Below are 576,716 nucleotides of genomic sequence, written 5' to 3' on the forward strand. Positions count from 1 at the left end.
ATCGACCGAACGATCATTGGTAGTCGTTACATACTTTCGTAGTTCTTTACTTAGCTTCCCGCTAACACCGAAGTATTCAGTGCAGAGGAAGGAAGTTTGTGACGAATCAGTGTAGTTGAAACCCCTGTTCCGAAAATTTTGGCTAGTTGTTTCTTATAACAAATGCAGTCAGTAAATAATATTTAATAAGAATCCTTTGAAATCGGTTTTTAATTTTGATTTTATGTTGTTGTTGTTGTGGTCTTCAGTCCAGAGATTCGTTTGATGCAGCTCTCCATTCTAATCTATCCTGTGCAAGCTTCTTCATCTCCCAGTACCTACTGCAACCTACATCCTTCTGAATCTGCTTAGTGTATTCATCTCTTGGTCTCCCTCTACGATTTTTACCCACCACGCTGCCCTCCAATGCTAAATTTGTGATCCCTCGATGCCTCAGAACATGTCCTACCAACCGATCCCTTCTTCTAGTCAAGTTGTGCCACAAACTTCTCTTCTCCCCAATCCTATTCAATACCTCCTCATTAGTTACGTGATCTACCCACCTTATCTTCAGCATTCTTCTGAAGCACCACATTTCGAAAGCTTCTATTTTCTTCTTGTCCAAACTAGTTATTGTCCATGTCTCACTTCCATACATGGCTACACTCCATACAAATACTTTCAGAAACGACTTCCTGACACCTAAATCTATATTCGATGTTAACAAATTTCTCTTCTTGAGAAACGCTTTCCTTGCCATTGCCAGTCTACATTTTATATCCTCTCTACTTCGACCATCATCAGTTATTTTACTCCCTAAATAGCAAAACTCCTTTACTACTTTAAGTGTCTCATTTCCTAATCTAATTCCCTCAGCATCACCCGACTTAATTTGACTACATTCCATTATCCTCGTTTTGCTTTTGTTGATGTTCATCTTATATCCTCCTTTCAAGACACTGTCCATTCCGTTCAACTGCTCTTCCAAGTCCTTTGCTGTCTCTGACAGAATTACAATGTCATCGGCGAACCTCAAAGTTTTTACTTCTTCTCCATGAATTTTAATACCTACTCCGAATTTTTCTTTTGTTTCCTTTACTGCTTGCTCAATATACAGATTGAATAACATCGGGGAGAGGCTACAACCCTGTCTCACTCCTTTCGCAACCACTGCTTCCCTTTCATGCCCCTCGACTCTTATAACTGCCATCTGGTTTCTGTACAAATTGTAAATAGCCTTTCGCTCCCTGTATTTTATGTTATGTTCTGAATATCAACAACGCGTAAATATATGTATACACTGGGATTTGCCAGAGAACAAGGTGATACTGTTAGCAGTGCATGGTTTTGCAAAATTCGTTGGGAACCAAAAGATTCGTCATCGAAGTAAACACTCCAAAAGCGAATTCACGGAATCCAGATTCTGATGGCTCCAGTATGCAATTATGGAGCGTAATAGGGGCCTGAAGATACCATTACCGAGATTCCGAAACTAGTTGACGTCTAAATGAAATAACTTCTCATAACATACGGCTCTTTGGCAATTTTACCTGGTAAATATTTTACCGGCCGCTGTCTCGCTTCCACAACTGATCAACAAAGATTTTAAAAAAATTGAAGACCTATTCCAGCGGTGTACGGTTGTTGTTCAGAGGAAGTAGGTTGGGGACACGTAGCGTTTGTCGCCAGGTGCGAATGGCACTGTACTAATTGTGACTCAGTCAATATTCCCAATATAAGACACCTGCGTGGGGAGCAGCGAACAATGTGCTGTCCGGCAAGTCCTGCAGGCAGAGGTACAGTATGGAGCGTGCTCCGAGGCAGAGAGTACGGTGGATCATTGACATTCGACACCATCATAATCAAAACGTCGGCAGTTTCTAAAGAAAATAGCGTAATGCATTTGTTTCTTGTAACTACAACATTATAATTAGTGCACGTCACTATCTTCATGTCGTTAATGATTGGTACACGACTCTGAACCTTTCCCTGATTACGATCGAGTATTGAAATAAGCCGAGGAACTATAATCAAATTGAGCGTCTACATTTGATCCCAATATCGAAAAAGATTACAGTGATTAAAGACTTTCTTGTTCATCAAACTGGCTGAAATTAAAGTGCCTACTAAACGTCTTCAGTTTTAAAATCAAAAAGTAGTTAGTGTCTAACGTAAAAGTTTCTTGTAGTTATTCAGACACGTTTTTCATTCTCTTTAAATTAATTACGTATTACTTTGTTTTTCCTGAACGTATCTTGCTGTTGTCTGGCATGCTGCATTTCGACAATACTTTTATACAGAAGTAGTGTTGGCCAGTTCGGGTCTCAACAGTGTCAGAAGAGATTTGTATTCTTGTGCATGTATTATCTGAGTCTTCGTAATTGTAGTACAAATTATTGTAATAGTAATTTTCAAAATTTCGTAGAAAATGTGTTTCTTTGGATCACACACTGAAGAGCCAAAGAAACTGGTACACCTGCCTAATATCGTGTAGGGCCCCCAGCGAGCGCGTGCAAGTGCCGCAGCACGACGTGGCATGGACTCGACTAATATCTGAAGTTGTGCTGGAGGGAATTGACGTCATGAATGCCGCAGGGCAGTCCAGAAAACCATCGGTGTACGATGGGGTGGAGATTTCGTCTGAACAGCACTTTGCAGGGTATCCTAGATGTGCTCCACAATGTTACTGTCTGGTAAGTTTGGTGGCCAACCGATGTGTTTAAACTGAGAAGAGTGTTCCTGCAGTCACTCTGTAGCAATTCTGGACGTGTGGGGCGCCGCATTGTCCTAATGGAATTGCCTGAGTCCGTCGGTATGCACAGTGGACATGAATGGATGCAGGTGATCAGAGAGGATGCTTACGTACTTGTTACCTGTCACAGTCCTATCTAGACGTATCAATGGTCCCATATCACTCCAACTACACACGTCTAACACCATTATAGAGCGTCCACGAGCTTGAACAGCCCCCAGCTGCCATACAGGGTGCATGGATTCATGAGGTTGTCTCCATACCCGTACACGTCCATCTGCTCGATACTATTTGAAACGAGACTCGTCCGACCAGGCAACACGTTTCCAGTCGTCTACAGTCCAATATCGGTGTTGGTGGGCCCAGGCGAGGCGTAAAGCTTTGTGTCGTGCAGTCACCAAGGGTACACGAGTGGGCCTTCGGTTCCGAAAGCCCATATGGTTGATGTCTCGTTGAATGGTTCGGAGACTGACACTTGTTGATTGCAAAGCATTGAAACCTGCAGCAGTTTGCGGAAGGATTGCACTTCTGTCAAATTGGACGATTCTCTTTAGTCGTCGTTGGTCCCGTTCTTGCAGGATCTTTTTCCGGCCGCAGCGATGTCGGAAATTCGATGTGAGACCAGATTCATGATATTCACGGTACGCTCGCGAAATGGTCGTACGGGAAAACCCCCACTACGTCGCTACCTCGGAGACCTCATAGCTCGTGCGCCGACTGCAACACCACGTTCAAACTCAGCTACATCTTGATAACCTACCATTGCAGCAGCAGTAACCGATTTAACAACTGCGCCAGACACTTGGTTTTATATACGCGTTGCCGACCGCAGCGCCGTATTGTCCCTGTTTACATATCTCTGTATTTGAATACTCATGCCTATACAGTTTCTTTGGCGCCTCAGTGAATATAAAGATACACCGTTTTTTATTAAAAAAACTCGAAAAGTTCTATACCAACTTACTTCGAACTTTTACACGATACTCTAATAAACCTTCACATAGGCTGGATATTTTAATAATTGCAGTATATAAATATGTACTTCTATATTAAGACAAATCGATGTTACCGAAACTTTCTAAAAGTACTTGAACAATTTACTTAGTATATTTACACTTCCTTCTAATGATTATTCGGATGGACATAAGCTACATATTTTAATAGATAAATAAATATATATTTAATATATAAGTGGGGAAGGTTGTTACCAAATATTTCGAAAAGTTCTTCAAGGATTTACTTCAAATTTTGTACACGAAACCACAATATATTTCCGACGGACATAAGCTACATACACTGCGGTGACAAAAGCCATGTCATACCTTCTAATCCCGTGTCGAACCTCCTTTTTCTCGGCGCAGTGTATCAGCTCGACGTGGCGTGGACTCAACAAGTCACTGGAAGTTCACAGCAGAAATACTGAGCCCTGCTTCCTCTACCGACATCCATCACTACGCAAGTGTTACCGGTACAAGGTTCTGAGCCGGCCACCGTGACCGAGCAGTTCTAGGCGCTTCATTCCGGAACCACGCGGCTGCTGCGGTCGCAGGTTCGAAACCTGTCTCGGGAATGGATGTGTGTGATGCCCTTGGGTTAGTTAAGTTTAAGTAATTCTAAGTTCTAGGGGACTCATTCCATGTAGGCTTTCACGGCCGGCGTCTTCATCAGTAAACACTTCCGGGCTAAGTTGCCGTGGTCGATCTGTACAACTTCTTCTCCCTGACGTTTCACTCTCAACTACAGAGAACATCTTCTGAGGTGAGTCAACGACTGGCTGCTAGGAGCTGGGGCCGCCGCTTATATGGAGATCGTAGAGGGCGCCACCGCACGTCACGTGGCGTCGATGTGGGACTGATGACCTCCCATAGTGCTCAGAGCCATTTGAACCGGTTTGCAAGATTCTGTGCACGAACTGACCTCTCCATTACCTTCCATAAATGTTCAGTGGGACTCAAGTCGGGCTGTCTGGGTGGCCAGATAATTCGCCCGAATTGTCCAGAATGCTTTTCAAGCCAATCGCCAATATTTGTGACCCAATCAAATGGCATATTGTCAGCCATAAAAATTACATCGTTGTTTGGGAACATAAAGTCCTCGAATGGTGCATATGATCTCCAAGAAGCCGAACGTAACTATTTTCAGTCAATGATCGGTTCAGTTGGACCAGCGATCCCCTTCCATTCTATGTAAACACAGCCCATACTATTACGGGGCACCCATCAGCTTCCACAGTGTTGATGACTTGGCTCCATGTCTTCGTGGAATGTGCACTACACTCGAATCCTATCAACAGCTCTTACCAACAGAAATTGAAACTGCCCTTAGCAGGCCACGGTTTTCCAGTAGTCTAGGGTTCTACCGCTATGTTCACGAGCCCAGAATAGACAGGCGATGTCATGCTTTAAGCAAAGGCATTCGAGTCGATCGTCTGCTGCCATACACCATTAAGGCCAAATTTTGCTGCACTGACATAGGGGACACGTTCGGCGTACGTTCTGCATTCCTTTCTGGGGTTGTTTCACGCGTTGTTGCTTGTCTGTGAGCACTGACAAATTTACGCAAACGCCGCTGGTCACGGTCGCTAACTGAAGACCGTCGACCACTGCGTTGTCCGTGGCGAGAGATAATGCCTGAAATTTGGCATTCCGAAGCCATTCTCGACACTACGGATCTCGGAATATATTCCATATCTGTGCGAACGTAGATTAGAGTATGATGCAAAAATTTGAAGTATTTCAATCAAGTTGCCAATAGAATCTCGAAAAGCTCTTGACTGATATACTTCAAATTTTTACATTATACTATAATAAACGTTCGGACAGACATAAACTATATATTTTTAATACGTAAATATATTTGCAGTATGTAAAGGGGAAATGTTACTGCCAAAAGTCTCGAAAAGTTCTTGACCGACTCATTCAAATTGTTGCACGATATCCTACCGAAAAGTTCTTGAGCGATTTATTCAGTGGGCATAGTTATACACTATTTTAAACAACAATGTAAGGTTTCCTGATAAAAATGACTTTGAGAAAGAAAATACTGTACTGTGATCTGCTGTGAAAACGGGTAGTGTGATTTCTTTCTCGCAGTTGTACTAACAGTTTCGCCCATATATTATAAAACTAGTACTATGCCATTGTCGATATCTGATAATGTGACCTATCAACGGGTCCGTTTATTTGGTCGAATTGCACCACAAACTTCTCCTCTCCGCAATCGTATTCAGTACCTCCTCAATAGTTTTCTGATCTACCCACCTAATATTCAGCAGCCGTCTGTAGCATCAAATATCGAGACCTTCTGTTCTCTTTCTATCTACACAGTTTATCATCCATGTTTCATTTCCATAAATGGCTACACTCCAGACAAATACCTTCAGAAACAACTTCCTGACACTTAAATCTATATTCGATGTTAACAAATTTCTCTTTTTCAGAAACGCTTTTCTTGCCATTGCCAGTCTACATTTTATATCCTCTCTACTTCATCCAGCATCAGTTTTTTACTGCCCAAATAGCAAAAATCATCTTCTACTTTAAGTGCCTCGTTTCCTAATCTAATTCACATAGCATTACTTGATTTAAATGGTTCAAATGGCACTGAGCACTATGGGACTCAACTGCTGTGGTCATAAGTCCCCTAGAACTTAGAACTACTTAAACCTAACTAACCTAAGGACATCACACACATCCATGCCCGAGGCAGGATTCGAACCTGCGACCATAGCGGTCGTGCGGTTCCAGACTGTAGCGCCTTTAACCGCTCGGTCACTCCGGCCGGCATTTGATTTAATTCAAAATGGTTCAAATGGCTCTGAGCACTATGGGACTTAACATCTGTGGTCATCAGTCCCCTAGAACTTAGAACTACTTAAACCTAACCAACCTAAGGACATCACACACATCCACGCCCGAGGCAGGAATCGAACCGGCGACCGTAGTAGATTTAATTCGACTACATTCCAGTACACTTGTTTTTCTTTTGCTGATGTTTACGTTTACGTTATATTGTCCTTTCAACACACTGCCCATGTGGTTTAACTCCTCTTCCAAGTCTTTTGCTGCCTCTGACACAATTACAATGTCATCGGCGAACCTCAAAGTTTTTATTTCTTCTCCATGGATTTTAATACCTACTCCAAATTTTCCTTTGGTTACCTTTACTGCTTGTTCAATGCACATATTGAGTAACATCGGGGATAGACTACAACCCTGTTCACTCCATTTTCAACACTTGCTTCCCTTTCATGCACCTCAACTCTTATAACTGCTATCTGGTTTCTGTACAATTTGTAAATAGTCATTCGCTCACTATATAATACCCCTCCTACCTTTAGAATTTCAAAGAGCGTATTCTATCAACGCTGTCAAAAACTGATCTACCCTCAGGTCGGCTTGTAGCAGTTTTATTTTCTTCTGTAAAGAATCCGTGTTAGTACTTTGCAACCATGACTTAGTAAACTGATAGTTCGGTAATTTTCACATCTGTAAGCAACTGCTTTCTTTGGTATTGCTATTACTACATTATTCTTCAAGTCTGAGGATATCTCGCCTATATCATACATCTTGTACACCAGACGCAAGAATTTTGTTACAGCGAGCTCTCCCAATGCTATAAGTAGCTTTCAGTGCTTTGTCAAATGTTCTCGCAGTATCATATCTCCCGTCTCATCTTCATCTGCATCTACTTCCCTTCCTATAATATTGCTTTCAATTTCATCTCCCTTGTATAGACACATTATATATTCCTTTCAACTTTTCCTTCTTTGCTTAGGACTGGTTTACCATTTGAGTTCTTCATATTCATACAACTGCTACTGCTTTCCCCAAAGGCCTCTTAGCTTTCCTGTTGGCGGTATCTATGTTTCCCCTAGAGAAATATGCTTCTAAATTCTGATATTTGTCCTCTAGCCATTCCTGCTTAACAGTTTTGCACTTCTTGTCAATCTCATTCAATCTCATTCTTTAAACGTTTATATTCCCTTTTGCCTGCTTCATTTTTAAATTTTCTCCTTTGGTCAATTAAACTCAGTATCTCTTATGTTGCCCAAGGATTTTAAATTTCCTCCTTTCACCAGTTAAATTTGGCAGTCCATGTGTTATCGAAGGATTTATCTATTTGATCTTCTGCTGCCTTGACTATTTCATCTCTTTAAAGCAACCCATTCATCTTCTACTGTATTCATTTCTCCTGTGATTATCAACTGCTGCCTCATGTTTCCTCCGAAACCGTCAAAAATCTGTGACCCTTTCAACTTATCCATGGTCCATCTCGTTATATTCAAACCTTTTTTTGATTTCTTCAGTTTTAATCTACAGTTCATAACAACTTATATAGTTTCCATCTGCTTAATTTACTTCCTTTTTCCAATTTCTTCAGTTTTAATCTGCAGTTCATAACCAGTAAATTGTGCTCAGAGTCCACATCTACTCCTGGATGTGTCTTAAAATTTAAAATCTCGTTCCTAAATCTCTGTCCAACAGTTACATAATCAACCTGAAACATTCTGGTGTCTCCAGGTCTCTTCCACCGATACAGCCTTTCTTTATGCTTCTTACACCAAGTGTTAGCGATGATTAAATTCTGCTCTGTGCAAAATTTTACCAGGCGGCTTCTTCTTTCACTGCTTTTACCCAGTTCACATTCAGCTGCTTTTTTTCGTCTCTTTCCTTCCTACTATCAAATTCCAGTGCCCCATCACAATTAAATTTTCGTCTTTTTTAAGTATCTGAATAATTTAATAATTTGTTATATCTCATCATACATTTCTTCAATCACTTCATCATCTGTGGAACTAGTTGGCATGTAAACTTGTACTAATGTGGTAGGCATGGACTTCTTGTCTATCTTGGCTACGCTAATGCGTTCATCGTGTTGATCATAGTAGGTTACCCTCATTACTGTTTTCTTATTCATTATTAAACCTACTCCTGCATTACTCCTATTTGACCTTGTACTTATAACTCTTTTTCCATCTGATCAGAAGTTTTGTTCCTCCTGCCACCGCATTTCACTAATTCCTACTACATATAACATCAACCTTGTAACCTCCCCACAAAGATGAAAGAAAGTAATTAAATATAAATGGAACCACATGTAACCTTCCCAGAAAATTTTGAAAAGACAATAATTAAATGTTAATGGTAATCGTGTTAAACGTAACCTCCCAGCAAATTCTTACAAGACAATACAAATGTTAATGTGAATAGAGCCAAGTCTGATTTCCCAGCAAAAATAAAAAGAAAAGCCTATGATAATGAAAACGTGCCAAAAGTTATTTCCCCACAAGATTACTGAATAATAATAATCCAAATGTTGTTGAGCTCCCACAAAACATCGTTAAATTGAAATACAAACGACTGTACCTTCCCTACAAAAATATTGAAAAATAATGGCCCAATGTAAACTCGACACAAAAATTGATAAATGAACATTCAATTGTAATGATTTTTTTCTTTTTAATAACGATTGCTTTGAAAACAGAATTATTATTGGGGCATTTCTTGAACAAATTAATTACAATTACAATACATTATTAGCTGAGCGCAATGCTGCTTCATTACCTTATTTAACAGTATACCTCGTCCTGAATCGTGACCAGAGACCCATGTCGACGCCCGCCGACTCCTCACACACTACTGTACTGACTACTACTCTCCAACTGCTAACTCGCAACTGAACTCTCGCGCGGTCAAGCGCAGACTAGCCACGATAAATAACTCTCTGGTCAGAGATTCTGTCATACCTCGCCATCGCTGTACTGAATACACTGAACACATACGTGTTTCATAACCCTCCACTGGGGGGGGGGCAAAAATTTGGCAGCAATGGTGAGTCATTTGGACTTGCCATGAGCAACAAATTTTTTCATAATTAATTAACTTTACAATTAGAGAATATACAGATGTAGAACATGAAGTAAATATGGTGCACATGCACCAAGTACAAAACATATCAGACAAAGACAAAATATATACAATGAGTACCAAACAGATTCACAAATGGCAACGGTGCACACGCACAGTAGTACAGAATATATCAGCAAATGACAAAATGTATATACCATGAGTAACAAATGACATAAGTGCATACACACTGAAGTATTGAACATATTAGGAAATCACAAAATGTATTGGCAACGAGTACAAATCATATTAAAAAATGAGAAAAGTGCATAGACACTGAAGTTCAGTAGAAAACATATTAACACATGACATAAGTGCACATGTACTGTAGTTCAGAACATATCAGCAAATCGAAATGTACATACAATGAGTAGAAATCATGTTAGAAAATGACTAAAGTGCACACGCACTGAAAAACTCTTTAGCGTTTTCAGAACAAATAAACATAATGTCAAAAAATCATGTTGACAAGTGACATGAGTGCACATGCACTGCAGTTCAGAACATATCAGCAAATCAAAATGTACATACAATGAGTAGTAATCATGTTCTAAAATGACAAAAGTGCACACGCACTGAAGTAGTGAACATATCAGGAAATCACAAAATTTATATACAACAAGTAGAAATCATGTTAGAAAAATGACTAAAGTGCACACGCACTGAAATGCAGAATATATCAGCAAATAAAAAAAAATGTATAGGCAATGAATATAAATCATGTTAGCAAAAAATGATTTTTCATTATGTTACAAGAATTAGGATAGGAAAGGGAAGGATTGCATCATGGTTGTAGCACTTTAGGTTGCACGCAGCTGCACTGAAAGTCCATATCTTTCCACAGAAGTACAACACCAAGTGAGACAATCTGAAGTTCTTTTCCCATAAGTGTTTATCAGCGTAGCCAAGACACTGTAATGTCGTAGTAATATTCCATGTTATCATTTTGGCAGTACATCAGGTACACCAAACAGAGGGACCATAATAACGTCTCCATCGCTCACGGTGGTGGACAGCATGTCGTGTCAACACCACGCTTTTAGAAGGCACACCAACGTAGAATTAGTGCAAAACCAAATATAGTGCTCCATGATCAAGAGGATATACAGGACAAATGGATATTGCAGTAATTCAGGGTAGTCAGGTCAGAAGGTGAAGGACATTAAGTCACATATTAGTATTCAATGAGAATTACAATAGTAGTTTGCGGCATTCATAGCCCAGTTATTGAACATTTCTGTACCATGTATGTAATATTACAGAAAAATGTTCATTAATTGATTTACAGACAACATTGTCATTGGTCATTTCAAAACCGTAATCAGTAGCGTTCATTTCCCAGTTACAAAGCATAATTAGTAGCATTCATTTCCTTGTTACAAAGCATAATTAGTAGCATTCATTTCCTAGTTACAAACCATAATTAGTAGCATTCATTTCCTAGTCACAAAGCATAATTAGTAGCATTCATTTCCTAGTTACAAAGCATAATTAGTAGCATTCATTTCCTAGTTACAAAGCATAATTAGTAGCATTCATTTCCTAGTTACAAAGCATAATTAGTAGCATTCATTTCCTAGTTACAAATCATAATTAGTAGCATTCATTTCCTAGTTACAAAGCGTAATTAGTAGCATTCATTTCCTAGTTACAAAGCATTATCAATCATTGGTCATTTAAATACCGTAATCAGTAGTATTCATTAGTCAAGTGACATATTATTCATAGCTGATCAGCATTACTCAGAACTCTCTTAAACTGGTATCATTATTTGGGGACTGGTAATACATTTTTTTTTTGTTAGCAATGCATTGCTTTGGGTAATTATAGGGGAAAGCAAGGAAAAACAATTGCTTCCGGGGTGTTGCTGTAAATGAAAATGTGTAACGTCATTCGTCATGAGTCCGCTGTTGCAAGATTATGAAACAAGTACAGTATATGTAATCACATTCATAAATGATATAGATTTAATGAACAACTGCTTATAGCTCATTAATCTCATAAATAATTTCTCCTGCGAAAATATATAAAAAAATGGATTATTAAGCTGAAAGAAGAAATGCATTTTATGCTGAAAAGTAGTGAACTTCGAATTAACAGGTAGTGAAATGTGTATAAAAATGTGTTCCATAGCTGTCCTTTCCAAAACCTTCCGTCATTATACTATGCAATATAACACCTGCTGTCAAAACGAACTGCAACAAATACTTAAATAACTATATAGCATAAATACATAACTTCAACAATATCCTCATCTGTAAAGAAAAAAACTTCATTATCCATCACTTCATTACTTATATTATCATAACTCCATTATTATCATCACCTGTAAAGAAAAACTTCATTATCCATAGTAGCATATTATTCATCATTATTCATCAGCATTCATTATCATCTGCAAAAAAATATCACTTCATTACTCATTACATAACTATTCCTTATTTCTAGCATATTCCATCACTAAAACTAAGATGTGTAGTTCTGTCTGACAGCCTGCATCAATCGCCTTGTATTCTGAAAGAAAAAATTAGTTAAGACTGCTATGTTATGATGTGTATAGTATATTCTTGTTAATGCTTGTTAATTCTGATCCATTTACTCTTCCTCATAAGATTTTTGCATCTTCTTTCGTTTATTCCGTAGGTGAAATTCCCATTTCTGTTCAATTTATTTCCTTTACACGTTATTTCTTTCTGAAAATGATGAACAAAGATTAATGTCTTGCATTTACATCATATACTCACTAAATAATGACTGGTTTATGGTAACATAATTAAGCATACAGCAAACCATGACAGAAAACGTAATATGTCAGAAACGTAGACAGTGTTCAAAAGCAAAATGTACACAGAATATCATAATGCAGCAGCAAAAATGTAAAACAGTCACGATGTTGAGATATCATAAGGCAAAATGTCAAAGTCAACTGGTGTTTGCTATATTTTAACTATTTCATAGTGCATACAAACAAAACAGGAAAACAATCATACACACATAAAAAAATGGAAAAAGTGCACGGTCTGATGTGTAACGACAAGAAAAGCGACCTGCTAACCTTACCTTGCCGGACACTTGCCAAGAAAAAATACGATAATCATCAGTAAGTAGTCACATAAATATAATTGTATAAATGGTCATAAAATGTGTAAGTTCATCTGGAAAAATATGCACGGTCTGATGTGTAATCGACAACAAGAGCGACCTGCTAACCTTACCTTGCCGGGCACTTGCCAAGAAAAATACGATAACCATCAGTAAGTGTTCATATGAATATAATTGCATAAGTGGTCATAAATAAAAAAAATTAGGAAATGGCATTACAGTGTGATAAATCATAAAGTATGTTCACTCAATAAAAGGTTTAATGTTTGAGACATGGTGATTGCCTTTACTTTTTCTCGTTCTCAAAGTTTCGACGTGTACTACATTGGGGTGAGGAATGCTGCGAATCCGATATGGACCTGCGTATAGAAGTTCAAATTCACTGCACCTACCTTTTATCTTGTTGGATAAATAGTGTGTTCGTACTAATATCTTCTGTCCAATGTGAAAGTCACGGCGTGTACAAACCTGTTTTTGCTGTCTTCTCCGGCGCTCTGCGGCCCGTTTGATGGTTCAAATGGCTCTGAGCACTATGGGACTCAACTGCTGAGGTCATTAGTCCCCTAGAACTTAGAACTAGTTAAACCTAACTAACCTAAGGACATCACAAACATCCATGCCCGAGGCAGGATTCGAACCTGCGACCGTAGCGGTCTTGCGGTTCCAGACTTCAGCGCCTTTAACCGCACGGCCACTTCGGCCGGCCGGCCCGTTTGATGTTGTTCAGCGCAATGTCTATTATTTCATGGTGTCGTAGTCGACGAGATGTAGGAAAGGTTATTAATTCTTTAATTTTGTTAGTTGGTTCAACATTTTTCAGTATAACAAACGGAGATAGCATAGTAGATTCATTTGGTATGGAATTAATTACATCCTGGAATGAGAGTATGTGTGTGCCCCAATCAATATGTTTTTTATGGCAGTATATTCTACACAGTTTTACAATTTCTTTCATTAATCGCTCACAAGGGTTCGAAGAAGCATGGTACTTGGATATATAAATCGGAGAAATGTTTCTAGCTCGTAACATGCGTGTCCATATAGCAGAACGAAATTGTGATCCATTATCGGAAATTAATTTCATCACATGCCCTACATGAAATAGAAAATGCTTTACAAATGCTTTCGAAACAGTTTTAGCAGTAGCTTTGCGTAACGGAGTGAAAGTAACAAATTTCGAAGTGAGTTCAACAGCGACAAAGATGTAGCAAAAACCTCTATTAGTTCTGGGAATCGGACCAAAAATGTCTACAGCGGGCATATGTCTTAATTTAACAGGTACAATGGGATATAATGGTGGAATATGTGAAGTGGTGTCTGACTTAGCTTTCTGGCAAATTTTACATGACGCTAAAAGTCGTCGAATACGTTTCTCCATGTTGACAAAATAACAGTTCTGTCTCAGTATAATAAAACATTTTCTAGCTCCGTAATGTGCGTAACTTAAATGAGTATACCAAATTAATTTGTTAACCAGTTCGTCAGGGATGCATAATAACCAATTGTTGCTGTCTGGATGAGAGCGGCGAAACAGAATGTCATTGCGTACAGTGAAGTGGTTTCTAATCGTAACATTATTCTTATCTTGTTAAAGGTGTTTAATTTCTTTCCACACGTTGTCTTTATTTTGCTCCTTTGCTATATCCTGTAATGACGACGAAATAAAATTTTCAAATGCAACTTGCTGAATGTACATGACGCTGAAATTTGCTTTGCAGAAGTTGGTTGCGACGTCTTGCTGATTGTTGCTAAGAGAACGGGATAGTGCGTCTGCTATAATATTTTGTGTGCCGGGAATGTGAACAATTGTGAAATTAAATTCCTGTAAATAAAGCTTCCTTCTGCTTAATCTATCGTGAGTAAATTTAGCTGAAAGTAAAAATTGTATCGCTCTGTGATCTGTGTAAACGGTGGTATGTCTGCCATAAAGAAAATGCCTGAATCTCGTAAAAGCCCATACAACACATAATGTTTCCAGTTCTGTAACAGAATAATTTCGTTCAGCAGGTGACAGAATGCGACTTGCAAATGCGATGTTTTTAATTACTGTTGAGCCATCTTCTTCAATTTCCTGAAAAATATGTACGCCTAAAGCGGTGTTCGAACTGTCGGTGGCAATAGAAAAATTTCTGGTAAGATCTGGGTGCGATAAAAGTGGTGCATTCAACAAAGCATGTTTCAGGTTCATAAATTCAGAATGTGCTTGCTTATCCCAGGACCAAATCGTGTTTTTACCTGTCAATTGGCATAATCTAGGTGTGTCTAAAGCAGAGTGATGAATAAATTTACGAAAAAAGTTAATTAAACCCAAAAAGCTGCGTAGTTGTTTTTTTGTTGTAGGAACAGTAATGTCACGTAAAGCTTGAAGTTTTTCCGGGTCAGGTGCAATGCCTTCTGCTGAAATTACGCGTCCAAGAAATTTTATAGAAGTTTTGCCAAAGTGCGATTTACTGAGATTAACTGTGAGTCATTGCGCATGAAAAGTTTCCAACAGTCGTTCTAAAATCATATTGTGTTCAGACCAGTTAGCTTCTGCGATAAGAATGTCGTCTACGTACGTCGTGATTCTGTCTTTAAGTTCTGTCGGAAGTACTGTATTCAAACCGCGAATAAAAGCTGCTGAGGAAATAGTTAAACCGAATGGTAATTTGCAAAATTGATAACAGTCGCCAAAACAGAGAAATGCTGTGTACTTTCTGCAATTCGGATGGAGCTGAATTTGCCAAAATCCCGATTTCAGATCTAATGTGGAATAAATAGCAATACCGTGAAATTTCTGTAGAAGTTCCTGTAATGTCTGTGGTCGATCTGTTTCATTAATAATTATGTCATTGATGTGTCGTGAATCAAGTACGAGGCGAAGTGAGCCATCCTTTTTCTTAACAATATGGAGCGGGTTTATGTACGGACTAACTGCCGGTTCAATAATTCCTTGGTCAAGCATATCCTGCAATTCTTTCTTAACCTGTTCTCTGTGAATATATGGAATGGGATAATGCTTGGCTTTAAATGTATCATGCTGTTTGACTTGAAATTCATACATAAAACCGGACATAGTACCAGGAATGTTGTCGAAAACTGGAGCTTGCTGTAAAAGAATTTTGTGTAGTTCCGTCCGTTCGTCGTCTGTATTTGCACTGCTTTGTTTAACTTTATCAGAAATCATCTGCATTACGTCGTAGTCAGCTTCGTCTGGAGTGTTATAGTTATGTACGTACGTATCCGTGAACAATGTGGAATTACAGTCTATGCCACGTGATACGAAAAAGACCTCTGTGCGATTAATTGTTTGTTCTTCCGCAGATAGTGAGTGCTGAAATTCTAAAGCCAATTGTACTTTTTCATCCTTTAGCATTAAATAGGAATTTTGAAAATCAATAACTGCGTCGTGTTGTACCAGAAAATTAGTACCTAAAATAACGTCTGTTGTCAACAAAGGAACAATCCAAAAATTTGAGTGAAATGTGTGACCTGCAATGCAAAACGATAAATGTGTCTGTAATTTAACGTCTACTCCTTTACTCGATACTGCTCCTTTTACTTTCGTTTTGCCTAGTGGTAATGTAGGATAGGTATTCTCTTTATTACACTCGTTAAAAGTTTCTTCATTTATTACTGACATAAGTGATCCGGAATCGATTACTGCTGAAAATTTCGATGAACCAATTTTAATTTCGATGACAGGATGTGAAATGGTTTTCTGAACAACTGGTCTTTCCTGCAAAAGTGTGTCTCTGATATCGTCAAAAGTAATAACATTTTCGTGAACAACATTCTGCGTGTCTAAAGTAGTATTTGTGTTACTGGAAGATGCGACCTGTACTGTATCTAGTCAGATTCTATCTGACGTGTTATTATTTTCTGGATGATGTTGTGGCATTTCTACTATTTGAACTGTTCTATTATTTCTTCCAGACGTATTACGCTCTGGATGGTACCTACTGTCGAGTTCATTCATGAGAATATGTTGTTGCTGATCATTTTGCTGCTGGTAAGACCGACTGTTGTTAGATGTACGCTGAAAATTGTCCTCATTATTTTTACGTCTGTCGTAATAGTCATTCCTATACGGTGCATTGCGATAGGAATTGAAATACTGTGTTTTCTGTATATAGTTCCTTTGCTGTCGTGCGTTATTATTTGTTGTGCCAGGGACTATACGTCCACGCGGCGAAACATTAAAGTTAGGTTGACCTTGTGCATTACATTGTTGGTTAGGTATGCTAACCGGCTGGTTTCGTTGCTGTTGTGGAGAAAAACGACTATTGTTACTAAAATGTGGTTCTTCTTGCTGATAATTTTCTCGAAACTGATAATCAAAATTTTGTCTGCTATTAAAGTTCTGGTGGTTGTCGTTCCTAAAGCGTCTGTTACCTTTGCTATTGAAATTACGTGCTTGACCGTAATTACTGTAAGTTTGTTGGCCTTGGTTGTTATATGAAAAAGTTTTGTTTACGAAGGAATAATCTGATAGCTGCACTTCTAAAAGCTGCAGCAGATCCCTGAATGCCGAAATATTTTCCTTTTGCTGACCCGTTAAAAGTGATACTCTTAATGATCGTGGCAATTTAGAAATACATAATTGAATGAGTGCAGATTCACTATATGGTTCACTTAAGTACTGGTTTTGTTGGACCATATGCTCAAAAAATTGCGTGACACTGGGAAAATTTGTGTTCTCATAATTTGGTAAACTGATTAGTTGATCCTTAATTCCGCGCTGTGTCGTCTTCGACCAATACGCTGATAGAAAAGCATTCTGAAATTCTTCAACCGAATAGCATTGTCTCGCGATCGGTCTCATACGAGTTGCCGGTTCACCTTCCAAAAAACTGCAAATAAATTCAAGTTTATGCGTTACTGGCCAAGTCGGTGGAAAAGCAAAGCTAAATTGTTGTATCCAATCCAGTGGGTGAATCTGTGTTCTGTCATTTTTAAACACTTTAAATTTTCTCACTGACAGAAAATGTTTGTAATCAAAATTATCATCTCTGTATGACGGAACAGGTTCAGGATTGTATGGGAATCTGTTTGACTGTGGCTGTTCTGAATCTAACTCACGTACTCTCTGTAGATTACCTAAATTATACGCGCTGCGTGAGTCTGTCAAATGTTCGGAATTCGCCGTATGCTGTGACGTGTTATTATCTGAAATATTTTTTATCTCTATTACCTCTTGCTGTAAACTTGACAATTTTCTACGTAATGTGTTATTAGATGAATCGATCTCATTGATTGTCTGTTGTAGATTTTGAAATTCCGGTGTTTGATTAAATGAAACCGGTGAAGTATCGTCTGATTTGCTGTCATTATTACTTTCAATAACGTCAATACGACTGGCCAATTCATCATATTTTTCAGTCAGTATTTTTACCTGATCATCGGTTTTAGTGTCAGAGGCATTAATCTGTTTTTGCATTTTACGTGTGGTTTCGTTCAATTTTTTAACGTCTGCTTTGATGACATCAGAATCATGTGTTAGTTCTAATTGTTCGAATCTGTCTGTCACTGTCTGAATATCTGCTGTGTGTGTATCTGTTTTTGATTTAAGATCAGAAATTTCATCACGTAATTCGGCGTTCAACTGTTCGATGGTATTAATTTTGTCGGACACTGTAGCAATATTGTTGTCTACGTATGTTTTTGCCTTCGCAAACAATTTACGTTTGTCTTCTTGTCTCTGTGCTGTGATTGATTCCATTACTTGTCGTTTTACTTTATTTTGATCCTGTATAAATTTACGGAAACGCGTATCACTGTTTTGTATGTGGTGATTAAAACGCTCGTCAATTTGAGTGTTCTGTTGTTCGAATTTCGTGTCTATCTTTGCGTCCATTGTGCGCGAAAGTTCTGCTGTCATTAATTTAAACTCGTCGCGTAATTGTGTAGCTTTTTCAGAGCATTGTTTACCGACTGCGCTGATTTCCTCTCTAAATGTTTCTGTTGTGGCTGTTTGCATATCCCTTAATTCTTGAGCAACAGATATAATTTCTTCGCTACTTTTTCTTGAACAAGCCTCAATTTCCTCGCGTAACTGTTCCTTAGTATCATTACACTGCGCGGCAATGTCTCTAATTTGTTCACTAAGCTGTCTGGAATTGTTGTCTAATTTTTCCTTTAACTGTCTGGAATTGTTGTCTAATTTTTCATTTAACTGTTGTTTGAGATTTTCGTTATTTTCATTAAGCTGTTGTTTGAAATCTTCCCTAAGTTGTTTGTTATCTTCCTGAAGGTTGTCTTGTTTTTCAATCATTTCATTAAATTTTTTGTTCTGTTCACTAAATTGTTGTTGTAGCAATCTTGCCATAATTTGTTCCAAGTCAATATTACCGTTTCTATTCTCTGTGTTGTTTGATAGTGTACCTGCAATTGTCACGTTTTCTGTAACCATTTGGTTATTTTGTGATTCTTGAAAATGTGTACTTATCAGATGTGCATTGTTAGTCACTGCACCGGAATTACATAAATCTGTCGTACTTTGAGTATACTGTTCATTTTCATTACACACATTTGTCTGTTCATTACTTAAATCCTGCAAACCGGGGGTGTTAAGCTGGGCAGCACTCATTGCAACAGAGCGCCCCGCGTCATCAATTGTCGTCAAATTAACAGAGGACACAATTGAGTTCGCTTGTTCATCATTAGGATGATTGTCAGAAAACGGTGAATTGTCATCATTATATTGCGTGTCGCAAGTACTATCGGTGAAGTTATTTAATTCGGTTATTTCATTCATAATACCTCGCGATGCACTATTAATAGTCTTTCGCGGCATTTTTACAATAGTCACAATTATTCACAAAAGAAATAAGCACAATGCAAAAAGCAACAAACACAAATACAACAAAGCAACGAATTGCCGATGATCTGAGGAAAGAAAGTCATAAAATTAGTAAAAGAGTTGCGCCAAATGTTAATTATATTAAGTAAATGAGAGCAGATATCTGACTACTTTTCAGAAGATTCTCAAAGAAATTCGATCCTGGACCGGATGTCGCAAAGTGTAACCTCCCCACAAAGATGAAAGAAAGTAATTAAATATAAATGGAACCACGTGTAACCTTCCCAGAAAATTTTGAAAAGACAATAATTAAATGTTAATGGTAATCGTGTTAAACGTAACCTCCCAGCAAATTCTTACAAGACAATACAAATGTTAATGTGAATAGAGCCAAGTCTGATTTCCCAGCAAAAATAAAAAGAAAAGCCTATGATAATGAAAACGTGCCAAAAGTTATTTCCCCACAAGATTACTGAATAATAATAATCCAAATGTTGTTGAGCTCCCACAAAACATCGTTAAATTGAAATACAAACGACTGTACCTTCCCTACAAAAATATTGAAAAATAATGGCCCAATGTAAACTCGACACAAAAATTGATAAATGAACATTCAATTGTAATGATTTTTTTCTTTTTAATAACGATTGCTTTGAAAACAGAATTATTATTGGGGCATTTCTTGAACAAATTAATTGCAATTACAATACATTATTAGCTGAGCCCAATGCTGCTTCATTACCTTATTTAACAGTATACCTCGTCCTGAATCGTGACCAGAGACCCATGTCGACGCCCGCCGACTCCTCACACACTACTGTACTGACTACTACTTTCCAACTGCTAACTCGCAACTGAACTCTCGCGCGGTCAAGCGCAGACTAGCCACGATAAATAACTCTCTGGTCAGAGATTCTGTCATACCTCGCCATCGCTGTACTGAATACACTGAACACATACGTGTTTCAACCTATCGATTTCCCTTTGTAAAAATTTCTAACCTGCCTGCTCTAGTAAGGGGTGTAACATTCCATGCGTAGAATGCGTTTTGTTTCTCCTGGCGCCCGTATTGTCCTGAGTAGTCTCCGCCTGGAGATTCTCTTTATCCAAGAGAACACCATCACTTCACTGTACAGTAAAGTTGCATGTCCTCGGGAAAAATTACGGCTGTAGTTTCTCCTTGCTTTCAACCATTGGCAGTGCCAGCACAGCAAGACTGTTTTTATTGATGTGACAATGCCAGTCAATCATCCACACTGTTACCCCTGCCATTACTGAAAAGGTTGCTGCCCCTCTTCAGGAACCACACGTTTGTCTGGCCTTTCAACAGATAGCCCCCCGTTGTGGTTGTACGTATGGTATGGCTATCTGTATCGGTAAGGCACACAAGCCACCCCACTGATGGCAAGGTCCATGACTCATGGGGGAATATGAAGTTGCAATAATGGTAAATAAGACTTACAGTCAGAAAGAGAAAGGAAGAGGAGACGGACCGGTGGGGAGGAGTGGGGGCGGGGGGGGGGAATTGGCATTAAGAGGGGGGAAGTAGGAGATAAGATGTGCAGAGGTGGTGGGTGTGAAGGGAATGGACACAGAGAGGTGGAAGGACGAAATGGAGAGAGACAGGGGCACGAGAAGATAGATGGAATGAGCAAGGAAGAGGTGATGGGTAGAGGCAGGGGGGAGGAGGAGGAAAAGAATATAGGGGTGGGGAGGGGGATGGTTCAAATGCATCTGAGCACTATGGAATATCTGAGGTCATCAGTCCCCTAGAATTTAGAACTACTTAAACCTAACTAACCTAAGGACATCACACACATCCATGCCCGAGGCAGGATTCGAGCCTGCGGCCGTAGCAGCAGCGCGGTTCCGGCTGTAGCACCGCTCGGTCACAACGGCCGGCTCGAGTATCATGTCGTTTTTGGAAACCCAGAATCTACTATGTAGGAATCAACATGGATTCCGGAAACAGCGATCGTGTGAGACCCAACTCGCTTTATTTGTTCATGAAACACAGAAAATATTAGATACAGGCTCCCAGGTAGATGCTATTTTCCTTGACTTCCGGAAGGCTTTCGATACAGTTCCGCACTGTCACCTGATAAACAAAGTAAGAGCCTACGGAATATCAGACCAGCTGTGTGGCTGGATTGAAGAGTTTTTAGCAAACAGAACACAGCATGTTGTTATCAATGGAGAGACGTCTACAGACGTTAAAGTAACCTCTGGCGTGCCACAGGGGAGTGTTATGGGACCATTGCTTTTCACAATATATATAAATGACCTAGTAGATAGTGTCGGAAGTTCCATGCGGCTTTTCGCGGATGATGCTGTAATATACAGAGAAGTTGCAGCATTAGAAAATTGTAGCGAAATGCAGGAAGATCTGCAGCGGATAGGCACTTGGTGCAGGGAGTGGCAACTGACCCTTAACATAGACAAATGTAATGTATTGCGAGTACATAGAAAGAAGGATCCTTTATTGTATGATTATATGATAGCGGAACAAACACTGGTAGCAGTTACTTCTGTAAAATATCTGGGAGTATGCGTGCGGAACGATTTGAAGTGGAATGATCATATAAAATTAATTGTTGGTAAGGCGGGTACCAGGTTGAGATTCATTGGGAGAGTCCTTAGAAAATGTAGTCCATCAACAAAGGAGGTGGCTTACAAAACACTCGTTCGACCTATACTTGAGTATTGCGCATCAGTGTGGGATCCGTACCAGATCGGGTTGACGGAGGAGATAGAGAAGAGCCAAAGAAGAGCGGCGCGTTTCATCGCAGGGTTATTTGGTAACCGTGATAGCGTCACGGAGATGTTTAACAAACTCAAGTGACAGACTCTGCAAGAGAGGCGCTCTGCATCGCGGTGTAGCTTGCTCGCCAGGTTTCGAGAGGGTGCGTTTCTGGATGAGGTATCGAATATATTGCTTCCCCCTACTTATACCTCCCGAGGAGATCACGAATGTAAAATTAGAGAGATTAGAGCGCGCACGGAGGCTTTCAGACAGTCGTTCTTCCCGCGAACCGTACGCGACTGGAACAGGAAAGGGAGGTAATGACAGTGGCACGTAAAGTGCCCTCCGCCACACACCGTTGGGTGGCTTGCGGAGTATAAATGTAGATGTAGATGTAGATGGAAATGGAGTGATAGAGGGGTAGCGAAGAGTGCGGAGGAGATGACGGATAGAGACAGTGATGAAGGAAGAGGAGATGGACAAAGAGTGTGTGAGGAGGAAATGGACAGGCAGATGGAGGGGAAAAAAGATTAGGATATGTATCCACTTCTCATACATATTTAGCAATTGCGAAACATTACTATGTTTACTAGCATCAGATAAAACGAACGACAACATCAACCACATTGTATAATCGACGAAACATGTGGTATGAAGTGGTGCAGTATGGCATGAAATCTACTTCTACACTGCATTTCGCTAGGCTGACAGAAGGGTTCATCAGGGCTGCATACCTAAGATGTCTGTTGTGACCGTTATGTGCACTGTTACCACAACCCATACTTGCTAAAATTATAGCATCTAATGAGCACACTTAGAGCAGACGATTTTTCGTTGATACATTGGTGACTGTTTTCGTGTCATCACATGAAAAGCATTTCACATTCTTTTAGTTGATGTTGAAACCTAATTTGGAGTTAGAGTTTGTGGATCACTGGCTTAATTAGTATGGATATGTGCGCGTAACCACGGAGAATCCATTTTCATGACGTTGCAGTAGTCGTCATTGTCATATTCATTTCAATGTATTTAAAAAATACAGTTTTTTTCCTATGTAACATATGTTACAATGCAATTACTGACATACGGTTTTGCCTTCAGGGAACACAATATATTTTGTTTAACATCGAAACGTTCGTCAATAGGTTCATTTATTTTCTGTCATGTCCGTACACCCATGCTTATTATAAAAATTGATACACATATATTTGTATAACAGCTGTTACCCGCTGCTTGGCTCGCATATCAGTAGTTTTGTTATGATGAATGATGGTGAGTAAGTAAATTAGTAATTTTATGAGATGTCTGTGTATATATTGGTGTAGAGACGTATGTGTAAAAATTGTATGTAGTACTGGTATGTAGGTACATAATGAACGTGTTTCTATTACTTTGCTGTATGTCGAACTTGAAAGCATGCATTATATTTTCTAGTTAATTAAAAAATCCTCAATTCATTACATTCGTAAAAAAAGTAGAGTTTTTAGTGGTTCCTCTGGCTCACCTAATACTGGATGTGAGATTTTGCCACCATAGCAGCACTTCTGAACTGCTTCTTCCTTCCATTTCAATTAATTACAAAGCCTAGATTGTTGATCCATCTCCCCTAAAATGACTAATTTATGATTAACATAGTCAGTTAATAGATGTTAGTGAAATGCAGCCTCAGCTAGAGTGTCCCAAGTTCCACATGTAAAGGTACAACTTTCTGTTCAAGTGTCTTGGAAGCTGTATAAGACTCCTAACTCTCAGCGTCTAAAATGCGACAAGGTTTGTGACTTGTCAAATTCTTGTAAATCTTAAGGACGCCTCACGTTCTGCACCCAAGTTCTGGCGGATGAGAGACTGCTCTGAAGATCGTTGGATTTGAGTGACTCTCGCAGCTTAAGCTCTCTTAGAACAATGCGCTAAATCTTACGTTTGTGAGACTTATAGCAATAGTTATAAACGTGGTTCTCGGGCTTACCTATTTTATTGTTGTATGTCCAACGAAACTCTCCAGCAATGACAGGTGATGTAGCATCTCAATATCATAAACCACATGCTCAAAACCATTGGATTTCCACTGTCATGGAATAATCTATAAACACTAAGAGTCGCCTACCATCGCGCCAGCGTTGTCTGCATCCCAATAAATTATACCATATTTAAAAATATTAATAATAACCAAAAAGATACAACTTTCTGAAGTAGCCTATGCTCTTCCTGAGGGTTCAAGTTATCTCTGTATCAAATTTCATCGGAATCGGTTCAGCGGTAGAATCGTGACGACATCCCGAAATCTCTTCGAATAGTCACAGTTTAGTCACCCATTAGAACGAAGGCACTTCAGTGACTTGGAAAAAATTTTACAGATAATTTCAAACCTTTATAAAACTCTTTCTCGCTGAAAACACGCGTGAAATGATGAAGGGTAAATGTTTATCGCTTACTACATGTCGATTTAATTTATTACTTCTTTACTACTGACTGTATTCGCGACGCATTTTTCAGACGGTATTGACGTATATCATCGAATGTACCAGCGGAATTATATTATTGTACGACATATGGTTCAGCAGATATCACGTCATGAACTTTGAGATGCATGAATAACTGCCGCATCATTCATGAAGTTTTAATTTATTCCTTCGTGACTACTAAGTCTACTCGCAACACATTTCGTAGACATTAGGGGACGGCTAAAAATTCATCTTAAGCCTCTAGAAAGATTTCAGCCAAATTGGTACACATACAGGGCTATTACAAATGATTGAAGCGATTTCATAAATTCACTGTAGCTCCATTCATTGACATATGGTCACGACACACTACAGATACGTAGAAAAACTCATAAAGTTTTGTTCGGCTGAAGCCGCACTTCAGGTTTCTGCCGTCAGAGCGTCGAGAGCGCAGTGAGACAAAATGGCGACAGGAGCCGAGAAAGCGTATGTCGTGCTTGAAATGCACTCACATCAGACACTCATAACAGTGCAACGACACTTCAGGACGAAGTTCAACAAAGATCCACCAACTGCTAACTCCATTCGGCGATGGTATGCGCAGTTTAAAGCTTCTGGATGCCTCTGTAAGGGGAAATCAACTGGTCGGCCTGCAGTGAGCGAAGAACGGTTGAACGCGTGCGGGCAAGTTTCACGCGTAGCCCGCGGAAAATTGGCTCATGCCACAACTGGAGACCGACAGCGCCGACTTCATCTTTCAACAGGATGGTGCTCCACCGCACTTCCATCATGATGTTCGGCATTTCTTAAACAGAAGATCGGAAAATCGATGGATCGGTCGTGGTGGAGATCATGATCAGCAATTCATGTCATGGCCTCCACGCTCTCCCGACTTAACACCATGCGATTTCTTTCTGTGGGGTTATGTGAAAGATTCAGTGTTTAAACCTCCTCTAACAAGAAACGTGCCAGAACTGCGAGCTCGCATCAACGATGCTTTCGAACTCATTGATGGGGACATGCTGCGCCGAGTGTGGGAGGAACTTGATTATCGGCTTGATGTCTGCCGAATCACTAAAGGAGCACATATCGAACATTTGTGAATGCCTAAAAAAACTTTTTGAGTTTTTGTACGTGTGTGCAAAGCATTGTGAAAATATCTCAAATAATAAAGTTATTGTAGAGCTGTGAAATCGCTTCAATCATTTGTAATAACCCTGTATTAGTTACGATATGGAAAAAAATAGTGTGGGAGCAACAACCACCAGTATGCTATAGGGGTGAGCGTGATAATGTGGAGAGAGGAAAGGGGGTGGGGAAAGGAGTTTGAAAGACAGCGAGGTGGAAGGAGAAAATTGACATAGGCGGGAGGGAGGAGCAGATAGAGAGAGAGAGAGAGGGGAAGAGGGAAATGGACAGAGAGAGGGGGGTGGAGATGGACAGGGAAAAGAAAGAGGAAGAGATGGACAGAGACAGGAAAACAGAGGGGGGCGACGTGGGGATGAACAGAGAGAGCGGGATGGGAAAATGGACTGAGGAAAGGAAGAGGGGGAGATGAACAGAGAAAGGATAAAGGGGGAGATGAACAGGGAGCGTGAGAGCGGAGACGGGCTGCGAGAGGAGAGGAAGAGTGGGACAGAGAGGGGATGAAGGATGAGATGAGCAGGGGAGGACGAGGAAATGGACTAATAGAGAATTGGAATAAATAAATATCCAGCCAATGCTGAGTACTCATCTAGTAACGTATAGAGAAATTAAATTTTACCTGATAATACAAACAGTATCGACATTGTGGTATTTACATTTATACAATTACTAGCTCCAAGATAGATAGCACGAAGCATCGATCGTAAATTTTTAATCTGTTTATCTCAGATCGATTTCAGTTACTGTGTAGCTATCTTCAGTGCAATTATATCCAAGCTATGATGACTCATCGTAAATAAAATCACACTTACTAGCCGTTGATATTACAGATAACCAACAGTTAAACTGTAACTGTTCGTTATGTGCAATATGAAGGGATATCAAGCGCAATTTTATTTGCGACGACTCATCATGACTTGGATATAACTGCACTGACGATAGCTACACAGTAGCTGAAATCGATCTGCAATGAACACATTAAAATTTACGACCGATTTTGCCCTTTCTCTTGCACTGGATCTCACAGTTCCTGGTAGAAACAAAACGGAAGACAATTATTACTAGCTGTTACTCGCGGGTGTGCTCGCGTATCAGTACTGTTGTTGACAAGTGCTGGAACCTCCCCTGCCCCTGTGCACCTCCTCCCAAAAGCGCTGCTCGCCCCGAGCCCTGCCCCCGCACAACTGTCGCAATGCATGATGCGGCGGCTCGCTGAGAATTGTTGCTGAGCGCTGCCTGAGGGGGGACGTGTGGCCACGAGTGTCTGTGGGTCTTGCTATTATAGTGCCTACACATTATACAAAGTGTACATTGTTGCTGCTGCTGTCGTTGTTGTTGCTGTTGTTGATAATGATGTTGTTGTTATGGTTTTCTGTCCAGAGACTGGTTTGATGCAGCTCTCCGTGCTACTCTTTCTGTGCAAGCCTCTTCATCTCCGAATAACTACTGCCACCCTTATCCTTCTGAATCTGCTTAATGTAGTCATCTCTTGGTCTTCCTCTGCGAGTTTAACCCTCCAGGCTTCCCCCCTATACTAAATTAGAGATCCCTTGATGCCTCAAAACGTGTCCTACGAACCGATCCCGTCTTCTAGTCAAGATGTACCACAAATTTCTCTTCTCCCCGATTCTATTCAGTACCTCTTCATTAGTTGCGTGATCTACCCACGTCTTCGGCAGTCTTCTCTAGCACCACATTTCGAAAGCTTCTATTCTCTTCTTGTCTACACTGTTTATCGTCCATGTTTCACTTCCATACGTGGCTACACTCCATACAAATACTGTCAGAAACGACTTCCTAGCACTTAAGTCTATACTCGATGTTAACAAATTTCTCTTCTTTAGAAACGCTTTCCTTGCCATAGCCAGTCTACATTTCATATCCTCTCTACTTCGACCATCATCAATTATTTTGCTCCTCAAATGGCAAAACTCATCTACTACTTTAAGTGTCTAATTTTGTAATCTAATACCGTCAGCATCATCTGATTTAATTAGACTACACTCCATTATACTTGTTTTGCTTTTGTTGATGTTTGTCTTATATCCTCCTTTCAAGACACTGTCCTTACCGCTCAACTGCTCTTCCAGGTCCTTTGCTGTCTCTGACATAATTACAGTGTCGTTGGCACACTTCAAAATTTTTATTTCTTCTCCATGGATATTAATTGCTACTCCATATTTTTCTTTTGTTTCCTTTACTGCTTGCTCAATATACAGATTGAATAACATCGGGGATAGGCTACAACCCTGTTTCACTCCCTTCTCAACCACTGCTTACTTTTTGTGCCCCTTGACTCTTATAACTGCCATCTGGTTTCTGTACAAAATGTAAATAGCAAAATAGCATTTCGCTCCCTGTATTTGAACCCTGCCACTTTCAGAATTTGAAAGAGAGTATTCCAGTCAACACTGTAAAATGCTTTCTCTAAGTCTACAAATGCCAGAAACGTAGATTTGACTTTCCTTCACCTATCTTCTAAGATAAGTTGTAGGGTCAGTACTGCCTCGAGTGTTCCAACATTTCTAGTGAATCCAAACTGATCTTCCCCGAGGTCGGCTTCTACCAGTTTTTCCATTTCTCTGTAAGGAATTCGTGTTAGTATTTTGCAACGGTGACGCATTAAACTCATAGTTGCTAATTTTCACATCTGTCAACACCAGTTTTCTTTGGGATTTGAATTATTATGTTCTTCTTGAAGTCAGAGGGTATATCGCCAAATGGAAGAGATTGGTCATGGCTGGCTCATCCAAGGCTATCAGTAGTTCTAATGGAATGTTGTCTACACCCAGGGCCTTGTTTCAACTTAAGTCATTCAGTGCTCTGTCAATTTTTTCACACAGTATTATACCTCCATCTCATCTTCACTACTTCCTCTTCCATTTCAATAGCATTGCTTTCAAGCACATCGCGCTTGTATAGACTCTGTATATACTCCTTCCACCTTTTTGCTTTCCCTTCTTTGCTTAGGACTGGTCTTCTCGATATTAATGCAGGTGGTTCTCTTCTCCCCAAATGTCTCTTTAATTTTCCTGTAGGCAGTATCTATCTTACCCCTAGTGATATATGCTTCTACAGCATTACATTTGTCCTCTAGCCATCCCTGCTTAGCCATTTTGCACTTCCTCTCGATCTCATTTTTGAGGCTTTGTATTCCTCTTCGCCTGCTTCATTTACTGCATTTTTACATTTTCTCCTTTCATCAGTTGAATTCAATATCTCTTCTGATACCCAAAGATTACTACTAGGCCTCTTCTTTTTACCTACTTCATCCTTTGCTGCCTACACTATATCATCTCTCAAAGCTACCGATTCTTCTTATATTGTGTATCTTTCCCTTTTTGTTGTTAGTCGTCCCTAATGTTCTCTCTGAAACTTTCTACAACCTCTGGTTCTTTCAGTTTATCTAGTTCTCATATTCCTAAATTCTTTCAGTTTTAAAATACAGTTCATAATCAACAAATTGTGGTCAGAGTCCACATCCGCCCCTGGAAATGTCTTACAATTTAAAACCTGGTTCCTAAATCTCTGTCTTACCATTATATAAACTATCTGATACCTTCTAGTGTCTCCAGGCTTTTTCCATGTATACAACCTTCTTTTATGATTCGTGAACCAAGTGTTGGCTATGATTAGTTATGCGCTGTGCAAAATTCTACCAGGAGGCTTCCTCTTTCATTCCTTAGCCCCATTACATATTCACCTACTACTTCTCGTTCTCTTCTTTTCCCTACTATAGAATTTCAGTCCCCCATGAATATTAAATTATCATCTCCTTTAACCATTTGAGTAATCTCTTTTATCTCATCATACATTTCTTCAATCTCTCATTATTCATATAATCTTGTACTACTGTGGTAGGCATGGGCTTCATTTAACAAATTTAACAATTTTTAACATGATTTATATTCACTGAGTAAAAAACCGCGTTTCACTCCTTACTTCATCCTCTTACGGTCTTTTTTCTTTCTTTCTAAAGTATTCTATGGTCTTCCTACGGGTTCAAGCTGTCTCCATGCCAGATTTCATCGAGATCTTTTCAGCGTTTTGGTCGTGAAAACGTATCAGATAATATTACATTCGCATTCAATAATATTGGTGTAGAAGTATGCATTAAACACGTTTAGGGTTGTATAAGCATTGTATATCCATTATATTCAGTCGTATAAAGCCATATCAGACAATAAAAGTATTTTCGGTTTAGTGGATTAGTCGTCAAACCGTACCAGAGTTGTCTTCGCATTTACAATATTAGTGCGGATTAACAGAAAATTATTAACAAGAAAAATATTCGTTTTAGTATCACATACTGATATTTATGTGGCTGTCTGACGTTTGGAATACAGTTGATATTTTGTTCCAGGATCTGATATGCAATGGAGAAGGATTTTTCAACGTTATGTCAAGTTTCTTACCAAAATGTTAGACCTAAAATGAAAGCTGTTGTTTTTTCTGCTTTGCTAATGTTAGATTATAGTACTGCCATTATATTATATTCTGATTTCATTACTGGTTTGGTATTTGTTCTTTAACTGTCGTTAGTTAGGTTGAAGTGTTTGATTTCGAAAAATGCCGTGGGAATATGTAGGTTATGTATGAGGTTTCTAAATTTGTGATTGAAAGCGGAGGGGGGAAGGAGCTGCTCAAGAAAGCGGCACATTTCCGTAATTACGTATTAGGAAGCAAACACAGTAAAAAAGTGAGCCATAGCCACAAGATGAACTACCTATACTCTTCGTTTTCTGTAACCTTTATGCAGCCGTCGGCAAACTAAGGATTCGTTCACCGTCGGGTAATGGAGTTGTTGAACGGCTAACAGAGTGTACAGAAGCCCCCCGGAGCCTGCAAAACATACGAGCAACGACGGTTTTTCGAAGAGAAATGCACTGCTACTGCACAACTGCCGTAAGCGCCTCAGGGCAAGGTATTGATCACGAGACCTTTAAAACTGAGAAACAGGCTGCTATCGCAAGCAAAATCTGACAGCGCGTTGAGAGGGCTTTACTGGTTTCTTATACTCAAAGGCGAATAAGAAGGGGGAGGAGAACAAGATGAATATGGAGCAGAAGGGGGAGGAAGAAAGTAGCGGGTAGCGTCGCTTGGAGAGAAGTATCGTGGAAATGCCGGTGCGTGGCACCTGCGCATGCGCCGGGGCTATCCGACTGACCAGTGGCCACTTGCCGTGACCACTGTCCCTCTCGACCCCCACCACATCCCTCCCTCCCCTTACACCACTTCGCTGGAAGGTGGGAGTGTTTTAATGCAACGGCCAGTTCGTCTGGAGGACCTACGGAGAAGAGGTCACTGCTGTTTGGGGCAACTTCTTATTACGACACCGATGGAAGTGTAAAGCTAAGTGTTTAACCATAAAAAACAGATCAGTACATCGTCCTTCAAATTTACAGCACACACTGAAAGCTCTAGACCAGCTTACATTCGTCACCACGGCGTTACACTAATATCGTAAATGGCACATAATCCAAATAGGAGTACTTCATGCACTAAGGCATGTTATAAAGTCGGTAGCAGTAGAGGTTGACTATCTCTATCCTATATGAATTCAGTTTTAATAACTACAGTTCAGATTTTTCAACAGTGTTATGTACACTCGAATCACGAATCGTAATTAATAAATGCTGAAGGGGCCTGGTTGCCACAATTGTGGTAGCTTGTTGCATGGAACAACTGCCATACGTGCAATAAAATCGAAATTTGTAACAGAAAAATACTCGGGAGAGTTTCTTCGGCGTTTGAGGTAGATTTCGTTTTACACTTTCTAAAATTCTATGTAATTGCGAGATTTCAATTTCAGGCTGAGACATGATGTAAAAATTTAAGAAAGAAAATCTTTCCCCACAGGTGCTTTACACAATAAGTCTCACGGTAAAAGATGAATTATGCGAACTGAGATCAGTGAACATTTCTTGACACGAAAATTTAACTAAGACCTTCGTTGTATTTCTCGGGGCTCCTGCTTTAAGGGTGTCAGAGCTAAGTGTGGTGGTTGTGCTCGCTGCGCTTGTGTACGCTTTGCTGCCGCCAGCGCATTTATTATTCGAGAGCGGAATCGACCACAGCGAGCCATAAATGCACTTTGGACAGCCAGCGCTATCGACTGCTACTCCGGACGCGCGAGAATTCAGTAATCGAATTCTGACTGCCGGTCAAAGTCACGCTAGTTTCAGACAGTAGGAAAAAAAAAACATTTTATAGCTCTGCATCGACAACAGTATAGTGAGCGTCGCACGAAATTTTAATTAGTCCGTAACTTAGCATTTCTGTTCCAGACACTTGGCAGACAGTCATGTAGAAAAACGTCCTTAGACACGAATAAAATTGAAACTGTTAAAATTCATGAATAAAAATAAATCTATTCCCAACAGTTTTTTCTGAGCTTGGCATGTAATACTAGTGACATTTGAGTTATTTGCTTAGGAATCTGGCATTGAAGGTATGCCAGATCTGTATCTATAGTACACCTTCGCGGGAATTCGCTTTCAATTTCGATCCGAGAATCTAATACTGTTGTTGTAAAATGCTGATGTTTGGAAAGTGATGAAGAGGAAAATAGTCGCGCTATTAGCAAAGAATATTTACGCAACGACACGCAGCGTCGTATCAAATCTCAAGATAATTTGGACTAGAAGACTTACCGCAGTCTTGAAGAAAGTGGTTTGTGGTAATGCCCGTGTAAAGACTGAATGAAGATAAATTCTGCAACTGAAACCTCCCATGACTTGTTAAGTGAGTATGTAGTTGTTTTAATGAAGTCACCATTATTCGAGAGTCACTATTTGGAGATTAACAGTGTCTGAAGGACAAAATATCTGTTGAGCAAAACTGTTATTGAATAACTTTGTGTTACATATACACTTAACACTTTTTAGTGAACTTAACACTTGTTAGTGGACTCTAAGGGCAATTAGTTTCCAGCACTATTAAGTAGGCTATTTTTCTTTAAACTTTTCTCTTTATCGTGGGAAATGGAAGAAAGAAATGTGATTGATTTTGGAATACTCAAGACAAACGTCCGATAGGTATGTGAAACATTTAACTCTAATGAAGTAAGCGTAGTGTACCGTTGACTAACTTTTAAGAAGTAAAGAACTGTTTCTTGATAAATCAAATCGTGCTGCAAAGATTCTTCTCTCATATTGTAAATATTGGTACTGTATAAGTGGTTGTTAACGTATTACATTCTGAGAACGGGTGAAGTATCACGGTTCAAGTCTAAATCTTAAACTATAATCTGTATTATCAGCAGATTATTTCAGAGATGTAGTGAATTTTTAACTTCCCTGTAATTTTGCGGCGGCTGATTTACCCTGCACATCTAATGTGTGTGAATAAAGACGTTTGGCCAATAATACAGGCTAACAGACAGTGAAGACTTGTGTACTTCAAGCCGAAGCCCGTTGTCTCGGTTACTAAGAAGGCGATAGAAGGAAGTGGTGTCTTCCTATGCGCAAGGTCGGTACTCTGCAATGCCCGTCATCTCGAGACCGAGAGGTGTGACGTCATCAGGGTCAGGCGGACGAGGAACATCGTCCACGTCGGCGACAACGACCGCCACGTCGACTACCGTAATCGTCAACGACTTGAACGACGACATCTCTGTGACGTCCGCGAGCTTCACCCTTCTGCGCGACAATGAGCCACTGCCTCCGGAACACCAGGAGCTGAACGTGAAGGCGCTGCAGCGCAAGCTGATGGAACTGAAGGCCGAGAAGGAAGGCGTCCCACTCTTCACCAAGACCAGGAAGTACAACAACAACAACAATAACAATAACCGGATCACGCGGTCACAGAACAACATCTCGGACCCCAAGAAGAAGAGCAACGTCGCAGGGGAGAAGGTGCTGAGCAAGTCGGTGAACAACCTGAGCGCCAGCCTGGTGAGCAACAACGCCGGGCACAAGGGCTATCACCGCAACTGCTACACGAGCGCGGGCCCGGCCGACTACTCCTACTTCCACCTGTACGGCAGCATGGCGGCGGCGGCCGTCGCCAAGCACAACAACTACCGCAACAACCTGCAGAACGGCGCCGCCGGCGCGCAGACCGAGTCGCCCAAGCTGGCGCGCAAGAAGCGCTCCTCTCCAGGGGAGGAGGGCACGCCTCCCCAGCAGCCGGGCGGCCGCGGCCGCGCGGCGCCGCCCGGCCAGGGCAGGGAGCGGCCCATGTTCGTGACGACGGTCAAGTCGGGCTGCTTCCTGGAGCCGCCGCCGGAGCTGGCCGCGCTGCTCGGCCTCCCCAGGGCTGGGGGCCTGGACCAGCGCCAGGTGCTGCTCTACTCCTTCTCCAGCCAGCCGCGGGTGCTGCCCAGCAACGCCGGCCGCCAGCAGGTGCACAAGGCGCGCTGCCCGGCGGCCGCCTTGGCCGCACAGAAGCAGCAGCAGCTGCAGCAGAAAAACGGCGATGCCAAGAAGTGAGTAGCGTCGAGGCCACCTTCATACAAGGGATGTTCAATAAATAGCTCCCCACAATTTTTCTCTCACAACATATTTCCTTTAAGAGTCGGGGCTGCAGTCTGGAACCGCGAGACCGCTACGGTCGCAGGTTCGAATCCTACCTCGGGCATGGATGTGTGTGATGTCCTTAGGCTAATTAGGTTTAACTAGTTCTAAGTTCTAGAGGACTAATGACCTCAGAAGTTGAGTCCCATAGTGCTCAGAGCCATTAGAATTTGTTGACAAATCAGTCAACATTTCTTTTATATGTACTAATAACTGACTATCAGGATTGTCCAGCTATGTATTTATTCCAGTCTGCTATTAGTCCACCTCCTCCTTCCCTCACCCCCTCTCCGTCCATCTCCCCCTTCTCTCACCCCCTCTCTGTCATTTCTCCCCCACCCCCTGTCTGTCGACTTCTTCTACCCCTACTGTCTGACCATCCTCGCCTATCCCTCTCTCTCTCTCTCTCTCTCTCTCTCTCTCTCTCTCTTTCTCTTTCTCTTTATCTCTCCACCTCCTCCTCCCCCCTCTCACTGTCAACATGCTCCTCCCTCTTTTGTCCATCTGCTCCTTCCCCTCTCTGTCCATCACCTCCTCCCACCTCCAATTCCACCTTCTCCTCCCCCCTATCATTCTGCTCCTCCCCATCTCTCCTCACCACTCTCTCTGTCCAATATCTTCATCTCCCTCTCCCTCTTTGTCTCCTCCTCTTTCCTTTCTCTGTCTCCTCCTCTCCTCTTTCTTACACCTCCTCTTCACCTCCTCTCACCCCTCGCTCTTCATCTCAAATGGTTCAAATGGCTCTGAGCCCTATGGGACTTAACTTCTGCGGTCATCAGTCCCCTAAAACTTAAAACTAGTTAAACCTAACTAACCTAAGGACATCACACACATCCATGCCCGAGGCAGGATTCGAACCTGCGACCGTAGCGGTCGCGTGGTTCCAGACTGTAGCGCCTAGAACCGCTTGGCCGCTCTTCATCTCCTCCACTTCTTTTTCTCTGTCCATGTCCTCATCTGCCCTCTCTCTGCTCATCTCCTCCTCTCCCCATCACTCTCCACATTATCACGCTCACCCCAATAGGAAACTGGTGTTTCTTACCCCCCACAGCACTTCTTTCCAGATTGTAACTAAAATGTCTACCAAATTTGGTTGGAATCATTCCAAGCGCTTACTACAAGCTTTTTATGCTTGGAGTTGCCTGTGTACTCACACACCAAATGTATTTTACGTACATATAATGTATTTCTCACGTATTTGTACCCATATTTCCGCTATATCTTTAGTAAATTTCGGTCTGGATTTTGATTTTCAAGCAGCACAATGTTTATGACGTCAGATCTCCTGAACTATGTTGTATAGACTGATATAATTTTGCAGGTACGTCCAGTGGTATATGTCGCTACAGTCTTCAAAATATGTTATGAATAGAGGTAGTAGTAAAGATGTAATAAATTGAAACATGCTTGGGCAGCAGCTTTTCACAAATCTTAGTGTTTATGACGTCATACTCCTGAACTATATGTTAGACAGTGATATTTTTTTTACGTTCATTGATTGGCATATGTGGATGCCGCCTGCGAAATTTGTTTCAAATCGAGATAGTAAGAAAGATATAACGAATTTAAATGTCGTACATATTGTGAAGTATTTCACGCATCTAAGTACTTGATGTCATACCTCTCCGAAACTATGTGTCCTAGAGTGATATATTTGTGTAGAAACTTTCAGCGGCATATGTGGATATTATTTCCGAAATTAGTTGTGAACAGAGTCAGTACCAACGAAGTAATAAATTTTAAACGTCTTACTTGATGCGGTAGTCTTTCACGCATGTCAGTGTTTATGACGTCACATCTCCTGAATCACGCGTCGTAGGATGATATAATTTTTGTGGTACATTCACCGACATATGTGAATACTGCCTGCGATGTGTTTCACGAATATAGTTAGTAGTAAAGCAGGAAATTCAAACGTCACACTTTATGCGGCAGTTTTACTGCATGAACAGTGAAAATGTGGTAAGCGATAAACTTTTTTTCCTTTCATCATCCAGCAGGAGTTATCGTCTGGATGATTGAAGTATGGCTAACCGCACGGTGTGGACTAAACTGGTTTTTCACATCCACCGCCGCTCCTTTGACAGATAGGTGATTATTATCCCACAGCGATAATTTTCGGACACTAAGTGATATGTGCACCAACTCTGCTTGACATCGGTCCAGTAGTTTAGTAGCAGATGTGCAGAACATATATACATACATACATACGTACATCCATTTTTATAATATGCATGCATTTTTCTATGAGTGCTGTAGCGGTCGGAATTTTTACAGTATACACCATTAATCTAGCTGAGAAACCCAGCGTTGCTCGGGTGTGTACTTCGAAACTTTGTATCCATGAACTTAGTTGTTTTTTTTTTTTTTTTTTTAGTTACAAGGCTTCCTTCCTTTCAGAAACGCCACAGTTCGTAGTAAATGATGGAAGATGATTGAGTAAAACAAAAGTAATATCTGCCGTTCCCCAGTCAAATGTTATAGTCTCTCTGCTGTTACTGATCTACATAAACGATTTAGAAGACAATCTGAACAAACCTCTTGGATTGTTTGTAGATGGCGCTGTCATTTTCTGTCCTGTAAAACCATCAGATGATCAAAACCAACTAGTTCAAATGGTACTGCGCACTACGGGACTTAACTCCTGAGGTCATCAGTCCCCTAGAACTTAGAACTACTTAAACCTAACTAACCTAAGGACATCACACACATCCATGCCCGAGGCAGGATTCGAACCTGCGACCGTAGCGGTCGCGCGGTTCCAGACTGAAGCGCCTTTAACCGCACGGCCACACCGGCCGGCACTTCTCAGTCAAGTAGCTCCTCAATTGGCCTCACAAGGACTAAGCGCACCCCGCTTGCCAACAGCACTCAGCAGATCCAGACGGTGACCCAACCCAGTGCTAGCCACGCCCGAAAGTGCTAATCTTCGCTGAATTGTCGGAAACCGGTGATACCACTGCGGCAAGGCAGTTGGCGTCAATGACATAAACTGGCGAAACTACTTGTCACTAAGGTAAAAAAGGAATAGCCACCGCCAACTATTGATTCTTTTGTATACTGCGAAATTAGCAGCACCATGTATTGATTCTCTGGTGTGCTATGCTGTGATCATCGTGCCACTGAGGTAAACATCGAACTACTAAGTTGAGCACTCTTGTAAAACTTTGAAATAAGATTTCTCTTGTGATCCGGGTTTGATTAAGTATAGCTTATATGTTGGCCTCAGCTGCGCTCAAGTTACCTGTAAATTCGACAACTGCTACTGGAAATTAGCTTGTTCAGATAGACAAACAAAGTTTTTAAAAATATCCCAATAGACAGCTGATGGTTCTCAGCCGGCCGGAGTGGCCGTGCTGTTCCAGGCGCTTCAGTCTGGAACAGCGTGACCGCTCCGGTCGCAGGTTCGAATCCTGCCTCGGGCATGGATGTGTGTGATGTCCTTAGGTTAGTTAGGTTTAATTAGTTCTAAGTTCTAGGCGACTGATGACCTCAGAAGTTAAGTCGCATAGTGCTTAGAGCCATTTGAACCATTTGACTGAGAAGTAGCGGCTCCGGTCGCGAAAACTGACAACAGCTGGGAGAGCGGTGCGCTGACCACATGCCTCCCCCACCCCCCACCCCTTATCCACATCCGGTGACACCTAACTGCTGAGGATGACACGGTGGCTGCTCAGTACCAATGTGCCTTCATGGCGTTTTCGGAAAGTGTCTTTTATTTGTTTGTTTTTGTGTCATTGACAGAATTAAGCGCCGCCATGCTGTCTTTACCAACACAAACTAAGATTGAAGTTAGTTCGCTAGTAAATGTAAATGTCGTGTGACGAGGGCCTCCCGGCGGGTAAACCGTTCGTCGGGTGCAAGTCTTTCGATTTGACGCCTCTTCGGCGACTTGCGCGTCGATGGGGATGATATGATGATGATTAGGACAACACAACACCCAGTCCCTGAGCGGAGAAAATCGCCGACCCAGCCGGGAATCGAACCCGGGCCCTTAGGAATGACATTCTGTTACGCTGACCACTCAGCTGTCGCGGGCGGACAGTTCGTTAATGTTAATGGATTTATTGGTTTCGCTTTGTGTATTAAAGACTTTACAATATTGTTTCTCTTCTTTGGATAGGTTTAACTTATATTTGACTTATAGTCTAGGAAAAAAGAATTTATTGAGTTGTGATTTCAGTGCCTACTTTTCATTGTACGCCCCTGGTAGCTGAGTGGTCAGCGTGACAGAATGTCAATCCTAAGGGCCCGGGTTCGATTCCTTGCTGGGTCGGAGATTTTCTCCGCTAGGGACTGGGTGATGTGTTGTCCTAATCATCATCATTTCATCCCCATCGACGCGCAAGTCCTCTAAGTGGCGTCAAATCTAAAGACTTGCACCCGACGAATGGTTTACGCGACGGGAGGCTCTAGTAACACGACAGTTACAGAATGAGATTTTCACTCTCCAGCGGAGTGTGCGCTGATATGAAACTTCCTGGCAGATTAAAACTGTGATCCGGACCGAGACTCGAACTCGGGACCTTTGCCTTTCGCGGGCAAGTGCTCTAGCAACTGAGCTACCCAAGCACGACTCACGCCCCGTCCTCATAGCTTTACTTCTGCCAGTACCTCGTCTCCCACTTTCCAAACTTTATAGAAGCTCTCCTGCGAACCTTGCAGAACTAGCACTCCTAAAAGCGCTTGCCCGCTAAAGGCAAAGGTCCCGAGTTCGAGTCTCGGTCCGGCACACAGTTTTAATCTGCCAGGAAGTTTCACGACATTTACATTTTACTTTTTGATTTAGTTTCGTGTACTATTTAGAATGTCTAGAGAATGGTCGAGTCTTTCTCAGTGCACCAAAACGACTAAAAGACAGAGAACTTTACGGTGTCAAGAATTCACTGAAGATCGAGAGGCAACAATTGAGCTGTGGGTCGAGAAAATCAGGCTTTAACTTGCTCTTTGGAAACTCTTTCCGAATGCGAGGTTCAACGGGACTCTGATCGATAGCGTCAAGCATTGTCTTGCTCCTCACTACATATTATAAAGAAGTCTTCGTCCATAGTTACTTACAACGCAAACTCCCCATCGCACCCGTCTCAGATTTAGTTTTAATATTGCCCAGTGGAGAGCTTGTCAAAAACTGAACACAGATCAAGCACGGAAATAGGAAGAAGGTGTACTGAACTCCGAAAAGAGAGGCAAAGTAGAAAGTCTGTGTGGTCCAAGCTCAAGGTTTGCAATATCCAGCGAATTTGAATAGCCACGGCGTTGTGGTTGTGTGTTGACGGTGTTGGAGCCGTCGGGTCATTGAAGTGTCTGTTCACTGTATTCAAATTTACGTGTGTCCCTGTGTACAGTCTGTTTGTGACAGTGAAGTATGCCGCCTGTTGTAGCCGAGCGGTTCTAGGCGCTTCAGTCTGGAACCGCGAGACCGCTACGGTCTCAGGTTCGAATCCTGCCTCGGGCATGGATGTGTGTGATGTCCTTTGGTTACTTAGGTTTAAGTAGTTCTAAGTCTAGGGGACTGATGACCTCAGTTGTTAAGTCCCATAGTGCTCAGAGCCATTTGAACCATTTGAACAGTGAAGTATAAGGAAGGGATCTGCAGACGTACATACTCCCTGTTCTACACAAGTACTGTATGTTATGACTTTTGCGGTCCTTTTTGGAAGTGCTGACTCTTGAATCACTTCGTTGTAACATAGTTCAGACCCTTTTATTTGTTGTTTTCATTTCTGTGACAGGTTTGCTCTCACTATTCATCGCATTTATTGCGACAGTAATATATCCGTACCACATGACTCGTATTATATAACCAATGTATGTTATGTTATGTTATGTTTACCGGGGACCTAGATACGACGGAGAGGCTTCGTCCCCGCCGCAGCCGCAGTGGTCCGCAACCCCACGACGACTACCGCAGTCCACTTCACCCCTCCGCCGCCCCAGACCGAACCCAGGGTTATTGTGCGGTTCGGCGCACCCGGTGGACCCCCCAGGGAACGTCTCATACCAGACGAGTCTGACCCCTATGTTTGCGTGGTAGAGTAATGGTGGTGTATGCGTACGTGGAGAACTTGTTTGCGCAGCAATCGGCGACATAGTGTAGCTGAGGCGGAATAAGGGGAACCAGCCCGCATTGGCCGAGGCAGATGGAAAACCGCTTAAAAATCATCCACAGACTGGCCGGCTCACCGGAACTCGACACCAATCCGCCGAGCGGATTCGTGCCGGGGACCAGGCGCTCCTTCCCGCCCGGATAGCCGTGCGTTAGACCGCACGGCCAACCAGAAGGGCTTAACCAATGTACAGTATGACACCTGTCGAGACTACAGAAGAATAGACACGTCAATGACTAGGAACAGTTCATAATTTTGTGAAAACGGAAATATTGGGGGACGAGAGACATTTGAACACTGACCTCCCGCTTTGCAGTCCAGAAAGCCTGCCGGTACGGCCGAGCGGTTCTAGGCCCTTCAGTCTGGAACCACGGGGCTGCTACTGTCACAGGTTCGAATCGTGTCTCGGGCATGGATGTATATTATGCCCTTAGGTTAGCCAGGTTTAAGTAGTTCTAAGTCTAGGGGACTGATGACGTCAGACGTTAAGTCCCATAGTGCTCAGAGCCATTTGAACCGTTTAGCAGCCCAACACCGTTACCACCCAAGGATGACACTCTGGTTCTCACAGTTCGCTCGAAGTTGCTCATCTTAAGCTTGTACCGTACACTGTTTCTATTTTGCATCTTTTTTCACAGTTCAGTGCACATCTTGTTCCTGTTTCGATGCTTGATCTGGGTACAGTTTTTGACGGGCTACCCACTGGGCCATTTTACCACTAAATCTGAGGGGGTTGCGATGGGGAGTTTCCATTGTTAGTGCTACCCGAGCAAAGTTGGGGTGGGTCGCTATTATTAGAGAGTAATGAATCACATTTTCTTAAATTGCACTTGACTGTGCCACATGGAAATTATATAAAAGGATTAGGAACGCCAACGGGAAGAATGAAAAGAGGTTTGTCATAAATATTTGTTTTAAGAAATAAAAATGCCTTTGCACGACGCTTATACAAACGAATTTACGAATTGCATTTTTTCGTAAGGTAAGGAAATAATAACTTTCTCATTATCAACCACAAAATTCTTGCGGTCGTTACTAGGGTGTTTAAGTCGCGCTTATGACAGTCGGAACTTGCGGGCTGGCTTAGATGGGAGCTGTAATGTATTTTACCGAGCAGTGATCCAGCGGAAGGCACTCTGCAACTCAGCTGGTGTCGTCTCGTAGGAGCAGGCAAGACTGCCGTGACAGGCTGGTCATCTTCCTTGGCTTAGATGGGAGCTGTAATGTATTTTACCGAGCAGTGATCCAGCGGAAGGCACTCTGCAACTCAGCTGGTGTCGTCTCGTAGGAGCAGGCAAGACTGCCGTGATAGGCTGGTCATCTTCCTTGGCTTAGATGGGAGCTGTAATGTATTTTACCGAGCAGTGATCCAGCGGAAGGCACTCTGCAACTCAGCTGGTGTCGTCTCGTAGGAGCAGGCAAGACTGCCGTGATAGGCTGGTCATCTTCCTTGGCTTAGATGGGAGCTGTAATGTATTTTACCGAGCAGTGATCCAGCGGAAGGCACTCTGCAACTCAGCCGGTGTCGTCTCGTAGGAGCAGGCAAGGCTGCCGTGACAGGCTGGTCATCTTCCTTGGCTTAGATGGGAGCTGTAATGTATTTTACCGAGCAGTGATCCAGCGGAAGGCACTCTGCAACTCAGCTGGTGTCGTCTCGTAGGAGCAGGCAAGACTGCCGTGATAGGCTGGTCATCTTCCTTGGCTTAGATGGGAGCTGTAATGTATTTTACCGAGCAGTGATCCAGCGGAAGGCACTCTGCAACTCAGCTGGTGTCGTCTCGTAGGAGCAGGCAAGACTGCCGTGATAGGCTGGTCATCTTCCTTGGCTTAGATGGGAGCTGTAATGTATTTTACCGAGCAGTGATCCAGCGGAAGGCACTCTGCAACTCAGCCGGTGTCGTCTCGTAGGAGCAGGCAAGGCTGCCGTGACAGGCTGGTCATCTTCCTTGGCTTAGATGGGAGCTGTAATGTATTTTACCGAGCAGTGATCCAGCGGAAGGCACTCTGCAACTCAGCTGGTGTCGTCTCGTAGGAGCAGGCAAGACTGCCGTGATAGGCTGGTCATCTTCCTTGGCTTAGATGGGAGCTGTAATGTATTTTACCGAGCAGTGATCCAGCGGAAGGCACTCTGCAACTCAGCTGGTGTCGTCTCGTAGGAGCAGGCAAGACTGCCGTGATAGGCTGGTCATCTTCCTTGGCTTAGATGGGAGCTGTAATGTATTTTACCGAGCAGTGATCCAGCGGAAGGCACTCTGCAACTCAGCCGGTGTCGTCTCGTAGGAGCAGGCAAGGCTGCCGTGACAGGCTGGTCATCTTCCTTGGCTTAGATGGGAGCTGTAATGTATTTTACCGAGCAGTGATCCAGCGGAAGGCACTCTGCAACTCAGCTGGTGTCGTCTCGTAGGAGCAGGCAAGACTGCCGTGATAGGCTGGTCATCTTCCTTGGCTTAGATGGGAGCTGTAATGTATTTTACCGAGCAGTGATCCAGCGGAAGGCACTCTGCAACTCAGCTGGTGTCGTCTCGTAGGAGCAGGCAAGACTGCCGTGATAGGCTGGTCATCTTCCTTGGCTTAGATGGGAGCTGTAATGTATTTTACCGAGCAGTGATCCAGCGGAAGGCACTCTGCAACTCAGCCGGTGTCGTCTCGTAGGAGCAGGCAAGGCTGCCGTGACAGGCTGGTCATCTTCCTTGGCTTAGATGGGAGCTGTAATGTATTTTACCGAGCAGTGATCCAGCGGAAGGCACTCTGCAACTCAGCTGGTGTCGTCTCGTAGGAGCAGGCAAGACTGCCGTGATAGGCTGGTCATCTTCCTTGGCTTAGATGGGAGCTGTAATGTATTTTACCGAGCAGTGATCCAGCGGAAGGCACTCTGCAACTCAGCTGGTGTCGTCTCGTAGGAGCAGGCAAGACTGCCGTGATAGGCTGGTCATCTTCCTTGGCTTAGATGGGAGCTGTAATGTATTTTACCGAGCAGTGATCCAGCGGAAGGCACTCTGCAACTGAGCCGGTGTCGTCTCGTAGGAGCAGGCAAGGCTGCCGTGACAGGCTGGTCATCTTCCTTGGCTTAGATGGGAGCTGTAATGTATTTTACCGAGCAGTGATCCAGCGGAAGGCACTCTGCAACTCAGCTGGTGTCGTCTCGTAGGAGCAGGCAAGACTGCCGTGATAGGCTGGTCATCTTCCTTGGCTTAGATGGGAGCTGTAATGTATTTTACCGAGCAGTGATCCAGCGGAAGGCACTCTGCAACTCAGCTGGTGTCGTCTCGTAGGAGCAGGCAAGACTGCCGTGATAGGCTGGTCATCTTCCTTGGCTTAGATGGGAGCTGTAATGTATTTTACCGAGCAGTGATCCAGCGGAAGGCACTCTGCAACTCAGCCGGTGTCGTCTCGTAGGAGCAGGCAAGGCTGCCGTGACAGGCTGGTCATCTTCCTTGGCTTAGATGGGAGCTGTAATGTATTTTACCGAGCAGTGATCCAGCGGAAGGCACTCTGCAACTCAGCTGGTGTCGTCTCGTAGGAGCAGGCAAGACTGCCGTGATAGGCTGGTCATCTTCCTTGGCTTAGATGGGAGCTGTAATGTATTTTACCGAGCAGTGATCCAGCGGAAGGCACTCTGCAACTCAGCCGGTGTCGTCTCGTAGGAGCAGGCAAGACTGCCGTGATAGGCTGGTCATCTTCCTTGGCTTAGATGGGAGCTGTAATGTATTTTACCGAGCAGTGATCCAGCGGAAGGCACTCTGCAACTCAGCCGGTGTCGTCTCGTAGGAGCAGGCAAGACTGCCGTGACAGGCTGGTCATCTTCCTTGGCTTAGATGGGAGCTGTAATGTATTTTACCGAGCAGTGATCCAGCGGAAGGCACTCTGCAACTCAGCTGGTGTCGTCTCGTAGGAGCAGGCAAGGCTGCCGTGACAGGCTGGTCATCTTCCTTGGCTTAGATGGGAGCTGTAATGTATTTTACCGAGCAGTGATCCAGCGGAAGGCACTCTGCAACTCAGCCGGTGTCGTCTCGTAGGAGCAGGCAAGGCTGCCGTGACAGGCTGGTCATCTTCCTTGGCTTAGATGGGAGCTGTAATGTATTTTACCGAGCAGTGATCCAGCGGAAGGCACTCTGCAACTCAGCTGGTGTCGTCTCGTAGGAGCAGGCAAGACTGCCGTGACAGGCTGGTCATCTTCCTTGGCTTAGATGGGAGCTGTAATGTATTTTACCGAGCAGTGATCCAGCGGAAGGCACTCTGCAACTCAGCTGGTGTCGTCTCGTAGGAGCAGGCAAGACTGCCGTGATAGGCTGGTCATCTTCCTTGGCTTAGATGGGAGCTGTAATGTATTTTACCGAGCAGTGATCCAGCGGAAGGCACTCTGCAACTCAGCCGGTGTCGTCTCGTAGGAGCAGGCAAGGCTGCCGTGACAGGCTGGTCATCTTCCTTGGCTTAGATGGGAGCTGTAATGTATTTTACCGAGCAGTGATCCAGCGGAAGGCACTCTGCAACTCAGCTGGTGTCGTCTCGTAGGAGCAGGCAAGACTGCCGTGACAGGCTGGTCATCTTCCTTGGCTTAGATGGGAGCTGTAATGTATTTTACCGAGCAGTGATCCAGCGGAAGGCACTCTGCAACTCAGCTGGTGTCGTCTCGTAGGAGCAGGCAAGACTGCCGTGATAGGCTGGTCATCTTCCTTGGCTTAGATGGGAGCTGTAATGTATTTTACCGAGCAGTGATCCAGCGGAAGGCACTCTGCAACTCAGCTGGTGTCGTCTCGTAGGAGCAGGCAAGACTGCCGTGACAGGCTGGTCATCTTCCTTGGCTTAGATGGGAGCTGTAATGTATTTTACCGAGCAGTGATCCAGCGGAAGGCACTCTGCAACTCAGCTGGTGTCGTCTCGTAGGAGCAGGCAAGGCTGCCGTGACAGGCTGGTCATCTTCCTTGGCTTAGATGGGAGCTGTAATGTATTTTACCGAGCAGTGATCCAGCGGAAGGCACTCTGCAACTCAGCTGGTGTCGTCTCGTAGGAGCAGGCAAGACTGCCGTGATAGGCTGGTCATCTTCCTTGGCTTAGATGGGAGCTGTAATGTATTTTACCGAGCAGTGATCCAGCGGAAGGCACTCTGCAACTCAGCTGGTGTCGTCTCGTAGGAGCAGGCAAGACTGCCGTGATAGGCTGGTCATCTTCCTTGGCTTAGATGGGAGCTGTAATGTATTTTACCGAGCAGTGATCCAGCGGAAGGCACTCTGCAACTCAGCCGGTGTCGTCTCGTAGGAGCAGGCAAGGCTGCCGTGACAGGCTGGTCATCTTCCTTGGCTTAGATGGGAGCTGTAATGTATTTTACCGAGCAGTGATCCAGCGGAAGGCACTCTGCAACTCAGCTGGTGTCGTCTCGTAGGAGCAGGCAAGACTGCCGTGATAGGCTGGTCATCTTCCTTGGCTTAGATGGGAGCTGTAATGTATTTTACCGAGCAGTGATCCAGCGGAAGGCACTCTGCAACTCAGCTGGTGTCGTCTCGTAGGAGCAGGCAAGACTGCCGTGATAGGCTGGTCATCTTCCTTGGCTTAGATGGGAGCTGTAATGTATTTTACCGAGCAGTGATCCAGCGGAAGGCACTCTGCAACTCAGCCGGTGTCGTCTCGTAGGAGCAGGCAAGGCTGCCGTGACAGGCTGGTCATCTTCCTTGGCTTAGATGGGAGCTGTAATGTATTTTACCGAGCAGTGATCCAGCGGAAGGCACTCTGCAACTCAGCTGGTGTCGTCTCGTAGGAGCAGGCAAGACTGCCGTGATAGGCTGGTCATCTTCCTTGGCTTAGATGGGAGCTGTAATGTATTTTACCGAGCAGTGATCCAGCGGAAGGCACTCTGCAACTCAGCCGGTGTCGTCTCGTAGCAGCAGGCAAGGCTGCCGTGACAGGCTGGTCATCTTCCTCGGCGACACGTATGCGGCGGGCAGTGCCGTCACCGTCAAAGGTCTCCTCTTTTCCTTCTCGCCAACAAGTGTCTTCTTTCCCGACACGATCACAAATATCAGCGCGCCTATCTTTTTGCTTTCTTCGAGATATGTCCCTACGAGTGGCCACATGCACTATTGTCTGGCTCATATTCTTCTTCTACCGATCAAATTATTGTTTTCTATCGTTGTTCAATGTTCTGTGCCTCTTGCAATTTTTACGGCTTATTTTGAGTGGAATTCCTTCATTGAATCATCTCCATGACGCCAGTTAAGTTGACTTCTTAAGTAATAGAACCCAGTATATTGTCCTCGATGGTGAGTGTTCATCGGAGGTTAGGGTATCATCGGGAGTGCCCCAGGAAAGTGTGGTAGGTCCGCTGTTGTTTTCTATCTACATAAATGATCTTTTGGATAGGGTGGATAGCAAGTGTTTGCTGTTTGCTGATGATGCTGTGGTGTACGGGAAGGTGTCGTCGTTGAGTGACTATAGGAGGATACAAGCTGACTTGGACAGGATTTGTGATTGGTGTAAAGAATGGCAGCCAACGCTAAATATAGATAAATGTAAATTAATGCAGATGAATAGGAAAAAGAATCCTGTAACGGTTGAATACTCCATTAGTAGTGTAGCGCTTGTCACAGTCACGTCGATTAAATATTTGGGCGTAACACTGCAGAGAGATTTGAAGTGGGACAAGCATGTAATGGCAGGTGTGGGGAAGGTTAATAGTCGTCTTCGGTTCATTGGTAGAATTTTGGGAAGATGTGGTTCATCTGTAAAGGAGACCGCTTATAAAACACTAATACGACCTATTCTTGAGTACTGCTCGAGCGTTTGGGATCCCTATCAGGTCGGATTGAGGGAGGACATAGAAGCAATTCAGAGGCGAGCTGCTAGATTTGTTACTGGTATGTTTGATCATCACGCGAGTGTTACGGAAATGCTTCAGGAACTCGGGTGGGAGTCTCTGGAGGAAAGGAGGCGTTGTTTTTGTGAATCGCTACTGAGGAAATTTAGTGAACCAGCATTTGAGGCTGACTCCAGTACAATTTTGCTGCTGCCAACTTACATTTCGCGGAAAGACCACAAAGATAAGTTAAGAGAGACAGGGCTCGTACAGAGGCATATAGGCAGTCATTTTTCCCTCGTTCTGTTTGGGAGTGGAACAAGGAGAGAAGATTCTAGTTGTGGTACGAGGTACCCTCCGCCACGCACCGTATGGTGGATTGCGGAGTATGTATGTAGGTGTAGATGCAGTTAAGGACAGACATTCTGTGTTCTGACCGATTGTCAGCTCTTCCTCCTGTGCTAAAATCTACTTCCATTTGAGTGCGATCTTCCCCACATCGCAGATGCTACAAGACTCACAGCTAGCATTCTTTCCGTTATACTCTTCTCCTCTGCCCACAGTTGCGACAACGACGGTAGAGGGGGGGGGGGGCGGGGTGGCCAGCCACGCATCCGCCTGTCGCCAGGTCAGTTACAGTCTTCATCACGTTCTAAGGCCTTACGGCAGGGTTGTGCAACGGCATGCTTTCACTGTTGATAAAATCTCATGTCCTGTGCTCGTATCCAAGTTTTCACTGCATGAATTGCGCTCTCATCATCTCCAAAGCGTGTCCCACGTACAGGGCTCTGGGTCTGGGCTAAAGGGTCGAAGAGGCAGTTAAGTCCAACCCAGTTTTGCATTGGTTATCAGCGTTCTGATACTGTGTGGGCGTCCATTGTCCTGTTTTTGTGACATCCAACGCGTCTAATACGGTTTCTGACATTCTTAAAAGTCTTCACTGATACCTCTCAAATGGTGGTTGACCCACCTGGAAGCACTTCCACGAGAATGACACCATCACTATTCTGAAAGGCTGTCATCATGATTTTTGCGACAGACGGAACTATCTTGAATTTATTCTTTTTCGGTTATTGTTGATGCTACTACTCCTGTGACTGCCATTATCTTTCTGGCTGAAAGTGATGCACCCAGTTTTCGTCACCTATAACGAGCCTTGACAGAAGAGCCCCTCCATTCGGCTCAGACTTCTCCAACAGTTCTGATTAAGTGTCTGTTCTTTCAATCTTAAGGTCTGTTGTGAGTAGTCGTGGAATCTATTTGGAACAAACCTTTGAATATCCTTGAGCCTCAGTCACTGCTCACGCACTTCCAACGTTGTAGCACCAATTGACGAATCGTGGTGCGCCTGTCTGCACCAATAATGGAAACCACACGATTCAGAATATCACGTGCAGTGGCTGTGACACTACGTCCTGAACGTGGTCCATCAAGGAACACAGTTTCTGGACTTCCTAACGCGTTATCTCTCTTTACTCATCGCCCAGAAGTATTCCCATCAACTGTATTATTAAATATACAGTGCACGCAAATTCTTACGGATATCCACTACCGTTTCTTTTTCCGCAACCAAGAATTCAATTACGGTATGTTGCTTGTAAGGAGTGTCATGCGTAATCCCACTTTGATGCTTTACTGTGGCTCTGCCATCTGTCGGAATTGTTCGAAACTTCACAAACGTGCAGAAGAAACATCGATTTCAAGCACCTAAAAGGACATTTTCCTGTGCAGCGTGTTTCACAATCTATGTTGCACACTTTTAGGAGACGTAGAGGGGACTTAGAAGATCAAGTTTTACATAGAAACCCACGGCCGGAAATATCATCCAACGACGCTACAAGAGTGTCAAAGTTATGGGCCCGGCGCCTGTAAATGTATGTTTATACATGGTGATTCAGTGATGATGTTAAAAACTTCCAAGGATGAAGGAGAGAAATAAATGTATGAGTTTGAGGTAAGGGTCTCTGTACCGGAAATAAAAGAGTCGAAAATTATAAACGAAAACCGTTTTAATACCTCTGACTGTTGTTGCCAAGACCGTAGTGTAGGCAACTTCCAGAGGTGATAGTATGGACCAAAGCAAGGAACAATGTCCTGTAAACGTGGGCTCTAAAATGCATACTTATACTGTTCAGCAGAGGAGATGCGTTTCACACTATCGTTGCTTATATCCCATTCCAGTATTCAACCGCGGGTGAAATACTCGTTCTAAAAATAATTTACGAACATGTCAGTCAGGAAACAAGCAGCCAATTGCCCATCGCTAAGCCATCCAGTCGAGAGTACAATTTATTATTAAAAGAAAAATAATTGTATGATGTTAAGTCTCAACAATGTGATAATTACAATTACTTAGTCAGCGCTTGATTGTTTGCGTCTAAAGAAATTGTCTTGAATAATTAAGATTGTCTCTTCCAAAGGGATACTTCTGTACAATTTAATCTCAAGCGAAAGTGAAATGCAATCATCTGGAAAGGCTTTTTCTTGTAATTGGTGTATAAGCTCTTTGCGGTTTGAAATGAAGAAGTTATTTTGAAAAACGTATTCCTTTTTAAGTATTTAGAACAAGTACAAGTAGTTAATGGCAGGTTTTCCCGGGTTTTCTATTCCATTAATTATGTGACGAATCAAAAATTCTTTTGTGTGTGTTTTTATCTCGATCCTCATAGTAGAAGCTTTAAAATTCATTCTTCAGAGTTTACGCAGAAGGTCCAGAGAAGTAATAATAACACAGCCATCTAAGCAAGATTTTCTCAGTTGTGTCAACTTCATTTGCACAGCTAGGGGCCCAAATCAGTCCTTTGCGTATCAGTCTTCCATTGTATTTAGTTTGACTATGGTGTAGCTGAATGGTGGTTCCGTGCCGTAGAATATTCCGAGGCAGAAGGTCATTATAGATATCATTATACGTAAACCCAAATAAATAGTATGGAAGCTTCAAAATGGTCAGTTGTCCATACTGATGAGAATTTAAACTGTAAAAAGCACATTTTGGAACTCTTAAAACGACTTAGTTCCGCCAGATTTGCACTTAGAATCATTGCAAATCTTGGGGAGAGAGAGGTCGGTAAGTTGACATATTTTACATATTTCCATTAAATATGTCATATGGAATAATATTCTGGCGTAACTCATCTTCAAAAAAGAAAGTCTTCATTTCTCAAAAACGTGTTGTATCAATAATATGTGGTGCTCGCCCTTAATCATCTTGGAGACATCTGTTTAAAGAGTTGTGCTTTCTGACGACTGTTTCAGAGTATGTTCATTCTCTCGTAAAGTTTATTCTACATTATCCACTACAGTTGAAAGGGAACAATGATGTCCACAAATATAATACCAGAACGAAAAATGACACTCATTACTCCACATTAAGGTTGTCTTTATTACAAAAAATGGTGCACGATGCTGCAACAAAAAATTTTGATCAACTACTGAGTGTTATAAAATGTCTGGCAGAGAGCAAAGTAAAACAGACTGAAGACGTTTCTCGTTGACAAATTGTGCTGTTCCATAGAAGAATTTTTACCATTATAATGTGTAAAAGGTGGTAGGTAGGAATTACTAACAACTATGTGTTAAAAAATATGTACATAAAATAAAATGAAATGGAGTTACAACTGTTGAGCATATAGCCATATTTACAAATTAATTTGCAATGTGAATGTAAAATGACTCATTTCACAAGCTAATAATTCATCATGCAGTTTGATCTCTGGACATAAAAGTAACTAAATAACTAATTGGTCTTCCCATCGGACCCTTTTTCACATTGAATGTTAAGTATATTTGCGATTGAAAATTATTAATTTCGGTTTTCTGTATGTTCGTGGATTAGTGAGTGAGAGGTAATTGACATACTTAAAGTTCAAAGGTCTATGCTTGAATTCCAGTTGTTCCTACAGTATTTCTGGCAGGTGGCATGTTTTTCACGCTTTTAAAATATCTATACATGTTGTAGCACGTATCAGTTTCCACTCGCAAACAGTTTTGGAAGTGGGTATCCTTCTGCAAGTGCACAGGTGATGTAGTTTTCAGGTCAGGTCGAAACAAGAGGATACCGTCTACAATAGGACACTGCTACGTAAGTTACTGCGTAATTCCAAGCAACCTTCAGATTAATAAATCTGTATTACAATCAATGACGTGAGCTGTCAACTCCTTTTTCCTGCAAACCATCAGCAGCATAAAATAATTTGCACATTGTCAACTTTTTATGTGGTCCTCGACAAATGACTCCGTCGTATATTCTGTATGTCACACGATAATTTCTCTCTGGGTGTGTTACAACTGCATGAGACAAGCAGCTGTGAAGGGAACTGACGCCTTGGTGGTCCCTAACGACAAACTATACCCTTCAACTCCAACCATTTTTTCTGAATTTGCAACAACGTTTCGGTTCTTTTTTATTAGTAATTTATGTTTTATAAGGCTTGAATTGGTCAAGAATGTACAAAATCGTCCTTAATTTTCAATATGCCCTTTATCTCTATGAACGCATGTTTATAAACTGATATCGATTGTGGTAGCAGTCATCTTCAGATGATTCAATATCGTTACAGAGTGTAGCAAGTCAAATGTTTTACACAGTCCTGTCACATTAACGTGACCAATGTCCATATCTGGGTCAGAGTGGAATAGGCACTGAAACATGGCAGGTGACAGCCGTAGCAGTGGAGGGTATACAAAGCGTGTCGAGGGGACGCGGAAAACAGTGCTGTCATTGTCGTAATGCAGAAGTGGAGCGATTTGTCTGACGTCCAAAACGGCATGTCAATCGCTTTCGGACCAAGGGTGCAAACATTTCCAGAATGGCTAAGTTTTTAAACTGTTCGCATGGCGCTGTGGTTAAAGAATACTATGCACGGCGAAACTGGCGCCGAGGCAAGTGCAGTGCACCACTGGCCATAGATGACAGAGGCTGCGTGTACGTGTACGGACGATTAGACGCGCAACTGTTCAGCAACTGGTCGCCCAGATCAACCAAGGAGCCTGAACTGCATCTCGTCAATGACCGTTCAGCGAACGTTCCTGCGTATGGGCTTTCGCTGCAGGCTCCTGGTTCATGCTCCCATGCTGAGTGCTGTTCATCTGCGACGAAGGCTCGAATTTGCACTGCCAGTACACAACCGAACGTCCACTGAGTGGCAAGAATCACGTTTTACACTCCTTCGGATAGGTAGGACTTGGCGGAAAAGGGAGGATTGTGGTCTGAGGAATGTTTTCGCGGAATTTCCTGGGTGATGTCTTGATTGCGGAGAGCACAGTGGATCAACACAACTATGCATCATTCCTTGGGGATCATATCCACCACTACATGCAGTTTTTTTTTCCGCGGCACAGTGGCATCTACTAACAGGTTTATGCAAGACGTCTCGCAGCTCGCAGTGTACGTGCGTAGTTCGAAGGTCACCGGGATGAGTTTACACTACTCTTCAACCGCCGAAGGCCTCGGATTTAAAACCAATCGATAATGTGTGGGACCTCCTCAGTCGGGTTGTTAGCGCTGTGGATCCTCAACCGAGAACCGAAAGCCATCGGCACACGGACCGTGCATCCGAACGTTGACCGTTGAGCGTGCCGAGTTTCTGACGTCATAGCGTGGAATAGCACGTTCGGGAGACTTTCCGCACGTGCAGAGCTATATGTGGCATGTCAGATATTCTGAGCGTGCGTCTGAGCGTTAACCAATGAGATGGCACAACGCCACCTACGTCACACGCACGCCGTCTCCCTTCAGTACAGAGTTGTGAGGCGCCATCCTCGCATTCATTTCAAGCCTATATGTATATACACCGTTTCTGAGGACCAGCAAATTCAGAATGACTGGAAAACCCGTTGTTAACTGTGTGATTCGTTCCAATAAAATAAAGAGAAACATCATATTCGTGGCAAAATAATTATTGTAACTTGCGTATTATGACAGTACGCTATTTGAAGGCAGCGACACACTGAAGACCCACCCAAAACGCATTGTTCTTGGTACAATTTGTTATAATTAAATTTCAATTAGTAACATATCTACGATTAAGGTTTTCAGCAAGTGGTAACATACTATGATTAGAGACTAGGAAATGTGTTGTTAGTTTAGCGTTATGAGTAGCGTCACTGTTCTATATTTGACTAATTCGTTGGGGCGGTTGTTCGTGTCATCCCTTTTCCAAACTTTTTTCCCTAATATTCGCGTTTTTATTAGGTTCTTACACTTTATTATTAGTTTAATATTGTTATATAGTATGATATTTGATGTTATGTAAATATAAGTTCACCTTTTTTGAGGGGTGACTGTTCGATGAGCGTAACCTACGGGACAGCTTGCGCTACTTGTATAAAGATATTTTGCTCCTTTTTCTTTTACGCTTCGTAATTCACATGTTGCAAAGATTCTGCTACTGGGTAGGAACAGTGATCAGCTAAGACTGACCTTCGGGCGTTACTAAAATATGGGAATGATGAAATAATATTTATCTTATGCGAAGAAGTGCCTGGCTCTGAGCACTGTGGGAGTTATCATCTGAGGTCATCAGTCACGTAGAACTATTTAAACCTAACTAACGTAAGAACATCACACACATCCATGACCGAGGCAGGATTCGAACCTGCGACCGTAGCAGTCGCGCGGTTCCGGACTGAAGCGCCTAGAACCGCTCGGCCACCGCGGCCGCTTGTGGAGAAGTATTCCAAATTTGTACCGCACTGTTTGTAATGGAACTTTATAAGCTGTGTCCTTATTGATTGGACATGGTACTTTCTTTTTGGCTTAAAACATGTCCATCGATATTGAAGTTTTGTGTATATTACCTATGGAACAACGTGACTAGGATATGGACAATGGAGGAAACGTGCGTTTTAATAGACCTAACGTGGGAATTTTACGCGCGCCCGTTGAGTCAACAGTGTCATTTACGAATAGAAACATCCCACAACTGCCGCTGGACTGCGTCGCGATCGCGTATACCACGTTGGGGCCCACGTGCCGTATGCACAAGTCGCATCGTTCCTGAGCGTTCACCAGCACGTTGAACACGGCACGCTCAACGTTGACGTTCGACAGCACGGTCCGTGTGCCGACGGCTTTACGCAGCTGGGTATGGCACTGGAGATGGCGTGGCTCCATGTTACCTTGAGAACCTCATTGACTCTCTTCCCGCACGTCTCGCAACGGTTCGCACTTCAAAAGCTGGTTATACCGACTTCTGAGGGGTGACGCATTAATGTGACTGGAGAGTGTACAACCAGATACTGAGCCACTACTTGATTGTACAACATGTGACGTGTTATACTCTGTAACAGGCGCGGCTCGTAATTAAAGGCTCTGAGGCGGAGCCGCCCCAAAATATATGTTAAAGTAAATTTCACAAGAACGTATTACATAATTTAAATTATCAGGACGAATTTCGCGTATTTCCCATTCCGATTAAAATAACGACGGTCAACGTTTTTGGAACTGTTTGTATCGATGGATGTTTTCCGAACGGTTAGTAGTGTTTAGGCTACGCCTTGGAACGTCCGTAAGCTGCATGTAGTAGCGGTTTGGGGGCGTGGCTTCTACATAGTACTGTTCTTTATGGGCGAGCCAAAGGCTCAGAGCTTGCAGCCTAAGGGTGTCATACCAACCACCACACGTTTTTCACGTTCCACTATCTATGTAATAAAGGAATGTAGAGTGGCCAAAACTTCGCTATCCAATCTCTGTCTCTGCACATCTCTAATACGCTTCGATGCGTCATTAATCGACGTTTAGTATTATAGTTTTGATAATGCTTTACATAGTTGTTTTGTTTCTGCCATTGGCTATTTTATCCACATTTAGAATAAGTTTGCAAATATCCCGCCAGAGTGCACTACACTACAGTAACAGACTAGTACTGCCATCTAGCGAGAGTTTCATAAGTGGTTAGAGGACAAAGCGCGCGAAATTTGTCCCGTTACTTTACTTTCCTTGCTTGCTGATGCTGACTGCTTTTGTTGATACCGTGTGATATGAGCAAGTTTCTTTTTCGGAGTATATTTTGCAAGATTTTAGTGAGTTTTACTTGCTGGTGAATATCTGCGACATACCGCGAGTGTGAAACAAGCGCAATATGAATTCAGTGTGCAATTTAATAGGTAAAAACTTGGAACACGGCCATAGGATGAAAGTGAAAGAACTTGGTGCATCCAGACCCGCATTAAAGACTCTCCGAAACGCGTCTTTACATATGATTTGCTGCAAAGTGTCAGAAAATGTAATAATGACGTATAAAAACACTAACCAAAGATTTTAACTCGAAGTTAGCTTCTAATGATATTTAATACCTGATTATAGAAGATACAGTACGTAAAATTATGGGTAGAGAATGATCTGCCCACCCCCTCCCCCTGAATTCTTAGTTGTTTATGTCAGACTAATCTGTAGCGTAACCCGAGGCCTATGTTGGCTCCGATCGATAAATGCCGCAGCCTTCCCCAGTATAGAAACCACGAGCCGCGCCTGCTCTGTGACGATATTTATGCTCTGATGATGATTCGTAACACTATCGAAACCGCTCGTCTCGTTTTATAAACTCGCGATCTAGACAAATAAAGGTTACAGTAATACATGTGACTTTGTAAATCAGGCAGTTGCGGAGATGTGTCGTCATTAGGTTCTGCAAACGCTACTGCTCCGTGACGTCTGGAAGCCTATTCCAGTCGTGGTGATCGGTAACTAATTTTTAATAATTGATTACTCGAGCCCAACACTGCTGACCTTCGTAGCGGGGCGAGCACGAAGTTAATGCGATCGGCCGGGCAGGCAATCGGAAAGCCATCAATGTCGCGACAGGCGCGCGTGTAGACCACGGGCGCCGCTGATGCTAAGGGCCACTCAGTGGTAGCGCACTGCATTTCTGAGAGCCGCCGAACGGAAATACTTTATCCCTGAGATTTCAGAACCGTTGTGGCTACCTCTAACTGGCAGGCACATGTCTTTGAATAAATGATGGCACGAGACATCCTTAAAATCTTCATTACCCACTCTGTATTGCCATTACACTATCTGACTGAAAACCTCCACATAGACATCGCTGTACATCTTACGGTATAAGAATACCTTATTGGGCGTCCTTTATCTATTATTAGAACATCTGACCGTGGAAGCATTCTTTCCAGAAATACACTGTGCGAATCAGGTCTTCAGCGACAAAATTTCAGCGTGTTGCATGAATATTTTCGATTATTTGGAATAAGGGATCCGGAGTATATGCATTTCGTTTGGTTTTTTTATCCCCATTTATCAGTGTACGTAAGCTGCACTGAAAATATCTGCACAAGTGTGCGGATGTCAATAGTAAGCGCAGTGTATCTTGTTGGAAACAAACTTATTCAATTCACTAACGGCACTTGCTGTTGTCTATGGTAACGTACAGTTCATTCTTCGTCCACAAAAATGGCTCAAATGGCTCTGAGCACTATGGGAATTAACATCTGAGGTTATCAGTCCCCTAGACGTAGAACTACTTAAACCTAACTAGCTTAAGGGCATCACACACATCCAGGACCGAGGCAGGATTCGAACCTGCGACCGTAGCAGCTGCGCGCTTCCGGACTGAAGCTTCTAGAACCACTCGGCCACAGCGGCCGGCAATCCATTTACAAATCTCCACATCCAACAGGTGATGTAGCAATGCAAAATTGTTCTTTACTGAATTAAAAGGTTGGAGTAACGTCGTAAGTTGCATTACGACGTCTCCTTTAAGTATGTAGGTTGTTCAGAAATTCCCATTACAAACTTCTAGGACTTGCAGAGAAGAGTGAGTTCATACGCGTCTGGAAAAGTACATTTTCAGTTCTACGACGCGTTCATCTCAGGTGTTTAAGTCAACCACTTCTACTTGAGTGATAGAATTAGGCGTGATGCAGTACACAATAACCCAAGTCACGGATTGTGCGGCCCCTCCCGCCGCAGGTTCGAGTCCTTCCTTGGGCATGGGTGTGTGTGTTGTTCTTAGCATAAGTTAGTTTGAGTCATTTTAAGTAGTGTGTAAGTCTAGGGACCGATGACCTCAGTAGTTTGGTCCCTTAGGAATTCACACACATTTTGTAGTACTTAACAGTTCGAAAGGAAACATAATGAAACATCCATTTATCACTTATGCACATTTCTTTGTATTAACATTTAAACATTACGTTCTGTAGATGCAGTATGTAAGGTTCTTTTCTATTTTGGAATAACGTAAACACTGCTCATTGTGATTTGTCTGCTGTATGCTTAAGTATCTGCGTTACCATTTGGGTTATGTACCGTGGTCTTTGCACGCGTGCATACATAACTATATTCAATCACTTACGATGATGAATGGTTTGAGAATGGACGGAAGGAGACTTCCTGAAACAACATATGACAAAGCTACGACTGTTTTCTTCATGCTTTAATCCACCTCGAAGGCTATAGTTCAGCTGGAGGATTCTACTAAATCGGTAGATCATGTGCTCTACTGAAAACTGAATTATCTCCGACGAGGGCGTTGATACGACATACTTGTAATTATTACTACAGAAGAAACTAAAATCATTGAGCAGCCATCCACATCTGCGTTTGCTCCTCCGTTCACGGAAGATTGTCAGAGTAGACCGAGCGAGATGACACTGTGGTAGCACACTGCTCTCTTATTCTCGAGGACTGTAGTTGATATCTCTGTCCTGTCATATAGATATAGATTTTCTGGGATTTCCATAAATAGCTGTAGTTAATGCTGGGTTAGTTCTCCGAAAGGGTACGACCGATTTCTTTGTCTATCATTATCCATTCAGACATTGTCCTACCTCTGTAATGACCATGTTGTAGATAAGAGCTTAAACCCTAATCTTCCTGTTTTCTTCCTTTTGGTCGGAACAGAATATATCTCGCTCGATGCGCTCCAAGTGTTCTTAGAGACTGAAAGTCAGGTTGTACACGAGGAACTATATGTGCATGGCGTGTACTTCAAACCATTCTCAACGATGTGGTGGGGTGTAGTGTTCCTGAAGACACACATTACGTTCTAGTGCTGTAGACAAACAAACGGACTGACATGAGCGGACAGCAGAACATTGTATTGTTGGTCGATAAGAGACGCTGGTAAGACTCGTTGAGGGCCCCATTTCTTCATGTGTAAACACCCAAAATTTGAAGTACATGATGTTTCGTGACGAATGGTAAAGATTTTAGTAGTTAGTACTGTAGATTAACACGATTAAACCGTTTCCTGTAATGTCTGCAATTTTTATTGGTTACAGAGGTACAGCTGGATACAAAGATAAATTTTCATTCTGTGTGTTGGTACTGTAATTGTAATAGGGTTATTCATCGATTATCGTTATTGTTTTGAAGTTCTAGTCATTTAGGTTTGTTTAAGTTTACATAATTGAATTTTTCAATTTACATGATGATTTTTTGGTCAGTTTCAATGTTGTTTTTTTGTTTACTTTACATCAATATCAAACATACTCGCTCGGTTTGGCATAACCTGTCGTTGGTACTTACCACACATGGATATCTCTGACACGTTTAAGATGCCTGAGAAACCAGACACTGCCAGGTAAGAAAATCCCAGACACAGTGACGTTTAGACATCAGAATAATAGCTGTTATACATGACCTAAAATATGTCAAAATGGTTCAAATGGCTCTGAGCACTATGGGACGTAACATCTGAGGTCCTCAGTCCCCTAGACTTAGAACTACTTAAACCTAACTAACCTAAGGACATCACATACATCCATGCCCGAGGCAGGGTTCGAACCTGCGACCGTAGCAGCAGCGCGGCTCCGGACTGAAGTGCCTCGAACCAGTCGGCCATGGCAGCCGGCTAAAATATGTCAATGAGGAGGGGGGTAACCTTTACTTCAGATCAAACAAAAGAACTATTATCTGTACTGTTCTTTTATTATAATAATCACCATACGCAAGAAAATTTACCCCAAAACTATTATACTGACAGTGTTATAAAATCACACAATGGGCTGTACGGTGACTACCCTATTGTAGCTGGATAATATCGTCTATCTGCCGAATGCCTTCCTTGAATTTAAGCCCCAAGAATACAAACGCAATACGTGGCGCACATGGAAACGAGGGAATGAGAAAAATTACGCAAATCGCCTCCAGTCTAAAGCAAATTTGAAGCGAATGCAGTCTAGTGTCTTCCACGCTTAGCGCCTGAGCAACGCGGTATTTGCCTTGTGCAGACTGCGGCTATGAGGACACCCGTGGTCGGCTTTGGCGTGTGTTGGCGGCAGATGTGTCGATGCCTGGCGAACCTGCTGGCGTGACAATTCTACTCTGGCCTTGACTGGATATACAGTCGTAAACTGCCCTAAGTTTTCGTGAGTCGAAAAATTATGTTTTTACCGGGTTGTTGTGGTCCCTTTTGCGTCCAAAAAGTGATCACTCACTGCATTCCAAAAGTGGCCTTCGACTGTGTTCCTGAGTTAAAAGGCTTCTGCAGAGCAGGAGCGGTTCTCATGCCTTCTACATGTGAGTGCCACGTGAATTTTGTTCATGTCAAGCTGATCACACACTTGTGCGTAAATGGATGGCTAAGTTCTCCTTTGAGAGCACCCAAAAATGGATCACATACTGCGTTAGGATGTTTACTTCAGCGCAGGTGCGAGTCAGAAGACTCGCCCAACTGTGACTCATTGTTGTGCGGCATTCGGGAGGACGACGGTTCAATCCCGCGTCCGGCCATCCTGATTTAGGTTTTCCGTGATTTCCCTAAATCGCTCCAGGCAAATGCCGGGATGGTTCCTTTCAAAGGGCACGGCCGACTTCCTTCCCCGTCCTTCCCTAATCCGATGAGACCGATAACCACGCTGTCTGGTCTCCTTCCCCAAAAAACAACAACAACCCATTGTTGTGCTGTTATCACCACCGAAAATACCAGGAGCGGTCAGCGCGTAGTGTCCCCAGTTAATCTCCAACAGCGGGGTTTGATGGTTTATGGCTTTCCTGAGCTGAGTTCCGTGTCGCTGTGCCCGGGTTGGATGTGAAGCCAGCTTACACTTCGGCCCACTGCTACAAAAATGCTGCTTGTCTATGAGCATACAAATAAAGTGGATTTTGTTAGAAGCTAGTTATGGCTTGTAAGGTACCAAATTCATCGGCTTGATAAGTAGAATCGATTTCTTGACATAAAAATTACATTAGTTGATAAAAGTTATCGTGCCACCATACAAATGCTTTATTTTCAGACAAATAAATTACACAGTTCAATTTACAAATACAATCTATGATTTACAAAAATTTTGGTGAATGTACAATATTTTGTTTTCTGCTACTTAATATCGAAAACACGAAGTTAGACCTGTATTCTCACTCTACTTTGTGGCTCAATATTACATTATTGAAAGATATCGAAGTAACAAGGAAATGAATAGTTGCAATACTTAAGTACAAGAATATCACACCACTACGTACTTAGCAAATATCTCTTTACATTTTCGTTTCTTCCGGATTTCATTATAGTGTTGCGAATCTATATTTGAATTCCAAGGGCTGAGTTGTCCACCCTCATTACATAGTGAACGAATTGATCAGATAACAAAACAACCATGTTCTTTTTTTGTAATGGAAATCGCTTTATATCTGGCCACAGTACCTGCTCGATATAAATGTGTTGTATCGCTGTTCTTAGCATGGCAGCATGGCTCATTTGAAACCACTGCCGTACTTCATTTCCTGCTAATGTGTCTTTTCTATATGAACGCGTTGCGTCATCATTCTTAGTGTGACAACATGTCTTCTTTAAAGCTATTGCCTTACTTCGTTGGCTGCGTAACATGTAAATCCTTGTGTTAATGTTTCTTCTTTGTGACATTTTAAAAAGTTTGGGGAATCGTTTAAGTGAATACCATGTACTTTACTGTGTACTGGAATGGTTTCATTGAAAACTTTACAAGTGTACCACAACGACCTGGTATCTGTTGTTAGTTGGTTACTAATATTTTTCCAGACGTCAGTCCAGTTTAAAACAGGGTAAATGTTCTGTACTCTGTTTGGAGTTGTTTTTTTTTTCGTAAAGAAGCGGTAAGTGCACATTTTATCTCTCCGACTTAACGTAACTACTCTATTATTGCAGTTTTCAAGAACCTCAGTCTTGGATGTATTTTTTCAGCGTTAACGGTGACATGGCTTTCAGGGGTAACGGCGTTTCGGTTTGGATGTCCACTCCTCTCTGAGCTCTGAGCACTATGGACTTAACATCTATGGTCATCAGTCCCCTAGAACGTAGAACTACTTAAACCTAACTAACCTATGGACATCAGACAGCACCCAGTCATCACGAGGCAGAGAAAATCCCTGACCCCGCCGGGAATCGAACCCGGGAACCCGGGCGTGGGAAGCGAGAGCGCTACCGCACGACCACGAGCTGCGGACCCGGTTTGGATGTCGGACAGATTTGGAGCGTCGACTTTTCTCCTTTTAATAACATTATGTACTAGCAAGGTCTTGTACTTTGCCCCTACATCAGTCATGATGATTCCACTTTTCTCGCAAAGTTAAAGTCTTGTATTTTACTCTGAATATATTTCCTCTACGCAGGAAGTATTATAAAGCTGACGTGATACTCTTAACTAATGTTTTAAGCCTACCGCAAGTATTTACAAACGCTGACTATGCCAATACGGTACATGTGTGCGGCTTTTGTAATGGAAACGCTGCTGCTGGTGGTTGTAGATAATACAGTAAATGATTTTCTAACTATAGTGCTGTAACGGCGACCGGAACGGTCGCTGAGTTGAAGTGACGGAAAGCGCGGCGGGACCCGCGGATCGGCCCGCGAACAACACAACGGGAGAGGACGGACACGCCCAACGAAGGACAGAACGAACAAGAAAACCTAACAACCACGTCCAGTCGTACACAGAACAAGAAAGTAAATAAGCTGTCTAAGGCGAGGCGATGTGTCCAGAGACGAACGCAAGATTAGACGCGCTGGCTGAGTTTTTTTTTTTTCCTTTATTGTATTTCAATTCCCCATCGGGGCGGGCTGGCAGCAGCATATACGCTGCTCTTCAGCCGAAAGACATATAATAAACAACAGAAGACATTTAAAAATAACAAAGGAGAAAACATCGTGAACACAGATACAGAAAAGGGGGAACATCATGGAAGACAATAGACAAAAAGGGGCGACTGTAAAATGGAGGTAAAAACCGTAAAAAAGTAGCACACACAAAAAGACCACACACTGGTACAGTTAAAAGAACACAAGGCGCATTATGACCGGAGCATAAAAGTATCAATGGATGGTGTAGCACATAACAAACACTAACACTAAGTACACGGCCAGCACACAATTAAAATCGCACCTCTTGACGCACAGGAGAAACAGCACTAAACACAACACTGATGTGGCACACTGACGATGATCAAAATGGAGGATCTGCCAGGTGCAAGGAGATGAGGGAGAAGGGAAGAAGGGAGGGATGGGGAAGAGAGGGGGGAAAGGGCGGGGGACGCGCCAGAGAGGGTCAGGTATGGAGGGACGTGGGAGCAAAAGAGGCAAGGGTGGGGTGCAGGGGCTCGGGGGGAGGGGGGGGAGGAAAATCCGCTCTAGGGAGAAGGAGGGGAGAGGAAAAAAGGGGCCCTGTGGAGGGGGGAACAAGGCAAGTTTATAGTTGGAAGGAAGGGGGGTATATGTCACGGCAAAGTTCATCATCCAGAAGGGGGAGGTGCTGGAAATTGTCCTGATGAAGGAGATGGAGGGTGTGGAGGTGGATAGAGTGAGGGATACAGCGATAGAGGCGCGGCAACTGGTGGGGGCTGGAGAGGAAGGAGGAAACCAGGGGGTGGGGGGGATCAAGCCTGCAGACAATGTAAAGGATACTGAGATGTTGGAGGAACAGGAGGAGGTGGGGGAAGGGGATCAGTTCATACAGGAGCCGTGTGGGGGAAGGAAGGCAGATACGGAAGGCAAGGCAGAGTGCATGGTGTTCAAAGATTTGGAGGGCCTTGTAAAAGCAGGTGGGTGCAGAGATCCAGGCAACACTGGCATAACAGAGGATAGGATGGATGAGGGATTTGTAAGTGTGGAGGATGGTGGAAGGATGCAGTCCTCATGTCCAGCCAGACAGGAGTTTCAGGAGGCAGAGGCACGAATGGGCTTTCTGCTGAATGGTCTGGAGGTGAGGGGTCTAGGTGAGGTGACAGTCGAGGGTGAGGTCAAGGTATCGCAGGGTGGGGGTGAGTTGGATGGGACGACCATAAAGGATGAGGTAGAAATCATGGAGACGGAAGGAGTGGGTGGTGTGGCCTATGATGATTGCCTGGGTTTTGGAGGGTTTGAGATAGAGGTACCACTCACTGGTTACACCAAGTGGTGAACTGGTTAAGGTGGATTTGGAGGGGGCGTTGGGATCATTGAAGAGTGGTAGGATAGAGAGTCAGGAAGGCGGTGTCATCAGAATACTGGAGAAGGTGGACGCTGGCTGAGCGAGAGACAGGCGCTTAAATACCCTATCGTGGGCGCCGTAATTGGCCGCTGGAACCACGTGTTCCACTGTGGCGCCCTCACACTAAAAGCGGGCCAGGAGGCGCGCGCCGCCACAGCTTACGGCGCGATGGTGCAGAGACCTCTCGGGGCCTTCGACGTCCATGACGTCTGATGTGGATTCAAATTCCGTGGCGCGCGGTACCAGATATAGGGTTAGATTCAACAGTGTTTACTCGTCTTTTCAATAAACTATGTGAGACTGGTGTGGTGCTCAGTAGTTACGTTTCATATGAACATGTAAATCAAGAGAGTGTGGACGTGGTAGGGGACATTAATTAGCTGGGGAACGTATTCCTTTAACGACGAGACACAGAATTTTTTGCCGGCCGCGGTGGTCTAGCGGTTCTGGCGCTGCAGTCCGGAACCGCAGGACTGCTACGGTCGCAGGTTCGAATCCTGCCTCGGGCATGGGTGTGTGATGATGATGTTTGGTTTGTGGGGCGCTCAACTGCGTGGTTATCAGCGCCCGGGGCATGGGTGTGTGTGATGTCCTTAGGTTAGTTAGGTTTAAGTAGTTCTAAGTTCTAGGGGACTTATGACCTAAGATGTTGAGTCCCATAGTGCTCAGAGCCATTTGAACCATTTGAACAGAATTTTGGACGTTCAGACGTTTCTCGTACAGGACTATTGCGGACATTACGTATGCTTGAGCTTTATCCTTACAATTTACGGCGGATTTAAAACTGTCAGCAAGGGAATGATGTAGACGGCTAGAATTTTGTCGTTGGTTTGTTACAAATCGCAAAGTAATCCCATAAATGCAGTGTGCTGTTGAACGACATTCACTCATGACGTTATCCGTGACACTTGTAGCTCAGAAGGGTGGGTCGACGATAACCCACAGTTTACAAAAAAGCTTCTCTATAAATGTGTGATTTGGTATGATGGACAATTAGTTGATTGGGCCCCTTGTGTTACAACATCGACTTTCATGTGTCTGCTATCGAGCCGTCCTTGAAAAGACGCTTCCAGTATTGCTGTAGGAGGTTCCATTTGTTAACAGCATGGGTGTATTCTTACAGCATGACGGCGCCCCTGCACATTCTCGTCGTAAAGTCACGAATCATCTGAACCTAACATCTTCCAGAAGCCGATAGTGAGAAATGGTTACGTTTCTTGACCACCAAGGTCGACGGATCTTACGCCCTTGGATGGTTGGAGGACGAAGTCTAGAAAGGAAAAGTAAACACAAAAGACCAGTTGATTGTTCGGATTATGAAAAGTGCTGCCCTCACAAAAGAAAGCCAAGATGATATCAGAAGAGATACCCATGGCGCTATCAAGAGAATTAGAAAACGCATGAAAATCGAAGGTAGAACTTATAAAAATCGATTTTGAACTTCATCATTTCCCTTAAACATCTTATGTGAGTATATCTTCGTGCCACATTCTAAATTCTGCATATCTGTAACCAATAGAAACTGAGAATAGGTTATATGGAATGTTTTATGTGAGATAGTCTGTACTACTATCGCCTAAAGTATTCCTCCAGACAAGGTGTCTTGTCTATCCACCAGCTGACTTAGCGATGTACTTTTCACGAGCACCTGGTGCGGCTTTCGTCGTGCTTTTTTATCTCGCATCGGTGTGTACTAACGTGTACTATGATTAATCAGTCCAGGCGACCCTTTTCCGTGTTCAGGACATCAAACTACACAGGTCCATTACTTCGTTTCTGATATACAGAGCAATGAAAATTAAGATCGCATGTTTACTGGTGTACGGAAAGAGGGCGCAAATATTGAACTGAAATGTGCCATTGACATCAAGATACTTAAAGACGGTTCGCTATCTCGCATAAAAATGGAGTTCTTATGTTAAGGGAATTATTCGAGCATTTGCTTTAAGTGAGTTTTTGAAACCATGGAGAACCTAAAAGGGAATGGTTCAATGACACTTCCATCTGTTTCCACACAAACGGGGGTCTAGTGTCCCAGTCAACGAGTCATCTAGCTCACAAACAGTCCAAGGATCTTCTTGCACTCACGCAATCATTGTTTGGCGTATTACCAGCTGTGAAGGATACTACTTAGAAATGCTCTTCCGTTAACATGAACCTAGTAGAAACAATTTATACTTATGAGACAGCTTGTAACACCTGCACATGTCCATCAGTTAAATCACAATGAGCATATGATCGTAGGCTTAACAGTACGGAAATTAGGCAGTTGGTGGGGATATGTACATCTACTGAAAAAATGGCAGGCTCGACTCTTACTCAGCTTTACATAACATCAAGTGACACAGTTAACGGTAGGAGTGAAAAGTGACTGGTGGTTGCTTGAGCATAAATACATAACACGTTTTAAACGCATTTACACACACCCAAAAAAGTTTTGCTTCACCTCAGTTCCGAGAGTCCAGGAACCTGTACAGAAAACTGGAATAGAGATCAACATAAACATCATTGCATGTTGTACCAACATACAGCGAGACTTTCATAGGTACCTCTAAACCCAGTAGCTCGTCCACTTGCATTATTGCATGCCAGTATTAGTCGTGGCATACTATCCACAAGTTTATCAAGGCACTATTGGTCCAGATTGTACAACTCCTCGACGGCGATTCGGCGTAGATCCCTCAGAGTGGTTGATGGGTTACGTCGTCCATAAACAGCCCTTTTCAATCTATCCGAAGCATGTTCTATAGGATTCACATCTGGATAACATGCTGGCCACTAGTCTAGCTGATGACTGGGTGTTGTGTGATGTCCGTAGGTTAGTTAGGTTTAAGTAGTTCTAAGTTCTAGGGGACTGATGACCATAGATGTTAAGTCCCAAAGTGCTCAGAGCCATTTCAACTAGTCGAGTGATATCGTATCCTGAAGGAAGTCATTCACAATATGTGCACGATGGGGGCCATGAAGATGAATGCCTCGCTAATATGCTGCCAATATGAGTTGCACTATAAGTCGGAGAATGGCACATATCGTAAAGCTGATACGGCGCCTTCCATGACCACCAGCAGCGTACGTCGGCCCCACATAATGCCACTTTAAAACAGCGGGGAACCTCCACCTTACTGCACTCGCTTTGCGGTGTGACTAAGGCGTTCAGCCCGACCGGGTTGCTTCCAAGCACGTCTCCGACGATTGTCTGAATGAAGGCATATGCGATACTCATCGGTCAAGAGAACATGATGCCAAACCTGAGCGGTCCATTCGGCATGTTGTTGGACCCATCTGTACCACGCTGCATGGTGTCGTGGTTGCAAACATGGACCTCTCCACGGACGTCGGGAGTGAAGTTGTGCATCATTCAGCCTATTGCATACAGTTTGAGTCGTAACACAACGGCCTGTGGCTTCACGAAAAGCATTATTCAACATGGTATCTTTGCTGTCAGGGTTCCTCCGAGCCATAATCCGTAGTAACGGTCATCCATTGCAGTAGTAGCCCTTGGGCGGCCTGAGCTAGGCATGTCAGTGACAGTTCCTGTCTCTCTGTATCTCCTCCGTGTCTTAACAACATCGCTTTGGTTCATTCCGAGGCGCCTGGACATTTCCCTTGTTGAGAGCCCTTCTTGGCACAAAGTAACAATGCGGACGCGATCGAATCGCGGTATTGAACGTCTAGGCATGGTTGAACTACAGACAAAAGGAGTCGTGTACCTCCTTCCTGGTGGAATGACTGGAATGGGTCGCCTGTCGGGCACCCTCCGTCTAATAGGCGCTGCTCGTGCATGATTGTTTACATCTTTGGGCGGGTTTAGTGACATCTCTGAACGGTCAAAGGGACTGTGTCTGTGATACAATATCCACAGACAGTGTTTATCTTCAGGCGTTCTGGGAACTGGGGAGATGCAAAACTTTTCTTGATGTATGTTTTAATAAGAGAATTCAATAAATCGGAGAACATAGGTGAAAGAAAAAAATAAGAAAATGACGAGTGCTCTTTCCACAAATACCCATTAACATAGTATCTAACATTCGGTAAAACCTCTGCTCTTCAAAGTAATCTTTGCTCTAGAGCAGGGGCGGGCAGGAATCCTGCACGTGTGCGGTGCACTTGCACGCGTGCAGTTAACAGGTGTTCTGCGTGCACACAGGGGCAAGCTGGCCACCCGCTTACCTCCCCTCCCCACCATACCTTCTGTCCATTCCTTCCTCTGTAATGCGTTTTGTTTTTCTAGCTTGCTTTATTGAATGATGGAATAAGGTTAGCAGGAGTGTTTGAAATAAATCATGGTTTGAAAGAGTACCTATTAACTACGATACGTTTTATTTAATTATCACAGGTGGACTTTACAATACGTTTAATATCTGGAACAAAATTTCTGCATACAGACAAACGCAAACAGTTACGTAAATTTTCATCACTTATGTTTGCTCTTAACCGAGGCTTATTAATTCAGCAAATGGTTTTCCAGCTCTCACTATATTAAGCGCAATTTTATAGCTTGCACGTACCGCTGGGCTATTATTGTTGTCGTCCTGAAAAATTGAAAACAGTGCTCCATGAAATGTTAAATCAGTTAGATGAGAGACATGACGAGAGAAAGTCGCAGATCTCTCGTGACAACGGCAACTAGGACAGATGCATCTAATATCGTCAGGTCGCTCTTCTTAAGCTCAGTCAATTTCCTCATCCGATCAGAATCCGACAATAAATTGTACTCGTCCTTGTGAAATTTATTATAATGGCCTTCAATTCTAAACTTCCGCTGACCAGCGAGAATACTGCCACATATTAAACATTTCGAATTTTTACGTCTTTGCACAAAGAGAAAATGATTCTCCCATTACTTTTTAAAAGATAGCAAATCTCCACTTCTTCGTTTCCTTGATTCACTCTGCATTTTCCGGTTCTTGAAATACAACGTTGACTACGTAGTGGTCGCTACGCATCAACGTCCGCAGCTTAGCCTGGTACTACATTGCCGCAACCTGCCGGCTGTCGCCACTGCCCCATTCGGCGATTGCACGCGAGCAGCACACGTGCAGCGCTGTGCGCTCACGAGCGGCGTGCAACGTTTGCCCGCCCCTGCTCTAGAGTAAGAAGAATGACACAAAACAATAGACAACCGTATACAGACGTGGAGGAAGGCAAAACAAGTTAAATAGGAAGACCAGCACCTTGAACCAGACACTCCAGGAGGTAAACAAGACCGACCAGTGCACCATCCATGTTCTGGCGCCACGTGCAATGTATCGTCCTGCCGCCGCCACCCATGGCACCCACCACTGGTTCTCTTCGCTGTCATAGCAGCTACCCATCATCTCGCTGTGCTGCTGCGCTCGGCTATCCTGCAATTTTACGTACACAATCTACTGTAACTGGAACGAATTACTAGCACTGATGCCACATTCCAAGTAAGGTCGGACTTCAACTGTGCCGTGAACTACTAATTCACAACACAATAACACGTGGATATTTTCGTGTAAGGACGTATAAATCAATGTAAGTCTGAAACGGAAGACATACTCACTATTTGGCAAAAATTTAAAAGGGCAAGAATACGAACTACAAACAAAACAACTCGACAGTCCCTTTGTGCCTATGATTATGTATATATATCATGTGTTTAGTGCGAAAATTTTACTTTCCAAAGACAAAATGTGTAATTACACTGAGGCGCCAAAGAAACTGGATGGGTGTGCGTATTCAAATACAGAGATATGTAAGCAGGCAGACTACAGCGGTGCGGTCGGAAACGCCTATATAAGACAACAAGTATATGGCACAATTGTTAGATCGATTACTGCTGCTACAATGATAGGTTATCAAGATTTAAGTGAGTTTTAACATGGTGTTACAGTCGGCGCACGAGCTATGGGACACAGCACCTCCAAGGTAGCGATGAAGAGCGGAATTTCTCGTACGTCCATTTCACGAGTGTATCGTGGATATCAGGAATCCGGTAAAACATCAAATCTCCGACATCGCTGCGACCGAAAAAAGATCCTGCAAGAACGGGACAAATGACGACTGAAAAAAAATTTCAACATGACAGAGGTGCAACCCTTCCGCAAATTGCTGCAGATTTCAATGCTGTGCCATCAACAAGTGCCAGCGTGCAAACCTTTTAACGAAACATCATCGATATGAGCTTTCGGAGTCGAAGACTCACTCGTGTACCCTTGATGACTGCACGACACAACGATTTGCGCCTCGCTTGGGACTATCAACACCGACATTGGACCGCCGATGCCTGGAAATATGATGCCTGGTCTGACGAATCTCGTTTCAGATTGTGTCGAGCGGAGGGATGTGTATGTGTATGGAGGCAACCTCATGAATCCATGGACCCTGCATGTCATCAGGGGACTGTTCAAGCTAGTGGAGCCTCTGTAATGGTGTGGAGTGTGTGCAGTTGGAGTGATGTGTGACCTCTGATACGTCTAGATACGACTCTGACAGGTGACACGTACGTAAGCATCCTGTCTGATGGTTCAAATGGCTCCAAGCACTATGGGACTTAACATCTGAGGTCATCAGTCCCCTAGACTTAGAACTACTTAAACCTAACTAACCTAAGGACATCACACACATCCATGCCCGAGGCAGGATTCGAACCTGCGGCCGTTGCAGGAGCGCAGTACCAGACCGAAGCGCCTAGAACCGCTCGGCCAAAACGGCCGGCCGCGCGGCCACTCCGCGCGGCTGTAAATAAACAATTCTCCATGTGAAGATGTAGGCGTGAAGCATCGAAACGCTTAGTGGCCGAATGAACAAGTGATTGACGCAGAAACTCTTTGTCTGTACCAAGCTACTATTCATTCTCTTATAGGTACTGACGTCGACAGCGCTTACAATACAGATTTCGTTGTAATGTTCTCCATTCGTGCGTTCACAGTGTCTTTACTCACTTTAAAATTATCAAAAGGATTAAATTCCGTTGCCCAATTATCGCCTAGATCAGAGAGTGTAGTTTCATAGACAGAATTTGAAGGCCTTGCTTGTAACACATCAAACGGGAAAGGTGTTATTCCATGACGTTATTGTGTGCAGCTTGATGATATGACACACAGAAATACGCCTCTAACAAAGATTTCTGCTTAGTTGACGTTTTTTCACTTCAAATTTATGATAGAGAGTGCTGCACAGGCAAGCTGACTAACCACATCTCACACTTTTCTGTTACGACTGATGTAACGGGGCGCTTCGTGATGCAGCTTTATTAAATTTCTTAGTACGTCTAGCTAGCGCACGAAAGAATGTGTACGACGGACACAACATAGGAGAGCAAGCACGGCACGCAAACTGTCCATAAAGCAAGGCGATAATTCAGACAGAGTTATGGGTTCATTTGATTACGGCGCGAGCAGCTCGAAATAGCTTAGTTGGGCCAATCAACAGCTGAACGCGATATCGGTTATCGAAAGCAAACATTGCCGCTAGAGCCTCAGCATCGAAGCTGCGTTAATTTCACACACGCTGCAGCAAAATTACCTAAATATTGTGATAGCGGATATGATTTCCTTACCGTAATCCGGCGTATGCGCAGTACTCATGGAGGGAAACTGTGATGCAGGAGGAAATGCGCGTGTTTTTAAATTACGTGAAAATCAAAATGGCTCTGAGCACTATGGGACTTAACTACTGAGGTCATCAGTCCCATAGAACTTAGAACTATTTAAACCTAACTAACCTAAGGACATCACAAACATCCATGCCCGAGGCAGGATTCGAACTTGTGACCGTTGCGGTCGCGCGGTTCCAGACTGTAGCGCCTAGAACCGCTCGGCGACTCCGGCTGGCTAAATTAAGTGAAATTCAGACTAAATGGTGTATTGTGGCCAATTTCAGGTGACGGCTTTCATCGCGCAGAAACCATACTGGCTCGAAGACTACAACGATCCGAAATACTCGCGATCTCCAGATGACGGAAACGGCGGTTGAATCCGAGCGGCTTTACTTATCCTTGTCCAAAGCAATGAACAGATAAACTTGGCAGTGAGTGCCTATAGCCAAAACGCTGCTGCAGGCCAGTCGGCAGTTGCTGCTTCTTCCAAGAAGATCTTGCAGAATGGGCACGTGCGGCGACGGGCAGAGGGTTTCTTAACTGGCCAGCGCTTCACTGCTCCTTCGAAAACCAGGGCTGGAGTCCAAGTGCAGGGCGGACCAACGGCTGACTCTCGGCTGCTGGGCCGCAGAAATGTTCGCTTGCTTTTTGCCCCAGAGGTTTTCTGCCCTGAGTCAAAGTGACAGGCGTGTCTCTATCTGTTCAGCACTCACGAACAAGAAGACGCTCCGTTCAAAACTGACTCTTTTCCTCTGTATCTAGGGAATTTTTATTGTAAGATATCTTTCATCTGTGTAATTACTTTAGTTACCAAATAAGCAGCAACCAGTCGCAAAATCATGTTTTCTTTATCTACTTTTGCAAATCGATTTCAACTGATTAACAGCCATCATCGTGCTTTCAATGTATATGGTCCCTGAGTAGTAACACTGTCTAAATCATGTTTGACCTGTGTTTTAGACAGTGTTACTACTCAGGGACCATATACATTGAAAGCACGATGATGGCTGTTAATCAGTTGAAATGGAATTGCAAAAGTAAATAAAGAAAACATGATTTTGCGACTGGTTGCTGCTTATTTGGTAATTTTATGGTTTACGGTCGCTGCACAACTTGGGAACCATATGGAGCCTACCATTCAGAAATTACTTCAGTGTTTTCAAAAATGGTTCAAATGGCTCTGAGCACTATCGGACTCAACTGCTGTGGTCATTAGTCCTCTAGAACTTAGAACTACGTAAAGCTAACTAACCTAAGGACATCACACACATCCACGCCCGAGGCAGGATTCGAACCTGCGACCGTAGCAGCAGCGCGGCTCCGGACTGGAGCGCCTAGAACCGCACGGCCACCGCGGCCGGCTAACTTCAGTGTTTTCATCTGCAGTTATATTTTTAGGTACTTCGAAATAAAGTTAATGGACAATTTATGACTACAATAGCGGTTTCTTCGCCATCAAAAGGTACTGATTTAATATTCGTTGATTACTTCTCCACTCGACCTTCACATTAGGCCTTGCGCGGCCGCACGTGCACTCGTCACGGTACGCGGCGTTCTTGGGAGGGTTTGTAACATGATGATTTGCAAGCTCATGTAGGTGCGAGACGATGAAGTCGGAGACAACGGCATCTTAGAAGTATCACACATGTTCTTTCTGTACCTGGTCTGTATAGCACATTAATCAGCTACCACTAGCTACGATGTAAGGCCCTTTCAGACATTATGCCTCCCTGTGGCAGTATCGCAACACGATGGAAGTGCTCTCTTCTCACAGTGTTATTGTCAGTTTACCGGCTACTTTCCTAAGTTCGGAACCATCGCCAAAGTCTCATACGTAGGGTGACACATTCAGCGCTGCTGAAATAGCGGTCTATGGCTCGCATGCTTCCAGGTGGAGGAGGAGGAGAAGGAGGAGAAGGAGGAGGAGATTAGTGTTTAACGTCTCGTCGGCAAAGAGGTCATTATAAAGGGAGCACAAGCTCGTATCAGGGCAGGACCATGCCCAAAAAAAAAAAAAAAAAAAAAGTTCAAATGGCTCTGAGCACTATGGAACTTAACATCTGAGGTCATCAGTCCCCTATAACTTAGAACTATTTAAACCTAACCAACCTAAGGACATGACACACATCCATGCCCGAGGCAGGATTCGGAACTGCGACCGTAGCAGCAGCGCGGTTCCGGACTGAAGCGCATAGAACCACGGCCGGCAAGGACCGTGCCCTTTCAAAGGAACTATCCCGGCGTTTGCCTTAAGCGGTTTAGGGAAATCACGGGAAACCCGAATCAGGATGGCCGGACGAGGATTTGAACCGGCGTTCTTTAGAATGCGAGTCCAGGTGCTAACCACTGCGCTGCCTCGCTCGGTGATCCGTTTCTAAGCGACCAGTAATGCTACCCCTAAACCCACGGTCCAAGCGATGTCGTTGTGACATCACTAAGTTTGTTAACTTCGCCAGACTCTGTTCACTACAGAAGTCGAAGCACAACTATCACATCATGTAACTTATGCGCATGTTTGGATCGAATGCCTATTCGAACCAGGAAGTATCTTTTTCTTAGGCAGGTGTCACAGTTTACCGATAGTGGCGAAATGCTGACGATCGTCTGTGTTCTCTAAATGTGTTTTTACTCGGTTTTTCTCTTTTACACTCTTACAGCAACATTACTGTACCTATTTGCAAGCCTGCATCATAAGTATGAAAGACCTCTACGAGTGCTTCAAAAGTGTAACGTTATGCTTTGATTTCCCACATTGTTCTAGAATCACTTTGCTCCATGGATGATATACTTGCTAGTTGGAAGAATAGCCCCAAATATCTGATTCAAAGGTAAACGGACGTAACGTTGAAGGTAATGCTTTACGCGACGCATGGCCCTGCTGTAAATTTTTGCATGCCTGTCGTGTACCACTCTGATGCAGAAACGCAAAACATCTCGTCCCACCACGAGAAGCAGAGCTCTTTGAAACTTGTCAGTGTTTCTGTTTTGATCTGCCTTGGAAAGGTCCCACGACTCGAGACAGTTTGTGGCCGAGGCCTGGCCAGACAGAATGCGGCCTGGCCGTCCGGCCTGTGGCCTTGAACCGCAGCCGGCAGGCCGCACTGTTGAATCGCTCGTTACTGTATGGCGGCGGTCACACAGAGTGCGGCTTTGACGCACCGGCATACGGTCTGCCGCACTGGCCGCCGCCGAGTTGTCACAGATTACAGATTCGCCGCAAGCCGGAGCGGCTGCTTGCCTCTGTTGGAGCATTCAACTGCTCTGTGGTCACACTGGAAGCAGCGGCGTGAGGCGGTTCTTGTCTTTCAGCTCGTAGTGCGTACATCATGGACACAGAAAGACTTATAGAGGAGGTGAGAGAGTACTAAATTTTGTATGATACACGCGATCCATAGAGGAGGTGAGAGAATACTACATTTTGTATGATACACGCGATCCTGATTTATAGGTAGAATACTTTTGCCCTCGATATACTCTTGATAGAAAGCTGAATTCTCAAAAATAGAGTTGTCACTTCCAATATCAACTACTGCAAACTTGTAGTGTGGATCAACGACCCCCAGGAGAACTAGCGTAAAGAATTGTTTATAACAGAAGAACTGGAATCCACTACCCTTTCCGTTTATGCTTCCAAGGCAGTTCGGAAACCCCCAAAGTTCTAGAAATCCTTCTTCAGATTTCTTCCACATCTCTGTTGTAGGAGTTGGTAAATACTTGGGCTGTATAACAGTCCATATTGCCTGGTACACTTCTTTCACAATTTCTGAGACTGTTGAACGTCCTAAGCGAAAAGAAAAAGCAATGGTCTGGTGACTGTCGCCTGTAGCCAAGTATCTGGAAAAGATTAAAGCAAATTGTGCTGATAGAATGAATAGATAAGTTAACGACTAAAGATATGTTCGTTTAAATGCAATAACAATGTTATAAATACAATAGAACAAAACAATCTATTTAGTAGAAAGTTCTCTCTAGCGGGACATACGAAACTAGCTGTTACTATCGTTTGCTGTTTTCGTAAACACTGCAGATAAATTTATCACTCCACTCGTAACTACGTTGTTGGAAATAATACAGCAAAACTGAAATGGAATAATTTATATGACTTCTGTATGAAGCACAAAGAGGCCACAAATGGTAAAACTTACCTCAAACAAATGGCTAGTCTGTGTCTTGTATCAATTGGCATTCTCCAGTTCGTTGTGCTACCTTTTATCAGCCGATGCAGTTCCTCGAAACATTCTCGCGACATATGAAAATATTTGAAGAACCTATCTTCGTCAGACTCTAGTTCAATACACAGACGATGGTATTCTCCTAAGCTTTCCGTCTTGCTATTAATGTCGTGCGCCCAACATCTCCTCTTCTCGGTGCCATTTCGTATCGCTAGTGCGAGGAGGAGTTCTTCCTCGTCCGAGCTACTCGTATATGCACTTAAAAAAAAAAAAAGAACTGGCACACAGATAACGTGTCCCACGTGAAGCATCCAAATCGTCTAACGCCAAGACAATCGCGCTACTCATGCAAGCGTAATAATGGGGTTCGGCCCTTTCCACAGTGTTAAAACAGCTGACACATCAAGAGTCGCAGCGGCCGGCCGTTGCCTGTGTGGCAGCGGCAGGCCGGATTCTGTCTGGCCAGGCCTTAAATGCTTGTCTGGGGTCCACGCGCCTTGGAAAACTTCTATTGTTGACGAACACAATGTACAGAGCCGTCTTACTGAATATGTGTATCACAACACACGACAGAGTTTGGTGATGAATCCTCACGAACATCAGAAGTTCCCAACTGGTTGCGATCGAGGTAGTGCGTTATAGATATGCCTTCAATTCCGTACTAATATGTTAACCCGAACTTCTATGTCTAGTATAACCAATGTACTGCGTTTCTGCTAATGAATGAGCCAGAACTTGTATACGATAGTCTTGTTGTCAACGTTTTTATTTTCAAGTCTTTTTTAAAAGTACTACTTATGCCACAAATTCTAACATACTGCGATCGCCCTTGAAAATGTGTGTTGCACACGGTAAATTCCCTGCGCTACTAAACAGAAATAGTTAACTGATAATGACTGCTCGATTTCCCGTTTGCAGCGCACTACCGATAACTGTTAATTAATGTGAATGACCTTCATAGCTGACACGACATTGTGGGGTCGGCGTCTAATCAGCTCGTTGCCGGGCTGCGGTGACGTGTGATTGCGATCTGTCTGAGTCACTGCCCAGCACGCGAGACGCCGGTCGCGAGTAATCAAGTGCACTGCAGCTCCGAGAAACGGCTAGCTCATAGCTCAAGGTCTTCGAGGAAGCCATTGTATGTGTGGGTGTGCAATGTGCATCGGCTGGAACCTACCCGAAAATTAACTCTAAACTCCACGTGAGTACGTCCCTCCGTCCATCCACGCGCCCTTTTGTGTGTGTGTGTGTGTGTGTGTGTGTGTGTGTGTGTGTGTGTGTGACTGTGTGTGTGTGTGTGTGTGTGTGTGTGTGTGTACCGTAGAACAGCAGTGATTAATGGTCTTTTCCTTAACGCAGAAATTAACTAATCCAAACTGTTGGGGAAACTGCAGACCTGCTCATAGTTTAGAAGTCGCAAGTAGAGTATTGAGTTCGAAACCGTAACTTTTTTTATAATATTGCACAACTAAATTTCCTTATCTGCAGAGGAAGGTTACTGTCTAACCCTACATTGTTTCGCTCCTAACTTCAGTTTGTAGGAAGTTTCTTAATCCATCAATATATGCCAAAAGTATCCGTCTGGACAGCTCTATGTCTTAAAACTTCACTTTCGGGACGGAGAGGTGCGCCAGCCCTCCATCCAATTCGTCCGGCGGATAAACCATGAGGGTCAGTGTGCCAACGAGCCTGGATGTGGTTTTTAGACGGTTTCCCACATCTCATTAGGTGAATACCGTCCTGATACCTATATCCCACCACAGTTACACGATTCGCAAACATTACAGGACTTTATCTCACTTTTACATGAATAACACTGCACACAGATTGTTGGCGTGCACGTATTCTGTCCCGGAGGGCGGGGGGGGGGGGGGGGGGAATTGAGATATCGTCAGGTAAGGCATCCGGCCACTCCTTAAATTAACCGTGCCAAATCCTTCTATAACCATGGGACAAAGGCACAAGAAAAAGAATAAGATATGCTAGAAGTAATCAGTGAAGTGAAATGGAAAGAAGACAAATATTTCTGGTCAGATGAATATAGGGTAATATGACCAGCAACAGAAAATGGTATAATGGGGCAGGACTCGTTATGAATTGGAACGGACGGCAGACAGTGTGTTACTGTGAACAGTTCAGTGACATGCTTGTTCTCATCAGGATCAACAGCAAACCCACACCGACAATGATAGTTCTTCAGGTGTACATTCCAACGTCACAAGCTGAAAACGAAGAGATATGAGGTTACTGCGCGGGTATTTCAGTACGTAAAGAGAGATACAGAGGAAGGAATAGAAGATAGGGTTACGGAAAAACGTGGGATTGGTACTAAGAATGAGAGAGGAGAAAGACTTATTGAGTTCTGCAGTACATTTCAGCAATTAATAGCTGAGGAGGTGGTATACGTGAAAAAGGCCAAGAGGTAAGGGAAGATTTGTTAGAGTACATCGTGGTCAGGCAGACATTCTGAAATCAGATATTGGATTGTAAGGCACCCAGGAGCAGATATAGACTGAGATGACAGTTTAGTTGTGATGAAGAGTAGGCTGAAGTTGAAGAGATTAATCAGGAAGAATCAATGCGAACAGAGTTGGGATACGGAAATAATAAGAAATGAAAAGATTCGTCTAAAGTTCTCTAAGGCTATACATAAGGAACAGCTCAGTAGGCAGTTCTGTTGAAGAGGAATGGACACTCTAAAAAGAGCAATCATGGACGTTGGAAAGAAAGAAATAGATACAAAGAAGAGAACTGCGAAGAAACCATGGGGAACAAAAGAAATAGTTCATCTGATCGACGGAAGAAGAAAATGGTTAGGGAAATTCAATAATACCAAAATACAAGTCGCCTATAAATAAAAGAAGATGCAGGGAAAGTAAGGCGAAATGGCTGCATGAAAAATTTGAAGGAACCGAAAAAGAAATGATTGTCGGAAGGACTGACTTAGCATACAGTAGAGGCAAAACAACCTTCGGTGAAATTAAAAGCAAAGGTGGTAACATTACGAGTGCAACGGTAATTTCACTGTTAAATGCAGAGGAGAGATCGGATAGGTGGAAAGAGTACATTGAAGGCCTCTTATGAGGGGGGAAATTTGTCTGGTGTGTTATAAGAAGAAACAGAAGTCGATATAGAAGAGATAGGGGATCCAGTATTAGAAACAGAATTTAAATGAGCTTTAGAACACTAAATATCAAGTAAGGCGGAAGGGATAAATAACATTTCATCAGAATTACTAAAATCATCGGGTAAAGTGGCAACAAAACAACTATTCATATTGGTGTGTAGAATGTATTAGGCTAGTGAAATACCATCTTACTTTCGCAAAAATATCAGCCACGCAATTCCGACGACGGTAAGAGCTGACAAGTGCGAGAATTATCGCACAATCAGTTTAACAGCCCGTGTATCCAAGTTTCTGACAAAAATTATTCTTAGAAGAATGGAAAAGAAAATTGAGGATGCAGTAGATGACGATCATATTAGCTTTAGGAAGCGTAAAGACATCAGAGAGACATTTCTGACGTTGCGGTTGATGATAGAAAGGTGGCTTTAAAAAATCGAGACACATTCATAGGATTCTGTCACCTGAAAAAAAGCATTCGTCAGTGTCAAATGGTGCAGGATGTTCGAAATTCTGAGAAAAATGGGGGTAAACTGTAGGAAGAGACGACTGATATACAACACATGCAAGAACAAGAGGGAATAATAAGAATGGAAGACCAAGAACGAAGCGCTTTGATTAAAAAGGGCGTAAGACAGGGACGTAGTCTTTCACCCCTTCTGTTCAATCTATAGATCGAAGAAGCAATGATGGAAATTAAAGAAAGGTTCAAGAATAGAATTAAAATTCAAGGTGAAAGGACATCAGTGATAAGATTCGCTGATGATACTGCTATTGTCAATGAAAGTAAACAAGAATTGCATGATCTGCTGAACTGAAAACGGTCTAATGAGCACAGGACGTAGAATGAGAGTAAGTGCGAAGAAAGACGAAAGTAATGAGAACCAGCAGAAAAGAGAACAGCGAGAAACTTAACATCAGGATTTATGGAACGAAGTAGATAATGTTTAAGGAGTTCTACAGCCTAGGTATTAAAGCAACCAGACGGACGGAGCAAGGAGGACATCAAAAGCAGAACAGCACGGGAAAAAGGACATTTCTGGCCAAGAGAAGTATGTTGGTATCGAACATAGGCCTTAATTTGAGGAAGAAATTTCTGAGATTGTACGTCTGGAGCACAGCATTTTATGGTAGTGAAACATGGACTATGGCGAACCATAACAGAAGAAAATCGACGTATTTGAGATGTGGTGCTACAGACGAATGTTGAAAATTAAATGGAGTGATATGGTAATGAATGAAGAGTTGTGCGCAGAATCGGAGAGGTAAGGAATATGTGGAAAACACTGAGAAGTAGAAGGGACAGCATGGTAGGACATCTGTTGAGACATGGAGGAATAACTTCCATGGTACCAGAAGGAGCTGTAGAGGCTCAAAACTTTAGAGGAAGACAGAGGCTGGGATACATTTCATTTTCTCTGGGACATAATGAATGACTGATGGCGGGACTCCTCGCTCGCGTAAGTTGAACAACCTCTATGAGTGCTTCAAAAGTGTAACGCTATGTTTTGATTTCCCTAATTCTTCGAGAATCACTTTGCTCCGTGGGTGATACACTTGCTAGTTGGAAGAATAGCCCCAAATATCTGATTCAAAGGCAACGTAGCATTGAAGGTAATGCCTTACGCGACTCATGGACCAGCTCTGAATTTTTGCATGCCTGTTGTGTACCCCTCTGATGAAGAAACGCAGACCATCTCGTCCCGCCAAGAGAAGCAGAGCTCTTTGAAACTTGTCTGTGTTTCTGTTTTGATCTGCCTTGGAAAGGTCACACGATTCCAGACAGTTTGTGGCCGTTGCCTGTCCATTGCAATTGCCGTGTAAATGCTTCTCTGGGGTCCACACGCCATGGAAAACTTCTGTCGTTGACCAACACAATCGGATTACAGTCTGTCTTCAGTTCTATTAAGAGTCCGTGAGCTTATTGACATAGTGCTGAAGACAGTCTGACTAATGCAGGATGAAAGAAAACAACATAGAGTGTAGATTTCCGGTCACTGCGAGAAAATAGCTTGATCGATGAACTTTTCTCATTTATTTCTTTCTTCCTATAAGATGCCATCTGTTCTGTAGGTAGGTACCTCACGCGTTGTTATTTTGTTAGCAAAATTACAGTAATCATTTCTAAGAAGTTGCATATCTGAATTTATAATTTTGTGTACTGCCAATTTATTCTCCTAAACGCTAACGGTGTATCCCTTGCGTTGTTAACAGTCAGTTGACAAAATTATCCTCTTATCTTAGGCTGTTTATATTATGATCTGAAGATGACCGGAAACGCTTGAAACTAGTTATCTGCTTTCCTATAAGCGATCTTGTCCAATAAAGATTTTTTTACAAAAGATCAGCATTCATTGAAGTAACAGGTCGCTGTCTCTACACCAAGAATGTCTGATGTCAGCAGAAAAAATGGCGGACTACGATGTTACCATGGCATATAGTTGGTGGCAGTGTAATCGCTTATCCTCACCTCTAGCATCTGGTCTTACTAACAGTCGGGCATTCGTACTCTATACACCAAAGTTCAGCATCACCAGAGACCAGATAATTAATGATTGAAATATGAATGTCTTCTGTGGCACTGTAGTAATGATGTAGGGCACTCGATTTTTTTTCATCAGACATTAAGCAGTGACTTTACATATTGGTATAGGTGCTAAACGAGGTTTGCTGCACTTCCAACTCAACCATTTTTCAAGGTCACCCAACTACCCACTTCCCCTCCATCCAAAACACGTGTACATAGATCGTCGGAAACAGAAAACTTTTTTAAGATCTTTGGCAGGCTAGCGAATAAGAAGAAAACAAATGTTCTCACACAAAAATTTTTTCTTAATTGATACATGTACTTGTACACACAGAAAACAAATCTTTATTTTTGTTTGTAGTTTCAATAACATCCAGTTTAATTTTTAGCTTATAATTTAAATCTATATCTGAATCATCTGTTTCTTTCTGCAGTCAGTAATTTGATAAATACAAAAGCGGTATATTGTTAGCAAAATTACAGTAATATATACCTGTTTTTTTTTCTGTAAACCATCTTCCGCATAGTTTTAGCAGTTAACTCTGTTCCTTCTTGCAATTCTTATAGCTGAGATCATTTGGAAATCTTAATTTTCCTTCTTATCTCCTGTATAACACTATTCCTAAGGCATTCCGTATCTTCCTGGGTATTTGTTGTCAGTTCTTCTACTCCACAGTCTCGTGAAACTTCAGGATAAAATTTTATATCTTCAGCATTTGCAAATGAATGCCCATTGAAAGTAGTTATTCCGCTCGTTTTGAACTAGGCAAACAGCTAGGTGCACAGTCCCCAATCCACCACATTTAAATACATTGTAACCATTGTTTTTAAGCAGAACCAAATGGGATTTGAGCTTTGTAAAAAAATTTGTGTATCTTTTAACACAAGAAATATCCACAGATCCACTCTTTTCTGCAAGTATTCCAACAAGTGACCAACTTTCATTGCTATTTCCAGTAAATACAAAGATCGTAGATTCACTAGTAGTAATCACATTTCTCCATTGACTAGGTTTATAGTAATATGACAGCTTTGCTTGAATCGCAATGATTTCTTCTTTTTACAGTTGTAGCTTATGTTCTTCCATTATGGCAGTTTTTTTCTCCATATACTCCGGTTTTCATTATTTGACTCCAGTGTCCCCTATTTACACTTTTCTCCTGCATGCATGTAGTATATTAACCGCTGTGACAGGAATAATTTCTTGAATAGGGAATGGTTTAAGTCTGTGTGATACATTTACTCTTTTTGTTAAAACCTGTGGAATAACATTAATTGTCAGAACCAGTTCTAATTCGCTAATATCTATATTAGACGGTACTGTGGTGAAGAATGTTCTTGAAAGTGAAAAATATTTTTCGTGCGCTTCATTACGATACTACTGCGTAATAATTATGTCGGAGCGTGAATTAAGTATTTCCAAGTAGTTTGCAGGTAAATAGTTAAAAGTATAGGCAGACAAATGTAGGCTATAATCTTTTTTTCAGTGTTGATTGTCTGGGAAGTTTTCGCTGACTAGTTCGGAGTGCAGTAGAGCACTTTGAAAACACTTCGTTAGTGTTTAATACACTAATACAGTCTTGCACACTGTCAATCAGACGATCCATTCTGCAGTTGAATAATAAAGCCTACAGCCTGGTAATATCTTGTCCTGTAGCCAAGGAAGATAAAAAAGTTTCTCATTGGCACATGCTTCGACAGTATATAAAACCGATGAAGCGGTTACTGATTTCTTTGTGCACTCCAGGGCCTGTGATTTGACATATTGATTTGTTATGTATCTTTGCCCTACAACTGGAGCTCATCCACATTAAACAATCTATTCCAACTGTCTTATCATTGCCCACATTCACAATGCTATTTTCTTGAAGACAGAAGTCATGGTATCATATCAGGTAGTCACACATCTCCATTTTATTGAAAACCCGAGCAAAAACTTGCATTATAACCAGGTCAACAAGATAATAGTCATCTACATGAAGCTGCTACAATATCCTTGATCTTACATTAGTACAAGTATTTTATCGCCAGCCAATTCGACTTTATACGGTGTAGCCACAGGATTTTATATTTCCTCTAAATGGTTTCATGTGGTCCCTTGCCGATTTTTGTCGAATATTCCTCTTGCTGTCACACTGTTATTCCTGTGCAGGGAAATTTACCACATAGTTACTTGTTAAATGACCCGCACATCTCCTTCTTTAACAGTACAGACCATTTCTTTTCTAATTGCTTCTGACAGTCCACTTGATCACAGATTTTAATCACCGTAATAGTGTAACAAAACGGTTCTGTAATGGTTGTAAGCACATGTAAATTCTTCTCGCTAAGGAGCGTATCATTTTCGGTGTAATTTGTTACCAATATCAGTAACAAGATTGTTCAGGTTTTTCAATAATAACCACAAAAATAAGTGTTGATCGGTTTGGTTTTGTCCTGCTTCCTAATTGCTGAGGGATGCTTAGCACTTTGGAGGGTGCTATGTTTACACTTTCCACTTGCACATAAGGTTTACCAGTTGTGACTACCAAGCGTCCTTTTAGATTCTAAACATCCAAGATGGCGGCCTGTCTAAGCACGTCATATCCACTGAATTTGGTTATACTTGCCTTCTAGCTCTATTGCGCCATTCTCTTTCTCTCTCTCTCTCTCTCTCTCTCTCTTCTCTCTCTCTCTCTCTCTCTCTCTCTGTGTGTGTGTGTGTGTGTGTGTGTGTGTGTGCGGACGCGCGGAAGATATTCATCTGACAATGTGTATTAGACGGCGTTTGAGGGAATATACCACCGGCTGCTAATGAGCTCAACATCAACAGGTACCAATTTTCCACACCACTTTTCTCAGTTTGACAGTTTTCTTTGGCAGAGAAATGAAAATTAGAATTTAAAATGTTTGTTCAAATGGCTCTGAGCACTATGGGACTTAACATCTGAGGTCATCAGTCCCCCAGAACTTAGAACTACTTAAACCTAACTAACCTAAGGACATCACACACATCCATGCCCGAAGCAGGATTCGAACCTGCGACCGTAGCAGCACCTCGGTTCCGGACTGAAGGGCCTAGAACCGCTCGGCCACACCGGCCGGCATTTAAAATCTGGTCGACGACGAAGTCGTTGTAGGAGGAGGGCAAGCTCAGATAGGAAAACGATGGTGAGGAAAACCGACCCTGTTCTTTTCATAGAAACCATACCGGCAATTCACTTAAGAGGTTTTACGAATACCTGGAAAACATAAATCTGAATGTCCAGACAGAGATTAGAGCATCCGGCCTGGCGAATACAAATCCAATGTCCTACGCATTGTGCAATTTATCTCCTTATTTTTCTTAGCATCGTCGGATAACAGTTGCAGTGAGCTGTCGAACATTATTCCATCTTTCACGAAAAACTGGCATTGCTTGATTCGTTTCTAGTACTCAGTACCCAGGCAGAAGGCTTTTACGGATTCTGTTTGACAGTAAACGCTCAATACGGACGCCCATATGGTTCCGAATCTATGTGAATGTACAGAGGATAGACAAAGATATGGAAATACCAAAAACACAATACACTATCATGGTTAATACGGTGGAGGAAAAGCATTCGTATTAAAATCAACTACCAGTCGTCTCGTAAAGGATAAATACACGTCCTGTATGGTCTTCAAAGGGATTGTATGCCATTATTCCTGCAAAACAGCGGGGAGTTCTGGTAGCGATGATGAAGGTGGACAGTGATCACGCAGCCTCCTCTCCAAAGTAGAACACAAGGCTCAATAGAGCTGAGATCTGGTGACTGTGGTGGCTAGAGAACATGTGACAGTTCATCCTCATGCTCACAAAGCCATTCCTGCACGTTGCAAGCTGTGTGAACATGGGTCCAGTCATCTTGGAACACAGTATCGCCAGTGGTGAGCAAACATCGGATCAGCCAAAATGGTCACGTAATTCTTGACAATTATGTGACCTTGTACACTAACCATGTGGCACATGGAATACCACGATATGGCAGCGCAAATCACCATCGAATCACCGAATCACCGTCGTGTTTCACTTTTAGGACGTAAATATGAACAGGAGTTGGAAACATTGCGAAACAAGACTCATTCAAGAAAATGACGTTCTTTCGTTGCTCCATAGTCCGGATTCTATAGCTTCTGCACCACGTTTTCCTGTTACGGGCATTTGCAGCGCTGAAATGTGGTCTTGGAATACCAGCTCGCCTACAATTGCCAGCTAATAGTGCTCCCTTCAGGTTTTTTGTTGCTGACGGGATTCGCAAGAGCAGCATTCAGTTCTGCAGTGACTTCTGTAGCTGTCGTCGTCTTATTCTTCGTCGTCTTATTCTTCGTCATCTTACGGTCACTCAACACACACTTTTGTTCGCTTTGCGACTTAGCGGATGCTGTTTTTCCATATTCCCTGTGTGTGGTATAAATCTTCGAACGCTGCCTCTTGAAGCGTCAGAAACTTTGCCTCTCTTGGTTACGGAAGCACCCATCATGCGAGCACCAACAACGTGCCCAAGTTCGAATTCACTTAGCTCCGACATAATACACTTACAACTACGGAGAACACCGTTCTGACCACAATTGACACTTGCAGCGTACTGAGAACACTCTAGTTGGTGATCAAATACAAAAGCACATCCCTCAGGCTTGGTTAGCATCTGCATTTATGTTCAAGCATGGATATCTCACTGTGTTTCGATACTTTTGTCCAACCACTGTACCTCTTGTATGGAATATCAGTGCGAAAATATCTCAAAAACCTTACGAACAAATAAGATCTACATATATTTTTGGGTGCATAGACTTCTAGGTCTCAGGAGGTAAAAAGACAAACACGATTTATCTCATACGTACCTTCCACATGTCTTTGTGACTGCACAGATATTTGAATACCCATTCCTTCAAACCAGTGAACATCTTTGTTCATGTGAACATGGTCAAGACTTCATCCCAGAAAACGATGAAACTCGAGCGTAAGGAACTCGAGGCGTCAACGAAGATACTGAACCAAATTAATGCACCGAGAGGATTGACGTCGCTCTACGACGCGGATTGAATCCAGCTGGGCATGTATGCTATGATTTTGAGCGTCATTTTTCTCTCTCCAGTTGTATTCTCCCGTATCTCAAAAATGGTTCAAATGGCTCTAAGCACTATGGGACTTAACATGTGAGATCATCAGTCCCCTAGACTTAGAACTACTTAAACCTAACTAACCTAAAGACATCACGCACATCCATGCCCGAGGCAGGATTTGAACCTGCGACCGTAGCGGCTGCGTGGTTCCGGACTGAAGCGCCTAGCACCTCTCGGCCACAGCGGCCGGCACCCCTATCTCGAAGTACCTTTTCATGCAGAAATACCATTCACCTATTAGACACACGGTGCTGTATATACAGTGTTACTGCTCTTCGTAATAACTGTCCGAACTGACGTAATTTGTTCTCTGCCAAACACACCTCTATATTGTAGTTTTAAAACGTCTTGCAACGTCTGAAATCAGTTCAACAACTTTATATGTACGTCAATATTTTATTTACGCCGTTCACTACTCTCGATTTTGATTAAGTTTCAACGTTTCCAGAATTAAGTTTTCATTTTACAGTGGAGTGTGCGCTGATATGAAACTTCCTATCGGAAAGTTTCATGTCTCAATGTGTTGCACACATAAAATATGCTGCTATTTTTGTGCCGTTCATCTTTCATGGAAGTCATTATTTTTACTGACGATGCTTGGTCCCTCAAGTATAAAATATCCAGTGGCAGCTACCACACCCTTGAAGTTGAAGAAATTCTGCGTTTTAACGATCTGTCACCGCACAGAAAAAAAATTTCTGATTGCGAGGGATAAAAACGGAAGCCATCATTTATTCAAACTGTCAAGTAAAAGTGTCGGATGGTTAAAGTTCTCCATTTTTTGAGGAGGTACATGGTCCACGTTTAGACAAGATGTTTAAAATTCTCCATGTCTTGAAGAGGTATGTGAGCCACATTTAGACAAGATAACTTTTCGCATGACGAAGCGCTGTTGAATATTAGTTAGATGATAATAAATGCACTGAACGAGTTTTTGCATGACAAGTTGATGTGTCACTTGGCTGAGACATTGAGAAATGTATCTACGAGATATTTCAACTCAGTAGTTTGAATAAAAAAAATTATGGTTCCCAATGAATCCGGCAACCAGCTCTACATGTCAGGATGATATAATGGTGATATCACCATTTCCGCATGGACGCTAACAGCAGAATACTCTAAAGTTCAGTATCAGAACTTGAACGATTATTAAAAAATAATTGCAGAACGAAGTCAAACTAATTTAGGATTTTCTGTTTCTTTCTGTCGCCGCTGGTGTCGAGACATTCACAAATTACTATACAGATAAGCATTCTTTGTGTACATTAAAGTAGGCCACCTTGACGGTATGGAGACCTCAAGCTCACGTGATACCTGATTTATGAACGATGAACGCTTTAGCCCCGAACATAAAATCGAGTAATCTGACTCGTTTGCTGAGCCACTCATAACAGTCCAGTTGCAAGGCTTGTGGTTTTATCACTGACTGAAATATCTCTAGATTACGGAGACATTTGAAACTTTTCTTTCGTTGTCGTGATACGAATTACGTTGATTGTTCAAATCAGATTCCGTGCTGCTTGTAATTAACTATTGACAAAAATAAACTATCAGAAGCCAACAGTATTTTAGACATCTTTCTGGAAATGTAAGAATTCGTGCTGTTAAATATAACTTTTATGCTCGAAAAATCTTTTGGAAAGAGTGATAGCTCGCGATTAGTTACCAACATGATTACTAACTTCCAGCAAGCCTATTGAACTATGATGATTAGATTTTTTTCCTCCTTCCATAGTCGTTGAAGACAATAGTTCTCTCTTACGTACTGCCTAGGCCTACAGATGTCGTCTACTCTAGTTCAGTGCGTACCAACAGCAGAGTATCAGTGGAGCTTCCATCAGAAGGAAGATTGATCCCAAAAGCGCTTAATGAGACTTCATATCGAAGATGTGAAACTGTCGACTGTTATGAAGAACATCTCATCGCAATTAATTTCCGGTCCATCTTTATACCCCTGTACGAGCAACGATAAACTACTACTGATAATTAATACCCTGCCTGTCGATGGACGAAATACACCAACGGCCTAAAATGTTATGATTATCTAAGCTATCGTCCAATGCTGGAACGTAAATTAGCGGCATAGGGATCAGTACGGTTTGTTGAAGTCATCACTTTGTGGCCAGAGGAAGATTCCAGCAGAACCCTTTGGTGATCTGTAATGACTTTTCCGAGTGATTTGATAGCCGCAACGTAAAACTAAATTTATCTCGTTGCTAATGCGACCTTTTTCTTGGATTTTTGCATGCGCGTATGTCTTTTGCCGATGGAGAAATTTATTCATCAATAAAATTAACTTTAACTACATGCTGCATGGCGCAAGCAGCAATGATTATAGTTTTCTCAAAGGCAAATGCTACAAAAGACACCTTCACTCGACACGGAAACTTGTTATAATTTTTCCAGGACAGATGTTGCTCAACCCAATGCTGTTATAATTAATTGGCAATGACACTGAATTGCAAAGACGTTTGTTGCGGAGATACATTTGCATCAACGTACGTGTTAGAGTGCTCTCCAGAAAATTCGTGCCTTCTACGCCATAGCACTCAATGAGTAGTGGCACTAGAAAGAGAACGATATCGCTGCGTCTGAATGTAGCATCGATGTCTACCTCATTGTTTCCGAGAAAACCGTTCCAAGAGCTGGACCGTTATGGCTAGCCCTCTAAGAGACAGTTTAAATGAAGATGATGTGAAGTGTTGAAATTTATCATTGTGTATATGCAATTGCTTCAATCAGTAGATGTCCGTACGGTCTGTGTACGGAAGGACTCAAATGATCTGCATCACAAAACAATAAATTAATCCTCAATTGCACATTAAATGTCGATGTTTCCTAGGGTGTGACATCAGGTCCAAATTTGTGTCTGAATACTGCTGTGGACAATGCAATATCTTCAGGTAACAATTGTTGTTGTTGTTGTGGTCTTCAGTCCTGAGACTGGTTTGATGCAGCTCTCCATGCTACTCTATCCTGTGCAAGCTTCTTCATCTCCCAGTACTTACTGCAACCTACGTCCTTCCGAATCTGCTTAGTGTATTCATCTCTTGGTCTCCCTCTATGATTTTTACCCTCCACACTGCCCTCCAATGCTAAATTTGTGATCCCTTGATGCCTCAGAACATGTCCTAGCAACCGGTCCCTTCTTCTTGTCAAGTTGTGCCACAAACTCCTCTTCTCCCCAATTCTATTCAATACCTCCTCATTAGTTATGTGATCTACCCATCTAATCTTCAGCATTCTTCTGTAGCACCACACTTCGGAAGCTTCTATTCTCTTCTTGTCTAAATTATTTATCGTCCATGTTTCACTTCCATACATGGCTGCACTCCATAAAAATACTTTCAGAAACGACTTCCTGACACTTAAATCTATACTCAATGTTAACAAATTTCTCTTCTTCAAAAACGCTTTTCTTGCCATTGCCAGTCTACATTTTATATACTCTCTACTTCGACCATCATCAGTTATTTTGCTCCCCAAATAGCAAATCTCCTTTACTGCTGTAAGTGTCTCATTTCCTAATCTAATTCCCTCAGCATCACCCGACTTAATTTGACTACATTCCATTATCCTCGTTTTGCTTTTGTTGATGTTCATCTTATATCCTCCTTTCAAGACACTGTCCATTCCATTCAACTGCTCTTCCAAGTCCTTTGCTGTCTCTGACAGTATTACAATGTCATCGGCGAACCTCAACGTTTTTCTTTCTTCTCCATGGATTTTAATACCTACTCCGAATTTTCCTTTTGTTTCCTTTACTGAGTGCTCAATATACAGATTGAATAACATCGGGGAGAGGCTACAACCCTGTCTCACTCCCTTCCCAACCACTGCTTCGCTTTCATGCCCCTCGACTCTTATAACTGCCATCTGGTTTCTGTACAAACTGTAAATAGCCTTTCGCTCCCTGTATTTTACCCCTGCCACCTTCAGAATTTGAAAGAGAGTATTCCAGTCAACATTGTCAAAAGCTTTCTCTAAGTCTACAAATACTAGAAACGTAGGTTTGCCTTTCCTTAATCTTTCTTCTAAGATAAGTCGTAGGGTCAGTATTGCCTCACGTGTTCCAACATTTCTACGGAATCCAAACTGATCTTCCCCGAGGTCGGCTTATATCAGTTTTTCCATTCGTCTGTAAAGAATTCGCGTTAGAATTTTCATCTGTGACTTATTAAACTGATAGTTCGGTAATTTTCACATCTGTCAACACCTGCTTTCTTTGGGATTGGAATTATTATATTCTTCTTGAAGTCTGAGGGTATTTCGCCTGTCCCATACATCTTGCTCGCCAGATGGTAGAGTATTGTCGGGACTGGCTCTCCCAAGGCTGTCAGTTGTTCTAATGGGATGTTGTATACTCCGGGGGCCCCTGTTTCGACTCAGGTCTTTCAGTGCTCTGTCAAACTCTTCACGCAGTATCTATCATATCTCCCATTTCATCTTCATCTACATCCTCTTCCATTTCCATAATATCGTCCTCAAGTACATAGCCCTTGTATAGACCCTCTATATACTCCTTCCACCTTTCTGCTTTCCCTTCTTTGCTTAGAACTGGGTTTCCATCAAAGCTCTTGATATTCATGCAAGTGGTTCTCCTTTCTCCGACGGTGTCTTTAATTTTCCTGTAGAGAGCATCTATCTTACCCCTAGTGAGATAAGCCTCTACATCCTTACATTTGTCCTCTAGGCACCACTGCTTTGCCATTTTGCACTGCCTGTCGATATCATTTTTGAGACGTTTGTATTCCTTTTTACCTGCTTCATTTACTACATTTTTATATTTTCTCCTTTCATCAATTGAATTTAATATTTCTTCTGTTACCCAAGGGTTTCTACCAGCCCTCGTTTTTTTACCTATTTGATCCTCTGCTGCCTTCACTATTTCATCCCTCAAAGCTACCCATTCTTCTCCTATTGTATTTCTTTCCCCCATTCCTGTCAATTGTTCCCTTATGCTCTCGCTGAAACTCTGTACAACCTCTGATGTAGTCAGTTTATCCAGGTCCTATGTTCTTAAATTCCCACCTTTTTGCAGTTTCTTCAGTTTTAATCTACAGTACATAACCAATAGATTGTGGTCAGAGTCCACATCTGCCCCTGTAAATGTCTTACAATTTAAAACCTGGTTCCTGAATCTCTGTCTTACCATTATATAATCTATCTGATACCTTTTAGTATCTCCAGGGTTCTTCCATTTATACAACCTTCTTTCATGATTCTTAAACCAAGTGTTAGCTATGATTAAGTTATGCTCTGCGCAAAATTCTACCAGGCGGCTTCCTCTTTCATTTCTTAGCCCCAATATATATTCACCTACTATGTTTCCTTCTCCCCTTTTCCTACTGTCGAATTACAGTCACCCATGACTATTAAATTTCCGTCTCCCTTCACTGCCTGAATAATTTCTTTTATCTCATCATACATTTCATCAATTTCTTCATCATCTGCGGAGGTAGTTGGCATGTAAACTTGTACTTCTATAGTAGGCGTGGGCTTCGTGTCTATCGTGGCCACAATAATGCGTTCACTATGCTGTTTGTAGTAGCATAACCCGCACTCCTATTTTTTTATTCATTATTAAACCTACTCCTGCATTACTCCTATTTGATTTTGTAATTATAACCCTGTATTCGCCTGACCAAGAGTCTTGTTCCTCCTGCCACCGAACTTCACTAATTCCTACTATATCTAACTTTAACCTATCCATTTCCCTTTTTAAATTTTCTAACCTACCTGCCCGATTAAGGGATCTGACATTCGACGCTCCGATCCGTAGAACGCCAGTTTTCTTTCAACGACGTCCTCCTGAGTAGTCCCCGCCCGGAGATCCGAATGGGGGACTATTTTACCTCCGGAATATTTTACCAAAGATGATGCCATCATCATTTGATCATACAGTAAAGCTGCATGCCCTCGGGAAAAATTACGGCTGTAGTTTCCCCTTGCTTTCAGCCGTTCGCAGTACCACAACACCAAGGCCGTTTTGGTTAGTGTTACAGGGCCAGATCAGTCAATCATCCAGACTGTTGCTCCTGCAACTGCTGAAAAGGCTGCTGCCCCTCTTCAGGAACCACACATTTGTCTGGCCTCTCACCAGATACCCCTCCGTTGTGGTTGCACCTACGGTACGGCTATCTGTATTGCTGAGGCACGGAAGCCTCCCCACCAACGGCAAGGTCCATGGTTCATGGGGGGGGGGGGAGGGGGGACAGCTAATATAGGAAACATTAATCTTTCTTTATTGCAATGTTTCCAGACGCTCCTTGTTTTGTAGTGTCGAAGTCTTGTGAAACATTTTGTTGCTCGGAAAAATATATGAAATGAAGTAATATGTAGTTGAGAAGGTAATGTTACACTAGTTAACAAATTTAAACTTTTTTCTGCATCTGGTTTGCAAATGGGTGATTTACCTAATTCTGGGGTGCTGAATACACTGGTAAAATCAGTTTTTCTCTATGCCGTCACATTTCCTAGATACACAGTAGAATAAAAAACGGTAATAGCGAAAAGTGACACAATTAAGTCAAACAAAAATACACATTTAGAACGTTTGAATGTATAATGGCATGATGCCAATAAGAGATCGAAATTACTTCAGAAGATTTTATCACCTTTCATCGTCCTTGGTTTTTGAAACTTGCGACGACGGAGCTCTTCTTCTTGTTTGCCGTTTCAGCACTCTCCCTAACAAGACCCCAGCAGTAGTCACCTATCATCGAAGGGTTCCAATGGACTTGGTAACGGTGTTCCATGGTAAGAATATCTTGCTGGCCGGTGTGGCCGAGCGGTTCTAGGCGCTGTAGTCTGGAACCGCACGACCGCTACGGTCGCAGGTTCGAATCCTGCCTCGTGCATGACTGTGTGTGATTTCCTTAGGTTAGTTAGGTTTAAGTAGTACTAAGTTCTAGGGGAATGATGACGTCAGTAGTTAAGTCCCATAGTGCTCAGAGCCCTTTCAACCATAAGAATGTCTTGGTGAAAGCGTTCACTATGCTCATCGCTTACGGCTCCCAAATTTCCCGGGAAGATTGTAAAAAGTGAATTTTAAGGGACATTCTACACCCCATGTTCTTAAAGTTGTCCAACAGATCATTCACAATGGTAACATAGATATTCTCCTCTCTGTTGTTCAAAAATTCCTTCACAATTACTTTAAAAGAAGACGAAGCAGCTAATTGGATATCAGTGTGTTTGGTATCAAAGGTTGTTTCTTCTAGCAACTTTCTTATTTGTGATCCAACAAATATACCCTCTTGCAGCTTTGTCTCACTTAATTTATGAAACTTTTCTTTTAAGTAATTAAAGGCCTCACCTTCTTTGTCCAGAGCTTTCACAAAGTTCTTGATAAGGCCCAACTTGATATGAAGGTATTGTTCACATTTACGTTTCCAGGAATCTATCACTTCTTTACAGGCCATTCCTTGACTGTATAGTGGTTCTTGGTGGCATGTCTGTCCCAAAGGCACAAAAAGCAGCAGTATTTCGTGAATCCAGCCTGTAAACCTGTAAGTAGTGCAACAACCTTTAAATCACAGCAAAGCTGCCATTCATAATCCTTATATTTGATTGCCTCTAGCAGCAAAGCCACGGTTCCATAAATTTCTTTCATTTCTACTGCGTAAGCCAAAGATAGCGAAGGAAATGTATTGCCATTATGCAGTAGCACTGCTTTCAAGACCATTGAGATCTCTACATACACACATTGAATTCTGCATATCGAAATATTGAGCGAAGGAAGCACCTCTTGATGTGAAACAGGAAAGTTTTGTCTCTGGAGATAGAAGGTTCCGTTGTTGCAGTCTCGACCGCAAGTGTTCAGCTTGTTATTTCGAAAGTTGTACGTCGCGAATCAAATCGTTCAGTTCCTTTTGATTATTGAGCTGAGGCGAAGTGTCATGATATTGAGGGCAGTACTCCTCTAGATATTCAATACTTTCTGATTCACTTGACAGGGTGTCTGGTTACGTGGCTTTCGAGTTAAAAGACATGAACAGGCAACCCCTCATCATGGGGCACAGGAAAATGCACTTAAGATACATTTGGATACTTTATTTTATGTCTAGTTTTGCTTGAATGTCCCGAAATATTTGTAAACAGAAGTAACAGTCTGAATAATGGTCTTTATGCTCACACCACACCATCGGAACAGCGAATGGCATGGCTTGGCGTTTTCATTTCAACCACTCGGTTAAGGTTGTAGCACAGATTATGCAAGCAATATGAGGCGCAAATTTTTTATCTTGATCACAAACAGGACACTGAAATAACATTTACGTGCCTTCTTAACTAAGTCAGTGCTTGACTTTCTTTGAGCTTTTGGAGTGAATCTCCTACACACGCAACAAAAGTTGTCGGGGTGGTTTAGACAGCAACGAGATTTTCTAGTTGTAGTGTAAGTTTGAAACACAAAACGTTTGCACTATCTTTCAAAGGAAACACGCACTGAGGATCTCTTACAACACGGGATTACCGCACCAACCATTTACCGACGCTTTGTAGATCTTCTAACTCTCCTCTGCAAATCAAAAACAAACTATTTAAATACCAAAACAGAAGTACAGCAAAAAGCGAAATACTGAATACTAAAAATAAAAAGCCTTTAAAAACTATAAATGGCACCTGCTAGAACATTTTGAAAGATATATTGTGATGCTACACACCAAAATGCATACTAGTTGATGTATCACATCGCAGATACAAAATGGCTTTTGACTAGTGTTATTTTATAAATTTTGGTCACAGATTTTTCGAGTTCAAGTAATGGATTTATAGGTTCAAGCTGATAAATAATATATTCATCTAAAATTTGCGAATTGGCATCTGTTTATGAGCACTCAAATGTTTATCAGTGTTACATAGTTCTTGATAAGTGTCATTATATTTGGAGATTTTGCGATGTGGTCGGAAACATCTCCTGCAGAAAGTACAGATATTTTCCAAATGAAAATACTTTTCGTCTTTCCTTTGTTGGCCGAAAATTTCGTATTTAATTAATGTGAAAATATGTGTTGGGACGACCTTGGGAAGCTGCTTATGGGGCGGAGAAGGCAGCTGCGCGGGTGTCTGAACAAGCAGCCGAGCAGGATACTTCGCGGTTCCTGTTGACGGTATGTGGTGGACACGCAAAAGGAAGAGCCAAGCGCCTACCACGCCTTAGCGGAAAAGTGACGAAACCGTTCCCGAATTGAAGATCGCTGTTTGCATGACGAATATGAATACCGTTCTATGATTTAAAGAGACAACGGAAGAGTATCGAACAACGAAATGAAATGATGTTCACTTCACAATTCCTACTCAGTAATAAAAGTCTGTCTTAAATGAATGTAGTTTCCTAGTCTCCATCACAATATGGGAAGTTATAAATGTCTATTAAAGAACGTATGGTTCGTTTCCTACAAGTATGAGCGAAAACGCATCAAGTTTTCGATCAAAATAGTTGCATGAAACTTTGAAGTAGCAGATAGTGAGACTGGTTCATCATTCAGAAACCTTTTCACTTTTCGTTCTTGTTTAATATTTCCTGGTACATATTATGCGTCTTTATCAATTATTTTTCAGTCTTTAATTTCTTTTTGTATGACATAATTTTATCTACATTGCTTTTCACAATTTTATCTTATTTTTCATTCAACTAGTTTGGACTTGAATAATTGTAATCTCGATACAGTTTGAACTAGCCACTTCATTTTCACGCTTTTTCCTGACAGGGTACAGTGCCTTCACGAACTTCATTTGCATCTTTTAAGTCACTGTCTATTTAACGTTTTATGAGGTACTAGCTTAGTGCCCGCTGCTTCGCTCACGTAGACTGTAAGGCCTGCGGAGATTGTTCTTTGTTTTTGTTTTTACTTAATCGAATTTTTATGTTGTTCACAAACTGCAACACGTCCCAAACTTGTCACGCTAATTGAGGCCATATAAGCATGGTCTCTTCCGAATGTGCTTCTGACCAAACAGCGACTCTGGTAGTTGGAGTCCAAAGTTTTTGTTAACAATACTTTTTGCATTCTTGTGGAGATATTTCCATAGCGACTTTCGTCCCATAACAAATATTTCTTTACATCTAACCGAAAATTGAAAAACCAGTTTTCATCAATTTAGTTTTAAATTTTTTTCATGTAACGAAATATTTTCTTAAAAATTTGCATTCCCTATTTCACTCTTTTAGGGGCTGAATTCCCAGGAACACTGAAACATGTATACCAGTTGTCATATTTGTAACCTTACTTTAGTAGTTCTTTAGTTATTATTTATTTTCAAAGAAAGTTTCACCCAATGTTTTACCCCCTTAGTGGTTGAATTTCCAAAAATGCTGGAAGACGTATTTTTTATTTTCTGACTGAGATACCAAATACCAGTTTTCGTTGTTCTAGATTCAAAATTCCCTTAATAGCGGAATACTTTCAAAATGCCTTTATCTCCTGTTTCACCTCCTGGGGAGTGGAATCTCGGACAACCCCTTCTTAAACGAGGGCTGCACTATATAATTTCAAGTTTCTATCCTTAGCGGTTTGTATGGGCGATGATGAGTCAGTGCATCAGTCTGATCGTATTTCACTCCCTTAGGGGTTGAATTTCCAAAATCAGTGAAACATGTATTTTTTCATCTCTAACCGTGAAGCCAAACACCAAATGTCAAAGATTTAAAGTGCTTTGCAATGAAATATTATCATAAAACGTTTGACCTCCTATTTAACCTTCTTCAGCGTTTAAGTTCCGAAGACAGTGACATGTGTAAGTTTTATTGCTAACAGGAAAGTCAAATATGTATTTTCATAAATTTAGCTTCAAAAATGCTTGTACAGTGAAATATTTGCATAAAAAGTTTCATCCTCCTTTTCAGCCCTATAGAGGTTGAATTCCAAAAATGGGGAAACACGTTTTTTTTTGTTTCTAACTGAGAAGCCAAATATAAATTTTCATAGATTTAGCTGTAAAAATGCTTTCATACTAAAATATTGTCATAAGTAATCTCATCCCATATTTCACCCCCTTAGGGTTTCAATTGACTAAGAAGTCAAATACCAGTGTTCGTAGATGTAGCTTTAAAAATACTTTTACAGTTCTTTAATAATGATATATTTAAAAAAAAAGCTTTCACTTACTATTTCACCCCCATACAGTTAAATTTCCAAAAAGGTTGATACAAGTATTTGTTTATTTCTGGCCGAGTAGCCAAATACCGATTTTCGTAGGTCTGGCCTAAAAATTGCCACAATAGCGACATTTTCAGAAAAAAGTTTATCCCCTATTTTACCCCCTTACGGTTGTATTTCGAAAGATCTCTTCGTTAAGGACGCCTACAGTAAGAGGTCCACGTCTTCTCCAAATTTCAAGTTTCTATCCTTCGCGGTTTGGGCTGGGCGATGATGAGTCAGTCAGGGGCAGCCCCTCAGGACACTGCCCTCTATACAGGGTGTTACAAAATGGTACGGCCAAACTTTCAGGAAACACTCCTCACACACAAAGAAATAAAATATGTTATGTGGACATGTGTCCGGAAACGCTTACTTTCGATGTTAGAGCTCATTTTATTACTTCTCTTCGAATCACATTAATCATGGAATGGAAACACACAGCAACAGAACGTACCAGCGTGACTTCAAACACTTTGTTACAGGAAATGTTCAAAATGTCCTCCGTTACCGAGGATACATGCATCCACCCTCCGTCGCATGGACTCCCTAATGCGCTGATGCAGCCCTGGAGAATGGCGTATTGTATCACAGCCGTCCACAATACGAGCACGAAGAGTCTCTACATTTGGTACCGGGGTTGCGTAGACAAGAGCTTTCAAATACCCCCATAAATGAAAGTCAAGAGGGTTGACGTCAGGAGAGCGTGGAGGCCGTGGAATTGGTCCGCCTCGGTCACCGAATCTGTTGTTGAGAAGCGTACGAACACTTCGACTGAAATGTGCAGGAGCTCCATCGTGCATGAACCACATGTTGTGTCGTACTTGTAAAGGCACATGTTCTAGCAGCACAGGTAGAGTATCCCGTATGAAATCATGATAACGTGCTCCATTGAGCGTAGGTGGAAGAACATGGGGCCCAATCAAGACATCACCAACAATGCCTGCACAAACGTTCACAGAAAATCTGTGTTGAAGACGTGATTGCACAATTGCGTGCGGATTCTCGTCAGCCCACACATGTTGATTGTGAAAATTTACAATTTGATCACGTTGGAATGAAGCCTCATCCGTAAAGAGAACATTTGCACTGAAATGAGGATTGACGCATTGTTGGATGAACCATTCACAGAAGTGTACCCGTGGAGGCCAATTAGCTGCTGATAGTGCCTGCACACGCTGTACATGGTACGGAAACAACTGGTTCTCCCGTAGCACTCTTCATACAGTGACGTGGTTCAAAAATGGTTCAAATGGCTCTGAGCACTATGGGACTTAACTTCTGAGGTCATCAGTCTCCTAACACTTAGAACTACTTAAACCTAACTAACCTAAGGACATCACACACATCTATGCCCGAGGCAGGATTCGAACCTGCGAACGTAGCGGTCGCGCGGTTCCAGACTGTAGCGCCTAGAACCGCTCGGCCACTTAGGCCGGCTCTGTGACGTGGTCAACGGTACCTTGTATAGCAGCAACATCTCTGACGCTGACATTAGGGTTATCGTCAACTGTACGAAGAATTGCCTCGTCCATTGCAAGTGTCCTCGTCGTTCTAGGTCTTCCCCAGTCGCGAGTCCGTGCTCCCTAAGACGCCGGTCAATTGCTTCAACGTCTTCCTGTCGGGACACCTTCGTTCCGGAAATCTGTCTCGATACAGACGTACCGCGCCACGGCTATTGCCCCGTGTTAATCCATACATCAAATGGGCATCTGCCAACTCCGCATTTGTAAACATTGCACTGACTGCAAAACCACGTTCGTGATGAACACTAACCTGTTGATGCTACGTACTGATGTGCTTGATGCTGGTACTGTAGAGCAATGACTCGCATGTCAACACAAGCACCGACGTCAACATTACCTTCCTTCAATTGGGCCAACTGGCGGTGAATCGAGGAAGTACAGTACATGCTGACGAAACTAAAATGAGCTCTAACATCGAAAGTAAGCGTTTCCGGACACATGTCCACATAACATATTTTCTTTCTTTGTGTGTGAGGAGTGTTTCCTGAAAGTTTGGCCGTACCTTTTTGTAACACCCTGTATACAGAGATGTCGCAACATTCACTAAGTGCAAACACAGCGTTGACCTGCAAATGGTGGTGCAGTGTGGAGAAGCTACACTAGCGCTATTGAGCGGTCTAGTTGTTTTTCGTAAGTGTGTAGGAAAGGCATGCCACCATTCGTTCAGCGATCTCCTTGAACTAACTCTGCGAGCCAACCCCAGAGGGAGTGCGGTGTTCCTGAAACTAAGACGCTGCTTCACGTCAGAAACTTTTCGTGTATTTTTCGACCAATATGCTTGGATTAGAGACAAGAATTGAAATAGGAAAGGGAACCTCATGAGTAAAACGACCAGCTACAGGCCTTGCGAGAGTATGCTATATGACCGTTTGTCTTAAAGCGCTCTTCCGAGACGGTGATGTGTGCCTGCCCTAGGTCGAATCTCCCGCCGGATAAACGAACGAGGATCGGTGTGCCGGGAAACCTTGCCATGGTTTTTAGAAGGTTTATCACCTCCCATTAGGTGAATCCCCGGCTGGTACGCAAGTCACGCCCTATTTACACAATTCGTAAGCATTTAGGGAACTTTCGCATAGTTTTAGGTGAATCAGACAACACGCAGAATGTTGGGGTACATCCAGAGGGAGCGGGGGAGTGGAGTTGTAATGGGGTGGCATAGGAAGGTCATCGGGCCGCCCCTTAAATTAACCATGCAAAATCAGTCCATGAGCACGCTGACCCTGGACAGATGCAGGCCGAAGGCACAAGAAAATGAAGAAGGTGGTCAAATAATATTGGCTGCAGTTGACTATGACGTAAAGTAAATGATGAAGAAAATCGTAGAAATATAAAATAAAGCAGGACTAATATTACATTTATTTAAAAAAAAAACTGTCTCTCTACAGAAACCAAACAACATAACATTATCATAAAGGCAGTAACTATTGATATATCTTATAAGTATCTGGGACTCCTAATCTCATATCAGGATCCTAGTAAACAACATATACGGCAGAGGACAAAGCAAGCTAAACAAGCAATCAGTAAGCGCACTAATGTCTTCTGGTTACATAAAGTTAAGGAAAATAGAAAAAACGCTACCTGAATTAACAATACAAAACATTTGTTCTATTCGGCGGAATTCTGGAAAATGACAAAATGAGACAGACTAAGACTTGAAGCTGTGTAAATGAATGTGAAACCTTTACTAGGCAGCAACAGGAGAAAGTCATTTGGTCGAATGAAACTTTTTTCACGCAGTTTCCAACTTCTGGTCTAGTTTGCTGCCCACGATAACGGATGCTGAGCTTCGCTGATTATTTGGTCATCTTTATAGTGGTATTCCACGGGCCCCATGGTTACTCTGCAAAATCGCGTTACTGTCAAGGATTATGTGACCATTTTGCCTGATGAGGTTTATCCCATGGTATAATGTTTGTCTGCCAATAGTGACGCTGTGTTCCAAGACGGCAGTGTCCCTGTTCACACAGTTCGCATTGTCCTGGACGGTTGTCGCGTCTCAACACAGTTCGCATTGTCCTGGACGGTTGTCGCGTCTCAAAAAAACAAAAAAAAAAAAAGGTTCAAATGGCTCTGAGCACTATGGGACTTAACATCTATGGTCATCAGTCCCCTAGAACTTAGAACTACTTCAACCTAACTAACCTAAGGACATCACACAACACCCAGTCATCACGAGGCAGAGAAAATCCCTGACCCCGCCGGGAATCGAACGTCGCGTCTCCCCTGGACACCACAGTCACGAGACCTCAGCGTTATTGAGTGTTTGAGATCTACTTTGGAGAGAAGGGTGTGTGACCAGTATCCACCTCCAACATCGTTACCTGGACTTGCGACTATTTTGCAGGAATAGTGATACGAGATTTCCTTTTAAACCTTACCTAGTCTTTATTTATACATTCCGAGAAGACGGTAAATTGATTTGACTGCCAATTTTTCCGTGTTCGCATAATTTTTTCCACCTCCTGCAGGTACATACGTGGTTTACATGAACAAAATATTTCTGGTAAGTAGTGCCGAGCACCTTTAGAGCACCTAAAGAACGGCGCCAAGAAACCACCAAAATCTGCTGTAATGTAGTATTTTCCCTCAAACTACTAGTTTGTGTCAATCTAACTTTTTCGTGTCAAGAACTAACACAACATGAAGTTAAGTGATGTAGTGTGCATAGGTGACTTGAAGATCACTTGAGCGAAACTGGTTATCTGTGAATAAATACACGTCAAAGCAGCTTTAGGTAATCCATTTTGCGGTTGGGTATGTTTATATATGTATATATCTACACGTATATATCTATGATCTAAGCCACAGTGTCTGCCGGTTTCAAGGCACCCATCAGCAAGTCCGTTGCCACAGGCACAGCATAAATGACGGCTTGACCTCGCTCGTGGTCGAGCAATGAATTCTATCATACATGCTGCCAGCCCGATTAATTTACGATTCCACTGTGATTATGATACTGCGCTTCCTGACACTCTTTGGCGTCTTAGTGATTACTCTGCTGATAATTTACGCTGTTTCAAGTAATGTCTTTAGGTTACGATCGTACAGCTGTTGTATATCTTTGCGTTATTGTATACTAAACTTTTACCTGAAGCTACACCTGCATATGCGTTCGACACGAATTGAACACACCTGCTCCTGCTCCTCGTCTCTGTATCCACCTCTTCCTCCCTCTATCTGTCCACCTCATCCTCCCACCTCTATTTACCTATGTCCTTCTCCTCACTCTCTCTGTGTTATAATTTTCTCCTCCCTCTACTCGTCTATTTCATCCACCCCTCCTTTCTCACTGTATCTTCCCCCCTCCCTCTGACCATATCCACCTCCTCCTCTCTCTTTCCATCTCTGCCTGCCCCTCTTCTTTTCCCATCTGCGCACTACCCCTTTACTCCTTCAAGATGCCTCGCGAGTATCCCCTTCCTCTCCTCTCTCTCTGTCCATTTTCTCCCCCCCCCCCCTCCCAGTCACTCTGTCAATCACCTCCTCTATCCTTTTAAACCTGTCTCCAGCTATTCTCATCAACATCTGTAGCACCTGGAATACAGTCCAACAAAGCAGGCCAACACAACTCCAACACAACACATCTAGTCTGCAGGCCACCCCACAAGTTGTGGCCTGGAAAACCATTTCTTGTCCCTGACACAAGCAAGTAGATTTCGCAAGCGGATACTGCTCCCATAGAACATGCCTGTCATTCAGGACATCCTATACGCCAGGAGCTGAAAAAAAAGACGTTTTTGCCATATCTCCGCCCCTTTGGAGATAGGAGACTATAAACCCCGAGTACTGATACTCATGAGCTCTAGTGTTTCTGTGCCACATTTGGCTGAAACCGACACTGGGGATTTGAAGGAAATCCCAATCACACACATTCACGCTGCTTTGTACACGCTATATAACAGACAGATTTGTAAAGTCAGATTTCTGTACTCTTGATTGTAAACACCTTATACTCAATACATGTCTGCAAATGTAGATGTGAAAGGAAAACTCTAATTTTCTTAATGTATAACGTAATTCGATTACTGTTATACCTAGCTTATCTTTAATTGAATTCACACATTATTTGCACAACTGTTTTGAAACAAAGTCCCAAGGTTTCGTCTGTTTTACATAAATAAGTAATATATTCAAAGTGTTAGACAGAAAAAACATGAAATCTTAGATAAGATTTTATTGGTGTTATTGACTTTCTGTCCACCACCGCAGCTGAGGAAACAGTGGAGCTGACTGGCGTGCAGGGAGCCTGTGCTTGAAACCCAATACTGCCAGGGATCTTTCCTTGTTGGAGGAAAGGTGTTGGATGCACTCAGGTTTGTAATGTCACACGAGGATTCACTGGACCGAGTAGCAGCGGTTCCAGAATCAGAAAACTGACAATGGCTGGGAGATGGGTACATTGATACAACTCCCCTCCCCTCCATACGGCATTCAGCGATGCTATTGGTGGAGGATGACGTGGTGCTCGTTCGGTATTCATGGTCCCGCCAGGACTACGGACAGTGTGTACAATTACCATTGACGGCCCACGCGGTATTCTATGTCTGCAAATACACTCCTCAAACTATCTTGCGTTGTGTGGTAGTTCATATTTCTCGTGTGCACATCCCCGCCCCCTCCCCTTCCCCCAAACCCTCGTTTCATCAGCCGATCGCTGTACGTTAGATCTTTTCTTTCTCCTTTATTAATCCTGTATCATAAGAGGTCCATACTGACAAACAATATTAAACTGTCGGTTGGGCGAATGTTTTGCATGCCACTTTTTTCGTGGATGAATTACACTTCCTTAGAAATAGTGCAGCCGTCTTCTAGGGATAGCGGCTTTGACTAGCAATCAAAACGTCCTCAGTTCTAGGTTCGGACCCCGCCACTGCTTAAATTTTGAGTAAATGTCATCGGCAATGGAAGCCGAAGACTTAGCAATGAGCGGCCACCCTCATTCTGCCAACGGCCTTGTCACAGAGGTTGCCGGAGTGGACAGAAGTTTAGGACACTCCCTTTCCCAAAAATGACTCTGAGCACTATTCTACTTTACTTCTGAGGTCATCACTCGCCTAGAACTTTGAACTACTTAAACCTAACTAACCTAAGGACATCACACACATCCATGCCCGAGGCAGGATTCGAACCTGCGACCGTAGCGGTCACGCGGTTCCAGACAGAAGCGCCTAGAACCGCACGGCCACACCAGCCGGCCCTCCCTTTCCCGTGGGATTGGAAACTGTCCCTAAAAGGGCGGAAGAATCAGAAATGATAAACGGCATAAAGACTGGAAGGCAATGGACACGACTGCCATAATTTGCCTGTAATTGCCATTTGGTCTGTAATTGAAAAAAGTGTCATGATGATCTCTCCATTGACAAAAGATTTGGGACTAGTCCCCCTTTCAGATCTCCGGGACACGACCGCAGAGGGCGCGGGGGTGTACATGAGAAAAAGACTGTACGTAGAACTAAAGGATAATGTTCTGTGATTCGAATCGTGAAATATCAGATGTTTCAACGTAACGGGGAAAACTGAATCTACATGTGGTGCGGTTGTGTGAAGTGGAATGGAAAGGAGACAAGGATTTCTGGTCGGATGAGTATGAGGTAATATCAAAAAGCAAGAAAAATTGGTGTAACGGGAGTAGGATTCGTTATGAATAGAAAGTTAAGGAAGAGAGTGTGTTACCGTGAACAATTCAGAGATGGGGTTGTTCTTATTAGAATCAACAACAAACCAACATCGGCAACGATAGTTGAGGTACACATGCCAATGTCGCAATCTGAAGCTAAAGAGACAGAGGAAGTATATGAGACTACTGAAAGGGAAATGCGGTACGGAAAGGGAAATGAAAACCTAATTAATAGTCATGGTGGATTGGAATGCAGTTGTAGGGAGGAAGGAGGAGGAGATTAGTGTTTAACGTCACGTCGACAACGAGGTCATTAGAGACGGAGCACAACAAGCTCGGAGTAGGGAAGGAGGGGGAAGGAAACCGGCCGTGCCCTTTCAAAGGAATCATCCCGGAATTCGCCTGAAACCATTCAGGAAAATCATGGAAAACCAGAATCAGGATGGCCGGACGCGGATTTGAACAGTCGTCCTCCCGAATGCGAATTCAGTGTGCTAACCACTGTGCCATTTCGCTCGCTCATGTAGGGGAAGAAATAGAAGAAATAATTACGGAAGAATATGGACTTGATAGTAAGAATGAGAGAGGAGAAAGACTAACTAAGTCCTTCAATATACCGGATGATTTCAGTTAGATTACATTATGGTCAGGCAGATATTCCGAAATCAAATATTGGATTGTAAGCTATACCTAGGAGCAGATATGGAGTCAGATCACAATTTAATAATGATGTGGAGCAGGGAGAAGCTGAAAAGGCCAGTTAAGAAGTGGGATATAGAAATATTTACGAATGAAGAGATGCTCTTGAAGTTCTCTATGGCTGTAGATAATGTGATAATGAATAGCTCAGTAGATAGTTCAGTTGAAGAGGGATGGACATCTGTAAAAAGCGCAATCACAGAATCTGAAAACGAAAACATAGTACAACGAAGGTAACTTCGAAGAAACCATGGGTAACAGAAGAAATACATCAGCTTATCGAGAAAAGAAGGAAATACAGAAATTTTCAGGAAAATTCAGGAATACAGAAACATAAGTCACTTGGGAACGAAATAAATAGGAAGTGCTGGGAAGTTAAGGCGGAATGCCTGTATGAATAATGAGAAGAAATCGAAGAAGAAATGATTGTCGGAAGGACTGGCTCAGCACAGAGAAAAGTCAAAGTTCAGACCAAGGGCAGTAACATTAAGAGTGCAATGGGAATTCCACTGTAAATGCAGAAAAGAGAGTGGATACTTGGAAAGAGCACACTGAAGATCTCTATGAGGGGTAGGATTTGCCTGATTACAGGAGTGAGGAAGAAACAAGAGTCGATATAGAAAAGATAGGGAATTCTGTATTAGAATCAGAATTTAAAAGGGGTTGATGGAATGAACATAAAATAAGGTAGAAAGGATAGACAACATTCCATCGTAATTTCTAAAATCATTGAGGGAAGTGGCACGTTGGTGCATAGAATGTAGAAGACTAGAAATATATCATCAGAGTTTCGGAAAGACATCATTCACACAATTCCGGAGACTGTAAGGGCCGAAAAGCGTGGGAACTGTCACACAATTAGCTTAAAAGCTCACGTGCACAAGTTACTGACTAGAATAATATACAGAAGAGCGGAAAAGAAAATAACCATCAGATTGGCTTTAGGAAAGGTAATGGCACCCGAGAGGCAGTTCTGACGTTGCGGTTGATAACGGAATTAAGACTGAAGAAAAGTTAAGACACTGTATAAAGCGCTCAGTAATGTCAAATGGTGAAATATAATCGAAATTCTAAGAAAAATAGGGGTAATCTGTAGGGAAAGACGGGTAATACACAGTATGTACAAGAACCAAGAGGAAACAATAATACTGGAAGACAAAGAACGAAGGCAGGATCGTAGTCTTTCGCCCTTATTGTTCAATCTACGCATCAAAGAAGCAATGACGGAAATAAAAGAAAGATTCAAGAGCGGAATTAGAATTCAAGGTGAAAATATATCAAAAGGATTCGTTGATGACACTGCTATCCTCAGTGAAAGTGAAGAAGAATTACAGGATGTGTTCTCTGGGACAAGGGGAATCTAATAGCACCAAACATAGTCCCCTAATTTAAGGAAGAACTTTCTGAGGACGTACATCTACATCTACATCCATACTCCGCAAACCACCTGACGGTGTGTGGCGAAGGGTACCTTGAGTATCTCTGTCGGTTCTCCCTTCTATTCCAGTCTCGTATTGTTCGTAGAAAGAAAGATTGTCGGTATGCCTCTATGTGGGCTCTAATCTCTCTGATTTTATCCTCATGGTCTCTTCACGAGATATTCTTAGGAGGGAGCAATATACTGCTTGGCTCCTCGGTGAAGGTATGTTCTCGAAACTTCAACAATAGCCCATACTGAGCTAATGAGCGTCTCTCTTGCAGAGTCTTCAAAATGGTTCAAATGGCTCTGAGCACTATGGGACTTAACTTCTGGGGTCATCAGTCCCCTAGAAGTTAGAACTACTTAAACCTAACTAACCTAAGGACATCACACACATCCATGCCCGAGGCAGGATTCGAACCTGCGACCGTAGCGGCCGCGCGGTTCCAGACTGTAGCGCCTAGAACCGCTCGGCCACCCCGGCCGGCTGCAGAGTCTTCCACTGGAGTTTATCTATCATCTCAGTAACGCTTTCGCGATTACTAAATGATCCTGTAACGAAGCGCGCTGCTCTCCGTTGGAGCTTCTCTATCGCTTCTATCAACCCTGTCTGGTTCGGATCCTACACCGGTGAGCAGTATTCAAGCAGTGGGCGAACAAGTGTACTGTAACCTACTTCCTTTGTTTTCGGACTGCATTTCCTTAGGATTCTTCCAATGAATCTCAGTCTGGCATCTGCTTTACCGACGATTAATTTTATATGGTCATTCCATTTTAAATCACTCCTAATGCGTACTCCCAGATAATTTATGGAATTAACTGCTTCCAGTTGCTGACCTGCTATATTGTAGCTAAATGATAAAGGATCTTTCTTTCTATGTATTCACAGCACATTACACTTGTCTACATTGAGATTCAATTGCCATTCCCTGCACCATGCGTCAATTCGCTGCAGATCCTCCTGAATTTCAGAACAGTTTTCCATTATTACAACCTCTCGTTATACTACAGCATCAGCCACAAAAAGTCTCAGTGAACTTCCGATGTTATCCACAAGGTCATTTATAGATATTGTGAATAGCAACGGTCCTACGACACTCCCCTGCGGCACACCTGAAATCACTCTTACTTCGGAAGACATCTCTCCATTGAGAATGACATGCTGCGTTCTGTTATCCAGGAACTCCTCAATCCAATCACACAATTGGTCTGATAGCCCATATGCTCTTACTTTATTCATTAAAAGACTGTGGGGAACTGTATCAAACGCCTTGCGGAAGTCAAGAAACACGGTATCTACCTGGGAACCCGTGTCTATGGCCCTCTGAGTCTCGTGGACGAATAGCGCGAGCTGGGTTTCACACGATCGTCTTTTTCGAAACCCATGCTGATTCCTACAGAGTAGATTTCTAGTCTCCAGAAAAGTCATTACACTCGTACATAATACGTGTTCCAAAATTCTACAACTGATCGACGTTAGAGATATAGGTCTGTAGTTCTGCACATCTGTTCGACGTCCCTTCTTGAAAACGGGGATGACTTGTGCCCTTTACCATTCTTTTGGAACACTACGCTCTTCTAGGGACCTCGGTACACCACTGCAAGAAGGGGGGCAAGTTCCTTCACGTACTCTTGTAAAATCGTACTGGTATCCCATCAGGTCCAGCGGCCTTTCCCCTTTTCCTAATGGACGTACATTTGGAACAGAGCATTGTGTGGTAGTGAAACATGGGCTATGCAAAAGCTGGAACAGAAGATAATCCAAGCCTTTGAAATATGGTTCTACGGACGTTGAAAATTAGATTGGCTTATAAAATATGAAGTGATGAGATTCTCCGCAGAATCGGTGAGGAAATGAATATATGGTAAACACTGACAAAATGATGGGACAGGATAATAGGATATCTGTTAAGACATCACGGGATAACGTCCATGGTGGTAGAGGGAGTTATAGAGGACAAAAACTGTAAAGGAAGAGACAGTTTGGAACATATGCAGCAAATAATTGAGGACATAGGATGCAAGACGAACACTGAGACGAAAAGCTTGGCACAGGCGAGAATTCGTGGCGGACCACATCAAAGCAGTCAGAAGACTGATGACCCAAAAGGATTCTCTTACAACAAGTTTTATGTGGTCGTTGGACATTACGTCGCTAGGGATGCTTACACCTAGATGTTTACTAACGGACCTTCACGCATTTTCATGAGAAATACGTATATTTATGCTGAAGTTCAACTGACGCTCCCTGCAGATATCTTTCAACTCTGCAAATCTTTCAACTTTCTGGTGTTACAAGTGTCCTGTGAACAGTAGTAAGCTGGCCGTTGTGGTCGAGCCGTTCTAGGCGCTTCAGTCTGGAACCGCGCGACCGCTACGGTCGCAGGTTCGAATCCTGCCTCGGGCTGGGATGTGTGTGATGTCCTTAGGTTTAAGTAGTTCTAACTTCTAGTGGACTGATGACCTCAGATGTTAAGTCCCATAATGTTCAGAGCCATTTTAACCATTTTTGAACAGTAGTATCATCCACAAACAACATCAACAAGCCGCCTAATCTACTCAGCAGTTCACTTAACATATATATTCAAAGTTAACGGCCCTATAAGACAACATTGAGATACTCTCGAACTTATTTTATGTCGGGCAGTTTCACCATCTTAAGAAGGAGGTACTCATTTCGTTTCTGCTAGGAAGTTCTGAATACGGTCCGATAGTCAGTAAGCTCGTAATTTGTTCAGAAGGCCAAATTGCGGGATGTGTGGAGTGCTTTCGATAGTCAAGGGACCACCGCATCAACCTGTCTTCCCTCCACCCCACACCTCCCTCACTGGCACCCTCTAAGGCGCTCAGGACCTCATTAGCGAATAGAATGAGTCGAATTTCACAAGATCGCTGTTTGCGGATTTCATGTTACTTCCCGCAGAGGAGATCCACTTTCTCCAAAAATGGCGGAAGGAAAAGGCTTGAAATATTTATCATAATTCTGAAACTGGCTCATATTAGCGATTTAGCCTTTTAATATCTGCATTTGTAGGAAGGCCGATTTTGGAAGGTAATGACCTTTGTCTTATTCCAATCATTTGAACGCTTCTTTACTCCAGTGACCGGTGATAAACTGCGGCTAGAGAGGTGGCAACTTCGTTCGTATAATCTGTTACAGAGTCGCTCAGATATTTCAATAGGTTCAGATGCCTTTTCTGTGTTGAAAGATTTGGTCATTTTATTATCCTTTAGCTAAAAATTCGTCGTTTCAACTCAGATATGGTGATTAAAAGGTTCAACAGTAGCCCGATCGTATGCCGTGAAACTAATTTGGAGGACCGATTTCAGTATATCAGATCATCATCGAAGTTAAGCGATGGTGGCCCCTGTTATATCCGGATGGGGGACCGTCCTGGTACGTCCGCTGCCATTGGCTCAAGAACACACAACGTGCCGAAGTGGCATCCAGCTGAAACATTTTCACCATGTTGTTGCGCCCTACGACATTATTGCTGTAACAGGTGCACAAGTATGAAATGCTGATTTCAGACAACATATGTATCACCAATGAGGTTTGTCCTATTAATATTTGACACTGCGTCATTTTGTTGTCTCATCAATAAGTGTCAGACTCGCACGAGTGATAAGTTGGAAAGTGTGTGCATAGTGTTATGTTGTTGTGTTCAGTATTTCGAAATTTATACCGAGAAAGAGCTTTGGCGGACAGCATTAATTTTTTATTTTCATTTTAAGAAAACTGTTGTTGAATCATACGATTGCGTCGGGAGGCTTATGGTGAACATGCTTCATCGCAAGGTATGTGTGAACGGTGGTTTAGGAGTTTCAAATATGGTGACTTCTATGTTGCTGTAAGGAACGCGGAAAACCGACAAAAATATGTGAAGAGGTGGAATTGGAGGCATTGTTGAACGATGGTGATTCGCAAGCACAAAAACAACTCGTCGAGCAATGTAGATGGGTATCACATGCGTTGAAAGACAGGCAAATGGAACAGTGCAAGAAACACATGAGAGATTCTACTCCCTCGGTACAAAAGGAAGTCATATTTGCATCGTATAGTTACAGAAGATAAAAACTCGATCTATCTTGAGAATCCCAAATGCAAAAATTCATGGGTAGACCCAGGCATGCCGCCCATATCGACCGCAAGACCGAATCGCTTTAGCAGAAAAACGAAGCTCTGTGTTTAGTACAACCAGTGGGGCGTCGTCTATTAGGAGGTGTTAAAACCAGGGAAAACGGTTAACACCAAACGTTACCAATAAACTTTGATCGATTTCACCATACTCTGTTTGAAAAAAGGCCACAATACCGAAAGAGGTAACACAAAATAATTTTTCTTCATGACCTTCACACGCGGCAAAACCGGTCCGCGACACGTCGGAAGCGCTCAGCTGGGAAGTTCTATCCCATGCGGCTTAGTTACCAGATTTGGCTCCTTCAAATTACCATTTGTTTGCATCGATGGGTCACGCACTTGCTGAATAGCGCTTTGGTTCGTACGAAGACGTGAAGAAATTGCTAGATGAGTGGTTCGCAGCAAAACGGGAAAATTTTTGCTGGCGTGGTATTCACAAATTGCCCGAAAGAAGGGAAAATGCGTAACAAATGATGTAGCACACTTTGAATTAAACACTATTTATCATTCTTCTGAATTTAGCATGTTATTTTAGACAAAAAAAAAGTGTTTCATTCTTGTTCACCTGGTAGTATATCAGTATTCTTTCTGTTATTTTTGTGTATCTATAAGTATTAGACGTCGTTTAAATATGTTTAAAATCTCCTCGCTTTCGTAAAAGCTGTCTAACACGGTTACTGAATCACTGGCCGGTCTTTGCCGACCTATAGAGCCTTGCTCGTCACGTAATAGTCTAAACCATACAGTAGATTTTTTTAATTTTTTTCAGTGATACTCCTTCTACCCACAAGAGGGACGTTCGATGTTGACTACCAGATAATTGGCAATCTGTTTCCCGTAACACTTCCGAATGAAAAGTATTTTCCTACTTTTCTTAAGATTCATTTTGAACACTTGTAGTCTCTGATGCAATACCAACCTTGTGGGTTACTGGTTCGCACTTTCTGCGCGTATACGCAATTTGAGCGGGTATATTTAGTGTGAGAAAAGTTCTGCATAAGAATTTATTGGTCTCGAACGCAGTCCTAAACTGCCTGTGAAGATCGGAGCACTCCAAGTCCGATGACAGGTGGTCACTTGGGAAGATTGGTGTCTGACTACTTGACCCTCATTACTCCGTTTCCTGCGCGGATGAGCGTCCGTGACATGCAGCATTGTGTTTAAATGGCCTGTGGATTGTCTCGGAACGACGAAAGTTGTAAACTGAATTATACGACGTTACATAATCAAAAACTGATTTTACTGGTTGCAGCTACAAATAGGTAGAATCTCAACACATCATCTTCGACATTTCGAAGTGACTCCTAATAATAAAACGCTTCCCGAGATTTTCTGAATAGAAAAACATTACCGATACTGACAATATTTCCTTTCATTCTTCAGCATGTTCACTTTATGATTATTATTTTTGTGCATTATTTATTAATTATCTGGTTCTCCTCCTAACTGCCAATATTTTACCAATCGCATGTAACTGAATCGATTTTGCTTTTCTTCTTCCTGCTGTGTTTTTCTTCTACCATGTCTTCTATCGCCATCATGTGGAAGGCAGACACGTCTGAAAATATAACTCATCATAATGGATTTACTGTGATGTCTTTGTGCCAATACGTGTTTTATTCCTCCAACTTGTTTCAGCACCTCCCTGTTTGTTGTTTTGTTTTCATTTTATCTTCAGAATTTACCTCCAACATTAAATCTCAAAGCTGTCCAAATATAGTCATCAGTCTTTTTTGTCAGTAGAAGTTTCAGTTATTTGTCGGTCATCTCTTGAAGGTGTTTTTCTCCTTTGGTAGTCTCAAAAATGGTTCAAATGGCTCTGAGCACTATGGGACTTAACTTCTGAGGTCATCAGTCCCGTAGAACTTAGAACTACTTAAATCTAACTAACCTAAGAGGTCATCAGTCCCGTAGAACTTAGAACTACTTAAATCTAACTAACCTAAGGACATCACACACATCCATGCCCGAGGCAGGATTCGAACCTGCAACCGTAGCGGTCACGCGGTTCCAAACTGACGCGCTTAGAACCGCACGGCCACACCGGCCGGCTTTGGTAGTCTGCATGGTGATGTTATTTGTAATTAGTTCTGTTATCTTCAAGTCTCCAAAATATGTAAAGGAAACTTTAACGCCAACAGAATACGGTAAATTACTAAAATACAACACGAATTTTCTAGAGCTGTATTCATAACTGCCATTCCAGCTATACACCAAAGCATCCTGACATTTGTGACGCCAACGTAAATTGAGGTCGATAAGCGAAGAGTGATAAGACTATTAGTAAATGTATTTAACAACACGTTAAGAAAATCTTGTGCTGAGACTTGATGCCTGTTTTATGTTGACAGACGAGATATTATTTGCTGCGTAAAATCTGATATCATTGTGGGAGGCCTGGAAGTGAACTCTAAATGCAGCAGTACTTAAAAAGAATGAGGGCGTGAAAAACATAAATGACACAGGTGAAAGGTTGATGGTTCATAACATCTGAAAGCAGTGAGTATTCTGGCGGTGGTGAAAATCGATTATCTGTCGCGGAGTCCAAGGTGACAACTGACGCTAGCAGGCTCTCGACGCACGCTGCAAAATGGATTGGACAACGTCCATGAGAGTGAAAGCTGTTGCATATTAATAATAACGACTTGGTTCCGACACGACGAGACTAAATTCGTGTTCAGTATAGTAGACTTCTGCGAGTGGCTTAAAGGTACTTCGCAGACTTTGAGAGTGACTGTCACAAACAGCTTAAATATTATTGTACTGTATTGTATAATTACTGCTTTCAGAGTTATACAGTTTGATAGTTTGAAGTATGTATTTTGTTTAACTATAGAGATACCAGTTTTACTCTTTTGTTTCGTGGAGGCGGTGATTTAAATTCATTCATTTAATAAATCTGTTTATGGGAAGTGAAATGAATCCTTGATAAAAATTGTATTATTTAATTGAATATTAGATATTTTAACTTACGTTGAACAATTAAAAAATATAACAACATATTTGCTCTGGGATACTCTATGCCACTACAGTGAATAGCAGAGGCGTTAATCCGAAGTGAATAATAGTAGAAATAGTCGTTTTCTCAACGTAACACGTAGGAGTCGCCCTGGATGTCTTTGTATTCTGACATTGTCTGCTCTCATTACCGGAGTCAGAGACAGTGCATAGCATACTCCACTTCTTCATCGAAGTACCTTCTACACAGTATGTTCACAAAATATGTTTTGATGCACACAATTCACAAAAAGTGGACTAAGCGTTCTAATATTTGATCTTTTTGGTTCAGTGGGAATCATACAGCCAACCAGTTGCGCATTAGAAATTTATTCAAACCTTTACCTAGCTTTCGACAGATATAAACCTGTCTTCCTCAGAAGAAATGATATCACCTAAAAATAGGATATATTACAACCAGTACATAGAAGTCAATTGCGCTGTAAGAGAAGCATAAAAAATTACCTACAGTGGAAATATAAAATAAACTTATGTGTTACGTATTGCATGGAAAGAGAAACGAGGTCATCAGGCTTAGTCAGTAGTAAAAATAGTTCACGTAATATCTAAGGCTGACGTGCATCATACAAACAGATAACTAAGATTACAGCAGGTACAAGCCAGCAGGAATCTTAACACTCAGGTCGTGCTCACATAAGAGGCGGTGCTGACCCCAAAATACAAGTGACATGTTGATAAAATTACATTAAAATAACATTACAGAAAATGGAAATGATCGTATGGCATTGTTGACCGGGGGGCCCCATTCGGGGGAGTTCCGCCGCCGTACTGCAAGTCCTTTTTAGGTGATGCCACATCGGCGACTTGCGAGTCAGTGATGATGAAGTCCCCTGCCAGGAATCGAACCCGGGCCCCTTGCGTGGTAGGCGGTAACGCTACCGCTACGCGACGGAGACGGACAACATTACAGAAATAGTAGCATAACAAAAATTAAGTAAAAGCATATAATCCAATTCAAATGGTGAACAAAACTACGACGCAGATTAAAGTAGAATAATGACAGATCGCGTCTTTGAGAAAAATAATATCACGAAGATAGCAGTGTTGTGGCGTAACAAGACAGCCACGCCACTCGGAAGTAGCCGAAATGCACGCGTTACACACGCCGGCTGGCGTGATGTCTGAAACAGGATACGTAATGAATGCTATAAAGAAAAGTACGTAGCTTATTTAATACTTAACTTTAATCCATCATTTGTATACAGCATTCTTGATGATACAAGTGAGACTCTCTCTAGATATGGTTAATGGCGCCTTGCTAGGTCGTAGCCATGGACTTAGCTGAAGGCTATTCTAACTATCTCTCGGCAAATGAGAGAAAGGCTTCGTCAGTGTAGTCGCTAGCAACGTCGTCGTACAACTGGGTCGAGTGCTAGTACGTCTCTCTAGACCTGCCGTGTGGTGGCGCTCGGTCTGCAATTACTGACAGTGGCGACATGCGGGTCCGACATGTACTAATGGACCGCGGCCGATTTAAAGCTACCACCTAGCAAGTGTGGTGTCTGGCGGTGACACCACAAGCAGAATACCAGATACAGCTGCTATGTCATTTTAGCATCAGCCGAAAGTCATCAAATAAGGTTTTCTTTTTAGACTGTAATTGATTATTAAGAATAAAGGTCCTGTAACTGAAATTATGCAAAGTTTGGCCATTATGTTTTAAGGCGTGAATTAAATTTCTTCCAAGACTGTTGTTGGTTGAAAATGAAACTTTACATCCATATTTCTTAGTATGAAATATTGCCTGGAAACGGTATGGAAAAGAAATTCTCTGAAATAGTTTTCCGCTCTGTTTCGAGATGTTATTTTTCTCAAAGACGCAACGTGTCGTTATCCTATTTTAATGTGCGTCGTAGTTTTGTTCACCATTTTCACAGTTGTATGTGCTTTTCAATAATTTTTGTTATGTTACTGCTTCTGTAGTGTTATTTTAATGCAGTTTATTAACATGTCAGGTGTGTTTTGGAGTTGGCACGGCCTTTTATGTGAGCGCCACTTGGGTGTTAAGTTTCTTGCGTGGCTTGTCCCTTCTGTCCTGTTAGTTGTCTCTTCATGTGTGTGAAGCATGTAGCCTTAACTTTTATACAGATCATTTTTGCTGTTGACTAAAGGTAAAGATTTGAGTAAACTTTTGACATTTAACTGGTTGGCTGTATGATTCCCAATTTTATTCATAATTCTACAGTCGCTAACTGCTGCCATGTTCAAGATTTTTGTTTCGATATGATGATAATATGAGTACCTTTACACAATCCAATGAAGGAAACCCTGTGGGAATGTATTAGACGGAATAGTACGTAGAACTACCACTGCTTGAAGAATGTTAGTACCCGTGTACAAACTAAAGAAATGTCAAATCTGCAGAAGATTCCAAAACTCTATGAAAATCAACGTAACCTCATCAAATGGCTTGTAATGTATCAGATGAATGTAACCAAAATTTAAGAGAGGTGCCTTTAACACCAATGTAAATCACTTACCTGCAAGGAAGCTGGTTTGAACATCTCAATGTCTTATTAGACTTTGGTCTGTTGAATAGTACTTTTTGTTCAAACCAACATACAGATGGATAAATGCTTTAGTTTATGAGCAAGCGAAACTGAGCCCTTTCTTTGAATTTGTTTGGGAGAATTACGGTTTGCATTACAATCGAAACTACCTTACGATCTGCATGTTCGACATACATACTTCGACAGCATTTAGACGATATAAATGTTTTTTACATGACAAGAGTCTTATACGTTGCTGTCAGTTGTAATCTGTTGTGTAACTCAGGATAGGGCACGAGACTTTGGATCACACACATCTCTGTGGAACATTACGTATAACTGCATTTTAGTTATATTGTCTTTCTATGTTTCTGTTTCGAAGAAAGGACATGCTGTCCCAACCATAAAACAGAGGACCACAAGTTCGGTTGCTATAATTTTTAACTTCATAAATGGCGGACAAGGTACCAAAACATTCGCATAAAACTGCAGTCGGAATTTGGCTGTGAGTTCGTCTTGAATCAGGACATACGTATAACAGCATCTTACCTTTACGTGGTGCATTGTAGACTAATCTGTCATCGCCATCAAACTACCAGACCACTAAGAAAGCACAATCCACATACGTGGCAAACTGATGGATACTCCTCTTTGCTCTTTCCCTGTCCAAGCTAATTAACACGTTAGCCAGTTGGAGTAAAAGTATTTGTACTGAAGACACAGACTGTGATCCACATGCTAACCAGGAAACCTGTTAACAAACATTTTCTTTTAAACTGACTTTATTAAAATGGCATGTATATTAGCGATAAGCAAGAAGAATTTTTTTACCTTTTCTACACTTAACAGCACAAGCTTTACGCTATCATTGTCTTGCACACGTACCAAGCATATCATGGATTGTTTGCTAAAAATATTTATTCGCACTTTGGCTGCAAATTCTAGGCTAAATAGGAGTCGAGCTATACAGTACTTAATATTACAGAGGAAAATAACTTCCGACGGACGACAGCAATAACTTTTTGCCGCGTAAACCATTAGGCGATGAGAAAACGTGGACGCGGTATGAAACGACAATGTCTTTAATCCCGTCTCTTTCAGTTTTATGATTTCTTCAGAATAAATTACTCGTTTCGAGCCGGCCGGAGTGGCCGTGCGGTTCTAGGCGCTACAGTCTGGAACCGAGCGACCACTACGGTCGCAGGTTCGAATCCTGCATCGGGCATGGACGTGTGTGATGTCCTTAGGTTAGTTAGGTTTAATTAGTTCTAACTTCTAGGCGACTGATGTCCTCAGAAGTTAAGTCGCATAGTGCTCAGAGCCATTTGAACCATTTACTCGTTTCGTTAAAAACACTTTCAAGAGAATAAAATTCATTTAAAAAATCGAATAAGAACGTGTGCGACTCGAGAACCGAGGAATCCATCGAAATTTAATTATGTGTATCGAAAGTTAATTCATCCCATAAATCGAGGATCTTGACAATTTTTGCCTGTTATCGATATCGATGTAGGCTTTCTCTTGCTGAGAAAAAGGTCTTAACACAAGGATAAACAGACAACCTGACCACAAATGACAAAGCAACATTTTTTTCGTGTGATATAACTACAGATTACCAATTTTTGAATTTTTTCCTTTACTTGTACTGTGAAACCTGCTTCTTGCCAAGTTGCATGATTCTGGGTTAACCCTGTAGCTTTTGATGGGAGAGTTTGCGAGTATGAAAATGTGTGACATAAATGGCCATATCTTTTGACTTCATTGGCTTAGGAGTTCACATTTATGACACCGCCAAGGCACTATGAACTTATGCGACATAAATTTCAGCTTGTTTCGTCTCCCATCTCCTGAGAAAATAGGGTCTTAACAGACGGACAGACAGACGGTCTCGTAACAGAAGGCATAAAAATACTTTTTTCGTGTGCTGTAATTACAAGTTAATAGTTTTCTGATTTTTTTCTTTAGTTGTAATGTGAAACTGTGCTTCTTGACTAAGTTCGTGATTCTGGGTTAACGGAAGTTACACTATAACATGCATGAAACTATGTAACATAAATGGCCGTATCTTTTGATCGCGTTGACATAGCAGCTACAATTTTTTACACCGCCAAGGGACCGTAGACCCTAATATGTAACATAAATTTCAACGTGATACGTCTGACCATTCCTGACAAAAAGGGTTTTTAACAGTCAAACAGATAGACGGGCAGACGACCGACAACGAGGTAATCCCAGAAAAGTTCCGATTGAGGTACGGAACTGTAAACATTAAAGGTTTAGAAACAGACACGAAAAAGAAAGCAATAGTAAAAAATTATAGTTCAGTTTATGGACTAGACTACATTACTATAATACATAAGATAAAGTCCTCCCTCAGTCACAAAAGTGAAGATATATCTCACTTTTTTTTATTTATTTTTTGGAAGGAACAAACTCTCCGCAGCGTTACCTTCGCATCTTAATAATGGAAGCGTTCTTCTTACGAATAGACGTCTACTGTGTCCAACACGATCTCTTGTGTGACTAACAAAGTTCATTACTCTGCTCCATAATAACCCTGTCTACGAAGTTTGCCTGCTGGCGGCCAAGTTCCACTGCGCCACTTTGCGCGCGTAGTCGAACTTAGTTGCCGTCAAGTTGTAAATAGGCAGCTTGTTGCATCGCTTTCGCCCTCACTTCTCTGTGCTAATTAAATACTTAAGGCGTTTAACACACAGAGTGAAGGAAACATTGATCAAATAGGCTCTGTTTTGTGACGTATGTTTTACGTAAATACTTCAAACTAGCGTCCGTAAAATCACTAAGTGAGGCTTCTGAGAGAATGATTGTAACTGCTTCGTTCCACTAGTCTTCTGTGAATAAGACTAAGGTCTCCATGCCAAGATAGTCCTTATTTGTTATCAATTGCTTTCTCTACCCGAACGCAGTTCCTGGACGATGAAACTTTCCTGGATTTTCGTCTTATGTAACTCATCGTCCTTCTTAAACAAATCAATTTTTTTTTATTCTATTACGACCTTTCAAAATATTCGACAATTTTTTTGAACATCCTGTAAAAGCGTTATATTCATCTTCCCTGATAATGATTCAAAGTGTGCGATAAATTTTATACACATTCTTCATATTATCCGTAACTGTTTTTATGATGGAATGGGCTCCATATGTTTACCGCTAATTTCATAATTGGGTACTGTCAGCTTCTTTGTCTTTGTTATCAGCACTCTCTCACGTCTATAACACTTAAACGGAATTATTACTAGCTACACAAAATTTTAAATTTTAAATAGCGTCAGACTCATAGAGATAAGCTGGGCGACGAATAAAATTAGTATATAATACAACTTTCAGTCTGCCGGCCGGAGTGGCCGAGCGATTCTAGGCGCTTCAGTCCGGAACCGCGGGACTGCTACGGTCGCAGGTTCGAATCCTGCCGCGGGCATGGATGTGTGTGATGTCCTTAGGTAGTTAGGTTTAAGTAGTTCTAAGTTCTAGGGGACTGATGACCTCAGATGTTAAGTCCCATAGTGCTCAGAGCCATTTGAACCAACTCTCAGTCTGACAGTTCATGACAAGGTATTAGCGATTACTTATTATAATCACAACAACTAATAGAAATGCATCTGAAATGACAGCCATTATAGTTGTAAGGCGCTGGTAAAAAATTGTAAACAGCGGGGAAATTTTGTCCAAGAACATCTGCAACTTCAATAAGGCCATCTAACTACGTTATTTTCCTGTATCCAGCAGCACTGTCATCTGGAAGTATTGCAGATCCTATTGCACAAGTCCTTCAATAACTTTTAATGTAATCTTTTAACATAATGGGCACTTCTAGTTTCGTTTCCTTAAATTAGATTTTCACATGCGAAGATGACAATTTCTGGAGAAATGTGCAATCTGTGACGGTTAAATAATCAAAACTTCCACTTAATTTGCATCTGTCGCGGCTATTACGCCAAATTTCATTAAAATCATAAAGGCTGTTATTGAAATGTGCTGTGTCAGCATACTCACACATACGTTCTTTCCACTTAATTAGCATAGTTCTCAGAAAGCAGTAACAATAGGAATACGGTTCTTCGACTCTCACCTCACCTCAAACCCCCTGTACACTCTGCCACATCTGTCACAGCGCCGCTTTACAGCCAGTGTGCATACGTAGGAATGAAAGATACTTCTGTAATGCATACAGGCTATACACGCTAGAGCTATCGATTTCGTTACTTAATTGCTGTTCTCATGCCGAAAAAAAAAATTGTTGGAATATGCAGGTTTTCACATTAGATAGTCATCTGCATAAATGATGGAGATTAAGAAACAAATTAGTAAGGCTCAAGAAATATTAAGAGGATAGAAACGTGCTCTATTGCAATACCAAGAAATATTTTTGTCGTGGCATATTAGCGCGCGATTGTTGTTTCATCTCGGACTTCATCTTTGCGCTGTGACAGGCGTCATCAAAAGCTGTCTATTCCGTGGTCCCTCACATTGGTAGCACGGAAAAGTTCAAATGCAAATTATGGACTCAGTATTAATGAAACACGCAGTATCACTGACTCTCTCTGTTAATTGTAATATTTATCGTTCTTGGGTGTGATCAAGGAACTAACCACGATACGAGGTTAGTTCTGCATTCTAAGTGATAATTTCGAGGCCTACAAAATGTAGATTTCCGTTACATTGGAAATCAGTTTGCTTCACATGAAACTAAGAAGGAGACGTATATCTGCAGTCGACCATGCAGCAGAGCTCTGTTTCATTCTTGTAGGCACACCATTAATAAATAGACGGTTAGGACTGAAATGTTCAGACCACTCAAATGCTATATTCTCAAATGATACCATCCAGTATCCAAAGTTCTGACCTTTCATTGATATTGAAACGTCCCCTTAAAACAATTTTACATGTCTGTGCTTAAACTGACACACAATATTTTTAGCGCAACGCAATCTGACTTTCAAAAATCCCTGCAAAAGAATGGCCCTGACTAAGATTAATCTATACCTTTCACAAATCGCTTACCTCACAAAAATCTTGGTTACTCGAACTACTGCAATACAGCAAGCGCCACTACTGCCAGCTAAATAAAAGATTCAAACTACTGAAGGCACTAACTACTGATAGGCATAGTTAGCAAATGAAAGATTTTAATAGAGAACAAACAATGTATTTACCTTAATAGTGTTGAAAAATCGTAATATACATAGCAGTTTATGACATCCAGTTTTACAAATTTCAAAACTCCGCCATCTCTCTCCCCACATCCACCACTGCTGGCGGCTCACCTCCAACTGCACAACGCTACGCGCTGTTCACATCCAGCTGCCGCTGCCCAATACTACAATGGCAGACAACAATGCAAACTAGCCACAGACTGCACACAGCACAGCCAGTGATTTTCATACAGAGCTCTACGTAACGTTGCCAATAAGAAAATATAAACAGCCTACTTACATAGTTTCCAATAAGAAACCAATAAGAAAATATAAACAGCCTACTTACAATATAATGAAAAACAGCCCCATATAGAGTATAAAGCAAAACTGCTTTTGTTCTGAGTGGTGGTCAAGAATTCGAATGATGAGCCGTGCCACAGAGCTCAGCCTGCCTGGCACACCCTCCGCCATCTGAGGGCGAACAGGGGAATGAGGACGAAAGTGTGAAGGTGTCACGTTTAAATCGCAATGCAGTCACACTGCATACAATTTAGTTCCTCAACAACATGTGAAACAAGTTTTCAATATTATTGAATTATTTTGGGCACACTGAACACTCATACTGTGGTGTCACCGCCAGACACCACACTTGCTAGGTGGTAGCTTTAAATCGACCGCGGTCCATTAGTACATGTCGGACCCGCGTGTCGCCACTGTCAGTAATTGCAGACCGAGCGCCACCACACGGCAGGTCTAGAGAGACGTACTAGGACTCGTCCCAGTTGTGCGGACGACTTTGCTAGCGACTACACTGACGAAGCCTTTCTCTCATTAGCCGAGAGATAGTTAGAATAGCCTTCAGCTAAGTCCATGGCTACGACCTAGCAAGGCGCCATTAACCATTTCTAGAGAGAGTCTCACTTGTATCATCAAGAATGCTGTATACAAATGATGGATTAAAGTTAAGTATTCCAGCAGCTACGTACTTTTCTTATAGCATTCATTACGTATCCTGTTTCAGACCTAAAGCAAGCCTGCGTGTGTAAACGCGTGCCTTTCGGTTACCCGTCACTGTGGACTGGCTGTCTTGTCAGTCCACTACACATACATTATGTCATTAAAAATTATCGGGACACCTGGATGAAAATGACTTACAAGATCATGGCGCCCTCCATCTGTAATGTATGGTGTCGGCCCACCCTTAGCCTTTATGACAGCTTCCACTCTCGCAAGCATACGTTCAGTCAGGTGCTGGAAGGTTTCTTGGGGAATGGCAACCCATTCTTCACCGAATGCTACACTGAGGAGAGGTATCGATGTCGGTCAGTGAGGCCTGGCACGAAGTCGGCGTTCCAAAACATCCCAAAGATTATGTATAGGATTCAGGTCAGTATTCTGGGCAGGTCAGTCCATTACAGGGACGTTAGTGTCGTGTAACCACTAAGCCACAGGCCGTGCATTAAGAACAGGTGGTCGATCGTGTTGTAAGATGCAATCGCCATCTCCGAATTGCTCTTCAACAATGAGAAGGAAGAAAGTGCTTAAAATAACAATGTAGGCCTGTGATGTGATAGTAAGACGCAAAACAACAACCACACCATAACACCACCGCCTCCGAAATTTACTGACGTTCACCGGGCATTCGCCATACCCACACCATGCCATCGGATCACCACATTGTGTACCGTGATTCGTCACTCCACACAACGTTTTTCCACTGTTCAATCGTCCAATGTTAACGCTCCTTACACCAAGCGAGGTGTTGTTTGGCATTTACCAGCATGATGTGTGCCTTATGAGCAGCCGCTCGACGATGAAATCCAAGTTTTCTCACCTCCCGCCTAACTGTCATAGTACTTGCAGTGCACCCTGATGCAGTCTGGAATTCCTGTGTGATGGTCTGGATAGATGTCTGCATATTACATATGACGACTCTCCTCAACTGTCGGCGGTCACTGTCATTCAACAGACGAGGTCGGCCTGTACCCTTTTGTGCTGTACGTGTCCCTTCACGTTTCCACTTCACTATCACATCGGAAACAGTGAACCTAGGGATTTTAGAGTGCGGAAATCTCGCGTACAGAAGTATGCCCAGTCACCTGACCACGTTCGAAATCCGTGAGTTGCGCGGAGCGCCCCATTGTGCTCTCTCACGATGTCTAATGACTACTGAGGTCGCTGATATAGAGTACCTGCAGTAGGTGGCAGCACAATGCACCTAATATGAAAAACGTATGATTTTCGGGGTGTCCGGTTACTCTTGATCACGTAGTGTAATTTTTTCGCTTTCCAACTTGGCAGGTTCTTACAGAAACCAATTTACAAGTGTTTCAGAACAAAAACAGTCTCAGTTCGCGACCAAGACTGTTTTTGTTCTGAAACGTATAATTTTTATTTGGCGCTGACTGTCATCATATTGACACTTATTTAGTTTTATAATGGAGGAAACGTGTTGAACACACGTAAGACGTTAGTGCAAATGTGGCGCTTTTGCCGCATCTTTATGGAGACGTGGAAACTACTTGAGGAAAGCGCTGTAGACGTCCTGGACGGTTTTAATGTTGAAGTGATTTTCCTTTTAGACAATCAGTTACATCTGCAAACGTACAAGTGCGCTTTCAACTGAAACGGTAAACGGTCTCGAAAACATCTCGAAAACAGATGAAAGATTGGCAGTGTCCTTGAATGCCACAATGAATTCTTCAGACCTCATGTTTTCTTTAACACCAGTGAGCTTAGAGGACTGGACTGTGGTTCAGAATGTGTCCCTTCTGCAACACAATTTTCTTTTTAAATGCATCCCCGTCAAATCAGAAATAAGTTGTTTCTTACTTTGCAGTGTGGATAGTGTGCAGTCAAGTCACTTAAAATGCGACGTCTACAGTCCATTCTGAATTCGCTCCTGCACTCCTTTTTTCCTTCATAAATACAACAATAGCGAGTTTTAAATGAAAAATCATCCCAAACATTCGCATTGACTTAACCAACGCACTTTTCAGTAATATATAAGGCATACCGTTCGTTCAGCTCAGTCGAAAACTGTTGCAAGTGGCTCTGGAACAATGCGTGCTACTTCAGAACTTGTACTCTTCGTGTCATCTGTTTGTTCACATACTCCATGCATGCAAATTTAGCACAAAGTGCTTCTTAATGTACTGAACGATGAATCCTGTCTGTACAGCGATGCAGTTTTTTGCTGTTTTATTGTGAACTAAATCTTTATAAGTTCTCTGCAAGGTATTGTAATATCGTTTCATAGCAAATCTACAGTATCCGTCGCTTATGCCACCAAGAATGACTCCGAAAGTATGGTAGGAGCTGAAAAATTTATGGGACAAAAGTTGCATGGGTCAACTGGGGCCATAAATAACGTTGGTTTTCTGTTGCAAAGTGGGGTCGCGTCAGAGATATGAAGGTCAAAGGTCAACGAAGGTCAACGAAGGTCACAAAGGTGGCATGACCGTCCATTTACAGAAGGTGGTCGAAATGATGACCACTGGTATCAATGCAGTGCTAAGGTCTTCATATCTTGGATTGAGTGGAATTCCTTATCACTTCGGCACTTATCGAAGCACATGGTCTGACAATTCTCTCTCGCATATCTTCAGGTGTAGTCGGAACGTCTTTATAAACAATGTCTTTTACGAACCCCAGAAGAAAAATTCCAGAGGCGTCAAGTCTGGCGAACGAGCCGGCCACGACTCATCTCCTCCACGTGCAATTCAACGATTTTTGAATTGTTTCTGCAACTCATTTCTAGGCATCAGCGAAAAATGTGCCGGACATCCATCGTGTTGATACCACATTCTCTTCTTTGTTCTTAAAGGTATTTCTTACAATAACAGACGTAATGTTTCTTGCAGGAACGTGGTGTACTTCCTGCAATTAAGATTTCCTTCAATGAAATAGTGGCCCATAATTCTATCCTCCAGAATCCCACGCCATACATTCACCGACCACGGTTTGTGGTGTGTAGCTTGCCGCAGCCAACATGGATTTTCAGTTGCCGAATAATGCATGTTATGCAAATTAACATTTCCATGGCTCGTGAATGTAGCCTCGTCAGTGCATGAAATCAAATTAATAAATGTGTCGCCCCTCTGAATCTGAAGTTGAGCCCATCGACGGAATTTAATGCGACGCATACAATTCGTACCAGCTAATTCTTGGTAGAGACTGATATGGTAAGGATGATATTTATGGCGATGCAGAACACGAACAACACTACTCTGGCTCATGCGAGATACCCTTGCGATATGACGCGAACTAACACGAGGATCTCGAACCACGGTGGATAGAGTACCAATTTCCGTTTCTTCGTTAGTAACTTTCCTTTGTCGGATATGCTTCCGTTGTGTTAAAGATCCAGTTGTTGTCAATTCATCATACACATATTTAAATGTACGACGTGTAGGGTGAGTACGTTGAGGATATTTTTCAGCGTATAAGTCTCTAGCTCTCACTGAATTTCTTTGGCATTCTCCTTAAATGAGAAGAATATCGACTTGTTCTTCGAGGGAATACATCATTCACATTCGCTTGATTCGACGATACCAGTCTTATCATGCCTATTAGTATAGTTTTGTGAAACCGTCGAAAGGTATTTACATGTCAATGGCACGTCAGATGGATACACCACATTCGGCGAATATTTACTCTTTGCACGATATTCGAGAGAGAATTGTCAGAGGATGTGCTTCGATAAGTGCTGATGTGATAGGGATATCATTCAATCCATGATAAGAAGATTGTAGCACTGGATTGATACCAATGGTCATCACTTCGAACTCCTTCTGTAAATGGACGTTTATCACCTTTTTGACCTTCGTTGACCTTCAAAGAACTTACTGTTACACATCATTGGATTCGTCTGGATGGCCACTATCAGAAAATAAGTACCGAACCATAGCATCCCATTAAAAAAAAAAAAAGTTGACCTTCATATGTCTGACGCGACCCCACCTAGCAACAAAAAAGCCCCTGTTGTCCCATGCAACATTTGTCCCAGAAACATTTCAGCTACTACCATACTTTCGGAGTTATTGTTGGTGGCAATAGTTAGAGACTTACCCTGTATATTGAAATTTCGTCTGTTCTGTCTTTTCGAATCATTTTTAAAGGCTGTGGCGGTAGATGCCTAGACTGCCTCTTTTTATGTAAACAGTCACTGGGCCTGTCAACGTCCTACGTACCACACTAACAAATAGCGAACGGTAAACCGCGCTGACACCAAGATTCTGCCGAAGGGAACAGATTTATGGCCATCGGAAGATGGCACACCGCAATTCTGAATGAAGTGTCGCGCTCTTCGGGTAATTCGGAGAAGGACCGAGCAAAGCCGAGGCAGCCCGGGCCTCGACCCTGACGCGGCCGCGCGACCTGCGCGTGTCACGTCTCGCGCACTGTGGCCGGTTCTTTTCTAAATGTCGCGTCTTGATACTATTATTGCTGCGTTCAGTTATCTTCCAAGTACTATACCGTGTCCGATTGGAAGCATTGCAACGTTATCGCCAACTCTTAAAATTTTTATTTCTATTACTTACGCAAGTTTTTTTTTTTTAATTTCCTTTATCGCTTGCTCAATTACAGACTATAACAGGGAAGAAAATATTTAGCTCCTAAGGTTTACTATGTTACGTAATTCTTCCGGCATATTGTACACAAAATATCGACTCATTTTCCGATGATACTTCAGTTTCAGACGCTAGTATACAACGTGAATTGCGTAATATCTAAAGTATTAAAAAGCCCTATCACGACCACAGTAAACAAGGCGAAGTATTTTACAATATGACGTGACAGCATACCAAGAAAACGCTTATGTAAAATAATTCTGACCATGGAAGGATACCGATGTATACCTCTACTATGTTGCACTGTCGTAATTTGAAATTTTCGTTTGTTTTCACAGCATTACTCTGCCCCTTTCATAAAGCATTTGATCTGAGATTTACACATCTGTCCACCGAAACTGCTTTGTCTAGATGTGCGAGTCGTCATTCTTCATGTATCTAATAGCACCTCAGCTTCTTTGTGAACACACTCAGCTCCTCCACGGCCTCCGACATTTACTGCTTTTCTATAAGCCTGGTCATTATGCTGTTTCTTACAAAGGAATTTCTCGGCGCGGACAGGAATTTGTATTTAAACATTTGTACACAGATCCACATGACTTTTCTAACCAGACATACGACGACGTGTGACTGTGTCGCTCTTGGTTTCTACACAAAAATGGTTCAAATGGCTCTGAGCACTATGGGACTCAACTGCTGAGGTCATTAGTCCCCTAGAACTTAGAACTAGTTAAACCTAACTAACCTAAGGACATCACAAACATCCATGCCCGAGGCAGGATTCGAACCTGCGACCGTAGCGGTCTTGCGGTTCCAGACTGCAGCGCCTTTAACCGCACGGCCACTTCGGCCGGCGTTTCTACACAACAGCGCTTGCAGTTTTGGTGGAGGTGGGCTAAACATGGTAGTCAATCAGGTACTTCAGTAAGTAGTCGACGAGTTTAATGTACGAGTGTCAGTATTGCCGTATAGGTACAGCAAAAAATGAATGAAACTACTAATATTTGGAACATTTTAAACATAGTGGCGTCAAAGTTAAGAAGGCGTTATCTAACGGATGACGGTGTAGGAGAGAATGATGGCACATCCACAATGTTTTTGGAGGATCCGATTATTCAGGAATATGAATATTCATTTGACTGCTCAGCAGAAGTTATATTGAACAGAATATGGGATGAAGAAAGAGGCTTTATAGACTATAACGCGATTAATAGTGTTCGACATTGTAGTGCTAGTGGCAGTGGCGGAAACAGTACTCAAAGAGAAGATAGCTTTTCAGGCAAATAAATGTTTTCACTAGAAAAGAAATCTAATCCTGATAGTATTGTAACAATATTTTCGGAAGAACTTCTTGAACGTGTTTATTATGATGACCACGCACCTCTACAAGACATCCATCTACAAAAATCACGTCGAACATCAAAGCAACATTTCATTATATGGTGGAAAAAAGACTTAATAAACATCCATTTCGAGGAAACGGGGTAATCAGAGAACTGGAGATAAAATGAAACATTCTATCCCAATTTGACATACACTATGTGATCAAAAGTATCCGGACACCCCCATAAACATACGTTTATCATATTAGGTGCATTCTGCTGCTACCTCATCCCAGGTGGTCCATATCAGCGACCTCAGTAGTCATTACACATCGTGAGAGAGCAGAATGGGGCGCTCCGTCCAACTCGCGGACTCCAAACGTGGTCAGGAGATTGGGTGTCATTCGTGTGATACATTGTACTCGAGATTTCCACACTCCAAAACATCCCTAGGTCCACTGTTTCAGATGTGATAATGAAGTGGAAACGTGAAGGGGAACGTACAACACAAAAGCGTGTAGGCCGACCTCGTCTGTTGATTGACGGAGATCGCCGACAGTTGAAGAGGGACGTAATGCGTAATAGGCAAACATCTATCCAGACCGTCACACAGGAATTACAAGCTGAATCAGCATCCAATGCAAGTACTATGGCAGTTGGGCGGGAGGTGAGAAAACTTGGCTTTCATGGTGGTGCGGCCGCTCATAAGCCACACATCACGCCGATAAATGCCAAACGACACCTCGCTTGGTGTAAAGATTGGACGGTTGGACGATTGACCAGTGGGAAAACATTGTGTGGAGTGGCGAATCACGATACACAATGTGGCGATCAGATGGCAGGGTGTGGGTATGGTGAATTCCTGGTGAACGTCATCTGCCAGCGTGAAATTCGGAGGCGGTGGTGTTATGGAGTGGTCGTGTTTTTCATGGAGGGGGCTTGCACCCCTTGTTGTTTTGCGTGGCGCTAGGAGAGCACAAGCCTGCATTGATGTTTTAAGCACCTTCTTTAATTAGGAACAAACTTCTTATCCGACATTACGTAAAATGCGGGAAAATCAATAGTTGCCTTGGTCCAGTCTGCGCACATTACAGCTCATAGTTATAGAACAAGGGGACGCTGAACCAATAGACAGTTAATAAAAAAAAAACTGTATATTTCTCTTCAGAAAAAAAAAAACTTTAAGCCGGGAAGTGAAAAAGGTTGTTCAAGACAATCATCCACCAAACATGTATTTGGGGGCTAGCAGAAGCGGAAAAATGTCAAAAGACCATTTAAATTCATTTGTCTTGAATGTTTTAATGACACTTTCGTAAATAATCAGATGTTTATACTACTTTGTGTATTTTGGAGTGCTCACAAAGACACAACAATAGGAAGTGATTGCGGATAAAGAAACTGAATGTACGATCATTCCGCCGAAAACAACAAAATACTTACAGCATTCGGATGTATACTTCACCCGGCAATGTAAAATGTTTGCAAGAAGGATGAGAAACGCTATAAGGGCTCTCTGTAGTGACTTGGAAACTAAATAACGAAACAGAATTTTCATAATGAAAATCCATTCTTTTACTCGTAACCATCTGTTTGCTTCAGTGTATCAGCCTACCCTACAGTATTCATGGCAAGCAGGCGGGTGCACTCATGTGCTGAATTGAAGAATGTGTTCCGAGTGGCATTCGATGTTGCAGTTGAAGAATGCCATTCTGAGAATTGTTCAGATATTGCATATACCAAATGTGCCTATTGTGGTTCTGCGTGTTGTTTCATACATTTTGTTAACGAACCCCTTACATACTTTTGAAGTCCGGTAGTGGGCAAACGAAGAATAACACAATCGAATGCTTTTAACTTCGTAACCACAGTGGTACGTAAGGCTTCCAAACACTACTGGAACACCGAACTGCTGTTCAAGCCGAGAGACATCCGTTGTCAGTGTAGCTAATGAGCCGCTTATGATGCATGGAGAGACGCGACCACTTGGAGAAACGTCGGCAGACACCATCTCGTACGCAAAACATGTCTGTTTACTGGGGGACAGCCGGCCGCGGTGGTCTAGTGGTTCTAGGCACGCAGTCCGGAACGGCGGGACTGCTACGGTCGCAGGTTCGAATCCTGCCTCGGGCATGGATGTGTGTGATGTCCATAGGTTAGTTAGGTTTAAGTAGTTCTAAGTTCTAGGGGACTAATGACCACAGAAGTTAAGTCCCATAGTGCTCAGAGCCATTTGAACCATTTTTTACTGGGGGACACGCCTACTAATAAGCAGCCACGGCGAGAAAGGAAGGAATATCGACCCGAGGCGGGGAGGCCGGAATCGCGTGCCGCAGATAAGCTGGCGCAGAAGTTGCCGCGGCCCGTAAAGTACGCGACCAGTAGGTGCCAACCCACACAATGGAAAACTTCGTTTCAAGTCGGTAGCAGTGGTCACAGTGCAGGCAAAAAATATGAGGAATACACACGTACTCTACATAGCAAGCGCTGCCCAACACCAAAAGAAAACAGTCGCAGAAAATTCTTATAATATTCTGTCCAACCTTTTAGCTTGTCTGAGCCTCTCTGGAAGAAGACGAATAATATACTTAACAGCAACAGTAACAGCTGAGTAAAAGAAAAGAGAGAGAGAGAGAGAGAGAGAGAGAGAGAGAGAGAGAGTGAGAGAGAGAGGGAAGAGATGGACCAATGAAAAAATAGCATCGCGTACTGGAAGTTTCAAATTGCAAAACTCAGTTTATCATAATTTTATAGAATTTTAATTTTTACCGATTGTGTAATAGATGCTCTCTTCTTGGGCTGCATCGATATTTCCTTTGGGCCGCATGAGGCCAACAGGCCGCGGGTTGGACAGCTGTTCTACACGGTAAACTAGTGTTCGGCACATTATGTGGAGCAGTCAAACGAAAACTGAACACCCGCCACAACGGGACCATAGAATGGTTCCACTAAAACGTAACCAAATTACCACACGTGTTACGACATTTATCCCTCTAAGAGAAGAGATGATCAATTCCTATTTCGTAGCCCCGCATCTCGTGGTCGTGCGGTAGCGTTCTCGCTTTCCACGCCCGGGTTCCCGGGTTCGATTCCCGGCGGGGTCAGGGATTTTCTCTGCCTCGTGATGGCTGGGTGTTGTGTGCTGTCCTTAGGTTAGTTAGGTTTAAATAGTTCTAAGTTCTAGGGGACTGATGACCATGGATGTTAAGTCCCATAGTGCTCAGAGCCTATTTCGTAGAACGTGGTCGGCCGCAGATGGCTCCACAACCGCATCCACTGTTGCACTTCCTCGTCCAACTGAAACCGACGTCCACGTATGTCTTTCTTCTGGTCAACATGGATGTAAAAATCACACTTTGGAACACGCGGGCCGGTCGGAGGATGTTGCAGTGTTTCCCAGCCTAATCGCCTTAGCCTAGCCTTCGTACGATTGACAGCGTGGGCGTGGGCGTTATCGTGCAACGGGATGATCTCGTCTGACAGCATTTCGAGAGCCCGAGGGCAAATTGGAGAGCCAACAGTGGTAACATCCCACATCTTTCCCACCAAAGATCAAAGCTGTTCACACAAGTTCCGATAATGTCATGATGACCTTCTTCTTCGACTGAAGGGATCCTCAGCTCAACCCTCGAGCGTAAAACCACAATCAATGCGCTGCGCTATGAAGACACTCCCCCCCATGAACCATGGACCTTGCCGTTGGTGGTGAGGCTTGCGTGCCTCAGCGATACAGATAGCCGTACCGTAGGTACAACCACAACGGAGGGGTATCTGGTGAGAGGCCAGACAAACGTGTGGATCCTGAAGAGGGGCAGCAGCCTTTTCAGTAGTTGCAAGGGCAACAGTCTGGATGATTGACTGATCTGGCCTTGTAACAATAACCAAAACGGCCTTGCTGTGCTGGTACTGCGAACGACTGAAAGCAAGGGGAAACTACGGCCGTAATTTTTCCCGAGGGCATGCAGCTTTACTGTATGATTAAATGATGATGGCGTCCTCTTGGGTAAAATATTCCGGAGGTAAAATAGTCCCCCATTCGGATCCCCGGGTGGGGACTACTCAAGAGGATGTCGTTATCAGGAGAAAGAAACCTGGCGTTCTACGGATCGGAGCGTGGAATGTCAGATCCCTTAATCGGGCAGGTAGGTTAGAAAATTTAAAAAGGGAAATGGATAGGTTAAAATTAGATATAGTGGGAATTAGTGAAGTTCGGTGGCAGGAGGAACAAGACTTCTGGTCAGGTGACTACAGGGTTATAAACACAAAGTCAAATAGGGGTAATGCAGGAGTAGGTTTAATAATGAATAGGAAAATAGGAGTGCGGCTAAGCTACTACAAACAGCATAGTGAACGCATTACTGTGGCCAAGATAGATACGAAGCCCACACCTACTACAGTAGTACAAGTTTATATGCCAACTAGCTCTGCAGATGACGAAGAAATTGAAGAAATGTATGATGAAATAAAAGAAATTATTCAGATAGTGAAGGGAGACCAAAATTTAATAGTCATGGGTGACTGGAATTCGAGTGTAGGAAAAGGGAGAGAAGGAAACGTAGTAGGTGAATATGGATTGGGGCTAAGAAATGAAAGAGAGAGCCGCCTGGTAGAATTTTGCACAGATCACAACTTAATCATAGCTATCACTTGGTTTAAGAATCATGATAGAAGGTTGTATACATGGAAGAACCCTGGAGATACTAAAAGGTATCAGATAGATTATATAATGGTAGGACAGAGATTTAGGAACCAGGTTTTAAATTGTAAGACATTTCCAGGGGCAGATGTGGACTCTGACCACAATCTATTGGCTATTAACTGTAGATTAAAACTGAAGAAACTGCAAAAAGGTGGGAATTTAAGGACATAGGACCTGGATAAACTGACTACATCAGAGGTTGTACAGAGTTTCAGGGAGAGCATAAGGGAACAATTGACAGGAATGGGGGAAAGAAATACAATAGGAGAAGAATGGGTAGCTTTGAGGGATGAAATAGTGAAGGCAGCAGAGGATCAAATAGGTAAAAAGACGAGGGCTGGTAGAAACCCTTGTGTAACAGAAGAAATATTGAATTTAATTGATGAAAGGAGAAAATATAAAAATGCAGTAAGTGAAGCAGGCAAAAAGGAATACAAACGTCTCAAAAATGAGATCGACAGGAAGTGCAAAATGGCTATGCAGGGATGGCTAGAGGACAAATGTAAGGATGTAGAGCTTATCTCACTAGGGGTAAGATAGATACTGCCTACAGGAAAATTAAAGAGACCTTTGGAGATAAGAAAACCACTTGTATGAACATCAAGAGCTCAGATGGAAACCCAGTTCTAAGCAAAGAAGGGAAAGCAGAAAGGTGGAAGGAGTATATAGAGGGTCAATACAAGGGCGATGAACTTGAGGACAATATTATGGAAATGGAAGAGGATGTAGATGAAGACGAAATGGGAGATACGATACTGCGTGAAGAGTTTGACAGAGCACTGAAAGACCTGAGTCGAAACAAGGCCCCCGGAGTAGACAACATTCCATTGGAACTACTGACGGCCTTGGGAGAGCCAGTCCTGACAAAACTCTACCATCTGGTGAGCAAGATGTATGAAACAGGCGAAATACCCTCAGACTTCAAGAAGAATATAATAATTCCAATCCCAAAGAAAACAGGTGTTGACAGATGTGAAAATTACCGAACAGTCAGTTTAATAAACCACAGCAAAATACTAACACTAATTCTTTACAGACGAATGGAAAAACTTGTAGAAGCCGACCTCGGGGAAGATCAGTTTGGATTCCGTAGAAATGTTGGAACACGTGAGGCAATACTGACCTTACGACTTATGTTAGAAGAAAGATTAAGGAAAGGCAAATCTACGTTTCTAGCATTTGTAGACTTAGAGAAAGCTTTTGACAATGTTGACTGGAATACTCTCTTTCAAATTCTGAAGGTGGCAGGGGTAAAATACAGGGAGCGAAAGGCTATTTACAATTTGTACAGAAACCAGATGACAGTTATAAGAGTCGAGGGACATTAAAGGGAAGCAGTGGTTGGGAAGGGAGTCAGACAGGGTTGTAGCCTCTCCCCGATGCTATTCAATCTGTATATTGAGCAAGCAGTAAATGAAACAAAAGAAAAGTTCGGAGTAGGTATTAAAATCCATGGAGAAGAAATAAAAACGTTGAGGTTCGCCGATGACATTGTAATTCTGTCAGAGACAGCAAAGGACTTGGAAGAGCAGTTGAATGGAATGGATGGTGTCTTGAAGGGAGGATATAAGATGAACATCAACAAAAGCAAAACGAGGATAATGGAATGTAGTCGAATTAAGTCGGGTGATGTTGAGGGTATTAGATTAGGAAATGAGACACTTAAAGTAGTAAAGGAGTTTTGCTATTTGGGGAGCAAAATAACTGATGATGGTCGAAGCAGAGAGGATATAAAATGTAGACTGGCAATGGCAAGGAAAGCGTTTCTGAAGAAGAGAAATTTGTTAACATCGAGTATAGATTTAAGTGTCAGGAAGTCATTTCTGAAAGTATTTGTATGGAGTGTAGCCATGTATGGAAGTGAAACATGGACGGTAAATAGTTTGGACAAGAAGAGAATAGAAGCTTTCGAAATGTGGTGCTACAGAAGAATGCTGAAGATTAGATGGGTAGATCACATAACCAATGAGGAAGTATTGAATAGGATTGGGGAGAAGAGAAGTTTGTGGCACAACTTGACCAGAAGAAGGGATCGGTTGGTAGGACATGTTTTGAGGCATCAAGGGATCACCAATTTAGTATTGGAGGGCAGCGTGGAGGGTAAAAATCATAGGGGGAGACCAAGAGATGAATACACTAAGCAGATTCAGAAGGATGTAGGTTGCAGTAGGTACTGGGAGATGAAGAAGCTTGCACAGGATAGAGTAGCATGGAGTGCTGCATCAAACCAGTCTCAGGACTGAAGACCATAACAACAACAAATGAAGACACTTTGCTAAAACTGCTGAGCGCCAATAAAGTCATTGTGGGGTAGAATCACCCTGTTCAACGATAACGCCCCTTCCCCACAGTTCCAGTGAGACAAAGGCTACGGTTCAGCGATTTGTTGGGAAACACTACAAGATCATCCGTCCAGCCCAAAGCTTCCATCTTTCACCGTGTAATTTTCACGCCTTTGGCGACATGAAGAAAGACATGCGTGAACCTCGGTTCCAGTCCGACGAGGAACGTAAGAGTGGGTGTGGTTGTGGATCCTTCAGTGGCTGATAGTCTATTAAGAAAGAGGGGTTGATCGTTTCGTTTCCCAATGGGATAAATGTCTTAACGCGTGCGGTCATTGCTTTTGAATTTGACGCGTTTTCGGTTTTCATTTGGTTGGCCCCCATATTAAATTAATCGTGACACGGCCAAAGAAATACTGTAGGCCAGTACCTTATCCATCGCCAAGCGATTGCCACTGTCCATGGTAAATTGAATTATCTACACTGAGATCACAAAATACATGGGCTAGCTATATACAAATGGCGGTAGTATCGCTTACACAAGGTATGGAAGGGCACTGCTTTGGCGGAGCTGTTATTTGTACTCAGGTGATTAATGTGAAATGGTTTCCGACGTGATTATGGCCGCAAGACGAGAATCAATGGACTCTGAATGCACAACAGGCTTTTGAGCTAGACGTATGGGGCATTCCGTTTCGGATATCGTTAGGGAATTCAGTATTCTGAGAACCACAGTGACAATAGTGTGCGGAGAATATCAGATTTCTGGCATTACCTCACACCACGAACCACGCAGTGGCCGACGGCCTTCACTTAACGACCGAGAGCGGCGGCGTTTGCGTAGAGCAGTCAGTGCTAACAGACAAACAGCACAGCTCGAAATAACCGCGGAAATAAAAAAAAATGGTTCAAATGGCTTTGAGCACTATGGGACTTAACATCTATGGTCATCAGTCCCCTAGAACTTAGAACTACTTAAACCTAACTAACCTAAGGACACCACACAACACCCAGCCATCACGAGGCAGAGAAAATCCCTGACCCCGCCGGGAATCGAACCCGGGAACCCGGGCGTGGGAAGCGAGAACGCTACCGCACGACCACGAGATGCGGGCCGCGGAAATCAGTGTGGGACTTACGGCGAACGTATACGTTAGGACAATGCGACGAAATTTGGCGGTAATGGCCTATGGCAGCAGACGACCGACAAGAGTGCCTTTGCTAACAGCACGACATCGCCAGCAGCGCCTCTCCCAGGGTGGTAACTGTATCGGTTGGACCCCAGACGACTGGAAAACCGTGGCCTGCTCATATGAGTCACGATTTCAGTTGGTAAGAGTTGGTGGTTGGGTTCGAGTGTGGCGCAGGACCCAATTGGTCAACAAGGCACTGTGCAAGCTGGTGGTGGTTCCATAATGGTGTGGGCTGTTTACTGGAGTGGACTGGGTTCTCTGGTCCAAATGAGCCGATCATTGACTTTAGATGGCTATGTTCGGCTATCTGGCGACCATTTATAGCGATTCATTGACTCCTTGTTTCCAAATAATGATGGAAGTTTTGCGAATGAGAATGCGTTATATCACCGAATCATTTGAGCGGATGATTTGCCCACCCATATCGCCCGATATGATTCCCTTCGAAGATTTATGGGACGTAATCGAGAGTCCAGTTTGTCCGCATAATCCTGCACCGGCAACACTCTCGCAATTATGGACGGCTACAGAGGCAGCAGGGCTCAGTATTTCTGCAGGGAACTTCCAACTACCATACCACGTTGAGTTGCTGTATTACGCCGGGAAAGAGGAGGTCCGACACGATGTTAGGAGGTATCACATAACGTGTGTCACGTCAGTGTATACTAATACATAGGGACTAAGCGACGTTTCACAGTGGTCCAAACACCGTTAGGAAGAACAAAATACACTCCTGGAAATTGAAATAAGAACACCGTGAATTCATTGTCCCAGGAAGGGGAAACTTTCTTGACACATTCCTGGGGTCAGATACATCACATGATCACACTGACAGAACCACAGGCACATAGCCACAGGCAACAGAGCATGCACAATGTCGGCACTAGTGCAGTGTATATCCACCTTTCGCAGCAATGCAGGCTGCTATTCTCCCATGGAGACGATCGTAGAGATGCTGGATGTAGTCCTGTGGAACGGCTTGCCATGCCATTTCCACCTGGCGCCTCAGTTGGACCAGCGTTCGTGCTGGACGTGCAGAGCGCGTGAGACGACGCTTCATCCAGTCCCAAACATGCTCAATGGGGGACAGATCCGGAGATCTTGCTGGCCAGGGTAGTTGACTTACACCTTCTAGAACACGTTGGGTGGCACGGGATACACGCGGACGTGCATTGTCCTGTTGGAACAGCAAGTTCCCTTGCCGGTCTAGGAATGGTAGAACGGTGGGTTCGATGACGGTTTGGATGTACCGTGCACTATTCAGTGTCCCCTTGACGATCACCAGTGGTGTACGGCCAGTGTCGGAGATCGCTCCCCACACCATGATGCCGGGTGTTGGCCCTGTGTGCCTCGGTCGTATGCAGTCCTGATTGTGGCGCTCACCTGCATGGCGCCAAAGACGCATACGACCATCATTGGCACCAAGGCAGAAGCGACTCTCATCGCTGAAGACGACACGTCTCCATTCGTTCCTCCATTCACGCCTGTCGCGACACCACTGGAGGCGGGCTGCACGATGTTGGGGCGTGAGCGGAAGACGGCCTAACGGTGTGCGGGACCGTAGCCCAGCTTCATGGAGACGGTTGCGAATGGTCCTCGCCGATACCCCAGGAGCAACAGTGTCCCTAATTTGCTGGGAAGTGGCGGTGCGGTCCCCTACGGCACTGCGTAGGATCCTACGGTCTTGGCGTGCATCCGTGCGTCGCTGCGGTCCGGTCCCAGGTCGACGGGCACGTGCACCTTCCGCCGACCACTGGCGACAACATCGATGTACTGTGGAGACCTCACGCCCCACGTGTTGAGCAATTCGGCGGTACGTCCACCCGGCCTCCCGCATGCCCACTATACGCCCTCGCTCAAAGTCCGCCAACTGCACATACGGTTCACGTCCACGCTGTCGCAGCATGCTACCAGTGTTAAAGACTGCGATGGAGCTCCGTATGCCACGGCAAACTGGCTGACACTGACGGCGGCGGTGCACAAATGCTGCGCAGCTAGCGCCATTCGACGGCCAACACCGCGGTTCCTGGTGTGTCCGCTGTGCCGTGCGTGTGATCATTGCTTGTACAGCCCTCTCGCAGTGTCCGGAGCAAGTATGGTGGGTCTGACACACCGGTGTCAATGTGTTCTTTTTTCCATTTCCAGGAGTGTACATAAAATCACACTAATACTTACTGCTAACACAGGTGCTATGGGAGATGTACTAATCTGATGCATCCAACCTCAAAATAGGATATTGAATTTAAAACTTCATAAATCAAAACTTTCGGGTTAGGACCATAGTATTAAAAATACTTACGTCTAAGTATCCCATTTTAAAAGCAAAAAGAAATGAGTGTCTACTTATTTTTGTTTGGAGCCTGATCTTGCATCTCTACGATCTCCACCCCTGTGTTTTCGCACTCCCTAGACGGGCTTGTGCAGCATTTTGTTGTCTCAATATACCACCATTGTTTCCTGCTCTCTGATTGCGCCAGATTCCTTTCTGATTCTGTGACCTGTTATTGTTCCATCCCCCAAAGTTGTTGTGTTGCTGTCTGTTGCTGCTATATTACTCTCTTCCATACTATCTCACATTCTCATCAAGATCCATTAGCATCAATCTGAAAGCGTCCAGATGACCCTTCTTTATAAAGAATAGGATCCTCTTATACATATATCGATGAAGAGCTGTACTAACTTGTCACTATTACTGGGGCTGTCTATAGTTCAATTCTTTTATCTTGGCGGTTCGCGCATGCCCGCCCAGACGCGGGAGATTGCTGCGTTGCCAGTTGTACGCGCCAAGAGAAGCAGCGCCATAGCATAGTTCGCAAACTTACGTTTAGGGCGGATCGCGCAGATTATGAAGTAAAGCCACCACGGCCGCATTAACCCTTTCGCTGCTACAGAGACGTTTTCCGCGCATTCCCCGATGTGCGCGATTTTGTCATCAGTGCACTGCTCGCCTGTGCAGACACATGGTGTTTCGACTGTTTTGACACACTTCATCATTCGATTTCACAAGAACTATTTGGCCCAAATATTTGATTTTTTACACATCTTCTTGATGTTCAACGCAGTTATTGTGCAGCATTAGATGTAGTAAACCATTGCACGAAATTTTGAAGAGTTTGCAGAGGTAAAAGTTCATAGCCTATACTTTCTGTATGGTTGATTTTAGTTGCCACTAGAAATTTCAAAAAATTACATTCAAACGAATAAAATTCATGAAGTAAGACATTTCGATATTGTTTTCAAATAAAGAAAATATTAAGCTACCATCAAGGTTTGAACTCAGAACCTTTGACTTAGCAGCCATACACTTTAACCATTACGCTAATGCAGTTCATCATTCAATGTAGCTCTTGGAGGACTTTAAAATATCACGCAAAATACTGACAATCACTGTTGGTATGATTATGAATTACTCACGTTTCGTCGAAGTTCAATAGGAAATAAACAATTACCGCTGTTCTTTAATGCGAAAAAGCGGTTAGTGAGAATGATACAAACACCTTTCCTTGCCATCGCCTGAATTAGGGGGCTTATTGCTTGTTTGGTTTAATTAATTAATAGAATATGAAGCAATTGGTATAACGAATGCTTTTCCCAAACTTTCTATAAAAGAAAGTCTGCTATCAAGACATTGCTTTTGTTCGATTACTTTATTTATGACTGAACGTTTCTAAAACTGAAGACACTCGTCTGTGCTCTGCACTGCAGTCGAGCTCTGGCAACGTCGTTCTTTGTTCATTGGCTGACTGTGTTTTGTGACGTCAGATGCGCAGAATGAACCTAAACTCGGCCGCCGTCATAAATGACGCGCACTTTAGATGCAGATTCTGTTTCAGTATAGCATTAAAGTGTACCAAGCATGTCTGTGCTTCAACACTATAGTTTCATCACTTCTCTCTGAAATTCTCCAAACGTTCTGCAGTCTTCCATAACTAATACAAATGCCCCAATTACTTCGCCACTCATATGGCTGCTCGTAAACACTAACTTCCGTCCCATTGGGCAGGAATTGGGTAAGCTATCCTTGAACTGAATGATACATGTTCTTACGTGCAGATATCCGCTTGCACTGAATGTTAGAAATTTTCAAAGTGAAAGCAAATGTTTGCCGTCGAAATCTCGCCCTCTGGTGGACACAGAATTTGGAGCAACACTCGTCTCCACTGGTGGAACAGCAACGGTGGACTGCGAAGTTTCGCAAATAATCCGTTGTATAGCGTGAGCCTGCAGAATATTTGCTACATCCGTCTCTAGCTGCGCCTTGATTCCTGATCTAGCACTCTTCTGTTTTAATTTGTCCACGTCTCATCGCAGTGTGACTAGTTCTTCCATTTATGAAAAACAACCTGCTTCCGTGACATCGAACACAGTCAGCTCTTCCAAAGGCAGCACACACTGCAAAAGTCAGGTGTTAGCTTCTTCCACTTCCTTCTCCATCGAAGCTAAGTCCCAGTCATTGCGCTCCAGCCAGGACACATTGTCTTCTGTTGTCTCCGTTACCTCACCAGGTTCTTGTTTATAGAATTTTCTGTGCAATACCTCAACCCCTTACCATAATTTCTTTCCAGCATCCGGTGCTTCCTTTCTAACTATTTCTGCTTGTTCTTTCCTCTCTTCCGCTGCCTTTCTGTCTGCTTTTGCCTATTTTTGCCCGCTCTTCTGCTCTCTTTCTGTCCGCTTACGCCTTCCGATGATGATGATGTTGTTTGTTTTGTGAGGCGCTCAACTGCACGGCCATCAACACCCGTATAATGTCCCAGTTTTTACACTGCCCAATCTTTTTCACAGTGCAATCTAGCCACTGTCACGAATGATGATGATGGTGATGAAATGATGAGGACAACACAAACACCTAGTCCCCGGGCAGAGAAAATCCCCAACCCGGCCGGAAATCGATCCCGAGACCCCGTGATCCACAGGCAGCAACGCTAGCCACTAGACCACGAGCTACGGACGCTTGCGGCTTCTGATCTCTTTCCTGGACTTGAACTAATATCTGTACAAACCAGAATGGAATGTCATCCGTGGCTGCAGAGTCTGAACTACTCTGCTAGTTTCAATTTCGCGAGCTGCGATAATCTCGATTTGTTTCTGGTGACGGGAGTGACATCGACGTCTCCCACCTCGAATTATCCCCGCACAATGTCTCGGGATTCTGTAGAATCTTCTTGACAAGTGATTTTTCTGAACTCCATTGAACTAGCTCTGTCGGCCTTATTTATAACATAAAATGAAATAATTGAATCTTAAATCCTATGAAACAGCCATACCATATACGAGGGCTACTCAGAAAGGGAGGTCCAATCGGTCGCAAAATGGAAACTGCTGTGAAAATCAAAAATATTTTATTTACAACGGTTACCTACACCTTCCACTTAGTTCCTTACGTAGTCAGCGCTCCATTTCGACACTAATCGTATCTTCAAGAGCCTCGTCATAGAAGGCAACTGTCTGTGCTTCCCACCAATTCCCTTCGTCTGTGTCAAAATATTGTCTTCTTAGCTAGCGATCCATGTGAGCGGAGATGAAACTCAAGCTGAGTCAATTACGTTCTATACTGTGGGTGATCAAACATTGCTAATCGAAAACGCTGCAGGAGCATCTTCATTACCCCTGCAGAGTACGGATGAGAATTGTCTTGCAGAATACCACCCGCATCTCGTGGTAGTGCGGTAGCGTTCTCGCTTCCCACGCCTGGGTTCCCGGGTTCGATTCCCGGCGGGGTCAGGGATTTTCTCTGCCTCGTGATGGCTGGGTGTTGTGTGCTGTCCTTAGGTTAGTTAGGTTTAAGTAGTTCTAAGTTCTAGGGGACTGATGACCATAGATGTTAAGTCCCATAGTGCTCAGAGCCATTTTTGTCTTGCAGAAGGAAACGTATGACGGTTGTGTTATTTGGGCTGCATAAGAATCAGGCGAAGTCTCTCACCAGGTCTTCATATTAGGCGGGAGGCACTATTTCCTAGGCATCTTTACGTGCTCACTGTGCGCTCAGAACTGAAAAGAGCTACGTGACGCCATCGACGTTCAAACTAGAGACACTACCGAACACGTATGTGTGAAGCTTTATAGGATTCTCACTGTGGTTTCTATTTTTCGGCGCTGATGACCTCGATGTTGAGCGCCCATAAGCCCCAACACACACACCTTCTATTTTTCGCCCGATTGGACCTCACTTTCCAAGTAGCCCTCGCATTTAACAAAAGCAAAAATTTTCACATACAATCCAAATCTTCACACGTAGTACAAGTTACACAAAACATCCCACCCAATACATAGACAGAAAAATAAAAAAAAATTACGCTTCAGATGTTAGCAAAGCTTATGCTGTAACCGCGGTTAATCAGACGCAAAAAGAAGAAAAGGCCAATGGATAGTACAACTTTTACACTCCAAGATGCCATGAAAATTAGCTGCCTCGTTGTACTAAAGAACGGGACGTACATGTATTTTGTTTGGTTCCTGCAAAATTTCATGCATGGGACGGATGACAGAATTAACGTGAACAGTGATACAGTTAACAGACCTGAAACAGGTCGAAGTGAGGTTCAATGGCTTGTTCCAAAGCTATTCTTGCTATAAAAACCTGTGAGCGTTTGACAACCGTAATCACCTTTGCTATTCTTATATCCCTAAAAACGGTGCTTGCCCTCTGCACACAACGAAAACTCACCACGAACAAGCAAATATCCTAGGAATTCAGTTGGTTATATTCATTGTTTAAGGGTCGCGAAACTATAGGGAAGTTGAAGAACATTAGGGGTCTCAAAATGTGAGTCACATTTCGACTTCAAAAATTTTATTTACTCTACTCAAGTTAACAATTGACAGATAATAATACAGAGCAATATTCTGAAAGTTGTTGAAAAGAAATATTGGTGACTCTTAAACCCTTTGGGCCACGCGTTTAACTGGAAGACTGCAGGAAGTAAAATTAATAACACATCTGTATAGGTTGCAAAAGTAATCCCACCAATATTCATTATACATAACTGAGCATTCAAGGTAGATTAACAAATGGGCGCAGTCCGAGGCGCTCAGAATTTGTCACGCTACTGCGTCCGAGAAACTCACATTCATGAATTCTTATACTGCTTCGTTTCTTCAATTATGTATTATGCAAGTGAAAGTAACGCAGCAGTCTTTACACGTTTACGTAATATATGTAAGTGGTGTATTAACATTACTCTTCTGTATCCGATGGCGTTTGTAATGGACTCGGCTGTCTATTCTAATTGACACTCGTCCAGGACCTGAAGAGCTATCGGCCGGCCGACGCGTCATCCTCCGCCAAGCGGCCTCACGTGAACGTGCTGTGGATGGGCACGTGGTCAGCACGCCGCTCTCCCAGTCATTTTAGCGACTTCCCACACCGTGGAGCTGCTGCTACTCGGCCAAGTATCTCCACAGCTGGCATCGCGAGGCTCAGTTCATCCCATAGCAGCGCTCCCGCCACGGACAAATCCCTAGCAGTAGCGGGTATCGAACCCGAGTCGCCCATCTACGCTGACCACTCAGCTACGGAGGCGGACGATTGAGTATTTACACGTGCTAATAAATTACAAATGCGATTGATACATTTACATAAGCCCAGCTACAATGTTTACTTATTTTGAGTGACAGTAAAATGTTGTGCAGTGTGTTATGTTATTTACTTCTGCATCTACATCACTACTCTGCAATTCTCATCAGAATGCTTGAATGTTCCACACCAAAACAGTACGTGGGATGAACGAACAAACAAATCTTTTGATGCGAGCTCTGATTTCTGTTATTTTATGACGATGGTGATTTCTCCCTATGGAGGTGGGCACCAACAAAATATTTTTGCACTATGACGAGAAAGCTGGTGACTGAAATTTTGTGAAAGGATATTCCCGCAACGGAAAACATCTGTGTTTTAGTGATTGCCAACCGAGATTACGTTTCACATCCGTGGCGGTTTCTCCTTTATTTTGTGATAATACAAAACGAACTGCCCCTTTGAACTGTTTCGATGTCGTCCGTCCATCGTATTTGGTAAAGATTCACGCAGCATTAGCAGAGGACGGGCAAGCGAAGTGTAGGCAGTCTCTTGAATAGATTCAATGCATATTTTGAGTGTTGTGCAGTCTTTAGTTCGTCTTTCCACAATATTTTTACGCTATGGTGCCAATTTAAATTGTTCGTAATTATAATCCCTAAGCATATACTTGAATATACATATTTTAAATTGTATTTTTATCGTTAATGTATTCTTTTTAATACTCATGTGGAGGACCTCACACTATTTGTTTTTCATGGCTAACACAGATATCTTGTCTAAATCATTTTGTAACTCTTATTGATCTTCTGATGACTTCACTAGACGGTAAACAACAACAACAACAACACTGCAAACAGTGTAAGAGATCATTTATGTATCTCTGAAACAGCAAAGGGTCTACAACACGGGTGGGCAGCCGGCGGCCCGCGGACCGTGTTCGGCCCACAGTTGGTTTCAGTCCTGTCTGCGGAAGAAATACCTGAAGAGAGGGACAGGCGCTCCTGTTGTACTTCATTTTTGGATATTTCCGCTGACGCTCGACTCGTTACATGAGTGATGCTTTCGTACTGGCCGTAGAGTCTTACATACATGGTGCATCGGTTAAGTGGCGCCTGTGCGGAGGGCCCTTGGTCAGAGTTGGTGGCAACAGGGCGGATGACACGCAATGCAGCGTGGCACATCTTTTCTTGCTGGTAGTCCGCCGCCAGCAGCCTCTAAGTGATCGAGATCTACCTTTAATGCTAAGAAATACGAACCCCAATCATTCCCCTCCCTGGCCACACCATGGAGGGAACGCCGGGCTACGAATGGCAGCGAATCTTATTCTCCCCCATACCTGGTATGTACAAGAACTGCTGGGTAATCCTTTGTGTCCATGAAGCCTCGGTTCTTTGTAGAGGATTTAGAGGACAAGTTTGGGGAGGTGGAGGTCTTGTCCAAAATGTGGTCTGGGTCAGTCTTTATAGAAACAGCACCCTCTGGTCAGTCACAGGCATTACTCGCTTGTGGCAAGCTGGGGGTTTTTTCTGTTACTATCACGCCCCATAAGAGCCTAAATGTGGTCCAGGGTATTATCTTCCACAGAGATCTTCTTTTACAGTCCGATGACGATCTGCACACCAACTTATAGCGTCGAGATGACTATTTCGTCCGGCATGTCCACTAGGGGCCAAGGGGTAGTCAGGTTGCCACCGGTGCCTTCATCTTGGCCTTTGAGGGCGACACATTACCTGAGAAGGTGAAGGTGAAGGTGATGGTCTACCACTGTGATATCAGGCCACATATTCCTCCCCAAATGCAGTGCATTAAGTGTTGGAAGTTCAGCCATATGTCTTCGCATTGTACTTCCAGCCTCATATTTCACGATTGTGGTCGTCCATCCCACCCCAATACTCCATGTGCCCCACCTCCCATCTGTGTCAATTGTGGAGTGCTTTCTCGTCAGACTGTAGGATTCTACAGAAGGAAAGGAAAATGATGGAATACAAGACCTTGGACCGACTGACCTACACTGAGGCTAAACAGAAATTTGAAAGGCTCCATCCCATGTGCATGACAACATGTTACATCACCAGTATCACTACTGTTACAGCCCCATCCGTTGCACCAATTCTAGTTAACTAACAGAGCCTTAAGACTACACCTGCCCCTTGATGGTGGGGGTCACTTGCCTCTCAGTTGCTCCTGCACCACCTATGTCAGGAGCAGCACCCCCCAACCATTGGGGATGTCCGTCCCCGCTTCTAAGCTAGAGAAACATACCACTTCTTCGGCTCCTCTAGTTCAGAAGGGGTCCCTTGGGTCTCTTCCTCCCCAGGTTTCTCCTAGTGTGAAGGATGACGCCCGCCAGTGGCTGAAGTGTCCAGAAGCAGCTGGTCGTAGGGCTTCACAATCGTCCTCAGTACCGGAGACTGCATCCATGAAGCCCTCCAGCCCAGAGAAACCAAAGGAGCAGCGAGACAAGTCAAAAAAGAATACCCCTAAGACCAAGGAAATTGCGGTGGCACCCCAACCACCACCGCTACCTCCCAGCCTTCCGTCTGAAGATGAGGTGGAGATTCCGGCATCTGCTGAGGACCTAGATCCCGCTGAATACTCAGACACAATGGATGTCGATTTCACAGGTACTCAGTCGGTGGCAGCAGGTGACCCAGTGGCGTAATCTGCCTCCTCGGTCCCTTCATGCCTTTTTTGGCCAAGGACAATATCATTCTCCAGTGGAATTGCAGCGATTTTTTTCCACCACCTTGCTGAACTCTGACAACTCCTCAGCCTCCACACTTTCTTCCGCATTGCTCTCCAGTAAACTTGGTTTCTGGCATTGCGAACCCATGCGCTCTGTGGCTATCAGGGTTATTATAAGAATGAACCAGCTTATGAGAGGATATCTGGTGGAGTCTGTGTTTACATCCTTCACACTCTTTACAGCGAGTGTGTCCCTCTTCTAACACCATTAGAGGCTGTCACTGTATGGGTGTGGACGCCTCAGGTTGTTACTGTCTGCAGTCTCTATCTGCCACTGGTTGGTGATATCCCACAGCATGTCTTGGCTGCGCAGATAGCCAAACTGCTGCCACCTTTTCTGTTACTCCAATGCCCACAACGCTTTGTGGGGTGGATTGGTGGCAACAGACCGAGACACTGTCGTTGAGCAAGTGTTCGCACAGCTCGACCTAGCTCCTTTAAACAATTGTGCCTCCACACATTTCAATGTGGCGCATGGCACTTAATCAGCCACCAACCTTTCGGTCTGCAGCCCTGGCCTTCTACCATTTGTCCAATGGAGAGTCACTCTTCTGGTCGCCTCCCCACATGGGCTTTGAATAAGGCTGACTGGGAGTTGTTCGCCGCCATTACCACTATTGAGCCTCTTTCTCATGATGCCATTGATGTTGTGGTTCACACAGTAACCATTGGCATCGTTTCTGCAGGGAATCTGCAATTCCCTGTTCTTCTGGTTCCCCTTGGTGGAGGACTGTGTCTTGGTGATTACTGGAGATCAGTGAGGCGATTATAGATCGCAGGTGGGCCCTCCAACGTCATAAGCGGCACCCATCACTGGAACACCTCCTTACCTTTAAGCAGCTCCATGCCTGAGCCGGATGCCTTATTCGCCGATGGAAGCAGGAGTGCTAGGAAAAGTATGTCTCCACCATTGGCATCCGTACCTCTCAATCACAGATTTGGGCCAAGATCAGGTGACACTATGGATATCAGACCCATGTCAGCGTTCCTGGGCTTTCCCTGAATGGAGTAGTCTGTACTGAATCAGACACGATTGCACAACACTTAGCAGAGCATTATGCTCAGAGTTCTACTTTTACGAATTACCCGCTGGGCTTCTGCTCCCTGAAATCCCTGAAACAGTGGTTGGAATGTCGGAGCCTTTCATTCCATATGCGCCACCCAGAATCATACAATGCTCCATTCAGTGAGTGGAAATTCCAAAGTACCCTAGCTGCTTGCCCTGATATGGCTCCTGGGCCAGACTGCATCCACTATCAGATGCTCAAACACCTCTCGTTGGACTGCCAGTGACACCTCCTAGACCTTTTCAACCATATCTGGGTTGAGGGTGAGTTCCCATCTCACTGGCGGGATTGCATTATCATAGCCGGCCGGTGTGGCCGTGCGGTTCTAAGCGCGTCAGTTTGGAACCACGTGATCGCTACGGTCGCAGGTTCGAATCCTGCCTTGGGCATGGATGTTTGTGATATCCTTAGGTTAGTTAGGTTTAAGTAGTTCTAAGTTCTAGGGGACTGATGACCTCAGTAGTTAAGTCCCATAGTGCTCAGAGCCATTTTTTTGCATTATCATACCAGTGTTGAAGCCTGGCAAGAACCCACTGGAAGTGGACTGCTACCACCCCATTAGCTTCAACAACGATCTGTGCAAGTTGCTAGAATGTATGGTGAGCCAGAGGTTGAATTGGCTACTTGAGTCTTGGGGCCACTCTGCCACCAGTAATCTGGTCTGCCTGGAGTCTGACATCTGCATAACATTTGCCCGCCATCAGCATCTGGTTGCTGTCTTTTTTGACATGCAGAAGGCAACATGGCGACATCACATCTTCACCACGATTCATGGGTGGGGTCTTAGGCGCCTGCTCCCGATTTTTATTCAAAATTTTCTGTCGCTTTGTTCCTTCTGCATGCAGGTTGGTTCCTCCCGAGTCCAGGAGAATGGGGTCTCGCAAGGCTTTGTCTTGAGTGTTTGCCTGTTTTTAGTTGCTATCAATGGGCTAGCTGCAGCTGTGGAAACGTCCTTATTGGCTTCTTTGAATGCTGATGACTTTTGCCTGTACTGTAGCTCCACTGGCATTGCGGTTGCTGAATGGCAACTACAGGACGCCATCCACAGGGTGCAGTCTTGGGCCATCATGCATGGCTTCCAGTTCTTGGCTGCCAAGTCTCATGTATTTCTGCCGGCATCGCACTGTTGACCCTGAGTCGTAACTTTATCCTGATGGCGAACCTCTTGCCGTGGTGGAGATGCATCGGTTTTTGGGCTTGATTTTTGATAACCAGTTCACTTGGCTCCCTCATATTTGGTATCCGGCGCCAACGACTACTGCCTGCTTATGCTGCACATGTTTATAGCTTGCCTGGGCATCCCAATTACCATCTCCTGTTCCCCAACTCGGTCGTCCATCTTCCCGAATGGTGGCCCCAGTCAGGGTGTACGATCGCGTTTCGCGTCCAGGCTCTTCTCTCTGGGCTTGAGTTTCTCCCTCTCCCACCTCTTTTCCGGGCCCATTTACGTAAACCCCCGTGGTGTGTGCCCCACCCATGCCTTCGGCTGGATTTGGCACAGGGCCCGAAGGACTCAGTCCCTCCTAAGGCCCTCCGCCGCCGCTTTCTTTCCATTCTTGCCGCGTTTCACGGCTCTGATGTGGTCCATACCGACGGTTCAATGGTTGTAGGTCGAGTTGGTTGTGCTAATACTCTTGGGGATCATTCTGAACAATGCTCATTGTCGGCTGGCTGCAGTGATTCCACTGCAGAGCTGGTAGCCATCTCTCACGCCCTAGAGTATATCCGCTCCTGCTCAGGTGAGTCCTTTGTCATCTGTAGTGACTCCCTGAGCGGTTTATGAGCTATCGACCAGTGTTTTCCTCGCTCTCATCTGTTGATGGCTATCCAGCAGTCCATGCATACTCTTGCCCGTTGCAGCTGCTCCATGGTTTTTGTGTGGACGCCGGGTCATGTCGACGTCCCAGGTAATGAACGTGTTGACAGGCTGGTCAAACAGGCTATCAGTGAACCGGCCCTGGAGATTGGCCTTTCGGAAAGTGATCTCCAGTCAGTATTGCAGCAGAAAGTCCTTGGTACCTGGGGTGAAGAATGGCGCAACCTACCTTCACCCAACGAACTTTGGGTTATCAAGAAGACTACAGGTGTGTGGCGCTCCTTCATGCGAACCTCTCTCAAGGACTCAGTTGTTCTCTGCCGGTTACGCACTGGCCCCACCTGGCTGACGCACGGTCATTAATTGCTCCGCGAGGATCGGCCTCTATGTCGCTGTGGATCAGCATTGACAGTGGTCCACATCTTGTTGGACTGTCCGCTTTTAACTGCGCTCAGACAGATGTTTGCGCTGCCTGATACGCTCCCTGCACTTTTAATAGATGACGCTGCTATGGTAGGCTTAGTTTTGAGTTTTATTCGCGCAGGGGGATTTTATCGCTCGATCTGAGGGTTTGTGTCTTTTTTTGTGTTGAGTCTGACCTTTGGCCTACGATTTTAGATTGGGGTTTTTAGTGTCTCTCTTAGTGGTTGGCCTTTTTTTTAACCATGGTCGGCCAACCACTGTAACACTCTGTGTGTTTTTAATTCCTCTTTTCTGGTCTTTCTCTATGTCTTTCTTGTTCTGTGTCGCCCCTTGTCGTCTGCGTTGCTCGATTTTTCTTCTTCTTTGTGGGTGTTTCATGGTCGGGGAAAAAGGGACCGATAGCTTTGTAGTCTGGTCTCTTCAACCCCCACAAACCAACCAACCAGAAAAAAATGTGTTGCATTACTTACTGAACGCCCCTTGTACTACGGGGGACTTTTATCTGGACTTAAATGTTGCTTGTAGTAGTAGTAGTAGTAGTAGTAGTAGAAGTAGTCGTAGACACCTAGACATCTGTCAACTATATGAATATTGTTAAAGACCTCCTGCATTCCTTCATGCTGGATGCCTTCACCAAAGACGATGGCATCTCTCAGTAGGATAACTGTCCGTGCCACAATCATACTAGAATAGTTTGAGTTGCATGACAGTCATCTGACGTTGACATCTTGGTCACCAAATTCGCCCACTCTGAACCCGATGGAACACGTCTGGCTCTTCATCGGGCAAAGCTCCACACTCATATACCACGGCCCCGTTATTTGCGGGAATTATATGATCTGTGCGTAGACTTGTGGTACAGCATATTTTCAGAAACCAACCAAGGACCTGTTGAATGCATACCACGCTGAATTACTAATGTATTGCCTTTCAAGGTTGGACCCACCCTTTATTAAGCAGGTGCTCGTAATGTATTGACTCCTCAATGCATATTTATGGTGGATGTTTAGTATATTCCACTTTGAATGGCCACGAGGCCGGAAGTACTCATGTTGATATAACAGACTAGTTTAAACTCGAATATAGCAGTTGAGGTGGAAGAGAAATGAATGAATTCTTTTGAAAGAGGTGTGGAGGCTGTAGGAACTAGTACAGGATAACTAAACGAGTCTAATGTTACGAACAACGTCACTCGCCGAAAAACACACACATCTTTCGTACAGATAGCGAAGCAATGAGACGCTGCTATCGCTGTCCGAATGAAAACGTCCTGCCTTGCACTTGAGTTCTTGGTCGTTTCCCTAAGTCATTTACGGTGAATTCTATTACTCTTCCTTTGAAAATGTCATACCCAATTCCAGTTCCACTATTTCTTTAAGTAGAGCTTTTATTCCATATAATTTACGTTAACTCCTAATACCCACTCATCACTCCCCCTTTGTTTTTACTTCAACGGTGTGAAAAGATTTAAAACAGCTGATTGCCTACAAATTGTTCATATTAAAACAATTAATAAATACCGCGCTTCTTTCCTAACAGCCGTCAGGAGCATTTTCTTTGATGTTTCGGCAGACATTTTCAGTTCGTTTTTTGCGACTCCAAGTGTCGTCAGGAAACATCGATTTGTTTCCAGTTACAAACAAAATTATTTTTAAAAGCGAAATTTTACGTTCCCATTCATTAGAGCCGTACCAGATTAATCAAGTGGAATATTCGTTTTATCGATGTGTGTTAACAGGAATGTTAAAACACGAAGAATAACCGCTAAACAAGCGCTGCTGCATGGCGGTAGTACTAAGAGGGGGATTTATTGTTGTTCTGTTAATATGGTTCAAATGGCTCTGAGCACTATGGGACTTAACTTCTAAGGTCATCAGTCCCCTAGAACTTAGAACTACTTAAACCTAACTAACCTAAGGACATCACACACATCCATGCCCGAGGCAGGATTCGAACCTGCGACCGTAGCGGCCGCGCGGTTCCAGACTGTAGCGCCTTTAACCGCTTGGCCACCACGGCCGGCTGTTCTGTTAATACACGTCTATAAAACGAATATCGCATTAGACTAATTTGGGACCACTCTATCGAATGAGAACGTAAAAGTCCACTTTAAAAATCATTTTGTAATGGAAAACAAACCTGCGCTTTCCGTCGACTATAGGCGTCGCATGAAGAACGTCATGAGCTTGTTTGTTTGGGATAATTCCAGCTGCATATTGCAAAAACTAAACTGTAAATATCTGCGGAAATAACAGAAAAAATGCGCCTGACGCCCTGTGTAGGCCTGTAATAGACCAAGAAAATATGTTAGTATCGTTATTTTTTCGAATATGGTATTGATTTGTTTACTCTTTGGCTTGGACGCCGATTGTACGTGCTTGGCGTTTGGAATACCGGTCGTATTTATGCTTGTGTGCATATCTGTATTCGAGAATTCTGCCCGAAGATGAGTAACGGAGTAATACCCGAAACTGCAGTCACAATAAAACAAAATTTGAAAGCAACAAAGAAAAACGTCCATATTAAAATACTTAGCGTAAATAACACACAATATACAGTGTTTTAGTTGCGGTCTTACGATGACTGATGCAGAAATTATGTACTTCCAGAGTCTAGCAAACAGGCTGTTGGAAGGCTGTCTGTCAGTATGGTTCATTCATGTCGAAGAAACCACAGAGACATCTGCGGCTGTGAAAATCCGTTTGAACCTTCAGCATGTTACCGGCAATTTTAAAAATGATTTTCCTTCTTTGCTTGGATGTATTTCTAATTATTATAGTAGGTTCGATTTTGATTATTTTTTCAATGCGAAAGATATGCCAGGTCTTGAGAGGCTTATGTTTAAAACTTGGTAGACAACTGCGTCATTTTTTGTAATGCTTAATTAAAACTTAGTTTGTCTATTTACAGATTCTCATCTTCCAGTTTTGTCCAATTTTTCCCAGTACAACATTAATTTGTATTATTGCAACTCAATCTGTCGATTCCTGAGTGCTCTATTACAGTGTGGTGAAGCAATGACGTGTGACTTTTTGTTTGTGGCGAAGGAGATTTATCGTTTCTGTTCTCAAAGAGATCGAAATTCTTCTTTGTTACAGGCAAGATGCCGGCCCTCCGTACGCCAACATCATGTACGACCGCCGCGTCGTACGTGGAAGCACATTTGCCCAGCACCCTATCCCGGTAAGTGGAACGTAGGTTACCGTCAGCTGTCAAGTAGCCACGAACACAGAACCAGTGCCACACGAATACTCTGTGACGTATGGCTTTGTGTGACTGTATTATTCTGTAATTGCGTCTCCTTCCTGCTGTAATATCCCACCTCTTGAGTTTTCTCTCAAATTAAAACATCCTAGCTCACCCAATACAACTTACCAACTTGCATGGTTTCGTAAGCAGTCTATTGAACACCATATAATATTTCAAAGTGTTGGGTATCAAAACGATAAACAACATGAATTACGTATAAAAAATTACTTATCTTGATTTTTGTACTTGTTGTGGTGGACATCGAATCTTATAATGTTTTCTGTTCTTATGGACGGGTTTATGTTGCTTCAAATACTGATGTTGTTACTAAGTTTTAATTTTTAAAATATACCGATAGTTACACACTCTATATTTTATCCATTTTCAATTCACATTGAGAACTTGCGCCGAGTATCTAACTAAATCATTTCCTATAACCTTAATATCAAAGACCAAATCAGGTCTACAATAGCTGGCACCTAAATATGTCAAGCAACGATATGTGCACTGTGGTCTAAAACTATATATTTTTAGCATTTGTATGCACTTTACGAACTGTTCCTTTTACAAGAAAGAAAGTGATTTTGCATTTGAACAAGGAATTGCAAGCAGCTTGAGAAAGTTGCGAACTTATATCTAAAAAAGAACTATTTTGACTACGTTTATCGCCACGATAGATCCTTCCTCCTACAATTTATGCTGAATTGTTAATAAAATATTTTAACAAATTTCATAGAAATTTCCTTCGTGAAACAGCAAATACGTGATTTTCAATAGATTAACTAACGCATTTAAAGTTAATTACAACTTTTACAATTTTAGCTACAGCATTTCAACATAAATACGTTGACAGGAACGAAAATATCTTCTGAGCTTCGTTATAAAATATTACAAATAAACAGCATAAAATGAATTTGATTCAATCATCATAAATTATGTACAGTTTGCATCTTTCGTCACTAAATACTCTGCCCGACAACAAAGTGAAACACCCAGAAGAAATGGTCGGATGTCAATCTAACTTCGTGCGCAACACGCATCGGCGGTTCCATATATGATAATAGTAGCAATTATTTGACAGAGTGCGGGTTTCGTTTGCTGCCACGCGTGGTACGGTATACTGGGTGTTTTTTTTTCCACCGTGAACAAACTTTAGGGAGTGATGCATGAGTGGATACAGAACAAAAAAGGTCTAATGAAATTCTGTCCGGAAATGCATTGTTTCCATGCTAGAGACGTTTTTTTAATCATACTTTGTTACAGAGACTGCGGTCTAATGCGGGCTGTGTCATGCAGCCACAGTAACAGTATGCATGGTTTCCTCGTAGAGGCTGGTACTGCTCCTAATGCGTCATGCCCGAGCGGCCTCTCCTGCCGTAATAATTGGTAACGTTGGTCCGATTCACTTCTCTTGCTGACTCACCTTGTAGTGGATGTGATCCGTATTCGAATCGAGAGCTCGCTGGCATGGTGTTTAATTACGGTAAGGGAAAGGCAACAGCGTGCAGAGATGTATCAGCTCGCCCTATTTGCCCAAAAAATTCACAGTGCCGTAGACACTGGCGAGCAGATTGATGCCGTATTCCTGGACTTCAGGAAGGCATTTGATACGGTTCCGCACTTACGTTTAATGAAAAAAATACGAGCTTACGGAATATCGGACCAGGTTTGTGATTGGATTCAGGATTTCCTAGAAGAAAGAACACAACATGTCATTCTTAACGGTTCAAAATCTGCAGATGTAGAGGTAATTTCGGGAGTACCGCAAGGAAGCGTGATAGGACCTTTATTGTTTACAATATACATAAATGACTTAGTTGACAACATCGGTAGCTCCGTGAGGCTATTTGCAGATGACACGGTTGTCTACAAGAAAGTAGCAACATCAGAAGACTCGTACGTACTCCAGGAAGACCTGCAGAGGATTAATGCATGGTGCGACAGCTGGCAGCTTTCCCTAAACGTAGATAAATGTAATATAATGCGCATACATAGGGGCAGAAATCCATTCCAGTACGATTATGCCATAGGTGGTAAATCATTGGAAGCGGTAACGACCGTAAAATACTTAGGAGTTACTATCCGGAGCGATCTGAAGTGGAATGATCACATAAAACAAATAGTGGGAAAAGCAGGCGCCAGGTTGAGATTCATAGGAAGAATTCTAAGAAAATGTGACTCATCGACGAAAGAAGTAGCTTACAAAACGCTTGTTCGTCCGATTCTTGAGTATTGCTCATCAGTATGGGACCCTTACCAGGTTGGATTAATAGAAGAGATAGACATGATCCAGCGAAAAGCAGCGCGATTCGTCATGGGGACATTTAGTCAGCGCGAGAGCGTTACGGAGATGCTGAACAAGCTCCAGTGGCGGACACTTCAAGAAAGGCGTTACGCAATACGGAGAGGTTTATTATCGAAATTACGAGAGAGCACATTCCGGGAAGAGATGGGCAACATATTACTACCGCCCACATATATCTCGCGTAATGATCACAACGAAAAGATCCGAGAAATTAGAGCAAATACGGAGACTTACAAGCAGTCGTTCTTCCCACGCACAATTCGTGAATGGAACAGGGAAGGGGGGATCAGATAGTGGTACAATAAGTACCCTCCGTCACACACCGTAAGGTGGCTCGCGGAGTATAGATGTAGATGTAGATGTAGATCAGGAGACCTATCCCCACCGATAACAACCACAGCATTCACTGTTTGCAACAGTGTTTCTCCGTTTGATTGAGACAGGGTCGTTTCAGCAAGCAGGAAATCATGAAGGACGTACCCGAAACATTCCGGCACCAGACTTGGAGCAAAATTTGATTAACACTATGGAAGACGACCGCCGTATCAGTACCAGGCAGTTGGTCCGCCAGTACAGAGTAAGCCAGACGACCGTGTGGAACATTCTACATGACAACTGTTACTACCCTTATCACTTATAGAGTGTGCAAGGCTTACCAGCGACAGACTTTCCAAATCGGGAGCAGTTTTGTCGTCACTGGTTTCTTCACCAGGCAACCACGATTCCGGGAATTGTGTCCTGCATCCTGTTCACAAATGAGGCCCCCTCTACACGGAATGGTATCTTCAACTTTGATAACAGTCATCTGTGGGATAGTATGCGGAACCTCCATCATATGATGACAACCAGTCGTCAGCATTGGTACAGCTGGAATGTGTGGGCCGTCATAATTGGCGACCGTATTTTGGGACCATTCTTCCTTCCACGTCGCCCAATAGGCCGGAACTATCGGCGTTTCTTGCGGGTGACTTTGGCTCCTCTGCTGAAAGAAGTGCCATTGATGATTCGAAGGGTTATGTTGCTGCTACATGATGGTGCTCCAGCCCACTTCGCCGTTAACGTCCGGACACATCACAATCGTGCCTGCCCTGCTCGGTGGATCGGATGAGGGGCCCCAGTTGCATGGCCTGCTCGTTCACCGTATCTCAGCCATTGCGATTTCTGGTTATGGGGCCCGTCTGAAAAGTATAGTGTACGCAGAGCCCATTCCAGATGTGGAGACACTGGAGCAACGTATTCATGCTGCCATTGACACTGTTAGGATGGAGCCTGGCCGATGTTAACTTGTGAGACAGAACATGCTACGGCGCGTACACGCATGCGTTGAGGCACATGGAAACCATTTTCAACACATACCGTAACTGTGGCTGCGTACTGCAGCACGTATTAGACCGCAGTCTCTGTAACGATGTACGGTTAAATAAATGCTTCTATTACGAAAACGATGCATTTCCGAACAGAAGTTCATCAGACTTTTTCGTTCCGTATCCTCTCATCGATCAGACCGTAGAATTTGTACACGGTGGAAAAAATCTTCCTGTATAAGGGACGTGATCAGCGACAGGTGAGGGATCACTGGGAGCACACGGGGATGCCGCGTACTCGTGTGAGACAACGTTATCAGATCTGACACCGTTTAAAAGGGATACCAAGCACATCGGAATCGCTTCACACTTGCATCTACTATCTAAGAACAAGTAACGGACTCACTGCAACGTTGTGTGTCTCGCCGCAGCATTCGTCGGAGGCTAGCAACAACTGGACTAGAGAAATACTGCTTTGCGTAGACAGCCGTTAACACCACAATACAAACGGCTGCGTTTGAATTGGTGCCGTGGTTCTGTGCCGTCCGTTGTCATCACCGTTACATGTTTTTTTATTCCTTGTAGGTTTTTATCGTCGTGGAAAAAGGCACCGATGGCCTTTGTAGTCTGGTCCCTTCAATCCCCGCAAACCAACCAACCAACCAACCAACCAACTGAGAGGCAGGCACTACCGATGAATGGTGTCGCATTGTGTTCAACGATGAATCGCGGTTTTGGAGCACCCACGACGACCATCGTCGGCGAGCGTGTCGTTGACCTGGGGAGAGGTCCCTTTCTTCCAGTATTTTGGAAAAGTGCAGTGATGTTACTCTTAGTGTCATGGTGTTGGGCGTCATTGGGTATCATTTGAAGCCATTATTGGTAATGGTTGAGGAAATTGTGACGACACAACGGAACGCCATGGACATCCTCTCTCCCCCCGTGTTATCAACATTTACATTTACATCTACAACTTCCTGATTACTAGGCAATTGACAGTTAAGTGCGTGGTAGGCTTCATCGAAACAGCTTTCATCTACATTTTCAAACAGCGCGCGCTAAAAACAAACATTTAGATATTTCCGTGCGAGCTCTGATTTCTGTTATTTTATCATGACGATCATTTCTCCCTCTGTAGGTAGGCACCAGCAAAATATTTTCACACTCTGAGGAGAAAACTGGTGACTGAAATTTCACGACAAGGTCCTGCCACAGCGAAAAACGCCTTTGCTTAAGTGAGTAGCACCCCCAATTCGCGTATCATATCCGTGTATCTCTCCCATATTTCGTGATAGTACAAAACGAGCTGCCCTTCCTTGAACTTTTACGAAGTCCTCCGTTAATGCTCTCTGATGCGGACACCATAAAGAACAGCGATGGTCCAGAACAGGGCGGACAAGCATAGTGTAAGCAAAAAATTGGCTCTGAGCACTATGGGACTTAACTTCTGAGCCGGCCGAAGTGGCCGTGCGGTTAAAGGCGCTGCAGTCTGGAACCGCAAGACCGCTACGGTCGCAGGTTCGAATCCTGCCTCGGGCATGGATGTTTGTGATGTCCTTAGGTTAGTTAGGTTTAACTAGTTCTAAGTTCTAGGGGACAATGACCTCAGCAGTTGAGTCCCATAGTGCTCAGAGCCATTTGAACCATTTTTGAACTTAACTTCTGAGGTCATCAGTCCCCTAGAACTTCGAACTAATTAAACCTAACTAACCTAAGGACGTCACACACATCCATGCCCGAGGCAGGATTCGAACCTGCGACCGTAGCGATCGCGCGGTTCCAGACTGTAGCGCCTAGAACCGCTCGGCCACTCAGGTCCGCATAGTGTAAGCAGTTCCGTTACTAAACCTGTTACATTTTCTACGTGTTCTGCCAATAAATCGCAATCTTTGGTTTCCTTTCCTCGCAACAGTATCTACGTGATGGTTTCAACTTAAATTGTTCGTGAAACTTTCCTGGCAGATTAAAACTATGTGCCGGAGCGAGACTCGAACTGGGGACATTTGCCTTTCGCGGGCAAGTGCTCAACCATCTGGAAGGTAGGACACGAGGTACTGGTGGAATCAAAGTTGTAAGGAGAGGTAGTAAGTCGTGCTTAGGTAGCTCAGATGGCAGAGCGCTTGCTCACGGAAGGCAAAGGTCCCGAGTTCGAGTTTCGGTCCGGCACACAGTTTTAATCTGCCAGGAAGTTTCATATCAGCGCACACTCCACTGTAGAGTGAAAATTTCATTCTAGAAACATCCCACAGACTGTGGCAAAGCCATGTCTCTGCAATATCCTTTCTTCCAGCAGCGCTAGCTCTGCGAGGTTCGCTGAAGAGCTTCTGTGAAGTTTGGAAAGTAGGAGACGAGGTACTGGCGGAAGTAAAGCTGTGGGGCGGAGCGTGAGTCGTGCTTGAGTAGCTCAGGTGGTAGAGCACTTGCCCGCGAAAGGCAAAGGTCCCGAGTTCGAGTCTCGGTCCGGCACACAGTTTTAATCTGCCAGGAAAGATTCACAACAGCGCACACTCCGCTGCATAGTGAAAATCTCATTCTGTAAATTGTTCCTAGTTGTAACCACTGAGCGTTTAGTTGAGTTTACAGCTTTCTATTTGTGTGTTTTATCGAGGAAACCTCATCCGAGGGTATCGTGGTGCCATTCTTCAACAAGACAATGCTCGTCGGCTCGTGTCATGTATCTCTGTGAACTGGCTGCGTGATCATAATGTACTCCCCTGGTCAGCAAGATCCCCAGATATGTCCTCGATAGAGCTTGTGTGGGACCAGCTCAAAGGTCAACTCTCTCGTAGTGCCAGTATCGAGGATATCACGGACAAGTTTCGTCTGTTATGGGCCAGCTCATCTCAGGAGAGAATAGAAAAACTTTATAACAACTTTCCCAAACGAATCAGTGCATGTGCCCAGGCCAGGGGGGGGGGGGGGGGGGAGGGGTGCACGTCACACAGATAAGTAGGCTCAGAGCGCCGCGTTCTTTGCAAGTTTGACTCGATTGTGTAATCACCGAAATAACATCACGTAGTCTCTCAACCCGTGAAGTTTCATTTCGTTTCCTCCTATCCTTCTGGGTGCTCCACATTTTGCCACTTTATGTCCACACACGGCATGACTACTAGTGACATATTCTTTTTTTCAACTTTCTCTTATTTCCGTGCAAAAAAAAAAAAGAGAAACAAGGGACTGACACATTTATCACATGTATACTTTTGCGTCATTACGTACTGTTTATGACTGATGGTTGGAGAATTATTTGATATGAAACTCACAGCCGCGGAAAAACTATTTAAACGATAATGATACGAATCAGAACAACAATGCGATGACTAACAAAACGTCACCATTTACTCAAGCGCGTCAGTCATGAAACTAGCTTTTACAGACATATTCGGATGGACAATGTACTGTTAGTTTACAGAAATGATATTTTAAACCAAAATGGTCTCTTTCGGCATTTTTCTCTTCTCCAAATGACTCCCCAGGTAAACGCTTGCAACCGTTTTATCATTATTAAATGGTTATAGCTTTTTATATATTTATTCTAATTGTTATTATTTAATTCTTAGTTACACATTTATAACGATTCATAAAATATTTTCAACAACTTGCAATGAAGCCACAACGGATAGCAAAACATTTTCGACAGTGTATACACTACTGGCCATTAAAATTGCTACACCAAGTAGAAATGCAGATGATAAACGGGTATTCATTGGAGAAATATATTATACGAGAACTGACATGTGATTACATTTTCACGCACTTTGGGTGCATAGATCCTGAGAAATCAGTACCCACCTCTGGCCGTAATAACGGGCTTGATACGCCTGGGCATTGAGTCAAACAGAGCTTGGATGGCGTGTACAGGTACAGCTGCCCATGCAGCTTCAACACGATACCACAGTTAATCAAGAGTAGTGACTGGCGTATTGTGGCCAGCCTGTTGCTCGACCACCATTGACCAGACGTTTTCAATTGGTGATAGATCCGGAGAATGTGCTGGCCAGGGCAGCAGTCGAACATTTTCTGTATCCAGAAAGGCTCGGACAGGACCTGCAACATGCGGTCGTGCATTATCCTGCTGAAATGTAGGGTTTCGCAGGGATCGAATGAAGGGTAGAGCCATGGGTCGTAAAGCGTCCGAAATGTAACGTCCGCTGTTCAAAGTGCCGTCAGTGCGAAGAAAAGGTGACCGAGACGTGTAACCGATGGTACCCCATACCATCACCCCGGGTGATACGCCAGTATGACGAATACACGCTTGCAATTTGTGTTCACCGCGATGTCGCCAAACACGGATACGACTATCTTCAAGCTGTAAACAGAACCCGGATTCATCCGAAAAAATGACGTTTTGCCATTCGTGCACCCAGGTTCGTCGTTGAGTAGACCATCGCAGGCGCTCCTGTGTGTGATGCAGCGTCAAGGGTAACCGAAGCCATAGTCTCCGAGCTGGTAGTCCATGCTGCTCCAAACGTCGTCGAACTGTTCGTGCAGATGGTTGTTATCTTTCAAACGTCCCCATCTGATGACTCAGGGATCGAGACGTGGCTGCACGATCCGTTACAGCCATGCGGATAAGATGCCTGTCATCTCGACTGCTAGTGATACGAGGCCGTTGGGATCCAGCACGGCGTTCCGTATTACCCTCCTGAACCCACAGATTCCATATTCTGCTAACAGTCATTGGATCTCGACCAACGCGAGCAGCAATGTCGCGATACGATAAACCGCAATCGTGATAGGCTACAATCTGACTTTTCCCAAAGTCGGAAACGTGATGGTACGCAATTCTGCTCCTTACACGAGGCATCACTGCAACGTTTCACAGGGCAACGGTCAACTGCTGCTTGTGTATGAGAAATCGGTTGGAAACTTTCCTCATGTCAGCATGTTGTAGGCGTCGCCACCGGCGCCAACCTTGTGTGAATGCTCTGAAAAGCTAATCATTTGCATATCGCAGCATCTCCTTCTACATCTACATCTACATCTACATCCATACTGCGCAAGCCACCTGACGGTGTGTGGCGGAGGGTACCTTGAGTACCTCTATCGGTTCTCCCTTCTATTCGAGTCTCGTATTGTTCGTGGAAAGAAGGATTGTCGGTATGCCTCTGTGTGGGCTCTAATCTCTCTGATTTTATCCCCATGGTCTCTTCGCGAGATATACGTAGGAGGGAGCAATATACTGCTTGATTCTTCGGTGAAGGTATGTTCTCGAAACTTTGACAAAAGCCCGTACCGAGCTACTGAGCGTCTCTCCTGCAGAGTCTTCCACTGGAGTTTATCTATCATCTCCGTAACGCTTTCGCGATTACTAAATGATCCTGTAACGAAGTGCGCTGCTCTCCGTTGGATCTCATCTATATCTTCTATCAACCCTATCTGGTACGGATCCCACACTGCTGAGCAGTATTCAAGCAGTGGGCGAACAAGCGTACTGTAACCTACTTCCTTTGTTTTCGGATTGCATTTCCTTAGGATTCTTCCAATGAATCTCAGTCTGGCATCTGCTTTACCGACGATCAACATTATATGATCATTCCATTTTAAATCACTCCTAATGCGTACTCCCAGATAATTTATGGTATTAACTGCTTCCAGTTGCTGACCTGCTATTTTGTAGCTAAATAATAAAGGATCTATCTTTCTGTGTATTCGCAGCACATTACACTTGTCTACATTGAGATTCAATTGCCATTCCCTGCACCATGCGTCAATTCGCTGCAGATACTCCTGCATTTCAGTACAATTTTCCATTGTTACAACCTCTCGATACACCACAGCATCATCTGCAAAAAGCCTCAGTGAACTTCCGATGTCATCCACCAGGTCATTTATGTATATTGTAAATAGCAACGGTCCTATGACACTCCCCTGCGGCACACCTGAAATCACTCTTACTTCGGAAGACTTCTCTCCATTGAGAATGACATGCAGCATCCAGTTATCTAGGAACTCCTCAATCCAATCACACAATTGGTCTGATAGTCCATATGTTCTTACTTTGTTCATTAAACGACTGTGAGGAACTGTATCGAACGCCTTGCGGAAGTCAAGAAACACGGCATCTACCTGGGAACCCGTGTCTACGGCCATCTGAGTCTCGTGGACGAATAGCGCGAGCTGGGTTTCACATGACCGTCTTTTTCGAAACCCATGCTGATTCCTACAGAGTAGATTTCTAGTCTCCAGAAAAGTCATTATACTCGAACACAATACGTGTTCCAAAATTCTACAACTGATCGACGTTAGAGATATAGGTCTTTAGTTCTGCACATCTGTTCGACGTCCCTTCTTGAAAACGAGGATGACCTGTGCCCTTTTCCAATCCTTTGGAACACTACGCTCTTCTAGAGACCTACGGTACACCGCTGCAAGAAGGGGGGCAGGTTCATTCGCGTACTCTATGTAAAATTGAACTGGTGTCCCATCAGGTCCAGAGGCCTTTCCTCTTTTGAGCGATTTTAATTGTTTCTCTATCCCCCTGTCGTCTATTTCGATATTTACCATTTTGTCATCTGTGCGACAATCTAGAGAAGGAACTACAGTGCAATCTTCCTCTGTGAAACAACTTTGGAAAAAGACATTTAGTATTTCGGCCTTTAGTCTGTCATCCTCTGTTTCAGTACCATTTTGGTCACAGAGTGTCTGGACATTTTGTTTTGATCCACCTACCGCTTTGACATAAGACCAAAATTTCTTAGGATTTTCTGCCAAGTCAGTACATAGAACTTTACTTTCGAATTCATTGAACGCCTATCGCATAGCGCCTGTCGGTTAAATTTCGCGTCTGTAGCACGTCATTTTCGTGGTGTAGCTATTTTAATGGCCAGTAGTGTACAAATTTTACGGGACGTCCAGCAACACATGATACCATTGCATTGCTTAAGTTGGCGTGACTGTAGGTCGATTGTCCTTCGACCATCGTTGATTATTATGGCTGTCTTTGTCCCCAACTGTCAATAGAAGCACGTAACTATTAGTATTTAAGAGGTGACAGCATTCAAATAGCGTAGCATCTTGCGAGTGCTGCATTATCTGCAGGTTAAAAAAGTACAAACATTCTGCATGTAATGTTCGCCCTACATGTATTCCCGAACATCGAGGAGTGCAGAAGGGAGTACGTAGTGTGGTGTTGGCAATGTGCTGCTGTTTCCTACGCATCTTGTTGACCTCCTACCTGAGATTGTGTGTTCTTAGTAATTGGTTAACAGCTTTCAATCGAAATGCATTTGAAGAAAAAAAAAAGAAAAGAAAAACGACACTCCGAATGCATTGTATCGGAACCTACCAGTAGCATTATTCAGCAGAAAGATGAGCACTGCGATGGAAATAACAGCAAACGTATTTATATGCCCCTATTTTGCTTTAGAAGAAAGGTATGGCCTTTCAAACAGTGTGTGATAAAATAAAGTTATCTGATACAATCGTAGTAGCTGGCACTGATAAAACTGCCGCGAAGAACATTCAGTGGCGAATGCCTTGGCAGAGTTTCTTAGAAATCAGTGTTCCCACAGCTTAGTCGTTCGGTGTTAAAAGGATAAAATGTCGAAACAGAAACTATGTCTTATTATCGAAAAATAAAAATCGAATGCCTTCAACATATTTTATTTAGGAAAAATTTGGAAAAGAGTGTGTGTCTGCAGGAAACTTTTTTCTTCAAACGACCGTTTTTGCTGATTCTAATGACGCTGATCTTTTTACTTAGTCATCCAGTATCGGAGGAAAGAGAAAGTGATTTCGTTCGTTATACTGGTTGGAAATCATGAGCTTTGTCCCTTAGTGGTCAATATAAACATAACTTCTTGTTGTTTCATGTGGCAGCTGTGGTGCAAAGTCAGCAGGTCACAATACCCTGCGTTTTGTGTATCAGTATATTTAGTCCAGTTTATACATAATTCGTGCTCAATGTGAACAAAGGTCTCAAAAAAGTGGCATCGAGAGTGGCACAGTGACGTATCGCTACTTAAAGTAACTAGCATGGTGGTAAACGGCAGTAGCTCTCTGTAGCTGTTCAAAGACGTCGTCGTTGCACACAGGAACCCAATGTCATAGGGAAATTGTTTCGAAATACAAGGAGACCTACGAGTGATCAGCGATTTGTACAAAGCCTGGCAGCCGACACACTATGAAACAAAATTTAAGTTAATCCACGTCTGTATGCGAAGAGTCACGGTACTGAGTGCAGTATCACAGAGCAGTCCCATGTTTCAGAGATTTAATGTGAGCAATCGTATTTATTCAGGAAGATTTAAATTGGTAGCGGCCAAATAAATCTTTTGGAAAGACTAGTGTCAAGCTGAGATCTGTCGGCAAATTACTAACGTCTTGTACTTTATCCACATATGAATATTTAATTTCCTGTGAGAGAGAAGCGTGTGGGTAAAAGCTGAAGAGGAAGACCACGGCATGAATACACTAAGTAGATTAAAGGGGATATAGACTCAGTAGTTTCGCAGAGCTAAAGAGACTTTCACGGGATAGACTAGAACAAAAAGCTTCATCAAAACAATATTCGAACTAAAGACTACAGCATACGAGGCCCACTAACGCCCTTGGAAGATGGTAGCGATTTCTACTTCGATCGCAGTGGGGTTATAGTTAAGTAAAAGATTGCAATATCATTGAGTGCTGATCTGTCAACGACATAGACTCAGTTTACGGGTCAATATTTAACTAACAGCACGTGATATTTAACTAACAACACATGATATAAAATTGCCGTGACAGTTTTGAAAAATATTACAGAACCCTGAAAAGAGTACAACTACGTCGCCTGGTGAGGGAAGAGACGTGTGTATAACACGGTGACCACTGCACAATGCGCCGGTAGTATATCGAAGGAGAATTCAGGAGCTAGTAAAATCAAACACAGGGAACTTCGTTGACCTTACCTAAGCAAAAAAAATTACATTGTACAATTACTGATGCCTCATTAAATCCCACAGAGAAACTGACCTTTTTTGTTAGTCATCAGCAACGTTTGTATCTCACGTATTTGAGTATACTAATACTCAATTAGATCTCAGGACTTCTAAATATTCAGAGTGTGTTAATGTCAAGGTAATACGGAGGAACACATTTAGGTATACTTGGTAGATATCGCCAATCGAGTGTAAAGGTCCCATGGAGAAATTTGCATTAATATTAGGCAGTCTTGACGTACGCCATATAGTATGGAGTCGTAGGAAGGCTGTCATATTGAGGAAAGTGATAGTAAAAAAAAAGTTCAAATGTGTGGGAACTCTTACGGGACTTAACTGCTAAGGTCATCAGTCCCTAAGCTTACACACAACCTAAATTATCCTAAGGACAAACACATACACCCATGCCCGAGGGAGGACTCGAACCTCCGCCGGGACCAGCCGCACAGTCCAGTGATAGTAGAATCATTACAATATGGAACTGTGGTATTATTAAATAATGGTCTGCTAGAGTAATACAAAAAATTGCAGTAAGACAATCATTTACAGCTATAAGCAAGGCGACCTCGTCAGTCGGTATAGAAGCCAGCTGGGAAGTAACTGCGGAAACTTTAGATGCGGATCACATATCCTTGCCTATTTCCCTCGAAGCACCTATAATTCCGGACACATTAATAGTAATTCCATCACGGAGATGGAATACTAGAAGATAAACTGCCTGAAGTTTCAAAAGGAAATGACCGAGAGGATGGACAACCGGCAGACAACGGGTGTCACGGAGGGGGACAGCGGATACCTAACAAACTGTATAAACGACGCGCACAAAACTCTGTTCGTCACCTTAAACCTTTTGGCCAACCAATAAGAATGTGTCCATGGTGGTGAGGCGAAGAATTTAAAAGTCGTTCGACGTAAAGAAGGCTTTCGGCTATATAACAGGATTTTTACCGATGGAAATAAAAGTACTCGCATTAGCAGCGGAACGTTGCAGGGTTGTTCCTGAAACACCATTAAGAGTTTGAAGAATGGAATTGGGTTGCCGGAATCAGAAGAAAAAGGATGGAAGTGTATGTTAGATGGTATGGGACCAGAGCTTCTAACTGCAAAATTCCGTTCTCCTTCCATTTATAATTACCGACATTCGGCTGTGCATTGTAGCTTAATAGACGATCGTACTGTGAACGTTTATTTTCGTAAGACAAAAGAACTACTGATATGTTTTTTCATCACATTAAACAACTGAAAAAATGTTCTTTTATCAGAAACATCACCGTTTTCAGATATGAGGAGAGCTGATGCATTGCAGTTATTGAGGCTGTGCACCCACGGGAAGCAGCGGTCTGCGATCCGTTAGAAGAGTGACTCACAAAGAATCGAGCGGTTCTTTCCCTTCTTTGTGCTCCTTCTTGCTACGACAGAACTGCCAAGTCTTTACAGAATTTTCGGGTTGCCGCACTGCAATGTAGTAGGGGCAAGAATTCTTTTGTAACGCTGTTGTGTAATGTGTTATCGAGGTGGAAGGATACTATCCCTTACCAAGATAGAATACATTATCTAAATGGATTAGGTTGTATGACAAGCCATCCACTAGAGTTCCTAGAATGATGTAACCGGAGAAAATGGATCACTGGCTGGGGAATGGGACATTTTCTAATTTCGGGAAATGGGACACGTAGATGCTATACCGGTGATGTAATACTAGTTAGGAATTGGAAAAGTGATCTTCCAGTTCGTTGTTTAGGTCAGCCATTTACTTAATTGATGGGAGGGGGCGTGTAATGGCAAACTAAGCACATGCAGCACCATTCTAAACACACCTTCCATCTCACAGAGAGAACGAAAGCGGCAGGTGTGCAAAGTTTCTCACATCCATACGGTTAAACGAGATATATACAAACAGTGCTGCCTGAATAGCACTGTAACTTACGCCAGTACTATTGCAGTACAGTAGGGCGGTATTATATGTCTGTGCAAAATCGGAAAGTGCAATGTGCCTCTGTGTTCCATATTTTACGTCGTTGGATTACCCGCATATAATCGAGTTCACTAACGGATAAATACTCTGAACGGGCATAAGGAAAGTCAAGATAAAGGTAGTGTAAGACTGCAGATAGACTGCTATGTGGAGGCGGACGGCATCTGTTTTTTATCTTGTGCCTCTCTCATGAGGCGTATGAACGAGCGTGGCTGTTATCCACGTCCGACTCGCGTTAATCACGCAACCGGTGCGGAACTAGTTGCATACTCTGCATTTCATTTGCTTGCCGCGAGCAATTTGTCCCACAGAAGCGATAGTGCTTGGCGGTCTGTGGGAAGGCCATCGAGGCAGCGTCACGTGCAACGAAGAATGTGCGCTTGTCACGGAAAGGAAATTGTTTCCCCTCATCTAGTCGGTGACTATAATGATACGCTACAAATGAAAAAAAAATACGAACAAAAGAGCCAGAGTCGACACGTGTGTATTCAGATAAGGGAACAAGTATCCTTTGACCCAGAACGGAATACATAAGTTCACCTACGTAGGAGACGTCGTCCAGTTGGAAAACTTCTTAGTAGACTATGCCGCCAGGAAAGAAGAGTAAAGTGATTCCAGATTTACGGCACAGCCTTTAAACTCTGACACAATCTTTAAAAATTTTCAATTTAAATTAGTGGCCGTTTTTCTTTTATGGCCAAATATTTTTGTAGTTCTTATAATTACAAACTATTTCCAGAAGGCTGTCGTGATTTTCCCGTTGGTGAAATTGGTTTACTATCCATATCAATGCGACCCGATACTTAATTTTCGCCTACTGAGAGCTCGTTGATTGTAAGAAACTGTTCCTTACATAGCGTAATAACGAGTTACCCATCTCTCCCGGTTACATATTTATCTCAGTCTTAAGTTTCAAAATTACGAAGCAACAGTTTTATAATTTTGCTATATATGCCTCTGTGTGTATACTGCACAAATTACTTTCGAATGTAGCGATGGGTTTGCCTGTATTATTATTTATTAATTTATCGTATGGCGTACATCACAATCGTTATATATTCTTCACATTTGTTAATTACAGATTGACATCAAGACATTTAATGTAATCAATTGCCTCCTCTGTTGCAACGAGGAAATCCCTAAAGGTTCCATTATAGGCTTGAACCAGGCATTCTTCCATTACGTGTCGGACTGTTTGTTTTTCAGCGCCGCAGTCGCAATTTGGTGTTGGTATCGTCCCCCACTTGTACAGGGCGTGAGCACATCTTCCGTGGCCAGTACGTCTGCGGCTTAGAGTTGTCCACACTTTGCGTGACTGGTTCAAGCCAGTCGATTTCTCAGCAAAATTTTGCATTTTGGTGGGCAGTGTTGTTGCCAGTGTTGTTTCCACAGGTCAGGGGTGTTGGCAAAGGGGGGCGAGCTATGGGGGCTATAGCCCCCCCCCCCCAATGGAATATCATATTACACTGGATAAAATTACTTCAGAAATCAGCGAATATATTACTCCAACAGATTCAATCATTTTTTTAATAATTATGTAGCAGTATAGGCTGCAACGTGTTTCAAACACATTTTACCAAAAGAATAACAGCGGCAGATAGCTTACTATCTAAACCAATAAATATTATTTAACTTAAATTGGGTGTCTTATTATTCATTAATATACATTGGATGTATATTAATGTACGAGTACCACTTACAATAATCAAGAAAGCTAAATTTGCCGGGTATGCCTACCAACACTTAAATTGCTGACCCCAGACAAAAACTTCGAAATCGCCGGACATCTGGGTCAAATCGTATTATTTTCCCGGGCACACACATTCTGTAGACACGTTTTTACCCTGAACTCCAAAACAGTTACCAAAAACTACTTTAAGCAACACCAAATTTTACCAGTTCGTCGGAGGAGACCCCAGGACCACAACTCTCCTTTTGTTAAGAGATATTCCATTCCCCAACCCCCCACCCACCATGACATTAGTCCACCACCCTCCCCTTGACCGACTTCTAGAATCTCCCCTGCCACAGAGTGTCGACATGAAAGTTGGACTTCGTCATCTCTTTAGCAAAGGGTGATGCTGGTCTTCTCGATTTAAGTCTTCTGCGCTCAAAGGCAGCTATGTCGCTGTGCATGGGCAGCTGTGGGTTATTAGTTATCTTGTTGAACTTACTGAGAAGAACGTTTTCTCGCCGCATTCCTGGAGGTGGTATGTGGCTCAGGGTTGGCAGCCGTACGTGAGCGTAGATTTTATTCGGGCTGTTAATCCACACAGGATCGCAGTATTCTGCCACCGAGTAGACAAGCCCAACTGCTGATGTGCGGAGAGTGCTTGCTGTGTAGCCCAAGCGGTGCCGCACAGTTTATAGATGATGTCGTTTCTTGTCCTCATTTTATCTGCAGCCTTTGTCAGGAGCTCCTTGTAAGAGAGCGTCCTGTGCAATATGATTCCTAGGTATTTGGGGTAGTTGTTATGACTAAGGCGTTTCCCTTCAAAGATGACATTAAGCTCTCTTCTTGCTGAGTGGTTGCAAAAGCGGAAGCATGATACTTCAATCTTAGTCGGGTTTGGCTGCAGTCTCCATTTGCGGAAACAGCCACTCAGCAGCTTCAAATCGGAGCTGAAGGTGTCTTCAGTAGCCTCGAAAGATTCATGTTTCGCAGCAATAGCCCAATCGTCTTTATAGCCAAACGTCCTAGATTGTGTGTTTGGGGTGTCACGAGTACGAAGATTGAAGAACAATGGAGGAAGGACTGAGCCTTGTGGTAGCCCATTAATGAGAATTTTGGTAGAGCTCGTTTGTTTTCCAACAATCACATGAAAAGCTCTCCCGGCAAGCATGTTATCGACGAGTCTGATCATATTGCTGCATGGGTTTATTTGTATGAGTTTGTACAGCAAGCCTTGTTTCCAGTGTCCGCTCAGGTCTATGAATGCAACTGATGGTTTTTCTTTTTCTGGTAGCCTGCCTCTATATAGCTTGTCAGGGAAAGTACTCGATCAGTGCAGCTTCTATTAAGTGGAATCCTGATTGTTCGTCTGGCATTGGTTCCAGTATTTTTGGGCTCAGTCTGCTATACAGGAGTCTCTCGAGCAGCTTGTATATGACACTGAGCAATGCGATTGGCCTATAACTCTTATTTTATTTTTATATTTTATATAATATATATTATTTTTATATTATATTTTATATTATTACGAGGCGTGTTTTTTAAATAAGTACCATTTTTAAATTAAAAAAAGACATGCTAAGATATCTCAATAATTTTATTTTTACATGAAAGCCTGTACCGTAATCTACTTTTCTACATAATTTCCGTCAGTATTGAGGCACTTATCATAACGTTGTAGCAGTTTTTGAATACCCTCCTCATAGAAGTCTGCCGCTTGAATTGTTAACCATTACATCACCACTGTTTTGACTTCGTCATCGTCTTGAAGACGCTGACCGCCCAGGTGTTTCTTCAAGTGCAGGAACAGATAGTAGTCACTGGGCGCAAGATCGGGGCTGTACGGAGGATGATCTAGAGTTTCCTATCGAAAAGATGTGATGAGATCTTTGGTATGATTCGCCACATGCGTACGGGCACTGTCTTGCAGCAAAACGATGTCCTTGCTCAACTCCCATGGACTGTTGCTTTGATTCTGGTGTGACGTAGGCCACCCATGTTTCATCGCCCATAACAATTTGGCTTAAGAAATCGTCACCGTCGTTGTGGTACCGCTCAAGGAAAGTCAATGCACTGTCTAAACGTTTGGTTTTGTGCACATCCGTCAACATTTTCGGTACCCAACGTGCCCACAATTTTCGGTAATTCAAGGGCTCGGTACCAATTCCATACAAAACACTAATAGAAACATTAGGAAAGCCATCCCGCAAGGAGGAAATCGTAAAGTGTCTGTTTTCTCTTACCTTATTGTCCACTTCCTGCACCAAACTTTCATTAACGACCGAAGGACGCCCACTCTGTTGTCCATCATGCACATTCGTGCCGCCATCTTTAAATGCTCTCACCCACTTTCTTACCATTCCACCACTCATAATGTTTTCTCTGTAAAGTGCACAGATCTCACGATGCATATCGATCGCTTTTAGGCCTTTAGCACTAAGAAATCTTATAACAGCCCGTACTTCACAGTCGGCAGGACTCACGATTATCGGAGGCATCTTAAACACTCAGTACAATACGTAAACAAGGAAGAATCAGACTGTAATGGCGTCAGTGCATAGATTAAGGTACAGGTTTTCATGTAGAAATAAAATTCTTGAGATATCTTAGCACATCTTTTTTTAATCTCAAAACGGTGCTTACTTAAAAAACACGCCTCGTATTATAATTTTACTGGTCTGTTCGCGAATGGTATGTTGGCAGAACATTGGTCGGTTAGCCTCTGAATGAGGTACAGTTTCGTCGATTTTCCTACAAGGTCAAGTCACGAGCTATATGTGGGAGTAAGTAATATTTCGCCTGAGTCTTCTTGGAATGTTCACTGTATCCCTTACAGCGTCTTCCATCACTCTGCGACCCTCTCGAGCTCTCTAAACGATCCCATAAGGAGACACGAAGCTCTTCTCGTAAGCGTCCGGAACTGACGAGCAAGAATTGAAAGGAGTAGGATCAATATAATTTTTTTTATAAATCTTCCCATCAACGTACAGAGTGTCCATAATTAAAATATTGCAGTGCCTGTATTGTCAACAAGAACGATGCAGTGTTTCTATGGACAGGCAGCGAATTTTAATTTTAACATATCCTGTCCTTATTGGAATTACATAATATGTATACGAGTGCAGGTTGTGACGCAGGGACGACGAGTTATGGAAATTTGGGTCTCACCGTGAGTCGTACACGGACAGTCAGAGCGGTTAAGCTAACCGCTTATCCGGGTTCGAGTCCTGGTCCAGCATAAATTTTCACTCCCTTATACAGCTATGGTCGTTCTTATCCCAAATGCGAATACATTTAATGCTATTTACCCATAGTGCTGTGAGCGTCTTAACTTAATTAGAGTTCGCTACAAAAGAACTGCAATATGACGGTTGTGATTTGAGCTGCACATTACACCATCCGTAATGGACTGGACAAGTTCGGCAGTCAACAATTTTGGCGCTGTTAGCTAGGTAAGTACATCCACCGTGGCAAAACCCAAATTCTGCAATTCCGCATATTGACGTCTCCATGTAGATGGAAATGGACTTCGTCTGTCCACAGAATATTTGATGGCCATTCATCGACCACTCCCATGCGACCAAGAAATTACAGATCTAAAGTTTGCTTGCTGGCATGTCAGTAGGAAGAAACTCGTGGACATGGATGACTGTACGGATAGCAACACAAGATGTTTCATGTTTCATGTTTTATGCACCGATGTCACAGGCATATCCAACGTTCGGGCAGTTCCCCGCGCACTCCATGTTTGTAAACCAACGCTCTATACTCCTGCAGTGCTGTGGTCACATCATGGAGGGATTGTTTTCCTTCCTCTGCCACGTTACACTTGAAAAGAATCTGCCTTTTTCGAATTTTGTAATCATTTTCTCCAAACTGTTAGCGGACGGCGGACCAACGCTTTTTTCATACCCTGAGTGTCCAGGACTTCTGCAGGGGGCTGCCCATGCATGGTCACCGTCCTTGTAAGAAAGCTTTGCGACATCGTGTGACCCTCCAAGGACTCAGTCATGTGGGGCGTCTCGGATGCAAACAGCCGTGTGCCGTGCGTCTGTAGGTGCGCATATTATGACGCTTACAGCGCCGTCTGTTGGTCATATTTTCGTTTTTTCCATAACGTTTCCCCCTGCGTCAATAATATGCTGTTCAAATTTGACGTCATTATGACCAGTGGTTCACTTCCTACAGCGTTTTGAAACTGGAACTTTAATCATAGACACCCTGTATATGGTGTCTACCTTTCTTAAAACTACTCAAGAGAAAAATTTCGTTTTTCCTTCTCATTTTTCATTTTCCACTCAACTGTCGCGCCTTCCATCAGAATATTACGAGGGTTGTTTTTTAAGTAAGGGCCGTTTTTATTTTTAAAAAAAGATACAAATACTTTTGTAAAAAAAACTTTTATTTTCTGATTCTACACACTTTTACCTATTTTTCTACATAGTTACTTGTTTATTTAAGCACTTGTCATACCGTACAACTAAGTTTTTAATTCCCTCTTCAAAGAATTCGGCCGCCTGCTCCGACAGCCAAGAGTTCACGGCCGCTTTCACTCCATCGTCGTCATTGAAGCGCTGCCCGCCAAGATGGTATTTCAGGTACCGGAAAAGGTGAAAATCGCTAGGCGTAAGGTCGGGGCTATATGGTGCATGGTCCAAAACTTCCCAGCCAAAAGAATCAATTAAATCCCGAGTCTTTTGAGAGGTGTGAGACCTAGCGTTATCGTGCAGGAGCAAAACTCCTTTCGTCAGCATGCCGCGCCTTTTGTTTTGAATTGCTCTGCGGAGCTTCTTTAGAGTTGCACAGTAGGCATCTGAGTTGATTGTCGTTTCTCGTAGCATAAAGTCCACTAACAAAACACCGCGCCGGTCCCAGAACACAGTTGCCATAATCTTGCGCTTTGACAGCGTCTGTTTTGCTTTGACCTTGACGGGTGAGGTTGTGTCGCCATTCCATCGATTGTCGCTTGCTTTCGGGAGTGATATGGGATACCCATGTTTCATCTCCAGTGACAATTTGACTCAGCATGTCATCCCCTTCTTCCTCGTAACGAATCAAAAAGTCCAACGAAGTGGCAAATCTCTTCCCTTTGTGGTCCTCTGTGAAGAGTCTGGGTACCCACCGAGAACACAGTTTCTTAAAGTTTAAATTTTCAGACACAATTTTGTACAAAACTGATCTTGAAACTTGTGGAAATTCCAAAGAAATAGTGGAAATTGTGAATATTCTGTCCTCACGAATCTTTGTTTCGACTGCAGCCACCAAATCATCAGTGATCACTGAGGGCCGGCCTGAGCGTTCTTCGTCATGGACGTTTTGACGGCCATTTTTAAACTCTCTAACCCACTGACGCACTTTACCTTCACTCATTGCATTCAAGCCATAAACTTCTGTTAACTGACGATGAATTTCTGCAGCTGATAGGCTTCTCGCGGTCAAAAAACGTATCACTGACCGTATCTCACACGCGGCGGGCGGTTCAATAATCGTAAACATTATAAAGTAGCACAGCGATGCGTACACGTCAGCTACAGAGCTGCAACTTGCATCAGTGTGAACGGGAAGGATGCCGGCAAGTGGCGCGGTGGCTTGTTGCGGCGTCCACGCGAACTACGGGACTATACGCGCGAACGGCCCTTACTTAAAAAAACAACCCTCGTACATTTATTTAGCATTTACAGTGATTCCTGCATCCTGCTAAAGTGCCTGAATTCGGAGCCACTCGGCTTTGAAAATATATAATATATAAATTTGCCATTAAGAAATACAGCTGAGTTTAAAAAAAAGGAAAAGAAGCAAATATAAAAACCATTTATATTTGCTCAGTAAATTATTTATGAGCTATGGTTCTCACCTTCTTCCATCACCACAAATGTACATATAATACTCTACGATAATATTTCTGTGCTCGTTCCCCCTCAAATCATGTTGAACTGTTGAGATTATTTCCAGTGATTGGTCTCTAAATTATATCGATTGTCTGTCCGTGCACAAAGCGTCGATTGCCTGTAGGTCTCCTGAATTTGGCTTCATTTTTCTGGCGCTGCTGTTGCTCTACAACCATCGGCGTCATCCACGAATAGCTCCGGCCGCTGTGGTCGAGTGGTTCTAGGCTCTTCACTCCGAAACCACGCGGCTGCTACACTCTCAGGGCCGAAACCTGCCTCTGTCATCGATGTGTGTGATGTCCTTAGGTTAGTTAGGTTTAAATAGTTCTAAGTGCAGGGGACTGATGACCTCACATGTTAAGTGCCATTGTGCTTAGAGCTATTTGAACAATTTGAACCACGAATAGCCTAAAACGACGTCCGGCATTTCATACCTATGAACAGTAAGGATCCTACAACGCTCCCTATGGTTACGCCAAAAACTTCTTCCACATATGAGTATTTTCCAGTTAACACTTACTACAAAACTTGGTTTAAAACAACATTATTCGTTTTCCATCCAACAACACAATGAAAAAATTCTTGTGTGAAAAGATGTTTGATTGAACAAACGTAAAGTTATCCGTGGAAGAAATATTACGATTTTAAATTAAGGGCTTATTTCAATAGTGGTACAAGTCCATTACTTCCACTTTTCTGTCTATAATGCTTGTGACATGAATGGTCCAAACAAACAGAAAGAAAGGTTCATCTCTAGCAAGAAGCCATATGCTTGAATATTTCTGGTATCTCAACTGCAGATTTTTCAGCGCTCCAAAAATGGACTGTACCACTATTGAAATAAGCCCTTCAAATCTTCTCGGCAGTGTTTAGTAGATTGCTCCCTGTAAAGGTTCCACAGAATTTTTTTCGTTGTGTTCAACTAAAACCGAGTTTAAATCACACGGGTACCCTCACTACTTAGCCTAACCGCACAGAAAACTTCATATTCAACACTAATATAGGTTATTTTCTTTGATTTGTGCAGGTCACTCTAATAGCAGTTTCTACTGGCAGTACCTAGGGGTGCTAATGTTATCATCTCATCGTGTGCCAGATTTAGTTGAAATTGCTTCAAATTCTCCAGCTATTCTGGGATATACACACATTGCTATTGCGCTAAAATGACGTATGTCAAATTGTTCAGTGGTTTGTTAATGTCCTGTCTGATTACTAGATACATCGCTTAGCATGTTATTTGGATGACTGTCATAGCTATGTGAAGTACTTCTCTGAAAAATGAAACCGATAATAAGACTTCAAAACCTTGAAACTGATCCTGTGCTGAACATGCACAAACGTCTCTCATTCTATCTTTTCCTAACTTTCGAAGTACCGTATTTGCCGTCATATGAAATGCACCTATTTCCATCGAAAATAGGCCCAAAAACTGGAGGCGTCTTATATGCCGGTAGAAAGTTAAGGTAGCTACCTATTATCTCAATTTCTCCAAAGTTTCTATGTTTCGGATTGAAGCAATTCATCGCTAGTTTCCTTGCGAATTTTGAGCATTCCAATTGTCTAGAGTTCAGTGGATGCACATTGGTCCGTAACGGTTTTTACAGTGGTCGATAAAGCTTCAAATACTGTTGTGTTTAGTGTGGAGATCCATTTGTGTCGTATCTACATTACAGTTTTATTTGCAAACTGTGACTTAAAAATTGCATTGCTGCGCTATTGCAGTTAAGCTGCAAGTGATTCCATACACTAAAGATCGTGGAAACAAGGCTGCAGAAAGGCATTTCGGATCGCCCCCAACTGAAGAAAGATAAGAATTTGGCGGAATCAGGAAGATGTTTTAAGGAAAGGACCTCGCGATAAACAAAATCTTAAAATTGGAACTGTTAAATTGCCGAAGCTGGAAGCAGAACTCAATGCTTAGATTTTAGAGAACAGATAAGCGGAAATTTGATGCCCAGAAGATTTACTATCGACATTAATTTCAAAATAGATTAGTACATTTATATCAAGTAGTAAACGGTACAGCAGTCAGTCGCAAATAATGTTTATTGCATATCATTGTGTCGTCATCTTTAGTGCTAAAAGACATATGAAGAATCAGTTACAATAAGGTAACATGTATGTCTAATAAAGTGTACAGTTGTATAAGCTTTAAATGTGGATCAGTCATGAAATACATACCAGTAAATTTATGTTAAAGCATTAAAACTACTTACGAGTATATATGCACATAGATCCAACTAGACTAGTCATGTCAAAGGTTGAGTTCATATAGAGGCCGCTGTTTATTGTTATAACACAGCTGGCTTCATTGTACATTTTTGAATGTGTGTTGTGTTGACAACATGTGTTAACTTCATAGTACAATTCCTTTTTATTGTCATGTTATTTATTATTTTATACTTTTTTTAAAACTTGCTTACATACAGCGAATAAGGTGATTGCAACTAAAACCAATGACTAATGTTTTACCGTTATACGCTGTGGTAATTGTGTGAACTAACCATTGGCATCGATTATTGATGCACACTTTACAACTGAACTTAATTTTAAAATACAAAACATCTTGTTCAAAATACCCAAGTTAGTAATATTTTTTGTTAAACCATGTTACATATTAAGCAGAGCAGAAGCAATTGGAACAGACAAGACTGATGTTATAATCAGCTGATAGGTAATACCACAAATGTCGTTTCTCCCCAGTTCTGTTCAGTACCTTCTCATTACTTGAATGATCCGCCCACCTGATCTTCACCATTGTTCTGTAACATCACATTGCAACTTCAATTCTCCACTTGCCGTAACTGTTTTATCATCGTATAAAATGCATATTTGAACCATCAGTATTTTAAACCCAAATTCTACTGATCTGTATACATTTAGTATTCAGATGTTTGCTTTTAAAGTCCTTTAGCATATATTTTCATTCATGGCATACACTACACATTCAGTATGAGGGTTAATCTATTTTAACTCTTTATCCATGAAGGTGGTCCAGGACCGAAACTGGTAGAATTTGGGTTTAAAATAAAAACAGCCAATGGTTCGAATATGCATTTTATACAGTACTTAATGGCTGTCATCTTCCAAAAGTGTTTTATCATCCATGTTTCACTTCCATATAAGGCTGCAATACATACAAATACTTTCAGAAAAATCTTCCAAACATGGAAATCTATATTCGATGTTTCTTCAGAAACGCTTTTCTTGCCATTGCCAGTCCACATTTTATATCCTCTCTGCTTTGGACATCATTAGTTATTTTGCTGCCCAAATAACAAAACTCATCTACTACTTTAAGTGTCTAATTTCCTAATCTAATTTCCTCAATATCAGTAGCGGGACCAAGACAGCATCACCCTACAGTACAGGTTGCCTACACCAGAGGCAAGTATACATTCGGGGGCAAACCTATTGTTCTCCATTGATTATTAGCCTATTTTTCTGCTAGGAGGAGTATGACCCTCTGGGGATAATCCATCCTTTTGATTGATGCATCCTTAACCCATTGTTAAGTGGTTTTCCAAGAAACCTCCACCCATCCCCCTCCCCCTACTTCTCCCCCTCCAACTCCTCCTCCCTCATCCCTCTGGGAATTCCCCTAGTTGATACAAGAACACTTTAGATATCAATTTGATTGACTAATTAAAATGATCAATTAATTAACCCTCCGCAACCTGGAAATTGGCCATTGAGAGAGAAATCGTTTCCTGTTAACTGGATATTGTTTAAACAATTTAGACAATGTGTGGAATATTGTTTATTTAAACTGTTTGTGGGTTACAAGGTAGTGTGTGGAATATAGCCTATTTAGTAGTTTAAAATGTTGTGGGAAATCCATTGCAGTGTCTGGAATATTGATTAAATTTCTGGTATACAAGAAAATGTGTGGAGTATTGTTTATTTAAACAATTTATCGGATACAAGGCGGTGTATAGAATGTAGTTCATTTATTTCTGTAAAGAATTTGGTGGGAAATAGATTGCAGTATATGAACTACTGTTTAAACAATTTAAACATTGTGTGGTGTATTGTTTATTTAAACATTTTATGGCTAGAATATAGTTTATACATCAATTTAAAGAATTTGTTGTGAAATTTACTACAGTGTATAGAATACTGTTTGTTTAAACAATTTACAGGATACAACGTGGTGTATAGAATATTGTTTATTCAACGAATCTGTCAGCAAATCGATTGCAGTGTGTGGAATATTTAAACACTTGTAGCGCTTTTTTTTTATCCTGATCAGATAAGGAAACATGCAGTTACACTGTCATAGGCCACTTAAATATATCTCAAAAACTTTCTTGCATCTTGCCACTCGCGCAGGTTGCCTGGAGTCAGGACGTGCCAGAGGGACTTATAAATCCCAACGGGATCGCCACACCACTGTGCGCTGTCAGCCGCTCCACAGCAACGTTCTGTTCCACGCTAATCCTTGGACAAAAGCGTCAGGTGGCGACCATCCTTTGATATTGGTACTTCATAAATTCCTATCGAAACACAGGCTCTCACTCTTAAGTAGTCATGCCCTGTCACGTGACAATGCCATACCTTCACACACCATCAGTTGCGGTCGCACCGAACCATAAGCAAAGCAATATTTACCTGGTACATCCCAGCAGTGGATGTCTTGGAAATACTCCCCCACTTTATCAGACTGATTGATAATTAATTAAATCAGTACCTTCTCTGTGTGATAGTTTTCCTGTGCTTGCTATTGGTGGATAACAGGATTGGAATATTTGGTGGGATTCGATTCTGCAACCATCGATTTCCCAAACTGTACTGGATTTCTTTTCTCTTGCCTCCTATCAGTGGATACTGACACAGTTGGGTCATTTGGTACAAAGTCCAAAGTACATACATTAAACAGAGCAAACACACTGCAACTGTACAATATGGGCTGGAGGTGACTGGATGCATTTGAGTATGCTGCTGTACTGTGCCGTCCGACCAGAAAAATAGTGCATTTGTGCTAGGTGTTGACAACTGCACTACATTTACAAGCAATTGTAGAACACCGAGCCAGAAGTGATGTCTCGATCGCATGGGCAGTAGTGACGTAAAATCGCTAAATTACGAAAAATGACGGAAAATACATATAAATTGAGGGAAAATACGCCAAAATGCGGGAAAATTGAGAGGGCGAGGTAGTTCTTGCATGTCTTCTGCTTGGTGCAAGAAAATTCTTGTACATATGAACGAGTATGCGAGAGCTATCAGAATGCAAGATAAAGTTGACACGGAAGCACCGGGAACAAGAGAAAGGCGATAAGACGTTTGGAATAAAACAGATGATATGGATGATCACCAAATTTAGAGTAATAAATTTATATATGTCAGATCACAAGCCCAGGCATAGTCCAAAAATTATTGGCAACCGCCTTACAAATTTTTATAAAGTGTCCTTAGATAAAGAGCATTGTGTTACCAGCTAGAGTGACTACAATATACAACTACAGAACAGGTCGCGAGTTTGACCCTGTGCAGGACTGTTTAGGTGTTTTATACCCTAACAATTAGTATTTACAAAGTGCTTCTCTGTACTCTCCACCAATCACAACCATGCGGTGCCACTTAACAAACACCTTACAAACAGATGCTGTACAGTTTTTTAACAATATTATACTGTACACCTATTCAGGTAATTCTGATACATGCGACTTGACTGCTGTCTTTCATGCTTCCATCGAAAAGAGAGACATCTGCCTCTAAATTGACGTGGGTCTGCATTAAAGGGTAATAGAAAGTAGACGGAGCAATCAGTTAAGAGGGACAGAGGGAAATGTTGCTGCAGTCATTTGTCACACATTTAACCATTTTCCTTCGTTGTTCTCTTGGGGTGTATCAGTTTTGTGGTATAACTAGCAATCGACTCATACACAACTGCATGTCCTGTGTGCGACATACAGCACTATCTAACTGTGATCGTTAGCAGCAAACCTCGCCATACCAAAGTCATCAGAGGACTTCCAGCTCATGTGTGATGAAACGTGCCCATCGATGGAAAACCTGTTTGGTACCCTCCTCTAGACATATGTGAAGTAGTCCATTTTCTGCCACATCTTGGACATGGAGCGAGTCTTCGGTTTCACGCAGGTATAAAGTGACTGTTACTATTCGTTTCATGTTTGTCCTATCCTAAATCAGTGCAAGTGGATTCTTGGGGGAAGGGCAAGTCTTAGGATTTTTTAGTAGGTTGGTGTATAAGATGCACAAATATATTCTCATATAAAATCAAACAGCACATGTCAGCAATGTGATCGTATACGTATGGAAAACTGTGGAAAAAATATGGAAAGTGATATGTTGTTGTTGTTGTGGTCTTCAGTCTTGAGACTGGTTTGATGCAGCTCTGCATGCTACTCTATCCTGTGCAAGCTTCTTCATCTCCCAGTACCTACTGCAACCTACATCCTTCTGGATCTGCTTAGTGTATTCATCTCTTGGTCTCCCTCTACGATTTTTACCCTCCACGCTGCCCTCCAATACTAAATTGGTGATATAAATAGGTAAAATTCGAGGAAATCCTGGTATAATCACGAAAAATGTATGTGAGATATGGAAAAATTGAGGGCAATACCATGAAACATGTAAAAACGTGAGAACCTAGTAAAATTATGGAAAGTGACTGAGAAGACATTAATTTGGAGACAAATACTATGAAATGAGTGCTGAGCAAAATCAGTGAAATAGCGTGTTCTGGATGGGGAGAGTAGACTGATGCTGTGTATACACACCTTACTATTGGAGATAGGAGGCGTTCAAGGCCAAGCAGCGATGTAGCCTAACATCAGACCATGACTTCTATGTGCAAGAAGAAGTTTACTAGGGCAGTGGTAAACTGCAGTAAGATTGTTCCATCTTCTATGGACAATGATTGCGATATTTATTTCCTTGTGAGATGTCACTGTTTCTTTATATGCATTTTCTGCTGTCAACGATCATTTGGTAGGATTGATGTGAACATACCACAGTTTGTGAATTGTAATTGGGCTTGAAGTTCATAAACAGTAGGCATAAAACACCTCTGGAAACCTATGTAGTAGTCATGTTACAAAGAATCGATATGTTCTTTGGTGTGCAGGGTAGTCCTTTTATCGCTTTACAGTTTGTCACCATAGTTTACTGTAGAGAAACTTGCAGGGACAATGTATGCCTTGTGCAGGGAATATTAATAGTGTTGTATTCTACAGAACTAATAGGTAGGAAGACACACCTCTCTAGCATTACAGCATGTTTTAAGTGCAGAACTGTGTAGCCTTGGAAATGCATGTGTTTATGTTCCACAATCATTTCTCTCTTACCAATACCTTCTTGGTACTGACCTCAGCAATAGAATAATACTTCCGAATTGATAGAATAGTTGATTTACGTAAAATGCTTCGAACTATGTCCATTTGGAGCTTCCTCATAACTGTCTGTTATATCATATCTGCTATACACTCATAAGGACTGCTAACCTCCTCGACATGGGCACTTCTGGTGAGATCTTGTGCACTTGGACGAGGGCCATGAGTAAGATTGGTGCTGAACAGCAGTTATGGACTCAGCTCATTCTTTTCCTTCACAAGACATGGAATGCAGTGTGTTTAGCAACCCCCTACTTCCTGTCAGCTGCAAGTTGAATTGGGGACAGTGTTGCAGGTAGGGTTGGTCAAAGACAAAGCAGAGAGATCTTTGAATCTCCAACTTTGTCCTAAGAATGGGAGAATGTTTTTTGATTCCCATATGCATAGGGAAAGATGGGTAATCGTAAATTATGCACTATTGTCGAAATGCTAGAAATATGTATATCGTTATAGGATCCTGTCTGGTATACTTTGGTACACATATGTTCAAAAATTAACAGTGAGTGGATGTACTACATTAGTCGTCTGTATACATTCGCAATCTAGTATATGGCACTCGCAAAGTAGTGGAGGGGTGGTTTAACGATCATAGAGATATTGAGATGCATGCTGCTGCATCATTGGTTGGTGCTGAAATTATGAGAAGTCTGGTAAAATTGCTAAAATTGATTACAATCTCATTTGAGGTGCTTATTACAGTAGATCAGCAATGTCTTTCCCATCCCATCCAACCACTGGTTAATTACCACGTAATGATTGACTGACATCACTTGTTTGAGATGGAGGAAGAGTGTTGGTGGGAGCAACATCATCTGTAGAGGGATTGCACTGAAACAGAGATCACATACATGAATGCAATATGAGGAATCAGTTGAAATGAAACATATAGACATCTGCTACCACGTCACTGTAAAAGATGACTTAAAATGTAGATGTTATCTATCATCCTCAAACAGCTGTTTGGAAGCGCACCACAATGCTGCAAAACTCTTCCAGTTTCAATATGTTGCGATGTCTTCTGCATTTTTTGTCAATAAGAAACACAGTCTCTGTCTTTTACTTCGGTCATCCTGCGTGTGTTATGGAAGCAGCAGCAGCACAACTTACGTCATGCGACGTTCAGTTTTCTGTGAGAGTCAATGGATCAAGACATGTGAATGTTGGTTTGGCATCTGACACAGACCTTGAAGTCATGGCAGTAACAACAAAATGATGGAGGTGTAAATAGCAGTAGTCATACATTGCTTGGATTTGTTACAGCAGAAAAAAAAACAATGTATCAGACACCAACACAGGGACCCTCTCTTGTGATGGATAGTCTGTGGAATATGGTCCACCTACAATACCTTTGACAAAACTTTACTCTGGTCTGTGGAAGCGACTTTTCCACGAGCCACCTGCTGCAGTGAACGAATACCACTATATTTAATAGGATCGCCACATATGTTCGATGCCAGCATACAGACGGTATTTGTTTTCGATATATCGGAACACAGGTACATAGTAATGACTTCTGAGTTCTCTACCATGTGATATTAATGGAGTTTTTATAGTTCTTGGTTTGTCTGTGTTCAGTGGTACAAAATAACAAGGAGGGAGAGAAATTTGGATGATAGACATCAATACATTCTGAGAGATGCAGATCTCGTTTGGACTGCAGTACCGTTATGTAGTTTGTAGATGTACCGCAATGCAGTAGCAAAATCGTCGTCTTTCTTCCAGTTTCTGTATGATGTGGAGTCTTTCTAATTTTCCTGATATGAAACACCACCGTTACTGCTCATACTAACTTGTCTACTACCTTGTGTTGCATGAGAAAGCTTCGGTTGTGGCTGGACATAGACATTTTACATTGTTAGCAGAGCAATGGCAACATGTTCCCATTTCCACCAAGCAGTCGAAACACAGTCCTATCACATTAACTCAGCACACCCCGTTTCTTCGCAGGATGCAAACATAGTGCTCTCTGATTTCTGTTCTGACTTAAATTGGACTGATCACATGGATAAAGCTGCAGTGATGGTGAGACAGAGACTGAGGAGCAGTTACCAGGTGCAGAGGGACTGCCTAAAAAACCACAGTGGAGTTTTTGCTGTATCGGATCCTTAGCAGACAGGTTCCAAAAAGGTAACTAGTTTTGAGATATAAGAGTGGCACGGATATGATTCACCAGTGGCGGTAATCATTAAAAGATGTCTCCATTGGAATAATGCAAGCCTGTGGTTGAGTGGATAGATCTGATTCCATATCGCAGACAGAATTTCTACCTAAAAGCCTACTTCTGTCAGCGACTCTTGTGTGTGCCTGTAGAACCAAGACCACTTTCCATGTGCCGTGGCAGAGACATAGTCGTTATCATCTTTTTTTAATAGCGCCGTTCTTACGCAGAATGCATGTTGCCAGAGGTAGAATCCTTCTGCTGTCAGCTTCAAATGTCGGTTCTCAATAGCGTTTCTCAAAACGAATATCGTCTTCCCTCCACGGATTCAGTTAACTGGTGAGTATAATTCGACTTCTGAAAATAAATTACTCGCCATGCAAAGTGATACTCATTATCAATTTAACTAATTAGTCTATCAATTTTTATACTAATGCTGTGAAGGCTGTTGGGTGGAAGTGATGGGTAAGGTACCACAGGTGTGATTCTTGTCTAGGAGCAGTAATCACGCATTTGTTTTTGTTTCGGTGATGTCTCTTAAAGCACAGATCTGTTCTACCTGATGAGAAAAATCTTAGAGGAAATGTAGCCTAGTCCATACGGTTAGAGGATTTTCACAAGTAATGATATTTCAATGATGTGAAAAAGCATGTATGGCCAGATTTCATCTGTCTTCTAAAACACCATGTATAAAATGGAGAAATCTATATTTCACGTGAGAAATTTGAGGTGTATTGCTAAAAACACCACTGTCTTGGATTGGGTACAGTGGATTTTATAAACTGGGTAGGGATCTATGTCGGGGTGGAATTGGTTAGAAGTGGTGTATACATCCAAACCAAACCTGCTTATTTTGTAGTGCACCATGGCTGGCTGCAAGAGCAGTCACAAGGAGTTGCCAACTGATAGTGACGGATTATCTCAGCCTGTAACTAGCTGGTAGTTACGAAGCACCGACCTGTCTGCTCTTCTCTGTGGTTAGCTTATGGACAGGTCAATCAAAAGGACGGATTGTCCGCAGGGGGTCATAACCCTCTTATCAGAGCAATACGTTAGCAACCTATCAGTCAAAAAGAACAATAGGTTTGCCCTTGAATTAATACTTGCCCCTGATGTAGGCAACCCGCAATGTGGGCGATGCTGCCCTTGTCCCACTAATAACATCACCTGATTTAATTTGAGTGCATTCCATTATCCTCGTTTTGCTTTTGTTGACATTCATCCTATATTCTCTTTTCAAAACAATGACCAATCCATTGAGATGCTCTTCCCTGTCTCTGACATAATTCCAATGTCGTTGGCGAACATCACAGTTTTTATTTCTTCTCCTTAAACTTTAACTCCTACTCCAAATTTTAAATGGTTTCCTTCACTGCTTGTCAAATGTACAGACTGAGTAACATTGGTGATCGTGGCAAGAAGTCAACACGATCCGATTGCAATCCCGAAACCACATCGAACATTCAGTACGCCGGGAAAACTTCAAGAATCACATTTATAAATCTGCTTCTCTTTTCTCCAAATGCCTTCTTAATTTTCTGTAGACTGTATCTATCTTTCTCCTAGTGAAATATGCCGATGAATACAGACATTTGTCCTCTATCCATTCCTGCTTAGCCATTTTGCAGTCCCTGTCAGACTCATTTTTTAGACGTTTGTATTCTCTTTCACCTGCTTGATTCGCTGCATCTTTCTATTTTCTCTTTTCATCAGTCAAATTCAATATCTCCTGTGTTCCACAAGGATTTCTATTAGGCTTTGTCTTTTTACCTATTTGATCCTCTGCTGCTTTTACTGCTTTATCTCTCAAAGCTAGCCATTGTTCTTCTACTGCATTCCTTTCCCCGTTCCACTCAATCGCTACCTAACGCTCTCTCTGAAACTCTCAACACTCCTGCTTCTTTCAGCCTATTCAGGTCCCATCTCCTTAATCTCCTACCTCTTTGCAGTTTCATTAGTTTTAATGTAGAGTTCATACCCAATAAATTGTTGTGAAAGTCCACACCTGCCCCTGCAGACATCTTACAATTTAAAATATGGGTCCGAAATCACTCTCTTACCATGATACACTGGAGCGCCAAAGAAACTGATGTAGGCATGTGTATTGAATTACACAGATATGTAAACAGGCAGAATACTGAGCTGCGGTCGGAAGCGCCCTGGCGCAGTTGTTAGATCGGTTACTGCTGCTACACTGGCAGTTATCAAGATTTAAGTGAGTTTGAACGTGGTGTTATAGTCGGCGCACGAGCGATGGGACACAACATCTCCGAGGTAGCGATGAAATGGAGATTTTCCCATACGACCATTTCACTTGTGTATGAATTTCAGGAATCTGGTAAAACATCAAAACTCCGACAACGCTGCGGCCGGAAAAAGATCCTGCAAGAACGGGACCAACGACAACTGAAGAGAATCGTTCAACATGACAAAAGTGCAACCCTTTCGCAAATTGCTGCAGATTTCCATGCTGGGCCATCAACAAGTGTCGGCGTGCGAACCATTAGACGAAATATCATCGATATTGGCTTTCGTAGCCGAATGTCCACTCGTGTACCCTAGATGACTGCACGACACAAAGCTTTACGCCTCATCTGGGTCGTCGATAGAGCCTTTGGACTGTTAATCAGTGGAAAGATGTTGCCTGGTCGGATGAACCTCGTTTAAAAATGCATCGAGCGGATGGACGTGTACGGGTATGAAGACAACCTGACGAATCCATAGACCGTTCATGCCAACATGGGACTGTTCAAGCAGATGGAAGCTCTGTAATGGTGGGAGGCGTGTGAAGTTGGAGTGACATGGGACCCTTGATATGTCTAGATACGACTCTGACAGCTAACACGTACGTGAGCATCCTGTCTGATCACTTATACCCGTTCATGTCCATTGTGCGTTCTGACGGAATTGGGCAATTCCAGCAGGACAATGCGACACCACACACGTCTAGAATTGCTACAGAGTGGCTCCAGGAACACTCTTCTGAGTTTAAGCACTTCCGCTGGGCACCAATCTCCCCAGACATGAACACTATTTAGCATATCTGAAATGCCTTGTAATGCGCTGTTGAGGAGAGATCTCCACCCCCTTTTACTCTTACTGATTTATGGACAGCCCTGCAGGATTCATGGTGTCAGTTCCCTCCATTACTCCTTCAGACATTAGTCGAGGCATGCCTCGACTTGGTGCGGTACATTTACGTGCTCACGCGGGCCCTGCATGATATTAGGCAGGTGTAGCAGTTTCTTTGGCTGTTCAGTGTATAATCAAACTGTAAACTTCCGGTGTCTCCAGGTCTCTTCCACGTACACAACCTTATTTCATGATTCTTAAACCAAGCGTTAGCTGCATTAAATTACGCTCGGTGCAGAACCCTACCAGGCAGGTTCCTATTTCATTCCTCACTACTACTTTTTCTTCTGTTCCGTTCCCTATTATCGAATTCTAGTCCCCTATGATTATTAAATTTTCGACTCCCTTAACCATATGAATAATTTCTTTTATCTCATCAGAATCCCCTTCTCATCTGCGGAGCTAGTTGGCATATAAACTTGTGCTACTTCTATGCGCGTTGGGTTCGTGTCTATCTTGGCTACAATAATGCGTTCACTATCCTTGAAACGTCTCCGTAGAAAAATTATACATGACTGTGCTTAAACTAACACACAATATTTTTTTAGCGCAACGCAATCTGACTTTCAGTAATCCCTACAAGAGAATGGCCCTGACTAAATTAACCTATACGTTTCACAAATCACTTACCTCACAAAAATCTTCGTTACTCGAACTACTGCAATACAGCGACTGCCATTACTGCCAGCTAAATAAAAAATTCAAACTATGGAAGGCACTAACTACTGGTAGGCATAGTTAGCAAATGAAAGATTTTAATAGAGAACAAACAATGTATTTACCTCAATAGTCATAATATATATAGCAGTTCATGCCATCCAGTCTTACAAACTTCAAAACTCCGCCATTTCTCTCCCCACATCCACCATTGCTGGAGGCTCACCTCCAACTGCGCAACGCTACGCGCTGTTAACAGCCAACTGCCAAACGCTACAATGGCGAGTATTACAACAATGCCAACCAGCCACAGACTGCACACAGCACAACCAGTGATTTTCATACAGAGAGCTACGTGGCGTTACCAATATAAAAACCTAAACAGCCTACTTACATAGCCCCCATGCTCCCCACAACAAAATTTTACGAATTGCTTTGGGCAGTGGCTAATACAGATTTGAAAAAAATTTTCATAATTACAATAACAAAAAAATCAAACACACAAACTTATTGATACAATGTTGGTCAAAAGCTAAAATTTTCTCACAGTCCATAAAGACAGTCCTGATCATCCATCACAGTAAAACTGCAGTGTATTTTTTTTCAAAGTCTGAGCAGTGAAAGAAAATGCACACGGAAGTAGTGGATTTCCGTGCAGTCTTGAACAAGTAGTGTTGTCCTTCCAACGGAAAGACAGTGCTGACTCTTGACATGCAGACAGGTAATGGGCCACAACAGAGCAAACCCACAGCAGAGTCAGTCCAAGTTCAAGAATATTGGTAGGTAGATCATCACAGAGCAGACCCACTGTAGTCCTGGTAGAGAGTATGGTATTGGTGGACCACCAGAGGTGCAGACCCACTGCAGTCCTTGTAGAAATAATGGTATTGGTGGGTCATCAAAGGTGCAGACCCACTGTAGTCCTTGTAGAGACGGCCAGCAGCCATCTGTTGCGACTGTGCAGGTGCACAATCATCATCGAAGAGTCTTGCAGAGAATATAGCAAGTCCATAAACCACCACTTGTGCACTCACAAAGTTTTTGGAATTGTCCTTAGAGCCAGAAATGCTTTTAACCAGTCCCTTGCTGAATTATCAACACATGTGGGAGCACTAACAGTCCTCCACATATTGTGCATATACTATGACCAACAGAAACGTGTGCAGTGAAATGTAACTTACAAGTTACTTAATTTGATGAACTGGTGTCAATTACAATTTTATAACATAAGAATACAATAACAAAGGTACAAAATACATCATTAAAAAACATAATAGTACAGATAACATTTGTAGTAATACGGGCTTTACAAAAGAATCGAACTAACATATACATCAGTGTTACAGGAATTATGACATCAGTAAATACATAAAAGATCAGAATAACTTTTGAAAATCAACTTCACACATGAGCATTAAAACAAAACAGAATAAATAATGTCTAAGCATTTTTACAAGATAAATAACATGTTATCAGAAAAATTCTACAACATAAATCTTATTAGCTAAACACATAGACAGGAAAAACACAAATTCACATAGTATAATAACACAAAAATACGGGACAGGGTTTGTTTTCAGTGTGACATTTGGTACTGCAGTCCACCCCAAAACTTCATTCCATATATCTTTCCTCTTATTTCAAAATTTGTTTCCACCAAAAAAAATTCTATCCAAGCATGCTTTCTGTATTTATATGTTCACACATTTCTTACCTCATTATTTATTTTCCGTTATCTTACCTCATCATTTATTTCCAAGAAAATCCTACCTAAACCTGTTGTCCATAAACCCTACTTTTTTGTTCATATCCTCTTTCAAAATACCTTTTTTTGGCCAAACCATTTACTTATAGCTTCTCAATGCATTTCTTCCAGTTCATCACAACTTGTTCTTTTATATGGCCTACCCCATCTTAAGCTAACTTAAATTTACTGAGCTCAGATGCTAAACTAAGGGACGAGGCAATGCAGCAGCACAAAACAATTAACACAAACACCAATGACAAAAAAGTGCAAGTTGGCAAAGTAAGCTACAGTAAATGTAAATTACCAAGCAAATGCAACATTACAACTAATATGAGCCAATGTGCAGCAACAAGAAAAATAAATCAGTAGTAAAACTGGCTTAACAGAGTAATACAAAGTGAAATTCAGTAGCACTATGCCTGGCACACAGCAGCAGCAAATGCAATAACTTATACCTAAACATGACAAAGCTCAAGCAGAAAAAATAGTACACTAAAGACAACAATGCAAATAAGGGAAATGTCTATTCACATCTTAAGGTCTGTGTAATTAAGTGGTGCACCACAACTTATTCTACCATAAAAATTACCAAGTTCTTGAAAAGTAAATTATGTATGTAGTTACTGTTATTAGTCCCTTCCTTTTCAAGTGCTCCTTTTTCCTTTTTTTTTTTTTTTGTTTGAAGAATGTGGTCCATAAAATTATTATCTAACAGATCTGTTGACATAAAGTGTTCACATTAGCAAATGCATTTAATTTTATTTTATAAAAGCAATAATGCAACACACCTGGAAAACAGATATCAAATAAAATAAGCAACTATGTACAAAGTAAAGCATAAAATAATCATTCAGTAGTCATGAGGCATTTCATAAGTTAGTAGAAATTCTCTCAATTCTCGTAGAAAGACACTTGTCATAATCTGGTGTGCAGATGTACGAATATTTCCCATCAATTCATAAACATTTCAGTAAGTAGCACAAAGTACGAGTAATCATATGTTTTCAAGTAATGAGCGTGTCATATTTGCGATGCTTTCTACAAAGGAATGTCAATAGCGAGGTTAATGGTCTCTCTTTTTCTCCACCTGTGCCTCTGAAAGGCACACACTAATGGCTTTTCCCAGGCGACTATCGCGCAGCTGGGTGCCCACCACGCATTACGTGAAGGTCATTTAACTTTCCTACCGAAATATTTACGAGAGCAGTTTGCGCTACAGTGACAGTCTCATATAAAAAATTTCACAGGTCGAGAATTTGCGTTACAATGGTGTAGAAACAAAATCCTATCAATATAACAGAGTCCAAAAAATTTTCGGCGGCGTTGTGATACATTCATGCATGTACACACATTTCATAACTCTTAAAGTACGATTCTCAGCTTATTGATCATAAACAAACCTCAACAGCATAATACACATCGTCATCGCAATAATAACATCATAACAGATCAATCACATCTCAGAATCGTCACAGCTTCTTTCAATAATTTCAAGACCTTCAATAAAGTCATCTACCTTAAACGTACTTCAAAAATCATGACCCCTTACCAAATACATCATTCTAAGCTCTCATAGTATCACAATAGTTCTGAAAAAATATGAACAGTTCACAAAGTACAGACGAAATACAATTTCATAAGTGTGAAGCTATCCAACTGTGTAATTGCGTAAATATCTGTCACTGACGTAGTAAAAAAAAAATTGTTTCTCTGTTAAATAATCAGAGAGCTGTCTAATTCTGTGTTAGAGAAATATGGTACCGATGTGTAAAGTTGTATAAGCAAATACCATATTAGCTAGGGCTCCTTGTGCTTGCCAAACACATGATACACAAAGTAAGCATGTACCCCCCTGAGGATTAATGTAAGTATACCCTCAGGTGTTACAGATTACAGCAATGGAATGAAATGTATCACGGAAAACTTTCTTTGTAATTCAAAAATCTTGAAAAATAAATGGTTTAAGTACAAAATTAATCACTCAAATGCGTCTCCTGTTGCGCTAAATGTGCGTCTTGCTGTAAGATAATTCTGTGGAACTGTCGTAGTTATCGTCCTCTGTAAGCAAAGTTCTGCTGAAGTCAATGTACTTACCTCATCATAAACGAAAGTGAAATGCTTTGCGTATAGATATCATAGTTATTACGTACCTTACCGTGATCAAGAAAGTACTATAATGTAACGTATTGTTGTGCTACGGAAAAGGCTGTCTCATTGTAGCTATACCACAAAAGTTACAACTAAAACATGTTTTACTTTCCAGAATAATTCAGAAAAACTGTGCAGATATAAAACAGAAACACCGCAAAAGCAACACTGTAAATTGTCACTCATTAGTAGTGTCGTCATAAAATCGTGTAGCTGTCACATAAACTAACCACTGTGTCATCTGGTAGCTCACAGAAAGTACTTTAAATCCAGAATGTATTTTCAAGTAAACCAAAATGTTGCATTAAAATCTCATTAGCAGTACTGGTAAATGTTCTAAGTATGTGAGCCTTATAGTCGTTACGTACTCGTGCAACTAACAAGCAAGAATGTACAAATAACAACACTGTGTCGTCTGTTCACTATAACAATGCATTCGTAATTTCTGTTGAAATAAGTTCTCTTGGTTCTTGACTGGATATTTAACTTCAAACATTGTTGCATGGTAACAGATTCTAAGTCTGACAAAGCATACTAGTAATTTAAAGTGAAAAGTTATATGGCAAAGACAAAGTTAAAAAGCAGATTATCCTTCAATAAACGGTTTTACATGTGAAATGTGGTGTAAACCTTTACTCTTCCTAATACGCAGAGTTTCAACTTCAACGCAATTATCATGTGGTATACGTCGGATTCTGTAAGGTCCATTGTAAACTAGAAAGAATTTGTGACTCAAGTGTTTCTTCTTATGTGACAATGAATGAGCTTTAATGAGAACTTTCTGACCAATATATAATTTCTTTGCATTTGCTTTGCCGTGTAGTTTTCTCCTTTTGTCTGCTGCAGATTTTATATTTTTAATAGCCAAATCAATTATGTCTTTGTGTCGAAGTTTACGTGTATTTGGGAAAGGTACAAGCTCTCTGATTCTGTTCGGTGGTTCTTCGTTCTTCAGTACAAGAGTAGGTGGTAAAGCAGTGGAGTCGTGAGGCATTTCATTCAGCACGTTTTGAAATAAGTGTAAATATCTGTCCCAAGGCTGATGCTTTCTGTGGCAATAAAGTCTGCAAAGCTTATTGATTTCTTTCATAATCCGTTCAGAGGGGTTGCAATGTGGTGAGTACAATGAAATAAAGACAGGTTTGATTTTATGATTCCGAAGCATGCGCGACCAAACAGCAGATCTGAATTGCGGTCCGTTATCTGAAATGACTTCAGCAGCGTGGCCAACTTCACGTAAGAAATTTTTAACAAAGGCGTGAGATACAGACCGTCCAGTGGCTTTACGTAACGGAGTGAAAGAAACAAATTTTGAAGTAAGTTCAACAGCGACTAGAACGTACGAAAATCCATTCGATGTTCTGACAAGGGGTCTCAAAAGGTCAACAGCAGCAAATTCTTTTAATTTAGAAGGAATGATAGGAAACAACGGAGCACGATGTGAGATAGTAGATGGTTTCGCCTTTTGACAAAGTTTACAAATAGACAAGACCCTTCGAATTCTCTTTTCCATATTATTAAAATAACAAGTCGTCCGAAGAATATGATAACATTTTCGTGGGCCAAAATGTGCATAGCTGAAATGAATGTACCAAATGAGCTTATTAACAAAATCTTCAGGAATGCAAAGTACCCATAGCTTGTCATCATCAGTGCAGCGTTTGAAGAGTATGTTGTTTCTAACCAGATAATAATGCCGAATCTGAGTGTGCGTCTTTTCATGGCATTTACTTTTGATGTCTTTCCAAATCGGATATTTATCTTGTTCATGAGCAATGTCCTTTAAAGATGTGGTGATGAAGTTTTCAAAGGCGACTTTCTGAATGTAAAGAATACTGAAATTTTTCTCGAGGTTGCCTTCTGTGTTACTTTTCTCAAGCCCAGCTGGTGCGCGTGACAGTGCGTCCGCAACAATGTTCTCCTTGCCGGGAATGTAGACTATTGTGAAGTGGAATTCTTGCAGAAACAATGCCCAACGTTTTAACCTGTCATGATTTAATTTTGGAGACATAAGAAATTGTAATGCACGATGATCACTGTATACTTTTACGTGCTTGCCAGAAAGAAAGAAACGGAATTTGTTAAATGCCCAAACGATAGCTAAAGCTTCTAATTCAGTAACGGAATAATTTTTTTTCAGATTCTGTTAGCACTCGGCTAGCAAAAGCAATGGTTTTGTGAATGGTAGTGTCATTTTCTATGGATTCTTGAAATAAATGGGCACCAAGACCGGCTTTAGAAGAATCTGTGCTAAGGCAGAAATCTTGTGACAGATCTGGATGAGCTAGTATTGGCGCGTTAAGTAGCGATTCTTTCAAAGAATTGAATTCCAACTGTGCTTATTCGTCCCAGTTCCAAATAGTATTTTTTCCAGTGAGAGAACAAAGTTTTGGTGTAACTAGAATTTGCATATTCAGGAAACGACGGTAAAAATTTACGAGACCTAGAAAACTGCGGACTTGTTTTTTTGTGGATGGAACTGGAATGGCTCTGATTGCTTTTAACTTTTCAGGATCCGGCTGAATGCCTTCAGAAGAAATAATATGTCCCAAAAACCTCACCTTTGACCTACCGAATTCAGACTTTTCCAAGTTAACTGTAATTCCAGATTCTGCAAAAATACGTAACAAACTGTTGAGGATGCGATTATGTTGTTCCCATGAGGCTTCTGCTATCAGAATATCGTCACATATAAAGTGATGTGACGTTTTAAGAACTCAGGTAATAAGGAATTTAGCCCACGAATGAATACTGCCGAAGAAATGTTCAAACCAAGAGGAAGTTTCCGAAACTGATAACAAACGCCGAAACAAAGGAAAGCTCTGTATTTTCTACATTCTGGATGAAGTTCTATCTGATAAAAGCTGGATCTGAGATCAATAGAAGACAACACTCTTACACCATTAAAATTTTGAAGAAGTTCTTCTAACGTTTGCGGCCTGTCTGTCTCGAATCTAAGACAAGCCTGATCGATCCGTTTTTCTTCTCAACAACATGTAATGGATTGTTGTATGAGCTTACTGCAGGCTCAATAATCCACTCGTCAAGCATAGATTGTACTTCTGTTCTAACACAGTCCCTATAAATGCGCCGGAATTACGTATGATCTAACACAAAATTTAGAATGCTCACGAACACGAAATTGGTATTGAAATCCCTTGATTGTTCCTGTTTTGTGAGTAAAAACTGTGGAATGTGCTTGTAAAATCTCAAAAAGGTCTTGCCTATCAGTGTCATTACAATTCTCAATTGTTTGAATTTTATTCTGAATTAACTCATTACTATCAAATGCGCCGTCGATATCATCCCTGTCAGTACTTGCAGAGTGATTTTTAGTGTGAAGTTCCGTCGAAAATTCCGAACTGTTGTCTAACAGGAGGTAAAGCCGATTAATTTCTTCGTCATGGTTTGAGAGCCAATCTTCAAATTTCAAAGCTATTGACTTACCTTCTTTCTCTAAACTTATTTCAGCATCGTGAAAGTTTAAGATTGCTTTGTATTCGTTCAAAAAGTCTACTCCCAATATAATATCCGTCAACAATAATGGAATAATAAGAAAGTTCATAGAGAAGCTGTGGCTTTCACAAAAGAATTCTAAGTTGGTTTGTTGGCGTCTATCTACAATTTTTCCAACGATTGCACCTTGTAATTTAATCTTACGTAATGGAAGTGTGGGGCAATCGTTCGATTTGTTGCAATTTGCTAAAGACTGTTTCACTAATTACTGAAATGGGACTGCCAGAGTCAAGTACTGCCGTAAATTTTACGTCATTTACTGTAATGTGAATCACAGGATATGCAATATTGTTATGTTTTACGTCGTGTTCCTGGAGTAAGATGTCCCTAATGTCTTCCATTTTTACGTAATTACTAGCTACGGCAGCTGCGTCGTCAGTTTCAGAAGTACGTTTTGTGGCTGCCAGCAGTATGAGTCATTGCCTATTGTCTCTTTGTTGGCGCGCGTCGTATTTGGGATTTGGAGACCTAAATTCTACAAATTCACCTTGTCGAGAGGGCCCCGCCCTGTTTGAATCCCGCCAGTTCTGATGCAATTCAGGTCTGTCGTTACGATCATATCGTCTGTCGTCATGTCGGTAGATTCCATAGTTTCTTTCTTGTCGGTCACGTGGTGGAGAATTTCTCCCTGAATCGCAACTGCGCGCTGGACCATGGCGTCTAAAGTTATTCTGTCTCCCTTGGTAATAATTATTTTGGTTCCCGTATTGTCTGTTTCTCTGATTGTCTCTGTGATAGTCACTACCGCGGAGAGGTGATCTTTTGTCTCTGTGATAACCACTACCACGGAGAGGTGATCTTTCCCTGTAATTATTACTACTCTGCCAACGGTTGTCATACGGGTGGTGTCTGTTTTGGTCACAATTTGTGTTGTGAGAATAGCCTTCTCATGTCCAGTATTATTTCTTTCATCGCAGAATTGCGACGGATGTGACCTGTAATTGTTGTGTTCCTGTTTTCACGTTCTGCGATTGTCAGTGTCACTTTCTAATTCTTGTAAGAGTCCCTGAAAAGCTTCAATGTCGTCTTTGCAACGTCCTGCCAAAATAATGTATCGTAAATGTTCAGGTAATTTGATTAAGCAAATGCGGATGAGTTCTGAGGGGCTGTATGGGTTTGACAGGTACTGATTCTTGTGCAACATGTCTTCAAAATATTTCACAAGACTGGAAAATTAAGATTGTTCGAAATGTTTCATCATTGTGATGCTATGTTTTACTCGGTCTTGTGTGGCTTGAGACCAATATGCTGAGAGGAAGGCATGGTAAAATTCTCCTTCACTGTGGCAATTGTGAATGACCGATCGTATTCTTACAGCTGGTTCATTCTCTAAGTAGCCACACATAAATTCTAATCTGTGCTCTAATGACCAGTTGGGGAGGGGGGGGGGAAACAATGAGAGAATTGTTGAAGCCACGCTTGTGGATGAATGTCGTTGCCGGAATCCTTAAATGTTTTGAATTTACGTGTAGTAATGAACGGCTTACAGTCAAAATCATCGTGTCGGCGAGTCGCATGTCGGTCATTGTTCCGTCGTGTCGGCGGTTCCATCTCAAAATTAGGTGCACATTGCCAATTTCTTTCATACTTCCGAAATGCCCTGTGTTATTATTTTGCGGCTTTTCCGTATTTCTAAGTCCCTCTTCCCATATTGGAGTGCGAGTGTCCTCTGAAATTTGTAATTTTTGTATTACTTGTGCCAACTGATCTTGTACTTCCCGGATTTCTCTTTTGTGTTGCATATTAATTTGAATCTGATTTTGTTTGAATTTATTAATTTGTTCATACTCTTCTGTGTCAATGATGGCTACAGGTCTTGGGTCATTCGGATCATCATCTACCTTTGTAGATAAGTTAGTGAACTGGTCCGAACGTTCAGCTACTTTCTCCGATAGTGTACTTATTTCCTCAGTGTGTTTTTCTGAACCAAATTTCAGAGTGTCCATTTGTGTTGAAATCGTATCTACTGTGTCCTTTAAGTTTTCCTGAGTTTTTGCAAGTAGCGTAACTGAGTCGGTAGATGCAACTGAGTCAATTTTAGCCCACAAGGTCTCATGATTTTCATGAACAATGGTTTGCAGTTCTTTTATGGCTGCTTCGTGATTATGTAATGCATTTTCATGCCGCGAAAAAATAGGTTGAAAATGCTCTCAAATTTGTGTTTTTACGTCATTACAGACTTTTTGACATTTCGATTCAATGTTATGTAACTCAGTATTTAAATCTTCACGTGTTTGTTCAAGTGTGGTGTCTAACTTTTGAAGCATTTGCTGTGTTTGTCTCTGATTTTGTTCCATTGTGTCTAACTTTTGAAGATTTTGTTCCATTGTGTCGAACTGTTGCTGTGTTTGTCTCTGGTGTTGTTCCATTGTGTCTAACTGTTGCTGTGTTTGTCTCTGGTGTTGTTCCATTGTGTCTAACTTTTGAAGCTTTTGTCCCATTTGTTACATTAATTGTAATAATGCACTGGTGTCTGAAACATGTTCCTCAGTGCTATTCGGCAATGCATTTGAACCGGCAATATTCGCTTATTGAAAAGCAGGAAATGTGTCTTGACTTACTTGAGAAAACGGCGAGGATGCAAAACCTGAATCTACAGTATTTGCAATATTGTGTTCTGTCATTTCGGATTCCTGAGGCGAGCTGTTGCCGACCGATCGATCGATAATGCTTCCCTGTTCACTAATTGTTTCACTGCCTACACCATTATTTGCAGCCCGCTCCATTTCCCTAAGCAAAATTACCAAATTACTACTTTGAACATTAGTTAATTCATCACACGGTGGCGCTAACACACTGCTTTCGTCGTCACTGTCATTTCTCAGTTTACTTTGGAGCCTAGTATTACGTTTTTCACACGCCACTATTGTCACAATATTTCACACGACAACACAGAAAAGCACAATTTGATGATCAAAATAAGAAAACACATTAACATAGCGTTGAAAATAATATCTCGTTAATTGCAAGCGCAGCTGCGAAATACTTGGTGCAAATCTACATGCATGCCACAACTGTTTTACTGTACAACAATGAAAAACTACAACTACAAAGGAAATTCTCTCTACAATTACGCGCTAGCAATAAACAAAGACTGCACTAATTGCACAAACTACAAGAAAAAAGTCAGAAGATTTCAGTGAGGTATCCTCGGCTACGGGGTCGACATATGAAACGTCCCCTTAGAAAAATTATACATGACTGTGCTTAAACTGACACACAATATTTTTTTAGCGCAACGCAATCTGACTTTCAGTAATCCCTACAAGAGAAGGGCCCTGACTAAATTAACCTATACTTTTCACAAATCACTTACCTCACAAAAATCTTGGTTACTCGGACTACTGCAATACAGCGAGCGCCACTACTGCCAGCTAAATAAAAGATTCAAACTACGGAAAGCACTAACTACTGATAGGTACAGTTATCAAATGAAAGATTTTAATAGAGAACAAACAATGTATTTACCTTAATAGTCATAATATAAATAGCAGTTCATGCCATCCAGTTTTACAAATTTCAAAAGTCCGCCATTTCTCTCCCCACATCCACTACTGCTGGCGGCTCACCTCCAACTGCGCAACGCTATGCGCTGTTAACAGCCAACTGCCCAACGCTACAATGGCGAGTATTACAACAATGGAAACCAGCCACAGACTGCACACAGCACAGCCAGTTATTTTCACACAGAGCGCTACGTGGCGTTACCAATGTAAAAACCTAAACAGCCTACTTACATCCTGTTCATAGTGGGTTATCCGCAAACCTATTGTCTTTTTCATTATTAAACCCACTCGTGCATTACCTCTGTTTGACTTTTTAATTATAACCCTGTATTCACCTGACCACAAGTCCTGTTCCTTCTGCCACCAGACTCCAATAATTCCCACTGTATCTAACTTCAACCTATCGATTTCCCTTTTTAATTTTTCTAACCTACCTGCGCGATTAAGGGGTCTAACATTGCATGCTCCGATCCGTAGAATGCCAGTTTTGTTTCTCGTAATGACAACATAATCCTGAGTATTCCCCGCATGGAGATCCGAATGGGGCACTATTTTACCTCCGGATTATTTTACCCCAGAGGATGGCATCATCATTTAACCATACAGTGGAGCCGCATGCCCTTGGGAAAAATTACGGATGTAGTTTCCCCTTACTTTGAGCCGTTCGCAGTAGCAGCACAGCAATGTCTTTTTGGTTGAAGTTACTAGGCCAAATCAGTCAACAGTCAAGACTGTTGCATCTGCAAGTATTTCTGTCCTTCTTCAGGAACCACACGTTTGTCTGGCCTCTCAACAGATATGCCGCCGTTGAGGTTGTACCTTCAGTGCGGCTATTTCTATCGTTGAGGCAAGCAAGCCATCTCACCAACGGCAGGATCCATGGTTCTTGGTGGATGGAAGCAGTGTCCTAGATGTACATAAATAGCCCAATTGGATGTATGTGCCTACATAAGTAGTCATAGCTTACATATTTTGGTATGGTTTTTTTTATTTTTTTGATATTTCAAGTTTATGACACTGTACATTTAATAAGTTATGAATATTACATTATTGCGATTGGTTAAACAGACTTCATCTGAAGGACCTTCTGGATTTTCTTGTGTCCGTGGGACGAACTAACCTTGAAAACGCCCGAATGCTGTCTTCTAGACTGAAAACGAAGAGGCAACTGCGATGATATGAAAACACTGTGCACAAGATCCTACAAAAGAAAAGATTATGTGATGTAGCACAATGTGTGACTCAGGCATGTTGTTTCAAAAAACTGACTTCTCTTTGGGCGTTAGTACCATATGGAACAAAGGAAAGCGGTTGGGTAGCTGGCGCAAAATCCTAATAAAGGTTGCAGTGGATACGAGGTAACTACGGAGCGACGTTGTCTCCTCGTCTTTTCTTCCAAAACTGATCGAGACCAGGACTGTAACACACAATGCGATGTACAATCGTTGAAAGACCTTGGACGTGAATTCTGGAGAAGCGGTGTTCACTCTCCACTCAAAGTGCTGACGTTGTTTCTCCATGATTTCCCTAAATTATGGGATGGTTACTCCAGTATCCTTCCAACCCGCCAGGGTAGCCGAGAACGCTAACGCGCTGCTTTCTGGACTCGGGTAGGCACGCCGGCCCCGGATCGATGATGATGATGATGACGATGTTTGGTTTGTGGGGCGCTCAACTGCGTGGTTATCAGCGCCCGTACAATTACCCAATCTTTGCCCAGTCCAATATCGCCACTTTCCTGGATGATGATGAAATGATGAGGACAACACAAACACACAGTCATCTCGAGGCAGGTGAAAATCTCTGACCCCGCCGGGAATCGAACCCGGGACCCCGTGCTCGGGAAGCGAGAACGCTACCGCGAGACCACGAGCCCCGGATCGAATCCGCCCGGCGGATTGACGACGAGAGCCGGTGTGCCGGCCAGCCTGAATGTGGTATTTAGGCAGTTTTCCACAGCCTGCTAGGAGAATACCGGGCTGGTCCCCACGTTCCGCCTTAGTTACACAGCTCGCAGACATCTGAACACATTCGCACTATTTCATGGATTCCACTAGACACAGACAGCTGGGGTACACTAATACCATCCTGGGGGATACGGGATGGCGGCAGGAAGGGCATCCGGCCACGCCTTAACCTTAACATGCAAAATCCGATTGACCATGGCCCACCCTCATTAATCGCGGACAAGGCGCAAGCGATAGATAGAATAGATACATAGTCCACTATCCTTCCACATCATCGTCCAACAGGTTTGACGCTAGGTCCCAAAAAAACTCGATGTTAACGGATGAAGACATACTCTAATGAAATTTTACTGCTTTTGCGACCAACCCCTGTGACTCATATTTCAGACGTTGCAAGAGATCGGTTGAGCCTTGGCCGCATTGCCGTTTCTGGCATGGTACTGTTTGTGTCATGAAGTAACCAGTAGGCTCCCCGTTACTCCCATACGTAATTAATAAGAATCTGTTTAACTTTATAGACAGGTCGTACCGCATTGGCGCGTCCACCTCTATACGTATTCAGTTTACTCGTCAAAGCAATGGAAGTGGAAACGCTATTTGTGATTTAATGAAAGTGTTAAATCCAAATAATTCAACATTTAGTCAAGTGAAGAATAAATACGCTACATCTCATCCGTAGTATTATAAACTCCGCATTGCCTATCCCGTGTACAAGGAAAACCACAGGCTTAGTACAATACAGCTACTGTTCGCTCACATGTGGTACAAATGGCTGCATATGGCAAAAGATTTGTTGTAAGGCTCGATTATCCAGACATTTACACAAAAATAATTGTTCTGTCGGTCTGAAGGATGGCTGGTGACATGCAGGACAAATTAATGGTACACTGCTGGCAATCCGTGTGGTAGCAGTCCCCGTGAGTGGCCACATAGAAGAAACATCACGAAAATGGCAGAAGTTTTATCAGTAATAGATCGCGAGTAATCTCTCACAGTCACAACAAAATTAAGAAATGGACTGAACGCAACGACTCAGTATCTACAAGTCATACAACATAGAAATCAACCTCTTGTCGCGTGTGCCTGTTAAAAAAGGAGTTCAATAAGATTTAAAAATAATGCACGAAGAGATATCTAGAAATGATTTTAGACCGGGGGTTTAATCAAATTACTCCAGCGGTAACGGTGGGGGTCCAGCATGATTCATAAACGACTTGCAGTACAGGGCTACTATAAATGATTCACCGTTTCAGAGCTCTACATTTTCTGAAGTATTGCATGATAAATATGACTGATGCATTAATGGAATTGTCTTCTCACCAAGTTTGCGTTTTGCACTGTGCAGATGTTCTAAGAGTGTCCCTCTGGACACATGACACACTTCCAAGCGGTAGACGAGTTCATTCGGTACTTCACTGCTGCGTTCTCCGAGCTGGGCTGTTCCGGGGTTCTGGGCAACGGGGCTACGTGAACACGGTCCTTCATGTTCCCCCAAAGGAAAAAAGGCACAAGGCACTACGTCAGATGACCTCGGGGAGGGGAGAGGGACAAGAGAACGGAGTCACATCATCTTCACCACTACTCCCAATTCAGCGATGCGTAAGGTCGTCGTTTAGGTACCGACGAACGTCGGTACTTCTATGCGGAGCCTTCCGTCTTGTTCCAACATGAAATTCTTGGAAACGGATGTAAGTTATGGACAAGACAAAACTACCGCATGTCAAGGTAAGATTCACCCGTGACAGTCTTCACAAAGAAGAAAAACGCTCCATACAGCATCGTCTGCGACACTGCAGAGAAAACATGAACATTCGCTGATTCTTGTTCATGCGCCAACGTTTCGTGAAGATTTTCAATGTCCCACCCTCCCAGGTTGCGCCGATCTTTCTCTCCACGTAAATGGGAGGCTGCGTCGCCATTGAATATCAGCTTGGACATAGAAATATTCATCCTCAAGTGCTTTCTGCATTGTGATGCAAAATTCAAGGCGCCTGCCAGAATGGTCCGATTTTAATTGTTGCACAATCTGGAGACAGTACGTTCTGAAATGTAAGCACCATCGCAAAAACTCCCACATAATTTGATGCAGTATTCGAAGTATGGGATTTGCGAGAAACTTTCGCTTTTTTGGACTGCATACGAAACGTTCCTTCGCCCTGTCCACGACTGCATCTGGTTCACTTCGTCGACCGATACCTTTCTATTGACAGAAACCATCAGTCTCCCTAAATCGTTGGTATCAATATATAATGCTGTATTTACATGGCGGTTCTTTTTCATAATTCCTTCTGAATGCATGCTGCACTGCAGTAACAGATAAAAATCTCACATAATCCGACACACAAAACCTCTTCTCCTGCGTTGCTCCTATTTTGCCAAGGCACTGTTCTCGTAACATCAACTGTGGGCACAATGTAAACTCGGTGAACTTACGTTTCTATTCATGCAACATTCATATTTTTGACATGCAATATTCTGGAAAATACAGAAGTTTCAAAATGAATGTGTCTTTCATCGTATCCCTGAACTATCTAGTGTAACTCATCAGAAACAAGTACATCTCATTCTCCCATCTCCACCAATCCTCAACAGCGAGAGACAAGACTGTGTAGACAGTACCCCTATTTAACGCAGCGCATGCGCAAAGCCTTGTCCACCACGCGGCTGCAGTGGGGTAGTGTGTGGCAAACAAATGGTGTGTTCGGATGTTTGAAAGCCGTACAGTCAGACGGACGTACCTGTGTACTATCATAATTATGATCCAGATTTTCACACAGGGTCGATTGCTGGTGCTGATATACTGCAAGTGTGTATTTTTCTCCTTAAAGTGTGATGTCAAGTTGTTGTTGTTCACTTTTGCATTTTGCAGGTAACTTCTAGCAATTCAAACGAATAGCTGTCACACGTTGCAAGTAGTCTGATTTTAAGCAGTTGCAGTAGTTCATGCTACCCTAATTAATAGAATAACAATAGAAGAAGTTAACATACAAACATCAAAAAAGTTCTGCATCACCTCGGTTCCGAGAGTTCCGGGACCAGTAGAGAAAATTGGAATAGACATCAACATAAACATCATTTCCGCCATTTTTATTGCTCATGAAATCCACACATTGCATGTTGTACCACCATATAGCGAGACCTTCACAGGTGATGGTCCAGATTGCTGTACACACCGGTACCTCTAATACCCAGTAGCACGTACTCTTGCAGTGCTGCATGCCTCTATTCGTCGTAGCATACTATCCACAAGTGCTTCAAGGCACTGTTGGTCCAGATTGTCCCACTCATCAACGGCGATTCGGCGTAGATCCCTCAGAGTGGTTGGTGGGTCACGTCATCCATAAACAGCCCTTTTCAATCTATGCCAGGCATGTTCCGTAGGGTTCCTGTCTGGAGAATATGCTGGCCACTCTAGTAGAACGATATCGTTATCCTGACGGAAGTCATTCACAAGATCTTTACGATGGGGGCGCGAACTGTCGTCCATGAAGGCGGATGCCTCGCCAGTATTCTGCCGATATGGTTCCACTATCGGTCGGAGTATGGCATTCACGTATCGTACAGCCGTTACGGCGCCTTCCATGACTACCAACGGCGTACATCGGCCCCACATAATGCCACCCCAGAACAGCAGGAAACCTCCACCTTGCTGCACTCGCTGGAAATGTGTCTAAGGCATTCAGCCTGACCAGGTTGCCTCCAAACACGTCTCCGACGATTGTCTGGTTGAAGGTGTATGCGACACTCATAAGTGAAGAGAACGCTATGCCAATCCTTAGCGGTCCATTAGGCATGTTGTTTGGCCAAACTGTACCGCGCTCACATTGTATCGTGGTTGCAAAGATGGACTTCGCCATGGACGTCGGGAGTGAAGTTGCGCATCATGCAGCATATTGCGCATAGTTTGAATCGTAACACGACGTCCTGTGGCTGCACGAAAAGCATTATTCAACATGGTGGCGTTGCTATCATGGTTCCTCCGAGCCATAATCCGTAGGATAACGGTTATTCATTACAGCAGTATCCCTTGGTCAGTCTGAGCGAGGCATGTCATCGACAGTTCCTGTCTCTCTGTATCTCGTCCATGTCCGAACAACATCGCTTTGGTTCACTCCGAGACGCCTGGACACTTCCCTTGTTGAGATCCCTTCCTGGCACAAAGTAACAATGCGGACGCGATCAAATCGTGGTATTTACCGTCTAGGCATGGTTGGACTAGAGACAACAGGAACCGTTTACCTCCTTCCTGGTGGAATGACTGGAACTGATCGGCTGTCGGATCCCCTCTGTCTAATAGGCCCTGCTCATGCATGGTTGTTTACATCTTTGGGCAGGTTTAGTAACATCTCTGAACAGTCAAAGGGACTGTGTCTGTGATCCAATATTCACAGTCAACGTCTATCTTCAGGAGCTCTGAAACCGGGGTGATGCAAAACCTTTTTTGATGTGTGTATTTAGAAGAAACGGTGAAGTCTCCTACCCGTTATGAGAGCTACAAGTAGGGCTCAAAGGTTGTAGCTGTCTCGCACGTCAGAATACCATGCAAATAATTACTTGATTCTTGAGAGTGAATTGTGACACTGCTTCATGACACGGATAGATTCGGTTACTGGAACAACAACTAAACACAGCAGAAAGAAACTTTAGGAATCCAGTTAGTTATATTAACGGATTATCTTCATATCGTCTAATGTCCGTAATTTTATTTGTATTTAATTTTAAAGCAGTATTCATATTATTATTGTAAAGAGTATGCTGTCCTCTAAATTGTCTGTTGTGCGATAATTTTAAGAGCAGAGAATTAAATGATAGCTCACAGAAAAACGTGTTTTGTTAAGGTGGCGCCTTTCTTCCTCCAATCAGAGCGTGGACGAAGAGAAATAGATTTTGTGCTGTATTATTTTTAATAATAGATGGCATAACGACTTGATGAGCGAAATTCGCGCATCTGTGTATGGAATGTTCATGTACGAAATTACATTCCTAAAAGCAAAAACATTCTTTACAGACGTATGGAAGAACTAGTAGAAGCCGACCTCGGGGAAGATCAGTTTGGATTCCGTAGAAATACTGGAACATGTGAGGCAATACTGACCTTACGACTTATCTTAGAAGAAAGATTAAGAAAAGGCAAACCTACATTTCTAGCATTTGTAGACTTAGAGAAAGCTTTTGACAATGTTGACTGGAATACTCTCTTTCAAATTCTAAAGGTGGCAGGGGTAAAATACAGGGAGCGAAAGGCTATTTATAATTTGTACAGAAACCAGATGGCAGTTATAAGAGTCGAGGGACATGAAAGGGAAGCAGTTGTTGGGAAGGGAGTAAGACAGGGTTGTAGCCTCTCCCCGATGTTATTCAATCTGTATATTGAGCAAGCAGTAAAGGAAACATAAGAAAAATTTGGCGTAGGTATTAAAATCCAGGGAGAAGAAATAAAAACTTTGAGGTTCGCTGATGACATTGTAATTCTGTCAGAGACAGCAAAGGACTTGGAAGAGCAGTTGAATGGAATGGATAGCGTCTTGAAAGGAGGATATAAGATGAACATCAACAAAAGCAAAACGAGGATAATGGAATGTAGTCGAATTAAGTCGGGTAATGCTGAGGGAATTAGATTAGGAAATGAGACACTTAAAGTAGTAAATGAGTTTTGCTATTTGGGGAGCAAAATAACTGATGATGGTCGAAGTAGAGAGGATATAAAATGTAAACTAGCTATGGCAAAGAAAGCGTTTCTGAAGAAGAGAAATTTGTTAACATCGAGTATAGATTTAAGTGTTAGGAAGTCATTTCTGAAAGTATTTGTATGGAGTGTAGCCATGTATGGAAGTGAAACATGGACAATAAATAGTCTGGACAAGAAGAGAATAGAAGCTTTCGAAATGTGGTGCTACAAAAGAATGCTGAAGATTAGATAGGTAGATCACATAACTAATGAGGAAGTATTGAATATGATTGTGGAGAAGAGAAGTTTGTGGCACAACTTGTTCAGAAGAAGGGATCGGTTCGTAGGACATGTTCTGAGGCATCAAGGGATCACCAATTTAGTATTGGAGGGCAGCGTGGAGGGTAAAAATCGTAGAGGGAGACCAAGAGATGAATACACTAAGCAGATTCAGAAGGATGTAGGTTGCAGTAGGTACTGGGAGATGAAGAAGCTTGCGCAGGATAGAGTAGCATGGAGAGCTGCATCAAACCAGTCTCAGGACTGAAGACCACAACAACAACAGCAACAACAAACGACGTGATGAGCGAAATTCGCGCATCTGTATATGGAATGTTCATGTACGAAATTACATTCCTAAAAGCAAAAACAACTGCAGAATAGTTAGCAGCCAAGGGAATGGGAGGGGAGAGCAGATATGCGCACCGTCACCACAAATCATGGCCCCAGCCAACTTCTCCGGTTCAAAAAACAAAAAATACAGGACAAAAAAAAACAAAAAACCGGGATCCCTCTGGTCAGTGATTTCTGTGCCTACAGCGAAACCATAGATCTCGCGTGGCCGTACACTCATTGCTAAGTGGCGTGAATTTTTGAAAGCTGCTCACTCATTGCCATAACTATTGCTGTTTCAGACTGACAGTAAGGGCAGCATGAAGGTGCTATCTACCATCATATATCAGTTATTTCTATTATTTTTCCTAATTTTACTCTCTTTTAGAGTACCTGAAGATTTTAGCCTTAGAAATGTGAAACCTTTCAACCAAGATTTGGCGAACGCATTTAAACCTGGAAACAGCCTCTTTTTTTATCGGACACATTCTAACTAAAATAATTAAAGCCTAAACTTTTGAACAATGAACAATATTTCTCATGATAACATATATCCTTCACATTCACTAGTCTTTGAAAAAATTACGATTTGCATTTCAGGCAACTTACTCTTCCATATAGAACAAAATATTACTCGAGAAATAGGAGTAAGATTTTACACAGGCCCCCACTGGACTGAATATTACTCTCCTCTCTCTGGTTCGTGGAACATGATTCATTTAATGTAAGACTGACTACCTTTCAGGCAAAAGGGCCGTACTTTCGAGGAATCTTAGCACTGTTTCCTGTTTATCACATGACAGCTTCACTACCTGCGACGGAAACTGGTTAGTTAAGTTTAGTTTCGTGATTTTCAGAAACATTTATGTTTGTTGTCTTCGCCATATTTTGCAACCGATTAGGAGCTGCCTGGGCGCTTACGTCTCTGCTGCCATCTAATTTCATTTATCACTAAAAGAGAAAGAAAAATGATGAGAAGCGACGTGAAGTAACTGAGACACTGTTGGTTTAGCGATCAGACTCAGGAGCCACTTTTCAGAACACTGTAACATTTGTGAGACAATTGCGACGAGGTAAAATGAAAGAATGAATTAAGACAACATTTTGTGATTCACCCTAAATTACTGCCTACCAATGTTTAGTATTCCCATTCTAGTTTAATTTCATCCAAATGCGCAATGTAACGACACAAGTTTAGTACAAGTGCCCAACAAAAGTAAAGAAAGCGTAAGAAAAGGTGGAGCGAAGAAGTGAGTGATGGATATTTTTGTAAAAACTAAATATTTTATTGAATTGGAATGCAAGAATTAGAACGTTTTATAAAACTGGATTCATAGCTTAATCATTATCAAATGGCCTTGAAACTAATAATAATATAATACGGTGATAAAAGGTCGATTATAACAGTGAAAACCTTGTATATATAGGAAACTATTATTTTAGGCAGCATAAGTTAATTTCGTTTTTCTTGTAGAACACTTTATTTGTGTTATGTTATATATTATTTGAACTGCTTGTAGGTGTAAACTGGAAAAATTAAACAGTACAATTGCAACAATTGCTACAGGAATCAGTCCTTCCCTTGTGAACCAGAAAATGATCTAGACGTCGTTGATATGACGATTTGCTACATTTTCATGTGGTCTCAAAATAGCCTGCCTTCTGGTTTCTGTACAAATTGTAAATAGCTTTTCGCTCCCTGTATTTTACCCCTGCCACCTTCAGAATTTTAAAGAGAATATTCCAGTCAACATTGTCAAAAGCTTTCTGTAAGGTTACAAGTGCTAGAAACATAGGTTTGCCTTTCCTTAATCTATCTTCTAAGATAGGTCGTTACAACATTTCTGCGGAATCCAAACTGATCTTCCCCGAGGTCGGCTTCTACCAGTTTTTCCATTCGTCTGTAAAGAATTCGCGTTAGTATTTTGCAGCCATGACTTATTAAACTGATAGTTCGGTAGTCTGTCAACACCTGCTTTCTTTGGGATTGGAATTATTATTTTCTTCTTGAAGTCTGAGGATATTTTGCTTGTCTCATACATCTTGCTCACCAGATGGTAGAGTTTTGTCAGGGTTGGCTCTCCCTGGGCTATCAGTAGTTCTAATGAATGTTGTCTACCCCTAGTGAAATAAGCCTCTACATCCTTACATTTGTCCTCTAGCCATCCCTGCTTAGCCATTTTGCACTTCCTGTCTATCTCATTTTGAGACGTTTGTACTCCTTTTTGCCTGCTTCATTTACTGCATTTTTATGTTTTCTCCTTTCCTCAATTAAATTCAATATATCTTCTGTTACCAAAGGATTTCTACTAGCCCTCATCTTTTTACCTGCTTGATCCTCTGCTCCCATTTCGCCATTTCATCCCTCAAAGTTACCGACTCTTCTTCTGCTGTATTTCTTTTCCCCACTCTTGTCAATCGTTCCCTAATGCTCTCCCTGAAACTGTCTACATCCTCTAGGTCTGCCAGTTTATCCAGGTCCCATCTCCTTAAATTCCGACCTTTTTGCAGTTTCTTCAGTTTTAACCTACAGTTCATAACCCAAAGATTGTGGTCAGAGTCCACATCTGCCCCTGGAAATGTCTTACAGTTTAAAACTTGGTTCTTAAATCTCTGTCTTACTATTATATAATCTATCTGAAACCTTTATTATATCTAGGGTTCTTCCATGCATACAACCTTCTTTTATGATTCTTGAACCAAGTGTTAGCTATGATTAAGTTACGCTCTGTGCAAAATTCTACCAGGAGGTTTCCTCTTTCATTTCTTAGCCCCATTCCATATTCACCTACTACGTTTCCTTCTCTGCCTTTTCTTACTATCGTACTTCAGTCACCCATAACTGTTAAATTTTCGTATCCCTTCACTATCTGAATAATTTCTTTTATCTCATTATACATTTCGTCAATCTCTTCGTCATCTGCGGAGCTAGTTGGCATATAAACTTATACTACTGTGGTAGGCGTGGGCTTCGTGTCTATTTTGGCCACAATAATGCGTTCACTATGCAGTTTGTAGTAGCTTATCTGCACTCCTATTTTTGTATCCATTACTAAACCTACTCCGGCATTACCCCTGTTGGATTTTCTATTTATCACGTGACCAGAAGTCTTGTTCCTCCTGCCAGCGAACTTCACTAACTCCCACTATATCTAAATTTAACCTATCCATTTCCCTTTAAAATTTTGTAGCCTACCTGCCCGATTAAGGGATCTGAGATTCCATGTCCGACCCGTAGAACGCTAGTTTTCTTTCTCCTAATAAAAACGTCCTCCTGAGTAGTCCCCGCCCGGAGATCCGAATGGGGGACTATTTTACCTCCATGAATATTTTACCCAAGAGGACACCATCATCATTTAACCATACGGTAAAGCTGCATACCCTCGGGAAAATTTACGGCTGTTGTTTTCCCTTGCTTTCAGCCGTTCACAGTACCAGCACAGCAAGGCCGTTTTGGTTAGTGTTACAAGGCCAGATCAGTCAATCATCCAGACTGTTGCCCTTGCAACTACTGAAAAGGCTGCTGCCCCTCTTCAGGAACCACACGTTTGTCTGGCCTCTCAACCGATACCCCTCCATTGTGGTTGAACCTACGGTTCGACTACCTGTATCGCTGAGGCACGCAAGCCTCCCCACCAACGGCAAGGTGCATGGTTCATGGGGGGATATTATCTGCAAAAGAGTTATGAATAGAATTAGTGATAAAGAAGTGATAAATTACAAAATTCATGCTTGATGCATTATATTACTGGATGGACAGCGAAAATTTAGTGAGCGATAATTTTTTTTCCTTTTATCTTTTTGTTGGAGTGGCTTGCGCTAAACGTATCAAAAATATTTGAAATGATGTGTAAAGTTTGTTTCAAGTCGCTAAGTGCTCCCATTCTCAAATATTGGGTGAATATAAAGGGTGTATTTGCATGGGGTCAGTTGTGCTGCCTCAGGACTGTCAGAAGCTGGGTGTACTGTGAACACGACTTCTTTCTCGTCAGATGTTTCGTGGGTATGCAGATTAGACTGGCGCTTAATGTACACTCCAAATCATATCCCCACGATACTAACAGGCTAGCAGAAGGAAAATAAAAAGTCTGTGACCGCGCACATCGGAAACGTTGTTAGATAAGTCCCTGAACTCGTCATAGTCCTCGCCTACTGCTTATTTTTGGAGGATCTACTCATTTCAGTTGAATAATTTACTTGATTAGTTACTGAATGACAGAATTTGATCTGGTAAAATAATATTTACTCAAATAGTGTGTAAAAACCACTTAGGATACATAAACGTCAAGATTATAAATGGTTCAAATGGTTCTGAGCACTGTGGCACTTAACTTCTGAGGTCATCAGTCTCCTAGAACTTAGAACTACTTAAACCTAACTAAGCTAAGGACATCTCACACACACCCATGCCCGAGCCAGGATTCGAACCTGCGACCTTTAGCAGTCGCGCGGATTTGGAGTGAAGCTCCTAGAACCGCTCGGCCACCGCGGCCGGCGTCAAGGTTATAAAACAACCTGGGAATGAATTTACATAATTGAAATAGAACAATAGTAATATAATGAGTTTTTTTAGGGTGGCCACCAGCGTGAGTCAGGACAGTTACAATTGAGATAGTTCCCAGATGCATAAAAGACGAACTATGCTTTCAACCGTTATAGCAAAAATCTGAAATTACGTATAAAAAAGAGGTATGAATTTCCTGAACGAGATTTTCAATCTGCAGCGGAGTGTGCGCTGATATGAAACTTCCTGGCAGATTAAAACTGTGCGCCCGACCAAGACTCGAACTCGGGACCTTTGCCTTTTGCGGGCAAGTGCTCTACCATCTGAACTACCGAAGCACGACTCACGCCCGGTTCTCACAGCTTTACTTCTGGCAGTATCTCGTCTCCTAGCTTCCAAACTTTACAGAAGCTCTCCTGCGAACCTTGCAGAGTTAGCACTCCTGAAAGAAAGGATACTGCGGAGAGCGCGCACAGAGGCTTTCAGACAGTCGTTCTTCCCGCGAACCATACGCGACTGGAACAGGAAAGGGAGGTAATGACAGTGGCACGTAAAGTGCCCTCCGCCACACACCCTTGGGTGGCTTGCGGAGTATAAATGTAGATGTAGATGTAGATGTAGACATGGCTTAGCCACAGCCTGGGGGTTCTCAGGAGAGCTTCTGTAAGGTTTGGAAGGTAGGAGACGGAATACTGCCAGAAGTAAAGCTGTGAGTACCGGGCGTGGGTCATGCTTCGGTAGCTCAGATGGTAGATCACTTTTCCCGCGAAAGGCGAAGGTCCCGAGTTCGAGTCTCGGTCGGGCACACAGTTTTAATCCGCCAGGAAGTTTCATATCAGCGCACACTCCGCTGCAGAGTGAAAATCTCATTCTGGAAACATCCCCCAGGCTGTGGCTAAGCCATGTCTCCGCAGTATCCTTTCTTTCAGGTGAATTGTTCTGCAAGGTTCGCAGGAGAGCTTCTGTAACGTTTGGAAGGTAGGAGACGAGATACTGCCAGAAGTAAAGCTGTGAGAACCGGGCGTGAGTTCTGTTTCGGTAGTTCAGATGGTAGAGCACTTGCCCGCGAAAGGCAAAGCTCCCGAGTTCGAGTCTCGGTCGGGCACACAGTTTTAATCTGCCGGTAAGTTTCAGGTATGAATTTGATAGAATATACGGGTACAACAGATCAATGAGTAAAGGAAGAATCAGAAAGAAACGTCACTAGGGGCGTGAGCTCCAGTGAAACAATTCGACAGAGAAACAAATATCAGTGGTTACGAGAAAAATCCTCTTTGAAGCAAGAATTAGATTGCAGAAAAACTGGCATAGTAGCGCCTTAAGCGCGTGGATCAAGTTAGGAAGACTAACAGGTAGAAATCGGGAATGAACCCTGTCCCCCCTCCCCCAATGTATCGCGATGTACGATGTCGGGAGTGTGTATAGCAGACGTGATCTTACCGTGACTGCCATTGCCAGCCGATGTGGCCGAGCGGTTCTAGGCGCTTCACTCTGGATCCGCGCGACCGCTGCGGTCGCAGGTTCGAATCCTGCCTCGGGCATGGATATGTGTGATGTCCTTAGGTTAGTTAGGTTTAAGTAGTTCTAAGATCCTCGGGGTCTGATGACCTCTGATGTTGAGTCCCATAGTGCTCAGAGCCATTCGAACCATTTTTTTGACTGTCGTTTAGGTCGTTGCTGACTATTCGGAGTGCGGCCGCTGCTGAATGTTGCTGAGCTGAGCCGATGTGATGTGTCTGAGAATTTCGGATCTCATCATCATCCTTGTGCGTAAGATCAAAATGAAACTTCGAATACATGGCAGATGGCCGGAGTCGAGAAGAACACGTACGAGGACCGAGTCCAGAATAGCATCACCACGAAGAGGTTTGAATCAGAGTACCCTTACGAATCCCAAGACTGACTCCGAATGCCACTCTCAGTTTTTGGTAACCTTCCTTCAACCTCGGAAAGGCACCCCCACAATCTTTTGGAGCCAGTCCCAGAAATTGCCTAAGTGCTCTTGCAATCAGCGATATGGAAGTCACTTCCCTAGCTCCTACCATAAACTTAAAGATGTATTCGTGAATACGTGTGTACCATAAGGAAACTTAAAACGAGTGTCTCCCCGTTCCCATGTACAGACTTGTTTGTCCGAAATTCTGGAAATTTTGTTGGTCTTCGCACAGCGTTCCCATGGGAAGAGCAAACTTTGGAAAACTGCAGATTCACGATTGCCTATTAGTTTTGTTTGAAGGAACATGTCTGGAAACCATACACAGCAGGATAAAGGCAAGCGGATAGCTGAGGACTCCACCTGAAGGTTACTGAATTTTCACCCATATCACCAGTGGTTTCGTGTTCTGCTATAGAGGGCACTGCCCCGCTCATTTTCTGTGGAGACTGAGCAAGAAGGATAATCCCTGAAAGGCCGGCCTAACTGTCCATTCGGACAGCATAGGAGCTACCTTGTGAGTGACCATCAGTGTGTGATACTTCCTCCTGTTTTCAGTTTAGCGAAAAGGAGTTTCCCTTGTCACGAACAGATACGATTACTACAAGAATGAAACGTTGGGTTAGGTACACAGAGGTCACCCACGTTGCTGCAAGCTGGATACCAACCACTCATGTGCGCAATGCAGGTGAAAAGATGGCAAGTAAAAACTGAATCGGAAAGGAAAAGAAGCAAGAGAGTCTCGTATGCTATTCGGCATACTAATAGGATAAAATGTGAGGAGAAAGGTATGAAACCGGAAGCAACTTCGCAAGACGTGTAAGCAACTGTAATACTTGTCGTAGTGCATCAAAGCTTTAAGATAAGTTTATAGCTCTTAATGAGTAAAAAAATGATAGTATTATAAATTTATTAATTCATTCAATAACAGAGTGACGGTCATTAACTATACTAAATATTTAAGATCGAATTTTGGTTGCCCCTGGAAAATCATAGGTAGGCAACCTGCAACTAAGGCTGTGCACCATGAACCGTGTTAGGCGTTCAGATCGTTGATCGTCAGAAGGTTTAAAATTACATCGCGTTGGCTACACTTGATTCTAACTGCGGTCATAATTCGCGCGTCTGTGCAAGTGTAAGCACTAGGCGTAGTTTAGTCCGCTCGATTTTCATCTGAAACCAGATAAAGACAGGTATCGCCGCCATCTCTGCTCCCTCCTACGGCCACCCGCCGCCAGCGGCGGTCGGTGCAACCCACCACGCGGCCATTTTTAAGGGGTCTCGCCGCTGCGGCGACCTTGGCGCACGCGACGGGGTTAGTGGACCGCGGGGGTTGGCGACGCCCCCGCTGCTGACATTTGGCCGACCTTGAGCGGCAGTTGGCACTCCTGCCCCCTGGTCGGCGGCTCGTCTGACCCCTCGCGTGTCCGTTCGACCGCCACCGCTTGTATTCGTGTTCCTCCACGGGCCTTATCAACGGCCATGCAAATCCAGCGCGGTTATACACGTACCGGTATCTCCACAAACTATAAGCAGACTCTAAGGTCCGCCTTTTGTAAAAATGTACGTGGGTACAGTTTTAATTTCCGCCGCTACAGTACGTGGAGGATATCTCCATCAGAATTAAGGAAATAAACTCCCAAAATGAATCTAAAAACTTTGTGAAGTTTTGAGAATCAAACTGTCCACATGTGTTAATATATTTCCCAATATTACTGCGTTTTTGCTACTTCCGTCACTCATCATATCAAAACTTAAAAAATGTAAAACAAACATCAGTATCAGTTGAAATAAAACTTAAAACTCAATCAAATCGTCATGAATGAAAAGGTAATAATCGATCTAGACGACTATATACTCATGAAGTGAGAATCTTAAGTGGAGGTTTACTATCTTTGGCCCGAAAAAAGCATGTTCTTTGAGAATTTTTGTGTGTTATAGGTACCAAATTTGGTCAAAATGTTTATTGATATTTTCTCTACAAACCGGAATTTTTTCGACCGGAAATGTTGAAGAGCAAAGGCGGAAGTGGCGTCGGAACGAAACAAAATTTCGATGTGGAACTCCACGCGCGGTATGTCACAGGTCAGCCGGCTCGCCTGAAATCAAAATTAAGTTGACATTAAGGAAGTATATATGATTCTTTAGGAGTTGTACCTCGCTTAAGTTATTTGGACCATAGGAAACAAAATGGCGGCCATTTGAAAGAAATAGGGGTTTTTTTCATCGATTTTTCGACTTCGTCGGCCAAGTCGAAAAAATTTATAGTTGATGGATCGGAATAAAAGTGGTACAACTCCTAGACAATTTAGTTAGCTTCATCGGGAACAAAGAATCATGCCAATCGGTTCAGTAGATTTGAAGTTACCATACCGCGCGATAAAAAAAAATAAAAATAAAAAAAATAAAAAAAAGAGTCATTTCGAGAAAAACGCGTTTGAAGTTTTGACTACATATAAATGCAATATATTGCAAATTACGTTCAATCTGCTATTCCGGGTCCATAAACTAGTCCTTCCTCTTCGTCATAGAGGGCGTTCTGCTCGATCTGGGCCATCCTGCGCTGCTCCGTAGCCGCTCGTACGGCCTTCTAATTTCTCTAATTTTCACTACATGGTTCTTTCACGAGATCTACTTGGGAGAAATAAGTATGTTTCCCGACTCTTCCCGGAACGTACTGTCTCGGAAAGTTAGTAGTAAACTTCGCCGCGATGCTCAACGTCTGTTAGTAGCATCAGCCACCAAAGTTTGTTGATCATCTCCGTAACGCTCTCCATTAAACGAAAAACCCGTTCTAAAAGAACCGCTCTTCAGTGGATCTATCTCTTCTGTTTATCCAACCTGGTAAAGGTACCAGACTGATGAACAGAATTCAACAGTCGGTCGAAAATGTGTTTTGAAAGCCACTTCATTCGTGGATCAGTTACATTTGCTTAAGATTCTTCGAATGAATCTTAGTCAAGCGTCAGCTTTTCCTATTATTCGTTTTATGTGGTCATTCCACTTTACGTCACTCTGAATTGTTACTCCAAAATATTTTAGGGTAGTTACTGTTTCCAGCGATTTGTCGCCTATAGTGTTATTGTAAAGCACTGAATTCCTTCACTTATTTTGCGCAGTACGTTACATGTATTTACGTTCTGTGTGAACTGTCAATAAAAATAATACTTGAGACTGAAGCTCTTGTTTGTGTTGTTTGTAAACAGTGACATGAAAAGTGCAGGCCTTCACAGTGAAGATATCCAGTAAAAATGACAAACTGTGGGAAAAAAACTGTATCAAATTACATAAAAACCAGGAAATCCATAGGATTTGGTAACACAAAAAACCACTGATGATGCTGAAACTTCAGCGAAACATATTCTGCACTCACATTAATGTGACCATTTGTCAAAAATCAAAATTAAAACGTTTTGTAGCGTGGACCGCTACGAGATGTGCAGGGAGACAGTGAAATCCTGCATGGTAGGGACAGGGATTGGGATCCATACCAACTACGGTGCCGTGGCTACCGGTTGAGGATCTAGGATGCGAATAGCCCAATCGAAGTGATCCCACAGTTTCTCGACTGGTTTAAAATCCCAGACGTTTGGTGGCCAGGGAAGTGCCGCAAACTCATCCTGGTGCTTTTCGAACAACGCACATGGACTGCGTGGTGTGTAGCAAGTAGGAGTTGACGTGGCCCACTTCTGTTGGACCCCTGCACCTTCCAGAATCACGAGATCACCCAGGGAATCCCACGAAAACATTCTCCAGACCGTAACACTGTCTCCTCCTGGCTGGACCCCTTTGCTTTCAAATGTTTCACACCGTGGACGCTAACGACCATCCGTCCAATGGAGTTTAAAGCGTGATTCACATGAAAAGGCCACCTGCCCCCACTCTATGGACGTGCAGTGGCGCTACCGGTGTGCAAATTCCAGGCTCCGTCGCTGATGAACAGCAGTCAGTATGGGTGCTTGAATCACACGCAACTGCTGCGGTGGTCCATACGCAGCAACGTTCGTCGAACTGTCGTTGAGGGGCCACTGTTCGTAGCCTAATTCTTCATCTGGGCGTTCAGTTGCTCAATAGTCACACATCTTTTCGCCCTTACACATCTCGTCAACCGTCCTTCACCTCTGTCACGTGTGGCCCGTGGTGCAACACAGTCGCCTAGGAGCCGGTTTTGTACAGCGCCATTTTGCCATGCACAGTATACTTTAACCACGGTGGCACACGAACAGTTCACCAACTTAGCCGTTTCGGAAATGCTTCCATCCTTGAACCGAAAGCCAATGATCATGCTCTTTTCGACATCAGATAAATCGCTCCGTTTCCGCAATACGACGACTGCACTGTTTACCGCTTCCCGCCGACATACCGGGTGATCAAAAAGTCAGTATAAATTTGAAAACTGAATAAATCATGGAATAATGTAGATACAGAGGTACAAATTGACACACATGCTTGGAATAACATGGGGTTTTATTAGAACCAAAAAAATACAAAAGTTCAAAAAAGTATATTGCTAGACGCGTGAAAGATCTCTTGAGCGCGTCGTTTGGTAAATAGCATTTCGCTCCCTGTATTTTACCCCTGCCACCTTCAGAATTTGAAAGAGAGTATTCCAATCAACATCGTCAAAAGCTTTCTCTAAGTCTACAAATGCTAGAAACGTAGGTTTGTATCTCCTTAATCTTTCTTCTAAGATATGTCGTAAGGTCAGTATAGCCTCACGTGTTCCAACATTTCTACGGAATCGAAACTGATCTTCCCCGAGGTCGGCTTATATGAGTTTTTCCATTCGTCTGTAAAGAATTCGCGTTAGTATTTTGCAGCTGTGACTTATTAAACTGATAGTTCGGTAATTTTCACATCTGTCAACACCTGCTTTCTTTGGGATTGGAATTGTTATATTCTTCTTGAAGTCTGAGGGTATTTCGTCTGTATTATACATCTTGCTCGCCAGAGTGTAGAGTTTTGTTAGGGCTGGCTCTCCCAAGGCTGTCAGTAGTTCTAATGGAATGTTGTCTACTCCGGGGGCTAGTTTCGACTCAGGTCTTTCCAGTGCTCTGTCAAACTCTTCACGCAATATCATATCTCCCATTTCATCTTCATCTGCATCCTCTTCCATTTCCATAATATTGTCCGCAAGTACATCGCCCTCGTATAGACCCTCTATATACTCCTTCCACCTTTCTGCTTTCCCTTCTTTGCTTAGAACTGCGTTTCCATCAAAGCTCTTGATATTCATGGAAGTGGTTCTCCTTTCTCCAAAGGTCTCTTTAATTTTCCTGTAGGCAGTATCTATCTTACCCCTAGTGAGATAAGTCTCTACATCCTTACATTTGTCCTCTAGCCATCCCTGCTTAGCCATTTTGCACTTCCTGTCTATCTCATTTTTGAGACGTTTGTATTCCTTTTTGCCTGTTTCATTTACTGCATTTTTATATTTTTTTCTTTTCATCAATTAAATTCAATATTTCTTCTGTTACCCAAGGGTTTCTACTAGCCCTCGTCTTTTTACCTATTTGATCCTCTGCTGCCTTCACTATTTCATCCCTCAAAGCTACCCAATCTTCTTCTACTGTACTTCTTTCCCCAATTCCTGTCAATTCTTCCCTTATGCTCTCCCTGAAACTCTGTACAACCTCTGGTTCTTTCAGTTTATCCAGGTCCCATCTCCTTAAATTCCCACTTTTTTGTAGTTTCTTCAGTTTTAATCTACAGTTCATAAGCAATAGATTGTGGTCAGAGTCCACGTCTGCCCCTGGAAATGTCTTACAGTTTAAAACCTGGTTCCTAAATCTATGTCTTACCATTATATAATCTATCTGATACCTTTTAGTATGTCCAGACTTCTTCTATGTATACAACCTTCTTTCATGATTCTTAAACCAAGTGGTAGCCATGATGCAGTTTTAATAGGAAAATTATTTTCAGCAAGCATCATTTACTTTAACTCACTCTCTTGCTACATTAACTTTAACTTCCTTTTTACTATGTTCAAGAGGCATTAATTAGTAAAACACTGGTCTTTAACCTTCTTTCAGTAAGGACACTCGGTAATCACTTTAGTTCAAACGGAGAGGAACCTGAGAAGTGTTATGATAAGGAAAAAAATCTGGGTGGGTACAGTCCGCGGCTCGCGGTCTTGCGGTAGCGTTCTCGCTTTCCGCGTACGGGGTTCCGGTTTCGATTCCCCGCGGGGTCAGGGATTTTCTCTACTTCGAGATGACTGGGTGTTGTGTGTCTCTCATCATCATTTCATCCTCATTCACTCGCAAGTCGCCGTAGTGGCTTTAAAGAACTTGTGGAGCGGCGGCCAAACCGCCCCGCGAGGTGTCTCCCGGCCACCAACGCCATACGCTCATCATTATTATTATTATTAGGGTAGGTACATAAATTCAGTTATAAATTACCTTATATTTGAGCACACTAACACGTCCAATAAGCTGATCCTTCACTGTACATTACTATAGTGTTCCATTACAGTGATTGCGCGATGTGGTGGCGATTGCATGTTGGTAGCTGGATTTGCAGGTAGAATTGCTGAACTCTGTCATTTCTTGGTGGCGATGATAGATGCCAGTTTCAGAATAATTCCAGCTCTTTATCCATCCATCCGAGGCATTGGAAAGCGTCAGGAAAAGCCTCTCCCGGAACCAGCACCATATGCAACTTTTACATGACAAGTTAATAGTTTGGTAGCTCGTCCCCGACTGACTCTTGGTTCCACCTTTTCTACCTAGGCCAACCATAATTTGTGGGCGCTACACAGTTCCGTTCCCGAGGGGAACCACAACACCTTTTACATACAAAATAACTAAGAACCCTAAGTGAAGGTTAGCAGCTTACATAACAGCAAACAAACATTTCAAATAAAGCAGAACCTTTGCACAAATTGTCATTTCTATAAAAAAATTATTTAAATAAGATTATTCATCCTCAAAGATAAGCAAATTCATTATGTGAGAAAGACAAAACATGTCATTTGTTCATATTGTACATATTAGAGGGATTACACTTCCTATACTCTAAAAAACATCAAAGTTTTTAACTGGAAAGAATAAGCACGCTCATGGTATCGATTCAATCCAACAACATTTACGGAACGATATAACACTAAAAAAAAACAAAAGGCAAAATAAATCAGTACAGCATTGCAGCTATGGTGTTACAAATGATCGGCAATCGTTGAAACAATGGCGTTTCTCATTGTGGTGAGGTCTTTTCACGATTTTTGAATCAGAACATTACCCTGCGATTTGTTGACTCCCACCTACAAAGAGAGTAATGGCCGTCGTAATAAAATTTGAGAAATCAGGGCCTTCAGGGAATGATTTAGGTGTTCACTTTTCCCACGTGCTGTTTGAGCGTTACCTATCCTGAAACTGTCTGAATCTTCTGCCAAGCACTTAAGTGTGAATTACAGGGTAATCATGTGATGTAGATGTAGAGCTGACAAGCAAATGACAAGTTGCGATACTGTGTGTAAACCACGACACTGTCGTTAGCATCAAACCTGCAAAGACCAAACAATGGAAAACTCATCAAGCCGTACCCTAATGTGTAGTCGTTCTTCACTCCTCTAAAGCCGGTTTCCTTCAATACCACGGGCCGAGTGTGGCATTAATGGACCGCGGAGCTCATTAATTTCCGGTAAGTGGAAGAGAGAACCTTTGACGGAGAGCCGGACGTCCATCACTTGGTGCCAATGAATATGCGAGCAGAGCTCTGGCTTATCAGCGGTGAAGCAGGAACGCAGCTTAGAGGCCCTGCTCTTCGCGGGGGCGGCTCGTGAATATTCAGGCTTCCTTCCGCACCAAGCAGTGCTCCACTTGACAGGCAGAAACGATGGCTACTTTGTGACGAGCAGTCGCCCTAGGACACGAAAACACACGCACACACACACACACACACACACACACACACACACAGAGAGAGAGAGAGAGAGAGAGAGAGAGAGAGAGAGAGAGAGATGCCAGTATGTTATCTTACACGCACACTTACACAGTACCCTTGAATATGGGTATACGCGTCTGTGTCTGCGCCCAATGCTACTGGAATAATTACAAACTTTATGGTGCCCGTTAACAATTTACGATTATCTCTTTACAGAAACAAGCGGAAGACCCGAAATATGAACACATATAAACGTAAATCAATGGCATGTTTATTTCGAATCCCATGTTTCCTTATTTAACGGAAGCCTCGCGTCCTCTTGCTCTCCCAAATTGTTTCTCACGTAACACATCCGAAATCTGAGCTAAGCAATCAGTACACATATATACCCCTCTCCGACTAGAGCAATCTTTTTTCTCTGATCTGCGAAGCAATGAAACTGTGGCCTGAAGGTAGGCTAAACAACCATGGAGCTAGTCATCGGAGACAATCATTTCAGCTATTTTTTCACAGCAGCAAGATTTAGTGTTCCAAATGGTGTGAAATGCCTTAAGAATAGCTCAGTCCCAATTAGTTTTTCATGTAACTTAGGTCTACAAAAATGTTAAGGCTTTCGTGGCCACTTGTTGACAAACTGTCTATTGGCTTCTGTCTCGGGTTCTTCGGCCGACGTTCATCTAATGGTTTTTCTGACGTTTCGCCAGCACGAGTGGCTGACATTGTCAACGCTTCACCCTCCATTGCCGGTGGTTTACTGGAGGCGAGCTCGCGGCCGCAGACTATATGTACCTGGCGCGCCAACGTCCCAGGGCTTCTCCGCGGTCATTCCCGGTGCGGTTCTCCTCTTGCTACCTGCGACGGTCGTTCGCTGCAGTACGGGAAGCCAGGATCCGTTTACCTTCAGGCTTTCCTCTTTCTTGTTCAAACTGTTCGCGTGTTTTTGGATTTCTACAGCTTTTCTGAACAAGCGCGTGTGATAGTGCTTCTCTACAGCCAGAACTTCCGTGTCGGCGAATTTTATTACGTGGTCGGTCTCATTCATTGCGTGCTCTGCCACAGCCGATTTCTCCACCTGCCCCAACCTGCAATGTCGCTTATGCTCTTTGATCCTGGTGTTAATTGATCGTCCAGTCATTCCGACATAAACTTTTCCGCATGTGCATGGTATACGGTATATTCCCGGCATTGCAAGTGCGTCTCTTTTCTCCTTCGCCGATCTAAGACACTCTTTGATCTTCCTTGTCGGTTTGAAAATCGTCTTTACGCCGTGTTTGCGCAATATACGGCCGATTCTGTCCGTCACTCTGGAAATGTATGGCAGAAAGGCCATACCCGACATTTCTTTTTCTGGTTCCTTACTTCGCCGAGTGTTTGGCTCTGTCACACTTCTAATGTAATTTGTGGAGTACCCATTGCTCCTCAGAACAATGCTCGCCTCCAGTTCACCACCGGCAATGGAGGGCGAAGCTTTGACAATGCCAGCCACTCGTGCTGGCGAAACGTCAGAAAAATCATTAGATGAACGTCGGCCGAAGAACCCGAGACAGAAGCCAATAGGCAGTTTGTTAACTTAGATCTGTCCAAGACGTGATCGTCAGTATAACTCATCTACAAACCAGGCACCATACTCGAAGTCACGGATCAGAGGTAAAATAGTTAAACACAACTTGGCAACAGAAAACCTTTTCTACACAGAAATGAACGGAGTATTGACACAAAATTTTCTAATATATAGCATGAACATTGAAGCCCTGTGTTCTCATTAAAGATTGCGACAATTTCGAACAAACTAGGATACACTGAAAATACATCAAAAAAAGTTTTGCATCACCCCAGTTCGCAGAACTCCTGAAGACAGACATTGACTGTGGATATTGTACCAAACGCACAGTCTCTTTGACTGTTCAGAAATGACACTTAACCCGCCCAAATATGTAAACGACCATGCATGACCAGCGCCTATTAGACGGAGGCGGTCCGACAGCCGATCCGTTCCAGTCAGTCCACCAGGAAGGAAGTACTCTGCTCTTGTTGTCATTAGCTCAACCAGGCCTGGACGGTCAATACCGCGCTTCGATCACGTTCGCATTGTAACTTTGTGACAGGAAGAGCTCTCAACAAGGGAGGCGTCCAGGCGCCTCAGAGTGAACCAAAGCGATGTTATTCGGACATGGAGGACACACAGAGAGACAGAAACTATCGATGACATGCCTCGCTCAGGCCGCCCAAGGGCTGCTACAGCAGTGGAGGACCACTACCTACGGATTATGGCTCGGAGGAACCCTTACACCAACGCCACCATGTTGAATAATGCTCTGTGTGCAGCCACAGGACGTCGTGTTACGACTCAAGCTGTGCGCCATAGACTGCATGATGCGCAACTTCACTCCTGACGTCAATGGCGAGGTCCATCTTTACAACCACGACACCATGCAGTGCGGTACAGATGGGCCCAACAACATGCCGAAAGGACTGCTCGGGATTGGCACCACGTTTTCTTCACCGATGAGTGTCGCATATACCTTCAACCAGACAATCGTTGGAGACGAGTTTGGAGGCAACACGGTCAGGCTGAACGCCTTACACACACTGTCCAGAGAGTGCAGCAGGGTCTGTGTTCCCTGCTGTTTTGGGGTGACATTATGTGGGGCCGAAGTACGCCGCTGGTGGTCATGGAAGGCGCCGTAACGGCTGTACGATACGTGAGTGCCGTACTCCGCCTGAGAGTTCAACCATATCGGCAGCATATTAACGAGGCATATGTCTTCATGGACAACAATTCTCGCCCCCGTCGTGCATATCTTGTGAATGACATCCTTCAGGATAACGACATCGCTCGAATAGAGTGGCCAGCATACTGTCCAGATATGAACCCTATCGAACATGCCTGGCATAGATTGAAAAGGTCTGTTTGTGGACGTTACCCATCAACCACTCTGAGGGATCTACGTCGGATCGCCGTTGAGGAGTGGGACAATCTGGCACAACAGTGGCTTGATGAACTTGTGGATAGTATGCCACGACGCATATAGGCATGGATCAATGCAAGAGGACGTGCTACTGGGTATTAGAGGTACCGGTGTGTACAACAGTCTGGACCACCATCTCTGAAGGTCCCGCTGTATAGTGGGACAACATGCAATGTGTGGTTTTCATGAGAAATAAAAGGGGCGGAAATTATGTTTGTGTTGACTTCTATTCCAATTTTCTCTACAGGTTCCGTGACTCTCGTAACCGAGGCGATGCAAAACGTTTTTGGACGTGTGTAGCTTATATGCACATTCCCGTTTCTATTAGAATTTTTCCCGATCCAGAGACCGTCAACAGAAAATATAATAGTGAACGAAACCGTTTCTGAAATTAGTAACGTCATTACAAGGTTACTGTGCGTGGAAGCGGTTAGCCATACCCAAAGAATTACTCAAAATAAGTGAAAATTTGTTATGTTGCTCGTAGCTGCTATGGTCAAATTTCACTATACAGTAATTTTCAATATATCCATATAATACACTGTCCAGTGACATTAATGTGACGACTGTCAAAAGCATGAATAACCACCTTTCCAGCGAGGTCCGCTGAGAGATGCGCAGGAAGAGTCAGTGAAGTTCTGGAAGGTACTGACAGAGATGTGGAGCCATACTGACTACAGTCGCGTGGCCAGCTGTGGTAGGTCACCTGGGTAATGACACATAAGGTGAACAGCTCGATAGAGGTGGTCCCGTAGTAGTGGGCAAGGAAGTACGGTTTATTAATCCTGGTCTCTTCTAACCACAGATGTACACTGCAAGCTGTATGACACATAGCATTGTCCTGCCGGTACATGCCATCGTGCCGTCCCAAATTGCATGTATGGGCGGACTTGATCCCCAAGAATAGACGCATAGTTGTGTTGATCCATTGTGCTCTTCAGAATAACGAGATCATCCTGGGTATGCCACAAAAACTTTCCCCACACCATAGCGGTTGCTCCTCCTTTCTGGTCCCTTCTCTCGATTGTTGCAGGTTGTTTGCTTTCAGACGTTTCATGTGGTACACGCCAACGGACATCTGTCCGACGGAGCTTAGAACGTGATTAATGTGACAAGGCCGCTTGTTACCATTCAGTTGCGGTAGTGGCGTGCAAATGCCAGCCTTTGTCGCCAGTGAACAGCAGTTAGCACGGGTGCCTGAGGGCCCATATGTAGCAACGTTCGCTGAACGGTCGTTGAGGACACTCCATTGGTAGACCCTTGGTTCATCTGGGTTGTCAGTTGCTGAACAGCTAAACCTCTTTTCACCGGTACACATTTCTGTAACCGTCGTCCGTCCCTATCATCTATGGGCCGTGGTGCATCACAGTTGCCTCGACATCGGTTTTGGATAGCGCCATATTACCATTAACGATATGCTTTAGCCAAGGCCGCACGCTAACAGTTCACGAATTTGGCCGTTTCGGAAATCCTTCCACTCGTGACTCGAAAGCCAGTGATCATGCTCTTTTGGGCGTCAGATAAATCGCTACGTTTCCACGTTACGTGAACTGCTGCACTCTTTTCCACGTTCCGCCCGACACGCTTTACATATCCTCCACTGCTATTGCTGCTGTCTGCCATCTGTGAGACTGTTATTGCACCCTGACGTCGATCACAGGGGACTGTCACATTAATGTTGCTGGACCGTATATATTGAACATAACAGAGGTCGCAGACCACTAAGTTGTGCGGCTGCTCAAACATATTAATAACCACACCGTGTCGAGCCAGCATCGGCAGTGTTGCAGGTATGTGAAGCCATTGCAGTACCATGGACGGTGCTGTGTGCATTACTATAGCCTCAACACAAAGGAGCAGAGCAAGTAGTGTAAACATGTACGTGTAATGCCACCGAAAAATGAGAAGAGCCAACGTGATAGGGCACGATGCTGCTGAGTTTTTATTTTATTTTTGGTACTTTAATCTTGTGGTGATAACAAAAAAGTGCAAACCGTGGCAGTGACATACTACCGAAATCTCCCGACAAGCTTACGGGGGACTGTCAAGAAGAAGACTCGCGGGATGCTATCCAAGAAGTTTTGGCTCCACGACAACATTCTGCACAGGATAGTCACCTATATCTCTGACGTCGATCTGTTGTAGAATTTTAGAACATGTTTTTTGCTCGAGTATCATGTCGTTTTTGGAAACTCAGAATCTACTATGTAGGAATCAACATGGATTCCGGAAACAGCGATCGTGTGAGACCCAACTCGCTTTATTTGTTCATGAGACCCAGAAAATATTAGATACAGGCTCCCAGGTAGATGCTATTTTTCTTGACTTCCGGAAGGCGTTCGATACAGTTCCGCACTGTCGCCTGATAAACAAAGTAAGAGCCTACGGAATATCAGACCAGCTGTGTGGCTGGATTGAAGAGTTTTTAGCAAACACAACACAGCATGTTGTTATCAACGGAGAGACGTCTACAGACGTTAAAGTAACCTCTGGCGTTCCACAGGGGAGTGTTATGGGACCATTGCTTTTCACAATATATATAAATGACCTAGTAGATAGTGTCGGAAGTACCATGCGGCTTTTCGCGGATGATGCTGTAGTATACAGAGAAGTTGCAGCATTAGAAAATTGTAGCGAAATGCAGGAAGATCTGCAGCGGATAGGCACTTGGTGCAGAGAGTGGCAACTGACCCTTAACATAGACAAATGTAATGTATTGCGAATACATAGAAAGAAGGATCCTTTATTGTATGATTTATATGATAGCGGAACAAACACTGGTAGCAGCTACTTCTGTAAAATATCTGGGAGTATGCGTGCGGAACGATTTGAAGTGGAATGATCATATAAAATTAATTGTTGGTAAGGCGGGTACCAGGTTGAGATTCATTAGGAGAGTCCTTAGAAAATGTAGTCCATCAACAAAGGAGGTGGCTTACAAAACACTCGTTCGACCTATACTTGAGTATTGCTCATCAGTGTGGGATCCGTACCAGATCGGGTTGACGGAGGAGATAGAGAAGATCCAAAGAAGAGCGGCGCGTTTCGTCACAGGGTTATTTGGTAACCGTGATAGCGTTACGGAGATGTTTAACAAACTCAAGTGGCAGACTCTGCAAGAGAGGCGCTCTGCATCGCGGTGTAGCTTGCTCGCCAGGTTTCGAGAGGGTGCGTTTCTGGATGAGGTATCGAATATATTGCTTCCCCCTACTTATACCTCCCGAGGAGATCACGAATGTAAAATTAGAGAGATTAGAGCGCGCACAGAGGCTTTCAGACAGTCGTTCTTCCCGCGAACCATACGCGACTGGAACAGGAAAGAGAGGTAATGACAGTGGCACGTAAAGTGCCCTCCGCCACACACCTTTGGGTGGCTTGCGGAGTATAAATGTAGATGTAGATGTAGATGTCACGCTTTCTGCTCCTTTGTGCTAAGCAGTATTGCTTCTGCCTCTGTGGTCTCCTGACACTGCCCCAAGTCCCTTCTTTCTTCTTCTTCTGATGAAGAAAGCCATTTACACAATGAAGACGAGGTGCTTTTAGAGCTGAAACGTTTTCTTTACAGCAAAAAGGCGAATTCTGCTACCACGTTCTACGCCAAGTCATCCATAGTTTGAAATAATGCGCCGCATTCAGCGTTGAACGTGTAGTGAAGAACTATCTCCACCCAGGACAATTAAAGAAATGTTTCTACCTGTTAATCTCGGCCTGAGAGTACCAGGGAGTAATGTTACTTGCAAGTGTGGCTGCAGTGACATTTAGCAGCCTATAAGGAGTATTTCCGATAGCTGCGTTGAACATCAACGTCACCGTATACAGTATACATAAATTTCGAAAAATCTGTTGTGGCTGCGCTAAGTGTGACCAATAAACAGAAGTCTCTGCTTGAGTAGACGAGTTAGATGGCTCATGCTGCGAACTATTGGGACTCAGTGCTTAGTGATGCCGTGGAAATGAGACTATGTGATGTCAGTTTCACTGGACATACCGGCTACGAGCTTAACCATGCATGGAAGTGTGCACTGATAAAGAGAATCGCAGAGGAAGACGTCACATAGTTTACTACGTAATCTGAGTAGTGGCTTTGGAAGCGGAGCTGGCAGAGAACAGAAATATAATCTATGGACGCACAGGGCGCGATCTCAGCGTTCGCCACCTCCGTCACGTCGTCATGACGTTTTCTCTTCAGTTTCACGACGATGATGGTGGCAGTCATCAAGAATTTGAGATCTTATACGAATTAGGAGCGGCAAGGTAACTTAACGTCCATTTATCTATTAGCTTTTCAACTTCGTTCTCAAAGTTTATTCTACTGATCATTTTTTTTTTGTTAGCCATGATTATCAAATTACTTGTTGGTTATCATGTGTACAAGCCACCTAACCTTATGGGTTACAGACGTATTAAAATGTCTTCTATAAATGAGAAAAGGACACCCTTACCAAAAAATCAGTTTCAAGTTACTGGTTACTGCTGCCACTAACAAACCGTTTTTCTGTTTTTTGACTCCAATCAGTAATTTCAGAAAAATTTGAACGAAATAGAGAAACGATGCGTTTATAAAAACTGTACATTTTGGCCATAGCTTACTAAACATAATGAGTTTAAAAAAAATCGAATTCACTTGCTACAGCTTCCGAGTGTAATTATTTAATTCAAGTAATACAGTACATAACATACAGATTTTTCTGGAACTTCTGCCTTTTGTCAGATCTACGAGAAATTAAACGCTACTACCCACTTTCGAATCACTGTGTACTTTCATAAAAATGTAGTTATTTATAGCTCAGTAAATATCCGTACTTAACAGCAAAAAAATGACTTGAGCCACTGTAGTGGTTAAACAGCGTAATTTCGGAAGGAACCTACACAGACAAAATCGCTCTAGTATATGAGTTGACCTGAAACCTGTTAAAAATCGACCGATTTCTGTTTTATTGTGTATATTGTTACATTGTTTAACATTCAGGAATAGTCGTTATCAATTTCGGAGTTTGATTATGTTTCATGTTAACTCATTTATTCTCTGTATCTTCTGAGACTTCCACATTGCCCTAAATTATACCCAGAATGCACTGGTTCTGTTATTTCCCTCTTGTAACCAAGAACATTTGACCTAGTCCTCGAAACGACGCGTAATGATAATCCAATAACTTACAAGTATCACATTTATCAATAACGAAAACAAAAAAAAAAAGGTTCTATCATTTTGGTAGTCATACACTTTCCCTGAATAAAAATAATACACTGCGCTACTGCGCATGAACGGATAAAGCAAACCGTAAACAGCTTTTCTTTTAAAATCAAAGAGTTTTTCATCTAATAACTGGATGCCAGAAACGTGAGACACAGGCTCTGAGTGTAGGAGGAAGATCTGAGGTAGAAGGGTGAGGTGTTACGTAGTTAATGTTCTTCCAAAATGACTTTGATAGATCAGTACTCACCAACTAAGGAGGAACAGTGTTTGGATATTACTCAGTTGGAAATTTTTCACCAACTAATGTTTGGAAGTTACTGAGTTGGAATTTTCCTTAGTCACTGTAACCTTTTGCTTGTGTTTTAGTTGCCTACCACGCGAAATCTACCTCCCATTTGCCCCTCCTATTACGATGAAGCTACTCCACACCTTTACGTTTGGTCTCTCTTTTCGTCCTCTTTCTGCCTCCTAACATTGTTCTGTATTCCATCTCCGGTTGCAGTCTCCTTCTACTTCAGCTTTACACCTAACCTCACAAACTCACCTGCTCCATCGCTATCCCATACGCTATAGTACAACAGGATCACTCAGCCTTTTCGTTCCCTAATTATCTTTTCCCGTTCGAAGTAACGCAGTGTTTCGCTTATCACATTAACTATATCAACAGCATTAAGTAAGATAACACTGAATTTATGAAGTCTTTAGTATCATCGCCATGAAAGCCTTATTTCCATAATTTAAGGGAAAACATGGCATTATTCTGTCCCTTTTAAATAGCTTCAGTTAATATTTGTTTCATTTCATTCTCTTCCTAGCTACTACTCACGTCCTTCCCAGTTTTAATCATCTAGTTATTTATATTGCACTAAATCCCGACTCCTCTTTTCAAGCGAATAAAAAGACAATAGCGAATAAAAAGTCAAATAACTGTACGAGTATCAGATGTATCTTTATGGCAGTAAATACAGAAACATTACCGAAAAATGCTTAAGCAGTAGTCAAAACGCAACAAATGCATGCAGATTAGATGTTAATTTTAATCTCTAATATCCTGAAGCTTAAAACGTAAATAATGTGTATTTTCCGTAGCAGCCCAAGTGGAATCCCTACTTTGGATATGCCAAGTTGCTGTCTAAGGTTAGTCTGAGCACCTTCCTGTAAAACACATTCCGATGTTTTAGATAATAGTACACTCACAGAGCTGGCAAAACCGCAGTCTACGTCTTTTGCATAAAAAATTACAGCACGTTCTAATGACATACCTTGCATGCTCGTCTATTATTAGAATTAGATCGCAGCATTAAACACACATTTATCTGTCATAATTGTTAATCTTGTCCATTCTAAATTGTTTAAATTGTACAGTGATATCTTAATTTTTGTTTCTAGGCTAGGCGCTTATTGCCTATCGCAATATATGAACGCATGTGTCAGGACCTACTTACTGTTCCTGCCGAAGCCTACGCTTCCACTGCCTAAATGTGCAGTCTGCAGTTTAGATTGCTATATGGCTTAAGAGAGAACGGTACAAGGTCATCATTGTTAAGTAAGATTTGCATGAAGCATGAGTGTAACTTTGTCTTTGAGAGTCACCCTAGCCGCTACACGTGTCTCTCACTGGTATCAAGAGTACACCAGTATTTCCTTTATGTGAAGGTGTAAATCTAGTTTCGCTGATTTATTGTAGTGTGTGACATGACAGTAGGGGTCCCCGAACCACAGAGCCAACGTTTTAAAATACTTCAGCTCCTTTTTTTATTGAATTCATACCTTATGCTATTCTTATATACTCTTTACTTTTTATTTCCTTTGCTTGCCTTATCTCTTTTTTTACTTCCACTGAGTTAAAAATTGTAATCCTTGTGTATAATGGAGTACGTGAAGGTGACAGAGGGAGAGGAAGAAATTAGAGAAGGAGAGAATGGGAAGGGAACGAGAAAGAAAGCGGAGTGCAGGAGTGGATGCGGAGAAGCTGAAGAAGCAGGTGAAGAAGAAAATGAAGAAGATATTTCAAGACAGGGTTAGTTATTTGTGGGCCGTCGCGACATTTGCAAACACTTTGCTTTTGTTGCACAAACATGTCAGAATCTAGAAGTCTTCTCTAGGACACCGTACTATTCCTCACGCGCTCTTCCAATTTTCAATCGTACATTTATGTCCCAAATGGGGCAAAGAGCTTTGCAGCTGTAGTTTCTCTACTGTTGAATTTTGCGTGTCTGTAATCTACAAAGTTAAGCATTAAATGTATACGTAATATGAAGATATCGCCGAGTTATCACTGCGCGACTTATCTTCTATCAGATATGTGCTTGGAAATTGCAGTTAACGTATTTCTTTATATTCTTTTATCTTTCTTTACTTTTTATGTCTTATTATCGCAGAAAGGTGAGCTGTATACATGGAAAACGTTCCACGTCACGAATGCTGAAATGAAGGCCAATGTCCGGCTTCTCAGCTTGCTGACCTGCGCCCACTCAGAAAATGCGACACGATTCAGCGTAACTCACATCCACGAAGCAAACTTTCGTATTTCGTCGTCAGGCCGTCGATTCTTATTACACCTGGACCACGAACACAAGATGTTTCTTTTTAAAAATATGGGTCTCTATTGAAAGACACATTGGCGCTTATTCTGGTTATAATACGAGGTGCATTCAAGTTCTAAGGCCTCCGATTTTTTTTCTAATTAACTACTCACCCGAAATCGATGAAACTGGCGTTACTTCTCGGCGTAATCGCCCTGCAGACTTACACATTTTTCACAACGCTGACGCCATGATTCCATGGCAGCGGCGAAGGCTTCTTTAGGAGTCTGTTTTGACCACTGGAAAATCGCTGAGGCAATAGCAGCACGGCTGGTGAATGTGCGGCCACGGAGAGTGTCTTTCATTGTTGGAAAAAGCCAAAAGTCACTAGGAGCCAGGTCAGGTGAGTAGGGAGCATGAGGAATCACTTCAAAGTTGTTATCATGAAGAAACTGTTGCGTAACGTTAGCTCGATGTGCGGGTGCGTTGTCTTGGTGAAACAGCACACGCGCAGCCCTTCCCGGACGTTTTTGTTGCAGTGTAGGAAGGAATTTGTTCTTCAAAACATTTTAGTAGGATGCACCTGTTACCGTAGTGCTCTTTGGAACGTAATGGGTAAGGATTACGCCCTCGCTGTCCCAGAACATGGACACCATCATTTTTTCAGCACTGGCAATTACCCGAAATTTTTTTGGTGGCGGTGAATCTGTGTGATTCCATTGAGCTGACTGGCACTTTGTTTCTGGATTGAAAAATGGCATCCACGTCTCATCCATTGTCACAACCGACGAAAAGAAAGTCCCATTCATGCTGTCGTTGCGCGTCAACATTGCTTGGCAACATGCCACACTGGCAGCTGTGTGGTTGTCCGTCAGCATTCATGGCACCCACCTGGATGACACTTTTCGCATTTTCAGGTCGTCATGCAGGATTGTGTGCACAGAACCCACAGAAATGTCAACTCTGGAGGCGATCTGTTCAACAGTCATTCGGTGATCCCCCAAAACAATTCTCTCCAGTTTCTCGATCATGTCGTCAGACCGGCTTGTGCGAGCCCGAGGTTGTTTCGGTTTGTTTGCACACGATGTTCTGCCTTCATTAAACTGTCGCACCCACGAACGCACTTTCGACACATCCGTAACTCCATCACCACATGTCTCCTTCAACTGTCGATGAATTTCAATTGGTTTCACACCACGTCGTGCGGTAGCGTTCTCGCTTCCCACGCCCGGGTTCCCGGGTTCGATTCCCGGCAGGGTCAGGGATTTTCTCTGCCTCGTGATGGCTGGGTGTTGTGTGCTGTCCTTAGGTTAGTTAGGTTTAAGTAGTTCTAAGTTCTAGGGGACTGATGACCATAGATGTTAAGTCCCATAGTGCTCAGAGCCATTTGAACCATTTTTGTTTCACACCACGCAAATTCAGAAAACGAACGATTGCACGCTGTTCAAGTAAGGAAAACGTCGCCATTTTAAGTATTTAAAACAGTTCTCATTCTCGCCACTGGCGGTAAAATTCCATCTGCCGTATGGTGCTGCCATCTCTGGGGCGTTTTGACAATGAATGCGGCCTCATTTTAAAACAATGTGCGTGTTTCTATGTCTTTCCAGTCCGGAGAAAAAAAATCGGAGGCCTTAGAACTTTAATGCACCTCGTATAATCCATTTCCTTTTATTCACTGAATTATTTAATCTGGAAAGAATAAGACCATCTCAGATGTCGCCAAACATTCCGCTCGGTCCGACACACAGTTTTAATGTGCCAGGAAGTTTCATATCAGCGCACACTCCGCTGCAGACTGAAAATCTCATTCTGGAAACATCCCCCAGGCTGTGGCTAAGCCATGTCTCCACAAGATCCTTTCTTCCAGGAGTGCTAGTTCTGCAACGTTGGCAGGAGAGCTTCTGTGAAGTTTGAAAAGTAGGAGGCGAGATACTGGCGGAAGTAAAGCTGTGAGGACGGTGCGTAAGTCGTGCTTGGGTAACTCAGATGGTAGAGCACTTTCCCGCGAAAGGCAAAGGTCCCGAGTTCGAGTCTCGGTCCGACACACAGTTCTAATCTGCCAGGAAGTTTCATATCAGCACACACTCCGCTACAGAGTGAAAATTTAATTCTAGTTCATATTAGTTCCTGCCAAGTACAACAATAAAGACGAATTACTGACAGTTGTATTTAGAGTATGGGCGCTAGCAGCAGTGGATATAATAGGAAGAGTGGATGATGGGAAGAAAGCAGAACGTGATAAAATAGAAGTAATAAAGTGGCGTGACTGACGGCGAGATGAAATGAGAGAGCAGGACACTGGTTGAAGATGGAAACATCGTGATCACTGTTTAAAAAAAGTAATGCGTTTTGTACGGAAAGTTTAGTGAAACTAGATATTAGATGATTCAGACTTTGTGTTTCAGGTACTAAATCTCTGATGCGAAGAACTGGGTTGCATGTGCACCGATGGGCCGATGAAGTGGATTCAGCTTATGACAGTCACATCCCAACCGGGCCCATGAAACACCAACAGGGCCAAGTAGACGTGAAATCATCTCAAGTACATGGTCAGAAACCAGATCGTAAATATTATGTTTTGTTGATCTTTGTATCGATAACAAAGACTCTGCTCAAAAATTAGACGGGGCTTTCAACTATAGGACAACTTCCGTGCAAGTAATTTGGTCTGGTTGAACTGTATATCCCACCCTCTGCCGATGTAATGATCAACCTTAGATGTCATCCACGTTCGTGACATTTTATAAAGTACAAAGTGTTTCAGAAAGTCACAGATAATTTTTTAGGGGTAACAGGAACTATAAAATCTTCAGATTGTCTTCAAACAGAATGGATATACTGACAAACAGATACGTCGTGCTTTGGAGTTTGGACTTTGTCAGTCCTAGTAGATGTATGTAGAATGGGTCCTTTCGTGCAATATGCTGCTAGCGTATCTTCAAATATAGAAAGGATTATAAACAGGTATAATGTTGAAAGTGTGTTTGTGCTCCAGCCAATATCAGAGCTCTCCTTGGCTCTGTTAAATATGATCTAGGGTTGGGGAAGTCCGATGTTTACAGAATCCCCAGCCATTGTAGGAAAACATATATTGGCCACACTATTCGCACCGTTCACGTCAGATGTGTATGGCACCATCGCCACACACGACTAATACAGCTTGAGAAATCTGCGGTGGCGGAGCACCGAGGAACACCAAGTGATGTAAGGTGAGTTACTGGTAGTTGCTCGTGGGTCCAACTATAGGGATTGTGTATTAAAGGGATCAACTGAAGTTAGACTGGCAGATAACATTATAAATAGAGACAAGCACTTCTGTTTAAGTAAAATGTATTATCTCCTTTTATCTGAAATTAGAACACAAGGGTCTTTCACTCAGCTGACAGAGCCACACATGCCGTAGCGATTCATTTCTGCCGGCTTTCAGCAGTGGTGGGCAGCGATAATTTCTTTCATAGCCATTACGGCCCTCTGTGGTCTACAAACAGGTCACCATTTCCGCAGAAACCAAGTTCCAGCGCGATATAGCGGGATCCAAAAGAGATCTTTAACCTTTGATTGAGAGAATGGATATTCTGAAATTGAAGAACAAAACTAACTAAACATTTACTCACAATATAAAAACAAACCTTGAAACTAAGAAATGGTTGACATACTGTTTTCATATTGGAAGAGGAGTAAGACAGGGTTGGTGTCTTTCACCAACTCTGATTACCATGTATATCAAAGACTTGATTATGAAGATGTTAGAAGTGGGGATGGAAGGAGGAATCATAAGAGACTATGCGATTAATTGCATCAGGCTTGCTGATGACATGGTAGTGCTAACAGATAAAACAATACCTGAAAGTTCCTGTCAGATTAAAACTTTGTACCAGTCCGAAACTCGAACACTGTTCATTTGCCTTTCGCGGGCAAGTGCTTTAGCGACCAAGCACAACTCACGAACCGTACTCGCGGCTTTAATTCTGCTAGTACTTCGTCTCCTTCCTTCCAAACTTCACAGAAGCTCTCCTGCGAACCTTGTAGAAGTAGCACTCCTGGAAGAAAGGATATTGCAGAGACATGGCCTAGCAACAGCCTGGGGATGTTTCCAGAATGAAATTTTCACTCTGCTGCGGAGTGTGCGCTGAACTTCCTGGCAAGTAGAATACTACCACGCGAAGTACTGCCACGAAGTACTTGGGGACGCTAGGAGCATGTAAAGCCCCTATCACGAGGCTCTTATTGGCAACACAATCGATGTTGAACCTCTCTGCTTCCTAGGATATGTGGTAATATGATGACTGTAGGAATTAAGATGTGAAGCTTTAGGCAGCTGTTACAGCTCGCGTTGCTCTGTGGAAGGTGCGTGACAAGCGCTCACGTGTTCACGGACAAAGAACTCATAAACGCACGCGCATGACGTGCAGCACTTTAGCACGATGCCATCGGAAGGCTTTAAACGCCAATATTGCTGTCATGAACTGTAAGCGCGCCGCGGAATATGAGGCTAACATTTCGGTTTATGGACACATTTTAAAACGCCGTTCTCACTTTAATGTGTGGCCGCTCAATCGATTGCGACAACTGTTATTCACAACATTTCTCAAAATAAATGCAGGGCGTAGAAAGCATTAGGCATTATCGGAGGGGACGTCGTATTTGCAAAGTCATAACTACACTCTTTCAAAATTCTTAACTGACAGATACAGATATTGTTCCCTCATGGGTTTCAAATGAGGCCTAAATATCACTCTTAAACTTTTGTCCATCTATATTGCTAGCGAATTTTCTCTTATTTAAACAACCAGGAATGTCACGTGTACGTTGCATTTATAGTTGTGTATAGCACTTCCGATCGCGATAGCAGTGTTAGACGAGAAACGGGTGGAAAGGCACCAGTGACTCCTTTTAGTAACGGTAGCTGGGGATGAAAATGGGATTTAGAACTGGAAAAGTACTCCGCTCAAGGTTTTGCGAAATTATACACTGAGTCAGAAATAGATATACGCGACGCGCTCCCATCTGGGAGCTAGCTGCAAACTTTTAGTAACGTAGAAAAACGTCCCTTTTGCAACAGAAAGAGAAATCCTGGCCTGGATGAGCTCGTAAAAAAGAAACAAAATTTAAGGAGAGTGGAAAGAAATTCAGTCCACAAACTGTTGCGGGAACACTAGGGGGCGATGATTACATGCAAGAAAAGAAGCCGTATGTTAGTTATGGCAACCAGCGGAAAGGTCTGGCTTAACAAAAACCTAACTCATTAAGAAAAATGAGTGCCTGGCAGATGTTCTATTTGCGCGCGAAAGTAAATATATTCGCAAATTAGCTTACAAAGTACGCGTATGAGATAGACATGTAAGAAGTTACAAAAGAAGTATCGTAAACTACTAATAAAAATTAGGTCACGACAGATGCTGGAGGGGGCTGGGGTGGATGATCTTACATTTAACGTCGATACTCTGACTACAGACAGCTCCCTGAACATTTTCCGAGGCTGACAAACTGAGCATGAGATCGACTTTCCAAAGTAACGACTCGAAACATCAAAACACGCAATGAACTGAGACTATACTGTTAGTTGCGTGAAGTTATTGAAAATGTCCCCCGATCTCAGGATCTTAATATTGTTCAGAATTAATTTGACAAAAGTGTTGGGCAAATGCTCTCTTCGTGAAGAAAGATGCAAAATGTGGAACTGGGGGACGGATGGCGCAGATCCAATTACAAGAAGCATTGTGATACATTCAAAAGACGCAACAAAGAAAATCAAATACAAAGCTTGGTATGAAAAAGTATTACCGCTGATTAAAGTGATATTTTTATTTTCTATTTAGGCTACTCTTGCAAGGTTCAAATAATTATAAAGTAATGTGTGAACTCATGACCGCCTGAAAGAATGTAGGTAATGGCTCTGAGCACTATGGGACTTAACTGCTGAGGTCATCAATCCCCTAGAACTTAGAATTACTTAAACCTAACTAACCTAAGGACAACACACACATCCATGCGCGAGGCAAGGATTCGAATCTGCGACCGTATCGGTCGCGCGGTTCCAGACTGTAGCGCTTAGAACCGCTCGGCCATCCCGGCCGGCACTAAAGTTAGACATTGCAACTAAAGCAAGACTAAATACTTATGAGGAAAAGAATTTCTTAGCCGAGATCGCTGTAAAAAAACTTTACTGCACATAACCGTTTCGGTAAGACTAAGTTACCATCTTCACATAGTAAAGATTATTACAAACATCTTGTGCTAGCTACACAAAAAACCATTCCATTGAATTTTCAGGTAAATAAACATTAAATGAGCGATGTGTTGGCTCGTCAGAATGAAAGATTACTGTATACAACACAATCCGCAAAACATCTTTCCCATAACATGTCATGCCTACCAGGGCGCCACAACAATAACTGTCTTTATAGCGATTTCGGATGAGAAGTTCTTGTTCTCCTAAGTAATAACTACTGACCGTCACTTCGAGTTCATCGTGAGTAAACCAAGAGTAAATAATAACGTTAACATTAAACGCGAACATTTTAGGTTAGGCTTTACCGTGACTGTTATTGATATTAAATGAAACAACAAGTTTACTGTTACCAGTCACTGTTTATTTATCTGTACGACGCGTTTACAAAGATTTAAACCTCCGTCATTAGGTGCATTTACATTTGTTACTATGACATTTGTGTGTGTGTTGTGTCACGATATTTTGGAGGATCTTGTGGCACAGATTCCTTTCACTGTCGTAACACATCACATGTATACTGTCATATTTTGTAAGCGTCATGGAGATAAATAAACAGTGACTGGTAACAGTAAACTTGTTGTTTCATTTAATGTTAACAGTTATTTAACTACACATAATTTGAGGCGATATTTCTTGTGGAAGTTATGAGCGTAAAATAACAGTGACAGGATATCCTTTGCCATGAGCGCCTCACTTTCTTTATACAGAAACGACTGCTGCGCTTATCGATGTTTAAACCGGAGATCACGACAGGCAATGATAAGAGTTTCGGACGTCTTTCGCACCTCCAGATGCCACGGATGGCCCTGTATGTGGCAGAAACACGCCTACGCTACTTTACACAATGTCACGTGATTTTTATTAGCTCGGTTTCACGTTTTATTTGTTTGTGCATTGTGCATCAGAAGCAAAAGAAGAATGCGACTCTAAAAGTGAATAAAATACTCCATAAACAGTCGTCTTCAATTAAGAACGACAAATCAGCGTTCAGTATCAACCTCTGCCTCATATGTTCTCACATTTCTTCCTCAGAAGTAGGCGCATACAGCATGCATTTCTCCTCAAACCTTCACATTCCGAAATAGCGAGAGAACCTGCCACGGAGATGGCATAGGATGTTGCACGGTCTTTCATGCACAAGTGATGAGTGTGATATGCGCAGTATACACTCAAAGCAGAAACGTGTAGATCATAGGAGATGCAGATAGGTCCAGGAAATAAGTAAATGCATTCCAAGACGGAGACAGTGAGTCTTATCAGAACGCCATTACCAAATACAAATCTATGTCTTGATATGTATGAAAGTTGAATTCATAGAAGCCTTACTCACAGAGAGTGAATGATGTCGTAATAAGAGATTGAGGCAGTAGTAATAAACTGCTAAAGCGGTAGACAAAATTACCGATGAGAGTATAGGAGATGCATGTTGAATGGTGTACTAGTGATTGCGCTTTGTTAACAGAAACTATTCACCGCCGTTCAGAAGTACGATGAAGACATATGAAAAGAAAGAGGCGCGATGTTTGTGTGTAATGACAACGGTGAGATGATCGAGTGATGTTCTGAAAATGTTCAGACGGAAGGCTGACATGAATGTTGAAAAAGTTTTGGGATTAGATGATGCAGATGTTTATATTGCAAGTCGAGTGGATACCCGCGGGAACGTACTTAATTATGTGTTAACAGTTTGAAGGCTGAAGCTTTTCGAGAATGGTAGTGGCAGAGGGATGAATGAGATGATCGACGAATCTGACTTGAAGTGTACTCATACTGGGGTGGAAAGTGCTTTGCCGGGAAATGACTCATTGAGGTAGGGACTATATTATATTTTAGGGATTTCTAAAACATTCAATAGAAGTTTGTTTTCACTTGCGACATTTTTTAGGTTTGTCTAAATAATGTGCAACAGCTTTCATGGTTCATTACCTATTGATTTCATCTTTACACATTACTGTTTGTATACTTCAATACTTATACTTCACATAAGGTAACTCCATGATTGCCAAATTCCAGTGGCAAGAACGGGGAAGTGTTTCAGGCGTGCACACCGCCATACGTGACAAGGCTGTACTTATACCTACAGAACAGGTATATTTTGAGCGACGATACTAAATGGGTAAAGTACGTGGACAATTATTGTTTGTGATGTGTACCAGGTCGTCTAGTAAAACGGCTCGCACATGTCGTATTAGATTTAGGTGCACCGAGGTGGATGGAGGAACTTTAATAGTGCAAACAAATTAGTGACACACGAATATACACTTTACTGCGCTGTAATAAGTAAGTTGTTCAACAACTCGGTGGATTTGCGTGCAGATAGTTGAAGTGTCGGGGCCCACGTCCATGGGTTCAGGCCTGGTAATCGGATGTACCGCAGACTGCATCATCCGGGCAGATGGCGAATGTGTAAACGAAGATTCGGTGGCAGGATCTAGAAAATTCAAGGGCGTAGTTGGTCCAGTGCCGGCGCTTGAAACCTCCTGGACCCTATACAAGAAACATGGATCTACCCTAATGATTTTACAATATTACCACATTCCCAGATCATCCGTCAGTCGTACAGTCTGAAAAAAATTTTGATTAGCTTTATACATTACCTAAGTGGGTAGAGAAGGCGCCGGCCACCATGGTGGGTGCAGCAGGTGAAGCAGTGTGCCATGGTTCCGTCCATGGAGCAGCACAGATGATGAAGGGCCGTTGCACAGCTGGGAGCGGTAGGAGGAGACAAAGAGCAGCAAAGGTAGTTTCCGTGTGTGGTTGTTATCAATCTGCTGTTTGAAAGTCACATGAAGCGCTCCGCTTTCCGTTTGCTCGAGGGTGAGAAGACGCACTGGTGATGTGACAAATGCCATTGGTTACCGAAAAGTCCTCATGGTCTGCCGACACATATTGAGGTCCGTTCTCAGTCACTAGCAACTCTGGAAGACCTTCAATGCAAAATATGGACCGCAAGACTCGAGTGTGCAACGTGTCGATGTTGAATTAATGGGCACGACAGAAGTAAACTTTCTATACGCGTCGACGACAATCAGCCGGTGAATGTTCCATTAGGGTCCAGCGAAGTCCAAATGAACGCGCTGCAAAGGTGCTTCTGGTTTTGGCCAATCAAAGAAATGTTGAGAAGGGGCTGCCTGGTGTTCCGCACAAGCATGGCACTGTGCCGTCATCTGTTCTATTTGAGCGTCCATGGCGATCCAAGTGAAGTGTCTGCGAGCCAAATGTTTCGCGTGGACCACGCCTCAGTGTCCCTGACGAAGCAATTAGAGTACATGTCTCTGGAGAGCCTTTGGGTTCGCCACAAGCTATTGTTGTAATTCAAACTCCTGGAAGCACTGGCAAGTCATCCTATGTGCATAGTATTGACGGTTCACTGGACTAATGATTTGTTTCACTGAGCGAGACGAACCCATGCAAACGTAGCGCAACAAAATCTGCAAGTCATTCTCTGCTTCCATTGTCTGCGCGACATTCTGGTGATGTAAGGATGGTCCAGAATATCAGTGTGACAACATGATGCTTCTTTTTGTATCCCGCCTGGGAGGCGGTGCTTGGGTAGAAACGGAAAAAGGTAATCCAAGTCGGTACTGCAAGAAAGTGGTTTACTGGAGCAAAAACAAGGTGATAAACGATTACATAACTTTGTGCGTAGGTGCGATGCTGAAGCGAAGTGTCCTGGCTGGCTGCACCTGATGAAAATGGGGCTGAAGCAGTCGCGGAGCTCGTAGACCTCGACAGCACCGGCTAGAGGGCGCTGTCGTCTGTGTTTCTTGGTAGTGTCCACCTTTGAATCCATGTGGCATCGTTTCTATCGATACCACACTTCGGATGTGTAAAAGTCTGCAGCTGGTCCCACTGAAAGATGCGAGAGTTTGTCTGCATTGGCGTGCTTGGATGTAGGCCTATATACAGGGTGGTCCATTGATAGTGACCGGGACAAATATCTCACGAAATAGGCAGCAAACGAAAAAACTACAAAGAACGAAACTCGGCTAGCTTGAAGGGGGAAACCAGATGCGCTATGGTTGGCCCGCTAGATGGCGCCGCCGTAGTTCAAATGGATATCAACTGCGTTTTTTTAAATAGGAACACCCATTTTATTACGTATTCGTGTAGTACGTAAAGAAATATGAATGTTTTAGTTGGACCACTTTTTTCGCTTTGTGATAGATGGCACTGTAATAGTCAAAAACGTATAAGTACGTGGTATCACGTAACATTTGAACGTTGTGTACAGTTGCAGCACTGGGCACAAGAGATACATTACCCGTGTTAAAATGGACCGTTTACCAATTGCGGAAAAGGTCGATATCGGGTTGATGTATGGCTATTGTGATCAAAATGCCCAACGGGCGTGTGCTATGTATGCTGCTCGGTATCCTGGACGACATCATCCAAGTGTCGGGACCGTTCGTCGCATAGTTACGTTATTTAAGGAAACAGGAAGTGATCAGCCACATATGAAACATCAACCACGACGTGCAACAAATGATGATGCCCAAGTAGGTGTTTTAGCTGTTGTCATGGCTAATCCGCACATCAGTAGCAGACAAATTGCCCGAGCATCGGGAATCTCGAAAACGTCAGTGTTGAGAATGCTACATCAGCATCGATTGCACCCGTACCATATTTCTATGCACCAGGAACAGCATGGGCACGATTTTGAACGTCGCGTACATTTCAGCCACTGAGTACAAGAGAAATTGCGGGACGATGACAGATTTTTTGCACGCTTTCTGTTTAGTGACGAAGCTTCACTCACCAACAGCGGTAACGTAAACCGGCATAACATGCACTATTGGGCAACGGAAAATCCACGATGGCTGCGACGAGCGACCTTGGCGGGTTAATTTATGGTGCGGCATTATGGGAGGAAGGATAATTGGCCCCCACTTTATCGACGGCAATCTAAATGGTGCAGTGTATGCTGATTTCCTACGTAATGTTCTACCGATGTTCCTACAAGATGTTTCACTGCATGACAGAATGGCGATGTACTTTCAACATGATGGATGTTCGGCACATAGCTCGCGTGCGGTTGAAGCGGTATTGAATAGCATATTTCATGACAGGTGGATTGGTCGTCGAAGCGCCATACCATGGCCCACACGTTCACCGGATCTGACGTCCCAGGATTTTTTTCTGTGGGGAAAGCTGAAGGATATTTTCTATCGTGATCCACCGACAACGCCTGAAAACATGCATCAGCGCATTGTCATTGCATGTGCGAACATTACGGAAGGCGAACTACTCGCTGTTGGGAGGAATGTCGTTACACGTATTGCCAAATGCACTGAGGTTGACGGACATCATTTTGAGCATTTATTGCATTGATGTGGTATTTACAGGTAATCACGCTGTAACAGCATGCGTTCTCAGAAATGATAAGTTCACAAAGGTATATGTATCACATTGGAACAACCTAAATAAAATGTTTAAACGTACCTACGTTCTGTATTTTAATTTAAAAAAACTACCTGTTACCAACTGTTCGTCTAAACTTGTGAGCCTTATGTTTGTGACGATTACAGCGCCACCTATCAAAAGTGGTCCAACTAAAACATTCATATTTCTTTACGTACTACACGAATATGTAATAAAAAATGGGGGTTCCTATTTTAAAAAAACGCAGTTGATGTTCATTCGACCTATGGCAGCGCCATCTAGCGGGCTAACAATAGCGCCATCTTGTTTTCCCCTTCAAGCTAGACAAGTTTCGTTCTTTGTAGTTTTTTTCGTTTTACGCTTATTTCGTGAGGTATTTGGCCCGGTCACGATCAATGGACCACCCTGTATTATCTCGCAGTGATAATGCGAGAGGCTAAGAGTCCATCGTCGCAATTTTTGTGCAGTGCAGTTTGGAATAGTCTTGGTCGGGTTACTTGGTCGGGTTGGAACGTGACTGCAGAGGTTTATGGTCAGTGATTAAGTAGAATTTCCTTCGACACAGTTATGTGAGAAATTTATTCACTGCATTAATGATTTCAAGATCTGCGAATAATTGGACTGAGCCTTGTTGAGAAGATTGGAGACAAGAGCTATTAGTCCGTCTTCAGAACCAAGTCTGTGTGAAAGTACTGCGCCAGTGCCATAAGAGGATGTGCCCGTGGCCAAGACAACTGGTTTACCAGGATTAAAATGGACCAGACAACGATCGCTGAGCAAAGCGCCTTCCAGTTTTTGAAATTCAACGTCAAATTCGCTGAACAACATGAGAAGTACATTCTTGCGTCGAAGATGATGTAAGGGCGCTACGATTTCAGCTGTACGAGGAATGAAGCACATGTAGTAGGTCAGCTACCCAAGTCTGACTGCAATTCAGAGAGATTCCTTTAAGATTTGAGGTCACGAATAGCCTGCAAGTGCGACTGCACCCGAAGGACACCTTGGGAATTGATCACATAACTTAAGTACGCGATTTCAGTCTGAAAGAAGTCGCAATTGCCATTGTAACATTTAAGGCCTGCCTCTGACAACACTTTAAACATGGTGCGCAAATTACTGAGGTGCTCCTCTGCTGTGCGACCTAATACCACGGTGTTGTGTAAGTAATTTGTACATGAAAGCGCAGATGCAGTTAACTGTTACAGATAGCGTTGAAAGATCGTTGGTGCAGATGCGCTACCGAAAGGCAAGCGAAGTAATTTGTAGAGTCCCAACTGTGTATTAACCACAAACACTTCCTTGGACTGTTCATCTAATGGAGTCTGTAGGTAGGCATCGCGCAAATCGATCTTGGAGAAGTAGCGACCCGCTCCTAAGCGGTCCATAAGCTCATCGGGTCGCGACAGTGGGAATGAATCAACTGCTATCTGAGGATTCACTGTCGCTTTAATGTCTCCGCACATTCTCAGTTCCCCTGAAGATTTCTTCACGAAAACTAACAGGGATTCCCACAAGCTGGCCGTGATGAATGCAATGACGCTTTTTTGCTGCCACTACGCAAGTTCCTTTGCAACATGTTCACAGAGCGCGTATGGTACCGCGCGAGCCCTGCGAAAGCGAGGTTGTGCATTGTCTTTCATCGTCGCATGAGCAATAACATTGGTAGCTTTACCTAAGCACTCAGTAAACAAATCTTTAAATTCGCCACACAACGGACCAACACTGTCTCTACAAACGAAGTAAGCGCTTGCATACCGTCTACAATATACAATTCAAAAGAGTGGAAGAAATCAAGACCTGCCTCTGACAACACTTTAAACAGGATACGCAAATTACTGAGGTTCTCCTCTGCTGTGGACTGTCCCGTGAACGCAAAACCTGGAATGACACGGTACTTTGCAAATTTTGATAAAGGGCAGGAAGGCTAAAAGATCCTAATACTATACTGTCTATTATACGCTATCAGCCTAGTTGCTAACTTACATATGTTTGCGAAGCAGATCATAATTATTCCTCCTCGCGGGGTAGCCACGCGGTCTGCGGCTTCTTGCACGGTCCACACAACTCTCCCCGTCGGAGGTTCGAGTCCTCCCTCGGGCATGTGTGTGTGTGTGTGTGTGTGTGTGTGTGTGTGTGTGTGTGTGTGTTGCCCTTAGCGAAAGTTATTTCAAGTTAGATTCCGTAGTGTGTAAGCTTAGGGAACGATGACCTCAGCAGTTTGGTCCCATAAGACCTTACCACAAATTTCCAATTATTGTGATGTAGTGGTGACGCTGAGGCACTTGTGTCGTACTGAAACTGATGAACACTTTGGCCAGCAATAACAAGGTCGACAAAAGTTCGTTGGAGTGGCGTTGTACTGAGTAAACTACTGCTTCTTTGTATTGCACAGTTTCACTGTTACATTCTACACTAGCAATCACAGCTCGGCTCAGAAAGAAAGTGAATTGTGTGGGCGTTTGTTCTGAGCGGAAGTTTTGTAACCCGCAGATAAATAGCTTTATTATGTCCGTTCTTACCACATGCAAAAACAAGTCGCGTAACGCAAAGGGCACCAGTCAGATTAGTGAGATTTGAAACAGCGTGGGGAAGATTTCCCGTCGGTAGATTTCCGACCAAGTTGTTTACATGGCGAACTGTGGCGCACCCGACTGGGCCGCTGTGTGTTTGCCTTGGAAGTGGACTGCTTACGTTGCCGCGCAACGTTATCTCTTCGGGGCACGGTACCAATGTTCCCTGCATGAAAACTGTAAACTGGAATGTCGCACGAATTTTGAAAGTCAATAACCTGCAAACCTTGTTGCAGCGTGGGGTCAGGATATTTTAAGACTTGTTCACGGATTCTACTATCTGCCACGTTTTGAGTAATAGCGTCAGGAATCATCGAGTCACTACAGTATTTTCCACATCCACACTTAAATGTGTACTGTCTTGTGAGCGCCTCCAGGTCTATCATCCATTGCCTGAAGGTTTGACCTGGTTGCTTCTTGAGCCTAAAGAATTCAAATCTAGCAGCCGTAACATTGATCTTATCGTCGTAATATTTGTTCAATGCTTGAATAAGCTCATCGTGGCTAACTACACTACTGGCCATTAAAATTGCTACACCACGAAGATGACGTGCTACAGACGCGAAATTTAACCGACAGGAATAAGATGCTGTGATATGCAAATGATTAGCTTTTCAGAGCATTCACACAAGGTTGGCGCCGGTGGCGACACCTACAACGTGCTGACATGAGGAAAGTTTCCAACCGATTTCTCATACACAAACAGCAGTTCACCGGCGTTGCCTGGTGAAACGTTGTTGTGATGCCTCGTGTTTTTGAGTAGAAATGCGTACCATCACGTTTCCGACTTTGATAAAGGTCGGATTGTAGCCTATCGAGATTACGGTTTATCGTATCGCGACATTGCTGCTCGTTTTGGTCGAGATCCAATGACTGTTAGCAGAATATGGAATCGGTGGGTTCAGGAGGGCAATACGGGACGCCGTACTGGATCCCAACCGCCTCGTATCACTAGCAGTCGAGATGACAGGCATCTTATCCGCATGATTGTAACAGATCGTGCAGCCACGTCTCGATCCCTGAGTCAACAGATAGGGACGTTTGCAAGACAACAACCATCTGCACGAACAGTTCGACGACGTTTGCAGCAGCATGGAGTATCAGCTCGGAGACCGTGGCTGTGGTTATCCTTGATGCTGCATCACAGACAGGAGCGCCTACGATGGTGTACTCAACGACAAATCTGGGTGCACGAATGGCAAAACGTCATTTTTACGGCTGAATCCAGGTTCTGTTTACAGCATCATGATGGTCGCATCCGTGTTTGGCGACGTTGTAGTGAACGCATATTGGAAGCGTGTATTCGTCATCGCCATACTGGCGTATCACCTGGCGTGATGGTATGGGGTGCCATTGGTTACACGTCTCGGTCACCTCTTGTTCGCGTTGACGGGACTTTGAACAGTGGACGCTACATTTCAGATGTGTTACGACCCGTGGCTCTACCCCTCATTCGATCCCTAAGAAACCCTACATTTCAGCAGGATAATGGACGACCGCATGTTGCAGGTCCTCTACGGGTCTTTCTGGATACAGAAAATGTTCGACTGCTGCCCTGGCCAGGACATTCTCCAGATCTCTCACCAACTGAGAACGTCTGGTCAATAGTGGCCGAGCAACTGGCTCGTCACAATACGCCATTCACTACTCTTGATGAACTGTGGTATCGTGTTGAAACTGCATGGGCAGCTGTACCTGAACACGCCATCCAAGCTCTGTTTGACGTAATGCCCAGGCGTATCAAGGCCGTTATTACCACCAGAAGTGGTTGTTCTGGGTACTGATTTCTTAGGATATATGCACCCAAATTGCGTGAAAATGTAATCACATGTCAGTTCCAGTATAATATATTTGTCCAATGAATACCCATTTATCATCTGCATTTCTTCTTGGTATAGCAATTTTGGTTCAAATGGCTCTGAGCACTATAGGGCTTAACTTCTAAGGTCATCAGTCCCCTAGAACTTAGAACTACTTATACCTAAGTAACGTAACGACATGACACACATCCATGGTCGAGGCAGGATTCGAACCTGCGAACGTAGCGGTGTCGCGTTTCCAGACTGTAGCGCCTAGAACCACTCGGCCAACGCGGCCGGCTGTAGCAATTTTAATGGCCAGTAGTGTAGGTCTGACCTCGTAGTAGAGAATAACTTCGCACAAGTGCAGTAACCGGCGACAACAACTCTGGACAGGAAACAAGACTGCTTCACAGTACCTTTCATTTTGTGTGCCTCAAATTGCGGCAAGTATTCGGAGCAATCTTCCTTTTCTTCTTCAAACTGTCGAAATGGAGGCAGCATGAAGGTTGTGGTGCTTGTGGGCGGCGTAGTGGGTGACGGAGTCTGATTCTGTATATCGTTTGTCGCCATCTGCGTAGCAGTTCCGTAAGCTAGCTTTTATCTGCATTCATAACTGAAGAAAGAGATTTAGCTGGAGCTGTGGAGCCGCAGGGGTTTGCGTTTGTGGCCGGCCGCGATGGCCGAGCGGTTCTAGGCTCTTCAGTCCGGAACCGCGCGACTGCTACGGTCGCAGGTTCGAATCCTGCCTCGGGCATGGATGTGTGTGATGTCCATAGGTTAGTTACGTTTAAGTAGTTCTAAGTTCTATGGGACTGATGACCTCAGATGTTAAGTCCCATAGTGCTCAAAGCCATTTTTTTGCGTTTGTGACACCGCTAATTGTGAGACAGGCGGATTAGGAGTTTGGATCGATGGGTTCGACACGGTAAACAAATGCGAATACAAACACACAAGTAATCCTAAATGTAACTTGTGAACTGTGGCAGCACAGCAAGTAAACAGCAAAAACAACAAAGGGCACTAGACTGTAACAAAAAATTTCCAAAAGCACGAAAAGTTAAGGAACAAGCAAGCGAGTAATAGCAAAGTGATACAGGAAACGATGCAGCGTAGTGAGTTTGGAATTCTCGTCGCCAGGTCGCCTTGGCAGAACGGCCACACACGTCATATTAGGTTTAGGTGCTCCGAGGTAGACGGAGGAACGGTGACAGTGCAGAGAAATAAGTGACACACGAAATTACACTTCACTGCGCTGCGATACTTAAGTTGTACGGCAACTCGTTGCATGTGCTTGCGGTCAGACACAAGTAAGCAGTGGCCTGTCACCGCAAGTGTTATTGAATAATCTACTAGAAATCTACTCTGTAGGAATCAGCATGGGTTTCGAAAAAGACGGTCATGTGAAACCCAGCTCGCGCGATTCGTCCACGAGACTCAGAGGGCCATAGACACGGGTTCACAGGTAGATGCCGTGTTTCTTGACTTCCGCAAGGCGTTCGATACAGTTCCCCACAGTCGTTTAATGAACAAAGTAAAAGCATATGGACTATCAGACCAATTGTGTGATTGGATTGCGGAGTTCCTAGATAACAGGACGCAGCATGTCATTCTCAATGGAGAGAAGTCTTCCGAAGTAAGAGTGATTTCAGGTGTGCCGCAGGGGAGTGTCATAGGACCGTTGCTACTCACAATATACATAAATGACCTTGTGAATGACATCGGAAGTTCACTGAGGCTTTTTGCAGATGATGCTGTGGTGTATCGAGAGGTTGTAACAATGGAAAATTGTACTGAAATGCAGGAGTATCTGCAGCGAATTGACGCATGGTGCAGGGAATGGCAATTGAATCTCAATGTAGACAAGTGTAATGTGCTGAGAATACACAGAAAGATAGATCCTTTATCATTTAGCTACAAAATAGCAGGTCATCAACTGGAAGCAGTTAATACCATAAATTATCTGGGAGTACGCATTAGGAGTGATTTAAAATGGAATGATCATATAATGTTGATCGTCGGTAAAGCAGATGCCAGACTGAGATTCATTGGAAGAATCCTAAGGAAATGCAATCCGAAAACAAAGATAGTAGGTTACAGTACGCTTGTTCGCCCACTGCTTGAATACTGCTCAGCAGTGTGGGATCCGTACCAGACAGGGTTGATAGAAGAGATAGAGAACATCCAACGGAGAGCAGCGCGCTTCGTTACAGGATCATTTAGTAATCGCGAAAGCGTTACAGAGATGATAGATAAACTCCAGTGGAAGACTCTGCAGGAGAGACGCTCAGTAGCTCGCTACGGGCTTTTGTTAAAGTTTCGAGAACATACCTTCACCGAAGAGTCAAGCAGTATATTGCTCCCTCCTACGTATATCTCGCGAAGAGACCATGAGGATAAAATCAGAGAGATTAGAGCCCACACAGAGGCATACCGACAATCCTTCTTTCCACGAACGATACGAGACTGGAATAGAAGGAAGAACCGATAGAGGTACTCAAGGTACCCTCCGCCACAGACCGTCAGGTGGCTTGCGGAGTATGGATGTAAAAATGAAATGAAATGTCGTGTGACGGGGGCCTCCCGTCGGGTAGACCGTTCGCCTAGTGCAAGTCTTTCGATTTGACGCCACTTCGGCGACTTGCGCGTCGATGGGGATGAAATGATGATGATTAGGACAACACAACACCCAGTCCCTGAGCGGAGCAAATCTCCGACCCAGCCGGGAATCGAACCCGGGCTCTTTGGATTGACAGTCTGTCTTGCTGACCACTCAGCTACAGGGGGCGGACAGATGTAGATACATTGTCAACATGACTATGTCAGCCCTGGGCGTCACACTGTAAATCACTGTAATAAACGCTTATTCCTATGCGAAGGTTATAGGTGACTACTTGTAGACTGCCGTGCGTAGTGGCCGTGCTGTTTGAGGCGCCATGTCACGGATTGCGCGGCCCCTCCCGCTGGAGGTTCGAGTCCTCCCTCTGGCATGGGTGTGTGTGTTGTTCTTAGCATAAGTCAGTTTAAGTAGTGTGTAAGTCTAGGAACCGATGACCTCAGCAGTTTGGTCCCTTAGGAATTCACACACATTCTACTTGTAGACCAAGTCTCGCAGGCTGATGTCCAATACGAACTGAAGCTACGAACTGCAATCCTGGAACTCCATACTAGAGCTGTCACCCACCAACGCCGAACAAGAACCGTGCGTTACTGCCTTTGGATGCCGCTTATCACAACGCGGAAGTCCATCCCATTGGCGGCGGCGCGGAGATTGCTGGTTGGGGCGCGCTTGTGGGTGGCGGCGAACTTCAAAGCGCAGCCTGGGACGCCAGTCGGAAAATGTCGCAGTGCCCCAGCTCTGGCTGCGTCCATTGGCGAGCACACAGCTGTTTCATTTACTCAAATTATTGCTAAGAAAACTTAGTTCGTAACTTAGCGTAGGCATTATACAGAGCGTAGAAAAATCTGATAATGAGGTCGGAGTAGCTGACGGGAAATCTAAAACTGCAGGCAGTCATCGACAAGCACCCAAAAGGGTGTGCATTGAACTAACTTGCGTAAAGGAATACCTCTTCCATTAAAGATCAATCTACTGATTAATTTAGCCAACGGTAATAACATAAGCTGAAGAGTGAAATCGGAATCTCTCTCTACGTATGGGCACATTACGTACGTTTTAAAAATTATATCTGCTGGTTAAAGCTTGGCTATTAAATCAACTGCCCAAGTACCGTAATGCCATTAGTGTCTCAGGTAATAAGGTGCACTACTAGAGTAGAATAGCAGCAAAATAATCGTCGTGTCATATTGTAAATTGCAATAGTTATGATAATGAAAGTTGTAACTGTAAACTAAGACACTGAAGAGTGCTGGTATGTGGGGCTGACGCATAATAGCAGATAATTATATTCTTAAGTGACATATAAGGATTCGTATCTATTTTAATACAAATCGCATGTATACCTGGCATACGCAAGCAGGGACAGAGTATTTCGTTAATGGCAAACTGTTTTTCATTTCTTGCGTGTATCCTTGCTTTCCTGTTGGTGATACTCGCCTTGTTAACTGTGGTTGAGCAAGACAAACGTCTGTCGAACAGAGTTGGATCTTTACCCGATGGCAACTGCTTTATTCTAGGTACTTAGAAAGAGACTTAACGCAGAAACGCATGACCAAAGAGCCACTGCCTCAGTCATACTTGCTATTAAATATATCCTCTTACATTAATTTTTCTTTTGCCTTTATCTCGTACTAGATTACTGGCCGTTCTTCGCTTGTGTAGACTATATGGTCCGCACAATCTTTTCTTGTTTTTCTTTAACCGAAATTTTATATTTTTCACGAATCCCAACATTTTCTAAACTTTTCACGCTAATTAAGGACATAGAAGCACGGCCTTTTCCGAATGTACTTCTGACTAAAAAGAAGTCCTGTTAGCTGGAGCCGGATGTTTTTGTTAATCCTGCCTTTTGAGTCCCTTTGGTCTTATTTCCACACAAACTTTCGTCCTGTAGCACTTAATTGTTTAGAAGTCAAATACAAATTTTCAGACATGTAGCTTTAAAAGTTTTAATATAAGGAAATATTTTCAAAAACTCCGAAATTCATTTTTTTATTTCCACCAGACTAGCCAAAATTTTCTTAGATTTAGCTTCATAAGTGCTTTCATAAAGAAATATTTTCGTAAAAATTTTCATTCCCTGGTTCACCCACTTTTTTTATTTCTAACAGAGAAATCAAGTACCATTTCCATAACTGTAGCTTTAAAATGCTCTAATAGTTCTTTAATAATTATTTTTTTAAAAAAACAACCTTTACCCACTTTATCACCCCCATTGGGATTTAATTTCGAACATTACTGAAACATGTATTTCTTTATTTCTGACTGAGAAACCAAATATCAATATTTTTTGTTCTACCTTCGAAATTAAATTAATATCGACGTATTTCAAAAAACCTCCCATCTTCTACTTCACTCCCTTACTGGTGGAATTTCGAAAAACCTCTTCTTAAATGATGAAGTATAAGAGCAACACCCTTTCCGACTTTCAAGTTGTCATCCTTAACGGTTTTGGCTGACAGTCAGCCAGGACATTTGCTTTTATTCGTATATACAGAGAGCTACACGGGGTCGGCCAGTAATTATCGGAATTGGCGTTGTTAATGATAGAGGATGGCCAGATGCCTTTCCTGTCGCCACTCGTCTATCCCCCAAGACGGTATATGTATATCCCAACTGTCTACAACTAGTCTTATTATTATTCGTCCGCCGCTCGTGGTCTCGCGGTAGCGTTCTCGCTTCCCGAGGTCCCGGGTTCGATTCCCGGCGGGGTCAGGGATTTTCACCTGCCTCGAGATGACTGGGTGTTTGTGTTGTCCTCATCATTTCATCATCATCCAGGAAAGTGGCGAAATTGGACTGAGCAAAGGTTGGGAAATTGTACGGGCGCTGATAACCACGCAGTTGAGCGCCCCACAAACCACACATCATCATCAACTACTCTTATTCACCTAACAGTGTGCAAACGTTTCCTAAATGTTTGTAAACAATGTAACTGCGGGGAATCAGCCCGGTATTCACATAGGGGGATGTGGAGAACCGCCTAAAAACAACATCCAGGCTGGCTGCCACACCGGCCTTCGTCCGTAATCCGCCGGGAGGATTCGATCGGAGGTCCGTCTTCCCGAATTCCGGAAGCGGCTATCTAGTCGGGTATGCTCTTAGTCTAACTACTGAAGTCATAAACTGATTCCTGAAACTGATAATTAAAATATTTTCTTGAGTGTAATAGTGTCGGTAATGGGGGCACCGTTATCAGCCAGGATGGTCGCTTCTGCCCCAGAACGGCGTGTGTGGGACCACGACAATTGCAGAATGAGAATAGCTCATTTAATAAAAACAACATTCCATATTCTGCGAGACGTCCATACAGCGGTTTATGACAGCGTCACGGCGGCGAGTGTGGTCTTCAGGCAGCGGTCACTACCTCAGCGTTATTCCCAGCGATATAGTCAGCTCGGCGGCCAGCAGAACAGGCATACAGGTGTCCTGCGCCGAACCCAGGACCCTTAGAATCGCCTAGACGTGCGGAGAAAGACACCCTGGAGCAGATCATCCACTGGTTGCACCGGCTCAAGACCCGGAACCATCAGATTTAGCGGCGGCTAGCCGATGATGCTCCTAAGCCAAGTGGAAGTTGTGTGGATTCACATGGGACCGTCGGTTGGCTTGGAGACTGTTACGGTGTTGGCAGTAATCAGAAGTCCCGGAACCAATCGTAGTACCTACGTATATTTCGTCCTTAAGGGACGGCATTATGAGGACTGGGGATATTGATAAATACAAATGAAACAGTTCGTGTGTCAGTCACTTGTTTATTTTGGCACTATGCGTTTCGATGCTTCACATCATGATCTTGATGTAGTGAATTGTTTATTTATGTAGCTGGTGTTGGTGAAGAGTACAGATTTCTTTTCGCAGTACCAGACTAAGGGTAGTGTAGGTTATGTTGCGTCTTTAACTGATGATAAAAATTGTTTATTTTGAAGGGCACTATTGAGGTTAAAACACGCGAATGACAGTGAACGGCACTTACAGGGACGTTAGAGTCGTAAAACGTCTGCATAATGCTGCCAGATGTACGTTGTCACCCCTGCAGTTCTACGTTTACACTGTAACTTGGAAGAAGTAGTACGTGTTACAAACATGGTTGTTTACATTAGATAAAAAAAGGTTCAAATGGCTCTAAGCGCTATGGGACTTAACATCTGAGGTCACCAGCCCCCTAGACTTAGTACTACTTAAACCTAACCAACGAAAGGACATCACACACATCCATGTCCGAGGCAGGATTCGAACCTGCGACCGTAGCAGCAGCGCGGTTCCGGACAGAAGCGCCTAGAACCGCTCGGCCACAGTGACCGTCTACATTAGATACAAAGACAAAAGATTCTACGGATTTTTCATAAATACGGCAAGAACCTCCCATGCAATAGATACAGGACATTCATTTGACAATGTAGAAAGCAACAATGAAATCCTACATACACTGAACAAAGGCCACAGGGTGTCTCTGTTCGAAGAACTAAAAATCTATACATAGAAATGAATCCTGGAGACATCTACTCAATGGCAATAGTGAAACAGGATCTACCATTTTTTTCAAAAGCTATGACAAAGTGCTTAAATGATTCTCATAATTTACAGTTTCAATAAACAGCAATTAATGTAACCAATCGCATGCGCCTCTCAACAAGGTCAACCTTCAATACATATGCATGATGTGTTGTAATCGTTTTATATATGAGAAATTAATGTAATAGTTGAATCGTGTACATGTCCATATACTGATGCAGCCCAATCATCTTTTCTAAAATAGAACAACATGTTTATGTAGAAACCATGTAATCTTTTATCTTTGTACCTAATATAGATAAGCATATCTGTAACATGTCCAAATCTCTGAAGTCACAGTGTACATGTAATGTGCAGTGGCGAGGACATACACTACTGGCCATTAAAATTGCAACACCAAGAAGAAATGTAGATAACAAACGGGTATTCATTGGACAAATATATTATACTAGTACTGACATGTGATTACATTTTCACGCAATTTGGGTCCATAGATCCTGAGAAATCGGTACCCAGAACAACCACCTCTGGCCGTAACAACGGCCTTGATACGCCTGGGCATTGAGTCAAACGGAGCTTGGATGGCGTGTACAGGTACAGCAGCCCATGCAGCTTCAACACGATACCACAGTTCATCAAGAGTAGTGACTGGCGTATTGTGACGAGCCAGTTGCTCGGCCACCATTGACCAGACGTTTTCAGTTGATGAGGGATCTGGAGAATGTGCTGGCCAGGGCAGCAGTCGAACATTTTCTGCATCCAGAAAGGCCCGTACAGGACCTGCAACATGTAGTCGTGCATTATCCTGCTGAAATGTAGGGTTTCTTAGGGATCGAATGAAGGGTAGAGCCACGGGTCGTGACACATCTGAAATGTAACGTCCACTGTTCAAATTGCCGTCAATGCGAACAAGAGGTGACCGAGACGTGTAAACAATGTCACCCCATACCATCACGCCGGGTGATAAGCCAGCGTCAAGGGTAACCGCAGCCATGGTCTCCGTGCGGATAGTCCATGCTGCTGCAAACGTCGTCGAACTGTTCGTGCAGATGGTTGTTGTCTCGAAAACGTCCCCATCTGTTGACTCAGGGATCGAGACGTGGCTGCACGATCCGTCACAGCCATGGGGATAAGATGCCTGTCATCTCGACTGTTAGTGATACGAGGCCGTTGGGATCCAGCACGGCGTTCCGTATCACCCTCCTGAACCCACCGATTCCATATTCTGCTAACAGTCATTGGATCTCGACCAACGCCAGCAGCAATGTCGCGATACGATAAACCGGAATCGCGATAGTCTACAATCCGACCTTTATCAAAGTTGGAAACGTGATGGTACGCATTTCTCCTCCTTACACGAGGCATCACAACAACGTTTCACCAGGCAACGCCAGTCGACTGCTGTTTGTGTATGAGAAATCGGTTAGAAACTATCCTCATGTCAGAACGTTGTAGGTGTCGCCACCGGGGCCAACCTTGTGTGAATGCTCTGAAAAGCTAATCATTTGCATATCACGGCATCTTCTTCCTGTCGGTTAAATTTGGCGTCTGTAGGAAGTCATTTTCGTGGTGTAGCAATTTTAATGGCCAGTAGTGTACATCTGGCGGCAGTATGCAGACTTTTTACGACTCTACTGTTCCTGTAAGTACGATTCACTCTCAGAAATACATGATTTTTAACCTCTAAAGTGCCTTTTCTAACTAACTATTTTTATCATTAGCAAAAGATGCAACATAACAGACATTGCCCTTGGTCTGCCACTGTCAGAAGACGTCTGCACCCTTCACCAACACTAGCTATGTAAATAAACAATTCTCCACCTGAAGATGATTGTGTGTACCACCGGAACGCTTAGTGACAAAATAAACAAGTGACTGGTGCATAAACTGTTTCATTTGTACACAAATAAGTGCTGCTGACGGCTGAGTAGCGAGTATTTACAGTCGCTGTGCCCAACTATGTTGGGACGGGAGTGCGACCCTGCTCACTTAGGTGACGACGGAATCGCAGATTTGTACCACAGCACGAGGAAATCGGGTCCAGCGCTGCGACAGACTAGCTGTATTGCGGGATGCTGTGCCGGCAGCGTTTTGGCACCCGTTAGCAAGATTTTGTAGGCAGCTCGCCAGCACACCTCTCATTTGGTTGCGAAGTCTGAGCTGTAGCTGTTGCCGCAACATGAGTGAGGCGTACTCCAGACCCACGTGGCCGTCAGCCTCCTAGCCAGTTTTAATATTAGCTTGCTCACTTATTACATAAATGCTGTGCCTTTTAATGTTTTATTATGATGTGTTTCGATGTACGTAATGTTTCGTAAATTAGCAAGCGAAGACGTTGGTTAAAGTTAACTTCCGTGTTACTTTGTACGAGTTCACCAATTTCTGTTGTGGTCTCTTGTCGGCCTCGTATTTTGTAACTGTTTGGGAGTTTTCTATGCTGAAATGTGCGGTATCCTCGTAAATTCCTGGCGAGGAAATTATTGGTAAATTGGAGATTTCGCTTGCCACGTGCTAGCTAGTGAACACCGAGTCCTTTGTGCTATCGGATAGCGAAAAGCTAAAAATCAATGTGGCTTATAAGAAATAAAAGTGCTCCCGGATATAGCGTCAGGATATACGATCTTTTGAGTCAATTTCGAGGTGTTTTTATTTAGTTACTTACGGAAATCCGAGACCTTGCATGGTTTGCAGAAGAGCTTCTGTGACGTTTGGAAGGTAGGAGACGATGTACTGACGGAATTAAAGTTGTGAGGACGGGTCGTGAGTCGTGCTTGGGTAGCTCAGTTGGTAGAGCACTTGCCCGTGAAAGGCAAAGGTCCCGAGTTCGAGTCTCGGTCCGGCACACAGTTTTAATCTGCCAGGAAGTTTCAATCCGAGAGCTTCATGGCGAAAATGTGTAGAATACGATAGTCTCTGAAGCGTCGCCCTGTTTATGTGTATGCTATGTACAATGTAATTTCTGTTGTTAATTCCACTGAATACATAACATAAGCGAAAATTAGACTTTGTTAGTTCAGTTACGGAGATTTCGTCCGTTCTTGAATGCTTTGTCCTTGGGCGAAGGAATTACGATATGCACTCATGTGCAGTTAGTTCGATATAGTTAGAGTATAAACTTTATGGGCGCGAATAAGGCACTTGTATTAATTTTGCCTTTGTTAACCTTTACTGAAGATTTGTTCACCACGTGCCACCTGTGTCTTCAGCTTCGACTCCGTTTTGTTAAAGCGGACCTTCTGCCTGGACATCAATACTGTTTTAGCCGAAGAATTGATAAGCGAAGATTTATATCAAGAAGTGCAAAATCTTGGAGAAGACGTGCTCAGAGCCAAGCAAATGCGTTACACGATCTCTTGCTACAAATCATAGTGCAGCATCGATTTTACTTCAGCTTTATATTCCTTTCAAGATCACAGGCAGATGGGAATTTGTCCGCTAGCTCCGCAGGGCGGGGGGATGTTTAAAATTTAGTTGGGCATAGAACAATAGAGCGAACAGAATGGTTGTCTCAAGCGGTCAGAAACGTTATCTGTGAGCGCAGTTTTGTTGAAATAACAGTAAATTAATTCCGTTGACGTTAAATATTTATTTTTAGTCAGATATGCTTTTCTGCTTTTTTAGTCCGCGTCGAATAGGCTTCGGACAGGCCAGTGGTCACCGATCGATCGCCAAGTCGTCCTCATGCAATAGGCGTCACTGTATACGGGGAGTCATGTGGCCAGCACACAGCTCTCGCCTCCAAGCCGTTGTCGGTTTTCGCGACCGCAGCCGCTACTTCTCAATCAAGTAGTTCCAGAACTCGCCTCACAAGGTCTGAGTGCAGCGAACTTGCCAAAAACACTCGGCAGACCAGGACGGTCAGCCATACAAGTGCTGGCCGAGCCCGACAGCGCTCAGTTTCAGTGATCTGTCGGGAACCGTTCTTAACACTGCGGCAAGGCCGTTGGCGCTTTTGTTATTAGTATTACTCAAATGTGCTTCCATATTTAATATGAGTGAAGTGTGCCCATATATTCCATGAGACGGGGTTATTTTCCGTTTTAAAATAACGTTACTTGGAACCTTGCAACATTCAACACATATGAAAAAGAATTCTGATTTTTGTTAAACGGTATTGCTTTGTCAGATATCTTTCTTTTTCTCATTGCATGCTCGGTGTTCCTGCCTCCAGCATCGCTACAAGGTCGTCACTCATGAAGGAATCATTGGCTCGCCCTCTCGAAAATTCCTGACGTGTTGCGAATGGCTGTCACGGCCTGAAAATTCCTTACGCCCAGCTTCTCATCGGTGTTGACATCGATGCACTCGGCGTTGACTGGCTACCGTTTTGTGTCACGGCTCCTTACACTTCATTTGCGACCTATGTTTACCTGTCAAACATTTCTCGGTTAGATGTCGTCCATTTTGGTCTGACGTTATCATCAGTTTCTTTTGTAGTCTTCTGTATCTTTCCGGTTTTGGACACTATTCATACTGTCGTGAGCCTCGTTCTTAATAGGATGTGTGATCATGAGACAGCAGTGCAATACGTCTCCGCAACGCGTCGCACACGTGCTCGTTGGAATTTAAATCAGTGAAACAGGTAGGCCAGTCCATTCGCCGAATATCCTCTCGTTCCAAGAGCTGCTGTACCTGCGTGGTTAGATGCGGTAGAACACCGCCATCCGTAAAAATGAAGCCAGGGCCGAATGCCCAACTGAAAAGACGAACTTGGGGAGGAAGTCCATTGTCACAATAACGTTGACCGGTAAGTGTGCTGTATTCAAAGATTTGGAGGTCAATACGAGCATGCAGCACTACACCTCCTCACACCATAAATTCTGGACCTGGAAAATTATCATGGTCAACAGTGTTCCAGGCTGCATTACGTGTTGAGATGTGTGTGAAATCTTACGGGACTTAATTGTTAAGGTCATTAGTCCCTAAGCTTACACACTACGTAACGTAAATTATCCTAAGGGCAAACACACACACCCATGCCCGAGGGAGGACTGGAACCTCCGCCGCGACCTGCCGCACAGTCCATACTGCAGTGCCCTAGGCCGCTCGGCTAATCCCGCGCGGCTGCATTACGTGTGCCACCTCTCCCAGTATGAAGGCGCTATCAGAATCACTACTCAGACTAAATCTCTCGTCCGAGAGGAGTGCGGAACGCCACTCGTCGTTGTTCCAGTCCCTAACTTCTGGCGCCGTCGCAAACGGTGCTGCCGAGGTGGCCGTTGTGGCCGAGCGGTTCTAGGCGCTTCAGTTCGGAACCGCGCGGCTGCTACGGTCGCAGGTTCGAATCATACCTCGGGCATGGATGTGTGTGATGTCCTTTCGGTAGTTAGGTTTAAGTATTCTAAGTATAGGGGACTGATGACCTAAGACGTTAAGTCCCATAGTGCTCTTAGCCATTTGAACCATTTTGCTACCAATGTGCGGATGTCAACGGAACGCAACGTACTTGACGGCGGAGAAATACACAACCACCATGCAGTAGCTGTAACACCGTGTAGCGTGTTAAATGTGCTTACAATTGCGTCCGTAACGTAATTTCCACCGAGTAGGTAATACATTACGTTACTTCATCTACCTCGTTCTTGCGTTTTGCAGAGCAGTGTATTTCCTGTGTGAACTGATTTCGTCCTTTTCACCCCAGATGTTCTCTGTCTGCTGTCTCGCTCTTGTTATCCTTGTGACGCCTGTCTCTTGCTCATCTTCTCAGCCTCGTTTCAAGCACCACCACCCGAGAGCTGCTTAACGGATAGTCGCTACCGAGCGAGATGTAGGAACAATGAAGACACTAACTCTTATTCGGTATATCAGCGATTCTGTCCGGCCATCCGGATTTACGTTATCCGTGGTTTTCTAAATCATTTAAGGCGAATGTTGAGATGATTCCTATGAAAGGATACAGTCAGCTTCCTACCTTATCTTTTCAAGCTTGAGCTCCGTCTCTAAAGACCTCGCTGCCGTTGGGACGATTAAACCCGTTCTTTCCTTCTGCCTTCGTAGCATCAGCAGCCTCTTTCCAATCATGTAGTGCGTATGAGCTACAAGCAAGTTGATATTTGCCAAATTTAACGTTCGCAGAATGAGATTTTCACTCTGCAGCGGAGTGTGCGCTGATATGAAACTTCCTGGCACATTAAAACTGTCTGCCTGACCGAGACTCGAACAAGGGACCTTTGCCTTTCGCGGGGAAGTGCTGTACCATCTAAACTACCCAAGCACGACTCACGAACCGTCCTCACGTAAGGTCTTCTCCGAAGAGCTTCTATAAAGTTTGGAAGGTAGGAGACGAGGCACTGGCAGCGCACAGCGTTTTGGAAAGGCACAGCGGGGTTACTTTATGAACGGCCTGTGTGAATTTGAGATACTCCTGTGGCGAGCTACGACACCAGATACGTCCCCGACAGTACATGTGTAGGACCAGTTCGTACGTCAACTCTGTCCCAGAGCCGGTACTCGGGTTATCAAGGACCAGTGACGACAGCTGTGGCCCATCTTGACTCGGCAGAGGCTACAACTGCTGTGAGGCACCATTACCAACTGAACCATTGCATCTATCTGGGCCAGACGGGCTGCAATGTCATACTGACAGGTAAGCCCATACCGTCAAGTTTTCTTGTACATTTGATTCAATTTTCTGACGAGATCCGCTAAGGCTGCGGTCACTGTACGGGTAGCACTGACGTCAGTGGGTTCCGCCGACGAGCCAAGTCGGCCGAAGAATGCCGGTAGCGGAACAAACGCTGGTAGCGGTTACTTCTGTAAAATATCTGGGAGCATGCGTACGGATCGATTTGAAGTAGAATGATCATATAAAATTAATTGTTGGTAAGACGGATGCCAGGTTGAGATTCATCGGGAGAGTCCTTAGAAAATGTAGTCCATCAAAAAAGGAGGTGGCTTACAAAACACTCGTTCGACCTATACTTGAGTCTTGCTCACCAGTGTGGGATCCGTACCAGGTTGGGTTGACAGAGGAGATAGAGAAGATCCAAAGAAGAGCGGCGCGTTTCGTCACAGGGTTATTTGGTAAGCGTGATAGCGTTACGGAGATGTTTAGCAAACTCAAGTGGCAGACTCTGCAAGAGCTTGATGTCCAGGTTTCGAGAGGATGCGTTTCTGGATGAGGTGTCGAATATATTGCTTCCTCCTACTTATACCTCCCGAGGAGATCACGAATGTAAAATTAGAGAGATTCTAGCGCGCACGGAGGCTTTCCGGCAGTCGTTCTTCCCGCGAACCATACGCGACTGGAACAGAAAGGGGAGGTAATGACAGTGGCACGTAAAGTGCCCTCCGCCACACACCGCGGTGTGGCTTGCGGAGTATAAATGTAGGTAGATGTAGAGGTTATGCTGTAATAACATCACACGCCATCTCAACTCGGCAGTTTCATTTAGTTTCCTCCCTTCCATTCTAAGTGCTTAATATTTTCTGTCAGGCAGTGTATATTCCCATACTTAACCACCTCCGTGGCCTATATGACTAACAGATGGCTGTGGGTGACTCGGCAGCAGCTCATTAGAACCTCGCCATTATTTGCCTGGCAAGGAAGGTAAGATGAGGGAGCGCCTGGCCACTAGACTTTGCTCCAAAGTCCTGGGCTAAATTAAAAAATCCCTCTGCGAAGTTTCCTGGACTAAGGGACAGTGACACTGTCGATGATGCTCCACACGTTGGAGACGTTAAACTTAGCGTTTCCTTTGCTGTTATTCGAGAGGAACAGACTACGTGCCCGCACCGTATTTCACAGTCTGCTTCCATTCGTCCGCAGCAGTACAAACACAACACTACGCTATAGTGTACAAACACCCATCAGAGTAATCCAAAAGACACAGAGAAACGCCTGAAACTTCACAACAGTTTGCAAGGAGGCAACGTCGAAGTTCGCTAAGCCTGCGGTCACTGTACGAGTATCACTGACGTCAGTGGGTTCCATCGAGGAGCGAAGTCGGCCGAAGAATGCCGATCTTTTCAAATTAGTGTGCCGCTACTTGCGTGGTCACTGTACAGCCGGTCTCATCACCCGAACGCACAGACTTCAGACGATCAATCTGTGAAATTCAAATATTTTTGTTTTCTTTGATAGAATCGGCCGAAATATGGGTTTTGAGAAGTTGGAAAGTTTAGTCCCGGAAAAAAGGATTTCGTGGCATTCTGAGAATGAGAAATATCATACTCGTGATAACGTTCGGAATCTACGAACTGAAGTCTCAGCTTTATAGGAAACCACAAATAGGCAATTTCTTTATCGGAAACTTCAGGCGTAAATTATAGCCTCAAAAAATAATTTCTGCGAACGGCGTCGTATGTCAGTTTTGATGATTCAAGTCACTGTAATGGATTTTTTTCGATTGTGGTTGGCGGACATTATCTGTCTACGAATTATTATTGCTGCTTACTTGTGCTTTTATGTCAGTATGGTGGTGATTCTGTTACAGGAAGTGGTTATCAAATTATGTTTATCCATTTTTCAACGCTATAGGTGGTCAGAGTGTCCTCTAAAATTTATGTTTATCTTTGACACATATACTGAATGACAGTCATTGGAAGATGACTGATATTTTTTGCTTATTTTATCAGAAGCTGTGCAGAGTGTTTGTATTCTTGTTTTTCAATGTCACCGTGAATAATGTCGAGTGTGTAATAAAACATTCTCTCTACATTTCATGAGCAGTTATGTCGTCCTGTGTCACGCGTGCCGGTGCGTGTGTTTACGTAGCACTGTCAAACATTTCAAACCGGACACCAGAAATCTGTGTTATATATAGATTCTTTGATTGTGCTTTTCACATTTTGCATCTACCACGCTTGCAATTAGGCTGTGCATTGTTACGAAATAACTCTGATGCTTTGTCCCCTGCATGTTATGTGATATTGAATTGCCAACCCGAATCGATTAAACAAATGGTTGTATTCTTCGCCGTCTCTTGTGGCTATGATCAATAAAGATACCGTTAATTGTTCGAGGGAGTATTGTGTAGCCTGTCTGCGCGCGTTCTAATACTCGGACGATAATCTGCACACCTAGTACCGACACTACTCGGAAAACATGTATCGTTGTTCCAAAAAGTGAGGAAATACTCGCCACGTTATTTTCGAGACAGACATAGCTCTTTCACATGCATTCGTCGTGTTTTTAATAGCAAAAGTTGCAATGCAGCACTCGTTTCCAAGCACAGAGGCTTCGTGGCATCCATCACGCACAAGGAGGTCAAATTAGATTCGAACCTCCTTCACAGAATGCATTCTAAGCTAATCTAACCTCGTTCATCCCGCCAGAAACGGACGAAGGAGATCGATCACATGCCGGAGCCCTTTTGAACACAGCCTAAGATTTGGCACAGTGCGGCATCACAAGATTGCCGTTTATGGTCCTGAGGCACATTTCTTAAGGGACTGACGTAAATTACACACTTCTTTACTCATAGCTGATAAGATAGCTGTAGTATCAAGCCAGTTGCCGTTGTAAAACTAGAACCATGATAAACGTTTTGATAATCGTATTTAAATTATTCTATAGCTGTTTCTCCTCAGAGGAAGTCGTTCGCTTCTCACATTCTATTAATTTTGTAGTTTCACTCTTCTTCAGCTCCGTTAATGATTTATTATCTTGTCCAATACGGACGTTGAACCTGCAACAGTGGTTAGAAAATGTTGCTGGGTTGTTTGGATCTTTGACTATTCGATCTGCAGTCCCTTTTTATAACCACAGTACTGCTGTCCAATTGCCTTCTCACCAATTTTCAGCGTTCTGTTGTAAGGTGGCTATAATTTCGCACCTTACAAGCACTCATACTTTGCTGTGATTTACAACCAGGATTAGGTATCATTTGATAGGTTGTACATACAATAAAGTAATGAGACTGATTTTCTTTGCAAGATGTGGCAACCCTGCAGGCTTGTGTAGGCACAATATCTTTGACCTTGGTCTATAAGCTGCTTCTAGTCCAAGTGGCACATCGATGCAAGTGCTCAGTCGTGAGTTGTGCTGTAGTACGTTAACATGTGTTTGTGTCTCTCGTCACGGAAATGGAACCGCGTAATATTGCGCAACGGTATGTCATTTGTTTTTGCGTTAAATTGGGTAAAAACGCTACGACAACTTACGGTAAGCTTCAGAAGGCTTTTGGAGAGGAGGTTATATCAAGACCCCAAGTTTTTCGTTGGCATAAAATGTTTAGTGAAGGCAGAACGAATGTTGAAGATGAAGACCGCAGTGGACGACCATCAACCTCACGGACGGATATCACCTGGGCCAGGGTGCGTGAACTCGTACGGTCTGATCGAAGATTATCCGTGAAAATTGTTGTAGATGAACTGAACATCAATCGAGAAACGGTTCGTCTAATAATACCTGAAGATCTTGGTATGAGAAAGATTGGATTCTGGATCACGATAATGCGCCATCGCATACTGCTCTGCAGGTACAGCAATTTTTAAACTCAAAACAAATTTCAGTACTGATTCACCAGATATCGCTCCGTGCGGCTTTTTTCTATTTCCTAGAGGAAAAACGGCGGTCAAAGGACACCATTTTCAAACAACACAAGACGTCCAAAAAGCTGTGATGAGGGTCTTGGAGGATATTACAGAAGATGAGTTCCAGAAATGTTACCATCAATGGCAAAAGCGCTGGAAAAAGAGTCCACAATTAGAAGGGAACTACTTTGAAGGAGACAATACTAAACTTGACTAAAACGGTAACCAACATTTTTTTTTCTCATCAGTCTCATTACTTTATTGTCATGTCTCATTACTTTATTGTCATGTACACCCTGTAAATAATTGTTAACGCTTATTGCATGAAACGTGACGGAGTGTTTTTATCAAAAACGGCGTAATGAATGATTGCCTATACTAGTAAGGGTTGGAACGCCAGCGGAAATGAAATGGCAGGTGTAACTCAAGCCCTGGGTGGAAAAGCCTGCACAGGTCTGTTGGTCCTGCTTGACACAGGAAGTAGCGAAGACGGAAGGTTGTGGCACTCGAGCGATGAAGCACAATACAGCGGCAGCCGGCTCGTATTGTAGCGGGTCCGGAAGAATAACCGCATAATACTTCGGAAACTCTGAAAAACTTGGACGCAGCAGAGAGGAACGAGGAAGCGTTACCTCGGACATCACAAAGGTTGAGTTATTTCCGAGGATTTTTACTCTGAGAAGCCTACCATTGTATGTATTCCTAATTAACGAGGATAGGTATTTCCTCACAAACTTTCCGCCCTGGGCGACAACAGACTAAAATATGGTTGGCCGGTGTTCGGAAGAATCTGTAGAAAGGGAGAATATGCCGTGGTTTCTAGAATATGATTCGCTTCCTGCGGTTACAAGAGAGGGGAGCCAAGCTTTGCTGGGAAGCCTGCGGTGGAGGGTCTTCATTTTGAGCGCCCGTGTTTGACAGTCGCTCAGTATCAGATTTTGTTGGTACAGACGGACTTGCTGTCTTTGCTCTCAGGAGATTTTATTGTTTGAACGGTTAGGCAGTGTACTGTTGTGAACTTATACGATTCTGGACTTCGCCTCCAGGTCGTCATTGAGTACGCAGCGTTCAGTACTTTAGACCACTTCCGCCTATACTCACGTTGAGACGTTATCTGAATTCTGTTCTTGTGGCTGGGAGTTCGCGTTTCTTGTCTGTAGAACACAGAGAGGAGAAGACATTATTAGATTATACTATTCAGAGGACCGCCTTCTGCTGTCCTAGTGTATGAAAGAGTTTATTTAGTGGTTCAAATGGTTCAAATGGCTCTGAGCACTATGGGACTTAACATCTGTGGTCATCAGTCCCCTAGAACTTAGAAATACTTAAACCTAACTAACCTAAGGACATCACACACATCCATGCCCGAGGCAGGATTCGAACCTGCGACCGTAGCAGTCGCGCGGTTCCGGACTGAGCGCCTAGAACCGCTAGACCACCGCGGCCGCCTTTATTTAGTGGGTGGAGTTCTTCTGTAATGGGAGACGTGTACGAGAACAATCATTCTGATGCACCAGACACAGCACATACGGTGATATTGCTAATTGCTTCGGTTTATTACGGCTATAACGCTAAACACTTGTGATCACGTAAGTTTTATTTCCACTGAGGTTGCACACCACTGTAGATCATCTTTGAAAGTAGTGTCTTCTAGTGTTTGGTACATAGATGATGATAGTCATTTCCCGTTATTTATATTAGATCACGTAGCTATAAAAAGGGGCAGATTTGGGCAGTTGATCAGTAATATTTGTTAGGAAATAGGCAACGGCCTCGCCGCAGTAGATACACCGGTTCCCGTCAGATCACTGAAGTTAAGCGCTGTCGGGCGTGGCCGCCGCTTGGATGGGTGACCATCGGGGCCGCCATGCGCTGTTGCCATTTTTCGGGGTGCACTCAACCTCGTGATGCCAATTGAGGAGCTACTCGACTGAATAGTAGCGGCTTCGGTCAAAGAAGACCATCGTAACGACAGGGAGAGCGGTGGGCTGACCACACGCCCCTCCTATCCACATCCTCAGTGAGGATGACACGGCGGTCGGATGGTCCCGGTGGGCCACATGTGGCCACATAACTGAGTGCATTAGTTAGAAAATATCAACATTTGTAATGTAAAGGGGGTTTTCAATCTAAAATAAATGTATAAGCAGAAACAACATTTATCGTTTAGTAGTTACTAGTTCCCTTATTCATTCATTTATGTTTAGGTTGTAATTTATATGTTAAAGAGTAAGGAGGAGGAAATAATATCACAACTAAGACATCCTAAGATCTGCTTCAGGAGGTAGTCAGACAGGGCCAAATCTTCATTTTCCCGTTCAGTATTTTCTGTTGCGCACATTCATTTTACACCCGCCTGGAGTAGCATCTTGGACTCTTAGTCTCCCCATCATGATTTTTTCAGTCGTAATGTAATTCTGTATGACCGTAATTGCGTAGAGGGTATCGTCTACCAGCGCTACAGAAGTGGCATTGTGCCCAGTACGGCATTAACAGTCCTGATTGTTGTGTGCGGACTAACAAACAGAAACTGTAGGCATGTTGGAAGGATGTAACAAGGCAGGTGCGCCGCAGGGAGTCATACATTTGATACCCAATTTGCAAGTTTGCGCTAGCGATTAAGGCGAACGGTGCAACTGGTTCCAACTTAGAACTTTGTGTGACGATGTCACACTTTAAAGGAAACTGGGAGACGCCAAGCTGTACAACTGATCTAAATGTAGCAGATCGTGTAAGTTGTACAGATGAATTAAAGTATTTCAAGAGAGTTTCCAAGTGGAGGTTTATCATCATCGTAGCCCTTATGTAAATTTATAATTAGGTCATTATCTCCTACAACGCTCTACTCAGCCACCACCAGTCCACTGCTCGCTTTTTCACACTCTCGCTTTTGCCTTCTACAACAACCCTGGAAATTCGAATAATAATCATGGACGTATTCCGTTTATGTCCATAATAACACCTGGAAATTCACACTCCCGTCAGTCACCTGCCTACAAATGCTACCCAGGATTTCCACTATTCTCTACCAGAATACGAACTGTGGTGTCACAGAATACCTCCCGTGAAAGTTTCAGCCCTGCCCATGAACATAGCTGTGCTGGCTGTTTGCGGAAGTGGCTTCAGCCACTTATGGAATCGCATACATCCGTTTATTGACCGACATGTTACGTGGAGGGCCAGTGCAGAGAAACGTCAGAATTTTTGGGCTGAGAAAATGTCTTTTGCAGTACTTCCAGCAGACGACGTTTATATACGCCTTATTTTACTGAAAGCGTATAACAGCAGAAAAACGATGAAAGAAATGAATCATTTTAGCCTCTGACATGTCGCTTTACCTCGTTGTTGATATGCCAGTGATTTGGAGCAGCACGCCCTGCACAGGAGTGTCCAAGCTTATCAAGGAAGACGATTCTGTTGAGTACAACTCTGTACAAGTTGTACAGTGCTTTTACTTTTTATTTATCTCTGTTAGTGTCTCATTGGTACTCAGATGGGGCTTTCGTCGAAACTGAACCGATATCGACATGAAAAAACTTCTCGACAGTCACAGCGCCAATTCTAGCACCGTGAGTAGACAGGAGATGATTTACCGAAGGAATTTCCCTGCACACTCAACATGGTGCAATACGGTAATAGCACGACAGCCCCTAGCAGTCACTTACGGCAGGCACTGTCACACTATTACCTGTGCTCCGATACTATGCCAATACATGAGGTGAAGCTTAATTATGCGTCAGTGAGATGTGGTGAAGTTACATTACATTTTCCACTGCATCGATTTCTTTAAGCCACATTATTCTTGCCAGCATTACTGCAGCACCATTAAGCTTGTGTTCACTGTAGCTTTACGATGCTACAAACAACAGTTAAGGCGACCAATGATAAAGCCGTCTTTAAGATGCGTCGTAATTTCGCAGTATTTTGTCCATGGTAGGTATGTACACTCATGAGCATTTGCATGTACCTACAAGCAAGTAGTACACCGTTTAGCTATGATGACGTCTGTGACACATCGAGACATGGACAAGAGAGCCACTGAAAGCTTTGGAATTGATTCTTATGGCTAATAACTTAACAATCGCCTCAGCTCAGTAATTCTTGAGTGTTTAATCCTCACTCACAAGTGACACTGTTTGATCGGAACTGAGATGAATGCTGTCACACAGCCACTGTCTTTAACACAGATATTTTCTGAAAATCACATTTTGTTTTACATATTTAAACGCATTTTCCTGCCGCATTCTACATTTATTTACGTTCTAGATGCGTTTCGCCTTTTACGTTAAGGCATGTTTAGTAGATTTAATGTGGAATAATACAGGACACAGGATCTTTAAAAAATTTGTCGCCTACTCCTAAAGGAGGTAGTGTTGGTCAAAACTAGAAGGAAAGTCCCTATAATGACATGCCCGGAAACCAGTACCTGTTTAAGATATCGGCACTTGAAGATCTGCATTTCGCAGCCTGCGTTTGATTTATGCATGATGCTGCTCCACACGAAAGGGCGTAGTGAAATGAAATGTGTTGTGGCAAGGGCCTTCCGTCAGGTGGAACAGTCGCTTGGTTCATGTCTTTTTAATGCACGTCATTTCGACGATTTGCATATCTATGAGCATGATAAGATGATGGAAACAAAATGGTTCAAATGGCTCTGAGCACTATGGGACTTAACATCTGTGGTCATCAGTCCCCTAGAACTTAGAACCACTTAAACCTAACTAACCTAAGGACATCACACACATCCATGCCCGAGGCAGGATTCGAACCTGCGACCGTAGCAGTCGCGCGGTTCCGGACTGCGCGCCTAGAACCGCTAGACCACCGCGGCCGGCATGATGGAAACAACGTGACACACTGCCCCAGAACGAAAAAAATTCTCCAACGCAGCTGGGAATCGAACCTGGGCCACTTGCGTGGCATTCGACCGCGCTGACCACTCAGCTATCGAGTAAGACACGGGATAGTGATGTATCACAAGACCCACGTCTCAGCAGCAATCATCGTGGTGAGGCATCAGGATGCCCTCATTATGGGCAGGAATTATCGGTGATAGACAACAGGGACATAAACTCTGCTAAGCAGATTAACAGATGCTGGGTATCACCGATTTCTAAGCGTTGAATTACCAGCTCTATTTGAAGCGTTACGCTTGCAGAAAGATAACGATTATGGTTTATGCCCCAATTTCTGTGGCTGATGTGACGGGACCTCACTTCACCGTAAGATTTATGGGCGATGGATTAGTCGAGAAGTCTGTTAGCGAGGCCTCCCCATTCACCGGACATGAATCCGCTAGATTTCTGGCTATGGGAACATCAAAGACACTAGTGTGTACCCAACCCATGGACTATCTGCAGACGTTACAGGAGTGTGTAACCAATGCATGTAATGCAGTCTGAATGGAACCAAGTGTATTTGAAAGCGTGTGTATTTCACTGCGAAGAAGGGCTATGACAACCATATAACCATATGCAGCAGTGCCTATAGTGTCTGGTTCAAAGTAACAGACAGATGGGAATGAGAGGATGGATTGGCCCTTATCCCAAAAGGTGTTGATTTCCGGACAAATCACTGCAGGAACTTTTATTCTAGTGTTTCCTTATACTTCCTTCTGTAGTAAAATGAGACACTTCTTATAACCATCCTTATGTACTAGTGCTATTCGGAAAGTAAGGAACGACCGGTCGCGAAATGGAAACCACTGTGAAAATCCGATGAGGCTTTTCACAGACGTTTTGGGCAGTGTCTCTAGTATGCCCATTGATCGCTGCAAGACCCTCTTTTCAGTTGTGAGCGCACTGTGAGCGAGTAAAGTTGCCTAGAACAACGATGGCTCCCGCCAAGTAGGAGGGCCTACTGAGAGGCTTCGCCTTAATGAATGCAGCCCACCTAACACAACTGCCACGCACTTCCTTCTTCGTGGCAATTCTCAGCCGCACTGTGCAGGGGCAGTGAAGACGCCCCTGCACCCTTTTCGATTTGAAGTGTTCGATTACCCACAACGCAGCCCTAATTGGCTCGTCCTGAGTATCATTTCTGTTCACATGAAACGCTGGATACGAAGACAACACTTGGGCGCAGACTACGCGCTACAGACCAGCGTAGAGAATTATCGGAAAGAACAGGTTGCTGCCTTCTATGACGATGGTGTTGGAAATTTGGTATAGCGCTCCGACAAATGTCTAAGTCGGAGCGGCGACTGTGCAGAGAAGTAGCTGAAATGTGTAGCTAAATGTGCGAAGAAAACAGTTTTGATTTTCACTGTGGTTTCCATTTCGCGATCGATCGTTCCTTACTTTCCAAACAATTCTCGTATTAGCGAATAGTTCGCGTCATTATTTTTGCTTAAAGTTATCCGTTCATACGGTCGAAATTTGCATCTCATCTTATTCGATCATAGATCGGAAGTTTCGCTGTTACTTCACTTATGAAACATCGACAAATTTTCAAGTCGCGATCTTTTTGAAGCGACAGTTCGACATCTTGACCAGAATAGCGAAAACGTAGATTTCAGAAGTACGAGGGAATAACTGTGAGTAATAATTGATTCACGTAAAAACTGTGACGTGAGCTGCTGTCTAATCCGTAAGTACTGCGTATAAAACAAGACTGTATCATTCCACATGAAATCCACTGAAGGTGCCTTAATGTAAAAGTCTAGACGCGTGTGCGTCATAAACAAATATACACTGCAACAAGAAAAAAGTGTTTGAACGTATAAAACGATTATTTCTATATGAGCTACGGAAAACGGCCACGCAGACAAATTTGTGATTAACATTTCACTCACCATGTACCGCTTGTAGACGACACACTACACTGAGCGATGTTCTACAACGCTTCATAGAAACGAGTATCAAAGCTGTTGATGGGCACAGGTTAACCTCCGCACGCTGTGCTACTCTGCCACTCTACTATTCTTTATCCTGTATTGCTTAATTGCTCTTTTAATCATCTGAATATTATTTGTTTTTTCAAAGACCTTAATGTATAGTTATTGTCGTTCGTGTAGCAGTCAGAAGTAACAATATGAAACGAATATTTTCTACCGTTTCATTTTCCAACTCGGGGAGTGGTATGACATACACGTGAGTACCTCTGAAATTTCATAAGCGACTATAGGGCGTACAGAACACAGACACACATGAGTGGAGAGAACATCTCTCCCAGTTTTTAACTCACATAACACGTCTTAATATGGGCTTCGCTTGTGATGTGGCAAAACACCAATACGTGCGTCCAGTTCGTTGACACGATGTGTCGAGGTAGGCACGACAGCAGCTCGCTTTGCAAGGCTGGTAACTGGGTTGCCTACATGCAGGCGCAAAGTACTTCTGATCGACAAATGTGGAGACGAGGGCTAACGACGAAACTTGAGGCTAGCACAATCTACAGGCGTTATCTGTAATTATAAGAATTCTGCAAACCGCAGGCTTCCGTTTGCCAGGGGCACTGATAAACATGAATAACATGCAGCAAATACCCAATAGCTGTCTTATAACCTGTCGTGGGACACGTACGATCCGATGGTAGTCAGAGGGTTTCCGTCTGCATGTCTCGTTGATGGTGTATCTATTTTCACAAACGATAGTGACAAAAACGCTTTAGACTAAGGGAGTCAACGTGGGAAGAAATCATAGGAGGCGTTTCGGGGACGTATGAACATTCAGCGTGTATGAAGAGGTGTTAGGGTCATTAAAGTGGAGAAGATCAAGTCGAAAAACGCTTTTGCACGTGGTCCAGTTATCTGAAAGTCTCATAAATGAGAACGATGTCACTGACGAAAAAGAGCATAACCCACACAGTACCTCTAACATGCTGAAAAGAATTTTGTCGCAGGGTATTCTTTGGTCAGGAATCCGTAGCTAGTATTTTCGGATAGAAACTAAGTTCCATTTCGCTGACAATATTCGCACCATTTTGGTATATTCCATATTGTAAGTACTCATTATTTTACACCGCGGAATATGAATTTCACTAGCAAATTGGTACAATTATTATAATTCAAATACGACAGATCTCCAACGTTCTCCTCCGTATTTTGTTGACACCCCTTGCATAAGAAGAGACGATCATTGTAATAAAATACCAGAAATCAGAGTTCGCACGGAAAGATTTAGGTGTCGTTTTTCCTGCGATCTCTTTTGTTTGAGGGTGGAAAGATAGAGAAATGGTATGGAAATGATGCGATGAACTCTCTGCCAGGCACTTAAGTGTGAATTGCAGAGTAGTGATGTGGATGGTCAATCTCTGAGTCCAACGTGAGGTTTACCGCTAGTTTCAGGCTTCCCAGCAGTTCCAAGTAAGCAAGTGTACCATGTCTTGACAATATACTTAAAGGTGAACAGAATTACACTTGACTCGGGAATGTGATATGGCTAGTGAAAACAAAAGTGAATTGACTTCCACTACGGGATTCTAAACTGTTGTTTAGCTGTAAATGTTTTTCAAGTACATTTAGTAACTTCAATTCAAATATAATCGATGCTTCTGATAGACTAGCACTCTCATAGCAGCAGAGAAAGTAGTTTTCTTGTGACCTTTTGGAACTGGTGAAACGCTGGTATTTCAGTTTGATAAGGCCTGGATTTTCCCTTGCGGTCAGGAAAGGAAGCAGCAGTTCACGCACTGGAAATCACCATTTTCGTCAACAGTAAAATTGTAAATTTGAGTTAAGATTTTATGGGACCAAACTGCTGAGGTCATAGGTCCCTAAACTTACACACTACTTAATCTAACTTAAACTACTTCACGCTATGGACAACACACACACCGATGCCCGAGGGAGGACTCGAACCTTCGACGGGGAAGACGTGCGGACCGTGACAAGGCGCCTGAGACAGCGTAACTACCCCGCGCGGCTCGTCAACAGCAAAAAAAAAAAAAAAAAAAAAGGATGTGTGAGTCGATAAAGGACGCAACACTAACTCGCATTGGGAACAACGGGAAAGGAAGTCGGTTGCATCTTTTTCGAAGTAAACATCGCGACAGTTCCCCCATGAGAGTGAAGAAAACCGCTAAAAACCTAAAACTAGATGGCAGGGCATGGAATGGAAACGCCATTCTCCCATATGCATGTGCAATGTCTAATCACTGGGCACTTTGCTTGATCTAGAGGTTAAATGCTATGGTTATCCTTTTCTTCGATATCTAAAACGTCATTGTTGTGGGATGGTTAGTTACTTGTAAAAAGAGGAAAAAAATTATGAACATATTTCGGTAATTAATGTTCAAGTGAATATGAGAGGCCGCGCGGGACTAACCGAGCGGTCTAGGGCGCTGCAGTCATGGACTGTGCGGTTGGTCCCGGCGGAGGTTCGAGTCCTCCCTCGGGCATGGGTGTGTGTGTTTCTCCTTAGGATAATTTGGGTTTAGTACTGTGTAAGCTTAGGGACTGATGACCTTAGCAGTTAAGTCCCATAAGATTTCACACTCATTTGAACATTTTTGAATATGAGAGGAGGAAAAAAATTCACTTCTGGAGGAATGAGTGCATCTGTCATCAGTATAGTGCGCCCCACCACAGCACTCTACCGGTGACGTGAAGTCTGACTACTCATCTCGCCACTGCCATATCACACAGCTGGCTGTACACCGTTTGTTACTTTCTCAATTCCGAAAATCATATCGTCGTCTAAAGGGACTCACTTTGGGACCATGGAGGAGATAAAGATGGAAACGGCGGAGATCCTGCACGCAATCATGTAAGACGTCTCGTAGAAACGTTTCGAGAAGTGGAAGTGCAAAGTGCAGTTATCTGATAACCGCACGGGTCCTACGGAGAAGAGGGCAACAACTAAACAATCTTGCACGGTAAGTACACGAATTTGCACAACTAATTTCATGCTTTTGTGTCAGACATCGTATGCAGAAAGACTTTCAGTCCTAAATGCAACACTGTATCGGCTTCATTTACCAAACTACTACTTTCTATAGTCCGATATACCTTTATGCTACGTTCACACAATCTGTGAACTAATATTGTGCTTCTTCATTTTGTACTATTTTACTACAACTCATTACGTAAACTGTAATGCTCTTGCACATTTACAGTGTCATTAGGTTATCATGATTCAGCATAACACTGAGCAAACTGTGCCTGCTCAGTGCAAAAAGTAGCAGTAATAATTCTTGTCAGTTTGTGTGTTGGTTTATAATGTGCAGGCCATGTGGTGTTTATATCTCTACTGTCTACTGGTACAGTAGACATAATTTACACTCATCCCCTCTCATCTTCATTCCCTATAAAATTATTGTGCAGCATTGTAAGTAAAAGTCAATAACTGTTTACCATGTTTAATATACAGGGTATCCCAGCTATCTTGTCCACCCAAAATATCTCTGGAACAATAACAGCTATTGGAAAACGACTTTCACCGGTATCAATGTAGGGCTGGGGCCCATGAATGTACATATTTGGAAACATTCTAAAACGAAAGCATATGTGTTTTTTAAAACAAACATGTTTTTTTTAAATGGACCATCTATATTTTTTCTTCAGTAATCCATAGCATGACAAAGCACATACACAATGACGCTGATTGCATCGCAATATTCCCATTACATCCCGAGATATTAAGACGCGAAGTTGACGCTTGAAACACCCGACATGCGCTGCTAGCGCGCGTCCTGAGGCTCAGGGGTGAACCCCATGCTGCCCGTAATCGCAGCAGACCGTATTATTCGTTTCGGACCTCTTGATAAGTTTGGAGGTGTGATTACACATGTCAATCACATCGCGATTACGGGCAGCATGGGGTTCACGCCTGAGCCTCAGGACGTGTGCTAGCAACGCATGTCGGGTGTTTCAAGCGTCAACTTCGCGTCTCAATATCTCGGGATGTAATGGGAATATTGCGATGCAATCAACGCCATTGTGTATGTGCTTTGTCATGCTATGGGTTGCTGAAGAAAACATATAGGATGTCCATTTAAAAAAACATAAGTTTGTGTTAAAAAACACATATTCTTTCGTTTTAGAATGTTTCGAAATATGTACATTCATGGGCCCCAGCCCTACATTGATACCGGTGAAAGTCGTTTTCCAATAGCTGTTATTGTTCCAGAGATATTTTGGGTGGACAAGATAGCTGGGACACCCTGTATAAGACGAATGACGATCAGTCGGTTTGACATTTACTTTCTAACGTGATTATCAATGCTTTTATATATTTGTTAAGATCTTTAGTTTCCAAGATCTGGTTTCTTGAACATTAATCAATTTTAGGACGCTTCGAGGCATTTACAGTCTACGAGTTCTACATCTACATCTACATCTACATCCATACTCCGCAGGCCAGCTGACGGTGTGTGGCGGAGGGTAGTTAGTTAGTCTGCGTTCGCGCAAAAAGTCCGACCATAATCAACTGTCCGCTACACAATATAGATGAATACTTAATGGTAGCCGCAGGTACACATGTCATAGGTGAACGAATTGTTTTTAAGTAAAAAAAACTGGTTATTTAATAGCTTAAATGTTTCTAAACTGTTGGTGATTGAAATATTGGCCAAAGTGTTCCAACCTGTACAACCATTTTTTTAGTTCGCGTATAACGATCCGAGCAGCGCTTTTCGCAAGCAATCTGGTTGCTACAAATCCGAATTTCTCTTGCCAAGAAAACAAACTGCCTGTAGATATCTACGCGACCCACGTCAGTGGTTGGATGGAGTGCTCTTTTGAAATGGCAAATACGATCTCCATATGGATACATAGTTTGACAAACAGTGTTACAATCTTAAGATTAATTGTGCGAATTGTTACCTCCTCTCTGAATAACTATTTCGATATGCGCCAGTGAATAAAACTATAACCCTAGTTCTAAATATTTACATAAGGCAAGATTAAACTTCATAACGGCAAACCAATAGTCCTACGAGTTTTTCACTCTGCAGCGGAGTGTGCGCTGATATGAAACTCCCTGGCAGATTAAAACTGTGTGGCAAAGCGATACTCGAACTCGGGACCTTTGCCTTTCGCAGGCAAGTGCTCTACCATGTGGCTACCCAAGCACGATTCACGCCTCGTCCTCACAGCTTTACTTCTTCCGGTACCTCGTCTGCTGCCTTCCAAACTTCACAGAAGCTCTCCTGCGAACCTTGCAGAACTAGCACTCCGGGGCGTGAGTCGTGCTTGGGTAGCTCAATTGGTAGAGCACTTGTCCACGAAAGACAAAGGTCCCCAGTTCGAGTCTCGGTCGGCCACACAGTTTTAATCTGCCAGGAAATTTCACTAGTCCTATGATTGCTTAAATTGGAAAAGTGATTATTAATAAACGAATATTAATTGAACAAAACTGAGTTTAATCATAGAATGCAGGCTTTCAGGCTGGTATTTGCACAAGTGCTGATATTTTTGCTATTGGTGAAAGCCACGGTGCAGGGCAAAATTCTCTGCCTAACGTTCGAGTCTGTAATTGCTGTCTGCGTCGTTAAAGTCTGTGATGACGTGTGTATCATTGAAAGACGAAAAGTTAAGCAGAGAATTGTGCCTTTGATGACGGCTTTATGGCCGTAAAACGAGTATCAACAATCTCGCAAAACTGAGTTTATTTGCCACACAGCCTTAAAACGAAATTATTCTACCAAGAATCCATTGATGTGCTGTTTTAAAAGCGTTGTCGTAGCTAAGGCGTTTTCCCTCGGTATACTGCGAGCCGCGGCAGTGGTGCTGTAGTTGCAGCCCGCCGTGTCTCCGCTGCGCCTCCGCCTCACTGGCCCCTTGTTGCAGACGGACGGGGAGTCGCAGGCGGCGCGCCAGGCCGAGGTGCGGCGCCGGGCGCTGGCCAGGAAGCGCGCGCACGCGCAGCAGGGCCGGCTGGGGCTGCGCATCGGCTCTCCGCCGCCGGTGGCGGGCCGCAAGCACGAGACCGTCCAGACGTCCGCCTACCTCGAGGAGGTGAGTCCGGCACACTGGCGGCGCTCCTTCTGACCTCCTCCACCCAAAGGGCTATATAACGATATGTTTACGTAATGTGTATACATAAACATACAGTTATAAATGTCCCCGTTCGTAGTCGCTAATTATAACAATATGTTACTTTTGTGCTGTAACATATAGCTATAATCAGCGGTGGAAACATATTTGTGAACGCCGACTGTGTGTGGCTGTTTCTTGTTGGATCGTCTGATCAGTCGGAAGTTGCTTTGCAGAGGAGAGTAAATGCCTATTCAAAATATAATTATTTTGGATAGCTCAACATGAATTTCCTAAGGGACCGTAGTTTATCATGCATTTACCAGTAGAATATGGCGCGGAGAAAATATTTCGCCGCATGCAACTTCCGTCCGAATTCGACGAAAGAATTCGTGACTGTGAACTCTCTATTTGGCAGAAACATATAGAAAATTAAATAATTTCATGAAGGAGTGAGACATAGATTCTATAGTAAATGAATAGTCCATACACCAAGTCCATTTAACTCTGAATTTATGGCAATTAATAGACGAACTTACACTGCAATGACGGATTTAACATGGATGCCGTTTTGACTGGCACTTCTCTTAATGAAAACAATTCCTCTGACGTTTTCACATACACGTCGCACAATAAATCTACTGCTAGGCACTTTTAGTATTACACATTTACTTTACACTAGAACAATATTAATTTTGACAATAATAATACGGCGGCAAGACATGCGCGTCCGACACAAGTTACAGGAGACAAGAGAAGAATGAGTAACTGTTCATCGAGAATATCTCGTACCTCCAAAAAAAAAAAAAAAAAAAAAAAATGTGTAAAAGTGTTCTTCTTCTGTCCGTTTTTCGCGCCGCGGTTTTCAAAGTCAATAACTCACTGCATCTCTGACGGCGCTTCGACAATAAACAAGTTACGTCACAGGTCGTTCACCTTTTACATTCTCGCAACATTATTTGCTAACTGTAGCTGTTGCCGAGCGACTGCTCGATTAGTGAATGATTTAAAATGATAAGCCAATCACATAATGTTACAGCTACCATAAATTTATGTATTATCCTGTTCCATAACACAACAATTCAAAAGCCTCAGAATGCAAACTCACCGCACAAAATACACTACTGCCCATTAAAATTGCTACACCACGCCAAGATGACGTCCTACAGACGCGAAATTTAACCGACAGGAAGAAGATGCTGTCATGTGCAAATGATTAGCTTCTCAGAGCATTCGCACAAGGTTGGCGCCGGTGGCGACACCTACGAAGTGCTGACATGAGGAAAGTTTCCAACCGATTTCTCATACACAAAGAGGAGTTGACCGGCGTTGCCTGGTGAAACGTTGGTGTGATGCCTCGTGTAAGAGGGACAAATGCGTACCATCACGTTTCCGATTCTGATAAAGGTCGGATTGTAGCCTATCGCGATTGCAGTTTATCGTATAGCGACATTGCTACTCGCGTTGGTCGAGATCCAATGACTGTTAGCTGAATATGGAATCGGTGTGTTCAGGAGGGTAATACGGAAAGCCGTGCTGGATCCCAACGGCCTCGTATCACTAGCAGTCGAGGTCACAGGCATCTTATCCCCATGGCTGTAACGGATCGTTATCCCTGAGTCAACAGATGGCGACGTTTGCAAGACAATAACTATCTGCACGAACAGTTCGACGACGTTTGCAGCAGCATGGAGTATCAGCTCGGAGACCATGGCTGCGGTTACCCTCGACGCTGCATCACAGACAGGGGCGCCTACGATGGTGACTCAACGACGAACCTGGGTGCACGAATGGCAAAACGTCATTTTTTCGGATGAATACAGGTTCTGTTTACAGCATCATGATGGTCGCATCCGTGTTTGGCGACATCGCGGTGAACGCACATTGCAAGCCTGTATTCGTCATCGCCATACTGGCGTATCACCCGCCGTGATGGTATGGGTTGCCATTGCTTACACGTCTCGGTCACCTCTTGTTCCCATTGACGGCACTTTGAACAGTGGACTTTACATTTCAGATGTATTACGGCCCGTGGCTCTACCCTTCATTCGATCTCTGCGAAACCCTACATTTCGGCAGAATAGCGCACGACCGCATGTTGCAGGTCCTGAATGGGCCTTTCTGGATACAGAAGATGTTCGACTGCTCCATTGGCCACCACATTCTCTAGATCTCTCACCAATTGAAAACGTCTCGTCAATGGTGGCCGAGCAACTGGCTCGTCACAATGCGCCAGTCACTACTCTTGATGAACTGTGGTATCGTGTTGAAGCTGCATGGGCAGCTGTACCTGTACATGCCATCCAACCTCTGTTTGACTCAATGCCCCGGGCTTTTCAGAGGTGGTTGTTTTGGGTACTGATTTCTCAGGATCTATGCACCCAAATTGCATGACAATGTAGTCACATGTCAGTCGTAGTATGATATATTTGTCCAATGAATACCCGTTTATCATCTGCATTTCTTCGTGGTGTAGCAATTTTAATGGCCAGTAGTGTATTAGTCACTGCTTGAAAAGAACACAGTGGCCGTTTTGAAGCTCTATTTATGGCGCTCAACGGCTACCAGGCGGTCGTATGACCCTCCACCGCTGGTGTTATTCATGGCAGTGGATGGGGATCAATGTGTCAGGAGGTTGTATCGAATCAGTGCAGTGATATCGCTTGAAAGCAGTGCTGCCTTCGGGTCTTCATGGAAAAGCAGACCCATGTAACAGAATAGGGTCGTAAAAAAGGTACCAAACGTCACGGGTCGGAGACGACTGTTTCGTAACAGTCGGTTTCAAACACGACAGGAATTAGTGCAAGAACATCTCAACTGGTTCCCGTGGGAACATTACATGTAGTGGACATCTGGAATCAGGTATATCGCAAAATGTCATTGCTTACACCGGCACATATAACATTGCAAATCTTTAATTCGTCAGACTATGCAATCGACAGTAGCTCATTGGAAGCGTGTAGTACTGTCCTACGAGTTTCACTTTTGCCTTGCTACTAGTTTGACTAATACTCAGGTCTCCACCCTACTCGAGTCTAACGCTAAGTCGTCCCATCTCACCCCATAAGAAATATCTGGGACTATTTGCAATAGCGGATGGAACTTAGCGATCAAAATATCCACAAGTAATCCTCAGTGACTGACGTCAGCTGGCATACCTGAAGAAACTTATAGACTCTCTCCCTCGCCGAACTCAGTCCATCATCAAGGTTATGCGCGATGCTACAGGGGGTTAGCGTCATGCCCCTGCGAGTGACTAACTTTTTTGTTCCGTATGTGTATATAATGTTTGGTATACTGCAAAAGATAATCTACACTCCTGGAAATTGAAATAAGAACACCGTGAATTCATTGTCCCAGGAAGGGGAAACTTTATTGACACATTCCTGGGGTCAGATACATCACATGATCACACTGACAGAACCACAGGCACATAGACACAGGCAACAGAGCATGCACAATTTCGGCACTAGTACAGTGTATATCCACCTTTCGCAGCAATGCAGGCTGCTATTCTCCCATGGAGACGATCGTAGAGATGCTGGATGTAGTCCTGTGGAACGGCTTGCCATGCCATTTCCACCTGGCGCCTCAGTTGGACCAGCGTTCGTGCTGGACGTGCAGACCGCGTGAGACGACGCTTCATCCAGTCCCAAACATGCTCAATGGGGGACAGATCCGGAGATCTTGCTGGCCAGGGTAGTTGACTTACACCTTCTAGAGCACGTTGGGTGGCACGAGATACATGCGGACGTGCACTGTCCTGTTGGAACAGCAAGTTCCCTTGCCGGTCTAGGAATGGTAGAACGATGGGTTCGATGACGGTTTGGATGTACCGTGCACTATTCAGTGTCCCCTCGGCGATCACCAGTGGTGTACGGCCAGTGTAGGAGATCGCTCCCCACACCATGATGCCGGGTGTTGGCCCTGTGTGCCTCGGTCGTATGCAGTCCTGATTGTGGCGCTCACCTGCACGGCGCCAAACACGCATACGACCATCATTGGCACCAAGGCAGAAGCGACTCTCATCGCTGAAGACGACACGTCTCCATTCGTCCCTCCATTCACGCCTGTCGCGACACCACTGGAGGCGGGCTGCACGATGTTGGGGCGTGAGCGGAAAACGGCCTAACGGTGTGCGGGACCGTAGCCCAGCTTCATGGAGACGGTTGCGAATGGTCCTCGCCGATACCCCAGGAGCAACAGTGTCCCTAATTTGCTGGGAAGTGGCGGTGCGGTCCCCTACGGCACTGCGTAGGATCCTACGGTCTTGGAGTGCATCCGTGCGTCGCTGCGGTCCGGTCCCAGGTCGACGGGCACGTGCACCTTCCGCCGACCACTGGCGACAATATCCATGTAGCGCCATTCGACGGCCAACACCGCGGTTCCTGGTGTGTCCGCTGTGCCGTGCGTGTGATCATTGCTTGTACAGCCCTCTCGCAGTGTCAGGAGCAAGTATGGTGGGTCTGACACACCGGTGTCAATGTGTTCTTTTTTCCATTTCCAGGAGTGTACATGCCAAGTTCGACTATGGAAGGACATACATTACTACGAGGCCCGTTCCTTTATTAAGGTCCATCGGTGGCAAATTGGAAGCCACAGTAAAAATCCGTGGCAGCTTTGCACAGATGTATTGGGTAGTGTATCTCCTCTGCCCGTCGATCGTGTAATATCACTCTTTTCAGTTCTGAGTGCACAGTGAGCATGTAAATATGCTTAGAAAAAAACAGTGTCTCCCGCCAAGTACAGAGTCAAATAAAAATCGATCACCTGCCATAACGGGAACGTAGAATGTGTGAGGTGGTGTGGTCTCCTGACCTTCATTTCTTACATATTCTGTCCTCACAATCGTATTCTGCACATGAAGACGTTTCATTCGAACCAAAATTCGATAAGTTGGAGTCAATGTTGTATGAATTCATGTAAGCGATATGCAAATTTAATAAGTAAATCTCAAGTGCGCACCAAGGTTGAAAAAGTCGAGAATGGCGTACACAACATGACGGCCACAGGAATTTTCGTTCAAGGGAGGCGGCCAGCCCATTGGGAGGCCCGTTCCTTCAGAGGGGTGGGTCGGCGCACACCTACTTCGGCCAGAACGACCGCCAAGAGAGAGGACAGCTTTTGCCAGAGTGAAGGGATAACGACCCCTGTGTTCTACTTAAAAGTAAATTCTGCTCCATTGTGCGGGAGTGCCCAGAAGATACATTTTTTGACAGACCGACTGTATAGTTACGGAGTTCTCACAGGAGGACAGTACACGCCTAACGGAGATGCTACATATTTCCACATTGGTCGACTTAAACGAAACTTCATTCTCCAGTTTAAAAGAGCAACACTGATTGGCGGAATATTTCTGACGCAAAGAGCCAGAGGAGTTAGGGAAAACAGTGAATGATATACCTTTCCAACTTTTCCAGAAAAAGGAACCATTCGGTTGTCGCTCTTGGAGAGGGAACACGTAACGAGAGCGACTGCGCTCGTACATATATGCAAAGAGCAAGGAACAAAGTCTCTCCTCAGTACTTCACTGGAAGAGCACCTCTGTCGTTAGTGAATCGGAGTGATACTCTATATTGAGTCGCTCACGATTAAGCATTGTTCAGTGTGTTGGCTGCCACACTTATTGTGCTGTGTGAACATGGACAGACTGCCAGTTAAACGTCTGCGAGCAAATATTGAGTGGCATCGTAGTGGACTGGTTATCTGACCAGTGTACCACGCCAATAGTTAGACTAGGGGTAGATAGGAGTCCTTGACTTCATCAAGGCATAGGGAGAGTTTGATCGGCGAAGGTCAATCCAGATAGAAAGAGATAGTTGTGTTATTTGTCAGCAGCGAGTGACGCAGGCAGCAGTCGTCACAACTCACAGTATTGTGCGCTACAGCATATGTGAACCCCATCTGTCCTCCGTAACAGTACACTCCATTACATTTCTCACGCGACAGCCTTGACCATACCAAAAAATTATTCAAACTGTGTAGGCGCGGCTCTCAGCCATTCTGCCGAGTAAATAACATTCTTAAAGAAAAGGGAGAAAAGAATATTTCCATACTTTGTAAAATAATAGCATTCCTATCCATAAGATGCAATCTACTGTTCTGAAAAGAACCTGAAAATTTATTAATTTATAAGAAAAAGTTTCACTTGATTCCTCAGAATTTTTTTGCAATAAATAATATTTTTCGTTCGTTTAATGTTTTTCTTACACTAATCAGCAATACTCCAGTACTCAAGTATTCCACTAGTTACATAAGAATATACAATATTTTTGTGTCTTTTCCTTACAGCGGACGACTCCAGAAGATATTTGTTCCTGAATGTTCTTCGAGCAGTTCTTGTTGGTACATTAGGAGTGTCTGTCTGACTTCTGTAATACTGTGAGGTGGAAATTGTTTCTTGCAGGAGCCAAAGGGTACTTGTTGGATCAATCCATTGCGCAACTTGACAAAATAAAACCCACAAACTCACAAATGGTTCCATTCAAAATTAATCACCACAAGCGTTAATATATTTTCCCATGAGACGAGATGATCAATTTCTGTTTGGTAGAATGTGGTCGGCTGCTGACGGGTCCACAACCGTACTAACCTTGCACTTCCTCGTCCGATTGAAACCGACTTTCACGCATGCTTTTCTTTTATGATTGTAAAAAACAGGCATTTTGGCCTCATTGCGCGCAGCAGTTACTGCAAAGAATCTTGAGAGAGCTGCGCTTTGATTGTGGTTCCACACTCGAGGAATTCGGGGAGCAGAGGGCCCCGGCAGTCGAATAAGGTCATCACAACTTTACCAGGGCTTAAGTGAATCGCTTTCGATTTCTTTGGCGGGGGAGATGTGGGATCTGTCCTCTGTCGGCTGTGCCATTTGCACTCGGGCTGTCGGAATGCTGTCAGACGGAATCATTCTGTTGCATGATAACGCCTGCTCCCGCACTGCCAACCAGATGAAGACTATGCTTCAGAGATTTTATCAGGAAATACTGCAGCATTCTCCGTATGGCACGGGTCTTTCACCGTGTGATTTTCACATCTTTGGCGATCTGTAGAAAGACACGCACATCGGAGGAGGAAGTGCAAGAGTGGGTGCTGTTGTAGATCCGTCAGCAGCCGACCGTGTTCTGCGAAACCAGAATTGATCGTCTTGTGATAAATGTCTTAAGGCATCTGGTGACTGATTTTGGGTGTAACCATTCCACAGTCCAAGCCAACGACCTTGCCGCAGTGTTAACACCGGTTCCCGTCAGATCCCAAAGTTAAGTGCTGTCGGGCTGGGCTAGCACTTGGATGGGTGACCATCCGGTCTGCCGAGCGCTGTTGGCAAGCGGGGAGCACTTAGCCCTTGTGAGACAAACTGAGGAGCTACTTGATTGAGAAGTAGCGGCTCCGTCTCGGAAACTGACCTACGGCCGGGAGAACGGTGTGCTGACCTCATGCCCCTCCTTATCCGCATCCGGTGTCGCCTGTGGGCTGTGTGGGCTGAGGACGACACGGCGGCCGGTCGATGCCGCTGAGTCCGTGGACGGAGTTTATGTTTGCATTCCACGGTCCCGTAATGGCGAGTGTTTGGTTTACATTTGAAGCTCCTTATATATCTGCTGAGAGATTTCGCCTGATTTCATGTAAAACCACATAATGTAATTGTCATGCAGTTCGTTCTTCGTGACAATTCTCGGCTGCGCACTACAGGTACACTGAATATGCTGCTGGAGTGTTTTCGATGGAAAGTGTTTGATTACCCAACATACAGCCCGACGTTAACTCCCTCCGAGTTTCGTCTCTGCTCAAATGAATTATGAAGACAACGTTATGGCACGGACAGCAAGCTGCTGAGCAGCATAGATAATTAGGAGGGTAATTGCGAAAGTATTGCAAGGCACGTTCATCGCTACGATAAATGTCTATGTCGAAGCGGTAAACATGTAGAGAAATAGCTAGAAGGTGTTGTAAATAAAACATTTTTGATTTCCACTGCGGTTTCAATTTTGTGACTAATCGGGCATTAATAAACTAATGGCCCTTGTTTTTCACGGTATTGTCTCACACAACAGATGAGATTTTTCACCCGAAACGTATCATATAAATTCTGAGACTGAAACTGTTAGTTATATCGAAGTGGCTCTGCCTGGTACGCGTCGTAGTACCTATTTTTCTTTCTACGTAGGTTTACATATTCAAAGCAGACACACTTACATGGACATAATAAATGAAAGAGAATCATTTTTTGGCATAACATTAAATTTGAAAAAGTTTTTTCACGTGGTTTGGGATACACAATACTTTTTGCTTTTCCGTTTCCTGCAAAAACAGACAAATTTTTTGGCTAGCCGGCCGCTGTGGTCGAGCGGTTCCAGGCTCTTCAGTCAGGAACCACGCGGCTGCTACGGTCGCAGGTCAGAATCCTGCCTCGGACATGGATTTGTGTCATCTCCTTAGGTTAGTCAGGTTTAAGTATTTCTAGGTCTAGGGGACTGATGACCTCAGATGTTAAGTCCCATATTGCTTAGAGCCATTTGAACCTTATTTTTTCAGGTACCCCAGTCTTGAGCATCCAACATATAACAGACCATGTGAAAAGCATGGATTTTCCAGATTTCATCCATGCACTTAAAGTGATTGACTATGTGCAGTGTTGACGGTCATTGAGAATGTAAGGCGAATAGGGAACTCCAGTCGTACAAAATGCAACGGATATACTTACAGGGTCTTACAAAACGAAACCGACAAACTACGTGGGGTTGTAGAGGATGTCTTGAGAAACAAATGATGGATAGGAACCCTTGTCTGGAAACATCTACCAGGGACGCTATAGAGCGCCAATGTTACATACGCTAGAGCCCGTTGCTGGGTCAACCCTTCTGCAACAGGCGCGATATTGTACACTGATGGACCGCAGGCGGAACGTCTCGCAATGTTTTCAGAATGGAATTTTCACTCTGCAGCGGAGTGTGTGCTGATATGAAACTTCCTGGCAGATAAAACTGTGTGCCGGACGGAGACTCGAACTCGGGACCTTTGCCTTTCGCGGGCAGGTCGGTAGAGCACTTGCCCGCGAAAGGCAAAGGTCCAGAGTTCGAGTCTCGGTCCGGCACACAGTTTTAACCTGCCAGGGAGTCTGGCATTATTGTTTGTTATTCAGTGATCGTGACTGATTATTATCATCGCGAGTGAAGAAGGTAGAGCCAGCTGCTGCATAGACTCGGCTTGTTTCCTATGTATGTGATGCTGCGTTGCCTCGGTGGATGGCGGTTTCCATCTGCAACGTATTTTTCTTCTAATAACGAAACAAAATTGGAAATTTGAGAGGGTCCCAGGGAGAAAAATGAACTTGTTTGAAACGTTCATCCACCAAGGGAAGGGAGCATCGCATTCGTAAGAGACAAAGCCTGCCTATGTAGTCTCTATCTTCTCCACTGGCGCAATTGTGGCAAATAGTCTCCATCACTGAATAACAAACAACATCCTGAGATGTTCTGCCCACGGTCCGTCAGCGTACAAAGTCACGACTGTTTCCGAAGGGGTGACCTAGCGTCAGGCACATGTGCCTATAATTTAGAGTCTCCACAGCGTCGTTGAATGACGTTTCCAGACATGAGTTCCTATCCTCAGTTTGTTCCCCAAGACACCCTCTACAATGTCACGAAGTGTCTTAGTATCGTTTTGTAACACTCTGTGTGTGTGTGTGTGTGTGTGTGTGTGTGTGTGCCGGCTGGTGTGGCCGTGCGGTTAAAGGCGCTTCAGTCTGGACCCGCCTGACCGCTACGGTCGCAGGTTCGAATCCTGCCTCGGGCATGGATGTGTGTGACGTCCTTAGGTTAGTTAGGTTTAATTAGTTCTAAGTTCTAGGCGACTGATGACCTCAGATGTTAAGTCGCATAGTGCTCAGAGCCATTTGAACCATTTGTGTGTGTGTGTGTGTGTGTGTGTGTGTGTGCGTGCGTGCGTGTGTGTATACTCTGATAAAATTATTCGCTCACTGCAGCATTCATTCTCACGATCTGGTTGTTTTCCAACCCAACTAAATTCCCAACAGGCCATTTTCGAATATTTTCAGATATCACATCTTCTTATTCCAACACTACCATAGATACAGGGGTACCTGTGTGTACAAAATTTGGTTTATTTTGCTCGAGACGCTCCTTAGTTACTGCGTTGTGTTACTCCGTATGGAATGTAGGTGGTTGTTACCCCATCAGAACCCTTTACAGGAGAGCGCACTTGCCCGCGAAAGGCAAAGGTCCCGAGTTCGAGTCTCCGTCCGGCACACAGTTTTATCTGCCAGGAAGTTTCAGTACAGTCAAATGAATGGTATTGGAACGCATGAGGATGAGCAAACAAACTTCATTTTTATATATTAAATATTACTAAAATTCAGGCAGGGACGTCATGTTTGTTTGTTATTAGTAATAATGGACATAATTAAAACCAAGAACCCCTTGAACGTAGTTTTAATTTATACGATTTACGGGGTTGTTAAGTTAGCACCTCCAGAGAAGTAAACGTTGCAGCGAGGCACATTTGCCCGTCTGGAAGTTATACACACTCTTACCTCTGTGAGTTTCTTCGAACCGCGGTCTGTCCTGAAGCGACACATGTTGTGATTCAATCTGGAGAAGCTGTCTAAAAGGCAGGCTACACAAAACATGTATGGAGGGTGCATAAAAAGATTCTGTTTCTTGCACAAAGATGGATCATTATCATAGGTGCAATTGAAGTTACGGAATGGGAAAAGATCTGAGCGAAATGTTTGTCTTCCATTCTCTTCCTGTGATGATACATAAACTGCTACTAATCCTGTCCCAACACATAGCTCTTGATGCAAAACCACGAATTTGCTCCCCATCTTCACATTCGCGGACGTCATATAAGGAGCAGCCAAACGAAAACAGAACACACGACACAACGGGATCACAGAAGGGTTCCATTCAAAAGTAACTGGCACATGCGTCAAGACATCTATCCCAGTGGGAGACGAAATGGTCAATTCCTGTTTCGATACTGCAGTGCCTTCGATGTTAAGTACAACGATGCAATGTTCCGGTGGACATCTTGTACGTCCTAAGAAACGGGCAATGCGGTGACTACATTCTTTATGAAATATTTGAAATGTATACGCAGTTGCGAATACGAACAGCCATTAGCTGTCTAAGAGTGTGACGACATAAAAATTTGTGCCGGACTTGGACTCTAACCAGTATTTCCCACTTTACACGAGCAATCGCCTTAACCACTTTGTCTATCTCTGCACGACTCATGGCCGGAAGTAAACTTAAATATGTCGTCGTTTTTGAGTCACAGCCTGTACTCGTACACACGTTATGTAGTTCCCGTACAACAGAGAACGTTTTTAATTGAAAGTCGCTGCCCGCTATCGGAGGATAAATTCGATATTGCAGTGACTGTGTTGTTAACAAAAACGATGCGATGTTGCAGCGGAAACCCTAAAATCCGGCGTTGAGTCCCGGTACGGCACAAATGTTCATTCTCGTCATTCCTTTATACAACTTATGGTGGTACGTATTCGCAATTGCCAATACATTTTATGTATTTTATAATGGCTGCAGTCGTTCATCTCGATGACGGTTTTTAATGGATTGTGAATGTTTCTCGGGAGCATGTGAATGTGAAGTGCAATTGACGTGAAAGAAAGCAACAGGAAACGCTTTGGCCAAGCAGGTCGGTGACCTGTGGAAGGGACCGCGGTCTGGTTGGCGTAAGATTCTTGGAAGTGAGGCAGGGGGCGGCAAACATTGCCCTCCTACGTAACTGCTTTGAAGCCCAGTCAGAGGGCAGTTTGGCGCAATGCGCGGGATTTCTGGGTGCCTTTCCACGCTTTCTGACTTCTTTTGAAGATAAGCTTCTCCCGCTTGTAGAAAGCTGGAACGACGGGAAGTGAACTCTAGCCTCGTAGCGGTCATCTCTGAATTTCTGGAATCTTTGCGAGACTATGGACACTGGTAGGGCAACGTGTAGTCGTCGTTGAGCGTGTAACGTCAAATTACAGCACAGAAATGAATGCCTTTTGATAGAAGGGAAGAATTTCATGTTGTCATTGAAAGCTGAAAAAGACGCACTATTTTTGGCTGTATTCTCTGTTGGAAGGAATCCTTGTGATTGGACCGCAGTGGTTCGCGATACTGTGATTGGCGACTGGCACCTTTTGGCAGCAAGGCATAGGCAGGGAGTGAGTGAGTGCTGGTGAGGGAAGCATATCGAGGTAGGATGCGATAGTGTCCGTATCGAATTCGACGCTCTGGTGTTCTGATCGAGATCACACATGCTCGTTCCATATCATATCGCTTTGCGACGTTAAGCCCAGATATTTTGTAAGTAGGCTGTTTAGGTTCTTATATTGGTAACGCCACCGCCACGTAGCGCTCTGTATGAAAATCGCTGGCTGTGCTGTGTGCAGTCTGTGGCTGGGTGGCATTGTTGGAATTTGCTATTGTAGTGTTGGGCAGTTGGAGGTGAGCCGCCAGCAGTGGTAAATGTGGGGAGTGAGATGGCGGAGTTTTGAGAGCGGATGATCTGGACTTGTGTCCATCAGAGACAGTAAATTTGTAAGACTGGATGTGATATATATATATATATATATATATATATATATATATATATATATATATATATATATATATATATATATATAATGACATTCGAACACTATTAAGGTAAATACATTGTTTGTTCTCTATCAAAATCTTTCATTTCCTAACTATGCCTATCAGTAGTTAGTGCCTTCAGTAGTTCGAATCTTTTATTCAGCTGGCAGTATTGGTGCACGCTGTATTGCAGTAGTTTGAGTAACGGAAGATTTTTGTGAGGTAAGTGATTCACGAAAGGTATAGGTTATTGTTAGTCAGGGCCATTCTTTTGTAGGGCTTTTTCAAAGTCAGATTGCGTTGCGCTAAAAATATTGTATGTCAATTCAGTGATGATCAGAATAAGTAAAGTGAGAAATGTCTAAGTACGTTCAGTTCTGCTCAGCTGTTTGAAAATCAAATAACATAAGATGTTTATCAGCACAGTAATTCATTAATTTTTCTAAGGGGACGTTTCAATTTAAACGACTCGACTATATCAAGCAGGACACTAGTAATACTGTATCCGAGCATTACAGGCTTGATCTTCCTGCTCATCCGCATTAACTTACATTTTTCCACATTTAGGTCTAGCTGCCATTCACCACACCAACTGGAATTTTGTTCTATGTGGTAATCTTCCAATAGTCACTCAACTTCGGCACCTTATTGTACATCACAGCATCATCAGCAAACAACCGAAGATTGTTGCCCACCCTGTCACTCAAATCATTTATGTGTATAGAGAACAAAAGCGGTCCCATCACACTTCCCTGGGCAGTCCTGACAATACTCTTGTCTCTGACGAACACTCCCCTCGAGGCAAACATACTGGGTTCTATTACTTAAGAAGTCTTCGAGCCGCTCACATATCTGTGAACTTCCTTCAATGTGGAATCTGCTTGTTACTCTTCGTCCATAGTTCGCAGTCATGCGAGATAAGGGCAAGCTGAGTTGCGCACGAGCGATGCTTTCTAAAACGATGCTGATTCGTGGATATAAGCTTTTCAGTCTCAAGAAAATTTATTATATTCGAATTGAGAATATGTTCAAGGATTCTGCAGTAAAGAGAAGTAACTTTGCGGGTCCATACAATTTTTTTTTTATATCGGTGTGACCAGCGCTTTTGCCAGTAGCTTGGGACTGTGTGCTGGGCCAGACATTCACGATAAATGCATGCTAGGTAAGGGGCCAGTGTCGTAGAGTACTCTTTGTAAAGTCGAACTGGGATTCCATTCGGATCTGGTGATTTATTTTGAAACGTTCCCTTAGAAAAATTTGTAAATGACTGTGCTGATAAACCTCAAACAGCTGAGCAAAACTGAACGTGCACAGACATTTCTCTCTTTACTCATTCTGATCAACACTAAACTGACGCACAATATTTTTAACGCAACGCAATCTGACTTTCAATATTCCCTACAAAAGAATGGCCCTGACTAACAATGACCTATACCTTTCATGAATCACTTACCTCACAAAAATCTTCGTTACTCAAATTTCTGCAATACAGCGAGCGCCAATACTGCCAGCTAAATAAAAGATTCGAACTACTGAAGGCACTAAGTACTGATAGGCATAGTTAGCAACTGAAAGATTTTGATGGAGAACAAACAATGTATTTACCTTAATAGTGTTCAAAAGTCATAATATATATATCTATTCATGACATCCAATCTTACAGATTTCCTTTCTCTGACGGATGCACGTCCAGATCGTCCTCTCTGAAAACTCCGCCATTTCTCTCCCCACATCCACCACTGCTGGCGGCTCACCTCCAACTGCACAACGCTACGCGCTGTTCATATCCAACTGCCCAACACTACAATAGCTAATATTCCAACAATGCCAACCAGCCACAGAGTGCACACAGCACAGTCAGTGATTTTCATACAGAGTACTACGTAGCGTTACCAACATATAATCCTGAACAGCCTACTTACAATTTGCTTTCAAATCATTCAGTTGTTTCTGTACACTAGGGACGCTTATTGCTATCTCGTCCATTCGGGAGTCCATCCGATGGCCAAATGACGGTGTGTTTGTACGATTCTCCTGCGTGAACGATTTCAAGAACGTGAAATTTAAAACTTCGGCTTTCGTTTTGCTATCTTCAACTGTCATGCCAGACTTGTCAACAAGGACTGAATGGAAGGCTTAGGTAGTCGAAGTGTCTCTATTCTGAATGCCATTTAACTTCCGGCAAGGGTTCATCAGAGCACCTCAAACTACTGCCCAGCATACAAAACCCTCATGTACTCTGCTACCCGAGTACTTGTTTCCTTTGTGTAGTGCACCTCTGACCTATCAAGGACAGTCCTACAAATCCCCACACGATAACGCAGGTCCAGAAATCTGCAGGCAAGACCATCTCAGAGTCGAGGAAGCCTTCGGTTGAGACATCTCCTCTCGGTTCCAAACAAAAGGACGCCGATGAACTCTGGGAACGGTGCTGCAAATTCCGAGCTCTGATTGCACCCTGCAGGTGAGACCAGCAGTCTTCACCATCTCCGCCAGCTGCCTCCTGTATGAACTGAGGATCGCCTCAGAACCCATGTGACAGGCACCGTTGGTGCTGAAGTGAGCCACAACTTGCAGACGACTGTATCCTGCACGCTCGGTAGCCACAGGCAACGCCGCCTGCACGTATTGGGTGAGACATACCGAGTGCACATTGGTTTTCCTTCCAGCCCTGAACGCTATCTGCCTGAGGGACTCCCATAACTCGCCTGACAATGGAACTCCCGATAACTAGTAAACCCCTCCGTGTGCCTGCTCGGACCTTTGTGAAGGAACGGCCACCTGTCCATTTACAGATTGAATGGACGAGGCCAGGCATTCAGTCTCTGCATTGGCCCCCGCCTCGAGCGGCACAAACACGTTACCACCCGCCACTCACCCTGCTGTGAGAGAGGCTCCACTGTGTTGGGTGCACTATGAGGTGTCTGCAGGCAAATTAAGGGGCTCCGGAACGCCCTATACTTGCAATGTTAAAATAACGCTTATAAATTACATCTTTCCTCACAAAGTATTTGAGGTAGGAAGTTGAACTTTTTACAGATTATTTATTGGAATATGGGCTACAACTTAACACAGGGATTTTACAAAATTTTAGTTCAGTTATTAAAGATGATTTTTTTTCAATTGTAATGAAAATTCACAACATTTTTTTGCAATTTTTTTATTTATATATTCAAAAATATACAGTTTTTTGGAAAAAGGCTGTGTTAAATTATGCAGAAGGTACTGTGTAACATTTACTGAAAATTTGAAACAAATATGTTTGGAAGATCCTTAGAAAACATGTAATTAGTATGAGAAAATAAAAGTTTTGGGAATCGAGCGACAAAGATTGGACTAACTTTTTAGTGCATTCCAGGTCCATAGGATGGATTATCTTCATCCTCTGCAAACTCCTCCTCCAGCTTCCTCTCGTTCCTCCTCCTGTTTACTCTTGCTTGTATTTCTAGACTCTTTACAGCCCTGTCTGCAGCCCGAAGGCGTTCCTTGTCTAAAGCAAGCATCGCTCGTACCATGTTAGAACCTATCTTCATTCCCATATTTCTAAATACCTTGCACCTTACAATGTTGCCATCATTGAAAGTCGCAACAGCATCATACACACCAAAGTGAAGTGTTTCTATTCCAACAAATACAGTCTTGGGGATTCTCGACCATATAACACTATTTACACTTTCATTGGGGTTTTGAGTTTTTCCGTGAATACAATTTTTCAACAGTTCAGGTGCTGCTAAGTCTCTGAAAATAGGTTAGCCACACCACATACTTTATCTCACATCACTAAAATGTACCTGATGAACACGGACGTTAATAATAACACCATTTCACAGCAGTTTAACAGCGCCACAGTGGGTCACGCCCATGTAGAACACATTTCAAAAAAAATTTAAAAATAGTTGTAGTCTTCGGAATTGAATAAATTATATATCTATTAAAAGGTAATAGTCTGCAGATTCAGAAAACGCAAAAAAGTAAAAATTGAACTTTTCATGATTTTGAGCCTTTCCGGAGCCCCTTAAGCTACACTTGAGGTGTCCCACGCGACAAGCCAGATTCTCCGCCACCGCTACACACCGAGACAGCAGCCTGCAGGTGATTGACCATAGCCTGTCTCATCTCCTTTTGCACTGGTATTGAATGTGTAGACTTCTGGATTTTGGCCACCAACTTTCAGTCACTGTTCGGATTTCAATTACAGAATTAAATAGTTGTCAGTTATCGTTGAACTTCGGAAAGAGTAATTTCTTCAGAGGGCAAGAAGTAATTTGAGTTGTACTGGAGTGACACTGCTTTCCGTTGAGTCTTCACTCAAATTTGGACAGATTTTTGATTATTCGTTTTATACACTGATCAGCCAGAACATTATGATCCCCTACCTAACATTAGGTATGTCTGTCCCATGCACGAATAACAGTGGCGATGCGTCGTGGCATGGAAGCAATGAGGCCTTTGTAGGTAGCTGGAGCTGGACCGAGTTGGCACCGTATCTGCATGCACAAGTCACCTCATTCCCGTAAATTCCGGGGAGAGGTCGGCGATCTTTGACGCCAAGTTCAATCACATCGCAGGTGTGTTTGATCGGGTTCAGATCTAGGAGTTGGGGTACCAGTACATCAATTGGAACTCGCGGCGAAATAATACTCATAACAACGGTTTGCTGTTCTAGTACAAACTTCTTCTGAGTGATTCCTTTGGATTAGAGAAAAAAACTGTTAACTTTGTGTTCACACGACTCTTCTGAAAGCTCTGTCTTTGGTTTCGGCTACTCTGTGCTCAATAACGCTGCACATGCCGCTTTGTAAGAGACTCATATTGCAAACATTATGTCTCGTTGCCAGTTATTGTGGATACCGTGAAACCAGTACCACTCTGGGGTGTCTGTAACAGGTTTTTGCACTGTTGGACTCTGCCACGTTTTTGATCGACTGTGAGTGTGTGTATAGCACAAACCGCGCACAGATTTTCCTTTTACTCGAATATTCTGTGCACAGTAGTTTTTGCTATTCCTGACAGCTATTTAATAAGTCGTGCAGAAATACATCTGCCGGATGCCATGATTTCGGCGATATTTTGCACATTTTCGTGAGATTTATTTGCGAGTTTGAAGCTTGTGGCGCGGACATGTTCGGAAGAACAGACACTATTCGGAATCCGCCGCTGTAGTACATTATATGTAAACTGAAGTTGGGGGGGGGGGGGCGGAGAAAGGAAAGGGAAGGGATTATTGATGTCAGCTGAACCTGTACATTACCCAGAATCAGGGATGATGAGTGAAAATGTGTAGCAGACTGGGATTCGAACCAGGGATCTCCTGCTTCCTAGGCAGGTGCGTTAACCACTGCGCCATCCGGGACACAGCGTTATCGCAACTAAGCAGACTATCTCGGCGCGCCTCCTTGTCCATTTGCACTATGGTCGCTATTTTGAGATTCCCGCAGGAGGTTAGATGTACTTGTTCTTCCACAGTGAAGGAGGTGGATCCATTGTCCATCTAGGCGAATCAGTTATTCTATCGCTTGAGCTTTGTTCCGCAGTTACGCAGGCTTAGCCATCGTTAATCGGATTTGGCAATGTTAGTGGAAGGGGTCCCGAGACAGAATTAGTGTACCCCAACTGTCTGCATCTAGTGTGATCCATGGAATAGTGCAAACGTGTTCAAATGTCTGCGCGCCGTGTAACTGAGGCGGAACATGGGGAGCATCCCGGTATTCACCTAGCGGGATGTGGAAAACCGCCTAAAAACCACATCCAGGCTGGCCGCCACGTCGGCCCTCGTCGTTAATCCGCCGGGCGCATATGATCCGGGGCCGGCGCGCCTACCCGCGTACAGCAAGAAGCGCGTTAGCGTTCTCAGCTACCCTTGCGGGTCTAGGCGAATCAGTTATATGATGTGTGAAATCTGTCTCCACCTTCAATTTACATGTAACATACCGTTACATTCGCGTCTAGGATGCCTGCTGCAGTGATGCTAGCGCTTTCAGCTTCTAAACGATTGTTGCTGCAACTTCAAGGATGATAACACCACAACTCGCCACGAGATAGCATTGCAGTATAGAATTTGACACAAGCAGTCCTTACTGAAATGGGACACACTATGTTAAATAGTAACAACTAATCGTAATACGTATGTGTTTTAAGAACGTCCTGATCTAGGAATTACACCCAGAGGTGAAAGTGCTACAGCTCGACTGGTGGGAATTAGTTGCGGACGAATGGCGCCAAGTGTCGGTACTGGAAGTAGGCCGTGGCGCCATATTTTCGGCTTCGGCCTGCCATGACCCGCCGGTACCAAATTAGCCGCAGGGCTGGTGTATGGAAATGCGGCGGCTCGCGTGACGCCGCTGTCCAGCCTTGACTCCGCGTCCGGCCGGCGCGGCGCTGCGGCAGCTCCCCCACAACTGGACACACATACCGGCACTGGCCTGCCGACACGTGTCTTCACAGGTGGCTCGAGACGTACAGGTCTGATTCGCCGGGAGTCCTTAGCTGCATATCGGGAGAAAGCTGCGCCTACCATCAGCTCCCGTGCAGGTAAAGTGCAGCTCTCCTACTATCAAGGCGATCTGCTATATTAAAGCTCTTCGTTAGGCAGTACATGAACTTCCAGTACTTTCTGACTGGGGTGACACTTCAATTATTGCAAACCGTTTCCACGCTATAGCATGCGCACCGATTGTGACTATGTTACTTTCCCATTCAATGGGTTCATCGGAAAGCAGACACGCGCTTCGGCCTCTTGTTAGATGACGTAAGTGAAGTTCTGTCAAGAGTTCGCTTCACCTAAAAATACGCACAATAGGTTTTTTTTGTGTTTGCTGCACTTGGCTATGCGTTGTAGCATCGCGTATTGACATAAAGACCAGACATTTTCTCTGTTGCTTCTCTGCTCTGTCTTGATGTTAAGGTCAGACACCACAATAAAAATATGCAGCTCATAATATGAGCGGTTTTAACCAAACAGTATATTGCAGTAGCTGTCAAGTCGACGTGGTAGTCGTCCCATGTCCAAGTGATAGTAACTAAAAATAAATGTCGTGTGACTACGTAGGGTAGACCGTTACGCCGGGTGCGAGTCCTTCGATTTGACACCACTTCGGTGACTTGCGCCTCAATGGCGATGAAATGATGATGATTAGGACAACACAACACCCAGTCTCTCAGCGGAGAAAATCTCCGACCCAGCCGGGAATCGAACCCGGGCCCTTAGGATTGACATTCTGTCGCGCTGACCACTCAGCTACCTTTTTTTTTTCATTTTGTTCTGTATTGTTCGTTGAATTTGTTCGTGGCGGACGTTCGATGACATCCGTGCAGGCTGTTCGTTGATCCGTTCACTCAGTTTCTTTTATTACAGAGGGGAGCTAAACCTTCTGAGCTACCGTGCCAGTTTACCGGGGGCGGGCCGTGACAGCAGCTATCTGGCTGTCATATGGAGGGATCTAACGATACATTTGTTGGCTAGTGAACTTTCCGAGTAGATGAATCACGACCGCAATGGTTTATTCAAAAGTGACAACTGCCAGAGAGCTGCAGTAAAGAAGGGAGTAAAAGCATGCAAAGAAACAGGAATACGCTCATACAGTCGCAATGTGTTTTTGATTGCTGCTTTTGCAACCTACGGCAAGAGATAAAACTGCAGTTCAGATCATAGAGCTAATCATATCATTCGGCTAATAACACGAGTAGAGGTAGTGATCCAGCGAAGGACATCCAGCCAGGCATTGAACCGGAGTGCTAGAACTGAGTACAGTACGGGTGCAGAAATTGAAAATCCTCTCCTCGTCTCCTCTTCACCGCTGAAGAATGCTCTCGAACAGAAACCGAAGGGTAAGAAGAAAAAAGAAAACCGAAGGGAAGAGAGAAACATAAAACAGATCCTTCTATAAAGAAAAATACCTCGCGTTCTTTGGTTTATTCAGGATTTAGGTCCAAAGTTTTTCTGATGATCTAAATACTAGCCGTGTAAGTTTGCATTGTTAGAAATTCAGCGCAACCTCTATAAAAACAAGAATGACTCCTTCACTTCCATTCTACTTTTCGATGACTGAGTAGTATATGCACCTCACGATATATTTCTAAGTTTTCTAGAAAATCTCTGGAAACAGCTATGCCAGTTATCCAATCCGTGACAAAAATTTGTTAACTTTTAACATTCCTTCAAGAGCATCTATTTTATTATAACAACATCCCTCCGACTCCCCTCTTCTCGCGGCTCTCTCCCCTCCCCTACATCCTCTCTGAGCTACTTTACTCTTGCTTTGGATTTAACGCAAACCTGTTTACGACTTTAGAGAAAAAATATTTCTGCTGTTAATGCACCGCGTGCTGTTTTGCTGGAAGTGGTTTGGCTAGGGGAATACCTTACTGCAAATAACTATTTGCTTATTTTGTATAACTCGCATTTTATTTACCTTAGAAAAGTTTCACACAATAGTGAGAAATTGATGAGACCACGCACAGTGGCATCTGACATCGATCACATGTGGGATGCAATAAATAGCAATTCAGGTGGCTTTGGTGCGCCTTCGTCTTGAACGTCGACGCATTAGCAAATATCCAAGCATACACGTGATCTGTTACTCCACTGCAGAAACACGCAGAAACAAACCTGATAAATGCCACCGTCAACCACGGACTGAAATAGATTAATTTAGACCGCAGCCGATAGCAGTGCTGTGTGACTCTAAATGGAATGAAAATGAAATGACTTGCGTGTCAATGATGATGAAAGACACACAACATTCAGTCCCATGCCAGGAATCGAACCCGGTCCCCTTGCGTGGTAGGCCGTAACGCTACCACTGACTCTAAAAACGTATTAACGGACATATTCAGGCAAACAACTGCTTCTTATTGACATTGTAAGTACAGAAAATATTCTGCCAATCACACAATCTTTCGGATTCTTCTTTTTCTCCATGTCTATTTCACGTTTCGGGTCATCACGCAATTCTAATAAACAACAGTTTCGTCGTCTTTGTTATAAAACACATTTAGATGCTTTAAACAAGATGGTAAATGCGAACGTAAAGTTTCCACTCTAATTCGTATGCTATAAGTAAAATCTTCGATTTGACGCTCATAATGGCATGAAAAACGCAAGCGCTTGCAGTTGTTGAAGAAAAGTGTAATGTAACTAGCTCTAATCATATAGTATTTAACATTTTTTTTAATTCTAATTTAAAAAATTGCATAGCGTAGGATGGGTATTTCGTTCACATTTCAAGAGAAAAATTATGTGCCACGCTATAGCTGTTCCGTTAAAGATGACCGCCAATCAAAACGTATAGTGATATTATAGATGAAACAGTAGAGGCTCATTTAAAAGTGTGTAACAACGAATCTTTGTGTGGCTATTTCTAACAGACGGTTTGCTACGAACTGAAAGTCCCCCGTGACCTTTAAGGATCATAAATGATTAGGAAACAAGCGTAAAAATATCGCTTATCAGAAAAAATAATAAAGTAGTTCCTCCACGCCCTGTGTATGTAAATGCTTTTGAATAAAACATAAACTGCTTCATTAGTATTGCGTGAAACGCAAATATGACGTCGTAAATTTTGCAGAATTGAGGTCGGCGATAAGCGACTGAGACCTAACAAGGGAGCCTCGGTTGACTGACTGAGGAGGCAGCTCTCGTGAGCCTTCACGTCGCTCGTCTCGCATCAGCGTGTCACGACGGCACAGCCTGGGGACGAGCGGGCAGCCTCCTCGCATACTGTATTTCAGATTGTTTGAAAATAGTCAGGCGTCCCCCGGTAACGTCAGTGTCGGTAAACCTTCCAACACCGGAGCAGCAACTGCCTCAAAAACGCCGGACGTCTTCCACTAAAAAGGCTTTTGTCAAACACAGCTTTACTGACGACTTAAATACTGGTGGGCTCTCTGTAGATACGGAATTCTTAATATCTAACAGTAGTGGGATAAGAGGTCCCGAACGCAATTTTAAAATAAAATTGATTTGCAAATTAATTAAAGTGGCCAATTAATTACACCCACCAACCTAATCCCATATGACGTCATGTGTTTTCCCCAGCCGGCACGTGGGTCCCCGCCCCCTCCTCATCCCCACCACTACCCCTACCCCTACCCCTACCCCTCCCTCACCTACACTATTGGTGGGATTTTCGAATTTGGCGGGAATTTCGAATTTTGGTGGGGAATTTCTGTGTCCCAAGGCTGTTCTGACATTCTATCCCAGCCCCCCATGTGGGAACTGTCAGGAAATTAAAAATGGTGGTACCCTTTCTGGGAGTCGAACCTTCGTCCTTGTGGATGGAACCCCGAGTACATCGCCCAAACACGTGAAAACTGTCCAGATGCAGGAGAGAAAGGTTAAGTTAGTGTACTTTTTTTTTGGGAAATTGAAGTAAAGGTCGACCTTAATTATGTAATTATTCATAAAGATCGGTTCTAATTACACAGCTACACGTATAGTGTTACACACGGAGCGCCTAAAATCACAATACAGGTCGATAATTGACAATGTCATATAACTGGTGTTATCATGTTGGGAAAGAATTTCACAATACCAGTCACAAATACCTGTGTACAAGCTCAAACTCTGTCCTTCACCTACAAGTTGCCTCGAAAAAACGCTGGAATATAGGGTATTATCTTCAGTTTTGCTGGAAATGTGTTCAACTGACGAGATGGCGGTGTTCGACAGCGATGAGATTAATATGTGTATTACGTGTAAGCATACAACTGAGAACTGTCTCGATTGCTGTTTGATATTACAGTTTGCTACAGACGCCTCCTGCTGCTTTGCTCGACGTACAACCCTGCAGCCCAGGTAATCGAAATTCAGGAAAGTCAAGACACACTGCCACACCTGATGGAAAATACTTCACTGCTCCAATAACACATTCAGATTGTCGTCGCAAATGAACAGCTTCCACAAGTGACCTTTGCTAACCGCATCTCCCCCCCCCCCCCCCCCCCACGCCTCACCCATGACTGAGGGCATAGTCTTCACTACAATGCGTCCTCGGTGAAGCATTTGGACGCACGGTCCACACGATCCGTCTGCGCTAACATCACCATCATCGTACACAACAGACCGTCACGCCCATTGATAGTGTAAGATAAATTATGGCTACTCTGATCGCAACTTGTTTGTCTCTACTCTGCGCAGCACTACCTCACACGTCGCAAGCATAATGCCCTGCCAGCCATTCTGCGATGGAGAACACTTATACACTGAAGAGCCAAGGAAACTGTTACACCGAAGGCTTGGACTCAACTAATGTCTGAAGTAATGCTGGAGGGAATTGACACCACGAATCCTGCAGCTCGGTCCATAAATACGTAAGAGTACAAGGGGGTGGAGATCTCTTCTAAACAGCACGTTGCAAGGCATCCCAGATGTGCTCAATAATGTTCATGTCTGGTGACTTTGGTCGCCAGCGGAAGTGTTTAGACTCAGAAGAGTGTTGCTGGCGCCACTCTGTAGCAATTCTGGACCTATGGGATGTCGCTTGTCCTGCTGGAGTCGCCCAAGTCCATCGGAATGCACAATGGACATGAATGAATGCAGGTGACAGACAGGATACTTACGTACGTGTCATCTGTCAGTGTCATACCTAGATATACAGGGGTCACATATCGCTCCAACTGCATGTGCCCCACACCATTACAGAGCGTCGACCAGCTTAAATAGTCCCCGGCTGACATGCAGGTTCCATGGATTCATGACGTTGTCTCCATACCCGTACACATTCATCTGCTCGATACAATTTGAAACGAGACTCGTCTGACCACGCAACAAGTTTTTAGTCATCAACAGTCCAATGTCTGTGTTGATGGGCCCAGGCGAGGTTGAAGCTTGGTGTCGTGCAGTCATCAAGGGTACACAAGTGAGCCTTAGGCTCCGAAAGCCCGTACCGATGATGTTTCGTTGAATGATTCGCGTGCTGGCACTTGCTGATGGCCCAGCATTGGAATCTGCTGCAATTTAGGGAAGGGTTGCACTTCTGTCACGTTGCACGATTCTCTTCAGTCATTGTTGGTCCCGATTTTGCAGGATTTTTTTCCAGCAGCAGTGATGTCGGAGATTTGATCTTTTACTGGATTCCTGATGTTCACGGCACACTCGTGAAATGGTCATCCGAGAAAATCCCCACTTCGTCGCTACCTCGGAGATGCTGTGTCCCATCGCTCATGCGCCGACGATAACAACATGTTCAAACTCAGTTAAACATTGATCACGTGTCATTGTAGCAGCAGTAACCGATCTAACTGCACCAGACACTTGTTGTCTTTAGTAGGCATTGCCGACCGCAGGGCCGTATTCTGCCTGTTAACATATCGCTATATTTGAATACGCGTGCCTATACCAGTTTCTTTGGCGCTTCAGTGTATTTAACGTCAACGCACCTCCTGCAAGTGAGCATCTACTAAAAAAGGAGAAAACACAATAACAACGATAATAAATTTCCTGATTCCACGAAAGTAGACGTACTCCATTTTCTCTTAGTTTTATGAGCAAAATCAGTATAATTTTTACATTCGACGGCAGGATGCTTGTTAATGTCGGTATACCAGGTGACAGAGGTGTCAAAGTTATATTACAAATCTAGAATGTATAGTGAGGTACGAAGGTAGAAATCATTGAAATAGATTGGGAGAAGTTTTGTGGCAAACTGACATAAATATAGAAGGCAGTTGATGCCTAAGTATGACACATTCTGTTTCGGCGTTATCGTCTTGGGCAGAAGCAGTGTTTATGCAACATTTAGTCACTGTGCTTGCTGTTGCTACGATGAAAATAACAGCTCAAGACGCATCACATGACGTATTTCGGAAGTATCGAAGTGCCGTGAACAGACATGGTATGCAGTTGTGTACTTTGTTGGAAGTGACTTTCCTTACAGCTCATATATAAGAGAGAGGGTAAAATAAATCTTTTTCTATAAAAATTATTGTCCCTATATTCAGTTTTTACAACTTCGTGCAAAAATTGCACTTCATCATCCTCATCATCCTTTCCCTCCTTCCTCCAGCATTAAGTACAACCTCGGTGGTCCCCATGGTGCTGGTGGCAATGGCAGTGCCGGACTATCCGGTAAAGCTTCTGTAAAATAATAAGAATGGAATCAGCTCTATGGATCACACACACACACACACACACACACACACACACACACACACACACACACACACACACACATCCACACAACACACACAAAGAATCAGCTATGTACTGAAATCCACCACGGATTTTCCGTGTATCAGCAAACCCCGACAAAGATACCTGCTCATTACAAGTTAATTCAATATCACTTTTATTATGGATCTCAGATGTAGTGATTGGTGCTCATAACTTCAAAGAGCACTGACCGATACTGCATTTATGCATTATATAGCAAGGGGTACACGAATCAGAAGACATCACTTAAATTAAACATGGCACGGATGTTAACGAACAGATACAGATTTGTACAGTACTAGGCCAGGAACTTGATGCAGGTCATCGGATGTTCAACCTAAATGAAAACAACTTGGGTATGTCACTAATAGGCATAACACTGTGGGTAACGTTACCGATTTATAAAATAGATTTATAAAAATATTTATAAAATAGATCCAGCAGCGATGTAATTTTTTTTTCGTGTTGACGGTGTTGGTCTCAACTGTAAAGTATTGCCTCCAGCTACAAGTGAACTAATGTAACCATTAGATTATTAGATTCCTTTAGGAATCAAGTACTTTCGACATAAATGGAAGCAACGAGAATATGTAACCTGATTGAAATTTGCTATCAGTAAGCTATGTAACCTGATTGAAATTTGCCATCAGTACGCTAGGTAGGGAATCTGTACAGGTCCTTTTCATCTTTAGGGAAAAGCGTGATCTAACTCTCGAAGAAGGTTTAACACATCAAATCAAGGCTTCATAAGCCATTAGATGGCTATCATAATATTAATACATGAACCCGAAAATTAAAGTACACGTTTTTAATATTAGTTATACAAGAAGGTCGCTGAATTTATAGAATTCGAAATATACTTTGCCATAGATGTGCACAAAAAAATAATTGTGTGTATGTAGCTGTTAAGAGTCGTAAAAGGAAGTAGATGCTTACATATTCATAACCCTAATAATGTCTTCTCTATGAGGCATTAAAATCACCAATGCATGAAAATCGGAAATTCCCCTGTCTCTCACTTCGCTAATATTGGCACCAACACCGTTCAGGTGCTATGCTTGAAATGACATGTTTCGTGAAATCGAGACCTAAGGATGTTCACTTGAGTCATGAGCAGTAGCGCATGCATACCGGGCAGTTAGAGAGAAACATGTGTTAGGTCGATGAAGTTTCAACACTGAAAATCAAAATATCGTAGTAACGAAAGCATTCCGGACAGAAAACGTACTGTTTATTAGCGTCATTTTTCACTTACTCTTCTGAAGGAGGGACTTTATGTTCATTTACCTCCGTTAGCACAAAATTTGAAGTAAGTTCCCAATTTTCAGTTCCTTTACTTTGAACAGCCTCAACTTCCCTTCTTATCTGGAAACTACATTTTTGTCGGATTATGCCTCGAAGAAGAACACTAAGGGGAATGGATTGTAAGATGAAGACTTAACGATGCACAATTTTTGATTAGACCAAGTAACAGGAATCATGTGGATGCTGACAACAATAATTCTGTTCGTGTAATGAAAGATAAATTTAAATGACTGATCTCAGGAAATTCCAAATAATTGGAGGGTTGTAGCTGTCGTTTGATGAATTTACAGTGCAGATTTTGTAATGCATACAATTTCGCATTCAATGTTACTTTACGTGATAAAACGGCATTCGCATTGCACTGTCATAAAAAAAACTAAACTCCGTCCGAAGAGGCCTCGGAAAGCGCAGTGGTACCGTCCGGTCACGAAGTCATCCTCAGCCCACAGACGTTACTGAATGCGGATATGGAGGGACATGTGATCAAAAAGTGGTTCAAATGGCTCTGAGCACTATGGGACTTAATTTCTGAGATCATCAGTCCCCTAGAACTTAGAAGTACTTAAACCTAACTACCCTAAGGACATCGCACACATCCATGCCCGAGGCAGGATTCGAACCTGCGACCGTAGAGGTCGCGCGGTTCCAAACTGTAGCGCCTAGAACCGCTCGGCCACTCCGACCGGCTTCGTTGATCTGACAGGAACCGATGGTCCCACTGTGGCAAGGCTGTTGGCATTGCACTGTCCTAAGAGAAAGTTCATTTGTCGAGACCAGGTCTTTTGAACCATTTGATCGAATTTCAACCACAGGCGATACTACTCCCTATTAATATGTGAAGCTCGGTGTTTCATCCTCGAAATTTCTTTGGACCTTTCGTCACAGTCTGATATAAATCGAATCAATATAGTGTTGGCAGCAGCTGGGTAACATTTTGCGCTGTGTAGGCTAATAATGCCATTGGACAGCGAATGGTAAGAAAAGGTTTTTTTTTCGTTTTCAACATTGCTGGCTCGTCTGGTTTTGATGAAGATCGTTAAACGCATAAACCTAACCTACATTCATCTGCGCCAGGGTACTCTAGAAGTAGCGCATGTAATGAACTTTTGTCATTGCACTATCATAGAACATTCCCTAAGCAGCCTGCGAAGCGTTAAAGAACATAGGGACTAGACAGAGCAGAATGCTAATGGCGAAGGTTGGAAGTATGCAGTGCATCATCAGTTGTCAATCGCGTTGATGGAGGAAAGGGAAGATTTTACACATGAATTTCATACTGACACTGCAGGCAGTCAGTTACATGGTGATGATCAGCGTACTGGTAGGGATCTAAAATGCAGTGAGACGTGCTAAGGTTCTGTTTCCTAACTTCGAATGGAATGATCACAACACGTATACTGTACTAATCTGACTATCCATTCAAACCTTGCCTGTGGCTCAAGCCCCTCCATTTATAAACACTGTAATGCACTTACCGTCGGTAGACTCCAACTCCATCTCCTCAGATGATTCCATCTCAAGTTCATCGATAAGGCTTTCAACCTCGGCCCAAACCTTCCCATCTGTGGATAACAACGAAAGCGATGTTTTTATAGTTACGTCTATTAATACACTTACATGACTTGAAATGCCTCGAAATATTTTCAGCTAGATGGAAAGCAAGCGAGATCTAATTCTTTGATATCATCTCTATGTTGTACTCACTATCAGGCATCTCTCCTTACATTTTCTCAACATCCTCCTCTACTTGATGTAGGAGCTCCCCTGCGGATAGCAGCGAAAAAAAAAAATGCGCCACTGCGCGTTTTTATTTGTAATTATGTATCAGCTGAGTGCAGATGCCACAACTAGCTTACTTACCTTGCTGTCGGCCGGTGTGGCCGAGCGGTTCTTGGCGCTGCAGTCTGGAACCGCGCGACAGCTACGGTCGCAGGTTCGAATCCTGCCTCGGGCATGGATGTGTGTGATGTCCTTAGGTTAGGTAGGTTTAAGTAGTTCTAAGTTCTAGGGGACTGATGACCTCAGATGTTAAGTCCCATAGTGCTCAGAGCCATCTGACCCATTTGAAGTTACCTTGCTCTACAGTGTCTGCTGTAGATACTGTATCCCCCTCCTCCTCGGCTACATCCATCCACATAAAAATGTGGATGGGCCTCTCATCTTATAACTGTGCTGGGACAAAATGAAAGTATCGCAATCACAGCCTTTCATATTACATATGTATGTGGATGAATAAGCACACGGAACTGATGGTAATTAAGGAGAAAGATAAACTTAGAGCAAGTCCTCTGACTCGTGAGAAGCTCAATGATAGTGAAGATCACTGACTGAACTGTGGTAGCTGTTGTCGAGAGACAGAGCCATGGATGGCTGGTTGGTGGGGGTAGGTCGGATACATCACTACTGGAAGAGCTGCCTTGGTATTACCTGACTAGCTGTGGGTCCAGATGTTTGGCCTGCCGGAATATAGCCGAACAGTTAACCTCCGTCATGTAGCTGTGCGACAGATGGTTCAAATGGCTCTCAGCACTATGGGACTCAACATCTTAGGTCATAATTCCCCTAGAACTTAGAACTACTTAAACCTAACTAACCTAAGGACATCACACACACCCATGCCCGAGGCAGGGTTCGAACCTGCGACCGTAGCAGCCTCGCGGTTCCGGACTGCAGCGCCAGAACCGCACGGCCACCGCGGCCGGCATGTGCGACAGACTTTATTCAGAAAACCTGGAGCGATAATACTAATAGACAATGCATACGTTGAATTCAATGAAATGAGAAGCGTGCGATCAGGATGCCAACATATGGAATGAGAGTATGTGGTTAGGGAATGCTGCAACCCTCCTACTTACTTCAGTGTTAGAGCTACTTGTAACTGACAAGCGCACAATAAGCAATTAATTCGCTTGATCAGAATGTCTGTAATGTACAGAAACAGTGAGGGAAGTGTTGGTCAACAGCGGAAATTGCATAATTCACTGGCGATGTAGTCTGCTTACTTATATACTTCTACAAGTAGGAATCTCAGTACTTTGTTTCTGCAGTGCAATTCCTTTAGTTTTGAAAATATGTATGTAATCGGTGGAGTTTAGGTCGCTTACAGAAATAGGTATGTAAGTGGAGGGTTTTAGTCGCTTACAGAGCGCAGACGCATCTTGTGTGTGTAGGGGAATGGGGGGGGGGTGGGCGCAGCTGCAGGCTATTGTTAAGGGAGCATTCGCACAGACACACCCACACAGTCCTGCCAACTGCAGACCACTGGAGAAACATCACTTTCACATGTGTAGCAGCCAAATAAGAAACAAAAAGCTCACAGATGCGCTAGTCCGCCACAATGAGCAATGAGTCCAATGCTTTGCACGAGCAAAACGTTGTTTGTCTGGTGTCAGGTCATGGTTGAGAGGTCTGCCAGCGATTTTCCACAGCTAACCAGAGCAAATAGTCGTCGTTTTGCTGCTCATCAACAGAACGATGTGAAGGGTGCAAAGCGGGCACCCATGGTGTTGCTAACAAAGAGAGGGAAATGCGTTTGCTACTCCATGCTTCTAATGCTTCCCTGCTATGACAGTAACAGTATCTCCCCCTCTACAATAGTCTGCATTTGGATTATAATAGCGCTTTTTATGAAGACAGCAAGTTCACTTCAGCAACTGATCTGTATTGTAATAAGAGAGAGAATTTAACCAGATACTTACCCTCTCAAAAGTATCTAAAAATATTGAGTTATTCTAAGTGATGGACCCATTTTCAAAAATTCGTATGTATTAAAATACAAATCCAAAATGAACAAATTTTATACCAGTGAACTGAGAAAATTTGAAAGATTTTTGCGGGCAGCGGCTGGCGGGCGGGGATGGTTTCAGAAGCAGACAGTAGAGTTCACGCGGCAAAAAGGTCGTCATTCCATTTCACTGTCAGTTGCAAGTGAGATGGCGACTGTGGAGCACAAGGTTTTCTGCGTTCTTGAGTTCGAGAAAAGTGAGTCGCAAATTGCAGTGCAGTGAGCATTTCGTACAACCACAATCTCGCAAAACCTTTAGCCACTGGTTTAAGCAAGTGATACAGACTGGGAGTGTATGCAAAGGAAAAATCACAGGCCGACCGCGTGTGTCAAAGGATGAAGTCTCATGGATTCAACAAAGTTTTGTGAGCAGTCCCAGTAAATCTACTAATGGAGCCAGTCAAGAACTTGGAATACCCCAACCAACTGCATGGAAAGTTCCAAGACGGTGTTTGCTGTACAAGCCCTACCGATTACGAGTTATGCAGGCTCTCAACCCCCATGACGAAGAGAAGCATCTCGCATTATGTGTTTATGTGCTAGCAAAGATGGAGGATGACGTATTTCTACAGCGCGTAATTTTTACCAATGAAACGATGTTACACCATAGTTGCAAAGTTAACAGACACAATGTCTGCATACGGGGTTTGGAAAATCGACATTCACCGTTGCAACACGAAAGATCAGCGTGTTCTGTGCCATATCCCGTACCATGGTTTATGGACCATTTTCCTTTGCGGAAAGAACTATAATGGGAAGCACGTATCTGGACATGTTAGAACAATGGCTGTTCCACCAAGTTATGGTAGATTCCCAGTTTTTCATTTTCCAACAGGATCAAGCACCGCCCCATTGGCACCGTGATGTACAAGGCTTTTTGAATGACTCCCTTCCTCAGTGCTGGATCGGTCGCAGAGAACTTGGGGACCTGGTTCTGCACTTCTGGTCACCGAGGTCTCCTGATCTCACACCCTGCGACTATTTCTGCTGGGGCTATGTGAAGCAAGCTGTTTACATCCCGCCTCTACCAACCACTCTGAATGATCTTCAAAACCAGATCACTGCTGCCGTGCGGTCCGTAACAGCAGATATGCTTTCGTGTGCGTGGTACATGTTTGTCTACCACGTCGATGTTTGCCGTGCAGCCAACGGTGGCCACATTAAAAATTTATAACATGTACCACATATCTAATTATTAAATAGTTATTAAAAACTAATTAATTACAAATTATTATATTGGTATCTTACATTGTGGAAAACACTTTGAAACTTCCTCTTTTCATTGGTATAAAGCCTGTTTATTTTGGACTTGTACTTGAATAAATACGATGTTTTGAAAATGGGTCCATCATTTAGAATAACCTGTACGGCAACCGTCGGATCCCGTTTTGAAAGGCTAGTCTATCACTGAGTTTGAAGACGGTGGGTGACTCTCCACCTCAGAAGATGGCATAACTATTAGTCTGAATAAGTCCTCTCCCCATATTCCACCAGGAGTGCAGCGCCATTTTGCTGTAATGAATAAGTCATACTGGTGCAGTAAATGTGTATGCTTGTTCCAGTTGAAGTTAGTAAACAGTGCTTTAGCACTTTTCAATACATTTTAGATATCCATCAACCCACACAAAGACATTGATCATTATTCATGTAACTGACTATCATTTGATGAACAATTTTAATTTTAAAAACCAACACCCTTAGTTGCAAAGTTTACCTAGATTTACCTAGGTTTCAGTCGGGATAACCCAACCTTCTTCAGAATAAAAGTAACTACCGTTTGTCCATAGTGGACATCGTTAAGCTAAAACTACAAATCCATAAATTATCGCCAGTCTGTAAAAACTTATCTGAAACTGCCTCGGCCCCACTTCGCGACCGCGATGCGGCAGCCACGAGTGATGTACTGGAACTCCACTATGTCCACTATGGATAAACGGTAGTTACTTTTATTCTGAAGAAGGTTGGGTTATCGCGACTGAAACCTAGATAAATCTAGATAAACTTTGCAACTGAGGCTGTTGATTTTTAAAATTAAAATTAATATTTATACAGTTGCCGACTAGGCCACGAAAAGTTGAAAATATTTAATTTCATGACACTCCCCCTTAGCCACTGAATTCATGTGATCTGACTACCAGTTATGCTGCTCTGTTTGGGAGCTAATTTCTGTGGAATGGTAGTTACAGTACTTGAATGGGAATACACTGCATGTTTTGTTTGGTGTCTGTATCACATAGTGCCGAACACTTGTGTTTTGCAACACTAGTTTGAGAGAGTCTTGGTGCAACACTAGACATACGCTACCACATCGCTGTGAAATATTGTATAGGTCACCAACTTCAGATAGCTATTTGGAAATGCTCCACAATGCCCCAAACTCTTCCAGTTTCCATATGTTGCGTTTTTTCCACATTTTTGTCAACAAGGAGCATCACCTCTGTGTTTTATTTCTATCATCCTGTGTTGTGGGAGCAGCATAGTTTACACCATGCGATGTGCAGCTGTCTGTGAGAGCCAATCCATTGAAACATGTTGATGTCAGTTTAGCACCTGACACGGACCTCAGAGTCATGGTAGAAAAACAAAATGTAATGTGGTGTTCAAGGATGTAGTCATTGGATGTGTTACAGCTGAAAAACAATGTGTTAAATTGCTTATGAGAGAAAGACACAGGAACCCTCTCTTGTGACTGATAGTTTTTGGGAGTGGTCTTCCTTGAGTACAGGGGTCAAAACTTCACATACTTCTGTGCATGCAACTTCGACCACTGCCCACCTGCTCCACTGGAGCAGTATATATGTAATATGCTCGATATCAACATACATACAGTATTTGGTTTTCGATATATATCAGAAGAAAGAGATGAGGTAAAATCTCATAGAATGTTTTATTACAAGGGGAAGTATGACTGGTTAAGGTCTGGATGTACATAGTTCATAGTTTTTTTACCTTCTGTGGATGTTAGAAATTATGATGAGGAGTGTTCTTGAACATTATAAATGCCTGTATAGATGCTGACCTGTATTGGTATTTCATGTGTCTAAAATTACTGTAATGCCGTCATGCATGACTATTTGTAATTTGAACATGTGGAATCCTCTCAAACTACACCGATTTTGCTCGTAAAACTAACAGAAATTGACTGTATCTATTCTCATGGAATCATGTCTGTTTTTATTATTATCATCACCATAGTGTGTTTAAAAACTGCAAGTCCTGTGTTATTTTATATTTCATAATCTCTAATTATAAAGTAGACACCACATGAATTTTAGCTCACTGTACAACCTAGAAATGATACTGTTGTTGCCGACATGTGAGTAGATTGTGTGAAACTGGCTATTCTGTGATGATCAAATTGCTTACGAAACTAGAATGCAAGTGTCTGCTGCTACTCCAAATGATTGTCTGCTGGATGACAGAAACTTCACGCACACATCGCTAGAGGTGGGTCATGGTGCAGAAAAGTCAGATGTCATCATGCATACAGTATTTGTTTCAGATGTATCAGAGGAATCTTACAGGGTTATCTACTCGTGATGTTAGGAGGTTCGGATACTAGACATGTTCTCACGATTTGTTTCGTAAATGCCAGTGTGATATAGCATTGCGTTGGTATAACGGGACCTGTCATAGTGTGCAAAACAGCAACGTCCTCTCGAATTATAGCCTGCTGTTGTCAAATGCAAAGTTATTGTTTTTTTCTGACACGTGGGCAAATGATATTAAAGGCTGTATTATGTAATGTTATTTATATGCCTGAAATGTTTGTAATACACATGTGCATAACAGTTTATTTACAGACACTGATTTTAACGTGAGGGATCCTCTTAAGCCATGTAATTTTGTCCATCAAACTGAAAAAAATCACTCCGATCTCTGCAGTTTGGTCATCGTTAATCAGCATCAGTGCTGTAGCTTTCTCCCTTCGCTGGATGTCACAAAATAACAGGAGGCAGGGGGCACTGTATCGTGCAGTAAACACTATACCGATTTTGCTCATAAGACTAAAAGAATTCGTGGAAACAGAACATTTATTATCGGTGCATTTTTTTTAAATAGATATTCACTTGTAGGAGGTATGCTGGCATGAAGTACAAGTGTTTTCCATCACAGAATGGGTGGCAGGTGTGGGTGGCATGCAGGCAGCGTGGGGGGAGGGGGAACAGCACGGCACAGAGACAAAGTTGCAGTCAAAGTAGCCGTCAATTATCTCTCTTTGTTCAGGGGTCACTACGGTCTATTGTGTATGTCGGTATCATTAGTGCAGACCAAGTATCTGGACCATGCAGCCATGTGCTTCGTCAAGGATGCATTGTTGTAAAGACTGTGCCCTATGATATGAGGGGGGGAGGGTGGAGGGGAAGCTACGCTCAGCATAGGTGGCTTGCAGAAGCTGTAGCAGCTATCCATTTGAGATGACAATTTCGATGTGTAATTAGAACAGTGTAGTATTTTCCATCAGTTGTGGTAGCGTGTATTGGCTTTCCTGGATTTAGATTACCAGGGATAGAGGATGACTGTAGAAAAATGCAGTGGGAGGCGTCTTCAGCGAACTCCGACGTCAAATAGTGATAGTTCTCAGCCTTATGCTTACGAGTAATACATTATTAATCTCCTTCGTTTCCAACACCAGCAGCTCGTTAGTTGAACATATTTCCCGCCAAAAATAAAGATAGTACTTTCCCCCTCTAGCCTTTTTGTCTCGCCAGCTTGTAGCTGAAGGGTAGAGTTTGAGTGTGCCTGCCACTAGTTTCTGTTTCCCAGGGCTGTGCCGACATTCCACCCCACCCTCCACTTGGGAATTGACGGGGATATTAAAAATGGCGGTGCGCTTTCCGGAATTCGATCTCAGTCCTCCTGCAGGATATCGCAAATTGTGTGGCAGCGTCAATTTTGAGCTGTATTTTGATTTTAGGCGCACCTTGTGTAGCGCTGTACATATAGTTGTGTAATTAGAACTGATCTTCATGATTAATTATGTAATTAGGACTGATCTTTACTTCAGTTTTCCAACCGAAATAAATGAAGTCCACTGCATAACCTTTCTCTCCCTCATCTGGACAATTTCGATATGTTGCTCAGTGGGGGGGAGGGGGGGGGATGGGGTTTGCACTTGGGGTTTCCGAAGGGCACCGCCATTTTTTATATCCCCGTCAACTCTCAAGTGGAGTGGGGTGTGGAATGGAAACAGAAATTCCCCCCAAAATTCGAAATTCCCGCCAAATTCGAAAATCCCGCTAATAGGGTAGGTTGAGAAAGGGAGAGGGAGGGGGCAGGGACCCACCTGGTGGCTGAGGAAAACACTTGATGTCATCTGGGGATGGGGATGGGGTTAATTAATTGATCAATTTAATTAATTTCCATATCAATTTGATATCAAAATTTCGCTTGGAACCTGCTTATCCGCCGGCCGGGGTGGCCGAGCGGTTCTAGGCGCTACAGTCTGGAACCGCGCGACCGCTACGGTCGCAGGTTCGAATCCTGCCTCGGGCATGGATGTGTGTGATGTCCTTAGGCTAGTTAGGTTTAAGTAGTTCTAAGTTCTAGGGGACTGATGAAGTTAAGTACCATAGTGCTCAGAGGCATTTGAACCATTTTGAACCTGCTTATCCCACTACTTCTAATCTGTGTCAGGAAACAAACTGTGATCTCCTCCTTCTCCAGGAAATGTGCCGAAGAACAGAAAGCCAAAGACCACAGGTTCAAGTGATCAAGATAATACTAGAGAGTCCTCATGACTTTGCTAAAAAGAACGTGAAAGTAACTTAGACAGCTATGATTTGTGAAAATGACAGATTCTTACTGTCGAGGTCAACTCCTGTACTGCAGCTGCTTTCTGTAAGCCACCATCTGTAGACTTCGTATCTGAGGAACCAAAAAAATTTCCAATCACAGTTAAGAGATGTAGTTATCGGCTATCCCGCACCATGTCCTGGGGGTTGCTCTGAAATAGATGCCAATGGCGAAACACTAGACAACTGTGTAGACGGGGTGAATTTTAAAGTAATAAATGATGCGAAACATCCCGCATGTTTCAACAGTGGAAGATGGCACAGAAGATACAACCCGCACAAGGTCTTTGTTAGTCACAGAAATTGTGGGATACCCGACGCCACGGACGTAACACAGACCAATAATCTGCATAGTCAGTGTGGCTAACAAACCAGAAGTAGTTTCCTTTAAAAGACGCTTTAATTTTAATGTAATCAGAACTGTGTTTTATAGGAGAATTGAACGGAGAAATTAAGCAGTTCGAACCACGAACCAGTTCTTATCACAACTTTTTTTCTGCTGGTAAGAAATAATATCCGAAAAGTACCTACATACCGGAGAACTGTAGGACTGAATACGTTGCTGGCCTGGAAGGAGTAACTAAAAAACTTTCGCAAGAGTACGCCTCTATGTACGACGCCGATCCTTTTTGAAAAATCACTGTTCAAGCAGACGATGAAGACCTACATGCAGTATGAACAGCGCGAACGGGTAGATTGTCCAGACTGGTAATGAATCTCTACATGAAAGCCGGCGAACGTGGAAGTTAGTAAAAAGATCACTGCAGCGACCCTACAGCTCCAACACCTGGTCTAACGGGAGTAACTCCCGACAGGATAGCTCACCGCCCTGTATTAAATGTGAAAATGCCATATAAAGTGAAAAGTCTCAAAATCCAACGTAATGTAAGAATGAAGTGGACGTCCTCACCACGCCGTTCAGTAGTGAGGAGATAAGAAGAACGCTGCGTCAAATGAAGGAACAAAAAGCTGCTGTCTCGCATGACAACTACACTGAACAAATTAAGCGTTTTGGGCCTGCAGCCTTAAAATGGACTGTACACTGTTGCTGTATCATTACCACGCACATCACGAAACTCTGGAGAGAAGCCAAGGCGGTGGCTCTGCTAAAGCCAGGAAAAGAACCTACGGATCTATAGAGCTTCAGGCCTGTCTCACCTCTGTCATCTCTACAAGGCACTTGAAAGAGTCGTCTGCGACAGAAATACTCGGTCTCACTCAACACAGAGGGCACCATCGAACGGCAGCTGATAACTGGAGTCGCATTTATAGATGTCTCGTCTGTCTCGGACACTGTCAGTCGCCAACGGCTGCTCATTAATTTTTATGACGTGACTAAGGACTTCCGACTGGTGACAAAAGTGCAATGACTCCTTCGAAACAAACATTTTCATGTGATGTTACAGAGAAGGAATAGCCACTGGAAAAGGCAAAAGAACGGCCCACCCAAAGGCAGTGCCCTGTCGCTAGTCCTATATAACAACTTTACAAACGGCCAGCGTATAAACGCAGAGAAGAGACAGTTTATATACACCGATGATACTGCCGTGGTCACACAACGAAAAACGTTTTAGGAAGTGGAAGGGAGACTGATGCGGACTCTCGAAGCCTTAGCTGTCTACTAAAGAGAGAATTTCCTCAAGCCAAATCGTTCTAAAACTCACATGAGTGTCTTCCAAATTAGAAATAAAGATGCACGTACAGACCTTATCATAGCAAATAAAAAGCTATCATTATAGGTAATTGTTGGAAATATGCAGTGTAGTTGGTGACCCAGATACGTAACGTAAGTAAGTAACAACATGTGTTTCGGGCTGAGGGGTTAAAAGTCCAAATTTGGCAGGAACGACAGATAAGATTTCGTATGTAATAGCGACCGCATTGAAGCTCATACGAGAAAGACATTGACGATGATGTTGTAGGAAGGAAGTTGAATGGAACAGAAAACCAAAATTTAATGTAACCATTACATTAAAGTTCATCGGTAGGACTTATACAGGGCGTTTATTTTAACTTGAGACAACAAAATATCTCAAAACAGAAGCATCGTACAAAAAAATTTTCTTGGTAAAAACATAATATTAGTAAATGAGGCATCTGTCTTTGTTACAACTGGCCACCTCTTAACCACCCCTCCTGCGTTGGCGGGGTCAACTTTATATTTTGAAAAGGGAGTCCTCCGTTTTTATTGCATATTCGGGTTCTACGTCAAAAAATACTTACGGTTTACGAAACCTTTGTTTTCCATTCGTTGTAGGCAGTGCTGTAATCGACGTGTGTCAAGTGTACCTGTTTTTGCAATGAAGAACCGACGCGTTGGATTCTACATTTCATTTACGACGTAAATGCAAACCTTTGTCTTCTAACGTTTGATACTGATATTCAAACGTTGCCTGAGTGTTGCAAATATGATTGTATAGTACATATAATATGGCTCCGCATGAACATTTCTGGAAAATAAGCTACTTATATGGTAGTTTTCTGTTCGCTACGGGTTGATCATGGCGAGCCCCCAAACCGTCGCAATGCTGTATTTCGGTGGCCACCCTCGAATTCCGCCATCACGGTGACTGATTTCCGTGTGTGTTTCTATCTAACCGCCTAACTTCCACGCTGGCCGCTACGCGGGTATCTGTGGAATACAAACCACAATGATTGTAATACGGGGAATGTTTATTACGTGATAAGGACACCTGTCGTGGATACTAACCGAAATCTTGCACCGTAGTGGTGAGAGGTTAGGGGACTCGCAGAAATCAACAACTGAAGTGCTGAGAAGCAAGGAGACACACGTAAATGAAGTATCACAATGGCAACACAAAACTATTACAGCCACAACCGATGACTCTAAACGTGGTTTCTAACCAGCAACGACTAGACATATAGTATTGCCCAACCAATTTGCAACACTAAAATAAATATCTAACTTAAATATTAACCGTTAGAACACAAAAGTTTACATTTACAGTGTAAATGAAATGTAGGTTCAAATGCGTCGGTTCTTAGTTGCAAAAACAGTCACCTTTGATATTTGTCAATTATAGCGCCATGTACCACGAATGGCATACAATGGTCTGGCAAATGGTACGTGTTTTTTGGCGTAGAATTCGAATATGGAGTAAAATGGGGGTTCTCATTTGAAATACAAGGTTGACCCTGCACACGCAGGAGGAGTGGTTAGGAGGTGGCCAGCTCAAACACGAACAGATGTCCCCTTTGCTAATATTAACTTTTCAAAAATTGTGTGTGAATACCAAAGGGACCAAACTGCCTAGGTCATCGGTCCCTATACTTACACACTGCGTAAAGTAACTTAAACTAACTTATGCTAAGAAGAACACACACACCCATGCACGTTGGAGGACTCGAACCTCCGGCGGGAGGGGCCGCTCAGTCCGTGAAATGATGCCTTAAAACGCGCGGCTATTAATTTTTCACCTAGAACTTGCGTAGAGGATAAAACACGGTACTAACCATGTAGCACTGCCTCAGTCCTTGATAACGGCCTCAATTCAGAGAGAAAGAGAGTCGACAAGTTTCTTCAGAGATGCCATATCCATCAGAAGCCCACTCATTGATGATTTCATCCCGTACAGTTACCAAAGAATGGGGATATTTACGCTACTGGCCATTAAAATTGCTACACCACGAAGATGACGTGCTACAGACGCGAAATTTAACCGACAGGAAGAAGATGTTTTGCTATGCAAATGATTAGCTTTTTAGAGCATTCATACAAGGTTGGCGCCGGGAGCGAAACCTATAACGTGCTGACATACGGAAAGTTTCCAACCGATTTCTCATACACAAAGAGGAGTTGACCGGCGTTGTCTGTTGAAACGTTTTTTTGATGCCTCGTGTAAGGAGGAGAAATGCGTACTATCACGTTTCCGACTTTGATAACAGTCGGATTGTAGCCTATCGCGACATTGCTGCTCGCGTTGGTCGAGATTCAATGACTGTTAGCAGAATGCGGAATCGATGGGTTCAGGAGGGTAATACGGATCGCCGTGCTGGATCCCAACGGCCTCGTATCACTAGCAGCCGAGATGACAGGCATCTTATCCGCATGGCTGTAACGGATCGTGCAGCCACGTCTCGATCCCTGAGTCAACAGATGGGGACATTTGCCAAACAACAACCATCTGCACGAACAGTTTGACGACGTTTGTGGCAGCATGCACTATAGCTCAGAGACCATGGCTGCGGTTACCCTTGACGCTGCATCACCAGCGCCTGCGATGGTGTACTCAAGGACGAAACTGGGTGCACGAATGGCAAAACGTCATTTTTTCGGATGAATCCAGGTTCTGTTTTCAGCATCACGATGGTCGCATCCGTGTTTGGCGACATCGCGGTGAACGCTCATAGGAAGTGTGTATTCGTCATCGCCATACTGACGTATCACCTGGCGTGATGGTATGGGGTGCCATTGGTTACACGTTTCAGTCACCTCTTGCTCGCATTGACGGCACTTTGAACAGTGGACGTTACATTTCAGATGTGTTACGACCCGTGGCTCTACCCTTCATTCGATGCCTGCGAAACCCTACATTTCAACAGGATAATGCACGACCGCATGTTGCAGGTCCTGTACGGGCCTTTCTAGATAAAGAAAATGTTCGACTGTTGCCATGGCCAGCACATTCTCCAGATCTCTCATCAAATAAAAACGTCTGGTCAATGGTGGCCGAGCAACTGGCTCGTCACAATACGCCAGCCACTACTCTTGATGAACTGTGGTATCGTGGTGAAGCTGCATGGGCAGCTGTTCCTGTACACGCCATCGAAGCTCTGTCTGACTCAAAGCCCAGGCGTGCACCCAGGTTCGTCGTTGAGTACACCATCGCAGGCGCTCCTGTCTGTGATGCAGCGTCAAGGGTAACCGCAGCCATGGTCTCTGAGCTATAGTGCATGCTGCCACAAACGTCGTCGAACTGTTCGTGCAGATGGTTGTTGTCTTGCAAACGTCCCCATCTGTTGACTCAGGGATCGAGACGTGGCTGCACGATCCGTTACAGCCATGCGGATAAGATGCCTGTCATCTCGGCTGCTAGTGATACGAGGCCGTTGGGATCCAGCACGGCGATCCGTATTACTCTCCTGAACCCATCGATTCCGCATTCTGCTAACAGTCATTGAATCTCGACCAACGCGAGCAGCAATGTCGCGATAGCCTATAATCCGACCTTTATCAAAGTCGGAAACGTGATAGAACGCATTTCTCCTCCTTACACGAGGCATCAAAAAAACGTTTCACCAGACAACGCTTGTCAACTCCTCTTTGTGTATGAGAAATCGGTTGGAAACTTTCCCTATGTCAGCACGTTTTAGGTGTCGCTCCCGGCGCCAACCTTGTATGAATGCTCTAGAAAGCTAATCATTTGCATAGCAAAATATCTTCTCCCTGCCGGTTAAATTTCGCGTCTGTAGCACGTCATCTTCGTGGTGTAGCAATTTTAATGGCCAGTAGTGTAAATATCCCCATTCTTTGGTAACTGTACGGGATGAAATCATCAATGAGTGGGCTTCTGATGGATATGGCATTTCTGAAGAAACTTGTCGACTTTCTTTCTCTCTGAATTGAGGCCGTTATCAAGGACTGAGGCAGTGCTACACGGTTAGTACCGTGCTTTATCCTCTACGCAAGTTCTAGGTGAAAAATTAATAGCCGCGCGTTTTAAGGCATCATTTCACGGACTGCGCGGCCCCTCCCGCCGGAGGTTCGAGTCCTCCAGCGTGCATGGATGTGTGTGTTCTTCTTAGCATAAGTTAGTTTAAGTTACTTTACGCAGTGTGTAAGTATAGGGACCGATGACCTAGGCAGTTTGGTCCCTTTGGTATTCACACACAATTTTTGAAAAGTTAATATTAGCAAAGGGGACATCTGTTCGTGTTTGAGCTGGCCACCTCCTAACCACTCCTCCTGCGTGTGCAGGGTCAACCTTGTATTTCAAATGAGAACCCCCATTTTACTCCATATTCGAATTCTACGCCAAAAAACACGTACCATTTGCCAGACTATTGTATGCCATTCGTGGTACATGGCGGTATAATTGACAAATATCAAAGGTGACTGTTTTTGCAACTAAGAACCGACGCATTTGAACCTACATTTCATTTACACTGTAAATGTAAACTTTTGCGTTCTAACGGTTAATATTTAAGTTAGATATTTATTCTAGTGTTGCAAATTGGTTGGGCAATACTATATGACTAGCCGTTGCTGGTTAGAAAACACGTTTAGAGTCATCTAGGAACAAGGTTGTGGCTGTAATAGTTTTGTGTTGCCATTGTGATACTTCATTTACGTGTATCCCCTTGCTTCTCAGCACTTGAGTGGTTGATTTCTGCGAGTCCCCTAACCTCTCACCACTGCGGTGCTAGATTTCGGTTGGTATCCACGACAGGTGTCCTTATCACGTAATAAACATTCCCCGTATTACAATCGTTGTGGTTTGTATTCCACAGATACCCGCGTAGCGGCCAGCGTGGAAGTTAGGCGGTTGGATAGAAACACACACGGAAATCAGTCACCGTGATGGCGGAATTCGAGGGTGGCCACCGAAATACAGCATTCCGACGGTTTGGGGGCTCGCCATGATCAACCCGTAGCGAACAGAAAACTACCATATAAGTAGCTTATTTTCCAGAAATGTTCATGCGGAGCCATATTATATGTACTGTACAATCACATTTGCAACACTCAGGCAACGTTTGAACATCAGTATCAAACGTTAGAAGACAAAGGTTTGCATTTACGTCGTAAATGAAATGTAGAATCAAATGCATCGGTTCTTCATTGCAAAAACAGGTACACTTGACACACGTCGATTACAGCACTGCCTACAACGAATGGAAAACAAAGGTTTCGTAAACCGTAAGTATTTTTTGTCGTAGAACCCGAATATGCAATAAAAACGGAGGACTCCCTTTTCAAAATACAAAGTTGACCCCGCCAACGCAGGAGGGGTGGTTAAGAGGTGGCCAGTTGTAACAAAGACAGATGCCTCATTTACTAATATTATGTTTTTACCAAGAAAATTTTTTCGTACGATGCTTCTATTTTGAGATATTTTGTTGTCTCAAGTTAAAATAAACGCCCTGTGTAAGTCCTACCGATGAACTTTAATGTAATGGTTACATTAAATTTTGGTTTTCTGTTCCATTAAACTTTCTTCCTACAACATCATCATCAATGTCTTTCTCGTATGAGCTTCAATGCGGTCGCTATTACATACGAAATCTTATCTGTCGTTCCTGCCAAATTTGGACTTTTAACCCCTCAGCTCGAAACACATGTTGTTACTTACTTACGTTACTTATCTGGGTCACCAACTACACTGCGTATTTCCAACAATTACCTATAATGATAGCTTTTTATTTGCTATGATAAGGTCTGTACGTGCATCTTTATTTATAAGTTGGAAGACACACATGTGAGCTTTAGAACGATTTGGCTTGAGGAAATTCTCTCTTTAGTAGACACCTAAGGCTTCGAGAGTCCGCATCAGTCTCCCTTCCACTTCCTAAAACGTTTTTCGTTGTGTGACCACGGCAGTATCATCGGTGTATATAAACTGTCTCTTCTCTGCGTTTATACGCTGGCCGTTTGTAAAGTTGTTATGTAGGACTAGCGACAGGGCACTGCCTTTGGGTGGGCCGTTCTTTTGCCTTTTCCAGTGGCTATTCCTTCTCTGTAACATCACATGAAAATGTTTGTTTCGAAGGAGACATTGCACTCATGTCACCAGTGGGAAGTCCTTAGTCATGTCATAAAAATTAATGAGCAGCCGTTGGCGACTGACAGTGTCCGAGACAGACGAGACATCTATAAATGCGACTCCAGTTATCAGCTGCCGTTCGATGGTGCCCTCTGTGTTGAGTGAGACCGAGTATTTCTGTCGCAGACGACTCTTTCAAGTGCCTTGTAGAGATGACAGAGGTGAGACAGGCCTGAAGCTCTATAGATCCGTAGGTTCTTTTCCTGGCTTTAGCAGAGCCACCGCCTTGGCTTCTCTCCAGAGTTTCGTGATGTGCGTGGTAATGATACAGCAACAGTGTACAGTCCATTTTAAGGCTGCAGGCCCAAAACGCTTAATTTGTTCAGTGTAGTTGTCATGCGAGACAGCAGCTTTTTGTTCCTTCATTTGACGCAGCGTTCTTCTTATCTCCTCACTACTGAACGGCGTGGTGAGGACGTCCACTTCATTCTTACATTACGTTGGATTTTGAGACTTTTCACTTTATATGGCATTTTCACATTTAATACAGGGCGGTGAGCTATCCTGTCGGGAGTTACTCCCGTTAGACCAGGTGTTGGAGCTGTAGGGTCGCTGCAGTGATCGTTTTACTAACTTCCACGTTCGCCGGCTTTCATGTAGAGATTCACTACGAGTTTGGACAATCTACCCGTTCGCGCTGTTCATACTGCATGTAGATCTTCTTCGTCTGCTTGAACAGTGATTTTTCAAAAAGGATCGGCGTCGTACATAGAGGCGTACTCTTGCGAAAGTTTTTTAGTTACTCCTTCCAGGCCAGCAACGTATTCAGTCCTACAGTTCTTCGGTATGTACGTACTTTCCGGATATTATTTCTTACCAGCAAAAAAAAAGTTGTGGTAAGAACTGGTTCGTGGCTCGAACTGCTTAATTTCTCCGTTCAATTCTCCTATAAAACACAGTTCTGATTATTTTAAAATTAAAGCGTCTTTTAAAGGAAACTACTTCTGGTTTGTTAGCCACACTGACTATGCAGATTGTTGGTCTGTGTTACGTCCGTGGCGTCGGGTATCCCACAATTTCTGTGACTAACAAAGACCTTGTGCGGGTTGTATCTTCTGTGCCACTGTTGAAGGATGCGGGATGTTTCGCATCATTTATTACTTTAAAATTCACCTCGTCTACACAGTTTTCTAGTGTTTCGCCATTGGCATCTATTTCAGAGCAACCCCCACGACATGGTGCGAGATAGCCGATAGCAACATCTCTTAACTGTGATTGGAAATTTTTTTGGTTTCCTCAGATACGAAGTCTACAGATGGTGGCTTACAGAAAGCAGCTGCAGTACAGGAGTTGACCTCGACAGTAAGAATCTGTCATTTTTCACAAATCATTGCTGTCTAAGTTAGTTTCACGTTCTTTTTAGCAAAGTCAACACTTAACGTTCATGAGGACACTCTAGTATAATCTTGATCACTTGAACCTGTGGTCTTTGGCTTTCTGTTCTTCGGCACATTTTCTGGAGAAGGAGGAGATCACAGTTTGTTTCCTGACACAGATTAGAAGTAGTGGGATAAGCAGGTTCAAAATGGTTCAAATGGCTATGAGCACTATGGGACTTAACTTCTGAAGTCATCAGTCCCCTAGAACTTAGAACTACTCAAACCTAAGGACATCACACACATCCATGCCTGAGGCAGGATTCGAACTTGCGACCGTAGCGGAAATTAATTAAATTGATCAATTAATTAACCCCAGCCCCATCCCCAGATGACATCAAGTGTTTTCCTCAGCCACCAGGTGGGTCCCTGCCCCCTCCCTCTCCCTTTCCCAACCTACCCTATTAGCGGGATTTTCGAATTTGGCGGGAATTTCGAATTTTAGGGGGAATTTCTGTTTCCATTCCACACCCCCACTCCACTTGGGAGTTGACGGGGATATTAAAAATGGCGGTGCCCTTCGGAAACCCCAAGTGCAAACCACATCCCCCCCACTGAGCAACATATCGAAATTGTCCAGATGAGGGAGAGAAAGGTTATGCAGTGGACTTCATTTATTTCGGTTGGGAAACTGAAGTAAAGATCAGTCCTAATTACATAATTAATCATGAAGATCAGTTCTAATTACACAACTATATGTACAGCGCTACACAAGGTGCGCCTAAAATCAAAATACAGCTCAAAATTGACGCTGCCATACAACTTGCGATATCCTGCAGGAGGACTGAGATCGAATTCCGGAAAGCGCACCGCCATTTTTAATATCCCCGTCAATTCCCAAGTGGAGGGTGGGGTGGAATGTCGGCACAGCCCTCGGAAACAGAAACTAGTGGCAGGCACACTCAAACTCTACCCTTCAGCTACAAGCTGGCGAGACAAAAAGGCTGGAGGGGGAAGGTACTATCTTTATTTTTGGCGGGAAATATGTTCAACTAACGAGCTGCTGGTGTTGGAAACGAAGGAGATTAATAATGTATTACTCGTAAGCATAAGGCTGAGAACTATCACTATTTGGCGTCGGAGTTCGCTGAAGACGCCTCCCACTGCATTGTTCTGCAGTCATCCTCTATCCCTGGTAATCTAAATCCAGGAAAGGCAATACATGCTACCACAACTGATGGAAAATACTTCACTGTTCTAATTACACATCGAAATTGTCATCTCAAATAGATAGCTGATACTGCTTCTGCAAGCCACCTATTCTGAGCGCAGCTTCCCCTCCACCCTCCCCCCCCTCATATCATAGGGCACAGTCTTAACAACAATGCATCCTTGACGAAGCACATGGCTGCATGATCCAGATACTTGGTCTGCACTAATGATACCGACGTACACAATAGACCGTAGTGACCCCTGAACAAAGAGAGATAATTGACGGCTACTTTGACTGCAACTTTGTCTCTGTGCTGTGCTGTTCCCCCTCCCCCCACGCTGCCTGCATGCCACCCACACCTGCCACCCATTCTGTGATGGAAAACACTTGTATTTCATGCCAGCATACCTCCTACAAGTGAGTATCTATTTTAAAAAAATGCGACGATAATAAATGTTCTGTTTTCACGAATTCTTTTAGTCTTATGAGCAAAATCGGTATAGTGTTTACTGCACGATACAATGCCCCCTGCCTCCTGTTATTTTGTGACATCCAGCAAAGGGAGAAAGCTACAGCACTGATGCTGATTAACGATGGCCAAACTGCAGAGATCGGAGTGATTTTTTTCAGTTTGATGGACAAATTTACATGGTTTGAGAGGACCCCTCACGTTAAAATCAGTGTCTGTAAATAAACTGTTATGCACATGTGTATTACAAACATTTCAGGCATATAAATAACATTACATAATACAGCCTTTATATCATTTGCTCACGTGTCAGAAAAAAACAATAACTTTGCATTTGACAACAGCAGGATATAATTCGAAAGGACGTTGCTGTTTTGTACGCTATACCAAAGCAATGCTATATCACACTGGCATTTACGAAACAAATCGTGAGAACATGTCAAGTATCCGAACCTTCTAACATCACGAGTAGATAACCCTGTAAGATTCCTCTGATACATCTGAAACAAATACTGTATGCGTGATGACATCTGACTTTTTTGCACCATAACCCACCTTTAGCAATGTGTGCGTGAAGTTTCTGTCATCCAGCAGACAATCATTTGGAGTAGCAGCAGACACTTGCATTCTAGTTTAGTAAGCAATTTGATCATCACAGAATAGCCAGTTTCACACAATCTACTCACATGTCGGCAACAACAATATCATTTCTAGGTTGTACAGTGAGCTAAAATTCAAGTGGTGTCTACTTTATAATTAGAGATTATGAAATATAAAATAACACAGGACTTGCAGTTTTTAAACACACTATGGTGATGATAATAATAAAAACAGACATGATTCCATGAGAATAGATACAGTCAATTTCTGTTAGTTTTACGAGCAAATTCGGTGTAGTTTGAGAGGATTCCACATGTTCAAATTACAAATAGTCATGCATGACGGCATTACAGTAATTTTAGACACATGAAATACCAGTACAGGTCAGCATCTATACAGGCATTTATAATGTTCAAGAACACTCCTCATCATAATTTCTAACATCCACAGAAGGTAAAAAAACTATGAACTATGTACATCCAGACCTTAACCAGTCATACTTCCCCTTGTAATAAAACATTCTATGAGATTTTACCTCATCTCTTTCTTCTGATATATATCGAAAACGAAATACCGTATGTATGTTGATATCGAGCATATTACATATATACTGCTCCAGTGGAGCAGGTGGGCAGTGGTCGAAGTTGCATGCACAGAAGTATGTGAAGTTTTGACCCCTGTACTCAAGGAAGACCACTCCCAAAAACTATCAGTCACAAGAGAGGGTTCCTGTGTCTTTCTCTCATAAGCAGTTTAACACATTGTTTTTCAGCTGTAACACATCCAATGACTACATCCTTGAACACCACATTACATTTTGTTTTTCTACCATGACTCTGAGGTCCGTGTCAAGTGCTAAACTGACATCAACATGTTTCAATGGATTGGCTCTCACATACAGCTGCACATCGCATGGTGTAAACTATGCTGCTCCCACAACACAGGATGATAGAAATAAAACACAGAGGTGATGCTCCTTGTTGACAAAAATGTGGAAAAAACGCAACATATGGAAACTGGAAGAGTTTGGGGCATTGTGGAGCATTTCCAAATAGCTATCTGAAGTTGGTGACCTATACAATATTTCACAGCGATGTGGTAGCGGATGTCTAGTGTTGCACCAAGACTCTCTCAAACTAGTGTTGCAAAACACAAGTGTTCGGCACTATGTGATACAGACACCAAACAAAACATGCAGTGTATTCCCATTCAAGTACTGTAACTACCATTCCACAGAAATTAGCTCCCAAACAGAGCAGCATAACTGGTAGTCAGATCACATGAATTCAGTGGCTAAGGGGGAGTGTCATGAAATTAAATATTTTCAACTTTTCGTGGCCTAGTCGGCAACTGTATAAATATTAATTTTAATTTTAAAAATCAACAGCCTCAGTTGCAAAGTTTATCTAGATTTATCTAGGTTTCAGTCGCGATAACCCAACCTTCTTCAGAATAAAAGTAACTACCGTTTATCCATAGTGGACATAGTGGAGTTCCAGTACATCACTCGTGGCTGCCGCATCGCGGTCGCGAAGTGGGGCCGAGGCAGTTTCAGATAAGTTTTTACGGTCTGGCGATAATTTATGGATTTGTAGTTTTAGCTTAACGATGTCCACTATGGACAAACGGTAGTTACTTTTATTCTGAAGAAGGTTGGGTTATCCCGACTGAAACCTAGGTAAATCTAGGTAAACTTTGCAACTCATGGTGTTGGTTTTTAAAATTAAAATTGTTCATCAAATGATAGTCAGTTACATGAATAATGATCAATGCCTTTGTGTGGGTTGATGGATATCTAAAATGTATTGAAAAGTACTAAAGCACTGTTTACTAACTTCAACTGGAACAAGCATACACATTTACTACACCAGTATGACTTATTCATTACAGCAAAATGGCGCTTCACTCCTGGTGAAACATGGGGAGAGGACTTATTCAGACTAATAATTATGCCATCTTCTGAGATGGAGAGTCACCCACCGTCTTCAAACTCAGTGATAGACTAGCCTTTCAAAACGGGATCCGACGGTTGCCGTACAGGTTATTCTAAATGATGGACCCATTTTCGAAACTTCGTATTTATTCAAGTACAAGTCCAAAATAAGCAGGCTTTATACCAATGAAAAGAGGAAGTTTCAAAGGTTTTTTCACAATGTAAGATACCAATTTAATAAATTTAATAATTTGTGATTAATTAGTTTTTAATAACTATTTAATAATTAGATATGTGGTACATGTTATAAATTTTTAATGTGGCCACCGTTGGCTGCACGGCAAACATCGACGTGGTAGAGAAACATGTGCCACGCACACGAAAGCATATCTGCTGTTACGGACCGCACGGCAGCAGTGATTCGGTTCCGCAGATCGTTCAGAGTAGTTGGTAGAGGTGGAACGTAAACAACCTCCTTCACATAACCCCGTGAGAAATAGTCACAGGGTGTGAGATCAGGAGATCTCTGTGGCCAGAAGTGCAGAACCAGGTCGCCAAGTTCTCTACGACCGATCCAGCACTGAGGAAGGGAGTCATTCAAAAAGCCTCAAACATCACAGTGCCAATGGGGCGGTGCTTGATCCTGTTGGAAAATGAAAAACTGGGAATCTACCATAACTTGGTGGAACAGCCATTGTTCTAACATGTCCAGATACGTGCTTCCCATTATAGTTCTTTCCGCAAAGGAAAATGGTCCATAAACCATGGTACGGGATATGGCACAGAACACGCTGATCTTTCGTGTTGCAACGGTGAATGTGGATTTTCCAAACCCCGTATGCAGACATTGTGTCTGTTAACTTTTCAACTATGGTGTAACATCGTTTCATTGGTTAAATTTACGCGCTGTAGAAATACGTCGTCCTCCATCTTTGCTAGCACATAAACACATAATGCGAGATGCTTCTCTTCGTCATGGGGGTTGAGAGCCTGCATAAGTCGTAACTGGCGACAACATCGATGTACTGTGGAGACCTCACGCCCCACGTGTTGAGTAATTCGGCGGTACGTCCACCCGGCCTCCCGCATGCCCACTATACGCCCTCGCTCAAAGTCCGTCAACTGCACATACGGTTCACGTCCACGCTGTCGGGGCATGCTACCAGTGTTAAAGACTGCGATGGAGCTCCGTATGCCACGGCAAACTGGCTGACACTGACGGCGGCGGTGCACAAATGCTGCGCAGCTAGCGCCATTCGACGGCCAACACCGCGGTTCCTGGTGTGTCCGCTGTGCCGTGCGTGTGATCATTGCTTGTACAGCCCTCTCGCAGTGTCCGGAGCAAGGATGGTGGATCTGACACACCGGTGTCAATGTGTTCTTTTTTCCATTTCCAGGAGTGTATTTACGAAGGGCAGTTCATAGCAAGCGAAGAGGAATGTTGTCATCAGGCATTTTTCTTCTTCGTGACAATGCTTGGCCACACACTCCAGCTAGTACGAAGATTCTCCTGCAGCGTTTTAGATGGAAAGTTTAGTCATTCAGCCTTGCTCTCTCTGCCTTTCATCTGCCTTTCACATGAAACGCTTGCTATGAAGACAACATTTTGGTACAGACAAGATCTGACGGAAAGCGCAGGTGGCTGCCTTTTATGGTGAGGGTACTGGGAAGTTGGTACAACGCTACAACATATGCCTAAGTGGGAGCGGCGACTCTGCACGGGATGGTGTAAGCACTCGCATGATGTAAGAACAGTGGTCGTAAAAATGTTGCACTCTTCGGGGCCCGGAACCAAGCGTCACGCTTTGACAGTGACGGCTAGTTTGAAACACGACAGGAATTGCTGTTATTAGTCAATGCAGGGCGAGCTCAACCAATTACCGTGCGATCATTGCTCAACGAACAGCATGTGATGAATATCGAGTACGTGGGAAATGTCCACTGCCCAAAGCGGACCGAGCGAGGTGGCGCAGTGGTTAGACACTGGACTCGCATTCGGGAGGACAACGGTTCAATCCCGCGTCCGGCTATCCTGATTTAGGTTTTCCGTGATTTCCCTAAATCGCTCCAGGCTAATGCCGGGATGGTATCTTTCAAAGGGCACGGCCGACTTCCTTCCCCGTCCTTTCCTAATCCGATGAGACCGATGATCTCGCTATCTGGCCTCTTTCCCCAAAACAACCCAACCCAAAGCGGAACCAATTGCTGCAGGTCTTTAGCAGGCAGAACAAATGGTTCAAATGGCTCTGAGCACTATGGGACTTAACTGCTGAGGTCATCAGTCCCCTAGAACGTAGAACTACTTAAACCTAACTAACCTAAGGACACCACACACATCCATGCCCGAGGCAGGATTCGAACCTGCGAACGTAGCAGTCGCGCGGTTCCAGACTGTAGCGCCTAGAACCGCTCGGCACTACGGCTGGATAGTAGGCAGAACAACACACAACCTGGGCAGTAGGTAAGTGAAGGTGTTTAGACTGATCCGATGGCTAGTGATCTTTTCTCTTTACAAATGATGCAAGGCTTCGAGGCCACTGACGACCCAACAAGACATTTAAGCCACAGAGTGTGGATGGTGTGGTTCAGACCGGGGATTCTTGTGTGGTGATTTGGCGCTGTTTTTCGTGGCATGACTTACGCACAATCATTCGGGCTACCGTAAACATGAACTACCATGTTTATTTCTACACTTTCGGATATCAAGCATTGCCTTTCCTTGTACATCTTTATAACGAATATTCTGTGGACACTCCCATCTTCTGGAAAGACAATAGCTCTGGTCAAAGGACTACAGACATACGTTTCTGGTTTGACGAATACTCAAGAACCCAATTGCATCCCGACTGGACTTCTAAATTACGCAGTTTTCATCACATAGAAAATTTCTAGGGCTATCTGATCCGGCGGGTGAAACGTAGTAATACACTACTGGCCATTAAAATTGCAACACCGAGAAGAAATGCAGATGGTAAACGGGTATTCATTGGACAAATATATTATACTAGAACTGACATGTGATTACATTATCACGCAATTTGGGTGCAGAGATCCTGAGAAATCAGTACGCAGAACAATCATCTCTGGCCGTAATAACGGCATTTACACACACGCCTGGGCTTTGAGTCAGACAGAGCTTCGATGGCGTGTACAGGAACAGCTGCCCATGCGAAACCCTACATTTCGGCAGAATAGCGCACGACCGCACGTTGCAGGTCCTGAATGGGCCTTTCTGGATACAGAAAATGTTCGACTGCTCCATTGGCCACCACATTCTCTAGATCTCTCATCAAATGAAAACGTCTGGTCAATGGTGGCCAAGCAACTGGCTCGTCACAATACGCCAGCCACTACTCTTGATGAACTGTGGTATCGTGTTGAAGCTGCATGGGCAGCTGTTCCTGTACACGCCATCGAAGCTCTGTCTGACTCAAAGCCCAGGCGTGTGTGTAAATGCCGTTATTACGGCCAGAGATGGTTGTTCTGCGTACTGATTTCTCAGGATCTATGCACCCAAATTGCGTGAAAATGTAATCACATGTCAGTTCTAGTATAATATATTTGTTCAATGAATACCCGTTTACCATCTGCATTTCTTCTCGGTGTCGCAATTTTAATGGCCAGTAGTGTATTACTACGTTTCACCCGCCGGATCAGATAGCCCTAGAAATTTTCTATGTGATAAAAACTGCGTAATTTAGAAGTCCAGTCGGGATGCAATTGGGTTCCTGAGTGTTCGTCAAACCAGAAACGTATGTCTGTAGTCCTTTGACCAGAGCTATTATATTCCCCGAAGACGGGAGTGTCCACAGAATATTCGTTATAGAGATGTACAAGTAAAGACAATGCGTGATATCCGATAGTGTAGAAATAAACATGGTAGTTCATGTTTACGGTAGCCTGAATGATTGTGCGTAAGTCATGCCACGAAAAACAGCGCCAAATCACCACACAAGAATCTCCGTCTGAACCACACCGTCCACACTCTGTGGCTTAAATGTCTTGTTGGGTCGTCACTGGCCTCGAAGCCTTGCATCATTTGTAAAGAGAAAAGATCACTAGCCATCGGATCAGTCTAAACACCTTCACTTACCTATTGCCCAGGTTGTGTGTTGTTCTGCCTACTAGCTGGCCGTAGTGGCCGAGCGGTTCTAGACGCTACAGTCTGGAACCGCGCGACTGCTACGTTCGCAGGTTCGAATCCTGCCTCGGGCATGGATGTGTGTGATGTCCTTAGGTTAGTTAGGTTTAAATAGTTCTACGTTCTAGGGGACTGATGACCTCAGCAGTTAAGTCCAATAGTGCTCAGAGCCATTTGAACCATTTGTTCTGCCTACTAAATACCTGCAGCAATTGGTTCCGCTTTGGGTTGGTTGTTTTGGCGAAAGAGACCAGACAGTGAGGCCATCGGTCTTATCGGATTAGGGAAGGACGGGGAAGGAAGTCAGCCGTGCCCTTTGAAAGAAACCATCCCGGCATTAGCCTGGAGCGATTTAGGGAAATCACGGAAAACCTAAATCAGGATGGCCAGACGCGGGATTGAACCGTCGTCCTCCCGAATGCGAGTCCAGTGTCTAACCGCTGCGCCACCTCGCTCGGTCCGCTTTGGGCAGTGGACATTTCCCACGTACTCGATATTCATCACATGCTGTTCCCTGAGCAATGATCGCACGGTAATTGGTTGAGCTCGCCCTGCATTGACTAATAACAGCAATTCCTGTCGTGTTTCAAACTAGCCGTCACTGTCAAAGCGTGACGCTTGGTTCCGGGCCCCGAAGAGTGCAACATTTTTACGACCACTGTTCTTACATCATGCGAGTGCGAGTCGCCGCTCCCACTTACACATATGTTGTAGCGTTGTACCAACTTCCCAGCACCCTCACCATAAAAGGCAGCCACCTGCGCTTTCCGTCAGATGTTGTCTGTACCAAAATGTTGTCTTCATAGCCAGCGTCTCATGTGAAAGGCAGATGAAAGGCAGAGAGAGCAAGGCTGAATGACTAAACTTTCCATCTAAAACGCTGCAGCCGGCCGGAGTGGCCGAGCGGTTAAAGGCGCTACAGTCTAGAACTGCACGACCGCTACGGTCGCAGGTTCGAATCCTGCCTCGGGCATGGATGTGTGTGATGTCCTTAGGTTAGTTAGGTTTCAGTAGTTCTAAGTTCTAGGGGACTTATGACCACAGCAGTTGAGTCCCATATTGCTCAGAGCCAGTTGAACCATTTTTTTTTTTTTTTTAAACGCTGCAGGAGAATCTTCGTACTAGCTAGAGTGTGTGGCCAAGCATTGTCACGAAGAAGAAAAATGCCTGATGACAACATTCCTCTTCGCTTGCTATGAACTGCCCTTCGTAAATAGTTTTCATTCGCCTGCTCCACTCGCTGAACAAGATCATTGGTCGATACTCGCTTCCTTCCCTAATAATCTGCGTCCTGAATGTCTGTACTTCCTGCTTCAGAGTTCCTGCATCATTTCCACACTTTACTGTCACGCATGGGAGTTGCATTATGTGGGCTGCATGAAATCTGACGAAAACCCTCAGCATGAAGAAATCGAATAACAGCACGCACTTCAAACGTGGCAGAAACCACTATTGTTGTAGACATCTTTAAGCGCTCGCTGTGCACTCAGAAATGAAAAGCGCGACGTGATGTGCCAATGGGCGTGCTAGAGACATCGTGCAACACATCTACACAAAGCTTCATCTCAGTTGCCCTGTGGTTTTAATATCAGGCCGATGGCACTTTGAAAGAAAAACTTCCCTTGTATTTACGTTGTCTGTTACTTAAGGTTACGAGACAATGAATGAAGTTATTTGATCGGGAAGACCATTAATTGCAATATTTTATTATACTTACTAGCTTAGTGGCTTCTGATTCGCTCGCGTACACTGTATCGCCTGCACAATCTTTTTTGTTTTTATTTAATTGAATTTTTATGTTGTTCACTAACTGAAACACCTTCTAAGCTTTTCACGCTATTTAAGGCCGTATAAGCACGGTCTTTTCCGAACGTACTTCTGACCAACATCCCCTAATAAATATTTCTTTATACCTAACCAAGAAGGAAAATACCAGTTTTCATAAACTTAGCTTTAAAGTTTTTTTAATGTAACGAAATATTTTCTTAAAATTTTCATCCCCTATTGCACTATCTTAGGGGCTGAATATCCAGAAATACTGAAACACGTATCTTTCAATTTTTAACCGAGAAGTAAAATACCATTTGTCATAGATGTAGCCTTAAAATCGTTTACTAGATCTTTAGTAATTATTTATTTTCAAAAAAACTTTCACCCATTATTTTACCCCCTTAGTGGTTGAATTTCCATAGATACTGAAAACCGTATTTTTAATTTTCTTTCTGAGAAACCAAATACCGGTTTTCGTAGTTACAACTTCAAAATTCCCTTAATAGCGACATACTTTCAGAAAGCCTTTCATCCACTATTTGAACACCTTAGGAGTGGAATATCGAATAATCCCTTCTTAAACGGTGCCTACAATACAAGATCCACACCCTTTCCAAACTTCAAGTTTCTATCCTTGGCGGTTTAGGCTGGGCGATGATGAGTCAGTTAATCAGCCTGACCCTCTCTCACTCCTTTAGGGGTTAAAATTTCAAAACTACTGGAACACGTATTTTTTTCATCTCCAACCGAGAAGCCAAACACCAGTTTTCAAACACATAGCTTTAAAAATGCTTTCTCAGTGTGATATTTTCATGGAAAGCTTCACCCCCTATTTTACCCCTTTAGGGGCTGAGTTTCCAAAAGCAGTGACATGCGTAAGTTTTATTTCTAAGAGAGAAGCCAAATACAATACAAATTGTCATAGATTTAGCTTAAAATATGTTTGAACAATGAAATACTTCCATACAAACTTTCATCCCTGTTTCACCCCATGGAGGTTAAATTTCCAAAAACAGTGAAACACCAGTTGTTTTTATTTCTAACCGAGAAGCCAAATTTAAATTTTCATAAACTTCTCTTTAAAAATGCTTTCATAATAAAATATTTTCCTAAAAAATCTCATACTCTATTTCACTCCCTCAGGAGTTCAGTTTCCGAAAACACTGAAACGTGTATTTTTTTTTTTTAGCCGAGAAGTCAAATACCAATGTTCATAGATGTAGCTTTAAAACTACTTCAGTAGTTCTTTAATAATTATATATTTCCAAAAAACGCTTTCACCCACTATTTTACCCCCACAGGGTGTTTCTTTACTACTGACCGAGAAACCAAATCCCAGTTTTCATTTGTCTACCTTTAAAATGGCGATATTTTTCAAAAAATCCTGCAACCCTTATTTCACCCCCTTAGGTTCAGAATTTCCAAAAATCTCATCTTATACGCCGTCTACAGTATAAGATCCACATGTTCTCCAAGTTTCTATATTTAGCGGTTTGGGTTGGGTGATGATGAGTCAGTCAGCCACTCAGTCAATCTGTCAGGACATCGCCTTTCACATACGAAGAATATTTCCAATAAATGTCATTTTCTCTTAGTATGATACCTCTCAATGTACACTCCTGGAAATTGAAATAAGAACACCGTGAATTCGTTGTCCCAGGAAGGGGAAACTTTATTGACACATTCCTGGGGTCAGATACATCACATGATCACACTGACAGAACCACAGGCACATAGACACAGGCAACAGAGCATGCACAATGTCGGCACTAGTACAGTGTATATCCACCTTTCGCAGCAATGCAGGCTGCTATTCTCCCATGGAGACGATCGTAGAGATGCTGGATGTAGTCCTGTGGAACGGCTTGCCATGCCATTTCCACCTGGCGCCTCAGTTGGACCAGCGTTCGTGCTGGACGTGCAGACCGCGTGAGACGACGCTTCATCCAGTCCCAAACATGCTCAATGGGGGACAGATCCGGAGATCTTGCTGGCCAGGGTAGTTGACTTACACCTTCTAGAGCACGTTGGGTGGCACGGGATACATGCGGACGTGCATTGTCCTGTTGGAACAGCAAGTTCCCTTGCCGGTCTAGGAATGGTAGAACGATGGGTTCGATGACGGTTTGGATGTACCGTGCACTATTCAGTGTCCCCTCGACGATCACCAGTGGTGTACGGCCAGTGTAGGAGATCGCTCCCCACACCATGATGCCGGGTGTTGGCCCTGTGTGCCTCGGTCGTATGGAGTCCTGATTGTGGCGCTCACCTGCACGGCGCCAAACACGCATACGACCATCATTGGCACCAAGGCAGAAGCGACTCTCATCGCTGAAGACGATACGTCTCCATTCGTCCCTCCATTCACGCCTGTCGCGACACCACTGGAGGCGGGCTGCACGAAGTTGGGGCGTGAGCGGAAGACGGCCTAACGGTGTGCGGGACCGTAGCCCAGCTTCATGGAGACGGTTGCGAATGGTCCTCGCCGATACCCCAGGAGCAACAGTGTCCCTAATTTGCTGGGAAGTGGCGGTGCGGTCCCCTACGGCACTGCGTAGGATCCTACGGTCTTGGCGTGCATCCGTGCGTCGCTGCGGTCCGGTCCCAGGTCGACGGGCACGTGCACCTTCCGCCGACCACTGGCGACAACATCGATGTACTGTGGAGACCTCACGCCCCACGTGTTGAGCAATTCGGCGGTACGTCCACCCGGCCTCCCGCATGCCCACTATACGCCCTCGCTCAAAGTCCGTCAACTGCACATACGGTTCACGTCCACGCTGTCGCGGCATGCTACCAGTGTTAAAGACTGCGATGGAGCTCCGTATGCCACGGCAAACTGGCTGACACTGACGGCGGCGGTGCACAAATGCTGCGCAACTAGCGCCATTCGACGGCCAACACCGCGGTTCCTGGTGTGTCCGCTGTGCCGTGCGTGTGATCATTGCTTGTACAGCCCTCTCGCAGTGTCCGGAGCAAGTATGGTGGGTCTGACACACCGGTGTCAATGTGTTCTTTTTTCCATTTCCAGGAGTGTATATTTGCGCTAAATTTAGTAACAAAATCCCTTTGTTTTAAGTGATTAGACGTATACTACTGATTGCCTTTTTTCAGAAAGATCTAGTCGATTCTATATGAGAATAGGAAGCATAATCATTGTGTTTGTCAATACCCACACGCATTTCCTGCAGAACACGAATCAACAAAAATCACCGTATAGGCAAAAGTGCAACAGTCAAATACTCTTTCGTGCGCTCCGCCAGTACATCTAATAATCGAACCTGACAAAGTTAGTCGGCCCTTGTGGCCGTGCGGTTCTAGGCGCTTCAGTCTGGAACCGCGCGATCTTTACGGTCGCAGGTTCGAATCCTGCCTCGAGCATGGATGTGTGTGATGTCCTTAGGTTATTTAGGTTTAAGTAGTTCTAAGTTCTACGGGACTGATGACCTCAGATGTTAAGTCCCATAGTGCTCAGAGACGTTTGAACCATCAGGAAATTAGCTGTCGAATAGAGTACGCAGGTGCGTGCAGGTGAAAATTTTCTGTCATCATAACAGTAATAAACATTTGAAATATTCAGTAATGGTTTTCATCTGTAAGAGGGGTTCTTCGCACCAGAAACGTGAACCAGTGTAAAAAAAAATTCATCTCGAAGTAATCATTATGCACTTGCTCAGGATTTTTGGTGCATTAAGAGTTGCAGAAGAGCCTCTTTCATTTTTTCAAAGTGTAACTGAGATGTGTTGGCACACTATTTATACTTCGAAGCTTGATAAATAATGTTAAGTCACATGGTAATACCACGGACCGTGACGCACAAGGTTCCGAGTTCAAGCCACAACCGAAAAATAGTGTCTTTCTCCAGAAAGTTTGGTTTTTTACTTTGTCAATAACCAGTAGATTTAGAGGAACACATGTAGTAACAAATCGCATATTATAAAGTAATTCGGTGTTGGCCACTTAGTCTTCTTGGCTACTTAGCGGCAGTAGGATAATTCTGACGTCGTCTCATAATCACTGACTGTGATGGATAATTCTGTCGTGCGTCGTTTGGTTATCAAAATCAGTATATTTCACGATTTGCTCCATCATTCATAATCCAAGACAACAAGCGAAAGGACAGTGTCTTCGTTGTATCTAAATCTAAGAGAGTGTTGTGACTTTGCACTACAAGTCTTCCTGTCGAAGAATTTTTGAGTTATGTTTTCGAAATCTCGCTGTTCAGTTAGAGTTGATAACAAACTCTACCTTCCTAGACAAGTTAGTACAGTATTGAATGTTAAATAAAAATTACTACTGCATTTTGACTAAACATTATGAATACGTGTCATCTTTTTTCCCACAGCCTCCTCAGTGTTCAGAGCTATTACTTCGCAAAACGTCCACCCCCGGTAGCTGAATGGTCAGCGAGACGGATTGTCAATCGTCTGGGCCCAGGTTCGATTCCCCGCGGGGTCGCGCAATTTTCTCCGCCCAGGGACTGGGTGTTGTGCTGTCCTCATCATCATCGTCTCATATCTCATCGACTGCAGGTCGCCGAAGTGGCGTCAAGTTGAAAGACCGGCACCCGGCGAACGGTCTGAACGACGGGAGGCCCTAGCCATACGATTAAATAACTAAACTTCGCAAAATTGGCTTCGTAATTGGCAAGGACAAATACTGCAGACGGAAAAAAGTCTTTCTGACTGGTAGAAGTCACATACTGTCGGTAATCAGCAAATAATGTGCTGATGTCCTCAGTAAAATGTTAAAATCAACCCACTGTACCACAAAATGAAGGTGTTCAAGACAACGCAAATGGAGACGCAGCAATCAGATACAGATTTCAATTTCGGTGACTGGTTTGGCGCGTTTTTAGAAGACCAGGTATTGTCCATGCAAAGTGTGGTGTCACCGCCAGACACCACACTTGCTAGGTGGTAGCCTTTAAATCGGCCGCGGTCCGTTAGTATACGTCGGACCCGCGTGTCGCCACTATCAGTGATTGCAGACCGAGCGCCGCCACACGTCAGGTCTAGAGAGACTTCCTAGCACTCGCCCAGTTGTACAACCGACTTTGCTAGCGATGGTTCACTGACAAAATACGATCTCATTTCCCGAGACGATAGTTAGCATAGCATTCAGCTACGTCATTTGCTACGACCTAGCAAGGCGCCATTACCAGTTACTATTGATAGTGTGAATAATGTACCGTCAAGAGCGACGTTCACCATTAATGGATTAAAGTTAAGCATCCCACCAGCTACGTCAGTTTTTTCTAAATTCTAATTTCCTTGTCCTGTTTCAGACCTCACGCCAGCCTGCGTGAGCTAAAACGCGTGCCTTTCGGCTTCCTCTAGTAACACGGTGTTGGCTCTCCTGCCAACCACAACATAAAGAGTTGCGTAATTCTTCATTTCCTCCGTTACATCGAAACATCCACAGTGTCGTAAACTTACTGCGGCACAATGAAGTAGACGGTAGAGCTTCCTGAAAAATGTGGAATTTGGGTTCTAGGTGATATGTGTGTATTTGTGTTTTATGGTTTATGGTTCATGGACCGTCAACAACGAGGTTATCAGTGCAATTACTAAATTAGTAGAAACGAATGTGACTAAACCTCTAAAATATTATAAAAGATGTACGAGGGTTGTTCAATAAGTAACCCCCACATTTTTTTCTCAGAACTTATTTATTGTTAAGAGTCAAAATTTGCTGACAATATACATCAATATATCTTGTCCATGCCCTATTTTTCTACGTAGTCTGCATCATGTTCTACGGCCGTACGCCAACGTTGTAGAAGAGCATGTATTCCCTACTGGTAAAAGCTCTTGTCCTCTACGCGTAGTCATGTTTTCACGGCATGACGGACACCCTCGTCATCTTCAAAGTGTGTTTCCCGTAGAGATCCTTTAAGCGACCCAAAGAGATGGAAGTCCGAGGGTGCAGGTCTGGACTGTAGGGTGGATGAGGCAATGATGTCCAGCCCAATTTGGCGATGTGTTCCCGGGTTCTCAGACTTGTGTGTGGCTGCGCATTATCGTGTTGGAGAAAGATTTCAAAATGCTTCAAATGGCTCTGAGCACCTTGGGACGTAACTTTTGAGGTATCAGTCCCCTAGAACTTAGAAATACTTAAACCTAACTAACCTAAGGACATCACACACATCCATGCCCGAGGCAGGATTCGAACCTGCGACCGTAGCGATCGTGCAGTTCCCGACTGTAGCGCCTAGAACCGCTCGGCCATTCCGGCCGGATAGCAAGATTTCTGCTGGATTCTTGTCCGATCTAAGACGCCGGAAACGGTTCTTGAGTTTATTCAGAGTCTTCACCTATGCCTCTGAATTCATGGTTGACCCTCTTGGCGTCACATCCACGAGAATGACGCCATCACAATCCCAGAAGACTGTCACCATGTCTTTTCCAGCAGAGGGAGTTGTCCTGAATTTCTTCTTTTGTGGTGAATGAGGATGATGCCACTCCATCGACTGCCTTTTTGTTTCTGGTGCAAAGTGGTGCGCCCAACTTTCGTCCTCCGTAACGCTCCAGCAATTCAGATGAAATGGCCTTTTTTTGTATCTTATGGTCCGCTGTGAGCATTCGTGGGACCCATCGTGAGCACCTCTTTGAATATCCGAGAGTCTCGATCACTGCAGACGAACTTCCAGTGCTGACGGACAACTTTAGAGACAACTGCCGAGTTGTGATGCGCCGGTCGGCACGAATCATGGCATCCGCACGATTCAGCAGGTCTGGAGCAGTGGCTGTGACAGGACGTCCCGAGCGTGGCTCATCATGGTTCTCTGTTTCTGCATTTCCTGAGGCTGTAACTTGCTTTACCCATCGTCCAACTGTACTCCTATCAACTGCAGCACCGCCATACACCGAACATGAACGTTTATGGATGTTAACCATGGCTTCGTTTTCTACACCGAAGAATTAAATAACAGCACGCTGCTTGTAACGTGAGTCGTATGTAGACGCCATTTGGATGCTGTACTACGGCTTTGCCATCTGCCAGAACGGTTCGAAATTTCACCGGCGCAAAGAACAAACATCAAATATGAAGCACCAACAAGTACGTTTGTCTATGTACATTAATGGCTTCTTTAAAAATGTGGGGCATTAGTTACTGAACGACCCTCGTAAAAGTCAATTTGACATAAAAACTGCACTCAGTCTCCCTGTATCACTAATGTTGTCCCGCATAATCACGTTATCTCACGTCCTCTAAGATACCGTAAATTTGGTCAGATGTTCTAAAATTTTCAATTAAAAGGCCAGCAATACCAGAGGAAAGCGAGAACAATTACTCTGGGAAACGTGGCTGGTTGACCTCTTACCATAGTTGAGACAGCCATCCTATTTTCTGCGGTAAGGAGATTGACTGTTAGATTTAATCATGGTTTCGTTTTGAGACTCTAACAGCAAAGGTGTTTCCAGACTAAATCTTGGGCATACACGTCAGGAAGAGTGACAGCCGTTCTGTAGCAGCTCGTTCGAGATAGAAAAATGCCTCATCCCAGCTGGAATATGTCGCCTAGGGCTGAGGCCCTCTCCACGTGGAAAAATGTTCACCGCCCCAGGCAGCATGGCCTTCGTTTGCTCTAAGAAAAGGCGACGATTTCAGTTTTACTGCTATTGCCATCTCTTATCCTTTCAAACTTGCCATCTGCAACAGACATGTTATTGTGAGTCTCGTTGAAGAGCTAAGTATATCACTTTATCTATAAATGTAATTTTGTTATGCGAAAACATTTTGTAGTCATACTTTGGAGTTACGTACAGTTATTTTCTAGTACCTGTCCTCATCTGCATTTTAATCTGTTGTATAAATAAATAAAGTATCACAGGAGAGCCCGTAAAGCCTGTTGTCAAGAACACAGTACATGGTCATTGGAACAGTGGTCCCAGGTCATGTTCACGGACGAGTCCAGGTATAGTATCAACAATGATTCTCGCCGGGTTTTCATCTGGCGTGAATCAGGAACCAGATATCGACCCCTTAATGTCCTTGAAAGGGACCTTTATGGAGGTCGTGGTTTGACAGTGTGGGGTTAGACAATGATTGGTGCACATACACCCCTGCATGTCTTTAACAGAGGAACTGTAACAGGTCAGATGTATCGGGAGGTCATTTTGCACCACTATGTCCACCTTTTCAGGGGTGCGGTGAGTCCCACCTTCCTCGTACTGTATGATAACGCAGGGCCCCACCGAGCTGCCATCGTGGAAGAGTACCTTGAAACAGAAAATATCAGGCGACCGGAGTGGCCTGCCTGTTCTCCAGACCTAATCCCCATCGAGCACGTCTGGGATGCTCTCGGTCGACGTATCGCTGCACGTCTTCAAACCCCTAGGACACTTCAGGAGCTTCGACAGGCACTGGTGCAAGAACGGAAGGCTATACCCCAGCAGCTACTCGACCACCTGATCCAGAGTATGCCAGCCCGTTGTGCGGCCTGTGTACGTGTGCATGGTGATCATATTCCAGTGCGGCCTGTGTACGTGTGCATGTTGATCATATTCCATATTGATTTCGGGGTACATGCGCAGGAAACCGTGGCGTTTTGTAGCACATGTGTTTCGGGACGGTTTTCTCAAGTTATGAGCAATACCTTGGACTTACAGATCTGTGTCGTGTGTGTTCCGTATGTGCCTATGCTATTAGCGCCAGTTTTGTGTAGTGCCACGTTGTGTAGCACCATATTCTGCAATTATCCTTAATTTATGAGCATGAGTGCACTTTAATGATGAACCGCCACACGTATACATAAAAAACTATAGGAGGAAAGCACTGTAACATTTTACACTGTGAAATTCATTTCACTTTACAAACAGAAACAAATGACAAAGTAATTTTCGTTCTGACCATACAAGGGAAAAACATCACAAACGTCTCTACAATACAAAGGAAATTGCACAATCATGAACATCCCAATCCACACCCAATCAAACTATCCAGTGACACACAAACAAGCAAGCTTCAGCTTCATGCTCTACAGATTACGTAGAACATCCTAAACAAACATAACTACATACAAGAGTTTAGCACAACAAATAGCGATTCTTATACAGCCATATGACAGAAAAACTGAGCAGTTATATGAAAACAGACAGTAAGTTAACACGTCACGTGCACACATCTCCCTAAACATGAAGACAGAAGTACCTAACCCACAGACAGTGACAACACATAGGGCACAAGAGAACAAGAATTTACACACAAAACAAAATCATGTACAATAATAATGCAGTGCACACAATAAGCAAAATTTTAAAGAACGAGGGTTTTTTTTAGGATACTGCAATGATAACTACAGAAAAAAATAATTCGGAACTGAGGCCACACATACTGGGATATTCTGTGGAGGAAGGAGGCGGCATTAAGCGAAGGAAGAAAAGACAGACATAAAAAGTAAACGAAGTTCAGATTTCGCCCCAGACTGCATTACAACAGGTGATCAACAAAAGGAAAGGACGCAGCTGCGAAGTAAACATTGTTTTTTGTGGAGTTCAAAAAATGTTCAAATGTGTGTGAAACCTTATGGGACTTAACTGCTAAGGTCATCAGTCCCTAAGCTTACACACTACTTAACCTAAATTATCCTAAGGACGAACACACATACCCATGCCCGAGGGAGGACCTGAACCTCCGCCGGGATCAGCCGCACAGTCCATGACTGCAGCGCCTTAGACCGCCCGCCTAACCCCGCGCGGCTTTGTGGAGTTCGACAGTGTAGTTTGCGAGTATTGTTCATCAAAAATATCTGCCGCCTTTATTTATAAAGCAGATGAGCATGAGTATTGTTCATCAAAAATATCTGCCGCCTTTATTTATAAAGCAGATGAGCATGGAGATGAGGACCAATGTGGGTCACATATTGCAAACGCAAGCCGGTATTGGAGAGGGATAGGAAAGGAAGAATCCGTGTCCTTCTCAAAAGAATGATCTTAATATTTGGCTAAATAATTTAGGGAAACCAAGGAAAAGAAATATATGGGTGGCTGGACGGCAATTTGAGCTGGCACCTCCAGAAAGCGAGTACAGTGCGTTAAGCATAGTGCCTCTTTGCTTAGTCGCAGAAACCACAAGCTCTCCCGCAAACTTGCGAAACTTGAGGATTTCTTTCTGAAAATATCAGAGCTCTGTAGTAATCTGAGAGCTCAAACAGAATGAAAACCGTAAACAAGACACCGACAGGACGTAATGCAACCCATTAGCCTCCAATTAAGGACTGTTCTAAACTTCTGCAAGATTATTTCTCTGGAACGATTTCGGCTACCAAAGGAGGCCATGGTCGCACTTGGCAGACAGCCTATCACGTCGCATCGAAGTAGGTCAGCAGCTCCGAGTAACTATATCAACTGTTAACTGTTTTCTAGTAATGTAAGAGGTATCCTTCAGTTCTAAATAAATATATTGTTTTCTGAAACTTCCTGGCAGATTAAAACTGTGTGCCCGACCGGGACTCGAACTCGGGACCTTTGCCTTTCGCGGGCAAAGTGCTCTACCAACTGAGCTACTGAATCACGACTCACGTCCGGTACTCACAGCTTTACTTCTGCCAGTACCTCGTCTCCTACCTTCCAAACTTTACAGAAAGCTCTCCTGCAAAGGTCCCGAGTTCGAGTCTCGGTCGGGCACACAGTTTTAATCTGCCAGGAAGTTTCATATCAGCGCACACTCCGCTGCAGAGTGAAAATCTCATTCTGGATATTGTTTTCTATCTATTCCAATGACCTGTTTTTGAAACTGTTGCATGCCAGTGGCTTCTGATTGATCTTTACCTTTTTGTGTGAAGTTCGACGCGCTGCCTGTGACTGTGCCCTACTTTTGAATACAAGTTTATACGGATGGTGGACGTTTCGCAGATCCTCGACCGGCCGCTGGAGGAAGACGCCTGCTGCCAGACAGACCTGTTCCTCGACCGGCCGCCGACGCCACCCTACGTACCGGCCAAGACCGGCCTCGACCAGGAGACGCAGATATACCCAGGAGACGTGAGTATACTCCAGCTCAACCTCTGCGCTCTAGCGGTAATACAGTGACACCAGCAGCAACTGATGAGCGACACATATGTCACTATCTCTTACAGACTTCTGTAACTGAGTGGTGTGCTCTTAACAACGGAATACTGAATTTCTCCTCCAATCCGCCAGTCCAAATAGTACTTATTTATTTACTGCGTATTTAGCTTGATCAGATCATATAATGAGAAGAATAATGGGCCCAATACTGATCCTTGTGGGGCCCCTGATACTGGTCCCTACATTGTGAGCTTTCTGCTCCAATAATTATACACTGTTGCCGAAATGGAAGGTATGAGTGGAACCACTGAACAGCACTTGAAGAAACATTTTGACTTGTCAGTCAAAGTCGACAGTAGTTAAAGCTTTCCTGAAATCGAAAAAGCATGCAATAAGTCACCTGTTGTATATCCCAATCTTGTTTGTTTGTAAGTCACTTTTGTAAGAGCAGTCATCACTCTGCGATTTTGACTCAGACAGGAATGGCATTTATCTACACGATTATTTGATATTAAATAACTGGTAATCTGCCCCTGAAATGTGTGTACTAAAGCCTTGAATAATGCTGGTAGAATGCTTATGACCCTGCAGTCAGAAAGCTTTTTGGCGGATTTCTTCTTGGGTAATGGTTTCATGAGTCCGTGCTTCCAGGCTGTTGGAAAGATGCTGGAGGTCCGAGAATGGTAAAAACGTCTATTTATTTTTGGCAGCAGAAAATGACGAGAGGATTGTTAGTTTACAGTGTCATATTGTCGTGCCCTGCAGCTGCTGAACGAATTCACACAGTTGACTTCCGTATCGTGTTAGCGCTTACCAGCTGCAGAAAAGTACGCGTTTTTCTGAAACAGATGAAAAAATGCATAGCTACTATAAACTCTATATTTTCCAAAGTATTACATGTACCAAAATAATTGATGCATGAATAGAACCGTGAACTCAACAACTTTTCATTGCGCCCTCTACAAATGTTCTATGAGTGCCCTCTGCTCACACGACACACGCCCAAGCGGCAGTCAAGATCGTCCCATACCTTATGTAGCAACATTCTATCAGTGATCATCACAGCAGCAATAGTACGTTGTCTCAGCTGTTCCGGTGTTCTTGGTAGTACCCTCAAGCGACCAGTGAAGTGGGCGGGGGAAAGGAGGGAGGGGGAGCGAGGGAGCAGACCCACTATGCCGAATCCAGCCACGTGAAAGCTCGTCACGTAGGAAGCGACGAACATCGATGCTGCAGTGGCAGGGTGACCCGTCTTATTAGAATATGCAATTCTCGAGATCAGCAATTAGCTGTGAAAACAGCCGCAGCTGTAAGATATCAACGTAAGAGATAGACCTACCCGTCACATTCTTCTCACGGAAGAAAACCGGCCCATACAGCTGCTTTCGTGACAGTATACAGAAAACATTAACCTTCAGGGAATCTCATTCAAGAGTCACAGTTTCACTAGGTTATTCTGTGCCCCGCATTTACATCTACGTGATTACTCTGCTATTCACAATAAAATGCCTGGCAGACAATTCAATGAATCTCCTTCAAGCTGTCTCTCTACCGTTCCATTCTCGGACAGCGCGTGGGAAAAACGAGCACTTAAATTTTTCTGTGCGAGCCCTGATTTCTCTTATTTTATCGTGATGATCATTTCTCCCTATGTATGTGGGTGTCAACAACGTTTTCGCCATCGGGGGAGAAAACTGGTGATTGAAATTTTCTGAGAAGATCCCGCCGCAACGGAAAACGCCTTTGTTTTACTGACTGCCACTGTAGTTCACGTATAATGTCTGTGCACTATCTCCCCTATTTCGCGATAATGCAAAACGAGCTGCCCTTCTTTGTACTTTTTCTATGTCATCTGTCAGTCCCACCTGATGCGGATCCCATACCGCACAGCAATACTCCAGAATAGGGCGGACAAGCGAGGTGTAAGCAATCTCTTTAGTAGGCCTGTTGCACCTTCTAAGTGTTCTGCCAGTGAATCGCAGTCTTTGATTTGCTCTACCCACAACATTATCTATGTTGTCATTCCAATTTAGGTTATTTCTAAATGTAATCCCTAAGTATTTAGTTGAATTTACAGCCTTCAGATTTGTGTGACTCATCGATTAATCTAAAGTTAGCGGATTTCTTTTAGCTCTCATGTGAATAACTTCGCCGGCCGAAGTGGCCGAGCGGCTCTAGGCGCTACAGTCTGGAACCGCGTGACCGCTACGGTCGCAGGTTCGAATCCTGCATCGGGCATGGATGTGTGTGATGTCCTTAGGTTAGTTAGGTTTAAGTAGTTCTAAGTTCTAGGGGACTGATGACCTCAGATGTCAAGTCCCATAGTGCTCAGAGCCATTTGAACCATTTTTTTGAATAACTTCACACTTTTCTTTCTCCAGGGTCAATTGCCACTTTTCGCACCATACAGATCTTATCTAAATCATTTTGCTATTAGTTTGCTCATCTGATGACTTTACAAGAAGTTAAATGACACTATCATCTGCAAACAATCTGAGTCTCCTGTGTAGTTAATATAGATCAGGAACAATAGAGGGCCCATAACACTTCCTTGTGGGACGCCTGGTATTACTTCTGTTTTACCCGATGACTTTACGTCTATTACTACGAACTGTCACATTGTAGCGATTAAACTTTCCACATGAATGAAAGGCTGCTTCGTCACTGAATATCGGCTTGAAGGCGAAAGTTATTTCTGTACTGTGATGCAAAACTGAAGGCGCTGTCCATAATACTTCGGTTTTAATTGTTGCGCGAGCTGTAGACGGCATGGTTTGAAATGTAACAGCCGTCACAAAATCTTCCACGCAATTTTCTGCAGTATCCAAATTCGTGGTTTGCGCAAACCGTTGATTTTATTAGACAGCGTACGAAACTCTCTTTCTCTCTCCTCGTTTGCATCTGGCACACTTGGGCGATCGGTATTTTTCTATGTACAGAGACAACCAGTCCCCCTAAATTGTCGATACCAACGCACGTCGGTCTGTCTAGGCGGGGGCTTTTTTACAAAAATCCTACTGAATGCTCGTTGCTTTGTCGTTACAGATAAACATATAACATAATCCAACACACAAAAACTCTTTTCTTGTTTTTTCGCCATGATATCAAGGCGCTGCAGTCACAAGCGAAGTGGTGGGCACAATGTAAACTAGGTGAGTTCACGTTTCCATTCACGCATCAGTCGACTTTGTACATGTTTGGAAAATATAGAAGTTTGAAAACGAATGAGTCATTTACAGAGGCCGTATATGCTTTACGTCAAAGCGGGACTATCTATAAACACTCGTGTTGTAGAATTCTATGATGGCAGAATATTGTAGAGCCGATAACGCCTTCTGTCTTTTGCGAAGCTTTGAAGCATCTGTTTTTTTCAGAAACCGGAGTCAGCACTTGACTGCTACTTCCTTAAGGTTCCGGCTGGCGATATTACTGTCGTTACTGGCTCTCAGAATCAGGTTACTGGTATCTTTACTTGCTGTGACTGAGGCCCAGTTGAGATTTGTGGCTAAATAAAGACTCTACAACAGTAATTTTACTCTGCAAATTACAGTAAAGTGAGTGGTAGAAGGTATGTTTTTTATTGCACCTTACAGGGTGTTTGTTGTGCGGTGTGCCTAACGGGAAAGGCATTGTTTCAGCGTCATAGTCCGTCCCCGTTGGAGAACGGCAGCGTCCATTTGAAAACGACAGCTACCCTTGGAAACGTCACAAAATTTTCTGTTGGAGTGGTATCGTATACTGAGCAGATATATAATTCGACGAAATGTATTGAAACGTCCCCTTAGAAAAATTTCAAAATGACAGTGCTGGAAAACCTCTTACGTTATTTGATTTTCAAACAGCTGAGCAGAACTGAACGTACTCAGACATTTCTCTCTTTACTTATTCTGATCAACACTAAACTGACACACAACATTTTTAGCGCAACGCAATCTGACTTTCATTAATCTTGACAAAAGAATGGCCCTGACTGACAATAACCTATATCTTTCATGAATCACTTACCTCACAAAAATCTTCGTTACTCGAACTACTGCAATACAGCGAGCGCCAATACTGTCAGCTAAATAAAGGATTCTAACTACTGAAGGCACTAACTAGTGATAGACATAGTTAGCAAATGAAAGATTTTGATAGAGAACAGACAATGTATTTACCTTAATAATTTTCAAAAGTGACCATTTATATATCAGTTCATGATATCCAGTATTACAAATTTACTCTTTCTGATGAACACACGTCCAGATCGTCCGCTCTCAAAATTCTGCCATCTCTCTCCCCACATCCACCACTGCTGGCAGCTCACCTCCAACTGCGCAACTCTACGCGCTGTTCGCATCCAACGGCCCAACACTACAATAGCTAATATTCCAACAATGCAAACCAGCCACAGACTTCTCACAGCATAGTCAGTGATTTTTATATAGAGCGCTACGTGGCGTTACCAACATAAAAACCTAAACAGCCTACTTACAGTATGCCTTGGCATTAACTGCTGTTCAACATGGTGCTAACGATAGTAGGTAGCGATACCAACGTTACGGCGTGAACATGTTTACAGTTGGAATATGCATTGAATAGCGGTGGACACATCAGCGATGCTGTAATCAGGGCTGTCAGTACGTCTCACTGGACATGTATCAAACAAGCATTCTCTGGAGGAAGCTGAATCCGAATACGGCCATCACCGTGGTTAAATAGAAACTGACAAGTCATTTGGACACTCGGTCCCGGTTCATTTTTCAATGGCCAGTCTCGCCTTTACTGTGCCTGTTGCTGTCGTGAATCAAGATATCAGTAGGCTTACAAGAACCTATGTGCAGTTTGTCTCCAATGGAGTCTTAGCTGCAACAACGTGAATTGCTTTTATCTGAAACGTTGGTATCATTTCCAGCATCGACCACGCCACGTATTGTCGTTTCTTCGGTTTTGCAGAGTCCTTCACCCCATTCGTCTCTGATGTCCAAGTTATTCGATGTACTATGACGACACACTCCATGCCATTTATAAACGTTTCCACCGTCTCTGGTACTCTTTCGACGGAACCTCACCATATTTGCGATTCATTTCCTGCCTTGAGTTCACATCACTTGAAGCTGGAAGTGTCCCATACTCTGCTCATGGCATGAACGGGAAGATTTGTCTGTATCTCCGCTACCTATTTTCAGTTTTTCCATCTTTCTAACTGATCCTTGAAGTTTCATTGTGTCCTATAAACACTCATTTCCACGATAGTAAACGGTCGTAACACTCTCGGTCGTACATAGTCATTCCTATTAGTGACAGTTTAAAGTATGGGTACGTAAATAACATTGTGGTTTTCAGTGAGATAACATGAACGCCAGTTCTAAAACTAGGAAAATTGCGATAAATACCTATTCAGAGAGGTCACAAACATGACATGAAACCACTGATGTTTGAACACCTCGATAAAATAAATAGCTCTTCCACTAACATGTATCACCTTACTCAATGCTAGTACAGACGCTGCATAAAAGCACAAATGTCGCTCGCCTGTTGATACAAAGACATCAGTACATCACAAGAGTTGTACAGGATTAAGCTGCGTGGCTAACGGCATTAGTGGTCCAAGATGCTCAATAGAAAGCATAGGAAAATTGAAAAAAAAAAACTTCCAGCTCGAAATAGCAATTTAATAGTTCGTCAAAAAGTTTAAATAATAAGCCATATTAATAAAAGTAGCAGAAATGAAATGAACGACTACATCAGGGAATCAGGTTCGAAGTATTTAAGTATGTACTGATTTTTATTGGCTACTAGATGGGTGACAACTATATTGATCTGCATCGTGATGTTTTCGCGGCGTAATAATTAATGCATTACATTTCAGAAGTGCAACTGAAATATTAGGAGATGATAAAATAAAGTTTGTGCGGCTCCACTCCCGAAATTTAATGGACTGATAACGGTGCTGTTTTCCTCTATTAAACTGTTCATTTATGAATGGCTAGATTGGTGATTATGACTGATATTTCAATGCCCTGTCCAAGAGTTATGGACGACACCATTCTTATGATGGCAGCAGAGACCAAATATTCATTGTTCAATAACAACATTTTTTTCATTTGTGGTACGTATGGTTGGATCTGCTGTTTCAACACGGACAACCTCTCTGGGACAGAAAGTTTGTGTACGCACATGAAAGGATATGCTTGATTTTTGTAACGGTGCGTCTTTGATGCAGGCATCTCAATAACATTGACAATATCCTTAAATATACAAATACTGGAGACTCTTTGATTCCAGCTCATCGTTAATGTAAATATATTTTACATATTTCCTGTAAATAGGCGAAAAGACACTATCGTTTATTTACACAATCGGGGAAAAGTAAATAAAATCAGTCGCAGCACTCTAGCGTCTATGGATATCCGACCGAGGTGACGTTAGGTGAACGATCATAAAAATGTAGTTATGTGTTGCGCAGATAGAAGACGTAAATTTACCGGAAGAATTCTTACAGCATATATTTCGCCCACTACGTCATCTAGGTAAACCTTGTTGTCTTAATTCCGTACAGTGACTGTGTATCTGTGCCGAAATAAGTTACCGAAACAGCTACGCATCACAGAGAAAGTTACTCTCAAAAATATGAGCACCCACGTTTAATTACCAGTAGTATACTACATCCTCCAACTTACTTCTCGCATAGTGAAGATGGGGGTAAATTTAAAGAAATTCGGCGGTACCCGTGGATCTTTCTGCTCGCGCATCCGCCACGAACTGCACCCCAGATCGTGGAAAGGCTTGTGCAACACAATACGCTATAGGACGAATTTCGGTGCATAAATTTAGACGTAGACGACACTACAGATTTTTTTGATATGGTTCTTAACCTCCTGAGGCCATTTTCAGATTTCATTGATCTAGGATCCCAAGGAGTTAAAATTACTCAGCCGGCCGTGGTGGCCGAGCGGTTCTAGGCGCTTCAGTCCAGAACCGCGCGACCGCTACGGTCGCAGGTTCGAATCCTGCCTCGGACATGGATGTGTGTGATGTCCTTAGGTTATTTAGGTTTAAGTAGTTCTAGGTTCTAGGGGACTGATGACCTCAGATGTTAAGTCCCATAGTGTTCAGAGCCATTTGAACCAAAATTGCTCACTATCTGTAACACTTTGTAGGAGACAACGAACTGGATGTGAGGTGGATGGAGCCTGTGGCTGTGCCATGGGCGACAGAGGTCCATAAACCGAAACAAGCCTGTGTTTAATGAAGTTATACGGTTTACAAAGGGGCGTCCAGGAAACGTGGAATTATTCCGAGTGTCCGTCTCATCGAGCAACATGGGCGGGTGGCAAAAGTTACAGATAGTCGAAAGGAGCGGGCGTATTTCTGGGGCGGATGTGGAATAATAGTGAGCGGTAGGTGGCTTAGCCATCTGTCCTGAGACAAAGTAAAATTGCAGGAGAGACTGAGACAGGAGGGCATAAAAACGTGTGACCTGTATGAGAAGTTAATTTCTAGAGAGCGAAGCTCAGAAGGTCCGCCTCCGTAGGTGAGGAGGCATCGTCTCTGGCTGCTATGCGGAGGACCCGTGTTCGATTCCAGGTACAGTCACGCATTTTTCCTTGATGGGAGGACTGGTACGGGATCCATTCATCCTCGTGATGACAACTGCGGAGCTACTTGAGTGAGAAGCAGCCGCTCTGAGGTCAAAAAAGACGGCAACGGCCGGGACGGCGGTTTGGAGACCACACGCCTCTCCGTACCACATCTGAATGATGCCATTGGCCATGAATCACTAGGTGGTCGGTCGGTCACGATTGGGCGGTCCGTGCCAGAACGCAGAGCTGCCTCTATAATATTGAAAGACTACAGGGCACTGCTGCATCTCCGTGCTTGGACTTTTGTCCCATAGGTCGGCACTCATAAAGCGGCAGATGTAGCCGGCTACAGTAGCTGTGTGCCCAATGTAAACAAGAACCGCAAAATGATAAATAATACGAATAATAATTTCTACGGATCAGAGTTGAGACTTACAACTGGAACTCTACAGGGTGTTTAAACAAAAATGTCACATATTACTACAGGAGGCGGTATTGATCAAAACAAGAAGAAAAGGTCCTATAATGGTATGTGTGGAAACCAGTACCTGTTGAGACATGGGCCTGTCTGAGGTCTCAGACGCTCGTCTCACTTACGTAGAGGTGGACTCTACATGCAGTGCTGCATGTTGTTACCACTCATCCTGACACATCCTCGAGTCCAGTGAATTACGCTCCCTTTCGAATAAATCTGGCGACACTGGTACTGTGTCACATGCATCGGTCACACGCTCCTGTGACGTCTGCATATTGTCATGGGTTGGGCATACAGCAGTGCCTTTAATTGTCCCACTGGCCATAAATCCAACGGATTCACTTTTGGGGATCAAGGAGACAATGCTACGGGACTTCCTCGACCAGTCCACCGCCCGCAAAACGTTGTGGTGAGCTAATGTTGCACGATCCGTAGAAAACGGGATGCTCTGAATGCTATCAGTACTACTACACTACTGGCCATGAAAATTGCTACACCAAGAAGAAATGCAGGTGGTAAACGGGTATTCATTGGATAAATATATTATACTAGAACTGACATGAGATTACATTTTCACGCAATTTGAGTGCATAGATCCTGAGGAATCAGTACGCAGAACTACCACGTCTAGCCGTAATAACGGCCTTGATACGCCTGGGCATTGAGACAAACAGAGCTTGGATGGCGTGTAAAGGTACAGTTGCCCATGCAGCTTCAACACGATACCACAGTTCATCGAGAGTAGTGACTGACGTATTGTGACGAGCCAGTTGCTCGGCCACCATTGACCAGACGTTTTCAGTTGGTGACAGATCAGGAGAATGTGCTGGCCAGCGCAGCAGTCGAACATTTTCTGTATCCAGAAAGGCCCATACAGGAGCTGCAACATGCGGTAGTGCATTATCCTGCTGAAATGTAGGGTTCCGCAGGGATCGAATGAAGGGTAGAGGAAATGTAACGTCCACTGTTCAAAGTGAAGTCAATGCGAAGAAGAGGTGACCGAGACGTGTAACCAATGGCACCCCATACCATCACGCCGGGTGATAGCCAGTATAGCGATGACGAATACATGCTTCCAATGTCGCCAAACACGGCGACCATCATGATGCTGTAAACAGAACCTAGATTCGTCCGAAAAACATGACGTTTTGCCATACGTGCACCCTGGTTCGTCCTTGAGTACACCATCGCAGGCGCTCCTGTTTGTGATGCAGCATGAAGAGTAACCGCAGCCATGGTCTCCGAGCTGATAGTCCATGCTGCTGCAAACGTCGTCGAACTGTTAGTGCAGATGGTTGTTGTTTTGCAAACGTCCCCATTTGTTGACTCGGGGATCGAGACGTGGCTGCACGATCCGTTACAGCCATGCGGATAAGATGCGCGCCATATCGACTGCTAGTGATACGAGGCCGTTGGGATCCAGCACGGCGTTCCGTATTACCCTCCTGAACCCACCGATTCCATATTCTGCTAACAGTCACTGGATCTCGACCAACGCGACCAGCAATGTCGCGATACGATAAACCGGAATCGCGGTAAGCTACAGTCCGACCTTTATCAAAGTCGGAAACGTGGTGGTACGCATTTCTCCTTCTTACACGAGGCATCACAACAACGTTTCACCGGGCAACGCCGGTCAACTGCTGTTTGTGTATGAGAAATCAGTTGGAAACTTTCCTCATGTCAGCACGTTGTAGGTGTCGCCAACCTTGTGTGAATGGTCTGAAAAGCTAATCATTTGCATATCACAGCATCTTCTTCCTGTCGGTTAAATTTCGCGTCTGTAGCACATCATCTTCGTGGTGTATGAGTTTTAATGGCCAGTAGTGTATGACACTTTTCTTAAACACCATGTTCAGGTATTGATAAGAGATGAACATGGTTAAGCGCAGCTATTTTTTTTACCTGCAAAGCACTTTTTTGTATGTGATTACTCACACCGTGTATGGTGCTGGGCAAATTAACAAATACTAGTAATTTACTATGTGTCCTCTTAAGTAGGTTGTTTTACATGTAGATCTGTTAGCCGAAATCGGGAACATAGTTTTCCAGTTACTCTCTTCATTCGTGCTTTTACCTTCTAATTCTGTTCGTCCGCGTCAGATATGTTGGTGCATTTTACTGTTTGTCCGCAGCTCTTCGACTTCGACTTGGAGGTGGAGCCAATCCTGGAGGTGCTCGTGGGCAAGACGATCGAGCAGGCCATGATCGAGGTGCTGTCCGAGGAGGAAATGGCCGCCATGCGCGCGCAGCAGCGCCGCCTCGAAGAGCGCAGGGCCGGCGAGGAGGCAGAGGTATGCAGCGCCGCGTGCTGGCGCGGAGCGATAACGAACCACTCTGACATCGCGGTTTCCACGGGGTGACCCGGGAGGAGTGGTCCGTACTAAGGGTTATGACAGGAACCATCATTCGAAGCAAAGAATTTCGTACAGACTTACGCCCTATTTCGAACTGTGTCCCATATGTAACACATTTAATGTGCATTGTGATCTTTTCAGTCTGTTATTCAATACGTCGTTAGGTTTACTCGTGTTCAACGGTTCATGAACAGCACAACACGCGTTTTACAAAGTATCAATTGAAAAATACGTAGTTTTAACACATTCGCCTCTAAGCATAATCGTACACGTCACGTTACAACTGTTGCACAGTTCACAATAAACGTTCGAATATTTCACCGTCAGCTGCAGTGCAAGAGCCTCTGTACGCTCTCTTATCAGGGCAGCAGAATCCATTACGCGACCAAGCAGTCCATCATCCGTTTTCACCTTTCGTTTGTACACCTCAGAATTCATCGAAGCCCATAAACAAAAATCTTATGGCATAAGGTCTGACGATCTTGATGCCTAGTTAACTGGGCTACCACGACCAATCCAGCGATTAACTTGAGTGCGGTTGAGATGTTCCCTTACATGTCTGTTAAAATGCCGTGGGGCTCCGTCATGCTTGAAATACATTTCAGTACACGTGGCCAAAAGAACGTCCTCTAGTTCTTCAACAAGCGAATTTATTTTTTAAAAGAAAAAAAAATCAAGTACGTTTTTCGTGTCATTCGCTCTTCCAACCTATCGGGCCTATCAGCATGTTACTAATCATACTGATAAAATTTTCTGACTTCCAGCCGCGTCCAGTGGTTTAAAATGCGCGAGCTTTCGGCCGAGTTCTCCACGGCCATTGTCAAGTGGTGACTGTCGAATGACTGCTGCTGCCATCCTGCTGCGGCAGCAACAATCATTCGGCAGTCACCACTTCACAATGGCCGAGTAGAACTCGGCCGAGAGCTCGGGGATTTTAAAACACTCGACGCGGCTGGAAGTCCGAGAAAATTTTCATTGTATATCACTGCCAAACTACGCATTCGTATATAATACTGACCATGCTGTACCGAACACTGATCAAAAAACAGATTTCGAAATTGATTTCGCCGGCCGCTGTGGCCGAGCGGTTCTAAATGCTTTAGTCTGGAACCGCGCTGCTGCTACGGTCGCAGGTTTGAATCCTGCCTCGGGCATGGATGTGTGCGATGTCCTTAGCTTGGTTAGGTTTAAGTAGTCCAAAGTCTAGGGGACTGATGATATCAGTTGTTGTGTCCCATAGAGCTCAGAGCCATTTGAACCATTTTTAAATTGATTTCCACTGTGGAGTGTGGAGTTTTCTACGACCACCGAAGATTTTTACGTGTGTTGCTGATTCCATTCCGTGCAAAAGTGGCTTCATCGGTGAATAGTATTTATGAGAGCAAATGACGATAGTCATTTAACCAAAGTATTCGAGTCGTATGACATCGTCGCCAGTGTGAAGACTGTGGACACGCTATAAGTGAAGTGGGTACAAGTTTTCCGCAAGCAATTTTCTCCACACTCGTGTTCACAGGACACTGATTCGCCCAGAACTTCGCCGTGTACTGGTGGTAGTACTAAGCTGCACCATGTCAACAGTTTGTTGCTGTTGCTGCACAGGATGCTTAACTACACTCTCAGAAGAAAAATGGCAACTTCGAAGAATACGTGTTTCACGCAGTGTGCTAAAAGCTCTGGGTACACTATACTATGTGGAATTCGAGGTGCCGGATAGCGCTGACAATATTCTTAGACAGCGGCAGAAGCACTACCATCGCAGAAACTGTAAACACATCTACATCTGCATCTGCATACATAATCCGCGAGCCACCGTACTGTGCATGGCCGAGGGTACCCTGTAGTTCCGCAAATACAGGGTTATTACAAATGATTGAAGCGATTTCACAGCTCTACAATAACTTCATTATTTGAGATATTTTCACAATGCTTTGCACACACATACAAAAACTCAAAAAGTTTTTTTAGGCATTCACAAATGTTCGATATGTGCCCCTTTAGTGATTCGGCAGACATCAAGCCGATATTCAAGTTCCTCCCACACTCGGCGCAGCATGTCCCCATCAATGAGTTCGAAAGCATCGTTGATGCGAGCTCGCAGTTCTGGCACGTTTCTTGGTAGAGGAGGTTTAAACACTGAATCTTTCACATAACCCCACAGAAAGAAATCGCATGGGGTTAAGTCGGGAGAGCGTGGAGGCCATGACATGAATTGCTGATCGTGATCTCCACCACGACCGATCCATCGGTTTTCCAATCTCCTGTTTAAGAAATGCCGAACATCGTGATGGAAGTGCGGTGGAGCACCATCCTTTTGAAAGATGAAGTCGGCGCTGTCGGTCTCCAGTTGTGGCATGAGCCAGTTTTCCAGCATGTCCAGATACACGTGTCCTGTAACGTTTTTTTCGCAGAAGAAAAAGGAGCCGTAAACTTTAAACCGTGAGATTGCACAAAACACGTTAACTTTTGGTGAATTGCGAATTTGCTGCACGAATGCGTGAGGATTCTCTACCGCCCAGATTCGCACATTGTGTCTGTTCACTTCACCATTAAGAAAAAAATGTTGCTTCATCACTGAAAACAAGTTTCGCACTGAACGCATCCTCTTCCATGAGCAGTTGCAACCGCGCCGAAAATTCAAAGCGTTTGACTTTGTCATCGGGTGTCAGGGCTTGTAGCAATTGTAAACGGTAAGGCTTCTGCTTTAGCCTTTTCCGTAAGATTTTCCAAACCGTCGGCTGTGGTACGTTTAGCTCCCTGCTTGCTTTATTCGTCGACTTCCGCGGGCTACGCGTGAAACTTGCCCCCACGCGTTCAACCGTTTCTTCGCTCACTGCAGGCCGACCCGTTGATTTCCCCTTACAGAGGCATCCAGAAGCTTTAAACTGCGCATACCATCGCCGAATGGAGTTAGCAGTTGGTGGATCTTTGTTGAACTTCGTCCTGAAGTGTCGTTGCACTGTTATGACTGACTGATGTGAGTGCATTTCAAGCACGACATACACTTTCTCGGCTCCTGTCGCCATTTTGTCTCACTGCGCTCTCGAGCGCTCTGGCGGCAGAAACCTGAAGTGAGGCTTCAGCCGAACAAAACTTAATGAGTTTTTCTACGTATCTGTAGTGTGTCGTGACCATATGTCAATGAATGGAGCTACAGTGAATTTATGAAATCGCTTCAATCAATCATATAATAGCCCTGTAGAGTGGGCAGAAAACGAGATTCTATATGCCTCTCTATGAGTCCTAATTTCTGTTATCTTTGTGGTCCCTACGCGAAATTCACGTTACCGTCAGTTGGGTCGTTCTGAACTTTCCTCGAAAGAACATCGCCTTCCTTCCAGGGATTTTCATTTGAGTCTTCAAAGCATCCCGCACAAGATATTTGCATATTTATTATTAATGTAAATGGGTGGCATTTAAGCAGCGCATGTACGAACAGTTAACCCTTCCTTCTCTCTTATACACTCTGTCCCTCACACTACTTCACTCATAGCGCACCATGGCTAAATGCGCTTGAAAGGGCTGGTTTAGTGGCACAAAAACATACCGAGCAAAGAGGATGAAAGTAACTAGGTCGGTTGGGCTATAATAAAACGTCAAAGAGGTTGAATCAGCAAGACACATCAGTGCGCACAGCTAGCCCAAAAGAAAAAAACGTCCATGTGTTCTGTTTCGGAAACCTTTCGGAATGGGGCATATGTACATGTGAAGTTTCTTGTTTCAGGTAATCCTTCCTGTCGTATCCACGAATATGACCGCTTCTTCTAGGACACCCTGTATACGGCGTCATAGTCTGTGAACAGACTCCAGCAGCTTCCTTCTCTGTATTATTCAGTATTTTGTAATGCACTCCCCGTGTCCCGCGTACTTGGAGCACCCAAAAAAAACTCTCTGAGGCACTTTGGATTTTGCGTTGGTGGCTGGCCCTTGGAGATGTATTCGTCTACCAAAGAACAGCAGAATGAAGCCCCAAGTATCTGTCACTCCAAACAAATGCAACAAACCAACAGAAGGTCCCAGGCTGAGTGAAATAACTCCACGAAAATGAGAATGCGACAACGTTCGAAAGTTTTGTCCTTCCCTCCCTCCTCCGCATGCAATGATGACGGTGCCGAGGAAGCTTTAAAACGCACGCACACTGGATGCAAAGTTGAACGATGTTCCTAGTGTAATTCATGAGAACTCAAAAACTATCGCATGAAACGTCACTCCAAGGTGATTTACTACTGCAGTGCTATTTATCGGCAGTTGTAGGCTGTGCCTGGGGACGCAAATACACGGATTTTGCTTCTGGAAATGGACACGCATGAAATAACTGCTCTAACTTCATTAGGAATTCTCGAAGATGGCCGGAAAAAGCCCTAAAGAACATTGATCATACACGAGCAGTAGATTAATGGGAGAGATATGAAAGATAGGGGCAATCTTGAAGTTGAACTGATTTTGTTCAGGACTAATTACGGAAAACGTTCAGTCTGAACAAAATTTGTTATTGAAGACACGGCACTGAAACAAGTCTCCAGTTTTAGGTATTAAGGGTGCGATGTCAGCTTAAATAATGACATTGATATGTAGACTAAAATGAAATAAACAATCTGTTTCAGCACTTATGTGACGTATTAATAAAACCTTAAAGAAGAAGACGTGGAAGAGACAAAATTAAAATTTTACGAAACAACGGCTATTCTCATCAGTTGTATTGCAATGAATCTCAGATTGAAAAAAATAAAGACGCATGCAGTCGGCTGAAATGAGATTTTTAAGAGATATCAAAGGTCGCAAAGTACAAGAATAAAGGAACAAACGTACCCAACATCTTAAACGTATGGAAGAAGACAGAGTTCCAGTCATCGTAAACAAGCACAATTCCTGAGGAAAAAGAAACGTTGAAAGAGTGAGAAAAAGATAGTGTTATAAATGTGAAGTCGGAACAGTATAGTTGCGTAGACCCTGAAGTAAAGAAGAAAGGAGACTGTTGAGAGGAGCCAGTCTCGCCAGAAGACTACTTGCGGGTGTCCCCCGCGTTGTGAACTCGTATCTCAATGACCGCAGGCAACGCTCTGGTGGAACGCCTGCTAACGACCTAAGGTGCGTGGCGCTACAGCCCTCCCTCTTTATTACAAAATACTTGACTGCTACGGAAATGAAACAAATATTTATTCCATCTCTGAAGTCCGTAGAGATAGAAAAAGAGGGAGCGAAATGTTGTCTACAAATATTACAGGAACTATGCTACAGCTATAAAAGCTGAACAGTATATTACGGTGTCGGTAGGTCATAAGATAGTGAGATATGTTCATAATTTATTATGCTTGGTATTAAATGCATACGTAGAGCAAGCAATAAAAGGAGAAATTTGAAATAAGAATCAAAGAAATAAAAATTTTGCGGTTTGCTGAAGACATAGTAATTATGTCAGAGAGATGGCAATGGATTTCGATAATCAGTTGAACAGAAAGGTAAAAGTGATATGATGAAATTTGTTAAGATGAACATCATCAGAAGTACGAGGGCTATTCGGAAAGTACGGTCCGATCGGTCGCGAAATGGAAACCAAAGTAAAAATACAAGTTTTGTGTGGAATAGTTAGCTAAACCTTCCGGCTACTTCGCTACATACTTGCCGCTCCGACTTATACATTTGCAGTTGGGTAGTACCAACTTTCCAATACCCTCGTCACAGAAGGCAGCCGCCTCTGCTTTCCACCACTTCTCTACGCTTGTCTGTAGCTCGTTGTCTGTGCCAAAGTCTTGTCTTCATAGCCAGCGGTTCATGTGAGCAGAGGTGAACATCAGAGAGAGCCAAGTTCGGGCTGTATGGTGGACGATCGAACACTTCCCATCGAACACGCCGGAGGAGCGTCTTCATTGCCCTGCAGAATAATGAAGGAGGAAACGCATGGCAGTTATGTTATGTGGGCTGCATAGCTTAAGGCGAAATCTCCCAGCCGGCCCTCATAATTGAAAAATCCTAAGAAGTTCTGGTCTTACGTTAAATCAGTAAGTGGCTCGAAACAGCATATCCAGACACTCCGGGATGATGATGGCATTGAAACAGAGGATGACAAGCTTAAAGCTGAAATACTAAACACCTTTTTTCAAAGCTGTTTCACAGAGGAAGACCGCACTGCAGTTCCTTCTCTAAATCATCGCACAAACGAAAAAATGGCTGACATCGAAATAAGTGTCCAAGGAATAGAAAAGCAACTGGAATCACTCAACAGAGGAAAGTCCACTGGACCTGACGGGATACCAATTCGATTCTACACAGAGTACGCGAAAGAACTTGCCCCCCTTCTAATAGCCGTGTACCGCAAGTCTCTAGAGGAACAGAAGGTTCCAAATGATTGGAAAAGAGCACAGGTAGTCCCAGTCTTCAAGAAGGGTCGTCGAGCAGATGCGCAAAACTATAGACCTATATCTCTGACGTCGATCTGTTGTAGAATTTTAGAACATGTTTTTTGCTCGAATATCATGTCGTTTTTGGAAACCCAGAATCTACTATGTAGGAATCAACATGGATTCCGGAAACAGCGATCGTGTGAGACCCAACTCGCTTTATTTGTTCATGAGACCCAGAAAATATTAGATACAGGCTCCCAGGTAGATGCCATTTTTCTTGACTTCCGGAAGGCGTTCGATACAGTTCCGCACTGTCGCCTGATAAACAAAGTAAGAGCCTACGGAATATCAGACCAGCTGTGTGGCTGGATTGAAGAGTTTTTAGCAAACAGAACACAGCATGTTGTTATCAACGGAGAGACGTCTACAGACGTTAAAGTAACCTCTGGTGTGCCACAGGGGAGTGTTATGGGACCATTGCTTTTCACAATATATATAAATGACCTAGTAGATAGTGTCGGAAGTTCCATGCGGCTTTTCGCGGATGATGCTGTAGTATACAGAGAAGTTGCAGCATTAGAAAATTGTAGCGAAATGCAGGAAGATCTGCAGCGGATAGGCACTTGGTGCAGGGAGTGGCAACTGACCCTTAACATAGACAAATGTAATGTATTGCGAATACATAGAAAGAAGGATCCTTTATTGTATGATTATATGATAGCGGAACAAACACTGGTAGCAGTTACTTCTGTAAAATATCTGGGAGTATGCGTGCGGAACGATTTGAAGTGGAATGATCATATAAAATTAATTGCTGGTAAGGCGGGTACCAGGTTGAGATTCATTGGGAGAGTCCTTAGAAAATGTAGTCCATCAACAAAGGAGGTGGCTTACAAAACACTCGTTCGACCTATACTTGAGTATTGCTCATCAGTGTGGGATCCGTAGCAGATCGGGTTGACGGAGGAGATAGAGAAGATTCAAAGAAGAGCGGCGCGTTTCGTCACAGGGTTATTTGGTAACCGTGATAGCGTTACGGAGATGTTTAACAAACTCAAGTGGCAGACTCTGCAAGAGAGGCGCTCTGCATCGCGGTGTAGCTTGCTCGCCAGGTTTCGAGAGGGTGCGTTTCTGGATGAGGTATCGAATATATTGCTTCCCCCTACTTATACCTCCCGAGGAGATCACGAATGTGAAATTAGAGAGATTAGAGCGCGCACAGAGGCCTTCAGACAGTCGTTCTTCCCGCGAACCATACGCGACTGGAACAGGAAAGGGAGGTAATGACAGTGGCACGTAAAGTGCCCTCCGCCACACACCGTTGGGTGGCTTGCGGAGTATAAATGTAGATGTAGATGTAGATGTAGATGTAGAATTGGCGGGAGACACTGTTGTTGTAGGCACCTTCACGTGCTCGCTGTGCGCTCAGAACTAAAAAGATCGATGAACATACCGGAGATACTGTCCAACACATCTGTGCAAAGCTTCGTCGTATTTTCAGGTGTTTCCTTTTCACGTCAGATATGACCTTTCTTTCCGAATGGCCCACGTAAAATACACGTAATGGTTTGTAGTCGAGTTTAATCGGACGATGCTAAGGGAATGATATTACAGAATGAGATACTGAGAGTCGTTGGCGACTTTCGTTATTTAGACAGGTAAATAACTGGTAAATGGAGGAGTAAAATGCAGACTGCCAATGGCAAGAAGCCTACCTGTACAAGAAAGTGTATTAAAATTAAATAAAACTAAGGCTGTTAGGAAGTTCTTTCTTAAGGTATTACATAGATGTACAATGAGAAGAATTCGCTATCACTGAATATACACTATGTGATCAAAAGTATCCGGACACCCCTGACAACATAGGTTTATCATATTTTGTGCGTTGTGCTGCCACCTATTGCCAGGTACTCCATTTCAGCAACGTCAGTAGTCATTAGACCTCGCGAGAGAGAAGAATGGGCTGCTATGCGGAACTCGTGGACTTCGAAATTTGTCAGGTGGTTGGGTGCCGCTTGTGTCATACGTCTGTACCCGAGATTTCCACACCCCTAAACATCCCTAGGCCCACTGTTTCGATGTGATAGTGAGGGGGAAACGTGAAGGAACACGTACAGCACAAAAGCGTACAGGCCGACCTCGTCCGTTGACTCAGAGACCGCCGACTGTTGAAGAGGGTCGTAACGTGTAATAGGCAGACACCTATCCAGAACATCACACAGGAATTCCTAACTACTATGACAGTTAAGCGGGAGGTGAGAAAACTTGGATTTCATGGTCGAGCGGCTGCTCATAAGCCACACATCGCGCCGGTAAATGCCAAACGACGTCTCGCTTGGTGTAAGGAGCGTAAACATTGGACGACTGAGCGGTGGAAAAACGTTGTGTGGAGTGACGAATCACGGTACACAGTGTGGCAACGCGATGGAAGGGTGTGGGTATGGCGAATGCCCGGTCAATGTCGTCTGCCAGCATGTGTAGTGCCAACAGTAAAATTCGGAGACGGTGGTGTTATGGTGTGCTCGTGATTTCCATGGAGGGGGCTTGCACCGTTTTTTGTTTTGGGTGGCACTATCACAGTACAGGCCTACATTGATGTTTTAAGCACCTTCTCGCTTCTCACTGTGAAGAGCAATTCGGGGATGGCGATTGCATCTTTCAACACGCTCGAGTACCTGTTCATAATGCACGGCCTGTGGCAGAGTGATTACACCACAATAACATCCCTGTAATGGTTTGGCCTGCGCAGAGTCCTCACCTGAATCCTGTAGAACACATTTGGGATGTTTTGGAACGCCAACTTCGTGCCAGGTCTCACCGACCGGCATCGATATCTCTCCTCAGCGCAACACTTCGTGAAGAATGGACTGCCGTTCCCCAGTAAATCTTCCGGAACCTGATTGAACGTATGCCTGCGAGAGTGGAAGCTGTGACCAAAACTAAGGTTGGGCCAACACCATATTGAATCCCAGCATTACCGATGCAGAGCGCCATGAACTTGTAAGTCATTTTCAGTCAGGTGTCCGGGTATATGCGCGAAGAAAAGAGAAGTCATCAGTTCCCAGTTTCTCTCCCCACCGATGCTATCAATGCTACCGGTAATCCTACCATTTACTGTGTCATTTATGTACTGTGCCAAAAATTCTGAACTGTAGCTTTAGTAGAGCGCAACTCTGCCCATGAGGCATGTTGCGTCGCAGTGTCGAAAAGGGCTGTAAAATGCTCCCTTTTTTGGCGGATATGAGAGAGTTGTGTTTGTAGAGTGTGGTTGAGTATACTGGATGCGTGGTATAGTGCGGTGTTACGTTTGTATTGTATGTTGATGAAAGAAGGGAGAGGGTGGACCCCTGTGCCAGCAAGTGGCCTACTCCTCTCGAATAGTACTGTTGTTTCTGTTTGGTTTGGCGGACAAGAAAAGTTCACGTATATCTGACAGAAGAAATTTTATTTAACAAAAGAGAATACGTCTTCCCCGACGTGTCTTTTAGTACAACGTAAGAGTTAATCGTTTGACAAAGACAATTACTTCTCGAATAAGACATAAACTTTACTGTAAAGGAAGTCTCTTTTCAGGTAGTGAAATAACAGCCATATTATTATTCCAAAGGCCTGAACGAAAAAGTCACATCTTGGAACAACGAATAAATATCAATATTGTCTTAAGGCTCAAGGAAGAGAACAGAGGCGTTTCTCGTTGCGGCGGAATCTTCTCACGAAATTCCAATCGCCAACTTTCTCCTCCGAATCTGAAAATATTTTGTTGGCACCGACCTACATAGGGATAAACGATCACCATGATAAAATAAGGGAAATCAGAGCTCTTACGAAAAGATACGGGTGTTCGTTCTTCCCGCGCGCTATACGAGATTGGAACAATAGAGAATTGTGAAGATGCACCGATGAACCCTGTGCCAGGCCCTTAAATGTGATATTTGCAGAGTATTCGTGTAGATATAGATGTAGACACTGCTACAAAACAGCACTAAGTCTTAAATACACAGTGCACTACCCTAGCCAAAGTTTAAGCCCTGACGGGACAGTGCACAGTTCAGAGTTTGAGCGCATAGAGTACGAGATAAAAGTCCCAGAAGGACAGCTCAGTTTCTAGAATTGCAGTATGATGAAACATAGTCAAGACGGGGTAGAAACAACGACGAGAAATCTTACAAGTCTGCTAGTTGATGCACGAAGGCTGACTCCTGTGAGTTACGTAATCGCTTCCCACGGATACTGAGTGCTGGTTACTGGCCGGGTAGGCGCTAGGCCTACCCACCTACCCACAGTAAGCACCAAGCTTGACGTCCCGATCCGAGGGACGGAGCACCATCAACTGTCGTGTACCATTGTTTCGTCAGACACTGCGGAGAAGTTTCTAATTTAATCCAGGACATTAGCTCAGCGACTGGTGATCACTCTGTGTATTGGAATTTTCGAGTCGAATTTGGTTTGTTGCTGATGTTACTACTGTACCACGACCCGCTGTATTCCGTCATCAAGGATTAACATAGGTTAACCAGTGCAACACTTCATGAACTCATTCACGCTTTTAAGTTGGATCAGGTACAATATTTTCAGGGCTATACGAAACGGAATATGTTTTCCTTGTGTTTCACATGTAGCAGGAACTGGTGCGATAGCCAGGTCGCTTGTACGAGAGACACTCCAAAAGAAATGTACACTATTTTTGTAAAAATACAGTTCTCATTCTGCATGTGTGAAAGTTTTACAGTGTGTAGATACATCCCTGTTTTCAAACTTAGTTCAACCTGTTCCCGTGAGTGGCGCCGTCACAGCATGTCTTCGAGATGGCTGCTGCACTTGACGTTCGTCAGAAGCAAAGTGCTGTCATAGAATTCCTATGCTGTGGAAACGAGACAGTGGGAAACATCCACAAGAGGTTGAAAAGGAGTATGGAGATGCTGCTGTCGATCACATCGCAGTACAGTTAGTCGGTGGGCAAGCAGGTTACGTGATAAAAGCGGGCATGGCAATATTTAGGATTGTCCTCGCAGCGGCAGGCCTCGTACTGCACACACTCCAGACAATGTACAGAGGGTTAACGAATTGGTGACTGCTGACAGATGCATCACAGTGAACGAATTGTCACTCTACGTTGGGATAGGGGAAGGAAGTGTTTTCAGAATACTGGAAGGGTAGTGCCAGGTTGGTTCCCAGGATGTTGACAGTGGCTCACAAAGGAACAATAACTTTTGGAACAGTACGAGAATGGTGGGTATGAATTTCTTGGAAGAATTGTGACAGGTGATGAAACATGGCTCCATCATTTTTCACCAGAAACGAAGAGGCAATCAATAGATTGACATCATGCAAATTCACCCAAGAAAAAAAAATCAAAACAACACCTTCTGCTGGAAAAGTTATGGCTACGGTATTTTTCGATTCCGAAGGACTCTTGCTTGTGGACATCATGCCATGTGGAACCACCATAAATTCTGATGCATATGTGATGACACTGTAGAAACTTCAAGCTCGACTGAGTCGTGTTCGACCACATCGACAAAAGCAGGATGTTTTGCTGTTGCACAACAATGCAAGGCCACATGTCAGTCAACAAACCATGGAAGCGATCACAAATCTCGGATGGACAACACTGAAACACCCGCCTTACAGTCCTAACCTGGCTCCATGTGACTATCATCTCTTCGGGAAACTGGAAGACTCTCTTTGTGGAACAAGGTTTGAAGATGATGACTCCGTTGTGCACGGTGTCAAACAGTGGCTCCAACAGATTGGTCCAGAATTTTACCGTGCGGGTATACAGGCGTTGGTTCCAAGATTGCGTAAGGCAGTTCAGAGGGATGGAAATTACGTGAAGAAATGAAAATATTTTTCCTAAAGGATGTATCTTCACACTGTAAAACTTTCAAACATGTAGAATAAAAGATGGACTTAAAAATATAGTGTGCATTTCTTTTGGAGCGACCTTCGCAATTTGGAGTTAACTCTACGTATTGCAGAGGTATCAGTACTTTTCGACCAACTACTTTTCTTAGAGTGAATCTTTCACTCTGCAGCGGAATGTGTAAAATTTTATGTCGTATTAAAACTGGTCGCTGGACCGGGACGGGTCGAGGCTAGTGCCTGGATGCACTGTCGGTAGGAGCATTGCCGGCGAAACCGAAGGCTTCCAGGTTCGTGGCGCGGTCTGCGACACAGTTTTAATGCAACACTAGTTTTCAGAACAGTAGATATTCCTTTGCAGAATAATGGATTTATTCTGGAATTAAGCCATAGGTTGTGTGTATGGCACATCACTACAATAACATTAATATCGGGATTGCTAGACCTGCAAGATGTGCAGGACGACTGTAAAGTTTGGTTGGTGTGAGAGAGGTACTAGCAGAAATAAAAGTGTGAAGCGGGTCGCGAGTTACTGAGCACAGAAAGCACGGCTCTCGAAAGGCAAGTTTCTGGAGTCGAGTCCCGGCTGTCACACGGTCATACACTCCTGGAAATTGAAATAAGAACACCGTGAATTCATTGTCCCAGGAAGAGGAAACTTTATTGACACATTCCTGGGGTCAGATACATCACATGATCACACTGACAGAACCACAGGCACATAGACACAGGCAACAGAGCATGCACAATGTCGGCACTAGTACAGTGTATATCCACCTTTCGCAGCAATGCAGGCTGCTATTCTCCCATGGAGACGATCGTAGAGATGCTGGATGTAGTCCTGAGGAACGGCTTGCCATGCCATTTCCACCTGGCGCCTCAGTTGGACCAGCGTTCGTGCTGGACGTGCAGACCGCGTGAGACGACGCTTCATCCAGTCCCAAACATGCTCAATGGGGGACAGATCCGGAGATCTTGCTGGCCAGGGTAGCTGACTTACACTTTCTAGAGCACGTTGGGTGGCACGGGATACATGCGGACGTGCATTGTCCTGTTGGAACAGCAAGTTCCCTTGCCGGTCTAGGAATGGTAGAACGATGGGTTCGATGACGGTTTGGATGTACCGTGCACTATTCAGTGTCCCCTCGACGATCACCAGTGGTGTACGGCCAGTGTAGGAGATCGCTCCCCACACCATGATGCCGGGTGTTGGCCCTGTGTGCCTCGGTCGTATGCAGTCCTGATTGTGGCGCTCACCTGCACGGCGCCAAACACGCATACGACCATCATTGGCACCAAGGCAGAAGCGACTCTCATCGCTGAAGACGACACGTCTCCATTCGTCCCTCCATTCACGCCTGTCGCGACACCACTGGAGGCGGGCTGCACGATGTTGGGGCGTGAGCGGAAGACGGCCTAACGGTGTGCGGGACCGTAGCCCAGATTCATGGAGACGGTTGCGAATGGTCCTCGCCGATACCCCAGGAGCAACAGTGTCCCTAATTTGCTGGGAAGTGGTGGTGCGGTCCCCTACGGCACTGCGTAGGATCCTACGGTCGTGGCGTGCAACCGTGCGTCGCTGCGGTCCGGTCCCAGGTCGACGGGCACGTGCACCTTCCGCCGACCACTGGCGACAACATCGATGTACTGTGGAGACCTCACGCCCCACGTGTTGAGCAATTCGGCGGTACGTCCACCCGGCCTCCCGCATGCCCACTATACGCCCTCGCTCAAAGTCCGTCAACTGCACATATGGTTCACGTCCACGCTGTTGCGGCATGCTACCAGTGTTAAAGACTGCGATGGAGCTCCGTATGCCACGGCAAACTGGCTGACACTGACGGCGGCGGTGCACAAATGCTACGCAGCTAGCGCCATTCGACGGCCAACACCGCGGTTCCTGGTGTGTCGCTGTGCCGTGCGTGTGATCATTACTTGTACAGCCCTCTCGCAGTGTCCGGAGCAAGTATGGTGGGTCTGACACACCGGTGTCAATGTGTTCTTTTTTCCATTTCCAGGAGTGTAATTTTTCTGGAAATGTCAAACTGCTTTTGTTTGGAAGTTGACCTGTTGATGAATCCTAGACGGTACTGAAACCAGTTGTCACTAAAACGTTGTGACATCCAGATGATGAGCTCTTTACCAGATAAATGTAAATGTCGTGTGACTAGGGCCTCCCGTCGGTAGACCGTTCGCCGGGTGCAAGTCTTTCGATCTGACGCCACTTCGGCGACTTGCGCGTCGATGGGGATGAAAAGATGATGATGAGGACAACACAACACCAAGTCCCTGAACGGAGAAAATCTCCGACCCAACCGGGAATCGAACCCGGGCCATTAGGACTGACATTCTGTCGCCGTAACCACTCAGCTACCGGGGCCGGACTCTTTTAATAGATAATCAAGGTTACGGTTTTCTCATAAGATTGTGTCACTACCCAAGAAATATACAGAAGTCTATACGGAGTAAATGTTCGAGAGGAAAAATGTCCCCCCATTTCTTAAGGTTACTTTCGAGTGATCTGTGTTTTGTGGACCGACCTTGGAAGCGGATCCTTTCAATAAAATGATGGTTAGGGACCCTAGGCGGGTCCGTCAAATGTCGAGGGGTTTTAACAAGAATGCTTTTACTTGTTCACTTTCCCTACTGGATCGGGTCGTTGGCTCTGGCTGAAGGCCTGTTATGAGACCTAACATGTTAATTAAAACTGCCCCTTTACTAATTTTGATTAATATTTAATAATTAAATAGTGTTCAGGGAACTGATCACTACTAAACAGTCCGCACCTCGTGGTCGTGCGGTAGCGTTCTCGCTTCCCGCGCCCGGGTTCCCGGGTTCGATTCCCGGCGGGGTCAGGGATTTTCTCTGCCTCGTGATGACTGGGTGTTGTGTGATGTTCTCAGGTTAGTTAGGTTTAAGTAGTTCTAAGTTATAGGGGACTGATGACCATAGATGTTAAGTCCCATAGTGCTCAGAGCCATTTGAACCATTTGAACTACTAAACAAACAAGGATAGCATTGAACACATTTATTTAACAATAATCTTCCTAACATCAAAGTGAACAAAGACATACATTTATAAGTGATAAAATCAAGCTAGTAATGGCAATGGCCCTTAAATTCCAAAACTAACTCTTTAAGGTCGGATAACGCATCTGTACTTGTTATTTTCTACTCTCTCACCTTGTCAGACGGCATAAAATACGTCAGACAAAGCTACTTCAATTACCAAATTTTCAATAAGAGCGTGGCTGGAAAACTGAGCTCTGGTAATCACAGGCGTGCGTAATATCGGATTAAATGCCGAAGCTGAGCATCACGTTACCAAATGCAGCGTCGGGGACAGGTCAGCAAGCTGCCGATGGCGTCTGCGTCGTCGAGGAGCCTCAATTGTAACAAAATGAATTTATTTTCGCGAACAGGCTTCCTGTTAGTAAACTCCTATTCAAAAGCTAATTCTGCTTTCTTTCCAATCGTCTCGCACTCGTTAAGACGGGACTCACCAGTCCAAAGGCGGAACCCAGTAACGTCTTTAATATAAAGTGTGGCTCAAGAAAATTGCTCTGCTCCTGTATACTTCCTGTGAGACAATATTCCCAACCGGAATTAGCGGAATCAGCCTGTCTCTAACAGTAAAACATGACAGTACCCCTAACTGAATACTAGTTTCAGTTGCAGCTGGCAGACAGTTCTGCACAGCACACTGAAAAGAATTTACTTTCCTACAGCAGAGCCGAAAGCACGACGTCCGCTCACTTCAGGAGCCAAGACGCTTCTCTCGATAACAGCTCAAAAAGCTTCGCTCTGCAAAAATCAGCACCCCCACGCTATTTTTCGAGCTGGCCAATCCCGTGGCTCTTGACCAGCACAGTTCGCTCCCACTATTATTTCCTGGCTTCTTCCAGCCAATTAAAACATTCTGCGTCTTACTGCGCCTAGAATGTTCTGGAACAAACCGAAACTCCGTTCAAAATTGAACCCACCGATCGTGTCTCTCTGTTCGCCCTTGCACGGGAAAAGGTCATTGCACTAGCTTAACCGCGTTTCTTAGAAAGCTTTAGAAAACGTTAAGATTCGTGGGAAGGCTCCCTTAGGCGCCAGCTCATCTCGACATAGTGGCGTCGGCGTAACGTCCAGCGCCAACGAGGCGCCGTCCCTCGTAGGCCTTCCTCTGTTCTGCGTGCAATGGGTGCCTACCTGCTCCGGCGGCGCGTCTCCCCCAGAGGGGCGCTTTCGCATGCCGACTCGTAATGGTCGGTTGTAAACTTCCGCACCCCTCTGCCCTGCCTTTGAGCAGTGCCGCTCGTCCGCTCCAGCCAAACTCCGTGAAAATATTACCAGAACCCCGACTTCATGCAACATTCGAATTAATTAAAGTTAATACGCGTTTTATGTCGTCTGATACTCCCTATATTAATTTCAGTAGGCTGATTTCCTGATAAATAACATAATAACCGATATCTAACTCGTCTTTGCAACAATTATTATATTACAGTAAGGTGCAAAATACAGCTACCTTACAACCTTCATAGCGATGTCACTGAAGACGGCTGTACAGCGCGCTCGACTCATGGATATGCCAGTTCGTATCGTCGTGATGCATGAAATTTTCACTGACAGTACTTGGGCAGCAAGGGGAGGGCAGGTGAACTCGTAAAGTACCTCGTCACCAGTCTATGCGTCGATGTCCCGGATTAAATTTCATACCTCGGTGCAGTGTGTCATGAAACGAGGACATGTGTCGCACTGTTGATGGGTATCCGTCTGTCGGATGAGGACATTAAACTCAGTGGCCCATGCTGCCATTCGAGAGGAGTAGGCTATCTGCAAGCACCAAGTTTCTCCCTGTTTCTTCCCTTCATCTATGACTATACAGTCTACAGGCACACACACTTGAATCTTTACACTAGATTGTAAGAAGGCAACGGAAAACCACATTCACTATAACTTTGCCCAGGACCTCGATGCACAATTTGTAAGGTGTCGGGCATGCGATACCACATAAGGCTTCACTCAGAACTGCAGAAGTCTCATCTGATAGCAAATCCGGCAGTATGTCACACAGCTCCGAATAAATCCTGACATTAAATTAACCAAAGTAATAAGATCAACGAGTGAGCAAATGGAATACCACAGACCAACACAAGAACGCCTAAATGCATGTCATACCTTCCCACCGTCAAATAGACGCAGTTCCGAGGGGAGAAATGAGAACAGAAGCCGAGAGCAAAATCGTGTAACCTAGAAGGCCCTACGATAAGAGACGGACACCCACGTTGCCAGCCGACTGCCAAGACCACCCCCCAGCCCATGTTAAAAGATAGAGCCCTCCAGAAGAACAGTATAGATCTTACGATAACACTAAAAGGGCCACACCAGCTGCAAGTTTTAGCGTGAGACTTTTTCTCGTCTCTGTTACGTTGCAAACGTTAAAAACATTGCCCCACCACGAAAAGTATAACGTTTTTCATTGGATATACAGAATTTTTGTAGGCAGAGCTTAAGGTTAATATTGAGACCCTGATTGGTCAGTTGAAAACACAGCCTGACAGCTTTTCTTAAACCGACTTCGGTAAATCGTAGTAAGGAGAAGTTACAAAAGAGTTGCTTCCGAGACGGCGAAGTGTGTGGTGTTGCGTCGCCCGCTGCCCCCTGACGCTGCCTAACCAACGACATGGTAATGAACGCATGCGTTACCACATAAGGCTTCACTCAGAACTGCAGAAGTCTCATCTGTTACATCCCCTTTTTACGTAATACTAGTGTCGATCGTCAATTAAACTTCGTGGTATTCACATTTGCTATTAGAAGTTAAAATCTGAAACGCGATGTTTTTTCTGTTATATAATTATTGAGAAGCCACATCAGCCACTGTAATTTACGACAAGTTAAATAAGTAATTAAAGATAATTGAGGGTCACTGTAGACCATTTTTGATAGTTTTCTCTTTTATGAAATTTAATTTAAACCTAGATTATAGATGTGATATGGCATAGGTCATCCTTCGATCCATTATAGAACTTGGAAAGCCATTCAGGGAATATTCGTTCACATTTTTGTTGAACGCAGTTGGTTTTTATCATCCTGTATTAAAATACGAGGGTGGTCCAGAAAGTAAGTTTCGATCGGTCGCTAAATGGAAACCACAGTGAAAATCAGAAACATTTTATTTGCAAGAGTTAGCTACACTTTCCAGATTCTTCTCTACATAGTCGTCGCTGACTTAGACACTTGTCGGAGCGTTATACCAAATTTCCAACACCGTCATCATAGAAGGCAGCCGCCTGTGCTTTCCGATAATTCTCTACACTGGTCTATAGCGCATAGCCTGCGCCCAAGTGTTGTCTTCGTATCCAGCGTTTCATGTGAACAGAGATGATACGCATGACGAGCCAATTAGGAGTGTTGTGGGCGACCGAACACTTCCCATCTAAAAGGCTGCAGGAGCGTCCTCACTGCCCCTGCATAGTGCCGCTGAGAATTGCCATGAAGAAGGAAGTGCGTGGCAGTTGTGTTACGTGGGTTGTATTCATTAAGGCGAAGCCTCTCAGCGGGCCCTCCTACATGGCGGGAGACATCGCTGTTATAGGCACCTTAACTCGCTCACAGTGCGCTCACAACTGAAAAGAGCGTCTTCATGCGATCGACGGTCATACTAGAGACACTACCCAACACATCTGTGCAAAGCTTCACCAGGTTTTCACTGTGGTGTCCATTTCGCGAGCAACCGGAACTTACTTTCTGGACAGCCCTCGTATTTCCTTTATCAATAGTGCAATTTATAAACAATGTTTTGTGAGTAGAATAAAATTAACAATGGTAAACTTTCGACGTTATTTTACCAGCTAAGTAAAAATAGGAAAGCCTTGAACCCCTTCCACTAATTTTAGTTAGTAGTAAGATTCTTTTACAGGGAGTGCAGTGGAGCTGACGCTGAAATAATTAAGTATTTGATTATATCATCGCCAGTCCCATTGACCTCTTCTGAACTCTATGTGTCATGTGTGGTCTGGCGTCTCCTTACCAGCAACAGGTCCCAGGTTCAAACTAGTCAATTCCCTAAAAAACACACTCAGAGCGTCGTTGCGCGAAAGTGGTAGGGAGACACGACTTAGGACAAACAGCCACCACGCAGAATGTTAGAACTTACTGCATCTGGTCCCCTGCTCCCTGGCTCTAATTTGACTGTGTGTGTTGCTGGCTCACAGATCAAACGACTGGAGGAGCGCGAGCGGCGCATGCGCGAGGAGAAGGACCGGCGCGTCTCGCAGCTGGAGCGGGAGCTGCGCGAGCAGCAGGAGGCGGAGGAGCGGCTGGCGGCGGCCGTGCTCACCAGGGGCTACCTGGAGGACGCGCTGCCCGCCGTGCTGCGCGGGCTCAACGAGGCGGGGTACTTCATCGACGCCATCCGCGAGGGTCAGTTCCCTCCTCCCACACGGCTCGACAGCTCTGCACTGGTCTGACTCACAGCAGGCACATGGCACTAATATTGTAATCAATCCAAACATACGAGTGCTATTCGGAATGTAAGGAATGGTCGCTCACGAAATGGAAACCATAGTGGTTGACCGCGACATGCGAAGGTCCCGAGTTCGAGTCTCGGTCCGGCACACAGTTTTAACCCTTTCGTGGGCAAAATTATTGAGCAGTTTTTTTTAATGAATAGAAAGCAGATAGTAGTTAACAGATAGGTATATTTATCATACAGAATATCAAATTTGCTGCAACTGTGAAAGTGAGGTCACACAACAAGGTGGGAAGTATTCTCCTCACTGCCCTTCCTTGGAGTTAAATGACAAAAACAACTTTCTCAATATACAGGGTGTTACAAAAAGGTACGGCCAAACTTTCAGGAAACATTCCTCACACACAAAGAAAGAAAATATGTCATGTGGACATGTGTCCGGAAACGATTACTTTCCATGTTAGAGCTCATTTTATTACTTCTATTCACATCACATTAATCATGGAATGGAAACACACAACAACAGAACGTACCAGCGTGACTTCACACACTTTGTTACAGGAAATGTTCAAAATGTCCTCCGTTAGCGAGGATACATGCATCCACCCTCCGTCGCATGGAATCCCTGATGCGCTGATGCAGCCCTGGAGAATGGCGTATTGTATCACAGCCGTCCACAATACGAGCACCAAGAGTCTATACATTTGGTACCGGGGTTGCGTAGACAAGAGCTTTCAAATGCCCCCATAAATGAAAGTCAAGAGGGTTGAGGTCAGGAGAGCGTGGAGGCCGTGGAATTGGTCCGCCTCTACCAATCCATCAGTCACCGAATCTGTTGTTCAGAAGCGTACGAACACTTCGACTGAAATGTGCAGGAGCTCCATCGTGCATGAACCACATGCTGTGTCGTACTTGTAAAGGCACATGTTCTAGCAGCACAGGTAGAGTATCCCGTATGAAATCATTATAACGTGCTCCATTGAGCGTAGGTGGAAGAACATGGGGCTCAATCGAGACATCACCAACAATGCCTGCCCAAACGTTCACAGAAAATCTGTGTTGATGACGTGTTTGCACAATTGCGCGCGGATTCTCGTCAGCCCACACATGTTGATTGTGAAAATCTACAATTTGATCACGTTGGAATGAAGCCTCATCCGTAAAGAAAACATTTGCCCTGAAATATGGATTGACACATTGTTGGATGAACCATTCGCAGAAGTGTACCCGTGGAGGCCAGTCAGCTGCTGATAGTGCCTGCACACGCTGTACATGGTACGGAAATAATTGGTTCTCCCGTAGCACTCTCCATACAGTGACGTGGTCAACGTTACCTTGTACAGCAGCAACTTCTCTGACACTGACATTAGGGTTATCGTCAACTGCACAAAGAATTGCTTCGTCCATTGCAGGTGTCCTCGTCGTTCTAGGTCTTCCCCAGTCGCGAGTCATAGGCTGGAATGTTCCGTGCTCCCTAAGACGCCGATCAATTGCTTCGAACGTCTTCCTGTCGGGACACCTTCGTTCTGGAAATCTGTCTCGATACAAACGTACCGCGCCACGGCTATTGCCCCGTGCTAATCCATACATCAAATGGGCATCTGCCAAGTCTGCATTTGTAAACATTGCACTGACTGCAAAACCACGTTCGTGATGAGCACTAACCTTTTAATGCTACGTGCTGATGTGCTTGATGCTAGTACTGTAGAGCAATGAGTCGCATGTCAACACAAGCACCGAAGTCAACATTGCCTTCCTTCAATTGGGCCAACTGGCGGTGAATCGAGGAAGTACAGTACATACTGACGAAACTAAAATGAGCTCTAATACGGAAATTAAGCGTTTCCGTACACATGTCCACATAACATCTTTTCTTTATTTGTGTGTGAGGAATGTTTTCTGAAAGTTTGGCCGTACCTTTTTGTAACACACTGTATGTCATATTTATTTGATAAATTTACTTCTCTTGTTACAATGATTGTTCACAATTACTTGCCATGAAATTTTCTGAAACATGGGTCTATGCAAAGTGGTATTTGACAATATGTACAAACACAGCGACTGCTCTTTTCCGCAACATTGGTACTACAATGACGGCACGTCCAGTAGGTTTCTCCTAAAATGGGTTGATGCTCCCCTACAGCCACATGACGAAAATCTTCAGGTACTTTACCCCTTTTTGCCAGAAAGACAGGTTTTTGTCCACGCCTTTTTTGGGATGAGAAGCCAGCAATCAATTGTCTTGCTAGATGGATCCCGTATGTGAGCTGATCATGCTGTCCACTTTCTCTTTTACTTATTTTCCACATGATAAAACTGTTCACTGCAGCAACGGCCACCAGGAAATAAAATATTCTGTGCCACCATTTTACAGAACGTCTGCCAATAGCATACCTTTCTCGTAATTGATCAAACTTCCCGACACCATCCATTATTTTGTTGTATTCTGCCACAACTTCAGGACAAGAAATCTCTGTACTAGTACCATCCTTGTTTTTCCTTTTCACTGTTGCTGTTTCTCATGGGTCATGAATTGAGGACAGGAAAGTGAATGAATTGAGGACAGGAAAGTGAATGGACGGTTATCCATCCATCCAGTTTACTGCATAAATGGCTCCTTTTGTTTCAAACTGGAATTCTCCTCGCTCCAATTTTACGTTTTTCTTTATAAATTTGGGTAAATCAAAAGTATTTACCTTATACTATAGCTTTTAGGAAAAAATCACAACTCATAAATCAAAAATCACAAATCACGCAAACAACACTGAAAGGCTTCTCTACAGAGTAACACTCATCTATGCAATGCCTCTGCACGAAGGTACAGCAAAAACGGCGGGAACTTCCGATTGGAAGTAGTACCCTATACTGTTCACTAGGTGGTAGCACCATACGGAGGTGGGAACTGTGAATCCCACGGGACTAGGAGCGAGTTCATTGTAGTGGGAAGCATGTTTCCCACGGCTCACGAATGGGTTAATCCTCCAGGAAGTTTCAGAATCAAAATTGTTCTACACTCATGCTCATAAATTAAGGATAATGCTGACACATGGTGACACAACGCTCTGGTGGGCTGTTTGCGGATTTAAATCACCTCGGGGTGTGACAATGCGGTGCATTTGAGCTGCGGTCGTCACACGGTGGCGCTGGCAGAAGTCCACATACGCAGAGGTGTGTTTGTGCATGTCAGAGTACAGCGGAGCGAGTAAGTGTGCAGACGTTTTCAGACCTGCTAATGGTGACTGCGTGTTGAAAATGGCTCAAAGAACACATATTGATGACGTTATGAGGGGTAGAATACTAGGGCGACTGGAGGCTGGTCAAACACAGCAGGTCGTAGCACGAACCCTCCGTGTGCCACAAAGTGTGATCTCAGGATTATGGCAACGATTCCAGCAGACAGGAAACGTGTCCAGACGCTACAGTACCGGACGTCCACAGTGTGCAAAACTGCAAGAAGACCGATATCTCACCATCAGTGCTCGCAGACGGCCACGGAGTACTGCAGGTAGCCTTGTTCGGCACCTTGCCGCAGCCACTGGAAGAGTTGTCTCCAGACACACAGTCTACAGACGACTAAACAGACATGGTTTATTCGCCCAGTGACCTGCAAGGAGCATTCCATTTACCCCTGGTCACAGGAGAGCCCGTAAAGCCTGGTGTCAAGAACACGGTCATTGGGACAGTGGTCCCAGGTTATGTTCACGGACGAGTCCAGGTATAGTCTGAACAGTGATTCATGCCGGGTTTTTATCTGGCGTGAACCAGTAACCAGATACCAACCCCTTAATGTCCTTGAAAGGGACCTGTATGGAGGTCGTGGTTTGATGGTGTGGGGTGAGATCTTGATTGGTGCACATACACCCCTGCTTTGTTTTTGACAGAGGAACTGTAGCAGGTCAGGTGTATCGGGACGTCATTTTGCACCAGTATGTCCGCCTTTTCAGGGATGCAGTGGGTCCCACCTTCCTCCTGATGGGTGATAAGGCACGGCCCCACCGAGCTGCCAAACGTGGAGGAGTACCTTGAAACGAAGATATCAGGCAAATGGAGTGGCCTGCCTGTTTTCCAGACCTAAACCCCATCGAGCACGTCTGGGATGCTCTCGGTCGACGTATCGCTGCACGTCTTCAAACCCCTAGGACACTTCAGTGTAGAAAGCGTCAAATGGTCTTTAAGGCTATTCGCAGATGATGCAGTTTTTTATACCAAAGTAGCAACGACAGAAGATAGCATGAATTTGCAGAATTTGCAAAACGACCTGCAGATCAATGGTGCAGGCTATGCCAGTTGACCCTGAACGTAAATAAATATAACATATTGCGTATACATAGGAAAAGAAATCCTATATTTTACAGCTACACTATTGATGACAAACAGCTGGAGACAGCGTGTGCCGTAAAATATCTAGGCTTAACTATCCAGAACGACCTTAAATGCAATGACCGTATAAAACAGTTGGTGGGAAAAGCCTACATCACACTCACATTCATCAAAATAATCTTAAGGAAGTGTAACTTATCCACGAAAGAAGTTCCTTGTAAGGCGCTTGTTCGCCCGATTCTTGAGTATTGCTCATCTATCTCGGATTAGTATTAGGTAGGACTGATAGAGGAGGTAGAGAGGATCCAAAGAAGAGCCGCGTGTTTCAAAAAACTGACTCTGAGCACTATGGGACTTAACTTCTGAGGTCATCTGTCCCCTAGAACTTAGAACTACTTAAACCTAACTAACCTAAGGACATCACACACATCCATGCCCGAGGCAGGATTCGAACCTGCGACCGTAGCGGTCGCGTGGTTCCAGACTGTAACGCCTAGAACCGCTCGGCCACTCAGGCCGACCTGCGTGTTTCGTCATTGGATCGTTTAGCCGGCAAGAGAGCTTTATGGAGATGTTAAACAAACTCCACTGGCAGACGTTACAAGAGAGGCGTTGTGCATCACGGAGAGAGTTACTATTGAAATTTCGGGACAGCACTTTTCAGGAGGAGTCGGACAACATATAACTTCCCCACACATACTTCTCGCCTATTGACCACGAGGAAAAAATTGGAGTAATTAGAGCCAATACACAGAGGCTTACCGACACTCATTCTTCCCACGCACTATTCGCGAGTGGAACATGGCTGGAAAGATCAGATAGTGGTACCGAAAGTAGCCTCCGCCACACACTATTAGGTGGCTTGCGGAGTATGATGTAGATGTAAATACGAGGATTATCCACAAAGAAACGGACGTTCTGGTCTGTCTCGGAGTTGGGCGGGGCTAGTGCCGCCATCTTGGTGCCATAACGTTTCTGCACTTAGGGCGCATCCAGCGGTGGTAGCGTGTGGTCTGTGTCTTTGCTTTCTGTGATGTTTTAAACTGTGCGCTGCAATATAAAATCTCGCCCCTTGTGAGGTGAGTTCTGTGATTAGGGTCCTGTTGGGAAAAAAAACTGTAAACGAAGTGAAAGTTATCATGACCTACGTCATGTGTACGAAAACGGAATAATTAGTGGAAGTCTAGTGAGTTAATGGTGCATTCATTTCAAAAATGAGCTCGCCGATGTTCAGAATGAGAACCGCAGTGGTAGGCCTAGCCTTTTGACTGACGGAGTGGTAATGAAAATTAAGGACAAAATTCGTGAAAATTGTCGTTTCACTATTACGTAACTGTATGAACATATTCCGCAAATTTCACAGGGTTTGGTGCACGAAGCTGTGGCGGAGAAGCTTCGATACCACAAATTTTGTGCCAGATTACTTCCTAACATCCTAACGGAAGATCACAAAAAACACAGACTGGCTGCAACACTGACCTTCCTCGAAGATTACGACAAAAATGGAAACAAATTTATCGGTCGTATCGTAACTGCGCCCGAGTCTTGGGTAAAGAATGTCAATTGTGAGACAATAAGGCAGTCGATAGAATGGGGACACAAATTCTCACAACCCAAGGAAGTGTTTGCAAACTCTTTTAGCAGGAAAGATCATGGCTACTTTGTTTTGGGACACTAATGTTGTGATTCTCGTTGATTTCCTTGAACGAGGTACAACAATTAACTCAGAGAGTGTTGTCAGACATGCACAACGTTAAGGCGAGCGATACAAAATAAGCGTCGGGGAAAACTTAGCGCAAAAGTTTTTTTCCCCCGACGACAACGCACTTAACACCTTCGGCCAATCATACCTGAGAGCTCGTACGAGATTTATGATGGGAAGTGTTTGATCATTCACCACACAGCCCGGATTTGACTCCGGAAACTACCACCTCTTCCCAGCAATGAAGACACCGCTCGCTACACAACGCTTTGATATTTACACCGAACATCATGCCGGAACAAACAAGTAGCTGCAATGGCAGGCGGCAAATTTCTGCGGAGACAGTATCGAAAAACTTATGCCATAGTATAAGTGCCTTAGTTTGAATGGCAATTACGTAGAAAAATAGCTTAAGAGGGTACTTTTGAAACGTGTATAAAAACATTGATTTTTCCAAATTGTTAATTTTTTTTATTTCAAAACGACTGTTTCTTTCTGGACAGCTCTCGTATAAACAATTTCTGTCCTAAATGCAGAGTGTAGATTATCTTATCGGTTACCCTCACCATAGAAGACGAGGATTTCCCTCGCAGCGCACTCACATGTAGTTCATTTCTTCATTTCTGCTGCTGTGTAGTGCAAGGCAATACTGCAGTGCCTAAAGTAAAGCTGTGTGTTGCAGAATTTAAGGATAGTTTCAGTTCAGATCCTATTCTGCCAACCACGTGAGAAAGCAATAAACGCTGAACAGCGATGTCTCATACACAACGCCTAGAGGGCAAGAAACATCGCCGCAGTTTCGCGCCAGGTTTTTCTGCAGGAACTAGTAAATTTTTAATTTATTTTCATGATTTATGTAAGACATTTGCCTCAGCTCACATACCTCTTTCTACGTTAATAATCCAGTGTCAGGGAAATTTGTCTAGAAATATTCATATCTTGATACTCTTGAAGAGTGGAAGTTGAAAGAAAAGTATATTTCATAATGTTACTATCAAAGTATTTAACAAACACATTCCGTGTGTGAAAATGAGGAAATCTGGGTACCGTAGACGAAATTTGAGAACATACTGGCAGGAAAGTTGGGAATGTTGTTGTTGGCTGTTTGAGAAATGATCAGTTAAGCAATGCAGATTTTAGGGCGAGATGGTATGGAGTTTTTGAATGTTTTACTGTTTATACCAGATGCTGCAGTATACAGGGTGGTCCATTCACAGTGACCGGGCCAAATATCTCACGAAATAAGCATCAAACGAAAAACCTACAAATAACGAAATTCGTCTAGCTTGAAGGGGGAAACCAGATGGCGCTATGTTTGGCCCGCTAGATGGCGCTGCCATAGGTCAAACGGATATCAACTGCGTCTTTTTTTAAAATAGGAACCCCCATTTTTTATTACATATTCGTGTAGTACGTAAAGAAATATGAATGTTTTAGTTGGACCACTTTTTTCGCTTTGTGATAGATGGCGCTGTAATAGTCACAAACGTATAAGTACGTGGTATCACGTAACATTCCGCCAGTGCGGACGGTATTTGCTTCGTGATACGTTACCCGTGTTATAATGAACCATTTACCAATTGCGGAAAAGGTCGATATCGTGTTGATGTACGGCTATTGTGATCAAAATGCCCAACGGGCGTGTGCTATGTATGCTGCTCGGTATCCTGGACGACACCATCCAAGTACCAGGACCATTCGCCGAATAGTTACGTTATTTAAGGAAACAGGATTGTTCAGCCACATGTGAAACGTCAACCACGACCTGCAACAAATTATGATGCGCAAGTAGGTGTTTTAGCTGCTGTCGCGGCTAATCCGCACATCAGTAGCAGACAAATTGCGCGAGAATCGGGAATCTCAAAAACGTCGGTGCTGAGAATGCTACATAAACGTCGATTGCACCCGTACCATATTTCTATGCATCAGGGATTGCATGGCGACGACTTTGAATGTCGTGTACAGTTCTGCCACTGGGCACAAGAGAAATTACGGGACGATGACAGATTTTTTGCACGTGTTCTATTTAGCGACGAAGCGTCATTCACCAACAGCGGTAACGTAAAACGGCGGTTCCAGACTGAAGCGCCTAGAACCGCTCGGCCACCCCGGCCGGCTCCCATTTTATCGATGGCAGTGTAAATGGTGCAGTGTATGCTGATTTCCTACGTAATGTTCTACTGATGTTAGTACAAGATGTTTCACGGCATGGCAAAATGGCGATGTACTTGAAACATGATAGATGTCCGGCACATTGCTCGCGTGCGGTTGAAGCGGTATTGAATAGCAGACTTCATGACAGGTGGATTGGTCGTCCAAGCACCATACCATTGCCCGCACGTTCACCGGAACTGACGTCCCCGGATTTCTTTCTGTGGGGAAAGTTGAAGGATATTTGCTGTCGTGATCCACCGACAATGCCTGACAACATGCGTCAGCGTGTTGTCAATGCATGTGCGAACATTACGGAAGGCAAACTACTCGCTGTTGAGAGAAATGTCATTACACGTATTGCCAAATGCATTGAAGTTGACGGACATCATTTTGAGCATATAAAGCATTAATGTGGTATTTACAGGTAATCACGCTGTAACAGCATGCGTTCTCAGAAATGATAAGTTCACAAAGGTACATATATCACATTGGAACAAGCGAAATAAAATTTTCAAACGTACCTACGTTCTGTATTTTAATTTAAAAACCTACCTATTACCAATTGTTGGTCTAAAATTGTGAGCCATATGTTTGTAACTATTACAGCGCCATATATTACAAAGCGAAAAGAGTGGTCGAAGTAAAACATTCATATTTCTTTACGTACTACAGAATATGTAATAAAAAATGGGGGTTGATATTTAAAAAACGCAGTTGATATCCGTTTGACCTATGGCAGCGCCATCTAGCGGGCCAACCATAGCGCCATCTGGTTTCCCCCTTCATACTAGACAAGTTTCGTTCTTTGTAGTTTTTTCGATTGACGCTTATTTCGTGATGTATTTGACCCAGTCACGATCAATGAACCACCCTGTATATATAAAAGGCAGTGAGAGGTCCTGTTGGTAGTTACTCTAAAATGATTCAAGTTACATGCATTGGCCTGGGTTACATACACTATGAGAAGAAATTAGAAAACTATATCCTAATGTGAATACAATTATTTCTAACGGGAAGGAGTTTTCATTAAGTTGCCGAGAAGAATTCACGTATTCAAGACTAAAAACCCAAAGTATCACTGCTACCCACCGCAGTAATAATACGGTGGGGAACTCGGCTCGCTACAGTACAGTATTATGCAGAAAAAATAATGTTAATATACTGGGCAAAGATGAGGCAACTTCAATTGGAATCCTTCAGGAAATGTTAAGTAACGTAGTGTTAAAAATTAATTGACACATATAAATGTGAGTTGGCGGTGAGGAGGATGAAATGATGAGGGCAACATAACAGCCAGTCCATGAGCGGAGAAAATCTCGAACCCGGACGGGAATCGAACCAGGGCCCCGCTCCATGGGAGACAAGCACGTTATCATCCGGATAAGCAGGGGGATGTCGCGAGAGACACGTAGGCAGGCTCCAACTGAAAGAAGGGTGGGAATTGTATACATAATGTGTCACGTCTACTCCCTTGCTATGCGTCCATTCGCTCACACGTTATTTCCGTGTACAGTGGAGCTCGCTCTCTCGGATAAATCGGTACCACGTGAGCCACAACCAGCGCTGGCTCGAAGGCCACGAACACGAGCAGGAGTTCCAGCGGCAGGCTGTCGACGACGTTAAAGTCTGGTGTTTTATTAATTTGTAGTAGCTGTGAAACGTCGCCTTAGAAAAATTAATGAATTACTATGCTGATAAACCTCTTACATTATTTGATTTTCAAACAGCTGAGCAGAACTGAACGTACTCAGACATTTCGCTCTTTACCTATTTTGATCAACACTAAACTGACACACAATATTTTTAGCGCAACGCAATCTGACTTTCAATAACCCTGCAGAAGAACGGCCCTGACTAACATTAACCTATACCTTTCACAAATCACTTACCTCACAAAAATCTTCGTTACTCGAACTACTGCAACACAGCGAGTGCCACTACTGCCAGCTAAATAAAAGATTCAAACTACTGAAGGCACTAACTACTGATAGGCATAGTTAGCAAATGAAAGATTTTGATAGAGAACAAACAATGTATTTACGTTAATAGTGTTCAAAAGTCATAATATATAGAGCAGTTCATGACATCCAGTCTTACAAATTTACTCTCTCTAATGGACACATGTCCTGATCAGCCGCTCTCAAAACTCTGCCATCTCACTCCCCACATCCACTACTGCTGGCGGCTCACCTCCAACTGCGCAACGCTACGCGCTGTTAATATCCAACTGTCCAACACTACAATGGCGAATATTCTAACAATGCCAACCAACCACAGACTGCACACAGCACAGTCAGTGATTTTCATATAGAGCGCTACGTGGCGTTACCAACATAAAAACCTAAACAGCCTACTTACAGCTGTGTACACCTATCTGTCGCGTGACATGTGACCCCTTGCTGTAATGTTGCAGACGTGCTGCAGAACTTCATGCCGTGGCTGATGAACGAGGTGCGGCAGGAGATGGACCAGATGGTGGCTTCGCGCCAGGTGCTGACGGACCTGGTGCGCGACATCGTGCGCTCGCGGCGCGACATCTACATGGCGCTGGTGGAGAGCGACCGCCACCAGCGCTGGCTCGAGGGCCACGAGCACGAGCAGGAGTTCCAGCGGCAGCACGCCGACAGGCTCAAGAAGGAGCAGGAGCTGGCCGAGGCGGAGGCGGCCAAAGCAGAGGTACGTGGCGTGGCCTGCTGCTGGGGTCGAAGGAGAAGACTGGCAGGGAGGAGCAGGCACGTAGCCTCCTCCTGCTGGCCTGGAGGAATTCGGGAGGATTTATACTATGGGGGAGAACTGGAGCATGTCGAGCTGGTGCTCACATTTCTAAACACGGAAAGACAGGGAATTGATGACTGTCACGCATAGTATGAAGTCATGGACAGAGTAAATGAGTTGCAACACTTGTAAGATACGCTTCATGCACCTGCACGAGGAAGGTTGGAAGGCTGTAAATGGTACACTCCTAACCATTAAAACTGCAACACCATAAAGTGCAATACATCCTTCGTTATGCAGGTGACTGGCATTTCAGGACAACCAGACGATGTAGGTAGGAGTAAAAGTTTAGTATCGACATCCATTTGGATTTCCCACACCGAGTATCGACACGGGGAACACGTCAGAGATACTCGGAATATATATATGAAGATGGTATCTGTTCTTTCGGACATGTTCATTTCAGGACAACCAGACGATGTAGGTAGGAGTAAAAGTTTAGTATCGACACCCATTCGGGTTTCCCGCACAGCCCGAGTATCGATACGGGGAACACGTCAGAGATACTCGGAATATACACTACTGGCCATTAAAATTGCTACACCCAGAAGAAATGCAGATGATAAACGGGTATTCATAGGACAAATATATCATACTAGAACTGACATGGTATTACATTTTCATGCAATTTGGGTACATAAATCCTGAGAAGTCAGTACCCAGAACAACCACCTCTGGCCGTAATAACGACCTTGACACACCTGGGCATTGAGTCAAACCGAGCTTGGATGGCGCGTACTGGTATAGCTGCCTATGCAGCTTCAACACGATACCACAGTTCATCAACAGTAGTGACTGGCGTATTGTGACGAGCCAGTTGCTCGGCCACCATTGAACAGACCTTTTCAGTTGGTGAGAGATCTGGAGAATGTGCTGGCCAGGGTAGCAGCCGAACATTTTCTGTATCCAGACAGGGCCGTACAGACCCTGTAACATGCGGTCGTGCGTTATCCTGCTGAAATGTAGGGTTTCGCAGGGATCGAATGAAGGGTAGAGCCATGGGTAGTAACACATCTGAAATGTAACGTCCACTGTTCAAAGTGCCGTCAACGCGAACAAGAGGTGACCGAGACGTGTAACCCATGGCACCCCATACCATCACGGCCGGTGATACGCCAGTATGGCGATGACGAATACACGTTTCCAATGTGCGTTCACAGCGATGTCGCCAAACACGGATGCGACCATCATGATGCCGTAAGCAGAACCTGGATTCATCCGCAAAAATGACGTTTTGCCATTCGTGCACCCAGGTTCGTCGTTGGGTACACCATTGCAGGCGCTCCTGTGTGTGATGCAGCGTCAAGGATTACCGCAGACATGGTCTCCGAGCTGATAGTCCATGCTGCTGCAAACGTCGTCGGACTGTTCGTGCAGATGGCTGTTGTTTTGCAAACGTCCCCATCTGTTGACTCATGGAACGAGATGTGTCTGCACGACCCGTTACAGCCATGCGGATAAGATGCCTCTCATCTCGACTTCTAGTGATACGAGGCCGTTGGGATCCAGCACGGCGTTGCGTATTACCCTCCTGAACCCACCGATTCAAAAATGGTTCAAATGGCTCTGAGCACTATGGGGCTTAACTTCTATGGTCATCAGTCCCCTAGAACTTACAACTACTTAAATATAACTAACCTAAGAACATCACACAACACCCAGTCATCACGAGGCAGAGAAAATCCCTGATCCCGCCGGGAATCGAACCCGGGAACCCGGGCGTGGGAAGCGAGAACGCTACCGCACGACCACGAGCTGCGGACCCACCGATTCCATATTCTGCTTACAGTCATTGGATCTCGATCAACGCGAGCAGCAATGTCGCGATACGATAAACCGGAATCGCGATAAGCTGCAATCCGACCTTTATCAAAGTCGGAAACTTGGTGGTACGCATTTCTCCTCCTTACACGAGGCATCACAACAACGTTTCACCGGGCAACGCCGGTCAACTGCTGTCTGTGTATGAGAAATCGGTTGGAAACTTTGCTCATGCCAGCACGTTGTAGGTGTCGCCACAGGCGCCAACCTTGTCTGAATGATCTGAAAAGCTAACCGTTTGGATATCACAGCATCTTCTTCCTGTCGGTTAAATTTCGGGACGCACGTCACCTTCGTGGTGTAGCAATTTTAATGGCCAGTAGTGTATATATAACTATGGACATGTCCGAAAGAACAGACACCATCGGTGACCATTTTAGAATGAAATTACGATGAAATGAATACCCCTAAATGCGTACAGGCGTTGATATAAGTCAACGGGGACAGTTTAAACTGTGTGCCCCGACCGGGACTCCAACCCGGGGTCTCCTGCTTACATGGCAGACCCCTCCATCCACCTGAGCCACCGAGGACACAGAGGATAGTGCGACTGCAGGGACTTATTTCTGGCACGCCTCCCGTGAGGCCTACATTCCTAACTTATTGTCCCACACTATATTCATAGTGCCCCTGCCCATCATACTCATTACTCGCGGCTTTTTGACGATTCCCGTAAGAGTTCGGACACTGTTTGTGCATTCGCACAGAAGCAGATGGTCAAATGGCCGGTGAGCCTTAACTATATACACATGAAGATGGTATCTGTTCTTTCGGAAATGTCCCCGTTGACTTATATCAACGCCTGTATGCAGCTAGGGGTATTCATTTGATAGTAATTTCATACTCGGAATACGTATTCCGCCCGCAGCTTGTTTCCAAGCGAAGCGCGCCGCCGCCGCCGCCGCCGCCGGGGCCAGCACGTCAAGTGCAGTCGCCGCTGACGAGTGTAGGCCGGTCCAGTTCTTGCTAGACAGTCTCTCGCTGGTATTTGAAGCCTCTTGTTATCCACCGTTGAACAGTACAGTCTTGGTATTGCCTGTACTGCGTTTCTAAGACTGATTGCTCGCTGGTATGTTGTGTTCGCTAAAGACAACTGTATTGCGCTGTGTATTTGTTTTTCGTTAGCTATTCACTTCCCGAACCCCCCTGTCATCGATCTCTGGAACTGCCTGTTGTTTCACCAATCTCTGCGTTACCGCCAGCGCAACTGCGTTTTACTTACGCACAGCTGATTTCTCATTCACAAATCAGATTTGTACATTAGTTGTTTTTGAGACTGTCATGTTATGCCTCATGTAACAGATAGAAACAGCTATCATCACGTATCGACATGCGACAGCATCAGGATTGTTGACCTATCGAGCGTGTGTTATATCATTCTACATAAACAACTTTCTGGTGCGTGGCGGTACTAATGCCCACGTTTTGGCTTAGAACCGTCTGTATGGAACTGATAAAGGCAAAGTTCCATGTGTCAGGCGCATTTCGCCTCAACGTGTTGAGGCATCATCAGTGACCTCAATAAATACACACTTTCATTTGTATGCAGCATTTTCGTCTTAAATATTCAGGTATTGTACATGTAAGTTGCAAACATTTCTGATCTAGGCACATTGTGTTCAGAATACATTTTATTACTTATCTCATGTGCCATTGAGCACGATCTCAATGGCCCCAAGCGACTAGCGCCCGACAGGACAGAGACGTTGTTCACTCGACCAAGCAGGATCGTTGAGCCGTGTCACTTACAAGGGGTCAGGGAATCAGATTGTTTGCAGAGAGATACGTATCTGCTCGGACTGTCCAACGACCTCTGGAGCGCGACAAACTACCGGCATGGTGACGGTTGTTGCAGTTTTCCTTACCATGTCAGCAGGGAGAGGTGTGCTGACAGTGCACCCCAAATTAAGGCTCCCAAATTAAGGCCTATGTATCATACTAGTAGACTTCTCTTGGCCAGAAATGCCCTTTTTTCCAGTACTAGTCTGCCTTATACGTCCTCCTTGCTCCGTCCATCATTGGTTATTCTGCTGCTTAGGAAGTAGAATTCCTTAACTTCATCTTCTTCATGATCAACAAGCGTGATGTTAAGTTTCTCGCTGTTCTCACTTCTGTTATTTCTCATTACTTTCGTCTTTCTTCGATTTACTCTCAGTCCATATTCTGTGCTCAGACTGTTCATTCCATTCAGTAGATACTGTAATTCTTCTTCCCTTTCACTGAGGATAGCAATAGCATCAGCGAATCTTATCACTGATATCTTTTCACCTTGAATTTTAATCCCAATCTCGAACATTTCTCTTATTTTAGTGTTTCTTCGATATATAAATTGAACAATAAGGGTGAAAGTCTACATCACTGTCTTACACTCTTTCTAATCCGAGCAGTTCGTTCTCGGTCTTTTTCTCTTATTATGCCCTCTTGGCTCTTGTACATGTTGTATATTACCCATCTCTTCCTGTAGCTCACACCTATTTTCCTCGAATTTCGAATATCTTGTACCATTTGACGCTTTTTCAGAGTTTGACAGATCCTATGAACTTGATATTTTGTCAAAAACTGACATATTGAGCCCTTGGCTGTGTACAAAATATAGTTTCACTCTTACACAGAAGATTACAGCAACCAGGCACTTTTTTATAATGCTATTTATTTACTTAAATATGGCCGTTACCGGTTTCGAACCGATAGGTTCATCTTCAGACATCTGGTTCACGTTTTACATTACATTTTGAGTTTTGTTTCACCATCTGACAATTATGATTAAAAAGAAGCTGTCTCACATCATGCTTCGGTTTTAGGGGATCACCACCCGAAGGAAGTTTCGTCAGATTGGGAACCAAACTTAAAATGTAATATAAAACATGAACTAGCCGTCTGAAGGTGTTGGTAGCGGCCGGTAACGGCGTAATTTAAGTAAGTAAATAGCATTATAAAAAGTGACTGGTTGCTGTAATCTTCTGTATAAGAGTCCACCTACATCCTATGAACTTGTCTTTATTTTTCTTTAGTCTTGCTTCAATTATCAACCGCAAGGTCAGATTTGCCTCTCTGGTGCCTTTACTTTCCCCAAAGCGTAACACATCCTCAATTTTGTTTTCCATTATTCTGTATATTATTCATGTCAGCAACTTGGATGCATGAGCTTTTAATCTAATTATGCAATAGTTCTCGGACTTCTCATTTGTTAGTCGTGGGAACTATGTGGACGATGTTTTCTCGAAATTCAAATGCGTACTGAATTGCTCACTCACTATCCTCATATACTTTCTCTCTCTCCTCATCCACACTCTAGAACGTTATCCGTTCGTTGGTTATTCAGTCTTTTTCTCATGGTCACCTCTCGCTTGACAGTTCCCTCCCGGAGATCCGAACGGGGGACTATTCTCGAATTTTTTGCCAATGGAGAGATCGTCATGACACTTTTTCAGTTACAGGCCCCATGTCCTGTTTATACAAATCATATGTCTTTAATGCTGTGGTTTCCATTGCCTTCTGCATACTCATGCCGTTGATTATTGCCGATTCGTCCACCTTTAGAGCAGTTTCTCACCCCGAAAACAAGAGAGTCCCCTGAACCTATATTCGCTCCTCCGCCTTCTTTGACAAGGTCGTTGGCAGAATGAGGGTGACTTCTTTTGCCGGAAGTCTTCGACCGCCAGTGCTGATCATTTTGAATCAAAATCTAAGCGGTGGCGTGGTTCGAGCCCGGGACCGAGAACGTTTTTATTACTAATCAAAGACGCTACTCATAGACACGTGTTAAATCCTTTGGCCGTGTTGTAGTGTTTCAACAAGGTAACGCAAAACCACATCTTGCCTTTGCTACGTGAGCTAAAAGTTGCCCTGGATGTCACGTTCTCCAAATCTCACACCCACTCGCCAGGCAATTCGACTGATTATCTCTGGCACACAGTCGATGCAACATGGAATGATGTAACCATGCGTGTCATCCAAGCTCAGTAAGACTTGCAAATCACGTTCAAATTTATGCATGTATTCTTCCTGCTATACTGTATGTGCACAACGAGTTAAATTCGTTTATTTGCTGTCTTTCCTGATTTTACAATTTTAATAGCCAACAGTTCATTTCAGTCTTCTACTCAGATTATGAGTGGGCGTTGTTTTACAGACATTAGGAATGGTGCAAAATACTGCCACCGCAAGAGCACACAGTCCACAGTAAGACATTCCAACAACTTATTTATGATTTGTTGGGAATCTCTGTAAAATGAAAATCGGATTATAGTAGGGACAATTTCTGGCAAACACAGTCCAGTTCCATAAGTTAGTTGTTGTTAAGGAAAATACGAGGCTTGAGGAATTTATTGTGGTCCTGAAAGAGTCGCAAGGATAGTATTCTGAACATTTTGAGGACATTGCCAATCTTACATATGTTTTCGAGCTGTTTTCAAGACCATTTGCGATTTAAGTTGAATGTACCCATGCGCATGTACAGATGTGACTCTCTGTTCTCTAATGTATTTCCACATTAAAATTATCCATAATGTCTATATTGTTTTTCTCACGTAGAGTTTCCACATCATCATGATTGCAAAAGTGCCAAATATTTTGATCAAGATAGTATATGTATGAAAGATATTCGATTATTAAACTAATAAAAACCAAACTAAACTCCGTCCGAACAGACCTTGGAAGACCCAACAGTACCGACCGGCCGCCGTGTCATCCTCAGACCACAGGCGACACTAGATGCGGATATGGAGTGGGATGAGGTCATCATACTGCTCTCCCGGCCGTATGTCAGTTTACGAGACCAGAGCCGCTACCTCTCAATCAAGCAGCTCCTCAGTTTGCCTCACAAGGGCTGAGTGCACCCCGCATTAAACTAATAAAGTCATGATTATGTGACAACCTGAGTGCAAAAATGTGTGAAACTGTAACTGTTCACAAGCCAACATACTGTACCAGATAAAAAATGTAATATGTCTTCAACACTCAAAAAAATAACTAAATTTGTTTCGTTTGTGATCTGTGCTCCTGAGAAATACGAAATATGAAACTAAGACATATGCAGTGAGACTACATTGCCATCTAAATAGGGTGTATTCGCAGTTTCCCTCTCTTCCCCTTCCTCCCACTCAAACAGCGTGGTCTGGTGGTGTGGTGGTGGGGCAAGTGTGCACCTGGCTGAGCACTATGAATGGAATACTTGGCTGCCCTGGAATAACCGGAAATGTGACACTTCAAGGCTTGTGGATGGACTCTATTTTCGAGGCCTTCATGCCGTTCCGTTCCAATATGATACCACAAGGTCACATACAGATCTCTCTCCCACTGGAAACATCTGCTCATGGGTTACACATACGCTGATACGCCACTATCAATCAACAACTATTGGATAGAGTTGAACCAATATGAAATGACATATCCGTATCTGTCATCCAATCTTAATTCGACTTGTTGCCCTACATGGTTCAAGCCGTTGTTGTTGCCAGAGGCAGCAGCTCTGGGTATTACTTTTTGCACGTTGTGTACTTCCAAATCACTTCCTACTCCATGTGAACGCACAATAAGAAGAATTTCGTTATTTGGAATCCTTTCTGGTGTAGAACTTTTTTTTACCAGCGTTGTGTGCCCTTGTTAAAACGATGTAATTTTACCGCCTCTGCAGGATTCCAAAGTGTCTCGTTTCTGAAACTGGTACTTTAACGTTGTAGGAGGCAGCAGACGAAGAAGAGTCCGGAGCGTCGTCTTAGTTCTCAGCATCTCCACCGCGGCCCTTGGCGCTACTGCCTCTGGACCGCCACAGCGCTGCCAACGGACGACAGGCGAACCATTTCGACACACCGCTCCGCCAAATTACCGGAAAAAAATGCCATCGTTCGGAGAGTGCAAGCAGAGATGTACAACACAAATTTTTGCCCTGTTAATGTCATTTCAGATAATTTATTCAATACAATCGTTTTATCGACTCATGTCCTCTGTCGTTAAAATAAAGATCAGCTGAAATAATGTTAGCAGTTTTAAAACTTTTACAAAAAGATATTTTGCAATAGAATTCATAAATACCTAGTACAGACAATCTTTCTTAGTAGCAAACAATATGGATTTCAAGTAAGACTATCATCTGAACAGGATATATTTACTAGATTCAATAAATCAGATTTTATAACTATTTTGATTATTTTGTGACTTGGCTAATGCTTTTGTTTGTGTAAAACCATGATATCATGATGGTGAAGTCAAAATGTTATGTAGTACAAGACACAGCAGTTTGATTGTTTCTATCTCACTTCTATGACAAAAAGCCTCGTGTAACATTTTCACATATATTTTGTTAGCAATAGGCACTCAGCATTTGAATCAATCAGCGAGGTCCACAATGGAGTTCTGTTCTATGTTCTTTCTGTTACTTATAATCTTAAATGATCTTATCGGGAGGTGTAATCTGTTCACAGTCGATGCAAGCATGAAAATTAAAAATAAGTTGAGCCTTATCATTTAAAAAAGAACAACAATTGTAATGTTTGAAGGCATCAACAGATGTTACAGAACCCCTTAACTTGTGACAAAGTTTATTCAAAGTACGAAGTGTACTAATCAGTGTTGATTTTGATGACATCTGGAATGTGCACATCCTTGATGTAATGAAGTGTCGTAGTTAACCTATTACTTAAAATTGAAGAACTTAGTTTGTTATACTTATTCCCATTCTATAGTAAATTAAAGAATAATTTTTGTGAACTCGATTTGCGGGGATAATAACAATTCAGAATATAGAAGTGTATAACGAATTGTATCTGGTATTAATTCTGGAACATCCTGAAGAATATTGTTCAAAATAGATGTTATTTTGACAATTATTCCTCGACTAATATATTCATTAATGCCCTTTGTTTTTACCGGTATTTCATTTTGTTGAAAAAATTATAAAATATATATGAAGAGTGGAAATAGTAAAACATTGTAAGGGACAAATCTCATATTTGTTAGGACAATGTCTCTCTTTTTGTACATTGCTCACTTCTATCCAGAAGTTGAGGAGATAATCTGAGACCACAGAATTATATTGCCCACTCCATTACAGCAAAATTTAATAATCCCAACTCGAAAATAAACAATTTATTAAGAACATCCTAGGTGGCATACCAGGGAACTGACTGGTTCCTAGTATCGATAAAAAAAATTTTGTTACAAGTGTCAGTACTACTGAGGCTCTATGATTCATTTGTGATAATACATGCACAGAAATACACCAGTGATGTTTTAACTAGTACAACTGTAGTCAACAGAAACAACTTCTCATATCATTGTTTTTTACAAGAGAATAACAAAATTAAATTAAATTTATTTTATTGCACTGATGTTTCTTACAACTCCATTCGTGATAACAGATAGTTAAGGATACTTATAAAACTCCCTGTGCAGTTCAGGTAGAAATGGCTTTTCATAATATTTTACAGACACACATCATTTTGTCTCTTCACGGTTCTAATCATTCTTACTATTTTTTAAAACTCAGATTTTGTCCTTCCATTATAAAGAAGTTTTATTGATGCAAAGAAAACTTAAAAGCGCGTCGCTTTGCACGTAAACTGTACAGCAACTAAAACAGTCAGATATTGAGCTCTTGGAAGTCCAGTGGGAAGAACTGTATGGGATAAATACCACGAGCCATCTTGTAATGAATGTTAAAAAGATTTTTGCCTTGATTTGACAGTTGGAACTAGTCTATGAAGATGCAACAGAGTACTGAGAACATAATAGCATTAAAAACACGTTTTGTGAAAAAATGGCTCTTAGAATTCTTTTATATCTCCATTCTTCAATTTTATGCTCCACAGATTGGAAACAATTGCAAAATGTTCATCTGGTGTGCAGTTACGTGGGTACCTCTAATGAACGTGTGCCTCTCAATGTCTCTAAGATACAGAACCACCCATTCACTAACACTACAGTGAACATGATATGCAGTAGTTTTTAAGTGCAAACGACAAGAAATGTGGCCACATGTAGAACAAATTGTATTTTTATTCCAAGGCTACTCCTATTATTCCCACATAAATAACTAAAATTAATAAAGGTGATCAAGGGATCTTGTCATCTTGAGTAACAGATAGAATTCAGTATAGCGGCAGAGTTATTTCTAAAAGACATGATTTAAATGGAAGGTAGATCAACATAACACATTGATTCTATTCTTCCTCATACTCGTAAACTGACATGTCCTGATAGACATTTGACAAATCTGAACGAAGGATGGTGGCTAAACACTAATTCATATCAGTCGGTGTTGCATACAGCCTCCCACCATAAGATGGGAGAGAAACTATTCCTCTAATTCTAACACGTCGACGCATTGAAGAGTCATCCACTGTTATGTTTTCTTATGTCACGGACTGCATCCCCGTTGAAACATCCACTTTTGGAAAATTATAAATTACTGTGCTGGTAAACCTCTTACATTATTTGCTTTTCAAACAACTGAGCAAAACTGAACGTGCTCAGACATTTCTCTCTTTACTTATTATGATCAACAATAAACTGACACAATATTTTTAACGCAACGCAATCTGACTTTCAATAATCCCTACAAAAGAATGGCCCTGACTAACAATAACCTATACCTTTCATGAATCACTTACCTCACAAAAATCTTCGCTACTCGAACTACAGCAATACACCGAGCGCCAATACTGCCAGCGAAATAAAAGATTCTAACTACGGAAGGCGGCACTAACTACTGATAGGCATAGTCAGCAAATGAAAGATTTTGATAGAGAACAAACAATGTATTTACCTTGTATGTATGTATGGCCATAGACCTTGTAATTATTTATTCGATTTAATACACTATTGGCCATTAAAATTGCCACACCACGAAGATGACGTGCTACAAACCGACAGGAAGAAGATGCTGTCATATGCAAATGATTAGCTTTTCAGAGCATTCACACAAGGTTGGCGCCGGTAGCGACACCTACAACGTGCTGACATGAGGAAAGTTTCCAACCGGTTTCTCATACACAAACAGCAGTTGACCACCGTTGCCTGGTAAAACGTTGTTGTGATGTAAGGAGGAGAAATCACTTTGATTCAGGTCGGATTGTAGCCTATCGCGATTGCGGTTTATGGTATCGAGACATTGCTGCTCGCGTTGGTCGAGATCCAATGGCTGTTAGCAGAATATGGAATCGGTGGGTTCAGGAGGGTAATACAGAAAGCCGTGCTGGATCCCAACGGCCTTGTATCACTAGCAGTGGAGATGACAGGCATCTTATCCGCATGGCTGTAACGGATCGTGCAGCCACATCTCCATCCCTGAGTCAACAGATGACGTTTACAAGACAACAACCATCTGCACCAACAGTTCGACGACGTTGGCAGCAGCATGGACTATCAGCTCGGAGACCATGTCTGCGGTTACCCTTGACGCTGCATCACAGACAGAGGCGCCTGCGACGGTGTACTCAACGACGAACCTGGGTGCACGAGTGGCAAAGCGTCAATTTTTCGGATGAATCGAGGTTCTGTTTACAGCATCATGACGGTCGCATCCGTGTTTGGCGTCATCGCGGAGAACGCACATTGGAAACGTGTATTCGTCATCGCCATACTAGCGTCACCTCTTGTTCGCGTTGACGGCACTTTGAACAGTGGACGCTACATTTCAGATGTATTACGACCCGTGGCTCTACCCTTCATTCGATCCCTGAGAAACCCTACATTTCAGCAGGATAACGCACGACCGCATGTTGCAGGTCCTGTACGGGCCTTTCTTGATACAGAAAATGTTCGGCTACTGCCCTGGCCAGCACATTCTCCTGATCTTTCACCAATTGAAAACGTCTGTTCAATGGTGGCCGAGCAACTGGCTCGTCACAATATGCCAGTCACTACTCTTGATTTACTGTGGTATCGTGTTGAAGCTTCATGGGCAACTGTACATTCACACGCCATCCAAGATCTGTTTGACTCAATGCCCAGGCGTATCAAGGCCGTTATTACGGCCAGAGGTGGTTGTTCTGAGTACTGATTTCTCAGAATCTATGCACCCAAATTGTGTGAAAATGTAATCACATGTCAGTTCTAGTATAATAATAATAATATAATATTTGTCCAATGAATACCCGTTTATCATCTGCATTTCTTCTTGGTGTGCAATTTTAATGGCCACTAGTGTAAATACGAGTGGAAGAATGGCGGAATTAAAGGACTTGCCGTCTTTACAACCCCTATGAAGACTGCAAGAGTGTAACATTAGATCAGAAAAGTCAAATACATAGGTTTCCAACCTGCCAGAGCATATTAAATGTGTTGCGGTTGTTGTTGTAGAGTTTAAGACTGAATCAGAGAAATTTCTGTTGGTTTAACTCTAGTTACTGAAGAACATTGTCACAGAAACTCGTAAAGTAAATGTTTCCTCTTCAAATACATTCATACAGTCGAGGTATCGACCCCTCTGTTGTATCTTCATTAGGATCTTCTGGGGTCCCGATAAGCTGAACACCGGCAGAGACTGGTGTCGCGTTCCCTTACGAGGGTTGGAACTTTAATAGTGGCAACTATTTATTTACAGCTCGTACAAAACAGATACGTGTTTTGAAGTTTTACTGACCTTCAAACTAGTCATCGGCTTGGTCAGGTCCTGCAGAAATTGTAATCACTTCTGTCTCTATGCTGTTCATTTTTGGAACACAACCTACGACCAGCTAAGAGACAGACGTGATGACACTTTCTGCAGGATCTGAAAATCATTTTGCTGGACAATGCTCAAGCACGTACAGTGCAAGTGGTTACTGATTTGTTTGACTGATGGGGCTGCTAAGTGCTATACCACTGAAACGTCCCCTTAGAAAAATTATACATGACTGTGCTTAAATTGACACACAATATTTTTAGCGCAACGCAATCTGACTTTCAATAATCCCTACAAAAGGATGGCCCTGACTAACATTAACCTATATCTTTCACAAATCACCTACCTCACAAAAATCTTCGTTACTCGAACTACTGCAATACAGCGAGCGCCACTACTGCCAGCTAAATAAAAGATTCAAAGTACGGAAGGCACTAACTACTGATAGGCATAGTTAGCAAATGAAAGATTTTAATAGAGAACAAACAATGTATTTACCTTAATAGTCATAATAAATATAGCAGTTCACGACATCCATTCTTACAAATGTACTGTTTCTGATGGACACACCTCCAGATTATCCATTCTCAAAAATCCGCCATCTCACTTCCCCACATCCACCACTGCTGGCTACTCACCCCCAACTGAGCAACGCTACGCGCTGTTAACATCCAGCTGCCCAACACTCCAATGTTGTTGTTGTTGTGGTCTTCAGTCCTGACACTGATTTGATGCAGCTCTCCATGCTACTCTATCCTGTGCAAGCTTCTTCATCTCCTAGTACCTACTGCAACCTACATCCTTCAGAATCTGCTTAGTGTATTCATCTCTTGGTCTCCCCCTACGATTTTTACCCTCCACGCTGCCCTCCAATACTAAATTGGTGATCCCTTGATGCCTCAGAACATGTCCTACCAACCGATCCCTTCTTCTGGTCAATTTGTGCCACAAACTTCTCTTCTCCCCAATCCTATTCAATACTTCCTCATTAGTTATGTGATCTACCCATCTAATCTTCAGCATTCTTCTGTAGCACCACATTTCAAAAGCTTCTATTCTCTTCTTGTCCAAACTATTTACCGTCCATGTTTCACTTCCATACATGGCTACACTCCATACAAATACTTTCAGAAATGACTTCCTGACACTTAAATCTATAGTCGATGTTAGCAAATTTCTCTTCTTCATAAACGCTTTCCTTGCCATTGCCAGTCTACATTTTATATCCTCTCTACTTCGACCATCATCAGTTATTTTGCTCCCCAAATAACAAAACTCTCTAATTCCCTCAGCATCACCCGACTTAATTCGACTACATTCCATTATCCTCGTTTTGCTTTTGTTGATGTTCATTTTATATCCTCCCTTCAAGATACCATCCATTCCGTTCAACTGCTCTTCCAAGTCCTTTGCTGTCTCTGACATAATTACAATGTCATCGGCGAACCTCAAAGTTTTTATTTCTTCTCCATGGATTTTAATACCTACTCCGAATTTTTCTTTTGTTTCCTTTACTGCTTGCTCAATATACAGATTGAATAACATCGGGGAGAGGCTACAACCCTGTCTTACTCCCTTCCCAACCGCTGCTTCCCTTTCATGTCCCTCGACTCTTATAACTGCCATCTGGTTTCTGTACAAATTGTAAATAGCCTTTCGCTCCCTGTATTTTACCCCTGCCACCTTTAGAATTTGAAAGAGAGTATTCCAGTCAACATTGTCAAAAGCTTTCTCTAAGTCTACAAATGCTAGAAACGTAGGTTTGCCTTTCCTTAATCTTTCTTCTAAGATAAGTCGTAAGGTCAGTATTGCCTCACGTGTTCCAGTATTTCTACGGAATCCAAACTGATCTTCCCCGAGGTCAGCTTGTACCACTTTTTCCATTCGTCTGTAAAGAATTCGTGTTAGTATTTTGCAGCTGTGGCTTATTAAACTGATTGTTCGGTAATTTTCACATCTGTCGGCACCTGCTTTCTTTGGGATTGGAATTATCATATTCTTCTTGAAGTCTGAGGGTATTTCGCCTGTTTCATACATCTTGCTCACCAGATGGAAGAGTTTTGTCAGGACTGGCTCTCCCAAGGCCGTCAGTAGTTCCAATGGAATGTTGTCTACTCCGGGGGCCTTGTTTCGACTCAGGTCTTTCAGTGCTCTGTCAAACTCTTCACGCAGTATCGTATCTCCCATTTCATCTTCATCTATATCCTCTTCCTTTTCCATAATACTGTCCTCAAGTACATCGCCCTTGTATAGACCCTCTATATACTCCTTCCACCTTTCTGCTTTCCCTTCTTTGCTTAGAACTGGGTTTCCATCTGAGCTCTTGATGTTCATACAAGTGGTTCTCTTATCTCCAAAGGTCTCTTTAATTTTCCTGTAGGCAGTATCTATCTTACCCCTAGGGAGATAAGCCTCTACATCCTTACATTTGTCCTCTAGCCATCCCTGCTTAGCCATTTTGCACTTCCTGTCGATCTCATTTTTGAGACGTTTGTATTCCTTTTTGCCTGCTTCATTTACTGCATTTTTATATTTTCTCCTTTCATCAATTAAATTCAATATTTCTTCTTTTACCCAAGGATTTCTACTAGCCCTCGTCTTTTTACCTACTTGATCCTCTGCTGCCTTTACTACTTCATCCCTCAAAGCTACCCATTCTTCTTCTACTGTATTTCTTTCCCCCATTCCTGTCAATTGTTCCCTTATGCTCTCCCTGAAACTCTGTACAACCTCTGGTTCTTTCAGTTTATCCAGGTCCCATCTCCTTAACTTTCCACCTTTTTGCAGTTTCTTCAGTTTTAATCTACAGGTCATAACCAATAGATTGTGGTCAGAGTCCACATCTGCCCCTGGAAATGTCTTACAATTTAAAACCTGGTTCCTAAATCTCTGCCTTACCATGGCACTACAATGGCAGGCAACAAATCAAACTAGTCACAGACTGCACACAGCACAGCCAGTGATTTTCATACAAAGCGCTACGTGGCATTACCAATAAGAAAACCTAAACAGCCTACTTACGTTGCCCCCATGTTCCCCGCAAAAAATTTTACAAATTGTTTTAGGCACTGGCCAATACATATTTGTTAATAATTTTTCACACTCTCACCTCCAACTGAGCAACGCTACGCGCTGTTAACATCCAGCTGCCCAACCCTACAATGGCAGACAACAATGCAAACTAGCCACAGACTGCACACAGCACAGCCAGTGATTTTCGTACAGAGCGCTATGTGGCATTACCAATAAGAAAAACCTAAACAGCCTACTTACACCACCTACTAAACCCCCCTGACTTAAGCTCTCGTGAGTTCAACTACATTTCTAAACTGAAGAAAACACTTCACGGCATTCGCTTCAGAAGTGCTAAAAATTCGCCGGGCAATAGACCGCGCCGCTCGAACTGTCAACACAACTGGCACTGCTAAGAGTATCAAATGGTTCAAATGGCTCTGAGCACTATGGGACTTAACATCTGAGGTCATCAGTCCCTAGAACTTAGAACTACTTAAACCTAACTAACCTAAGGACATCACACACATCCATGTCCGAGGCAGGATTCGAACCTGCGAACGTAGCGGCTAAGAGTATCCTACTACTTCCGTGTCGCTGGCAACGGGTTATACACAATGCTGGTGACTACTTTGAAGGTCAGTAAAACTTTGGAACACGTATCTATTTTGTGCGAGCTTTAAATAAGTATTTGCCACCATTAAAGTTCCAACCCTCGTATAAAAGGGAATTTTCCTGCGCTTGTTCTAAAGAAGAGGAGCTACAGGGTAAAATTTCTCCGTCTATTGTTTGAAGATATCGTGTTGAGATGAGGGAATTGTCATTAGTGGAAAATGCAAAGGAATCAAAACGGAGCTTAGATAACTTTCTCTCGCGATAAGAGTAGGATAAAGCGGACAGAATTACGTAGTCACGCTGCAAGGTTAACAGGTTTCAGTCCAATGACGCAAAAAGAAAAGTTCGAGATATTGAAGAAAAAAGTGCATAAAAAAACACCATTCTGAATGAAAAATGAGTGTGTTGAGGTTTCTTCAGAGGAGCTCGATGAAGATACCATTCCATCCCATCACTGGGCTAAAATCTCAGTTTCGCAAGTACGTCATAAAGAATTGTCTTTGTAGAAATTGTCAGTAGCGTCGAAAAATCTTTCTCTCTCTCTCTCTCTCTCCCGCAGGGTCGAACCGAATACATAAGATAAAACGTTTCGAGAATCCTGCAGAAAAACGAAACCCCTGAAAAGCAATGCATGGGAGCAGGAAAGGAAAGTTTTTAATGATCTCAAGAGAAACAAAAGCGTGTGGTCACCAAAGCGGATAATGAAAATTCCATAGGTGCTATGGACGCTGTGAATTCCACAAGAAAATGGAAAAACTTTTGGCTGATCCAATGTAGCAGCAGTCAAAAAGTTATTCCATGAATAGAATTGTGAGAAAACTGAAAAATCTATTATCAAACTTCAGAAAGTAAATGTCTAATGCCCATAATATATAGTCTCCCGATGATAAACGAGGGCTATTCGGAAAGCAAGGAACGATAGGTTGCGAAATGGAAACCACAGTGAAAATCAAAATCGGTTTACTTCCAACATTTAGCTACAACTTCCAGCTTCTTATCACCATAGTCGCCGATCCGACTTAGACGTTTGTCGTAGCGTTGTACCAACTTTCCAATACCCTCGTTTTAGAAGGCAGCTGCCAGTGCTTTCCGCCAGTTCTCTACGCTGGCCTACAGTTCGCTGTCTGTGCCAAAATGTTGTCTTCATAGCCAGCTGTTCATGAGAGTAGAGATGAAACTCAGAGGGAGACAATTACGGGCTGTATTGTGGGCAATCAAACATTTCCAATTGAAAACGATGCAGGAGTACCTTCATTGCCCCTGCAGAATGTGGCTGAGAATTGTCTTGAACAGGGCTTCCCAACCTTTTCATCTGGCGGACCCCTTCTTCAGTCGAAAATCCATGGCGGACCTCTAGTCAGTCAAGAACACAGTAACTTTAAATTTCAGAGCGAAACCAATGGGAACTGAAAGCTTCTTAATGCAAGTGCCATGTTCCCAATGACCCCCCCCCCCTCCCCCCGAAGTATCAATAGTCTTTGGTTTAGAGATGAATGAAAACAACTTGAAATTAACGATCCAATTTGAATTCCCACTGTATCCAGACACTTACTAGTGGATTTACTCAGTTTGTTCAAAACACTGTAGCCTGATTAAAATTACTTGGTAATTGAAATTTCACACGATGGAGCTGTCTTCCTCCAAGATCAATCAACGTCACGTCCAAACTGTTCGGTGTTGACAAGCTGCCGCTTATGGTCTGTTCACTTCCACTATTTGGCAACTGTTGTGTAAGGAGCATGCATAGTTCGCAACAGATTTGTGTGTGTGTGTGTGTGTGTGTGTTTGTGTTTGTGTGGTTTTTCGTGAAATCCGAAGAAAAATATTCAAATGTTTGTAAAGTCTTCCTTTGGTCGTCCTCCCTCCTCATTCATTTCAACTGGAAACTTCCCTTGTTGTGAAGGCGATGGAGAAACTGCACCCTTCTTCAATGATCCTGACTTCAGCCTCCGATCCATGTTAGAAGTAATAAACTGGTCAAAAATCGACTTGAGAAATAGGTAGTGCACTGACAAAGCAAGTTTAACATGTAATGATGCCTGGGGCCGCATATGTGCCAGCGAGCGCTGTGATTGGTCGACAAAGCTCGCTCCGCGCATGCGTAAAACGTTTCAGCGCATCTAGCGCCGTGAGCCGGGGCACAAACGACCCCTGTATTGTTGGGAAACAGTCGATCAGAGAAGCCGCACTCCCCGGTACTCAACTGTGTGTGCGTTCTCACTTAGGCACCGCAAAGGCCGCTTGGGGATACAACCTGAAGTAAAAGTACACGTTTTTCACACAGAAAAAAAATAGTGATGAATTGGATTTTCACATTTTTATTCAATAATTTTACTCATTATTTTACACGATTAGGCGAAAGGTGGCCGCGAACCCCCTAGAAAGAGCCGGCGGACCCCTAAGGGGTCCGCGGACCACAGGTTGGGAAGCCCTGGTCTTGAAGAAAATGCACGACAGCTATGTAATGTTGGCTGCATAGCTTCAGGCGAAATTTCTCACCAGGCCCTCGTATTTGGCGGGAGACACTATTGTTCTAGGTATCTTAATGTGCTCCTTGTGTGCTCAGAACTAAAAAGTGTTAACGAAATTAACACTCCAGTTGACTTTTAGACAAGTCATTTATCAGTGAAACTGGGACATCTAGCTGAAACAACAAGTACTTTCGACGAAGATGCTACATCTTTGTTAGTAATATTATACACAATGAATACATCCGCAGCCAACAATACTGTAAGCTTCAATGTGAAATATTTATTTTTTAATATTACAATAGCAGATACTGTGAAGATCATAGGAGAAAAAAATTATCAGGACGTGTGTAACATAATCAAATTATGTCTATAATCGAGCTATTTTAAGTATAAAGGAGGGTCTATAAACAGTCTTACGGTCTTGTTATGAGTTCACATTTGTCGCTAGTAGCAGCTACCATTTTTATGAAGTATTTTGAACAACAGGCATTAAGTAATGCACTTCTTGTTACCTCTGTTATGTGGATGGCGTATTTGCTACATTACCACATAGTATAGGACAGCTTCATATATTCCACCATTTCTTAAATGATATTCATCCTAAAATCAACTTCACCTTGGAGCCACAGAGTGAGATCGGTCCATTTCTTAAATGTGTTTGTCTATAGAATATCTGACAGTACGCTAGGACACAGACTATATAGAAATCCTACGTACACAAACAGGTATTTAGATGCCACTGTGCACCACAACCTAGCCCAGAAGCAAGCAGTGTTCACCACACTGTCTTCAAGTGTCTTCCGTATCAGTGACAACAAGAGCTTGTAACTTGAGTTGCGTTACTTTAAGGAGACACTGAAGGACAACGTGTATTATGATTTGTCCATACGCAGAGCTTTAAAATGTAATACACTAAAGAGCCAAATAAAATGCCTAATATCGTGTAGGGCCAACGAGAGCTCGCAAAAGTGCCGCAGCATCATGACATGGCATGGACTCGACTAACTTCTGAAGTAGTGCTGGGGGTGAGGGGGGGGGGGGGGGAACTGACAGGGCTGTCCATAAATCCGTAAGAATACGACGGGGTGCAGATCTCTTCTGAACAGCACTTTGCGAGGCATCCCAGATGTGTTCAATAATGTTCATGTCTGGGGAGGTTGGTGGCCAGCGCGAGTGTTTAATCTCAGAATAGTGTTCCTGGAGCCACACTGTAGGAATTCTGGCAGTGCGGGGTGTCGTATTGACCTGCTGAAATTGTCCAAGTCCGTCGGAATGCACAATGGACACGAATGAATGCAGGTGATCAGACAAGATGCTTACGTACGTAGAGTTATCAGGGGTCCCGTATCACTCCAACTGCACACGCCTCACACCATTACAGAGCCTCCACCAGCTTGAACGGTCACCTGCTGACATGCAGGACTTACGAGGTTGTCTCCATACCCATGCACGTCCAGCCGCTAGACACAATTTGAAACGAGACTCGTCCAACAAGGCAACATGTTTTCAGCCACCAACAGTCCAATGTCGGTGTGACGGGACCAACCGAGGCGTAAGGCTTGGTGTCGTGCAGTCATCAAGGGAGTCACGAGGGGTACTTCCGCTCCGAAAGCCCATATCTTTGGTGTTTCGTTGAATGGTTCGCACGCTGACACTTTTTGATGGCCCAGCACTGAAATCTGTAGCAATTTGCCGAAGGGTTGCACTTCTGTCAGGTTGAACCATTCTCTTCAGTCGTCGTTAGTCCCTTACTTGCAGGGTCCTTTTCCGGCCGCAGCGATGTCGGAGATCTGATGGTTTACCGGATTCCTGATATTCGCGGTACACTCGTGAAATGGTCGTACGGGATAATCCCCACTTCACCGCTACCTCGTAGATGCTGTGTCCCATCAGTCGTGCGCCGACCATAACACCACTTTCGAACTCAGTTAAATATTGGTAACCTGTCATTTTAGCACGAGTAACCGATCTAACAACTGCGCCAGACATTTGTCATTTATAGGCGTTGCCGACCGCAGCGCCCTATTCTGCCTGTTTGCATATGTCTGTACTTGAAAACGCATGCCTATACCAGTTTCTTTGGTGTTTCAGTGCAGTATTAATTACGCTGATAAGAAAGACGAGAAACGTATCTTCTCCTTCTGTTACATTACCGTTCGTAATTAGTAACAACGTCAGCATAATTCCACGGAAAATGGTATAACAGATCACATTTTTCTGTCAGAACAAAAGAAAAGACTTTTTCCGACGTAATAATGATGCACCTGATCACCTCCACACAGCGGAAGTCTACGAAGGGCGGTATGGTTGTGACCAAGTGTACACACTCGTAACCGGGAGGACAGTGAGAAAACTAATTACAAGAGCACGAACTCCACGTGTTTTTAAAGCTAACTGTGAATTCTGCAGTAGCAGAACATCAGAAGAACTGTCGCCAAGGTACAGATTTCAAAACCTGAGGAGTGCAAGCCATAGAAAGCATGTATGTATGTCCGAGAAACTTTTGACATTTCTAAGAACGGAAGACATTTCTGTCGAGAAGACGACTGTAGACTTGCATCACTATTATATGTGAGCTGTCCGTTGTTTTGGATATTGGGAAAGAAAATACATCACAAGTATAATAGTAATGTACGCTGAAACGCCAAAGAAACTGATATAGGCATGCATAGTCAAATACAGAGACATGTAAACAGCCAGAATACGGCGCTGCGATCGGCAACGCCTAAATAAGACAGCAAGCGTCTGGCGCAGTTGTTAGGTTCATTACTGCTGCTAAAATGGCAGGCTATCAAGATTTAAGTTAGTATAATCGGCGCAGGAGCGATGAGACACAGCATATCCGAGGCAGTGATGAAGTGGGGATTTTCCCGTACGACCATTTCACGAGTGTACCGTGAAAATCAGGAATCCGGTAAAACATCAAATCTCCAGCGTCGCTGCGGCCGAAAGAAAATCCTGCAAGAACGGGACCCAGCAACCTTTCCACAAATTGCTGCAGATTTCAGTGCTGAGCCATCAGCAAGTGTCAGTGTGCGAACCATTCAACGGAACATCATCGATGTGGGCTTTCGGAGCCGAAGGCCGACTGATGTACCCTTGATGTCTGCACGACACAAAGCTTTACGCCTCGCCTGGGCCTGTCAACGCCGACAATGGGAACACGTTGCCTGGTCTAACGAGTCTCGTTTAAAATTATATCGAGTGGATGGAAGTATACGGGTATGGAGACAACCTCATGAATCCATGGACTCTGGATGTCAGCAGGGGACTGGTCAAGCTGGTGGAGGCTCTGTAATGGAGTGGGACGTGTGCAGTTGGAGTGATATGGGACCCCTGATAATACGACTCTGGAAAGTCACACGTACGTAAGAAGCCTGTCTGATCACCTGCATCCATGTGCATTGTTCATTCCAACAGACTTGGGCAATTCCAGCAGGACAATGCGACATGCCACACGTCTAGAATTGCTACAGAGTGGCTCCAGGAGTACCAGCCATCAGGCTGCCCAGACATGAACATTATTGAGCATATATGGGATGCCTTGCAACTTGCTGTTCTGAAGAGATCTCCACCCCCTCGTACTCTTACGGATTTATTGACAGCCCTGTAGGATTCATGGTATTAATTTCCTCCAGAACTACTTCAGGCATTAGTCGAGTTCATGCCACGTCGTGTTGCGGCACTTCTGCGTGCTCACGGGTGCCCTACACGATATCAGGCAGGAATATCAGGTTCTTTGGCTCTTCAGTGTATATACGCCTTGACGACACTTCATGATTCTTCAGTGTGGCAGCACCCTAGGTCCGACATCTTGCGGGAACAATGCTATACGCTACAAGCAATGGAGATGGTCGACACCGTGGTGCTACGGAAGCAGTGTGCAGCAAGCTGGGAATTAGGGTTGGATGGGAAACATGCTCGGACAGCCAAAGCACTTAAGGCGACCACTCGAAATCTGGGTTCGAGTCCCGGTGCCCCATACGTTTCCACTGACCTCCATTGAATTATTTCATTACCGTTATGAGATTGACGTCGCTATTTCTCTTTCGTCGCATTGACAAAAGGCTTCGAGACTTCCCGCCATCAGGGAAGCCGATTCCCCACCACAGCGCACGAGGAACACAAAGAAAGACAGGATGCCACATCAGCCGCACGACTATAATACTCTGGTAAACATCCTCCTCTCTTTCTCTTCGTACTAACACTACGTATCTAATTATTCTAGCCCACCAATAATAGCAGGAACAATTTCACCCAATAACTCCGCTTTTTAGGAATATTTGGGATGAAAACTTTCTTTTGTAATTGAACGCGACACTGGTCTTTGATATAGTAATATTTGGAGTCATCGAGGTGCAAGAAGCTACTCTTTTAGATCTAAAAAATCATAGTTAAAATCGCTCTTTCATCATATTGGAACATCGCCGCCTTCACTAAATTAATCACCAGTTCTCATCCCCAAGTCGACGCCGGAAGCTTAGCTTGCCGTGGATGGACGCTACTGCCAATGCCAGGCCACACTACGATGACCAAGCCGTCAGACTGAGGACATCGCCTGGAACCCGTTCTAGTACAACGCCCGCAATCTACATGACACCGCCTGCTACCTGGACAACAACATAGGCAACGACTATCTCTTTAAATTTTGCAACACCCCTCCACAGCACTCCAGCACCAGCCACAGTGCCACCAAGCACCCTGGAAGCAGCACATCACCGCCAGCAGCGGCAGCATCATCCCAACATCGCCAGCAGCACCATCAGAAACAACGGCAGTCACGTCACAACAAGCAGCAGCCGCAACTCTGACAACAACAACACCAGCTGCAATATATGCAACGGTCCTGCTAGTAAATATTCCCTGCCTCCAGTTATCCCACAAACTCGCGTCCATACCCATCGTAGATCTACTATAAAAAGTAGCAAAGGACATACAAGTGAGGGTCAGGTCGAAACAAGAGTGACTGATGACAGAAGCTCGAAGTCACTGCGGAACCTCTGAACCCAGTACCTTTCTCTTCCTTCTTTATTGAGTAAATGCGACCACAAGAACCTAAACTCCGAGGCTCTCCTCAAACACATTCAACGACGCATACCAAAATCGAAAATTCAGCAACTCATCCTCAGGAGAGACTCCATCATCATTAAATCTTAAGCGTACACAGACGAAGAAATTGAAAGTGAAATGAACTCGCTAGGGGGTACGAACGAACGCAAGGCACTATACATTCTAAATGATAATGGGAATCCCTACTTAGAAAGGGTTATTTTGGAATCACCAGACTCCGTGGACCAACGAATAAAATTGGGGCCTTGATTTACCACAGGAAGCCTCCTGTAGAAGAATCCAGAACAACGACACAACAATATCGATAGCCGCGATGCCTCCATCATAACGATTTCTTAACCCAAAATTCCAAGCACTGCAAGCAACATCACAGTCAGGAAAACAATGCTCGAACTTACAACCTTCCATCTACGCCAACACCCGCGATCAGTCTCGTCCCAGCTACTCCCACAAGTGCCAACACTAACCCCCTTATGTTTCCAAAGTACTTCATGTAAACAATTCCCTCCATCCTCCACCCGCCATTGAAGACATCAGCTGTTTCGTAACCTTAGTCCTCCAAAATATCCACCCTTTTGAAAGACCCCATCTCCTCCAGCAAATAACCCTCGCCACCATCTTCCACCTAAATACATACGTCGTTACCAAAACCAAACTTATTTAATATCTGATGGCCTCGAAACACTCTTTTGAGCCTAACTCTCCAACACCTCCCCGTGTGATTGAAAATGACGCAGCAGACGCACAATATCCCTCACCGAAATATCCTTTTTCTACCGCTCCAGTAAGTATATATAAGAAACAAGTATCGGTTCTTCCCCTCAACTATTGCTAAACGATCCAACTGAGCAATTCATATTCGCTATCTTTCAGCAGAAACTCTCACTTGTCCTTGCCATGTCTGTATCTATTCGAGCCATGCAATCTCTTACGACTTCGTTACCAGCTTAGGCTGAATGTTTAACACATACATAATCGCTGCCGATCTTAACCTGCACTTCCACACATCTGCCACAATCAGCGGTGACGTCAGTTTATCAATATTCAGCCGGCCGGTGTGGCGGAGCCGTTCTAGGCGCTTTAGTCTGGAACCGCGCGACCGCTACGGTCGCAGGTTCGAAACCTGCCTTGGGCGTGGATGTGTGTGATGTCCTTAGGTTAGTTAGGTTGGTCAAACACAGCAGGTCGTAGCACGGGCCCTCCGTGTGCCACAAAGTGTGATCTCAAGATTATGGCAACAATTCCAGCAGACAGGAAACGTGTCCAGCCGCTACAGTAGGGGACGTTAGGTTCCCCGCCACGTTCCACAGCATGTTCGTAGCCACAAAAATGCAAACAAACTTCTCCTCTTTCTTGACAATGCAAGACGTCTGCTCAACCGAGAGGAGCTCACAAAGCTTCACTGGACTGTTCTTCCTCACCTACCGTACTGCTGAGATCTCGCACCTTCCGACTACCATACGTTTAGCCCAATGAAGGGTACACTCGATGGGAATCAGAACGTGGGTGACGAGAAGGATATAGATGCGGCAAAATGTTGACTCCTACGTCGACCAATACAGTGAAATCATGCGGACATAGAGGCCTTCCCAGTAAGGTAAACGTAAAATCATCGAAATGAACGGAGAGTATGTTGAAAAATAGAGTTTTGTAGCCAAAAGAGTTGGGTATAATATGGTGTATTTGAATGCCGAATAAAGCCAACCTGCTTTCAAAAAAATGTGTTGCATTACTTACTGAAAGCCCTTCGTAATATATTTCTAAAAGACAAAAATTCAAAGCGTTTCACTCTTAAAAATCGATCTCTTGTTTCGCAGGAATTACAATGTTAAAATTTAGAATTTATCTGTTTTGAACAGCTGTACCGATTGCGGTCATATGAGGAAGTTGGTCTTTCATGGTCAAATAAATAAAGAAATCACTTCGGATAATGGGGAAACAAAGTGTTACACCGCTACTATGCGGTATAAAAGTAATACCGAGGATATGTATCTTTCATTCTGTCTGGGTCTTTCATGTGTGTCGAGCACTGGTTAGGCTTAAAAAAGAAATATATTTCGCAAACCAAGAGAAATTAGATCCGCTACTTATTTACAGAGAATTCAGAAGGAAAGCGAAAATAACAGTTGAGTTGAACACACAAAGGTATGCCAACAGACTGTGTCCACCGGAATTACTATACAGAAGACATGGAGCGAGCCTACAGCGAGCCGAGCGGACGAAATAGATGTTCCAACAACTGTTGCTCATAAGCCACACGTTAGCTCCAGAGAAACTAAGAGTGCGTCTGAAAAAAGTGAACCCGGCGTTGTTTTCGCGTCAATAGGTTCCAAGCTGATCAGGTGTTACTGCATCAGCAGAGTAACTAGCGGGACTGCAGAGGCAATTGAGCCCTGTCGCTCGCCAGCCGTTGTGACCGAACTGTTGTAGGCGCTTCAGTCTGGAACCGCGCGACCGCTACGGTCGAAGGATCGAATCCTGCCTCGGGCATGGATGTGTGTGATGTCCTTAGGTTAGTTAGGTTTAAGTAGTTCTAAGTTCTAGGGAACTGATGACCTCAGCAGTTAAGTCCCACAGTGCTCAGAGCCATCAATATTCACCCTGATCACGAAATCCTCATCCTTGCTCACACCATCCCTGACACAGATACTACCACCGATGCCATTATTGCTTCCCATAACCTCCTTAGGTGCACCATAGAAGAATTATGCTGGGAGGCTGTATGTCCTTTCAGATCTCACGTTGTTTACCAAACCCTCCCAGATACAGTCCTAATCACCCACCCCGACAGAACCAGGATTTACCCCTCCCAGACTGGGATGCATACCGTGCCAAAATCCATACCCTAATCCAAAGGCTACGACATTTAAAACCCTTACAATATTCAGCCTCAGACTGGTTTCCTACAACACACCACCTCAAATGCAGGTTCCAATCAAACCCCATTCTGAACTATCTATTATGAACGTCGTACTCTGCCTCCCTGCACTACTCAAAGAAGCCCATCGTCTCTACAGAGAATTTCTTCATACTTCTGACCAAGACACTGTCACAAACCGCTGGTGGCTCTAGTGGCATGTCCACAGCATCTTACAAGTAAAAAGACGTCAGGATTCACACTTCATGTACACTAAACTAAAAGAAACATCAATAAACTCTACGATGTACTGGAAAGCAGTCCATAGGCTTTTTGGAAACAACCTCACTCCCAGGTTTACCATTCTACACAACAACAGACCCCTTCCTAACAACATTACTACAGCCGACCACTTCCCCTGCTACGTAGAGGACACTCTGACTATTCCACATCGTCCCAATTTGATAAATGGATGGATCACTACGTGTATGAACGTACAAACAGATATCCCAGCTTTCACGCCAAGCTTACTTACAGAGCATTTCACGAACAGGACTAAACACGCCAGTAACAGCTGAAGATAATAAACAAACACTTGCTAGGAAGCGGAACTCTGTCATGATCACGATACCATTACATATTACTGCCTCAAAGAAAGTCTCGACTGTACCCGAATCTCTTCCTATTCTTCCAATACCATCCTCTACACAGGTCATTACACAGAGCCGTGAAAAACATCCTAGATATTCCTCTTCCTGAACCTGGTAAACCATCCTGACAGACCTCATCCAACCGTCCTGTTGATCTAGTATCAGTTTTCATCAGAATCCTTGTAACCATCCGTACTCAACGAATCCATCAGCACCATGTAACACACCTTCCCATCCCTAGCACCCAATCTGACTGGCACTTAGAGCGTTCAACCGACAGTCAACGTCTTCACCTTACACAACTTACCTCCCATCAAAGAAATAAACGAGAATCCGTCACATTTTTCTCCTTTCATACCCCAAGGCTTCCCTGTGGGTGTGGTACTCTGGATTCCTCTTCAGGCTACAAATCTATGCAATAGCATTTAACTACATCCACCTTATAACATCTTTCCTTCACAGTCTTCCAGCATACGTCAAAACTAACCATACATGCTCCCACATATTTCACCCCTCTGCACGTGTGCCGCAAGGCTCTGTCCTGTCTTCCCTACTTTGCAACATGTGCACAGCAGACATTATCAAACCACCATCACCCACTTATCTCCTACAATGTTATGACGACACTGACTACTAGTTACCCAAAACACTTTCCAGGTCTCCCATGCGAAAACTGGACATAAAATACAGTGAGTAAAATCAAAATCTTTTGTAACAAATTGTTTTTAGGTCTAGAAAGCAATATAATTGTAAGTATGATTCAATGCAAGCCATGATAATACTCGGTTTTGTATTTACAAAGAGGGATTTAATATGCTGTTAACAAATAATACGTTTAATATATCGTCAGCCATTTGGAGAAAACCTTTCGGAGCACTGGCAACACCCTCACTGTACATTTAGTACGTTGTCAAGTATGTTGTCAACAATCAATCGCAGTTCGGAAAACAGTAACATACATAAATACTCGAACGAGAGGTAATTTTACTGTTCATCATCCTCCTTGTTGCAATATATACAAATGTGAAGTATTCAGCCATGAAGAAACAGCCATGAAGATTGCCTTGTCCGGGGACGTAAACAATCTACACGCTAGGTAATAAAACTATGTTCATACACATACTGACTGAAAACTTGAAGCCGGCCGGAGTGGCCGAGCGGTTAAAGGCGCTACAGTCTGGAACCGCACGACCGCTACGGTCGCAGGTTCGAATCCTGCCTCGGGCATGGATGTGTGTAATGTCCTTAGGTTAGTTAGGTTTAAGTAGTTCTAAGTTCTAGGGGACTTATGACCGCAGCAGTTGAGTCCCATAGTGCTCAGAGCCATTTGAACCATTTTTTTGAAAACTTGAACTACTCCATGAAGAATTTTTGAATGTCTAATGCTATAAAATATATGTATGTGTATGTTTGTTTAAAAGATAGAGAGAGGCTGCACAAGAAATGGGAATCAAAATGGAGACAATAAAAGATTAGTAAAAAAAGGCTGTCATGTAGATGGTCAGCATGATTGCATGATTTCCACTGAGCGCAAACTACGTTGGAGTAATAAGAAGTGAAGATTAAATTAGACCAATTCGTACTATGTGCTGTGTGGCATATATGCAGCTTATCGCTACTGTTGGGAAATTTGCGTATCGATGAAGCAATGGAAATCTTGTACAGAGAACGCTTATGGACCTGAGGTATGATTTACAGACTGCGCAATCTCTGTTGCCAACATTAACGAAAACATGTTGGAAGTAATGGACAGGAAACATACCACAGAAGATCGGTCGATGATTAACATGACTAATATACACTCCTGGAAATGGAAAAAAGAACACATTGACACCGGTGTGTCAGACCCACCATACTTGCTCCGGACACTGCGAGAGGGCTGTACAAGCAATGATCACGCGCACGGCACAGCGGACACACCAGGAACCGCGGTGTTGGCCGTCGAATGGCGCTAGCTGCGCAGCATTTGTGCACCGCCGCCGTCAGTGTCAGCCAGTTTGCCGTGGCATACGGAGCTCCATCGCAGTCTTTAACACTGGTAGCATGCCGCGACAGCGTGGACGTGAACCGTATGTGCAGTTGACGGACTTTGAGCGAGGGCGTATAATGGGCATGCGGGAGGCCGGGTGGACGTACCGCCGAATTGCTCAACACGTGGGGCGTGAGGTCTCCACAGTACATCGATGTTGTCGCCAGTGGTTGGCGGAAGGTGCACGTGCCCGTCGACCTGGGACCGGACCGCAGCGACGCACGGATGCACGCCAAGACCGTAGGATCCTACGCAGTGCCGTAGGGGACCGCACCGCCACTTCCCAGCAAATTAGGGACACTGTTGCTCCTGGGGTATCGGCGAGGACCATTCGCAACCGTCTCCATGAAGCTGGGCTACGGTCCCGCACACCGTTAGGCCGTCTTCCGCTCACGCCCCAACATCGTGCAGCCCGCCTCCAGTGGTGTCGCGACAGGCGTGAATGGAGGGACGAATGGAGACGTGTCGTCTTCAGCGATGAGAGTCGCTTCTGCCTTGGTGCCAATGATGGTCGTATGCGTGTTTGGCGCCGTGCAGGTGAGCGCCACAATCAGGACTGCATACGACCGAGGCACACAGGGCCAACACCCGGCATCATGGTGTGGGGAGCGATCTCCTACACTGGCCGTACACCACTGGTGATCGTCGAGGGGACACTGAATAGTGCACGGTACATCCAAACCGTCATCGAACCCATCGTTCTACCATTCCTAGACCGGCAAGGGAACTTGCTGTTCCAACAGGACAATGCACGTCCGCATGTATCCCGTGCCACCCAACGTGCTCTAGAAGGTGTAAGTCAATTACCCTGGCCAGCAAGATCTCCGGATCTGTCCCCCATTGAGCATGTTTGGGACTGGATGAAGCGTCGTCTCACGCGGTCTGCACGTCCAGCACGAACGCTGGTCCAACTGAGGCGCCAGGTGGAAATGGCATGGCAAGCCGTTCCACAGGACTACACCCAGCATCTCTACGATCGTCTCCATGGGAGAATAGCAGCCTGCATTGCTGCGAAAGGTGGATATACACTGTACTAGTGTCGACATTGTGCATGCTCTGTTGCCTGTATCTATGTGCCTGTGGTTCTGTCAGTGTGATCATGTGATGTATCTGACCCCAGGAATGTGTCAATAAAGTTTCCCCTTCCTGGGACAATGAATTCACAGTGTTCTTATTTCAATTTCCAGGAGTGTAGATATATTCTGTTGCGTCCTGTCCACTCTTCTAATGTAGGATGCCTAGGAAACCTGCTTTCTCTGGTCGCTAGACAACAGTTCAAGCAAATCGTATTAATGAATTTTTATTGCAGTAAGATAAATGAAAAGACTTAACTTTGAAATACTGAAGTGTCGCACGCAATCAGCGACAGACAAATAAGATGTTTCTTCAGTATGTACGATTCGTAATACAAGTGCAACAATACAAGTCCTAAGTCACTGCTGTAGCATTCGTAGACTGCCTAGACTTCAACTGGGCTGCGACCAGGCGGGGCGGCGCTTATGTGAGGCCGCTGCTGTCCCGGTGTCGTCCTGGAGAGGGTCCGGCAGCGTGCTACTGGCTGACGACGTCTCACAGCCCTCTCTGCTCTGATGTTCTAGACCGACGTGCCGGCGCTTGACGTTACGCCGGAACATATTCACCGTCTTTGTAGGTAACATAACCAACCCCCCCCCCCCCATCTTCATCATCACAAAATAAAGGTTATGGCTTGTCGCTGCAATCAATCTCTCTATTTACTATTGTGATCTCTCATTTCTTGATAATGTATACACTTTTTTACCTCCGATAGGTGTTTCTTGTTTCCCCCTGGTTTTATTTCACAAACTTTTTCCTTCCAGTATATTTACTAAAAGCTATTGTGTCTACATGAGTGACCAAAAAGTTTCCGATTTACATTTTTCTGCCTTCTCCGGTCATTGATTTCCTTCAGAACTTCTTCATTGGTTTTATATCTGCGCAGATGGTCATCGTTAGCCTTCCCCATTGCCACGTTTTCTTCGTTTCAAGGCTCTTTCCATCCGTTGTGAAAAGTGTCCAGCCTTCTCACCTCTATAGTAGAACACTCCAGGTACACTTCTTGAAAAACTGTCTTACTTTTTTGTACCAAATATCTTGTCTACTAATTTGGGTCTTTCAATGAAGGCACGCTTCTCGTTTCCAGTTCATTTTCTATTATCCATGTCACATTTATTGCCTTTTGTAATCAAGGTACCTAAACAACAAAATTCATCGACTTTTTCTGTTTCGTGTGTTTAAATTTTGATGCTATACATCCAACTCATTATCGATTTGCTTACATCATTTGAATTACTTACTGTCTTTTTCACTATTGATTTTAAGTTAATTTTTTTTTACAATAGCTGATAATTAAGGCAATGTATTCTGCATGTGTTTCTTGCTTATTTAGGCAATATCATCCGCAAATCTATGGTGAATCGGAATTCCGTTCACTTTAACTCTAGATGATCCACCTCTGAAGATCTCAATGGTTTTTACGAGGAAAACGTTAAACACATATAGTGGTAAATAAACCTCATTGTCTTACTCATATCTAATATGGCTTTATAGTGTTCTGTATTTATCCCTATCTCACACCTTGGTAATTGTATGTGTTTAATAATGTAGAATTTTTCTCGTCTTGTAACGTTCCTTATTTATAAATATTTGTGTTTGTTAGTGGACACACAATGCGCAATGTTTGCCTTGCGGAAATTTACTGTGTAATGTGTTGTTGAGCAAATGGTGAACTTAACCAGTTTTACTGTACCAAAGAAAAGTTAAACAACTTAATCTGGAAAACCAGTATGTAATGTCTATAACGAAATCAATCCCTCTGAAATTTACTCAGTCTCGGGAGCACCGAGTTCTATGGCCCTGTGCAATAAACTGATAAAATTCCCTGTGCAAATAAACAATAAAATAAATTTTGCTTACCTATTGAGTCGCAACGGATGTAATCTTGGTATTCGGTTCACTCCACAGTAGGCATACAAAATACTCCATCTTGGCTCAGCGAAGTGCAGTTCCGGCTGCAAAATTGCTTCATACAAATAATGTCGAAAAAATGGTTCAAATGGCTCTGAGCATTATGGGACTTAACATCTATGGTCATCAGTCCCCTAGAACTTAGAACTACTTAAACCTAACTAACCTAAGGACATCACACACATCCATGCCCGAGGCAGGATTCGAACCTGTGACCGCAGCAGTCGCGCGGCTCCGGACTGAGCGCCTAGAACCGCTAGACCACCGCGGCCGGCCAAATAATGTCAGTAGATTAGTTGACAAATGAATAACCTCGGAAATGATCAGTGATAATTTTGGATAGTGGCTCAGTGCTGCGCAGTGCTGCTCGCATTGAAACTGTTACAAACGTTAATACTTTTCTGATCCTGGCACATTAATATTTTTCTGACTCTGATTGAAAAATTATTTTTTTATAAAAATACTCACTGGATTTAAACAAACACGACATGGAAGAGGATGAGGTAATGATAACGGGATATGCTAAGACCTAATGCTTCAGTTTGAAAATTCTATTCGAAATAAAATTTCTCCTTCACAAAATCTAATATGAAAGAAATTACTTTAACTTCCAAATCAGTGAGGTTCTCAAATGTTCTACAACTCTCACTTACTGTCGTAATTAAAAATACTTCAATTGTTACACCACAAAAGGTCTGAGATCGTTTGACAAAATAGGTTCCAAAATTTAGCTTGTCTGTATCAGGATTACAAATCGGGTATACCTAATCAACCTATACAGGGCTATTACAAATGATTGAAGCGATTTCATAAATTCACTGTAGCTCCATTCCTTGACATATGGTCACGACACACTACAGATACGTAGAAAAACTCATAAAGTTTTGTTCGGCTGAAGCCCCACTTCACGTTTCTGCCGCCAGAGCGCTCGAGAGCGCAGTGAGACAAAATGGCGACAGGAGCCGAGAAAGCGTATGTCGTGATTGAAATGCACTCACATCAGTCAGTCATAACAGTGCAAGGACACATCAGGACGAAGTTCAACAAAGATCCACCAACTGCTAACTCCATTCAGCGATGGTATGCGCAGTTTAAAGCTTCTGGATGCCTCTGTAAGGGGAAATCAACGGGTCGGCCTGCAGTAAGCAGTGAGCGAAGAAACGGTTGACCGCGTGCGGGCAAGTTTCACGCGTAGCCCGCGGAAAATTGGCTCATGCCACAACTGGAGACCGACAGCGCCGACTTCATCTTTCAACAGGATGGTGCTCCACCGCACTTCCATCATGATGTTCGGCATTTCTTAAACAGGAGATTGGAAAACCGATGGATCGGTCGTGGTGGAGATCATGATCAGCAATTCATGTCATGGCTTCCACGCTCTCCCGACTTAACCCCATGCGATTTCTTTCTGTGGGGTTATGCGAAACCTCCTCTACCAAGAAACGTGCCAGAACTGCGAGCTCGCATCAACGCTTTCGCAACAACGCTTTCGAACTCATTGACGGGGACATGCTGCGCCGAGTGTGGGAGGAACTTGATTATCGGCTTGATGTCTGCCGAATCACTAAAGGGGCACATATCGAACATTTGTGAATGCCTAAAAAAACTTTTTGAGTTTTTGTATGTGTGTGCAAAGCATTGTGAAAATATCTCAAATAATAAAGTTATTGTAGAGCTGTGAAATCGCTTCAATCATTTGTAATAACCCTGTACATTAAATCTGATGGCAAATACTTGGTTCCTACATTCAAGGATCGGTACTGCTAGAATTAGCAAACTTGCCATTGCGTTGTTGCATGCTTAAAACTAAATATGCAAAATTTAATTACCTCAAAAAACTGTATTATGTTGCGTCCATAGTCCAACAGCTAAATTCTCACAACTGTCCACTAGCTTTTAGTATCAAATTCTACCTACGACACAGTGCAACGGCAACTGCTACTGCGCTCCGCGCGTCCCTACTTACAATCGATTCTGCCACTCTGACAACATCTTTGGCTGAGGGGTGTCAAAGATACAATCTCTTCTACATGTGATAACCATTTCATGTCATTTTCATGAAACATATTATAAAATCGGGTTCCACGAGCAAGTGGGTCCCTCACAACGTACTGTATATGCCGTGATATCCCGTTTGTGTCACATGACGTTGACAGAAGGGAAAGGGTGAAACCCGGTGCTGGGACATAGCCTGCTCCACTCTAATATCACCAAGGAGGCAGCAGTTGGACCGATCATCATCAACAGTGTCACGTGCCTCACTCCAGAAAGACACAGAGTTCAGGATTGGAATTTAATCCAAGACACTGTCGCAACTCCTGGTGATCTGACAGTATACGCCACCACTTCAAGGTGGCCAAACCTTACCGGCGAAAATTTCTTTCACTATCAGGATTCACACTGGCTATCTCAGAGTGGAGAACCACGACCACATGCTTGCGCTAACCACCTCGATACCGAAGGAGGGTGCTAGTTTGTTGAACGATGTCTTCGAAGAATGATACTAGAATTTAATCATCGAACAGGTTTTATATTTGTAGGGTTAAGGTTATTATCGTAAATCTGGTTTATATATAGTACATTGGAACAACTTTTGAGTACTTTGAAACACGTTGGTCTGGTAATCGTATAGTTCAGGTCCTCTCTTAGCGGCCTTTGGTAATCCTGCCGTTTTGTGAAGGAACTATGCAGTGTTTCTTTGATTCTGTGTTTCCACGCACAAGTCTCTGACCAGAACAGTTTTTGAAATTATAGAAGCTGCATTCTACCTTAGTCTGCAATAAAACATAAGAAGCCTCTCTGGGCTAGGGACCACTGGAGGAGAGTGTCCTCGGCAACGGTCAAACGACACTTCATCTTTGCCTTGCAATGGAGCAAAAGCATGGACCAGTATATTTGGTCAGGCATGAGGAGCTGGTATGTCTCTTCATGTACATGGTGTAACGGGTATAAACGCAGATACTGCTATTGGTGACTGGCGACGGTGTGCTGAAGAAAATGGAATCAATAGTTACGTCATTTGCAGAATAATTATAGCTATTACAAGTTATATGTTTTTAGGCTGGCTAGTACCTCCAAGTACTTGTGGCAGGAGCGAGCCATCAATGTTTATTTCCCCTGGGCAGCAGGTCAGGTGTTGAAGTGTTGATACGAGGACCCAACTCGCTCTTGGTGGTGCAGAAAACATCCGATATGAGTGTACATACTAAAGTATTACATATATAAATATCCGAAATTATACCCATTACACCATCTATAGACCAAAGCGGTGTCTAAATGTTTTAACGAGTTTGGCGTTTCTTTCTTGCACTGCAGGAGTGCTTTGCCCATACTTTTTAACAAAAATTCGATGTAATTGTGTGATTTCATGCTACTTTCTTTGTCTACTGGATACGTAGCTGTAGCTCAATTTAGTCATTCTGTAATACGAATGAGTGCTTTATACTGCTTTCTTTCACTGTTGAAAACTGTCGGTAGAGTGGTTCATATTACGTTCCTATAAATTTCCAATTTAATACTCTGATTTTTTCCGTCTTGTTTATATATTGTATCACAAGGCCGTGGGTCATTTTCTTTGTTGTCATTGGTGCTTCTTCCACTGCCTAAAATATTGTGAAATTGTTTGCTTATAGCTTTCCTACAAATTCCTTATTTAACTGTCTGATTTCATTTCAGTTTCCCTGTGTAGAGAAGCATGTGGCCGCAGCTTATCTTAGCTGGGAGATGAATCTATTGAAGGTTTTCGTAACTCTTGTGTGTGAAGTACATTTTGTTTCGTGTGTTTCTGTACTCCAGCAGTACGCTAGTAGTTCTTCCTCCAAACTGTGTCACATACTTAAGAAGGACGATCGATTATCCCACCTCAGTCTTCCTTTCCACATCTGAATGCTGTGTGCTGCTCTTGTTAGTAGTATGATGTGTTCTTCACCCCGATTAGATGTTAATGATGTTATCTATTATTACTGGACGTTGTGTTATTGCGGTGATATTCGTTGTGCAGTGCACGAGCTATCCATACAAAAAAATGTTATTTCCATTTTTAACTTCTTATGTAATAGAAGCCAGAATGTTATCTTCGATGCCTAGTTTTCATAAGGGACAACAGTATCGTCAGGAATGTCACAGGGAAGTGTGATAGGATCGCTGTTACTTTCTGTATACAAATATGATATGGCAGACTGGGTGGGCCGCAAACTGCCATTGTTTACCTATGATGCTGTGGTGTACATGAAGGTGTCGAAGCCGACTGTAAGAGAATACAAGATGTTATAGACAACTTTGTAGTTGGTGTGATGAATGGAAGCTAGCTCTAAATGTAGATAAATGTAAGTTAATGCAGATGAGTAGGAAAAGCATTAGTGGTGTGCAGCTTGACACTGTTGTTGTTGTTGTTGTGGTCTTCAGTCCTGAGACTGGTTTGATGCAGCTCTCCATGCTACTCTATCCTGTGCAAGCTTCTTCATCTCCCAGTACCTACTGCAACCTACATCCTTCTGAATCTGCTTGGCGTATTCATCTCTTGGTCTCCCCCTACGATTTTTACCCTCCACGCTGCCCTCCAATACTAAATTGGTGATCCCTTGATGCCTCAGAACATGTCCTACCAACCGATCCCTTCTTCTGGTCAAGTTATGCCACAAACTTCTCTTCTCCCCAATCCTATTCAATACTTCCTCATCAGTTATGTGATCTACCCATCTAATCTTCAGCATTCTTCTGTAGCACCACATTCCGAAAGCTTCTATTCTCTTCTTGTCCAAACTATTTACCGTCCATGTTTCACTTCCATATATGGCTACACTCCATACAAATACTTTCAGAAATGACTTCCTGACACTTAAATCTATACTCGATGTTAACAAATTTTTCTTCTTCAGAAACGCTTTCCTTGCCATTGCCAGTCTACATTTTATATCCTCTCTACTTCGACCATCATCAGTTATTTTGCTCCCCAAATAACAAAACTCCTTTACTACTTTAAGTGTCTCATTTCCTAATCTAATACCCTCAACATCACCCGACTTAATTCGACTACATTCCATTATCCTCGTTTTGCTTTTGTTGATGTTCATCTTATATCCTCCTTTCAAGACACTGTCCATTCCATTCAACTGCTCTTCCAAGTCCTTTGCTGTCTCTGACAGAATTACAATGTCATCGGCGAACCTCAAAGTTTTTATTTCTTCTCCATGGATTTTAATACCTACTCCGAATTTTTCTTTTGTTTCCTTTACTGCTTGCTCAATATACAGATTGAATAACATCGGGGAGAGGCTACAACCCTGTCTTACTCTCTTCCCAACCACTGCTTCCCTTTCATGTCCCTCGACTCTTATAACTGCCATCTGGTTTCTGTACAAATTGTAAATAGCCTTTCGCTCCCTGTATTTTACCCCTGCCACCTTTAGAACTTGAAAGAGAGTATTCCAGTCAACATTGTCAAAAGCTTTCTCTAAGTCTACAAATGCTAGAAACGTAGGTTTGCCTTTCCTTTGCTTGACACTATCAAGTTGTTTAAATAACTGGGCGCAAAGTTGCAATGCGATGTGAAATGGAACGACCATGTGGGGACTGATTTAGGGAAGGTGAATGGTCGATTTTGGTTTATTGGGAAAATTTCGGGAAAGTGTGGTTTATCTGTAAAGAAGAAATCAGATCGGATGCTAATGCAACCTATTGTTGAGTACTGCTCGACTGTTTGGGCTCTGTACCAGGTCAGTTTAAAGGTTGACCTCGAAGCAATTCAGAGGCGGGCTGTTAGATTCGTTACCACTGGGTTCGACCAACACGTGAGTATTACGAACGTGCTTCGTGAACTCAAATGGGAGTCACTGGAGGGAAGATGGCTTTCATTTTTTTTATTATTTTTTTTTTTCGGGACACTGTTGAGAACATTTAGAGAACCGGCATTTGAGGCTGCCTGCACAATGATTCTACTGCCAATAACGTACATTTCGCGTAAGGACCACGAAGATAAGAGGAGAGAAATTAGGGCTCCTACAGAGGCATATACACTCCTGGAAATGGAAAAAAGAACACATTGACACCGGTGTGTCAGACCCACCATACTTGCTCCGAACACTGCGAGAGGGCTATACAAGCAATGATCACACGCACGGCACAGCGGACGCACCAGGAACCGCGGTGTTGGCCGTCGAATTGCGCTAGCTGCGCAGCATTTGTGCACCGCCGACGTCAGTGTCAGCCAGTTTGCCGTGGCATACGGAGCTCCATCGCAGTCTTTAACACTGGTAGCATGCCGCGACAGCGTGGACGTGAACCGTATGTGCAGTTGACGGACTTTGAGCGAGGGCGTATAGTGGGCATGCGGGAGGCCGGGTGGACGTACCGCCGAATTGCTCAACACGTGGGGCGTGAGGTCTCCACAGTACATCGATGTTGTCGCCAGTGGTCGGCGGAAGGTGCACGTGCCCGTCGACCTGGGACCGGACCGCAGCGACGCACGGATGCACGCCAAGACCGTAGGATCCTGCGCAGTGCCGTAGGGGACCGCACCGCCACTTCCCAGCAAATTAGGGACACTGTTGCTCCTGGGGTATCGGCGAGGACCATTCACAACCGTCTCCATGAAGCTGGGCTACGGTCCCGCACACCGTTAGGCCGTCTTCCGCTCACGCCCCAACATCGTGCAGCCCGCCTCCAGTGGTGTCGCGACAGGCGTGAATGGAGGGACGAATGGAGACGTGTCGTCTTCAGCGATGAGAGTCGCTTCTGCCTTGGTGCCAATGATGGTCGTATGCGTGTTTGGCGCCGTGCAGGTGAGCGCCACAATCAGGACTGCATACGACCGAGGCACACAGGGCCAACACCCGGCATCATGGTGTGGGGAGCGATCTCCTACACTGGCCGTACACCACTGGTGATCGTCGAGGGGACACTGAATAGTGCACGGTACATCCAAACCGTCATCGAACCCATCGTTCTACCATTCCTAGACCGGCAAGGGAACTTGCTGTTCCAACAGGACAATGCACGTCCGCATGTATCCCGTGCCACCCAACGTGCTCTAGAAGGTGTAAGTCAACTACCCTGGCCAGCAAGATCTCCGGATCTGTCCCCCATTGAGCATGTTTGGGACTGGATGAAGCGTCGTCTCACGCGGTCTGCACGTCCAGCACGAACGCTGGTCCAACTGAGGCGCCAGGTGGAAATGGCATGGCAAGCCGTTCCACAGGAGTACATCCAGCATCTCTACAATCGTCTCCATGGGAGAATAGCAGCCTGCATTGCTGCGAAAGGTGGATATACACTGTACTAGTGCCGACATTGTGCATGCTCTGTTGCCTGTGTCTATGTGCCTGTGGTTCTGTCAGTGTGATCATGTGATGTATCTGACCCCAGGAATGTGTCAATAAAGTTTCCCCTTCCTGGGACAATGAATTCACAGTGTTCTTATTTCAATTTCCAGGAGTGTAGATTGCCGTTTTTCTCTCGCTCTATTTGCAAGTGGAACAGGAAAGTAAATGACTAGTAGTGGTACACGGTACTCTCCGCCACGCACCGTACGGTGATTTGGGAAGTACGTAGGTAGATGTAGATGTAGGAAAATCCAGGATGGAATGCAACAATATTATGGAAAGGGTAGTCGCTACTCACCATATAGCGCAGATGCTGAGCTGCAGATAGGCACAATAAGCTTTCGGCCAACGAGGCCTTTGCCAAATATAGACAACAGACAAACCACACAACCTCACGCAATCGCGTGAGTAGCAAGTTCCCGTTTCATAATACTGTTAGATGTAGATGTAGAATGTTTAACACGGCCAAACAGTCGCTACAGCACCATTTTGATCAAACCTGAAACTTCCCCTTTGAATGTAAAGAATGACAGTGCTGGAAAAACTCTTACGTTTTTAGATTTTCAAAGAGCTGAGGAAAACTCAACGTACTCAGACAGTTTTCTCTTTACTTAGTCTGATCATCACTAAACTGACACACAATATTTTTAGCGCAACTTTCAATAATCCCTACAAAAGAATGGCCCTGACTAACAATAACCTATACCTTTCATGAATCACTTACCTCACAAAAATCTTCGTTACTCGAACTACTGCAGTACAACGAGCGCCAATACTGCCAGCTAAATAAAAGATTGTAACTACTGAAGGCACTAACTACTGATAGGCATAGTTAGCAAATGAAAGATATTGATAGAGAATAAACAATGTATTTACCTTAATAATATTCAAAAGTCATCATATATATATATATATATATATATCAACTCATGAATCCATCTTTACAAATTTCCTTTTTCTGGCGGACATACGTCCAGAAAGTCCGTTCTAAAACTCTGGCATCTCTCTCGCCATATCCACCACTGCTGGCGGCTCACCTCCAACTGCGCAACGCTACACGCTGTTCACATCCAACTGTCCAACACTACAATAGCGGATATTCCAACAATGCCAATCAGCCACAGATTGCACACAGCACAGTCAGTGATTTTCATACACAGCGCTGCGTGGTGTTACCAACATAAAAACCTAAACAGTCTACTTACAAACTTAATTGATCAGTTCAGGAACGAGACAATCAGAGGGGTCAAATATACATGCTGTTAGCTCCATGAAGCATGCTTTATCCAGGAATTTAAATGACGAACCTCCTTGTCACGTTTCTTGCAGTTAACTGAATTGCTAAGTTTCTCACGTAATCTCACTAGTTAAGGCGGGCTACTTGCAGCTTTACAAAAGTTTCCTGCTTAAATGTCTGTAACGAACGTGCCTGAAGCTTAGAAAACGCTGCGCCGACGCGGCTCTTACGCAGGGCAGCGGAGTGAACCGGGCGGCACTGCTTATATCTGCGACACAAGCGTTGCGGTTCAACGAACAGCTGGAAAACGCTCTTAGGAAACATCTGACTCCCTCCAGCAGGCCCGAGCCGCTTGCGTAATACCGGAGTCTGCCAAGCGCAGTTGCCCTGCAGTCTCGCACACGAGAGCAGTGCAGATGGACAGCAAGGTCCTCTTGTTGCTGCTGGTGGCAGTGGTCGCCGCAGAAGAGCCGAACGGGCTGGCCGCTTTCGGCTGGCCGGACATCGTCGTCAAGCAACCGGAAGAGCTGCCGGGCGGCTACTCGGTTTCGGCATCGGCGGTCCCGGGGTCGACGCTCGCCTGGGCCGCGGCAGCAGCTGCAGCGCTGCGCTACCTGCTAGGCGCGTAGCGCGAGGACAGACGTCCAGGTGAGCAGCGCTCTCCCACTCGCCAGCGGTGGTACTTGTACACGTGGTAAACAGGAGGGGGAATGGCGGGAGCCGACAAGCAGAGCGTGTTGGGGAAACAGGTCTGAATAAATATACACTACTGGCCATTATAATTGCTACACCAACAAGAAATGCAGATGATAAACGGGTATTCATTGGACAAATATATTATACTAGAACTAACATGTGATTACATTTTCACGCAATTTGGGTGCATACCTCCTGAGAAATCGGTACCCAGAGCAACCACCTCTGACCCTAATAACGGCCTTGATACGCCTGGGCATTCGGTAAAACAAGGCTTGGATGGCGTGTACAGGTACAGCTGCACATGCAGCTTCAACACGGTACCACAGTTTAACAACAGTAGTGACTGGCGTATTGTGACGAGCCAGTTGCTTGGCCACCATTGACCAGACGTTTTCAATTGCTGAGAGATCTGGAGAATGTCCTGGCCAGGGCAGCAGTCGAACATTTTCTGTATCCAGAAAGGCCCGTACAGGACCTGCAACATGCGGTCGTGCGTTATCCTGCTGAAATGTAGGGTTTCGCAGGGATCGAATGAAGGGTAGAGCCACGGGTCGTAACACATCTTAAATGTAACGTCCACTGTTCAAAGTGCCGTCAATGCGAACAAGAGGTAACCGAGTCGTGTAACCAATGGCACCGCATACCATCACACTGGGTGATACGCCAGTATGGCCATCACGAATACACGCTTCCAATGTGAGTTCACCGCGATGTCGCCAAACACGGATTCGACCATCATGATGCTGAAAACAGAACCCGGATTCATCCGAAAAAATGACGTTTTGCCATTCGTGCACCTAGGTTCGTCGTTGAGTACACCATCGCAGGCGCTCCTGTCTGTGATTCAGCGTCAATGGTAACCACAGCCATGGTCTCCGAGCTGATTGTCCATGCTGCTGCAAACGTCGTCCAACTCTTCGTGCAGATGGTTGTTGTCTTGCAAACGTCCCCATCTGTTGACTCAGGGATCGAGACGTGGCTGCACAATCCCTTACAGTCATGCGGATAAGATGCGTGTCATCTCAACTGCTAGAGGTACGAGGCTGTTGGGATCCAGCATGGCGTTCCGTATTACCCTCCCGAACCCACCGATTCCATATTCTGCTAACAGTCATTGGATCTCGACCAACGCGAGCAGCAATGTCTCGATACCATAAACCGCAATCGCGATAGGCTACAATCCGACCTGAATCAAAGTGATGGTGCGCATTTCTCCTCCTTACACGAGGCATCACAACAACGTTTCACCAGGCAACGCCGGTCAACTGCTGTTTGTGTATGAGAAACCGGTTGGAAACTTTCCTCATGTCAGCACGTTGTAAGTGTCGCCACCGGCGCCAACATTGTGTGAATGCTCTGAAAAGCTAATCATTTCCATATCACAGCATCTTCTTCCTGTCGGTTAAATTTCGCGTCTGTAGCACGTCATCTTCGCGGTGTAGCAATTTTAATGGCCAGTAGTGTGGAAGTGATGACGATCCGTCTGGATTGATTTAGAGAAGAATCCAGAAGTCTAGACGAGTTTCATCGTGACTGTCACAGAATGGAAATACCTCAGTTATCAACGTAACGGAGAGAAAAAGCTGAGGAAAGCTGAAATACTACTGAGAATCGTATATTTCTGCGTGTGCGTGTGTGTATGTGTGTGTCTGCGTGTGCATAGTCGAAGGAGGAGGGAAACGAGAGAGGAAAACAGATGCCCACATTTGTTTCAGGAACGGTTCAGCAAACCGAAATGACGTTCTAGTTAAAAACTAGTGCGAAGCAGGACACTTTATTTTGTTTCATTTTCAATCGGCTCAAACCTTTTTTGAAGCGAGAAATTAAAGCAGTTTGTTTGATCGAACGGTGCACTTTTTTAACGGCATTCGAAAGCTCCTGAAAAGACGAATATAGTGATGTGCGTTTAAACATTTCACAATAGTGTTCTAGTAATATGCTCAGACTGAAAGACGGGACTGCCGGAAGCGGCTATTAACGGCTGAACAGTTCAGGAAATAAAACGACTATTACCTGTATCCTTCTTTTACTTCTCTCCCAAAACCATTTCATTAATTCACTGTTTTCTTTTCTTCCTTCGTCCGTCCTCTTTTTGTCTGTTACTTGTATCGCTGAGAAGTGTTTAATTTCTTTATTTTTGATTTTAATTCTGGATTGTTGTCTGTATTGAATTTCTTCTTCTGAAATTTTCAGTTTTACAGGTGATCTTGTGTTTCTTTCATCCAGCTGGTTACTTCCACTAACTTTTTTTTAGTGAGTGTTTCTCTTGGTGAGTTTGTTTCCATCTATCGTACATATGTTTACCGACTGTAACTACAGGCTGATTTACCGTTTTACATTCAATACCTGAACAACGTGACGCAGGCGATGTCTTCAGCACAGACGAAACAGGATGATTTCATCGCTGAGTACCCAAGAAAGCTGTATGGTTTAAAGGACAGTCGTTTTCACGTGGGTTACGGGCAGGCTGGGGACGGAGAGATGGAATCTCTGAGGAAAGCTGTTGGGACCAGAAAAAATTTAAGAACGTTAAGAAGGCAGTTTCTTCACCTAATGGGTTCTCGTTCTGGGTAACTGAAGTTTACGAAAAGAGCGTATTGTTACAACTTCGTCGACGATTATCCAGGACTCCCTGTTATTAAATTATTGTCTGTAAAGAGTGCATTTTCACATTGGAATGTGATCACGGCATTATGCAAAGCTCGAAATTTCACTGTCGAGAACAATTACAAGCGTACATTTCCACATTTCATCACAAGTTTATTGCAGGAATGTGATCATGGCATAATGCAAAACTCGAAATTTCACAATTACTCCGAACTTTTTTTCTCAGAATGAAAGCACATGTAGATTGCTCTATCAGATTATTAGATGCATTCACAGTGCGGAATTTTGCAAAGTACGAACCAGATTCCTTGGCGCTGCAGGAATCGGAAGAGATTAAATCAGAGCCGACATTTAATGAAATATCTGGGAAATTTTCTTCAATAGCTAAACTGACCTATTGTATCACCGGATGTGGATGTTGTAGTCAGTTATAAGGTATGACAGATAACAACATTGTGGATAATGTTCAGAACTCTAGCACAAAGATTTTGACAACTACAACGAAATTGACAGCGAAGTCAACATTCTAGTTCAGTCCCAACTGTATCATAAATGCGGAACATCATGGAAAGTACGCGCATTCCAATGGTGAAACAGATAAAGCGAGGAAAAGTAAAGAAAATATATTGAAAATCTTATGATGAAAAGGAGACTACGAAAAACACGAACAGATATTTTCTTAAAAACTATATTGTGCATTCAATCTATAAATGTACAGTTGTTGTTGTTGTTGTTGCTGTTGTTGTTGAGGTCTTCAGTGCAGAGATTGGTTTGATGTAGCTCTCAATGCTACTGTATCCTGTGCAAGCTTCTTCATCTCCGAGTAACTACAGCAACCTACATAACTCTGAATGAGTTTAGTGTATTCATGCCTTGGTCTCCCTCTACGATTTTTCACCTCCGCACTTCCCTCCAATACTAAATTGATGATCCCTTGGTGCCTCAGAACGTGTCCTTCCAACTAATCCCTTCTTGTAGTCGTGCCACAAATTCCATTTCTCCCCAATTCTATTCAGTACCTCCGCATTAGTTACGTGATCTACCCATCTAATCTTCAATATTATTCTGTAGCACCACATTTCGAAGGCTTCTATTCTTTTCTTGTCTGAACTGTTTATCGTCCATGTTCACTTCCATACATGGCTACACTCCATACAAATACTTTCAGAAAAGACTTCCTGAAAATTAAATCTATACTCGATGTTAACAAATTTCTCTTCTTCAGAAACGCTTTCCTTGCCATTTCCAGTCTACATTTTATATGCTCTCTACTTTGACCCATCATCAGTTATTTTGCTCCCCAAAAAGCAAAACTCATTTACTACTTTAAGTGTCTCATTTCCTAATCTAATTCCCTCAGTATCACCTGACTTAATTCGACTACATTCCATTATCCTTGTTTTGCTTTTGTTGATGTTCATCTCATACCCTCCTTTCAAGACACTGTCTATTCCGTTCAACTGCTCTTCCAAGTCCTTTGCTGTCTCTGACAGAATTACAATGTCATCGGCAAACCTCAAAGTTTTTATTTCTTCTCCATGTATTTTACTACCTACTCCAAATTTTTCTTTTGTTTCCTTTACTGCTTGCTCAATATACAGACTGAATAACACCGGAGATAGGCTACAACCCTGTCTCACTCCCATCTCTACCACAGCTTCCCTTTCGTGCCCCTCGACTTTTATAACTGCCATCTGATTTCTGTACAAATTGTAAATAGCCTTTCGCTCCCTGTATTTGACCCCTGCCACCTTCATAATTTGAAAGAGAGTATTCCAGTCAGCATTTGTCAAAAGCTTTCTCTAAGTCTACATATGCTAGAAAAGAGGTTTGTCTTTCAATTATCCTTAAAGGTAAGTCGTAGGGTCCGTATTTCCTCACGTGTTCCAACATTTCTACGGAATCCAAACTGATCTTCCCCGAGGTCGGCTTCTACCAGTTACTATAATTCATCTGTAAAGAATTAGTGTTAGTATTTTGCAGCCGTGACTTATTAAACTTATAGTTCGGTAGTTCACTCCAAGTTTAAACGCAGCCAAAACCTCTCAGACAAACAGAAGCTAAACGATGTCAAAGTTAGCGTAAGGAGGGCTATGCGTGAAGCGTTCAGTGAATTCGAAAGTAAAATACTAGGTACCGACTTGACAGAAAATCCTAGGAAGTTCTGGTCTTATGTTAAATCGGTAAGTGGCTCGAAACATCATGTCCAGACACTCCGGGATGATGATGGCATTGAAACAGAGGATGACAAGCGTAAAGCTGATATACTAAACACCTTTTTCCAAAGCTGTTTCACAGAGGAAGACCGCACTGCAGTTCCTTCTCTAAATCCTCGCACCAACGAAAAAATGGCTGACATCGAAATAAGAGTCCAAGGAATAGAAAAGCAACTGGAATCACTCAACAAAGGAAAGTCCACTGGACCTGACGGGATACCAATTCGATTCTACACAGAGTACGCGAAAGAACTTGCCCCCCTTCTAACAGCCGTGTACCGCAAGTCTCTAGAGGAACAGAAGGTTCCAAATGATTGGAAAAGAGCACAGGTAGTCCCAGTCTTCAAGAAGGGTCGTCGAGCAGATGCGCAAAACTATAGACCTATATCTCTTACGTCGATCTGTTGTAGAATTTTAGAACATGTCTTTTGCTCGAGTATCATGTCGTTTTTGGAAACTCAGAATCTACTATGTAGGAATCAACATGGATTCCGTAAACAGCGATCGTGTGAAACCCAACTCGCTTTATTTGTTCATGAGACCCAGAAAATATTAGATACGGGCTCCCAGGTAGATGCTATTTTTCTTGACTTCCGGAAGGCGTTCGATACAGTTCCGCACTGTCGCCTGATAAAGAAAGTAAGAGCCTACGGAATATCAGACCAGCTGTGTGGCTGGATTGAAGAGTTTTTAGCAAACAGAACACAGCATGTTGTTATCAACGGAGAGACGTCTACAGACGTTAAAGTAACCTCTGGCGTGCCACAGGGGAGTGTTATGGGACCATTGCTTTTCACAATATATATAAATGACCTAGTAGATAGTGTCGGAAGTTCCATGCGGCTTTTCGCGGATGATGCTGTAGTATACAGAGAAGTTGCAGCATTAGAAAATTGTAGCGAAATGCAGGAAGATCTGCAGCGGATAGGCACTTGGTGCATGGAGTGGCAACTGACCCTTAATATAGACAAATGTAATGTATTGCGAATACATAGAAAGAAGGATCCTTTATTGTATGATTATATGATAGCGGAACAAACACTGGTAGCAGTTACTTCTGTAAAATATCTGGGAGTATGCGTGCGGAACGATTTGAAGTGGAATGATCATATAAAATTAATTGTTGGTAAGGCGGATACCAGGTTGAGATTCATTGGGAGAGTCCTTAGAAAATGTAGTCCATCAACAAAGGAGGTGGCTTACAAAACACTCGTTCGACCTATACTTGAGTATTGCTCATCAGTGTGGGATCCGTACCAGATCGGGTTGACGGAGGAGATAGAGAAGATCCAAAGAAGAGCGGCGCGTTTCGTCACAGGGTTATTTGGTAACCGTGATAGCGTTACGGAGATGTTTAACAAACTCAAGTGGCAGACTCTGCAAGAGAGGCGCTCTGCATCGCGGTGTAGCTTGCTCGCCAGGTTTCGAGAGGGTGCGTTTCTGGATGAGGTATCGAATATATTGCTTCCCCCTACATATACCTCCCGAGGAGATCACGAATGTAAAATTAGAGAGATTAGAGCGCGCACAGAGGCTTTCAGACAGTCGTTCTTCCCGCGAACCATACGCGACTGGAACAGGAAAGGGAGATAATGACAGTGGCACGTAAAGTGCCCTCCGCCACACACCGTTGGGTGGCTTGCGGAGTATAAATGTAGATGTAGATGTAGAATTTTCACACCTTTCAACACTTGCTTTCTTTGGGATTGGAATTATTATATTCTTCTTGAAGTCTGAGGGTATTTCGCCTGTCTCATACATCTTGCTCACCAGATGGTGAGTTTTGTCGGGACTGGCGCTCCCAAGGCCGTCAGTAGTTCTAATGGAATGTTGTCTATTCCCGGGGCCTTGTTTCGACTTAGGTCTTTCAGCGCTCTGTTGAACTCTTCATGCAGTATCATATCTCCCGCTTCATCTTCATCTACGTCCTCTTCCATTTTCATAATATTGCTCTCAACTATACCTCCCTTGTATAGACCCTCTATATACTACTTCCACTTTTCTGGGGGTTAGGATGGTTTTGGGTTGTTTGGGGGAAGAGACCAAACAGAGAGGTAATCGGTCTCATCGGATTAGAGAAGGATGGGCAAGGAAGTCAGACGTGTCCTTTCAAAGGAACCATCCCGGAATTTGCCTGGAACGATTAAGGGAAATCACGGAAAACTGAAATCAGGATGGCTGGACGCGGGCGTGAACAGGCGTCCTCCCGAATGTGAATCCAGTGTGCTAACCACCTCACCACTTCCCTCGGTTCCACCTTTCTGCCTTCCCTTCTTTGCTTAGAACTGGTTTTCCATCTGAACTCTTGATATCACAGAAGTGGCAAGTGGTTCTCTTCTCTCGAAATCTCTCTTTAATTCTCCTGTAGGCAGTATCTACCTTACCCCTAGTGATATATGCCTCTACATCCTTACACTTGTCCTGTAGCCATCCCTGCTTAGCCATTTGCACTTCCTGTCGGTCTCATTTTTGAGACATTTGTATTCCTTTTTGCCTGCTTTACTTGCTGCATTTATATTTTCTCCTTTCAACAATTAAATTCAGTATCTCTTCTGTTACCCAAAGATTTCTACTAACCCTCGTCTTTTTACCTTCTTGATCCTCTGTTGCCTTTACTACGAGGGTTGTCGAGAAAGTAAGTTCCGATCGGTCGCGAAATGGAAACCACTGGGAAAATCCGGTAAAGCTTTGCACAGATGTGTTGGGCAGTGTCTCTAGTATGCCCGTCGATTGTGTCGCGTCGCTCTTTTCAGTTTTTCGTGAACAGTGAGCACGTAAAGATGAGTAGGGAATAGCGTCTCCCGTCAAGTACAGGGCCTGGTTAGAGATTTCGCCTATGCCATGCAACCCACATAACACAACTGTTGAGCAGTTCCTTCTTCGTGACAATTCTCAGCCGCAGGCTGCAGGTGCAATGAAGACGCTCCTGCAGCGTTTCCGATGAGAAAAGTATGATCACCGACAATACAGTCCGTAAATGGCTCCCTCTGAGTCTCATCTCTGCTCTCAAGAACCGATGGCTATGAAGACAAAATTTTTCCGCAGACAACGAGCTGCAGACTAGTGCAGACAACTGGCCGAAAGCACAGGCGGCTGCTTTCCATGACGATGGTATTGGAAAGTTGATACAACACTACGACAAAACTCCAAGTTGGAGCAGCGACTATGTAGAGAAGTAGGTGGAAGGTGTACCTAACTGTTGCAAATAAAACGTTTCTGGTTTTCCCTGTGTTTTCCATTTCGCGAGCGAAGGGAACCTACCTTCCGGACAGCCCTCGTATTTCATCTCTCAAAGCTACTCATTCTCCTGCTATTGTATGTCTTTCACCTGTTCTTGTCAATCGTTCCCTAATGCTCTCTCTGAAACTCCCTACAACCTCTGGTTCTTTCAATTTATCCTGGTAGCATCTCCTTAACTTCCCTCGTTTTTGCGGTTTATTCAGTTTTAATCTGCAGATCATTACTAATTGTGATCAGAGTCCACATCTGCTCCTGGAAATGTCTTACAATTTAAAACGTGGTTTCTAACTCTCCGTCGTACCATTATATAACCTATCTGAAAGCTTCCAGCGTCTCCAGGCCTCTTCCACGTATACAACCTTCTTTCATGATTCTTAAACCAAGTGTTAGCTATAATTAGGTTATGCTCTGTAGAAAAATTCTACGAGGCGGCTTCCTGTTTCATTGCTTATCCCCATTCCATATTGACCTGCTACTTTTCTTTCTCTTCCTTTTCCTACTATCGAATTCCAGTCCCCCATGACTATTAAATTTTCGTCTCCCTTCACTATCTGAATAATTTCTTTTATCTTACCATACGTTTCTTCAATCTCTTCGTAATTTGCTGAACTAGTTCGCATATGAACTTGTACTACTGTGGTAGGCGTGGGCTTCATGTCTATCTTTGCTACAATAATGCACTCTCTATGCTGTTCGTATTAGCTTACCCGTTCTCCTATTTTTTATTCATTATTAAACCTACTCCTCCACTGCACCTATTTGATTTTGTGTTTATAACCCTGTATTCACCTGACCAGATGTCTTGTTCCTCCTGCCACTGAACTTCACTAATTCCCACTATATCTAGCTTTGACCTACTCATTTCCCTTTTTAAATTTTCTAACCTACCTGCCCGATTGAGGGATCTGACATTCCACGCTCCGATCCATAGAACGCCAGTTTTCTTTGTCCTGATAACGACGTCCTCCTGAGTAGTCCCCGCCCGGAATCCAAACGGGGGACGATTTTACCTGCGGAATATTTCACCCAAGGGGACGCCATCGTCACTTAACCATACAGTAAAGCTTCATGCCGTCGGGAAAAATTACGGCTGTACTTTCCCCTTGCTTTCAGCCGTTTCCAGTACCAGCACAGCAAGGCCGTTTTCGTTAGTGTTACAAGGCCAGATCAGTCAATCATCCATAATGTTGCCCCTGCAGCTCCTGAAAAGGCTGCTGCCCTCTTCAGGAACCACACGTTTGTCTGGCCTCTCAACAGATACCCCTCCGTTGTGGTTGCTCCTACGGTACAGCTATCTGTATCGCTAAGGCACTCAAGCCACACCAACAACGGGAAGGTCCATGGTTCATAAGAGGAGACAATGTATAGTATGTACCTAAAAGAGCAAAATCTTACTGAAAATCGAATCATTGTACTGTTATAAAATTTGACAATATAGAAAATACAGTTTGTTTCACATGCACCGATTAAAATATTATCTTCTAATAGGAAAGAAACACCATGGGCGTCTCAGTGTTGAATTTATTTCACTGTTTATCCACTTTATTATTCTAAATGAGAAAGTGTGTTCGTCTGATACCCTTCCATGACTAAACCGTTGAACCGATTTTGTTGAGATTTGGTGAGGAGATAGCTTTAACGGTGAAGAGGAACATAGGCTGCTTTAGAAAGTAAAAAAGAGAACAAATATCGGCCCTCTGAAATGATGAAGTAGGGAATGCAGCGTCTATATTGATATAGTGAACATAAACCATGTTAAAAAGTTATTAAATTTCTTGCTGAATGTGCACATTGTATAATGAATACTTACTCCAATAGCACGATGTAAGGATGTGGGCACAAATGGCCATGCCCCTCAGGCGACAGCCCGTGCCGCATCGTTATGCAGTGTGGTAGCGTTGGGGAGGGCGGTGGGAGGGCAAGAAGCCCACAATACGAGCTATGGTCATCTAAACAAGCAGACATTTGAGGGTTCAAATGGGTCAAATGGCTCTGAGCACTATGGGACATAGCCGAGCGGTTCTAGGCGCTACAGTCTGGAACCGCGCGGCCGCTACGGTCGCAGGTTCCAATCCTGCCTCGGGCATGGATGTGTGTATGACCTTAGGTTAGTTAGGTTTAAGTAGTTCTAAGTTCTAGGGGACTGATGACCACAGCAGTTAAGTCCCATAGTGCTCAGAGCCATTTGAACCACTATGGGACTTAACATCTGAGGTCATCAGTCCCCTAGAACTTAGAACTACTTAAACCTAACTAACCTAAGGACATCACACACATCCATGCCCTAGGCAGGATTATAACCTGCGACCGTAGCGGTCGCGCGGTTCTAGACTGAAACGCCTAGAGCTGCTCGGCCACACCGGCCGGCCTACACTTAAGGGCAGCTGATGTTGTTGCAAGTGTTGTGGCGTAGCAAGACAGCCACGCCACTCGGAAGTAGCCGAAATGCACGCGTTACACACGCCGGCTGGCGTGATGTCTGAAACAGGATACGTAATGAATGCTATAAAGAAAAGTACGTAGCTTCTTTAATACTTAACTTTAATCCATCATTTGTATACAGCATTCTTGATGATACAAGTGAGACTCTCTCTAGATATGGTTAATGGCGCCTTGCTAGGTCGTAGCCACGGACTTAGCTGAAGGCTATTCTGTCTCTCGGCAAATGAGAGAAAGGCTTCGTCAGTGTAGTCGCTAGCAAAGTCGTCGTACAACTGGGACGAGTCCTAGTACGTCTCTCTAGACCTGCCGTGTGGTGGCGCTCGGTCTGCAATTACTGACAGTGGCGACACGCGGGTCCGACATGTACTAATGGACCGCGGCCGATTTAAAGCTACCACCTATCAAGTGTGGTGTCTGGCGGTGACACCACAGCAAGTATAATGGATTATGTGGCTTATGTACTCACCAAACCTCACAACAAAACTGCCGATATGTAAATGTAGCTGCGGGTAACAGCTAGTCTAGCCAGACCTGAGCTATATCCGAGCAGTGGATTAGCGACCGTTAGTCTGATACACTGGCAAGCCCCGTTTAGGTGGATACTAGCTGGTCCCCATCCTCCAGCCCAGAACATATGGAAACACACGTCTTATGAAAGTGTCTGGTCTTTGATAAGTGTGTTATCACAATCAGGTGGTGCAAACCCCTCCTTTTGACTGACTGACGACTGTGGCGACAGCAAGGGCATCGCCTGCAAAGCTAAACGGTGATAAATTTGACACACCATGAACGCTGAGTACCCCATACAACGTGATAAAAACTAGGAAAGAGACAGTACCGTGTTGAGTCCAAGGCTTCAGGTGGGTATGCACAAGAACGTTTACTTATAATATACAAGTTAAGCGACATCCACAGAAGATTACACGCTGTTAACGAAACATGTCTGGATTACAAAAAGGAAAGACAAGCAATTGTGTGTACCATAGGTGAAGCTAGAACATCATACCTATGGACTTTTATCTATCACTGAATTTCGAACTGAAGTTCAACATAAATCGTATTCTCAGCACAGGTGCTTAAATGCAACATTTGTAGGTTTCCATAACTGGTTTGTTGCAATTTTGTCCCCATAAGAATACCAATACACCACCGATTCTTTATAGAATCTATTTCCCTTGTAACAGCTTCAAACACCTCGTTGCTTTACGAATGACTAAATGGTTAAATATACAACGTTTAATTTGTAAGTGAGTAAAAGTTTAGGAAAGATTTGAAATTATCCTTAAGGTTTGCTGGAAATCGCTAAGTGCCCTCATTTTGAAACATTGAATGGCTACAGCCTGGGTAATTTGCGCTCCATTTGAAGCAAAAGCTAGTTTTTGTCGTATCTCAGCATTTGTGCCCATAACTATGTGTCGCACGGTGATATAATTTTGCAGGTAGATTCAGTTACATGTATTTAGATATTATCTGAAAGGATGTCGCGACTAGAAAGAGTAGTAAAGAAGTAATAAATTAAAACGTCATGTCAGATGTTCAAGTTTCACTGCATGCCATTTTAAATAGGAGGTAGATTTTTACGCGCTTATGACCTCATATCGATAGGCAATGAAAACCTCGTAACTCCATCTGTCTGTGAAAATTCGTAATTCTAGAAACCAGTATCCCCGTAATGAAAGAGAGATTTGAATGTGCATGGATTTCTGTCAACAACTAGGCTCCTACTGTACAACTACAAATGTAGCGCTTTCTGTATCACTATATATTAGTTTTTCAGAAACTTTGCTTCACCTGCAAAATTTAACAAAATGCAGTTACAAGACTTTCATTGCCTGCCATCGGTATCTCCTGAATTGCCGTACAACGATACAATTTTGCCGACATATTCGGTGCCGGCCGAAGTGGCCGTGCGGTTAAAGGCGCTGCAGTCTGGAACCGCAAGGCCGCTACGGTCGCAGGTTCGACTCCTGCCTCGGGCATGGATGTTTGTGATGTCCTTAGGTTAGTTCGGTTTAACTAGTTCTAAGTTCTAGGGAACTAATGACCTCAGCAGTTGAGTCCCATAGTGCTCAGAGCGATATTCAGTGGTGAACGTGGATACTGTCTGCAAACTGTGTTGCGATTAAAGTCGGTAGTACGGAAGTACTAAGTTAAAACGTATGCCCACCCGGCTAGCTGCGCAGTTTAACGCGCTACTTCCCGAGTGGGAAGGCATGCCGATCCCCAGCATGAATCCGTGCGCCAGGTTAGTGTCGAGGTCCAGTGTGCCGGCCAACCTATGGATGGTTTTTAAGGCGGTTTTCCATCTGCATCGGCGAATGCGGGATGGTTCCCCTTATTCCGCCTCAGCTACACTGTGTCCGCGATGCTGCGCAAACACAATTTCCACATACGAGCACACCATAATTACTCTGCCATGCAAACATTTGGGGCTACACTCGTCTGGTATGAGACGTTCCCGTCCAGGGGGAGGGGGGAGGGGGGCTCACTGGGGCCCGAACCCCTCAATAACCCTGTGTGTGGCGGTGTGGGGCGTTGGGGCGGCGGTGTGGTGGGTTGACTGGTATGACCTGTTGTAGGGTTGTGAACCACTGAGGACTACGGCTCGACGAAGCCTCTCCGTCGCTTCTAGATCCCCGGTTTAATACATACACACATACAAATTAAAATGTAATGCCAGCTGCTGAATTTTTAGTGCATGAACAGCGAAAATGTAGAAAACAATAAACTTTTTCCTTTCAGTATTTTGTGATGGGAGGGGGGAGGATGTCAGCGAGTTTCGTAAAGGTTTGAAATTATCTGCAGAGTTCGTTACATGTCGCTAAATGCTCTCATTTTCAAATATTGTATGAATAAATTCCAGATATTTTCGGCCATCACTTACGTTTCCTCAAGACGAACACACCGTTTCTAACTGTAAATCTTACCTTATAATCTTAATCTTTTAATATAATTCTACACTTCTAATTGAACAGCTAACGACAACATTTTAAATTTGGCCTACATTTATGGGAAATATTTAAAATCTAATTTTTACTGCTCGGGAAGCCGTTAGACAGGCAACCTCCACAAATTAACTATACTGCTCTTACGCCGACCCGTAAATTGTCCCACACAGTCGTTTATCTGGGACATGCAATTTAACACAAGACTCCGAAACACTTGCAACTCACTTCATTCACACACCCAATGAATGACTCAGTTGAAAATCCATTCTAAGTAACAGAAAACATCGATTATGAACAAAATCTCAACGTCTGAACCTTAATGGAGCACTCTCTTTCAACCAACATACGAAAGCAACTTGCAATACATACACTTCCACGCAGTCATTTCCAACACAACATTGCAAATTTGTTCACGTACTTGCTCCACAGTATTGTAAAATGAAGTTATTGATCCACTATTATGGTAACATTTATATAACCTATATCACTTACCTCTCATCGGAATTTTGAGAATGAAAGAGATTGGAGGCAATCATTTCGCCTTATCGACACGATTGGCTAATGCCCAGTATTAACACAAAGTACAGTCTGCCAAATATTGTACTGTCGTTTTGCAGGCTGTATATATAGATGTGAAAATCGTTGTTCAGGCGTCTCAGTATTCTATCAACCATGTGCTTATTCCCCATCACGGCGTTCGTGGATTCGTTCATACGAATCTACAACGTCCGCTTAGAGGACACCGGATAAATGATATGCACCTCGATGACACTTACTTGATCTTTGTACAGCCGATGGGAGCTTTTCTGTAGCTTCTAGATTCAATAGGTTTCTTGTAGAATTGGAGTATGTTGGAGATTAAACGCAGATGTTCAAATCTAAATACAATGACTCTCTTCTGGAGTACTCTTTTTATTCTCTATCGAGTTTCTGCGCAACGGTTTAGAGTCTTTCACTGTAGGATATCTCACATATTGAGAACTATGTTCTATCGCGAACATCTTTTCAATGTATTTGTTTTTCTAACCAACATCGTCTGTCTATAAGATACACTGAAGAAAGGTAGCCCTTGGTTGATAGCATTTGTGGATTCAGAAAAAGCTGTTGACAGTGACTTTGATATTTTGAAGGTAGCGGGGATACAGGAAAGGAAAATTTATCTTCAACTTGTACAGAAACCAAAATGCAATCATAAAATTTGAAAACATGAAATGGAAGCAATAGTTGAGAAACGAGTGACACAGGTATAAACCAATGATAATGTCCACAATAAGTAAGCAGTAAAGGAGAGCAAAGAGATATTTGGAAACGGAATTAAGAGTTCAGGCAGAAAAATAAAAAAACTTTGAAGTTAGCCAATGACTGGCGAAGACACGGTGAAGACCTTGCAAGATGACCAGGTGTAGAAGTACGAAACCGGAATTTCCGCCGGCCGGAGTGGCCGAGCGGTTCTAGGCGCTTCAGTCTGGAGCTTCTCAACCGCTTTTATTAATGGCGCTGAGCTATGGAACTGGAATGTCTGTGTCACAATGCGTCCCTTCTACAGCGTGATTTTATTTTTTAAAGGCATCCCCATCAAATCAGAAAGAAGTTATCTTGTATGTTTTACTTTGGGCGGCCGGCTTGGATGGCCGAGCGGTTCTAGGCGCTACAGTCTGGAACCGCGCGACAGCTACGGTCGCAGGTTCGAATCCTGCCTCGGGCATGGATGTGTGTGATGTTCTTAGATTAGTTAGGTTTCAGTAGTTCTAAGTTCTAGGGGACTGATGACTTAAGAAGTTAAGTTCCATAGTACTCAGAGCCATTTTTTACTTTGGGCAGTGTGCAGTCAGGTCAGCTTAAAATGTGAATTCTGAAATCCATTCCCGACGTTTTAATTTTAGTTCTTGCACTTCTTTTCCTTTATAAATTCAACACCAGCGAGTTTTACACCGAAAAACCGTTCCAGGCATACCTCTTGACTTAGCGAACATACTTTGCGGTAGTATATGAAGTCTTCATTGGAAACTGTGAAACGTCCCTTTAGAAAAATTAATGAATGGTTGTGCTGATAAACCTCTTACATTATTTGATTTTCAAACAGCTGAGCAGAACTGAACGTACTCAGACATTTCGCTCTTTACCTATTCTGATCAACACTAAACTGACGCAATATTTTTAGCGCAACGCAATCTGACTTTCAATAATCCCTACAAAAGAATGGCGCTCCCTAACATTAACCTATACCTTTCATGAATCACTTACCTCACAAAAATCTTCGTTACTCGAACTACTGAAATACAGCGAGAGCCACTACTGCCAGCTAAATAAAAGATTCTAACTACTGAAGGCACTAACTACTGATAGGCATAGTTTGCAAATTGGGGAGATATATATCAGTTCATGACATCCAGTCTTACAAATTTACTGTCTCTGAGGGACACACGTCCAGATCATCCGCTCTCAAAACTCCGCCATCTCTCTCCCCACATCCACCACTGTTGACGGCTGAGCTCCAACTGCGCAACGCTATGCGCTGTGAACAGCCAACTTCCCAACGCGACAATAGCGACTATTGAAACAATGCCGACCAGCCTCAGACTGCACACAGCACAGCCAGTGGTTTTCATACCGAGCGCTACGTGGCGTTACCAATATGAAAACCTAAACAGCCTACTTACAACTGTTGCAACTGACAATAGAAGAATGGATTCGACGTCAGGAATTTTACTATTCGTACGACCAGTTTCTTCAAGTGTTCCATACCTGCAAATTTAGCACAAAGTACTTCTTGATGTACAGAACAATGAATCCCGCCTATCAATCTTTGCAATTTTTTGCTCTTTCATTGTCATCTAAATGTATAAATTCTCCCTGCATGGTACCGTAACGTCGTTTCATGGCAAATAAGCAGTACTCGTCGCTTATGCAAATTGAGAATTCTCATCTCTCACTCAAACAGCCACTGCGTCTGTGAGCATAGTTCATACCACGAACAAATAGCGAAGAATAAACAGCGCTGACACCACAATTCTCCCAAACTCAGCGAATGTAACGACCGATAAATGCCGCACCGCAATGCTAAATGGAATGTCGTGCTGCTCCGGGTATTTCCGAGAACGCCCGAGCACACCCGAGTGACAGACCGCGGCCCGTGCACGCTTCTTGCTTCGAGTTAGGGGCCGTCTCTGTGAACTGTATTCTCTTATCCACGGTAAGAGAGAAATTTAGAGACTATTTACGTAATGTCTGTTATCCCACCTGCTTCATTATTATTCATTATTTGTGCTGTGTTTTTTCACACTGCTAGCTCACAGTTGTTTTTCCGTCTACTTTCGCACTTATTTGACATTTACTCTCCTCCTCCTATAAAGGGAAAAATTGGGGGAAGGCAACGGGTGACAACGACGAATTTCAGCGTCTAAAGCTTTTGCTTGACACATGTGAATCAGTACTCGTGGAGAGCCAATACCGAATAATGGAAAGCGCCGAGAGTGAGTGCGCAGGCAGTTTCTTATCAGCATTCCGGCAACAAACAGGATGGAGTGGTTGTTATCAGTCCACCGACCGCAGCACTCATATGGTATCACTCCTAGCAAGCGCCGCTGCGGAATATTTCCACGGAAGTCAGTATCCTTGGATTTATATTTACACTGCTATCTCCCGAAATGTATGAGACAGACCCTGAATAGCTACAAGGAGGTCTAGACTTCATTGCTGTAGTGCGGTGCAACTCACAGACGAGAAAATGGCTTCCAGCATCCTGTCCATTGCGCTGGAGTTGCGTGCGCTGCCTCTGGTCCCAACGGAGGACGACGAAGAATGGAGCACCTTCGCTCCATATGGCCTGACAACTAACAAGCTGCCAGGCGGCACGTGGATAACGACAAGTGCGGCTACGCAGCTCGGCTTTCGAGCTACAGTGATGGTCACTAACGTGGTCTCAGCTTTTCTCTCGGACGCTTACAGTTTTAGTAGAAATGGAACAAGAATGCAGTACTCACTCAAAGGTACTATGTGAGTGATATATATATATATATATATATGGTGTTAGAAAAAGGTAAGGCCAAACTTTCAGGAAACATTCCTCACACACAAATAAAGAAAAGATGTTATGTGGACATGTGTCCGGAAACGCTTAATTTCCATGTTAAAGCTCATTTTAGTTTCGTCAGTATGTACTGTACTTCCTCGATTCACCGCCAGTTGGCCCAATTGAAGGAAGGTAATGTTGACTTCGTTGCTTGTGTTCACATGCGACTCATTGCTCTACAGTAGCCGGCCGCGGTGGTCTAGCGGTTCTGGCGCTGCAGTCCGGAACCGCGGGACTGCTACGGTCGCAGGTTCGATTCCTGCCTCGGACATGGGTGTGTGTGATGTCCTTAGGTTAGTTAGGTTTAAGTAGTTCTAAGTTCTAGGGGACTTGTGACCTAAGATGTTGAGTCCCATAGTGCTCAGAGCCATTTGAACCATTTTTGAGCTCTACAGTACTAGCATCAAGCACATGAGCACGTAGCATCAACAGGTTAGTGTTCATCACGAACGTGGTTTTGCAGTCAGTGCAATGTTTACAAATGCGGAGTTGGCAGACGCCCATTTGATGTATGGATTAGCACGGGGCAATAGCCGTGGCGCGGTACGTTTGTATCCAGACTGATTTCCAGAACGAAGGTGTCCCGACAGGAAGACGTTCGAAGCAATTGATCGGCGTCTTAGGGAGCACGGAACATTCCAGCCCATGACTAGCGACTGGGGAAGACCCAGAACGACGAGGACACCTGCAATGGACGAGGCAATTCTTCGTGCAGTTGACGATAACCCTAATGTCAGCGTCAGAGAAGTTGCTGCTGTACAAGGTAACGTTGACCACGTCACTGTATGGAAAGTGTTACGGGAGAACCAGTTGTTCCCGTACCGTCCGCAGCTCGTGGTCGTGCGGTAGCGTTCTCGCTTCCCACGCCGGAGTTCCCGGGTTCGATTCCCGGCGGGGTAAGGGATTTTCTCTGCCTCGTGATGACTGGGTGTTGTGTGATGTCCTTAGGTTAGTTAGGTTTAAGTAGTTCTAAGTTCTAGGGGACTGATGACCTCAGATGTTAATTCCCATAGTTCTCAGAGCCATTTGAACCATTCGCTAGAACATGTGCCTTTACAAGTACGACACAACATGTGGTTCATGCACGATGGAGCTCCTGCACATTTCAGTCGAAGTGTTCGTACGCTTCTCAACAACATATTCGGTTACCGGTGGATTGGTAGAGACGGATCAATTCCATGGCCTCCACGCTCTCCTGACCTCAACCCACTTGACTTTCATTTATGGGGGCATTTGAAAGCTATTGTCTACGCAATCCCGGTACCAAATGTAGAGACTCTTCGTGCTCGTATTGTGGACGGCTGTGATACAATACGCCATTCTCCAGGGCTGCATCAGCGCATCAGGGATTCCATGCGACGGAGGGTGGATGCATGTATCGTCGCTAACGGAGGACATTTTGAACATTTCCTGTAACAAAGTGTTTGAAGTCACGTTAGTACGTTCTGTTGCTGTGTGTTTCCATTCCATGTTTAATGAGATTTGAAGAGAAGTAATAAAATTATCTCTAACATGGAGAAAGTAAGCGTTTCCGGAGGCATGTCCACATAACATATTTTCTTTATATATATATATCGTGGTCCATCGGTAGTGAGCGGACGAAATATCGCACGAAATAAGCGTCCAACGAAAAAACTACAAAGAACGAAAGTTGTCCAACTTGAAGGGCGAAGCCAGATGGCGCTATGGTTGGCCCGCTAGATGGCGCTGCCATAGGTCAAACGGATATCAACTGCGTTTTTTTAAATAGGAACCCACATTCGTGTAGTACGTAAAGAAATACGAATCTTTTAGTTGTGCCACTTTTTTCGCTTTGTGATAGATGGCACTGTAATGGTCACAAACATATGGCTCACAATTTTAGGCGAACAATTGGTAATAGGTAGGTTTCATAAATTAAAATACAGAACGTAGGTACGTTTGAACATTTTATTTCGGGTGTTCCGATGTAATACATGAACCTTTGTGAACTTATCATTTCTGAAAACGCATACTTTTACAGTCTGATTACCTGTAAATACCACTTTAATGCAATGAAAGCTCAAAATAATGTCCGCCAACCTCAATGCATTTGGCAATACGTGTAACGACGTTCCTCTCAACAGCGAGTAGCTCGCCATCCGTAATGTTCGCACATGCACTGACAATGCGCTGACGCATGTTGTCAGGCATTGTCGGTGGATCAAGACAGCAAATATCCTTCAACTTTCCCCACAGAAAGAAATCCGGGGACGTCAGTTCCGGTGAACGTGCGGGCAATGGTATGTTGCTTCGACGACCAATCCACCTGTCATGAAATATGCTATTCAATACCGCTTCAACCGCACGCGAGCTATGTGCCGGACATCCATCATGTTGGAACTACATCGCCATTCTGTGATGCAGTGAAACATCTTGTAGTAACATCAGTAGAACTAATGTTCCACTATTCGCTAATGTTCCACTATTCACAGCCATCGTGGATTTTCCGTTGCCCAATAGTGCATATTATGCCGGTTTACGTTACCGCCGTTGGTGAATGACGCTTCGTCGCTAAATAGGACGCGTGCAAAAAATCTGTCAACGTCCCGTAATTGCTCTTGTGCCCAGGGGCAGAACTCTACACGACGTTCAAAGTCGTCGCCATCATTTTCCTGGTGCATAGAAATATGGTACGGGCGCAATCGATGTTTATGTAGCATTCTCAACACCGACGTTTTTGAGATTCCCGATTCTCGCGCAGTTTGTCTGCTACTGATGTGCGCATTAGCCGCGACAGTAGCTAAAACACCTACTTGGGCATCATCATTTGTTGCGGGTCGTGGCTGACGTTTCACATGTGGCTGAACACTTCCTGTTTCCTTAAATAACGCAACTATCTGGCGAACGGTCCCGACACTTGGATGATGTCGTCCAGGATACCGAGCAGCATACATAGCATACGCCCGTTGGACATTTTGATCACAATAGCCATACATCAACACGATGTCGACTTTTTCCGCAGTTGGTAAACTGTCCATTTTAACACTGGTAATGTATCACGATGCAAATACCGTCCGCACTGGCGGAATGTTACGTGATATCACTTACTTATACGTTTGTGACTATTACAGCCCCATCTGTCACAAAGCGAAAAACGTGGTCCTACTAAAATATTCATGTTTCTTTACGTACTACACGAATATGTCATAAAAAATGGGGGTTCCCATTTTAAAAAGCGCAGTTGATTTCCGTTTGACCTATGGCAGCGCCATCTAGCGGGCCAACCATAGCGCCATCTGGTTTCCCCCCTCAAGCTAGACGAATTTCGTTCTTTGTAGTTTTTTCGTTTGATGCTTATTTCGTGAGATATTTGGCCCGGTCATTATCAGTGGACCACCCTATATATATAGGCAGAACCACACACACACACACACACACACATATATATATATATATATATAATATATATATACTACTTTAACTTAAACTTATGCTAAATACACACCCATGCCCGAAGGGAGAACTCGAACCTCCGGCGGGAGGGGCCGCGCAATTAAGGACATGGCACCTTTAACCGCGCGGTCACTCCGCGCAGCTGAAAGATAAATGAGAATGACAATGTAGGGAGAGAGGTAAGGAGAGATAGAGAATAATTTACGATTCGAAAATGAAAGGTGCAAAATAATTGGTTAAAAAAGTAATTTCGAGAAATTACTGTATGTTTCATCAGTGGAAAAATGTCTCAGGTTCATAAAACACCGTAGACACGGTTACGAGAACAGTTGAAGAAATATGATTACCACTAAGCGACGTTAACCAAACTTGGGAAAAATACCGGTACTTAATGAAGAATGATAAGGATCTTGCTGGAAGCTCAGCAGATGTACTTTTACTATCATGGCTGCTACTTTGCTGGGTGGCGCGTTGTCAGGCTGAAACCTTTTCCTAAAGCGCGACATTGTCTAGCGATGGAAAAACCTCTTCTCTTTTTGGTTTTTAATGTTCCGTACCTCAGTCGGTGAAAACGGAACCTGTCCGATTTTAGAAAGCTTACTTTTTTAGAAACAGGTAACGTATAAAGTTGAATCTTATGTCGCTTACTAAGATCTACAGTCCCTTGGCGGTGTAGAAACTGAAGCTTCTATGTCAACGCAATCAAAGGATATGACAATTTACGGCACATACTTTGATGCTTGCAAACTCACTTATCATAATCTACAGGGATACTCTCCGTTGGCCAAGAGTCCTGAAATTTTGCAAGAAGCAAGGTTTCACCGTACACCTACAGTACTAAATCTGAAAATTGTTAAATTGTAATAATGTCGCACGAAACGAATATTTCCTTTATCATTTGTTATCCAGTTTCAAAATTAGAATCAAAACGTTCTTGAAAGACTTGGAATTCCACTGACCGATATCTTGCCAATATCAATATTGATAAAAGACAAGAATGTCGAGATTCTGGATTCCCGAGATGGATGAGCTGTGTACATACGCATTTAAGTTTGGGCGGAACCCTCATAACTGCAATTTTTGTAGAGTGAATGAATCTAGAACAACATTTTCTTGGCTTTCAGTCTGTCTTTTATCAATCAAATGATTTTTGAAAAGATCCTATGTTGAAGCATGGTGAGGCCAAATTCGAGCCGGCCGCGGTGGTCTAGTGGTTCTAGGCGCTCAGTCCGGAACCGCGGGACTGCTACGGTCGCAGGTTCGAATCCTGCCTCGGGCATGGATGTGTGTGATGTCCTTAGGTTAGTTAGGTTTAAGTAGTTCTAAGTTCTAGGGGACTGATGACCTCAGATGTTAAGTCCCATAGTGCTCAGAGCCATTTGAACCAAGCCAAATTCGAATTCTGCCATTGTGCAAGCAATTCATCAGGATTATATCTGGTTAAGCAGTTTTTTTTCAAATATCTGTTGACTCGTTAAAAAAATTAGTGCGTATGTTTTCAACAAAGCAAATAGACTAAAGTGGTTCACAAAATGATGAGCCACATAACATTGCTAACCAAGAGGATAACAACATCAGTTTCTTTCTTTCTTAACTTCTAACTGCAAGCAGTGAAGTTAAAGGTTTAATATCCTGTCCTGCACAAGGTGATCAGAGATGGAACACACGCTCGATTGTGAGAAGAATGGCGAAGGAAATCGCCCTGGTCTTTTTTGAAGAAACTGTCAGGGCCACTTTGGAGATGATTCATCAAAATTTACACAGCTGCAAAGTGGCCTATGACGAGGTGCTGTCACAATTTACTCCCTACTGAATTTTTAAATTAATAATTTGGTCCTTCTATTAACTATGCACGGAGGTACTAAAGTTTTACTTTGCACGTACGATCTGTTTGAATGCAGCCCTTAGGAGAAGCGTCTCAAAATGTACTGCACGCGGCATCACCAATATTCTCAGAAGTCTAGCCGTACTCACACGGGAAGAGACAGCTAACGTTAGGGCATCCGATCTCATGAGAAACAGAGGCGTCGGCTCACGGGACGGCTGGTTAACGTGATTTGCGCTCACGGCGGCCGTGAGCGGCCGTTTTCGCCTTTATTGGCTCGCAGACCACACAGTTTCTTTACGAAAATGGTTGCGCGTAAAATAACTTCTTTAACTCTGTTAACGATTGTCGGGGAAGTGCAAAGAAAATCGTTAAGAGGATTCTGGACTCGTGGGTGGTTTTAACAGCGAATTGGTGGTAGAGGGACAGTACATGATGTTGAACAATGTTTTAGTTTTTAACAGACACCGTTTTATCGCCTGCTTTTCTTTTGTTTTTCATATCTCCTAATTCTGTTTTTTTCACTTTTCTGTAGGCTGCAGAGCGGCGTATTGTGCTGCTGCCAGCCCGACCCCCCTCTGAGGGGAAACGAAATCCAATAAGGAAAAAAAAAAGATGTTGAACAACGATGTGAGACATCTACTAGTAGAAGTTATTCGTTAAATCAAATGCATTTTCATCCCATTTTCGGTTTTAAATTGAATACAGTTCACGTATAGTATCTAATGTCAGTTTGTACGTGTATAATATCCATATTCTCGATGTTGCGTAGCCTACCGACTATGTGAAATAATGTAGTTTCAAGACAGATTCGTTTCGTAATTTCATTCGAATGGAAGACGAGATTTTTTCGAAATTGCTCCCCATAATTGAAAAAGACGTTTACCGGTAAGATGCAAACACGAGCCAGTTCATAAAACCAGAGACAGGTACATATATTTGAAAGAACATTACATAATAGCAAAATTTTCCAGTGTGTGACTGTGTGTGACTTGTGTTTAATTTCATAGACTGGCAGTCATGATAAGATTTCTGGCCACTGGGGAAACAGTCACTCTGGCCTTTGCAACAATAATTGGTGTAGATACATTAATAAATCGACGTTGGGGATTCTATTTATATTAAATGAAAAAGGGAGATCCACAGTTTCTTAGAAAAGAAAAGATGAAAAAAATAGGAAAAAGCGTACGCGAACCTGCTACCTTGCTTTTCGTAACTGAGCGTCCGACGCTGTCATCTGCGCTACAACTTCGGCCTGGCACGTAGGTGGCGTACAGTTCTCAAGAATGTATCTACAAACGGCTGTGTTTGCTATTTAAAACTGTACCAAAAAGAGGCGTTTCTGATAGATCATCATGGTGCTGTAGCACTGAAACACGTATACGTTCGTAGCACACAAGCTATAACATTAAAAATAACAAAACTACTGTAAGTTTTCACCTACCGACGTGTAAGTCCCAGTCATTTTATCATAACAAATCGTAGCTGAAACGACACATTTTGGAGAGAACCTCAATTTTTTGATGATTTGAAATATCTTTGTATCCGTACAACGTACTCTGTGACAAAGAAAACCAAAAAATATGATAATAAATGAAAAGCACCAGTTTGCTTTTGTTCTACAATATTGTAGAACAAAAGCAAACTGGTGCTTTTCATTTATTATTATAATGTTGTTCTACCAAGAACCGACGGAAGATTCTGTTAATATGAAAAAATATGATGTTTAACGCCACACAATATGGTGGCTCCCATGTCCTGCTTGTAACGTAAAACGACGTCGCTCCTCATCGGTCAGGTTCCTGTCGACGAGACAAAACTCTGACGTACCACAATCTTTATCTCACACTCCGCAATGTATGGAACGTGGAATTCCACGGTGTGACGTCCGAGCTCATCGTCCACGCACGCTTACACGTCCCGTGAGAGGACGGCTTAAGCGAATGGTGTGCGAAGAAGTATTGTAAATCCAATCCAAACGTCATGTCAAACTTTCTTTTTTGCTAACGTAAAAAAGCAACAGCAGTCATATTATTCAGTAACACCCTGCTAGAAGATGGCTGCAGTTTTGAGTATCTGAATGTTATCTTTGACACAAAGGATAATACCTTAAGACGTCATTAAACACTAAGTACCCTGCAGAGATTACCAGGCAGAAAATGGGGGCCCGCAACGTTAACATTTTGCTCTACATGTAAAATACAGTGACGTAGAATCCTTAATAAAGTATTGCGGTGGAGGACTCATAGCCGTACCACAACGAGATATTAAGAAACTGGATTGTGTTCGCAATCAACCGATGACAATAAATAACGCAAAATGTCGACATAAAAGAATTCTGTGTATGGTACCGCGTCATAATGTATAAAACTACTGCTGCTGGTTTTATACATTATGACGCGGTACCATACCCAGGAAATTTTTATGTCGACTGACTCTGGCCGCGGAAGACTATGCAATTATAAGACAAAATTTTCTGTAAAATTGCTCTGTAATTTTACGAACGCCAAATGACTAAATAAGTTGCCGAACACTGCCTGAGACACACATAAATGTAACTTAGCCTTTGAAAATAAAATTGTCTGCGTGATAATAATAAGAAAAAATTTTTTTTTTGATTGGTACTTATATCATACAAAAATATTTCTTTTGTAATTTGTCATCCTACTTCACACTTGAAATTAAAACAGTGAAATAAGTATTGGAATCCCTGGGAGCGATGTCTTGCCAGTGTCAATGTTTGTAACAGGCAACAATCATCGAGATCCTCGATTCCTGGAATAGATGAACTGTGTATACACATAATTAAGTTTGTAAGGAACCCTAAGTGTGTGAATCCCGCTTGCACCTGGCCAGATTTCTATTTTTAGTACAGCACACAGTGGACCAGAATCTTGAAAACGTGGCCAAAAACGAAAAAGAATAGGTTCCTACATGAGAATTTTGGAGTATCAAATTGGCTACAGTGATGTTGGGATTACTAAATGCCAGTTGTGCACACGAGCAGCTGTTCATTTCATCCGTTATGTTTCAGATCAAACGTGGCAATTCATTGTTAGCGGCACAGCCAGCAGCCCAAGCTACAGCATAGTATTGTCGTTATTGATAAATGTTTGTAAACAGTTTTTGATGTTGCTGAGCAACAGTCATACGATAATTTTTGCATGAACATACCGATATTTAACTGTATTGTTGTTTATTTAGTTACGACCCAGAGTTTCGGCCTTTTACGCCGTTTTCAAGTGGCTGAGTTTATGTCATTAACATATACTGCATGACAGCGTGCTCAAATTTGGCCATAAATTAAGAAATATATTCGTGCCCCATGAAGTGTCAGATTTTTCTTAATTTATGACCAAATCTGAACTTGATGTCCTGTAATATATGTTAATGACATAAACTCAGTCACTTGAAAATGGCATAAAAGGTCGAAAGCTGGGTCGTAATTAAATAAACAGTACAGTCAAATGGCCGTGCGTTCATTTAAAAATAAACAAATTGTTGTTCAAATGGTTCAAATGGCTCTGAGCACTATGGGACTCAACTGCTGAGGTCATTAGTCCCCTAGAACTTAGAACTAGTTAAACCTAACTAACCTAAGGGCATCACAAACATCCATGCCCGAGGCAGGATTCGAACCTGCGACCGTAGCGGTCTTGCGGTTCCAGACTGCGGCGCCTTTAACCGCACGGCCACTTCGGCCGGCTCAAATTGTTGTGTTCTGTGTAAGTGAAGCGAATATTTTGAATATGAAAGGTGTTCCAAGAGGTATGTACTAATTAAAAACATTTATATCATTATTAAATCATTTATTAAACATGTTTTTTTTAATTAACTTAATACCAGAAAATGCGCTAGCAAATTGTTCGGATGGCTCTCAGCACTATGGGACTTAACTTCTGAGGTCATCAGTCCTCTAGAAATTAGAACTACTTAAACCTAACTAATCTAAGGACATCACACACACTCATGCCCGAGGCAGGATTCGAACATGCGACCGTAGCGGTCGCGAGGTTCCAGACTGTGGCGCCTAGAACCGCTCGGCCACCCCGGCCGGCTAGCAAATTGTAAAATGTGCTTATAAATAAAGAATTCGACGACATTCCTCTTTCATTTGCTCTGCGTCCTTAAGTATATATTATTGCCTTTGTAAATTAACCTTCAAATCTTTAAAAATGATAATAAATTAATTATGAGCTACATTTGTACAATTTAAATTATAACCGATGCCTATAAACAATACGAAGAATATAATAAATAGAAAAAGGACGGAAACCACGCTATCTCCTTCACAGTGGAATAAATAACTTAGAAAATGGCAGAGGTCGCCGCCCCACGATTACTGTCATGCAGTTTTCAAGAAATGATTGCATTCCGATTTCATCATTTAAAATGAATATTCACGTTATTTTTTAAATGAAATTATTAATATTAAGTAACTTTTTCATTAATAATTATGAAAAAGGTATACGTTTATTGAAACACCAATACTGTACCTGCTTCACAGAAATCCTTTTAAATGGGTGTTCTAGGCGCTTCAGTCTGAAACCGCGTGACCGCCACGGTCGCAGGTTCGAATCCTGCCTCGGGCATGAATGTGTGTGATGTCCTTAGGTTAGTTAGGTTTAAGTAGTTCTAAGTTCTAGGGGACTGATGACCTCCGATGTTAAGTTCCATAGTGCTCAGAGCCATTTTTTCTAAATGGGTGTGAAGAAATAAGTATTGAAGAAATGAATAAATAAATGAATGAATAAATAAATAAGAAGTAAATAAAGCAATAATTAATAATTAAAATTAAAAATTTGATATGTAAGTAAATTTTATAACATAAATTGATATTAAGTAAATAGGTTCTAAATAAATAATTAAATTACAAACATATTTTTGAATTCATAATCTTCATCAGCAACCTCAATAATTCCCAAAAAATTACTTTTATATTGGATACACATTTTGGTTTTCTTTTCTCTTTTTTATACCATATTCTTTACATACTAACTTTGGTAGAAATTCAGAAATCTTTATATTTTCGCCAGCGTTTTGGGATTCTTAACCACTGTGCATCATCGTAATGAATCAAGACTACCACATAATTTGTGCTATTTGACTGCAAGTGAATAACTTTTTCGTCCGAATTACAATGTGTTTTTGTTTGAATCTTATTTATATAAGAAGAAATTACTTTACACATTTCAGTTTTCATGTATGCAACAGTGGGGTGCTGCAACTTTATTACAATTTCTTCTTTCCCCTTGAGTTGGATTTGCAGGTAACTGTTTGGGGTACTCCGTAGCAGCATTAACTGTAAGAAACAGTTGGTGGGCAGTTTCCAGCAAGCAAGCCACAAATATTGTTTATCTCATATTTCAGGACTTACGAATCATTCGAACCTCACTTCTCAGCGACCCGTAGCTACACTGAACAGTGTTGTAGTGAAACTGTGACACATATTTGATGCTTGATTAAGACCGAAAACCAGCGTTCCTTCGCATTATTTTAGTTTTCAAGGTTATCTTAAACTGCCTAATCTCAATGACGACAAGTGTCCTACTAGATCATGGATGTCTTCTTCGTGTTGTTCTCTACAGACAGAGGCTCTAGTAATGTCACTGTTAATTCAGTGTTGTTCCAAAAAAAGTAGCCATTGGGTCAGAATATCATAAGAAGTAGTCCAGCGTTTCTGCTTAGAAGTTCATGTGCATCAAATATATTCTAAGACAAAAAAAAGGACGCCCCATCAAGGAACTGTAAGAATGGGACGGAAAGCGGTAGATGTGATGCACAAACGATTACAGTTTCAAACAAATTGGCTGATTTATTCAAGAGAAAGAGCTCCACAAATTGGGCAAGCCAGTAAGGCGTCAGTCCATCTCTGGCACTTGTGCTAGAAAGCATTCGTCTTGGCATTGACTGATAGAGTTGTCGGATGTCCTCCTGAGGGATGTTGTTGTTGTTGTTGTGGTCTTCAAAAAAATTGTTCAAATCGCTCTGAGCACTATGGGACTCAACTGCTGTGGTCATAAGTCCCCTAGAACTTAGAACTGCTTAAACCTAACTAACCTAAGGACATCACACACATCCATGCCCGAGGCAGGATTCGAACCTGCGACCGTAGCGGTCGTGCGGTTCCAGACTGTAGCGCCTTTAACCGCTCGGCCACTCCGGCCGGCGTTGTGGTCTTCAGTCCAGAGACTGGTTTCATACAGTTCTCCATGCTACTCTATCCTGTGCAAGCTTCTTCATCTCCCAGTACCTAATGCAGCCTACATCCTTCTGAATCTGCTTAGTGTATTCATCTCTTGGTCTCCCTCTACGATTTTTACCCTCCACTCTGCCCTCCAATACTAAATTGGTGATCCCTCGATGTCTCAGAACATATCCTACCAACCGATCCCTTCTTCTAGTCAAGTTGTGCCACAAGCTCCTCTTCTCCCCAATTCTATTCAATACCTCCTAATTAGTTATGTGATCTACCCATCTAATCTTCAGCATTCTTCTGTAACACCACATTTCGAAAGCTTCTATTCTCTTCTTGTCTAAACTATTTATCGTCCATGTTTCACTTCCATACATGGCTACACTCCATACAAATACTTTCAGAAACAACTTCCTGACATTTAAATCTATACTCGATGTTAACAAATTTCTCTTCTTCAGAAACGCTTTCCTTGCCATTGCCAGTCTACATTTTATATCCTCTCTACTTCGACCATCATCAGTTATTTTGCTCCCCAAATAGCATAACTGCTTTACTGCTTTACGTGTCTCATTTCCTAATCTAGTTCCATCAGCATCACCCGAGTTAATTCATCTACATTCCATTATCCTCGTTTTGCTTTTGTTGATGTTCATCTTATACCTTCCTTTCAAGACACTGTCCATTCTTCAACTGCTCTTCCAAGTCCTTTGCTGTCTCTGACAGAATTATAATGTCATCGGCGAACCTCAAAGCTTTTATTTCTTCTCCATGGATTTTAATTCCTACTCCGAACTTTTCTTTTGTTTCCTTTATTGTTTTCTCAATATACAGATTGAATAACATCGAGGATAGGCTACAACCCTGTCTCACTCCCTTCCCAACCACTGCTTCCCTTTCATACCCCTCGACTCTTATATCTGCCATCTGGTTTCTGTACAAATTGTAAATAGCCTTTCGCTCCCTGTATTTTACCCCTGCCACCTTCATAATTTGAAAGAGAGTATTCCAATCAACATTGTCAAAAGCTTTCTCTACAAATGCTAGAAACGTACGTTTGCCTTTCCTTAATCTTTCTTCTAAGATAAGTCGTAGGGTCAGTAATGCCTCACGTGTTCCAACATTTCTACGGAATCCAAACTGATATTCCCCGAAGTCGGCTTCTATCAGTTTTTCCATTCGTCTGTAAAGAATTCGCGTTAGTATTTTGCAGCTGTGACTTATTAAACTGATAGTTCGGTAATTTTCACAACTGTCAACGCCTGCTTTCTTTGGGATTGGAATTATTATATTCTTCTTGAAGTCTGAGGGTATTTCGCCTGTCTCATACATCTTGCTCACCAGATGGTAGAGTTTTGTCAGTACTGGCTCTCCCAAGGCTGTCAGCAGTTCTAATGGAATATTGTCTACTTCGGGGGCCTTGTTTCGACTCAGGTCTTTGAGTGCTCTGTCAAACTCTTCATGCAGTATCATATTTCATCTTCATCTACATCCTGAGGGATATCGTGCCAAACTCTGTCCAACTAGTGCGTTATATCGTCAAAATCCCGAGTTGGTTGGAGGGCCCTGGCCTTAATGTTTCACACGTTTTCCATTGAGGAGAGATCCGATTGCTTTAGTGGCCTATGTAGGGTTTGGCAAGTACGAATACAAGCATTAGGAACTCTCGTCATGTGAGCGCGGACATTATCTTGCTGAAATGTAAGCGCAGGACGGCTTACCATGAGGGGCAACAAAACTGGGCATACAATGTCGTCGGCGTACCGCGGTGCTGTAAGAGGACCGAGGATGGCAACCAAAGGGGCACTGCTATGAACAGAAGTGGCACACCAGACCGTCACTCTTGGCTGTCGGGAGGTATGGCGAGTGACAGCCACGTTGTTATCAGACTGCTGTCCGGGGCGTCTCAAGACAGATGTTCGCCCTGGAACCTCATTGACTGGAGCAGAATTGTCTTCAGTGATCAGTCCCGCTTCGAACCGAGCCTCGATGACCAGCGAAGACATGTGACAGTTACGGTAAACCGATGATAGTAAAATATACATTGACGCGATAAAGAAACTGGTATAGGCATGCATATTCAAAAACTGGCAGAGTACGGCGCTGCGGTCGACAACACCTATAGAAGACAACAAGTGTTAGTTGTTACATCGGTTACTGCTGCTACAATCTCTGGTTGTCAAGATTTAAGTGAGTCTGAACGTGGAGTTATAATCAGTACACGAGTAGTGGGATACAGCATCTCCGTATGACCATTTCACGAGTGTACCGTCAATATCAGGAATCCGGTAAAACATCACATCTCAGACATCACTGCGCGGAAAAATATCCTGCAAGAACGGGATCAAAGACGACTGAAGATAATAGTTCAACGGGACATAAGTGCAAGCCTTCCGCAAATTGCTGCAGATTTCAGTCCTGGACCACCAACAAGTTTCAGCGTGCGAACAATTCAACTAAACATCATCGATTTGGGTTTTCGGAGCCGAAGGCCCACTCGTGTACCCTTGATGACTGCTCCACACGAAGCTTTACGCCTTGCCTGGGCCCGTTAACGATGACATTGAACTGTTGATGACTGGAAACGTGTTGCCTTGCCGGACGAGTCTCGTTTGGAATTGTATCGAGTGGATGGACGTACATGGGTACGGAGACAACCTCATCAATCCATGGACGCTGCATGTCAGCAAGGGATTGTTCAAGCTAGTGAGGTTCTGTAATGGTGTGGGGCGTGTGCAGTTGGACTGATATGGGACCCCTGAAACGTCTAGATACGACTCTGACAGGTGACACGTACGGAAGTTTCCTGTCTGATTATCTGCATCCATTCATGTCCATTGTGGATTCCGACGGACTTGGGCAATTCCGGCAGGACAATGCGACATTCCACACGTCCAGAATTGCTACAGAATGGCTCCAGGAACACTCTTCTGACTAAACACTTCCGCTGGCCACCAAACTCCCCAGACGTGAACCTTATTGAGCATATCTGATATGCCTTGCAACGTGCTGTTCAGAAGAGATCTCCATCCTCTCGTACTCTTACGGATTTATGGACAGCCTACAGGATTCATGGTGTCAGTTCTCTCCAGCATTACTTCAGACATTGGTCGAGTTCGTGCCACGTCGTGCTGCGGCACTTCTGCGTGCTTGCCGGAGCCCTACTCGATATTTGGCAGGTGTACCAATTTCTTTGGCTCTTCACTGTATATATGAGACAGATGAACCGCTAAATGGGACTGAAGAGGATTTAGAGGTAGCACACGTAGCGAAGGAATTCACCGCGAGATGAAGTACTTAAAATACCGGGTGATCAAAAAGTCAGTATAAATTTGAAAACTGAATAAATCACGGAATAATGTAGATATAGAGGTACAAATTGACACACATGCTTGGAATGACCTGGGGTTTTATTAGAACCAAAAAAATACAAAGATTCAAAAAATGTCCGACAGATGGCGCTTCCTCTGATCACAATAGCAAAGATCTACATCTACATCCATACTCCGCAAGCCACCTGACGGTGTGTGGCGGTGGGTACCCTGAGTACCTCTATCGGTTCTCCCTTCTATTCCAGTCTCGTATTGTTCGTGGAAAGAAGGATTGTCGGTATGCTTCTGTGTGGGCTCTAATCTCTCTGATTTTATCCTCATGGTCTCTTCGCGAGATATACGTAGGACGAAGCAATATACTGCTTGAATCCTCGGTGAAGGTATGTTCTCGAAATTTCAGCAAAAGCCCGTACCGAGCTACTGAGCGTCTCTCCTGTAAAGTCTTCCACTGGAGTTTATCTATCATCTCCGTAACGCTTTCGCGATTACTAAATGATCCTGTAACGAAGCGCGCTGCTCTCCGTTGGATCTTCTCTATCTCTTTTATCAACCCTATCAGGTACGGATCCCACACCGTTGAGCAGTATTCAAGCAGTGGGCGAACAAGCGTACTGTAACCTACTTCCTTTGTTTTCGGATTGCATTTCCTTAGGATTCTTCCAATGAATCTCAGTCTGCCATCTGCTTTACCGACGATCAACTTTCTATGATCATTCCATTTTCAATCACTCCTAATGCGTACTCCCAGATAATTTATGGAATTAACTGCTTCCAGTTGCTGACCTGCTATTTTGTAGCTAAATGGTAAGGGAACTATGTTTCTATGTATTCGCAGCACATTACACTTGTCTACATTGAGATTCAATTGCCATTCCCTGCACCATGCGTTGATGATGTTCTTTACAGGAAATGCTCAATATGTCGACCATCATTCCTCAACAATAGCTGTAGTCGAGGAATAATGTTGTGTACAGCACTGTAAAGCATGTCCGGAGTTATGGTGAGGCATTGGCGTCGGATGTTGCCTTTCAGCATCCCTAGAAATGTCGGTCGATCACGATACACTAGCGACTTCAGGTAACCCCAAAGCCAATAATCGCACTGATTGAGGTCTGGGGACCTGGGAGGCCAAGCATGACGAAAGTGGCTGCTGAGCACACTATCATCACCAAACGACGCGCGCCAGAGATCTTTCACGCGTCTAACAATAGGGGGTGGAGCGCCATCCTGCATAAACATCGTACGTTCCAGCAGGTATTTATCAGCCAGGCTGGGGATGATGCGATTCTGTAACATATCTGCGTACCTCTCACCCGTCACGGTAGCAGTCACTGACGTTTTGCTGTCCAGCGCCATCTGTCGGACGTTTTGTGAACTTTGTTCTTTTTTCTTTGGTTCTAATAAAACCCATGTCATTCCAAGCATGTGTGTCAATCTCTCTATCTACATTATTCCGTGGTTTATTAAGTTTTCAAATTTATACTGACTTTTTGATCACCCGATACAAACTGGAGAGAGCGGTAACGCTTTCTTCAACGAGGTTAGCAGCAATACGTTACATGTGGTCATTACGCATAGATAACTACTGATATATTGTTCGCATTCCCTTCTCCCTTACTGTCTGCGCACGTCCTGTCCGCCTCATCCCCACCCTCACCTACCTTGGCCTCACCATTGACCGTCACCTCACCTGGATACCTCATATCCGCTCCATCCAATCCAAAGCCCACAACCGCCTCCGACTCCTCAAACTCCTCTCTGGCCGGACGTGGGGGTTGCACTCCTCTACCATCCTCCACACCTACAAATCCTTAATTCGTCCCATCCTCTGTTATGCCAGTCCTGCCTGGATATCTGCCCCCCCCCCCAAATTCTATAAGTCCCTCCAGATCCTTGAGCGTCATGCACTCCGCCTCGCCTTCCATATCCGCCTCCCGTCCCCCACACGGATCCTCTATGATCTCATTCCTTTCCCCCATCTGCTCCTATTCCTCGAACATATCCGCATCCTCTACACCTCCCGCCGTCTTGAACCCCCTCACCCCCTGGTTGCTCCTCTCCTCTCCCATCCCCGCCCCCTGCCACGTCTTCACCGTTGTGTCCCCCCTACCCTCCATCTCTACACCCTCCATCTCCTTTCCCAAGGTGGCTTCCGTCAACTCCCCCTCCCGGACGATGCCCTCTCTCCCTCCATTTATCCTTCCTATCAACTCTGATCCTCACTCCCCCTCCTTTCCTCTATCCTTTCCCTGGGCTCCCTCTCCCCCCCCCTCTTATGGGTCCTCATCCTCCATCAGCTCCTTTCCCGGTTTCCCCCTTCGCTTTTACTCTCCTTTGCCCCCTTTTTTGTTTTCCCATCTTCTGTCCAGTTTTCCCCCACCTGCTCTCGACTGTGTTATGTCACATTTGCCAACTTTTTAGTGCAGTGTTCCAGTGACTATTCAGTGTTGTTTGTCTTTCTCGTGTTGCGAACAGAAACCATGCTGTCGCTAAGTGTGAGTTTTATGTCTTTTGCGAACAGAATCCAGACTGTCGCCGTGTTTTTTAATTGTCTGTCTATTGTTTTCCCTGTCTGCTTCATATGTATTTTATTAGCATCTTCATCCCTCTGTTGTTTGTTTTAAGTTCCACGATTTCTTTTCGCCATGTTACTCTTTAAGTCTCCGGTTTTATCGCCTGTTTTTCATTATTTATTCTCTTGAACTTTCTCACAAAATCTGTAGGCTGAAGAGCGGCATACTAAGCTGCTGCCAGCACGCCCCCTTCGGGGGGAATTGAAATTCAATAAAGAAAAAAAAATCACATTCCCTGTAACATGTTTGGGATATCATGAAATCGTTTACGCCTTAGTGCAGTCAGCTGGGTCATTATACTTGTTCACAGAACTAGCCAGTGCACGGAAAGGCAGCTAATGTGACTTGAAGTGTATCTGGCCGCTGTTACGACTAGAGGCAATGGAGCACTCCAGCGAATGGATGGTAATATGGAAAAGCGAAACACTGAATCAGGTGGAGCTCATTTTAAAGTAAGACGCGGCCATTGTGTCCAAATATTTTTATTTTACGATTACTTCGCGCTTTTTACGTGCGTGTGTATGAAGGGTTGAACTCCTGAAGCGCGTTGCTGTGGATTTCATTCATCACATTTGCGTGTTGTACGCTTAATAACAATAACGAGAATGGAATGAATTTAATGGTGAAACGATGTGTCCTCCGTCATACACTGAACAGAGTCATGGGGGGGGGGGGGGGGGGGGTTACAGACTCAGGATAAAAATTCCCCCACTCGACTTCATTTTTTGTCTACTAACAGCACAAAAACGTCTCGAACCATCCTTTCGTCCCATTATATTAAAAGGTGGAAAGTGAGCATGAAAGAATGGCGATTTGACAACACAGTAATCATATATACAACAAATATATTCATTCAGGGCAGTGTAGTTGTTAGTGTAGGAGATAGAGAATTCTGATTTAGAACGCTCGAGGTGAAGAGTTAGATTATTGGTCTATGTGTAATTTTGTTAGTTTGTTAATTTCAACGTGCGCAGGATTGTATCTGGCATCACAATCGTTATACATGAATTACAGTACGCAATCACTTAATACTAACACATAAATGAGAGTACAATCGTGTTTATTACTCCGCTTTTAAAGACGTATTTTATTTGTAAAAACGCACTGGGACCGCTTACCACGCACTGCACCACATCACGCTTTGTGTTCCATTGACACCACTGTTTAACTCCATTTATAGCTCCTGCAGTGAAGTAAAGAAAAACGGAAGTATTCCACGACACTGTATTACATGGCACAACTGTTCCACTGTACTGAATCAAACACAGGCCATACCTGTGGCAATAAAGTTGCTCAACTGTCATTCTTTGACGTCCATTTCAACCGATAACATGCAGCCGAATAAAAACTGTAACACCCTCAGGGTAAGGCCATATTATAGAAAAGTGAGGCGAAAGGTAGTTCATCATTGTAGAAGTACATTACGAGGCCATCCAGAAAGGAAGTTTCTCTATTTTTTTTAAACAAAGACAAAATAGTTACATGAAAAGCTTTATTGGAAACAGGTAGAGCAATGTTTGAGCTATTTTTCCACAGAGTTACCAAAAGAATTGAGACACTTGTCATATCGGGGGATCAACATTTGTATTCCTGTGTCGCAGAAGTCTGTCGCCTATGAATGGAAACAGCGTGTGACAGCCGTCTTTACCTCTTTGTCGTTGTCAAAACGATGGCCGAAGGACAGGAATTTCTTGAGGTGCAAGAAAAGATGGAAATCTCTGAGAGCAAGATCAGGATACCGCTGCAGAAATGTCAGTGCTGCTCCAAAGCGTTTCATTTCGTGCTCTGGTGTCAGATTTTTCGGCACCCGTCTGGCACACAATTTCTTGCTTGAACAGCAGCTGCTTACTGACAAATTTAATGCAACAAGAATCGCGATATCTGCGGAAAGCGACGGTTCTCCAGGACGCGCCACTGCACCAGTTCAACCAGGTGGTCACTGATGAGAGACGATCGCCCACTGCATCCTTCATCATGGCCACTTTGACAACCTTCTGAAAAAAGCCTACACTAGCGCCGTACCATCTGTTCGCTCGTGATGGGCTGCCCTTAGTCCTGACAGATCTGACGATGAATTTCGATGGGCACTATGGTTTTTGCGTCAAGGAACTTTATCACTGACCGAACCTCACAGGCGGCGGGAGGACGAATAAGAGACGCCATTTCGGGGCCTTGCTGCCGCGGTTCTGGCGCCAGGACGGATCTGTCCGCCCGGCATTTGATTGACACGTCGTAGACCTGCTACCCATGCGCAAATTTCCCGGTTGCTTGATTGGATGATTCGGGGGAAGGGGCCAAACAGCGAGGTCATCGGTCCCATCTGAATGGGAGAGGATGGGGAAGGAAGTCAGCAATGCACCTTTCAGAGGAGCCATCCCGGTATTTTCCTGAAGCGATTTAGGGAAATCACGGACAACCTGAATCAGGATGGCCGGACCCAATTTCCCACGCTAAATACGTATATTTTAAAGGAAACTACATCGGGAAACTTACTTTCTGGATGTGCCTCGTGTAACAGGTTCAGACCAAATGAAATACACTTGTCACCGAAAAGGGTATCCAAACATTACATTCGCATCAATACATAGTATACCCCTGTCTGGTGGGGCAGAGCAGGCGAATATTGTCGCATTCAAACGATCGTAAAAGAGCCGAAAGACATCCTGTGATAGATTCTCCCACGCATCTTACACCTTTGTTGCAATTCGGCTATGGTTCTTGCAGGCTGTGAAGAACGAGTAAGCTCCCACTTTTCCATGTCCCGCATGGCTCCAGTTGAGTAGAGATCTAGTTATCTTTCTGGCTAGAGCAGCTGCTGTACATCATGAAGACAATTTTACGTCGCAGCAGCCGTACGAGGACGTGTATTGTCGTTCTGTAAAAGCACATCACCTTCCTGTCGAAGAAATGGCAGTAGCATGGGGACAACATCCTGCGCATTGCAGCGGACGCTGGTTGCTTTACCCAGCAGGCACACCAAATGTGGCCGCGGCCTATAACTGATGGCCCACCACACCTTGAATCCCAGGGTCTGGCATGTGTGTCTAGAGCGAATGCACTCCCCAATAGGCCGCTCACCAGGTCTACCCCGTAAGCGTCCATCGCTCACATACGGGCTGAACCCACTCCCATCACTGGCGACAATAGAATGCCATACCGCTCTCCAGTCGAGTCTTTCACAGCACCAGAGTAGTCGTCTTGGTTATGTCGGGGTGTCAATTGTAGTGTGCAAAAAGGCCCACGTGGTGTTAGTCCTGTTCAAAGAAGACGTTTCCCAAAGGCCCTTGGCGTCACATCAGGTGCAGCTTGTTCTCGTCTTTCTTCTCTGAATGATGTTCGGTCAGCAACGGTTCCCTCACAATGTGTCGACCTTGATGTGCATCTGTACTACGCAGACGTCCAGAACTTGGACTACAGATATGCGAATGTTCAACAGACCACTGGTGAAAGCAGTGACAACCACCGACACATTGTGCCCAACATGTGTAGCAAACCGTCGATATGTCTACCCAGCTTCCCGCAGGCCAAAAATGCAACCCTGGCCAAATTGCTGAAATTACTCAACATGAGTACGTACTCGTCGGCAAGGCATTGTTGAGCCTTGAATGAATCTTACACACATTGTTCACCTCTAAACTCAGCATAGTTAATGCCTGCAGAGTGGAAACAGAGGGTGCAAAGAGCGCCTGTGACCGAGACAGATGAATCACTAACGCCAAAACTCTTCCCTATGCACATACTTTACTGTGGTACCACTGAACACAGTTGTTCAGAGTGCTGCATTTTTGTTACCAGCAACGTATGCATGTGACGAAATTTTTAGCGATGTTTTTGTACTGCTAGTAGCCAAGGAATTACGCACTGAATTTGGAACCTTCTAGATTTGTGTTTCTACTTTCGTAATGTTTATGTTTGTACGTGTTTATAATTATGACTGCAATGTTCTAAATGAGTTAGCAATGTAACCTGTGGACTGTAACTTCTGTGAATTATCTATGCTACAACGTCCTTAAATCCAATGTGACAACGCAACTCTGTACTGAAACTAATACTGGACAACTTAGTACCTATTAGATTATTATGTGTAACATTATTACGTTGAACTGGAAGCGATAAATGGATTCTCCCCCCCCCCCCTTACATTAGTAATTGGCGATGTGAGCATGAGAAGTAACTACCTGTTAAACATATTACTCAACAGTTAGCCCTACAACAATCAAGACTTTGTAAGGTTATATTATGGAATAAACGTGTGCAGTTACTGATGCTACATTGAAATTAGATAGAAATAGGTAAATTTGCACTGTTTTCGGAACACAAGAAACAATGATTTTTGATGGCTATGATCTTAGTCCTGCACATCGAAGAACTGCTCCGCTTTGCAATAGCACCTGTAATAAATTACTCTGCTCCATACCGACTTGAAATAAATTAGGCGGCTTTGTCCTTGCAACCGCCATTAAGTAAATCACACTGAGTATAACGTGTGCGTCAGGATTAAACTAATCAGACGACTGTGCGACGCGTGTTCAGAAAGGTCATGTTCAGTGAGTCTCTAGGCGGCAAAAGGAACTTTGGAAATCCCGCATAATATGGATCAAGCCCTGTCTCAAAACTAATATTATAGCTCAGAAAGCACAGTTACAGAATCTGAGTTACTTCTTAATGAAAACTGCGTGGCTCTTTCGGGCATTGTAGATGACAATCACGAACAATAGAAGTGTGAAACGAAAACTGTATTGCTGCATTAAATAATATTGGCAAGACTTTATTTCTACATTAAGTGCATGTAAAAGTGTGAACAGCGGTGAAGCACTTTGCTGAACACGTGCATCATACCCAGACAAACTTTTGCTAATCATGAATTTGACTGTGCATAATAATAACTCGTGAAACGAAAATATACTTTAAGCATGACGCGCCAATGTTAGCTATCGCAACAAAATGCTAAATTCTTTACACTTGTTACCTCAATCAATATAAACAAACATAGAAAGATAGCGTACCAAAATTCAACAAGAAATACTACGGGGTGGTCAAAAAGTCTCTCCGCAGTGCCGTATGATTGTTAGCCGCGCGTGCCGTATGACCCAGTGAATATACCGAAATGAAACTCAGTGAAATACAAGTTATTAATTTATTGAATGTTTTCACATTAAATGTTGAAAGTGTCCCCCCTGTTGTTGAATACACAATTCAGTTCGTCTAATCATGTTTCCAAAAGCAAGCTGTAACATTTCTTCTGTAACAGAAGCAATGAAAGTGGATATTGCAGTTTTCAATTCATCGATGGATTCTGGACGGTTTTTATGGACAATTGCCTTCGCTGCGCCCCAGAAGAAAAAGTCAGGTGGTGTTAGGTCAGGCGATCGTGGAGGCCAAAGTCCCTGTAAAATTATGCGATCACCAAAAACATCAGCAAGCAGTGACATTGAAACGCGATTTGTATGCGCGGTTGCACCATCTTGTTGAAGTAACCGTCCAATATTTCACTTAACGTCCGCAGCTCGTCGTCTTGCGGTAGCGTTCTCGCTTCTCGCGCACGGGGTCCCGGGTTCCATTCCCGGCGGGTCAGGGATTTTCCCAGCCTCGAGGTGACTGGGTGTTGTTGTGTCGCCGTCATCATCATCATTCATTCCCATTACGGTCGGAGGAAGGCAATGGCAAACCACCTCCGCTAGGACCTTGCCTAGTCGGCGGTGCGGGTCTCCCGCATCGTCCCTTACGCTTCTCCGAGTATGGGACCTCAACATCATTTCACTTAACAAAAGTTCTCCTATGAACGGGCACAGAATAACACTGCAGTATCGTTGTGCATTTATTGTTTCGTTGAAAAATATGGTACCCACAGCCATACGGCACACGCGGCTAACAATCATACGGCACTGCGGAGAGACTTTTTGAACACCCCGTATGACATCCCAAAGAACAAACTAACGAACTTCTCCTGCTAGGAACAAGTCACATCATGTAGCCTATAGAATTGTACTAAAAGTTTTCATGGCGTCACAAACTTGAAGCTGACATCTGCCACGTCAGGTGCCCAAACATTAGTTTCTGGTGAAAGTGTTTTGATCCAAGGTGCCAGCTTGTGTCACTTACAGTTGTACTGCTCATTCTGCTTATAGGCTAAAGTGTAAAGGAATCACACTTCAGTCGTCAGTGGACTCGTCCAGGTGCTATTACCTTTTATGAATTTTGGTTGCGTTGTTTATTGTAGTTGTTTTATTTCTGTCATTTGACTTTATATTGCACGTCACTCAAAAAGCTCTCTGGATGAACGCTGTGGGAAGGAAAGATTGGAAGCTGACCAAACATAACAAAGTATCTTCTCACCTTTTCGCCGACGTACTGACAATATTTAGTAAGACTGCACTTAAATTGGCGAGCGGGATTAGCCGAGCGGTCTCAGGCGCTGCAGTCGTGAACTGTGCGGCTGGTCCCGGCGGAGGTTCGAGTCCTCCCTCGGGTATGGGTATGTGTGTTTGTCCTTAGGATAATTTAGGTTAAGTAGTGTAAGCTTAGGGACTGATGACCTTAGCAGCTAAGTCCCATAAGATTTCACACACATTTGAACATTTTTTTGCACTTAAATGAAATGCTGAAGAATGTGGCATAATTTGTATTCCATTGAAAGTTGCGTATTTCACAATAAGTATGAAATATGATAAAAATTACATTAAGTTCTAATAGCACCAAATAAATACCACCGCAAACAATACAATATTTTCATCATGTTGAATTTTACTTGGAACAGAATCTGAGCTACGATTCTCAAATTCTAGCGATTTTATTTCACTACGAGCCTTAAACAATCCAGGAAGGGCTTTTGTATCATAGCTACGATTTTGCAAAAGATATTAGCTTAACGTCTGCTCACTGCTGCTAGCTGAAGTCTGAGGGTATTTCGCCTGTCTCATACATCTTGCTCACCAGATGGTAGAGTTTTGCCAGGACTGGCTCTCCCAAGGCTGTCAGCAGTTCTAATGGAATATTGTCTACTCCGGGGGCCTTGTTTCGACTCAGGTCTTTGAGTGCTCTGTCAAACTCTTCATGCAGTATCATATTTCATCTTCATCTACATCCTGAGGGATATCGTGCCAAACTCTGTCCAACTAGTGCGTTATATCGTCAAAATCCCGAGTTGGTTGGAGGGCCCTGGCCTTAATGTTTCACACGTTTTCCATTGAGGAGAGATCCGATTGCTTTAGTGGCCTAGGTAGGGTTTGGCAAGTACGAATACAAGCATTAGGAACTCTCGTCATGTGAGCGCGGACATTATCTTGCTGAAATGTAAGCGCAGGACGGCTTACCATGAGGGGCAACAAAACTGGGCATACAATGTCGTCGGCGTACCGCGGTGCTGTAAGAGGACCGAGGATGGCAACCAAAGGGGCACTGCTGTGAACAGAAGTGGCACACCAGACCGTCACTCTTGGCTGTCGGGAGGTATGGCGGGTGACAGCCACGTTGGTATCAGACTGCTGTCCGGGGCGTCTCAAGACAGATGTTCGCCCTGGAACCTCATTGGCTGGAGCAAAATTGTCTTCAGTGATCAGTCCCGCTTCGAACCGAGCCTCGATGATCAGCAAAGACATGTGGCAGTTACGGTAAACCGATGATAGTAAAATACACATTGACGCGACAAATAAACTGGTATAGGCATGCATATTCAAAAACAGGCAGAATACGGCGCTGCGGTCGACAACGCCTATAGAAGACAACGTGTTAGTTGTTAGATCGGTTACTGCTGCTACAATCTCTGGTTGTCAAGATTTAAGTGAGTCTGAACGCGGAGTTATAATCAGTACACGAGTAGTGGGATACAGCATCTCCGTATGACCATTTCACGAGTGTACCGTCAATATCAGGAATCCGGTAAAACATCACATCTCAGACATCACTGCGCGGAAAAATATCCTGCAAGAACGGGATCAAAGACGACTGAAGATAATAGTTCAACGGGACATAAGTGCAAGCCTTCCGCAAATTGCTGCAGATTTCAGTCCTGGACCACCAACAAGTTTCAGCGTGCGAACAATTCAACTAAACATCATCGATTTGGGTTTTCGGAGCCGAAGGCCCAGTCGTGTACCCTTGATGACTGCTCCACACGGAGCTTTACGCCTCGCCTGGGCCCGTTAACGACGACATTGAACTGTTGATGACTGGAAACGTGTTGCCTTGCCGGACGAGTCTCGTTTGGAATTGTATCGAGAGGATGGACGTACACGGGTACGGAGACAACCTCATCAATCCATGGACCCTGCATGTCAGCAAGGGATTGTTCAAGCTAGTGAGGTTCTGTAATGGTGTGGGGCGTGTGCAGTTGGACTGATATGGGACCCCTGAAACGTCTAGATACGACTCTGACAGGTGACACGTACGGAAGCATCCTGTCTGATTATCTGCATCCATTCATGTCCATTGTGGATTCCGACGGGCGATTCCGGCAGGACAATGCGACATCCCACACGTCCAGAATTGGTACAGAATGGCTCCAGGAACACTCTTCTGACTTTAAACACTTCCGCTGGCCACCAAACTCCCCAGAAGTGAACCTTATTGAGCATATCTGATATGCCTTGCAACGTGCTGTTCAGAAGAGATCTCCATCCTCTCGTACTCTTACGGATTTATGGACAGTCTACAGGATTCATGGTGTCAGTTCTCTCCAGCATTACTTCAGACATTGGTCGAGTTCGTGCCACGTCGTGCTGCGGCACTTCTGCGTGCTTGCCGGAGCCCTACTCGATATTTGGCAGGTGTACCAATTTCTTTGGCTCTTCACTGTATATATGAGACAGATGAACCGCTAAATGGGACTGAAGAGGATTTAGAGGTAGCACACGTAGCGAAGGAATTCACCGCGAGATGAAGTACTTAATATACCGGGTGATCAAAAAGTCAGTATAAATTTGAAAACTGAATAAATCACGGAATAATGTAGATATAGAGGTACAAATTGACACACATGCTTGGAATGACCTGGGGTTTTATTAGAACCAAAAAAATACAAAGATTCAAAAAATGTCCGACAGATGGCGCTTCCTCTGATCAGAATAGCAATAATTAGCATAACAAAGTAAGACAAAGCAAAGATCTACATCTACATCCATACTCCCCAAGCCACCTGACGGTGTGTGGCGGAGGGTACCCTGAGTACCTCTATCGGTTCTCCCTTCTATTCCACTCTCGTATTGTTCGTGGAAAGAAGGATTGTCGGTATGCTTCTGTGTGGGCTCTAATCTCTCTGATTTTATCCTCATGGTCTCTTCGCGAGATATACGTAGGACGAAGCAATATACTGCTTGAATCCTCGGTGAAGGTATGTTCTCGAAATTTCAGCAAAAGCCCGTACCGAGCTACTGAGCGTCTCTCCTGTAAAGTCTTCCACTGGAGTTTATCTATCATCTCCGTAACGCTTTCGCGATTACTAAATGATCCTGTAACGAAGCGCGCTGCTCTCCGTTGGATCTTCTCTATCTCTTTTAACAACCCTATCAGGTACGGATCTCACACCGTTGAGCAGTATTCAAGCAGTGGGCGAACAAGCGTACTGTAACCTACTTCCTTTGTTTTCGGATTGCATTTCCTTAGGATTCTTCCAATGAATCTCAGTCTGGCATCTGCTTTACCGACGATCAACTTTCTATGATCATTCCATTTTGAATCACTCCTAATGCGTACTCCCAGATAATTTATGGAATTAACTGCTTCCAGTTGCTGACATGCTATTTTGTAGCTAAATGGTAAGGGAACTATGTTTCTATGTATTCGCAGCACATTACACTTGTCTACATTGAGATGCAATTGCCATTCCCTGCACCATGCGTTGATGATGTTCTTTACAGGAAATGCTCAATATGTCGACCATCATTCCTCAACAATAGCTGTAGTCGAGGAATAATGTTGTGTACAGCACTGTAAAGCATGTCCGGAGTTATGGTGAGGCATTGGCGTCGGATGCTGTCTTTCAGCATCCCTAGAAATGTCGGTCGATCACGATACACTTGCGACTTCAGGTAACCCCAAAGCCAATAATCGCACGGACTGAGGTCTGGGGACCTGGGAGGCCAAGCATGACGAAAGTGGCGGCTGAGCACACGATCATCACCAAACGACGCGCGCAAGAGATCTTTCACGCGTCTAACAATATGGGGTGGAGCGCCATCCTGCATAAACATCGTACGTTCCAGCAGGTATTTATCAGCCAGGCTGGGGATGATGCGATTCTGTAACATATCTGCGTACCTCTCACCCGTCACGGTAGCAGTCACTGACGTTTTGCTGTCCAGCGCAATCTGTCGGACGTTTTGTGAACTTTGTTCTTTTTTCTTTGGTTCTAATAAAACCTCATGTCATTCCAAGCATGTGTGTCAATTTTTACCTCTCTATCTACATTATTCCGTGGTTTGTTAAGTTTTCAAATTTATACTGACTTTTTGATCACCCGATACAAACTGGAGAGAGCGGTAACGCTTTCTTCAACGAGGTTAGCAGCAATAGGTTACATGTGGTCATTACGCATAGATAACTACTGATATATTGTTCGCATTCCCTGTAACATGTTTGGGATATCATGAAATCGTTTACGCCTTAGTGCAGTCAGCTGGGTCATTATACTTGTTCACAGAACTAGCCAGTGCACGGAAAGGCAGCTAATGTGACTTGAAGTGTATCTGGCCGCTGTTACGACTAGAGGCAATGGAGCACTCCAGTGAATGGATGGTAATATGGAAAAGCGAAACACTGAATCAGGTGGAGCTCATTGTAAGACGCGGCCATTGTGTCCAAATATTTTTATTTTACGATTACTTCGCGCTTTTTACGTGCGTGTGTATGAAGGGTTGAACTCCTGAAGCGCGTTGCTGTGGATTTCATTCATCACATTTGCGTGTTGTACGCTTAATAACAATAACGAGAATGGAATGAATTTAATGGTGAAACGATGTGTCCTCCGTCATACACTGAACACAGTCTTGGGGGGGGGGGGGGGGGGGGGGGGGTTACAGGGTCAGGATAAAAATTCCCCCACTCGACTTCATTTTTTGTCTACTAACAGCACAAAAACGTCTCGAACCATCCTTTCGTCCCATTATATTAAAAGGTGGAAAGTGAGCATGAAAGAATGGCGATTTGACAACACAGTTATCATATATACAACAAATATATTCATTCAGGGCAGTGTAGTTGTTAGTGTAGGAGATAGAGAATTCTGCTTTAGAACACTCGAGGTGAAGAGTTAGATTATTGGTCTATGTGTAATTTTGTTAGTTTGTTAATTTCAACGTGCGCAGGATTGTATCTGGCATCAAAATCGTTATACATGAATTACAGTACGCAATCACTTAATACTAACACAGAAATGAGAGTACAATCGTGTTTATTACTCCGCTTTTAAAGACGTATTTTATTTGTAAAAACGCACTGGGACCGCTTACCACGCACTGCACCACTTCACGCTTTGTGTTCCATTGACACCACTGTTTAACTCCATTTATAGCTTCTGCAGTGAAGTAAAGAAAAACGGAAGTATTCCACGACACTGTATTACATGGCATAACTGTTCCACTGTACTGAATCAAACACAGGCCATTCCTGTGGCAATAAAGTTGCTCAACTGTCATTCTTTGATGTCCATTTCGAGCGATAACATGCAGCCGGATAAAAACTGCAACACCCTCAGGGTAAGGCCAGATTATAGAAAAGTGAGGCGAAAGGTAGTTCATCATTGTAGAAGTACATTACGATGCCATCAAGAAAGGAAGTTTCTCTATTTTTTTTTAACAAAGACAAAATAGTTACATGAAAAGCTTTATTGGAAACAGGTAGAGCAATGTTTGAGCTATTTTTCCACAGAGTTACCAAAAGAATTGAAACACTTGTCATATCGGGGGATCAACTTTTGTATTCCTGTGTCGCAGTAGTCTGTCGCCTATGAATGGAAACAGCGTGTGTCAGCCGTCTTCACCTCTTTGTCGTTGTCAAAACGATGGCCGAAGGACTGGAATTTCTTGAGGTGCAAGAAAAGATGGAAATCGCTGAGAGCAAGATCAGGATACCGCTGCAGAAATGTCAGTGCTGCTCCAAGGCGTTTCATTTCGTGCTCTGGTGTCAGATTTTTCGGCACCCGTCTGGCACACAATTTCTTGCTTGAACAGCAGCTGCTTACTGACAAATTTAATGCAACAAGAATCGCGATATCTGCGGAAAGCGACGGTTCTCCAGGACGCGCTACCGCACCAGTTCAACCAGGTGATCACTGATGAGAGACGATCGCCCACTGCATCCTTCATCATGGCCACTTTGACAACCTTCTGAAAAAAGCCTACACTAGCGACGTACCATCTGTTCGCTCGTGATGGGCTGCCCTTAGTCCTGACAGATCTGACGATGAATTTCGATGGGCACTATGGTTTTTGCGTCAAGGAACTTTATCACTGACCGAACCTCACAGGCGGCGGGAGGACGAATAAGAGACGCTATTTCGGGGCCTTGCTGCCGCGGTTCTGGCGCCAGGACGGATCTGTCCGCCCGGCATTTGATTGACATGTCGTAGACCTGTTACCAATGTGCAATTTTCCCGGTTGCTTGATTGGATGATTCGGGGGAAGGGGCCAAACAGCGAGGTCATCAGTGCCATCGGAATGGGAGAGGATGGGGAAGGAAGTCAGCAATGCACCTTTCAAAGGAGCCATCCCGGTATTTTCCTGAAGCGATTTAGGGAAATCACGGACAACCTGAATCAGGATGGCCGGACCCAATTTTCCACGCTAAATACGTATATTTTAAAGGAAACTACATCGGGAAACTTACTTTCTGGATGTGCCTCGTGTAACAGGTTCAGACCAAATGAAATACACTTGTCACCGAAAAGGGTATCCAAACATTACATTCGCATCAATACATAGTATACCCCTGTCTGGTGGGGCAGAGCAGGCGAATATTGTCGCATTCAAACGATCGTAAAAGAGCCGAAAGACATCCTGTGATAGATTCTCCCACGCATCTTACACCTTTGTTGCAATTCGGCTATGGTTCTTGCAGGCTGTGAAGAACGAGTAAGCTCCCACTTTTCCATGTCCCGCATGGCTCCAGTTGAGTAGAGATCTAGTTATCTTTCTGGCTAGAGCAGCTGCTGTACATCATGAAGACAATTTTACGTCGCAGCAGCCGTACGAGGACGTGTATTGTCGTTCTGTAAAAGCACATCACCTTCCTGTCGAAGAAATGGCAGTAGCATGGGGACAACATCCTGCGCATTGCAGCGGACGCTGGTTGCTTTACCCAGCAGGCACACCAAATGTGGCCGCGGCCTATAACTGATGGCCCACCACACCTTGAATCCCAGGGTCTGGCATGTGTGTCTAGAGCGAATGCACTCCCCAATAGGCCGCTCACAAGGTCTACCCCGTAAGCGTCCATCGCTCACATACGGGCTGAACCCACTCCCATCACTGGAGACAATAGAATGCCATACCGCTCTCCAGTCGAGTCTTTCACAGCACCAGAGTAGTCGTTCTTGGTTATGTCGGGGTGTCAATTGTAGTGTGCAAAAAAGCCCACGTGGTGTTAGTCCTGTTCAAAGAAGACGTTTCCCAAAGGCCCTTGGCGTAACATCAGGTGCAGCTTGTTCTCGTCTTTCTTCTCTGAATGATGTTCGGTCAGCAACTGGTTCCCTCACAATGTGTCGACCTTGATGTGCATCTGTACTACGCAGACGCCAGAACTTGGACTACAGACATGAGAATGTTCAACAGACCACTGGTGAAAGCAGTGACAACCACCGATACATTGTGCCCAACATGTGTAGCAAACCGTCGATATGTCTACCCAGCTTCCCGCAGGCCAAAAATGCAACCCTGTTCAAATTGCTGAAATTCCTCAACATGAGTACGTACTCGCCGGCAAGGCATTGTTGAGCCTTGAATGAATCTTACACACATTGTTCACCTCTAAACTCAGCATAATTAATGCCTGCAGAGTGGAAACAGAGGGTGCAAAGAGCGCCCGTGACCGAGACAGATGAATCACTAACACGAAAACTCTTCCCTACGCACATACTATACTCTGGTACAACTGAACACAGTTGTTCAGAGTGCTGCATTTTTGTTACCAGCAACGTATGCATGTGACGAAATTTTTAGCGATATTTTTGTACTGCTAGTAGCCAAGGAATTACGCACCGAATTTGTAACCTTCTAGATTTGTGTTTCTACATTCGTAATGTTTATGTTTGTACGTGTTTATAATTATGACTGTAATGTTCTAAATGAGTTAGCAATGTAACCTGTGGACTGTAACTGCTGTGAATGATCTATGCTACAACGTCCTTAAATCCAATGTGACAACGCAACTCTGTACTGAAACTAATACTGGACAACTTAGTACCTATTAGATTATTATGTGTAACATTATTACGTTGAACTGGAAGCGATAAATGGATTCCCCCTCCCCCCCCTTACATTAGTAATTGGCGATGTGAGCATGAGAAGTAACTACCTGTTAAACATATTACTCAACAGTTAGCCCTACAACAATCAAGACTTTGTAAGGTTATATTATGGAATAAACGTGTGCAGTTACTGATGCTACATTGAAATTAGATAGAAATAGGTAAATTTGCACTGTTTTCGGAACACAAGAAACAATGATTTTTGATGGCTATGATCTTAGTCCTGCACATCGAAGAACTGCTCCGCTTTGCAATAGCACCTGTAATAAATTACTCTGCTCCATACCGACTTGAAATAAATTAGGCGGCTTTGTCCTTGCAACCGCCATTAAGTAAATCACACTGAGTATAACGTGTGCGTCAGGATTAAACTAATCAGACGACTGTGCGACGCGTGTTCAGAAAGGTCATGTTCAGTGAGTCTCTAGGCGGCAAAAGGAACTTTGGAAATCCCGCATAATATGGATCAAGCCCTGTCTCAAAACTAATATTATAGCTCAGAAAGCACAGTTACAGAATCTGAGTTACTTCTTAATGAAAACTGCGTGGCTCTTTCGGGCATTGTAGATGACAATCACGAACAATAGAAGTGTGAAACGAAAACTGTATTGCTGCATTAAATAATATTGGCAAGACTTTATTTCTACATTAAGTGCATGTAAAAGTGTGAACAGCGGTGAAGCACTTTGCTGAACACGTGCATCATACCCAGACAAACTTTTGCTAATCATGAATTTGACTGTGCATAATAATAACTCGTGAAACGAAAATATACTTTAAGCATGACGCGCCAATGTTAGCTATCGCAACAAAATGCTAAATTCTTTACACCTGTTACCTCAATCAATATAAACAAACATGGAAAGATAGCGTACCAAAATTCAGCAAGAAATACTACGGGGTGGTCAAAAAGTCTCTCCGCAGTGCCGTATGATTGTTAGCCGCGCGTGCCGTATGCCCCAGTGAATATACCGAAATGAAACTCAGTGAAATACAAGTTATTAATTTATTGAATATTTTCACATTAAATGTTGAAAGTGTCCCCCCTGTTGTTGAATACACAAATCAATTCGTCTAATCATGTTTCCAAAAGCAAGCTGTAACATTTCTTCTGTAACAGAAGCAATGAAAGTGGATATTGCAGTTTTCAATTCATCGATGGATTCTGGACGGTTTTTATGGACAATTTCCTTCGCTGCGCCCCAGAAGAAAAAGTCAGGTGGTGTTAGGTCAGGCGATCGTGGAGGCCAAAGTCCCTGTAAAATTATGCGATCACCAAAAACATCAGCAAGCAGTGACATTGAAACGCGATTTGTATGCGCGGTTGCACCATCTTGTTGAAATAACCGTTCAATATTTCACTTAACGTCCGCAGCTCGTGGTCTTGCGGTAGCGTTCTCGCTTCCCGCGCACGGGGTCCCGGGTTCGATTCCCGGCGGGTCAGGGATTTTCCCAGCCTCGAGGTGACTGGGTGTTGTTGTGTCGCCTTCATCATCATCATTCATGCCCATTACGGTCGGAGGAAGGCAATGGCAAACCACCTCCGCTAGGACCTTGCCTAGTCGGCGGTGCGGGTCTCCCGCATCGTCCCTTAGGCTTCTCCGAGTATGGGACCTCAACATCATTTCACTTAACACAAGTTCTCCTATGAACGGGCACAGAATAACACTGCAGTATCGTTGTGCATTTATTGTTTCGTTGAAAAATATGGTACCCACAGCCATACGGCACACGCGGCTAACAATCATACGGCACTGCGGAGAGACTTTTTGAACACCCCGTATGACATCCCAAAGAACAAACTAACGAACTTCTCCGCTAGGAACAAGTCACATCATGTAGCCTATAGAATTGTACTAAAAGTTTTCATGACGTCACAAACTTGAAGCTGACATCTGCCACGTCAGGTACCCAAACATTAGTTTCTGGTGAAAGTGTTTTGATCCAAGGCGCCAGCTTGTGTCACTTACAGTCGTATTGCTCATTCTGCTTATAGGCTAAAGTGTAAAGGAATCACACTTCAGTCGTCAGTGGACTCGTCCAGGTGCTATTTCCTTTTATGAATTTTGGTTGCGTTGTTTATTGTAGTTGTTTTATTTCTGTCATTTGACTTTATATTGCCCGTCACTCAAAAAGCTCTCTGGATGAACGCTGTGGGAAGGAAAGATTGGAAAAGCTGACCAAACATAACAAAGTATCTTCTCACCTTTTCGCCGACGTACTGACAATATTTAGTAAGACTGCACTTAAATTGGCGCGCGGGATTAGCCGAGCGGTCTCAGGCGCTGCAGTCATGAACTGTGCGGCTGGTCCCGGCGGAGGTTCGAGTCCTCCCTCGGGTATGGGTATGTGTGTTTGTCCTTAGGATAATTTAGGTTAAGTAGTGTAAGCTTAGGGACTGATGACCTTAGCAGCTAAGTCTCATAAGATTTCACACACATTTGAACATTTTTTTGCACTTAGATGAAATGCTGAAGAATGTGGCATAATTTGTATTCCATTGAAAGTTGCGTGCTTCACAATAAGTATGAAATATGATAAAAATTACATTAAGTTCTAATAGCACCAAATAAATACCACCTCAAACAATACAATATTTTCATCATGTTTAATTTTACTTGGAACAGAATCTCAGCTACGATTCTCAGATTCTAGCGATTTTATTTCACTACGAGCCTTAAACAATCCAGGAAGGGATTTTGTATCATAGCTGCGATTTTGCAAAAGATATTAGCTTAACGTCTACTTTACATCACATAAAATCGAGCCCCCACAAAAAATGCAAGATTTCCTGCTGTCCGGATTGAAACAGGACAGCACAAAGAGGATATAAACCGAACATTACTTCCATCAGACCATTTTAAGGATAATGTTGGATTATGGTTGCAGCGTTTTCACATCACCTGCTTCACTTATTGGTTATTCGAAATGTATAACGGAAAGAAAGTTACGTTAATGAGAAGAAATGAGCTATATTACTGGATCTAATATACATTTAAGACAAGAGAAATGTCAGAAAATAAATTCCTTCGGGTGTATTATTGACAGAAGCACTCCAATATTTTCTATTTGAAACAACTGTTATGTGCACACGGCAGAAATTAAGAACTGATCTGATAATGCTTTGAGGAATATAACATAGGGGGTGCCGGCTTCAAAGCAACATACAGAGGTACGCATGAAACATCATCCGAAATTGTGCTAAATGCGTTCTCTGAAAATTATTCCGATCAGTTAGTTCATGAGCCCACGCAAATAGTATACGTTTTAAAACACGCTTGACCTCTTAGCAACAAATAATCCTGAGCTAATAACAAGCATGGAGACGGGTACATGGATTAGTGAACACAGGGTTGTCGTAGTGAGATTGGATGTTGTAAACCCCAAATACTACAAAAGTAAAAGAAAAATGTACCTGTTCAAAAAAACAGACACAAATTCACTTGACGCCTTTCTGAGAGACAATCTCCACTCCTTCCAAATTAACAATGTAAGTGAAGACCAGATGTGGCTTAAATTCATGCCAAATTCAAACGGACGCAAAATCTCCAAGATTGGCCATCGTTTACAGAAGCTCGAAATTTAGGACAGACTTCAATGCGAGATGCTTATAATAGTTTCCACAACGAAACTTTGTTTCGAAACCTGGCAGAAAACCCAAAGAGATTCTGGTCGTACGGGAAGTGTCTTCTCCGCGCGATAGGAATGCAGATACTATCGATGACAGTGCTGCCAAAGCAAAGTTATGAAACACAGCCTTCTGAAATTCCTCCACCAAAGAAAACGAAGTAAATATTTCAGAATTCGAATGAATAACAGCTGCAAACATTTGTAACGTAGAAATAGATATCCTCGCAGTAGTGAAGTAACATAAATCACTCAAAGAAGCAATTCTGCCGGTCCTGGCTGTATACCAATTAGGTTTCTTTAAGAGTAAGCTGAACAATAGCTCCACACTTAACAATCACATACAACCTACGCTCGATGATAGATCCGCATCCAAAGACTGGAAAGTTGCACAGATCACACCAGTATTCAGGAAAGGTAGTAGGAGTAATCCACTACATTGCAGGCCCATATCATTAACATCGATGTGGAGCAGGATTTTGGAGCATATACTGTATTCGAACATTATGCACTACCTCGAAGAGAACGGTCTACTGACACACAGTCAACATGGGTTTAGAAAACGTCGTTCTTGTGAAACACAACTATCCCTTTACTCACACGAAGTGCTGGGTGCTATTGAGAAAGGATTTCAAATTGATTCTGTATTTCTCGATTTCCGGAAGGCTTTTGACACTGTACCACACAAGCGGTTTGCAGTGAAACTGCGTTCTTGTGGAATGTCGTCTCAGTTATGTAACTGGACAGAGGGGTCACAGTTAGCATTAATTGACGGGAAGTCATCAAGCAAAACAGAAGTGATTTCTGGCGTTTCCCAAGGTAGTGTTATAGGCCCTTTGCGGTTCCTTATCTACATAAGCGATTTAGGAGACAATCTGAGCAGCTGTCTTAGGTTTTTTGCACGTGATGCTGTCGTTTATCGGCTAATAAAGTCATCAGAAGATCAAAAAACGTGCAAAACGATTTATAAAAGATATCTGTATGGTACAAAAATTGGCTATTGACCCTAAATAACGAAAAGTGTGAGGTCATGCATCCACGTGAGTGCTAAAACGAATCCGTTGAACTTCGATTACACGATAAATTAGTCAAAGGACGTAAGTTCAACTAAATACCTAGGAATTACAATTACGAACAATTTTAATTGGAAGGAACACATAGAAAATGTTGTGGGGAAGGCGTTTTATTGACACGACAATTAGAAAATTTAACAGATCTACTAAAGACACTGCATACACTACGATTGTCCATCCTATTTTAGAATACAGGCGCCGTGTGCAATCCTTACCATATGGGATTGACGGAATACATCGAGAAAGTTTAAAGAAGGGCAGCACGTTTTGTGTTGTCACGAAATGATGGAGAGAGTCTAACTGAAATGATACAGGATTGGGGGTGGTTATCATTAAAACAAAGGCATTTTCCGTGCGGCGGAATCTTCTCACGAAGCTTCGATCACCAACTTTCTCCTCTGAATGCGAAAATATTTTGTTGACACCGGCCTAGATAGGGAGAAATTGCCATCATAATAAAATAAGGGAAATCAGAGCTCGCACGGAAAGATATAGGTGTTCATTTTCTTCCGCACGCGGATTCGAATAATGGAGAATTATTGTGAAGGTGGTTCGATGAACCCTGTGTCAGGCACTTGGATTTGATTTGAAGAGTATCGATGTAGATGTAGATGTAGACACAGCCTAAGTCTGTAGCGACAGCTCCCGTTATTATATCTCCGTCATCTACATGTAACAACTGTAACTCTGGTTACCAAAGAGGTATAGAACTCCTTGTGGCATAGATTACAAAAACTACTGCCACTTATCAAACAGATACCTGACAAATTTTTCTTAATTATGTATATGAATGCGTAGATTAGATGCAGACCCCTGTGAGCTGGTCACGAGTACAGAAAAGCACTGGGCTTGAGAGCACTGTGCTGATTATCTGCTTTCCGGCTGTAAACAGGAAGACGTGACTTATCAGCAGGCACCACGCATCGCCCTAGCTATTGAGATACGAACAGCATGAAACGTCTGTGCAGAATATTCCACGGAAGTCAAGTTCCTGGGGCTTATTTTTGCAGAGTAATCTGCGGATGTCTATGAGATTAATTGAGCTCGGTTACACCATAGCCTGGACTAGGCGCGCGTAGTCCACCCCAGTTCACAGACGGGAAAATGGCTTCCAGAATCTTGTTCGCTGCATTCATATTGTACAACCTGTCTCTGGCCGTGGCGCAGGACGATGCAGGACGAGCGTCCGTTGTTACCGACGGCACGATTGATTCACAGTGGAATGAGGTGCAGCTTGTGAGTGATGGAGCTGTGCAACTGAATGTTTTTGCATCTGCTGTAGCCACGGGCGTGGCCGCGGTTTTCGTAACGGGCCGTCTGCTGTCTAAATAGTACAGGAAAACTGTTGTGGCATAGACTGAAAGGTATGACTACCGTATATATGTATATATATATCGAAAATAACGATATTTTACATCCAATGTATCGTCAGTATCAATATTAGAGGATTTATCAGAAGGTTGCTACATCGATACTTAATACATTTCTCCTCTCTCCCTCTTTCTCTCTCTATCTCTCTAAAACACACACACACGCAAATAATATTGGTACTGACGATACATTGGACGTAAAATATCGTTATTTTCGATATACAGGACTTGTAACATATCAACAAGAGTATTTCTTATGTGAAAATAATTATTAATGTTTTGGATTCTATGGCGAGAGTCTGTTAACAGGAAGTTTTATGGGTACAGAGCAGCCTCATGTCATAAAATGTTGTTTTGCAACATGAAACGACTCGGTGCCCAACTAAATTTTATTTTAATAGTTACTGAGTCCGAAACAATAATGTTAAAAGTGAAACACTTTCCTTACGTTACGCAAATATTTACAGAACAGCGCAAAATTGTATCGCTTCTAACATTATTTTCGTGATGTATCAAGCACTGACAGAGAATTCACTTAATGGTTGAAACATGAAATTTCTTTCTGAATTTGATGTAAGGTCGCCCTGCAAACGTATACGAGCTTCATCAAGAAATTTGTTTACTTTTTATTTTCATTACTCTTGAATTATACAAACTCGGTTAATTACACTAAACCCATATCAATAAAAAGAACAGACAGAAATAGATAAATTCTAAATTTAAAATATTATTATTTGGAAATCAGCAATAGCAACATGTAAAGTTCTTCTTAATATCTTAGTTCAGTACTGGGTCAAAGAAATTATACTCAAAAGTGGATTCATTTTCAACGCTAAATAAATTTTAATTTTGAGAGTAGGCTCACACTTACGCATGGCAAATAAAACTGTAGGTCCAAGGTATACCGTCCACAGGGATCGATATAAGGGCCACTGCTGTTTAATGTTTGGAAATCAACATCTACGTAGATACATAAGGGCCACTGCTGTTTAATGTTTAGAAATCAACATCTACGTAGATACTCCGAAAGCCACCATAGGTAAGTGGTGGAGGGTACCCTGTATCACTACTAGTCATTTGATGTCCTGTTCCACTCGCAAATAGAGCGAGGGAGAAACGACTGTGTAAATGCCTCCTTATGCGCCCTAATTTCTCGTATATTCTTTTCGTCGTCTTTACGCGAAATGTATGTTGGCGGCACTAGGATCGTTCTGCAGTCAGCTTCAAATGCCGGTTCTGTAAAGTTTCTCAATCGGTTTCCTCGAAAAGAGCGTTGGCGTCCATCCAGGGATCCCCATTTGAGTTCCCAAAACATCTCCGTAACACACGTGTGTTGTTCGAACCTACCGGTAACAAATCTAGCAGCCCGTCTCTGAATTGCTTCGATGTCTTACTTTAATCCGGCCTGGTGCGGATCCCAAACACTCGAGCAGTACTCAAGAACAGGTCGCACTAGAGTCCAATATGCAGTCTCCTTTACTGATAAACCACACTTCCCCAAAATTCTCCCAGTAAACCGAAGTCGACCATTCGCTCTCAGAACCACAGTCCTTGCATGCCCGTTCCATTTTATATTGCTTTGCAACTTCCCGCTCAGATGTTTCAACTACGTGACTGTGTGAAGCAGCACAGTAATAATCCTGTGTCCTACCATTACGGTTTTGTTTTTTCTACTCATCCGCGTTAACTTTCATTTTGGGGAACCGCGCTACCAACAACTATTCAAGTCGTTCAGTACTCTGATAAGGTGTGAGTAGCATACTTGTACTGCTACACTTGAAGAAACGAGGAGAGTAATGAGTTCAGTAACGTCCCAGTTGGAAACTCGTTTGGCATCTAAAGGTTTATTTGTTTCATTTCACAAGATGGTTACTGTTAACTTCGGTAAAAATCGTATAGGGAGACCAAGAGATGAATACATTAAGCAGATTCAGAAGAATGTAGGTTGCAGTAAGTACTGGGAGATGAAGAAGCTTGCACAGGATAGAGTAGCGTGGAGAGCTGCATCAAACCAGTCTCAGGACTGAAGACCACAACAACAACAACAACGCGTATGAGATCAAATGATAAGCTTTTCCCAGTGAAGGAATGTTAGTGGACTCTCATGCCCATTGACGGAGCATGCTGAATATCTCATAGAGAGTATCCAGTCTTCTCTCAACATGCTGCGCTCAGTTACAAGAGAATGGTGAGGGGCGGATCATAATTTTCTGCTGAGGTTATTCGACGGGCGTTCAATAAGTAATACAACACATCTATACCTCGGTCAGTTTCAGCTGAAAACACGCAGAATTTGCTGTGGGACACCGTGGAATATTCCCGCTTCATCCCCTGTAGTTTCATGAAATTCCTATAGGTGGTGGTGCTATACGTTGCCTTCAAAACGTCGTTTGTAAAGGATGTGCTTTCCAAGTAGAGCGCTGTCATCGAGTTTCTTTGGGTGGAAAACCATAGCATCACAGATATTCATAGACGCTTGCAGAATGTCTATTTATTTTATTTATCGTATGATGATACAGAGCTTGGATCAAATACTTAATTTTAAGAGTATATAGTCTAAGAAATGACAAGCAAAATAAAGGTACAGAATCAAATGTCCAAAGTATTATACTAAATTATGTGCACATTACACAAGTTCTTAGATTTCTCAGTCTGTTGATCCAGTTGAGCCCTTCAGGTGATGCATGGTGGACGTCATTTATTGATCCCCCGAAGGCTCGTTTCGGGCATTCACCAACAATGATATTTATTGTTTGCTGGGTACCTCCACAGTAACAATCTGGAGATGATGCCCAGCACCATTTGTGCTTTACATATCCGCAGTTCCCTTGTCCTGTTCGGATGCGGTTGGTGGTTCTCCATTGGCGTCTGGGGAGTGTGAAACCTGGAACTCGCATGAAATGCTTTTCAATCGGATGACGGTTGAACACTGACGATTCTTCCCATTGACTTCTCCATACTTCGTTGATGTTAAAGTCGGAGGCTTCAAGATGTTGTGCAGTTCGCCAAGGTGGTTTTCTTGACTTCAGACGCTGATGTTCTGCTATTAATACATCGCTGTGTACGGGTAGCTGGTGGTTGTTCTGAATGTTTCTCCAGATCTTCAGGAGAGCATCTGATCGCAGAGCTGGAGACTGGATGTTGCTTAAAACTGGTAGCCATGCAGTTTGGGTGCTACGTATGCAGCCTGTGATAAGTCGCATTGTCTGGCTGAGTTGCACATCCATCTTGCTACAGTGAGTACTGTTCATCCAAGTTGGACAACAGTATTCAGCGACAGAGTATGATAGTGCCAAAGCAGTTAGGATTTGAGCACTGCAACCCCATGAGATACCAGCAAGCTACTGAATGGTATTATTACGGGTCTTCACTTTTGCGGCCACGTTAGAGAGATGTTGTCGGAAAGTTAGGGACCTATTGAGTGTTATTCCGAGGTACTTCGGTGTGCTGCAGTATTGCAAGGTTTGTCCTCGGAGTTTAACTTCTGGTTTATAGTCAGAGTGTCTGTTCCGCAGGTGGAATGCTAAAGTGACAGTTTTCTGAGGGTTTAGGCGGAGGCACCATTTCCTGAAGTATGTGCTCAGGATTTCCATGTCGGCAGTTAATGTGTTTTCAGCAGTGGTGAAACTGCAGCTCTGGGTTACCAGACAGATGTCATCAGCATATATGAATTTCCTTGAGGTTGTGGCTGGAAGGTCATAAATGTATAAGTTGAAAAGGAGAGGGGCCAATACAGATCCTTGAGGTAATCCGTCACTTAATTTGAAGACTTTGCTTCTGTCGTTATCAGAGTAAATCTGGAAAAGTCTGTTACTTAGCATGTTGCTAAGTAGGTTTGTGAGTTTCCGGCACTGAATGATGCTCACAAATTTTAAGAGAAGGTCTTCTCGCCATGCATTGTCATAGGCGGAGCATAGATCCAAGAAAGCAGCTATGCTTACGCATTTCTTCTCGTATCCTTTTTCAATATGGGCTATTAATGCAAACACGTGGTCATTACAGCTTCTACCAGGCCTGAATCCAGCTTGGTCTATGAGCATTTGTTTATTAATTGTTTCATAGATCCTGTTGTAGATGAGTCGTTCAAGTAGTTCGTAAGTAACAATTAACAGGGCTATTGGGCGGTAACTTTCTACTTTTGCTGGGTCTTTATTCGGTTCAAAATGGCCCTGAGCACTATGGGACTTAACTGCTGAGGTCATTAGTCCCCTAGAACTTAGAAATACTTAAACCTAACTAAACTAAGGACATCACACACATCCATGCCCGAGGCAAGATTCGAACCTGCAACCGTAGCAGTCGTGCGGTTCCAGACTGTAGCGCCTAGAACCGCTCGGCCACTCCGGCCGGCTCTTTGTTCGGTTTAAGGACTGCTATTAGCTTGGTTTTCTTGAATAATGGCGGGAGATTTCCAGTGGAGAGTATGTCTGTGAAGAAGTTAGAAAGCCATTTGATAGTTTCTGGCCCACAGTGTGTGAGAAATTCAGGGTACATCCCATGGAATCCAGCTGCCTTCCCAACTTTCATGTTTCTGATGGCATCTCTTACTTCCTCTTCTTTGAAATGTATTGGAAAATTTAGAGGAATTTGGGGCTGCTCATTTCTTGGCGTCGAGCTGGCTTTTGGTTTCCCTTCTTGTCTGTTTATCTTTTGGGCTCTTGGAATTTGAGATTAGATGTTTGGCAGAATCATTCAGCTTGATGGCAGTTTCAGGTCTCACCAGTCCTGAGTTTGTTGCATCCAGTTTTCTGATAACAAATGGTTCAAATGGCTCTGAGCACTATGGGACTTAACTGCTGAGGTCATCAATCCCCTAGAACTTAGAACTCTGGCCGGCAGAAAAGTTAAAACAACCTTCGATGAAATTAAAAGCAACTGTGGTAACATAGAATGCTGCGGAAATTCCACAGTTAAATGCAGAGGAGAGAGCGGATAGGTGGAAAGAGTGCTCTTAATGCCTCTATGAGAGGGAGGATTTGTCTGATGCGATAGAAAAGAAACAGGCCTCGGTGTAGAAGAGATAGGAGATCCAGTATTAGTATCAAAATTTAAAAGAGCTTTGGACCACTTAAGATCGAATAAGGCAGAAGGGATAGACAATGCTCCATCAGAATTTGCAAAATCATTGGGGAAATTGGCAACAAAACGGCTATTCAAGTTGGTGTGTAGATTCTATGAGTCTGGCGCTATACCAGTTGACTTTCGGGAAAACATCTTCCACAAAATGTCCAAGACTGCAAGAGCCAACAAGTGCAAGTATTATCGGACAGTCAACATAACTGTTCACACATCCAAGTTGCTGACAAGGATAATAAACAAAAGAATGAAAAAGAAAATTGAGGATATGTTAGACGAGTATCAGTTTGGCTTAAGGAATGCTAAAAGTACCAGATAGGCAGTTCTGAGGTTACGGTTCATAAATGAAGCAAGACTAAAGAAAAATCAAGACTCGTCCATAGTATTTGTCGACCTGGAAAAAGCGTTCGACAATATAAAATGGTGCAAGATGTCTGATAATCTGAGAAAAATAGGGGTGAGCTATAACGAATGACCGGAAACATAGAGCATGTACAAGAACCAAGAAAGATCACTAAGAGTGGGAGATCAAGAACGGAGTACTCATATTAAAAAGGTTGCAAGATAGGTATGTAGTATTTCGCTCCTACTGTTCAATCTCTAAATCGAAGAAACATTGATGGAAATAAAAGAAAGTTTCAAGACTGCGTTTAAAATTCAAGGCGAAAGGATAGCAATGACAACATTCGCTGATGACGTTGCTATCCTTAGTGGAAATGAAGAATCATTGCAGGATTTTCAACAGTCTAATAAGCACAGAATATGTTTTGATAGTAAATCGAAGAAATATGAATGACAACAGCAAGAAATTTAACATCGGGATTGATGATGAAGTAGATGAAGTTAAGGAATTCTTCTACAGCCGGCCGGTGTGGCCGTGCGGTTCTAGGCGGTTCGGTCTGGAACCGCGTGACCGCTACAGTCGCAGGTTCGAATCCTGCCTCGGGCATGGATGTTTGTGATGTCCTTCGGTTGGTTACGTTTAAGTAGTTCTAAGTTCTAGGGGACTGATGACCTCAGATGTTAAGTCCCATAGTGCTCAGAGCCATTTGAACCAATTCTTCTACATAGGCAGCAGAATCACCCATGACGGACGTAGGAGGAAAGACGTAAAAAGGAGAATGGCATTGGCAAAAAGGGCGTTCCCGAGCAAGAGAAGTCTACTGATATCCAACATAGCCCTTGATTCGAGAAAGAAATTTCTGAGAATGTACGTTAGAAGCACAGCATTGTGTGGTAGTCAAACATGCACTTTGAGAATGTATGTTTGGAGCAGAGCATTGTGTGGTAGTCAAACATGCGCTGTGGAAAAACTGGAACAGAAGTGAATCGAAACATTTGAGATGTGGTGCTACAGAATAACGTTGAAAATTAGATGGACTGATAAGGTAAGGAATAAGGTTCTCCGCAGAATCGGCGAGGTATGTGGAAAACAGTAGGGACATGATGGTAGGACATCTTTTAAGGCATCAGGGAATATCTTCCAAGTTACTATAGGGAGCTGTAGAGGATGAAAACTGTAGATAAAGACAGAGATTGGAATATATCTACCAAATAACTGATGGCGTAGGTTGCAAGTGCTGTTCTGAGATGAACAGGTTGGCACAGGAGAATAATTCATGGCGGGTTGCATCAAATCAGTCAGGAGATAGATGACTCAAAAATAAACAAATAAATAAATTCCTACGTAACTCCTTTCAATACAAAACATTCGTATATGATGTAAGGATCTAATTCTTTTCTGTCTTTCAATTGCAGTAAGTTATCAGGGTGTGTTACCCTCAAATGAAGGACCTCATGTAAACACGAATTCATTTCTTAGTAAGCTTGCTTGCTGTTACCTTTAGAAACTAAATATGGCAAATGACTGAGAACACAGAAACGTCAATAAGTGGTTCGAGATTACATCATCAATTTCAATAGATTTTTCAACTTTGCTCTTATTAATTCAAGTTTCGCACTTTTCAATTCTCTCTCACGTAAGATGATAGTTTGGAGAGTATTTCGCCTCTTGTCTCGAATGGTCAGTCATACACTTCCGTTTTCATTATTTTTAGACTTCCGTTTTCATTATTTTCCACTCGTAATGATATTATTTCTTAGTTAATTGCTCTATCATTATACGAAGCCTTAAAGATACAGGCACATCACTTAACCTCAAAAAAAGATACCGTTCCCTGAAGCATAAGACGTTTGACCAGTGTGGTTTCGAAGTCACAATAAAATTTGTGGAAATTTCGGTGTTAACAGAGCTGTTTTCTCTAAATATTCGATTGTATGTAAAGGCTCAACGCTTAGTACTTCTCCTGCAACACCACAATGTATTAACTACAACATAGAAACACGTGGAACTACACGGATTCAACAGCGTTCAGTTTTTGGGGTTACACCACAGAATGTATTGAAAAACGCAGATGTCAAACATACTGAAACGCAATAGCTCAGGTACATTTGCAGTACGCATGAGTACAGCTGTTAGTGATCTAGCAGTGAAGAATTTATTATACTGTGCTTATTTCCATTCACCAAGAAGTTAAAGAATCATTTATTATTGAACTCATAGAGATAATATTTTCTGGATAATAAAACGTATTATAATGATTATATCTGTGGTTAGCCATAAAACGGTCTGTAGAGCTCTCTCTAAGAGCCGGCCGCGGTGGCCGAGCGGTTCTAGGCGCTCAGTCCGGAACCGCGTGACTGCTGCGGTCGCAGGTTCGAATCCTGCCTCGGGCATGGAAGTGCGTGATGTCCTTAGGTTAGTTAGGTTTAAGTAGTTCTAAGTTCTAGGGGACTGGTGACCACAGCTGTTAAGTCCCATAGTGCTCAGAGCCATTTGAACCAGCTCTCTCTAAGAAAACTGCTACTTCGACAACTCTTCCACTATGCATACGCTGATTAATATCCTTTACAATTATTAATATTCATCATTTCTGTAAATTGCGTGATCATAGTACCAAGATCAGAAACAACGTCCGCAGTAACTGATACTCAAAGAAATCAGTTAACGTGGGTATACACGTATTCTGCAGTTAATTGGATTCTCTACTTGAAACGTCCCCTTAGTACAATTGTACACGACTGTGCTTAACCTGTTACACTATTTGCTTTTCAAACAGCTGAGAAAAACTGAACGTACTCAAACATTCACTAAAGTGACACACAATATTTTTAGCGCAACGCAATCTGACTTTCAGAAATCCCTACAAAAGAATGGCCCTGACTAACATTAACCAATACCCTTCACAAATCACTTACCTCACAAAAATCTTCGTTACTCAAGCTACAGCAAAACAGCGAGCGCCACTACTGCCAGCTAAATAACAGATTCAAACTACGGAAGGCACTAACTACTAGTAGGCATAGTTAGCAAATGAAAGATATTAATAGAGAACAAACAATGTATTTACCTTAATAGTCATAATATATATAGCAGTTCATGACAAATTACAAAACTCCGCCATCTCTCTCTCCCCACATCCACCACTGCTGGCGGCTCACCACCTACTGCGCAACGCTACGCGCTGTTCACATCCAGCTGCCGCTGCCCAACAGTACAATGGCAGACAACAATGCAAACTAGCCACAGACTGCACACAGCACAGCCAGTGATTTTCATACAGAGAGCGCTATGTAACGTTGCCAATAAGAAAACATAAACAGCCTACTTACATAAAGAAAACATAAACAGCCTACTTACATACTCTACTGAAGAACTTTTTCACAGGGATTCTGAAAACTAGTATATTGTTGCAATATAATGTATATCGCTCCAGTAATATTGTAATATTTTAAACATTTAATTCAGTTTAACACATTGCACTTAAATACGAGAGCTTGCTGAAGTAATGCCTCAGAATTTTTGTGAAAACCCTTAAAAGCTTTTAAAACAAAACAAACGTAATGAACATTCTACATGTTCAGTCTTCATTTATAAACATTTGCAGCCACCTGCCGCTAGAGGGCTCCGAATTGAAGCTTTCATCGTGCCGATCTTTAACGTAACTACGTCCGTGCGTGAGAAAGCGAGGAGCTCGTCCACACATGGAGTACGCTCTCCTTTAGCGTGGCAGTACCGGACCACACACGAGCACAGCAGTCCACCACCTCGGGGTCACTGTCATTGCTCGTCCTCCATACAGTCACGACTTGGCGCCATCCGATTTTCTTCTGTTTTCGGAACTTAAAGAACTCCTTCAAGGACTTCACTTGGATAGTGTTGAAGCAGTGCAAACTGAAGTAAGTTTGTGGCCCCGTCAACAAGTGACACATACATGAAGGCATCAGTAAACTGGCCTCCCATTGGAAGAAATGTGTTCGTCGCCAGGATGACTATGTTGTGAAATACACTCCTGGAAATGGAAAAAAGAACACATTGACACCGGTGTGTCAGACCCACCATACTTGCTCCGGACACTGCGAGAGGGCTGTACAAGCAATGACCACACGCACGGCACAGCGGACACACCAGGAACCGCGGTGTTGGCTGTCGAATGGCGCTAGCTGCGCAGCATTTGTGCACCGCCGCCGTCAGTGTCAGCCAGTTTGCCGTGGCATACGGAGCTCCATCGCAGTCTTTAACACTGGTAGCATGCCGCGACAGCGTGGACGTGAACCGTATGTGCAGTTGACGGACTTTGAGCGAGAGCGTATAGTGGGCATGCGGGAGGCCGGGTGGACGTACCGCCGAATTGCTCAACACGTGGGGCGTGAGGTCTCCACAGTACATCGATGTTGTCGCCAGTGGTCGGCGGAAGGTGCACGTGCCCGTCGACCTGGGACCGGACCGCAGCGACGCACGGATGCACGCCAAGACCGTAGGATCCTACGCAGTGCCGTAGGGGACCGCACCGCCACTTCCCAGCAAATTAGGGACACTGTTGCTCCTGGGGTATCGGCGAGGACCATTCGCAACCGTCTCCATGAAGCTGGGCTACGGTCCCGCACACCGTTAGGCCGTCTTCCGCTCACGCCCCAACATCGTGCAGCCCGCCTCCAGTGGTGTCGCGACAGGCGTGAATGGAGGGACGAATGGAGACGTGTCGTCTTCAGCGATGAGAGTCCCTTCTGCCTTGGTGCCAATGATGGTCGTATGCGTGTTTGGCGCCGTGCAGGTGAGCGCCACAATCAGGACTGCATACGACCGAGGCACACAGGGCCAACACCCGGCATCATGCTGTGGGGAGCGATCTCCTACACTGGCCGTACACCACTGGTGATCGTCGAGGGGACACTGAATAGTGCACGGTACATCCAAACCGTCATCGAACCCATCGTTCTACCATTCCTAGACCGGCAAGGGAACTTGCTGTTCCAACAGGACAATGCACGTCCGCATGTATCCCGTGCCACCCAACGTGCTCTAGAAGGTGTAAGTCAACTACCCTGGCCAGCAAGATCTCCGGATCTGTCCCCCATTGAGCATGTTTGGGACTGGATGAAGCGTCGTCTCACGCGGTCTGCACGTCCAGCACGAACGCTGGTCCAACTGAGGCGCCAGGTGGAAATGGCATAGCAGCCGTTCCACAGGACTACATCCAGCATCTCTACGATCGTCTCCATGGGAGAATAGCAGCCTGCATTGCTGCGAAAGGTGGATATACACTGTACTAGTGCCGACATTGTGCATGCTCTGTTGCCTGTGTCTATGTGCCTGTGGTTCTGTCAATGTGATCATGTGATGTATCTGACCACAGGAATGTGTCAATAAAGTTTCCCCTTCCTGGGACAATGAATTCACGGTGTTCTTATTTCAATTTCCAGGAGTGTAAATACAGTGTGTTTATAAATGAATATCGGGGTTTTAACGCTTTATAATGTTTATTATATTAAACTTACAGTTATAAATGATATGTCAAATGAAAGAGCAACTCAAACAGTTTTACCAAGAACCTTATAAATGTTAAATGTGAGCACCATTTGCAGCCGAGTTCTTCCCAAACGTTGATAAGTGTGTCTTCAGTGATTGTAGCAAGAGCTGCTTCAATCCGGTTTCTTATTTCAGGGAGGTCTGCTGGTAGCGGAGGCACGTACACACGATCCTTGATGAAGCCCCAAAGGAAAAAATCGCATGGCGTTAGGTCGGGTGAACGTGGGGGCCATGTAAAGCAAGCCCTGTCATTGGGCCCCTTGCGTCCAATCCAGCGCTTGGGTACAGTGTAGTTCCAGTGCCAGTGACGTGGCGCACCATCCTGCTGGCAAATGAAGTTCTCCGGCTCATCTTCTTCCAACTGAGGGCAGAGCCATTGCTCTAGTGTATCAAGGCAATAACTGCCAGTTACAGTAGGTTCACCAAGAAAGAAAGGCCCACAAACTTTCCGCCGGGATACGGCACAAAAAACAGTCACCGGTGCCAAAGACAACTGAGTTGCTCTTTCATTTTATATATCATTTATAGCTGTAAGTGTAATGTAATAAATATTATAAAGCGTTAAAGCCCAGATATTCATTTATAAACACCCTGTATGTAGACATGAAGAATAAAACTGTAGAATGTTAACAATGCTTGTCTTACCAGAAAAGCTGTAAAGATTTTCCGCATAAAAAAATTCGGAGGCATTGCTTTTCAGCACGTCCTAGTAGAATTAACTTTGATTTCTTACCACACCCCAGACATCTCTCGTATCATGATGGAAAATTCTTCAAGTAGACTGCGTGGTACAACAGGTGTGTGGAAATGGGCAGAATTAATTAACGTTTGTTTGTTGTTTGCACATTGCAGTGTTACACTATAGAAAAGCTATGCTAATCACATAATAATAGAAAACAAATTACCTCGACTATATAATCCTCCTACTGACAGCTCTAAATCTTGCTTTATTATGGAGAAATACTGATGCACAGAAAGCTTAAAATTATTTTCTAGAAATAATCGAATAATATTGTTTAAAATACACTGCTTGAGGCATGTCACGGACTGTGCGGCCACTCCCGGCGGAGGTTCGAGTCCTCCCTCGGGCATGGGTGTGTGTGTTGTTCTTAGCATAAGTTTAAGTAGTGTCTGTCTAGGGACCGATGACCTCAGAAGTTTTGTTCCTTAGGCATTCACACACACACACGCACACACACACACATACGCACTCACACACACATACACACTCACACTGCTTGACAAAAAAGGCAAATATCCAGAAGACGTGGTCGGATATGAATATCACTTCGTACATATACATACCACAGGCGAGTACAGTTAATATGAGTTGTAATTCTACGCAACAGGTAGAACGGCCATCAGAGTGCATTAGTGTTAATCGTGTTTAACGTTATTACCAGGTTAGTATACAGAAGTGGCACGAATAGTGTCAAATGCCAAGAAGGTGAAACTATCTTTAATTTTTTTTTAACCATTGACCTACAGAATTTTCCCTGACAAAGACAACTCATCCTTAACCTATTCATTTATTAACCACAATATACAAACAATCTGACTGCTATACATTGACAACGTGACTTCCAATAATTAACACAAAAGAATGGCCCTGAACTGCAAGAAATCCTAATAATAATACAAATCCAAAAAATACGAAATTAAGGAAATATGAAACTACCTCAAATTACCTTAACTCATTTCGATCACAAATCCCGATAGTGGAAACCCTATTCTTTTGCATAAGTCACTTACCTCAGAGAAAATCTTCATAACACGAATTACAGCAATTAAAAAAGTAGCAACAACAGCCAGCTAAATAAAAAGATTCTAACTACTATAGACTCTAGCTACTAGGAGCCATTGGGTTAACAAAAAAAAGATTTCGTTGAAGAGCAAACAATGTATTTAGAAAAATTATTCATGTGACATCCAGTTCCAAAAGTTATATAGTAGTCAATAATTCCACTGCCCAAACGTTATACAATTCCTTTCGTATTTTCTTATAAACACATAATTTCATCTCACTTTACAATGCACGTCCTACCAACACAGAGTCTCCACTATGAAAATTATGTCCATACACTTTCCATTCCACTCGCTCACTGGTAGTCGGTCCAACCACAGAATCTATTTCCGAGGGCACAGTGCACTGTCAGTGTTATTAACACAGTCTACAGCGCTGCCAAAATACAAAGAGGCTACTTACAAAAGGCACGGAGGAGCCGCAAACTCATTTGAGACAGCGTCATCAGCACCTGACGGAGTTTGAAAGAGGCCTCATTGTTGGTCTCCATCTGGTCGGCTGGTTGAATCGTGCAGCATGGCGATTTGTGGGGCTTTCGGACGTGACAGCCGATGGTAGACTACTACATGGTAAAATGACGACTGACATATTCGTCGTCAAGGATCCAATCGGTCACGTCTGATCAATACGAGGAAGGATCGGCGTATTGTGCACCAGGCACACCGTAACCCCTTCACATATTCGGCTGCTATCCAAGGAAAGTAATGGTCCTTGCTACATTCTGTGTCATCCCGCACCATTGGTCGGAAACTAGCAGCAGCGAGACGGGAATTATCGTGCATAGGCTGCCATTGATACCACATTACAGACTGCTGCTAGAGTGAAATTTCCATTCTGTAGCGGAATATGCGCTGATATGATACTTCCTGGCAGGTTAAAACCGTGTGCCGGGCCGAGACTCGAACTCGGAACCTTTACATTTCGCCGTAGAGCAATTGACCGCGAAAGGCAAAGGGCCCGCGTTCGAGTCTCGGTCCGACACACAGTTTTAATCTGCAAGGAAGTTTCATATCAGCGCACACTACGCTGCAGAGTGAAAACCTCATTCTGGAAACATCCCCCAGGCTGTGGCTAAGCCATGTCTCTGCAATATCTTTTCTTCCAGGAGTGCTAGATCTGCAAGGTATCCAGGAGAACTTCTGAGAATTGTGGAAGGTAGGAGACGAGGTACTGGCAGAATTAAAGCTGTGAGGACGGGTCGTGAGTCGTGCTTGGGTAGCTCAGTTGGCAGAGCACTTGCCCGCGAAAGACAAAGGTCCCGAGTTCGAGCCTCGGTCCGGCATACAGTTTTAATCTGCCAGGAAGTTTCACGGACGGCTGGTATGGGAGTGGATCCGTGACCTGGGCGCATGGACTGCTGATGAATGGCGTCGCACTGAGGGGATGAGTTCCATGGTATTAGAGGGATCTGTAGAGGGCAAAATCTGTAGGGGAAGATAGAGATTGGAATACATCCAGCAAATAATAGAGGACGTCGGTTGCAAGAGCTACTCTGAGATGAAGAGCGGCTTTGACAAAGGGCAGATTATGGCTCTGAACGAGTATCGCGGTAACGGCGAAGTGATTGAATGTTAACCTCCTACTGTTGTGAGGGTGCTAAATGGTTGAACGTCCACGACTCTTCACAGACTATTGGGTTCGGAGGCTTGTCTGCTCTGTAAATTAGGATAGACGGTGATCTCTGCCATCTTTTCTGAAGGAGCAAAATGCCGGTGCACGTACAAATGTTTCGGAGTACGCCGTTCATTGTACATTGTTGCACATGGAGCTTCGCAGCAGACCACTCCTACGTGTTCACATGTTGGCCCAACGACATCGTCAATTACGATTGCAGCGTGCTCGGGACCATCGGGATTGGACCGTCAATGAATGGAGCGTGTCGGCTCTTCGAGTGAAACACGTTTTTGCTACGCTAGGTCGATGGTCGTCCCCACGAATGTGGTCTTCGAGGTGAACGGTGGCTCCTCGAAATGCGCGGGCTGGTGGAAGCAGTATTATGTTATGGGAGACATTCTCCTGCGCTTGCATGGGACCTGCGTAGTAATCGAAGATATGCTGACAGCTGCGAACCACCTGCATCCCCTTAATGCTTTATGTCTTCCCCGACGAATATGTCATCTTTCAGCGGTATGATTGTCCGTGTCTCGGAGCCAGAACAGTGCTACAGTAGTTTGAGGAGCATTATAGTGAACTCACGTTCACATCTCGGAGACCAAATTCGCCCGATTTAAATCCCTTGGAGCCCATGTGGGTCGCTATCGGGCAACTTCACCGCGTACACGAATCAGCGGCGCATTATTTATACGAATTACATGACCTATGGGTAGACCTCCAATGCTACATGCCTCCACAAAGCCACCAACGAAATTCTCACTCTGCATCGGAGTGTGGGCTGATACAAAAATTACTGGCAGATTAAAACTGTGTGCCGGACCAAGACTCGAACTCGAGACCTTTGCCTTTCATGGACAATTGCTCTACCGTCCGAGCTACCCAAGCACCGTTGGATCACCGATACGAAGAATAAGTTATGTATTTCTTTCCAAAGTCGGACAAACATGCTATTAAGAAGGTTGTCATAATGTTTTGGGTACCAGTGTATACAGTACATGTAGATACTCTATAATTACAAACATATCCTGCAGACGTCCTGTAGAATTTTTTGTCTTGAGCCTTACTGTTATTACAAGTAATATGATTATCATGTAATCGAGGATTTCCCTCTTTGAAGTCTTTCATTTTCAAATTCGAGTTGATACTGTCAACAGTTCATTAATATAATGTTCCATTTTCGATATCATCTTCATACATTACAGAGATTATTTGGCTGAGAAGCATTTCTTTATCCAGTCAACTGTAACAATGTAATTCTGTTTGATTTTGTTACAGGATAATGCATATACCACTGCATCGGACATCAAAGCATGACGGTGGAGTCCTACCAACGTACGGGCACCCAACTGCCACTAAAGAGATAATATAACGATACTCAATACTTTTACCACTCTACTTTTGTTTACATTGTAACTGTTTAATAACAGTAATTTTTGTGACTAAACTATTGGATACGTATTTACTGAGTATTGTTTCCCATTTTCTTTATTTTTCCCTCAGTTCCCTCTGAAACACCGAAGCTTCTTTCAGGAAAAAATATTCTCCTTTGTCAAAGTCGATCGATTATGAAGAGATATACTTATCAGTCCTAAGTTGGAGTGCTCCTCGCTATGTTATGCTACACCCTTTACAAAGGATTATGCAACAGGTCGTTTGAGAGGGCTGAGAAAGTGTGTTAAAATACCTGTCTGACTTATTTGAAATTGGTACGAAATATTTCGAAGAATAAACGGAGGTACTCGTAACTAACAGCTATCAATTATAGATATCTAAAAGTCACTTGCCGAAGAAGAAATGGTAGAGGTACAGACAACGAAAAACGCAGCTCCCTTTAATTTCTTACTGTCCGGTTATTCAAACATTCATGACATTACATAACCCACAATCAATCAAATCACAACCAAATAAAATGATTGAAATAACGCTGCCGGACGTTGGAATGAAGTATTAAAAAGAACTGTGTTCTTCAAATATAAAATATCATTAGATAGCACACAGCAATCGTCGGCGAAAATTTGAACCACTTACTGGATGGACCTGATATTTCTGTGACCTAAGTTATTTTCTTTTCTAATTGGCTGTTCTTTGATTCAAGAGCCCTCTTGACAGTTGGATTCGGGTTTACATTCGGTTCGTTATTAGTAGCAAACCATACAATGCCGGATTAAAATTCAAGGTTAATGGAAATCAATGACAAGATACACTAATAACACCCAAAATGTGTAGGAAAGAGACATCACGATTCTGACAGTCTTATCTGGTCACTACTTTCCGAAAAAGGCTTCATGTAGGTCAATGATACAAAGGGCAACCAAAAGACCTTTCAGCAAAGGAAGTATCCCACTGGAGGCAAACACAGTAATAAAGATCGCACCATCCAACGACTTCTGTTCCTCCATCTCTAACGCATTACTGAACAAAATTACACAATAGCAAAACAGAAGTATGTGGATAACTAGTATCACTAACATTGGCGGTGTATCACAAAAGATTCCAAACTACTCGATAAGACACCACATTATAATAGTATTCTTTGCAGTAGAAACGAATATACAGTGTAAATAGTGATAATGACCCATATCCACATGCAGTAATATGTAATGTGACAGAATGTTCCATTTTACACCTAGTAAAAACTGGTATACTTTATCGTAATAGACATTCAGAACACATATCAAACACACAATAACGATAGTAATATATGCTGACAACACAGGATATGTTTGGAAAACACTAAGACTACACCAATAACATAAAGGCCATAAAATGGATTTCACTGCAGAACAGGAGTTATATTGTCCTTTGATAAAACATGGAGACAAAGTACTAAACGACAGAGTCGAAAGTAAGGCAGTGGATTTGTTCAGGCGTTCCCACACTATTCTTAAATAAAACATTACTACTAAATAGACCATCTAATCAAAGGTCTCCGCTCATCTATTGGTATATATATATTCTTTCACACAGATAACTTGACCCCACTGACTGCCAAAGCAAAGATCAACGGATTCCTTCCATGCAAGATGGAACCAGACGGTTTCAGGGTTCTTAGCGCACTAGATCACGGGCTGCACAGAGGTTCATTCAAATACCTGAGTACTCCACCTGACAACCATACTACACTAACTGGAAGGAAAAAAACGACATTCAGCAATCGTGGATTCGTCGAAGCGTTTCAAAGAAGCTGAGAGGTGCTGGGAAAAGGAACCTACCGCTGGATAATAACACAGCTTTCCCTATGCTGTGGCAGTAAAAAGTGCCGAGAAGAATGCCTTCCCTGACTTGTGACAATGTATCCCAGGTGAAAAACAGAATTTTATTAGCAATTACCAACTGAATAGAGGATTTGCACCTCTCTCTGGCAAAATCCAGTGACTAAGAACAGAAAATGTAATATTGACTGTACATGTCCAGTGTAGCTGTAACAGAAATACCGTTAAATTTCTCGGTATCTTCTGCTGCTGCTTGTGCAGATTTCTATTGCAGTAAACTGTATGTGTTTTGACCTGTGTTGTACATTCTCAAAATAAGTTTTTTTTAATTTCTACAATAAGTGACACAGAAAAACCAGGGTCTTTCCTAAGTACATCGTTGTAACTGCACAGATTCAATATTGTTCGTCCAGAAATATAGGAAGCTAGTGCTATTTTTAAAATAAAGCATAACTAATTATGTAGCAAACATGTAGAGAGTGCCTACACCAAGAAAGGCCAAATAAGTAAGTATAAACAGGTAAGCAAGCAGGTAAGCATAAAAATCCAGAACGCAGAATAGTTTAGTTATGTCAATAGTAAAATCCCGTTTCTCATTCATTGTTCGCTGGAACGAACGCCATTTATTCGAGAACATGTGACGGTAAACAGTTATTGAATGTTTAGTGACTAAAACTTGTGGTGTAGAAAAAAATTACGTAGGCAGCGTATAGCTAACTCTGCTGCTGTATCTGCATTGTCCACGTCTAGGTTTAAAACGAAAATAAATCTTAAAGCAATATTAACTTAAAATGTAATTGTAAATGACTTCATAACTCAGTTACGAAAGAGAAACACGAGCCACAAATCCGCATAGAATGCGGTCATAACGTTGAGTGTTGCACGTCGTAGCTGGTTGTGACTAAATATCAAAATAATTCACTTATTTACTCCGGACTGTAAAGACATAACGTTCTCCTTCCACCATTAAAACCAATTTCGATATGTCAGTTACATTTCGTACACAGTAGCCTATGTCCTAAAATCAACCAAATATAATTGGTCAGCCACTACATTCTTCACTGCAAACTTTTCAAAATACGCCCAATGATTTCCTTACGTGGGAAGTTGAGAAGTGCAGTGAAGAGCCAAACAAACTGGCACACCTGCCTAATATCGTGTAGCGCCCCGTGAACACGCAGAAGTGCCGCAACACGACGTGTCATGGACTAGACTAATGTCTGAAGTAGTGCTGCAGGCAATTGACACCAATAATCCTGCAGAGCTGTCCATAAATCCGTAACAGTATGAGGGGGTGGACCACAGCACGTTGCAAGGCATCCCAGATATGCTCGATAATATTCATATCTGGAGAGTCTGGTAGCCAGCCAGCCAGAAAAGTATTCCTGGAGCCACTCTGTAACAATTCTAGACTTGTGTGGTGTCGCATTGTCCTGCCGGAATTGCCCAAGGCCGTCGGAACGCACAAACACATGATGGATGCAAGTGATCAGACAGGGTGCTTACGTACTTGTCACCTGTGAGAGTAGTATCTAGACGTATCATGGGTCCCAAATCGCTCCAACTGCACACGCCCCACACCATTACAGAGCCTCTGCCAGACTGAACAGTCCCTTGCTGGCATGCAAGGTCCATGGATTCATGAGATTGTCTCCAACCCATACACGTCCATCCGCTAGATAAATTTGAAACGAGACTCGTCCGACCGGTCATCAACAGCCCATCGTCGGTGCTGATGGGCCCAGGTGAGACATAAAGCTTTGTGTCGTGCATTCATCATGGGTACACGAATGGGCCTTCGGCTCCGAAAACCTTTGTTCATTATGTTTCGTTGAATAGTTCGCACGCTGACACTTGTTGATGGTCCATCACTGAAATCTGCAGCAATTTGCGGGAGTGTTGCACTTCTGTCCCGTTGAACGATTACCTTCATTCGTCGTTGATCCCGTTCTTGCAGGATCTTTTCCCGGCTGCAGCAACGCCGGAGATTTGATGTTTTACCGGATTCCTGATATTTACGGTACACTCGTGAAATTGTCGTACCGGAAAATCCACACTTCGTAACTACCTCCGAGAAGCTGTGCCCAATCCCTCTTGCGCCGACTATAGCACCATGTTCAAATTCACTTATTTCTTGATAACCTGTCATTGTAGCAGCAGTAAGCGATTTAACAGCTGCGACAGACACTTGTTGTCTTATGTAGGCCTTAGCGACTACAGCGACGTATTCTGCCGGTTTACATATCTCTGTATTTGAATACACATGCCTATACCATTTCCTTTGTCGCTTCAGTGCATAATAACTATGAGCTATAAGTAAAATAAAACTAGCTCACTATCAAGCTGTGATGTCAGACTGTAAGAAGTCTAGGAATTTTATTTTTCAGAATAATTTCCTCAAAATCGAATGAGAAAGACCACATAGCTTTGAACACGCGCGAATACCGAAACAGTGGTTTTTAATTTATTACGCGAAAAGTAAAAGAGTTTAAAAGTTTTACTGAGAATCTGCTTACAGAGACGGATGTATCTTTGCTCCATATTCATAAATTAATTTATGTTTTTAGGTCCGTCGGATGACTTCAAATTAATAGCTGCAGCCCTGGTGCAGAACGTACACGCTTGAATACTGAGCTTGTGAAGATAAGTAGTTATCGCTAACATAACCTTCAACGCCGTAATGAAGTTAATTAGAGTCTATTTCATATTATCTATTGAAGGTTTCACTCGTTTCCCCGACGAAAAAAAACATAAACTAAGGGCCGTTTTCCGCGTACGGTAGACGTAGGTATACATACAAATTTAAGACGTTTGCGTAAGTCTTAAGTGAAGAATTTAGGTTGTTTTCATTAAACATATATTTAGTAGTGCTGTATCTACTCGGGGAATTAAAGGTTTTAATTCCCATCTTTCATTTTCTTTCAAAACGCGTGAAGTCCATATCGCGCATACGCGATCTTAGGCCTAATTTTTCGGGTAGACAAGTCCTGAGTTTCAACGTTAGTTTAAGTGCATTACGTTACTATTTTAGCAGTATACGCGTATATTAGTGTTCCACACAATTTTAGAGACTCTTGTGATCTGTAGTTAACAGAATACTACTGTTATTGCCTAGATAAATTTTGTAAAAATATTGTAAACAGCGATGTGCGAGAAGTGTTACGGCAGATGGGTACATTGGGGGGGGGGGGGGGGGGGGATGTAGTGGCATGAGAATTGGCGAAGTAAATGGGTTTCTTCTATGGTATTGGGAGTATGTTCAAGGGATAGGAAAATAGCTGAACTGGGAGGGATTATTAGAGCCCTTAAGACTGAACTGTGTAGTACTAGCGAGGAACTGATGAGGTTAAGGAGAGAGAAGGATAAAGACAGGTGAGAAATGGTAGCAAGAAACAGGGGTGACAGAAAGAGAATAGTATCTGACAGTTTCGTCATTGGCACAAACAATGGATTTGTCTTCCTATCTCCGTTAACTATGGAAGAGACTCAGGTAGATGTACGTGTAGTCTGCACTCAATAGACTTTCACCAGGAAACCAACTGTTTCAAAAAAATTAGAAAGTAGGAGGTAAGTTCTGTTGTTAGGTAGTAGCCATGGAAGAGGTGTGGGCCAGATGTTGCAGGAAAAATTAGGTGACAAGTACCAGGCCACAAGTTTTTTCAAGCACAGTGCATGTCTTACCCTAGTGATAGAGAATGTATGATCATTGTGGAAGGGTTTTACAAAGGAAAATCATGTTGTGCTAGTTGGTGGAGTGGGAAACAGTATTGATAGGGACTACAGCTTCAAAATTGAGTGTGACCTCGTAAAAATAGCATCTGCAACGAACCATACAAATGTTGGCTTGGTTCCTGCTTTCATGCAGTATGATTGGACCCAATTGAACGTCTCTGTCAGGAGGGTCAACAAGCAGCTACGTAAGCTGCTTTGGGCGGTTACTTTGCCAGGTATAGGTTTGTTCCTGTTGATGGTATTGGTTGGTGGGACATCACAAGACATGGCCTGCATCTCAGTGAGAAAGGGAAGGGTAAATTGATTGGGATGATAGCAAAAGGGGGGGAGAGGCACTGAAATTCATGGGAGTACCTCTTTTTTAGGCTAAGATCAGCGTCCATTGATTCAACATTGAATGAAACTAAGCTTAATGACAAGTTCAGACAGACAGGTAATAGAGATGTTAAAATATCACAAGATTGTTATAAAAGTACAGCGAAAAATAATGTTAAAATACTGCATCATAATATCAAAATAGATAAGCTTCTTGTTTGTTTAGAAAATTTAGAAACTGAGGGTGGAATAGATATACTATCCCTGTCTGAACATCATACCTGTGTAGTCACAGATGTGGAAAAGGTAAATGTAGGTGGATATAAACTTTCAGCACATGTAAATAAACACTCTATGGAGAGAGGAGTTGCCATATATGTAAAAATCTGTCATAGTGAAACTAATAAATTTTTGTGCACAGCAACATATAGAAGTATGTGCACGTCAGTTTAAATTAAATAATGGTACTTTTATAATTGTTGTTGTATATATGTCCCCACTGGGAAATTTTCAGCTATTTTTGAAAAACTTGGATTCTTTGTTGTATTATCTGTCGGACAGAGGTAAGCAAATTATTGTTCATGGGGATTTCAATGTAGAGCTGCTGAAAGAATCCGATAGAAAACTTGACCTTGAAATATTACTTGGTTCTTTCAATTTGATGTCAGATATTTACTTTCCTACTCAAGTACTACTGTAATGTAGCACACTGATAGATAATGTTTTTATAGACCATGATAAATTTAATAAAATAAAAACTTTTCCTGTTAAGAATGGTCTGTCTGATCATGATGAACAGCTAGTTACAGTATATGACATAGCTCCAAACAGAAATGCAAAACAGTGCACTAAAAGAGTGCATTCAGGTAACGATTTAACAATTGAAAATCTTAGGGAAAGCTTGAAACAGGCTAGGATGAGTTGTACAGGGAATCTGATGTTAATTTAAAATTTAACATATTTCATGATACTTTTGTGAGTATATTTGAAAACAGTTTTCCTAAGAAAACAGTAAAATTTAATTGTAAAAAGCCATCTAAATCGCCGTGGCTTACTAAAGAGATAAAAATATCTTGTAAACAGAAATGGGAAATATATCTCATAGTTACTGGAGTAATGATCCAGAAACATTGAAACATTATACAATTGTTTCACATTATTAAAAAGTCCAGACATATGTGCAATTAGTCTGAGATTAGCACATGTGATAATAAAATTAAAAGAATCTGGAATATTGTTAAAAGGCAAACATGGTAACTGAGGCCTCAGGAAGTCTGTATTTCTATCAAACTCAATGAAAAGCGCGTTAAAAAGAAGTCACAAGTGGAAAACATTTTTAATAATCATTTTTTAACTGTTGTAGAGAAAATAGGGTCCAGTTCTTTATTAGAAAGTGCAAGGCACCATATGGAAGAGAATATATCTATGCAATTTAATAAAAATTGAAATTCAACCCACCTCTTCTACTGAAATTAGGAAAATAATAAATTCACTAAAAAGTAAAAGCTCACATGGAATTGATGGCACTTCCAACAGAGTACTAAAAGCTTGTTGATAAGCAGGATTCTCAACCACATATGTAGCAGCTCACTTACACAGGACACTTTTCCAGATAGACTAAAGGACACTATTGTTAAACCATAGCTTAAGAAAGGGGATAGGTTGGATGCTAACATCTACCACCCAATCTCACTTCTGACAGCTTTATCAAAAATCCCTGAAAAAGTAATCAATTCAAGAGTAGCATCACATGTTTGTAAGAATGAAGTACTAACAAAACGTCAATTTGCCTTCAGAAAAGCTTTTCAACAGAGAATAATATATGTTCTTGCACTGGTCAAATATTAAATGCTTAGAATAAGCTAATATCATTCATTGAGATATTATGGGAGCTCACAAAGCCTTTTGACTGTGTGAATCATGAAATTCTTCTAGATAAGCTTTAGTATTGTGGTATAAGTGGGACAATGCATAAAGAGTTCAATTCATATTTAACTGGAAGAATGCAGAAGGTTGAAATTAACAGTACAGACAGACTACAAAAATCATCAGAGTCCTCTAACTGGGGAGGTATGAAGAATGGTGTCCCACAGAGTTCAGTCTTGAGTCCCTTATTGCTCTAATATATATTAATGACCTGCAACTCTATATTCATGAAGATGCAAAGCTAGTTCTTTTTGCTGATGATACAAGCGTAGTAGTCACACCCAACAAACAAGAATCAGCTAAGGAAATTGTAAATAATGCCTTTCAGAAAATTATTAAATGGCTCTCTGCAACTGGACTCTCAGTAAATTTTGAGAAAACACATTATATACAGTTCTGTACAGTAAATGGCATAATATAGTTTAAAAATATAGACTTGCAACAGAAGTCTGTTGCTAAGGCAGAATATTCAAATTTCTGGGTGTGTGCATTGAATTAGAAGAAACACACTGCTGAAACAGGTTGAGCTACTTATGCTATTAGAGTTATTGGACATTTTGGTGATAAATATATCACACAATTAGCCTACTATGCGGATTTTCATTCACTGCTTTCATATGGCATCATATTTTGGGGTAATTCATCATTAAGGGGAAAAGTATTCATTGCATAAAAGCATGTAATGAGAATAATAACTGGAGCCCACCCAAGATCATCTTGCAGACATTTATTTAAGAAATGCGGGATATAATAACAAATTTCATAAGTAGATATATATAGTTCAATACTAGAAGAAAGCATGATTTTCACTATTCTGGAGTAAACCTGACATCGGCACAGGGAGTGGTGAATTATGCTGCCACAGAAATCTTTGGTCATTTGCCAAATAACATTAACAGTCTGACAGATAGCCAACCAACATTTAAAAATAAATTAAAAGAATTTCTGAATGAGAAACTACTTCTACTCAATAGATGAAATTTAGATATGAAGTAGTAGCTGTAAATATATGTATAAATATATTGATTGTATTGTGTAAAGAAAACTTATATTAAACTGACACATTCCACGTCATTTCATTATGAAATGTCGTATTCATGATCTATGGAACTAGTATTAATGTAATGTAATGCAGACAGCAGGGCGCCACTTGGACGTCTCCGCCACGCGTCTGTTAGGTGCGTCATGCATGGCGTCAAATGGAGGTCTGACGCACCATGAAGCGACACGTCCGTGCAAGACCATCTGTGTGTGGAAATCGGTACAACCCTGGTTAACCGAACTAAAGGGTGGGAAGCCACTTCAGAAAACAATTTTGTCCGTTAAGCTACAAACATATAAATACTGCAGTATTTTGTATTGCACGTATTTTTAATGGTTTTGAAGGTCAAATTCTTTCTAGGATATACTTATGTTCAACATAAAAGTTAAAATAACAGTTTTAGGACTATAGTACAGTAATATATAGTACAGTCTGTAGCATATCACAAAAAAATACGTACCCAATGCAAAGAAACAACCACTCGAATTCACTATTGTTGGCAGTGTAGTTTTATTTATACTGGTGAATCGGTAGGTGAGGAAGCAACTGAAAGCCAGGTATTCAACTCCACCCGCTAACCACAGCCCTGCACTAACTCGCCACGACTGCTTGGGCCATTCTTTCTTTTTTTTTTGCGATTTTCGGTGTCGTTTCGGATGACCCAAGTTTCGGCTGATATGAGTTCGGTTAATCAGGATTCTACTGCACTACACATGTTAACGCCCATTTTACTGCAGTTTGAAGCTACTCTTCTCGTTCTTCCGTGTTTGCGATTTAAAAACTGAGTTATTTTGAAAATCAGCCTTATGACAACACAATTAGTTCATTTTTATATTTCGCCAGACATGTGTCGACACCGATGTGCCATCTTCTGTGGGTTAAATTTTATTTTCTCTTAAGTACAATATCACATTTGTGTAGGCCTAAGAAATACAATATTTGCAATTTGCTTAGTGTTGTTTGGACATTCACCATAAAGTTACATCGCTAATTGAACTGTATTATTAAACATCGATTTTAGTGTTCGTTTTCGTCGTTTTTTTTTTGTTTTTTTTTTTTTTTTTGACAGCATGTCATCTGCAAACTAGGCATGAAGAAAAAGTATTGCGTATTTGTGGTGAGCTGTTTCGAGGTTAGAGGTTATGTACGTTTCTGTACTTACATTTTCCGTCCTGTTTCGTGTCCTCGGTTGGTGTCTAAATCAGCTACTATTTAGTGCATTGTTTTCACTCAGTTCTTCATAAATTTACGCTCACTACGTCACCTTCACAGTACAGAAGAATCTAAAATCTAAGAACACCTCTGCAGACAAATTCTCCAAAGCAGGAATATATCAGTTAACCTGCAGTTCATGCCAGTCGGTCTACATAGGCCAAACATGCAGTAATTTCAAAACGAGGTACTCTGAACACCTCAGAGCCCTAACAAGTGATCGTACACACTTTTGCAGACCATCTAATACAAGAAAACCACCACCCAAAAAACATGGCGACTGATCTTAAGATCCTCAGAGAAAGCAACAGTCTCTATCAAAAACTCACAATAGATGAGAACTACCACATACAAAAAGCAATATTACAGGGAAAGAGAGTCCTGAATGAAAATATAACACTGTGCAACAAAACACTGTTTCGAAGACTCAGTGAGCTATACAAAGGTGACTCCCTACAAAAAACATAAAACTTCTGTTTTCTTGGTTCTCTCCCCACCCCTCTTTCCATCTCTTCCTCCCTCTCTCTCTCTCTCTCTCTCTCTCTCTCTCACACACACACACACACACACACACACACATTCAAAATCAGCGCCATAACACACACAAGACCAACGATAAACAAGTGAGCAACGACAATAACATGGCACTTCTCACTGAGTGTGTTGCCGGAAGTGTCTGCTCAGATCACATTTCACCACATCTGGTGTACATGCATGTGAGGTGAAGTAGTAAGCAAAAATTTATGAAGAACTGAGTGAAAGCAATGCACTAAATAGTAGCAGATTGAGACACCAACCAGGGACACGAAAGAGGACGGAAAATGTAAGTACACAAACGCACATAATCTCTAACCTCGAAACCACTCTCCACAAATACGCAATAATTTTTCTTCATGGCTAGTTTGCAGATTACGAGCTGTCAAAAAAACGACGAGACAGTTATCAATGTAAATACAGAATACATAAGAAACTTAACCAATATCAATGAGATCAAGTAATACCAATAAGATCAGTTAAGTTGTATCATCAGTCACTGCTCCATCTTACAAACTAGCCAGTAAACTGGATGTCCTTATTAAGAGCAAGACTAAATTCAAACCAAAGCATGATATTTCAAACTCTGTGGACCTAGTAAACATGTTAAATGGTATATCTGTCTCACACAGTGATAAATTAGTATCCTTTGATGTCAGCAGTTTGTTTTCTAACACATCAGTAGTAGAATACATTGATATTCTGACAGAGCTGATGCACAAGTCTAATGTCAATCCTGTGGAATTCCAAGGGACTCTTTATAAACAATTAGATGGCTTAGCTATGGGTTCCCCTCTTAGTCCACTGTTGGCTGAAATATTTATGGACCATTTTGAACAAAATTTTCTAAAAACAGAACCTTTGAGTGCAAACATCAAATACTGGTTTAGATATGTAGACAATGTCCTGTGTATGTGGACTGGTACTACAAGACAACTCAACACATTCTTGTAAAACCTAAACAGTCAACATAAAAATATCCAGTTCACTATGTAAATTGGCAACAAATCCATAAACTTCTTAGATCTCACCATTGACATCAGTACACACACACATTGTTTCAAAATTTACAGAAAAACAACAACTACAGACACAGTAATACCTTCTTGCTCACAACACCCCATAGTTCACAAAAATGCAGCTTTCCACTCAATGGTACCCTATCTCATTTCTATGTCCAGAGATGATTTTAAAGCAGAGTTATGTACAATATAATTTATTGCCACAGCCAATGGCTACAATCCAGTTTTTATTGACCACATCTTGCACAGGAAACAAAAACGGAAAATTATACCACTCCTCTATGCCCCACCTGCTTCCCCATCCACTGTCTGCAAGAAATGGTGTACACTACCATTTCTAGGTCAGGTATCACAGATTCTAGCCAAAGCACTGAAATCCTGCAAGTATAGGCTTTCCTACTATGTCAGGAACACGACAGCTCAGTGTGCTTTTAATAGCAAAGACAAGATCCACTTATTAGCCAACAGTGGGGTATACAAAATTACCTGTTCTGATTGTGACAAATTTTACATTGACCAGTCAGGCAGAGACATATCAACAAGGCTGGCTGAACATGAACGCAGCTGGAGGTTGCAGAATTCAGACTCTGCATTTGCTGAGCATGTACTGAGTGAGGGTCAGAACTACCAGCCAGTGTCCCATGTACTTCACATAGCAAACAAAGGCCATAAACTCAACCTGCTGGAAGCCCTGGAAATTAACAAACATCTTGCTCACAGTCCAGATCTCATCCTAAATGACCAGACACAGCACAACACTTCCCCTCTCCTAAACTTCGTATAATCATCTTTGTTGTTCATTATTTCCCACACTCTCTCTTCCTACATATTCCCATTTTCTGTATTCATTAGGTTGTTTTGTTTGTTGAAGTTGTCTTCGTACTCCACATAGACAGTAGTTTCAATAGTTGAGGCTTTCTTTTAACTGGTACTTGTATTACTGTCCATGTTTAACACCCCTTGTAGTTGTCTCATCAAATACTGTTCATATTTTACTTTGTTCATTTATTTAATGAAAACTGGTACACAGCCACTGCTTATAATGTTAATGTTAAAATGCACTACCACCACACTCTCAAACTATAGGTTCCCTCAAACACCTCCATTTTCCTGCATTTATTAATTTCTGTTTATCTTATTGATATTGCTTAAGTTCCTTATGTATTCTGTATTTACATTGATAACTGTCTCTTCTTTTAATTGGTTGTGTATCACTCTCCATGTTTCATACCTCCTGATGCAGCCTTGTCTAGTACTAATTTTATTTCATTAGTTTTGTTTATTAATAGAAACTGTTATGTAGGCATGCTATTCCTATTTTGTGCTAAAGGTGTTCCTGTCTACTCCATTGTTATTTATGCACTGTTTAGTTTTTACCGTGTCATTGCAATGATGTTACTTACTGTATGTTTCTACTTCAGTCTAGATGTGTTACTTCTCTTCCAATGTTGTCTGCTAACATTTAACTTCTTTGTTGATAATACTCAGTACATGTCTGAAGATGGCCTTGTAAGCCGAAAACCAGTTAACAACAAAAGTAATATTGTAGACCAAAAGCAAACTGGTGTTTTCATTTATTATAATGTTGTTCTACAAGAACCGACGGAAGATTCTGTTAATATACTAATTGTGTTTGCAAAAGCCTGATTTCCAAAATAACCCAATTTTTAGATGTTAACGTTTAATTCAGGAGGTGACTTCCTGTAACGTATACTATGAAATGGGGTCTCTGCGACCCTTGTGTTTGAACCAAAATTTAAGGCACAAAATAATTTGAAATTTTTAATTTGTATTGTGTAACGTTTATTTTTCAATTATTTAATTGTTTTCTAAATTCTCATTGTCTATTTTATTGCAGTAAATAAAGCCTACAGCATTTTAGTATTTCCACAAAGAATCACGGCCATTTTCTGTGGTTGTCTGAATTGTGCACATTAATGAACTGTTAGAGAATTGAATTTTACTTTCTGAAAAATGTCGCTCCCTTCGTAGCAAGTAAATTTCCACATAGAACAAAATTCCAGGGTTTAAATTTGCACATAAAAACTCCACTCGATAGATACAAAAAGAAAGTCTGCAAATTTGACATTCAGTGCTGCAATCTATATTTTTCTAATCACTGCTCAGAACACATTTGTTTTTAACTAACACTTCCATCATTCTAATGCAGAAATAGATAGAGCCCTGTCACAACTGTCCTGAAGTTCTTCATCTAAACGTCGTTCTTGTTCAGTAGGAAAACTGCGCTCACTGGCTGTTGTAAAGTGATCGTCTATCTCGTCTATTACTTGATCTATATCAGTGACACCTTTCTTCATCCACCGATTAACAATTTGATAAAACCTGTGAAAGTTAAAACTGCCACTTTCCTGCAAACACATTTTGTGCTATACTGTATTAAGAGACCAGTTTGGTAGTTCACGAGGCACAATCTAGGAGACTCTAACATCTATCAGTAACATGTGTCAACAAAAAGCAAAGACGGCGAAAATGCAACCGACAGCAAAACATTGTAGGGTTGACAATTTAAAGATGGTAGGGGCAGTACAGAATCGTTCAATCATTGGAGTACATTGTGAGAGACAACGCCCCGTGAGTTGAAGGTTCATGAAGGTGGATCGAAACAGCTCCATGTTTCCATAAGACGTCCGCGCCAAGCGATTTCCTTGTAAATTGGACCTATCTATTTTCCTGACGTTTCACCATTGCCAAAGTTTCACCCTCCACTGCTAGTGCTGGACTGGAGTCGAGTCCGCGGCCGGAGATTGTATTACGTACCTGTCCCTGCTCATTACCGCTGTGATTCTACCCTTGATACTCCAACGGTTGTTCGCTACAGCACGAGAATACAACATTGGTTTACCTTGGGGATTTCACTGAGGGACAGCAGCCTTTTCAATAGTTGCAGAGTCAACAATCTGGATGATTGACTGATCTGATTTTATAGCATCAACCAAAACAGCCTTGCCGTGCTGATACTGCGAACAGCTGAAAGCAAAGAGAAACTACTGCCGTAATTTTTTGCGAGAGCATACAGCTCTGCCGTATGGTTAAATGATGATGGCGGCTTCTAGCGTAATGTGTTCCGGAAGCAAAATAGTCTTCCATTCGGATCTCCGGGCAGGGAGTACTGAGGAGAATGTCGTCATCAGTAGAAACAAAAATGTCGTTCTACGGATCGGAGCGTGGAATGTGGCAACACACAATCTTGCAGGTAGATTAGAAAATTTAAACATGCATATGGGTATATTGAAGTTAGATACAGGGTGGATTAGTGAAGTTCGGTGGCACAAAGGAAAAGAGCTCGGGCCAGGTTAATACAGGGTTATAAATATAATATCAAACAAGGGTAATGCACGAGGACGTTTCATAACGAATAAGAAAATAGGAATGTGATAAGCATCTGTGAACAGCACTCAGAACGGATTATCGTAGCCAAGATAGATACGAAGACCGTTCGCACCAGTGTTGTGCAGGTTTATATACCATTTAGCTCGGCAGATGATGAAGAGATACAAGAAAAATATGATGAGATAATGTAAATTATTCAGATAGTTAAGTGAGAGAAATATTTAATAGTGATGGAGGACTGGAATTAGGTAGTAAGAAAAGGAAGAGAATGAAAAGTAATGAATGTGGAAAGCATGAAAGAGGAAGCCACCTGGTAGAACTTTCAACAGACCGTAATTTAATCATCGGTAACATATAGGTTAACAATCGTGAAAGGAGGTGGTATACGTGGAAGAGACAGGAGACACTGGGTGGTTTCAGACTGATTATATCGCGGAAAGACAGAGATTTCAGAACAAGATTTGCATTTGTAAGACATTTCCAGGGGCAGATACGTACTCTGACCACAATTGATTGGTTACACATTGTAGATTAAAACTTATGGCATTGCATCAATGTAGGGAATTAAGGAGATATGACCTCGATAAGTTGAAAGAACCAGAGGTTGTTGAGAGTTTCAGTGGGATTATTAGCAAACGATTGACTAGAACAGAGGAAAGAAATACAGTAGAAAACTAATGGGTAGCTTTGAGAGTTGAAATAGTGAAGGCAGCAGAGAATCAAATAGGTAAAAAGACAAGGCCTATTAGAAAAAACCCTTGGATAACACAAGAGGTACTGAACTTAAGATGAAAGGAGAAAAATTAAAAATGCAGCAAATGAAGTACACAAAATGGAATCTAAATGTCTAAAAATGAGATTGACAAGGAGTCCAAAATGGTTAAAGGACAAATCGAAGAAGCACGCACCACTAGGTGAGAGATAGTACCCTCTACAGGAAAAGGCCTTCGGAGAAAAGAGAAGCAGTTGTATGAATATCGAAAGCTCACATCCAAAGCCAGTCCTAAGCAAAGAAGGGAAAGCTGAGAGGTGGAAGAAGTATGTAGAGGCTCTATACAAGAAAAATGATCTTTAATGTAACATTGTAGGATTCGAGGAGGACGTAGATGAAGATGAGATGGGAGGTATGATACTAAGAGAATAATTTGATAGTGCGTTGAAAGAACAAGTCGAAAAAAGGTTACAGCACTAGACAACATTCCATCAGAACTACTGGTAGTCTTTGGAGGGCTGGACATGGCAGAACTCTTCCATCTGGTATACAAGACGTATGACAAAGGCGAAATACCTGCAGACTTTAAGAAGAATATAATAATTCCAATTCCAAGGAAAGTAGGTGCCGACAGTTGTGAATATTACTGACTGTCAGTTTAATAAGTCATAGTTGCAAAAGAATAACACGAATTTTATGCAGAATAATGGCAAAGCTGATACAGGCCAACCTCGTGGAAGATCAGTTTAGATTCCTGAGAAATGTAGGAACAGATGAGGTATGACTGACCCCACGACTTATCTTAGAAGTTAGGTTAAGAAAAGACAGATGTACGTTTATAGTGTTTGTAGACTTAGAGAAAGCGTTTGACAATGTTGTCTGCTTACTCGCTTTGAAATTCTGAAGATAGTAGGGGAAAAATACGGGGAGGAAAACGCTATTTACAACTTGATCAGAAATCAGATGATAGCCACAAGAGTTGAGGGGCATGAAAAGGCACCAGTGGTTGAAATGGGAGTGAGACAAGTTTGTGGCCTATCGCCAATGCTATTCAACCTGTACATTGAGGAAGCAGTAAAGGAAAACAGTTAAAATTCAGGGAGAAGAAATAAAAACTCTGATGTTTGCCTATGACACTGTAATTCTGTCAGAGGCAGTAAAGGACTTTGAAGAGCATTTGAACTGAATGGACAGAGCCTCGAAAGGATGATATAAGATCAACATCAACAAAAGCGAAACAAGGATAATGAAAGGTGGTCGTATGAAATCAGGTGATGCTGAGGCAATCGAAAAACGTAAAGTAGTAGAGGGATTTTGGCAATTTGGGCAGCAAAATAAATTATGATGGCCAAAGTAGGAAGGAGATAAAATGTAGACGGGCAATGGCAAGAAAAGTGTATCTGTAGAACAGAAATTTCCTAATATCATATATAGACGTAAGTGTTAGGAAGTATTTTCTGAAGGTCTTTGTCTTGAGTGTAGCCATGTGTGAAAGTAAAACATGGACAGTAAACAGTTTAGACAAGAAGAAAATAGAAGCATTCGAAATGTAGTGCTACAGAAGAATGCTGAAGATTAGATGGGTATATCATATAAAGATATATGAGGAGATATATTTGTAAATTGTATATAATCTGCTGATGGATCAAATTCTTGTTTGCTTGGAAATCTAGGTTAATGTAATCCTGTAATTCCATTTCTTTTAGCTTATTTTATAAAAAAATGTTTCCTTTAATATTTTGTCTGGACAATTTAAAAAATCTATAATATGATTGCCAGCTTGTTCGTTATCTCCTGCACTTGCTATTTAACAAAAAAAATTGCTGAATATTTTTACTGTAGAAAAAGATTTTAGGTTTGGGGTTGGGTTGTTTGAGGGAAGAGACCAAACAGCGAGGTCATCAGTCTATCGGATTAGGGAAGGACAGGGAAGGAAGTCAGCCATGCCCTTTCAAAGAACCATCCCGGCATTTGCCTGGAGCGATTTAGGGAAATCACAGAAAACCTAAATCAGGATGGCTGGACGTGGGATTGAACCGTCGTCCTCTCGAATGCGAGTCCAGTGTCCTAACAACTGCGCCACCTCGCTCGGTAACTAGATTTTACCCAATTTAAACAGTCTTTTCCTACAGAGTTATTATTAACTGTGAAAGGTCTCTGTTGGATTCCTTTCATGTTTAATTTCTTAAATCTGTTGCCATTTATGGAATAAATTCCTCTTCTAAATGTACTGTGGCGTTTCTGACCATCTGGGAGGAGACTGAGCAGTGGAACGTGTTACTTTTACACATAAACAAGAACGATCTGTCACACTACTACACTTTAAAGCACAATTAATATGTAATTCTTATATGTAATTCATGTCACACAGTTTCATACGGAACCTACATCCGCTTTCTTTTATATACTGTATATGATAAGATACTGTCATCCCCCTTCCCTTTTGTGTGAGAGGATGAATGAGCATATGTATTTCTAGTTGCATGCTTGAGGGTAGCAGACAAGGCTGTCTGCTAGAGAACAGTAGGACCAACGTCGGAACAGGTAGCTACGCTTCCTAAAAGCAAAGAGGTTTCTATCCTTAGTATGGTCCTGTCCGAACGTTGTCATGTTGGTATAGGAAGCTGCCCCTCTGGCCACTTCCGTTGGTCTTTGTGAGCCACCCTCAGGAATCACGCTCGGCGGTAGGGCAGTTGCAGTGTGGCCGTGGCGAGCGTCTGAAGTGGTAAGATCTCCGGCTAAGCGCATGTCTGTTAAGTCCGTAGGACAATGGATTTCTTAAGTTCAGCCTAACTGAAAATTTAATCACCTTGATTTCAGGTTTAGCTCTAAAATATCTAATGCTATCTTAAAGTGCAGCGGAGTGTAATTCTCGTGTTAAATTCAGATTATTTTGCGGTAGTTGCTTTGTTACTACTTTGTGAGTAAAGTGGAACTACGTGTTGATCAGTAACTCTAACTAAGATCAATCTTAAATGCGAATGCTTGTGAGATTATAACGTCTCGTCTTGAGAATATTTTTTTTATACAGCAACTTTTCTTTATGCTTTTCTTTATGTTCAACCCACGTGGGGAGTACTTTGCGAGACCAGTACCACGTGCTTATCTAACTGTTTGACCCATCAGGTTAATAGTAAGACGTTAGTAACCAGTTCAAGGTTTTTCTTTTGTCAATTGCTTTTCGATCTAATGTATTTTAATTATCAAAATTATTGTGGGGTTGTACGCTTTGTGTAAACCAAGTTGACCACGTGGAGCATGTGGTGTAATCATCAAAGTAGCCCTCAGCTATTCTTTTTGCGAAGACTTCACAAAGAGTTAATATGAATTTAGTATACCAGTGTGTGGTAATTACATGACGGACAGGATTGTGGTATGAACGTAATTTCTTTGGGTAAAAACTGAATCTGTTGGTTGTGGTTAATTTCTTCTTGCTTATGTTTCAATGTTCTTCGTGTGTTATTTTATGAATGGAGTGTTGTATGCAGTTTCCCAAATCTTGGCTCCATATTTTATGTGTTCCGTAAGATTACAATCTCACATTCTTTTCAATCGTAAATAAGGCACCAGCTCAGTTATAACTCACCTATAATATGCTGAAGTTTCAATGAACAATCTTAAAATAAATTTCCAAGTATAAACTGATTTCTTTCTTTTTATTTAAATTCTCCTTTTTATATATATATTTTACCGGTTTTGTATGACTATTAAAAGATTATCATTAATGTTAGTCTGCTAAATATCTGATGAAACAGTTGCCCAGTAATCCACGGTTAACGTCCCCAGACAGATCACGGCTTTTAACCGACTATCATTGTCAATTAGCACCGATTTCAGCATACCAAATTAAAGCTACAATATTACACTTTCAGCATACCAAATTAAAGTTACAACGTTACAACTGTTATATCACATATTTTTATATTCGTCTTGTATTCGAAAATTATAATTATTTGGTAAATATTCACTAATTTCTTCTGTGTTAAAATAACTGCAAAATTTTGTGTTATGTCTAAACGTAAGTTTAAGTATGTCTAAACGTAAGTTTAAGTTCTTTTAAAATTCCTGGTAACTCTCTTAAACAAGTATCCAATTTAACATCAGCTGATTCTGCATTGTAAGGAATTGCAAAACGGTTTTTATATTTTGCTCTTAAAATTTTTATATCTTTGCTAGTAATTTGTTTAATATTGTTAACTGTTTGAACATCAGAATCCTCTAAATAAATGATTTTTGCTTTAACTACATAACCTGCTAAATTAAATATAGAAAATCTAGATCTTAAAAAAATTTTTAAGCTTATACAAGCTTTTTCTTTTTACAAGAAATTGTCTATTTCTCATTTTTCCTACACAATCGGTAAAATCTGTTATTTTTACAATCATAATGCTATCGCAAAATGGTTCTATAATTGCTTTAAATTCTTCTAATTTTTTTCCTTTTGCATCGATATCATCTCCAACATTTGTAACAAGATTATTATTATTTAATTTTTTTTGTAAGTATCCATAAACCAGGTCTTTCATTGGTTGCTTAGTTTTAATACCAAGAACTTCTATTGTAAAATACGTTTTCTTTTTAGTAGATATTTTATTTTCAACTTTCATTTAGGTTAATTTTTTATTTGTGTAAAAGAAGTTAGAATTAGAATTAAATTAATATTAAAAGAGATAAAAAGTCATAAAATTTAATTTTTTTCAAAAGTAAGTTGAAATCAGGTAGTTGAAAGCATAGTGATGAGATTTTCTTACCTGTATGAACTGTAGTGTGTAAGTCACAGAACTGAGTGCTAAAAAGAATTTTCAGTTAAATATTATGAATTTCTATAAGTCGGCAGAATTTGATGTGCCTTAAATCACATTCGAAAAAAAAGTAATTGTTTGGTTCATCATTATTTGATCAAGTTAAGGTATGCACACTTTATCTTAAGAATGGAAGAAATGAAGATTGTCCACAAGAAATGTAGAACTTAGATCCATCAAATAACTATTTGAAGGCTTATATTTCTTTTCTGGATTTTAAATGAATTACGCAATTCAGTTATGATTTTGATATAAATAAATATAATTTCATATTGAATTAGCCAAATTACATCATAACTATGACTCATAGAAAGGATGTACGAAGGCTGTTCGGAAAGTAAGGAAAGTTATATAGCGAAAAAGAAACCACAGTGAAAATCAAAACTATTTTATTTGCAATGGCTAGCTACACCTTCCAGCTACTTCTCTACACATTCGCCGCTCAGACTTACACATCTGTCGTAGCGTTGTACTAACTTTTCAATTCCCTCGTTACAGAAGACAGCCGCCAGTGCTTTTCGACAGTTTTCTATTCTGGACTGCAGCTCGTTGTCTGTGTCAAAATATTGTCTTCATAGCCAGCTGTTCATCTGAGCAGAGATGAACCTCAGGGGTAGCCAATTACGGGTTGTATTGTGGGTGATCAAACACTTCCCATCTAAAACGCTGGAGGAGCATCTTCTTTACCAATGCAGAGTGCGGCCGAGAATTGTCGTGTAGGACAAACTGCATGACAGTTATGTGGATTACATAGCTTCATGTGAAATCTTTCGACAGGCCCTCATACTTGGCGGGAGAGGCTAATTTCTAGCCATCTTTAAGTTCTCTCTGTGAGCTCAGAACTGAAAGGAGCAACATGATGCGATCGACAGACGTACTAGACATAGTGTGCAATGCATCTGTGCAAAGCTTCATCAGATTTTCACTTTATTTTCCATTTCGCGACCGATCGTTCCTTACTTTCCAAATAACCCTCGTAGTTACCATTCAAAAGACAACGATGAAACATTGTGCAATCTTTAATCATAAAATTCCTGCAGATATCTCTGGTGCTGTAATAACATATGGTAAAAGGAATCTGATATATGATGCACGGCACAGAATATTAACTGAAAATTTTCTATTACATTTTCTTTGCAAAGCGAGATAGATGAAAAAATTTATTATGTCAATTAAGAGATGATTTCTCTGCATAGCCTCTTTCATGCACATTATGTTAGGCTTTTGGATTTTTATAATCGCTTGATATTTGGCTGAGAAATGAACAAAAATCGGTCTATTTGGATGCTAGCAGGCAACAGCTGTTGCATTATCAATGTATCTCACAGCTGACTGATAGCACTATGTCCTGCCTTTGGATATCAGAACTGCAACTTCTGTTTGCTCTGTTCATGCTGCTTTAGGTATAAAAATAAAGCAGCTTCATTTCATTTAATGATTCGAATCCTGCTGAAATACTGGGATATTTTTTAAAAAAGTTCCTGAGTAGTGTAGCACAGGGTTTCTTCACACAAGACGGGAGTTTTGCGGAAAAGAACTATGTTTGGAGTAGTAAGTTTTCCACTAAAATTTAAGATTCATTAGTAATTTTTTCTGTATAAATTGAGCCTCTACTCAAGAAGCTGAATAATGCAAGCAATCCTAATCAGTTTCAAAAAAATTGTGAGCTAGAAGTATATTTTTTGTATAACATTACTGGATGAGAATATTTCCCTACTATATATAGAGAAAAAGTTTATATGTAGCTTAACAAGTTTAAGATCCTTTTGCCAGACAGTTATTTGAAATTAATAACTAACTTGGATTTTAAATTTTTGAAAGAGGGGAAGTTTAACTTGAGATGCAGCAGATTAAGTAAAATAAACAATAAATTATTTGGAATTCCTCTATATATATATATATATATATATATATATATATATATATATATATATATATATATATATATATATTATAAACATTCTAAGAAATTCACTTCAATCGCTACTTTCTTCCAACCCAGTCGCATCAATCAAAGAATAATAAAAAAGTAAATAAATTGATCATTATATATACTGTAAAGGTGCCCGATTTCAGTTTGTGGAATGAAGTTCCATTCCTGTTCCACTTGGTCTGTTAATAGAGGGACGGTTAATACAGTTTGTGGATGATGCTGGCGTTGTTCTCCGATAATGTTCTATATGTGCTCGATTGGAGACAGACGTGGTGATCGAGGACGCCAATCCAACATGTCGACACTATGTAGAGCATTTTGGGTTACAACAGCGGTATGTGGGCGAGCGTTATCCTATCACCACCTGGACTGCTGTTCATGAATGGCAGCACAACAGGTCGAATCACCAGACTAAGGTAGAGTTTTGCAGTCAGGATCAGGATGCATGGTATCACCTTGAGAGAGCTCCTGCTGCCATACGAAATCACACACCAGACCACAACTCCAAGTATAGGTCCATTATGTCTAGCACGCATAGAGACTGGTTGCAGACTCTCAACTGGTCTCCTTCTAAGAAACACGCTACCATTACTGTAATCTAGGCAGAACCATCTTCCCTCCAGTGAGCTTTCGCTTGACACCACTGAAGTTGCAAATGGCTGTGGTTTGGGGTTAGTGGAACGCGCGCTACCGAGCGTCTGGCTCGGAGCTGTCAGTGAAATAATCAACTTGTAAGAGTTCGTTGTGTCACATTGGTGCCAACTGGTGCTCACTTTGCTGCTGCAGGAGCGATACGATGCGCCAGTCATACACTGAAGACGATGATCTTCCCTCTCGGTATTGCCAAGTGCCCTGTGAAGTCCGGTCTTCTTACGACCGGACATTCATGTAACCACCACTGCCACCAATCTTGTACCGCGGCTACATGTCTGCCAAGCTCTTCCGTAATATCGCAAAAGGAACACCATGCTACTAGCGTCACTCGTATACGAATGGCGTGAAATTTTAAGAGACATCATTTTTCATATGTAGAAACATTCTTGGTGTTCCTATTATTCTCCCGCCAGTACTTTTCGTTCGCTCCGCTAGCTACAGCCTTGCTCTTTATCCTCTGCACAGTATTCCAGTACTTTTTAGATAACAATGATTTAAACGTTCGTTGAATTCTTATTCTTGTTGGATATCGTCTGCCGAGATATCTTTTGTACGTACAAACCGCCTGTTCTTTTCTCGTTCCTTCTGCATTCTCCATAAGGAAGCAGCATGTGTAATTCCTCTTGGTCTGTGAAGGACGTTTACTATTTCAAAGCAATGAGCACTCGACACAGGTGAACGATATAGAAAGATACACTTGACACATATCCTCTGTGCCTCTTTTAAGCCAGTATAGCGGCGGTTTGTCCCTACTTCTCCGACTTGATGCGTCTCCTTGTTTGGGAATGGAAAACGAATTTCCGCATCGAAAGACAATCCTTTCATGTTCCAAACCGATAAATCCTACTTTCTAAATATTGTAATTCCTCCGAAACTACTAATATGATTTCAAAGAGGTAAACACCTTTGAATTCGTCTCCATGTTAGCAACATAAAAACCATATGTTGTTAGGAAATTCTCATAATTCATCAGGACGAAAACTGAATTACTGTAGCTTAAACGGTTCCATAAATAGTTAAGAGGAACAGCTTAAGTGAATCTAGTTTACGCTTCTGTTGTTTACGTGTGCAGAAGTCATGCTTACTGTATGTGAGTTTTGGCACTACAGGGCTCTCAAAATTTTGTAAATAACATTATTATCACATTTCTCATGGAATGTGCTGTTCGAATCCAAAGGGATAACAGATTTGAATGTGTACAAAATTTACTCTAGTTAAAAATCTAATATCTCACCTCCAGTGGAGAAGATGCCATAGTTAGAGAATACTTGGTGTTTGTTTCTTTGTTAGTGTGAGCATGAAGCGAAGAAAACAGCAGTTGAGACGTATATGTCAATGCAGATATTATTCATTAATTAACGAAACCCATTCTCATATTCAATTAGCACGAGCAGCACTTTCCGTTATCTCTATCCTAAAGCACTTCACAGTTTCTCGCATGCTGTATATCTCGGTACTGCGCAGCAAACAGCCGATTCATAATGAAAACTAAGCGGGTTTTGCAATATCAGGCAATCTCTCCGCTGAACACGAAATTACCATCAGACCTAGGGCACGGACCTGCTCTGTGTTTCCCATTTTGGAGCACTTTTTTCCAGAAAAGCGGCATGATTAATGTACCCATGTTAACAGCGATAAACACTCTCTATCTCGAGTCAACAGAGCATATGCTAAGCTTAATCATAGGTCTGGATAGCAGAGCTTGCGTATAAATGCGTTGGCCGCTCGCTGAGAGGATTTACTACGGGGTTCCCGCCACGCCGTTACGAATGTAATGTTTACCACAGCGGACCGTGCAGTTTTGATTCTCTTCCTCCTACTGCCTCACTTTGGCTTCGTCCTAACTTACGGCCCTAGGCCACGTCCTTGTGAAGACGATTCCAATTGCACTATATCAATTGGAGACACAGGCACGTAAGTACAGCGCTCTTTGCAAAAGTACGCTTGTTTACTAATTACTAGAGTTTCTCTCTACCAAAACTACAGTCCGCAGTACCTAAGGAAGCAATAAGTGGTAGGACTGCTAGTAGTATTGTCAGCATTCATAGGGAAAGAAACATAAATGAACGTGTGAGAGAGAAACTGCCAGCCAATTGCTTCTCTTTGTTCTTTGTTTGTTTGTTTTGTACATAATTAGACCCACACATCGTTTAACGTCTGTCCATTGTGTATTTTATATCCTCACAAAATATAAATTGCAATTTATAAATAATAAAAATTAATTGACTGCCTAACTTCTGCGCTTCTATGTAATGAAAGCAATTACTTTTGATGCATGCAGAGTTTACAAGCACAAACAGAAAAAACTATATAATGTAATCTTTATCACCACGATCAAAGGCAAAAGCTCCCCATTATTATTGATAAGTACTGAAGTTGTATACGAATGACAGTAACGTGTTTTATATAAGTTCGCCCAATTACTGAAACTATGTTTGGTATGTTTTCCTTTCGCGTTTTTTAAAAAAAGTTTACCTATTTTTGAAAACATTGCGTTTTTTATTGCTGTATGGTAAATCTGCATTGTTTCTTTTTACAACATCCCTACGTCTCACGTGAAAAATCAACAGATTTCGAATCAAACGTGAATTAAAATTCGCAGTTTCAATTTTGCTATAAGTACACTACTGGCTATTAAAATTGCTACACCACGAAGTTGACGTGCTGCAGATGCGAAATTTAACCGACAGGAAGAAGATGCTGTAGTATGCAAATGATTAGCTTTTCAAAGCATTCACGCAAGGTTGGCGCCGGTGGCGACACCTACAACGTGCTGACATGAGGAAAGTTTCCAACCGATTTCTCATACACAAACAACAGTTGACCGGCGTTGCCTAGTGAAACGTTGTTGTGATGCCTTGTGTAAGAAGGAGAAATGCGTACCATCACGTTTCCGACTTTGATAAAGATCGGATTGTAGTCTATCGCGATTGCGGTTTATCGTATCGCGAGATTTCTGCTAGTGTTGGTCGAGATCCAATGACTGTTAGCAGAATATGGAATCGGTGGGTCCACGAGGGTAATACGGACCGCCGTGCTGGATCCCAACGGCCCCGTATCACTAGCAGTCGGAATGACAGGCATCTTATCCGCATGGCTGTAACGGATCGTGCAGCCACGTTTCGATACCCGAGTCAACAGATGGGGACGTTTCCAAGACAACAACCATCTGCACGAACAGTTCGACGACGTTTGCAGCAGCATGGACTATCAACTCGGAGACTATGGCTGCGGTTACCCCTGACGCTGCATCACAGACAGGAGCGCCTGCGATGGTGTACTCAACGACGAACCTGGGTGCACGAATGGCAAAACGGCATTTTTTCGTATGTATCCAGGTTCTGTTTACAGCATCATGATGGTCGCATCCGTGTTTGGTGACATCGCAGTGAACGCACATTGGAAGCGTGTATTCGTCATCGCCATACTGGAGTACCCCCCGGCGTGATGGTATGGGTTGCCATTGGTTACACGTCTCGGTCACTTGTTCGGGGTCAACAGAAACCTTCGATCTTACTCGTCGGCTTTGACCCGTGACGTAAGCGTGTTGTGGTGTGTGACGTCATTACGGCGCGGAGTTTGTTTTGCGATTGTGGCGTGTTTGTAGATGTCTTGTTTTTGTTTGTGGTGCTCTCTGGTGGTGTGTTCATGGTTTTCGTTTGTTTTAATTTAATGCTCATTGCTGTACGTCGGGTGAGTTTGTTATTGAGTGTATTTGGTTGTGGTTTTTTGTTTAGGAATGGATATGAAAGACCGCCTTAATAGTGTTCGGTTGAGGGCGATGATGGGCGACACAGCGTTAGAACTTATCAAGTTCTTACAACTATTCGGTTTAATCGCCGAAGTTGTTAAGTGTTCTCTTTGCCTTGAGGCGATGAAATTGGTTAAAGTTCCGGCCTCTCGGACCAGCGACGGATACATGTGGTGTTGCCGGAAAGATGGCGTATGGCGTTCTATAAGGCGTGGTACCTGGTTCGAGAAGTCTAGATTGGGCATGCGTGAGATTGTGCTTATTACATATTATTTTTGTTATAGATGCCCACAGAGTTTTTGCGCGTTTGAGACTGGTGTGAGTGAGAGGACTGTTTTAGACTGGTATTCCTTTTGTCGTGAAGTGTGTTCGGAATTTATTAAGTACAGGGGTAAGTTGGGTGGGCATGGGGTGCTTGTGGAGGTGGACGAGTCTCAGTTTGGTAAAAGGAAGTATGGGAGGGGGAAGTCTGTGGCTGGTCTTTGGGTGTGGGGGGTTGTTGTTCACGGGGGTGGGGGTACTGAATGTGTTTTTAGGGTTGTGGAGGGGAGGTCGAAGGCTGAATTAGTGGGGTTAATTGAGGAGTATGTAGAGCCCGGGTCCACAATAGTTTCTGATGCTTTTTCTTCTTATAGGGGGTTGGGTGACAGGGGATTTAATCATTTAGTAGTGAACCACAGTCTAGAATTTAAGAATTATGATACTGGGGCTTGCACTAACACAATTGAGGGGATGTGGGGGGCGGTTAAGTCAGTTCTTGGGAGGGGGAAGAGGCGCTCTTCCAACCTTCAGTCTCATTTAGATGAGTACTGTTGGCGGAAGAGTGTCCCAGAGGCCTATTGCATTTTTCGGGTTTTTTTAAGGGCTGTGGGTAAAGTGTATAGGCCGAAAGTGGTTAGTTAGGGTGCATTTGTGTGTGATTGTGGTGGCCAATCTAGTTTCTGGGGCTGGAACTTTTTTGAGGTAAGTTCCGTTTTTTTTGTTTTTGATGTATGTTTTGTGTCAACAGAAATATCTGATCTCACGTGTCGGCTTTGACCCGCGACGTTAGGGACCTACACATTGATCTGTAGCGTAGCACTGAATACGAGGTTAGGTTGGGAGTTTTTTTTTTGGCGGGGGGGGGGGGGGGTCAGGGGGGGGCGCAGCCCCCCCCTGCCTGGCCTCGAGTACCACTTGTTTATTATTATCTTTGTTTGCTATCAATGTTAGCAGATTGTTCTTGTGAAACCTTTGTGTCGTTTATGGTCAGGTCAACGGAATTGTTCGATCGTAATTTATGTGATCGCAAGCTGTTGTAGATGTATGTAGGTGTAAGGGAAGTGTTGGTTTTTTAGGTTGGTGTTGGGGGATGTGATCGGTAGGTTCTGTTGAGCTATATAGGTCAATGGAAGTGTTCGATCGTAATTTATGTGATCGGGAGCTGTTGTAGATGTATGTAGGTGTAAGGGAAGTGTTGGTTTTTAAGTTTTGTATTGGGGGATGTGATCGGTAGGTTGTGTTGAGCTACATAGGTCAACGGAAGTGTTCGATCGTAATTTATGTGATCGGGAGCTGTTGTAGATGTATGTAGGTGTAAGGGAAGTGTTGGTTTTTTAGTTTTGTATTGGGGGATGTGATCGGTAGGTTCTGTTGAGCTATATAGGTCAAGGGAAGTGTCCGATTCTGGATAGGAATGTGTTTTTTTGTATTTGGTCAGTTTTGTAATGTTGATTTATTTCGTTGTATTGCGTGGTTTTGTATGGCGGTCGGTGGCTACATTTGTGTATATTTAGTTTGTCCCCACCCAAAAACCCCTAATTTCCCACGCTTGTCCCGTTAGAGTCATTAGGCTTTTTGTGAAACTTGTGTATTTCAGTGTTTATAATACGTAAGCGACGTTTTTATATCCGCCACATTGGAATTGTTGTTTATGGTCGTTTCCGCTACATTTGTGACGTCATGGGTCAAAGCCGACGGGTAAGATCGGACGCTTCTGTATTTCCCTTGTTCGCATTGACGGCACTTTGAACAGTGGACATTACATTTCAGATGTATTACGACCCGTGGCTCTACCCTTCATTTGATCCCTGCGCAACCCTACATTTCAGCAGGAAAATGGACGACCGCATGTTGCAGGTCCTGTGCGGGCCTTTCTGGATACAGAAAATGTTCGACTGCTCTCCTGACCAGCACTTTCTCCAGATCTCTCACCAGCTGAAATCGTCTGGTAAATGGTGGCCGAGCAACTGGCTCGTCACAATACGCCAGTCACTACTCTTGATGAACTGTGGTATCGTGTTGAAGCTTCAGTGTACCTGTACACGTTTGACTCAATGCCCAGACCTATCAAGGCCGTTATTACGGCCAGAGGTGGTTGTTCTGGGTACTGATTTCTCAGGATCTATGCACCCAAACTGAGTGAAAATGTAATCATATGTAGGTTCTAGTATAATATATTTGTCCAATGAATACCCGTGTATCATCTCCTTTTCTTCTTGGTGTAGCAATTTTAATGGCCAGTAGTGTTGTAGTTGTTTTGAAGGAGCAGACAGCGGGATAACTATATAGAACAAAAATTCTGCGTGGGCTACGCAGCCCTTTACACAGGTTGATTCACGAATATACGTACATATTTTAATACGTTATTGTACAAGTAAAACTAAAGAAAAAAGTTCATGTAAACATAGGTCCGCATATGTTTAGTTACAGAGTTACGGCTAATAAAAGGTTTTGCCTGAAATTTAGAAACTTCGCTGATATGAAGCCATCGTAAAACTGTACGAGGTTAAAGAAAAGCACGATTTCATTTATTTTGTTGTTATTGGTCTAGTGAATCTAATAAAACATGTCCCAAAAGTGTATCTGCAGTAGTTTTCCAGAACATCCAGAGAAGCAAAGATTATTATACAATTAAAGTTGTTTACTTTCCATTAATAATGTAGAAACGTTTATGTCATTGTTGGCAACCGTTGAGTTGTTTCAGTCGTTTCATAACCTTAGAACGAGTTAGTTTTCTGTATTGTTTACTGAAAGAACGTATTTAAGTGTATTTAAGTGAAACCACATATTAACTGTTGTAGTTTGTAGAGTATTTGTGAAAAAGGGATGCCTTTCAAACTTACGACAGAGGAATACGCCGATATGGTATTTATTTATGGCAAATGTCTGGAAGGTAAGAAACAAGTTGGACCAAGTAGTTAATAAATCAAAAATTTTACGAAATTATTTCTTTGCTTCTCTGGATCTTCTGGATAACTATTGCAGATTCACGTGTGGGACATGTTTTGTTAGATTTACAAGATCAATAACAACAAAATAAATGGAAATTGTGCTTTTCTTTAACCTCGTACAGTTTGGCGATGGCTTCATATTAGCGAAGTTGCTAAATTTCAGGCAAAATCTTTTATTAGCCGTAACTCCGAAACTAAACATTTAAGGACCTATGTTTATATGAACTTTTTCTTTAGTTTTACTTGTAGAATAACATATTAAAATATGTGCACTTCTTCGTGAATCATCCTGTATACTCCCACTCATTTCCTAGACGGTCTCTAAAGAAATCTAATAAGACCCTACTCGCATACTCAAAGAAAACTATCGAAATGATATAAAGCTCGATGGTATGCAACACACGTATCGTACGGGTAACGCGGTTGCGATCCGACCAAGACTTCGAGGTAAACTACCCTAGTCTACTCTTACTTACGGTAGTCTACCACAGCCTACGTTAGTTTTACAGCTCTACTCAGCAGCAGTCGCCACATTTCTCCCTTTTGAAGTTTTAACTCTTTCGATTAACTCAGTTTCGTGCCTTCTACTTTTTTTATTTTGGTCAATGTCTACTACGTGCTACTTCCTCTATAATGCTTTATATGTAGCAACTTTTATTTTTCTTCTCTCAAAATCTGATTCCAGTGACGTATTGACTATTACAGATTAGATGGGTGGGTGACCTTTAGAGCAGACGTTCCCTCTGGTAACAATTTTCCTTCTTATTTCTCATATCTTTACATTTCACACATCATTTGTCATATTATTCTCAAAGTCATTCTCATTTCAAGTCTTACTTCTTTACAACAATCTTCCATAAACGTGCTGTATCGGGAATTACTTCCTCTGTCCCACATCATTCCCTGATACCAGCAAAACTTTTTTTTGTTAAAGACTGCTTTCGTCATTTAATCCCACATTCCTTCCCAAATAGGAAAACATTATCATTGTTTCTGAACTTACATCTTCTGCAAACTGCAATGATTACCAGATCACAACTATCCTTCATATTTCAAATAAGCAACGGAAATTCAGCCAAGTGATGTCTTGGAGAACGGCCGATATTTAGACAGGTGATCACCCTGTCTTTTTCAAGTCACAAATGGAATGACGGGTCACTGCGCAAGGTAATTTAAAACCTCGGTGTGCAGTGTGAAACCAAAAGTGACCGAAGTTATCGACAACCAATGTGCGAGTTATCATTAACTATGTCTCTCTCTTGATTAAGAAGGGACAGGGTAAGTTTCGCGCAAGATTTAAGAAAATATCTCGATTTATAAGGCCACCTGCTAACTTCATTTTAACTGCTGTCTTAGTAGCACTATCCCAATAGGTGGAATTGCAAGCTAGAATCTCCGTGTTATTAATTTCTAAAGGATGACAGGTGCCAAGACAATGGTCCGCTATAGCAGATATACTCGGCTGTTGCAGGTGTGTATGCTCAAAACACAGTTCCTCCACGGCCCTGAAAGTCTGACCGATGTATGACATGCACACGTGCAAGGAATACGGTAGACACTCGCCTCACGCAAACCAAGATCATCCTGTACGGGTCCTAAAGTAGGCCATTTGCTGGTCGAAAATTTCACATCAAATTTCCGCAGGGAACGACCAATCCTGTTGGAAATGTGTCCTACGTCAGGCAAGAAGCATTTGGTGCCACCTTCTTATCATCATCACTTACGTGATTCACGGTTGGTCGACAGCGTAACGCGCTTATGATCTGCCTTTCACTGTAACCATTCTGCCGAAATTTGTCTTCGAGATAGACTGACTCAGCTGACAAACTTTGAGGGGCTGAAATGACGTGAGCCCTGTGAACCAAGGTACGAAGTACTCACTTCTGCTGAGGTGAATGGTGACGCCTATCAGCCACTAGATACAGATCACAGTGAGTTAGCTTCCCGTAAATGGCAAGTCCCAACGTGTCACAGCCTTCCTGCTGGCCAATGAGTAAAAGAAAGGAAGAGACAAATCCTTTAGAATGAACTCAGATGTTCTAAACAGTCATTGAAGTTCTCACTTCCATGAGGCTAAACAACTAAAGTTTCGTCTAGCCATCCGAAAGCACACACAAGTTGCAACGCTTACGACTCCAAGGCTCGTTCCTTGAAATATTCTATAAATAAATTGACAATCATAGGTGACCGTGGGCTGACCATTGCAACTCCGTATGTCTGTTCATAGCATCGGTCACTGCATTAAAAGTGAGAGTTAATACATGTCGAACTATTAATTTTAATTTTAATAACCAACAGCCTCAGTTGTACCGTTTACCTAGAATTTACCTAGGTTTCAGTCGGGATAACCCAACCTTCTTCAGAATAACTGTAACTACCGTTTGTCCATAGTGGACATCGTCAAGCTAAAACTACAAATTCATAAATTATCGTCAGACTGTAAAAACTTACCTGAAACTGCCGCGGCCCCACTTCGCGACCGCGATGCGGCAGCCACGAATGCTGTACTAGAACTCGTACAGCCAGTACAGCTACAAAAGTTAATGCACTTCGTTTGTTTTTTGCCCCAATTAGCGTTGTATCTTTATTGCACTGAAAATAGTGCACAGTTGTGCAAATGATGATATGTTCGGAAACCGAGTTGGTCCATTCACTCACGGTACCTGCTCTTGACAACTGTAAAGTGGAGTTCAGTATGATCAAGTGGCCGTCAAACTGCGGCACGCTGGCCGCATGAGGCGTGATCAAGTATTTGATAGTAACGCAAACAGGCACGGGACTGGACTCGACTCCCCGTCGCTAGATTCTAACGTGGGTTCTCCGCTAGGCGTTAGGAAAAGGATGGTGGGGATGTGTTCACGGATGGGTCCTGATGACACAATAACAACAATAGGTCAACTGCAATACATTGGTTGTTGTCCCTCCGGGAAAGTTTGCTCCTGCCCGTAATATTCTCGGCGACCACGAAGGTGGCTCACACGTGTGGCCGCTGCTGCGACTAGCTGCTCTGGCGTAACGGTAATCCGCTGCGTCGGCAGCTGCGCTGTGGCGTTTGTGGGTCGTACCGAGCCGCAGGCCTTTGTTCTGATCGCGGCTGGGAGGCGTCGTCGTCGTCGGCGGTGACAGTGGGACAGGTCAGCGCCCCGTCTTGAGCGACCACCCGGGCGGCGGCTGTCTGGCGTCGGCAGGCTTGTGTGCGGACGTTTGCCACGATTTTACCTGCTCCGAAGGGTTGGGTCCCTTGTCTCCCCCTCCTCCTCCTCTTCCTCCTCCTCCTCACCTGCCGCCTGACCCGCAGTAAAGGTACTTACTGAGCCTTTCCGCTGGTTTACTTAACATAGGACCAGAATCTCTATGGATTTTCCGCCACATGTCTAGAGAGAGTTTCGTTGTGGAAACTATTAAATGCATCTCGCATTGAAACCCGCACCAAATTTCGAGCCTCAGTAAAACTTCACCAACGTTGGAGATTTTGCGTTCGTCTAAATTATACTTGCCTTTTTCGATGCTCCTGCAGCAGCTTTCTGTCGTGTTTTGTGTACCATGGGGGATCAGTTCCGTCTCTTATTAATTTATTTGATATGAATCTCTCGAGTGCTGTTGATACTATTTCTTTGAACTTAAGCTACATATGGTCTTACTTACATAGTTTGGAAGGATTGGAGACTGCCTCTTAGAAAGACGTCAACCGAATTTTTATTTGCTTTTATAAATAGATATATTTCGTGTTGTGTTGGCAGGAGAGCCACTAGTGGAGGCCGAAATGCACGCGTTTTAGCTCACGCAGGCTGGCGTGAGGAAGGAACGACTATACTGACGTGAGGTCTGGAACATGACAAGGAATTAGAATTCAGAAAGCGGACGTAATTAGTTTGATACTTAACTTTAATCCATTAATGATGAACATCGCTATTGACGGTACATGATTCACAATGTTATCTGTTCAGAAGACATAGTACCTGAATATGGCGCCTTGCTAGGTCGTAGCAAATGACATAGCTGAAGGCTATGCTAAACTGTCGTCTCTGCAAATGAGAGCGTATGTAGGCAGTGAACCATCGCTAGCAAAGTCGGCTGTACAACTGGGGCGAGTGTTAGGGAGTCTCTCTAGACTAGACCTGCCGTGTGGCGGCGCTCGGTCTGCAATCACTGATAGTGGCAACACGCGGGTCCGACGTATACTAACGGACCGCGGCCTATTTAAAGGCTACCACCTAGCAAGTGTGGTGTCTGGCGGTGACACTACATTTCGCGTTTTGTTTTGGTGAATTTCTTTGTTACAGAATTGACCCTCGCTACGACTGTGTGTTCACTAATCCCTGTGTCTGTCGTGATGCTCAGGATTATTTGTGACTAAGAGATCAAGTGTGCTTTCATAACCATTTACAATTTGAATGTCCTCGTGAACTAATTTTTCAAACTAATTTTTAAAAAGCATTTACAACAATTATGGAAGTTGTTTTCTATCTACAATAGGGTCTGAAAACGTATTTCTGTCAACATACGGAAAGTAGATTGAAGTCACTGCCAACTATAATTGTACGAGTAGGGTACCTATTTGTGATGACACTCAAGTTTTCTTTGAACTGTTCAACAACTGTTTCATCTGAGATCGGGGGTCGGTAAACGGAGCCAGTTATTAATTTATTCCGGTTGTCGAGTATAACCTCTGCCCATACTAAGTCACACGAACTATCTGCTTCACTGTCGCTTGTGAGCTGTAACACACATTACATTATTTTTCCTTAAGTTGTCCTTCTTGTTTCTGTTTTAGTGCAGATCATTACAACTACGGCTTTTACCTCCAAAACCGAGGATGCTTTCTCTGCGATCCTGTAAATACCAGACGTAAACAATGTAGAACGACAACATACGTCACTAGCGTAGCATTGTGTATTACTTCATTTCCTTCTTTCTAACATTTTAAAATTGTACGTCGACTTTAGGTGACATGTCAATCATAGATGTTCTTATCTCTATTTCGTGAACGTATTTTCAGTCATGTTTTTAACATTGTCCCGCTGCACTTTATTAACTAATGTTTCGCCGCCTGTGATATCGCATTTTAGAGAAGTACATTAATATGTCGTTCTTCTTTTCAAACATTCACATACCCATTTCTTCTTTCCTTGTCTTTTGGGCATGCAGTTGTAGTAATTAAAGTAGGCACAAATGCAGTGATCAAAAAGAAATGATTAGCGTACATTCGCATTCTGTTTACGTCGTTCCTTTCTTGTTGCTCCCATGGCGATGGACTGTTTCTATCGCAATCAGTAAGCGTGAAAGGAAGCTACCGTACAGACAGAGGAATCTATATTTATACTTGGCAGAACTAATTACATGCTGATATAATCGTCGGTATTGCTTTCGTTTCCCAAAAGTTATAAATATTTCGATTTCAGAAAAGAAGCTCTGTGAAACTTCCTGGCAGATTAAAACTGTGTGTCCGACCGAGACTCGAACTCAGGACCTTTGCCTTCCGCGGGCAAGTGCTCTACCATCTGAGCTACCGAAGCACGACTCACGCTCGGTCTTCAGAGCTTTACTTCTGCCAGTATCTCGTCTCCTACCTTCCAAACTTTACAGAAGCTCTCCTGCGAACCAAGCAGGTCGGGCACACAGTTTTAATCTGCCAGTAAGTTTCATATCAGCGCACACTCCGCTACAGAGTGAAAATATCATTCTGGAAACATCCCTCAGGCTGTGGCTAAGCCATGTCTCCGTAATATCCTTTCTTACAGGAGTGCTAGTTCTGCATGGTTCGCAGGAGAGCTTCTGTAAAGCTTGGAAAGTAGGAGACGAGATACTGGCAGAAGTAAAGCTGTGAGGACCTGCCGTGAGTCGTGCTTCGGTAGCTCAGATGGTAGAGCACTAGCCCGCGACAGGCAAAGGTCCCGAGTTCGAGTCTCGGTCGGGCACACAGTTTTAATCTGCCAGAAAGTTTCATATCAGCGCACACTCCACTGCAGAGTGAAAATCTCATTCAAGAAGCTCTGTATTTGGCGAAGATGTCGAAGAACGTCCCTTACGTAATGGTTGCATCGGTTAAGCCCGTCTCACACGGAGCAAGGTTCGCCGCAAGTTTGCGAGATGGCGTGCATGCCTGCTGGCTTGCAGGGAAAGGAGCCGGCTATCTTCCATGCCGAAGCTCTCCCACGGTGCAAGATCGGCATCTAGTTGTGTTGTGATCGGCTGCATGTTGCATCGAACTAAGATGGCTGCTTCAGGTACAGATGTTCAGAGCAAACTGGCCTTATTAGTTGTTTTGGTGCTAAACGATGCAGAAATGCATGCTAATGAGCGAAGAAGAAAGAAAGAATGGGCGAAAAACTGGATTAAGAGGAGAAACGCTGGAAAAGGTGTGCTCTCCATGCTTCATAAACCGTTGAGGTTAGTTCGCATAACACCTACTTTTGTTTGAAAGGTATCACCGTTTCATTACTGTTTGACTTTATAAATATACCAATAATGACGTAATCCATTACCATTCAAGATTATGTGCTTTCAAAAATCGGGTGAATATTCAGTGCGATATTTCTAGGAAGTAGTCTTAATTGTGTCCGATTTTTGCAAGTAGTAGGTTTCTACATTCAACACAAAATTCATAGTTTTGTACTTACGTCGTTCACCCCAGCGCCACAGCTTTTCTATGATTGCACTTTGGTGTACTCCACTTTAAATTGAGTACGTAAATTGTGCATTTTGCTATAGCAGTCCTTGCTCGTCGTGTATGGTCGAACAAGACACACGGCACTTGCAATTTTTTTGGGTGCTTCTGCACGCAAGTGTTTATTCTAATAGTTTGCGCTTTTCGAGACTTACAGACACTGTTCTTCCCTATAAGTACATATCAATGCTTCTATCGCTTCCTTGGACCACTGCGGTGCCATTATTTAATAATTATAAGAACTTCCTACCGCACCTCACAACAGCAGAAAAGCGACTATCAGCAAAGGCTTTCCGCCCAAGCTTTCCGTATCTGACGTCACAAACGAAACGTCTCATGATTGGCCAACGCAGGTAGCACGCAGGGAACCTTGCAAGAAAAACAGCACCGGACCTATCCTGGAAATCTTACAAGGCTCCCAGCAAGGTAGCCCGCTAGCAGACGACGGATTCCGCAAGGTAGCCGTCGCGCGATCTAGCAAGGAAACACAGCGAATCTTGCTCCGTGTGAGACGGGCTTTACTAGAGGGATCGCTACCTGGCGAAGGGGCAAGTGTGGCAAATGTCCTGCGCGGCCAATGTCCGGCATTCGGCAGGCCAGGGTCCTCGGCTCCGGCCCCGGTCACTGTGTTTGTGGGGGCAGCGTCCCAGGACGATGGCGACAGTGCGTTACCATGGCGCACCCCCACTGCCATTACAGTGACGATAGTGACGATGTTGACCACAGCGGCAGCGTCAATCTGGCGCCTCCTAGGTGACGATCTGCATTTCGGTCGTGTCTATTACTATGGCTGGATGACGATTCCGAACTGGTGGCGGCGCTTAGTGAAACAGGCTCTGCGTCACTCCAACACCTCACGACGGTTAATGAAGAGAAGGTGGTCCCAGTACTTAAATACGCCTCTCTGTCGCTGAAGTTTGCGCTTCTACCTCCCCAGTAGGTCGGTGGAATATTCTGGCGTTGCTCAGCTTGCATAACTGACCCTATTACCGCCCTCCATGTTGACACCGTGGCGTGCAGCGAGCTGCTTCTTGTCACATCCTGCACTGGTCAGCTCAGCCACCCACTTGAGTCATGGTACCATATTAGCGAGCTCCACAACAGCATGTAACACACATACGACTTCTGGCTCCCAGTATTCCTTAACATTTTTAACTAATCTCATTACAGTAAAATTCCCACCTTTAACTTACTCAGTCGCTCTAACCATTCGATCCTCTAGAGTAACATGCATCTGTCAATTAGCAGCAGAATCCTATAACTTTAACTAACGTTAAGAGCTTCTTAAGAGTGTAGTTTTCCTGCTCATTGCCAACAAAAACACTAACAGCGATAGTAATATTTTAAAATGTACTTAATTTTAATTGATGTTGGTGAATTCGGTCGTGAGATAAGTAATGTTGGGCGCTTACCACGGGGGTTGAGGGGTAAGTAGACTGGCCACTAAAAGGTTTGAGGATGTGACACGGAAAATGTTTTGTTGTCTGTCTTCCAGTACTGACAGCTCACGGGAATGTGCAGTTCTTTCCGATCACCTGCTGTGCTGTAAATATTGACACGCTCATAGAGACAGTCATTTTCAAGTGAGGTACTTACTTGTTCCAAGGAATATTATAGTAGAATGTAGTGAGTAGAAGACAACTGACGTTTGAAAGATGTAGTAAACATCTGTGATCGTGTCTCATACTGCATAATGCATTTAAATTTATGTACTGTAATTAACCAGTTAATGATACACACACGCAGACAACACAACAACACTTCTTCAGACAATTGCAGTGGAACATATTTCGCGTTAGTCAAGGTGGCAGCAACCTGTAACACATGTCGGCATGAAGTGTTCCTAATGTTGGAGACTTTTAACTATCAGTAGTTTTTGGTCGACGGCTAAATAACTGATGATGCTCGAAGTACGGAGGATATAAAATGTAGACTGACAATGGCAAGAGCGGCATTTCTGAAAAAGAGAAATTTGTTAAAATCGAGTATAAATTTAAGTATAAGGAAGTCTTTTTTGAAAGTATTTGATTGGAGTGTAGCCATGTGTGGAAGACAAACACGGAAGGTAAAATGTTCAGACAAGAAGAAATAGAAGCTTTAGAAATGTGGTGCTATCGAAGAATGCTGAAAATTAGATGGATAGATCACGTAACTAGGTACTGAATAGAATTGGGGAGAAAAGAAATTGTAGCACAGCCTGACTAGAAGAGGGGATTGGTTGTTAGGATGCATTCTAAGACATCAAGGGATTGGGGGAGGGGGGGGTCAAAATCGTAGAGGGAGGCCAGGAGATGAATACTGTCAGGAGATTCAGAAGGATGTAGGTTGCAGTAGTTACTCGCAGATGAAGAGGCTTGCACAGGATAGAGTAACATGAAGAGCTAAATCAAACCAGTACGAGCGAACACCACAACAAACATAACCAATTAATAATAAAATCGGAACGTATGCGGTTTGAGGTGCCACCCCACTGTATCGGTATTGGCTCTTGAGCAAAGAACTTCGACGATCATTGGGCTACCCCGTTAAGCTTGCGTTGTGCACTGCTCGGATATGTCAATTGCTGTACGTTAACAATGACGCGCAGCGGTAGAGAGAGATTTAGTGTGGAAGTGAAGGCTTCGTGGGTGTTCACGAACGCAATGGAAGAACGACACACAGACGCTATCCTGAGCTGTTCCTGCAGAGACAGGAACCTCACCACACTATTTTCGCGTCTGTACATAGGCGCCCACGTGAAACCGGATGCTTCCATGTTAAAATGATAGCGTGTTACAATCATTTTCGTTGATATGAAGCTATTTTCACAGAAGCAAATATCATTGGGTTAACAAATCGCATAAATCATAATTACAGTGTTAGTCTGAAACGAATAGCGGGAGACAGTGGGTCCCTGATGCCAAAATACTCTGAACGTATGCCTGGACAACGTCTGAAAGTTTATCAGTGGAATTCTGGTTCACCCTGTACACAGCCTATCATATACACTACGTGATATACCCCGCTTTACAGTTCGCTAGAGCCAGTCATGTAATTACAGGTACCATAAATGTAAGCAAAAAGGTTGATATGGTCTTTCTCATATTTTTAATTTTAATCGGCATAATGGTTACAGGGGTTTGACAAAAATATGGGAACACCTCGAGAAATGCATGCTTAAACATAAATGCAGATGCTAGCCACGCCTGTAGATTACGCTGTCGTGTTCGACCACGAATGGTACCTGTCCCATTCATTACAAGTGTCAGTCGTCAAAACAGTATTCTGCATAGTTGTGACTGCGTTATGTCAGAGCTAAGTAAATTCTAACGTGGAGAAATTTTTGGTGCCTGTGTGGTGGTTCTTCGGTAACCAAGGAACCAAAGTGTTTGTCGTTTCAACAGGCGCCATTTCGAGATTGCCTACCGCATACATCGAAAGTGGAAAGACATCATCCGCTAAGTAACAACGCGGTTGAATGTGCATCGCGACGGACGGTCATTGAAGTGGTTTGTGACGAAAAATAAGAAGATGACAGCTGCAGAAGTCACTGCGGAACTAAATGTTGCACTCGCTAATCCTGTTAGCACCAAAACACGAAGAGAGCTACAGAAGCAGGGAACTGTGGGCTAGCTGGAATTCCTACACCACCCATCAGTGATGCAAGTGCCCTTATCAAGAAAACGTGGTGCTGAAGCTGTAAAACCATAACTGTGGAGCAATGGAAGAAAGTTGTGTGGTCGGAGAAGTGTTGTTGAACAGTTTCTCCAACATGTGATCCAGCTTACGTCCCGTCAGTGAAATAAATAGAGGGTTTGGTGATGATTTCGGTAACGATATCGCTGTATTCCAAGGGCCCCATGGTTACTCTCTAAGATCGCATTGCTGCAAAGGATTATGAGACTATTTTGGGTGATCACATCCATTCTATGGTACAATGTTTGTTCCTTATTGGTGATCCTGTGTCCCAAAACTACAGAGTTCCTGTTCACACAGATCTCATCGTCCAGAACCGGTTTTCGCAGCACGACAGCGAATTTTCGCATCTCCCCTGGGTACCACTGCCACCAAATCTCAATCTTATTCAGTCTTTGTGGTCTAATTTGGTGGGTAGGGTGTATGGTCGCTTTCCATCTCCATCATCGATAAATTACCATTATTTTACAGGACGATTGGTATAAGATTCCCTTGACAACCATACAGGACCTTTAGTTACCCATTGCGAGACAACTGGAAGTTATTTTGAATGCCAACGGTTTCCCTACACGGTATTAGACACATTAATGTATTGTGTTCATGATGTTCCCATATTTTTGTCCATTCCTTGAAAATATTCGTATTTGTTTACTTTCAAGGAAATTTGTGGTGCCATTCCTTTTCAATAAAACGTAATACAGAAGTTGTGATTATTCAGTCCATTTCTGGTTGACGGAAGTGCCCAATGTCTTTCTCACATCCCCCGTGTGACCATTGAGTGCTTCGACAATTTTCTACCAATTACATTTCTTTTTCTTCAGCATTTGTACTGTTGATCTCTAGGCTCGCAGAAATACATATGACATACAGGGTGGTCGGAAATTTCCGTTAGAAACGTCTCGGACTTGTAGACGGTAGTGAGTACAGAACATTTTGAATAGGAACCCATGTCCGGAATCGTATCGTTTCCTTTCTACGACAGTTTCGATTCAGATGTGTACCTCGTCAACGTCTGCTTAGGGCAAGAGCAACGTCTCAGAGTTATCTGTCCTGGTATGCAACAGGGCAAACATGGTGACGTGTACTACGTCAAACGATCCCGGATGTCACTTATTGTCTGCTTTGCTGTGAGATCGAATCAACAAATGGTTCAAATGGCTATGAACACTATGGGACTTAACATCTGAGGTCATCAGTCCCCTACACCTTAGCCGGCCGCGGTGGTCTAGCGGTTCTAGGCGCTCAGTCCGGAACCGCGCGACTGCTACGGTCGCAGGTTCGAATCCTGCCTCGGGCATGGATGTCTGTGATGTCCTTAGGTTAGTTAGGTTTAAGTAGTTCTAAGTTCTATGGGACTGATGACCACAGATGTTTAGTCCCATAGTGCTCAGAGCCAGCCCCTACACCTTAGAACTACTTAAACCTAACTAATCTAAGGACATAACACATATTCATGCACGAGGCAGAATTCGAACCTACGACCGTAGCGGTCGCGCGGTTCCAGACTGAAGCGCCTACAACCGCTAGGCCGACCCGAGTCAACACCTGTGCATCACCGATAGAGGAAACGTGGTGCAGTACACGTTTGCGGAATACGCAGACATGCTTCTTGTGTATGGCGAAGCTGGAGGTAACGGAAGAGCACGCTATGGTTCCAGCAGACTTTCCACAATGCGTCGCCTTCTGCACATGGTTCCTGCACCGTTGAATCGACGTGCCTCTGTTTCCACGTCGGGTTCTCTTCACAGATGAATGTAGGTTCACAAGGGATTGTGTTCTGAATGCTCGAAATAGCGATGTTTGGGAGGACGAAAACCCTCACGCCACGCGTGTTCAGGGATATCAAGACAGGTTGGGAATTAACGTGTGGGCAGGTACTCTGGACGTTCATGTGATTGAACCATACCTCCTTCCAGCCAAGCTCACGGGTCCCGCATACTTAGTCTTTCTACGACACATAATGGACCCGTTCTTGGAAGCTGTGCCATTGAATGTCCGTCAGGAAATGTGGTTTCGGCATGATGGAACACCACCTCACTTTTCACTGGCTGTCCGGAGACATCTCAACAGACGGTATGGTGAAAGATGGATAGGCCGTGGTGGTCCAACAGCGTGGCCGCCACGATCGCCGGAATTAACCCCTATGGACTACTTCTTGTGGGGTCGTATGAAGAGCCTAATTTACGAGACACCTGTAGAGTCAGAGGAAGATCTACTGGCACGGGTTCTGGCTGTTGCACAAGACACTGAAGAGACACCAGATGGAATGGAGAGAGTGTACCAGAACATGCTTCGGAGTGTGTGTAACAACGTTGGTGGTCGCCACATCGAACCGCTGTTGTAATGCATCGGTACGTTGCGCCTGGTGCCGTAGATGCTGGGTTCTTGTTCTTGTCGCCTAATGTAAGGCGTAAGATGTAACTTGTAATGCAAATGCGTAAGTAAAATAACGGAACGAGTCAGTATTCTTTTCAAATGAATTGCAACAATTGTACTGGGTCACGCCTAAGTACATTCCTCATGTGAGTGTGGATGAGATAATCATCTGCATTGAAACTGTCGTAGAACGGTTCAAAATGTTATGTACTCACTACGCTCTGCATGCCCTAGAAGTTTGTAACGGGAATATCCGACCACCCTGTATATACTCTCCTGCCAACAACATTAAATTCTGCGCCGAGCGAGGTGGCGCAGTGGTTAGCACACTAGACTCGCATTCGGGAGGACGACGGTTCAATCCCGCGTCCGGCCATCCTGATTCAGGTTTTCCGTGATTTCCCTAAATCCCTCCAGGCAAATGCCGGGATGTTTCCTCTGAAAGGGCACGGCCGACTTCCTTCCCCGTCCTTTCCTAATCCGATGAGACGGATGACCTCGATGTTTGATCTCTTCCTCCAAACAACCCAAATCCAAAACATTACATTCTTTTCTAACCACACAATAGCACACGCAGCTCATGTCACAACAAAAGTACTTCTCACGCAACAAAGCAGACGAATCCTGTCTGTCCTGCAAGCATCGAGGAAGGGAGAACGCGAACTTCCATGGATGGTTCGCTAAACGACCGACGACCATAGGAAGACGAACGAGCACAAGTGAATGAAAAGTGAACAAACCGAATGCTATTCTCTGGCTCTCGGCTACTGTGTACACAAAAGAATCTGGTTCACTGATACCCGTTCGATTGCGTTCGAGCCATTGTATGCCAGGTTTGACTAGTCAGTCGCTACAAGCACGTCATTTTATTATACGAGTGTCATCAGAAATCTCACAAGGGAACCTCCCCATCGCACCCCCCTCAGATTTAATTATAAGTTGGCACAGTGGATAGGCCTTGAAAAACTGAACACAGATCGATCGAGAAAACAGGAAGAAGTTGTGTGGAACTATGAAAAAATAAGCAAAATATACAAACTGGGTCGTCCATGCGCAAGATAGGCAATATTAAGGGCAAAAGGAGGCGAAGAGCTCCGTGGTCCCGCGGTTAGCGTGAACAGCTGCGGAACGGGAGGTCCTTGGTTCAAATCTTCCCTCGACCGAAAATTTTAACTTTCAGTTTATGTGAAAAACTCTCATGTTTTCATCACTTTTTTGGAGTGATTATTACATCCACAAGAAAACCTAAATCGGGCAAGGTAGAAGAAACTTTTCACCCATTCGCCAAGTGTACTAGTTAGGTGGGTCGACAACATATTCCTGTCATGTGACGCACATGCTGTCTCCAGTGTCGTATACAAAATATCAGACGTGTTTTCCTGTGGAGGAATCGGTTGACCTATGACCTTGCGATCAAATGTTTTCGGTTCCCATTGGAGAGGCACGTCCTTTCGTCAACTAATCACACGGTTTTGCGGTGCGGTCGCAAAACACAGACACTAAACTTATTACAGTGAACAGAGACGTCAATGAACGAACGGACAGATCATAACTTTGCGAAAATAAAGAAAGCAAAATTTTCAGTCGAGGGCAGATTTAAACAAAGGACCTCTCGTTCCGCAGCTGTTCACGCTAACCACGGGACCACGGAGCTCTTCGCCTCACATTGCCCTTAATATTGTCTATCTTGCGCATGGACGACCCAGTTTGTATATTTTGCTTATTTTTTCATAGTTCCACACAACTTCTTCCTGTTTTCTTGATTGATCTGTGTTCAGTTTTTCAAGGCCTATCTATTGTGCCAACTTATAACTAAATCTGAGGGGGGTGCGATGGGGATGTTCCCTTGTCAGTAGCTTGTACACATGTAATCTGTTGCCGACGCAATAGACTGAACTAAAAACATTGCCCGCTTACCACGCTAACCATTACATGACATGTTTGCCGCTAGTACCGGGTGATCAAAAAGTCAGTATAAATTTGAAAACTGAATAAATCAGGGAATAATGTAGATAGAGAGGTACAAATTGACACACATGCTTGGAATGACATGGGGTTTTATTAGAACCAAAAAAATACAAAAGTTCAAAAAATGTCCGACAGGTGGCGCTTCATCTAATCAGAATAGCAATAATTAGCATAACAAAGTAAGACAAAGCAAAGATGATGCTCTTTACAGGAAATGCTCAATCTGGCCCCCATCATTCCTCAACAATAGCTGTAGTCGAGGAATAATGTGAACAGCACTGTAAAGCATGCCCGGAGTTATGGTGAGGCATTGGCGTCGGATGTTGTCTTTCAGCATCCCTAGAGATGTCGGTCGATCACGATACACTTGCGACTTCAGGTAACCCCAAAGCCAATAATCACACGGACTGAGGTCTGGGGACCTGGGAGGCCAAGCAAGACTAACGTGGCGGCTGCGCACACGATCATCACCAAACGACGCGCACCAGAGATCTTTCACGCGTCTAGCAATATGGGGTGGAGCGCCATCCTGCATCTAATAAAACCCCATGTCATTCCAAGCGTGTGGGTCAATTTTGACCTCTCTATCTACATTATTCCGTGGTTTATTAAGTTTTCAAATTTATACTGACTTTTTTATCACCCGGTACTTCGCTCCTCGTCTGGCGCATGCGCGCGGCGCACTTTCGTACCAGCCTCTGAGGGCGGACGCGTCGTGCAGCGACTATAGTCTCCCAGAGACCTTTCTTTGAACACAGGACGCCGGGTCACGATGCCGACGGGCAGAAGCCGCCGCTTGCCTGCGCTTCACCAGCCGCCAAGCCCAGAAGTTCCAGCTGGGCCTCCATGCTCGGGGGAGTTTTCGCAGTTGGGATGTATGCAACCGCCTAACTTCGGGGCACCCTCAATGCATTTCTTCTCTCCGCCGATGCTTCTCCTTATGCTTCTTCTCGGTAAGTTCCTAGTCAATTATTTATTTCTCGTTCGATCTACCAGATACATTTTACAAAGAACAGATAAGTTCAACATAAATCACAATAAACGTTTGGAACTTACAATGTGGAAACAAATTATATCAGTTATTACATTAAAATTGTGTCAGAGAAACTACATTATTACATTAAATGGAACAAAAGTCACATAAACTGAAGACAATTAATTACACAGTGTAACGGAACATATTAAAGGCTTTACTGTACCGAAGTATGTGATACCCTCCAAATACAACCAGTTTAACGAGTATTTGTGATTATAGAAAAGTTATTGTGTATGTTAACAATGATTGCGTAACATGTCTCCATAAACAGTCAACCCATTAAATTATACTGAATAACTAACCCACACAAAAGTTAATATCACTTGATCACTGATACAGCAAATGTCATCATGTAAAAACACTGAGTTCATCTTAAATAATTAATATGAAGTACGAAAAATAGTGTACAATTTAGGTATTTTGGATCTCCTTAAATAAAAATCACCCAGTGAAACCTATTTGTTCACTAGGAGCGTATAGTATTCACGAAATCAATCCTGTTTTAGACGAAAACCAATGTATTTCTTAATAATTCATGTTAATTACTTATTTATGCAAATTAGAGAAGTCAATTGACAAACTTCTAAAAAACGGACTTTTTGTAACAAAGAATTATTCTGTCAAGTCAACAAATCTGTCTGTCATTTTAATAACATGTTAAATTATGTCACTCGATGCAAATTAATAACTTTTCTGCACAAATTATGATAACAGATGTACATGTGACTTGTAAACTATATCTCTTTTTAGTAGTTCTTTGACAATGTTATAAATACGAGCAGCAAGAAGGGTCGAAAGGCAGTCGGAATGTCACTTTGGTACAGTGTGTTAGTGTGTTATTGTTTGAGGTGGATAAACAATGCAAAGAACATGTAAAGGAAGTTGTGTTGTGTCATAGTCTTTGGTGGACAGTGGAATTAAGATGGCCACCAGAGTAATAAATAGTTTGAAGTTTACATATTTGTTGGTTTCGCTCGTTCTTTATCATCAAAAGCACATAAAAAACACGGGACCTCATGTTTCTAACCCTAGACAACCAGATTTAGAGCCAGCATCAGCATCGAGACACAGCAGCGATCCAGCAAGCAGCAGCGATTACCACAACACAATGCATTTTAATGGCGCCAACCTAACATCACGTGTTAACAAGCTCCGTAAATGGGAGTGAAATAGTGCGATTATAGCAATTAGCTATATCTACGACTAGGCGACCATTACAAAAGTGGGGTCTCATCCGGGATCTTTAAGTGCATCGATGATAATAGTGCAGCGATAAATTTCGTAAGTGTTTAGCATTCCAAAAAAAAGTTTATTTGTGCAGTGTGGCAACAGTGAAAATATGTCAAAAATAAATAAATAAATAAAGTGTGTTTGTGCGACTACCAAAAACCATCATCACACCGCTCGGAAGATTAACGTCTGGATTATGTCGACGGAATTCATCAATCAAGACCTCAGCTTCAATAAAACCGAATATAAGTGAAGAAACCAACAGGAACACCGATCACGACATCATAGCATAAAGCAAGGTATTTTGTTGTTGTTGTCATTTAAAATAATTAATAGTTAACATGTCTCTACCTGAGAGTGATGAGATCGTAGGAAATGTAAAAATTGAACCAGGGGATGGTGAACAATTAAACTTAACAGAGTGGCTAGCAGGGTTTGCAACTCAAATAAGCTCGCAACTTAAACAATCCAGTGAAGAAATAAGTGTGAAACTGAAAGAAAACACAGATATACTGGATAAGTTAAGTTTCAATTTTGATGTATTAAGTACTCATCTCAATGAGAAGTGTGAGGAAATTAAAACTACCCTCAGTAAGGACACTAGAGAACAGTTGATACACTTCAGAAAAGAATTTCAAGTTAAAGTTGAAAGTTTAAATGAAAACATACAAGCTAACACAGACAGCATTGCTGTCATCTACAACAGAGTAGATACTGAAGTTGAAAGATTAGATCAGAGAATAGACAAAACTTCAGAAAACCTTAAACAAGAATACAACCTGTATACCACTAATGTAGATACAAAAGTAGAAAATATGCACACTAAATGTACACAATTGGAGGACGCATTGATGTCCAAACAAACGATTTACAATCAAAATACAATGTATGGGCACATCCAAGTGAAATGCTTTCCTGGTGAAAATCTGCACCCTATTGACTTTATTCACCAATGTAAGGATATGTTTGTGGTAGGAATGTCAGATAACATAAAAATTAAGTTAGTAAAACGGTTTCTAGAAGGGGAGGCCCTATCCTGGGCAAATGAGAATAATGATTCTTGGAATACTTTTGAAGAGTTTGAAGCTAAATTTATTTGCAAATTTTGGTCACAATCCATACAAGCCAGATTAAAGTCAGAATTTCTAAATGGACCAGTGTATAGAGGGAAAGTAGGGGGAATGCAAAAATTTTGCAGAGGTCAATTGAAAAAGCTTGCTCACTTGAATAACTCCTTTGATATTATGACACAAATTGATGTTTTAAAAAGAAGGTTACCAGAGAGACTGCAGTGGGAATTGGTCCATGGACCAGACGATTCAATGGAAGAGTTCCTGAAATTTGTAGATAGATTAGATAGGGCCTTGGAAAGAGAAAATAACCAAAGTTTTGGCTCTGGCAACAACCAGTATGGGGGGTGGAACAGGAATGTAAATAGAGATTATTATGGGAGGAGAGACTTTGAAAATTCTGGAAATAATGCTCCAAATAGGGGAGATAGGAGGTATGAAAATGATTTCAGAAACAATACACAGGAGGGAGGATGGAGGAGAGATAACAGGAATGATAGAAATAGGTATTGGGGAAGAGAACAAGATAGAAGGGGGTTTGCTGAAACTAGTGAACAAAACGACAACTACAAATGGACAGACCGAGGGAACCAGCCGGGAAACGGTGGACAGTCCCACTAGATGTCCGTAGTTTTGGGGCTAGACAATATTATGATAGCACAACACATAACCGAAACTGGAAAAGGAGAGGATACAATGTAAAGTGTAAGCACCATGAAAACACTGATGTTGTTAGAATGAATAAATTAGAATTTAATAAAAGGTTTTGGGATACTATGAGGAAAACTGATACAGTTAATAAAAACAGTGTTCAAGCACAGGTAGTTAGTGAAAGTGCAGAAGTTGAAGGTATTGCAGAGTTCCATAGTTGGGCTGAAAAAGATACTGGTGTTAATATCAAGTCAGACACACCACAAATAGAATCTATTTTGGGGGGTTTATTTGATAAGAAGGGGGATGACGAAGTGTTTAATGGAGCCAAAGACTCAATTGCTGAGATTCAGATACATAGGGGGGAAACTGAAGATGGGGTTGTTGCAGAGGAGGAGGAAGAAGTAATTGAGGGACATTTAAATAATGATCCTAAATCAAGTGATGTTGTTGATGAGAGTGTGGAGGAAGAAATAAAAGTATTTGTAGAATTGAAAAGTGATGATGAGGTAAAGGTAAGTGGTGTGACAAACATGGGTCATAATGAGGTTAATGTAAGTGAAATGCAGACTAGGGAATGTGTATCTGAGGACAAGCTATTGCCTATTGGGAACTATGAAACACTACTCTATGAGAATGGTAATAATAATAATATTAAAGAAAATATGAAGGGATGGAATGTAAATGTGTGTTTTCAACAAAAAGGGGGAAAGTTTTTAGAAGTTTTGTGGAACAACTATGGATACTGTAAAAACAAAGGTGCCTTTTGGAAAGAATTAGCAAAGGTAAGTGCAACCCTGTATCCTACATGGTGGACAAGAATCCGTAGTGGACTTTATAAAAAAGGGGGTGAAAACAGTAGTTTGTTAAGTGACAACACAGTGTTAAAAGGAACAGGTGAAAACAAAGGTTTATGTTTAATTCTCAATGCTTTGTAAACAGAGAGGGGTGTGTCTAAGTGTAGGAAAGAGACATTAGACTTAGGAACTAAAGAAACTGAAAATGATCTATTGTTTGAAAATACTGAAATAGACAAAGATGTTGAGCTAGGTTGTCCATATGTTAAAGTAAACATTGACATTTGTCCATTTGAAATAAAAGAAAGCCCACATCCTAATGCGTATAGACTTATCTTTCCCAGATCAAGAAGGTTATTTGGATTAAGAAACATCACTGAATTGAAACCATATAAACATGGTTAAGCACATTTCCCTGTTTGAATGCAGTTACTTACCCATTTTCCATAAAGCATGTTATCAGCAAAGCTTTTTACTGGGTGTGTCTAATAGCAACTACCACTCATCCTACAGACCCTGGAGAAGTTCCAGATCTCTGAGAGAATGTTTTTATATTTATATTGTCACTATTGAATATTAAATTTTGAGACATCTTTTTTACTTGCAACGGGCAAGAAGGTGACAAACATTTATTACTTTCCTTTTGTATTGTTGAATATGGGACATACTTGCACCAAATAAAAGACAATGAAAAAATTGTTGTGCAAGACCCATCATTTTGTGACTATTGTGTTCTTAGGCATAAGATTTGTGTACAATTTTCTACAGTTAATCAGATGTTCACCAAGTTTGATGTCTGTGTTATGTTGTGACCAATTTAAGTGTCCAATTTTAGTATTAATATGTTCTTGTACTGACTTGACTATGCATCTCAATGGGAGACAAGTTTTTTAAATATTTCCTTTTTTTGCAAGTGCATATTATATTCATACATGTGACTTCTCTAGTGTTTGTGTTTATATGTCATGTCCATACTTATATTTATGTTCTTTGTTTTCATTTCTTTTATGTGGCTCAAAAAAGAGCAGACAGTTGCAATATTTTCCTATGGACATATGACCTGTCCATCTATGTAATATATTTATGTTCCTTCTATTATCTTGATTAATCTGTGACTCAATGAGAACTGACTTTGAAATAATTTACATGTATTTTTTATATATCTTAAAATCGCATGTGATATATTTGTGTCTGTTTTTAATCATTTTCCATGTGGCTCACTGGGAGCAAAGATTAACATTTTTTTTTACTTTCATATATTACTAATTATTTTTATTATGCTGTCATACTGCATGACATAACACAAAGTGCATTTGAAACAACACAACTAAAATATTTGCAGGAAAAAGTCATTTTGAAATGGTGTAACGGTCATTGCATACATTCACATTATGCATAGTAAAACAAAAAAAACAAAAAAATTTTTATTAAAGTAGTACTTTCCAAATTTTAACCATTTGACACATTTGTCCTAGTCGGCTAATATCATTAACATTCTGTAAATGATATTACCCGAGGGGGGTATTGTAACGGAACATATTAAAGGCTTTACTGTACCGAAGTATGTGATACCCTCCAAATTCAACCAGTTTAACGAGTATTTACGATTATAGAAAAGTTATTGTGTATGTTAACAATGATTGCGTAACATGTCTCCATAAACAGTCAACCCATTAAATTATACTGAATAACTAACCCACACAAAAGTTAATATCACTTGATCACTGATACAGCAAATGTCATCATGTAAAAACACTGAGTTCATCTTAAATAATTAATATGAAGTACGAAAAATAGTGTACAACTTAGGTATTTTGGATCTCCTTAAATAAAAATCACCCAGTGAAACCTATTTGTTCACTAGGAGCGTATAGTATTCACGAAATCAATCCTGTTTTAGACGAAAACCAATGTATTTCTTAATAATTCATGTTAATTACTTATTTATGCAAATTAGAGAAGTCAATTGACAAACTTCTAAAAAACGGACTTTTTGTAACAAAGAATTATTCAGTCAAGTCAACAAATCTGTCCGTCATTTTAATAACATGTTAAATTATGTCACTCGATGCAAATTAATAACTTTTCTGCACAAATTATGATAACAGATGTACATGTGACTTGTAAACTATATCTCTTTTTAGTAGTTCTTTGACAATGTTATAAATACGAGCAGCAAGAAGGGTCGAAAGGCAGTCGGAATGTCACTTTGGTACAGTGTGTTAGTGTGTTATTGTTTGAGGTGGATAAACAATGCAAAGAACATGTAAAGGAAGTTGTGTTGTGTCATAGTCTTTGGTGGACAGTGGAATTAAGATGGCCACCAGAGTAATAAATAATTTGAAGTTTACATATTTGTTGGTTTCGCTCGTTCTTTATCATCAAAAGCACATAAAAAACACGGGACCTCATGTTTCTAACCCTAGACAACCAGATTTAGAGCCAGCATCAGCATCGAGACACAGCAGCGATCCAGCAAGCAGCAGCGATTACCACAACACAATGCATTTTAATGGCGCCAACCTAACATCAAGTGCTAACAAGCTCCATAAATGGGAGTGAAATAGTGCGATTATAGCAATTAGCTATATCTACGACTAGGCGCGTGAACTTCTGGAGCGACATTAGAGAGCCGTCTCTGAAACCACGAATGTTACAAACCAGAAGATGGTCCATTGTTTGTACCTCGCCACAGTCACAACACGAATCGTCTGTATAGCCCCATTTGGTTGTTTGCTTCTGCAACGTCCCCCAGCCCCTGCCATGCATTCTTCCATTCAGCATCGAGACCCTCTGTGCCCAAGGTTCTGCTCCAGACGATAGGTTTCCTGGACTTGAGTCTCGTGGGTCCTCCCATGTGGGCATGTATGGGTAGCCTTGGGTTTGCTTCAGTTTTTTCTACTATGTCCTGGGTTGCTTTCTCTCTACCTATGGAAGCAGGAGAGATGTTTTCCAGCACTGGAAGCCACTCAACGGGGGTTGGCCGGATAGTGCCGGTGACGGTTCTCAGAGTGGCATTTAGTTGTACATCCACTTTTTTGGCGTGCGGGCTTCTGCTCCAGACTGGGGCACAGTATTCTGCAGCGCTATACAGCAGTGCCAGTGCAGCAGTTCGTAGAGTGGCAGCATCACAACCCCAAGTGGTGCCTGCCAGTCTGTTGAGCAGGTTATGTCTCGTCTTTATCTTTTGGGCAGTATCAGTTAGGTGTTGTCTGAAAGTCATGCTGCGATCTAGCTTAATACCGAGCTATTTTGGGAAATTCTCGTGGCTGACAGCTTTACCATTTGTAACCAGGCCCAGTTCCCTTCTCGCTTCCTTGTTGTTTAGATGCATGACTGTGTTTACTGTTTCTGTCACACTGATTTTTAGGTGCCATGTGACATAGTATTTTTTCAGTGTAGCTAGATCTTCATTTAGTGTTGATTCCAGGTTTTCAAACGAGTAACTTTGTGCTGTAATAGCTAAATCATCTGTGTAGGCAAATTTACGTGTATGCAGATCAGGCAAATCTGCTATATAGATGTTGAAGAGCCAGGGAGCTAAGACCATTTTTTAGGGTGTGGCACTTGCTGGTTTCACCATTTAATTTGACCCTGAATTTCCTTTCGCTCAGCATGTTGTTCATGAGCTTCAACGTTGTTTTGCATTTGACTATCTTTGCCAGTTGTAACATGTGACCAGTCACGAGGCTAGTCAATTAAATTGATCTTTCTAAAAGTTTTTTTTTTTCGTCGACTCTTGCAATTTACTTACACTACACACAGATTGGCTCCAAAATTCTGTTTTCCAGAAACCGGCTTCGCAATTCTACATGTACATCCACATCTACGAGCGGTACGTGCTTGAATGTTAGCGGTATTCGAACCACTTTGACAATGGCCAAGGGTTACCTTGCCATTTGTTTGTGGCTGTATAACAGGATGTACTGTAAACTGTACGCCGGACGCTGTGGCCGAGCGGTTCTAGGCGCTTCAATCCGGAACCATGCGGCTGCTACGGTCGCAGGTTCGAATCCTGCCTTGGGCATGGATGTGTGTGATGTCCTTAGGTTAGTTCTAAGTCTATGGGACTGATGACCTCAGATGTTAAGTCCCATAGTGCTTAGAGCCATTTTTTTGTAAACTGTACGCACAGAAATTTGCGCCCAGAGGTGGTCGAAAAGAGGCCCAGTAATATCTCTGCCTGATTCACAACTTGTCCAGCAGGTAGATGAGCCAAGGACTCTTACGTAGTGTACTGATGAAAGACAGCTGGATGTGCTCGAACAAGAACTATAATGTCAAAAATTTTAAAATTGTAAACGATAATAATTTTATTTTCTTTCCGACGTCGTGACAAAATTTTTAATCATGACTGGATCTTCAGAAACTGCAATGGAAAACATAAGAAACAAATTACAGCAACGTAATTTAAAAATCGCGCGCGTCCTGTATTGAAAGTCATGAAAACCATTTTCTTTATAATTATAACTTTATAATTATCAAGTGGTACATGACAATTATAAAATTGTACATTAATAAGACACTCTTTTAAAGGACGGGATATGCATGGTACAATAACTGACGTAATAACAAACACACAAGTTTTTAAGGTGGCAACGCATAACATGATGTTTCAACTTAGAACAGAGCGTGGATCATAAAAGGCGGGAAAGTAGGATTTAAACGTTAAAACAACTAGAACAAATGAAATACGCGTATTTAAGTGGACCTGATGTACAACGCCATGTCGACCTTCTCCCGGGAGCAGGATGTTTACGTTGCTATCATTTGTATGGCTACTTCGACGCGGTTCGGAAAGGGAGGAAAAGCACCTTATTGTGGTTCCAGTGGACGAGGACTCAGCGTACAACTAGGTCGTGACTTACGGTGCAGGTATAAGGGCCTTGCTGCGGCGTATATGCAACGTAGCACGACTCGGCTTGCAATTTACTTACACTACGTTTAGATTGGCTCCCAAATCCTGTTTTCCAGAACAAAATAGATAATTTCGACGATCTGCCACGAATAGAAATTATACAAGTAGCCATCCCCAAAATTGGTACTTTTCGTGCCCAAAATTCAGGGTTTCCGGGACTTCCTCAGGAACCACCCATGAACAAATGGTACTTTTGTAAGCTGACTAAGGTCCACCGGAGACCACACCCAATACAAAAGAACCAACCGATTTGCTCAATTTGCCTGGGCCGGAGGAAGTGTGTAATGTTTAAATTTTGACCCTGTACTGTAGATACACACTGTGTGCTCGTTGTTCTGATAGATAAACAAATAGTCGCTAGGCCCAGGGCTATCCAAAACCCCCAGATATGACCCCCTTAAAAACTCATTTCCGCGTGTGGCTTTCTGGAACACAGCCGTCATCGCACCGATTTATTCTCCAGTTTATTTGCAATACGTTACATTAGTTTACGTTTACTTTCAGCTGTCAGTTTTTTCACAAATCGTCGATTTCCCACAGACCTTCCTGCACTTCGCTACTGTCTGCTGGTCTTGCAGAAGTAAGACTGTCGCTTACTTTTCGAGATTTTTGCTCACTACATTTACCCTTTCTACATTAAATATATTTTTACAAATTATATACATTTAAAAAATGTGCAACCTACGACAGTCTGAATGTTTATTAGTATATTGTGTAAAAATTTGAAATAAATTTATGAAGAACTTTTCAAGATTTTTCTTAATAACGTTAAACAACGATTTGCCTTTATACTTTTTACTTTTTACTTTACATGTGGCAAGGACCTTATCGACCATACGCCTGCTCTATGAGCCTCTTCCACTTCTGCCTGTCGAATGCGCTGTTTGTCCAGTTGCTGTTGCTGTTCATCCTAGTTGTGTCCTCCCGAATGTTATCGCCATCTGATTCTGGGTCTCCCTCCATCTATTGTTCTGCTGAATGCCACTCTAGGTAGTCTATTCTCTGTCATTCTTGCTATATGGCCTGCCCAATTCAACCTTCTTCTCTTGAGTACTTCGACGATGTTACGGTGTTTATACAGCCCTCTTAATTCTTCATTTCTTCTTATTCTCCATTCCATGTTATTTTCGTTGTATACAGGTCCAAAAATTTTCCTTAGTACTTTTCTTTCGAATATTAACAGTTTTTCTTCATCTTTCTTTCTAAACATTAATGTTTCACATACATACATTATCACAGGTATTATGGTCGATTGATATAAGCGGATTTTGAAGTTACTGCTAAGTGATCTTTCTCTTAGAATTTTGATGAAACTAAAAAGTGTCTTGTTTGCTGTTGATAAACGGGCATCTATTTCTATATACATTCTGCTGTTATTACTAAAAAGACTTCCTAGGTACTTGAAGTGGTCAACAGTTTTGAAATTTAATCCATCTACAGTCAGAGGTGCATCTGTTCTGGTTTTCTTACTTATGGGCAGGTATTCTGTCTTTTCTTCTTCTTCTTCTTTCGTTTCACCCTCTTTGGGGTACGCTGGATCAATCATTTCTTTGGGCGTTGTTCTTTTCTTAGGGCCCAGTGTTTCTTCATTCTTTCTGATCTTCTTCTCCTCTCTTCTTCCAAGATGAAGGATTTTGACTTTTGTGTGGATTTGTCTTGGAACCTTATGTTTTCATCTTTAGTAATTAATTTAGCAGTTCGATCAATAAGTGAATTTTCTGAAATATTTAAATCCATTAGGTCTTTCTCAGTTTCTTTAAACCAGTTGGGCTTCGTTTTTCGGTTACGGAAGAAGTCAAAGATTTGTTTAGTTAATCTGTTGGAATTCATTCTGCGAAGATGACCATAAAAATTTATTCTCCTTTTTCGCATAGAATCTGAAAGTTTTTCAATTTTCTTGTAGAGAGTTTCATTTTTGATGTATATAATCTTATTGTTTTGAAATTTTGGCCCAATGATTTTTCTTAAAATTTTTCTTTCCTTTACCTCAAGTTTCTCCATTTGGCCTTTGAAATTCATGTTAAGTGTTTCTGCTGCATACAGTGCTTCTGGCTTAATCATTGTCTTGTAATGTGTAATTTTGGACCCCCATGAAAAGGATTTTTTGTTGTATGTATTTTTTGTTAATTGGAAGGCCAATTCAAGTTTATTTTTTCTGGATTCCATTGCTTTGCTTTCCCCAGCATTCCAACTAATCCATTCTCCGAGATATTTGAATTCTTTTACTATTTCAATCTTCTGTTCTTGAACTTTGAGGTATTTACATGAGTGCTTGATGTTTGTCAATATCTTAGTTTTTTCAGAGGAGATGTGAAGCCCAATTTTAGCTGCTTGTTTCTTTAGTTCAAGGATTTGCTCCCGTGCTTCTTCCATTGTTTGAGCAAACAGGGCCATATCATCTGCAAAAGCAATGCAATTTACTTTAAGGTTCTTCTTTTTGCCACCCAGTCTTATACCACTCTTAATATTTGTGTTCCATTCTCTGACTACTTTCTCAAGCGCACAATTGAACAGCAACGGTGAGAGCCCATCGCCCTGTCACACTCCCGTTTTTATTTCAAAGGGTTCCGATAGTTCGCCCATAAATTTAACTTTCGAAAATGTATTTGTAAGGGTCGCTTTTATAATATTAGTTGTTTTCTTATCCAAACCCATTTCTTCCAGGACTGATAACAGAGATTCTCTATCAATCGAATCATATGCTTTTTTGAAATCAATGAAGGAGATTACGTATGTCTTTGCCCTTGATTTTTGGTATGCCGTAATGTTTTTGAGGTTTAGTATTTGTTCCGAACATGATCTACCCTGTCTAAAACCTCCCTGGTATTCCCCGATTTGCGGATCCAATTGCGGCTCTGCCCTGTTCAAAAGGACTTTAGAAAGAATCTTGTACGTTATGTCCAGCAGTGATATTCCTCTGTAATTGTTGGGGTCTGTCTTCAAACCTTTCTTGTGGATAGGGTTGATGAGAGCTCCATTCTGCGGGGATCTCTTCTTCTTTCCAGATCTGATCGAAAACACACTTTAGGGATGTAACTGCATTTTTGTCAGCCTTTTTCATTAGTTCGGCCACTATTTGATTTTCTCCGGACGCCTTGTTGTTTTTAAGTTCTGAAATGACCTTCTGTAGTTCTTCAGTAGTCGGTGGTTCTGAATCCGGCTTCTCACGGTTGTTTGGGATGGATTCAAATTTTTCAAGGATGGGTTCACAATTCAAGAGTTTCTCAAAGTAGCCTGCTAGTATTTTGCAGTTTTCCGTGTTGTTGTGCGCGATGGTCCCATTTACATCTCGAAATTGGAGGGTGGGTGCTTTGTATCTTGATAAACTTTGTTTGAAAGTTCTGTAAAAGCTCCTTGCGTTGTTTTTAGCAAATTCTTCATCAATTTGGAGGAGAGTTTTGTTCTCATGTGTCTTCTTAATCCTTTTTATATTTTTATCTACCAGTTTTCTAACTGTAATGAAATTCAGTCTATTTTCTTCTGTTTTCTGTGATTGACAATTTTCCCATGCCTGTTTTCTTGTTTCAATGAGGGCATCACATTCCAGCGACCACCAGGCATGTTTTTTACTTTTTTTGTTAGGTGCTATCCGTTCAGCTGGAGTAATGAGGTTTTCCTTGATATCCTCCCAGCTTTGTGTCTGAATGCTTTCTGTTGCTTTTGTGAATTCATCTGACTTTAATATCTTTTCTGTGCTATACTTCCGACCCTTAATTTGTTTCATGCTGCGTTTCCTGTTTGGGATGACTTTGAACTTAATTTTAGAAAGGTAATGGTCTGAATCCAAGTTTGCTCCCCTGAGTACCCTAACGTTCATGATTTCTTTGCTAGAAATCTTCTTGATTGCCACATGATCAAGTTGAAATTCCCCAAGGCTAGGATTTGGGGACACCCATGTCTTTTGTCTTCGTGGTAGTTTCTTGAAAGCTGTGGATTTAAGAATTAAATTGTGTGCTTGGCAAAGTTCTATTAGCCTCACACCATTTCTGTTTGTTCTCTTGTGTGCAGGATAGTTTCCAACTATTTTCTTATATCTTTTTTCTTTACCAATCTGTGCATTAAAATCTCCAAGAAGAATGATGATGTTTTTATCTGGAATTTTCTGAATAATGTCATCTAGACGATTCCAAAAGGCCTCCACTTTTTCTTTGTTTTTCCTGTTATCCTCGTTTATAGGGGCATGTGCATTGATAATTGTGTAGATTTTGTTTGTGCTTGTGAATGTAAGACTTGAGATTCTTTCTGATTGGGAATCAAAGCCAACTATTGTGTTCAAGATTTGTTTGTTGATTATAAAGGCTGTCCCAAGATGTGGTACATTTTTCATTACTCTCGGTCCCACTTTCCCTTTGTATATCCTAAAACCTTGGGAATCGAAGGTATCTGTATCCATGTATCGTGTTTCTTGAATGGCTGTTGTGAGTACGTTGTGGCTCTTTAGCTTATCTGTTAGATGTTTTAGTTTTCCGGTTTTCAACAATGAGTTTGCATTGAAAGTTGCTAGGTACGTTGATTGCCTATATTGAAATCTGGATGAGATTCCAAGACACTCCGACTTGTCTTTGTGCAATGTTGCAGACTCCCCAGAATCCGAATGTCTTCTGACGTACTGGCGTACGGTGGATCGTCCACCTGGGGTAAAATAGTTTACATCACACACTTCCATGATTGATGAAAGTTATTTTGGGTGTGACCCAAAGGCCACAAAATGTACAACCAAGATTGTGAGTCCTGGAGGTAGTTCTTCCGCTCTCTCCGCCGTTGGGAATCTGAACTTCCTCTTCCGCCTTTAAGACCGTTGACCAGGTTTCACCTAGTAACCCTAGGCAGGGGCCCTTACAGGGTGCTACCATCCGGAGCCAGATGGACCCAGGTTTTTTAACGAGGTGTTACTCCTCCCCCTCCTCCTTCCTCATCACTTGCGAAATGAGGCCCCGGACTTGGGACCGGCAGTGGTGGAGTTTGTCTTTTCTTCATTAATATGTAATCCTTTTTTCTAAGCAATTTTGTAGTAATTTTGCATCATTGTTATTAATTCTCTTTTGGGACTACTTATTAGAGCTACATCATCTGCATAGGCAAGTCTTGTAATGTTCACATCCTGTACCTGGATCCCTTGTGGACTGGTTTTAGAAAATTCTCTATCGATCTTCTCTAAGATAAGGTTAAATAAAATAGTTGAAATGGCATCCCCTTGTCTCAGTCCAGTGTACACCTTAAAATCTTCAGTTTCTCCTACCGGTGCCTTTGTGCGACATAAAGTTTCATCAATACACATTTTAACTAATCTGATTAATTTCGATGGTATTTTAAATTCCTTCATTATATTTAGGAGTGTCTGTCGGTGTATGCTATTATAGGCCTTAATAAAATCTACGAATAATATGTGGACATCTACACTGAATTCCCACGCCTTCTCAGTTACTTGTCTCAGGGTGAATAAGTGATCTAACGTGGATCTGTTTCTGCGGAAACCGCATTGGTAGTCCCCAATCAGTTCTTCTGTTATTGGTATCAGCCTGTTTAATAGGCAGCTCGATAAGATTTTGTAGGAGACATCCAATAAGGCAATTCCTCTGTAGTCATTACAAACAAGTGGATCATTCTTCTTAAATATGGGGCACACAATTGCAGTTTTGCAATCTGCAGGAATGGTTTCTGTCTACCAAATTGTTTCTATTAACGCCTGTATTTCCAATTCCAGTTGTGGGCCTCCATTCTTTAATAACTCAGCGTATATCTTGTCCTCGCCACAAGCCTTGTTATTCTTTAATTTCTTTATTGCTTGCTGTATTTCATTTACTGATGGGGTAGTAACTGTATCAGATGTATTGCCTTTATATACACTCCTGGAAATTGAAATAAGAACACCGTGAATTCATTGTCCCAGGAAGGGGAAACTTTATTGACACATTCCTGGGGTCAGATACATCACATGATCACACTGACAGAACCACAGGCACATAGACACAGGCAACAGAGCATGCACAATGTCGGCACTAGTACAGTGTATATCCACCTTTCGCAGCAATGCAGGCTGCTATTCTCCCATGGAGACGATCGTAGAGATGCTGCATGTAGTCCTGTGGAACGGCTTGCCATGCCATTTCCACCTGGCGCCTCAGTTGGACCAGCGTTCGTGCTGGACGTGCAGACCGCGTGAGACGACGCTTCATCCAGTCCCAAACATGCTCAATGGGGGACAGATCCGGAGACCTTGCTGGCCAGGGTAGTTGACTTACACCTTCTACAGTACGTTGGGTGGCACGGGATACATGCAGACGTGCATTGTCCTGTTGGAACAGCAAGTTCCCTTGCCGGTCTAGGAATGGTAGGACGATGGGTTCGATGACGGTTTGGATGTACCGTGCACTATTCAGTGTCCCCTCGACGATCACCAGTGGTGTACGGCCAGTGTAGGAGATCGCTCCCCACACCATGATGCCGGGTGTTGGCCCTGCGTGCCTCGGTCGTATGCAGTCCTGATTGTGGCGCTCACCTGCACGGCGCCAAACACGCATACGACCATCATTGGCACCAAGGCAGAAGCAACTCTCATCGCTGAAGACGACACGTCTCCATTCGTCCCTCCATTCACGCCTGTCGCGACACCACTGGAGGCGGGCTGCACGATGTTGGGGCGTGAGCGGAAGACGGCCTAACGGTGTGCGGGACCGTAGCCCAGCTTCATGGAGACGGTTGCGAATGGTCCTCGCCGATACCCCAGGAGCAACAGTGTCCCTAATTTGCTGGGAAGTGGCGGTGCGGTCCCCTATGGCACTGCGTAGGATCCTACGGTCTTGGCGTGCATCCGTACGTCGCTGCGGTCCGGTCCCAGGTCGACGGGCACGTGCACCTTCCGCCGACCACTGGCGACAACATCGATGTACTGTGGAGACCTCACGCCCCACGTGTTGAGCAATTCGGCGGTACGTCCACCCGGCCTCCGGCATGCCCACTATACGCCCTCGCTCAAAGTCTGTCAACTGCACATACGGTTCACGTCCACGCTGTCGCTGCATGCTACCAGTGTTAAAGACTGCGATGGAGCTCCGTATGCCACGGCAAACTGGCTGACACTGACGGCGGCGGTGCACAAATGCTGCGCAGCTAGCGCCATTCGACGGCCAACACCGCGGTTCCTGGTGTGTCCGCTGTGCCGTGCGTGTGATCATTGCTTGTACAGCCCTCTCGCAGTGTCCGGAGCAAGTATGGTGGGTCTGACACACCGGTGTCAATGTGTTCTTTTTTCCATTTCCAGGAGTGTAGTAAAAAAAATAGGTGTATAATACTTTGAAAGGTGGCAGCACTCATCGAAAGAAGAAAAATAAATCCAGTAAACATGGATCCGGAAACGCATACTTCCCTAGATAAATACGTGTTTATAGGAAGGGCTGTGAGACAGTTGATTGCGGATATTAACACAGTCATACAATTGGCGCTCCGTTAGATGTGTCGGTGAGGTATTATGATGTCTTACTCACAGTACTTTACCTCCCATTAGGTGGTCTGCAGTCAGTTGTGTGGTTCGAAGCGTGTTGTAGACCACATTAGTTTTCGTCATGTTTGTGAGACTTACTGTACAGTACTTTCGATCCTGGTGTTTTACCTTCTTCCACACGCGGATTCACGTATGTGTTTACTGTTATTGCGCTGTTTGTATGTACAAATGGTGTAGCACATTTACATTTTTTTCTCTTCCGCTATTCTTAGCAATGGAAGCCTACTACTAGACGAGGAAAATGGTGAATATGACATTGTGCTGTGGTTTAGAAACGTACGTAGCCTGTGCCTTCTACGCTGAAAAATAACCATAGCGCAAAGTGCCTTCTGATAAGCTGTTCGGTAGACTTTTCCAGCTTCTAAGGGACACAGCTATCCGTACACCTCGGAAGACCTACAATGGAAGGATTGAACAGTCCGCACTCCTGACATGGAGGATCGTGTGCTACGTTCAGTGGAAGAAACCCCTGGGACCAGTGTGTGACGATTAGCAGCAGCAGGAGAAGGCTGGTCTCACTCTCTTATCTGCTGTGTTCCTCATGGACAATCGCTGTACGCATATCATCCACAGCGTGCTGAGGCCCTAAGGGCACAGGATCATCGTGGCAGATGGCATACCTGTCAAAGGCTGTTGCAAACGTGTGCCACAGATCCACTGCTCACATCCAAAATTTTATTTGCCTATGACGCAAGGTTCAGAAGAGATGGTTTTGTGAATTTCCATAACCAACATGTACGGGCAGAAATAAATCTCCAAGCAGTTCAGGGAAGAGGGCATCAACAGCGATTCTCAGTCAGCGTATGGACAGGCGTACTTGGCGATTGGTTAAGGAGATCAAATATACTACGACAAAGGTTAACTGGGGCTCATTTTCTGAACTTTCTAATTAATGTATTGCCTACCTTGCTGGAGGCTGTGCCATTGCAGCAACGAAAACAAACGATGGTGCACCAGAACACTTTCGTCACACGCTGGCCTGCTCGTTCTCCAAGGTCTTCTGTTATGGGAACCATTGAACGAATTCGCCTACGCCACGCCAGTCAACGATGTGCGGGCACTACAGGGTCACTTCTACAATGCGTGTCAGCAGGTACGACAACAACTGGTTATACTTCAAAGAGCGCGTCATTCCTTACGCCGAAGGACAGGGGAATACTTTGTCATAAAGGGACGCCACGTCGAACACCTCCTCTAAACACGTGTTTATTGCAGAAACAAGCCATGTTTATTGGACTTATTTTTCCTCTTTCGATGAGTAATACCACCTCTCAAAGTATCTGAGACTTTTTTCGAACACCCTATAGATACATGTTGACTCCTGAGAACTGCTGACTATATTTGCAGTGGAGCTCGCTTGCCAAAAAAATCTTGACATTATCATTTCTGCAGCGCTTAAAACGATTTCTTTTTTTTCCAGGGGCACGTGGCCGAATGCAGGCAGCGTCTAGGATGATGCCTTGGATGCTGCGTTCACACATGAGGCCCGCTCCGCCAGTGCACATCGGCCGACGCCCTGGATCGCTTCTGTTTCTTCTGCTGCGCCACTTCATGACGTCGTACCCGAAATGTGCAGCTTAGAAGCCACTAGCACTTGTTGCATAGACGGTTCGCTAGCCACAATGGACTTGATCATTGTAGTTTTAATAGATGTTAATAAATCGCTTACAGGGTAAACTTTCCATAATAATATTCATCCACTTCCAAGTGCACCTATAAAGGAAGTTTATATATGTACTGACTTATTTAATTTTATAGAGTCTCCATCGGACTTTCGTAACAATATTGTCTGTGCAGTCCCGCAGATAGGAAGAGGAGAGAAAGGCGAGAATTACCTCAGTAGAAAAGCTCTTACATCCGAGTTACTGACAAGATAACATTCAATAAAATGGGAAAGAAAAATGAGGGTTTCTAAGATGACTAGCAGTTTCACGTTAAGAGAGATAAAGGCACCACAGAGGCACCACCGACGTTTTGCATGATGACGGAGACAACACTTGAGAAATATCAAAGTGTTTATGATTTTTTGACCTACAAAAAGCATTCGACAACATAAAATGTTGCAAAATGCTTTAAATCCTCAGAGAAGTAGGAAGAAGGTATGGAGAAGGACGGGAAACATACAGTATGTAGAAGACCAATATCGATTGAAGATGCTCGGATTAGGAAGCGCTATGGCAATGGTGCACAAATTCCTAAAATGTATTGCTGGGACAGTGCAACGTAAGGAAGTGAAGCATGAACTTTGGGGAGCGAAGCGTTTGAAATTTAGTAATACAGAAGTATATTAAAAATTAATTGGAGTGATAAGATATAAAATAAAGAGGTTCTCCGCAGATAAAACAAATAGCAACCTCATTAACAATTTCAGAATGTTCCTGTCGTTCAACGGTGCCAAGGGTAACTACAACAGCTTTAGCAATTTCTGCAAAAAAATTGCAAGAGACATATCAAAAGCAAAAAAAAAAAAATTAAGAGAAATAGAAAACCAAAGTAGGTATTAAAATTATACATACACCAAGTTAAAATTGAAATTCTCTACTTCCGGCCATTACTTACAATGAATTTTGAAGAAATTTTTCCAAAGATACTTGCATCAGTCACAATGCCACACAAAAATAAATGTAAAACGTAACTATTGAAAAGTTCTAGACAATTACGTACCTCATTTGCACGCAAAGAATCATTGTACACATAATATCTTAAATTTGAGCCTTGAGTACGAAAGGATTCGAACATAGTACCGATTACTGAAAAAAGTCATCTAATAACTAAGTAATATATGATATTAAATATGAAACATTATTATTTTGTTTGCCAAGAACCGGATTACGGCAGCCTACTACTTTCAGGTGAAAACAGAACCCAGTTGCCGCATCAAGATGGTCTGAGAACCCGAAAACCGATTCGTAACTAATAAGTAATATTTTGTAGAACATTAAGAAAATATCGTCCATTTAATACTGACATACTGTGTTAACACCGACGTGAAATTAAGCTGATGTTGTAGATAATATATAAGGCAGAAAATAATACCAAAATAAGAAGCAGCTAAAAGGAGACGGGAAGATATGACAAAAAGAACGTACAGATAAAGGACTATAGTAAAGTAATAAATTATCCTCTTCGTGAAGGAGCGTTTTTCACGTACTGCAAGGGAATTACAATAAAAATTACAGATACGACACGTGTAAAATAGTTGTGCACTAAGTATGGTTATGTTATGACCAACTACATTTAATGAAGTACACAAAAACAAAAACAAAAATAAATAGTTAAGAGCCCTAGAAGAAGTGTCAGTCTGTGTGCTGAAACAGTGGTCAATGTGTCGTTCACATCCGGGAACTTCCCAGAGTATTTCAAACAGGTAAGAGTTGTCCCTCTGGTAAAGGGGGCAATGCTGAAGACACAGAAAAATACTGGGTCAGTTTCCGTACTGTCATCGTTTTCAAAAATAATAAATTAGCTTCTGAAAGACAGGTTAGTGAATTACTTGAATAAGTGCCAGAGGTACAGAATAGCTATCACAGAATTTACAAAGCGATTAACATGTCATAGGCTTGTTCAGAGGCCTATCCAAGACTTCCAATACTGCTGAGTCTCATATTCTTTCTAAATAAGCTAGAATCATTAGTAATGAGAGGTTTAACTAACGACTGGCTCCGACCATACGTAGCAAGTAGTTATAAAGGACAGAGACAACTCAAACCTCAAATAAGGATGATCTTCTAATGAAACACTTAATGCAACCAAAATACATTAATAAAGGAGTTCCTCAGAGCAGCACAACATGAGCAGTAATGTTCCTGTTATACATCAACGACTTTCCCATGTGCTTAAATTGTTCGTTGCTGATGACAGCAATTTTATATTCTCTGAAACAAATAAACAAGAGAGTCCTTGCAGAGCAAGCAAATGAAACACTCAGGTTTACAATGTGCAGTAAGAAACAAAAGTAATTGAACATAACAAAACAAATGCCATAAACATCAGTTTGAAGGCGGAAACTGGAAAAAATGGAACCGTTTAACTAAATGTAGCTAGTAACACTATATATACTCCGCAATACACTAGATTTCTAGGAATAAATATTGATTGTCAGTTGAATAGGTGTGACCACACTAAAATACTTGCAGAAAGAATGTCATCAATATGCTTTGTCCACAGAGTTTTGTCATCTGTCATTAAGAGTCAGTACCCCCTACTTAAATACGATGCATATATTCACTGAATTCTTAGCTATTAAATTCTTTTCTGGGGAACAAATGCACAAAAAAGAAAACAGTTTTCAATACACAAACATTCTCCATAAAAATAGTAATCAAAACTAGTAATTGTGTGAGTAAATTTATCACAGATTTTTTCATAGTGAAAATAGCCTTACTAATTACTGCACAGATAGCTCTAACAACGACCATGAAGCAAACTCTTGACTAAACTCTTATTTAGCAAATGACGAACATAGACAAACCCAAAACAACATTTGATAACAAGGAGAAAAACAGTACACAACATCCTGTCATTAAGAGTCAGTACCCCCTATTTAAATACGATGCATGTATTCACTCAGTTCTTAGGTATTAAATTCTTTTCTGGGGAACAGAGATTACTATAAACAAACATATTTAAAAAGTTTCCGTTAAGCGATAGATTGCCTTTTTCTTTTTTTCTTTTTTTTTTTTTTTTATTCGCCAGTCTTGTGATTGGTTTGATGCGGCCTGTCACAAATTCCACTCCTGTGTCAACCTCCAACCTCTTCATCTCAGAGTAGCACTTACAACCTACGTCCTCAATTATTTTCGGATGTATTCCAATCTCTGCCTTCCTCTACAGTTTTTACCCTCTAGTACCATGGTAGTTATTCCATGACGTATTAATAGATGTCCTATCATCCTGTCCCTTCTTCTTGTCAGTGTTCTCCATACATTCCTTTCCTTAACTTATAAGTCCATATAATTTTCAACATTCGTCTGTACCACCACATCTCAAATGCTTTGATTTTCTTCTGTTCCAGTTTTTCCACAGTCCGTTTCACTACCATACAATGCTGTGCTCCAAACATATATTCTCAGACATTTCTTTCTCAAATTAAGGCCTATGTTTTGTACTAGTAGACTTCTCTTGGCCAGGAATGCCTTTTTTGTCAGCGGTAGTCTGCGTTTTATGTCCTCCTTACTCCGTCCGTCATGGGTAATTTTTCTGCCTAGGAACCACAATTGCTTAACTTCATCTGCTTCGTGATCCCCAGTTTTGATGTTAAGTTTCTCGCCGTTCTCATTTCTGCTACTTCTCATTACTTTCGTCTTTCTTCAATTTATACTCAACCTATACCATTTACTCATTAGACTGCTTACTCCATTCAACAGATCTTGTAAATCTTTCCCACTGTCACTGAGGATAGCTGTGTCATCACCGAATGTTACCATTGATAACCTTCCACCTTGAATTTTAATCTCACTCTTGAAACCTTCTCTTATTTCCGTCATTGCTTCTTCGATGCATAGATTGAACAGTAGAGACGAAGGACTACATCCATGCCTTACGCCCTTTTTAATACTAGCAGTTCGTTTTGGTCTTCCGCTTTAACTGTTCCTTCTTGATTCTTGTACATATTGTACATCACCTGCCTTCCCTATTGCATACTTTTCGAACATCTTGCACCGTTTCACATTAGATAACGCTTTTCCTGGCTGACACGTCATGCGAACGTGCTTGATTTTCCTTCAGTGCCTCTTCCATTATCATCCGCAATCTGAGAACTGCCTCTCTGATGCATTTTCCTTTCCTAATGCTAAACTGACTGTCATCTAACAACTCCTCAATTTTATTTTTGATTTTTCTGTATATTATTCTTGTCAGCAAGTTGGATGCATGACTTGTTAAGTTGATCTTGCGAGAAACCTCGCAATTGTCAGCTCTTGCAGTCTTCGTAATTGTGTGGATGACATCTTTCCGAAAGTTGGATGTATAACTCCACAGTCATAAATTCTACACACTAACGTGAATAGTCGTTTTGTCCCCACTTCTCCCAGTGATTTAAGAAATTCTGATGGAATGTTATCTATCCCTTCTACCTTATTTTACCTTAAGTCTTCTAAGGCTGTTTTAAACTGTGACTCTAATACTGGATCCCTCAACTGTTCTAAGTCGACTCCTGTTTCCTCTTATGTCATCAGTCAAGTATTCCACCTCATAGAGGCTTTCAATGTACTCTTTCCACGAATCCGCTCTCTCCTCTGCTTTGACAGTGTAGCTCCCATTACATACTTAGTGTTACCATCCTTGCTTTTAATTTGACCAACGGTTGTTTCGAATTTTCTACATGCTGGGTCAGTCCTTCCAACGATCATTTCTTTTCGATTTCTTCACATTTTCCATCCAGATATTTCGCCTTAGCTCCCCTGCACTTCCTATTTATTTTATTCCTAAATGACTTGTATTTACGTATTCGTTAATTTCCAGGAACATTTTCGTGCATCCTTCTTTCCTCGATCAACTGAAGTATTTTTTCTGTTACCCGTGGTTTGTTCGAAGTTAACTCCCTTGTAACTATTTTTTCTCTCCAGCATCTGTGATTGCCCTTTTTAGAGATGTCCTTTCCTCTTCAACTGAACTGCCCGCTGAGCTACTCATTATCACAGTATCTACAATCTCAGAGAAGAGGGTCTCTTCATTCCTCAGTATTTCGGTATTCCATATATTTGCTAGTTCCTAAACTTCAAGCTACTCTTTATCATTACTAAATCATGATCCGAGTCTATACCTGCTACTGGGTATGCCTTAAACTTGAAAATCTGATTTCCGAATATGCCTGACCAAGATGTAATCCAACTGCACTCTTCCCGTATCTCCCGGTCTTCTCCAAGTATACCTCCTCCTCTTGAGATTCTTGAACAGAGTATTACTTGCTCAAATTTATTACAGGACTCAATTAGCCCTTCTCCTCTCTCATTCCTTGTCCCAAACATATATCAGTCCCACGTGAGTATTAGATTTTCATCCCCCGTTACGTACTGAATTAGCGGTTCAGTATCGTCATATACACTACTGGCCGTTAAAATTGCTACACCAATAAGAAATGCAGATGATAAACGGGTATTCATTGGACGAATATATTATACTAGAACTGACATGTGTTTACATTTTCATGCAATTTGGATAAATAGATCCTGAGAAATCAGTACCCAGAACAACCACCTCTGGCCCTAATAACGGTTCAATCCCGCGTCCGGCCATCCTGATTCAGGTTTTCCGTGATTTTCCTAAATCGCTCCAGGCAAATGCCGGGATCGTTCCTTTGAAAAGGCACGGCCGACTTCCTTACCCGTCCTTCCATAATCCGATAAGACCGATGACCTCGCTGTTTGGTCTCTTCCCCCAAAAAACAACAACAACTCTAATAACGGCCTTGATACGCCTGGACATTGAGTCGAACAGAGCTTGGATGACGTGTACAGGTACAGCTGTCCATACAGCTTCAACACGATACCACAGTTCATCAAGACGTGACTGGCGTATTGTGACGAGCCAGTTGCTCGGCCACCATTGACCAGACGTTTTCAACTGGTGAGAGATCTGGAGAATGTGCTGGCCAGGGCAGTAGTCGAACATTTTCTGTATCCAGAAAGGCCCGTACAGGACATGCAACATGCGGTCGTGCATTATCCTGTTGAAATGTAGGGCGTCGCAGGGATCGAATGAAGGGTAAAGCCATGGGTCGTTACACATCTCAAATGTAACGTCCACTGTTCAAAGTGCCGTCAATGCGAACAAGAGGTGACCGAGACATGTAACCAGTGGCACGCCATACCATCACGCCGGGTGATACGCCAGTATGGCGATGACGAATACACGCTTCCAATGTGCGTTCACCGCGATGTCGCCAAACACGGATGTGACCATCATCATACTGTAAACAGAACCTGGATTCATCCGATAGAATGCCTTTTTGCCATTCGTGCACCCAGGTTCGTGGTTGAGTACACCATCGCAGGCGCTACTGTCTGTGATGCACCGTCAAGGGTAACCGCAGCCATGTTCTCCGAGCTGATAGTCCATGCTGCTGTAAACGTCGTCGAACTGTTCGTGCAGATGGTTGTTGTCTTTCAAAAGTCCCCATCTGTTGACTCAGGGATCGAGACGTGGCTGCTCGATCCGCTACAGCCATGCGGGTAAAATGCCTGTCATCTCGACTGCTAGTGATACGAGGCCGTTGGGATCAGCACGGCGTTCCGTATTACCCTCCTGAACCCAGCGATTCCATATTATGCTAACAGTCATTGGATCTCGACCAACGCGAGCATCAATGTCGGGATTCGATAAACCGCAATCGCGATAGGATACAATCCGACCTTTATCAAAGTCGGAAACGTGGTGGTACGCATTTCTCCTCCTTACACGAGGAATCACAACAACGTTTCACCAGGCAACGCCGGTCAACTGTTGTTTGTGTATGAGAAATCGGTTGGAAACTTTCCTCATGTCAGCACGTTGTAGGTGTCGCCACCGGCGCCAACCTCGTGTGAATGCTCTGAAAAGCTAATCATTTGCATATCACAGCATCTTCTTCCTGTCGGTTAAATTTCGCGTCTGTAGCACGTAATCTTCGTGGTGTAGCAATTTTAATGGGCAGTAATGTACTTTCATGTCTTTATCTTCTGACAGCGACGTCGGTATATATACCTGAACTGTTGTTGTCGGTATTGGTTTGCCGTAGATTCTGGTGAGAACAATCTTGCCACTGAACTGTCCACAGTAATATGCCCTCTGTTCTGCTTTCCTCTTCATAACAAATCCTACCCTCGTTATACCATTCTCTGCTGCTGTTGATATTACCCCATAATCATCTGACCAGAAATGTTTGTCTTCTTTCCATTTCACTTCATTGACCCCAACTATATCTAGATTGAGTCTTTGAATGTCCCTTTTCAGATTTTCTATATTCCCTTGCACGTTCAAACTTCTGACATTCCACACCTCGACTCGTAGAACATTATCGTTTCGTTGGTTTTTCAATCCTTTTTTCATGACCACTTCCTCTTTGGCCGTCCACTCCTAGAGACCAGAACAATGTCTGCTGGGATCTCCTTAAAGACAGTCTGGTATCCCGGGTTGGCTGATCTGAGATAGCGTTCAGTTAATTGAGGACAAAGGAATATGACACAGCATAGCATAACAACCTAGAAGGTTTGAGCTTCAATTACAGCGGTCACAAAAGCCTATAGATTTAAGTAATACTAAAAACACACATCCATTCCACAACATACTTTCGCACTAGTATGGTTTTTGCTCTGGAAAACCGCACGCAAAAGCTTTGCAATGAATAATATTGACGTCTTATCGGCTATGTGAGCTAAAATGGAATTATCGTGGTTTTTACGTTCTAGAATAGCAACTCTACATGAGCTCTGCTGCTCTTTACATGTCTCTGTAAGTTAATACATTTCTTTCTTTCTTTCGCTTGTGCCTTTTCCCGCACTTAGGCAGGGTCGGCATGGTTAATCGGATTTGGCAATGTTAGTGGAAGGGGTGGCCGGATGCCCTTCCTGCCGCCACCCCGTACCCCCCGGGACAGAATTGATGTACTCCAAATGTCTGCGACTAGTGTAATCCATGGAGTAGTACGAAAATGTTTAAATGTCTGTGAGCCGTGTAACTGAGGCGGGATATGGGAACCAGCCCGGTATTCACCTAGTGGCATGTGGAAAACCGCCTAAAAACCACATCCAGGCAGGCCAGCACACCGGCCGTCGTCGTTAACCCGCCGGGCGCATTCGATCCGGGGTCGGCGCGCCTACCTGAGTCCAGGAAGCAGAGCATTAGCGCTCTCGGCTAATCTGACGGGTTTACATAATTTAATACGTTGGCATCCTGTTAATCGTCACTAAAAATCTTTGTAATCGTCAAAAATAAGTAAAATTAATATTGTTGTGTTGATAAATATTTTACAAGTATTTTGTATTAAATGACCTTCCTATACCCTAATACGAATTATTTATGAAGACACTGATTCCGCTGCACTTCGCTCAAATCCGCAGAACGCAAAACACGATTAATCGTTATCTCCTATCTCAGTTAAGCATTTTATTTTTACGAGAAGCAAAAAACGTCTGTTGGAGTTCGATCTGCCAATGAATATCTGAAAAAGTTAATTTACAAACACTATTTTACTGATCCATTTCTATCCAAATATACACTCCTGGAAATTGAAATAAGAACACCGTGAATTCATTGTCCCAGGAAGGGGAAACTTTATTGACACATTCCTGGGGTCAGATACATCACATGATCACACTGACAGAACCACAGGCACATAGACACAGGCAACAGAGCATGCACAATGTCGGCACTAGTACAGTGTATATCCACCTTTCGCAGCAATGCAGGCTGCTATTCTCCCATGGAGACGATCGTAGAGATGCTGGATGTAGTCCTGTGCAACGGCTTGCCATGCCATTTCCACCTGGCGCCTCAGTTGGACCAGCGTTCGTGCTGGACGTGCAGACCGCGTGAGACGACGCTTCATCCAGTCCCAAACATGCTCAATGGGGGACAGATCCGGAGATCTTGCTGGCCAGGGTAGTTGACTTACACCTTCTAGAGCACGTTGGGTGGCACGGGATACATGCGGACGTGCATTGTCCTGTTGGAACAGCAAGTTCCCTTGCCGGTCTAGGAATGGTAGAACGATGGGTTCGATGACGGTTTGGATGTACCGTGCACTATTCAGTGTCCCCTCGACGATCAGCATTGGTGTACGGCCAGTGTAGGAGATCGCTCCCCACACCATGATGCCGGGTGTTGGCCCTGTGTGCCTCGGTCGTACGCAGTCCTGATTGTGGCGCTGACCTGCGCGGCGCCAAACACGCATACGACCATCATTGGCACCAAGGCAGAAGCGACTCTCATCGCTGAAGACGACACGTCTCCATTCGTCCCTCCATTCACGCCTGTCGCGACACCACTGGAGGCGGGCTGCACGATGTTGGGGCGTGAGCGGAAGACGGCCTAACGGTGTGCGGGACCGTAGCCCAGCTTCATGGAGACGGTTGCGAATGGTCCTCGCCGATACCCCAGGAGCAACAGTGTCCCTAATTTGCTGGGAAGTGGCGGTGCGGTCCCCTACGGCACTGCGTAGGATCCTACGGTCTTGGCGTGCATCCGTGTGTCGCTGCAATCCGGTCCCAGGTCGACGGGCACGTGAACCTTCCGCCGACCACTGGCGACAACATCGATGTACTGTGGAGACCTCACGCCCCACGTGTTGAGCAATTCGGCGGTACGTCCACCCGGCCTCCCGCATGCCCACTATACGCCCTCGCTCAAAGTCCGTCAACTGCACATACGGTTCACGTCCACGCTGTCGCTGCATGCTACCAGTGTTAAAGACTGCGATGGAGCTCCGTATGCCACGGCAAACTGGCTGACACTGACGGCGGCGGTGCACAAATGCTGCGCAGCTAGCGCCATTCGACGGCCAACACCGCGGTTCCTGGTGTGTCCGCTGTGCCGTGCGTGTGATCATTGCTTGTACAGCCCTCTCGCAGTGTCCGGAGCAAGTATGGTGGGTCTGACACACCGGTGTCAATGTGTTCTTTTTTCCATTTCCAGGAGTGTACATGAATTTGTTATGTCACTGAAATATAAACTGATAAGGCAAGCATTGTGACCACTGCTCACCGCGACGTTGGATACCTCCTGGTGATATTACGGGCACGTGACACGGTAACAGAAGTACGTAAGCGGGGGTCACCATAGGGATGATATGGGCTGCAAATGGGGCAATCCATTGAGACAAGGGAGACAAGGCAGAATACCATTACGCGGAGACTGTGAACGAATGAGCATCTACGGAAAGAGGCAGAACGACAGTGAAATTACCACTAGGCGCTAAATGGATGGACGTCCATGACTTTTCATAGAACGTGAGATTCGGAGGCTTGTCTTTTCCACAAAGTACCATAGACGGTGACTTGTGGCATCCCTGCCGAAACTGCGCAATGTTGGTGCATGCACAAGTGTTTCGGAGCACATCGTTCATCGTACATTGTTGACGATGCAGCTCCGTAACAGACCCCTATGTGTTCACATATTGACAACATTGTCAATTACGTTTGCAATGGGCACGGCACAATCGGGACTCGACCGTCGATCAATGGAAACATAGATCTTTAGGTGAACCACATTTCTGATACACTATATCGATGTCTTCACAAACGCCGTCATCGAGATGAACGGCGGCTCGAAACGTGCAGCGCGCTGCGGACGCAGGCTGGTGGGAGCAATATTATACCGTGAGACACGTTCTCCTGCGCTTACATGGAACCTGTGGCAGTAATCTGAGACACGGTGACAGCTGTGATCCACATGCATCCCTTCGTCCTTGGTGTCTTCCCTGACGGTGATGTCATCTTTCAGCGGTATGATTGTCCGTACCTTGAAACCTGAACCATGCTACAGTGCTTTGAGGAGCATTATAATAAACTCACGTTGATTTCTCGAGGACCAGATCTGCCCAATGTAAATCCTACGGAACCCATTTGGGTCGTTATCGGGCGCTGTCACTGCGAACGCAAATCAGCGGCCAGTTATTTACACGAATTACGTGATCCGTGCGTAGGCATCTAATGCCACATACCTCCACAAACCTACCAACTAATTACCGGATTCCTGAGAAGCTAAATCAGTGATATATTTCGTTCCAAAGACAGACAAACAAGCATTTAAGCAGGTGGTCAGAATGTCTTGGCTCATCAATGTACTTAGATTCGCACACAAACCCACCCACACACCCACACACACACACACACACACACACACACACATACACACACACACACACACACACACACACACACAAACACAAACACACAAAGAGAGAGAGAGAGAGAGATACAGATCATCTGATACCCGCCAGCTCAGAAATGCAAGAAATGTGATAAAGTTTACATCGGGATGGCTGAAAGAGCAGTATACACAAGGGATAAGGAGCATATCAAGGATAAAGAACATGTCAAGGCAAGGATATACCGGACAAACAACTCAACTTTTACAGACCACCATGAACAGACATCTCATGCCCATGCACAATGCAAAGAAATATGAGCGTCATAAAAGTCAATAAAATCCGACCTCCCCTCACTTTTCAAGAAAACTGCCGTATTCACAAAGTTTAACACGTAATACACGGCTGACGACGAAAATATTGGAATCCAGACAATATATGTAGTTGCCGCATTACAAGCCAAATACTGCTGAGTCTACTGTACACAATATGAATATACACATGAATCGAATGGTCGAAGCTTCCGATTACTCGGCAATCGCGAATGTAGAGTAGAAATTTATAACTGCAATAACTAAAATCTGCAGGTACTATCTTAACGACTTTAAATGATAAGTACGATAGTAGAAGTACTTTTGAGAATGTGATATATTTGTGCAAAACACTTATTGGTGTCAATGGTCCAGCAATTAAATAAAATTTAAGTTGAATAACAGGGAAACAATAGATTCCTACTGCATGTAATTAGTTATGAATGACAACATAGCTCACGAGATATTCACTTCTAAATGCATACTACGTCTTCACTGTAGAAATCTCACAAGTCCGCCCTCTGAGGTATTTGTATCTCTCGCGACCACGCACAAACCGCTCCACACTCCAAGTCTCTCTCGCGATCATGTGTCCGCCATGTCCAGCACTCCCCGTGTCCTGTCCCGAACTGTCCCTCTCGCCACACTGTTCAGAACTGCCCCTCCATTCACTTCAGTAGTGGCCTTCCTTAGTAACGAGCGTTGTGATCGGCGATAGCGCTCCCGTCATGTTTCCAAGCCAATGCACACTCACAAAGATTTAGAAACACTGGATTTACATTTAAATTACTTGAAATTAAATAAATATTCCTACAGCTGGACCATAAACACGCTCTAAGACACTTTACTAAATACATAAACAAATTAAAGAAACTCATATCAAAGGAGTAGCAACAAAAGGTAGGCCAGTAGACCAACGTCTCTGTGCTTTCTAAACACAGTAAATGTTTAACCTAGTTCTTCATGAATAGTATATATCGGGTATAAACCAAGACATAGACGAATAAATGTATGTGTAAGCATGTTGCTACCGTTTTTTCGTGTCACTGTGAAATACTTATGCCCTGACGCGATCGATAGTAATCAGCCACTTTGGCCTCCAACAACTCATGTACGATTCAAGTTAACGTGCCTCTACTTCATTCCAATTTAGGTTTACACTAATAGCTTTCTAAAGACACATAGATAGACAAAATCGGATGAACCGTTTATATTTTAGAAATTAGTTGCTGAGTGTTATTTGTATTATTCATCGTCAGATACTAAACTTTAATAAAGATATTGAAAATCTGATTATAATGGTAACGTATATGTTTCTTTTTAAGGTATCATGATTCCTCTGGCTATTATTAGTTGCTATATGAACTGCGAAATGGCTGCTATTAAGGTTTCACAAAAACTTCCTGGCAGATTTAAACTGCGTGCCCGGCCGAGACTCGAACTCGGGACCTTTGCCTTTCGCGGTCAAGTGCTCTACCAGCACTTTCCCGCGAAAGGCAAAGGTCCCGAGTTCGAGTCTCGGCCGGGCACACAGTTTTAATCTGCCAGGAAGTTTCATATCAACGCACACTCCGCTGCAGAGTGAAAATCTCATTCTGGAAGGTTTCACAAAGTCGGCCATCTTTGGCACTCCCAGCAAGTCTCCTTCATCGACACAGCGTCACCATGGAATTCCCTGCCACACTGTCGGCCTGGACCCTGGCTAGCGTTCGGCACCACGCGGCCACCGACGAGCCGCGGCCCGCCGGGAGGCTCCAGCGCAGCCACGCCAACTCCGAACTTAGAATATTTTCAGGGCGCCACTACTCGCCCATTACCTCACAAACGGCCTTTGTGGCTATGGATTTTCGATCAGAAGAGCCTTCCCATTCAGGAAGGGTTCCTGAGGGAAACCACGGAAAACCTGGAACAAGGCTAATTTAACCTTATGTTAAACCCAGTAATTTACAAAAATTAATTGAAAGTTTAAATATCAGATCTGACATT

At 43.1% G+C, this 576,716-nt stretch overlaps 2 protein-coding genes, 1 long non-coding RNA gene and 1 other non-coding gene across 4 annotated transcripts; all 4 read left to right on the plus strand.

Annotated features, from left to right (window-relative positions):
- The first annotated feature begins 33,336 nt into the window (after nucleotides 1-33,336).
- On the plus strand, nucleotides 33,337-394,895 carry LOC126101252 (radial spoke head protein 3 homolog). Its single transcript, XM_049911940.1, has 10 exons — nucleotides 33,337-33,930; nucleotides 34,018-34,280; nucleotides 153,113-153,197; nucleotides 231,377-231,424; nucleotides 279,137-279,304; nucleotides 346,041-346,169; nucleotides 356,372-356,530; nucleotides 376,005-376,212; nucleotides 386,851-387,113; nucleotides 394,715-394,895. Exons 1-10 carry the CDS (start codon nucleotides 33,337-33,339, stop codon nucleotides 394,751-394,753), a joined length of 1,956 nt encoding a protein of 651 aa, XP_049767897.1. The 3' UTR covers nucleotides 394,754-394,895.
- Nucleotides 258,699-258,773, plus strand: Trnas-uga (transfer RNA serine (anticodon UGA)). The gene has a single exon. It is a non-coding gene; the product is annotated as a tRNA-Ser (tRNA).
- Nucleotides 394,896-416,256: 21,361 nt separating the features above from the next.
- Nucleotides 416,257-499,794, plus strand: LOC126101253 (uncharacterized). Its single transcript, XM_049911941.1, has 3 exons — nucleotides 416,257-416,380; nucleotides 428,223-428,529; nucleotides 499,612-499,794. The coding sequence occupies exons 1-3, from the start codon at nucleotides 416,257-416,259 to the stop codon at nucleotides 499,703-499,705; spliced, it is 525 nt and encodes a 174-aa protein (XP_049767898.1). The 3' UTR covers nucleotides 499,706-499,794.
- Nucleotides 499,795-524,557: 24,763 nt separating this feature from the next.
- On the plus strand, nucleotides 524,558-563,300 carry LOC126100849 (uncharacterized). The gene is made up of 3 exons (XR_007522217.1): nucleotides 524,558-524,697; nucleotides 545,191-545,385; nucleotides 563,056-563,300. It is a non-coding gene; the product is annotated as an uncharacterized LOC126100849 (long non-coding RNA).
- The last annotated feature ends 13,416 nt before the right edge of the window (nucleotides 563,301-576,716 follow it).

This window comes from Schistocerca cancellata, chromosome 9 (assembly GCF_023864275.1).
Source record: "Schistocerca cancellata isolate TAMUIC-IGC-003103 chromosome 9, iqSchCanc2.1, whole genome shotgun sequence".
Taxonomy (NCBI): domain Eukaryota; kingdom Metazoa; phylum Arthropoda; class Insecta; order Orthoptera; family Acrididae; genus Schistocerca; species Schistocerca cancellata.

What these genes read in the sequence shown, in the direction of transcription:
- LOC126101253 (XM_049911941.1), top strand. Translation starts at nt 416,257, where the DNA reads ATGGCGCTAGCTGCGCAGCATTTGTGCACCGCCGCCGTCAGTGTCAGC. An exon ending in CGACAGCGTGGACGTGAACC is followed by an intron (nt 416,381 to 428,222) that starts GTATGTGCAGTT and finishes TCCCTCCAGCAG; the next exon opens with GCCCGAGCCGCTTGCGTAAT. An exon ending in GCGCGAGGACAGACGTCCAG is followed by an intron (nt 428,530 to 499,611) that starts GTGAGCAGCGCT and finishes ATTTTGTTACAG; the next exon opens with GATAATGCATATACCACTGC.
- LOC126101252 (XM_049911940.1), top strand. Translation starts at nt 33,337, where the DNA reads ATGCCCGTCATCTCGAGACCGAGAGGTGTGACGTCATCAGGGTCAGGC. An exon ending in AGACCGAGTCGCCCAAGCTG is followed by an intron (nt 33,931 to 34,017) that starts GCGCGCAAGAAG and finishes CCGCCCGGCCAG; the next exon opens with GGCAGGGAGCGGCCCATGTT. An exon ending in CGCAGATATACCCAGGAGAC is followed by an intron (nt 346,170 to 356,371) that starts GTGAGTATACTC and finishes GTTTGTCCGCAG; the next exon opens with CTCTTCGACTTCGACTTGGA.